Source organism: Podarcis liolepis (assembly GCF_965112155.1).
Source record: "Podarcis liolepis genome assembly, chromosome: 15".
NCBI lineage: Eukaryota > Metazoa > Chordata > Lepidosauria > Squamata > Lacertidae > Podarcis > Podarcis liolepis.
This window is the reverse complement of record NC_139566.1, coordinates 18,248,755-18,768,170: the sequence shown is the minus strand read 5'-3', so window position 1 is coordinate 18,768,170 and position 519,416 is coordinate 18,248,755. Positions and strand designations below refer to the sequence as shown.

At 47.0% G+C, this 519,416-nt stretch overlaps 7 protein-coding genes and 3 long non-coding RNA genes across 48 annotated transcripts; 5 read left to right on the top strand and 5 right to left on the bottom strand.

The window, feature by feature from the left end:
- The first annotated feature begins 21,714 nt into the window (after nucleotides 1–21,714).
- LOC310694808 lies at nucleotides 21,715–78,436 on the top strand. 3 transcript variants are annotated; one of them, XR_014519819.1, is made up of 4 exons: nucleotides 21,715–21,814; nucleotides 47,639–47,980; nucleotides 50,090–50,194; nucleotides 78,136–78,436. It is a non-coding gene; the product is annotated as an uncharacterized lncRNA (long non-coding RNA). The 3 variants fall into 3 exon arrangements; XR_014519820.1 differs by having other exon boundaries at nucleotides 21,716–21,814; nucleotides 50,093–50,194; XR_014519821.1 differs by lacking the exon at nucleotides 21,715–21,814 and adding an exon at nucleotides 44,929–45,008.
- Nucleotides 78,437–86,495: 8,059 nt separating this feature from the next.
- LOC310694073 lies at nucleotides 86,496–94,218 on the bottom strand. The gene is made up of 3 exons (XR_014519521.1): nucleotides 93,365–94,218; nucleotides 87,561–87,621; nucleotides 86,496–86,556 (listed from the first exon to the last, which is right to left on the bottom strand). It is a non-coding gene; the product is annotated as an uncharacterized lncRNA (long non-coding RNA).
- Nucleotides 94,219–133,954: 39,736 nt separating this feature from the next.
- Nucleotides 133,955–151,797, bottom strand: RHBG (Rh family B glycoprotein). Its single transcript, XM_083478325.1, has 10 exons — nucleotides 151,106–151,797; nucleotides 147,554–147,740; nucleotides 144,737–144,887; nucleotides 143,776–143,923; nucleotides 142,675–142,841; nucleotides 141,251–141,388; nucleotides 140,007–140,140; nucleotides 138,789–138,910; nucleotides 135,573–135,646; nucleotides 133,955–134,782 (listed from the first exon to the last, which is right to left on the bottom strand). The coding sequence occupies exons 1-10, from the start codon at nucleotides 151,293–151,295 to the stop codon at nucleotides 134,702–134,704; spliced, it is 1,392 nt and encodes a 463-aa protein (XP_083334451.1). The 5' UTR covers nucleotides 151,296–151,797; the 3' UTR covers nucleotides 133,955–134,701.
- Nucleotides 151,798–154,245: 2,448 nt separating this feature from the next.
- On the top strand, nucleotides 154,246–165,414 carry HAPLN2 (hyaluronan and proteoglycan link protein 2). 2 transcript variants are annotated; one of them, XM_083478372.1, is made up of 6 exons: nucleotides 154,246–155,608; nucleotides 156,601–156,714; nucleotides 158,219–158,572; nucleotides 159,370–159,486; nucleotides 160,670–160,855; nucleotides 162,761–165,414. In XM_083478372.1, the coding sequence occupies exons 2-6, from the start codon at nucleotides 156,627–156,629 to the stop codon at nucleotides 163,042–163,044; spliced, it is 1,029 nt and encodes a 342-aa protein (XP_083334498.1). In that variant the 5' UTR covers nucleotides 154,246–155,608; nucleotides 156,601–156,626; the 3' UTR covers nucleotides 163,045–165,414. The 2 variants fall into 2 exon arrangements, with proteins under 2 accessions (XP_083334498.1, XP_083334497.1); XM_083478371.1 differs by having other exon boundaries at nucleotides 154,248–155,593.
- Nucleotides 165,415–166,683: 1,269 nt separating this feature from the next.
- BCAN (brevican) lies at nucleotides 166,684–210,105 on the bottom strand (the record flags this gene model as incomplete). 21 transcript variants are annotated; one of them, XM_083478252.1, is made up of 14 exons in its annotated part: nucleotides 166,684–166,939; nucleotides 167,287–167,469; nucleotides 169,314–169,458; nucleotides 169,804–169,886; nucleotides 170,541–170,699; nucleotides 171,930–172,037; nucleotides 176,242–177,393; nucleotides 179,754–180,077; nucleotides 183,254–183,547; nucleotides 185,860–185,987; nucleotides 189,216–189,390; nucleotides 190,888–191,280; nucleotides 191,589–191,678; nucleotides 209,991–210,105. In XM_083478252.1, 13 exons carry the CDS (start codon nucleotides 191,668–191,670, stop codon nucleotides 166,917–166,919), a joined length of 3,249 nt encoding a protein of 1,082 aa, XP_083334378.1. In that variant the 3' UTR covers nucleotides 166,684–166,916. The 21 variants fall into 21 exon arrangements, with proteins under 21 accessions (XP_083334378.1, XP_083334392.1, XP_083334381.1 ...); XM_083478266.1 differs by lacking the exon at nucleotides 209,991–210,105 and adding an exon at nucleotides 209,171–209,495; XM_083478255.1 differs by lacking the exon at nucleotides 209,991–210,105 and adding an exon at nucleotides 209,171–209,495 and having other exon boundaries at nucleotides 176,257–177,393.
- A 9,839-nt stretch (nucleotides 210,106–219,944) lies between these two features.
- LOC310694800 (uncharacterized protein) lies at nucleotides 219,945–225,770 on the bottom strand. The gene is made up of 2 exons (XM_083478382.1): nucleotides 225,194–225,770; nucleotides 219,945–221,123 (listed from the first exon to the last, which is right to left on the bottom strand). The coding sequence occupies exons 1-2, from the start codon at nucleotides 225,551–225,553 to the stop codon at nucleotides 221,001–221,003; spliced, it is 483 nt and encodes a 160-aa protein (XP_083334508.1). The 5' UTR covers nucleotides 225,554–225,770; the 3' UTR covers nucleotides 219,945–221,000.
- A 1,815-nt stretch (nucleotides 225,771–227,585) lies between these two features.
- Nucleotides 227,586–487,249, top strand: PC (pyruvate carboxylase). Of its 16 annotated transcripts, none has more exons than XM_083478192.1 (23): nucleotides 227,908–228,009; nucleotides 237,101–237,200; nucleotides 243,279–243,370; nucleotides 288,206–288,341; nucleotides 290,791–290,975; nucleotides 294,434–294,599; nucleotides 295,472–295,617; nucleotides 296,945–297,062; nucleotides 298,132–298,283; nucleotides 324,776–324,894; nucleotides 349,887–350,049; nucleotides 407,537–407,719; nucleotides 466,448–466,592; nucleotides 467,061–467,150; nucleotides 475,661–475,882; nucleotides 477,056–477,212; nucleotides 477,836–478,076; nucleotides 478,330–478,579; nucleotides 479,909–480,153; nucleotides 480,883–481,062; nucleotides 482,272–482,520; nucleotides 483,283–483,423; nucleotides 485,677–487,249. In XM_083478192.1, the coding sequence occupies exons 4-23, from the start codon at nucleotides 288,206–288,208 to the stop codon at nucleotides 485,923–485,925; spliced, it is 3,537 nt and encodes a 1,178-aa protein (XP_083334318.1). In that variant the 5' UTR covers nucleotides 227,908–228,009; nucleotides 237,101–237,200; nucleotides 243,279–243,370; the 3' UTR covers nucleotides 485,926–487,249. The 16 variants fall into 16 exon arrangements, with proteins under 16 accessions (XP_083334323.1, XP_083334320.1, XP_083334318.1 ...); XM_083478195.1 differs by lacking the exon at nucleotides 243,279–243,370 and adding an exon at nucleotides 232,646–232,741 and having other exon boundaries at nucleotides 227,934–228,009; XM_083478197.1 differs by lacking the exons at nucleotides 227,908–228,009; nucleotides 243,279–243,370 and adding an exon at nucleotides 227,586–227,721.
- LOC310694810 lies at nucleotides 396,575–398,726 on the top strand. Its single transcript, XR_014519823.1, has 3 exons — nucleotides 396,575–397,040; nucleotides 397,330–397,436; nucleotides 398,142–398,726. It is a non-coding gene; the product is annotated as an uncharacterized lncRNA (long non-coding RNA).
- Nucleotides 440,938–459,619, bottom strand: LRFN4 (leucine rich repeat and fibronectin type III domain containing 4). The gene is made up of 3 exons (XM_083478287.1): nucleotides 457,754–459,619; nucleotides 447,813–449,217; nucleotides 440,938–442,414 (listed from the first exon to the last, which is right to left on the bottom strand). Exons 2-3 carry the CDS (start codon nucleotides 449,195–449,197, stop codon nucleotides 441,724–441,726), a joined length of 2,076 nt encoding a protein of 691 aa, XP_083334413.1. The 5' UTR covers nucleotides 449,198–449,217; nucleotides 457,754–459,619; the 3' UTR covers nucleotides 440,938–441,723.
- A 17,219-nt stretch (nucleotides 487,250–504,468) lies between the features above and the next one.
- On the top strand, nucleotides 504,469–514,819 carry LGALS12 (galectin 12). The gene is made up of 9 exons (XM_083478373.1): nucleotides 504,469–504,697; nucleotides 506,137–506,225; nucleotides 507,317–507,527; nucleotides 507,634–507,753; nucleotides 508,977–509,015; nucleotides 510,174–510,200; nucleotides 510,302–510,390; nucleotides 511,570–511,732; nucleotides 514,200–514,819. The coding sequence occupies exons 1-9, from the start codon at nucleotides 504,632–504,634 to the stop codon at nucleotides 514,392–514,394; spliced, it is 999 nt and encodes a 332-aa protein (XP_083334499.1). The 5' UTR covers nucleotides 504,469–504,631; the 3' UTR covers nucleotides 514,395–514,819.
- Nucleotides 514,820–519,416: the final 4,597 nt, after the last annotated feature.

Sequence of the window (519,416 nt, the reverse complement as noted above, 5' to 3'; positions counted from 1 at the left end):
CCCCACTGAGTCTCACCTGAACTGTCTCCAGAAGAGCGGTGCTGTGCACCTGCAGCTGAGAGGAGGAGGAGGAGGAGGAGGAGGAGGAAAGTGGAACCTCAGAGCCGTCTGACTCACTTTTAAAACTCACCACCCTTCTATGCACCCTTCAGCTTTGCTCCCCACGCTACTTTCAATCAGTCCCTATCTTCCTGGCCTGGGTTTCATCACCAGCTCTGCTCTTGGATATGAATCTGGAGGCGGAAGAGGGCATCAGCGGAGGGACTACTCTTTACTGAGGGGAGAAGCACCAACAGCATCGGCTAGACCTGTGGTTCCCAATTAGGGGTTCAGGGACCCCTGGGGGGTACGCGGAATGCACCCAGAGGGTCTGTGGCCCCATCCCTTGCCTCCCTCCCAACTATTTTTTTGCATGGTAATGTCACAAATTTTATGGTCTGTTTTAGCGGTGTGCGGTTTTTCATTATATTGGCCAAAATCGGTTTTGAAATCACAGCGCAGTAACAATTTTGACCTGGCAATACGCAGCAGTATATCGCTCCTCGCGTGAGGGAGAGCAGGGCAGCCAGTTTCAAGGCACCACCGATATCGCACAATGATCTCAACCGATAACACTGCTTCTTTGTTGGCTGCCTTGCTGGCTTGTTGCAGAACCCACCCCCTGCCATCCTCTCCCACTCAAACCACGCAGCAGAGGTGACCCCACTTCTTCCCCCACCCATCTGATCTCTGCAGCTGCTTCTTCCCTCATCCCCATGCAGGAGTGCCAACTTGGCCCCACGACTGTAGGTGCCCATGACCGTGGGTGCCATGCTGCACCCACATGGCTCAGGCACCGAAATTTGTGGGTGCCTGGCCCCTTCATGGGGAATTTTGTGGGTGCTCTGACACCCAGGGCTCCAGGAAGTTGGCAACTATGTCCCCACGCCTGATCTGCACACACCCCACCCACGAGATCTCTGTGACTGCTCCTTCCCTGGAGGTGGAAGACGGTACCAGATGCATTTCTGTGCAGAGGGAATTCTACAACTTAGGGGCTGCCACAGAGAAGGCCCTCTCCCGGGCTGCTGCCACCCGTGAGCTTCCCACCCGGATGCAGCAGGTGAAGTTTAGGCAATACATTAAAAATGACATCCAAATAGGATAATAACTTCCTATCCCAAGCAACAATCTGTAGAGAAGGAAATGTACAGAATTTATGCTAACCAATTATAATTATTGTGAAGAGGGTCCTCTGCTTTCATTCATAAAAAGCTGGACCAACCTATTGCAAAGGAGTGTGTTTTATTTTTTGTTTTATTTTATTAGTCCATTTCCCCACAATTGCTATTTGCCATACTTTATTGTACCACATTCACAAAGCGCATGGTTAAATTATGGAACTCCCTGCCACAGGAGGCAGTGATGGCCACCAACTTGGATGGCTTTAAAGGGAGATTGGACAAGAGGCTATCAATGGCTACAAGTCATGGTGGTTCTGCTCAGCTTCCAAGGTCTCTAAATACCAGTTGCTGGAAACCACAGGACAGAGGGCCCTTCTAGAAATTCAAGCACCACAAAGTTTTGCTGCCTTCTTTCTGTTCCCCTTAAGCCACCACCCCAACCCCATTCCCCAGTCTTAAATTCGCTTGAAACATTTATTTAGCTAAAGTTGGTCTTGAAACAAAAATGGGGAAGAAATCTTGTACTCTATAGGAGTACAAGAACAGGTGCCAAAGTGCCCTGTATGTGCAGTAAGACGTATCCAGACTTTCAAGCACACGTTTGAATCCCTCCCAGTGAAATCCACAGGACATCAAAGTACTCAGCTCAGCCTGGTTTATTCTCAGATTCTGCTCTGTCTCATTCAGTCCGTATGTTGGGACTTCCAGTTTTGTCAAATGTGAGGTTTTGCTTCTAGGACATTTACAGCATGTGGTCACAAGGTGGCGCTAGATGGCAATTAAGACATGTTTGAATGGTAAGACTGGCCACAAACCAGGAAATCTTGGAGCGCACCTTTCCGGGGCTAGTTTGCAATCACCTCACCTAGGGCGCTGATCTGCCCTGTCTAAAATGTTTTCTCAAATCAGATCCTTTTAATTTATGACACAGCAACTTCCTTTAAGAGAAGAGAGCTTGTTTTCTGGTAACAGGACTTGAGGACCTTCCCAACTCTCTTCTTTCTCAAAGGCTGTTACTGACCTGGGCTTTCCAAGATTGTACTTCCTTATTTAAGGAAGATGTTTGTTAGAAGTAAATAGGCATAGATAAATATATCATTTTATTTCAAAACAGACTCCATGTGAAAATTCATTTTACTGCATGTTTTCCCTAATATACACAAATGCAAGTGCAATTTTGTCACACATAACAAAAAATATATGCATTTTCGTATGTTTTGCTCACTAACATATGCACTTCCCCCGATATATGTATTTTTTTGTTGCTGCATCACACAATTTTGCATTTTGCTTGGGAACACTAAGAAACCCAGAAGGATGGGTGAAAGATTGGTGCAGTTTTGAAATCAGTGGGGCTTTGAAAGGTTCAGTTCACCATCTTGATTCAAAATGGCGTCCAGCTGTATCCAAACATAAATGAAAACCTGCTCCATGATCTCAGTAACCATCATGTCAAATCTGCTCATGATGGCTGCATACATGCTATACCTACCTTTAAGGCACATTCAGAACACATCCTTTCCCTCAAAGAATTCTGGGTGGTGTAGTTCATCCCTCGTAAAACTACCATTCCCAGCAACCCTTGACAAATGACAGTGTCCAGAATCCTTTGAGGGAAAGGATGTGCTTCGAATGTGCTTTAAAGTGTGCACACAGGTCACCCCTTAATAGGTGTCCGAATGTATTGGGAATGGTGCTTTTTTTCAGGAGGTACTCAAGGCTACGCAATGCCAGAACCTCTTTTTTGTTGTTGTTGTTAAAAAGTGTGCACTTACTATAATAACTTCATGGTGAGTACCGGCACCTGCTTTCCTAGGGGGGGGGGGAGCACTGCTTGGAAACAAGCAGATAGTATTACTAAATAAAATCACTCATGGTGTTTTGCTGTGCTTCCTAAAAGAGGCTGAGGAAAATGTGGGGTCTCTTGCTCCGCAGTATTTTGAGCTAATGCTGCAACTGATTTTGAGTTTGTTTTGCCATCTGTTATTGCTTTAATTGTTGCTCTGTGTGTGATTTCACTGGGATATTTGATAATTTGCAGGGAACGTTGCTCAGTAGTAATGCCCCATTTCCAGCGAAAAGGGTTTCACAGGCAAGAGGAAAGGAAGACCTCCTCCTCCCTTCCCAAAAGCTGCTGCCAGTCAAAATAAATAGTGTTAAGTCTAGCTCAGTGGTGAGGAACCTTTTTCAGTATACAGTGGTACCTCGGGTTAAGTACTTAATTTGTTCCGGAGGTCTGTTCTTAACCTGAAACTGTTCTTAACCTGAAGCACCACTTTAGCTAATGGGGCCTCCTGCTGCTGCCGCGCCGCCAGAGCACGATTTCTGTTCTCATCCTGAAGCAAAGTTCTTAACCTGAAGCACTGTTTCTGGGTTAGCGGAGTCTGTAACCTGAAGCGTATGTAACCTGAAGCGTATGCAACCTGAGGTAGCACTGTAACCTTATAAGCATCCAGTGGTGGGTGGGGCTATGATCCACAGTGGGCGGTGCCTGAGGCACAAAGTGGGCGGGACCAGGGGGGAAATGGGCACAGCTATGGAGGGGGCACTTCCCTTTATACATCGGCTGCATTCCAGCCATGCGAAAATTTGAAGCTCCTTCACACCTACAGGCCTCTCCACTCTCTATCCAGGCAAGGAAATGCATTACAGTGGTACCTTGGGTTGCATACGCTTCAGGTTACATACGCTTCAGGTTACAGACTCTGCTAACCCAGAAATAGTGCTTCAGGTTAAGAACTTTGCTTCAGGATGAGAACAGAAATTGTGCTCTGGCGGCGCGGCAGCAGCAGGAGGCCCCATTAGCTAAAGTGGTGCTTCAGGTTAAGAACAGTTTCAGGTTAAGAACGGACCTCCGGAACGGATTAAGTACTTAACCCAAGGTACTGCTGTATTTGCAATCTAAGGGCACATTCCAGCCAGGAAAAAGCAACTGAGAAGGGTGCAGAGTCAGGCCAGTGAGGGATGTGGCAGCGGGGGGGGGGGGGGGGGAAGGGCACATTTTGCATCCAAGCCTGAGGTCCCACTCCCCTTGTCTCAGTTGATACACATCCTGATTTACAACCTAAACCCGGAGGTTCAGGCTGTAAATCAGTATGAATAAGAGGCAGGAAATCAATATTTTAAATTAATAAATCGGGGCATGGTGAGGCCTAGACTGTTCTGAAACAAAGGGTGCATTCAGACATGGGGAATATTGTGTTCGTTTTCGTGATTATGATGCTAGTACTTCTGTTTTCTAATGTTCCTTTCAACCTGCAAATGCCTGTTGAGTTATGGAAATGTGACTTTTTGACTGATATACCGCCAGGTTGTGCTAAAATTCATTCACACCAGCAGGCATGGACCCACACAACGATGAACAACATTGCTACTCTCCCATCTATTCTGCACAAGTCTTGAAAACAGCAGGAAAGGACGGCATGCCAATATCCTGCCCCAGATGTCATCACTTTACTTCTACCATCATCTGGGCCAAAGGGGCTGCAAGCAGATTTTTATTTATTTATTTATTTTATGAAATAACATGGAAACGAGCGCCAAACATGAGCTGTATTCCATCACTTCTCTGGAAACTATGCAAAAGCTCAAATATAATGCAGAAATTCACAGTTGGGAAAATATTGGGGATACGGAATAAACTGCTACACAACCCAGTTTGGACTCTGGTAAGACATCTGTAAAGCAACTCCTATATAATTAAATTAATCACACCTCAGGACAAGCAAGAAATGTACGCCTCAAATCTGGTGTGGCCCCTCGGGGACTAAAAGATCCCACCTGATCACTTGGGAAATCTGGAGATAGGGCAATAAGCCCCCTCCTCCTCCCCCCCATTTATTTTTAATTTTTTACACACCCAGAGAGAGGCACACATTAAGAGGAATGTACCAAGCCATGTGGAAAAGAACCGCCATGTTTCTAATCAAAAGGCGCTGAGCCCCATAAGCAGGTGCTGGTCTGCCAAAGAAGGCCTGCAATTTGCAAGCAACAGCTGAAGAATTTTTGTCGCCCCCTCCCCTCCCCACTTCCCCTTCGGGCACAGAGGAAGGGGCAGAGTGGCGGGAGGGGGGAGAGAAGGGGGGCTAATTAGCAATTAGCCTCCCATCCCAGCTGAAGGAGCCCTCTTAATGCGGAGAATGGGTTTTTGAGCCTGTAATCGTGAGAGACTCGAACAATGGCAGCCAGAAATAATGTTGGCAGATGTCCCGTGGCATTCTCACCCCCCCCAACTTCCCTCCCTCCCACCCCTCCAGCCCCTCTGCTCCTCACCTGATTCTCACTGTACACTCAGGGAAGAAACATGACAACAGCGGTCGCCTCTTCCAACAGCTGGGGCCCTTGTTACTTATTATATCATACTTTACTGCTTTGCCAATACAGTACATTGCTGCTGAGATAACTGGAAGCTTGTTCTTCACCAGGCCTGCTCTTATACAGCATTCTCAGGTCCCGAAGACAATTCCTATACATGTGAGAATGCAGGAAGAGGCTGCTGGATCAGATCAGTGGCCTATCTAGTTGAGGATTTTGTTCTCAGAGGCAAACCAGAAGCATACAAGCGAGACCAGAGCAGAAGAGCACTTTCCCCTCCTGCTGGTATTCAGAAGCATTACTCTGCCTCTGACTGTGACATTTTGATGTTTGCCACCCTGGGCTCCTTTGGGAGAAAGAGCAAGATCATGGCTAGCAGCCACTTACAGCCTTCTCTGTGAATATGCCCAATCCTCTTTCAAAGACATCTAAGTTGGTGGCAGTCACTGTCTCCTGTGGGAAGGAGTTCCATAGTTTAACTCTGCGCCGCAGGAAGTACTTTCTTTGATCTACCTTGAATCTTCTAACATTCAGCTCTGTTGGATTGTCCCAGAGTTCTAGTCTTCTCAGGGATAATTTTACAAAATTCTATCATATCACCTTTTACTTCCCTTTTTTTCTAAACTAAAAAGTCCCAAAATGCTGCAGCAAAGGGGAACCTCAGGCCAAGGGGACAAATGAGGCCCTCCAGGCCTTTCTGTGTGGCCCTTGGAACCCTCCCCAGTCTCCCCCCCCCCACCTCCACATCATGCTCCTCACTTGCCCCGTCTCACATCACAATTACATGTGGATAGGTTGTGTCCTTCAAGTCTAACTTTTCCAATTTGGCGCCTTTTGGTTGTTTTGGACTACAACTCCCATCAGCCCCAGCCAGCACAGCAGTTTTGAATTCAAAACCAGCCCCTGAGGGCATCAAGTTGGCAAAGGCCGCTACAGATCCTCAGGGCAACCGTGTGCCCAAATTAGAGCTGAAACAAATATTTGAAGCAGGCCACGCTTTCCAATTCCATCATTTACAGCAGGGCTTGTCAGCCTTTTTAGGCCCGTGGGTCATTTGTATTTTGGAGTGAGGAGTCCCATGGGTGCGCCACACCAGCAAGTTGTTTCTCTCCCCCAGATCAGATCCCCTCCTATCCAAAAAAAAAAAAAAAAAAAGCAGGGGAGGAGAAAGAGAGAAATCGCACACATGTTCACTTTGCTTTTCCAGGGTATTTGAATAAAAATTGCAGCCAGTAGATCCCTGCCTTCAGAAGCACATAGAGCTGAAACAGGAAGTGAGAAAGAGTGTCACTTTTTCTAACTTCCTCCTTCAGATCTATTTACCTCTCAAGGGAGAAAAAGGTAACCACCTTCACCAGCTCATAACCAAGGGGGCTGTGAGTGAGGGTGGGGGCTCAGAGGTTTGTGGGCACAGGGTGGGGGTAGACCTCAAGAGTGCCAGTGCTCCCATGGGTGCTGTGTTGGTGACCCCTGATTTATAGTTCAAGACAGCAGATGCAGTGATTTTTTTTCTTTCGTTACAGAATTGCTTTTTAAAAATCTGCATACTGTATATATTTGAGTTTCCACAGCCCAAAGTCTGGATTTTCCTTGGAGCAGGGGTCCCAGTCCAATCCCCCCAGTCCAATCCACTGGGGCTCCTTCCCACTTTTGCCCCAGTTCTCTCCTGCCCCTGTTCATAACCTCTTTTCTGTTACAAAACAAGTCCCTCCGGCCTTCCTTCCTTTGCCCTTACATACTGACTATTGGACACCTAGCTCAGCATTCCCTACACTGACCGGCAGCGGCTCTCCAGGGTTTCAGATGGGGGAGATGCTGGAGGATGAATTGGGGCTCTTCCGAGTGCAAAGCAGGTGCTCCACTGCAACTCTTCCCCAAATGGCATATGAACACAGGAAGTGGAACTGCGCTTCCTGCCCGTTGGTTTACTTAGCTCAATACAGTACTGTCTGCGCTGACGGAAAGCGACTCTCTGGGGCAGCTTTTTGAGCGGGGGGGGGGGAGCTCTTTTAGACCTCATTTCGCTTATCTGTGACAATCCTCTTAACGTGTGTGTGTGTGTGTGTGTGCACGCGCGCGCGCACACCCATTCCGCACCCGTTATAATGTGTATATGCATACATAATATTTCAACTCAATGCGCCACGCTTTTAAAAATATTATTTAGGAGAAAGGAAGGAAGGGTTCTTTTTAAAAAACGAAATGAAATGAAAAGTTGAAAGGCACGGAAGGAAGGGCGAAGGCAACGTGTAGGTGAAGAGAATGATACGGGAAAGTGTGGACAGTGGAAGAAACGACTGGAAAGCAAACGAAAATAATTTTGGAGAGAGAAGGTCACCCCTCGCCTCCTCCTTGCCAGGGCTAATATTTTTTAAAGGCTATTTCCCCCCACCCCCTATGACAAAATGCAGACCAATCCTAAAACAATGTCCCCGGAAAGGGACACCCTTTTTGGCCCCGCAACTGTGGGTGCCCGCGGCCGTGGGTGCCATGCAGCGTGCATGGCCCTGGTAACGAAATTTGTGGGTACCTGGCCCCTTCATGGGAATTTTGTGGGTGCTCGGGCACCCAGGGAGTTGGCAGCTATGCACCCGCCCATCCTCGGAGTCAGAGACTCAGAGTCCCTGAACTACGTGGGGCGGAGGGCGCGGTGTCCCGCCAGCGAAAGGGGCTCTCAGTGTTTCCAGCCCTCGCCCTTGGCGCGGACTAGGGCGGCGGGAGCGCCGAGGACGCCTCCTCCGGCCCTGCTGGGCTCTTGCGCGGGGCTTGGAGAAAGGGCCAATCTCAAGGAGTGCCTTGCAAATTTAGCGTTGCGTTCGACTCACGGGCGTCCACGGAGGAAATCTTCCCTCCCTGAACCCCAATCCGCAGCTCTCCACTAAGAAATAAAATAGTAATAAAAGAAAGTTTCTAGCATTTGTAGGACCTGAGCTACGAGGCTAAATGGACAGGCAGGATCCATCTCTTTTTTTGGTGAGAAACGAGCAGGCTCCCACATTTTCAGCGTTGGAAAAATCCTGCAGGACTTAAGCCAATGTCAAGTCCTACTCAGAGTGGGGGGAAATGGGCACGGCTAGCAGAGATCTAGTACCTTTTGCTCTGAGTAGGCTGGATTCATTTGCTGCTCAATTTGTGCGTCTCAAGTCATACTTTCTGGCTCCTTCAAAATCTAAGACCTAAGAAAAAAAGCAAAGGGGGTGATTTCTGGAGAACGGGAGACACGTTCCCTTTCTGAGACTCCAGTCCCTCGTGGAACTCGAGGGAGCCTACTTCTGAGTAGTCATGTAGAGCAGGTTGCCCTGAGAAGCTATCCTTGGTCCTTGGGCCCCGCTCCTGTTGTGCATCTAGACATCCCAAGGCAAGTCTGTGTCCTCAGAATATTTTATACCCAGAGGGTCTTTCCCTGAACTCTTTTGTAGGGTCGGGTTTGGACCATTACTTTAGCTGATAAATTAACCTGTCAACTTCGAAGAGCACAAAGACCCCAAAAAAACACAGGCAGATTTCTAATCACTTGGTTTTATTCCATTCATCAATTCCTCGGAACAGAGGCGGGCATCCTTCTGAGCCACACTCGGTCACACGTGGAGAGCAGACACGCTTGGACAATGATCTGCGCTCCGGAAGATGGTACTCTGATGTTGCAGGCTCGTTCCAGGGAAAGGTCTCTCACTTCCAATTGCTTGCAATGTTTTTCTGTTCTTGTTCGAAAATGACAACATATTTTACAACACCTTCTCCCAATGTTGTATAAATTGCATTTTTAATAGTGAGCGTATTTTGAAAACGGCTTCATCGCTACCTGTTTTTGTTAAGCTGTAGAAAAATACGTAAAAACAATCCTCGAAAGTGGCGATTTACGCGGTAGCACAATCCTATAGGCTTTATTTAGGAGTCCAATCCCACGGAGTCCAATGAGGCTTATTCTCCCTTAATCTTTCTTAGTAAAGCGTGCCCTGGGTAGGCTTACATGAGAGTAAATCCAATCCAATTCACTAGAACCGATTTACAAGTAAACATTTAGGAACCCTCTTGGATTAAGATATTATGTTTGTTTTGTTTTTTAAACTATTTGTTTACAAATGTTTGAGATACGGGGCGTGGAGGGAGAGAAAGGTGTTTGGAACTTTTTCACGTTTTTTCACTTTTAAAAAACCCCTCTTCTTTCCTGTGCCTTTTGCGGCATGTCAGTTCCCCGCCCCCAATACATAAACCCTCCCAAGGTGGCTTCTCAGATGCGTTTCTCCATATTATGTTAGCGTAGGTGGGTTGGCGTACCTTCCTCCCAGGGGCATGATCCAATCACCCTAAGAAAAATTCCCTGCCCTTCTAATATCCCCTCCTTGTGATTTTGGCTGCGGCAGAAGAAAAAAAAAGTTTAAGGAAAATGAAAGTCGACAGAGCGCTGGGGTGGGCGGAGAGATTTCTCCATTTGGCTAGCTTAGATCGCCCTGATAGGGGTGCAAGTCATCAGATGACCATTTGATGAGCAAAGAGAGCAAGGTACAGCCCCCCCTCTCGCTCATCTGTGTTTCTACTTGCATAGGTAGAAAAAGACCCACCCCCTGGTATACAGCTTGTTCCCACTTATCCACGATATAATTTAATTTAAAACATTTAATTTAAAACATTTATGCTTGCCTTTTCCAGCTCAGCAGGTCGCTCACGCGGCTAGCTGACGAAGGAGAATAAAGTAGCCATAATGGAATTCTAAATAATGCTTTTTGGGACGATTGTGGGGGGGGGGGTCTTTGCTTTCGAGGTTTCTGGTTTAGAAAGGCTTAAAAGTTGCTGCTGAGAGGACATGACATTCATTCATGCTGCGTCATCGGTGTGCCTTTGCTTTCTACAAAAGAAGCAAACCGCAGGTCTTGGCCCCAAGGCGCTTACAATCACAGTTTGACTGCTGTGGGGAGAGGGAGAGAAAGAGGAACCCGGAACAAAGGAAGGCACTGCGCGGGTGGGGAGTGTACCTGGGTAGGTAAAGGACAGGATGCCTCCAGAACGAAGCAGCTTATTTTAGAAAACCAGGCAGTGGTCTGTTTCAGTTGGAGAGGTTTACGCACAGGCTTGTATATCTCTCAATGAGATTTTTTAAAGCGATGCTTTGTAGACAGTGCCCCTCCCATCTGTGGAAACCCTACCATTATCCCTCAGTTTCCCTGATGGCGGTGCAAAAGCAAATAGCAGATAGTAGCACCCTCCGACGCGCATCAGCTGCGCTACGTCTCCAAGCGCCTTCCTGAGAAGGAGTTCGTTCCACTGCGCACGAGAGGCTCACCTACCTCACAGGGTTGTTGTGAGGATAGAATGGGGGAGAGGAGGACCGTGTGCAACGCCTTGAGCTCCTTGGAGGAAAAGGAGGGGTATAAATGTAAGAAATAAAACAAACAAACAAATAATAATTGATAGGTTTCAGCTGATGGCGACGGGGAGGGAGGCGCCCCGATCACAACCACAGGCGCTTTAGGCAGCCACGTCCAGAGCCCTTTTCAGCAGAGGAGCCCCAAGCCTCATGTGCTCCTACATCCCAGGGAACACAGACAACTAACTACCTTACACCGAGACTATGGGCCCATTGAGTTCAGTATTGCCTACACTGGCTTGCAGCTGCCAGTGGTACTTTCTCCGTGGTACTTTCAGAGAAGCGGCGCGGAGGTCTCAGCCACAGAGGGAGATTGAATTTGAACCTGCAGGCAAAGCCGACACTGAGCCCAGGCCCTTTCCTTCCAAGACGAGGTGGGCTGTTTCGCCTGCTCCAGCAGGGCTCTTCTGGCGACGTAAACCCCATTCAATGCTTCAGCGTGAGAATGCTCGCAGGACTGGGGTGTTGGAGCTTGTACTTGGGTAATATTTTTGAAAATGCAAAAATGAAGATTATACAATGGATCTCTTCCCCCACCCACGACCGATTCAATTTCAAAGAGCCCCCAAGGAATAATAATAGGATCGTGCACCTAATATATAGTAGAAAATAATTATCATGACGTCTCCCATCTTCCCTCTAACGACCTGGTGGGTGGTGTTATACCCCAGGGTCCTGTTCCCCCAATTTTTCGTCTCTTTTTGTCCACCTCTTTAAGAGTAAAGGAAACATCTGGACAACTGAAACCATGGCGACACCGCACGGCGCGGGGGGGATCCTAATTTTAAGGCACAGAGTTGGTGGGATTCCACCCCCATACACATTGAGGTGCGTTCATTGCCGAAGCGGTTCGCTGTGCAGACATCCTCACCCCCCCCCTTTGGTGGTGTATCAGCGCGTAAAGAAGAAGTGCGGGGCTGCGGGCCCTTCATTGGCTCAAGGGCCACATTCCCCTTTTTTGCCATCTTGCCGGGGCCATATTCGAAAGAAAAATGCATGTAAGTTTTCCCTTCTGGTAGCTTCTACACTGGCGCCTCGCTCTAGCCTCCCTCCAGGCAAGCAAGAGGCACGTTCCTGCCATGCAAAAGAGCTCAAGGGAGAGCGCGAAGTAAGGCTGGTGGGTGTGACTGGGGAAGGAATGTCGCGAGGGCCAGAAAAAGGGGTTGCGAGGGCCACATCTGGCCCACAGGCCTGAACTTCCCCGATTCTGGCTTAAAGATTAAGCCAAACGTGACCAGCCTTCCTGGAGAGCGTAGTTTTTGACGCGCCCAGTAACTAATGAAGTCGCGGGTGATCAAAGCATATACTGTACAGTACAGTGGTACCTCGGGTTAAGTACTTAATTCGTTCCGGAGGTCCGTTCTTAACCTGAAACTGTACTTAACCTGAAGCACCACTTTAGCTAATGGGGCCTCCTGCTGCTGCTGCTGCGCCGCCAGAGCACGATTTCTGTTCTCATCCTGAAGCAAAGTTCTTAACCCAAGTTGCTATTTCTGGGTTAGCGGAGTCTGTAACCTGAAGCGTATGTAACCTGAAGCGTGTGTAACCTGAGGTACCACTGTACAAATTAATATAGAGCTTCTTTCTTTCTTTCTTTCTTCAAAGCTAGTGGGCTTAGGGATGCAGAGCGATCCCGTCCATTCCTTCCTTCCATCATCAGGACAGAAAGGGAGAGGGGGATTTCACGCGAAGAAGAAACTGCAGTGGGGTAGGAATTCACGTGCGCAATGGGGCAGGGGTGCCAACTTGAACAGAATTTTTTTTGGGGGGTAAGCCCCACCCTGCATAATAGATCACAAGATGCAGTGCACACACACCAATTGAATGGCAATGCCCATCAACTGTGGGGGCGGGGGGCTGGTCCTCTCAGATATTTTATTGGGGAGGCTAAGGCACCTCGGCCCCTAGGAGTTGGCTTCCATGCAACGTGGAATTTTTTTTGGGAGGGGTATTTACAGTATTTGGGGGGCGAGGGTCTTTGACGGAAACCAGAGGAATGTGACACAGAAGTTGGATTAGGGCTCGGGACCAGATTCTAAGCGCCACCTGAGATGGTGCCTGCAAAGAAGTGGGTTTCTCCGAAGAACCCCTTTGTATCTATCCTATGACAGAAGTAAATGAAACTGAGCCTGTTAATTAACTTGGCCGGAAGCAAACCTCCTCTCTCTCTTATCCATATTTGGGAAAATCTCGATCTTGTCTCAAGGCCGTGGCGACTGAGAGAAGGGAAGGGGGCTTGGGCAACGCGATGTGCTCCCCGCACATCACAAGTTATTTACACCAGAGCGCCTTCAGTGACTTGGCGCAAAGGCGGTTTGCAAAGTGCGTTTGACAAATAAGTGGATTAAACAACTTTCCCCCGCAGGGAGGGAGAGCGAGGAGGCAAGCCAGGCCATTTCATCACAACAATAAAGTTGCGGAAGCCGACTGCGCTGCTGCCCCGGTCGCGGGCTTTACTTCCTGTCTAAGCAGGAAAAAAAATTTCAGGTTGCCTTGCGCTGGTTGATGCAAGGCGGTTTGCGTAACCGGACTTCGCCACAGCGTGCTCCGAAGGCAATTTAATGGGACTTGCTCTAAATAAAATGTCCATTCACATTGTTGTTGGTGCGGACCCAGCTTGGTACAATGTCAGGGGATTGTCACTGATTTCATTCGGCCCAGTATACAGTGGTACCTCGGGTTAAGTACTTAATTCGTTCCGGAGGTGCGTTCTTAACCTGAAACTGTTCTTAACCTGAAACACCACTTTAGCTAATGGGGCCTCCTGCTGCCACCGCACCGCCGGAGCACGATTTCTGTTCTCATCCTGAAGCAAAGTTCTTAACCTGAGGTACGATTTCTGGGTTAACAGAGTCTGTAACCTGAAGCGTCTGTAACCTGAGGTACCATTGTACCTGAAGGAGCGTCTCCACCCCCATCGTTCAGCCCGGACATTGAGGTTCCCTCGCTGCAAGAAGTGAGGTTACAGGGAACCAGACAGAGGGCCTTCTCGGTGGTGGCGCCCACCCTGTGGAAAGCCCTCTCATCATATGTCAAGGAAATAAGCAACTATCTGACTTTTAGAAGACAGCTGAAGGCAGCCCTATTTAGGGAACTTTTTAATGTTTGGTGTTTTGTTGTATTTTTAATATTTTGTTGGAAGCCGCCCAGAGTGGCTGGGGAAACCTAGCCAGATGGGCGGGGTATTTATTATTATTATTATTATTATTATTATTATTATTATTATTAGGATGAAGGAGAGCACAAGGCAGCTCTGCCTTTTCCTGGACCAGGCCTCACCTGGTATGGAGGGTGGAGGGGCTTTCTTTATTTTCTTTCCCCCCCTAATAATTTTTAATGACTTCAAGGGAAAAAATAGGGCAAACCTAAGGGAATCCAGGTACAGGGACAGGTTGCAGAATACCTAGTTTGGAATCGGACCAGATCACAGCAAATTATTCCATTGTCTTAGAAGAGTGGTTCCTAGTTATGTGTGATGATTGAATCAGCGTAGCTCCTCCAAAGCAAGTTGTGGGGGCTGAGAATCTCGATTCCATTAATAAAGGGAAGAAGAAGAAGGCGTGTTGGGGGGGGGGGGAGACCACCACATTCCCCTGAGCGCTCCAGACAGAGCAGACATGGTTGAAATCTGCCTCTTTAAGGGAACAACACGACATCCACTGTTGAGCAACTACCATCGGAGCCGCCACCAGTAAGAGAAGCGAGCCTTGTTTTCTGTGTTGTCTCTTTAAGGCTCCTGAATCGGACTTTGCCTCAGGTGGAGAATGTCCGATGTAATCTGGGATGACAGGGGACTCTCCTCCAAGTCCCAGACGGCAAATGTGTGCGGGGTGCGGGGCAAGCCCTTGGGATTTATTTGTGAAAGGATTTGGCAGGACCAGAAAACTGAGAAACATGTTGTGGTATGTTGTGAACCGCCCTGGGATTTTAGGATGAAAGGCGGTATACAAAATTAATACATAATAATATCAATAACATCTATAGCTATCTCTTGGAACAAAAACAGAACATATAGATACATCACACACGCCACGCCACCCCCTGTTGTCCTTGTTCCAGGAGATGGGGCTTCCTTGTGGGCTGCTGCGACTGTTGTAGAGAAGAATTAGCAGGAAGGGAGAGAAAATTAAGATTAAACCGACAATAACGCAGTGTTTTTCCCAATCAACATTTTCCTCTTCCAGATCGTCCCCCCCCCCTTTCACTTGACAGTCTTGGGCTAGAATGGAACAAAACGCCATCCTGCCTGCTAATTTTTGGGTTTAACCTAGGTGTGTTGACTCGGGAGTAAGCCCCGCTACATCCCGTGCGTGGCCACTCCATGGGCGTGTGCCCGGCATGATCATTATCAATAGTGGTAGTAGCATTTATTAATTTTGTGTACCGCCCTTTATCTCAGGGCCTTACAGCGCAGCCCTAGGCATGTCTACTCAGAAGTAAATCCGCGGGACTCCGACGGGGCTTGCTCCTAGGGAAGCGAGCCGGCAAGCTTTCCCTTGTGGAAAGAAAATCTCCTTTAACCCTCACTGCGCAAACCAAGCCGCCAGGTTCAATACATTTGAAACAAATGAATAATTTCACTCTGTGGGGGTCTAATCCTGAACACGCACACAGTAATCTAATAGTAAAATTCCCGTTGCCTTGCATAAGATCCGGAAAGGATTCTGGGACACCCATGCCCCCAAAGGGTTAAATACTCGCAACCCCTGCATCATAGAGACCCACCCCCTGCTGCATATAAAATTGCTCTGTTTTCGTCAGTCTCTACACCTTTGGTTTGTTTTCATCCCTCTCTGACTTTTGGTTGACGTGTTAATTTCATCCTGTGCCAATTTCTGCTCCAAGATTCTAGTCCCTTGGGTTCTTCCGGACTTTCTTTGCTACTGGACCTCTCTCTCTCTCTCTCTCTCTCTCTCTCTCTCTCTCTCTCTCTGTGTGTGTGTGTGTGTGTGTGTGAGTGAGTGAGAGAGAGAGAGAGAGAGAGAGAGAATCATTCTTCGTACATGCTAAACCTTGACAATTGAAGAATTCCCACTAACCCCCACCCTTCCAGCTTTAGGAACAACCCCCCCCCCCATCCTATCCCCGAATACAGGCTGCCCATCCGCCACTGCAGGCAGAATGACCCAGGGATACCTGCACCATCTCCCAGCCAGTGCCGTGGCTCGCGGTTGCCACATTTTGCATACATGGTAATGAGAGTCTAATTGAGCGGCCGTGCAGCTCGTTTTCTCACGGAGCTGTTCAAACCATCTCCAGCCGCCTTTGGCCCGAGATATCTCTGCTCCCCTGTATATGCGCCAGGAGGACCTGACAGCTTTTACACCTCCTCGAAAATACAGGTGTAACACGCCTATTGGGGGGGGGGGACAGAAGATCTAGTGGTGGATCTGTAGCAGATTACCAAGGGCCGGATTCTCCGTTGTCTAATAAGCGCTACCCTCCCCCCAAAAACCGGCTGCTGAAATGAAGAAATCTGGTGGGGAGAGGCAAAAGTGAATTTTTCGTGTGACAGGACTCGCGAGCTCCGTTCTGGTCCAGGAAAAAATAAAAATAATTTCCTGGCCGAGGTTGAGCATATTCTCAGAGGCGCCCTGGCCTTTAAGTCTGCGCTGCGCTGTTTTGCATCTGGCTCCGTTGAGAAGCGGGGAACCTGGGTTTTTTGGGACACGCACGCACGGAGACTAGATCTCCCAAGCTCGCCCCGGATGCCAGCTTCCTCCGAAGGCTTCTGCGGGGTCCTCCGCTTGCACGTATCCTGCCAGAATAAGCGGGGGGCCCCTCCCCCCACGACATCATCTTCAAATCCGTCTCCGTTTATAAAATAAAAAAATAAAAAAGGATTGCTTTCTCGTTAGAGGATCAAAGAGGCAGGGGAGAACCAGGAGGGAGAAATTAATCTGAATTAATTAAAAACAGAAATATATTTTAAAGCTAGAGACCTGTCCCAGTGAAAATGACTCCTAAAAATCTCCACGCCAACCTTTCAGAGTCGTACAGGGGTAAGGAAGGGATCCTGGTCTTTTGGTAAGCTGTGGGAAAGGCTGGAGGCCACGAGAATATGAGAAAAATATATTTAAAACAACAGCAGGAGAGGCAAAGCTGAATTTTGCTGGGGGGGGGGGTTGCAGAATAAAGCCCCTCATTGGGATTTTAATATTCCGCTTATGTTATTTTAGTCATTCATTTGTTTTAAATTGAGAAAAACTGGGAGGGTGGTGTGGTGGGGTTTTTTTTGCCTATTGCGTAAAATGGATGGCGTTTGTTGCCACACACACACACACACACACACGAAATTATCTTTACCAATCGGGAGAAACGACAATAGATGTATAATCAGAATAATGAGCTCAGAGGCGGAGATGGGATGCTTGCGAATTTATGGGGGGGGAGAGGAAGAAGGAAGTGTGTGTGTGTGTGTGTGAGAGAGAGAGAGAGAGAGAGGCAATCAGGAGGTGTCTAATTATAATTGCCCCCCTCTCTTAGATTCTTTTCTGCTAATGAGCATTTTCCTAGGGTGGGGGGGGGGGAGGAGGAGGAGAGCAGGGCGACCCACGTGGTGGCGGCTGCCAACGCCGCGTTTAAATCAAGCCCTGTGGAGGAATTGAACAAAAGGTAGCGCGCCTTGGTTTGCTGGACACGTCTGAGGCCAGACAAGAAAGCCCAATTTATTGGGGTTGGTGAGAACATCATCGTCATCATAATTCTTTTTTAAAAAAAATCATGCTCGAGGAAAGACTGGAGAGAGAAAATAAGGTGGGGGGCACCAACATTTGTCTCCCCCAAATGATGGAGAGGTCCAGAATCCGATGTGTGTCTCCAAAATAGCCACTGGCTGATGCTCCATCAATAAAACTTTGGGTATAATTTTTTTTGGGGGGGGGGAAGGGAATCCCCCATAACTTTAAACGCGGGCTCATTTTTAATTTGGTGGTTTAACCCGCCCCGGGACCTTAGGGTGAATAGCGGGTAATTCATACAAATAATAATAATAATAACAATAACGTACATAAAAACCAGCGTTTTTATAAATAAATAAAAAAGCAATCTAAAATACAATTTTTATTTTAGTAATAATTCTTAGAGCAGGAGTGAAACGATGGGCTTTTTAGCACGGACTATTCCACCATATATATATATATATATATATATAGATATAGATATAGATATAGATATAGATATAGATATAGATATAGATATAGATATAGATATAGATATATATAGATAGAATATATGTAGAAGAGAGCGGGGGGAGAAATGAAGAGAGAACGCAATAGAACTGCCACAGCCAGAGGCAGTCTACCCCTGGGTCCCAGCTGCCGGGGATTCACACCCTGCTTACGGGCTCCCCCGGAGGCATCCGGTCTCCCGTCAAAATGTGGGGAAGACTTTGCAATTGCGCTGTCCGTGGCCTGATGCGCCAGGCAGGCGGTGCTGCGTCCCTATGGGGAGCGTGTTTGGAGAGGAGGGGGGGGCAGAGGATTCTAAGGTCACGTGCAGCGTTTTCTCGGAAGCCAGCTTCAAGGACTGCAGTGGGATCTACTCTCGAGGAAGCCTGCAGAAGGTGGCAAGCTGGCTTGGGAAGAAGCCCCATGAAACTGAGAGCAGGGCTGACTTAAGAATAAAACGTTGACTAGGACCAGGCAGAACGCTTTGGCCTTAGAATACAAACCCCGTCCCGCCCCTCCACACACATATACACACACCCCAAACACACACTTCCTCCTCGCGAGTAAGTGAGCCTAGTGGGAATGGCTTCTGAATACAACAAGCAGAAGACCTGGGCTCTGTGTTTGTGTGTTTCTGTGTGTAATGTAAAAACAAGAGACAAAGATCAGGTTGACATGATTCTATGACATGTTGGTTCGCAAAAACACTTAGTTCAATGGGGCTTAATAGCAAGCAAAGTTGCAACCCTGCGCACAATTTCTGAAGCCTAGTCCTTATCAGGCCATCTCCAACGGAGTCCTACTCAGAGTAGACACTTTGCAACCAATGGCATCGTCTCTTGGTTTCGTGGAGTCTGCTCTGAATAGGACTTAGTTGGATTCTTACTTCAAGTAATTTTAAAAGCAAAAGTCCTCGCCGAGGAGCGTGGAGGGGGCTTGGCGCTTGCAGGGCGGTGTGTGTGGTGTGGTCGGAGATTGCTTGTTGTCCCCCAGAGTGTGTGTGATGCAAAAAAGTATTAGACTTTGGGAATTGGGGGCCGGGGGCTGTCTGATCTGTGGCTGACAATGAACTTGAGACAGCCTGCTCGCCCATTCTCAAGTTCAGCTCTTATTTTCGGTTCCCAGGCATTGTGAGGTTTAGGACGCGCCGGGGGCGGGGGGAAACGGGGAGGAGGGAATGAATTAATTGCCCATTTTCTACGGGCCGTTAGATTCTGCTGTTTTGTGGAGAAATCTGCCTTGGAAACCAGACTGCCTAAGAAAACGCACCATCTATTCTGTGAAGTTGATATTCTCCCCCCACACCAACACCACAAACACCCCAGAGAAGGAGGGGGCAGTGAAATCTCAGCTCATTGGCTCCTTGGGAAAGGGAGGGGGCAGAGATTTGCAACCCCCCAGGGGCATCTCTCCTCACCCCTCTCTTCCAGTCTAGACGTTCAGTCTTATGTGTTTTCCTAACGCCTCTATTCAGAGCGAGGCGTTGGAGATGATATTATGATGGAAATTTCGGTGTGTGCTACCCTCTCCCCAGCCCCAGTCTGGAAAGCTACACTTGGGAAGGAGAGAGGAGGGACAGAGGGACAATTGAGCCGCCACATTTCCACGGTCTTGGATCTGACCCAGACACATTCCTAGACTTAAAGAGCGGGGGAAGGGAGAGCTTTCCAAATACGTGTTTATTTTTATTTATTTATTTCATTTTAACTGCTCACACAGCTCCTTTTCCATTGAAATGTTTTATCCAGCTATCTGTCTTCATCGCAAACAAGCTGCCTGACTCTCCTTCCTTGGAGGCGGATGACCACCTGTCAGGGATTCCTGAGCCGTGTGATTCCTGCATTGCAAGGGGTTGGGCTGGATGACCTTTGGGGTGTCCCATCCAACTCTACCTTTCTATGATTCCATGTCCCAAAACAGACCGTCAAGGGGGATGCAATGGAAAGATTTATGGTTCCTGGAAGAAGCAGTTTTGATGCTGGAAATGGCTCTAGAAGAGCATTTCTCATAAGAACAGAACAACAGCCTGCTGGTTTAGGCCAATGGTCCACCTTGTTCAGCATTCTGTTATCCAAGCAGCTAACGCCAGGCCAGTGGGAAACTCGCAAGAGGTCCCGAGCACAAGAACACTTTCCCTGCCTTTGGCTTCCAGCTTCCGGTAATCAGAACCTACACAGCCTCCATCCGTAGAGGCGGCAGAGGATAGAGATCATGGCCAGTAGTCCCTGACGCGCCCTCTCCTCCATGGACCTGTCCAGTTCTCTTTTAAAGCCATCCCAGTTGGTTACTATCACTGCCTCCTGCGACAGCGAGTTCCATAGTTTATGCGCTGCGTGAAGAAGGGCTTCCTTTGATCTCTCCCGGCTCTTCTCTGATTTTCGAACCAGAAAATCCAGCGAAGTCTAAGGGTACTCAATTGCTCCGTTCAGGGTGAAGAAAAAATTGAAACTGGAGGTGGCACCATTAACTGATGGGTACAGGGGTCCCTTTACCTTTACCTTACAGGAGTAAACCCAGTACTTTCTGGGAATAAGCCTTCCATGAAGTCAGTAGGGCTTAAACTCTGGGTAAAAAGGGGCGGAGGGGTTAGGGACTCTGCTTACTCTCTGGCGCCTCTGGAGTAAAGGAAGCAGGATCTCTAAAGCAGGATGCAATGGCCTATGTATGTATGTATGTATGTATGTATGTGTGTGTGTGTGTGTATTGATGGATGGATGGATTGATTTTGTATACCGCCTTTCACCCGAAGATCCCAGGGCGGTTCACAACAGAAAAATACAAAATGAGAATACAAAATACATAAGATCCGAAGTCGGTCAAGATTAATAAACATTTGTGCCACCCAGTTAGAGATAAGCACTTCAGACTGCACGATTTAAATCGGAGAGATTTTGGGGGAAGGGCTTGAGCGTTGTGCTGTACCTGCAGAACTGCTTCCACTGGCTTACTGGACCAGTTATCTATTTGAAATACAGTACTATAGATCTCCCCTGCCTTTACGCCAAATGATCCCCAAGTCGGTGAGATGGGGGTCAGACCTCCTAAGTACGGCCATTCCTCAGGCAGAGACTGGTTTCATGAGCTTATGTACTACATTCTAATCGAGAATGTACGTTTTTTTGGAAGCAGATCACACACACACACACACACACACACACACACGAAGACGCCGATTTAACGAGACATACTCTCAGGTTAATGTTCCTAGGATGGCAAGTTTCCTGCTGGCGATCCTATATGAGGACTAACTTGGGAATGAGGCCCATTAGGCGCACAGAAAGACTTGCATCTTAGGAAACGTGCACAGGATTGGGCTGTTCAGAGAAAAAACGCCGTATGAGCTGATGACATTCTAATAAATAACAATAAATCATATCATATGATCATCATCTGCAACGTGTGTGTGCATAAATTCATCTGTGAGAGTCTTCCTCGTAGGCGCAAAAAGATCAAGGTACGGTATCTCTAGTTTCCTTCCCTCCTCCACCCACCCAGTCTAGGCATGCAGAGAGAAAAAAGAGGGGACAATGAGCTAAAGGAGGCCCTTGTGTTTGTGTGTTGGGGGGGGGGGGAGGTCTGAAGCCTCCTGAATAGACGCTCCTCCGCGACGTCATCCCGCCTGCCCCCACCATCCCTCCACAAGAGCGAAGGGAACGGGAAGAAAACGCTCATTCCAAGGTCCGCCTGGCAGGCTGCGAAATCCCCTCCCGGGGAAAGGCAGCCTCTTCTTCTTCTTCTTCCTCCTTCTCCCCCCCTCCCCCCCTCCGCCCCACACACCCGGCTCGCTGCAAGCCCAGGAAAGGGTAAGGAGAACTCGCGTCACCTTCGCGATCCGCAGGGCGAGGCTTGGAGGTGGGTGGAAGGCGCTCGGATCCTGAAGCGCCTAGCAAGGCAGAGTCTCGCTCGCTCCTCTTCCCCCTCTTGCTGCAGAGATGGAGCGGCTGCTCACTGCCCTCCGAGGCCGGAGGGGCTTTCTCTCCGGGCTGAGCGACCCCTCGGCTGCGGCAGCTCGCCGTGGAATTCTTTAACGCCCGTAAAAATCAGGGTAGGATTTGGGTTTATTGATTTATATTTTAAGGAGAGGAGGACTTGGAAGGCAAAATGGAGTGGCTCCTTTTTGCAGTCAGAATCAGATTCCTCCTCCTCTACTCCTTCACCGCCTTCTTTTTGAAAGCAGGTAGAGCTGAACAGGTATAGAGAGTTGGTAACACCCACCCACTTCCTTTCTGGATTATTGGTCCTGGCCCCAGAAGCATATCTGAAGTTTTTGAAGAGTGGGTGGGTGGGATCTTTTTGCCTTGTTCAGAAGCAAGCAAGGCCTTTGCAGATTTCAGAAACTAGGTGGCTTTGGGTGCTGTCCAATTAAATTTCTCTTCTGGGTATGTGTTTTAAACCCCTCTTTCCTTTAAAATGTGGGGTTCAGGACGCTTTGGAAGTGCAATTTAAAATGTTTGGATAAATCAATCTTTTAAATCTCCCTCATATATTACCTTGCCAGAGGTGAGGGACCTCACCTTCTCCATTTTTAGCATTTTTACCCCCCTTGCCTCCCCCAAACAACAGCAGCAACAACATCCCAAACCCTTGAGATATTTAAAAACGATCCCCCCCCTACTCAGCGTCTTCTTTCCGTTTGGGTATAGTGGGATTTATTTCTGAGTAAATGTGTTTAGGATCAGGTGCCCAGTTTATTTCAAATACACTGAATTTTCAGCCTGGTGGCATTGAAACTGAAAGGGCGAAATCGGGAGATAAGGAGGGACCCCCATCTTGCAGCCTCATGGATTTCTGTATGATGTTGTGGGCAGAGTGAGGTGTTGGTCAGGTGAATTGGAGTTCATATTTGTGGTCTGCCAGGGCTGCCGCTGGACCACTCATTCTTTTTGGCCATATACAGGAATGTGGTCAGCATCAAATGGGGCAGACACAAGGATACCCCCACAAGCACCTTGGAAGGATTGTAATTCATTGATAAATACAAGCAACCAAAAGGGTTTATTTGGGGGGGGTGACGGCAATTAAGTCTCTCCAATTCAAACTAATAAGATATAACAGTGCTCAGTTTGGGCTGTGATCCTCACATTTGGGAATAAATCACATTCATTTTGATAGGATTTACTTCTATGCAAATATGTGTAGGATCAGGTTGAAAACCTTTCCCAGATCTCCAGTTTCTGTTTTATTTTCATTTTGACTTCACCCACCAGCAGCACAGTCCTATATGCCTTGTCTACTCATTTGAGATTTTCTCCCAGGCAAGTCTCTCAGATGCAGCCTTCAGCTCATGCACTTGGAAGTAAGCCCCATTTAACTCAATGGGATTGACTTCCAATTGGACCTGCATCTGAGAAATGCTATAAGGCTGCAGCCCTGAGCACAGCTACAAAGGAGTATGTCTTTAAGAACTCGCTTGGATGTATTTCAGAGTAGATGTGCTTAGAAAACTGCATTTGCAGGTTTTTGATACCTGTTTGTTTGGGAATAAGCACTTTTGATCACAGTGGGGTTTACCTGTGAGTAAACATGCACAGGATTGAGCTGGGAAAGGGATTAAATGGGCATTATTCTTGAGGAAGGGGCGTGTGGAGAGAGCATTGTTCAGTGGCAGAGAAAGGGCTTTCCATGTGGAGGGTCTTCAGATCAACCCCAGACATCACCAGTTAAAAAGATGTCAGGTAGCAGATGGTGGGAAAGGAGACTCCGAGAAGACTCGGCTGGCAGGAGAAATATATCTGGTCTGGCATAAAAAGAGCTTCTTGGGCACCTAAATATTTTAAGTAGGATTAGGAAAACCTGCCCATTTCACTTTCATCTCATCCAATCTGCAATCAACTTCCGCACATTTCCATAACAGTTTAGGATTTTTAAAGAGAAAACTCACATTTTTGTCTAATACACAGCTTTTTTTGCAAAGCAATTTTGACCACCATAATACATTTTGCATGTTATTTTCTCCAATGTATTTGCATCTTAATGCACACTTCCTTCTAGTATATGCAATTCTGTACATGTTACTTGGCAGGAGAACTGCATTACAAAATTCAGAAAAGTGCAAATTTCAAAAAATAGCTATTGTTTCAGAAAGTGTGAACTGACATAGGTTTGCCTTTAAATACAGTATCTTGCATCCCCCTTAACTGCAAGATACCAAATTGTAAAAGAAGTACTTTACTTATATCTTGGAATAACCCTCACTGAACACTGTGGGGTGTTCGTAAGTATAGATAGTCAGGGTTGTACTGCACAAGTCTGATTCATCAGCTTCTGCAGCTGCAGGGCTCGGACCTTTTCACTGGGAGATGAGACACCCTCTTGGATTCATTGGGCTTGAGTAAACATGCATATTTGATCCCAGAATTAAAGATCAGACTGTGAACATTGTGGTTTATTTTTTTTAAAGGATAATTTCAGTTTCCATTCCTAAAAGAAAGGAAAATCCTTAAATAGTTTACAGCATATGATTTGAACATTACAAATGCAACATTTAGAAATATCTGAATACAAAAAAACCAGTTACAAAAATGCTCTTTAAATCTCTTGAACAGACCAACTGTATCAGTGGGGGCAGTGGAAACATTTGCTAAGTGTTTTAATTACGAGAAAAGAAAGAGAAATAAAAGATTACAGATATTAGAAGGCTACATATGTTTTCTGGAAGGCAAAACCATCCCATTTTTTTCGGCGGCTCCTAAAGTAGTCCCTAATGTGGCGTGATTTGGCTTTCCACCCAATGGGTGCTCATTACATAGAGGCCTCCTCAAAAATGCATTTATTTCATTTTGTTTCATTCACAGCATTTGTGTGCCACTCCATGATGTAAATAATTATTAAAAAACAATTATTTAGGTGCAGAATAAGACATTGCTCATTTAGCCAATGGATCTGATTTAAAATAAAAAAGATTACACCATGTGTGTGAGGGGGCGAGAGAGAGAATGTTTGGATGCGAATGCAGCAGACAAAATGGCTATGAGGCAGCCCATCTGAAGTCCTGGCCTGGGGTAAAAGCCTTGGCTTTTTTCTCTCGCAAAATGGACATTTCCAGTTGTCCTGAATGCTTCCCTCACGCTGAATGGGGGACTGGACTGCAGCGAGCATCAACTCTGCCCACACAGCCAACCTAACGACGTTCTGGGCGAAATAGTTTCACAGGGCTCAGAAGACCTATAAGTAGAAAAAATGGTGGCGAGTCTGCCTTAGGGATGATGTTTGTGTGTGTGTGTGAATCACGGCGGAACAGTCTTCCTCAAGCAAAAGATGCCTGATTCATTAGGTACTGATATGTGGTGGGGTTTTTTTTCCTGTTTTACTTTTTAAAAAACTAATGTTTTGATTTTTTAAATCTTAAAGGTAAACATCAAGTGCATGTTGGTTATTTCGGTGCTTTTGCAAACATTGGATGGCGTATGTGCTGAGAGGAGTGGGAGGGAAAATGCTTAGTGATCAGTTGACTGGCTTTTCCTTCCATGTTTTTCTGCCGCTGTCCTCAAATAGACTTGTTGGTGTTTCTAGCACCCCCCCCCCCATGAAGTTGAACATTCAGGAAAGGGGACCTGGAATATCCCTGTGAAGGCCGGACCCTGTATAGCTTTAGCTGCCAAATTCAGGCTTTCATTTTCCCACTCCCCCAACTCTGATGACAGTGACCCAGGGGCTCTTTTTCTATAATACAAAAAACAATATGCAAAATGACTCTCATAAATACACACACTCTCTCTGTTTAATAATAGACTACAGTAGAAATCAGCTTACTGGTGTCTTGTGGCACCTTCAGACTTTTAAATTTATTGTGGCTTCAGCTTTCTCAAACTACAGCCCCACTGGGCTTAAAAGCCAGCGCCGTAATAAATCAGTCTGTTTTGTTTTCTGCACAAGACAGGCAATGCCATCCTGCCTGTGATTATTCCAAAAGTAAACACTGCTTGGTCTTAATGATACTGGGTCTACCTTACAGGATTGTTGCCCAGGTGGCCGAAACAAATGTCTGGGATGGAAAATGGTTTGAACATTCGGTAGGGGGAGGATGGTAAACACACACACACACACACACACACACACAATTCTAACGTGGTAATTTCTCTGATAGTGTAGAACTATCTGTCTGCTATTTGCTAGCAAACTCTTGTCTGGTGCCAATTGCAATAACCTACCCTTATTATAGCTACAGCTTAATTTTTGATGAGTGGCTTATAACAGAAATATGCCAGCAAATCTGGTCTGCCCATGTGTCACATAAAAATATTGTATATGCACAGAAAGAGAATATGCTGGCAATTCTGATGTAAATGTCTATGCTATCTAAAAATATTATGTGCATTAATAGTGTGCATTTAATAGTGTATTATTAAAATAAGAAAGTAAGTGTATACTGTATTACATTTACAGCACAGCCCTATATATGATTACTCAGAATTAAGTCTCATTGTTTAGAATGAAACTAATTCACAGGTATGTTTGTATAGAACTGCAGGCTAAGAGGCAAGAGGGTCATGATTTCTAATGGAAATAATTTATGGATTGCTTTTTTAAAAAAGGTAAACAGAATAAAATGAATCATGCTCCCCCTTCAAAACTATTTTATTTTGAAGGTGATTTTTTTTAAAAAAATCTATTGCCACACTATGGCAATTTTTTTAAAAAAATATGGCTTTCTGATCAGTTTGTCTTTGACCTGGATTGATTATGGATTCTTTAAGATGGTAAAAGAAAGGCAGGGAAGAGAGGAAATTAAAAACCCAACAGGATGACCTGTTTAAAATCAACTCACTGCTGCCTTGATCTCTGACTTTGACTCCAGTGATGGGGAAATAATGGACAAAAAATATACCGTTTGTGAGGAAGTCACATGATCATGGGGTAGGGGCATAGGACTTTCACAGGTGACTATAATGGCTGTGATTGGATGTAGAGGAGTATCTGTTTGCAAATAATTTGAAACCATGACTGCAATCCATTTTTAACGTTGAGTGACGGCTTGCTGAGTGACATGGTGATGGGGGGGGCTCCAGTTTGAGAAATGCAAGGCCATAACCTGGTTTTCCTTTGCCCATAATTGGTTAAATAGTTCTTTTGATTCCGCCTTCTGTAGGCCTACATGGCATTAATACATATTGTGTATCATGTTTGTGTCAGCGTACTTACATTTGCTTCATATAGGGAGATATGCAGGTGGCAACGGTGGTTAAGGCAATCCCTTTCCCAGCTCCGACTGGCCTGCCTTCTTGACATAGCCATTCAGGTCCTGGTGACCTCCAGGTCTGATTCCTGCAAGGCGCTCTTCGAAAAGCAGCTGGAAACTCCTACTAGTGCAAAATGCTGCAGCCAAGATGCTGATGGGCGTGAGGCATTTTGATGAATGCAAAGCAGAGTTAAGGCAGCCTGCCAATGAAATGCAGATCCATAACATATAAAGGCACTTGAAATAAAATGTTATAAAAGCAGTCTCGTAGCCAAATGGCCAGTGGACTTTCAAGATACCATATTATCAAACAGGTGTATGTGTGGACACTGGGGGAAGTGATTTCCATAAGGCTAATATCTTCTGAAGCCCATGTTTGAGCCAGACATGTTTTGACCATGGAAGCTTCTTCAGTGGCTGATAGACATCAATCTAAGCATGAGCCCAGAGGGCAAGGTCATACTTAATAATGCAATGAAAAATCATTTATGGACCCAAAAGTCTGCACAAATGCAGCACCAAAAGAATTTTTCTTCAAACAACGACTATCATCACAGAGACAAGTTGCTCCTCTACCTTCTTGAATCCCCCCCCCCATTATAAACACGTGTGCACAAACACACACACCTGCTTGACAATGTCATTGATTAGGAAATTCCACTAGCCATTTGGCTGTGAGCTTGCCTTTATTTCAAGTTGCTTGATTTGCTATAGATTTGTGTTTTATTTACAGGCTGTTGTGGCTTTGTTTAGCATCTAGTAGGACTCATCAGGGGACACATTCTCTTCTTTGTTTTCTCAGGGGTTTTCAGTCCCTTCAGACCAATCTTGGGTGATCTGTGCTGGTTACTGATTTCCAGGCATGATGTGAATGGCGTGCGCTAACCTTTGAAACCGTAAATGACTTGAGACCTGGGTACCTTAAGAACCACTTTCTTCCAAAGGTGTTTTCCAGCAAGCTCCAGGCGTCACCTGAGGCCTGCTCCAGATCCTACAATACCCAGAAGGTACACTTTAGCAGTGACCAAGGCTAGTGACCCTTTACTTTAGGCTGGGACGGGCACCCATCCTGCGGCATTCTTTGCCTTCCAAGCTGCATCATATTGTTTTAGAGGGGCATTAAAACAGGCCTTTGGCTTTGTGGCGATTTTGCTGGCTGCTTTGGAATTGCTGTTGGTTGGGCTATGCAAATTTTTTCATTTATGATTTGATTTGAAACTGTGGACTGGTTTATATCTGACTCTTGTTATGATTTTAATGTGTTAGCTGCTTTCAGTTTCTTTTGAATATTTGGGGTGGGGGTGGGGTGGGAGAAATTGACTTGACTTGTCATTTATTTCAAATGGGAAGTAGGACAGGGTAGGACTGCATTGCAGAATATATTGTATATTATTGTTAACCAATCAAAGAATGTTTGGGTTGCAATTCATTTTCTGCAAGTCACATTTTGTTCAGTTGGAACCTACTCCCAAGGAAGTGCACATAGAACTGCACAGTTAATTGTTTAACTTCCTGCCTTTTAACCGATTCATTAAATTTAAATAAACATTTTAATTTTACCAAAACTTCACTTTGAAGCATTAGGAGTGAAAGGACCTGTCAATTTCAGGTTCTCATTCCCCCCCAATCTTAAATTCAGTTCTCCACATTTCTGTAGCAATCTGCATATTATATCTATCATCTATCTATCTATCTATCTATCTATCTATCTATCTATCTATCATCTATCTGAAAAAACCAGCATTTTACTCAAAATTTCTCCAAATAAGCAAATTTTTGCTTGCAGTTTTGGTGTACGTATTTTTGCAAGTAATTTTCTTATTGTAATGCAGTTTTGTAGGTTATTTTAATTAATGTATATTTTTAATGCATACTTTCCCCCAGCATATGCATTATTTTGTAAATCATGGCTGGTTGGAGAACTGCACCACAAGATTTGATAAATGTGGAAATGTCAGTGGATGGCTGTATTTTGGTTCTTCACAAAAGTGTGAATTTAGTAGATCCACATTTAAATGCAGGCTGAATCAAATTTCTCCTCCATCCCTATGAAGCGCTGTGGGTGCACACACGCACACACACGAACCTGCACCCTCATAAAAAATCAGCCTGAATTAATATTTCCCCCTTTTCAGATTCCTTTGTGGTAACACCATGGAATCCAAGCCACCTTTAAAAAAGTAGGACTCAACTCCAGCACCTGAAATTTACTTATCGAACCTGGGTCCCCTCAGTCAACAAAAGTTCTAGTTGTTTCATCTGCTGATTTTTAAAGGTCGAGATGTGTTGCATGCATTTAATGAAAATCTTAGACTGGAAAGTCCCCGAGAGTCTCCCAAACCAGTCCTTCTTTTCCCCTCCTTTAAGGCAGGGCTATCCAACCCCTGCCTTAGTGAGAAAGGCAGGATTCTTAGTGCTAAATTTATATTGTGCATCAAAGGGCAGCATAAACGCACATAAACCATGGAAAGGAAATAATCTGGCTTGTTAACAGAGGATCTGGGTCTATCAGGCCAGGTCTAGCCTGGAGACTTAAGGAGGCTTGGATAGCTCAGTTAGTAGAACATGAGACTCCTAATCTCAGGGTTGTGGGTTTGAGCCCCACACAGAGCAAAAGATTCCTACATTGCAAGGGGTTGGACTAGACACCCTTGTGGTCCTTTCCAATTCTATGGTTTTAAGATACTTAAAGATGCAAATGGACTGAGAAAGAGAGGAATGCTGTTTTGGAGTTCATTTAGGGCAGCCTGCCTTTTTTTTAGCTATTCCTAAATGCCGATCACTGCAATTTCACATAAATTTACCAGGGGAAAGATTTCTCCTGTATGGAGATAAAAATGATTCTCGGTGGAGGTTTATTATGGAATGGGTGCATGTTTGTCTCAGTGTCCACACAACACAGTCAGCGTCATGTATTCTCTTCCCCAACTGTACACATTTAATATGGATTTACCCTTTCTGGGGTAGGCACCCTGGCCCCTTCCACCTGTTGTTAGACTACAACTCCCATCAGCCCCAACCAGCGTGGCTAGTGGGCAGGGGGTGATGGGAGGCGTAGTCCAACACCTGCCTAACCCCACCTGATCATACCTGCCTCCCCCCGCAAAAAAATCCTTTCGGAGTAAGCTTTCCTTACTGGTTTCTCTTCACAGTTCTTCACAGATCTTCTCAGTTACTCAACTGAGTCCTGTAAGCCACCAGCAAGACTTGTATTTATGTATTTATGGGTGGATAGAATACTATTCTTATTATCATTATGAATAATAATCATTATGAATAATAATATTATTATTCCATTTATGAATAGCTTCCCACGAGGCATCTCAAAGCACACGTTTAACTGTTTTTATGTATGGAACTGTTTTAAACAATTGCATACAAAAACATTTGTTTTTTTAAAAAAATTATAAATATAAATCTCATTTTAGAAAACAACTATAGAAATAAAAACATTTGGGGGGGAAAACACATATATTAAATCAATTCAGATCCAGGAGAGATAGAAACTGGAATGAAGGGAAAGTATTTTTCTTCAGGAAAAGAGGATAGAACCCAATAACACATTTACTAAAAACTCAATTTACATAGAGCTGAATGAGGCTTTACCCCATGTTATGTTATTTTTCAGAGTCCCAATAGCATCTATGGATTTTTTTTTAAAGCTACAATAAAATATTTGGGGTTGAGGTGTCAATAGGCTGAACTACCGACCTCACAGACTGAATTGTTTTTGTTTTCTTTTTGGATTGGTTTTTCACAAGGGCTGGGTGGGATCCATTTCATTCAGTGAGCATGGCCTTTGAGTGAGTCTGTGAGTTTTGCCTGCATGACATTCATGAAAGAGATGTTTTATGATATTTGTGATTCTGCAACTAGTTTTTTCTGTGTTAAAATTAAAAATGAAACAAAGCATTTTGATGGCATGAAAACAGCTTTTGTGGTGAAGAGCAGGGCAGAGAGAGAATGCATGCACTTATTTTATTCCGCGATTACTGAATATCAGTCAAAGCTACTCTCTCAACCCCTTTTGACCAATGAGATGTCTTCCACCTCTCCAGAGACCCTCCAAGTGTCCCTATTTTCCAGCAATGTCGCTGAATTAGAGAAGCCGTCCTGGTTTCTGGTTTGATCCCAGAATGTCCCACATTTCTTTAGGATGTCCCTATTTTTATTGGAGAAATGTTGTGGGGTATGGAGTTATCCATCCCCCCAAGCCGTCTGAAGGCAATCCTTTATAGGGGAGGTTTTTTTTAAAAAAAGTTTAATGTTTTTATATATGTTGGAAGCTGCCCAGAGTGGTTGTGGCAACCCAGCAAGATGTGTGGGGTATAATTATTATTATGGAATGGGAGAAATGTTGGAGGGTATGCAATCACAATTTCAGTTGATTCACAATTATACTTGAAAGTGACAGGGGAATGCACCTGAAAGTGTGGGATAAACTTCCTTGAGGCGACGTCATCTAACCACCCCGCAAACCAGTCAGAATTAATGCTCAGCAAACAACTGACATTGTGTCTAACAGCCCAGCAAACTTTGTACAGACAACTCAGCCTGAATGTTCAATACGCAGGTCATCTGGAATGACCACAGGCAATTTCATTTATTCCAGTTTGACTGGCATGTGGAGAAACCTCCCACCTCTTTGTGATGTTGGCGCACAGTAGCGTTGACCTGTCTTAAAGGTAAAGGTACCCCTGCCCGTACGGGCCAGTCGTGACCGACTCTAGGGTTGTGCGCTCATCTCACTTAAGAGGCCGGGAGCCAGCGCTGTACGAAGACACTTCCAGGTCACGTGGCCAGCATGACGAAGCTGCTCTGGCGAGCCTGCACCAGCGCAGCACACGGAATGCCGTTTACCTTCCCGCTATAAAGCGGTACCTATTTATCTACTTGCACTTAAGGGTGCTTTCGAACTGCTAGGTGGGCAGGAGCTGGGACCGAACGACGGGAGCTCACCCCGCCGCGGGGATTCGAACCGCCGACCACACGATCAGCAAGTCCTAGGCACTGAGGTTTTACTCACAGCGCCACCCGCGTCCCACAAGACCTGTCTTAGGTAGGATTAAAGCAAAGCATCTACGCACCGCAGCAAATTTGTGCAGCACAGATTCTGAAGAATTGGAGCAATGGAAAAGATTTTAGTGGGTGTGCAATAATAGTGTATAGAATGTATACCAGCTAATATGTAGCTGGCGATCCAGCCGAAGTCCAGCACTTGGGGATCCTGTTTATTTCAATGGAAGAGGTTTGCATCACAATCTTTTCTTAGGGTTCAAAGGGGCTCAAGATGAGAACTCCCCATACATGCCTGTTCTTCACTGTGTCCACACAACATTGTTGTCATCACAATGCCAGCCGGCATTCCTGCCCCACATTTAATCCAAATTTACAGTGTCCATTCAGTCTACTGGGCCCACGTCTGTGCGACGCCCTCCTGACTGAGATTAGAGAACCTCCTTGCCAAATTTCAGGTGCTTGACTAAAAAGTCCTTGTTCCAGCAGGCATTCTAAGGTAGTGTTCGATGATAATGTTTGTACTGTCCCATTTTCTATGGGTTGCTTTTTCGTACACAGCTTAGAAATGCAAATAATTTGTCAGTGTAAGAATGCCAAGTAAATAAAATATATAAAACAGCTATCCTTTACACAGAAAATACAGTGTTTTAAAAATACCTCTTGCCAAAGAACCATTTGCAATATTAAGTCCCTATCGGGGAAGCATCATTGCTCCCTCATAAATGTGCATAGCATTGTAGCCATTGAAGCTAAGGTGTGTATGCGTGATCTTGCCCAACATTGTAACGTAACATAAAATACTTATATATTTTTATATTTTCAATGTCAACCAGTGTGTGTATGTGTGCGTGTACGCACGCTGCTTGATTATAACACTCCACAAAGCAGTTTACAAAGAATATATGTATATGCACATATCTTTGCTGATAGTGTTTGGAGCTTATTTACATCAGCACAAATTGAGCTGGTTCCTATCGCTGTCTGTCTTCCTGCAAACCCCATCAGCCTTAATGCAAGCTGAGTTGCACTTCAGTTGCACTTCACACACACACACACACACACACACACACACACACACACACACACGATAATGCATTTACATATGAACCACAATATACTCTATACTGCAATTTACCCACATGCCAAGGCAACTGAGAGAGGTTCTCTTCACCCCTGCCCCCATTTGGACATCCTTAGAAATAGCACGCACACAAACACACAACCTCCACCTCATTGTGAATGTGGTGCCTTACGGCTGTAACCCTAAACCCACTTTCTCCATTGCACCCAGTGAGTTGCCTTCGAGTCTGTCCTACGCCTTTAAAAAACCAACGGGCTTATGTTAGTTGTGGCAAACATCTCGCTCCCACTCATGATCTGCAGCAGGGATGCCTCCTCCAATGAGGCCATAGAGCCAGGGCGACCAGGAGCCATGGACAGCCTTATCTGAGAATTTGTCTGATTCTGTTTTGAAGTCGCTCACTTTGGCTGCCATCGCCAGTGGCGTAGCGTGGGTTGTCAGCACCCGGGGCAAGGCAAGTAATTTGCACCCCCTAACCCGTGGATTTGCGCCCCCTAACCTGTGGATTTGCGCTCCCTAACCCTAACCCCCAGATGTTGCGCCCGGTGCGGCCGGCCCCCCTGCACCCCCCACGCTACGCCACTGGCCATCGCAAATGCCCTGGTCTACCCATGTGCAATGTGAACAAGTGCTTCCTTTTGTCTGCCCCGAATCTTCCGACCTGCAGCTTCACAGCCATCCACCAACGCTGAACAAAGGAAGCTACCTTATACTGTACTGAGTCAGAACATTGCCCCCCAAACCTCAGGCTTTTATATACATTATTTACACAATGAGTCTTGTCTGATTGGCTGATTCTGCTTCTCTCCTGGAGCCTGATTGGTCTTTTTCCTGCAAGCCAATCAGTTGTTGCATTCTAGGATCCTACTTGCCTATTGTTCTAGGATCCAAGCTTAGCACATAACAGGATTGAACCTGGTACCTTCTGCATGCAACGCAGATGCTCTACCGCTGAACCACGGCTCTTCCCCATCCGCCATGATGAGCGAGGGAGGAAAGCTTCTCTCTGCCCATTTCTCCACCCTATGGGAAGGCGAGGTGCACATCTCAGAAGGAAATTCCATGGTGTTCAGTGGGGCTGGGGGCCAGATTTCCTGGGGCCGTGACTGCAGCCTTAATGCTTAATAACAGGAAAGCCCATGTTCACAGGCCACCATCATGAAATTCAGACGTTGGGGAAAAGCCAGAGGGAAATCACAGGGGACCCAAAGATCATGTAGTCCAAACCACCACCACCCCCGTAATGCTTTTTTGGCTTCTTGTCTGGCTGCCCTATGTTGGAAACATAATGCTTCACTGAAAAGCAGGCCAGACCTGATGCATGGGTGGCAACTCCCTGGGGCCCTGGCCTGGGTGCCCAAGCACCCACAAAATTCCCCATGAAGGGGCCAGGCATCCACAAATTTCAATGTCAGGGCCATGTACAGTCACAGGGCCGTACATGGCACTCCTGGCTGATGGGAGCTGTAGTTTGCAACATCTGGAGGGCACCAGATTGGAGAAGGCAGGGGGCTTCAGGCATTTGATGGTGAGCCGTGGTCCACAAAAGCATCTACCAACATAATTTTTTGCTAGTTTTTAAGCCCACCCCACCCCAATTATTTATGTTGCAGCAAACCAGCAAGGCTGCTATCCCTCTGAAATTAGGTTCAGGCAGTTTCACTCCTCTCCATGGAATGGCAGATTTACTGATAAATGACTCCAGTCGATGATGAAGGGCTGGTTCCCAATTCATGTATTTTTAACAAGTCTATCTAAATGTCTTGAGAATCAGGAAATGCATAGCTTCAAACTGAAAGGCTTTTTGCTTAATGGGGACGTGAATGATATTTGCATGCTGCCCCATAATATAAAAATTTCTGTCTCCGTTGGTGGTGCTGGTACTGCGTACCCTTGAGTACCCCGGGGGGGGGGGGCAACACTGATGACATCCATGTAGAAGCATCGTGCCATGCTATGCTATAGAAATAAACTGGCTGCTTTACCAATGCAGAATATGTGCACAGTATAAAATACGATGCGATGTAACACAACCCTGTCATCCTAGCCACACTGATGTAGTGGTAAGTCCCATTGAGCTGAACTGGATCTACTTCCGAGTAGGGATCACAATGCTTTCTAAAGAATCAATGCACACATTTCCAAATAATGAGGAGTGTGTGTTGTGGCACCTTAAGGTCTAACAAATATGTTGTAATGCAAGCTTTCATGGCCTAGAGCAGGGGTCAGCAAACTTTTTCAGTAGGGGGCCGGTCCACTGTCCCTCAGACTAGACTATATTTTGAAAAATAATAATGAATGAATTCCTATGCCCCACAAATAACCCAGAGATGCATTTTAAATAAAAGGACACATTCTACTCATGTAAAAACAGGCTGATTCCTGGACCGTCCACAGGCCAGATTTAGAAGGCCATTGGGCCGGATCTGGCCTCCGGGCCTTAGTTTGCCTACCCATGGACTAGAGCCCACATCTTCAGTATTCTGCTCATTTGGGGAGCAGGTGGGCTAGGATCCACACACACACAAAACACACAAACTTGGGAGGAGGATGCAGATGTTGTGGCCAAATGGCCATGACATGCTAGATGTTCATTCTCAGATGCATCTCCTTGAAGCTTCAGGTGTATTCAAGGCGAGCCCAGCATCCATTCACAACAGCACTGAATGGATGGCAATATAATCTTCCTAGCTTAGCTATGCTAATTCAACACCTGTGTTTATAAGTAATATGAATTATATGTGTGTCGGAGGAGGGAGGGTGTCAATAGGCAGGCAGATATCTATAACAGAGGAAAGGCTGCAGCAATCTGAGGAATCCTGGCGAAGGTGGACCCATCCTGTGTGGTCCCCTCCTCCTCCATCACGTCCTCAGAAGGGGCTGGGCTACAGGAGCCAGCGCAGTTGTTTTCCAGCAAAAGAAACAAGCTCGTTACAAGGAGATCTCTTCAGAGACAAAGTCGTTAACACTGTACATTTTATGGACTTGTTTATATGGAGAAGGCACTAAATAAAATCCTCTAGTCAGCCTCTGCCAGCCTCCAGGAGGTGGGCCAAAGGATAGCAGGAAAAGGCTCCTATTATATTCCCTGCTTTCTCTCGCGCTGTTGAAGATGGATATTTCTGGGGGTTTTGCCAGCTTCATGTTTTCCCCTTTGTTTTTTGTAAAGTGTGTTGGCAAGGATGCCAAGTGGAAATGAGAAAGAAAGGCTGTTTAGAATGGAGAGCTCAAACAGGAACAGAGGAATTATTCCGAGGCTAGAATCCTGCGTTGGGGAGGAAGCCCTATTGAATTCAGGGGGACTTACTTCCAAGTAAAAAATCAGGCGATCAGGCGACACAGTGATGCAATTCAATGTCGGGTAGATTTTAGCATGTAGGCAGACCTCAATGCCTGGACTAGGAGGAGAATTTTTTTCAGTGCACACTTGGCAATGATGGTGGGGGGCTGCAGGTAAGCAAGGGTGGGATGTGATAAGATTCTCACTTAGCAATTCCAAAGCCCCCCTCCTTGGTAGATTCAAGATTATCATTTTTTAAAAAAAATCTGTGTCTGAAACAAAAAAGGTCACACTGCGTATTAACATTTTTTTTCAGTGCCAGGTGAAGATATTCCATGTGTCCAGGCATTTTGCAGTTGAGATTATTTTTGAAATTTTGCCCTATTTCGCTTCGCATTTACCTTTAATCTAATTTGTTTACTTGCTGTTTTTAAACTGGATTTGTAGGTTGCATGAATTCACATGAGTCGTACTCCTGGCATATTTTGATGAGGGGCTATTGAAAAACATTTTAAATCGATAAAATGAAATGTATGCTTTGCGACAGCTCTATCTAGTCATGTTGTTATCAACACATAATTCTCACCCTCTCTCTCACACACACACTTTTTAAAGAATAAGTGCCTTTGGCTCACACTCCTCCTACAGAGACTCCTTGGAGTCTCCCTAAGGTTGGGTTGATGTAGCAATGCCATGGTAGCAAGCCATCATTGGACATGGAGAGCCGTCAAATGGCAAACCACCTATAGGCGAACAGTCCCCAGGTCCAGGCATATTGAAGCTGGGATTTGGCAAGCCAAGTTCAGCCCCACAACAACTTCCTTCAATGCAGGGGGGTTGGACTAGATGACCCTCATGGTCCCTTCCAACTCTATGATTCTATTATTACATCTTGAAGGACTCTTTCTGTTTTGCAGTTCAAGGCAGGCAGGAGAATACAAGTCACCCCACCCTCCCACCTTACTGGCTGCAGTCATGACTGGAGTAGCGTGTACAGCAGGCTGTGCAAACTGGTCAGCTGTGATGATGCCCTCTGCTATTATTTAGAGAAAACTACTAGGGGGCAACGGCAGGATGCGTAAACTTTTATTTAGACTCCCGGTTGCCACCTTCTTAGCTCTGAAAGCTGCTCCAGTTCTCCAGTTCCATGGGAGTGTAGATTTAGTAGGGTCGCCATATTTCATAAAGTAAAAACCAGGACACCCAAAAGTGGAAGGAAGACCCCAGAATGTGATTTTATTTTTTTATTACACACTCTCTATATCACAAACTACTTCAGAAAGTGATTTTCCATGTAGGATTAGAATCATGGAATCTTAGAGTCATCTAGTCCAGCCCCCTTGCAATGCAGGAATCTCAGTTGAAGCGTCCATGGCAGATGACCATTTGACCTCCCTAAATAGTTAGTGTGTGCATCTAACCAGATGAGGAGTTCTTTGCACCCTGGCTTTGTTAAACACCCACAAACACGCACCCACGCTGCGTCCACCATAAGCCTACAAACAATGCAAGCCCATCAAGATATCATTCTGAGCAGTAACATGTGCAAAAGACATACCTGTGGGTAGAGGGTGGATGAAGGGTGGTATACAAATGTAATTATTATTATTAATAAGATAGTTAGATGCTTGCATGTGGTGGGAGCAGAGTTGTGGAAGGCTCTTTGCAGTCAGGAGTTTCATTCAGCGCTTGATGGCTTTTGCTGGCACCTGAACACTTGAATTGCCTTCACTGGAAAACAGTGTATGGGGTCATACGAAGGTGCTGGCGTGTGTTTGTGTGTGATCTGTGAACACCACCCTCCCTGCTGCCATCTGGCGCTGCTGCCACAGCCATTAAATGGTGAGCATGCATTTCCGCTAGAAGGATGCATGCAGCTCGAGTGTCAGGGCTGATTGACACATGCCTTGCACATGGGGACCTTGTATTGTTGGATAATTCAGGCTGAACATGTGAACTGTCTCCTTTAGAAGGTCGTTCTTGAGGGTGTAGAAAATAAGTGGGGGGAACCATGCAAAGCACCTTTGAGCTCCTTGGAGAAAAAAAAGTGGGAAATGATAATATAAATAATAATATCAACTGCTGGTGTCAGGTTGAGGACTCTAGCTCCTGTATGCCTAGCAAACAAAGAATGAGCTAATAGAGGAAGAAAGTTACCAGTCTAGAATTTTCCTGCTAGATGTGCTAGTTTTTATTATTATTTCCCTTTATTTAACATGGGGAAGCTTTCAAAAGTGCATCCCCCCCCAAACTGTGGTCTATCACCTCAACACCATCATATGTGCAGAACCAGTCTATGTTGCAGTAGAGGCTGAACATGCAATTAGGTTTCTCTGGATCAGGGTCATTATAGTCATTTAAGCTGAATTGGTCCTTCCAGCAATCCAAATTATGGTTGGTGTTTGATGGATGGGAAAGGGGAGGAGAGAAACACTTGTAAGTCCCATTGAAATAAATGGGGCTTAAAAGTGTTTCACGTCTGTCTGGAATGTGCTCAAGATGTTTTAACGTGTTGCTAAGTTAACTGCCTTAAATTCACCAATCTAGACCTATTTTTTAAAAACGTTTCCAAATATTAGTACCAATGATCCACTGGCTTTTAATACATTGCATTGGGGTTGTGGAGGGGAAACAACCGCTTTGAATATTTCAGCAAAAGTGTCCCCCTGAGTTTCAGTAGAAGGCATAAGCACTTGCTAAAATCTCTCCCACTGAAATAAACGGGACTCCCAGTATTCCATGTTGGCAGGATTGTACCCCCTGGGTCTTACTGTTATTTTAAAAAAATAAAAATTAAAAAAACTTTATTTGAGAATACATATATAGAGAGAGTTATCTTCATTGGCATTTTTTATTTTGCAAATAATAGTAAATAATAACCATTAATAAGTGTAATCATTAATTAAAAAAGCACAAGTAAACTGGGAGTAAGTTCGAGTAAACATAAGGTGTTGTAAGAAATGTACGCTTCATTTCTCTACATTCCAAATTGTGAGAGATAAATGCTTTTGGAGAAGGGAATCAAAATTCGGATTGTGCAGAATTCATTTTTGGCTCTGAAATAGACGCGGGAGTGCTGCTCAGCTCGAAATATCCCGAGTGAATTGAAGGAACGCGCCACAATTCCGGCCCCCGGAATTGTAACTCCTTCGGGCAGAGATATCTGACTCCGTCAGATTAAATCCGAGCACGTTATGCTTTCTAGAACCGCGGATCGGGTCCATTGGGAAAAAAACAACCCAATTCCATTTGTATCATCGCTTGTGGCGGGAGAAGTGATCACAAACTAGCAGTCCTCCCCCAATTTACTGAAAGCGAGGAGGTCTTTCGTTTTAAGCTCCTAGTGGTTTATTTTTTTAAGACACTGTTCTTCCTTAGACCTCAGATGCGAATAAAGGCGAGGGGAAAATGCAGACTTCACGGTATTACATTGCAAGGGGCTTCTGTCCCCCGCAATGAATCCATCGCGTTGCGTTTCTTGATTCATCGGACGGAAACGCATTTTGAAAATAAATTTGTTAGTTTTTTAAGGTGGGCTCCGAGGCTCTCTGCTGATGCAACAGACAGGCTAGCGCGGCTGGGAATCTTGAGATCTGTTTTCATCCGGTCCCGCACAGGATATGTGGCTGCTCCCGCTGCTTGCGGATCAATACTCTGTTCACAAGCGAATTAAACAGAAAGCACTTGGGCTGCAGCCGGTTTAAACCGGTTCAAACCGCAAAGCAGACAGTCCGGATTAAAACAGATTGCAATTTCAGCGGAGTTTCATTTTCATTTTTATTATTAAAAGCTCTGGAAGGAAGAGGTCTCTTGGATTAAAATTCCGGCCCGAATGCGGGTCGGAGTTGCAATCAAATACCCTCTTGCGCGAAAGGGATTTGCTTCCGAGCCATAGGATCGGTCTGCGAGGCTGCAGTTCTGTACGCCTCCGAATAGACTGAACCTTTGCATGTTTGCAGGGAAGTGAACCACACATACGTCAGTAGGGCTTACTCGCAGGTAAATGTGCATTTAAAAAAATGTCCTGTACTTGGCAAAAAAGGACTGCAATCCAATACATACTTACCTAAGGGTAAGTCCCATTGAACTTAGTGGGACTGACTTCTGCGTAATAGAACCACGCTGTTAAATCCCTTTGAACCCAGTGGATCTTTCCTTCAGGGTCACAACTGCAGAGGATTAGTTGTAAAGTGGAAATGAATTCGTCCTGGTTTGAATGAAAATTCCCTTCATAATTCATCAGTTCATAATTCATTAGGTTTGGGATGTAAGGGCTAGGGGGGGAACAAGAAGCAGGTCTAGAGTTGTTTGTGTGTTTTAAAACAGGACTTTGAAATATTCCATATACAGACATATACGTGTGAGTGTGTGTGTGTGTGTGTGAGAGAGAGAGAGAGAGAGAGAGAGAGAGAGAGAGATGTTGTTATAAATATTAGCATAAAATGGCAAATATTCAGGATCCGTTTCCCCTTCGTTTTCAGCTTCCTTGCTCCTTTGGCCTGGGCAGGGAAGCGGCGATCCTCGGATGCAAACGCCCCGGCCGCCGATTGCGCGGAACCGGAGGAGACACCCGAGGATGCGGGATAGAATTCCGCAAGGGAGAGCTGGAACTGGGCGCGCCCAGGTGCTGGGCGGATCCTTTCCTTGTGCAGCCCGATCCTAGGCGTCGTTCCTCGCCAGCAAAGCCCCTCTCAGTTCAGAGGGAAACGACCCTCAAGTTGTGCAATTTTAAAAAAATGGATAGGATTGCGGGCAGGGCCAAATCCTCTTCCCTCGTGGGCGTCTTTTGGGAGGTAAGTTCTCCCGGGCTGGGGGCTGCAGGTAGATCTCTAAGCAGGTTATGCACAGCTGTTAGGATCACAGATTTACACGGGGTGGGTGAGCTCAAGAGAGTATAGGTGGAAGCAAATTAAGACGGGTTTGAATGGAGGGATTTCGCAAATCCTGCTCCAGAGACACGATCGGGAGTCAGGGATATTCTTCCCAACGCAAACCGTGAGATTTGTTCTGCGTGCGTATGTAGACCGGGAAGGAAAGTCCACCGTGCGGCGGAACCTCCTCCCAAGTAGCACATCTATCTATCTATCTATCTATCTATCTATCTATCTATCTATCTATCTATCTATCTATCTATCTATCTATCTATCTAATCTATGTGAAAAATTCGAGCCAGTGCGGGCAATGCAATAACAACCTTATAAAATACTGAAAGTCTATATGGCTACTATTTGCGATACGTTTATTAGTGTAGTTCCTATAATAAACATCTCTCTCGATCGCTACGCCAATAGTGGGGTGGCATCTGAACCGTCGGAGGTCGGAAGACGCCTCTCGGTGAGTGGGGAAAGAGGCCTTGCATCTTAAATCCAGGCCAATCATTTGGGGACCCAATCCACCGGCGAGAGAGGCTCCTGCTGACACCGGTGCATGAGCCCCCACCCCCGGCGGATCGAGACCTTGGAGAGGTGTACAAGACCTCCCTTAGACGCAGCCTCCCCGCACCCGCTTCCTTATCACATAAGCTGCAATTTTCAAAGGCGAGGAGGCGCTTTATTAAAGCCCGGCTGGGAAGCGCGCAAGGAGCGAGGACTCCGGTGGGGTCCAGAAGGCAGCGCGAGTCCTGGGCAACGCAGCCCCTTTGGGATGGATGTGCGTGTTAGCTATGGGGCCAGGAGGCCGTGGCTTTTCAGAAGCGAGTCTCCCCACCGCTCCTCCAGTTTCTGCGCCATTCCTTACACTAAGGACGCACCAGGGCTGCTGCCTGTGTCCGCCGGATTCCACGAGGCTCCTCGCTGTTGCCTCGCCGGAGCAGACTCAAGGCCACGGCATTTACTCAAGAGTATTTACTGGAATTAAAAGGGAAGGGGGTGGCTTGTGTTCGCGCCTGCGCAGCCGAACCTATGCGTGCTTTCCTGGCTGAATTCAGTGAGTTTTCTCCCAGGTAAAGGCGCGTAGAGGTGCAAGCTAAAAGCTCTTCTCCTCCTTTCTCTTCTCTTTCATTTTCGACGGGCAACAACAGGAAGCAGAGGCTGCCCGGCACCAGGGGGAGGTGTCCCTACCCCCGTTTTCTGTATCCTTGTTGAGGAAGTAGGAAGGGCAGCAGCTCGGTGGCCCAACCTGCGATTTGCCTGCAAAGGTCCCAGGTTCAATCCCCGCATTTATGATGGAGCAGCTCAGTCGGTAGAGTATGAGACTTTTAATCTCAGGGTGGTTGGTTCGAGCCCCACGTTGGGCAAAAAGAGTCCTGCATTGCATGGGATGGAATTAGATGACCCTCGTGGTCCCTGCCAACTGTACAATTCTGTGATTTGCTAAGTATATATTTGTTAAATTTATATGCCACCTTTAGGCACAGCAGGGCTTTTATTTATTACTTACATTTATTGTTGTTGTTGTGTAGTCGTTTAGTCGTGTCCGACTCTTCGTGACCCCATGGACCAGAGCACGCCAGGCACTCCTGTCTTCCACTGCCTCCCGCAGTTTGGTCAGGCTCATGTTTGTAGCTTCGAGAACACTGTCCAACCACCTCGTCCTCTGTCGTCCCCTTCTCCTTGTGCCCTCCATCTTTCCCAGCATCAGGGTCTTTTCCAGGGAGTCTTCTCATGAGATGGCCAAAGTATTGGAGCCTCATCTTCACGATCTGTCCTTCCAGTGAGCACTCAGGGCTGATTTCCTTCAGAATGGAGAGGTTTGATCTTCTTGCAGTCCATGAGTCAAGAGTCTTGCAGTCAAGAGTCTCCTCCAGCACCATAATTCAAAAGCATCAATTCTTCGGCGATCAGCCTTCTTTATGGTCCAGCTCTCACTTCCATACATTTATACCCCACCTTTTTGTCCCAAGGAGTGGAGTACATGGTTCCCCCGCTCTCTTTAATCCCCACAGCATCCCTGTGAGGTAGGCTAGGCTGAGAGACTGGGGCTAGCCAAAGGTCAAACCCAGGGGTTTCATGGCCATGTGGGGATTTGAACCCTGGTCTGCTAGGTCCTAGCAACCCGGCATTACACCACGCTGGCTCTCATCACGAGGAATGTCGTTAGGTGGACCAACAGTCTGACGCAGAATAGGGCAGATTCCTATTTAAATTTGCTTTTTGGTTAGAAACATATGGACTAGAGCGCCTGCTTTGCCTGGAAAAGTCCCCAGGTCCGACCTCCAATTCAAAGTAATTCATTGAATCTGTACCCCGCCTTTTCTCCGCTAGGAGCCCAGGGCGGCGGAAAGCAACATTATATTCCAAACAATTTCCAGTGCTGATTGAGAAAGCTCTAGATTTAAACGGCTTGTTGAAAGAGGAAAGTTTTCAGGAGGCGCTGGAAATACAACGGAGATGGCGCCTGTCTAATATAGTTTCAAAGGGTTAGGAAGCCACCACCACCAAGGCCCGGTTCCTACATCGTGCAGAGAGCAGATCTCTAGGTGAGATGGATTCTGCAAGAGGCCCTCACCGGCGGAGAGCAGTGATCAGGAGAGTATAGAAGGGGTGAGGCGATCTCTCGGGCATCCTGGGGTCCCAAACCGTATATGGCGTTGTGCGCCCAAACCAGCACATTGAACCTAGCCAATGGGCAGCCAGTGATGGCAAAGGGTTTTTCTGAAGGCTGCTTGTGGCAGAGTGTTTAGGATTAGTGTTAGGACCTGGGAGACTAGGGTCCAAACCCTCGCCCCTTGGGCCAATCACTCCCTCTCAGCCTAACCTACATCGCAGGGTTGTTGTGGGGATCAAATGAGGAGGTGGGGCAGAACCAGGTGTGCTACCTTGAGCTCGTTGGAGAAAACGAAGCGATACAGAAATGCAATAAGCAAAGGAAAGCCTCGCTGTGCTGTCCACACACAGTCCCGAGCCGAGGTGTCCCTGTGGTCTGACACGGTATATAAGAATGGACTCCTCTTTTCCTAGACGCTCGACAATGCGCTTCCTTTCGGATGCTGCGCTCTACTCTAATATTTACGGCCCTCTCTCGCTCCATTGAGGAACTGGAGGGGCAGCTGCGGAGGGAGAGAGCGCGAGAGATTGCGGAGCGGGGGGGGGAGGAGGAAGGCGAGAGAATCAGGACGGGTGACGTCAGCCTCAGGGAGCCAATCGGCAGCGGGCGAGTGGGGCGCGAGTGTGAAAGAATGAATGGGTCGTTCGCTCCTCCGCCTCCTGCCTTTTTCTCTCAACGGAGGAGCTGCGGGCAGCAGGGAAAGTGCTCACCAGAGAGGCCGGAGCTGCGCGGGTCCCTCTCCCGCTCCGCAGGGCGCGCAGAATCCGCGCTCTCGCTCGGCCGCAGCCAGCCTTGCTCTTCGGGGGATCGTGCCTTTCTGGGCGGAGGAGGAGAAAGGAAAAGGAGGGCGGGGGTCTGGGTGGGGGTCGTGGTGCCTGGGACCCCCATGCGCAGCGGGATCCGACGCCCATCTTCACCGGAGCGAAGGCTGCGCGCGGCTTTCCCTCCGTCCGCGTAAGTTCAAGAAGCGAGTTTCTTGCTGGGACCCGGGTGGCGGGTTTCGTTTCGTTTCATTTCTTTGCGGTGGCGGATCTGCGAATTTTCTAGCTAAGGCTGCCTCCGTTTGGGCCGCGAAAGTGATCCTATAGCCCCGCTGAATTTGATACGGTTTACTTGGGAGCAGGCATGGCGAGGATCCCGTTGCAGCGCCAGGAAGAGGGAGCTTCCCTCCTGCCCAGATCTTCACACTCTGCAACGTTTTGACAGAGGCTCTATTAATTGTTTGGAAATCTATTTTTGCACGATTAAAAAAAAACAAAATTTCTTTTTGCTATGGTTCATGCCTCCCCTCCCCGCCGTCCTGGGGTCCGCAAAGGATGGAGAGGGGCTTGAGAATATATGGTATAAATATAACTATAAATTAGATTGCACTCTCACAGGCGAAAAGAGGGCCGCCCTTGCGCGCTCGGGAAAAGGCTTCTCTGCCTTCATCCCGCTCCTCCCAAGAGTTAGCCTGAATCCTGCGCAAGGTTCGTGATTTAACCGATGGATTCCTCTAGTCCCGGGTCTGTGGGTCCTTGGTTCAAAAGAGCTGGCAGAGCTTTCCCGTACCTGGATAGGCAGCGCTGAGAAAGGAGGATCAAGGCTGCTGGGTCTGCGATTTTAGCTTCTAGAAACCGCAGGAAGTAGGTAAAGACTAGCTGGCTGAAGACATGCACCCCGAGATAGGGACCCCAGGAAACGGGGACTGTCTCCTACAGAGGGATAGCTTAAGAGAGATAGGAAGCTGCTGCCTCATCCCGTTGGTCCATCCATTTCAGCGCCGTCTTCACTGACTGGCAGCGGCTCTCAGGGGTTTCAGGCGCGCGGGGGGTGTCTTTCCCCAGACCTACCTGGAGATGCGGGGTGGGGGCTGGCCTGACCCTGACACCTTCTGCATACAAGTAGATGCTCTTCCTCTGAGCTACGGCCCCTCGGCCCTTCCGTGTGGAACACGCAAGTATACAACAATGCTATTTAAGTTTCCCCCACCATCCTTCCTTTTAAAAGTAAACGCAAGTGGTGCGTGCCTCTGAGAAACCGGGGAAGTAGCAGCACGGCTTAGCAGAAGTGTTTTTAAAATTTAAAGAGAGGGGAATTTCCCACTTTAAAAAAAGCAAGCACCCCGATAAAGACTGAACTTGTTTGGTATCTGAAGGATGTAAAATGACCCGGGGGGGGGATAAAATGGAATATTGGCAAGGAGACAACCTTCTTCCTCTTGGGCCCGACCCTTTTCTGTGGGGCTTCATAGATGGAGGTTTTCTATTTGGGAGGGGGGAATTGTGACTGAAGCCCTGGCAACATTTTGAAAAGCTGAGATTTGGGTGGTATATACATCTGGAGGGAGGAGTAGTTCTAGATTTGTTTGTTTTTTAACCTAACCGTTTTCCTGAGTGGTGTGACCAGCCACAGAGTTGTTTTGCAAAAGCAGCCAGCAAATTGAACAAAAAACAACCCTCGCCCCTTTTTTTTCTTTTTTCTTTTTGCTGGGCTCTTTTCCCCCTCTGTGCAGTGGCAGAGTCAAAGATGGGGCATGATCTTTGGGTTTGTAAATGTAGCCGTGGGGATGTGTTGATGGATCTTGCAAAGCTAAAGTAGTTAGGCTAGATAACCTCTGGATTCTGTTGGCATGTTTGATGCTGCACGTTTGTGGCTACGCTGGGTAAAATGAGATCCTACGCGTTCTTCACCAGCAGAATCCACACGCCTCCGATTTTCATTTTGGCTAAATAGGCTGCAATCCTGTGCACACTGACCTAGGTGCAAATCCCATTGGCCTCCTTGGGACTTCATTTATCTAGAAGATTTCGTACCCTTTGCCATAACGTTCTAGGGCACATTGCAGCATACAGATGTAAAAACATGCAAAACCATTACAGTTGTAAAGCAAATATACTCATGAGTAGAAACGTGTAGGATCATGCCTTCAGACTGCAGTCCTATCACCACTTACCTGGGTGTACATTCAATAGGATTTCCCTCTGCATTGGCATGGTTAGGTTTGCGCTGTTAATTTTATTTCCTTTGGCACTTCCTTCCTATGTGTTCTTATGTGTGATGTACATTTAAATGGGGGAAAGGAGGCCAAACCGTGGTGTTTATAATACAACCTGCATGAAATAATGTAGAAGTTTAAATGAGAAGTTTAAATGAGATCCTCAATTTAAATTTTCCTGGGAGGGAAACTTTAGCGCATTAATGTGCTGAAGTTTTTATTTTATTTAAATTGTATTTTTATTTAGCTATATATCTTTTTTGCATTTCATTTCCCCCTACTTCACTTTTTATATGCCCTCTCCCAACCATGTAGGTATATGTTTGCATATAACCCAAGAGAACCCTTCTTGCGTCTGACAATGGACAGTGTTTTACAAAGGTTTTGCCGTAATAAATGTGTTCATCTTTACGGGGCCACAGCACTTCAGCTAAAAAAGAAAGAGAAGAAACCCTCAGCCTTGTAGACAAAATCCAGCACACATCCTCACAGTAGTTCATATTTTCTGAGGCGCTGTCCTTTGGGGTTGAGAAAAATGAAATGGTGGCAAATGGATGGGTTTATGTGTTAATACATTTATCCCCTTCCTTTTTTTCCCCCAACCAAGAGACCCCAGAAAGAAAGACCTGGAGGAGAAAGGAAGGTCTGTTCCTCCTCCTGGTGCTGCTGCCCTTGCTGGTGAAGTAGATAGCCGGGGTTGGTTGTTATCTTTGGTTATCTAGCTGTATGAGTGGGGTCAAGTCTTCATAAAGCTAGATAACCGAAAGTAAAAATAACCCCATTACACGCCTGAGGAGGAGAAGAGAGAAGACTTTTAGAAAAGCAAAAGGGAAGATCTCTAAGAAAACAGAGACCGAAACAAAAGCCCTCTTCATGCTCATGCAGTGAATAGAAGACGTGGAAACAGAAAGAAAGAGAAAGTCTCATTTCTGGATGCTAGAAGCTGGAGGTAAGCATTCTGAATTCCCAAACCCATTTCATTTTCATTCTTGGAGTAGCTGTGCTTAGATGCAGCTGTGGAGTAACGGCCGCACGAGGCCTGATGTTTGATGCTGTTGTGTGGCTGGATCTTGCTTTGCCGTTGCTTTTCAGACTGCTGTGGCCGGGGGCTGGGAGGGAGCTCCCTGGCTTCCTCCCCCACTGACAGACCCCTTTTGCTGACTTTTCATGTTCCATGGAAGCTACATTGCAAAGGTGTAATGGGTGGGACATCTGTAGGGAGCACAGCATAGCAATTACTAGGATTCCACATATCATGGAGAATTCCAAAGTGGTGCATGGAATAAAATCCACAAAATGCCAATAAAACATCATAACGCATTGACTCGAATGCGTGATGAGAGAGGCATCATGGAAAGCCTGTGTGAACCAAGTCTTAAGTAAGTGCCAAACACTTTGCAGTGCACATGCCTATCTAATATCATTATAGACATGTGTGAGATTATTTAGCTGTGATTTCTCCATTGCAGGGGGTTAAACTAGACTCTACAGTTCTATGAGACTGCACTGTAAGTAAATGCTAAAACATAGAACATGATGGGTTTAGTATGTATTTGCTTTTCAGGCTCTTCTCCTTAGCTACCACAACAAGAAGCACATTTCTGGTAGCAGGCCTGTTAGTGATCATTGCCACAGCGGCACAGTTCTCTCCCATAGGTTTTGGAGTTGAGAAATGAGCTAGCTTGATTTGCCTCCATTAGTCGGCTTTGACCAGAGATCCCATTGGGGAAAGTGCTTCTGTCATAGGCAGCTTGGCCCCGTATGCCTGAAGGAGCGTTTCCACACCCATCGTTCAGCCCAGACACTGAAGTCCAGCTCCGAGGGCCTCCTGGCGGTTCCCTCCCTGCGAGAAGTGAAATTACAGGGAACCAGGCAGAGGGCCTTCTCAGTAGTGGCGCCTGCCCTGTGGAACACCCTCCCATCAGATGTCAAGGAGATAGATTATACAACTTTAGAAGACATCTGAAGGCACCCCTGTATTGGGAAGTTTTTAAAAAATAAATAAATGATTTTTTAAAAAATACATAAAATACAATAAGAATCAAATTATTCTACAGAACAAGAATATTAAAAAAGAGAGAGAGAAAAGTAAGGAGAGAGAGAAAAAAGGGGGGAATATCTATATGTCCCTTTACCATACAGTCGTACCTTGGATCCTGAATGCCTTGCGAGTTGAATGTTTTGGCTCCCGAATGACGCAAACCCGGAAGTGAGTGTTCTGGTTTGCGAACGTTCTTTGGAACCTGACCATCCGGTGAGGCTTCCGTGGCTTCCGATTGGCTGCAGGAGCTTTCTGCAGCCAATCGGAAGCCACGCCTTGGTCTCCAATTGTTTTGGAAGTTGAACGGAGTTCTGGAACGGATTCCATTCGACATCCGAGGTACCACTGTATATCATATATATCCTGTCATTTATCTACATGCAGAGAGGAAGAGCCTCCCATCTGCCAGCTTTTAAAAGACACCTGAAGGCAGCCCTGTCTAGGGATGTTTTAAATATTTGATGCTTTATTATGCATTAATCTTTTGCTGGAAGCCTCCCAGTGGCTGGGGCAACTCAGTCAGATGGGTGGATGATGATGATGCTTTTTAGACAAATGGTCCATTGGTCCATTTAGCTTGGTGTATGATCCCAGCCTAATACCTGCTTGGAGGTGGCATCTGGAACCATCACCAGGGGAAGAAGTTACCCTCAGCCTTCCTTCCTGCCAGCTTTTCACCAGCCTGAAGGAAGGAGCTTCTGCTTTTCAGGGACAGTTGAAGTATGTCAGGAAGAGAAGACAAGGAGATCCTGGAGGAACCAGTCAGCAAGGGGAAGGCATGCGGTCAGGGCTGGCGTCAGACGAAGGCACTGTTGGGCACCTGCCAGCAGAGTGGAGGAAGGGCCATAGCTCAGTGCTTTGTATGCAAAAGGCAGGTGCTGCCTGTCAGTGTAGACAATACTAAGCTAGATGGTCAGACCTATGTATAAGGCCATTCCCTATGTCCCTAAATTTTTTATGAGGTTCTTCTAATTCTCCCTTGGTCTTTTCTTTCTCGCTGACCTGGATTATTCCAAGAAGTTGCTCCTATGGGGAACCTCGTATCACCTCTGCATTCTTCCGACTCTCTTCTACAAGGAAATATTGGACTTCCAGCTGTCGTCTGCATTCCCTGGAATTATGGTCAGTTTGGTTTCCCCAGTCATTTGGAAATATATTGTTTAGCTTTGGTGGAGTAGAACTGGGAAAGAATAATAATTATTAATGGTGCACTTTTACAGTGAATCTTGCCACCCTTATACAACAGAGGAGTGAGTTTTCTTAATTTTAAAAGAAATATTAAACTGAGTAGCAGTTCACACAAAATAGGCAGAAGAGGGAATGATTCTCCATGGTGTACGTGTGTGTGTGTGTGTGTGTGTGTGTGTGTGTACGCGCAAAAATACGTGTGTGGAATTAATTATTTAATCTTAGAATTACTGTTAGTTCTTCCTTACAATAATGAACACATTAAAAACTAAGAAATCCTAGAATATTTTGTAGTGCAGGGATTTGAATGCTGTCCCTCCTTCCCCTTGATTTAGATTCCAAATTCCTAAATTCCTTCCCCATTATATGCCCATTCAACGGCTTCAATCTCCAGAACTGGCAGTGATACAGATGACCAATTCCACATTTGTAAGAACAGTTTTGTTTCGACAAGCCCACCCAGATAATATAGGATGCTTGAATCTGTTTTTAGTTTATCAGTGTTTTTAATTTTTTAGACGGTTTAAATAGTTGTCTTTAACTGTTTTTACTGTTAATTTTATTGTCTTATTCTTTTTGTGAACTGCTTTGAGGTGCCACCAAAATCTGTTCGGATCAGCTTTTCCCCCTCCAGAGATTTTGGACCACAACTCCCATCAACCCCCAGCCAACTCCCATCAACCCCATGGAGCAACATGGCTGTGCTGCAAGAGGCTGATGGGAGCTGCAGTCCAAAGCATCTGGAGAGCACAGGTTGTGGGGAGAAGGCTAAGCTAGTGGATGTAGGCACACAGAAGTGAAATTTTAGATGATAAACTCCATCCTCAGGACTTGGGGGCGGGGAATCACGCCAGGATCAGAGGCTGCAACAAGTGGTCTTTCCTCTCCCGCCTCCTGCAAAAAGGCCTTGTATCTCTTTCTAAAACTGTTGTCCCAAGCATGTTTTAGGAAGGGGAAAAACACTACTGAAAACAGTGGGGTACTTGCAGTGGACATTTAGCTAGGATTGGAGTGGGTAGCGGTGGTGGGTGTAGTAAATCCAATGCAGGAGTCGATCTGGGGTTGCACATCAGAGGCTGTTGCATGATTCATAACACAGTCCACAGTTTGCTGATGCTCAAGAGTCACAGGTCGAAGTGCCTTTGCTTCGGATGGGAGGAGCTCTTTATGCTAAAGACCCCAGCTGAACCCCAACCGAAGAGGCAGTGCAGGCCGGGGTAAAGGTGAAGGTACCCCTGACCATTAGATCCAGTCATGGATGACTCTGGGGTTGCGCGCTCATCTCGCTCTATAGGTCCGCAGACAGTTTTTCCAGGTCATGTGGCCAGCATGACTAAGCTGCTTCTGGCGAACCAGTGCAGCACACGGAAACACCGTTTACCTTCCCGCTGGAGCAGTACCTATTTATCTACTTGCACTTTGATGTGCTTTCGAACTGCTAGGTTGGCAGGAGCTGGGACCAAACAACAGGAGCTCACCCCGTCGTGGGGATTCAAACTGCCGACCTTCTGATCGGCAAGTCCTAGGCTCTGTGGTTTAGACCACAGCACCACCTCTCAGCAAAATTCGAGGGGCAAAATTTCCAGGATCATCAGGAAAAGCTCCCAAGACAGGGGTGGGGAACAGGGTCTGAATGTGGCCCTCCAGGCCTCTCCGTCTGGCCCCTGGAACTCTCCCTAGACCACACTCCTTGCTGTTCCCATTGCATACAATTTTTGGGTGCTTCTGCCTGGCTGGAATGTGTTTCCGAGCTGTGATGTTGTTTGCTTGCCTGAATGGACAGTAGAGGAGTGTGTGTAGAAACCTCTGGTTTTTGCATGACTGGGATGGAGCCTTCTGCACAAAAGACAAGAATCTCATCTCTTGCTCTGCCCATGTTTGCTTCTAGAAGGTTGCCTGCAAAGGACCAGGGGTTCCCCAACCCCTATTCTAAATGAAGCCTGGCTTCCCCCACCCCACTCACATGCACACTTGGGACATCAGGGTCTGAGCAATGAGATGAGTCTCTCTCAGGTTTCCCTGATGGTGCTTCATGCAATGAAAACTAAGGGCTGTCCACATCTTGGCTTAATGTGGATTGTGAGCCCTTGTGCCTCTTTTAAATGCCCCTCCTCCATGAAGGTGTTTTCCTCCAAGTACTGCTGCGCCACACTTTCTCCTCCCTAGAGTCAGAGATTCCCCATACTTTGGAGATCTGAACAGGAGAGCAACTTCAACTGTTCAGGGAATAGGAGGGGGAAGGGCAGCAGTGGGGGGAAACCTTCAAAGAGGAAGCACAAAATCTCCCCTGAAAAGGAGATGTGAATAATTTCTCCCTTGGGCGGCAGAATAATTTGAGTCCTCCCTGCCATTGCTCCTCCTGTTCCAGAGCCCGTGCTGCTCCTAGATTCAGCAAGCAGTGGCAAGATGACCAGGTGCCCAACTTGGGGCTGCACTGCTGGCATATGCCCCAACTGTCCCTGCTAACCTGAGGCAGTTCCTCTTCTGTGGTCCCTGCCCCTGGTAAATCAGTGCCCCAGTCATGTCTCAGTTTGGCCCTTTGGGGAGATTTGGGACTGGAAAGTACCTTTCATTAGGAGTTGCTGTTCTTGAGGTTCAGCCCATCACCCCTCCTCTCTAAAAGGGGGGGGGGACACACACACACGCACATACACCTATCTAGATAGTAAATGTTGCTGCGTATTTTCAACTTGCAGCTGCTGTAGAATGACCGCCTTCAAGATGCATTGCAAGAGCGGTTCCAGAAAAGCAACCATCTTAATCTCTTGAGACAATGCAAAAGAAAAGTGACCAGTCGTACTCGGAAGCTGATGCTGTAGTAAATTTGTCAGTCTCCAAGGTGCCACAAGACCCTCTGTTGCTGTGGCAAGACAAACCAATTCTAAAGCTTCCTTTTAAGAGTGCAATTATAGTTAAGCTTACTAGTACCATGTTCAAGTGGGAAGTGAAATAGGGGGTGGGTAGCATTCCTTGCGCAAGGACAGTGTTTCCAGTTCCATCTGTGAAATGCTGGCGGTGGGGAGGAGTTTTGCAGTGGAGGGATTCCGAAATAACAGGGAGCAAAGGCAAAGAACAGGGAAGTTTGGTGTTAGCTCTCTGTCCTCGGTGCTGAATCTATTTCCTTAAAGTACGGTAATATGCCACTGAATGCTGGTTAGTGGGATCCACAAGTGGGGACAACATCATTGCTCTCAGGTCCTCCCTGCAGGCCTCCCATTGGGGCAGCTGGTTGGCGACTGTAGAAACAGGATGCTGCACTAGATTGACGCCCTTTGGCCTGATCCAGCAGGGCTTTTAAAGCAGCAGTTGGATGGCCATCTGTCATGTATGCTGTAGCTGAGATTCCTACCTTGCAGAGGGTTGCACTAGATGACTCACGGGGTCCTTTCCAACTCTGTCTTCTATGATTCTATTATTCCTGTCAGTAACAGTGAGAGAGGGCCCTTGCTTCCATGCCCTGCCTATGGGCTTCCTGGAGAAATCTGATTGGCCACTGTAAGAATAGGATGCTGTGCTAGATGGGCTTCTCGTCTGATCCAGCAGCCTGGCTCTTATATCCTGATAAGCTATCAGAAGAGTGCATTTGTTTTGTAAACATTGGCAGTGCTTCTCCCCCAAATTCTGAGTCAGGGACCCCAAAGCTGTTCAATTAGAGGAATGAAGCAAGGCGAGCAAAATCATGCAGAGTTTATTCTGCTTCCCAGATCCAGGTTTTCAAATGATTTGGGGGGAAATACAAGCATGGGGATTTGGAAGAGAGGCAGACAACTCCCCCACCCAGCTTCAGCTGCAAAGTAGGTCAGTTTGGTGATGAAAAGTTGGCTCAGAAGCCCACTTTGCAAGGGGGAAAATATATAGAGACAGTCCCAGACAAAGCATGAGATGGTTTGTCTTCAAAAGACTTCTGTAGCCTTAGAAGGAGAGGCCCTTTCTCTGCACAAGGTGTGGATAATGTAGTTTTCACTTCTTGTCTTATGTCGCATGAGTTGATGATTCATATGCTGCGCCTCATAAAGAATCTGTGGGAGTCAACATATATTTAGATTTTCCAGGTCTGGGCTTTGACTTGGAGACCATGCTCAGGTCTTCAAGAGGGAAACTTGAGAGTTGCCTCCAAGTTTCAAGAGAGCGAATGTGGCACACGTGGAAATAATTGATGTTTTGATCAGGACTGTGTTGGCATTGGGAGCTGGTTTGAGCATTCCAATAGCCAGAGCTCAGCACTATCCACTTTGGAGTTATTCATCATGACTCTAGCAGGCAGTGTTGAAAACGTACAGGCCTTGTGGAGTTAGTTTGGGGTACCCAAACACCAATCTTTCATCTGTTGCTGGGCAAGCTGCATCTTCAGAAAGCTCAAGTGATCTGATTTTTCACACTAGGAAAATGCAGTGTATTCCCACAATGAAACACAGGAAGCAACTGCATGTTCTGAAGGCACTGACTGGACTTGAGGTTAAGCCCTCCAATTGTTTTTGGACTCTTAAGTACCTTGAAGAAATCCTTGGACAAACAAGCTTGTGTGTGTGTTTGCGTGTTTGCACGTGTGCCAGTATGAGGCACAAACATAGCTTAGAAGAGGGGAGTGCTTGCAGGCAATGCAGGGATTTCAGGATTGCTGGCGCACGATCCCATTTCATTGCCCTGATCAGCAGTTGCATTCTGCACTCACTGCAACCTCTGGGCCATTTTCAAGCAGAGACACATTGCAGTAGTCCAGCTGTGAGGGTTACCAACCAGCGCATGGATCACTGAGGCTAGGCAACCTCCACCTCCTGTGTTGCACAGTAAGCTCTGCTCTAGTTATATTTGACCTGCCTGTGCAGAGAAGGGGTGGGAGGAGAACAATGTGACCCCAGTTTCAGAGCTGAGGGGAATTAAGGCACTGAATCACCTGGTGCAATGGTGGCTTAGTGGTCTAAGCACTGGCTTTGGGCATTCCTGCATTCCTTAGACCCGTCAACTCAAATTCTTCTGGATCTGCAGCCTCTCTTTAAATTTTAAGCCCATGAGATCAGCCCCAGCACACAAGGGCAACGGAGCAGCTTTGGATGTTATGTGAAAGACCACCAGTTGGATGTGTGAGCAACTCCCAGCACCTGATATTTCAAGGTGTCCTGTTTCCAACAGGGGAGGGTAGGACATAGTCATTGTGACTTTCCAAGTTGGCCAAAGGTTGCTGTGATGTGCTTCAGGATGACGTGCCGAGTGGAGAAGAGGCCCTTGGCCAGCCCACCCTCTGTGGATTTAGGGTTAGCTTTTGATGGACACGGAGCTGAGAAATGTAATCAACTATAGTTTTAGTTGATTATTTGAGATTATTGATTATTTGAGTCAATTTTTCAGAAACTAGGTCAGAATTACTAGCTTGTATTGGAGCAAGCTCCAAGGACAGGGCATTCTGGGATCTGCATGGCATTGAATGGAAATGCTTTTATCAACATTTGAGGGGTGGGGGATGTTTTGTGTGCGCGGTGTGAGTTAAGAGCAGGTATATTTATTTATCTGAAACTAGTTTTTCCCCTCTTCTCCTTTTGGCTCCAGTAGTGTGAGAGGGGAAAATAAAAATCTGAGCAGCCAGCTGCCTGAATTCATGTGCCTCTGCAAATCATCAGCAAAGATGATTCATTGTGGATCCTACATCAGTTAAATCACACATGTGCAGTTAAGAAGAGATGAAGCAGTCTTCCGCAACCTTTTCCCTTCCAGATGTTTTGAACTTCTACTCCCATCAGCCCCAGGGGCTGTGCTCTCAACAACCTGGGCATCTTGGTGGCTTGGGCTGATGGGAATTGTGGTGCAAAATATCTGGGAGGAACCAGATTAGGAAAGACTGGTGTAGTGGCATGGCTGCAAATGGAGTCTACTACAGTTCAGTTGTTTTCACACATTCAAGGCCCCAGACGGACATGTGTGAGATTTATTCCCGGAAGAGGTAGAGAAGGCCACCAATTTAGATGGCTTTGCAAGCAGGTTAGACAAACCCATGGAGGGATGCTATGATGGCTATATGCTCCCTCAGCTGCTGATATTCAGAGGCTTACCACCCCCAACTTCAGGGAGGAAGCACAAGTGGGGAGCAGGCTCTTAAGCTCAGGTCCTGCTTGGGGGCTCCCCATTGGGGCAGCTGGCTGGCCACTGTGAGAGCAGGATACTGGGTCCCCTTTGGCCTGATCCAGTAGCCAGGCTCTTCTGATGTTCCTACACTCAAATTCGACCTTGTGACCTGCCTGAGGCATCATCCTGATTCATTATGGCCGTCTCAGCCTGAAGTGGCAAATATTGTGGCTTTGGGCGATCTTAGAGATACAGTTCTGCTGCCAGACATGTCACCCTGATTACGCCCTGGCTGTTATTAGATGTGATGTTGGCAGAGCACCTGGCCTGGGGGTGTTTTCTGGGGGCCTTAAGCCTGCCGGGATCCTCCTGGTGATGAAAATTCAAGTTGTAGCCTGTCCAGAAACCATGACTCAGCAGCATCCCCAGATCACCCACAAAACTGCATTTGTTCAGCTTGTAAAGCAAGCAGTTGCAAACGATATTTGTTTGCAGAGGGGTAGGAAATAAGGTGGCTTGTGTAAGCAACTATTCCATTGGAATTTGGGGAGGAGGGGAAGGAACGTTAAATCAGTTGCTGGCCTCTAAATCCAGAGATTTCTATGAACCTCAAGCTTAATTTTTCTCTGTCATACAAAAACACATTTGAAATTACATGTAGAATAATGCATAATATAGCCTTATCTATAGTCTGAAGTACTTCTGGAGTGATAAAGAATATGATATATTGGATTTTATGTTAAGTTTAGTGAGATCCTGAGGGCAGCAGGATAAGACAGGTCAGATATTTGTATAATTTATTATTATTACTTTTATATCCCAACCTTCACCAAATGGTTCCGGGGGGGGGGCGTTTCAAACAGTCCCCCCCCCAGCTTATTTCATTGATTTTTCACAAAAAAGCATTAATTGTTGTCCAGTATCATAACTTGTGTTACCTAAACAATACAAGAGTGCCCTTATTTGGGCTTTGGACAAATCAGTTACTTAAATAACCTTTCCAAATATTTTTCTGAGTACAGTGGTGCCCCGCAAGACGAATGCCTCCCAAGATGAAAAACTCGCTAGACGAAAGGGTTTTGCGGTTTTTGAGCTGCTTCGCAAGACGAATTTCCCTATGGGCTTGCTTCGCAAGACGAAAATGTCTTGCGTTTTTTGCAAGTTTGTTTCCTTTTTCTTAACACCCTTAATACAGTTGCGACTTGACTTCGAGGAGCAACTCATAGAACGCGGTGTGGTAGCCTTTTTTGAGGTTTTTGGCGATTTTTGAAGCTTTTCCAAAACTTTTCCGACACCGTGCTTCGCAAGACGAAAAATTCGCTAAACGAAAAAACTCGCAGAACGAATTACTGTATTTTTTGCACCATAACACTCACTTTTTTCCTCCTAGAAAGTAAGGGGAAATGTCTGTGCGTGTTATGGAGGAAATGCCTACGGGTGGCATGCCTACGGATTTTCCTCCTCTAAAAACTACGTGTGTGTTATGGTCGGGTGCGTGTTATAGAGCGAAAAATACGGTAATTTCGTCTTGCGAGGCACCACTGTAGTGGGCAATGGGAACTCGCTTTCATAGTCAATGACATAAGATATTAATGGATGCTACACCATGTCAAATTTGTCTCTTTTGGAAGTTCCTTGTAGAACCCTTCTGTGGCAGGTGAAACTTTCTGATAAGGCCACATCCCAGACAACATTAAACAGGGCTGTTCTTAAACAGAAGTACCACATAGTTCTTTATGACCCTTAGCACTACTTGAGCTAAAGTCCAGGGCGGGGAATGCAAGTTTTGGGTTAGGCTGCAAGGATTGCTTAGGGGCAATAGAAATAACCATGAAAACACGGATCCAGAATTTTGGTTCAATAATACATTCCTGTCATACATGCACACAATATCCAGGCTTCCCATGGACAGGAAAGGATGGAGGAGCTAGGAGAGGCTGCTCATGCCTTTCCTTGCACAGCTGTCTTGCCAGATGGACCAGTTGGGTCCCCAAATATCTGGGGATGCTGCCGCCACACATCCTATTAACCCTTACAGCCCCCAGGCTGGGTGAATTCTGGGAGATGGTCTTCTGCCCCCTCCAGAGCCAGTGTGGTGCAGTGGATAGAGTGTCAGACTAGGACCTGGGAGATGAGGGTTCAAATCCCCACTTGGCCATGAAGCTCACAGGGTGACCTTGGGCCGGCCACAGCCTCTCAGCCTAATATACCCTCATGGGGTCATTGTGAGGATACAGTGGAGCTGGGGAGAAAACTTTGTACATCAGGCATAGGCAAACTCGGCCCTCTAGATGTTTTGAGACTACAATTCCCATCGTCCCTGACCACTGGTCCTGCTAGCTAGGGATGATGGGAGTTGTAGTCCCAAAACATCTGGAGGGTTGAGTTTGCCTATGCCTGTTGTACATCATCTCAGGCTCCTTGGAGGAAAAGTGGAGCATAAGAGTTATTGTTATCATTGCTTTTATCTCCAGTAATGCCCACAGTGAAAGGTCTTCCTGCTTGCGGTGATATCAGCGAGGGGTTGACAGAAAGGCCCCCTTCTTCCCCTTGTCTTATCCTGCTAGCCGCCGGCCTCTCTCGGAAGTGTGTGGGTGTGCTTGGCTCATTGAGCTGAAGCACTTGCATCTGGAAAACCTTGAAAGACGCTTTTGTTGAAACTGCAGGGTTTGGAGAAAGATGTGTGGATTGCGCTTTGCTAAGGAGCGTGGGTCTTGGGTAAACGCTGCGACTCTCCTCCATCTCAGCATTCTGCCTTCGGGAATGTTATTGTCTTCCCGCTCTCCCTCCCTTGCTTTCCAAGAGGGCGATTTAAACATTCCGTTTCTTTTCTTTTTCTTCTCTTTCTTGGTGTAACTCTGCAGACTGATTTCTGCAGAAGTTAAATTTTAAAACAGCAGCGACAACAACAACAACAACCAGGCTAGTGTATTAATTGAGAAGTGAACTCTTCTTTTCCACATGTCTTAGAAATTTTAAAGCTCCGGGGAAACACCATTTCTTTGTTGTAAAATGCCCTGTGTTTATTGAAAAGCGTGCATAATATGAAGAGCAAACTTTAGAAACAACAAAAGGGCAAAAGGAGCAGCCATGCAGCAGAACAATGAAAACCATAACATGCATGGAATAAAACTATTAAAAGTCCTTGCCACCAAAATGACAACAGGCAAGCACCGCTGGAGAGTCACAGACTTCGACTAGTTAACCTTGAAGGACAACTAGTCCAAACTCCACTTTCTCAAGAGACACCCCACTCAGCCTCAGCTTAGAGGCCTCCAGCCAGCAAGAGCCTGCCAAGCCACCCCCTCTGCCTGGGGGGGGGCAGCATGGGGGTCGGGGCTCCAATTCTCTTCTGTCTTCCAAAACCACAAGGCGCTGCTGCTTATCAAGAGGCAGGGGTGCCAACTTGAATAAAATATTGTGGGAGGGGGCAGGTAAGCCCCACCCTGCATAATCGATCACATGGTGTGGAACACGCGCAAAATTTGAATAACAATGCTCATCAGCTTTTTTGTGGGGTGGGCCCACCATCAAATATTTTATGGGAGGGGGGCAAAGATCCCTTGGCCCCTAGGAGTTGGCTTCTATGTCAAGAGGGGAGAGGTGAAGGGGTGCCTAAACAGGAATATTTTTAGCAGGTCCTGAAAAGAGTACAGTGAAGGGTGCCAGCTTGATCTCAAAAGGCAGGGAGTTTCAAATTTAGGCACTGCCACACTAAACGACTGAGTTCGTATTTATTTATTTATTTAAATTCTATACCGCCCTATACCCAAAGGTCTTACCAATGCGGAATGAGTACAGTGGTATCTCGGGTTAAGGACTTAATTCGTTCTGGAGGTCCGTTCTTAACCTGAAACTGTTCTTAACCTGAGGTACCACTTTAGCTAATGGGGCCTCCCGCTGCTGCCGCGCAATTTCTGTTCTCATCCTGAGGTAAAGTACTTAACCCGAGGTACTACTTCCGGGTTAGCGGAGTCTGTAACCTGAAGCGTCTGTAACCCAAGGTACCACTGTATTATGTGGCACCTGTAGCGGTGCCAGTTTCACAGATCAAAGTGGTTGAGTGGAAACATGTAGGGGAATGTACAGAGTGGAGTCTGATTGGCTGGTTTCGTTCCCTTACGCCTGAAGGCATTATGAAACCATCACTGTCTCACAGTGGAACCCTGTTTGTGGGTATTCAGATGTATGTTCCACTGTATTTGATGGGGCTTACTCCCAAGTCCATGTTCATAGGCACGTGACCCAACTTTCTATGTGGCATCAGATTGGCTGCGTAGACCTGCACAATCTTATTTGCAGAAGTCGTTGCCAAAAACAGGAGGGGGGAAATAAACATTTCAAAGAGGGATTGCAATTTATTGGGGATACTTTTAGCTTGAGCTCCATCCTAAGATTTCAGGGTGGGGGTTGCAACAGTTTTAAAGCCGACAACTGCAATTAAAAGAGCAGGTTGAAAAAGCTGCAAATAGTTTAAATTGCAGTAAACAAAAATAAAAATAAAAAGCCATTTGAGCCACCACCTCTGTAGGAGTAGCATGCTGGCATCTCTTGCAAATAGTTAGGTCTTTACTGTTACTTTCTGACAATGGTTGTCTGTGTTGCGCAGCCCCAGTTGGACTACAGTTTTGGTATTGCTGAGCTGGGAAAGGTTCAGAAAAGGGCAACCAAATTGATCAAGGGGATGGAGTGACTCCTATGAGGAAAGATGACAACACCTGCAGCTTATTCGATTAGGGGGAAGAAAGGTGAATCACATGACAGTGGGGTGTAAAAATGTTCCCCACCATCTCTCATAGTGGGGGGGGGGGCTTTGAATCTGCCATTTTGGGTTTTCCCTGTTTTCTAATCAGAATTTCAGCTCTTCACATTTCCGCATCAGTTTGTGAATTTTTTTTTTTTAAGTCATATTGAAAATTCATGAGCGTTTTTGTGTGAATTTCTTCTAAGAGACACAAGTTTGTGTGCAGTTTTGCCCTGTGCACACACAGTTTTGTAAAGACGTTTCCCTCAATATAATGCATGATATGTTATAATGTGTGTTGTTTACACCAACATATGCATTTTTATGCACAGCTTACCCCAGTAAGTGTGTTTTTGTACTGGAGAACTGCACTATATAAAATTCAGAGAAGTGCAAATTTCGAAGGATGGCTGTTTTCTGTTTCTCTTTATCATTTAGGAAAGCATGAATTACGTGGGTTCGCCTTTAAATGTGAACCAAATTAACTTTCTCTCTCATCCCTCCTCATATTATCGTAATCCAGCAGGATCACCCAATGAACTGAATATTGGGAGATTCGGGGTAGACAAAACAAAGAACATTTTAAGCACAGCACATAGTTAAACTATGGAATTTGCTTCCTTTGGATGTAGAGGGAGACACCAATTTGGAATAGTTTAGAGGGGGTTCAGACAAATTCCTAGAGGATAAGGCTACCAATGACTCTTAGCTGCAGTGGCTGTGCTTACTACCCCCAGAATAAGAGGGTGACATGTTTGTTTGTATTTTATAATGACGTTTTTAAATGTAGGAATCCCAACTTGGGAGAAAGGTGGGATATAAATACATTAAATGAACAAGCAAGCAAACAAATATACAAATTAATAAAATGAAACTAGTTGGAAAAAACAGTTAAAAAATCAAAACACATTTAGAACAAGCAATTAAAAGAGAGTTTGCCCTGGCAGCAGCCCAGTGGACAGCATCTTTTGCCCCTTGGTTTCCAAAGGCCTTCATGAATGAAAAGGCACTGGTCTGCCAACAGAAGGATAACAAAGAAGGAACCCCACAATATGGGAGCAGCCATAGTCCCCCCCCCCTTGTAATACTACCAACTGTTGCCCTTAGAAAGCTGGACTAGATGAGCCTTTGGTCGTAGGATTTTGGAGCAGCTTTTAAGCAATTTGGTTTGCCCACTGACAAAGGTTGGTCCAAAAAACGCTAGTCGACCATTTCCACTTGGTGGTGGTTGCCTTTGCCAATTTCCTGCTGAACATCTCTTTGTCATGGCAGGACTCACATTCAAATCATCAATAGCTAGGTGCAAAATGGACATTGGAAGAACCAGCTGTAATTTCAAGCACTTCAGGTAAACCTGCAGCAAAGGGCTATTGTTAAACTCAAAAGCTCGTCCCACAGGGAGGCAGTGATGGTCACCATTCTGATATATGGCTCTTGCAGTTTTCATCTCAGTGCCCCTAAAGAGGCTGGAGAAATGATGTAAAGAGCAGAAGTGGGGAGAGAGAGAGCAAGGGAGCTTGGGAACCTGCAAGAATGAGGGCACTCATTTGTCAATTTGTTAATACCTAAAGGAGCGTCTCCACCCCCATCATCCAGCCCAGACACTGAGGTCCAGCGCCGAAGGCCTTCTGGCGGTTCCCTCGCTGCAAGAAGTGAGGTTACAGGGAACCAGGCAGCGGGCCTTCTCAGTAGTGGCACCTGCCCTGTGGAATGCCCTCCCTGCAGATGTCAAGGCAATAAACAGCCATTTTACTTTTAAAAGACAACTGTTTAGGGAAGTTTTTAATGTCTGACACTGTGTTGTTTTTAATATTCGGTTGGAAGCCACCCAGTGGCTGGGGAAACCCAGCCAGATGGGTGGGGTGTAAATAATACATTATTAATTTTTTTATTATTATTATCAAGGCCTTGGGAAATACAGACAAATTCATGGAGGAGTGTGCTATCAACAGCTACTCCTCTTGATGGTTGTGCTCTGCCTCCATGGCTGGAAGTAGCAATGCTAGCTGCTAGAAGTCACAGACGGGGAGAGGGTTCAGGGCCTGCTTGTGGGTTTCCCATTGGGGCATCTGGTTGGCCCCTGTGAGAACAGGATGCTGGACTAGATGAGTCCCCTTTGGCCTGATCCAGCAAGCTCTTCTTACGTTCTTATTATCCTGGAGTGGGAACAAGATATACTTGCCTTTCCTTATGGGCAGAAACATTTGTGGCTATGTTTGCCACCCTACCCTCTGTTCAAGGGGATTCTTTATTTGACGTAAAGAACTGTGGATGGGTTATTAGTTATTTTTGTCCTCCTGGTGAGGAGGATGAGAGACTATGCCCCCCCTATCCCCGCAATTGGAAGAGGCTTGAAATCCCCTCCAGGTGGCAATGCGAAGCAGCCGCCAGTTCCCCAGCAAGAGCACATCACTCATTCACTTGCACGGTCTTTAAATCCACCCAGTGCACCATTAATCCAGGCAGTGCTGCTCAGGCCGTTTCTGGAATCCTTAATCCAGCAGGTGACTGGCAGGGATAACGGATTAGCGATGGCGTTCCGTCCAAGGCTTCATCCTGCCGGGCTCTTGAGCCCTCCATGGGTCCTGGGCAGCTGCCTGTCTCTACCAAATGTGGATGCCAGCCTTGAGATGAAGAGCGGTGGCTAAAGCCAAGATGAAATTGCACAAGATGTACAGGGTATAAACAGGGTGCTTTATATGAACATGAGAAGAGGCCGCTGGATCAAGCCAAGGGCCCGTCTAATCCAGCCTTCTGTTCTCACAGTGGCCAACCAGGGGCCCCCAAGGGAAAACCAGTGGTGGGAGCACACTGGGTGTGGAATAAGCTGTCATGTGAACACACCCTAAACTGTCTAATCTGTTTAAAAAGATTTTGATCAAATGAAAAGGTGGCCGCAGAGAACTGGGCAGCAGATTTTAGAGTTGTTTTTTAATGCAGCTACAGTGGTACCTCGGGTTACATATGCTTCAGGTTACATCCACTTCAGGTTACAGACTCCGCTAACCCAGAAATAGTACCTCAGGTTAAGAACTATGCTTCAGGATGAGAACAGAAATCATGCTCCGGTGGCAGCGGGAGGCCCCATTAGCTAAAATGGTGCTTCAGGTTAAGAACAGTTTCAGGTTAAGAACGGACCTCCGGAACGAATTAAGTACTTAACCAGAGGTACCACTGTATTTGTATTCTTGAATGCCATCTCAAGAAGCATTCCTTTTGTGTTTGAGAGGATGGGCAATGCCTCCCATCTACAGCAACAACTAGTTCATGTCAGGCTGGATCCTGGTGCTGATGTTGAGTTGTAGTCCAAAACACCTGGAAGAGGAAGCAGGTTGGCTAAAGCAAGGGCATCTCAAGAGATGGCTAGGTTCCTGGTCCACCTTATCCCTGATGCCTTGTGAATTAGCCTAGAGGTTGTCGTGCCAGACCCTTCATCATTCCAAAGAAAAATCATATTGCTTCCGAAAAGATTGTCAGGCTCAGATCCCGAAGAGGAGGGGAAAAAATGTAGGAGAAGTACGGTAACAAAATAGTCTTGCTCTATGTAGAATCATAGAATTGTAGAGTTGGAAAGGGATCCCATGGGTCAACAAGTCCAACCCGTCCCTGCACAGTTAAAGAATCACAGCTAAGGAAGCCCTGACAGATGTCCATCCAACCTCTGCTGAAAAACCTCCAGTGAAGGAGACTCCCCCACTTTCTGAGGTCATCCATTCCACTGTCAAACAGCTCTTGCCCTCAGAAAGTTCTTCCTAATATATAATCAGAGCCTCTTTTTTATCACTGGAATCCATCGGTTTCAGGTTCTGAAAACAAGTTTTCTCCATCTTCCATGTGACAGTCGTTTGGCTGCTTTTTTGAGGACCATTGACATCTTGGGTTTTAAATCAATGGCGGGCAAGCAACTGCAGAACCCATGAAATCAGGCAGGGAGGCACAGAAAGAATTGGGGGCGTCGAGGATGGAAGGAATCTGGTCTGAACACTGGAGTGTTCCAAACAGATCCTGATTTCCATCTGCAGAGATGTTGGAGGCCCTGAGACTCTAGCTTAGTTTAGACAGGACCAATTAGGCCTCCCATCACGATTGTTTGGTTTGTGTACAGATTTTCACGGTTAAACTGACGCGGTCAATGTTTGACCGCCAAGCCGTCCTGTCTTCTTTTGGTTGTGGCTACCATTTGAATTCGAGGCTTAATTTTGCTTTGTCTCTCTCTCTCTCTCTTTCTCTCTGCAGACGCATTTTAATTACAGAACTAGCCAATCCCAGGCCATCATTTTGTTTTCCTTGCCACTGCCCGGGTCCGTTATCATGTTCCACCTATGCGCTTGCGCATGAGTCTCCCTTGGCAAAGCAGACTGCGGTGGGGAGGGGGGTAGAGAAAGAGGCGCTACCGCCTGCCTGGTGCGCCTTCCTAATGACCAGTCTGTTCCAGATTGGGAGTGGCAGGAGGAAGGGAGGGTACCTTGTGAGAGGCAAGCGGTGGTGGGAATGGTCTGCTCAGGATTTGGGGGGGATTAGATAATTCATCACAAGAGCAGCAGCAGCAGAACTCACGCCAAAGGCAGACACAAGCTCCTTTCACCACGATCATGGTGGAGAGCAAAGGCATTAACCCCCCCTCTCATTAGGCATTCCAAGCCCATCTCTTCTCCTTTTCTTTTAATAGTTAAACCTGATTTGCATGCATTTGCATAATGAACATCATTTGCATTCCCGGTTTGTTGGCTACCTCTGTGGGAAAAGTCAAAGCGGGCGATCTGGGGAGAGGGATTTCAGCAAAGACAAAAGGGAAGATTTCAGTTACCCCCCTTCGCTTGCTCCCCCCCCCCAAACAGTGAAGAATTTAACACACAACCAGTTCCCCCCTGCCTCTTTGTGGAAGACAGAGAGGCCTGTCAGGATCAGTGTGTATCCTAGCATTTGTTACTGTCTCCCCCAACCACTTCCTGCAATCCTTCATCTCCTCCTGAGCTCTTTCCCCCTTCCTTTTGGTTCCTTCTGAGGGTGTGAGGTGAGAGACAACAAACTGTGTGAGAGAGAAAGAAAGGGAAAGAAAGAGAGAAAGAGAGCGAACGAACCACCATTTTAGGTAGCTGGCATCTATAAAATGGCGGATCCCTCACACAGGTCTTGAGCAACATGACTGGTGATGTGTCTCAGATTTTGGTGGATTTGCACAGTTCAGAACTTACCTCATGAAATGTCCAGTGTGGGCCCGCATACGAGCAACACTACATGCACCAACTCAATCTGCTTTTAAAAAGAAGATTATTTTGGTGTGGGTTGTTGTGGCTGGACGGTTTCACAAAATGACACAGGCACATCCGATTGTGTGATTACCAGGCAAAGTGACACAAGCTACTAACCTGAGCATTCTTGTCTATTTGCTACATATATATATATATATATACACTTTATATATATATATATATATATATATATATATATATATATATATATTCTTTTTTGATGTTAGTCTGTACGTTGCACCTCTTTCAAAAGCAGAGTAGTTCTAGGGGAAGTAGTGCTCAGTTGTTGCTCACCAGAGGAGCGTTTGAAGTTGCCTCATGGACCTTTGGTCCATATCCCTCAGTACAACTTGACACTGACTGGCAGTGGCTCTCTTTGGATCTGCCTGGAGGTGCTAGGGATTGACTCTGGGACCTTCAGCGGGCAAAGTAGATGTTCTACCAATGAGCCCTGGTTTTCCCCCAGGTGTTTCTGAAAAACAGTATTTTGTTATGGGGTATAATGGAGTCTTCCTACAGACAAAAAACAACAATTAGTTTCTGAGTAGAAGAGGGCATGTGCTCTCTCCTTCACCCCTAACTCACACAGGGGGAATGGTTGAAAAGCAATGGCTATGAAATTTCTAGTGATGGGTGTGGTAACATTTCTTCTCCCTTGAAAAAGTTTTGGGTCTTATGCAACTAAGTCCCACTCAGAACAGACCGACTAAAATGGATGGGCTTAAGGTAGTTATGGTCCTTGATTTCAGTGCGTCTGTTCTGAGTTATTTAAATGCATTATTTATTATTATTATTAGCACATCTTATCATCATTGTCATAGTGCTCCAAGAATGAGATGTTGTGCCTCCTAAAATTCATTTTCCTACATAATTATTTAGGGAATTATGTCTTCATCCTTCTCAGCATGTTGTTCCTAGTTTTAATGACACAGTAGCACCATGTATCATGTGGTTGATGTGAAAGACTTTTGGGTGATGAGGTTGACTATCTCCAGAGCTCTTCTATTCTTTTTCTCTCTCCCCCCCCCAACCCCTGACCTATATAATCTGACAATGACAAACCAATGGACCACCATAAAGCCAAACAACAGCAAAATTTTGAAAAGTTTAGGACTTCAGGGAAGCTATCACTCCTTGAGATCAAGTGAAGAAACAAGCCAGCCTAGGATGTCCATAAGCTTCCAAATTCAGCAATTCACCTGAGAACTGTCCTGTTGAATCAGGTCAGTGATGCATCTCTGCAGCCATTCTGGTTCTGGCAGTAGCCAGCCAGATCCATCTGGGAAGCCCACAAACAAGTCATGAACATGACTTCCTCTTCTTTCTTCCCAGCAGCTGTAAACTGGTGGTTCCATTCAACTCTTGTGACTAGTACAGTAAAGGCAAGAACCAGCCACTTACAAAGCTACCCTAGAAGAGTTGCCTGACTCTTAACTTCAGTCATTACCTAAATGTCTGTCGTTAACTAAAACTTCTGTCATTAGTTGATTTTTTCCACACACTAATGTGAGTCTGACTGATGAACCACGGGAGCACTCAGGGTCTCTCTGAGGGAGACAGAATTCATAGAATCATAGAATCATAGAGTTGGAAGAGACCACAAGGGCCATCGAGTCCAACCCCCTGCCAAGCAGGAAACACCATCAGAGCACTCCTGACATATGGTTGTCAAGCCTCTGCTTAAAGACCTCCAAAGTAGGAGACTCCACCACACTCCCTGGCAGCAAATTCCACTGTCGAACAGCTCTTACTGTCAGGAAGTTCTTCCTAATGTTTAGGTGGAATTTTCTTTCTTGTAGTTTGGATCCATTGCTCCGTGTCCACTTCTCTGGAGCAGCAGAAAACAACCTTTCTCCCTCCTCTATGTGACATCCTTTTATATATTTGAACATGGCTATCATATCACCCCTTAACCTCCTCTTCTCCAGGCTAAACATGCCCAGCTCCCTTAGCCGTTCCTCATAAGGCATCGTTTCCAGGCCTTTGACCATTTTGGTTGCCCTCCTCTGGACACGTTCCAGTTTGTCAGTGTCCTTCTTGAACTGTGGTGCCCAGAACTGGACACAGTACTCCAGGGGAGGTCTGACCAGAGCAGAATACAGTGGCACTATTACTTCCCTTGATCTAGATGCTATACTCCTATTGATGCAGCCTAGAATTGCATTGGCTTTTTTAGCTGCTGCATTACACTGTTGGCTCATGTCAAGTTTGTGGTCAACCAAGACTCCTAGATCCTTTTCACATTCACAACTTGACTCATGAAACAGCAAGCTGCAGAGCAAAAGAGACCATGGAAGAAGCATTGTTGGATCAGGTTTTATAGCATTAGACACTTTAGTGAAAGTCAGATCTCTCAGTTATTCACATGCTATTTTATTTAATGCATTTCATATCCCTCCATTTTCTCCAAGATCAAGGTGACATACATGGTGCTCCCCCTCCTAAATTAACCCCCACAACAACCCTGTGAGGTAGGTTAGGCTAAGAGGGGGTGACTGGCCCAAGGTCACTTAGTGAGCTCCATGGCTGAGTGGGGATTTGAACCCTAGTCTCTCAGGCCTGGTCTGACACACTAACCACTATACCACACCAGCATTCAGTGTGTTTGCTGTTAGAAGGCCTTCCTCCATTACTACAGGTGAACGGGAAATGTTGCAGCTGAGACCTTAATCTAAACATTATCTAGGCTGGAAGCTATTTACTGCTTCAGCTGTGCTGGTGTGATGCCCTTTTCCTCAGAAGACTGTGTTGGCCATGGTGGCATCTTCTGGAGCAGGGCTAGGCAACCCTTTTTCTCTTGAGGGGTTCATTCTCTCCAGGATTATCTAGTTGAAGGCCACGAGCCAGGAGCAGAAGAATTCTGGATTAACTAATCTGGAATAAAGATCACCTGCTTCACTTTTCATTATAGCTTACTCAGACTTGAATTGCCAGTCCTATGCAAATCTATTCAAAATAAGCCCCCACCAGCCAGGATGGAGGCACACACACATATATATCAAGCAGATGTGGAACTGAGAACTGAATTTAAGAATGGCAAAATGGGGAACTGAAAGAAACCAGCAGTGACAGATTTGCCCATCCCTAACACACACAGAGAGAGAGGGGGGGAGGGAGGGAGAGAAGGAAGGCTATCAATTTGTTCTTTATTTTTTAAAATCCATTTCTCTTTATCAAATAAAATAACTATGCCCTTCCAAATGTTCTGAAACAGGGAGGTGGGGGGGGAGGCTTAGCTCAGTGGCAGAGCATCTGCCTTGAATGCAGAAGTCCCCAAATTCAGTCCCTGGAATCTCCAGGTAGGGCTGTGAGAGGTTCCTGCCTGAAATCATGGAGAGCTGCTGCCAGTCAGTGCAGGGCATGAGCAGGAAAGAAGGACCTCTGATGGGACCTTCTGGAGCAGCTTCAGGAGACATCTGGGTCCATTTGTGTCCATAGCACCTTCACACAAGAGAGATATTTATTTTAGTCGGAGCATTTGCAGCTCACTCTTCAGCCAAAAAGGCTCCCACAGCTTTTTACATACGAACAAAACAAGACCATCCCTACAATTAAAAGACATGACACACAAGGGAAAAGGGACAAGGAGGGAAGAGGAAGATCAGAATCACAACTTGGGCATCCATTTCTAAATGGCTGTTCCAGAAATGACCAGCTGGTCTAGGAAGTGCCTGATGGAGCTGGGCTTTCAGAAAGCTGATGGAAGGACCCCTCTGCTTCCCATCTCTCCCACAGAGGCAACCCTGATGGGGTTGGCCTACCATAGCAGAGTCGATGAAGTGAGTCCTGCTTTCTGTATTCTTCTTCACTCCCTCAGCAAGCCCCCTGTGTGTGCTCACGCTCAGACCCCCTTCCCAACAAGAGGTATTTCCCCCCCTCTGTGGTGCTGGTAGGCTTGTCAAAGGCTGACCTGAGCAAAAGGTTAGTTAGCTGAGTGGAGGCCAAAGGGTTGCTGGGTGAAGGGAATTGCGGGGCTGGGGTGGGGGGAGGAATTGTGAAAGGACCGGGCTGCGGTGTAGACGGCACATTGATTAACGAAGCCCCACCAAAGCAGTTCCATTGCCAACGACCTGCTTAATTCACAAAACTCTTAATTGTTCCAGAGTTGGTTCAGTATTCCTTCTCCCCCCAACTCCTCATACAAAGATGCCATTGTGTGTCGTGGTGATGACAGCGTTGTTTTTTGGGCCAGAGAGAGAGAGAGTGAAGAAAGAAAACTCTTGCCTGGGGGGGGGGGGACGTCTCCCAACAGGGTGAAGAGGTTTAAATCAGCTTAGCCCAAATGCCAATTAATAAGGAAGAGGATTAGCCTCTGAGATCTATGGAATAGAGCATCATTGTATTCCTGGGAGGCTGTGGAATTTTATTTCCCTTTCCTACAACTTGGCTGCGCTTGTATTTTCCTCCCCAACAACAGCCAACTGCTTTACTTGACCTCATGTAGCTTATGGAGTTGGAGCCACAATGTGCCTCTGTGGGTTCTGCCATGGTCCAGTCTAATCATTTATATGGTTCTGCAGTCGTTTACCTGGGGATGATGGAAACTGTAGTCCAGCACACCTGGAAGGCACCAGCAAGTTGAATGCAGATTCATCTTCTTCACACGGGACTTAGTTGAACTATGGAACTCTCAGCCACTTGAGGGAGTGATGGCCAGCAAACTGGATAGCTTTAAAAGAAGGCTATGCTCTGACTTTGCAGTTAGAGGAAGCAGTGCTTCCGAATCCCATTTGCTGGAAACTGCAGGAGGGCAGAGGGCAGCCACAGGCATCTGGGCAGCCACTGTGAGAACAGGATGCTGGACTAGATGGGCCATTGGCCTGATCCAGCAAGCTCTTCTTATGTCCTTAACCCTATTTTAAAAAGAACTTTATGCTAGAGATCTGTGAATATATGTGTGCATTTTGTCCTCAAAGAAGGATCCAAATATGGCATGGCGGAGAGCCAAACTGTGTGCAGAATGCCGTTATGAGAGTGAATTTTATTTTCTGTTATTTTGCATAGATTTATTTGGCTTCTGGGAGACTGCAGAGAGGCTTTGCAAGCTGGACAGTTCCAAGCGTGTCTCTTAATATTTGTTGCTACAGCCTAATGACCCTAAGGCTCATATTCCATCCCTCTCTTTACACTGGATGACTGATGAAGCTCCTAATCTCCACTGGCTAGTTTAGCATTGCTTCCCCTCGCTGATAGCAGGCCTGGCTGAACTCTTAAAAAGAGCCACCATCCAACTTGATCCACTGGGGATTGAACCTTGGAAAGCCTTCAGCATGTGCTCTGTGGACTGATCCATGAAGCTGACATGTTCTGAGTCAGGCAGTTGGCAGCTGCTTTGAGGAAGAGAGAGAGAGAGGGGAAAAAACTCTTACCCAGTCACTTTAACTGGAGACAGGGCCGGACCACTCGTGAGGCAGTGGCCTCAGAAGAAGAAGAAGAAGAAGAAGAGCTTGGATTTTATATCCCGCTTTATCACTACCCTAAGGAGTCTCAAAGCGGCTAACATTCTCCTTTCCCTTCCTCCCCCACAACAAACACTCTGTGAGGTGAGTGGGGCTGAGAGACTTCAAAGAAGTGTGACTAGCCCAAGGTCACTCAGCAGCTGCATATGGAGGACTGGGGAATCGAACCTGTTTCACCAGATTACGAGTCCACTGCTCTTAACCACTACACCACACTGGCTCTCCTCAGAACAGCATGCTCCACACAGTTGGGAGAGCAGCAGATCTGCCTCTTACGCTTGTCGGCCTATTCTTCCTTTATGGAGGTGCCCCAGCCTAGCATTTTTTGCTTTGCCTCTAACAGGAAAATTTCCTGGGCTGGCCCTGACAGGAGACTTCAGAGATACAGCCTGGGACTTCCCACTGAACTATGGGTTCTGACATACGATGATGCCTTTGACCTGGTCTACACATACTGACGTATGAAAGAGCATAGTTTTCAGTGTTCCCGTAAGAGGAAAACCTGCTCAGCAGGAAGCAGGCTAGGTTCTCTCTCCCTGGTGTGCTAGTACTCTACTTGCAGGGATTTTGTACGGGGGAAATGGCACCTTGGCTTGCACTGGTGCCAGCCTAGTCTACCACTTCAAATTTTCTCTGTCTTTCCCTACCCCTGCATATGTTCACGGGGCCTTGTACTGAGTCAGGCACTGCGAGCTGAAGAGATGCTAGGAATTGTAAGAGAAGCATACACTAGGTCACTAAAGTTATGGCCCCCTTCCCTTCAGAACAAGTCCCATTGCATGTGGCATAAAAGTAACGCAAAAGATTTTGGCTCCATTCTGTTAGAGCAGATCCAGCTTGGTGGTGTTATGGGAAAGTTGTGTGTCCACTGAAACAGCACATCTAAGGGCTCATCTACACTTTTGCTTGTGCGTTGCCAAGGAAGCATGGGTCCAAGCAGTTTTCCTCTTGCCCCCTTCCTTTCCAAGGGAAAACCTGCTCTTTAGCAATAGATCGGAACAACTGACAATGGAGGGGAAAGGCGAATTGCTGTTTGTTCCAACTGTGCGTTAAAGAGCAGTTTTCCCTGGGGGGAAAGCAGCAGGAGAAGAGGAAGTGTGGATAAGCCCTAAGATTTGGAATGCTGCATCCGCATTGCATATTTGGGATGATTTCAAAGTGGTGTAAGTGTCATGGCTTCCGCTGCCCACCAAATCGATGTGACATCATTCTGTAAGTCCTCGTGGGGCTGGGAAATGAGAACATAGGAAGACCTGGCTACTGGCCCAAAGGCTCATCTAGTCCAGCATCCAGCTTCCCACACTGGCCAACCAGATGTCCATGGCAAGCCCATAGGCAGGACCTGATTGCAACAGCAGCGCCCTCTCCACTTGTGATTCTCAACAACTTGTCTCTGGAGGTAGCCATGGAGGTAGTGCACAGCCATCATGGCTAGTAGCCATGGATAGCCTTATAGATAAACTCAGAATTGTAGAGTTGGAAGGGATCCAAAGGGTCATCTAGCCGAACCCCCTGCAATGCAGAAATCACAGCTAAAGAACCCTTGGCAGAATCACCCTCCACCCATTTGTCTAATCCCCTTGTAAAGCTGTCTTGAGTTGCTTTACAACTACATCCTGTGTCACTGAATCCCACAGATTAACTGTAGAAGCTCTTCCTGGTTTTTTTGGTCCTGAACCTTCCCACATCCAGCTTCATTTGGATGTCCCCGTTGGGTTTTAGCATTACAAGAGAAGGGGAGAGAAAGTGAAGAGGAAAGAGCGTTGAGGCTCTCCTGTAAAAAACACCCATGCCACTAGTGCATGAATGGCCAGAACATCTTTGCCCAAGATGTTGGAGGAGATGGCTCGGCTGTTGTAGCTGCCGTGTAATTTATGACAGGGGTTTGCGCCATTGTCTGGGTCCCTCCTGTATTTTCGTGAGGGCTCTGCCTCTCTTCCCAGACCCCTGCTGCGCCCTGGCTACTGTACGGTTGCTAAGGGACATGTCATGTTGTCTATCACTATGCGGGGAGGTGGGGACGGCCTTCAGTGGGCCCATCTGGAGCCTGAGGCCTACATCCCCACAGGCGGGACTGATCGTGGCCCCAAGAAGTACAGAGGGCCTGGGAATGGGACATTTAGATTCCCCTCAAGTTCATGGCCACCGGAGGCCTTTGGTTCTCAAGGGTGGGTGAGGAGGGGTGAAGAGTGGATTGTTGGCTGTTCTGCTCAGGGTTTTCTGGGTTTTCCCCCCTCCCCCCCTCAATTCCGTCCGTATCCTCGCCTGCATACTGATCCCCCCGGCCTATTCTCCTCCCGACATGTGCCCACATAAATAAATTACCCCCACTGCTTCCATTTTGCGGAACAATTGGCCCCCTAAACTCTATTCATCTCCAGACAGCGCCTATTATTCCCCCGATTAAAGCCAACAGAATGGTTTGCAAGGGATACTGTTAACTCTGTCAAACTGTAAATAAGATGCTAATATAAAAATAAATAAGGGGGAGAGAGAGAGAGAGAGAGAGGGAGTTGGTTAGCACGGAGGGCTTGCGAGGTGGGGAGAAAACGGAGAAGGGACAAAGAGAGGGAGACTTCTGCGCCTGCCGCCTTGGGAAAGCAAATGAATCTGTAATGACCACTGTGTACAAACTGCAGGAGATAATATAATGGCAGCCCTTGCAAGCACTTGGGGCTGTTTTCACCGAGGCCTGTTTATTATGAAAGCCTCATTGAGACCTTGGTTGTATAAATGGCAATGTTGCCAGTGGGGACCTTCTCCCTATCCACTCCTCCTCAGCCTGATTCGCCACCTCTCCAGATAACGCCTGGCAAAGGCTGGGGTTTTAAAGGATTGGGGAATTGTTTCCTTTTTTCATTTTGACTCCATGCACCCAATTCCTAGCATTTAATACCACACGATACACTGGAATGAAGAATTATAGGCATTTGACTGATCAGTTGAACATCATGGATTTTCTTCCGCAACCAGAAGGGCAAGATTTCAGCTGGGGCTCCTCCTGCCTCCTTCCACCCTTTGGGACTCCCTCTTCTGCTCAGGGGTGGGAGGAGAAACTAAGTTCAGTTTACATTCAAAGGCAATCCTACAAAATTTGCACTTTCTGAACGAATGCATAAAAACCAGAAATGCAGCCATCCCCCACCCAAATTCGCACTTCTATGAATTTTGCAACGAAGCCCTCCATCCCAAGTATGGTAATTTGTTGTTTTGTTTATTAACTCAACTTATTTGTTTATTGTCACGCAAGGGTCTCCAAGTGATTTACAGTGCATAAGATCTAAAACAATAAAAAGGGAAGTATCACATTGCATGCAACGTATTCGGAAAACAGAAACAAAATACCAGCCCCCTCCCAAAAAAGTAATAGAAAATATTAGCAACAATAAACACAGCAATGCTCCCACCTACTTACCAGCAGAGAAACATAACATCTAAGGATCAACCCCCAGACCATTCACATTAACCCATCTCCCCCTTCTCATCTCCCCAAACAACCCAGAAGTCCAGTGTCAAGGCCAGCTGCTGTAAATCGGTGGTGGGTGGGTCTTCCAGGGATTGTCTGGCATCTCTCCTTTCAGTGGAATTGGAGGTTTTACAACAGAGGTTGGGTGGCCTTTTATCAGGGATTTGTTAGTTGTGGTTCCTGCATCTGCAGGGGCTTGGACTAGAGCAGCCTTTCTCAACCTGTGGGTCCCCAGATGTTGTTGAACTACAACTCCCATCACCCCTAGCTAGCAAGGCCAGAGCTCAGTGATGATGGGAGTTGTAGTCCAACAACATCTGGGGACCCACAGGTTGAGAACCGCTGGACTAGAGGACCCTTGAAGTCCCTTCCAATTCAGGGAGAGTAGCAGCAGAAGCCAACCAGGAAGATGGTTCAAGGGTTTACCTGCTCTTCAGTTGCTCCTGTTGTAACGTACAAAGATGCATTATATTTGGGGGAATTGCTTTGCACTTGTGTGTGTGTATTAGGAGGAATCTCCACTGCTGATGAATTTTGGTGGTGACTTTTTAAGAAAGTCCACATTAAGTCCACATTAATCTAAAGCGTCGAGACAGGCACGCATGAAAAATGGTCAGAACCATGTTCATCAAGCATTTAATTAATACACATACCCCCACCCTTTTCCCAAAGAGCTCAAGGTGGCCTATACAGTTCTTCCCCTTCTCCATTTTAACCTCACAACAATCCTGTGAAGTCGGTTAGGTCGAGAGGGCTAGCAGCCACTGACACCCTTCTTCTGCATGAATTTGTCTAATCCTCTTTTAAAGCCAGCCAAGTTGATGGCCACCACTGCTTCCCGTGGGAGCAAGTTCCATAGTTTAAATTATATGCTGTGTGAAGAAGGATTTCAATTCATATGTCCTGTTCTGATGAAGGTAGGATTTTGCCCAGTGGTTGATGGCTCCCCATTCAGTAGTGAGGGACCAAGACTGCAATCTGGGAGAACTGGGCAAAAGTGGGCAAAACCTGCTCTTTGTCCTGGAAACCAAAGGCAAGTTTAGAAACCTTGAGGAACCCTGGTGTACTCTTCCTGTATCAGTAGCATCTCCTTAACTCCTGGGAAGGAAAGCGTTGCCATGTAGTGGGGGCAGAATATGACCTCAACCAACAGGAACATGCCTCTGTGGACACTTCCTTTCCTGCTGTGCCTTTGCAAACCTACAGAGGTGGAGAATCTATGGTCCTCCAGCTGCTCTTGAACTCCTTACACCCTCCAGCCCCAACCAGCTTTGTCTGTGGGCAGGAACAGAGGCAGTTTTAGCCCAACAGTATCTCGGTGGCCACCCCACTTTGCAGGCACTTCCCTCCCCGTAAAGACAGGCTCATCACCAGCTGATAGAGAAACAAGACATCACAATTATATGCAGGTTGTCCATGAAAGGGAATTATTAAGTGTTGCTCGTTCCAATGACTGCAGCCAGAAAGAGTCTGAGAAATAAGCCCCTTCATTATAATTGTTCGGATTTGCCCTCCATCAAAGGCTGGGTGGGGGGATTGAGCTTTTTAATCTGACCACATGCTTCTGCTTTGGGGATCTCGACTGGTTTGTACCACCTGCTTCCAACTCCGTGTGCCTTTTGGTAAAAACCTTGGCAATTTTATAAGGGAGGCATGGGACGTGTGTGTGTGTGTTCTCCCCTGTTTGTTTGTTTTTTAAATAAGAAAATAATGTCATTTAATTTGAAAAAAGTAATAAATAAGGCTAGGATGTGGCTAGTTAGGTGCAAATGCATTTGCTCCTGAGAGGACACAGTTCTGTCACTGCCGACCATACCCTTTGCCACCTCAGCATCCTCCAGATGTTTTGGACTTCAGCTCCCATAAGACCCTGCATCCTAAAGCCGTGCTGGCTGGGCTGATGGGAGTTGTGGTCTAAAACCGTCTGGAGGACACCAGGATGGCAAAGACATAGGTCAGTCTTTGCCATTCTGCTTTCCTCTAGATAGAAATATCAATAGTAGATGTTTACAGCTGGGCTAGGATTTTAGTGTGGGATACAGGTGTGCAATTGTGGAAAGTCTAGATGGGATCAAAGTACCATCTGGATCATTTGTGGCCTGCCAGATACTTATGATTCAAGCCTGGAGGCCTTCATACAAGGACTGAAATGGTTTCACCCATTCATCTAACTTCGTTGTTCCAATATGTATCTTCTCGTCTGCATCCTACCCCCCTGGGATTCCATATTAACTTGGAGAAATTCTAAAATTGATTCTTGCCATGGATTCTTGAATACCAGTTCTTGGGAAGCCATAGAAGGGGAGAGGGCTCTGGTGCTCAAATCCTGTTTGCAGGTTTCCCACAGACATCTCGTTGACCATTGTGAGAACAGGATGCTGGACTAAATGGGCCATTGGCCTGATAGCCAGCAGGCTCTCCCTAAGTTCTCACGGAAATGTTACCTTGGTAACGGTAGCTTCTAAACTCACTCACACATCCCTCTCTGTCCTCCCATCCAGACTAGCAAGTTGCATTATCAGAGTTCACAGGCAAAATCTTTGAAGGAAGATGAATGAACAGGGGAAAACTTTGAAGGAGAGTTTGAAGCAAGACTAGTGGCCTGGGGAAAGGGTGTGTGGGGCTTGGACGTGTCACAAGTGCCAAACTGAGAGTCCTGGAAGCTCCCAACCCTTTTCGATAAATGGTCCACTGGCTGCATCCAGCATGATACACACACGAGCGGAGTAAGGGCTTAACCTCCCTCAGTGTTGTTATCTGAAACAAAAGTGGTATGGCCTAGAGGTGGCTTTGAATTTGGTGGCAGGGGCACCAAACCGAAATGAACAGTCTGTTACATAAATTTGTTTTTAAATCTCTTTCTCTTGCCTCCCCCCCTTCCTCCTTGTCTCCCTCAGGTAGATGCAGTATAGAATGACCAAAGCGATTCTGCAGCAGATTCTTGCAGCACAACTGCTGAAAACGATTCCTGTGATGTTCTTGCATGTGCTTCATGATGGCCAAGCCTGTTTCTTTTTGTCCTTTTTAATTGGACCAGGACTATGACGACTTCAGAAATGCAGCGCTATTGAAGCAAAGAGGCTTATGAGTGTCATTATTTTTGTAGACCTTGCCTTCGTTGTAGGCGGGGTGTGTGGTTTAAAAGGGGGGAATGTACCGAATTATTTTTATATGAATAATAAATGCAACTCAAATGACTGGAAATGTTTGTCATGACTTTACTGAAAGAACAAGGCAAAGCTGGCAAGTTGATGGAGTCAGCTCACAGGAGGGTTCTTTGGGCAAATATGGAAGGCTCAGGTGTTTCCTGAGGAAATAGAAGACCAAAACAATGTGTTTGTGTGAGGGCGTCCTGGTCTCAGCCAAGCACCCCATCCTCTCTATCCAGATTAAGGCCTGAAAGACCAAGGAAGTGGGGTCAGTGGGGGCACATGGAGCACAAGTTACATGAAAGCCCAATATGTGACATTGTACCACATCCATAACTAATCATGGGGCACCTCTGGTAGTTTAAGCATCAGCCTTAGCTTCTAATTTTATCAGCTTTGCAGAGATAGCCTTAACTCCAGTCTGAAAGCAGCAGCTTTTTCTTACTGTATTTCCCTTGGTTTTTGAAAAGGAAATGTACTAAAATTCAACTTTATTTATTGACTCATTTGCATTTATAGTCCACCTATCCTCTAGGAGCTCAAGGCAGCACACATGGTTTTTCAACCTCAATCAGGCAGCAAGTTAGTGCTGTACAAGTCTTTAGAAACAACTCTGCATATAAGCACAGTTTAAAATGATTTCAGCACAGATGCGGAATAAAGACACTTAAAGGGATTGTTGAAAGAGGAAGACCTGTGGCTCAGTGGCAGCGCATCTGCTTCGGTCCCTAGTTCAGTCCTCAAAGGCATCTCCTGGTAGGGCTGGGAAATACTCCTGCGGTGAAGACAATACGGAGCAAGCTAGACCAATAGTCTGACTCGGTATGAGACAGCTTCCTGTCTTCCTAACATTGAAAAGGCATACAGAGCCGCTGCCTGTCTAAATGTCTAGTGGGAGGGAGTTCCAAAGGGGAGGTGACCAATTCCTATATCACACGGTGCTCCTGCAAAGCACAGTGACCCCTGGGTTACATAAGGGGTGTGACTTTCTTACATAAGGGATGCGACTCCCAACATTGCCTCGCTCTTGCCTCAGTTTCCTGCAACTCCACACCCCCACACCCTGTCAAAACACTGACAGAGAATTGACTTGCCACATAACGCCTTTGCCCTCTGTTTCTCTTAAAGTCCATTGAGCTAGTCTCAATCAAATTTAGCCTATTTACTGGATATCTGCAAAACCCCATTTATCCAACCATCCCCACCACTCTTATCTTCTGTCTTCTATCTCTGAGACCTCAGCAAAAAGGTCTAGATTTGTATATAAGGAAGACTCCTATGCCAGCATAAATTGCCATAAGGGTTTATCCAAACCATGAGTAGGCAAACTAAGGCCCAGGGGTCAGATCTGGCCCAATCGCTTTCTAAATCCAGCCTGCGGACAGTCCGGGAATCAGCGTGTTTTCACATGAGTAGAATGTGTGCTTTTATTTAAAATGCATCTCTGGGTTATTTGTGGGGCATAGGAATTCGTTCACCCCCCCCATATAGTCCACCCCCCCAAGGTCTGAGTGAAAAAGTTTGCTGACCCCTGATCCAAACGACTGAAGAAGAAAGCGAGCAATTCAACGGGTGCATTTTGAAGAAGGAAGCTAGCAACTCAGCAGGTGCAATTTGCTGCCTCTCCAGCCATATACAGATGTTCTAATTTTACCTGTTCCCTGAGGGAACTCTACAACCAATAAATATAAACAAGTAACTGTAAGCTAAATGCAATAATAGATGTACCAACCATCCACACATTCAACTCCTTCTAATTATTTTATTAAATCTGGTTGGGAGATTCAGGACAGACAAAAAGGAAATAGCTAAATCACCTGCAGTTAAATAATGGCCACCAATATAGGTGATTTTAAAAGGAGGTTGGACAAATTCATGGGGAATAAGGCTGTCAGTAGTTACCAGTCATGACTGCTGCATCCTGCCGCCAGTGACATAGCATGGGGGGGGGGAGAGGGGAGGTCGCCTCAGGTACAAAATGTGAGAGGGGCACAACAAGGTGCAATGCCCACACAATGCCCTTGGGCTGGCTGAGCTGGGAGGTGGTGGAGCGGCCAAGCCAAGAAGGCGTGTGGTCACTGCCACCAGCAGCAGTAGCGCTGGCAGCCATGTGCCTTGTGGGCTTCGCACACACTCCCTGACATGAGCTTCCGACCCACCCTGGGCACTGGCAACCCACGCTACGCCACTCCCTGCCAATGAAAACAGAGGCACCATACCTCTAAATGCCAAACACTAGGAACAACAGTGTGGCCACATTTGCACCATACGATTAAAGCATGAGGTGGTATCATAATGCCTTTGATGTATGGTGTGAGATAGGTCTAGGCCAGGGGTCTGCAACCTTTAAGACGAAAAGAGCCACTTGGACCCGTTTCCGAAGGGGAAAAAACCTGGGAGCCGCAAAACCATTGCGACATTTAAAACAAATATATCTCCAGAGCCGCGATCTGACAGCCGGCGGGAAGGTGACGTCGGGACTAACGCACGCACCGCTCCCATGCAACGTCACAGCCAGTACAGCGCCTGCCACAGTGGGGAGTGTCGGGGCGCACAATGCGCCTCCTCCCCTCGCTAGTATCCGCCCCGGAGCCGCGGTAAAGGTGTAAAAGAGCCACATGCGGCTCCGGAGCCGCGGTTTGCAGACCCCTGGTCTAGGCTATTATTCTCAGACTTGGTCTTAGCCAAAAGGCCAAGAAGCGATTCTTATATTGAATTGCTTGTAGGCTTTCCAGAGGCAAGAACTGGACCAGAAAGAGCAACTGCGATGGTGTGGATGAGCCCAAGGGGAAAGGCCTGCATGGCCCACAGAAGGGCCTTAGCTCCACATGGAGCTGCCCTTGAAGATTACTTGGGAACTTCAACTGGCCCCAGATGCAGTGGGTAGAGTATTGGCTGGGTTTCCCTTTAGAAATCATAGAACCCTTGTACTAAAACAGCCACACTGACTGCCAGTTTGTTTCCAGGCTCCATTCTTCAAGGTGCTCATGTGAGTGTCTGAAGCCCTAAACGACTCAGACCTCAAATATTCGAAAGGCCACCTCCTTCCCTGTAGCCCATCCTGCGTGTTAAGATTGGCAGAGGGGTGCCTCCTGCTAATTTCACCTCCCGCAGAAGCAGAGGCGCCATCTTTCCAAGTTGATTGAGGGGCTCCGATGTGACATCTTGACATTGCGTGACGTCACAAGGAGCCAGGGAGTGGAGCTGAACATTGGCGGGTGGGGGGTGAAATCTCCCCAGCTACTACCATACTCAGAAGTATGGTAGTAGCTGGGGAGAGAAGAAGAAGAAGAAGAGTTTGGATTTGATATCCCGCCTTTCACTCCCCTTCAGGAGTCTCAAAGCGGCTCACATTCTCCTTTCCCTTCCTCCCCCACAACAAACACTCTGTGAGGTGAGTGGGGCTGAGAGACTTCACAGAAGTGTGACTGGCCCAAGGTCACCCAGGAGCTGCATGTGGAAGAGCGGAGACACGAACCCGGTTCCCCAGATTACGTGACTACCGCTCTTAACCACTACACCACACTCTGTGGCAGCCCCTGAGTTGTGGAACTCCTTCCCCTCAGAAGTGCACCTGGCACCTTCACTGTACAGCTTCCAACAAATTCTGAAGACACATTTCTTTACACTGGCCTTGGACACTTGAAAAGTGTATTTTCAGGGCCCACCCTATTCCTGTAAAGGTTTTAACTGCTTTTCATTCTGGGTTTTAAATTGTTGAAACCTGTCCTGGGAACTGCGAGAAATCAATTTAATAATTAATAAAGCAGCAGCCTTCCATGGAGAAAGCTCTTGGTTCAGTTCCTGGCATCGCCCCATAAGGTTTAGAGAGACTGAAACCTTGGAGAACTACAGCCAGCCATTGTCAGCAAGACTGAGTTATATTGTTAACAATCTAGAACGAGTGTGGTGTAGTTGGTGAGATTGTCAGCAGAGGCGGAGCTACATGCTCCAGCACTCGGAGTGGGTGTGCACCCAGGGGCAGGGCTAGCAGTCTGCAGGGGCGGGGCTAGCATCCCAGCAATGTCACTCCTCCTCAGGATGGCACCCGGGGCGGACCACCCCCACTGCACCCCCTTGCTCTGCCTCTGATTGTCAGACTGGGACCTGAGAGACCAGGGTTCAAATCCCTACAAATCCATGAAGCTCGCTGGGTGACCTGGGGTCAGTCGCTGCCCCTCAGCCTAACCTACCTTGTAGGGCTGTTGTGGGAAAGAATAGTGAGAACTACCTTGAGCTCCTTGGAGGAAAAGTGGGGGGGGGGGGGAGAGAGATATAGAAGCAATACATAAATACAGTGGTACCTCGGGTTACATACGCTTCAGGTTACAGACGCTTCAGGTTACAGACTCCACTAACCCAGAAATAGTACCTTGGGTTAAGAACTTTGCTTCAGGATGAGAACAGAAATTGTGCTCTGGTGGCGCAGCAGCAGCAGGAGGCCCCATTAGCTAAAGTGGTGCTTCAGGTTAAGAACAGTTTCAGGTTAAGAACAGACCTCAAGAATGAATTAAGTTCTTAACCCGAGGTACCACTGTAAACAGTCCTCATTGGAAGAAGTGTGGGCTAGAAAGGAACCAAATAAACAAAGAAATACCAGAGAGCTCTCTTTCAAGTAGGCTGTGACAGGGAAGAAATTAAGTCCAGTTCCCCAGCTAACACAAACCTGCCCAATTCCTGCTTCCTGGAACAGCAGCGAATGGACTTACACCCATCCTTCCACTTTGGTATTTTTCTGAATTTTGCAATGCAGCTTTCACCACCAAGAAATGTGTTAAAAATAAAGAGTGTGTATTGTATTAACAATAACAATGCACAATATACAATGTACAAAAAAATCACTATGTGAGGACAAATTGCTTGCAAAAATATGTATATTAGACAACACAGCATACAAAAATGGGGAAAATGCATACTAAAAGGCTGACAAATATTTGAGAGGGGGTTTCCCCCCTTTCCTTTTCTCATACTGCAAACTGATGTGGAAATGGGCAAGCTGAGTTTAAGGTTGGAGAATGATAAACCCAAACGGACAGATCTGCCCATCCCTCGGTCAGAATGGGACAGCTTCAGTTGGCACCAGATTGGCGGTGCCCAGCCAGTGGAGATAACTGGGGGGCAAAGGGGTCTTTGTTCTCAACTTTACTGCATTAATCTTTTCCCACGGTGGGCAAGGAAAGGGGGGTTGTCATGGGCTGGCGTTGGGCTCTGTTTGTTTTTTTGTTTTGATGTAAAGGTCTTTCAGACGTCTGGGTTATTGCTATTGCACCATCTGCCATCGTGAAGCCAGCGCCTGGGGAGGCGGACGCAGCTGATGGAGGCGGGCACCATCCCTGCAAGTGCATGGGATCGGGTCAGCCACAGTTGGGAAGAGGCATCTTGATGACCCACATAAACCCTATGAACCTGCTTTCTCTTTGAACATGGAGGGCAGTGGTTCCTCTGGCCCAGAACAGGGCCTGAGGCCAAGAGGGGTCTCCCCTCCCCAGTCCCAGGACAGGCTCATGTGTCCATTGCAGTTTCTCATTTTTTCCAGTCCTAGGAATACAGGGAGTGGCCTTATATTGGGTCACATCTGTATTACCCAGTCTGGCTCTCCAAGGTTTCAAGCAGTGGCTGTTCTGACCTGGAGATACCAAGGATTGAACATGAGACCTTCTGCACGCAAAGCAGTTCCCTCTGAAAAACCGCTTTTCTACATCAGTTTGCGATTTTTGTTATGGTCCTCTGGCAAATGGTAGCTTACATTTCTCCTGATCTATGCATTTCTGTACACAGTTTTGCCAATCATACACATTTTTGCAAGAAACCCCCACTAACATTAAGTTGTTTTAAACTGTTATTAATATTGTGTTTTAATATTTATGTTGTGTTTTCATTGTTGTAGCCCGCCTGTTACCCCTGAAGGGCAGATAATAAATTGTAATAATAATAATAATAATAATAATAATGATGATAATAATAAATGTTCGTAAGCTATTTTCACAAATATATGCATATCTATGCACATTTCCCCCTAATGCACATAGTTTTGCTCACATTTTCTTGGCTGGAGAACTGCATTTGCAAGATTCAGAAACATCACAGCTCTATTCAGACCTGTTTCCTAAAAAGCACCCGTCAGTTCCCAAAGGTCTGTTGGAATAAAACAGTCTTCACCTGCTGGTGGAAGAACAAGAAGGAGGGGGAAGCTTAGAAAAGACATGTGTTTGCAGGGGGAAATGTGTGAAAAATGGGTACAAATTAAGTGCAACAGTTTGATAAATTCTTTTTTAATCCAGAAAAAGAGAGGATGAGATGAGGGAGCGCATGTGAACATGACACAAAGTGGAAACAGGCTGTTCCGTTCACCTGTAGCACACTCTAAGGACTTATCCACATGTAACTTTTGTTTGCGCTTTCCAGGCACAACCCACACTTTAAAGCTCTGTGCCTGAGCGCGCGCGCACACACACACACACACCCTGGAGCTTTCCCTGCAAAAACTCACTCTTTACCACTGAATTGGAGCAAACAGTAATTCATGGAAAACTCGAATTGCCATTTCAACTTATGGACCAGGTTTTCGCAGAGAAAGCTCCAGGGTGTGAAAAAAAGAGTTCTCAGACACAGAGCTTTAAAGCGCAAATCTGTGCTTGGAAAGTGTAAGGCAGAAGTTAAGTGTGAATAAGTTCAGAGTGAATAAAAAAACTTTTTTCTCTCCCTTCTTCACATCACCAGAAATTGGAGCTGTCCATTGAAATTGAGTGGTGATCTATTCAGGACAGGTGAAAAGATGTGCCTCCTTCACTGAACACATCATTGACTTGTGGGACTCAGTGTCACAAGATATCAAAGAACTGTAGAACTGTAGAGTCGAAAGGAACCCCGAGGTCATCTAGTCCAACCCACTAGAATGCACAAATCACAGCTAAAGAATCCCTGACAGATGGCCATCCAAACGCTGTTAAAAAACCTCAAACAAAGAAGAGTCTATCACATTCCAAGAGAGTCCACTCCACCGTCAAACAGCTCCTACCGACAGAAAATTGTCCCTAATGCTTGGTTGGAACCTCCTTTCTTGTCATTTGAACCCATTGGTTCAGGTCCTGCCCCTGGAGCAGCAGAAAACAAGCTTGCTCCATCTCCCATGTGACAGCCCTTCAGGTATGTGAAGATGGCTATGGTGATGTCCCCAAGCTCAGACGAAGCAAAGGTTTATCAGGTGGTGCCAAAGTGCTTAGCTGTATCTAGAATGAACCATGGTTGACGTCACTTTAATAGCTATGATCAAAAATAGAGAAAGTTCCCATGGATCGGTCTTTCTCAACACAGTACCCTCCAGATCATGGGTAGGCAAACTAAGGCCTGGGGGCCAAATCCGGCCCAATCGCCTTCTAAATCCGGCCCGCAAATGGTCCGGGAATCAGCGTGTTTTTACATGAGTAGAATGTGTCCCTTTATTTAAAATGCATCTCTGGGTTATTTGTGGGGCATAGAAATTCGTTCATTATTTTTAAAAAAATATAGTCCGGCCCCCCACAAGGTCTGAGGGACAGGGGACCGGCCCTCTGCTGAAAAAGTGTGCTGACCCCTGCTCCAGATGTTTCAGACAGCCACTCCCACTGGCCAGCAGGGCTATTTGGGATGATGACTCCCATCACACAACTATGGTGGTTGGGACTGTTGGGAGGTGTAACCCAAAATATCTGGAAGGTAGCAGGTTAGGATAGGCAATGGTTTTGAATTCTGCCAATTTTCAAAAGCAGCTTGTAGGGGAAGAGGCCACTGTGTGAATGACAGTCTGATTCTCAGCAATTTGATAAAGCAGTCCTGTTTTGGATCAGGTGGCCAAAGATCTCAGCCACAGCCAGAAGGAATTATTCTTTTTTAATCCAGAAATCTTGTCTTAGGAGCATAGGAAGTTACATACATTGAGTCAGACCCCCGGTCCATCTAGCTCAGAATTGCCAACACTGACTGACAGTGACTTTCCAGGGTTTCAGGCAAAAATCTCTCCCAGCCCTATTGGGAGATGCTGGGAATCAAACCCAGGACATTTTGCATCCAAAGCAGAATTCCACCACTTTGCTACAGTCCTTACTTTGAAGGAGATCACATATACATATACCTAAACTATGCAGAATTCCAAAAGTACAGCTCTCTTGCTCATTTGCTCTTCTTAAAAGTCTGGCAGAAATTCAATGAAAGAAAGAGGCATTAGAACAGAATTTGCATTGTGATAATGCCCATTAAAAAAAATTAATACACTATCTGCCATCCCACATTCGCTGTTCAATCTGGTTCGTTTTCTCAGGAAACTCACCAAAGGTTCCTGGGGTGTGTAGATATTAGGGGAGGGGGTCCAAAGGAGTGGGGGGGGCTCTCTCTCTCTCTCTCTCTCTTTAATTAATCAAGGTACTTGACTCGGGTGCATGCTTTTCCACATGAGCAGGCATGAGAAATCAGGGGAAGGGGGTGTTGAAGCTTTTTTATTTTTTGTCTCATTCCATTACAGCTTCAAATGGTTAATTAAGACAATAGAGCAACTGAGACCGGCTCCATGAATGGACGTCTAGACTCTATAGTCCGGCCTGCACGTTCCCCATCAGAATGTTAAGGTGGCTTGTCGGCCTCCACCAACACCCCCCCCCAATAGCTCACCACCAACCACTCCGCCCCACCATCCACTTCCCTAAGCCCCCTGCCCGCTCCCCTTTGTTTTTGTCCTCAAACAATCATGCCTTTGAGAATCCTGGCCAGATTGGCAGTTCGTCTGGTGTGAGGCCGGGTGTCTACCTCAAAGCGAGCCTTCCCAGAGCCTAATATGATGAGGAGGACCATTAAAGACTGTAAAAGGGGGGGGGGACTTTACATTGTCTGGTCCTTTGCTGTTGTTGTTGTTGATGGCTGAGGTGGAAACAATCTTGGCGTGAATCCCCTGATTAGCATGAATCCCCTGCTTAACTCCTGTGAAGGAACCATGGCATCAGCAAAGGGGCCTTAGAAATGGAAAGCTGAGTTTTTGAAGTGAAATTTTGAGGAAACATGCCACAGATTTCTGACTAGTGAGCCAGTGGTGGAGCAGTGGTTAGAGTCAGACTAGGACGTGGGAGCCCAGGGTTCAAATCCCCACTCAGTTACAAAGCTCACTGGGTGACGTTGGACCAGCCACATTTTTCAGCCTCACCTACCTCACAGGGTGGTTGTGAGGATTAAAAGGACGAGAAGAGACATGTGAGCCACCTTGAGCTCCTTGGAGAAAAGAGAGAGGATAAAATGTAATAAGAATGTGATAACAACAAAGGAGTAGAAATTACATACACGTGTCCACTAGTTAGCATGTTTATCATATAAGCACTTCCTTTGGAAGATACAGAGGGACTGAATCTTAACCACAGTGTGTTTTTGTGATCTCAGAAGCCTGTTCCATAGTATCTCAGAGCAGGGCTTTTAGAGTGGCTGCCCTTCTTCTGTGGAATGGCAGTCCTGTGGAGATACGACAGGCATCCACTACCTGCACTTCCCGCAATCACATTTTTGTTCTGTCAGGCTTTCCCAGTTGGTTAAAGGGGTCTTTACCATGAGTGTCTGCCTTGTGAGGGTCTTAGTCTTGCTTTAAATGCTTTTGTTGTTTTTGTGTTTTTAATTATCTTATAAGTAAATGGCCTTCAGTCAGTGGTTTAGAAGGTGATCAATACTGTACATCAATAATAATAACTTAGCATTTCTATTAAACCATCAGTGTAGATGATGCAGTACTGGAAACAGAACATACAATGGCTGGTGGCCATTGATAGCCATAGCCTTTATAAATTTGTGCCATCCTCTTTTAAAGCTGTCCTAGTTGATGTTGATCACTGTCTCTTGATGGAAACTAATCCTGTGGTTTAACTATGATCTGTCCTGAATCTTCCAACATTGTGCTTCATGGTGTGTTCACAATTTCTACAATTCTATGAAGAGGGGGACTTTTCTCTATCCATTTTCTCTACTGCTCCTGGATCCAACCCTGCTTCCGGATGGTTAGGTGGCAGTGGTGGCAAAGAATGTATTCTCCCAGCTTGATCTTATGTGCCAGTCCAGCAGTGCCCCTTCCTGGAGAAGTCTCAGTCAATCACATCCAGGTTAGACTACTGCAATGCTCTTCATGTGGTGCTGCCCTTGAAGAAAGGCCAGCTCTGGTCAGTTCAAATTAGGATGCCAGAGATCAGGCTTGAGCCAGCTGATCAGATCATATAATGCTGATCTCATAACAGAGTCATTGGTTGCCAGTAGAGATGTACAATTTCCATGTCAGTTTCTAAATTTTTTAAACATAAAATTAATTTATCATGAGTGTGCACAGATGAGCACTGGTAACATAGAAGAGGGTGTAAGACACATATTAGTCAAACATTGCATATACACAGATCTCTACAATATTTCAGAAAAGAAAAATGGGGCATGGAAGATTTGCTGAGTATCGCAAACAGAATCAGAAACAGGATTCAGAATTCCAAAATCCAGAAAGAAATTCAGATCACAATTGTAGAAACTTCTAACTCTGCCTGTTGAGATGCTCACTGTTTTTTTTTGGGGGGGGGGAGTTTTTCAGATTTTATTTATTGTCCTATTGATACTGCTGTAATGCTTCATGCTTCTTGTACAGTTTTCAATGTAACAGATTTCTTTTGTTCCTTCTTCTCTTGCCTCCCTCCTTCCTCCCCCCCCCCCCCACTGCCTTTCTTATTGCAAATGTCTTAGGGCAGGGACCTGTCCTCACTGGGCATGAAAATGCCATGCATGTTGATGGCACTTCAGAGCAGGGGCAAGGAAAGTTTTCCAGTCAAAGGCCACACTCCCTCATGGACAATCTCTCAAGTGCCGCATGGGAGACATGGGCAGGGCAAGGGATGTGACACTTATCGACAGCCAACCATGTTTACCACACTAGAACCAGAAGGTTTGACACATAGACACACACACACACACACACACACACACACACACACACACACGTAGACCATGGGTGATGGGGGATATGGCTGGGCAGAAGGGCATCACCTGATAAGGGAGTGTACCCTAGAGCTAGGGCCATATAGAGAGGCCTAGGAGCCGCATTTGGCCTCTGTTATATGCGGGGGTGACAATAGTGATGGTGATCCATTGTGTGATGGCCTCCAGATGCATCACATTGTAGATTAGATGGATAAGGGATACAGAAACGGGTCATTTTGTTGGTTCCTTTGGCTGGAGTGGGATCTGCCAACCTTGGCAGCTGTTGGAGCGGCTTAACCCTTCATCAAGCTAAGGCAAGGTCTACTAAATGGGTAGTTAAGAAGGGTGAAAAGTCAAGATCCAGACAGTTGTTGAGCTTTTTTCTTTTTATTTTTTGCCAAAGCTGTTGAGCAAGATCTCAAAAAAAGAGAGACGTTTGTGAGCTATTTTTTAGGAAATTCTCCATACGTATGGGTTGCCATACATCCAAATTTTCCCGCACATTGAAGCGATTTCCTCCCGGGCACTGTTTCCAACAGCCAAATCCCAGCAATGTCTGGGAAATTCCGGACATACGGCAATTCTAGGTTAAGCGGCTCCTATTCTATGATCATGGCAGAGTAGGCTATCAATGGCTACTAGCCATAATGACTACCGTATTTTTCGCCCCATAAGACGCACTTTTTCCTCTCCAAAAATGAAGAGGAAATCGGGGGTGCGTCTTATGGGGCGAATGCCTGCAAGCCTTGCGCCCTCGGCAGGAGGTCCCACCGGGTGCGCGAGGCTTGGGGCGGCAGCGGACTGCTTGCGCGCACCTAGAAGCTAGCAGTCCGCTGCCGCCCCAAGCCTGGCGCACCCGGCAGGAGGTCCCACCGGGTGCGCCAGGCTTGGGGCGGCAGCGGACTTCTAGCTTCTAGGTGCGCGCAAGCAGTCCGCTGCCGCCCCAAGCCTGGCGCACCCGGCAGGAGGTCCCACCGGGTGCGCCAGGCTTGGGGCGGCAGCGGACTTCTAGCTTCTAGGTGCGCGCAAGCAGTCCGCTGCCGCCCCAAGCCTGGCGCACCCGGCAGGAGGTCCCACCGGGTGCGCCAGGCTTGGGGCGGCAGCGGACTGCTAGCTTCTAGGTGCGCGCAAGCAGTCCGCTGCCGCCCCAAGCCTCGCGCACCCGGTGGGACCTCCTGCCGGGTGCGCCAGGCTTGGGGCGGCAGCGGACTGCTTGCGCGCACCTAGAAGCTTGGGGCGCACTGAGCTCAGCACGCCCCAAGCTCCTGGTATAGCGCAGCGATCCGCTAGCCCTGGGAGAGCCCCGCGGCTCTCCCAGGGCTAGCGGACTGCTTGCCGGCACGCAGAAGCTTGGGGCGCGCTGACCTCAGCTTGCCCCAAGCTTCTGGATTAGCGCAGGAGTCCGCTAGCCCTGGGAGAGGCGCCCGGCTCTCCCACGCTAGCGGAGACCTTGCCTGCACGCAGAAGCTTGGGGCGCGCTGAGCTCCGCACGCCCCAAGCTCCTGGTGTAGCACAGCGCACCTGGGGGGGAAATAAATTTTTTTTCCTTTATTTCCCCCCCAAAAATCTAGGTGCGTCTTATGGGCCGGTGCGTCTTATGGGGCGAAAAATACGGTATTCTCTGCCTCCACAGTCGGAGGCAATAATGCCTCTGGAAGCCGCAGGAGGGGAGAATGCTCTTGTGCTCGAATTCTGCTTCTGGATTTCACATAATGGGCATCTGGTTGGCCAATGTGAGATCAGGAAGCTGGACTCAATGTGCCCCTTTTGGCCTGATCCAGCAGGTTCTCCTTACGTTCTTAACCTTTGCCACACGGCCGCCAGGTAAAGCATTCCAGAGATCTCCTGGACACTGATAGACGTGGTTTTCCATCCTTTATTGCTCACTGATTAGGATTTCATGAGGAAGGACACCTGCCAATCCGTTGTTGCATTCTAGGATCCTACTTGCCTATTGTTCTAGGATCCAAGCTTAGTACATAACACCGCACCAGGACACTGCTGCAAAAGAGGCACCTCCAATTTATCCCCAAATCACAGCACCTCCGTCTTATCGTGATGAACTTTAAGCTTGCTTGCCTTGCTCCTTCCCAAAACTGCCCCCAGATCCTGTAGCCCCTCTGGGGTTTAGAGGTATACAGTGGTACCTTGGGTTAAGTACTTAATTCGTTCTGGACGTCCGTCCTTAACCTGAAACTGTTCTTAACCTGAAGCACCACTTTAGCTAATGGGGCCTCCTGCTGCTGCCGCACTGCCTGAGCACGATTTCTGTTCTCATCCTGAAGCAAAGTTCTTAACCTGAAGCACTATTTCTGGGTTAGCAGAGTCTGTAACCTGAAGCGTATGTAACCCGAGGTACAGTACTTGACATCTGTGGAGGTGACCACTGCAGATTACTAGAAATGTGGCTTTGGCCTAAATATTAGCTCCACTAACATTTACCACTGGTTCTATTCCTCTGCGAGATTTTGGCTATCAAAGCTGTCAAGCCGCCATGACCTCCCACCCCCCCCCCCCGTAACTCCAGTTGACTTCCTTCTGCAATGATGTGCCCATTTCACTTTTTGCAAGTTCTTTAGAGCTCTCATGAGCCTCGCCATGGGAGCGAAAGAGCCAAAGGAATGCTACTCCACACGTTGGAACTTGGGCCTAAATTATTCCAACTGCATACTTGCAAATGAGCTCGCCTATAGATGGTAGAGACAAAAGGTCATTAACTTCCCATGCACAGGCCCTGGCCTAGCTGCTAATTTGTCACCATGCTAATCTGACCCCCACTCCTCCTCCAAATTTCCACCCCGCCTCCTTGCATTTTTCTATTTCAATAATAGGGAGGATACACCCCCCCTCAACCTTAGTACTTTTTAAAGAGGTATTTTATAGATCAAAATGTGGCGAAGAAATAAAGATTCTGCAGTATGTTTAAAGTCAGGAAGAATTATATGAGAGGAAAGAAGTGAAATAATGTGATATCTAGAAAGAAACTAGGCAGCTTTGTTTGCATGCGTCCCTCACCCAAATTAGTTTGATAGGCTTTTTATATACTGTATAACAACAAATATATAACATCACATACACATTACAGCATCACAGACAATTGTTCCCAGGGAAGAAGACACTTCAAGTCATCTTGTTCAGGATAGCAAAGACACTTTGGAGGGTTTATCTTTTAAGACTAGTTTTGTTTGGATGTTGAATAAATGACTACCTTATTGCATACCATTTTTTCGGTCTTTTCGTTTCCTTTATTGCTTTTAAGTTATGAGTTATTTTCTCAGTTTTAGCCAAACACCAGGCATTTTAAGTCCAGGGATAGTCCTTGTAAGGTCTCCCAGGTTTGAGCTCTGGATAGCCGAGTGATCACTAAAAGAATAGTCAGTAAGTCCTTATTCTTTATAACAGCATTTAGGTCTTCGAAGAGAGACAATAAATGGAACAGAGGCGACTAGATGGGCCATTGGCCTGATCCAGCAGGCTCTTCTTAATTTCTTATGTCCGGTTAAAGGTAAAGTAAACGGACCCCTGACCATTAGGTCCAGTCGTGGCCGACTCTGGGGTTGCGACGCTCATCTCGCTTTATTGGCCAAGGGAGCCGGCGTACAGTGACTAAGCCACTTCTGGCGAACCAGAGCAGTGCACAGAAATGCCGTTTACCTTCCCGCCAGAGTGGTACCTATTTATCTACTTGCACTTTGACGTGCTTTCAAACTGTTAGGTTGGCAGGAGCAGGGACCAAGCAATGGGAGCTCACCCCGTTGCGGGGCTTTGAACCGCCGACCTTCTGATCGGCAAGTCCTAGACTCTGTGGTTTAACCCACAGCGCCACCCGCGTCCCACTATGTCCGGTTATATACCACCAATTACCAGTCACTGGGGGCCATCTGTGAGAGAAGGCTGTTTCCCTCAGGTCCTGCCTGTGGGCTTCCCAGGGGAATCTCGCGGACCTTGTGGGGAAAAGGATACTGGATGAGACAGCTCCTTGGTCTGATCCAGCAGCAGGCTCTTCTAGTGTTCTTACCTCACAAAGGAACCAGCCATTTCTGAACAGATCACAATAAATTTAGCATCCCCTCCTGATGCGATACCTTTTCCTTGATTATCCCTTTAATTATAGGGAAATTAAAAGTGGTTCCTCTCTTCTAATTGCTTTCCGTTACCGAGACACACACCCCTCTTGCCAGCCCAGCCCAGCTCCCTTTCATATGTCCTTTTTTGATATCTCTCCTGCCTTCTGTCACCTTCTGTCATGTTTGTTGCTATGGCAACCCCAGTCAGTGTGGCTCAGATAAAGGGTTGGTATCAGAGTCGGTCTCTGTGCCAAGTCTGTGGAGGCTGGGCAGAAATCGGTGTTCCCCACCCCCCAGTCCTGGTTAAAGGGTCCGTGTGGGCATGGAGGCCGAAAGCAAATGAAATGGGGCTTGCTGGCATCTGCAGTTTTTAAGATCCTGAGAGTGGAGAGAATTCAGAGCATTTAGCATTTTCAGTAAATCTTAGTTTCTGCATCTTGTAAATCTTACCTATTGCATTTTGCGCTGTTTTATCCTGTAAGCTTTAGCGTCTGCTTCAGACCAAAAATGGTTTCAGTCAAATAAATGGCTTGTTTCACTTCAGCAAAAGGATCATTTCTCAAATTAATTCTGGCAACTTCAATTGGTTGGTAGAAAGATGGTATGAATGTATTTTCTCCTTAATTCATTCCCCCCCCCCAAGCTTCTGAATGATCGATTTTGCTCAATTATTACATCCAAGTTACTTAATGAGACTTAAGATTTTGCATCGCTTTGCATACTTGTTTCAAATCATTCTTCAAAAAGTGAAATTTGAGGTGTTTCAGAAAGTTGAGTTCAGAGGGCTGCAAAAACTTTATAGGTTTTGTGTGTGTGTGTGTGTGTGTGTGTGTGTTGTATGTGTGTGTGTGTGTGTGTGTGTGTGTGTGTGTGAGAGAGAGAGAGAGAGAGAGAGAGAGAGAGAGAGAGAGAAGCAGAACCTGATATTCAATTCTAAATTATACCAATGTCTAAAGAGTTTGGATCTGAGTTGAATTCACAATTCAACAAATATTTCACAAAGTTGTTCTGATCAGTTTAATTATTTATTTAAATCTCTTTTTTTTATCCCACCTTTCCTCAAATGTGGGATCTTGCACAGAAATATTAATACAACAAAATCAACATATTAGATCAATCATATTGAGTTGTATCCAGCTGAATTATACTCAGGGTCAGCTCACTGAAATAAATGAACCCGAGTCGGTTGCATCCTTTCTTTTCAACAGGTTTACTCCGAATAACGTTGGAAAGAACCCATTGTTTGCCATCTCAAGTATGTTCAGTACATTAAATTATATGTATTAATGTCAAACCAGGAGGGAAATCATTGGGAGAGTTGGCAGATCTCTGCCTGTCCGGACTGAAGTGAGGCATAGAGTTAGGCCTGGGGCCTGTTGGGTTTCCAAACCCTGTCAGCCATCTTGCCTGATCTTCTCTTTAGGGCTGGCTTGTCTTAATTTGGCTTGACATATGTGAATTCTGAAATACAGACATGTGTGACTGAGGGGCAGGGGGTGAAAATATTCGCTTGCTTTCAAGCTTTTAAATAAATAAATAAATAAAATCTGAAACCTAACTTCAGAGAGGATGGAAGAGGAAGAATGAACAATGAGCTGGGAAGGGGTGGGGGAAAGCTTTTGACACAGAAGAGGCATGAAACTGGATTAAACGGATTTGGCTGTGTCCCGGATGGAGAGCTGGGGACGTGGGGTTGGAGGCAAGTGGGTCGCCATCCCCAGAGGACAAGTGTTTCTCTTCTTCCCAGTTCTTGAGATCCCAATGGGGGGGGGGAGGCAGAATCTCCTTAGCTTTGGCTCACAACAATGAGAGGTGAAACGTATTACCGCAGGTGTTAAATAAATTAGCCCCATAATGGGTGGGATGGGGGGGGAGGTAGGAAGGTGGGTGGGCAGCCTTGCCCCTCCCAGATTGAAAGTTTATTCACTGGCTAATCAAAATGACATGATGGAGGCTCACAGACTATAGCCAATTACTCTCCAAGATGGAAGAGGTCAGGAGGTTCTCCACGTTCACAAGGCCTGAAACTTTTTGTGATGTAAATTGGCTGAGAGCAAGCGCACTACTGCAAAAGCCCAGACTGCTAGGAAACCCGAGGAGGCCCTCTGCTTGCTTCTGAGATATACCACCAGCTGCTAGCCTTAAGGTCTAGAAACTTGTTTACCCAAAGAGGAATGGAATAAGTCAGGATACAGAGTTTTTGCACTAAGTACCAGGCACTGAACTTTCGGGAAACCAAATTATGGAACATGCACTCACCCTGGCTAAAGAACAAATGCAAAATCCTGCGCATGGAATATGGCAGCAATGAAGGGAAGATGGGCACAGTTAGAGGTTCACGGCTTTGATATCAAACTTTATTAGCAGTTTGGGGAACAGAAAGTTGGTCCTGGAGCTTCGGAGCCATTTCCAAATCCTGCCTTCATGATTTCACTTTCAAACTCAGCAGGAGGGCTGACATTTGAGGGTATTTTCCCTCCTCATTTATGTTTTTGTTTTTTTTTAAAGAAAGCTGGGATTAGGTGGCTTGCAGAGAGGACGTTTGCTCCAGGAATGGAATGGTTGGTGCATCTTAAAAAGCCTTTGTCCTGGGAATTCGAAATATGGGGTGGGGGGAGAGGTAGGGGGTGACTGAAGGAGGCTGTCGAAAGAGACCAGAAATATGAATGGCACCTTTCTCCCGTTCTCACATTCCCTCATTCCTTCCTTTCGTAAAGAGGTCTTAGACTCCTGGTCACATTGGCCTCACATGATGCTCTTGCAAGGGGGAGATTATCCCAGGAAGGAGGAATCTACTGAATGGTTGTTAAATCAAGAGGTCGTTTGGGAGTCAGTAAACTGCTCTTTTGTTTCCTCTAGGCCCAGCTGCTGAGAAAATGGGGCACCCCCTCAGCCACCCCCCACCACACATACACCAAGTCCTCTGTCTAAAGGAAACTCAGGTTTTTCTTCCCTGCCTCAAGTGGAATTAACTGAAGAAGGGTCCCCACCACCCTCCCTTTCCCACCTTTTGACTGACAGAAGAATCCACTTCTCAGAGTCCATGGAATCATAGATTGGGAAAGGGCTTTGCAGACCGTCACTCAGTCCAGCCTCCATTTTTGTTCTTCTTTGGCCTTTGCCTATGACATAGAAGTTGTAAGGTAAAGGTAAAGGGACCCCCGACCATTAGGTCCAGTTGTGGCCGACTCTGGGGTTGCGGCGCTCATTTCGCTTTATTGGCTGAGGGAGCCGGCGTACAGCTTCCGGGTCATGTGGCCAGCATGACTAAGCCACTTCTGGCGAACCAGAGCAGCGCACGGAAACGCCGTTTACCTTCCCACCAGAGCGGTATCTATTTATCTACTTGCACTTTGATGTGCTTTCGAACTGCTAGGTTGGCAGGAGCAGGGACCAAGCAACGGGAGCTCACCCCGTCGCGGGGATTCGAACCGCCAACCTTCTGATCGGCAAGTCCTAGGCTCTGTGGTTTAACCAACAGCGCCACCCACGTCCCACATAGAAGTTGTACCTGGGACTTTAGTTTCTATTTCCCTCATAAAAAGAGCAGTTTGTTACCAAAATTTGAAAAACACCCCCCATACAGAGAGAGAGAGAGAGAGAGAGAGAGCGCACTGCTCCAGCATTTGGGTTTAGGTGTTGACACATCTCAGGTTACCAGCTAAGAGGAAGGTGTTCTTGCCCACCTGGAGATTTAAGTGTTCCCCCCTGAAGGAGGCCAGGCAACCTTGGGGACAACCTTATATGATGATTGTGGACATATGTTTATTAGCTACTCCATGGTGTGAGAGCCCACAAGAATGACGAGCATAATGTCCCTCTGGGTGAGACCCAGGTGGGAGAGTTTGCAGCATCTCAGGTGAGAGATGGGGAGGAGCTCCTGAATGTTTGAAAACTGGGTCTTGGATCCCACTTACTGAATACAGGTACATCATTTGGATCATAGTGATAGGGGAATCCTTGACTGCAATTACTTTGTGATGTTGCTGAAGGTAAGACAAGAGTTTTAGGTGATGCACAGCTGGCATGAAGTGAAGGAGGAAGAGCTGGAGGAGGGTTTCCTTGGCCAGCAGGTCAAATGATAATATTCTGGGACTCAAATTTGGCATGGGGTTTCTAAGTGCTTTGAGAACAGTGCTGGAAGTACTGGGATACCTCTTCAAATATTGATTTCATAAAATCTATGTACTACTTGATTGTTTAAAAAAACCTCAAAGTGGTTTACAAAGAGAATAAATGAACAGAAATATCAGTAAAAACAGAAAAACATCCCAAAACATTCAAAAGATAAAACCAACAATAAACTAAAGAAAAGATTAAAACATACATCAACATTCTATATGTCTGAAGAAAATGTCTAAACAAAAATGTAATAGCAGGCACCAAAAAGAGTACAGTGGTACCTCAGCTTACAGAGGCTTCAGGTTACAGATTCCACTAACGCAGAAATAGTACCTCGGATTAAGAACTTTGCTTCAGGATGAGAACAGAAATCGCACGGCAGTGGCGGGAGACCCCATTAGCTAAAGTGGTACCTCAGGTTAAGAACAGTTTCAGGTTAAGAACGGACCTCCAGAACGAATTAAGTTATTAACCCGAGGTACCACTGTACAGTGAAGCTGCATGCCTGATGTCAATAGGTAGGGAGTTCCAGAGTGTAGCCCCCATTTTTGAAGCTGGACTCTTAGATCTTCATCTGGGTCCTCCAGGTTCCCCCTCTGAGGGAGGTTTAGAGGGTGATGGCAAGGAAGAGGGCCTTTTCAGTTGTGGCTTCCTTTTTGTGGATCACTATCTTCACTGAGATCCACTTGGCATCATTCACAAAAGATGAGGTTCTAGAATATTGTGGAGCTAGAAAAGGTTCAGAAAGTGGACAGAGAAATGTCCCCCCTCCCCATAACATTAGAACACAGGGACATTCAAGCATGTATATATTAGGAGAAATTTGCATATACATTGAAGCATGTATATATTAGAGAAATTCACACTAATATGCTGATGGGTTTTCATGAGGACTTATGTGTGCAAATGTGGAGAACTGACCTTAAGTTTGGAAAAATGAGAAACTGACATTGACAGACTTGTCCCTATAATATATTGTATACCTTTGATTTTATTATTTTGTATGTATTTACTCTTTGTCAATAAGTTGTATCCAGTTGAAGAATATAACATGAGCCTGCTGGATCAGGCCAATGGCCCATCTAGTCCCACATCCTGTTCTCACAGTGGCCAACCAGATGCCCCAAAGGGAAGCCTGCAAGCACAAGAGGCCTCTCCCCTCCAGCAACTGGGATTCAGAAGCATCGCTGCTTCTGACTGTGGCTTGTAGCCTTCTCCCCCATGAATTTGTCCAATCCTCTTTTATTTTTTATTTTTTAATAAGATATTTATTGAGAAATTTTTTGAATATAATAAAAAAATAAACATACAAAATAATAAACAATTAAAAACACACATTAATTTTCAATAACATAACTTCCATACCCTTATTTCCTCCGACCTCCTCATACTTCCCTTCTTTGTATTCCAGTTCAGTTTGTTAGTTCAGCAAATCCTTACCATTAAACTTTTACCCATTTTATACTCCTTTTTAAAGCATTACAGCTGGAAACCACTTAGTTTCTATCCAACATCTTTCTAACATTCATTAATTTTATAATATTTCTTTAAATAGTCTTTAAATTTCTTCCAGTCTTCTTTCACCGACTCTTCTCCCTGGTCTCGGATGTCCAATCCTCTTTTAAAGCCATTCCAGTTAATGGCCATCCCTGCCTCTTCCGGAGGGAGTTCCATCGTTTAACCACATGCGGCACAAAAGCTTAAGAGCAACCTTTAAAACTCCCCTGAGAGCATTAGATAAAACATATCCAAGTAAAATATAAAATAAATCTGAGGTGATTATCACCCCCTTGTTTTTAAGGGTATCTTTATCTTTTTAGGTTTTGTTTTTAAATAAATTTCTCTACTTTACAATGGCTGGGGCTCTTGGTCGCCTACCCTGGGGAAATTCTGATCTGGAGAATGCAAAAGGCAAGAGGACGTCTCCTTCTTTCATGGAGCACCCTAGCCAAACCCTCTTAATTAACTTGGTTTGGGGGTCCTTTTGCCCCCAGCCTGTTGTCTGCTTGATTAGTGGGTTTGTCCCATTGTCCGTCTGGCACAGATGCCCCCTGATGCAAATGCCAACATGAGGTGGGCATGGAGAAGCCATCTCCCAGGATTGGCTGTTCCCTCTGCTACCATAGAAACCCTGTTTAGCGGGAGAGAGAGGGGGGGGAAAAACATCAAGGGTGTCTGCTGCTGGCAAGATGAATCTGTTGCCTGGTATTCCCCTCCTTTGGACAGGAACACACACACACACACACACACACACACACACACTTCAAATAAGTCCCCTGCTCTCTCACTCCCTGCAACTGCTTTATGATTTGGGTTCTCTTTTTATTTGCCTCCCCTACCCCACAAAACTGCCCACCCCCTTTGAGACATACATTTCTATGTATTTTTTTCATCAGATCTACTGACACCCCTTCACCATTCTCCTGTCCCGTCCCCACACCAACCCCTCTGCTTTGTCTTAATATTGAAAAACCAGCCATGGTCTAAGGACAACTAAAATATCTTTCTTTGGTGGTGGTGGTGGGGCTAATATTCAGAGCCTGGGGGTTGCTCTGTCCCTGAAGAATCTAGTACAGTGGTACCTCAGGTTACAGATACTTCAGGTTTCAGAGGCTTCAGGTTACAGACTCCACTAAGCCATAAATAGTACCCTGGGTTAAGAACTTTGCTTCAGGATGAGAACAGAAATCGCGCAGCAGCAGGAGGCCCCATTAGCTAAAGTGGTGCTTCAGGTTAAGAACAGTTTCAGGTTAAGAACGGACCTCCAGAACGAACCCGAGGTACCACTGTATTTCAAATGGGGAAAGCCCTCTCTCACCCCGACCACCTTGTCAGGCATCAGTGTGAAGATGCACACAGACGCAGCTCATTTCATGGGACGAGGCTCAGAGTTGGCATGGCTGACGTGTCTCATGCCTGGGAAACCTTAGTTCCAAAGCCTGCTCTGCCACCATGAACCTCAAAGCAGTGGCATAGTGTGGGGGGCCAGGGGGGCCATAACCCCAGGCACAAACTTATGAGGGGGTGCCACCAGGTCCCTCCACGCAGGTGCCGGTTTCTGTGGAGATCCCTGCCCCAGCAAAGGTGGCAGAGCCACCACCCAGATCCATCCTGGGAGGCCCTTTCCCCAGCTCCCCATCCTTCTCTGCTTGCCTGCCTGCCATCAGGGATCTTTGGGCCATGGAGCCCTGCCTGGCCTCGCCGCCATATCTCTGGCAGAGGTCAACAACCACAAAGGCTCTGTGCAGGCTGGGAGGAGGACACTGTCCATCTTCCTTACACCTCCAAGGGCACATTCCTAAAGCCAGACTGCCCTTCGGTCTCCAGGCTGGGCCGGACCAGGGCTGGCCCCCGCTCACTCCTTGCTCGGCACTCTGTGCTCCCTGGACAGCAGTGGGAGCAGCACAGTCACACAGTGAGCGGATGCAGACAGAGGGAGGTGGGCAAGGGGCAACCCCACCCCAACCCCACTCAGCGTTCGTCTCTATGGGCATCAGAGGGATTCACGCCCCAAGGGCCATGTTGGTTGGCCAGGCTCCCCGCTTCATGGGTGGGCAGGTGGCGTAGCACAGTCCAGTGAGGGGTTGCTCCAGTGGTGGCTTGCCTGCCCCAGGCACCGGCAACTCACGCTACGCCACTGTCTCAACAGACCATCAGAAGAGCCAGAGGCCTATCTAGCCCAGCATCCTCATTCTCACAGGGGTGAGCCAGTTGCCTACTAGAAGCCATTCAGGACTGGACCAAAGAGCCTCAGCCAGACGGTTGATTGTGGCTAGTTATAGGGAGCCTATGACTCCCTTGTTACAACAGCACCCCTGGCTACCAGTGTGTTTATGGGCACAATTCAAAGTGCTGGTTATAGCCCATAAAGCCCTATGTGGCTTAGGCCCAGGGTATCTGAAGGATCATATTCCCTCATACAAACACCCTCAGGCGCTGACATCTTTAGGGGATAAGAAAGAGGGCTTTCTTCGTGGCTGCTCCATGGCTCTGATGGTTGCTGCTGTGGAATGCTCGGTTCACAACCTGGTAGGCAGCAAGACACTTTAAGACTGTGGAAAGGAAAAGCAAGGTGGAAGAGGAGAACAGCCAGCAAAATCCGTCAGCTTTGAGAGCCTCTGCTGGTAAACGCCTGGTAAACGCCTGAGAACTGCAGTCTGGATTCCCTTCAGCTGATCAGGCAGAGGATAGGAGGGTGGTTTGGGAAAGGCCTGGCTCCATCCTCTGATGCCATGATGGCTAAATAGGATGTCCATGTACAGGTGCCCAGTTGGGAGCTTCTGGAGACTTCAAGAGAGGCTCAGTAGATGTCAGCTTGCAACACTTGCAAGTCTGAGGGACACCGTGTGATCTTACATGGGACCACACCTACTCAGTTTCTCCACTGTGTAAGTGGGAAGGCTGCCAGGCCATGCAGATATCAAGACCCATCTTTTTGCTTCCCATGCAACTGATTAAGCTGATCATCAGTGGTTCAGAAGCAACCAGGTATGTGGCACTTCCAACTAAGATTGGTATTCAGCTTGTGCTCAGCCCTTTTGGCCCATCCTGGCCAACTTTTTATTTGTCAATACCTCATGTTATATATGATGTCAGGTGACTGGCGGTTGGGTGTGTCTAGCCAAAATAGCTTGGTGGGCCAAATGTAGAATTAATGTGGCCTGCAGGTTAAGGTTCCTCACCCCGCTCGGTATGAACAGGAATGTACAGATCTCCACCAGGAGGGAATTTCCCAATTAGGGAGCCATTACCAATAAGGCCCTGGTTGGCACAATCTGTGGTTGACGATGGAACTCCCTGTTGAATTTGTTTTACTCACCCTGAGGTGCTGGATAAAGGGTGGGACATGTGTGTGTGTGTGTGTGTGTGTGTGTGTGTGTGTGTGTGTGTGTGTAAATAAATGTGGATCCCTCTCACCAGCACTGAAGTTTCCCGCGCAACCCAGCTTTGCTGGAAGAAAACTTTTCAAAAAATGTTTTACAGATGAGAGCAAACAAGGAGGAAATCTGGATCTCAGTAGAGATGACCCAAGGCTGCATGGATTTATTTTTCTGTGCAATTTTGGGCGAAGCTTGGACACCATTCTCTTGTTAGCCACAACAGCCCAGCAAAAAACCAGGTGGCAATAACTCTCTGGATTCCAGATGTTGGGGACACAGGGAGACTAAAATGATGGAGTGACTCCCTTATGAGAAAAGTTTGTAGCATTTGGGACTTTTTTGTTTAGAGAAAAGGTGAGTAAGAGGCGACATGATAGAAGCTTACAAAATTACAGTATGCACAGTGTGGAGAAAGTGGATAGAGGAAAGTTTTTCTCCATCTCTCATAACACTAGAACTCAAGAACATCCAATGAAGCTAAATATTGGAAGATACAGAAAGTATCCACACAGTGTGAGATGTGGAAATCGCTCCCACAAGAGGCACCTTTAAAAGAGGATTGGACAAATTGATGGATGATAAGGCTTTCAATGGCTACTAGGCATGATGGCTGCACTCTTTCTGAATACCACTTGCTGGAAACCACAGGAGAAGAGAGGGCTTTTGTGCTTGGTTGGCCACTGTAAGAATACGATGCTGGACTACATGGGCCACTGGCCTGATCCAGCAGGCTCTTCTTATATTCTTATGACTGTGCAGTACCTTAGGCTCAGCTTGTGAACACCCAGAGATATCTGGCTGGCCACAGCTGGTTTAACGTAAGAATATAAGAAGAACCAAAGGGGCCCATCTAGTCCAACCAGATGCGCCAATGGGATGCCCAGAAGCAGGACTTGAGCACAACTATCTTCAAGGGGGCTAAATGTATAGGGAGTGTAGAATTACAGTCCTAAATAATCAACACTCAGTTCCTAACAATTTATTAGGGTAGAAGAAACAGCCACACACGGATGACAGCATTAAATAAAAAGTACCCAAACAAGCAACAATCACCAGCAGACGTCACGTGCAATAAAGCTACAAGCAATTTAAGGTGCCAGATCTATTAGTTGCTGTGAGGATGTTTCAAAATGCACAGTTAAAAAGGTAAAAGATGCAGAGCTGCATTCTCTTGTGCGGAAGCCACATGGCAGCCACCAATGGGTGGAGCAACCAATGGGAACTTTACCTTTGAACTTAGCAGGCTAGTTTCTACAGTCATCACCCCCCGCCCTCTCTACCCTCCACCCAGAAAGGCAAGAGGCATGATCAGAGTTCAAGGTCTCACTTCCGGGGGGGGGCACACTCAATAAGGGTGTGAACCAAGTCTGGAGAGGGGAATGGCCTGGAGAGAGTCCCCAGGGCCAAACAGAGAGACCTGGAGGGCCACATTTGATCTTTGGGCCTGAGGTTATATCCCATTTTACATCCCTTCCGTAAGGCTTTCTGAATAAGGCTTTAAAAGAGGATTGGACTAATTTGTGGAGGAGAAGGATACCAATGTCTACTAGCCATGATGGCTCGGCTCTGCCTCTGGAGTTGGAGGCAGGAATGCTTCTGAACACCAGTTGCTGGAAACCACAGGCGGAGAGAGAGCTCTTATACTCCTGACCTGCTTGCTGGATTCCCACAGGCATCAGGTTGGCCACTGTGAGAGCAGGAGGCTGGGCTAGATGGGCCATTGGCCTGATCCAGCAGGCTCTTCCAATGTTCTTATGTACTTAGCCCTTTGCAAGTCGATAATTTGTTCCTTCAAAACAACAACAACCTCCTAACAGCTTTGCAACGGAAATTATGAGGCCGGTGATTTATGCTCAGCGTAAAATAATCTAGAACAAAAGGAATCGAGCGCAAGATAGACTGCTTCCGATCTGTCACAAAGAAGCCATTGGTCAATTCATCGGCACTGGAGGCTCTGCGTTATTGCAAGGAATCCCATCAGCTTAGAAAGGGGACAAGGGAGTCGTTCAGATATGCTGCAGTGCTCAGCATATTTTACCCATCTCCACTAAACCTGCCTGTTTTATGGGCAGTATATGCCTATTGCCTTTGCCCCACATACCAGGGGTTGTGAGGGTGAGGAAATGGGACAGGGTGGGGGGGTGGGAGCCCCAGACGAAAATCTGCTGTGATTGAGCTGAGCTATTATGCCTTTCTGACAATAGATTGGGAACTGATACCCACCACAGCGAACTGGGACACGTCTTGCCTGCACAATTCAGCGGGCTGTTTAACTGTCACGGCTAAAGCGGAGGAACTGCTAGGGGGTGCAGGCGAAATTCTTCCCCGTCTGAATTTCTCCATAGGTCCTGGAGTTTCAAACGACCAAGCGCTGCTGTTGTCTCAGCCTTTACTTCCAGGACTTGGACAGAGCTCATGTGAAGTTTCTCACAGTCTGCTCTCCTGTCTCTCTCACCCATCTATCTCTCTGCCTGCTGCTCTAGGGGGCTTTGATAAAACACTCCACGTTGTGGGGTTTCTTTTCAGGAATGATGTGTGTTTGTTCTGGAAAAGTGGACCTCAAGGCAGCGCAAACTTAGCAATGGAACAATCGCAGAAGACTGGGTGGTACCAGAAGGGGGCAAGCACCCCTGAAAAAACCAAAAGCTCTCTCTCTCCCCACTTGCCCCCCATTGCTGGACTCCCGTCATTAGCATCCACTGTTATTATTTTTCCCAGAGATCTTTACATGTGGAATACCACTCACTCACCTAGAAATATACTTTGCTCTTTCTGTGCATTTTTAAAAAAAAATGGTGCCACCACTGCACAGAATGGGATGTGGAGAGGTCTCTTCAAAGGAGATAAATTCAAACTTCCTGGCAAAATTACTCTTCCTAGAATCCCTCAGTATGCAAGTTTGTCAATACAATGGTGTTTATCAGTTTGTTTTGATTTATAAACCAGAAGGGTTGGGCAAAGGCAACCTAGTAAAGGTTCGTATGTTCCTCTGAAGTTTATCCACCGTTTGCCAACTTACTAGGAATGATGGAGGCAGAGGGAGGAGGGATTTTGCCACCGTAGAGACCTGAAATAAAGGGTGTGTGTGGATTTTCTCAAGAAAATTATATTAATTGCAAAAAACGTAATCTCCTAATCTGATGCTTCTCTCGCCATTATCATCTATGGATATTGTTGGATTTGGGGACCTTTTCCTTTCTTTTTGTTAAATATTTAGTTTGGTAAGTTGATCCTTAGGATTTTATCCAATGCTAGTCCTACGCAGAAAAGATCCACTAAAGTTATTGGGAAAATACTAACTTAAATTCATCAATTTCGCTGGGTCTACTCTGAACAGGACTAGTACTGGATACAGCTCTTGATACTTAATTGTCGTTAAATTCATTGATAAAATTAAATTTAAAAAGAAGAAGCACCCAGGAAGCATAAATTTCAGGAGAAACACTTGAAAATGCATGAAATTCGGGATTATTATTATTATCATTGCTGCTGCACCATTCTGGAATAAAAATTGATCAAAATCGCCTTTTCATATTTTTTTTATTTTACTGTGGGTGTGGAATTATAATGGTTGGGAAATTGCTGTGGGTTTCTTCCGTCTTTTATCTTTAAAAACCGATATCTTGTTAAAATCAGGAGAGAGAGAGAGAGAGCACATCGTCATACCATTCTGGACGTTTTTGTCCGCTTCTTTTTAAGATGCGTGTTTTTAAGAAAATTTGGAGGCTTTTTGTTTTTGCTTTCGTCCGTCTACTTATGGGATACACGTATCTCGAGTCTTTTTGGGGCACGCTGGCCACCGAATTCCCGCGGGACTCTCTTCCTCTTCCGATGTATCTAATTGTTATTTATTTATTTATTTAAGACATTTATATACCGCTTAACTATCCAGGGTCCTGCAGGATCTGATTTCTTTCCGCAGGGCCTGTAAGACAGAGTTGTTCCGCCTGGCCTTTGGATTGGAGCCAATTTGATTCCCTCCCCCCCCCTTTTTTTTCTCTTTCTTTTCCTTCTCCTGCAATGAGGCTTCATTTTAATATGTTAATGTTCCATTATTTTAATGTTGTATTTTATTTTTGTTTTTAAGTTTTAATCACTCATCTTGTTTTTATTATTGCTTGTAAGCCGCTCTGAGCCCGGCCTTGGCTGGGGAGGGCGGGGTATAAATAAAAAATTATTATTATTATTATTATTATTTCTAAATGGATGTACGGTAAAAGCTGTCCGCAGAAAATGGGGTCGCGGTGCAACCAAAATCAAACTCTAGAGTCCCCTTTCCGTTTCCAAAAAATGGAAGGGAAAGCGTACGCTCAACCCGCCATTGCTTTGGCTAGATTTGACTTCCAAGTACTTGCACTGCAGTCCTATACGCTCCTTACTCAGAAGTAAGTCCTATGGAATTCAGTGGGACTTACTCCCATGTAAGGGCGCACATGCTGCCAGGTTAACTGCCATTCCTTCTAGCAGTTGATCTTCCCAGCTGTTCTTGTGGAGTTCGGGTACTTAGGGCCACGATCCGGTCTACGGTAAGTATACTGGAGCCGCTTCGTGGGTTTTAAGAGAGAACGCTTCCATTTCATTTTGTGAGTAAAATCCTAGACCCGCCTAACAAGGGACCTTTTTCTCCGTTAAGCAAAGTGAGATGTTTCAAATTTCTGATTCCAGTTATGTTTTCAGATCGGGTTAATAGGGGGGGCGGAGGGGCATCTTATGTTGAATGATTTCCTGAGGGCACGAATGCCAACTTTCAGTAGCTAGCTGCTAGATCTTATCAAATAAATGCAGATATTTTCATCTAGCTCTCATCCATACAAACGTACGCCTTACGGGAAAATTAAGAAACTATTCGGCCACGCTGTGAAACTGGCGAAAGGCGACTTTCTACTCGCCTGTTATGCCCTTTTGAAAGGCAGGCAAACTCTTTTTTTCGCATTTATTGTGAATTACTTCGCATTTAATTGGGAAATGCAAGAGAATTGTGCCCCCCTCCTCCTCCCCGTTCACACACGCAAAAGTAGGACAGGCTCACCGAACCCTTTTAAAATCAGCTTATAAAACCCGCTCTCCTCTCCCCCATCTTTGTAATTAAAAAATCAAACGATGGGCAATTAAATTAGGAATAACCTCAGAACAGGAAGCCAAACGCCGAGGCAGGAAGCCCAGCCGCTTGCAAAAGGCAGCCACGCCGTTTAATGGAGATACTTGCAGATATATAGATATACAAATGTACGGGGAGATATATAAAGAGACACGTCTAGCCTCGACTACAGGGAAAGCAAAATGCCCACGCATTTAATTTGACCAGGGAGGTAAAAACCACAGAGGGAGAGAGAGGCAATATTATGTGTGCTGCTTATTTTTCCATAAGCCTCATTAAATCAGTGGGGCCTTACTTCCGCGTAAAGGAAATTCCCCTTTCGGATCTGACCCCTGCGGGAGATTAGGGGGAAAAGGAAGAAACCTTCACGGCCTCAGTTTTCACACCCGTAGTATGGGTAGTGCTCCCCCCCCCAAAAAAAATGTTTAGAGGTACTCTCGTTTTCCTACACATATTGAAATACGGCACCACAATGAAGCATTCACAAAATGTTCACATTCACAAAATGTTTAGGGATATGCGTGCCCCTGCGTGCCCCCAGGAAAAAAAGCATTATAACACCTTGTAAACGTGGCTAAGCGAATGGGAAGCGCTTCATCTAATACTGATAACAGAGAATATCCAACGTCAGACAGAGTCGTCGTCATCGTTTCTTTGTACGCCGCCTTTCCGTAATCCAAACCGTGCTCATGGCGGGTTACAACAGGAAAAGGTTTATGTGAATACAGAAATGTAACAAAAGTAGTCACCGGCAACGAGTGAAACATTTCAGGACGTTCGCAACAAAATTAAACCTAAGTAATAATAATAGTAGTAGTCAGAGTAAACCCATCAATGGGCTTAAATTCATTGATTTCAGTGGGGTGCAATAATAATTAAACAAATTGTTAATGACAACAGCAATAATATTGTGTGTGTGTGTGTGTGTGTGTGTGTGTGTGTGTGTGTGTGTGTATTATTTAAAGGTATTTTTGATCCCTGTCTCTGAGCAAGGCTTTTGGCATTTTAAATCCTCACCACGGGAGATCAATAAATAAACTTTTTTGGGGGGCGGTGGTGGGGAAGCTGCGAACTTCCCCTCTTGTTAGGCGTGTATTTTATTTTATTATTTATATATTTGCTTGCTGCTAAGGTTTTTATTCCGCCTCTCGTCAAGCCCCAGAACAGGCCCCTGGGATTCAATGGACTCGCCCATCGATTTCAACAGAGCTGTTCTGAGTTGGACTAACAGTCGGCTGGTCATCGGCCACGCAGAATATATTTAACAGGTATATTAAACTGTTGCTGGAATCCAAGCGGTGAAGCTTCTCCCCCTCCACCCCCCCCCCCCAGAAAAGCTTGAGTGCCACCTTCTCGACTTCTGCCGGTGCCTCTGGCGGCTCTTAAAGGCAGAAGAGCAACGGGCAGGAGAAAAAAGTGGCAACCATTGGGAAGATTCAGTCCCTCCCCATCCCAAATGCTCAGCTGAGTTTTTCAATCACTGCAGAAGGAGAGCAGGAATAAAACGGTTAAAATGAATTTCGAATACGCTGCCAAATGAAAGGGGCTTTGTGCTCCTTTTCGTGCTCCGAATTGACGTTAAACTCGAATAAGTGACATTTCCCCCCCGCCCGCCCTCTCTCTTTCCCGCCTCACGCAGCTTGAATGAAAATTCGGCCCTAACTCTTCCTTGGAAACAATCTCAAAGCTTTTCACAGTTGCAATTATAGTTTTTCTCTCAAATTCGGGAGAAAAGAAAGGGCGGGGCGGGAAGAAGAGAAATAAACGCCTTACACGTTTAGCAAAAAAGTGTGTTCACACACACATACATTCTGCCATCCTTATATCTTTAAATATATATATAATAATTATTACTATTTAATAATACTAGTTAGTATTAATATTAATAGTAGTCGTAGTGTTTCTTATCCGTCCATCGTAAGATCCCAGTGCATTATTATTATTTGTTATACGCTTTTAAAGGCGTTTTATATTCCACAACTATTTCTTTTTTAAAAAAAATCAAAAATCGTACTAGTTTTCTTTGCCAATAATCGGTCATTAAGCAAATCATCCTGTTTAAGCCTCCGTCTTAAAACGTGCGAGAGAGTCAGATCCTATTGAATTTAATGGGATTTATTTCTCAGGAAATCTGTGTTAGCGGAGTCGGCGCTGCACTTAATCGGTCATCATCGGGTTTTTTTGGTTGCTTAATTTTGAGGCGTGGAGTCTTAGCTCCCCCCACTCCCCAGGCTCCCTCCCTCTATGTATAACGTATAAACGGGCATTTCTCCGCAAAAAAAATATTATTATTGATTCAGAAACTCGTATAAAGCGAAAAGCGACATCCCCATAACAGGAACCGCTATGTTTTTAGCTGTTTCAGTTTTATCTGTAACCCGCCTCTGGTCCCTGTCGGGAAGAAAGGCGGGATATAAATAACAACCGATAAGGATCTAAACGAAATAAGGGTCGGCGAGGGTTATTTTCAAGAAAACGTAGTTTAGGATCGAGCCACAAATAAGTGCTCGTTTTAGAATTCGATTTCCTTTGAAGCTAATTATTTGCATTGTGATTTTTTTTAAAAAAAATGGTATGTTTTTACCATTATCCTCCTGGAGGACCTTTGGCGACAGTAGCGCGAGTCTGTACAGGGCAGAGGTGATAAGAGCGTGCCTGATATATATACAAAAACGCCACAAAACGCTTCCGCCAACGCCGCCAAAAATAAGGTGTTTGGTTTGGTTTTTTTCCTTTTAAAGTAAGATGTAAACATATTCTCTCCGGTCGGTGTTTCCAGACCCTCCTCTGGGTGTGGTGAGGTGTCTGAACCAGTACTGAAAAGGAAAACAGCTTGAGGGATTTATTTCGGGAGACTTTCCAAAGCGCTTCTGAAACCCGCGTTTCTCAAACGCGGAATTAAACCCGTGTTTTCATGAGCATTTATTCCCGTTGGGGTGCTTCGATTTAGAAGAGGGTGGTGCTGGGCTCTATAAGCTTAGAGAAATCCTGATCATCTCTCTGCAGAAGGAAGACCTATCTCATTCATCCATCCATCCAGTCATTTACTTTGTGTCCCCACTTTTTCTCCAACATGGTTCCCCCCCCCATTTAATCCCCACAACAACCCTGTGAGGTAGGCTGGGCTGAGAGTGAATGACTGACCCATGGTCACCTAGCGAGCTTCACGATGGCCAAGCAGGGATTCGAAACCTGGTTTCCCAGGCCTGACACTCTAACCACTACACCGCACTGCCTTCAACAGGGCTTACTCCCAGGTAAGACTGTTGAGATGCTGCCCCCAGAAGAGCCCCCTTCTTCAAAATCAGTCCTTCCCCCCTTTGTTCTGGAGAGCTACTGCCAGTCAGTGTAGACAAAACTAGGCTAGATGGATGAGAGGTTTGATTAAGGATTCATCCATCCATCCATCCATCCATTCATTCACATCCCACCTTGCCTCCAAAATGTTTCTCTTCCCCTCTTCATTCTATCCGCACAACAACCCTGCAAAGTAGGTTAGGTTGAGAAGCAGCAACTGACCCAGGGTCACTCAGTGGGGATTTGAATTCTGCTAATCTAATCCAGTGCTCTAACCCAGTGTTTTTCAACCTTTTTTGGGCAAAGGCACACTTGTTTCATGAAAAAAATCACGAGGCACACCACCACTGTGTGGGGAGAGGGAGATGTCAGAGCCCCGCTGCTCTCTATGGGGAATCGGATGAGAGCGGACCCCCTGTCCGCTCTCATCCGATCCCATCCGATCTGATCCCCACCCAGGATGGATGGAAAATAGGGTGGACACAGTCCGGCGCCCGCCTAGTGGGCGAAAATTTGACTTTTTAAAAAAATCTTTTGAATTTTTCAATTTTTCCCACGGCACACCAGGCAACATCTCGCGGCACACTAGTGTGCCGCGGAACAGTGGTTGAAAAACACTGCTCTAACCACTACACAATACTGGCAGCTTCCTAGGATGCTATGGGAAGTGGAGAGATGGGCCGCAACTCTTCCTTCTTGTGGGCTTTCTGGGGACACCTGATTGGCATCTGCAGGAAAAGAGGAGGATGGACTAGATTGGACCTTTGTTCTGGTCGGTGGAGTCTTCTTCATGACAAATGGAAACCACACAGGTGTGCTCTTAAAATATTGATTCACTACACAATTGTCTATCTCCTCTGCTCATGTCAGTTTTCCAAGTGCTTACTCCAAAGTACAGTGGTACCTCAGGTTAATGACTTAATTCGTTCCGGAGGTCCACTCTTAACCTGAAACTGTTCTTAACCTGAGGTACCACTTTAGCGAATGGGGCCTCCTGCTGCCGCCGCAGCACAATTTCTGTTCTCATCCTGAAGCAAAGTTCTTAACCCGAGGTACTATTTCTGGGTTAGCAGAGTCTGTACCCAAAGCATCTGTAACCTGAAGCGTCTGTAACCCAAGGTACCACTGTAATGCCCATTTACAATGGGGCTTATTCTCCAAATGGACTGCAGTTTTGGGAGTTGCACGCCAGGACATCCAGGGTTGGAGGAGGCTGGCTCAGAGCCTCAGAAGCAAAAACCCTCTGGAAGCCAACAAGCTTTAACTTCTGAGTAAACTTGCAAAGGAAGAGAAAGGAGGAGGAGGTGGGTGGCAGCAATGTCCCTTCCAAAAACAAGTGTTAATCTTTATTGGTTTTCAATACCACTTATGGAAATCATTTTTTTAAAAAGCCCTTGCAAATATCAATGAGCATCAAAGCGATTGCCACCCTTCATTTCCCTCCCTTGTACTCCTGTTTCCTTTTTTCATGTCCTCTTTGTGCACCTGATGTCCTTTCTTCTTCTCTGAATGAAGGAGTGGATTGTTTAATTATGATGTCGGTATGTATTTATTTTAAAGGAATGAGCAGAGATCCTTTGATGTCCATTTGGAACAGATCAGAAAGGTGTGGTCATAGATGACGGATAGGGAGATTCACAGTATACATATAAAACACTATGATGTCACTTCAAACCACCATGACTTCCCCCAAATATCCTGGGAGCTGGGGTTTGTTGAGGGTGCTAAGAGTTGTCAGGAGACCCCCCCCCCTCCATTCCCCTCGGAGAGACAATTCCCAGAGTGGTTTAACAATCACCCCCTCTTACCAGTGAACTCTGAGAACTGTGGCTCAGGAAATCTAAAAGCCCATTAAGTAAAGCACATTCAGACTATTATGTCTGTTACAATGCAAAGTTTAGCAGCACCTTAAAGGTAAAGGTAAAGGTAAAGAGACCCCTGACCGTTAGGTCCAGTTGCGGACGACTCTGGGGTTGCAGCACTCATCTTGCTTTACTGGCTGAGGGAGCCGGCGTTTGTCCACAGACAGTTTTTCCGGGTCATGTGGCCAGCATGACTAAGCCACTTCTGGCGAACCAGAGCAGTGCACAGAAATGCCGTTTACCTTCCGGCCGGAGCGGTACCTATTTATCTACTTGCATTTTGACGTGCTTTCGAACTGCTAGGTTGGCAGGAGCTGGGACTGAGCAATGGGAGCTCACCCTGTCACGGGGATTCGAACCGCCAACCTTCTGATCGTCAAGCCCTAGGCTCTGTGGTTTAATTTCATTCTAGCATAAATCAGGGTCAGCCGAAATACTGCCCTCTAGAACTACAATTCCCTTCACCTCTGACTCTCATTAGCCATGCTTGCAGGGAATGATGGGAGTTGTAGTCCACAACATTTGGGGAAGACCTTGTTGACTATCCCTGGCATAAGCTTTCATGGGCTAGAAATCAATCAAATGCAAGAAATATTATATTGAGTTGCTCAGATACACTAGTGTGTGCATGTGTGTATTGGGGTGGGGATCTTAAGTAATGAGTATATGCTTTACACTTGGTGTAAATTGCAAGGGATTGGCTGGAGGGGAGAGGGGCACCGGTCTGGGATCCCAGGATTTAATAATTAGATATACCTATTCCCTCCCCCCTTCCTTTCAGGACCTGTAGATGATCTAAAAAGAGTGGTGATGGCAGCAACTACTGAACAGTAAACCCAACTGGCAGCACTGCAGGGCTGTTATGCAGCAGTTGGGCACTGAAGGGGCATGAGAGGTTCCTCTGATCATTCCCCCTTCTCCACAATGAGATTGTAGGAAACAAAATGCAGAAAGAATGACAATTGTGTTACTAATAGTGACCAGTCACAGCACAGCACAGGTGATGGTAACACAAACACCCTGGCATTGGTCAGCTAATTAACACATACACTGTGATTTTTTAAAATAAATAAAATCCCACTTTATCCAAAACTAAACCTTTTGATGAATTGTTCTTCAGTGGTTTCACATTTATGTCACCCTTTAAAATTCATTTGCTCCAGGATGACTACTTGAAGGTCCCGGGAGATTGAAATGTCCCTTCTGTGGCTTTCGAATGTTGCCCGTTCTGATGCCACATTTGTGTCCTTAGCCCACTTTTCCACTTTGAAACCGACACTATTACAGGTGCCACATAATACTCATTTCTCATTTGTAGGAAATTGAACTTTTTAGTGTGTCAGATATGTAGAATCTTGATGTGTGTTTTAATCTGTTTTTAGTTTATCACTGATTTAAATTGGGGGGGGGATGGTTTAAATAGTTGTTTTATGGATAATTTCATTGTTTCATTCTTTTTGTAAGCTGCTTTGAGGTGTGTGTGTGTGTGTGTGTGTGTTTTACAATCAAGCAATGTATATACATTGTGTGTGAGAATTATTGGTCCAATGTAGAATGCAGAAGAGCATTGTAGGGACTGGAAGATGGGGACATATATCACCTTGGAAGGTGAGAGCAGGTGTGAATGAACCCTGGACATTGTGGGTCACGTTATTAGGCCCTGTAATCTTGGTGCTACCAGAGGAGATGGTTGGACACAGTTGGCACCTGCGCCTGTTGCAGGAGCTGTTCCCTCTCTGTGTGTCCCTGTTACATGGATGGCTGTTGCTGGTGTGAAGCTGTTTTAAGTTGAGGGTGTTGTCATCAGCAAGGGCCCGTCTTGCACCCAGGGCCTGTGAGCAGGAAGCAGCATTGTTCACTATTCATTTTAATGGTTTTACCTAGGCCACCCAGTAAACTATCTAAAGTTCAAGTGTTTTCAATGGAAGGAAAGCTGCACTTAAATCTCTCTCAAATTCTGTGGGAGTTCAAAGGTGTATAAATACAACTCTTGGGTGCCAATCAGTTAAAAGATTTTTAACTGATGGATCATTCCAGCTTTTTTCAGGTGACTGGACTTGTTTTCAAACTAAGCCATTTCATACCAAACCACATTAACGGGTTTTTGTTGTTGTTTTGAAAGAAGGGGAGTAGGGTTGGTTGCCAGCTGACAGGAAAATCTCTGTCGTTTCTCATAGTTTTGTACAGTATGATGTGCGCCATACAGAAATCAGCAGGTTAGGTTCTCCGTGGTGAGGAGATAAGCAGTTTGCCTGCTTGCAAGCTAATTTGCAGTTAATAGCACAGGAGCAAATCTTAATATATGAACAGCCTAATCCTATACCTGTTTACTCAGAAGTAAATCTTATTCATCTCAGTAGGACTCACATCCAAGTATGTGCATTTAGGATCAAAACTTAAAATACCTTAAAGTCTGCAGCTTCTCAAACAATAATAAAGAGAGCTATTGAATCATCTCTTTTTTCTTTTTCTCTTGCAAATAATGTAAATTAAAGGTGAGATTTGCTTGCTTGTTTCCAAACCTGTTCAGCAAAATTATTTTCCACAGAAGTGACAGGTTTTTTTGGGGGGGGGGGTTGGTCCCCTACCCTCTGGATGAACCTGCAGATCATAGTGGCCATAGCCTCTGCCTGCTGCCCCAAACCAGATAAGGAGCTAGGTAGAGCACTGAGTTTTTATTACCGGGGGAAGAGAAGAAATGCAGTGTTTAGGAACATCTCCGGATGACTCTACTCACCCCTTCCTTGCTCAGCCACATAAAAATTCATTTAAAAATACGCTCGTTAGATTGGGCTGTACCATTAACAGCAATGGAAAGAGGGGGCACAGATTTGGCTGTGCCACTACGGGCAATGGAAGGCGAGGGCACTTTAATGAGTTACATCTGAAAGGAGTGCTTGCAATACTGTTAAAAAGATGAGGTATTTTTCCATATCAGTTTTTGTAAAAACAAAAAACAAAATGGGAGGGGAGTAGCTTTTTGACTCAGCCTTAGCCTCGTTGCATCATCCACTTCCTTTCATCCATCCACACCCAAATAGTTTTCTGGTGGGTGCTTTCTTTAGGGAAACAAAGACCCCCAAAGAAATGTAGAATCTGTCTGCTGAGCAAGTCGTTCATATTTTGTATGCTATTGACAGTTGCAGCAGGGACTCTTAGTGTGCCCTGCCCTTGGCTCCCTCATCTCTTTGGGGGCTCAGTCTTTTTTGGCCACTCCTCACAAAATGCCACGAATTGGCATCCATCAGCCACTTGGAGATCCTCAGATGAAGTAGGTGCTTCAACGGGAGAGTACATTTGGTCAAGACAAGCCTAGAAAGGGAGGGAGAGACTTCCTGTGTTTTGTTGCTCTATAAAAACAGTGTCAGTTGGCACTGAGATTTAGGAGCATGTGCCCAGTTATAATTTTAAAGAAACTTAAGTGGGTGCCCATTGATGGCATCCCTGCCCTCCCTTTCTTCTTACAATGGAATGGAGGTGGTTGGCTGAAACAACCTTTTGTTTGTTTGTTTCCTGCCTTCAAAATGGCTGCCCTTGAGAATGAGAAATTGGCAGAACCTCTTTTAGTTTCCCTTCCTCTGTCGTCTTCCCCCACGCCCCCAATGTCAAATTTCAGAATTCATCTCCTTCAGGGCAAGGACTGGTCTTATTCTTGCCAGTGCTATTTTTCTAGAAAAAGAGGTGCCAGAACTCACCATGAACCCTTTCCTTGTTCCCTTATAATGGCAATGGAGCCCACCTGAGAGATGCCGGAACTGAGTTCCAGTGAGCTTGGGCAGAAAGAAAAGCCCTGCTTATACCTCTTATACCTGGCAAAATCATCATAAGTATTAAGGGCACTTGTGCAGTCAGAACCACATTTCCATCCTACCTCGCCTGTTGACTAGCCGTGTGTCTGAGGAACCCAACGTGCTTGGGAGCGAGGGAGCCTTCTAACAGAAACCCAAGACCCAGATTCACTGCAGAAGCCCTAGCCGGACGGGCCTTGGAGCCTGAAGCTCAAATTTGCCTGACAAAATGGTGGCGCTTAATGAATGAGGGAACTGTGGGGCCTGTTGTGGGGGGGGGGTGAGGGTAGGATATGCTTTTGTCTCTGCTGGGTGAGAAGGTCTCTTCCACCGAATTAGTGAGGCAACATGGCTTGAAAGGGGGTGGGAGGGCAGGATGAATGAACAAGCCCCTTCTGTTCCAAGGGGGCACAGCAGTTGGCACGTATGGACGCCCCCCCAACACACCCCGCCTCTCCTCTTTTCTCCCACTCGGCTTTATGCTGTGCCAGCTGTGCCCTCCCAATCCTGCCCCACTTCCCCCCTCCCGCCAACGTTGGCACCAAATGAAGGGGGTCCACCCTGGCAGCGTCTCTGAAGAGATTAAGGCCTCGGTGTGCCTTTTGCCTTTTTTCTTCCCCCCATCCCTTTTACCCCTCAGTGGCTGGGAACAGGAAACGTGATGCTAATTGACTTGCAAATTAATCATTTGTCCCTGCGCCTGATAATTAGTGCTAACGATTTTATATACCCAAACCCCATTTCCCCCTCCCTTTTCTTCTTTTTTTTGAAGGGGTGCAGTATATGTTTTAATTTTTATTTCCCCCTCCCCACCTCCTTGAAATTTCCAATGCCTCTCCAGCTGCCCCTATATAGCAAAATCATTTGGGGCAGGGAGGGGGGAGAAGGGTGTGGGCAGAATGGCCGGGGGTAAGTAGCAACCAGGCCAGACAGTAAGGCTAGTCACCAATGTTGATTTCCTTCCCACCGGTCGGTGCCAGATCCCTTGATCCTGGGTGTCCAATAAATGAAGATTCTTTTTTGTGTGTTTGGGTGAGTGGGTGGCAGTGGGCAGATGACATGGTTGGAGGAGGTTAATCAGGTTGGGGGGCAGAGAGGGAGGGAGAAAGGCTAGTCCCAAACGCTTCTTTTGATTTCATCCCTATGAAGAGTCGGGATGATGAGCCAATGGCAACATTCCTGAGACAATATCCTGCTTGTTTCAGGACTGGCCATTCATAGCAGGGAAGGTTGGGAAGAAACAAGAGTGCTCAGATTGGAAAGGGAGCATTGAGGCGGGGGGGGGGGCGTCCTTTAATGAAATCCCTACTCCTGTAACTCTCACTTTTAGTCAATACTCTCTCTCCCCACCCCAGCTTTCTAAAAAACAATAGCTAGTAAATGGGGAGGGCATTACAAAAGAGGGGGTTTCATCCTCCCCCCTGACCCCAGCATCTTGTTATTTGAGCACAAAAAGCAACAACAATGTACCCAGTTCATCAGTTCCACCTAGTCTGCCAGGTCTGACCCAAGGCGGTGAGGAGGCAGAGGACAAGATGGCTGCCTCGTCCCACAGCCAGGCGGCGATCGCAGTGCCAATGGGATCTCAGGTCCCATCTGCCTTATAAGTTTATAAAGCAGATATCATACCGCTTTAAACAGAAATGGCTTTCCACATTATAGGGTTGCCATATTTTGAAGAGCATAAAAGAAGACGCTATGATGTCTCTCATTTTAAATACCCCTGCTATAAGTAAGCTATAGGAGCTGTGATATATTGCTGAAAGCGGCAAGAGAAGAGAAGAGGAAAGCAAGTCTTCAAATACCTGTTATGACTATGTCTCATCCAGAAAGTATAACCAGAGACATTTTGGCAAATTAAAAAAAATCAACCCAGACAGAAATTTCACCCCGGAAAAAGAGGATGTATCATGGAAAAAGGGGACACATGGAAACACTACGTTCACACCAAACACTGTTATACCACTTTAAACCATCATGGCTTCCCCCAAAGAATTCTGGGAGCTGTAGTTTGTTGAGGGTAAAGAGAGTTGTTAGGAGAACCTCTATTCCCCTCAGAGAACTTCAGTTCTCAGGGCTCCCTGTGAAGCGAGATTATTAAAATACTCTGGGAATTGTAGTTCTCTGAGGGAAACAGGGATTTCCTAACAACTCTCAGCACCTTTAACAAGCTACAGTTCCCGGGACTTTGAGGGGTTGGGGAGCCATGACAGTTTAAAGTGGTATGAAACTGCTTTAACTGTATGGTACAGATGAGGCTCTACTGCTATCCTGGCAACAGAGCAGTATCCTAAGGCTATAAGGAGATTCTGGCTGCTGGACCAGATCAATGGCAGACAGTCTGTCTGAGTTCAACATTCTTTTTCCCACAGTAACCACCCAGAGACCTATGGGAGACCCACAAGCAGAGACATGGGTACAACTGCCCTCTTCACTGTCGTCCCCTAGTACAGTGTTTCCCAACCTTTTTTGGGCAAAGGCACACTTGTTTGATGAAAAAAATCTCGAGGCACACCACCATTACAGCCCCGTGACGTCAGCGCGCAGCGTCACGCCGGGAGGGACGCACGAAAGTGTAACTTTCAATTTTTTTCCCTCCCCCTTGCCGGGGAACCTCCAAGCTTTGGGGGTGGGGGGGAGGAGGCAGCAAAGCGAGGGACTGAGGGACCCTAACCCTAACCGATCACCCGGGAAAGCATGCGAACGAGGAGCCCCCGTGTCCTGCTCCCGGCAGCGGACGGCACAAAGCGAGGAGGCCTGGACAAGGCAGCACGCTCCCCGCTCTCGCTGCATCGGGGCTTTTCTCCTCCAGGCCGCTTTCGAAGTCCCCTTCTCCGCTCCCAAGAGCTGGAGCCGCTGCTTCCAGGCCCTGTCCGAGCCCCGACTTGTGGCCTCACTTCGAGGAGCGCCTGTTGCTGGGGACGGGGCTGCATCCCCCTCAGCCGCCGCCTCGCTTCCTTCCAGGAGACCCGATGGCTCCCCCTCTCCCGCTCGCCCTCCTGCGCCCGCAGCAGACCCAGACCTCCCCGCCCCCGCCCGGCTCGGCCCTACCTGGGCGCCTCCAAGCCCGGCCGGCTCTGTGTCGCGCTCCACGCCGGGCAGCTGCAGCAGGGGCTGCGCGGGGGCGCGCGGCGGCCCGGCTGAGCGCGCCCCGGAGCCGCCGCGCCATCGCTCGCGAGTCCCTCCGAGAGCCCTCGGGACTGACTCCGGAGTCGCGAGGTGGCGCGTCGCCCAGGGAAGGGGCGGCTTCCCACAAGTCCTCCGGGAAGCAAACGCCCTCGCCCGCCTCCCTCCAGGCAACATCTCGCGGCACACCAGGCAACATCTCACGGCACACTAGTGTGCCGCGGAACACCGGTTGGGAAACACTGCCCTAGTAGTTGGTGCCTCTGATCCTGGAGATGGTAAATAGTCATCATGACCCATAGCCATTGGTAGCCTTCTCCTCCATGAATAGCCATATCCTCCACCACACCTGAGTTTTTAAAGTTTTATTCTGTTTTTAGTCCTCTGTTGGGAGCTGCCCAGAGTGGGCAGGGTATAAATAATAAAAATTATTACTACTACTACTATTTGAGGAGACCAAGCTAGCTTAGAGGTGCAGGGCAGGCCACAGAGTCAGCACAGCTTCCTCCTCAAAAACCTCACCTCCACCCCACAGCACCTGTTGCTTGAAGTGGCTGCTGCCCTTTGCCTAATGCAGGGGGAGTCAACCTTTTTATACCTACTGCCCACTAATCCACCTTTCTTTATGGTAAAATTTCCTTACCACCCACCAGTGCTCGATGGAAGGAGGATACAGCTTGTGCCGTAGAACCCCCTGCCGCCCACCTAGAATCCTGAAACGCCCACTAGTGGGCGGTAGGGACCAGGTTGACAACCCCTGGCCTAATGGTAGGGCCTCTTGCTGCATCCCGAGGAAGGCAACTCTATATCCAAACCGGCAGCTCTCCAGCTGGTCTCTGGTTGAGGTCAGAGTAGTTGCCTCCCTGTCCATCAGTGGTTCTCCTCCAGGCATAGACTCAATGGATTTGAACTCAACACACAAAACATGATCGGTATGGATCATCCAGTCTTGTCTCTGAAGTGGAAAGGATGCATTAGGCCTTCACGGACCTGATGTCCTCCAGATGTTTTGGATCACAACTCACATCAGCCCAGTTGTTGTCTTTATCCTGAGGGTACTCAGGGATAAGCAGTACCAGAACATTTTTTTTTCTAGGGAAAAAAAGCACTGCATTAGTCCCGCTCAGAGCGGAATCATGGGTGTCTGGGGGGGGGAGGGTTGCCCCTCTGGAATCATATATGTATTTATTTATTTTAATGGACACAGACACCCATATCCAGCTATGGAAGAAGAAGTTTTGAGGGACATCCTGTTGAGAATGGCTGCCAGGACCATTCTCGGAGGAGAGCCTGCCTGGGCTGCTTCTGCAAATGTTACAAAATGTGGAAATCCTACGTATACAATGATAGTATAAACAAAGGAGATGTGGTGCCTTTTTGTGATCAGGTGAGCAGCTTAGGGGTGCTGCTGATCCCGGCTCTGCTTTAGGGGTTGGGGCAAGGAATACAAACCTAAAGTGCTAACTAGGTACTCAGGAAATCTGTAGTGAAAATTCCCTTTCCAGGGAAACAGAAACTTAGTGCCACGGTTTTGATAGGTTGGAAGTTGAAAGAAAGGCCCAAAGTTTTTCTATATAGGGCTGCTGGAGAGAAAGCAAAGAAGTAGAGTGGTTTCTGTTTCTTTAAGCTATGGATATCTGCAACTGCCGTATTTTTCACTCTATAAGACGCACCAGACCACAAGACGCACCTAGTTTTTGGAGGAGGAAAACAAGAAAAAAAATATTCTGAATCTCAGAAGCCAGAACAGCAAGAGGGATCGCTGTGCAGTGAAAGCAGCAATCCCTCTTGCTGTTCTGGCTTCTGGGATAGCTGCGCAGCCTGCATTCGCTCCATAAGACGCACACACATTTCCCCTTACTTCAGTGGCGTAGCGTGGGTTGCCAGCACCCGGGGCAAGGCAAGTAATTTGCGCCCCCTAACCCGTGGATTTGCGCCCCCTAACCCGTGGATTTGTGCCCCCTAACCCAAACCCACAGATGTTGCGCCCGGTGTGGCCGGCCCCCCCCTGCACCCCCCACGCTACGCCACTGCCTTACTTTATAGAGCAAAAAATATGGTACTTCAAATGGGAGAAGAAGCTGGTAAAATGTGGACTAGACAATGCTACTATTAGGTGGATTTGTCTTTGGTTGACTACCTGAGCCCAAGGAGTGCTCACCAATGGAAATGATGCAGAGTTCTATCCTGGGCCTATTGTTCAATGTCTTTATAAACGACTTGGATGAAGGAATTGAGGGGACATTCATCAAATTTGCAGATGGCACCAAACTAGGAGGGGTGGCTAATGCCGCAGAAGACAGAATCGGAATTCAAGATGACCTTAATGGAGTAAAGCAGTAGAGAACAACTCATTCAAAACAATTATTATTATGAACTCCAAAAGTCGGGAGGCAATTCAGTGGTCGAGAAGTTTGGAAGCATCCCTGAAACCATTCCATCGGCAGAGCTGAACACACCTCTCTGACCTGCCAGCTTTCTATGTTCAACTTTTGACATCTGCCCTGTTTGCCGTTCCTAACATTTTCTGCTGTTCTGTAGCAGAATTAATAAATAAAAACAAAAACATTTCTTTAACCAGGCTTTTGGTTTGGGCTGATTCACATTCTATGTCATTTTAGATGCATTTGTGGGAGTTCTTGGCTTGTTCTTGTTTTTACCATGTATTTTGTGTTTTCATTTTGTATTTTTATGTTGTGATCTTTGGATGAAAGGCAGTATACAAATTCAATATGTAAGCAAGGAAGTAAATACCATATTTTCTGTGTGGCAGGATTTGTCTCCTTCTCCCTCCTGGTGTCCCAGGTATCTTAATTTGTTAGCCACACCGTTACTTTCATCCCATTTCTCCCTTTGCTCTGGGAGTTGCAGCCCCTACTTGTAAAAATCCCCATCCCTTCCTTTTTCTTTCTCCTCCTCTCAAGGGAGTGAAGCACTGGTCCACCTGGCACTCCATGACCTTCCCAGCACCACCAGCCCAACCAAAGGATCTCAGGAGCGAAGTCTATAAAACTCCCACTAGCTCCAAAGGCCAGAGCCTTGTTTGGTTTCTGCAGAGTTAATTGCCCGGGGACCCCCCGCCGGTCCACACAGAGCATCTTTTTGTCTGCCAAAGAATCACTTGACCTTTAAGGTCTCCGTGGCTGCAACCCCCCCTGTCCCCAGAGGGTCAGGCCGTCCTCCATGAATGTCAATTTAATTCATGAAGCATGGCGGAGCCGCCAAGCGGTGTTGCGGTAGCCACGGGAAGAAAAGCCACAATGGGGCGCAGGCTGTAGGAACTGTTGTCGGAGCAAATCAGCTATTAGCGGCTTATTATGGAGTTCCACCCAAGGCAGGATAGCAGGGGCAAGAGAGAAAAGCAAAAAGGGACCTTAGGAGAGGATTAACCCTTATCATAACCTGTCAAAGATGGTTTGGGAATTAAGTCGTAGCTCACTGTACTGCATGCTGTGCTCACGTAAAAACTGGATTGTTGCAATGCGCTCTACGTGGGGCTGCCCTTGAAGACAATTCGGAAACTTCAGCTGGTCCAAAATGCAGCAGCAGCCAGGGTATTGGCCAGCGTTCCACTTAGATCTTGGATAAACTGTTTTAAAACAGCGGAAGTTAGTTTCTGAGTCCAATTCAGTGATTGGGAAGCAAGGAAGGGGCCAAGGAAGGGACACAAAAGTGTGTGCTCACACCCTGCCTTACCTGAGTGCAATGCCTGTGTGTCCTCAAAGGGCTCTAATGCCTGGGTAGGCAAACTAAGGCCCGGGGGCCGGATCCAGCCCAATCACCTTCTAAATCCGGCCAGTGGACAGTCCGGGAATCAGTGTATTTTTACATGAGTAGAATGTGTGCTTTTATTTAAAATGCATCTCTGGGTTATTTGTGGGGCATAGGAATTCGTTCACCCCCCCAAAAAAATATAGTCCAGCCCCCCACAAGGTCTGAGGGACAGTGGATCGGCCCCCTACTAAAAAAGTTTGCTGGCCCCTGCTCTAATAGGTAGGTGAAGAGGCACACGCATGGCTGCTGGCCAGGGGCAGGAGGGTCTGCAGCGACCGAGGCAGTGACCTGGAATATCGTGACCTGGCGATATGCAGAAACAGCAGCCCTGGTGAGAAGTTGGTTTCCTGGCACCCATGCCACAGTGCCATGGGAGGCAAGCGGGCACAGTGGCTCTGTGCCACCATGCCACCTGCCCCAATCCCGGCTCACCAAGAGGTGCCAGTTGGGTAGCAAGTCCTGCAGGAAACTGCAAGTACCTGAGGTGGGGGGAGCAAGGGTGCACTTGAAGTGTGAGCAGGGCTACTTGCCCAAGGAGCCCAACTCTTGCCAGAGCCCTAAGCAAAATTGTAGAGCCAACAATTTTGGACCCCTAAGAATTTTGTGCCTGCAGCAACTGCCCCTGTAGCTCCCACCCACCCTGCCCCATGCTACTGCATGTAAGCAGATAATGTATACTAGGATTGCAGCCTCAAGGAACGATCTGGCCGCAAATACATTTAAGACAGCCTTCTTCCCTACAGACCTTCCTGGGTGCTGAGATCAGCAGAGGAGGCTCTCAAAGGCTCTGGGATGGGGGTGACTGGGGACAGGGCCTTCTCTGTGGCAGCCCCTCCCCACAGAGGTGCGTCTGACACTTTCACTATACAGCTTCTGGAGGAAGCTGAAGATGCACCTCTGTTGACACCCGAGGGGTATATTTTTAGGATCCACCTTTATTTTTTATGAATTGTTAAGTTAGTTTCTATTGTCCTTAATATTGTGTTTTAATGCTGTAACTTGCCTTAAGACCTTAAAACTAAGACCTTAAAGGAGCTGAGCAGGCAATCAATCAATCAATCAATCAATCAATCAATCAGGCTTCTTCCTTCCACCACAACCGAAAGATTCTGTTCCAGTCACTACAGATGTAGAAGCACACAACTCGCCATAGCGATGAGCTAATTGCCAAGAAGCCTAGAAAGGCCGGCATGTGAGAAGGGGTGGGGGGTGGGGAATCCCACCTCCAACAACTTGACCCGGGCTAATGACTGTTGAGGCTGAATAATATTTGTTTATCCTTAAGTGCTGGGAGCTCTCCACCACCACCATCCCCCGCCCTGTTGCCGCTCCCATGAGCAACCTTAAACACTGCCACACCTGTCTGGGCTCTTTCGCATTGTGGTTCTCATGAATGGGGGTCTGTTGAAAAGAAAACAAGCTTTGATTCTTGGCGGACTGGGCAAAATTAAGTAGGGCGGAGAGGTGGGGGCAGGGGGAGAAAGGCAGAGGAATGAAAGAAATTCCCAATAATCCCTATTTGTTGCCCTTGACCAACCTGCATTTTCCCCCACCATCATCCTGCTTCTCAAGGCCTTAATTTGCTGGGCTAACATTTAAAGTGGTGTGCACGCGCTTCTCTTCACAACCTCTCGACGTTTTTCCTAGGGCTGGCGCAATTGGGAGGGGGGCAGCATAATTGCAAAGCACTCCAATGTACAGAAGGCCATCTGAGGAGGATTAAGGGATGATAATTAAAACTCATTTTATGGAGCCTATGTGGTCTGGAGCAAGGCTCGCAGACTCCCTGCTCCACCCCATGTTATCGGTTGATGGGAAACAAAATTAGCATGGCTTGAAATAACACCGCAATGATATTGTTAACATCAATCTATGTACTGAGGTGCCTCGCTTACCTCAGCTTGGCACCCAGTTCGCGCACAGCACTTGCGCAGCCCTAAATCCATCCCTACAACAACCCCATGAGGCATAGCTGTCAACTTTTCCATTTTCTTGCGAGGAATCCTATTCGGAATAAGGGAATTTCCCTTTTTTAAAAAAAGGGAAACGTTGACAGCTATGCTGTGAGGTGGGTTAGGCAGAGAGGCAGTGACTAGCCTAAGGTCACCCAGTGAGCTTCATGGCTGAGGATTAAGCTTGGTCTTCCACTCTAACCACTACACCATACAGGCAAGTACTTTCCTCTAATATAACACATTTTAATGCTGGAGGAGACTCATGAGAGTCCCATGGACTACAATAAGATCAAACCTATCTATTCTTAAGGAAATCAGCCCTGAGTGCTCACTGGAAGGACAGATCGTGAAGCTGAGGCTCCAATACTTTGGCCACCTCATGAGAAGAGAAGACTCCCTGGAAAAGACCCTGATGTTGGGAAAGATGGAGGGCACAAGGAGAAGGGGACGACAGAGGACGAGATGGTTGGATAGTGTTCTCGAAGCTACCAGCATGAGTTTGACCAAACTGCGGGAGGCAGTGGAAGACAGGAGTGCCTGGCGTTCTCTGGTCCATGGGGTCACGAAGAGTCGGACACGACTAAACGACTAAACAACAACAACACATTTTAAAACACCCTCAATTATATGCATCTATATGCACACTTTAAGAAATGCATTTTGTTACACATTACTCGGCTGAAGGACCGCAATACAAAATTCATGGAATTTTGAATGTGTCCAGCAATTGCAAACCAGGTAGGTTCACCTTTAAATGTGAACAGAATTGAATTTCTCCCCCTGTGACTACAGTGCTGAATATCCGTCCCTGGAGCGCAAGAGGGCTCTTGACTTTGTGCCCCTGCTGCTTGTGGGCTTCCCAGAGGGATCTGATTGGCCGCTGTGGAAACGGAAGGCTGGGCTTAGGTGCCCCCCCCCCCGGCTTGACCCACTTTGCCACTTTTTACCTTCTTATGCTAATGCTCACATTTATAAAGCAGAAACAAAACTGTCCAGTCAAGGGGAAGGTTAGAGGCCAGTGCCTTTCCCCGCTCTTCTAGTTCTGCGCTTTCAAGGAGCGTTTAGCCCTAGGAGATAATTCAAAGCTGCAGTTCCCCCTCCCTAGTCGTATGCCATCTTGGGACCTTCTGCATTTAAAATGGTTGTTTGGCTAGCCCTGGGCTCCGACACCCCAAATTAGTTCCTGTCTGACCTTTGTGACACGAAGAGGTCCGTTTTATTGGCTTGCTGGTCTCTCTCCGCCTCTCCCTCCACCCCGACCCCCTCCTTGACCCATGGGCCTCTGCGGACCCTTGCAAGCCATTAGTTAGCATTAAGTGTGTTGCATGGAGACAAGGCAGGTTCATGAATGCCCTCGGCCAGCCAGGCCCTCGGCTAGTAGACCGAGCCCTGGTGTTTACATAACCTGACCTCTTCCTATTGTGGCCGCCTTGTACTGTGGTGTTTGGTAACAAATTGGTGTGACCATCAGAGCAGGGCAGGAGCAGCACAGCTCATCTGTAATATCCCTAATGGTATGGAGGAAGCACTGGATTAGGGATGAGAGGAGGTCTTCCACTTCTGTTACCGTTTAGTGCAGCGGTTTCCAATTAGCTAATTACTGAGGACCCCCTATTTTTCAAAAGCCAACCCAGTGACCTCCTACTTTTGAAAATTTTGACAACTCTATGGTAGTTACCTCTCAAAGCAGTTTTTTGAACAAAATGTGGGGTAGCCCCTAATAAGCAGAGAATTATAGGTATACTAAAAATTTGTGATATTAACCACGCAAAAATGACAAAAAAATTAGTTGGAGGGGTGGAGGCAAGGGATGGGGCCACAGACCCCCCTGGGTGTGTTTTGCGGAACCCCAGGGGTCCCTGGACCCTTAATTGGGAACCACCGGTTTAGTGGATTTGCTCTAACCTGCATCCTGCTCTATTATTATTATTATTATTATTATTATTATTATTATTATTATTATTATTTTATACACACACACACTAATTTTATTCAACTAAACCAAACAAATCAATACAACAAAAATAAAAGAAGTACAAAAATGTAGAGCAGTATGTGCAAGAGATACTTAACATTAATCTGGTAAAGTAGACAGAGGCAGATTTAGGGCAGCATGACTGGTTCTGCCACACTGGGTGGCGAGCCCAGGGGTTGCTGCAGGGTATCGCAGCTATGACATAGTGAACAGAAAGCAAGAGGCAGGGGGTGCCGAATTTTGGGCTCGCACAGGGTGCCGCTGTAAGTTGAAAGACCAAAGTCCCCCTGCATTAGGAAAGTCAAATTTCACATTGGCTGTGTGTCTGTATTTGTTGTCTTTAAGATAAAATTGCACCAAGAAGCACAGAATTTTTCAGGGTCCTCCAAGCCTTTGGCAATATGTAAGTTACGAGTTGTTTTCTTCCAGCTAAGTTCCACATATTTTTATACAAAAGTGAAGGTTGCAAATCCTGCAAGGTTTTCCATTTTGGGGACAAAGGAGGTTCCATCAGCCGCCGCCACCCATGTCAAGAATTCCTGGGAGTTGAAACCTGCTCCTTTAACAAGGAGATTTTTGAAAACAAATTCCTGGGTGGGGTGTGTTTTGCTGCAAACAACCAAGAAGGAAGTTTCAGTTGGTGAGTGGGGTGGGGACTGTGCCTAAGAACCTAAGAAGAGCCTTGCAGGATCAGGCCCATGGCCCATCTAGTCCAGCATCCTGTTCTCTCAGTGGTCAACCAGATGCATGTGGGAAACCAGCAAAGAAAACCCGAGCGCAAGAGCCCTCTCCCCTCCTGTGGTTTCCAGCAACTGGTATTCAGGAGCATTGCTGCCTCTGACAGTTGAGGCAGAGCATAGTAGCCGTTGACAGCCTTATTCTCCATGAATTTGTCTAATCCTCTTTAAAAGCCATCCACGTTGGTGGCCACCACTGTGGGAGCAAGCTCCATCATTTTAACTGTGTGCTGCCTGAAGGAGGACTTCCATTTATCTGCCCTGAGTCGTCCAACATTCAACTTAACGGCTGTCCCTGAGTCCTAGTGTTATGAGAGAGAAGAAAACATTTTCTTCTATTCCCTTTCTCCATGCCAGGTGCAATTCTATAAACTTTTATCATGTCACCTCTTGCTCACCTTTTCTCTAAACTAAAAACTCTCAAATGCGGCAACCTTTTCTCACCTGGGAGCTGCTCCACCTCCTTGATCATTTCGATTATCCTTTTCAGAACCTCTTCCAACTTGACTGTATCCTTCCTGAGGGGAGTATTTCAAATGCAGTGGCAACCTAGATCTGTATAATGGCATTATGAGATCGGCAGTTTTATTTTCAATTCCTTTCCTAATTTCACATCATTTCATTTCACTTTTAATTTGTATACCACCTTTCTACATTTCTACTCACAATGCGGTTTACAAGCTGAAGGAACAACGAACAGACAATGAAGAACACACACCTAATAGCAATCTGATCCAATACAAAAAAGTCATAATAAAAACAAAACTTTAAAACAAACAACTTAAAGCAATATTCAATGATCTACTAGAATATAATAGTAAGCGGTACAATTAAATATCAGCAAATAATAATTAAATAGTTTACACTTAACAGTTACAATAAAAATTATTAAACTATAATCAATACAAATAGCAGCAAGTCACAATGCATAAAATACCACAAAACATACAAAACCATGATCCCAGCATGGAATTTGCCTCTTTTTTTCTTTTTTCTTTTCTTTTTTACAGCTGGGATTCAGAAAAAAGTGCTCAGGCTAACAAGTCAACTTCAAATTGGGATTATAATATTTTTTTTTTAAAAAGTAATCTGTTTTGATCTTGTTATATAGGAAGCTGCCTTATAGCCAGTCAGACCCTTGGTCCATCTATCTAGCTCAGTACTGTCAACACTGGCTGGCAGCAGCTCTCCGGGGTTCCTGGTAGGGTATTTTCCCAGCTCTACCTGAAACCTTCTGCCTAAAAAGCATATCATCTACCACTCAACCGCAATCCTTCCCCCAAAGGTGTATGAACCGTCACACAGACTGAGAGTCCATTTTCAAATCTAGCAAAGTAACTTCAGCAATCCAACACACCAGTATATTTCATTTATTCATTCAATAAAAGTCATATACTGCTTTATGGTAAAACAAACAAGAACCCACCTCTGAGTGATTGGCAAAAAAACAAAACAAACATAACACATTAAAATTATTGATTTAAAAACTGTTGAAAACAGGTTTTTAAAAAAATCAAAAGATGAATAAAACACATGTCAACATTCTACATATGTTTTTAGCAGGCACTGAAAAAAGTACAGCAAAGACACCTGCCTGATGTCACTAGGCTGGAAGTTCCAGAGTGTAGCTGCTGCCACATTATAAGTGTAGAAGGAAGTACTAGAAGTAGGAAGGAAGTAGTAGAAGTGTAGAAGGAAGCACAGCTGCAACTGTGCTGGTTCAACAGATTGAAGTGGTCAGGTGGGCAAGTAAATTGGTCCCAAGCCTTTCAGGGCTTTATATGCTAATAGCACCACCTTGAACTTGGCCCTCTAGAAAATGGGCAGCCAGTGCAGATCTCTCTACAGAGGTGTTATATGCCTGTCAGCAACCGTGCTGCAGCATTCTGAACGGACTGCTTCTGGATTATTGCACACACGCACACGACACGCACACACCTCTTTCAAGGAGCTCAGGTGATGAGCACAGTCCCCCCCTCCCACACACCCCAACCTTTAATGGTCATTGATGCACCTCATACAGGTACCATTTATACTGTAAGCTCTTTGGGGGCAGGAATCTGCTTTTTCTCCCTATGTTTATTTCTTAGAAATGAACTATATTATGACACTATATTATGATGTAGTTGTTCCTATTCCCCTTATTCTTATGATTATTCCAAAGTACTCTGTTTCGTCTTTCAATCGGGCACTAATGCAGTGTTCTACATCATTCCAAAAGCCAACAGACTATTCCTTCTCCCCCTCCCCACCCCAATTAATGATAAATCACCGGATTTCAACATTCCACATTTGATGTTAGAAAACCCTGCTGGAAAAAAAAGCCAAGCCTGTCTGCCATCAATATTTTAACCATCTCATGTGTACACAAAACAAAAGCCTGGATTCCATGCCCTAAGAGATGGAAATCAGAAATGGAAATTTCGAAAGGGCATTTTTTCCCATGCAAAACCTGAAGATTTCCATCCACTCCTGTTCATTCAGTCGTGTTCGTTTCCTCACCGCTCCCTCAAATTTCTCCTGCTTTCCAACATGATCTAAAGGACAGGTTTTTGTTGTGCAATTCCTAAGCATCCCTCACAGCCCTAATACACTGTCTTTAGCACCACCTTCTGTCCGAATTACCACCTTGCGGTGATGTGGTGGAAGGTGGAGGTCCTTGTGGACTTCAGGCAAATGCCGCTCCCTAGCCCAGCCACACAGACAGCAACCCATTGGCATATTACTTTCCTTTTTTTAAAAAAAGGCCTCTAAGAGACAGAAGCTGTGCGGGTTTTGTTTTATGACATTCCATCAGACTCCGCGTCAGACAAGACAAAACGACAGGGTTCTTCGGCGGTTGGGTGATGGATTTCTTTTTAGCTCATTATGTCTCCCCTCCCTCCCTCATCCGTATGCAAAATGGGATCCAGACAGCCTTGGGTGTACCATGGAAACCAAAGTACTTTGGTGAGAACGGGGGTGGGGGGATGGTGTTGGGGGGCGGTGGCGGCAAGGGAGGGAGGGAAGAGCCAGAGGGGACTGGGAGAGTGGGAAATCTCTCATGCAACGTCGTCCCCCCAATCTGCATAATGCAATGTCCCTTCCTCCAGACACTGAAATATATTGTTTATAGAAGACAGAAGAGAAAAGAGGAAGAATGTGGAGGACACCGAGGGGCTGGGAGTGAAAGAGACAAGTGGGTGGGAAAAAGGATGAGGAGAAAAAGGGGAAGTGGATGAAAAGGTTGGGCATTCATGGCGGGCCGTGACACAGCGGAGGGGGAGGCCTGCTTCCCAACTAGGCTAAGCCCAGTGGGGGCCACTACTTGGAGAGCAGGCAGTTGACTTCCCCCTTTTCCGGACTCTCCAAAGGACAGCGGGATCCATGCTGTCATCTCTCCTCCACACCAATTATCTCAGCCCTTGCTCATTCGCCGTTATTCTGATCTGTATGGTGCCATCACCAAGAGAGTAGCACAAACCTTGCCCAGCAAGGTGCTTCCAACTGAAAGCATGTCGAGGCCGAGGTCAAATCTAAGTGGGAAGTTTGGCACAGGAACACTGGAAGCTGTCAGTATTGTTCACACTGACTGGCAGCGATGGCTCTCCAGGGTTTCAGGTGGGAGTCTCTCCTAGTACTACCTGGAGATTGATCCTGGGATCTTCTGCCTGCAAGGTGGATGCTCTGCCACTGAACCAGGGCCCTTGCCGAACCTTGACATCGGAAGGCCAAGGACATTAGAAATATCAGCTACAGACAGGCAAAGGTTGGGCAACAGGGCTGGCTCTAACATTAGGCAAAGCGAGGCAACTGCCTCAGACGGCTGATGCTGGGGAGCTGTTCCTCCTAAATCCCTCTCTGTTGCACCTGTGTACACAGCCTGACTTGCTGCCTCAGGTGCAGAGACCCCCGTTGTTGAAGTAGGGATTTGATGGCCAGTCTACATGGAATGGGCAGGGCACCATCTTGTTCTTCACTTCAGGCAGAGTACTGTCTTTGGCCGGGTCTACAGAGCACCAAGGAGCCTGCCCCTCAAACCAGAACTCCCAGAACTCAGGCTTTGGGGTGTCACCAAGTTCTCAGTGACACCATCTGGGCCTGTGGTGGACCCACCCACCCCACAACAGTACAGATACATTTCTGTGTTTTCAACTGCACCCCCCCCCCAATTTGCTGTCTTTGGTATCTGTCTTCCATTCTTTCTCTGAGCTTTTTATTTCTTACTTCCCTTTCTCCACTACTTTTCTGCCAAAATGGCCTTCTCCTCACAGCCCCTCTCAGTCAAGCCACGGCAGACTCTCTCCTGAAATGCCGAGGGAGGGGAGCCCTGTGTTTTAACAGGAAAGGGAGAAAGGAGGGTCCCTTGCCCCGGCTATAATGGCCACTGGCCAGGGATGAGAGAGGGCTGTAGAATCAGGAGGCTTAGAGGCCTGCTGAAGCTGCTTTGGCTTAAGGAGGCTTTTGCTGAGGTGCAAGCCAGTCATTTATGAAATAATAGCTGTATACATCTAGTGGTGACTTTGTTGCTCTGATACCAAATGGCAAAGCCAAATGGCAGGGATTTGTTTGTTTTATAAATTTCTAAACTGCTGCACAGCCTGAGGTCATCAAACTAGTGTACAAAAATGAAATAAGATCCAAAAAAGATACAAAAAAAATCTAGTAAGAATTGTACCCCATTTCCAGAACAAAAACAGGGGGTGGCAAATGAAGTTATCAGAGGAAGAAGTTAAAGGGTTTAATTCATGTCAGATAGTACTTTAATATACTGTGAGAACTGCCAGGGGGCGGCAGATACTGAATGGGATAGTAGGAAATATTTGGAGAAACATTCTCCCTGTTTCAAATATTTCCTTTGGAGAAAAGATTACAACATGACATAAAACACTGAGAATACTATCGTAACTTTTTCATAACTTCAATTCCTGTTATGTAGCATATATCCCAGCCTTTTGGGGGGGAAGTGGGAAAGGGCAGTTGCCCAGTGATTAAGAAGGTCCCATGTTCAGGCATTTCCAGTAAACCTGTGTAAGTTTCCCTGCCTGAAACCTTGGAGAGCTGCTGCCAGTCAGTGTAGGCAGTAGATGGACCAGTGGTCTGACTCAGTACAGTATAAGGCAGCTTCCTCTAAACATTCCTCTTTACCCAGGTCTTTAGCCATTAAATAATCTATGGCCTGTTAAAACTGTGAGTGGTGGCACTGTTAGAATCATAGAATTGTAGAGTTGGAAGGGACCCTAATGATCATCTAGTCCAACCCCCTGAATTGCAGGAATATACAGCTGTCCCACATAGGGATCAAACCTGAAACCTTGGCGTTATCAGACCACGCTCTAACCAACTGAGCTATCCAGTATTGGTGTTATTATGATGATTTTATTATTATGTTGTCTGTTATTATGCTTTTTTTTTTACTATTGATGCTCTCTAAAATGTGTTCTTAATATTGTGCACAGCCTTTGGATCTTTTGATAAAGGGCAGTATATAAACTGAATACATAATAATAATATTCCAGCCTGGAGAGACTTCTGTATTGGTCTGTGTTTTTCTGGAGAGCATGATGCTTCTCCGCAGCCTCCTGAAAATACTCCTGGGGCTTTTCTAAAAGTAGAACTCAGTTCTGGGTTCAGCTCAGCATCAGGCCTCTGTGCTGGCCATAGATTTACTTCTTGAAAATCCCTGCCATGGTGACTCTCGCCAGAGGGGTTAGTTTGCATTTCATCTGTTGCAGCAAATGCAACAGAAAGTCTTGTGGCATCCTCAGTACTAACAGATTTATTGTGGCAAAGACGTCTGCCACAATAAATCTGCTCATTATTACTCAGTCAGAAGGTTCCGAGGGTCACCACAGACATCCTAAACTTTTCATTTGTTTTTAACAGATGGAGCAAACGACTGTCATTTTAACAGATATTTGAAATAGCACAAGAGGGTCTCTCAGGACTTCAGTTATATGGATTTAGGGCATAATAAAAAAAATATGTAAGTCATCACACAAATGTTTCCACTATTTAAATACAAATATTAGTACTGTAATCAAATCATTACAAATATTCCAACTACCGCCCCCTGTTTGATTTTGCATTTCTGTCCTGATGTTTGCTTTCTGAGGTTTCAACCATGCTAGCCAAGGATTTTATGTTGAAAGGCCAAGTTGTATTTTTGGATCACAGGATGATGAACAAATACCACAAAAATGGCAGTAGTTAGCCACCAGCCTTTCAGGAAATGAGCACTGCCTTGGCAGTCTTGTGGAAGAAATCCCTAAGTGAAGGCAAGTACCGGTGTATTCAGGTCGAAGATTTGACCATTTCATCTTCATCTTGGCTTCAGGGTCCTTCTTGTCCAAAGGGTCAAGGGCCTCATTTGAGAAGGGTGGATCATCAGTGTGTAATGCTGGAACCTGTTTCAGGGTGCCATGGCTCACCTTTGGAATATGCAAAGTAATAACACATAAGGCAGTGCTTCTGAGAATACGCAGAATGCACTCCTTTGCAAAACAGAGTCACCACAGGCAAATCATCTGGCGAATCCTCTGGCTCTGCCTTCTAAGGGGACTGGAGCCCTGGAACCACCTTTGTGGTATTTTGACTTCAGAGCAGATCTCCTAATGGCTGGGATCTCTTGAACATGGCAGATCCCTTGCTTTCGTCTTTTTGCCTGCTGCTGTGTAGAAGACGGCAGCATTCTGTCAGGCGCTTGAGTCTCTGTCTGTCTCCTGGGCTCTCACAACCACAACACCCTGGAAGCCATTGTGATGATCCTCAGGAACCTAAGTAGAAGGAGCGATCAGGTGAGAAAAGGACACCAACATCCCAACCCCCCTCACCTCATGGGTGCTGGGATGTGAATAGATGCTAGGAGAGGATATATTTATTAGATATTATCCTTCTTTCCTCACGTTTGTGAGTTCAGCAGAGTGCCACCCCTTTGCAGCTGAAAATGGAAGCTTAGCTAGGCTAGTTTTGGCCTTTTAGTTTAAGTAATCCAGGATGTTTAAGGCAGACTAGATTTTCCTGGTATTCTCCCCCTTTCTCTCCCTTAAAATAACAATATTACGAAGAGCCTTGTAAAAGGTAAAAATAACAACTACAGAATACTTGTTGAAGAGTAGCAGAAACAGCAAATTTGTTTAGGCAGGCTTAAAATGGCAATTCAGTTACAAAGACATACTTCTTGCTTGAAATGGCATTAGAGCAATGGCATTGCTGGCAGGATGAAGAGAGAAAGAAAGAGAGGGTGTGCCCAGGCAGGAAGGATAATATACAGCTATGTCCTCCCCCTTTCAAAGCACAGTTGGAGTGTCTCTCACAGAGTTCTCTTTAGCAAGTTTACAGGAAAACTCTGCGAGCTTCAGCTCCTACCATGTGCCTATCTAGCAAAACACGAATAGTTGGTTTGACCGCCCTTTAAATATCCCACACAGGGAGAGGGGAAGCAGAGCTCCTCAAGGGTCACCTGGAAGCAGTCATTTCATCAGTGGGATGGGGCACAGGGCAAAATAATATACTGATGCCACTGTATTAATGATCAAATAATAAACAGAAAAAGTCTGCAGATACCTCCCAGTAGATATTATCTTCAAAGCAGAGAGAGTCATTCGGAGATCCAAGTATCCGCAACTTCATGATGACCCCTGGGAAATGCAAGAGGGAGGAATGGGGTGTGTGTGTCATGGCCTAGAAGGAGAACTCTAAGCTGCCTTCATATGCAGGACATGAAGCCACAGTCATACCACCATACATCTAACAGCTTCTCCCAAAGAATTCTGGGAACTATGGGTGCTGAGAGACCCCCCCCCCATTCCCTCCCCAGAGCTACAATTTCCATACTTCCTTGGAAAGTGGGATTGATTTCTTAAACCATTCTGGAATTAGTGGGTCTGTGATGGGAATGGGGGTCTCTCAGCACCTTTAAGAAACTACAGCTCCCAGGATTCTTTGGGGAACCATTTGAAGTGGTATCACAGTGCTTTAAATGTATGGTGTAAATGTGGCCAAAATCTTTCTGAGTTCTTCCAACATTAAACAAAATAGCCCTTCTATTTTTATAATCCAGCCCAAGTCCATCCTCAAATTGCTGGTTCGAGGAGGCCGTGGCTGGGAAATATCCATATTTTAGCTTGTACTGACCTCCAGTGGCAAGAAAAAGGTTGTGCCTTGAAAAAGGAATGAATGGAGAAAATTGATTGGTTCAATACTGTTTCAGTGACCACAATTCAGTCTTCTCTATTTTCTCATGCAATACTGTCATCAGCAACCAACATTGCTAAACTCTGTTTTAAATGGTTTTATGTAGCGATCAAAGTGATGCCTTTAAAAATTTGAAATCTACCCTCACATGATTTTAATAGTGATAACTATTTAGGGTGTGAATCTGAATGAGATCCGTGGGTCCCTTCCAAACCTGTGACAGTGAAGTTAGAATTGACAGGAGGAAACCTGGTGAACCAGTCAAACTGGCTTGGCTTGCCTTTTAAGTATTTTATTTCTTTTACTGCATTTGTATCTCGCTTTTTTTCCTCCAAGGAGCTCAAGGTGGTGTGCATGGTTCTCCCCCTCATTTATCTCCCACAACAATTTTCTGATGTAGCTTAGGCTGAGAGGCAGTGACTGGGCCAAAGTCAGCCAGCGAGCTTCATGGCCAAGCAGGGATTCAAATCCTGGTCTCCCAGGTCCTAGTCTGACACTCTAACCACCATACTCCGCTGGCTGGCTCACACAGAGAGTACTGTGTATCTGAAGAAGTGTGCATGCACACGAAAGCTCATACCAAGAACTAACTTAATTGGTCTTTAAGGTGCTACTGGAAGGAATTTTTTTATTTTGACTATGGCAGACCAACATGGCTACCTATCTACAAAGAGAGTACCATTTACGTTCCTAAGAGTTTGCCATAGAGATAAATGGGTGGACCTTTCCCCACCTCAGTTGGCTGGATGGCACATAATCCTATGGGGAACAAGAGGCCAAAGGGGGCTGAGTTCCGGTTGATGGCAGAGGCACAGAGACACGTGTGCCTCTGTGCTGGACCCCAAGCTATGACTTGGAGATCTCATTGGAAACCTAACAGAGGAAGCAAGATCTATTGGGGAATTCATGCTGTGAGCTCCTCCATCTTGTCCTCAAGTTGTATATATGTGTAAATGTTATGTACTGAAGTTCTCACCCTGGGCCAGCAGGGGGATACTGTAGATAGTTATGCAAATGAAGGATCGAAAAGTGACGTTCAGTGATTAGATAGTTTTGTATGCAAATGAAGGATCGAAAAGTGACATTCAGTGATTGGATAGTTTTAGAAAATGGCAACAGTTGCATTGTTCTGGAGCTCTATATAAGCAGGCTGACTGAGCTCCTCAGCCTAGTTCTGTTCTGGCATCTGAATAAAGAAGAGCTGTTTAAAGAATCGCTGTGTCGTCTGACATTTTCGCCCACAACTTAACAGTAAATAAAACCAAACATCCTAAAGACACCACAGTCTCCACATTGTTATGTATGTAATTGTTGAATGTTTAATAAAGATTTATAAATTTTTAAAAAGACACCACAGTCTCCATCAACCTTCATTCCAAGGACACCAAACCCTGGGTAAGCTCAGAAACCTGTGGAGTCTCTCACCACTCAGAGAGAGGGGCTGTACAACACAGATTTTTTTTGCTCTGCTCCTCTATGGAGGCAGGTAAGTTGTACAAGCCAAACTAAGGGCAATGTGATGTGCAAATGCACACAGCGTTGAAACAAATTCTCCCATGAGAGGATGCTGGACTGCATGGGCCAGAAGTAATTCTTGGCACTCAAGGGTACCCCTCTGCCTTCAGAAGTGAAGGGGGGCGACGCTAGGAATTGTGGTACCATCTATGGTGGGCTGAGCCTGGTGAAATTTAGAGGAGCCACTCTGTCACCAGGACAGATAATGATGAGAACTTTTACTGCCACTGAAGATATATTTATTATTTTTTTGTTATTGCGTCTAGGGCTGTGTGGAAAATGGCCCCATGACACTCCCTATTCAGCTCTACAGTGCCAGGTTCAAATGATCATTCCAGGGCATTGTGGTGGTGATGGTTATGGCAACTGCAACATAAAAAGCTAATGCAATTCTAGGCTGGATCTACGGAAGCCTAATGTCCAGATCAACGGGAGTCATAGTACTGCTATATTCTGCCTTGGTCAGACCATGCCTGGATTACTGTGTCCATTCTGGGCATCACAATTTAAGAAGGATGTTGACAAGCTGGAAGGTGTGCAGAGGAGAGTGACCAAGATGATTAAGGGTCCAGAAACCAACCCTTATGAAGAATGGCTGAGGGAGCTGGGGGTGCTTTTGAAATTATTGTGGGGAAAGTCAGGCTGTCTTGAAGGGAGCAAAATCAATAGGCCAGGAAGGTGCCAGCAAGTTCAGTGTCATGTCAGGAAACTGCGACCTTTGCCTCCTTTGAAAACCAGCACCTGCCCTCCTACGCAGCCAATCCCTGTCTCTTCTCCCCACTGTCCCAATTTTTGATCAGTATGCAGACGAACATACATGAACCTCTGCAGCAATCTGTTTCAATTTCATTTTGTGTACCCTGATTTTAAATGTCTCCCCTTCTTTGTTTCCTGCTTGGCAGGGGGTTGGACTCGATGGCCCTTGTGGTCTATTCCAACTCTATGATTCTATGATTCTAAGTGCAATAGAAATATTTTGAATAATCGGAAAGCTCCCCCTCCTCATTCCTTGCAAAGGGTTGGGAATGGCGTTACCTCCACCTTCAAATCTTTGGCCATGGAAAAACTCACCCACAAGGCTTCCACCAGTCATAGCCAATCCCAGAGTGACAACCAAACCACTCAGCTGGAAGAGGCTTTGGTACGTGGTGGTCCGTTTCCCAGAGGCGACAAGAGGAAAGACGTCTGCCAGGCTGCAAAGGCAACAGACAAGATCCAGTGAGTGGGTCTCAACAAGCTTGGCCTGTCCTGGAAAACAGGCTGGAGTCTGATCTCTTGCGAGTTGGATTAATATTAACATTGTTATCTATATTTATATTCCACTCTCCCTCCAACAGGTTCTACCCCATTTTATCTTTACAACAACCCTGTGAGGTTGTCTGGGCTGAGAGAGAATAGACTGAAGGCCACTCAATGTGTGGGAATTTGAACCCTTAGCCCCAACACACCAATTACATTTATTTGTTTCATAAAATTTATATACCGCTTGATAGTAAGAAAAAAGCCTCAGAGAGATTCACAAGAAGAATAAAACATGAAAAATTATCAATAACAACAGTTACAGACATTTATTTACTTTTGTTTTGTTTGTAATTTTGTGCTGTTTCACAAAACATGGTTCTATGAAAAGGCAGCATACAAATAAATTTACGCATGCATGCATGCATGCATGCATGTATGTATGTATGCATGCATGCATGCATATATGTAAAACATTAAAAAAACAATTAAAATAAAAAATGAGCTAAAAACACATGTTGACATTTACATAACTGGGTAAGCTTGCCTAAACCTCTTTGCTCTGGCCTTTGACACCTGAGATTTGCATGTTTCAGGTCACACCTTATTATTGTGAATGTAGTATTTTAACTCATGCTGGTAGCTTCCATCTTGAGTTTGACTAAACTGCGGGAGGCAGTGGAAGAAAGAAGTGCCTGGCGTGCTCTGGTCCATGGGATCACGAAGAGTCGGACACGACTAAACGACTAAACAACAACAAAGTATTTTAACTGTCTTCAATTTTCTACTTTAAAATCGTTGTAACCCTCTCTGGGACCTGTTGGTGAAGGGCAGGTAATAAATGTAATCATCATTATTAAAAAAATGTTTTTACCAAGCACCAAAAGGAGTACAACATGGGTGCCTGCCTAGCGTCAATATACCGCTCTAAAAGCTTGATTTCTTACAAATGTGGAATGTGCATTATGTGACACCTGTAACAGGGCCAGTTCCATAGATCAAAATTTATGGAAGAACCATTAAGCCACATTGGCTCTCACCAGGACTCACCCATCTCCGTAAATATCTTCTGTTGCCAGCCCTGCCACCAGCACGCCAAGGAGGCCGCCAAGGATTCCTGGCATCCCGTGCAGGTTGTGGACTCCACAGGTGTCATGTATTTTCAGCCTGGAGGCCAGAAAGGGCTGGGGAGGAAGAGGCATTCAGCACAAAAAGAATTTTGGCACAGAATGGATGGGATTCCATGCCGCAAGATAGACTGCCATCTCTCAAGGAGGCTCTAGTCCTGGATTTCCAAGCATCTAGGTGGCCTCGTGGGGATTGTGTGTGGTGGTACTCACCCATCTAGTGGGGCACTTTCTGTTCACAAAGATGCACATAATGTTTCCCCAAAATCTTGGGAACCTGAACCTTATTATTACTATTTTTTAAAATGGCACCAAATCTCTAGTCACCATGGCAGATTGTTTCAATTACAGTAGTACCTCTGGTTAAGAACTTAATTCGTTCCGGACGTCTGTTCTTAACCTGAAACTGTTCTTAACCTGAGGTACCACTTTAGCTAATGGGGCCTCCTGCTGCCGCCGCACGATTTCTGTTCTCATCCTGAGGTAAAGTTCTTAACCCGAGGAACTACTTCCAGGTTAGCGGAGTTTATAGCCTGAAGCGTTTGCAACCCGAAGCGTTTGTAACCCGAGGTACCACTGTACAGGGTTAGAAACCAGAAGGGGCTTGTAGGAGACTCCCAGTATTTATGATGGCAGGAGGTGCCTTTGTTGTTCAGTAAAACTTGAGCTAGTGGGGTTTATGGTGAGGTTGCCTGGTCATGCAGGTGTTTGGGGGGCTGGTTTTTAAGGTTTCAAAGCAGAGGCCATCTGTCATTGATGCTTTAGCTGACATACCTGCATTGCAGGGGGTTGGACTAGATGACCCTGAGGGTCCCTTCTAACTCTATAATTCTATGATTCTATGGTGTCCTGAGAAGTATCAAAACTAATTTCGGAGGCGATGGATTTCTCACCCTGTTCATGTTTACTGCCCCTTTTTGAAGGCCTACATGCTGGCATAAAGAATAATGATTTACTGACGCTTCTTTTAGTGGCTGCTCAGAAATCTAGAGCTCAAACCTGGAAGGCGTAACAAGGGCTATCCCTGGACTAGGGTGTAAAAATGCCCCACCACTGAGTTATGGCCCTTTTTTGGAAGTCCAAGGAAAACTGGTAATGTCACTTCCTTGTGGCACAGAATTCTTTGCATTTCCCCAAAAGTTGCTGTTGTTTTGGAGGGAAACATACCGTAAGGAATTTGAAGCCAAGAACTGACACAGAGCCAGCCAAGACCCCTGCAATCATGGCTCCAAATGGGGTCAGCATCATCTCTCCTGAGGTCCCAACAATCACTCCACCAGCCAAGGCTGCATTTTGAACATGAACCTGGTAAGAGAAAATCAATAGATAATCAAATGGCTTCAGTGTGAGGCAGGATAGGAGGAGGGTGTGCAGCAGCGAGGCGGAAACTCAGCCCCCTAACCTGCGTTGAAGGAAGCTCTCTAGGCTAGGGAGTGAGCAAATCTGTCAATTTCAGCTTATTTCAGCTTCTCGTTGTTTCATTCTAAAATTTGTGATTTTTTAAAATAAACAACAACAATTATTTTCCCCCATCAGTATTTCAGTGCAAATTTCACCTAATAGGCACATTTTGGCATGCCTTTTTGCCTGACATGCACATTTTTGCAGCGGAATTACCCCAATTAAGCACCCTTAATCCTTCTGAGGAAGAAGCCATGGCTGTTTCAAATGGCACGATACTGCTTTACATCAATGGCCCAAAGTGTGGGATGAAGGCATCCAAAATGTTAAGTAAAGGATTAATGTTCACAGGGGCTATAGAACTCTGTGATGTCATACGTCAGAGGCAGTTATTTCAGTTGGTACAGTTATGGCAGTTATGGACAGCCTTAACAGTTAGAGCAGCAGGTATGTTCTGTTATGCTGCTGTCTGCCTCAGAGCTAGGCTGTAACAGTATTTATCTCAGATGCAAATCTACAAAAGATGTATTAGCAACATAAGTACAGTAACTCCTACCTGCGTCGTATATTTTAATCTGCAAGTACAAGTACACTGAGTAAAAGTTATTTGCTATTTAAACTTTAAAAAGAGAGTGTCTTGTGTAGTTATTAGTAGGAGGGAAAAGGGAACTAATCAAAGGGTCTTCCACATCGCTCTATAAATGGGAACTAGAATTTAATTCCCACATAAGTGCTTTCAGACTATCTATTCTTTGATTTGTTGACAGGGAGATTAGATGGTGTTGGCTATTTCATGAGCACTGATTTGCTTGCTGGGAGGTTAGATGATGTCACATGAAAGCAAGCCATTTCCCCTTCACTTTCCTTGTTGCCAAAAAATCCAGTCTTTTGAGGGAAGAGAGGTTGTTGACCTGCCAAGATGTGATTTAATCCCCTCAGAAAAGAACGACAGTCTGGAAGCCCCAGAATCTAATGCAGGCTTCCTCAACCTTTGTCCTCCACATGTTATTGGCCTACAACACCCATGATCCCTAGCTAGCAGGAGCAGTGGTCAGGGATGATGGGAATTGAAGTTTCAAAACACCTAGAAGGCCAGGGTTGAGGAAGCCTGATCTAACGTATGACAGGGGTGAGCAGGGATGCTCTTTTCACCCAAAGCCCTACAAAAGAGGCCACCAAACTGGCCTCACCATGTCCAGCTTGCCCCCTCCATTCACCAGGGCCGAGAGGGCGAAGGTGGTGAGGGTGCTTGCAGCCAGGGAGAAGTAGGTGTTCATGACTGTCCGTAGCTGGTCATCTCCATGGGCCGCCACCGCTGAATTGAAGCTGGGCCAGAAAAGCCAGAGGAAGAGAGTTCCTGCATGGAGGGAAGAAAGGGAAGCAGCTTTAAAAGAGGATTGGACAAAGTCACAGAGGACAATAATGCTATCATGGACAACTAGCCATGAGGCGCATGCTCTGCCTCCACTGGACTTTCCAGCAGCATCCAGCTGGTAAGAAACAACCAAGACATAGGGGTGTAAAGTCATATTTAGAGAAATTGCTTTCTTCCTTTCTTCATAGAATTGTAGAGTTCGAAGGGATCTCGGGGGTCATCTATTCCAACCCCGTTCAATGCAGAAATCCTGCCCACAGCCATCCCTGGGTGAACTCGAACCCCAAATCTTCTGGTTAACAGCCAGACGCACTGACGCCACAATAACACTAGAACTCATGAACAACCAATGAAGCTGGAAGAGTCAGGACAGACAAAAGAAAGCGTTTCTTCATGCAACACAGAGTTAAACAATGGAACTCCCTCCCACAGGAGGCGGTGATGGCCACCAGTTTGGAGGGCTTTAAAAGAGGACTGGAAAAATTCATGGAGGAAGATAAGGCAACCAGTGGCTACTAGCTGCGATGGCTATGCACTGGTCAGAGGCAGTAATGCTTCTGAATACCAGCTGCTGGTAGTCACAGGAAGAGAGAGTTGCTTTTGTGCTCAGGCCATTCTTGTGGGTTTCCCACAAGCCTTTGGTTGGGCACTGTGAGAATAGGATGCTGGACTAGATGGGCCATTGGCCTGATCCATCAGGCTCTGCTTATGTTCTTCTGTTAGGTTCTTAAGGTGTTATTTCCTGACTGGCCACTGTGAGGGAGAAGGTTCTGGACTAGAAGGTGGCCCTTCTCTCCTAACTTCATTTTTCTGGGACAGAAAACAGTCCGTTCCCTCTTGCTCTAAAAACCCCTCTTCCTATAAGATTGAGCCATTAACGGCAGCAACAACCCTCCACCTATGTGGTGGCTCTTACCAATCATAGCAAAGAGATCTGAATGATAGGTGGAGCCTTCTCGTTCTCTGCTCTTCTTCAGCTGAGGCCGGTAAAGAATCCTGGACACCATCAATCCAAAGTAGGCCCCAAAGGTATGGATGGTCATGGAGCCCCCAGCATCCTTTGCCTGAGCCAGAAGGTCGTAAAGGAGCACACAATTGCAAAAGTGGCACACACAGATATTATTATTACTGTATTATTATTATTAGCAGTTATACCCTACACTTCAGCCAAAAAGGCTCCCAGAGCGGCTTCTATACAGTCAGTTAAAAAAGACTGTCCCTGCCTACACAGGTTTACTGTCAAAAAGGGATGTGCAAATTAACTGAAGCAAAAAGCTAAGGCAAAGTATGGGTGCTCCAGTCCCAGAATTAATTTCAGAAATATCCTTTGAGGGTCCCTCCAGATAACATCTTTATTCAACATTCATCCAAATTTGCTTCGGCAAAGGGCACAGCGTGATAGGGACAGAAGCATCTGTCAATTTTGGTTCTCTCAGTTTCTCATTTATTACTATCTTAAATTATTATTTTTATTATGACTTGCATTTGTATCCCACCTTTCTCCCTAAAAACTCAAGGTCAGCCAGTGAGATTCACGATGACTGAGTGGGAATTTGAACCCTGGTTTCACCCGGGTCCTCATATGACAGTCTAGCCACTATACCACACTGGCTCTCACCTCTTCACATTTCTGCAGCAATTTGTGATTAAAAATAAATAAATCCTCATGAAATTTCTTCAGCGCTTTAGTGTGAATTTCTCCTAATAAGCATTTTTTGGTATGTGGCTTTGACTAATGTATACACCATTGCAAGGATTTTCTCCCAATGTTTTATGTTTGTTGCATGTACCCATTGCTGACAGAAGCAACCTGACAGAAATACAAGACACAAATGCAATACATGATTAAATAGCATCATTTTAATGCAAAGACTCACCCCAAAGCAACTAAGTAAGATATATTCATTAATGCCAAAGAGGGTGACTTCCAATACAGTCATCAGTAGCAGCTGGACAGGACTCGTCTTGCCAAGAACGGCTCCGAAAGAGATCAGGACTGCCCCAGCACAGAAGTCGGCATTGATCATGCTGGCAGAAAACATTGGAAGCAACAGTCTGAATGTGACAGTCTAGGCCAGTGTTTCCCAACCACTGTTCCGCGGCACACTAGTGTGCCGCGAGATGTTGCCTGGTGTGCCGCGGGAAAAATTAAAAAATTCGAAAGATTTTTTTTTTAAAGTCAAATTTTCGATTGGGGCGCCGTCACTGGATGACCCCTGGGGTTCCCTCCCTCCCTCCCGCTCTGCGCCTCCCTCCTCCTCCTCCTCCTCCTCCGGGGAGGCCCTTCCTGGCTCTCGGCCAAGGCTTGGCGGCTGCCACTCACTCACTCACTCACTCGCCCACCCGTCCCTCCATCCCTGCACCCGGCCTCTCCCCCTCCGTCCCCGGCGCGGGGGCTGCCGGGATCCGTAGTCCCCTCGCCCTTGGGCTCCGCGCCCGCGTGGGGTGCGCGAACTACGTTTCCCAGCGTGGCCTGGCGGGCCGGGCGTTTTGTTTGAAGCGCTCTTCTCCCGGCCATGGAATGAGCGCAGCGGCGGCGGCCGGGCGGGCAGGGGCTCTTCCGCGCAGCCTGCCTGCGCCCCCGCGGAGATCGGGCGGCAGGATGGAGCCCGGGGATCCCCGTGGAGGCGGAGGCTGCCCCCCAGGTAGGGCTGCGTCGGGGGGGGGGTTATTTTTGCAATGCTGCATCCGCGCCGGAGGGGACGCATCGGACCGCGGGGAGACCCCTTGGCGGGCGTGCAAGGCAATGCATGCGTGCATGCGTTGCATGGAGTGCAGTGCAATGCAATGGCAACGCAGCGCCCTGCATGCATGCATGCAACTTCCACCGGCGCTCCGGACTTGGCAGGTGAGGGGGGTCCCCAGTGGGCGGCAGAGAGAGCCGGGAGGGCGAAGGGGAGCCGGGGGGGGAGCAGCGCTGCTCCCCGAGCCGAGCCCGGGGGGAAACTTTGGCGTCGTTGCGCCGGGTGTTGGAAGCGGAGGCTGGCGGGGGCCCCTCACCTGCAAAACCTGGTCGCCTCTCATATATTTCGTGCATTGCATTCATCGCCCGCTTTCTCCTCCAAGGAGCTCCTGGGGGGGCGCGTGGTTCTCCCCGCAACAACAGCCCTGCGAGGTGGGTCAGGCGAGTGGCCCAAGGGAGCACCCAGGGATTTTCCTGGCCAGGTGGGGTGATTTGAACCCTGCTCTCTGCCCGGTCTTCGTCCTCATTTAGCCCCCACATGTGCATGACTGTGCATGACTGAGGTTTCCCCCCCTCGTCTTGGCTATGGTGTGAGTCTGTGCTGTTAATTAATGGGGTTCTGCCTTCGGAGAAGATGAGCCAGCCCTCAAGGAGGTGATTATGTAATTTGCTAGCAATTCATGTCCCTCCCGGCGTGACGCTGCGCGCTGACGTCACGGGGCTGTAATGGTGGTGTGCCTCAAGATTTTTTTCATGAAACAAGTGTGCCTTTGCCAAAAAAAGGTTGGGAAACACTGGTCTAGCCTGCCGCCCTTTCCTGCCCCCTGTCACAGAATTATAGAATTGTAGAGTTGGACGAGGTCTCAAGGGTCATCTAGTCCAGCCCCCTGCAATGCTGTAAGTTAACTCCAATTAACTCAGGGCCAATGAAGGGACATCCACAGAGGATTGACCTACACGACACAACCATCAAAGTCGCCCAATGGGGAGTTCTGATTGGCTACGGAAAGCTTGCAACTGCTCATGTCTGGTGAAAGGAGCACTGGGAGACAAGCCCTGTAATATAATAGTGGGTTTGGGGGTCAGTCTGGATGATGCCCTGAGTTCCTGGAACCCCTAGATTCTATCACCAGCTTGAGATTGGGGTGGTGGCATGTAACAATATACTGTTGCACACACACCCCAATCTCCAAGTGGTGAGAGATTCCAGGGGTGCCTTGAAATGAGGGTCAGTGGAGACTGTAGTGTCTATAGGATATATGGTTTTATTTACATATATATACAACCTAAGTGGGATGGAGGGGCTCACAGCATTAGTAGATCTTGCTTCCCCATTAGGTCTCCAGAGAAGCCCTAAGCCGCAGCTTTGGGTCCAGCACAGAACAAGACAAGCCTCTCTGTCTCTAGCTTCCAGAACCAGTCAAAATGCTCTTCCACACAGCATCTCTTGGTTTATTGTTGCCCATCCCAGGATGATGTGGCATCCAGCCAGGTGAGGTGGTATAAGGAATACCCATTTGTCTCTGTGCCAACAGAACAACTTCTTTGGATATGTTAAACAGCTGTACTTCACAGGCCAGAAAAGGCCATTACCTTGACAAAGGGACTGGTTTGGCTGAATCAGCAGCCTCTGCTACTTAATTCTAAACAGGTGCAGAAGGGACCCAGAGTATCATCCAGACTGACCCCCACCCTCACCTATAACCATACAATTGTCTCTATTGACCAGGGGCAGCACCTACTTTCTGATACCTGTTTCCAGTAAATCATTGCCCCTACTTTTGACTTTCGCAGGTATCTTGTTAAACATTTGTTAACATGAACTGTTTATGTTGTCCTTTCCTCCCACCCTCCTTCTTACACCAACCCACTGCCCCCTGGGTCCCCAGACCTCCAAGATGGTATCAAGCTTTCCTGAATTGGTCTCTTGCTCTCTCTCCCTGGCTGAAACTGAGTCTCTAAGGCCCTTTCCCAAGGCCAAGCAGCTTGGAGAAGGAGCCACTTTGCTCACCTTTCTATTCCAATATGGATTTTGCCATTATGGAAGGAATGGAAAAAGCCCTGGATGAGGATAGACCACTGGATGGCAAAGGCAGCTATCAGGAAGTTGAAGGCCACACCCCCAAAGCTGTACCGTTTCAGGAAGGTCATCAAGAAGCCGAAGCCAACAAAGATCATAGTGTGAACATCTTGGAAACCTGGATCAGGGTGAGAAATGGACTGGTTTAAAATGTGAGCACAAATGCCCGTTACTGTGTCTTGTGGGAGGGAGTTCCACAGATTAACCACGTCCTGCATGAAGAAATACTTTCTTTTATCCGTTCTGAATCTTCTGACATTCCATTTCATTGGGTGTCCATGAGTTCTAGTGTTTTGACAGAGGGAGGAAAGCTTTTCTTTGCCCACTTTCTCCATGCCATGCGTAATTTTATAAATGTCCATCATGTCACCTCTTACTTCCCTTTTCCCTAAACTAAGAAGTAACAAAAGCTGCAACCTTTCTTCATTAGGGGATTTGCTCCATCCCCTCAAATCATTTTGGTTGCCCTTTTCTGAACCTTTTCCAACTCTGCAATATCCTTTTTGAGGCGAGGCAACCAGAACTGTGCACAGCATTCCCAGTGCAGTCACAGTACAGTGATACCTTGGTACTCAAACGCCAAAAACCAGAAGTAAGTGTTCCGGTTTTCAAATGTTTTTCGAAAGCCAAACATCCAGTGCAGCTGTTGGCTATTGTTTCGGGGGCACCTGCACCAATCAGAAGCTGCGTCTTGGTTTTTGAACATTTCAGAAGTCAAAAGGACTTCCAGAACGAATTAAGTTTGGCGCTTTTGCTTTTGCTATTTATTTTGTGTTTTTGTTTTTGAGGCTTTTTTGGTTAATTTGTTTTTGTGACTGTGTTGAAACCAGTTCAACTACTGATTGATTGATTGATTGATTGATTGTGTGACTGCGAAAATGGATAAAAGCCCCCCATCCAAACAATGACTATCATCAGTGCTGGTAAGAAAAAGAAAAAAATTTAATTTTTTATAATCTACAATACTGTCTTTTTTTTAATAGGACATTACATTGATTATTGCTTTCATTTTATGGATAAATGCTCTTGTTAGTAAAATTCATGTCAAACTGCTGTTTTAGGGGTTGTTTGTAAAAGTCTGGAATGGATTAATCTGTTTTGCATTACTTTCTATGGGAAAGCGCGCTTTGGTTTTGGAATGCTTTGGTTTTGGAACGGACTTCCGGAACGGATTAAGTTTGAGAACCAATTTACCACTGTATTCCAAATGCGGTTACCCAGGAAGGCCGCCTACAAAAGACCTTTGCCTGTTCAACTAGATTCCAAGGATGAAATGTACACTCGCCATGTATGCACAGCCAGCTTCAAAGAGTTTTCTCTGATAGCGAATGGGAATACGTGTGCTGATAAGATCCAATATACACACAGGAGCCATTGCAGTCTGCAAACAGAACAATTGTCGGCTTCCTTTTGCAGTAACCTCACAACCTTTTAAAGGCCGATAACCATGTGGATACCTTCAGTTATGCGGCAGCTGATCTCCTATAATGGGGATGGGCAGTGGCACAGCGTGGGGGGTGCAGGGGGGGCCGGCCGCACCGGCTGCAACACCTGGGGGTTAGGGTTAGGGGGCGCAAATCCACGGGTTAGGGGGCGCAAATTACTTGCCTTGCCCCGAGTGCTGACAACCCACGCTACGCCACTGGGGATGGGTCTCCAGGAGCAACTTTTCACTTCAATTGTAACCAGTAAAAGCTGCAGAAAGTTAGAATTGCAGGGATTCACAAGCAACCAGGGATGGGATTTTCTAATCCACTGCTTGCTCCTTAATTGTAGTGGGAAGTGAGTTTTTCTGTACAGTTCTGATAAAAATATGAACAATACATATTATTAGACATAATCTTATACACCTAGACACTCTTCCACCTTATACACCTAGGCTCTTCCACTGAGCCACAGCTCGCCCCCATTATATTATTGCTATCCAGAAGTCTGCTTGGATGAAAAGTGGTATAGAAATATTTTAAATACACAAGTAAATATATATCCCTGTGTGAACAGGCCTTAGGGGCTCAGGGTTAAATTCAGGAAAAGGGTGTGGGGGCAGGATTTCAGTAAACTGGATATAATTTGACTCTGTTATGCTTAAAGATGGATGACTCTGTCAATTTCAGTTTCTCATTTCTGCAGCCTTCAGCTTGTAATATTTCCACATCAGCCAACAATTTGTTTTAAAATAAAATAAAAACCCTTTGCAAAAATCTGTCAGGATTTTAATACTCACTTATAATATATTCTCTTTTTTTGGCAATCAAGTTTCCTGAATACAATGCATTTTTAAATGCTATTTTTCAATAATATATGGAGCTCCATGCCTATTGACATCAAGCAGCAGCCTACCCTATTCGATGACTGCTTAAAACATTTCTGTCTAGACAAACCTGTCCAGATCTGTAGAATGTTGGCAAGTGTTTTAATCTGTTTTTAGCTTATTAATAATCCTAATTGTTATTTGAATGTTTTAAATAGCTGTTCTTAACTGTTTTTACTGACCGTTTTTTAGTTTTATTCTTTTTGTAAATCACATTGAGGGGTCTTCTGGGTTTTTATAACACAATCAAACAGTAGAGAGATTTTACAAAATAAATGGATTAAAAAATGGAGAGACTTTGGCTTAAGTCTAGGATATCTGAAAGACTGTATCTTCCCATACAAACCTACCCGGGCTCTGAGATCTTCACGGGAGACCTGCCTCTCAGTCCTGCCAACCCTCACATTTATACTTGGTGGGGATGCAATAGAGGGCCTTCTCAGTGGCTGCTCCCAGATTTTGGAACTCCCTCCCTAAAGAAGCCAGACTGTCACCCTCCTTGTCGTCCTTCCACCGGCAGGTAAAGACTTTCCTATTCTTTTAGGAACTGACTGCTTTTAAAGAAAGGGCTGGTGCTGTGCTATTTTTATTTTGGTTATTTGTATGTTTTAAACTGATTTTATATGTGTATACAGTTTTAAATCTATCAATGTTTATTTTGTAATGATTGTTTTTTCCTACAATTTCACTGGTTCTTGCTTTTACAGTCATACCTTGGATCTCAAATGACTTGCAAGATGAACGTTTTGGGTCCAGAACGCTGCAAACCTGGAAGTGATTGTTCCGGTTTGTGAACGCTCTTTGGAACCTGAACGTCTGTTGTGAATCCCGCAATTTCTGATTGGCTGCAGGAGCTTCCTGCAGCCAATTGGAAGCCGTGCTTTGGTTTCTGAACTGTTTTGGAAGTCAAACCGACTTCCGGAATGGATTCCGTTCGACTTCCAAGGTACCACTGTATCTGTAAGCCGCCTTGAATCCCATCGGGAAAAAGGAGGCGTATACATCTATTCTAATAATAACAGCAATAATAATTACTTTCCAACTATTTGTCTTATATATGTTTTACCTTTCTGTGTTTCCTCCCCTGCTTGTTTTAATTTTTGTGAGCAGCTTTGATTCCTGGGAGGAAAGTGGGATAGAGACAAAATAAAACAAAACCAGTGAATACTCACTTGGGTAGCGCAAATAGAACTCGTTCTGCAGGTGGCTCTTGTTGCGGAGAGCCAGTTCCTCGTGCCAGAGCTTGGCACTTGTTTCGGCATCATACTGGACAAAGAGGGCGAAGAGGAGAATAGTCAGGAACTGAAGGAAAACACAGGCGATGGGGAGCTTGAGCCTTAGGTTGGTGGTGTGCCCTGACATTGTGGGGAAAGGGAGAAGCGAAGGGGAAAGCAGGAGAGGAGAGAGAGAAAGAGGAAAGTGAAAGCAGTCACAGGTGCCAAGCCAAGCCCCACCTTCCAGTCAATGAGTTCTCAGGGGAGCCCCACCCATCTCGCTCCCAGGAAATGTTCAGTGGTTGCTCAGCCCTGGCAAAAAGCCACTTGCTTCAAGGGAGGTGGCAGGCAGCGTGGAGAGGACACCCTGGAAGGGAGGAGCGACTCCAAAAGGCCTCCAGTCAGCCGTTCTCCAGCTTGATGCCGCTGCAGCCAAACAGAGGCGAAAGGCGTGCACCCACCCCACCTCAAACCACCAGAAAAAACTTACTTTGAGAGAGGAGGGGGTCTTTTGCATGAAGAAATAATCAAGAGGGGGTTTTTAAACAAAGGCGTATCCCGCATTTATTCCCTAAAACATATAATCAAACAAGGCATCTTAAAAAGAGGTTGTTGATTGCAAGAAAGAAAGCATACACAGACCACATTCACACTGTACAGTAGTACCTCGGTTTACATACGCTTCAGGTTACATATGCCTCAGGTTACAGACTCCGCTAACCCAGAAATAGTATCTCGGGTTAAGAACTTTGCTTCAGGATGAGAACAGAAATCGTGCTCCGGCAGCGCTACAGCAGCGGGAGGCCCCATTAGCTAAAGTGATGCTTCAGGTTAAGAACAGTTTCAGGTTAAGAACGGACCTCCAGAACAAATTACGTAAGTAACCAGAGGTACCACTGTACATGTAAAGTTCAGCAATGCCACTTTCAGCAGTCATGGCTTCCCCCCAAAGAATTCTGGGAGCTGTAGTTTGCTAAGGGTGCTGAGACTGTTAGGAGACCCCAGTTCCCCTCCCGGAGCTACAATTCCTAAAATTCCCAGAGTGGATTAACAATCAATCCTTTTTCATAGGAAACACTGGGAATTGTAGCTCCGGGAGGGGGACAGTGCCTCCTAACAACTCTTAGCAAACTACAGCTCCCAGAATCCTTTGGGCGAAGCCATGTCTGTTTGCAGTGGCATCATACCACTTTAAATGTATTGTGTGAATGTGGCATATGTGACTGTTTAAAAAGGTTTGTGTGGTTATATGTTTTAGGGGGAAAGTGCAGGTTAGGCCCATGTTAAATCAGCCCCTGGTTATTTCTAAAGTTTGTTCAGGCTGATGAGAGTTATAACTGTTCCCAGTGCTTTTTTTCTAGGGGGATGCACACCCCTAAGCATTTTTTGAATCTTTGTACTTTGGTCCATTTACTGTATTTATTTTTCCTGATTTGAACTATAAAATTGTGATTTTATTGAGTCAAAATGAGATTACCTCTAAACATTTTTTTTAGAAAAAAGCACTGCCTGTTCCCCTCACTGAGCTACAATTCTCAGAGTGGTTTAACAATCAATCCCTCTTCCCAGGGAACTCTGGGAGCAACAAATTACAGCTCCCAGAATCCTTTGGGGGAAGCCATGACTGTTCAAAGTGGTATCACAGTGTTTTAAATGTATGGTCTGAATGTGGCCCTTGTCCCTCTCTCTGCCCTCCCACAACTTCCTCCAGGAGCCTTTATTGCCCATTCATCCAGGAGAATGGGATGAACAACATCCCTTGTTGTCTTCTCCAGCATGTGATAATAACACCAAGGCCTGGGACTCTTTGTTCTTTCTTCACAATGAGCAAACTGTTGCTTGCCTTGTAGTCCATCCCTGAAATGGACCTGATGCACGGGGAGGGGACTACTGGAGGCGAGAAACAAGAGCTGAAGAAACCCTCTCTGTGGGACCATAATGACCTCTGTGAAAGACTGCCTTGCTATGTGTCACATTGTTTTATTCAGGAGACAGAATAATAATAATAATAATAATAATAATAATAATAATAATAATAATAATACCCCACCCATCTTGACTGCATTCCCCCAGCCACACTAGGCGGCTTCCAACATATATAAAAATATAATAAAACATATAACATATAACCATATAACACCGCTCCCAGTACGTTTCTGAGCACAATTCAAAGTGTTGGTGCTGACCTTTAAAGCCCTTAATGGCTTTGGCCCTATATACCTGAAGGAGCATTTCCACCCCCATTGTTGGTGGCATAGGAAGGGGGGTGCAGTGGGTGCAGAGCGCCCCGGGTGTCATCACTGATGGGGGTGACTGCGAGGCCTAGCCTGCAGCACGCCCGAGCCATATGTCTCTCCTGGGAAGTGACACGATGGCTCTGGCACCTGGAGGCTCTGGGCTGCCTGAAACAGCAACATGGGGCTTGTGGACTCCGTGGAGTTTCCACGCAGTGTGCTCTGCCCCAGCTTGCCCCGCCCCTGGGTGCAGGGCATTTGCGCCACCTCGGGAGCCCGAGCAGCTAGCTACGCCACTGCCCATTGTTGAGCCCAGACACTGAGGTCCAGCGCCGAGGGCCTTCTGGCAGTTCCTCAGTGGAGAAGTGAGATTACAGGGAACCAGGCAGAGGGCCTTCTCGGTAGTGGCGCCCGCCCTGTGGAACGTCCTCCCATCAGATGTCAAGGAAATAAACAACTATCTGACTTTTAGAAGACACCTGAAGGCGGCCTTAAGGAAGTTTTTAATGTTTGGTGTTTTACTGTGTTTGATGTTTTAATTTGTTGAAAGCTGCCCAGAGTGGCTGGGGAATCCCCGTCAAATGGGAAGCATATAAATTATGTTGTTGTTGCTGCTGCTGCTGCTGTTGTCGTCATCATCTATTTGCTTAGAGCATTTTAACCCCTCTTTTCAGTTTTAAAAAGGCTCCCAATGCAGCTTTCATGAGAAAAATAACAAGACAGTCCCTGCTGACAGAATTAGGTCTCTCTTTCTCTCCATCCCACCCACAGTTTTTTGCGATGGGAATCAGTCACAAAAATTGCGTCAAAATTATGCAGATATGTCAGGTTTACACCATCTAGTCCCATCACAGAACGTTGGCAGCAAAAGCTTATTTATTTATTTAGTAAAATTTACACACCACTTGATTGTTAAAAACAACAACCTCAAAGCAATTTACAAAGAGAATAAAACAGTAAAATGATCACTAAAAAACCCCTCTTTAAAACACTGAAAAGATAAAATCAGCAATAATCAAATGTTTTGACAACAATAATGTCTTGATCAGGAGATCAAAACATATATCCATCTTGAGCTGTTTCCTTCTAGGAATGAAGTCAGGGCTCCCTACCTAGCAACTGGGTCCCACATACAGAGAAAGGGCAAATCATATTTTCCACCTCCACCCCACAAATTTAGCCCTATCAGTTGCCTCTGGATGGGCTGTGGCTGAATGTTGCCATCTGTAGGCGGCCTGTATGGCCAGTGTTCAAGAATGAAGAACCGCTGACTAATATCCAAAAACCTCAAAGCAATTGGGAATCATAAGCTCCCAAGGCTTAGAGCATCTATTCCAGGATGACCACTTGGATTCCCACCAGAATGACTAACATAGCTAGTCTGAGGCATTCTGTGAGAATTGGCCTCTTCAGTGCCTAGAATAATAATTTGGAATTTGGACACGGATTTAGGATGTGGTGTGTTGTGGGAAACTCTCAGGAGCTTCAGCCTCCCCCCACAAAAAAAGGCACATTGGCTTGTTTACTAAGATCTTCTGCGTGAGGAGTGGGACCATGGAAGGTGCCAGAAGCCGGCATGAGGGCTGTGTTGACATTTTGTCTGAATTCCCCCGGAATAAAGACAAGCTTGTTTGAGGAGGGTTGTTCTGTTTGCCAAGCAGAACAATGAGAATCTGTTTCTGCTTTCTTTCTTTCGTTTTAATGTATTCTTGGGGCGGGGTAAACAAAACAGAAAAATGTGCAAACTGTTGACGGGACCTCACATCCAGAAGAGAGAAAGAGAGGGAGCAGGAAAGGGTACAGAAGAAGGATGAGGGAAAATCAGACGTTGTCATCCTAAGTGGGGCACCACTATCAACATCCTTGGCCAACCTCTCCACCGCCACCATAAGGATGTCTTCATGAGGTCCAACTGGCATTGACGTGGTCACCTGTGTCCCTACTGGGAGATGGAATGCTTCTCATCCGGAGAACCTGTCTTGGTGACATTGGCAGAGATGGACTTCCATTCTTCTATATGATCTGTGCAGTGGGGATGGGGGATGTTGACTATGAGGCTAGATTAAGAGGAACAACAGCTCATCGCTCCATGGAGATGAGTCCCTGGATTGGTTTTGTACTCTTATGAGAAGCTACAGGTTCGGTGTCTCCTGACAGCTTCCGTTGCAATCTCGTCAAAGTGGCTGGACAATTTACCTGTCTTTCTACAGAGGTATGGTAACGGATGGTGGGTCCTTCTCTGTTCTCTACTTGCGGTGTATGAATGGTTGTGATGATGATGGTCATTGATGTGGACAGCTTTTAAAAAAGGGATAAGATGAATTCATGGAGGATAAGGCTATCAATGGCTATGTTTTGCCTCCACTATCAGAGACAATATGCCTCTGAATACCAGCTGGTGGAAACCACAAGTGGGGAGAGTATTGTGGCTCTCAGGTCCTGTTTGTGAGCTTTCTGTTGGGGCATCTGGTTGGCTGCTGCAAAAACAGCTGTGCTGGCTGGGGCTGATGGGAGCTATAGTCTAAAACAACTGGAAGAGGAAGTTGAGGAAGGTTGGTCTAGAATTTTCAAGCTCATGAATTTCCTTGGGGTTCTCTGGCTGTCCTTGTTAGAAACTGGATGCTAGAAAAGGAACACCCAGGAACAACTCCCCTATGTGGAAAGTGTCTGGGACTTCTTAGTTTAGAAAAAAGGTGAGTCAGAGGCAACATGATAGAAGTTTATAAAATGATGTTTGGCATGGGGAAAGTGGAGAGAGGAAAGTTTTTCTCCCCTTCTCATAATACTAGAACTCAATGGAGACTATCCAATGGAGCTGAATGTTGGGAGATTCAGGAGAGATAAAAGAAAGTACTTGCTCTTGCAGTGCATAGTTAAACTGTGGAACTCCCTCCCACATGAGGGAGCAATTTCAGCAAACTTGAATGGCTTTAAAAGAGTATTAGACAAATTCATGGAGGGGAAGACTGTCCATGGCTGCTAGCCATGTTGGCTAAGCCATGGGGAAACCATGGGGGGGGGGAGTGCTCTTATGCTTGGCTCCTGCTTGCTGGTTTCCTGCAAGCATTTGGTTGGCCACTGTGAGAACAGGATGCTGAGCTAGATGGTCCATGGGCCAGATCCAGTAGGCAGTTATGTTGCTCATAGTGGAAGTGTATTTGTCAGTATGTGCGTGTGAGAGGGCTGGGGGGTCCTTCTCAATTGTCACTCATTTTTCAGGCAAGGCCCTCCTCTGCCTTTGAAGTATGCACCAGATCCTGATCTTGGCTTCCTTATGTCTCTCCTCTCTTCCGGAAATCCCCGCTATTTACCAAAAGCCAACTGGAAATCCAGGTGTGTAAGACACATACAAACACACAGAGATGTCTCTGCCTGATTTTGCACATAACCACAGCGGGAGAAGAACTGGATCTCTGAGCACAGTGGTTCCCAAAGGTGGTGGGTCATGCCTCCTGGGGGGATTAACCAGGGGGTGCTGAGAAGTAAGGGGGATGCAGAGGGGCACTGGAGGCATAAATAACTTTGAGAAGACTTTGAGAAGCTGGTATACGGGTCACGTTCATCGACTTTGTTGTATTAGTTAATCATGCTAAATCATTTTAAGTGGATTTTGAATAAATGCCCATCTCACAATGAGGTCAGGTTGCCTGTTTTTACCTATGTGGATGATCAGCTGATTGTTGGGGCCTCCAACAGCCCCCTCAGTCCTTCATCTGCCCCACACCCAAAGCCATATATCACAGCTCAGCACACATTCAGTTTTAACCCTTGCAATGACTACCATTTTATGACACACCTCACTTTTATCAACAGTTTACTTAGCACTAAAACACTGTCCATGCAAAAAAAATTTAAAAAATAAATAAATAAATCAGGGCCAAATAATTCAGGGAGCTGAGGTTTGTGAAGGATGCTGAGAGTTGGCAGGAGGCCACTATTCCTATCACAGAAATACAACTCCCTCTTGTGAAGGAGAAAATTCCTTTTGTAGGTTCAATACAGAGGCTCACCCCAAATTCCCAGTTTATCAGACTTTATTCAGTAATGCATTTCCATTATGGCACACTGTGTTTAGGAAATGTTATGTACTGAAGTTCTCACCCTGGGCCAACAGGGGGATACTGTAGATAGTTCAGGTCCACATATGCAAATAAGGGATCAAAAGTGACATTCAGTGATTGGATAGTTACATAAAGTTGTTACAGTTACATTGTACTGGAGCTCTTTATAACCAGGCTGGCTGAACCCTTCAGTTCAGTTCTGTTCTGGCCTGTGAATTGACAAAAACTGTTTGAAGAATTGCTGTGTCGTCTGATATGTTCACCCACAACTTAACAGGAAAAATACATCATCTAAGCTGTTTCATCCTCTAGCCGGCCGACCACCTTCTGCCAGTCCACCACCTCCAACCTGAGTCTCTTAAAACACAACCCAAGGGTTGTTGTTTTTTTGTTTTTTTGTTTTTGCTGTATGCACCTTTTCTGGAGTTATTTTCCACTGTACCATTCAGCCCTTAGGTTCCTGCTCACAACTGCTTCTTTCTCGCTTTATGGTCAGGACGCACTGGCTTTCCTGAAAACGGGGTTTGCAGAATTTCTACCTCGCTTCACAGGGAACTCTGGGAATTGTAGCTTTGTGGAGGTAATAGGGGGTCCCCTAACAGCGCTCAGGACCTTTAAGAAACAACAGCTCCCAGAATTCTTTGAGGGAAGCCATGCCTGTTTAAGTGGCGCCATAGTGCTTTAAAGGTATGGTGTGGATGTGGCCGTACTGAAGTGCCTTCCTTCCTTCCTTCCTTCCTTCCTTCCTTCCTTCCTTCCTTCCCTCTCACCCACAGCAACACCAGCACCCCTCCAATACCTGCTGCAGCCAATGACCAAGCTAGTGCACACTCAGAGAGGAGCCACCGTCACCCTGCCCTGTATCCTGAGGACGCTACCCCAAAACTACAAGGTCAGGTGGAGCAAAGTGGAGCCGGCCGAATACATGGAGGTTGTCATCCTGATCACCAACGGGGTGCACCACAAAACCTACGGCCCGCTGGGCAGCCGGGCCCGCCTGAGGCGCAGCCACCGCTACGATGCCTCGCTGACCATCTCTGACGTGGCGCTGGATGATGAGGGGCGCTACCGCTGCCAGCTGATCAACGGCCTGGAGGATGAGAGCATATCTCTGGTCCTGCAGTTAGATGGTAAGGGGTGTGGCCATTTTCCTGAGGGCATGAGAAGTCTTCTTCTTCTTCTTCTTCTTCTTCTTCTTCTTCTTCTAGAGAGCCAATGTGGTGTAGTGGTTAAGAGCAGTAGACTCGTAATCTGGTGAACCGGGTTCGCTTCCCTGCTCCTCCACATGCAACTGCTGGGTGACCTTGGACTAGTCACACTTCTTTGAAGTCTCTCAGCCCCACTCACCTCACAGGGTGTTTGTTGTGGGCGAGGAAGGGAAAGGAGAATGTTAGCCGCTTTGAGACTCCTTAGGGTAGTGATAAAGTGGGATATCAAATCCAAATTCTTCTTCTTCTTCTTCTTCTTCTTCTTCTTCTTCTTCTTCTTCTTCTTCAATTAAATTAAATTTATATACTACTCTTCCGAAGATCACAGGGCAATTTCCAAAATATAGATCTATGGAGGCCTTGCAAGACAGGTTGGAACCAGTGTGCAAGTATAAGCCAGAGTTGTGTAGTGGTTAGAGTGTCAGACTAGGACTTGGGAGAGATCAGCATTCAAATTCCCTACTAGCTGGCGATGAAGCTCACTGCCTCTCAATGTTTTAAATGTATAGTGTAAGTGAGGCCAATGTTAAGATTATCACTATGTATAGTTACTGAGCAATCCTAAGCCTGTTATGTTAACACTCACCCTCTGCCTTTTATTTTCAATTTGTACTTTCAAATAAATTTAATAATGAAATACTTATTTTAAAAACGGTAACTCAAGGCTCATCACCCCCTACTCACCTCCTCCCCAAAATTCTCTTACTCCTTCTCTCCAGGAATTGTCTTCCCCTACCAGACCAGCCAAGGGCGCTACAAATTCAACTATTTTGAGGCTAAAAAGGCTTGTCAAGAGCAGGACTCCCGCCTGGCAAGCTACGGGCAGCTTTATAAAGGTAACCCAATTTTTGCTAATGTTTTCTTGCTCACCTGGAAGTGATGGCTTTTATTGCTTTGCTTTGCTTTGCTTGGGTTGGGTTGGGTTGTGGGGTTTATTTGCTGCTGTGTCATTGCTGTGAGGTTTTTTCATGTTTTGTTATTTTGGATATGAGATTTTTAAAAATGAGGGATGGTATATAAATGTTTTAATAAACAAACAGCTATGATGCTGTGGTTGCTGAAGAGGCCTCAGTCTTGTGGAACAATCTGCCAATTTAAATTCAGCAGGCGCCTTCTGTCTTAACTTTTAAACACACGCTGAAAACTTTTCTATTCCATCCAGTTTATGCAGGCAATTAATAATAATTTTTTCCACAGTTGTTAAGTTCATTTCTGATTTTATTTTTTATGTGCTTTTTATTGTGTGGTTTTATGTACAATTGTTGTAAACCACTTTAATATTTTTAAAAAAATATGAATAGCAATATATAACTATTTTTACAAATAAGCAAATAGCTCCTCTGAAAGTTCCAAGGGCCCTCCAAATTGGCAGGGGGTTTTGTGGGTGCATTTTTGTGACATGTCATTGATACTATAGGTGCATTCGTGGTTGATTTATACTGGACCATCCACACATCATTTTGGTTTATTAGTTCTTATCCAATGTTTCCCCAGTTTTACATTATTGCCATCTTGCAGGATAGTGCAACAAAAGCAGGACAGGAATAAAAACCAAACACCAAAAAGTTTGTGGCATAAAAAATACGGGTTTCCAGGAGGAAGCTACAAGACTGGCACTGATGGGAAACAAGGCAGCAGTACTGAAAGTGGGATTGTGTGTGAGTGCCCTGAAACCATCTAAAAATAGACAAAGCCTTTGTTTGTGTTTCAGCCAAACTGTGTCTTTTTTTTTGGAATGAGTAAGAAACACTCATGACTCTTTCTCCTTCCGAAACGAAAAGGAAAACCCTAAAATGCCCTCCTTTGTTTCTTGACTGATTGCTTGTTTTTGTTATCCTCCACCTTGCGCTTCTAGAAACAACCTGATGAAGCTTGTTCTGGCATAGATAGAGATGGTGAGAACAAGCATCCCCTGACTGGTTGATGGATGTTGCTTCAAAGTGCAGGGAATGGACCAGAAGAAGCAATTGGTGCTCAGTTAACTCGTTGAATTGCATTTGTTGCTTCCTCTTCATTTAGCTTGGACAGAAGGGCTGGACTGGTGCAACGCAGGATGGGTCATGGAAGGAACAGTCCATTACCCCATCATTAACTCCCGCGAGCCCTGTGGGGGACGCCTTCTTCTCCCAGGGGTTCGAAGTTATGGCGCCAGGGACAAGCTGAAAGATCGGTTTGATGCCTTCTGTTTCAGTTCAGCTGTGAAAGGTATGTGGGTGCAGACGAAGCCAGAGGCTTGGTGTGATTCATATACGAAGCAAATTTCTAGTCCCTACTGTTAGAAATAAACTTGTTTATGTAGCTCAGATTGATGGTTATCAGCAGTTCTTTCCTGGACTCTGTGTGCATCTCTGGACAAGCAGTTTGTTCTCTCCTCGGTCCTTTCACCTTTCAGTAAAAAGTGGCATTCTGCCTCGTAAGAGTGTTGTGAGGCTGGGGCTCTAGGTTTCATAATCTTTCCCAAACCAAGCGCCCAAGCATAATTTGTTTGGGCTTGACACAGACTTGTAACATACCCTTAAGCTCTCCCTCACCCCCATTCCTATCCCATATAGTCAATCTCATAAGTCATGAATGAAAAAATTCAATTTTATGGCATGAAAAGGCCATATATTTTTATGCTTTATTTTTCTAGTCTTTTAAATTTTGAATTCATGAGTGACTTCTCTAAAGTAACACTATGCCGAAACAATTTTGATGAAATATTTCCTCCCCTACCAAAGCGGCTTCTATTCCACCACCTTCATTCTTTAGAAATTATCTGTTGATTCTTGTGGGTCCCTTCCAAACCTGTGATCCTGTGTATGTGGGGTCAGAATCTATGAGAGGAGTCTGCTGAACCAATCAGACTATCCTCTTTGTTAAAGTAGTGGCCTTGGCTGGCTAGTTAAGTACCACCATTTACATGCCCAAGGAGGTTGCCATATAGACAAATGGGTGGGCCTCCCCCCCCCCCCCCGCACCCTGGGTGGAGGCTACATCATCCTAGGAGGCTTGTCTTGCTTTTGGGCTGGATTCCAAAGCTGTGGCTGCGAGATATACCTGGAAAACTAATGGGGAAGCAAGATCTGTTGGAGTGTTATTGCTGTGCACCCCTCCATCCTAGGGAGTATATATGTTGTATATATGTGTAAATAAAACCATATAACCTAAAGATACCATAGTCTCCATTGACCTTCATTCCAAGGAAACCAAACTCTGGGAAAACACAGACGTCCCTGGAGTCTCTCACTGCCTGGAGATTGGGGTGTGTGCAACAATGTGTAGGATACCTGTTAAAATATTATTCCAGTTCCTCAGATTTTAATGCTGAGCAGGAAAGAACTAATGAATACTGGGGCTTGTAGTCTTTCTGCCCTGCTCCCTGCCATTTGCTAGTCTTTTCATACCCTGGCAGTTTCCAGGGTAGAAACTGCCTTTCTCTCTGCAGCTGTGACAGCTGTGCAATTCTCCTATATTAATTATTTAATGCATTTCTATTGGCCTTTCTCAGACTGGGATTCAAGGCGCATTTCAAACCAGCAATTAAAACACAGTTTGCTCTGATGGCGGCCCAGTGATCTGCTTTGTCTGTCCCTTAGTTTCCAAAGGCCTGTCTGAAGAAAGGTCTCAGCGTGCCGGCAGAAGGTGATACAAAGAGGGAACCAGTCTAGCCTCTCTTGGGAGGGAATCCCACAATCTGGGAGCAGCCACAGAAAAGGCTCTCTCTCAGGTCATCACAAATCATGTTTATGGGACAGATAGAAGGTGCTCACCCAAGGATCTTGGCACCAAGGCAGATTTGTATAGGGAGATATTAACTGTAAGGTGGCTTGGGTTTGAAGCCATTTAGGGCTTTATAAGTCATAACCAGCACTTTGTGCCCAGAAATGGACTGGTAGCCAGTGAAGTTGTTTTAGCAAGGGAGTAACATATTCCCTGTGGCTCCAGTCAGCAGTTTGGCTGCAGCATTTTGGACTAGCTGAAGCTTTTGAACACTTTTCAAGGGCAGCCCCATATTGAGCATATTACAGTAGTCCAGCCAGGTCGTAGCTAAATCCTTTGTGCATTGACTCTAACTCCCTCAACATCATTTCCTGCTTCTTCTTCTTTCCCCTCTGCTCCTCTGCCCAGGCCGGGTCTATTTCATCCGGGGCCACATGAATTTCAAGGAAGCCACTCAAGCCTGCCGCAACGACAGGGCTGCCATCGCCAAAGTCGGGCAGCTGTACGCTGCGTGGAAATTCTCCCAGCTGGACCGCTGTGACGGAGGCTGGCTTGATGACGGCAGTGTGCGCTTTCCGATCAACATTCCCCGTGCCCACTGCGGGGGACTCACAAATCCCAGCGTCCACAGCTTTGGATTTCCCAGCAAGTTACGGAAGAAATATGGAGTCTACTGCTTCTCAGTGAAGTAGAGAGGATGAGAGAGACAGAGAAGTTTAGATGCCAGCTAGGCCCAAAGAGGACCACACAAAATGACATACATACAACCCTTTTGCAAAAGATCTCTTTCCCCAAGGACACTCTTGGAAGGTGTTGGTATGACATCGCACAGGGGCTTTTCCTCACCATGACTTTTCCATGATCCCTATCTTAATCTAAGGATGGAGTTCATAGGTCACAGGCTTTGGAATCACACAAACTGCCTTTGTGTATTCAAGTGTAGGTATTTCTGAAGCCTTGTCCTGACTTTTACTTCTTGAATTTGTACAACCTCTACATTTTTCCTAGGTTTGGAGAGAGATGTCCCATCCACTACTGACACTTGGGGTCTATGTCTCTCTCTCTCTCTGTGCCTGTTTACATGCACACTCAGAACTGGTTTGTTCTCAGTGTGCCAGATCCCATTATCTTGCCCCAATTAATGCAATACTTGACTGCTTTTAGTAATAAAGTGAATACCTCCTAAAACAGGCACTAACTTTACAACAAATGTCCTGTTAATATGGACATTTGCTTGCAAACCCAACCATTGCTTCACTACCTTATTAAGTATTCTTTTAAAAAACTATCTAAACCTGGAATCTTGATTTTTATTCTTCCTGACTTCGTACAGCCTCCAGTTTTGAAGAAAGGTATCCTGCCCACCTCAGCCACCTACTGACACTTGGGCCCATCTAGAATTCTTTGGAGGAAGTCATGTTAAAGTGGAGGAAGTTAAAGTGATATTGTAGTTCTTTAAATTATCAGAGATCAAGGACACTTCCTAGAGGAGCCTGGGGCTGATTTGAATTGGGAGTCTAAGCAGCTGGGGCTGATAAAAGTTGTTTGTGAACACAGGATTTTATTTGAGATCTGGGAACAGAAACAAGATGTGGATTGAGTGTGAAATCTGGAAAACAGTGGGGCGGTCAGGAATTATGGAGAAGGAATCAGGAGCCAGGTGATCCATTCCAAAAAGCAGGATGCAAATTGTGACTTCTGTAAAGAGAAGAGGTCTGCAGCATAAAATTCCATTAGGAGCACAGGAAACAATGCACCATTCTAGACATGGTACAGGAAAAGCTAGGAGGGGCAGAGGGTAGTTTGTCTGGCAACAAGCCTTGGACTTCTGTCTGTGTGACTGTTTTTCCGCCTTCGCCACACTTACCTTTTGCCTTGCTCTTTCCAGACACAGGTCCATGCTTTAAAGCTCCGTGTCTGAGGGCTCTTTCCCCCCATCTAAAGCTTTCCATGCAAAAACTGCTCTTTAGTGCTCAATTGGAGCAAACAGCAATTTAGGGTGTCTGCGGATTGCCATTTGCTCTGATTCAGCTTTAAAGAGCAGGTTTTTGCAGGGAAAGTTCCGGACAAAAAAGGGTGCTCAGACACAGTGCTTTTAAGAGCGGACCGTGCCTGGAAAGAGCAGAGGAAATATGTGTGGATAAGAAGTGTGAGTCTTTGGCAAATGCTGGAAAGCCAAATTTTCCAATCAGCATGAAGCCTCAGCCACACCTCCCCATCTAGAGACCACTTTTTTAGTGTTCAGCACCAAAGATTAAAAAGTTTGACAAACATCCATTCATTTTTTTTAAAAAAAGTCTTGCTTAGGCAAATTGTATAGGGTGAAACCTAAAGGAGGGAGGAATCCCCTCACCCCAACAGCCAAGTGGAGACTGAGCATGCTCAATAGGCATGGCATGTTGACTGCCTGTTGTGTGTATATAGGAGGAATGGAAAATCGGGTTGGGATGCTGGGAAATGGAATGGAGTACCCTAGAAAAAAGCTAGCTGGTTGGACCCTGGACCAGGAACACACCATGTTGCAAGTTTCTGTTGCAGGTCCTGCTTGTTAGCTACAGTAGCCAATTGGCTTTCCATATTCAGAGGCATTATACACTTCTGAATAGCAGGTGCTAAGACAGAAACAACAGAGGGATGTTGTTTTTGCATTCTGCTTTTAGGCTTCTCAAAGGTATCTGGCTGTTGGAGGAAGAGTATGATCTAGGTCAATCTCAAAATAACACAATGTAAGGAGGCTCTTAACTGTCATATTATGCTTAGAAGATGACTTAGAGTAACATTTGCCAATCTGGTACCCTCCAAACTGGATTACAATGTGCTGACTGGAGCTGATGGAAGTTGTAGTCCAACAACATCTGGAGGACACTAGGTTGATGAAGACTGGTCCAGAGTGTTCCATTCTGTGGCTAATCACACTTAGTGATATGTGCTTTCTTGCACATGGATGCAAAGGGACAGTTTAATAAGTAAATGTAAATACATAAAATATTCAGTTTCATTGTGCATGTGCAGAGTGCTTTGTACCCTCAAACTTGGGATTTACTTCTAAATAAACATGCTGAAGGAGTGAAGAGAGTTGTGACTGTGATTAACGGAATCTTTCTTCAGGGAGAGAGAGCCATTGAACCCCATTGCACATCAGAAAAGTTTATAGAAAGCTAGCTATTCCTCACCCCCCTGCCTGCCAGCGTGGTGGAAAGAACCAGCTTGCTGAATGCAACTGTAGTCTGCGCCACCAGGAGATTTTCAGTTCCTTCTTCCATCTCTCATTCTCCATGACAGGTGCCCAACCTTCTTCAGAAGGTTCAGAAAAGGGCAACTTTTATGAAGAAAGGTTGCAACATCTGGGACTTTTTAGTTTAGAGAAAAGGCAAGTACTGTAAGAGGTGACATGATAGAAATTTATAAAATTATGCACAGCATGAAAAAGGGGAACACAGAAAAGTGTTTCTCTCTCATAACACTAGAACATGTGAAGCTGAAAGTTGGAAGATTCAGAACAGATAAAAGAAATTATTTATTCACGCAGCGCATTATTAATCTATGGAACTTGCTCTCACAGGAAGTAGTGACAGCCTTAAAAGAGTATAAGACAAATTTATGGAGGAGAGGGGTATCCATGGCTGCTAGCCATGATAGGTATTCTCTGCCTCCATGGTCAGAGGCAGTAATGCTTTCAAATACCAGTCGCTGGCAACCACAGGAGGGGAGAGGGCTCTTGTGCTCGGGTCCTGCTTATGGGTTTCCCATTGGGGCATCTGGTTGGCCAGTTGAGAAGAGGCTGCTGGACTAGATGGGCCAATGGCCTGATCCTGCAGGCTCTTCTTATGTTATTACATCCTTCTTTCCACTGGTTCTTAGCAAGGACAGCCCATGTGCTGATACTTTTGTTTGGATACAGTCATTCAGCTAGTTTGAGCCAGTCTTTGCTTTGTGACAGATGACTAGTTAATATTCCAGAATGACAGCCTAATATTTCACCCAGTTAGGAGGAAACAGGATTTCCCAAGGACAGGGAAACTCTGGATTTAGCAGGGAGAAACCTGGAGAAAGCAGCTGTTTCCGGTGAAGATTGTACAGATGAGGGAGAACACATGGAAGGGGCACATATTCCACATTAAGTTGAGGTGTGGATGGGGCCTTGGTCTCCAGGGTTTCAGGCAAGAGTCTTTCCTAGCCCTACCTGGAGAAGCCAGGAATTGCATGACAAAATAAAAATGAAGGACATGCTCCCCAAAGCTTGGTATATAGAACCCCATTATGAGAGAGACAGTCGTGCTAGTTCAGTTTTGGCAGAGAGAGAAAGAGGGGGGGGAAATGCTCATTGCACGAAGTAAAAAGTTATATTTTATATTGTCGCTGAGAAAGAGGGTGTGTTTAAAAGGAAATATTTAGTTATTAGAATTTCTTTATATATACACTCATATAATAACAATAATAAAAAAAGAATAAGGGAAACGGAAGGCACCATTGTTGTTCCTTGTTGGTTTTTCATGCTGATTTATGCAAAATCAGTCCTGACTTGCTCGTGAATCTGGGATGATAGACAGTCACAGGTAAATCTTCATTCCTGGGGTTGATCAATCCCTGAAAAAAAGTGGGGTGTGGAAGCACAAATCACACAGTGCTTATGAATGCTTGCAAAGGGGCTGATTGGTTCTCCCAGACTGCTGGATTCTGCTAGGCTGAAGGCTACAGTATCTCTGCTGGCCACCTGCAGTGGAGGCGCTATAGAGCAGCAGATGTGGGGCTGGCTGTTCCCTCTCCCTATAAAGCTGCCCCAGTTTCACAGAGAATAAGGTAACTGACCCAGCTGCCAGAGACCCCTGCAACAGAGTTCCTAGCTCTATGCCTTCCACTATCCTAAACCCCTCCCACAACACAAAACAGACCAAAGCAGATAGAAATCTAGTCATCTCCATGTAAAGACTCACTTGGGATGCAGGTGAATGACGGCTGTTCCCATTGGCCATTCTCCTGGCACCTGATGACAGGGGAGTGGCGCTGGGTGAACCCTTCTTGGCACCAGTACCGGATGACAGAGTTGATTTCGTAACGCTGCTTTGGTTTGCCAAATATTTGGGCATCTGCCACCTCTGGGGGTTGGCTGCAAAACACTGGATACAAGGTGAACAGGGTCAACATCTACTAGTATATTCTCAATCATGTGCTGCCCCAGCAAATTAGCAAAGGTTAGAACAAATGATACGCTCAAAATGAGAGAGTTTGAGGTATGAACTTCTCCAATTAGGACCTTTCAGACTGAGCCTGGTTAGAAGGTCAGATTCAGATTAGATGGCAAGATGAGACAGCCTTCAAGGAGGATTGGGAAATGTTTGTAGATTACTTAAAAAACTATTGTAAACATGCTAAAACACTAGCAGGTTTGGAGTAAGTAAAGCTGTAAAAGCTATACAGTACTGAAAATAAGGTGGAGGAAAGAAGATATAGATTAATTATAATATGCAGCAGCAATAGATAATCAGAGGGGACCATGGGAGGGTGGAGGGGAAGTCAAATACTGTGTGAATGTAAATGGGAAAATGTCAGATTAATTGTAAATTTGGAAATTCTATAAATTAAATAAAAAAGAAACTCAGATTCAGCTTGCCTTTCATGCCAATGCCACCAATTTTTCTGGTGCCTGGGACACAATAGCATGTGCTATCCCAATAGGTTGGCAAATATTAGAATCACTCAAAATGAGGGAGTTTCGAAGACAAACTTCCCCAGTTCAGAACTTCCAGGCTATTAAAAAACTGAGCCTGGACTTGTTTAAAGTTTGGATTCAGCTTGCAATTAATGTCACAGCAAAGCAACACACCCTTTTTCATTAGTGTCTGGCAGGGCTGACCTGCTCATGAGGCAAGGTGTTGGTTCTTTTCTTTTATCACTTTCAAAAGATGCTTAGGTTTCCACAGTGGTGGTAGTCATCCCCTACCTGTTTGCACCCAGGTATGCAGCCTCTGAACAGGGAGGTTCAATTTAAGCATTATGACTAATAGACACTGATGGCCTTAATGTCCATCAGCATGTCCAAAATGCTTTTGTCAAAGTTATCGTCAAATATTATCACATCCAAAAGTGAGTTACTTATGCACATATATTTAGAATATGTCAACCTGGTTTTAAAAGAACTAATACTGCCTATTTCTGAGATATTTCCACCTTCACACAAACTGGCACCACATATTTAGGATAAAAAGGTAAAGGGCCCCTGACCAGTAGGTCCAGTCGTGGCCGACTCTGGGGTTGCAGTGCTCATCTCGCTTTATTGGCCGAGGGAGCCGGCATACAGCTTCCGGGTCATGTGGCCAGCATGACTAAGCCGCTTCTGGAGAACCAGAGCAGCACACGGAAACACCATTTACCTTCCCGCCAGAGCGGTACCTATTTATCTACTTGCACTTTGACGTGCTTTCGAACTGCTAGGTTGGCAGGAGCAGGGACCGAGCAACAGGAGCTCACTCCGTTGCGGGGATTCGAACTGCCGACCTTCTGATCAGCAAGTCCTAGGCTCTGTGGTTTAACCCACAGTGTCACCCATGTCCTTATTTAGGACACCTACCCACAAAAGCAGAAGTGACTTTTTTTCAACACAGCTCTGAGCACTGCATGCATGCTATTTTTTTTTTTTTTTTTTGCAAACTTAAGATAAATTGCAGTCATGATACCTGATCAAAAATGGCAGCCGTCTCTGCAAGCTGTATAATACAGATCATTGCTTATGCAACACAGCTGGCACTTATTTCTGCTCCCTGCCCAGGGGTCAGATGATAACATTTTGAAAACTGCTGCCTGTTGGGGATCATTATCTGCAACTATATATTGTTCCCCACTTTTCAAGTTCAAAAACATGAACGGCAAACGTCACAAGTCTCGGTGGGCCTTTGGTCTTGGACTAGAGCGACAATTCTGAGTCAAAGGCCCCAGCTGGGAAGCCCCAGAGCTCAAGGCTTACCCAGCCCCATTTTGCAGGTATAGGACAGGTGGTAGTTACAAGGCACATCACTCCACTTCCCTTCGTCATGCCAAACAATCACGACACAGTTCTCTCCAGACAGGAAATAGCTGTCGGGCTGCCCAGGATGCCAGTTCTCATAAAGCTACCCAAGAGAGAAAGAAAAGAGAGAGTGAGTCACTAAATGACAGCAAGCATGAACAGTGTCCCTGTTCCAGGCCAGGGCATCTTGGCATCTTCCAAAAAGGAGCCAAGTTTAATCTCCGATAGCAAGTCCAGGTAGGATTGGGATCCTGGAACGGTACTGCCAGTCAGTGCAGGCAATACTGAGCTTGATAGTCTGGTCTAAGGCAATTTCCTATGCTGTTCCTACAACCCACCTTTCTCAGAATAATTAGGCACTGGTCTGCATGTAACAAAAGCTTTTGGTTTTTATTTATTTATTTTAAAGCATCTTAAAAAAAAAAATAAAATTGCGAGCATCACTTACCAGAGGACTCCCCTCTGACCACTGGAAGTCGCCTTCAATTGTCCGGTCATTCAGGCCGATCCACTGATACTCCTTGTACCTATCTAGAAGCCAACAAGATTTGAGGATGGATGAAGAAGAATGAGGCACAGAGACACAGCAATTAGGAAACTACAGTACTTGAAGTTGTTAACGACAGCCCTGCTGTGCCATCAGATGACTCTAGATGGCAGCCTAGGATAACGTTCCAGGGTGGGCTGCAGTGTCCTTGAGGCTTCATGGGGAAGAGATACTTACTTGAGTTTGGATTTGAAATTATAGAAACTCTCTCTTTGAAGGAAGTTGTTAGAGATGGCATGGGGAGGGCAAAAATGTCAATTCTGGTTTCTCTCCGTTTCTTAGGTTTGTTTGTTTGTTTAATAAAATTTTGTTTAATAAAATTCAGTTTCCCCACCAATCCACAATTTTTAAGAATTCATTCTGTATTGCACTGTGCTACACCACTGTAATCTTTTTCATTTTCTTTATATTGTTTAATTTTGTTTAAGTCTTCATGAAAAATTGTTGTGCAATTTAGTGCACATTTCCCCTATTATATACTGTACACAGTTTTGTTTAATAAAATGCTTTTTTTGAGGGTTATTTTCACTAGCTGATGAATTTCAATGCACACTTTCCCCTAATATACACATTTTTGTACTGCTGGATTACTGCCACATTAACTAAGCCCATGTTACTGAAACCCCTGGTGGGCATACTGTTGATGAAGTTCTGCTCTTCTGGTGTCATGATATTAGCCAGGTGCCCTCCGAGCTTCCTGCACTGGGTCTCAGCATCCTCCCAGCTTCTCCGGGTGGAGAAGTGCTTGTAACAGAACCCTTGGAAGCTGTCCCAGCCAGGCCGGCATTTTTCCAGGTCTTGGCAGAAAGAAAGGAGAGAGACAAAAATGCTTGTTAGACAGGCAATATCAACTAGCCTACTTTGCAATAAAAAGGTCGCCTGGTTAAAGGCAGCTTAGCTATACTATGTGTGAAATGTTCCATTAGATCTGCACATTCTCACATTAAATATAAATATACAGGAATTTGCAGGAAATAAGCAATGGAATAAAGGTGTTATGGCACTCACTTATAAGAAAAACCCTCCCTCCTTCATAACGTAACAATGGCCCAAAATAAAACCTAAAGTCAAGATTTTTAAATGTTGGGCAGCTCAAAGTTCCAGGGGGTCCCCCTCTCTTGTTCCTCAATGATCTCAAATATCAGCTTCCCTGGAATGGGTGAGAGAAATGCTGTAGCCTTGCCGGTACAGGCTATTGACAGGAAGAGCATGACTCTCAAACAAAAGGCACAGACCTCTTGATTCCTGGCTTAGGTACTGTTTACTTGAGAACAGGTATACTTTTCTCCTTCCCTTTCTCACTTTGCTTTTAGTGTGGGTGCTGTGGCAAATTGTCATGCTCACATTCTAGGCCAGCGAGTGGTACCATCCTCTGGAGGGCGGTGGTACTGTATAGGGGTCATGCTAAGAGGCAAAGGGGTGGCAGGGGGATGCTGGGAGTATAAATCACTTTGAAAAGCTGGCATCACTGGATCAAGTCCTTCTGTTTTGTTGAATTAATTAAACGAAATAGCTTTAAATGGATTTTGAATCAATGTGCAATTAATGGTTACTGTTCTGAATTCTATTGAGTTACTATCTTCCTTAGGGGAACATGCAGACTGCTATTCTGTATAAAAGGGAGGTTGAGGGTACCAGGGATGGGTTTATGGAACCAGGGGGTGGGGAGCTTTGGAACCACTGCTCTAGGCTTTTGGGATAGTCAGGACTGTTTAAATCTTTAAGATAGAGAACAATGCTGTATGATACATGCTGTATGATTTACTGTCTGCTTATTTTGTAATCTTGCTGGTTGAAACAGCACCCATATGCTCTGTCACTTTTATTTCATGTAATGAACAGGTCTTCCTTTATTCCTCCAGTGTGTGAACTTCTTGTGAGCATAAGGCAGGAACACATATTCATGGCGGGCACATAACTCCAGTCAAAGATCTTAAACCTCCTGGGAGCGTCCATAGACAAGTGGTTGGTGGGCACCGTGTGGGTTCAAACATATACCTTGCAGCAGACTCAGTTGTTCTACTCACCGATCTCACAAGCATCTCCTCCGTAGCCTGGTAGGCAAAGGCACCCTGTGTGGTCCCCTTCTTCAGTGCAGGTCCCTCCATTCCTACAGGGGTTTGGGATACAGTCACCTGGAAGCAAATGGCCAGGAAGAGGATGCTCCAGTCAATGAAGGCAGGAACTTCACTTGCTGGGCAGAGCCATGCCCACTTAGAGGAGGGGCCTTGGCAAATCGCTGCAGGCACAGCATTGCAACCATGTGCAAACCACAACCACACACACTCACAACAGACCCACACCACAAATTTAAAGCCCATCAAGCTTCCCCACATCACACTAGGATGTCCCTATTTTCATGGGAGAAATGTTGGAAGGTAGGGAATAGGATGCCGCTATTTTCATCAGAGAAATGTTGAAGAGTATGCTATCCCAGCAAGAAGGCTTGAAAATAGTGTTTTTGTTTCCCCCTGCCCCCATGTTTAATCATGGTGGAATGATCTTCTGAAGAGGCCTAGCTGGGGAGGCAAGAGTTAACCTTTTCCCCTACACTGCTGCTATCTCCAGAAAAAAACCCCGCACACACTCCTGCAATAATTTGGCTTTTAAACCTCCAATAAAAGCTTTTTTTGAAGCTTAATTGCAACAATTGATGAACAATGGGGGGGTGGGGTCACAGGTAGGGAGGGGAGGCTTAACCTTTACATAATCAGTTGTGACCCCCCCCCCCCAAATCCTCCATCCCCCACTGAATTAGGCTTGAAAAAGGCTTTCTATTTGCTGCAATAGAAGTGTCATTTCAAGCCATTCTGGTTGCTAATCTCCTACAGGGCCAAGTTCCAGACTTTGGTGCTAAAATACTGTAGGATAACCAGCCACATATAACCAAAATGCTTAAGTGTAATTAATGCACAAAGGGGTTAATGCCAGAGAGTATTGCGCCAGAGTCCTGCCACATGTAGCTAGGTCACTCCTCTCACCATGGGAGGAAGGAAGCCAGGTATATTGTTTGCCTCAGTCTAACATGTGCACTCCAGTCTATAAAGAGGTCTGAGCTGGTTGCTCCAAGCTCAGACCACATGACTTAAGAACGCACACACAACCACCCTTGTGTTCTTATACAAATAATTTAGGAACTTCCACCACTTTGGAACTAACATAAGTTTTACTGCCTATGTTTTTTGACTGCTGTATGGAAAAGCACATGAACCTGATTTTTGAAGAGTTTGTAAGTAAACCATTTTTACCTTACCAGACATGTGGTTTTTTTCTGTGCTGGGGGAAGTGGAAAACTTTGGACGGAACTTAGAATGACATATTTTAAAGGTCCAGCAGCTTATATTTCCATGTTTTAATTGGCTGCATATTTTGTGGTTTTAATTCTCTACTGGTGTTCTCTCAGCCAACACATGTAAGGCTCTATGGTTTACTTGACAGGCTGCATTATCCTTTATTTAAATCACCTTTATATTAATAAAGTAGGTAAAGCCTATTTCAGCAAGGAGAAGGTGGGGCAGATGACCATAAGGAGAGTTTGCTGGATCAGGCCATTGAGCCATCTAGTTGAACTACATGAGCATCACAGCTCTGTGAATAAGTCCTTTCTTTTGTTTGTCCTGTATCTTCCAATATTCAGCTTCGCTGGATATCCTTAAATTCTAGTGTTATGGGAGAGGGAGACAAGTATGTCTCCATCCACTTTCTCCATGCCGTTTATAATTTCATAAGCTTCTATCATGACGCCTTTCCTGTCAACATTCAGATACACTGAAGTCCCTTGGTTCTAGGAGGATAGATTCTTCAATGTCTTCAACAGGAACCTGCATGTCCAGAGGTGGTCTGTCTCAGAATGCCACTTTGCTGGGGGCAAACAATGGGGGCAGAGTGTGGCTCTACTGCTCTGCTGTGGATTTCCTGGAGGTATCTGCTTGGTCACTGCAGAAAGTAGAATGCTAGGCTGGATGGTCCCACAGCCAGACTCTTCTTACACTGAAACAGTTAATATTGGTAGTGTAGAATTTATTTATTATCAATTAATTCATTAATTAATTTTGTATACTGCCTTTCATCTGTAGATCTCAGGGTGGTTCACAACTTATTGCCCAGCAACTCCAGACCAGATGGTTTGCCCCTTTGTGGCCCATCACCCTTTGCCTCCATCTTGCTGCAGCCATATGATACATTTAAAGCATCATTAAACAGTCATGTCTTCCCACAAAGAATGCTGGGCAGTGTAGTTTCTTAAGACACCTGCCACTCTGTGTGTTGCTGCAAGCAAAACTCACCAAGAAATGACCCCCGACGTGTTGTAATTTTCCTCTTTGGAGTTTGTGACTTGGTGTAACTTTTAAAATGTTGGTGTCCATTTCATTTTACTGTTTGCTACTCTTCTATTTATTTTATCCCACTGTACACATCTGGATAATGTGTTCTGTCTGCCTCTTATTCTTCTGTTTTAATACTTCTCATTAACCCTTGCAATAAAGATTTGATTCATAAAAATTGACAATTTTACTTTTTAGCATGTGTGTGTGTGTGTGTGTGTGTGTGTGCGCGCGCTTAGCAAGAAGCTAAGACAGAAATAAACGTGTGTGACTGTGTATGCATTGTTTAATCCTGCAATTTATATAAATGTTACATTTTTAGAAACATATTTTTTATTAAGTTTAATACAAAAAATAAGCAAATTAGATAAATAGATAAGGTGGGAAGAAGACTGGGGGACCGTGCAAAAGATTTGGTGCTAGTGCCTCCTGATGACAATCCTGATGATGATTAAACTCTCTGCACCAGCTGTTTCAAGGAGGACTTTCTAAGTTTTCACCATGTTCAGAGAGCTGAGCATACAAGCCCTCTATAAAGCAGAGCACACGACCAGATATTTTCTCTTCATCTCCTGAGCTGGAGGCTAGAGAAACACAGACTTGGGCTCTCCCAGACCATTGCTATTTTGTAAGAGAAAGCAAAATTATTTGTTCCACCATTCCCATTATTCAGACACTGAATTTCCCAACAATATCCTTCTGTGAGGGCTCATATTTTGCTGTCCCTTCCCTTAGAAAGCCCAGATTATGCCCAGCACTATCTTTAAAAAATCCTCCTATGCCAACTATACACACACACACACACACACACACACACACACACACAGCGCCAGTATTGGACTTAGATAGGCCAAAATGCTTCCAAATTTTTGCTTAGTCACAAAGCATGCTAAGGTGGCCTTGGGCAAGTTGCCATTACTTTAACCTAATCAACCTCCTAAGGCTGTTGTGAGGATAAAAGAAGGCCACAGGCATGTCACATGCACCAAGTAGGCAGGGTGCAAAACCAGTCCTTCCATGAGGGAGAATAAGGCAAGTGCCTCAAGCAGCAAATTCTGAGGGGCGGACAGTAGCTAAAAATGTGCGCCATGTGGTCTGCCCTGCAGCCACTAAGCTAGTTTGCTGCCTTAAGGATGTGGTGGAGAACTCTGCTCCATCACCAGTGCTGAAGTAAGATTCAACTATTTGTCAGATTTTGTGCACAGGATGGGGAATGCACCATCTTGTCCTTTGCTTCAAGCAGCAAAATGGCTTGGGCCACTCCTGGCAAGGTTATCTCTAGCTTGCTTCCATAGACCACAGCACCCAGAATTCTTTGAGAGAAAGGATGTGCTTTGAAGGTATAGTGTGTATGCAGACAATACTGAGGTAGATCGACCAATGACCATAATCAGTATGAGACAGCTTCCTATATTCACCACACACACACACACACACACACACACACACACACACACTTCTAATATTTGTAATCATCACTCATGAGAATATGGCTCTAAGATCAGTGCTGAGCAAGGGTTTAAGTAACGTTAGGGATATTAATTCATTAGTGTGGAGGGAAACAAATAAGCAGAGGAGCAATGTGAGGGGAAAAAACACAAGACACACACAATAGGGTACATACATCCAGCCAGATGGCCTTCTTCTAGAAAGTTTTTAATTTTCTCTCTCTTTTTTTATTAGTCTCCTTGTTATGACCAGTGCTGTCCTCATTCCCGGCTTGTTTTTCATGGAAATAGTCATTAAAACACTTCATAGAAGTAGGAGAGATTTAAAGAGCATGCACTCTCTAAGACTATTTTGTTTGTTTGTTTGTTTGACAAAACATGTGCTTCTCTGGGTCTTTATACCTTTCCCAATCCAGGTGATGTGGGGGGAGAAGAAATGGGGGGTGGGAGAGACATATACAAAGAGAAAAGCGTGGCTTTGGGGGGAACATCATTAGGGTTTTAGTGGGAAAGGTCAGCCAAAATAGTGGCCAAGAGCACCAAGGCAGTGCAGGCAAAAGAGTTACCTGAAATGTTCCCACCTGATCCAAGGCTGGCACTTTCTGTGGGCAGGACAGGCAGAGGGTGGGCAGTGGTCAAGGAGGGCTCTGTGAACAGAGGGCTCATGAATGGTGAGCCTGATATGTCTCCAGAGATGACCTCGGCAAGTGAGGGGGCATCTTCTTTCTCCCCATCGTGCTCTTCGCCACCTCCAGTTGGCACTGGGCCAGCCATGGTGGTTTCCCTTTCTTCATCCGATTCTTCTGCTGACAGGTCTGGTGTGGTGCTCTCAGTGGCCTCCTCAGTCTCATGCTCCTCCCCAGGAAGTTGGGTGCTAACTGCATGTCCTGAGTCAACCACAGCCTCTTTGGGACTGGAAGTTGCAAACCCCGTGGCAACGGCAGGTGAAATCCAGGCAGACCCAGAATGCTCCTCGCTCTCTTCAGACAGGCTGGCAGCTGTGGTGCTTGAGGATTCTGGGACCACCCTCTTCCACACTGCTGTCCTCTCCACAGTTGCAGCTGTTCCCGGAGGCACAGCCCCTGAAAACTCTGCATCGACTGAGTCGCCAGGATGACCAGGGACGTGGGTGCTTGTGAATCCAGGAACAAGCCCACTTTGCAGGGCTACATGCATGTGGGTCTGCTCAGCAGCTGCAGAGGAGTTTTCAGGCAGCCCCGAGTGCTCAGGCTGATGAGGAACATTGCCAGCTTTTTCAGGATCACTGTAGCTGATATTTTGAGCCACCTGCTCTAGAGGGACAACCTTCCTTTCAGCTGCAATCTCTGAGGTGGAGGGTGATGACGATGGGTCTTTATGCAGCTCTTCAGAGTCACTTGCTGCTTGGCTTCCTCCGCCAGTGGAGAGACTGTCAGAAGAGTCAGCTTCAGTGGTGCCTTCTCCTCTATGCTCTTGAGAGGGTGCTAGGGCAGAACCTGCAGGGCCATGAAAGCCATGGGGTTCATACTCATCCTCTGATGTGCTGAGGTCTGGGGAGGTTTGGGACCATGCCTGAGTGGTGCTTTCCACCTCATCTTCTGCTGTGGACTCAAACTCCTCTGGAGCTGCCTCTGAAGGCCCGGGCAGGTTTTGTTCTTCATCAGATTCCTCTTCTACCGGATGGCCTAGATCAAACATCTCATCTTCCTCAGTGCTCTGGGCTTCTTCTGTCTCTTCCTCTGCAAAATTGAAAGGAACGAAATGAAATCTTCCCAAAGGTGGGAATTGTCCTTAGACACTGCACTTAGAAAGACAATTGGTTTGTAGATTTGGATTAAGATCTGAATAACAAGAAACTGACCTTGCATCTTTTGACAGTGGCCTGGAATACAACTGCCAAGTTTTGGAAGACTTTTGATCTTAATTATCCAGACTATTGATATTCCAAGACTTGGCAAATTGCTCTTCTTGAAAAAGCTAAGTGTTCAAGGGCCCAAGTACTCAAGATTCCTTCCTTGCCATTTGGTCTAATTTTCTTTCATATACAAGCACAGTATCAGGTCCAAACTTCTATGCAAACGCTGGGATTTAGTACAGTTAAAGGTCTCTTTTAAATCTTTTCTGAAATGACACATTTTAATTGTTTTGCTTTAGACCATGGAACCAATGGTAATTGTGGACCACACATCCTTTCTCTCTTGGTATGTTTCATTATTGACTGAGTAATTCACATGCTTAGCTATATCCTTTATGTTCTTATTGGAAACTGCTGACAGCTTAACATATTTAAGATAATTTCTCTTTCTGTCTGTTGTTATTAAAATTCAATAAAGAAATAAATAAAAGAAAGAGAACTAAACCCAGGAGGCACTTGCAGATCTATTCTAGGGTTAGGCAACCCTTGACTCTCCAGTTGTGGTTGGATTCTAACTTCCAGCAGTGAGCAGCGCCAGCAGACTACAAATTATGGGGGTTGTAGTCAACAATATCTGGATCACCCCTGGCCTAATCAACCCCTGGCCTAATCAATGGTGAGATTCAGCAAGTGTCTCCCATTTCATGGTTAATGCTGTATTCACATTTGCATGTGTGGGAGAGTTTACCTCCTCTGTTTGTGTGGGCTTTTTTTTTTTTTTTAAAGAGCACTCAAATAAGATGGGGGGGGTAGACAGGAGAGACACCATTACCAATTGCAAAATTTGGATTCTGAATTGAATGGATGAGCACGGCATATATGTCGTGGATTTGCCAGAAACTGCCAAATGCAAAATACTGCACCGAATTAGCTACCCAGCGCTGTCAGGTAGTTAACTGCCAATTCATGCCAAATACTGGCAAAAAAGTACCAAATACTGGGTGTCAGGTACTGGTGTACAATACACATATACTCACTGACTATGGAATGAATCGTGAAATTCATTTTCCTGGAATCTCCATTTAAAAGGAACTTTGATAGGAAGGCGCAAAAGAGGGGTCTCTGTATCTGATACAGTACACTTATTTTTATTTATTATTTGTTTTAATAATTTGTATGCTGCTTAATTACAGTCATCTCAATAGAGTAAGACTAAAAATGAGTTCAAACTATAAAGTCAGAGTTCAGCTGAAAAGCTTGATAGAATAATAAAGTCTTCAGTCAGGGCTGAGTTATAGGGGGTGCAAATCTCTCTCTCTCTTTTTTCTCCCCCTAACTTGTGTTAGCACCCAAGTTTTTGTTTCTGTCCAGATGATGTAGGGTGGATTATGCAGATTAAACAGATTGGAATCGTTTTTTGTTTATTTTTGCATAATTTATGCAGTCTGAAGAATTCAGGGGTTTTATGAGAAAAATCTGTCCCATTTATTTATAGAACTTTAATTTCGTTTGTTTTGTTTCTCACCCCAGACAATCCTCAGCTCTCTGGGTCAATATCACACCCTTCTCAGTGGTAGCCCCAGTTGTCCAGATGTGAGCATTGTGTTTGTACAGGGTCTAAATGCATGAAACCCAATGGGCATAGCCCACAATCTTACAGCCCATTCCTAGTAGGGGATTAAAAGGACTGACCTTCCAATTTAGAATGTAAGAAGAGCCTCTTAGATCAGGCCAATGGCCCATTTAGTCCAGCATCCTGTTCTCACAGTGGCCAATCAGATGCCTGTGGGAAACCCACAAGTGGGATCAGAGCACAAGAGCACTCCCTCTCCCCTCTTGTGGCTTCCAGTAACTGGTATCCAGAAGCATTACTGCCTCCAAACTGTGGAGGCGGAGCATAGTGAACATGGCAAGTAGCCACTATCCCAAATGAATTTGTCTAATCTGATGGCCATCCAAGTTGGTGGCCATCACTGCGTCCGGTGGGAGCAAACTCCATTTGCACAGTTTTATAAACTTCTAATAGTATATCACCTATAACTCACCTTTTCTCTAGATAACAAATCAAAACACTGCAACCTCTCCTCATAGGGGAGTCACTCCATTTTAGTTGCCCTTTTCTGAACCTCTTCCCAGAGAAGTTTCCTTCTTACCCAAAGGGTTATCTGGTCGAACCCTCTGCAATGCAGGAATCACAGCTGCTCAACCCTTTATGATCCTCAGACCTTTCTTCTCTTCACCTACCATGCCTGTGTCTCCCTGGGCAACCTCCATCTCTTTCCTTTCCCCCTTCCTCATCTCTCTGTCCTGGACTGAAAGCACAGCTACCTGGGCCTGCCTCAGGCCCTTGTGGGGCTGTCTCTTCAGGGGCACTGCTGGGCTTTTGCTGCTGAGCCTCAAGGTTGTCCTGCAAAAGGGGCACGGAATAAATGGCCCCTCTGGATTCCTTCGCCACCTCGCGCTCCGCTTTGGGCAGCCGCAGCTCTTCCATCTTTTCTGTCACAGTCACAATCTCCTTGCTGCCCTCTGCCTCGGGGACTGGAGAATCAGAAAAAGGGCTTGTCTCTTCTGTGGGCAGAAAGAAAGGGGGTGTTACTGCCTCTGGGGGTACTTCAGAAACATCGTTTCAAAGCAGCCTGGGCAGGAATGCTGAGCTTACTCACATAGGGGTAGGCAAGACAGGGCAGGGTTTCGCTGTTTGAGGCAAAGGACCAAGATGGCGATTCCCCCTGGTTCTGTGTACAGAAGACAACCAGACTGGCAGCTGAAGAATACTGGTAATGAGCATTTTCCCTCACACGTGAGTGAGGGCAGCAGGCTAGTTTGTGGAGAGGGGGAGCCCACTGCTGCCCTTGTAGCAACTGCCACCTGAGGCAGTTGCCTCACCCAGCTGGCCCTAAAGTCATGTTTGTTTATTGACACATCTGCCCATGTTGAAAAGGGGTTCTGGGTTATGTCATACCACAGCATGGGTACACAGCAGGAAATTAGCAGAACCCTTCCCTCTCCATGCGCCAATGACTGGCATAGAGAGGGAAGGTTGAGAGGTTCAGCCCCCACTTCCCCGCATGCTCCTTCTAATAACAAAAATGAACTTAGGTGGCTTTAAAAGTGGGTGAGAGAAATTCATGGTGGGCAGGTTTATCAATGGCAATAGCTTTGGCAATTACTTCCTACCAGCAGGATCAGAGGCACCAGGCCTCACTAGTTACTGGGGGTCAAGGTAGGAGGGCTAGTTCTGCATCCTCCCAAAAAAAGGATGTGTCGCATCAAAAGAAAAGAGGGCATGGATTTGCATAAAATGTGCACATGGTGATTTATTTGTATAGAGTCAAATTTAGAAATAATTGCTGTAATTTAAACAGAAACACAACACATCTCAGCACAGTGGGGAAGACACAAGGTGGCTTCTGGGCTGGCTCAGACCTTTGACTCTGGATGAGTTCCCATAACCATCTCTTTTTGGTGGCTCTTTATTTTTAACTCAGACTTGGGATGGACAGTCCTCTATTTGAAAATAGGACACATGAGCCACCCTGACAGCAAGAGAGGGCTACTGTGTTTATGAACTTCCCAGAGGCATCTGAATGGCAGGGTAGGTCAAGTGAAAAGGTGTACAGAGCACCTTTAACACTTGTAGAGAAGCAGCGATTTCAGCATGTGCGCTGTGGAAAATTGAATTCTGGATCAGCTAGAGCTACTGGTTGGCTACAGAAGGGCTCTTCTTGAGGAATTCAGGTGTTCTTAACAGTGAATGGGGCAGATCACTCAGCCACAAAACTCAGAGTGACCTGGGATCAGTAACTACATCTCAATGTAACCTACCGCACAGGGCTGTTGTGGACATTCAGTTTTAGACTCTGGAGGAATTTAACCACTACAGTAGTGATGGGGGGGGGGCTTTAGATAGTGATCTGTATTATCCTCCTGCCCAGATCAGTCCACCCCTGCAAATGGTAGGGGTGGGGGTTGAAAGAAAGTCAAATGACACTTAGGTGAGGAGTTTGTATCTCCAAATTTGCCAGACTGCAACTCCTTTCATCCTTTTGACTGTGTTATGGGGATTGGTGATGGAAATGGGGATGTATTTGACTTGGAAGATAGAGATTGGCAGAGAAGGGAAGGGAAGTGAGTAATGACAGTGTCCAAAGGGAATTATTCTAGTTTTACTCAGCTATAAATTCCATGGTGTCCATGGGATTTACTCTGTAAGAAGTATGTTTAGGATGACGGCATCAGTTATTCATTATGCTGTTGCAGTCTGTTTATGGGCGTGGGTTTGTGGCAAGAACAGAGTTGACATTTTCAATGAAAATTCAGGGACCTATATGTGCAAATGGCCGTGCCAGTGATGGTGCCTCCAACATCATCTCCCCATTCTCCCCTCTCTTTCCTGCACTCAAATATGACTGGGGGGGCACGCTGCTGCTTGCAGGTGGAAAACCCCCAGGGTGTATGCTTCTCCATGTCTGAGGGCTTTCCACCTGCCTTCCCTTTTTTGCATTTTGAAACCAAGCCACAAGGGCTTGAAACACACCACATTTTGAACACAGCTGCTTGCACATTTTGAACATGGAGCTGCATGTGCTTTGCCCCATTGGCAAGCCAGGCTGCATTCTGAGGTCTCTTCCAGACAAAGGGTACAAGTAGGTTGAACGGCACCCACTGTTTGTTTGTTTGTTTATTGAGCATTCATTCTGATTTGTTTGTGCGAAGTTTAGTGGATGGCATTTCAATTTGCTATCATGTCAAGCAATTGTTCTGATTTGCCAAAATGCATCTGTTGAAAATGCATTTGTTTGAAATTGGTTCAAATTTCAGATTGGTTGAAATGCATGTAAACTCCCATGTCAAGCATTCATTCTGATTTGTTTGTGGGGAGGCTAGACAACATTGCCTCAAGCAATTGTTATTCCTCATGCACACACTTTCCAGTGCATTTTCCTGTCACTTTCCTTCCACCTCAAGAAATTAGGACTTTAGGGGGGCAGTGTGGGGAGGACCAGGTTTGTTGTGCAAGAGTGTCAAATCCACAATAAGGAATGTGTTGATAATGCAATGTTGTCAGTATTTGACTGAATCCCACCTGCAACATGGGAGCAGTCTAAAGGGACAGTGCCTTCTGTGAGGGCCCAGACTTCTGCTTAGTGGTACCACTATAACAAAACTTTTCCAAGGACCCTGCAGGAATTAAATCACATAAAATATTAGCAAACTAGGGGCTCATCCACACGTACCTCTGCTATGTGCTTTCTAGGCACAGGTCCGGGCTTTCCAGGTCGTGTGCGAGCAGTTTTTCTTTGTCCCAACACTTTCCTAGGAAAACTCATGTTTTACTGAAGAATTGGAGCAAACAGCAATCTGCAGCAGACCCAATTGGCGTTTGCGGTGATTCAGCAGTAAAACGTGGGTTTTCTCGGGGAAGGCACCAAGACAAAAGGAAAAACCACCCAGAAACAGACCTGGAAAGAGTGGACCTCTGCGTAGAATGCACGGAGCAAAGGTGAGTGTGGATAAGCCCTAGAAGTAATTGTTCTAGTGAATAGAGTTGCCACCTTTCCCCCACTGGCTCTGCTCTTGTGCTCTTGACAGGAGCCTCTAACACAGAGAAATTTAGCAGGTGTATCTCTTCCTAGCAAATGATTGGAAAAGTTTCACAGACTTAATTTATCTTGTGTTTTGACCTCCAGGTGAGCAAGGTGGCAATCCTACTCAGAGTTTAGCCATACCAGAAGGATTGTTACCTCTAAAGCAATACACGTCATATTTGCTTTGGGGATCTGGAAATCCAGTCTGGTTGCGAAAGAGGAAGATGGTTTTGACTCCTGAGACGTTTCCTCCACACTTCTCCCGTGGGGTGACGATGGGGTACCGCACACTTCCGTCTGCCAGCCAGCCAGGGTTGCAGTGGTCCAGACCTTCATTCCATGCTGCATACAGCTGGCCTGTCGTGGCAATCTCCACTCCCAGAGACTTACACTCAGCTTTGGCCTCCTCCCAAGTGAATTTCTCTGGAGAGCTCACCACAAACAGCTCTCCTGCAACCAGAGACAAGTTGGGCATCAGTGTTTAAAGAGATAACAACAAAACATGCTTTGGCTGGAATTAAAAGAAGCATATTTACCGTACTTATGTGTTAAAACAGGAGTGGCTAATCTGTGGCTCTCCAGATGTTCTATTTATTTAATCACATTTATAAATTGTGTTTAATATTTGATTAATATTTCAAAAAGCTCCAAGCAGCCTAAGTTGTTACAAAGTATGTGTTATTCGACTTTCATCTCCCATCAGCCCCTGCAGCCAGCGTGGCCAATAGGGATGTTGAGGGGCCACAGGTTCCTCACCCCATTTTAAAATGCTTAAGACAAAGAAACATCCCAGCCAGGCAAAAGTACCTGAGGAGGATGCAGAGCAGGACCAGTGAGAGGTGCGGCCTGGGGAGGGTCCAAGGAAGAGTCCCAAGAACTGGACACAGAAGCCTGGAAGGTTGTATTTGGCCTCTTGCCCTGAGGTTCCCCACTCTTATACTAGATGGTAAATTAATGTTACGTAAGGGCTTTCTGAAGCTTGTTATCTGGGGAGAAGCACTTAGGTACTGCTCCTTGGTGTGAGAAGAGGGGGCTTCTTCCTTCAGTTCAGGTGGCAGGCAAGGCAGTGACATGGGGCACAGCATTCTTGGGGTGGAACCCTCTTTATGGGACTCCCTCCTCAGTGAGATTATGCATGTTTTGGTGACAGATGCAGATGACTGGTGTTGCACCTTTTAATAATGTACTTAGGTTTATTTTACAAGGCATTATATAGTATGCTCTGTGGTTGTTTTAAATTTTTATCATTAAATTCTTACAACATTGTAAAACTTAAAATAAAACATCCCGCCTTGGCCCATAAGATAAAATTTAGGCAATACATCAGAAATGGCATCCAAATTGGATAGTAAGTGCCTGTCTCATTCAACCATTTGCAGAGAAGGCAATGTACACTTTATGCTAACCAGAAAGTTTCATTTTGTGAACTGAGTCCTCCGTTTTCATTTCCAGCCATGTACATAATAAAGCTGGACCAATCTATTGTGAAAGCATCCTCATGTTTCAAACTGTGTGCCAGTTTTATTTTATTTGCCAATTTTTCCACAGGAGCTATTTGCAATTGTACCAGTTTCCCAAAGAAGTACCCTCCAGTTTCTTCTAGTACCTCATTATTACAAGCTTGGCTGCTAGTAAAATACAGGGTATATCTTATTTGGATTAGGTTGATGTTACCTCTTGTAAAACGATTGAGCTGAGCCAGCTTTGGACAGTTAAAAGTGTTTTGTCCAGTAATTACTTTTATTTCAACAAATTCTTCTTCTCAGAACTGAGCCACTTTTCTATATGCCCACCACACATTCCACAGCCTCTCCAGCAATTCAGTGAATATGAGGAGATAATATGGAATCTTCAACCGATCCAGACTTGAGACTCACCTCTGACTCCCAAGCTGCAGCATTAGTCCCACTTTCATTTTCTCATTTTTGATTTATACTTAATAGTGACAACAACAACAATTGTTACATGTGTTGCCCCAGCCACTCTGGGTGGCTTCCGACAGAATATAAAAAACATAATGAAGCATCAGACATTAACAACTTAATTTTCTTTCACCCTAAAATGGCAATTCAGAGAGCAACATACCTACTGTTCCTCAGCATTACAATGAAATGAAAACTAGTCCTGCAATGGGGCAGGAGAAAGGCATGAGCATGTAGCTGGCCAAAAATACGTATCTTATTTTTAAAATATCTTGTGCCTTTCTCTTGCCCCATTGCAGCACTCATGGAAACTGATAAAACAAGCATTTCATCAGAAGAATGCCTCCTTGTCAAGAAACACATGTAGTGCTCCTTTGGTCTGGTCAGTCTAAACTGGAATCATGGAAGCAACAGCTTTGCAACAAGCTACCTCGTGTGGCAATGCAACTCACCTGTGTGACTCATCACACTGGTTGAAGATCTATGGGCTAAATGCATAGGCATAAGATATCGTTTTGCAATATTTTAAGTGGTATCTCATTTGTTGAGATTGAGAGAGACTAAAAAGGGAAATTCTGCTCAAGGAAGTCCAGAGCTCTTCACTGATAGTAACCTGCAATGTTGTGGTAGTATGCTGTGTTGTAAGCTCTGATCTGGAGGAAGGGGTGGGATATAAAACACTGACATGAATGAGTGTCTGGTTGATGGGCTGTATTTGATGGAACGGATCACAAGTTCAGCAGGCAACGCAATAGTTAGCTACTCTATACATCCCACAGCAAAAGGCAACATGAAGACTCTGATTTCAAAGAGCAAGGATATTTTGTCAATCTAACTCACCATACAGTTCTTCAGCATAGCAGTAGACATCATACATGTCTTCTGGGTCCACTACCCCATAGTTACGGACACCCGGAAACCCATCCATGTCTCCGTAACAAGCTTCACGAGGGGTCTGTATGGGGTACCTGAAGATAAGAACAGTGTTCAGTGTCATAGCCCCAGACTAGGACAAATCAGAGCCCTCCACCAATGGCAGATTGGGGAAAGAGACGGAACTACTCACTGGCATGTTCCACATACAGCTGCTGTCACTGGGGCTAGCAAGAACTTCCCTGAACCTATGGCCAAACCTGAGGCCTAGGGAATGTCACAGGGAACAGCCCTGGTGATGCCATTAAGTATGACACATTTAAGCATTAACTGCAGTTGCTGAGAGCATACCATTCAACTTTGCATTAATAATGGCATATGCTAACTTATATTTATATACACCTCTGGGAAATTAAGGTGGTAGGTGGGTGGGGTCTCCTTAGTGCTGAGCTTTACGGTATGCCTTGCTGCTCTATAAGCGATGTAAAGCCCTTTTTTTTTTTAAAAAAAAAAAAGGTTTAGCTTTTTAAAAAGGTGGGGAGGATATGAGCCCCTAGGACACTTCCTAAGATTATCCCTGGTCAAAGTTTCCATTAGAATGGACATGCACAATTTCATGAAGGGAACCAGGACCCATAGGAAATCTGGCTTCTCATGGTTCTTTATTTCCCAAGAAAGGCCATTAGCATCCAGGGGCACCATGATCTTAAATTTCCCATGGCTCCTCAAAGCAGCTCTCCCATGAGCCACCCCACCCCATTACTACCAGGTAACAATTGGAAAAGAAAAGTGATGGGGTGGCGGGTTCTCTAGTTGGACTGCATGCCCCCTTGTGGTCCCAGTGACCCCACTGGGAATGTGAGGTTTTGAACAGGTTCTTCCTAATAAATTATTTCTTTTCAAAGTGAATAGTTTCCACTGACCCCATTTCAAACAGAGCTGCAGGGAGTTTGAATTTCACTTATGCAATGCCTACAGAAAAAGCGGGAGGGATATTCCACAATGTCAGTGCTGGTTTCATAATGTGTGTAGCCCTTAGTCAATATTGAAAGAGCCTGGCTGCTGGATCAGGCCAAAGGCCCAGGTAGTCCAACCTCCTGTTCACAAGCAGTACATCATAAGCACAATGGCCAGCTTCTGGCTCTATTCCCCAGCAACTGCTATGCAGAGAGACACGCTGTGCCTCTGATCCTGGAGGCAGCATAAATCTTGGGCTTTTATAGCTCCATAAAAATGTCACCATTCCTAAATTTCAAAGCTAATAAAAACAACCAGTTCTTAAAAGATGGCTTGAGAGTCACATTTTCTCATTAGCACTGCATCAAACACCCAGTTCCAAAAGAGGCCAAGCCCTCCCTATCCTGGAAAGGTTTCCACCACCTAAAAGCGACACCACCTGCCTAACCTCTGATGCATAACCTCTGAGCCTGGTATCCTCCAGATGCTTTAGACTACAGCTCCAACCACTCCCAGGTAGCATGGCCATTCAGCCTGGGGCTGATGGGATTTGCATTCCAAAATGGCTAATGGGAGTTGTAGTCTGAAACTTCTGGAGGGAAACCAGGTTGGGAAAGACTGCAGATGAAGTTCCTCTGAAGACAGGCATTTCCCAGTACTCTTTTCCCATTGCACAAAGAAATGGTACAGTATGTGTATGCATTTTTGTGTATCACAAATTACAGTGCATGAGTGTGGAATCTGCCATCTGGAGTTGGGAATCCAGCATGCTGGCCTTCCTTTGATAATAAAAATAAGTGATAATGGAGGAAGGGGGTCACTAAATTAAGGATTAGGCAAATATGTGGAGGACTGGTCTCTCAATAGTGATGAGCCATGAGAGCTGCATGTAGGGCCTGACTGTTCCGGGGCAGTCTACCCCTGATTACTGGATACATCTGGAGAGTACCAGGTTGGGGGAGGCTGCACTATAGGTTGCAGAGCAGAAGATAATCTTAAATAACAGAAACATTCTATTTCCAGATTTCCAATCCATGTATGTATATGCATATGTATATGCATAAGCATATGTATATGTATGCACACATACAAGGTCTCTGGCATCTTTCTATCATTTGCTGCTCGAGATAACCTTTTAATGGGAGGACTGCAATGGACTGAGGAGGACCTCACTACATTTGAACATATTTCATATAGACAATTTTGTATGGATACCTACTTGGACAAATGGAGTCCTTATATTAATTTATATTTTTAATTTGAAATAGATGTACTGGTAGTTACTGTATCCTTAATGTGAGTTGATGGTTTTATTATTACGTATATGTCTTTATCATATCTTACTTTTTAATTATCATGTCTAACTTTTTAAATAATTTTTAAAATAATTTTTTTAATTTGCTGATAAAAAGTTGATTAAGAAAATACTAGAGGAAGACCTTGAAATGATAATTCATTTGTTCACAGCAGCCAGAATGGTAATCTTCCAACAGCTGCTTCTATTGATGTTTAGCTTTCTAAAATTTGGAAGACAGCTACCATGATTAAATTAACAAATTTGATCAGAGGAAGAGAAGATAGGCAGAAAAATAACAAGTTTGCAGGAGAATGAACTCCATTTATTCTCTCTTGGAATTATAATGTGAAGGTCTTAATCTCAGGGTCGTGGGTTCGAGCACCACATTCGGCAAAAAAGAGATTCCTGCTTTTCAGGTGGTTGGACTAGATGACCCACATGGTCCCTTCCAATTCTAAAATTCTATAATTTGATTCAGTCAATGCATATCCAATATTGGGAGCATATAACATAATTTGTAAACTATAATTTATCATTCTAAACTTAATTGTATAATGATTATTACCACTGGTGCCTTCATTCTATACCAATTCTACAAGAAAAGAAAAACTAGATATATAAAAGCCTGGCTCTTTGAACTGTAATTATTCTATACATGTACTTGAAAAATAATTTTAAATATAAAGAGGAATGTTGAAAGAAAGAAAGAGGCCAGTTTGACTGATATTCTAGCCATTCATTATGTTACTAATTCACACTTTAAAATTTAATAAAGAGAGTCAGTGTAGTGGTTAAGTGTCAGACTAGGACCTGGGAGACCAGGGTTTGGATCCCCATTTGGCCATGAAGCTCACTGGCTGACCTTGGGCCAATCACTGCCTCTCAACCTAACCTACCCTGCAGGGTTCTTATAGGGATTAAATGAGGAAGAGGAGCAGGAGCACTTTGAGCTCCTTGGAGAAAAAGGTAGGGTATAAATGCATAAATAAATAATAAATAAATTTCTACGGATCACAGAGCATTTTCCACCCCATGCCACTGACTGACTGAGCTTCCAAGTCCCAGTTACCTGACGGTTTGATCGGCGATCCAGCCTGCATCACACTGCTCGTAACCACTGAGATAGGCAGCATACAACTGCTCAGGTGTGGCGATCTCAGCTTCTATTCTGGTACAGGCCTCCTGGGCCTTGGCAAAGGTGTAAGCATAGCGGGCAGAGCCTTCCCGGTAAAGGAACACAACTCCTAGAAGATGGGAGAAGACATCATACATTTAGAGCAAACTGAAAGTGCATAGCTTTCCTCCAATAATCCTGGGAACTGTAGTTTGCTAAGGGTGCTGGGAATTGGAGCTCTGTGGAGGGTAAACGAGTCCTAGGATTCTTTGGATGAAGCCAAGGCTGTCAAAGTGTTATAAATGTGCTTATATGCATGGTGTTGAACCAGCTTGTGTGCATCCAAAGGTGGCCTTTAATCAATCCAATTCTGCTGGGTGTTTTGCCAGCAATGAAGATCTAGCTTTATAAATGATTAGATAAGTTCATGAAGAGTGGTCCGTCGGTGGCTGTTAGTGATTGTAAAGGTTTAGTGGAATCTCCATATTCAGGGCAGTATGTATTTGAATACATAGGAAGATCAGGCATAGGGTCCATCTGGTCCAGCATTCTGTTCTCACAGTGGCCAACCAGATGCCTGTGGGAGGCAGACCGTAACCATTGTTGCTAGCAGCCATCGACAGCCTGCTCCTCCATGAATTTGTCTAATCTTTTTAAGTCATCTGAATCAGTGGCCATCACTGCATCCTGTGGGAATGATTTCTGTAGTTTAACTATGTGCTGCATGAAGAAGTACTTTCTTTTCTATGTCCTGAATCTTTCAACATTCAGTTTCATTGGATGTCGACGAGTTTTAGTGTTATAGCAGAGGGAGAAAAACCTTTCTCTATCCACTTTCCCCAAACTATGTATAATTTTATAAACTTCTGTCATGTTGCTTCTTACTCACTACTTCTCTAAACTAAATAAGGCTATCAATGGCTACTAGCCATGATGGCTATTCTCATGGGTGTAGCCAGGATTTTTGTTGGGGGGGCAGGACTTTTGTTAGGGGGGGCCAGAGCCGACAAGATTGGTCAGATACTTAAGTATTTCTACTTGATGTGGGGGAGGCAGCTGCCCCCCTGTCCCCCCTTGGTTACGCCCATGGCTATTCTCAGCCTTCATGGTTGGAGGCAGTTACTAGGAATCCCAAGTGGGGGAGAGTGCTGGGTGGGCAGTGGGACTGATGTTTTTCAGTTCTGAATGCAAAATGGCTTTATTTTTTGTCTTAGTTCTGAAACTGAATAAAACTTAGGGCTCATCCAGACTTCTGCTTCTCCTGCTGCTTTCCTCTGGGAAAACGTGGTTTTACTGCTGAAATAAGTAAACGCCAATTGGGTTTTCTGCAGACTGACGTTTTCTTCAATTCAGTGCTAAAGTGCAGGTTTTTCCAATGAAAGCAACAGAACCAGTAGAAAAACAACCAGACTCATGCCTAGAAAACATAAAACAACCCACACAGACCTGTGCTTTCTGGCACAGGACAAGCAAAAGTGTGGCTGAGTGGCCTTATATCCCCCCCCCCCCCCACCTCTGCAATTAGAATGGGTGTTTCCTGAGATCAGGCCTAGTGCTATGGGACTTGAATCTGCAATAAACACAGCAAACCCTTTCAGCAAGACACTTTGCCAGAGCGCAACGTTACCTTTGACCTTCACCTGCAGCAGGTCATGCCCATCCTCGATCCCATGCTGGACATCGCAGCGGTACACCCCGGAGTCGTTGGACCGCAGTTCGCTCAGGACCAAGGTGGCATCTGTTGGTGAGTCTGGATAAAAGGGCAGGGAGACTCTGTCGCGGTAGGCTTCGCTCACCTTCACCTTCAGGCCCCGAGCAACCAGGATCTCTGCTTCTCTGCCCTCTGTGATGAAGGTCCATTTCACACGGGGTGCCCCTTGGACAGCCCTGCGGCCTGCAGTCCCGGAAGTGGGCAGTGGATGCAAGTAGGTAACGTGGCAGGGGATGGTGAGGCTGCCGGAAAGAACAGCTCGGACTGGTGGGTATTTGGCAATGGAGACCCGCAGAGCTTTGAGGTCATCTGGAAGGGAGAAGCAAGAAAGTGCATGCAACATGAGAGGTTCAGATTTGGCACAGGGCAGATTTAGGAATAACAGCCCATGGCCTCAGTCCTGGACTGCATCATTTTCTACACCCCGGTAACAAACTACAGTTCCCATGATTCTCTGGGAGAAGCAAGGAGTGTTTAAAGTGGTGTGATACTGCTTTTAAATGTCCAGTCAGAGGGGGCCTTAGAAAGTCTTGTCAATCTACTGGAAATCTCCCATAGTTTTACCAGTAGATCCAGTTCTGCCTGCTGATATAGACTAGCCCCAAGTTCCCAGTTACCTGTGCTTTCCCTGGAGAAGCTGAATGCATTCGTGAAAACAGCCTGGGCAAAGGTAGAGAATACCAGCAGGATATACGCCATTATGGTTTCTGTCAGGGAGAGGGGGAAATATAAAAAGTATTAAAAAGGTAGGCAGAAGAAAATCCAAGACAAATGCCAGCGCCAGCATTCTTCCAAGTACCTGAAAGAAACAAAAATTAAGAAATGTCTTTGTTGGGCTGTTTTTCCATAGAAGATTTTTCAAAAAAAAGAAAGATTTAATCCTAAAGAAGTGAACTGGAGGATAAACTTTGTTAGTTTAACACAAAGAGGCCATTTTTCCTAACGGAATACAGTATTTATTATTTTATTTATTCACTGTATTTATATCCTACTTTTTTTTGTCAAAGTAGCTCAAGCATACATTATCACCCCCTCCCCTCATTTAATGCCCTGTGAGACAGGTTAGGCTTTGAGGCACTCAAGGATCACCCAGTGAGCTTCATGGACAAGTGAGGATTTGAACCCTGGTCTCCCAGGTCCTAGCCAAACACTCTGCTATACCTGATCACAGTCCTGGAGTTCCCTAGGTGGAGGGATTGACTGTTAAACCTCTTTATTGTGAGGGGAATAGTGGGGCTCCTAACAAACTGCAGCTCCTGTAATAGCACATAGGAAGCTGCCTTATACTGATAAAAGGCCCATCTTGCTCAGTATTGTCATGTTCTCCAGGGCTTCAGGCATGGACCCTGTTCCAGCTCCACCTGAAGTTGCCTGGGATTGAACCTGGGACTTTCTGCATACAAGATAGGTGCTCTACCAATAAGCTACAGCCATAACCAGAATTATTTGTGGGGAGCCATGACTCTTTAAAGTGGCAAGATAGAACTTTAAATGTATGGTGCAAATGTGGCCTTAAAATACCCGTTCCCCAGCAATATGAGTCTAAATGTAGTCCAAAACTTTGGGAGGGCACCGGGTTGGCAAAAGCTGCTCTTTGGCATCACATGGTGCCCAGTAAGTGGAACCAACATCCTTGGAGCTGTAGCCAAGCTTTCCCTTGGCACAGAGCAGTGGCTGCCAATAGGTAATTGAAGTTGCACTTGTGAATCAACTGCTATCAGGGAAAATGTCAGCCAGCAAAAGACATTTCGCTGGCACATTCTCCACCCCCACCATTGTCTAGGCCAGATTCTTCTGAAGGGCAGACTCTTCTTTACAAGTACCATGACCTTTCGTCAGTACTGTCTGAAGTGTTTCTGCATGACGGGCCTTGTTTCACTCGCTTCATTGAACAGTATCTCCTATAATTTATTTCTAAGCGGCCTTGGCACAGCTCGTAGCATCACCCGCCTTGGCATTTTTGCAAAGACTGTTTCATCCCAAAGTTACAGAAGACAGACGGTCTGAGGCAGGCCAATTTGGGGTGAGGCTTCCGATTTAGGTTCTGGATGTTTTTAGCTCAGCCCAGGGCCCAATTTCACTTAAATCAGCCAACTTGGTGCCCTCCAGATGCTGCTGGACCACAACTCCCATCTTCCTCAGCCAGCTTAGCCAATGGTCAGGAATTATGGGAATTCGAGTCCAACAAAATATGGCCTAGAAAACTAGTCTATGTATTCTTTATTTTTAATACAAGTACTTGTATAAATTGCAGGTGGAAAGTAGCATCATAGAGGAGGCCTCCATTTCTCTGTGTGAAAGGGAACAGGAAAGGCCCCTTCTCACAAAAGCAAATTGCTGCAACAAACTCATAGATCATTAAGAACAAAGTATGCTTTTTTCCTTGATAACATTTATTTCTCATAGACAAATTGATTCCAGATCTAAATCAATTGATTAAGTGGTCAAAAGTTCATATGATTAATTCACCGAGGCTGCAACCCAACCTCATTTTCCCAAGCACATGATCCACCGAATTCAATGGAACTTACTTTGAGTAAACATAGGGCACATTCACACCATACATTTAAATCACGATGAAGTAGTCATGGCTTCATCCAAAGGATTCTGGGAGCTGTAGCTTTTTAAGGGGGCTGAGAGTTGTTAGGAGACCTCAATTTCCCTCCCAGAGCTACAATTCCCCATGTGCATTAACAATCAATCACCTTTCACAGGAAACTCTGGAAATTGTAGTTCTGTGAGAGGAATAGGGTCTCTTAACAACTCTCAGCACCCTTAACAGACTGCAGCTCCCAGAATCCTTTAAATGAAGTCATGACTGCTTCATGCTGATTTAAATGTATGATGTGAATTTGGCCTAAGAGTCAACTGCTACCCCAATTAGCTTCTGCACATGCAATGGCCACCATATTGTTGTACGCAGCAAAATGGCCCCACATTGGGGGCTCTGAGGAGAAAGTTAAAACGCTACAACTTCAGGTCAACACCCTGAGAACTAGACATCCTCTGCAGAGCTCAGCAAAGCGAATTTCAGCTGGAAATTCTGAGGAAGCCCCTAAATTAAGAGAGTGGCCAACTTTTATGCTCTGTGGTTCCTGAGAGCTTTTTAATCATACGTCTCTTTAGCAAAGCTGCACTGGCTCCGTTTGGGCTGCCACCACCGCCACCCAGGCCCACAGTGTGAGAAAAACGAGGTCTCCTTCCCTCCGATTAGTCACAGGGACGAGGTCTTTTAAGATTCCATTCAGGCCCCATGTCCTTCCCTCATTCCCTGTTTGAATGTCGGAGACTGGCCAAAGATTCTTTTCTTCCCTTCTGCCTTGTTAAAGAGTTATTATTTGGAAGGAGAAAAAGAAAAAAGGCTATGGCAAGGGTGGTCTTTTTGTGCCAGGGGCATTCAGAAAAGAATGCCCTCACCAGTCTCTTTTTTCCTCCAGAGAATAAATCTTAGCAGGTTCTCAGGCAGTTAATGTTGTACTCCCCGCCATGTTTGACTTTGTGGCGCTGTGTTTTCCTGTGCTATTTCTCTTTCTCTCTCTGAATCCCATGGTGGAAATGAAGTACAAATAGGGAAGGTTATCTGACAACAGCACAGGCAGAATCATCCCACAGGAACCAGAGTGTTTGAGGCAAGAGCTGTATCTAGGGCTGGCCCGAAACATTTTGCCGCCTGAGGTGAATGACAATATGGCACCTTCCCTCCCATTCCATGTACGACAGCCTGCCAGGCTGGCACTTGAATCTTAATTGGGTGCTAGCTCCTGGGCAGCATCCTCCATGGCACCTGAGGGGAGCAGGCTAGCTTAAGGGGCATTGGGTAGGCCATGGGCCACACACACAGCTTCCTCCACTTCCTGCAGCCTCAGCATCTGCCGCCTGAGGCAGGAGCCTCATTCCGCCTCACGATAGCCATGTATCTTAACTTGTGCTTTCTGTGAGTGCTTCCATTTAGGCAGGAGCTTATTATGGAGTCAGTGCTGCTCATGTACATAAGTTTTTTGCAACACCTGTACAACACTGGCATCATCAAAATGCAGGGTCGTGTTCTGTTCTTTCTTTCCTTGTACATTTGCTGCAAAAAAATAATAATAGAGAAAAATAACCTGGGATTGGAGGGTTGTCATATGTGTGGCAATTTGGAAGTCTCACCCCTACTTCTGTTCGCTCCCCACCTGAGCTGAGCATAACATACGTCATTTGGGGTTTTTCCAGCGGCCCAAATGATAGAAGTGGCCTATTTCAGTTGCTGTTTGTAGAAGGCACCTCCCAGTTTCAACAAACTATATTCTAAAGAGTACGTGTGAGGGATTACCTCAGAGATTGTAATCACATTGGGCTTTTACCATGATGATGATGATAAGAATAAGAGTAATACAAAGGATTTGTGCAAGACCTCTTTTTATCTCTTGTGCAAGCCTTAGACAGATACATTTTACTCTGGTGCAAGACCTAATTTTTTATTAAAAACTAATGGAAATATATGACTAGGCCTCAAAATATCTAACAGACCACCTCCTCTAGTGTCATGATGAGAGAGGGAGAAAAACTTTTCAACATCTGCTTTCTAAATGTCATGCATTATTGTATAAGCTTCTGTCATGTCATCTCTAACTCACCTTTTCTCTAAACTAAGGAGATTCTCATACACACACACACACACACACACACACACACACACACACACGGTATATATCAAATGAGAATTCCTAGTGCTTTGAGGAGAAGAAGAAAAAGAGACCAGTTAATTTCAGAATCTCCAGGAGAAAACTCCAGAAACTGAAGAGAAAATCAGATGATGACATTTTGGGAAGCAGCCCTTTTAAAAACTTGGACGAAATTTGGCCTGACTGAAGCTTTCTCTCCCACATTAGCTGTAATTAAGTTGCCCACAGGCTGAGTTTGCAAGATTAAAGCCAGCCCACTCAATTGCAAGCTACTTAATTTTCACTCTGATCCATTCTCTGGATTCTCAGCAGATCTAGGAACAAATTTCTCAGGTGTGGAGAAATTTAAAGCAGCTTCAGTGAAAGAGGTAAATTCTCATTTTGTGGGGTGGGATGGGATCTTCAACTAGTGGCCCAGGTGAGCAGAGAGTAGTTCCATGTGAGCCTGAGGAACTTCAGCTTCCCTGCTCCGGTTTTCAAAAACTTCATTTAAGTAGCTTTTATTCAGAGCCACAAGAAAGCACTGTTACCACGCATATTAGTACCGTGTAGCTCTATGGTTATCCTAAGCCAGGAGTTGAGAATCTTTTTTCAGCCTGAGAGCCGCATTCCCTTCTGAACAGCCTTCTGGGGGCCACATGCCAGTAATAGGTGGGGCCAGAGGCAAACATGTTACCTTTCTACAGGAGGCTAATTTCTTCACATGCTCACACTTGTTCTTCATCTAGGGAAGCAAGAGGCATTTTCAGGGTTGAAGGACACATCCCAGCCAGGATGAAACACTCAAGGAGGGTGTGAAGCAGGGGCAGTGAAGTTTGTGGGCTGGAGAGTGTTCTGAGGGCCAGAAAGAGAGGCTCAGGGGGCCACATTCTTTCCCTAGGCCTGAGGTTCCCCACCCCTTTCCTAAGCCCCCATGTCCAAGATTCCAGTTTATTTATCATCTGCACTAATTTAATGGCATGTGTGTGCCAAGCTCCTCTAAGGACTTCTGGCTGGCATACAAAAGGACAGTCCTGTTTTATCTCTACAGCATCCTTGTGAGGTAGGAGAGACTTGTGAGACAGGGACTGGTCTGAAGATATCTCCATTCCTGTTCTCTCGCCAAAGCCACCATTGCCACCTCTGCTGCTGCCTGCCTTGTGCTGGAATTCCCACTTAGTTGCCACCATTTTATGATCCACACTCTCCCCACCACCTCAAAATGATCCCACGGAGGTGTCCCCAGCTTCCCCTTCCTCACATACCTTAAGGACCACATTTTTGCCTCCTTGGGAAAGTGTGCATGTGCGCACAGCCATGCATGCGTATGAAACAGATGTCCTATTTCCTCCCCATTCAGACTCATCGCCCCTTGCCACATTCACACCATCCTTTTAAGGCACTATGATACCATTTTAAACAGTCAAGGCTACCCCAAATAATTTTGGGAAGTGTAGTTGGTTATGGGTCCTGAGAGCTCGTAAGGAGACCCCCTTTACCTTTCACAGAGCTAAAATTCTCAGAGTTCTCTAGGAAGAGGGACTGACTGTTAAATCATTCTGTACCTATCGTTTCAGTGGCGCAGCACAGTCCAGCCAGCTCCCATCAGCCTTTACATTTAAATCAAGTATTCCTATTTTCATCCTTTATCCGCACATCCTTTATCTACACAACAGCCCTATAAGGAAGGCCAAGAAGAGAGAAATAGTCCCCATGTGCATTATACATTTCAAGCAGTACCATACCACTTTAAATAGCCCCCAAAGAATCCTGGGAGCTGTAGTTTGTTAAGGGTTCTGTTAGGACACCCCTCTTCCCTTCACAGAGCTATAGTTTACAGAGTTCCCTGGGAAGAGGAATTGATTGTTAAACCGCACCGGAAACTATCCATGTGAGGGGGAATAGGAGCCTCCTAACAACTATCAGCACCCTAAACAAACCACAGCTCCCAGAATACTTTGAGGCGAGCCGTGACTGTTTAAAGCGGCATCCTGGTGCTTTAAATGTATGATGCAAATGCAGGCTTAGCTCACAAAGGTGCCCTGTGGCCATACAGAGAAAGAGAGGAGGCTGTCCGTCCGTGTTAAGGCTCACAGAAGTAGCGTTCTGCAGCTGCAGAATGAGTCAGCAGCCTTGTGTCCAAGCCCTGGCAAATGTCCAGGAAGAAGCATCACCCACACAAGCTATGATGATGGAAAGCCCTCACCTTCCTGAGGGAGCATTCCCTGCCCTGCCACTCATGCAGCAGGGGCCGAATCACAGGTGCACTCAGGCATCTTTCCAACTATTTCAGAGGTGAATGCAGGAGCATGCTTCGAATATTTTCACCTGCACACTTAATGAACACTATCTGAGCCCCCACCCCCTGTGTTCGTATATTTTATCTGCAGAAAGAGAACTCACCAGTTGTTGATGCTGCCATGTGTACGATTCCACAAAGTACACAAAGATTCTGCAGAGTTTTATATGCTGATATGGAAATCAGAGATATGGGACGAGGCAAAAATGACCTGAAGGAGCATAGGCCCATATGTTTAAAGCACTACAATACCACTTTAAGCTTCTCCCAAAGTTGTCTGGGAGCTGTAGTTTATTATGGGCACTGAGAGTTGTTAGGAGAGTCCCTATTCCACTCAGAGCACTACAATTCCCAGACTTCCCTGTGAAGAAGGGTTGTTAAACTACTTTGGAAATTGTAGCTCTGGGAGTGGAATAAGGGCCTCCTAACAACTCTCAGCACCTTAGCAAACTACACTTCCCAGAATTCTTTGGGGGGGGACATGACTGTGCAAAGTAGCATGATAGTTATTTAAACATGTGGTGTGGATGGGGCCAAAAATGAACACCGTTCATCCTCAGAGCTTTGCACAACATCCTCAGATCTTAGCCTCCCCCCACCCCCTGCAAAAAAGCTAATAGAATTCTAGGCTGCATCAAGAGAAGTCTAGTGTTCAGATGAAGGGGAGCAATAGTACCACTCTTTTCTGCCTTGGTCAGACCCTATGTTGACTCCTATTTCCAGTTCTGGGCACCACAGTTTAAGAAGAATATTGACAAGCTGCAAGGAGGACAAGCAAGATGATCAAGGAGGGGTCTGGAAACCAAGCCTTATGAGGAACAATTGAGGGACTTGGGGATATTTAGGTTGGAGAAGAGAAGACTGAGGTGATAATGATAGCCATCTTCAAATATCTGAACAGCTGTCTCATGGAAGACAGAAAAAGCTTGTTTCTGGCTGTTCCAAGGGAAGGACCCAAAGCAATGCATTCAAATAACAAGAAAGAAGATTCCAACTGAAAAATAGGAAGAACTCCCTCTGTTTGACAGTGGAATAGTCTACCCTGGAAGGTTGTGGACTCTCTCCTTCATTGGAGATTTTTAAACAGAGGTTGGATGGATTCTTTATTTCTGACTCCTTCTTTGCAGTAGGTTGGACTAGATGACTTTTGGGGTCCCAACTCTACAATTCTATGATGGATATCTATCCTCATAGTACGTATCAGCAAGTTTCTACACCACTGCTGATTCCACTTTGGAAAGCAGACCAAGTAATAAAAAACTCCAGGAAGAAGTTCAGATGGCAAGGCTTTGGGTGGCATTCTTGGCTGCATCCTGGGCTTTTCTTTACAACTGACCTGCTTAAACATTTCTATCAAGTGGTCTAACTAATCGGACTGAAAAGACTTCCCATCATCACAGCTGCAGTTCTCTCTCTCTCACACACATGACTCCAGAAGTTGGCAGGTTGGAAAATATCAACAGGGGAGGAGGGAGCTGCCTTGTGGAATCAACAACGGATGGAGGGTGTTGCCTTGTGAACACACAAACACACCAAGGTGCCCACTTAGTTTTCAGCGCTCAAGCTTGACAACAAAGCAGCTGAACCCATAAATCTTTGACTTTGGCAAGGGGCAGAGAGAATGTTCCTGGGCCGGCTCTAAGGAACCGCGGGGTGGTTGGTATTGAGAGAGGGAGATAAGCACCCAAATGCCCAGGAAATGTTATGGCAGCAGGAAAGAAAAATTGGCAGCAGCATAAAAGGGCGGATGTGGGCCATCTCTTTGTGTCTGCAGGCAGAAGACGGGCATGTGGTTTTTTGGACTGCATCCTGGCAAAAGAGGAAGGTTCCAGATGCTGGACAGAAGATGCTTCTAGCTGCTCTGAAGCCACTTTTCTGTCTCTTCTCTGTCTGTCTCTCTCTCTCTCCTCCCCACTTGCCCCCAGCCACCTTGCTCCTGTTGTGAATCACTGTCCTCCTGCCCTTCTTCCTGCTTATGAAAGCCAAACCCCGCCCTCCACCTGGTTGCCTCTAGATCAGGAGGTCTCAGAGTGGGGTCTGTGGGCCACCACTGGTGGGCAAGCTTCATTCAGGCAGTTCTCAGTCTTCCGTCGATTTCTGAGAAAGTCCTTTTAAAAACAAAACAAACAAACATATTTTACTATTTTAATATTTTGTTGGAAGCCGCCCAGAGTGGCTGGGGAAACCCAGCCAGATGGGTGGGGTATAAATAATAAATTATTATAATTTTTTTTCTTACGGAAAACTTATCTTTAGAACAAGGAGTTAACATCAGAGAAAGTCCTTCACACAGCACATAATTAAACTATGTAACTCCCACATGAGGTAGTGTGGCTTTAAAAGAGGATAGGACCAATTTATGACGGGGAAGGCAATGGATGGCTACTAGCCACTGTCTGTGTTCTGCCTTCATGGTCGAAGACAGTAATGCTTCTGAATATCAGTGGCTGGAAGCCATAGGAGGGGAGAGGGCTTTTGTGCTTGGATCCTGCTTACAGGTTTCCTATGGGGGCATCTGACAGGCCACAGTGAGAACAGGATGCTGGCCTAGATGTGTCATTGGTCTGATCCAGCAAGCTCTTCTTATGCGACTGAAGAGGGAAGGTGGACCATCCATCAAAATTAACTATTCATAGTGATTTTAATTATATTTGTACCGCTTCTTTTATTTCTTGTATTGTATTTTATTGTCTTACAATCTGAATTCTATGTAATGCCAATTGTAGCACCATCTGTAAGAAATAAATTAAACAATAGAAACACAATTAAAAATCATAAAGTATCTAGCACAGCACATTGACAATTGCTACAGCACATGGGAGAATCTGAGCGGTCTGCCAAGAAACCCTCAGCCTTTTTCAAGTGGTCCATGGGAGGGAAGGTTGGGGAGCCTCTGCTCTAGAGGTCGTCTGGACTCCATCTGCCCCTTCAGTTTGGCCAGTGGTCAGAGCTGATGGGCGATAGAGTCAAAAACATCTGGAGAGCACCAGGCTGGCGAAGGCAGTATTAAGCAAATAGTACATTCCCGGGGCTGGAGGGTGCTCATTTACACAACCTTCCTGCAATAGATATAGACTGGTCTAGACTGATGACCAAGCAAATCTGGACAGTTGCCCAGGGTCTTTTGAAGCCTCAGAGGAAGCCAACCAAGACCAGAGGCCTCAACAACCTGCTGGCACAGCCACACACTTCCCTGAGAACAGCTAATTTGGCCCAGTCTACCCACATGGCAGAATAAATGGCAATGGGTTGTGAGCTTGGGTGCCACCTCTTGAAGGAGCCACACAGTTGAAAAACAGAAGAGAAGGCCTGACACTCGTTTTCTGCGTGCATGTATTTGAGCATGTAGCGAGACGTTCGAAAGAAAAGGCTTGTGTGCACAGTACAATTTATGGAACTCATGGCCACTGGATGGCCAATCATGGCCACTATCTTGGATGCCTTTAGAAATAGATTAGACAAACAGAGGAGAAGTCTATCAGTGACTATTTTGCATGATAAGCAAACAAAACCTCTGTGTCTGAAGGCATTCAATTTCTGAATAACAGGTGCTGAGAACAGATAAAAGGCGTTTTCACTCCTTGATTGTGGTTTACTTTTGCTGGAAAAATACATTGGCCTTCCCCAACCTGGTGACCTCCAGATGTTTTGAATGACAGGGGGAAAGGGCTATTGAAACCCAAAGCTGTGTGAATGCACTTCTGCTCCATGATAAATAAACAGAACCTCCTTACAGATGCCAGGACTGAGCCTGGGACATTCTGCATGCAAGCAGGTATTCTACTACTCAGCTTACTCAAAATAAATCAAGGTTCTAGTCCACATGGTTCTGGGTAAATTGCTGATTCAAACTGGAAGCGGCTTTCTACTGAGTCATACCATTGTTCCACCTAGACCAGAACTGACTACTAATAAAACATTACAGCCTTGGCAAACGTTAATAGGAGACTATATATTTGAGAAGACAACTGTAGTCAGATCACAAGACCATCTAGCCCAGTATTGTCAGCACTGACTGGCAGCGGCTGTTCAGGATTTCAGGCAGGGTACATTCCAAACACAACCTAGAGATGCTAGGGAATGAAAGTGGCAAAGCGCATCATCTGCCGCTGAGCTCTAAGGCCATCTCTAGGCCATTTATAAATGCCTTGCTCTTGTCCTGCCTTTGTGTCTCTCCCCAGGGACACACCCTGCCTCCTCCTGCAGCTGTTTCTGCCTTTGCAGTATCACCAAATGCAAGTCCCAAAGGACTTAAATGACGTGCGGACAGTTCAGAGGGGGCTTAGGACTCCTCTCCTCCAGAACTTCCTGCTGCAGCAGCTTCACCTGAAAAACAAGGCGTTTCAATCCACAAGGCGCCCAGCTTTTGAGATTGCATCAAACAGTGCTCAAATACTTTCAAAGCCATCTTCACAGCCTTAAGGACTGGAAACTTGGACTATTTCTTTTTCATTTGGATTTGAGCTCCGATATTTCGAGTGCCTGGGGGCCTCCACACAGGGTTTAATCCAGCACTGTTCCCAACCCCCACCCAGAGGATTTGTTTGGCTTGTTCCAAAACTTCTGAGGCTTGAAATGTCCCAGCAATGGAAGAGGAAGAGAGTCTGGCCAAAAGCTGGCTCCCTGAAGGCTGGTTGGTTTGAAAAGCAAACTCTTTGTTAAATTGCGCTCGGTCCCCTGAATGCCAATTTCCATGCCACCAGCTGGCATCTCAAAATGGGCCCCCTCTCCCCTGCCCCTCCTTTGCCGCTAGGAGTAACTTCCTCAAAAACTTACTGGGGCTTTTCTAGTTTAGAGAGCAGGCAAGTAGGAGGTAACGTTATACTTTTATAAAATCATGCATGGTGCAGAGAAAGTGGATGGAGAAACATTATTCTCCCTCTCTCATAACACTAGAACTCGCGGGCATCCAATGAAGCTGAATGCTGGAAGATTCAGGACACAGAAAAGAAAGTCCTTCATGCAGCGCATGGTTAAACTATGGAACTCCCTCCCACAGCAGGCAGGGATGGCCGCCATGTTGGATGACTTTAAAGGATAGAATAAATTCACAGAGAAGACTATCCATGGCTTTGAGCCATGGTGGCTTTGCTCTGCCTCCATGGCTGGAGGCAGTAAATGCTTCTGAATACCAGTTGCTGGAAACCAGAGGAGGGAAGAGGGCTCTTGTGCTCAGATCCTGCTTGGAGGGTTCCCACAGGCATCTGGTTGGCCAATATGAGAACAGGATGCTGGACTAGTTGGACCCTCGGCTTGATCCAGCAGGGCTCTTCTTAGAGGAAGGGAAATGCCGTATACTGTGTCTGACCAGTGGCCCATCCAGCTCAGTATTGCCAACACTGACTGGCAGCAGCTCTGCAGTATTTCAGGCAGGAGTCCTTCCCAGCCCTACCCAGAGATATCATCAGGGACTGAACCTTCGATCTTCAGCCACTGAGTTATGGCTCTTCCCCAGAGAGCCACCCAGCCCCAGAGTGAGAGAGAGAGAGAGTAAGCCTGACCCATCTAGTGCCAATAAGGAGGGCTGCCAACTGATCAGGAAATAATGGATCAGATTTTCCCTTTGTCTTTACATTTGATGTGTAGGGATTGGCAACATCGCCTCCTTTTAGTGTCTGCACATGATGCTGATGTGAGAAGCACAGCAAAACCTGGCAACATGGATACGCCCAACACATCAGAGAGGTAGAGGTCAGCAGCTAGCGGACCCTGGAAAACTGATGCCCCACCCTACAGGTGACAATTCAACAGCAACAGAAGGATGTGGAAGGGCCTGATACGCTGAACCTACAGAGTTCATTTCCTTCTCAGGGTCTTCAGGATAAATCTGAGGTCAAGAGGCCAGAAATAAGGCAGGGGGCAGCCCCAGCCATCTCTGCCCCCATTCCAGCCCTTTCTTCTCCCATTGGCCCACTCACTTTCTATGTGGGGAGAGCCAGTGAGAGAGAGGTGGGCACCAGGACAGAGTTAGACATATGGAGCCAGCATGGTGTAGTGGTTAGAGTATGGACTAGAACCCAGGAGACCAGAGTTCTAGTCTCCACTTGGTCATGAAGCTCACTGGGTGACCTTGGGCCAGTCACCCTGACCTACCTTGCAGGGTTGTTGTGAGAATAAAATGGAGGGGGGAGAACTATCTATGCCACATTGAGCTTCTTGGAGGAAACGTGGGATATAAATATCATAATAAATGAATAAAACAATACATTTAAAATACAGTTTGCATTTCAAGATGGATCTATCATATTCACACTTTCTGGAAAAAAATGAGAATTACTGATTGATTGATGTACCGCCCTATACCTGGATGTCTCAGGGCAGTTCACAGAATAAAATCTAAATATAAAACCACAAAATACATAATAAAAATAAAAACAACCACCACCACCCAGTAACCCCCTGTGAACTGACACTCAGGCATCCTCCAAAGTCTGCACTTATCTGAATTTCATGAGAGAGTTTCCCAACCAAGCAGCGTTTACAAAAATTATGTGCATTAATTTTAAACTACACTTTCCCCTAATACATTTGTGAAAGTCACACACAAAAGCGCATTCAGTTCAGAGAAGCTGCCAGCAACGATGCGTGCATTAGTCAAAACTGCATACAAAAATATTTCTATTAGGAAAGATTCAAATGCTGAGGAATTTTCATGAGGATTATAATAGCAAAAAATAGCAACAATTGTAAGTTGCTGTGGAAACGTAAAGAACTGAATTGAAGATTGGAAAAATGAGAACCGGAGAAGCGGACAGCTCTTTCCATCCAGAGGGTACAAGAATAATTCTATGTTCTAAAAACACATTGGGAAATGGAACAGAATTCCTACATTGGAGATGCACAGGAAAGAGTTAAGGGGTGGGTGGGATAAATGGCGATGCAAGACTCCGCCCTCTAGTCCATCAGGCCCCACCTTTGTTCTCTTAGGCTCCGCCCCTCTTGCGAACAGTGGGGAGGGGGAGACATGGACCACTGTGGCACTCCTTTTCACCCCAGCCTTTCCCCACCTGGTGCCCTCCAGAAGTTTCAGACTATAACTCCCATCTGCTGCAGCTCCTGTGGAGCCGCATCCCAGCAAGATTCTTCCTGGCACCCCAGAATCAGTATGAAGGTGACACCCTTTTCCTCCTCTGTTCTATTCTGCTCACCACAAATCGGAGCTAGTATTCAAAGGTAGGCTGCCCAGCTGCCTCTGCACATGACAGAGGTGCTAAATAAAGTTTTCAAAGAAGCAGGGAACATAGTGTGGACACCTGTTTCGTGTTCTGCTTTGTGGCCATGTTAACCACCATCTTTGTTAGTGGTGCCTTATTTTACAGAATCATAAAACTGTAGGATTGGAAAGGATCCCAAAGGTTGGTCCCTGACTTGTTTCAATACATCCAAACAAAGGAGATATTCAAAAAAAGATAGAGAGAGAGGATATGTACAACAAGGATCAGAATTTGAAAAAGTGATTTTGGGGGTCTAACAAAAAATTAATCTCTAAAAGATATAAACTATTGCTAGAATGGGAGACCAAAGACGAACGGATAAAGGAGGCAATGATAAAATGGGCTATTGATATTGGGCATAATGTTGAAATTTCTGAGTGGGAAAAATTATGGAATTTAACAATGAACTTCTCTGCATGTTATCAAATAAGAGGAAATATGCAAAAAAAAGCAATATACCGTAGATGGCATTTGACACCGGTCAAACTGGCTAAAATGTATAAAAGAGGCTCAAAATTATGCTGGAAATGTCTGGAAGTAGAGGGTACATTTATTCATTTATGATGAAAATGTAAACGGGCAAAGGAATTTGGGGAGATGGTGTACAACGAGCTAAAAAAATATATTTTAATTCACATTCCCCAATAAACCGGAAGCATTCCTTCTAGGCATACTTGGGAATGAGTTACCAAAGAAAGGCCACAATCTATTTCTATATGCAACAGCAGCTGCGAGGATAGTAAATGTAAGATATTGGGAACAAAGATAGACCCCCAGGGAAAGAACAATGGCTAAATAAAATAATTGAATATGCAGAGCTTGCCAGCATCACATCTAAAATAAGAAATCAAGATGACAAACAGACGAGGAGTGAGTGGGAGTATCTAGGGAAATATTTACAAAAAAATGACCTCAAATATAAATTCCAAGTAGGAGATACTTTGTGACCAACAGTTGACAACATAAAAGATATGAGAGTGTGGAAAGTAAGGTGAAGGAATTAATGGATATGCAGCTAAACAAGATGTAAAAGGAATTGTCATGGAATGCTGGGTGGGAAGTCAAAAAGAACTACTGTATAAGAATGGGAAATGGTGTAATTCTAAAACTGAAAACTTTTCTAAAAAAGGAAGGGATCCCAAGGGTCATCTAGCCCAACCCCCTGCAATACAGGAATCATAGCTAAAGAACCGCTGACAGATGGGAAGGACTGATCCTTAAAATCACCCTGGCAATTGTAGATCTGGGAGGGGAATAGGGGGTCTCCTAACAGCTCTCAGAACCCTCAACAAACTATTGCTCCCAGAATTCTTCGGGGGAAGCCATGAATGTTTAAAGTGATGTCATGTCATAGCGCTTTAAATGGGAAGGGGGGCACTGTGGTCTAAACCACTGAGCCTCTTGGGCATGGGTAGGCAAACTAAGACCGGGGGCCAGATCCAACCCAATTGCCTTCTAAATCCGGCCCACGGACGGTCCAGGAATCAGTGTGTTTTTACATGAGTAGAATGTGTGCTTTTATTTAAAATGCATCTCTGGGTTATTTGTGGGGCATAGGAATTCGTTCCTCCCCCCCCCTCCAAAATATAGTCTGGTCCCCCACAAGGTCTGAGGGACAGTGGATCGGCTCCAGGTCGGCGGTTCGAATCCACATGATAGGGTGAGCTCCCTTTGCTCCGTCCCAGCTTCTGCCAACCTAGCAGTTCAAAAGCAAGTAGATGAATAGGTACCACTGCAGTGGGAAGGTAAACAATGTTTCCTTGAGCTCTGGCTTCTGTCACGGTGTTTCCGTTGTGCCAGAAGCGGTTTAGTCATGCTGGCCACATGACCCGGAAAGCTGACTGTGGACAAACGCTGGCTCCCTTGGTGAGATGAGCACTGCATCCCATAGTTGCCTTTGACTGGACTTAACCATCCGAAGGTCCTTTACCTTTACCTTATTTAGTGCTTTAAATGTACAGTGTGAACGTGGCGTCTGTTATTCCACAGGTAACGTGCCAATTAAACTGTGCTTAGTCATCACTAGGTGACCTGCAAGAGTTGACTTATGGGTAAACTCTAGAGCTTAAATCTAATTTTGAGAGGGAGGGGTTAGAGAGACATCACCTTGCCAACAAAGGTCCATATAGTTAAAGCTATGGTTTTCCCAGTAGTGATGTATGGAAGTGAGAGCTGGACCATAAAGAAGGCTGATCGCTGAAGAATTGATGCTTTTGAATTATAGTGCTGGAGGAGACTCCTGAGAGTCCCATGGACTGCAAGAAGATCAAACCTATCCATTCTTAAGGAAATCAGCCCTGAGTGCTCACTGGAAGGACAGATCCTGAAGCTGAAGCTCCAATACTTTGGCTACCTCATGAGAAGAGAAGACTCCCTGGAAAAGACCCTGATGTTGGGAAAGACGGAGGGCACAAGGAGAAGGGGACGACAGAGGACGAGATGGTGGGACAGTGTTCTCGAAGCTACCAGCATGAGTTTGGCCAAATTGCGGGAGGCAGTGGAAGACAGAAGTGCCTGGCGTGCTCTGGTCCATGGGATCATGAAGAATCGGACACGACTAAACGACTAAACAACAACAACAACTCATGAAGTGTGTCATATACAGAAGATAGACCCAAGCAGCTGTTGCAAACACACTAGGGACTAAACCCCATTGAACACAGTGGCTTTGCTTCCAAGAATACAGCTGATCTTGGTTCAAACCTCTACCCTGCCAGGAATCTCACAGAGTGACCCTGGGCAATTATCCATCTCACAGTGTAGCCTGCCTCACAGGATTGTTGTGAAGATAAAATGAGTGCTCAGCAGATGGACTAAGCATGGAGCTCCTTGTACAAAATGTGGGATAAACGTATAAATAATAATAATAAGACTCACTAGCAACATCCTAACTTAATTTTTCCAACATAGACTATTCTGGATTGGGGAGTCCAGGGTTCGGGAGGTGGAATTTGTATTAAAATCTATTTAGTTTGGCTAGTTTAGTTTGAAATATTAATTTCACATGGTGGCCTTAAAATGCAGCCATAGAAGCTTAATACACAAAGGGCCAAAGTTCAGCTACACTTGGCAACAGAAACTTAAAAAACCCGCCAGTTTTAGTGAGAGAAAATGAAGCACAGGATAGCAATGTAGAACCTCCATGTTAAGAGCAGTATAACTTTGAGTACCCACCAGATGCCTCAGACAAGGACAGGGAAGGACCAACACTTTCCTGCCCTGATTGGGACGGTTTCCAGAAGAAGCTTCTTGCTTGGCACTGCTGGAAACAAGATACTGGGTTGATGGGCCCTTTGCCTGATCCAGCCAGCCAATTAATACCTAGGGGAGCACTCAAATCCTTCCTGTGTTTCAGGCAGGGATTCGGATTTGGAAATGGGGGAGAAAAGAGGACCAATGGAGCCCTGAGAGATAAACTGACTGACTGTAAAGACTTCCACGCTGCTGTTTTAAGGCAGTGCAATAATCCACCCAAATCAAGGTTATGCCCTTCTGGAAAATGAATGATCTGCAAACAAGCCAGAACTGCAGTCACAGAAGTTTGAGGGATTTTTTTTTCTTTCACTGCATCAGTTTTTCTCAACGTTGGCAAACCCTGCACCCCACCAACTTCCCCCAACCTTTACTATAAAATTAAGACACACAACTGATTTTTATGCTAAATCCTGCAGTCCTATATTTTGGTTGTGACAAATGTACACTACACAACCTTTAAAATAAAGATTATAGAGGGGTTGATTAAAGGGGGGAGTTGTTTCTGAGATAAGGAACCCCTATGTCATTTGAAAGAGCTTTTCACTGGTGGGGGAAGCCCCCTGCCCCACATGCTGCCCCCACCAGCTTTGGGGAAGACCCCCTCCCCAAACCTGCTAATGTTGCATGGGGGGGATCAAATTGCAAATCACTTAATATTATTTTTTAAAAAAATATTACTTTCATTACTCACCAATTTTACTGGAGAAAGAAAGAAAAAAGAAGGAATCTGTAGTTTGAACTAGAATAAAACAAACGTTGCAAAATAAAATAAATGCCCGGCTTCTTGCCTGCGCTATAGAGGCTCCGGTGGATGGAGGAGAGAGAACTTTTCCTTCCCAGCTCTCGGAGCGAGTGTTGCAGTGGGGCAGCAATGCGGGGCTGGGAACTGCAGCAGCTTATTCCAAAAGATGAGGCAGGGAGGAAAGGAGCCCGGCGGCCGCCAGGACGAAAGAGCAGGACACGCACTCTGTCGCCCTGATGCAGAAGGAAGAGAGGGGAATCCTCCGCTCGCGCCCTCTTCCCCTCCCACTTAAAGGAAAAGGAAGCACGAGGTGGAGGCAGATGCCAGCCCAATTCACCACCCGCTGTGCCCGCGAGGAGCTCCAAAGACAAGGCTGGCCGTGTGTGTGTGTGCGCGCAACCCAATGCACCCTTAAACAGCGAGGCTTATAGCCGTTTAATAGAAATTATCATCATCATCATCATCATCATCATCATCATTATTATTTATACCCCGTCCATCTGGGGCCAATAGCCTGTAAAAAGCCAATTTTTAAAATTTCGTTCCTCTGAAGGGGGGTGACCGTCAAGATCCAAACCTATGCCTCTGATGGCGAGGGCAGGTAGAAGGAGGAAGCGCCCAATCCACCGCCCCCAAAAACTGTGTCACAAGTCTTTGTGGCACACGGGTCTCTTGTGGCGCAATGCTAACCCGAAGGTTGGTAGTTCGAGCCCACCTAGGGACGGCTGTGGGCAGGATTCCTGCATTGCAGGGGGTTAGACTAGATGGCCCCGGGGTCCCTTTCAACTGCGATTCTATGATTTTTTTAATGAGCAAACACCGCCGAGACTAAAGCGGCAATCTCTTCTACACGCACGCACGCTTACCTGGAAGTAAGCCAGGCTTGCTTCTGATGAAGCATGCACAGGGATCGGGCTGCACGTTCAACCTTAAGCGTGGGTCTATACACTTTGGGAAGATGTCCGGTTTACAGCTGCGTGGGGATCATCTGCGGGAGCCCCCTCCCGCCCACCTGGGATCCCAGTGTGGGCGTGGCTTGGTCAGAGCTCCCCCCCCCCGACATTTCTCGCATCCCGCCCCCGAAAGAGTTAAGGTTGTTCCTTTATGCACTTGACGTTTGTCTAGCGCAGGCCTGGGACATTTTTTTTGGGGGGGTGAATCCGGCCCTTCAGACCTGTCTGGCCCCCAGAACGCTCCCCCACCAACGACAACACCCCTCATTGTCTCTGCTCCCTGCCCTTCTTGAGCTCTTTCCCCCTGGTTGAAATGTGTTCTTGAACTGAGATGATGCTTCTATAGCTTGCCCAGATGGAGATGTGTGCAGATGATGATGATGATGATGATTGCAGGGTAGCCTGGCGTACAAAGGTAAGAGTCACATTTGTTGCTCCACCCACTTTGGCCCCTGCTCCGCCCACCATTGTCACACGGCCCCTGGAAATATGCCGATGAGAGAACATGGCCCTTAAGTTGAAAAAGGTTCCCCACTCCTGGTCTGTTGGGCTGTACTGGGTTCCTTTGGTAGGAAGGGTGGGAAATACATTCATTATGATGATGATGATAATGATAACAACATCTTTTCAATTATTGTCTCTTGATCACCACAAGCTGTCACCAAGGTTTGTACTTGGCTTACCACTCCTGGTTTGTTTGGAGGAAACAAACCACAGACCTTGGTTCAGACCTAACGCTAAGCTAAACCATGGTTTGCCTTTCAACCATAGTTAAGCTTAACTATGGTTTGAAATCAACGTAGGAATTATGAATACAAAGATTCATTTTGATGCTCTGGTGTCTGTACAGACTGAGATTCATTTTTAGCATTCAGAAGCCCTAAGGAAAGATTAATGGTGGTAACTATTCTCTCTCTCTGTGTGTGTGTGTGTGTGTGTGTGTGTGTGTGTGTGTGTGTGTGTGTGTGTTGGAGGTGGGGTCCTCTCCCTATTGCCAAGAAGCTAACAGTAGTCTAAGATGCTGCTGCTTTGTCATGTAAATCATCACCCCTCTCTCTCTCTCATTCCGTGCTATAGATTTGCTACATTTCACTGCAGTGATTGCAGTAAAGGACCTGTTTTTAAAAACCTTGCCCTAGTCCTCTCTCGCTAGTTCTTGTCCTCACCAAACTGAAATGGCTTTCTGGAGCAGTTTTAAACATATTTAAGAGGCCAGTGCAGTTCTGAGAATGCCACTGGATGAATACTTAGTACTAAAAGGAAGTAGAGGGAGCAGGGGGTGGGGTGTGAGAAAAAGGGACCTGAATTCATTTGGCTCTTGCCAAACACAGCCTATTGCAGCAGCAGCCTCCCGTGAGGGATTGGTGCTGCCTAGAATGCTAAGTGGGCTTTTCTCCCCAGCCAGCTGCCCCTCTTCCCAGAACAGCTTCTTCTCATGGTTCAAAGGCTGCAGACCAGAATCCACAAGGCCCCCCTCCCCAATCTTGCTGCCTTTTCTTACCTATCTGTAAAATGGGTGGTATCAGCACAAATCGTAGGTGTTCTGCTGCACAATTCTATGGACTGTAAGGGTTCGGGGGGCAGGGGGCAGCACCCCATTTTGTAACAGGGTCTTGCCCTCATCAGGAGGGAGAAAGTCATTTGTCAGAGATGAGCATTGTAAGCTTGAGGCTGACAAGAAGTCGGGTTCGGAAGACGGGAGATGAATTGCTCGGATGAAGTGCAATTGGCGTTGCGTGGCCCTGGGTGCAAGATGATTAGGGGCACAAAGTTTCAAAAGAAAAAGAAAGTAGTAACAACAAATAAAAAGCACACCCTCCCCGTCTCACAGAAAATCTCCCACTGTTCACATGGATGGACTGAAGAGCAGATCTGGGCAATGGCCACTTGCTAGGGCACCCTCTGTAGGGGCTTTAGAAAGATATCCACTCCTGACCAATCTCCTGTCCTGTTCTCTGCCATGCTGGATGCTCATGGAGCACCACTTGGGGAGGTTGCCAAGCTGTTGCCCTTTCATTCCAGCCCATTGGCAGCTGGTGCTGAGGATACTTGCCTTGCCCTGGGGGGCCTGGCAACCCACGCTATGCCACTGGATGTAGGATTAGACCAGGGGTCAGCAAACTTTTTCAGCAGGGGGCTGGTCAAATATATAAAAGGATGTCACATAGAGGAGGGAGAAAGGTTGCTTTCTGCTGCTCCAGAGAAGCAGACACGGAGCAATGGATCCAAACTACAAGAAAGAAGATTCCACCTAAACATTAGGAAGAACTTCCTGACAGTAAGAGCTGTTCGACAGTGGAATTTGCTGCCAAGGAGTGTGGTGGAGTCTCCTTCTTTGGAGGTCTTTAAGCAGAGGCTTGACAACCATATGTCAGGAGTGCTCTGATGGTGTTTCCTACTTGGCAGGGGGTTGGACTCGATGGCCCTTGTGGTCTCTTCCAACTCTATGATTCTATTATTCTATGATTCCTCTGTCCCTCAGACCTTGCGGGGGGCTGGACTATATTTTTTGGGGGGAAAACAATGAACAAATTCCTATGCTCCACAAATAACCCAGAGATACATTTTAAATAAAAGCACACATTCTACTCATGTAAAAACATGCTGATTCGGACCGTCCACGGGCCGGATTTAGAAGGTGATTGGGCTGGATCCAGCCCCCAGCCTTAGTTTCTCTACCCATGGATTAGACTCCAAAACTGTGGCTTTATAAGGACATAAGAAACAGAATCATAGAGTTGGAAGGGACCCTTAGCATCATCAAGTCCAACTCTCTGCAATGCAATTGTCCCATATGTGGATCAAACCAGCAACCTTGATGTTATCAGCACCACACTCTAACCAACCAAGCTATCCAGGAAGAGCCCTTCTGGATCAGGCCAGTGGCTCATCTGGTCCAGCATCCCGTTCTCTCCGTGCTCACTCAGACGCCTGTGGGAAGCTCCCAAGCAGCACCTGAATGCTAGAGCCTTCTCCCCTCCCATGGCTTCCAGCAACTGGGATTCAGAAGCATTTTCTGCAGCCCCCAGCCTTGCACCATCTGATTCTGCTGCATGTGAAAGACCCGCAGAGGCAAGGCTCTTCCAGCCTGCTGGTTCCCATGGAGAGCCACGTTCTCCTCTCCCAGGCCTGAACTGAAAGATATGACCCCACCCTCTGACCCACAACAAGAGGTAGCCTTTAACCCAAGTTTTATTTCCTGGGGGGAGTTTTGTATTAAAAATGTTTAAAATAATTCCACAGCCATAATTGGGGTGTGGGGTTCAGGGGAGCAGGAAACAGTATTGGAAAAAAATGCCCATTAAGAAGTTTTTTTTTACCCAAGGTTAATTTTTTTTGGGGGGGGGCAGTGCTCTCCCCAATCAAAATGAGCAGACTGGGAGTGCATTCCCATTCTTCAAAATGTGGCTTTACAAGGAGGTGCTGTGTAATGCCAGGTACAGATCTCCAGATGATTCATTTTACTGTAAATCTTCCCTGATCCTGTCCAAGCTTTTTCTTTTCTTTTTTGGGACAGCAGAAATGACTTAATTCTTTTTGCAACCCTCAAAAGAAAAGAGGGGAGGAGGAGGAACCCGCCATGGCTCAGACGTGTTCACAAATCTTTCCAATTCCACAAAGTCCTTTTTGGCAGCTTCCTCCCTGATGCCCAGCACCAGGCTCTCTTCCCAACACGGAAAAAAATTCAAAAGCTGGCCTTCATTACTCATCCGGAGAAATCAACTGTGTCTCGGGCTGCCTTTGCAGTTCATTACAACTCTTAAACACTTCCGTTCTTAATGTTGTGTTTCCACTTTGCAGGATGGGGCTAAATTGCAGCCAGCTCTGGGGTGGAACTTCGCCTGCCTGCCACAGCCATGGGTGTCAAAGTCAAGATTAGAGAAGTGAAGATTTGCTCTTGATAAAATACTGTATTGGTGGGTCTTCTTCTGCCCTCCCACAACATTCCTCAGATGTTTCAATACAGAAGGCCCTTCCAAATTCAACAGAGTTTTGAAATTTTAGCAAAATGAAGTGTCAGCGCTAGGCTGTAGTGAAGCTGGGCATTCAGCAGAGCGGATGCTGTTTTATACTCCAGCAAAATCCCAGCTTGACCCAGAAGCATTTTTTAGTCCTTCCAGGATGTGTCCTGGGGAACGCGTGACGCATCAGAGCTGAGGAACTCTTCCCAGCCTAGGGAACACCTTAACCCAGTGGTGTCCAAACTTTTTTCAAAGAGGGCCAGATTTGTTGAAGTGAAGGGCCGTGGGGGCTGACCAGAGGGCCAACCAAAGTTGTTGAGGTGTTTTTAGGATTTTACCCCAGGAAATAAACCGCCACAGGGGCTGGATTAAATTCCCCCTTAACCTGTAGCTCTGGTGGTAGAATTAGCCTGAACTTTCCTCAACTCCACAATATCCTTTTTGAGGTGAGATGAAAGTACCTGGCCTTCTACAAAGCAATTGAAGTGCACAGGCAGATTTCTGCCTCCCAAGAGATTACAGTCTAAATTCTGACGGAACGGCAGCCAATCGAGTGGAAAGGAGGGGTCGTGCAATGGGGTTCATTTGCGAGGAAGACTGGAATATTAATTTAATAAATGTATATTAAAAGTTGATGCTGACAACATTGGATGGACTCTATAGAAAACCTTGCTAACTGAAGGACCACAGTAAACACCCATCCGAAAATGCTCTAAGAGAGTTTATTTCTGAACCAAAGGGTAACATGGCCTCTATCTATCATCTATCTATCTATCTATCTATCTATCTATCTATCTATCTATCTATCTATCTATCATCTATCTATCTATCTATCTATCATCTATCATCTATCATCTATCATCTATCATCTATCATCTATCATCTATCATCTATCTATCATCTATCTATCTATCTACAGTGGTGCCTCGCAAGACGAAATTAATTCGTTCCGCAAGTTTTTTCTTCTTGCGAGTTTTTCGTCTTGCGAAGCACGGTTTCCCATAGGAATGCATTGAAAATCAATCAATGTGTTCCTATGGAGACCGTCCGGGGACAGAGGGGAAGCGCCGCTCTGTCCCCTCTTTTGAAGCAAGGGGCTGCGGGGAGAAGATAGCTTCTCCCCACTGCCCCTTGCTTCAAAAGAGGTCCGGGGACAGCGGGAAGCGCTTCTTCCCCGCTGTCCCCAGACCTCTTTTGAAGCAAGGGGCTGCGGGGAGATCGCTTCTCCCCACCGCCCCTTGCTTCAAAAGAGGTCCGGGGACAGCAGGGAAGACCCGCTGTCCCCGGAGCTTGCGGGGCAAGCTTCGTTTTGCGAAGCAAGCCCATAGGGAAATTCGTCTTGCGAGGCAACTCGAAAAGGAAAAAACCTTTCGTTTTGCGAGTTTTTCGTCTCACGAGGCGTTCGTCTTGCGGGGCACCACTGTATCTATCTATCTATCTATCTATCTATCTATCATCTATCTATCATATATCTATATCTATATCTATATCTATATCTATATCTATATCTATATCTATATCTATATCTATATCTATATCTATATCTATATCTATCTATCTATCTATCTATCTATCTATCATCATCATCATCATCATCATCATTATCTATCTATCTATCTATCTATCTATCTATCTATCTATCTATCTCCATGTTCACATTCCTGTCTCAGCGATGTCTACATTTGCTTGGGTCATGTCTACAGAATGGAAGATGGCAGGATCCCCAAGGACGTGCTCTACGGGGAGCTGGCTTCAGGCACCAGGCCAGTTGGCAGGCCAACTCTGCGTTATAAAGTTGTCTGCGAACATGACATGAAGGCTGTCAATATCAACCATGATGAGTGGGAACCTCTTGCAGACAACTGCAGTGTCTAGAGGCAGACAGATCGTGCATCAGCAGTGACCAGAGGAGGAACAACTGCCAGGAGGAGCGCAGAGAGAAGCTGTGCATCTGCAGCAGTGCAACCAGATGCCTTCATCTTCCCCAGATGCAACAAAGCCTGTCTCTCCCAAATAGGTCTCTACAGCCACAGCAGGTGCTATAACTCTGCAACAGTTTGACTGTACCCCTGAAGGCTCACTCCTCCATTGTCTCCTGAGATGGACAGATGTCAACCAGTTTATTTTCTTCAGGGAGCTGAAGGCGGCTTACATGGTTCTCCCCCCCCCCCCCACATTTGATCCCCTCTACAACCCTGTGAGGTAGCTGAGGCTGGGAGGCAGTGACGGGCCCCAGGTCACCCCGTGAGCTTCGAACCCAGGTCTCTCCCAGGTCCTTGTCTGACACTCTAACTATACCATACTGTCTCTGTGACCATGAAGGCTTTGGAATCCAGATACATGCAAAACACAAGAGCAGAACCGACCAAGAGCAGAGGCCTGGCCACACAGACGTGGCATCTTCCTCTTCCTCCTCCTCCTCCCAAATCAGCCTCTGATTCTCTCCACAGCAACCTGGAGATCTCCCAAGCCAACCCCAGCCTGACCTCACCAGGGCCTGCGTTTAGCACATGAGCTCACTTGCAGGGGGGGGGGGCTGTCCTTGCGGTGAGACGCCTGAAGCCGGAGAGGCAGAGCAGAACTGCGAACTCAGCAAGGAAGGCTCGAAACCACAATTAGTACCAAATGCTTCTTGCCTGGCCAGTTGGCATCTGGTCCCTGTTCAGAGCAGAGCAGTTGCACCAACAGTGTAAGGCTGCTACCCAGGGACCCCAATTCTCAAGCTGGTAGACCCAGCAAGAGGCCCTGCAAAGGAAGCCACCAGGTTGGACGCCTCCTCTGCTCTGGGTTTGGTTACCAGATCCCTGGAAGCCAGAGCCTGGGAACTAAGGGCTGGTAACTCCTAGACTGTGCTGGTGGAGACTGGTGGGAGTTGTAGTCCAAGAATATATCTGGAGGGCACCAAGTTGGTGATGGCTGGTCATGGATAGGGGTGAAATGCAGGTTCAATGTGTACTTGAAGCTGAAGCAACCGAATTTGCACTTTCTTGAAACAATACGAGAACCAAAGCATGGCTACCCTTTGAAATTTGCATTCTCTGAATTTTTGCAATGCAGTTTTCCAGTAGTATGTGCACTGTTGCTTCCCTTGACCTGCAGCATCCACTGCCTAAGGCAAGTTCCTCACCTGGCCTAAGGGTAGGGCTGGCCCCGCTCCCTCCCCCTCCCAATATTGTAATAATTATTACTGTGAAGATAGGGATGGTACAAACATGTGTCCATCCCTTGCAGGGCCAGCCCTTATATTAGGCAGAGTAAGGTAGCTGCCTCAGGCAGCAGATGCTGAGGGGTGGCAGTGAGGTGCCCGTATGTCACATACCTCGCCCTACAGTGGAGGATGTTTCCTTGAGTGTTGACCTAATATTCAACAGCCCGTCCAGTCAACTCCTGAGCCTGGGGCGGAGAGGGGAACCCCACATTGTCCTTTGCCTCAGGCGGCAAAATGTCTTAGGGCGGCCCTCACCCCTGTGAAATAATAGAACGAGCCCAACTGAGGCGCTACAGCAAGAAATAACTCTGCCTCTCTCTGCTCATAAATCCACCCTCAGAGCTCATGCCCAAATCGAGTCGTGACTTGCAGCACATCTGGGACCCCGATCCAAACAATGCTGCAAGTCTCCCTTCAGTGGGCAAAAGCGAGGCTTCCTTACATGATTTTCTGGCTTCTCTGCAGTCATAGGGTCGCCAGCATGTGACTTGGGGGCTTTGAGAAGCCTCTTGCATTATTAAAGCAGCCTTTGCATTCCAAAACCCTGGCCCCCAACTCCCCCCTGCTCCCTGGCATCTCTCAGCGCTGTTGTCCCCTCTGCCCAAGCTGCAGATGGTTTAGGGCCCATCCTACTGCCTGGAGCTGAATGGGGCTTTCAAAGCCAGCTGAAAGGAGCGCCTGATATGGCGAGATGATTGGCTTGAACAAAGGCCTGGATGGAGAGGCGGGTGGCAGGGGGCTCTCTTCTTTTTACTGAGATCCTGCTAAGCGCCACGTAGCCACCACATTCTTCTCATGCTCAAGAGAGAGGGCCAACTTCCACAGGGTGGCTTCTTGGCATGTCAGCCACTTGCTACTCCCTTTTGGAAAAGATGACACCACAACTCCAGTGAAAGGCAGGTCTATGGGGGACACTTAGGTGACTGGCGTCTTCCTTTTTCCTCCAAGCAACAGAGCGTCCTGTATCCGGCGGTTCCCCACCCCCACCCGACATGACATGCATGGAAGGATTGGGGAATGAGTTGGGTTTGCATCTTGTTGCAAACCGACCACACATCAATGTGAACGCTTTGCAGTTCCAAAATCAATACGAGAGCTAAAATGCAGCTGCCCTCTGAATTTTGCGTTGCAGTTCTCCACCCACCAGTGAGAGCCAGTGTGGTGTAGTGGTTAAGAGCAGTGGACTCGTAATCTGGGGAACCGGGTTCGATTCCCTGCTCCTCCACATGCAGTTGCTGGGTGACCTTGGGCTACTCACACTCCTCTGAAGTCTCTCAGCCTCACTCAGCTCACAGAGTGTTTGTTGTGGGGGAGGAAAGGAAAGGAGAATGTTAGCCGCTTTGAGACTCCTTCGGGTAGTGATAAAGCGGGATATCAAATCCAAACTCTTTTCTTCTTCTTCTTCACCACTGCCCAAAGTGCATTTTAGGGGGCTATGCACTGAAAAATGAATGGGGGAAGACTGACAATAACGTGCATCCTGTTAGTCAAAATGGCTTGGGAAAATGCACGAATGAGGCCAAATTATGTAAATAAATGCCTAACTTAGATGAATGACACAGGAAAATTCATGCCAGTTTGGAGATGGGGCAAACTGAACGCAAGAACTCGATCTTCTAGTGTGGCAGCACTCACCCTTTGGAACTCCTTGCCTGTTGAGATCAGGCTGGGCCTCCGCTGTACTTTGTTCTATGCCTGCTAAACACATTTTTGTTTAGACAAGCTTTACCCAGATGCCTAGAATGCTTACGTGTGTTAATCTGTTTTTAGCTTATCGCTGATTTAAATCATTTTTTGAATATTTTAAACAGCTGCTTTTAACATTTTTTTTTTTTGATAATTTCCTTCTTTCTTTCTGTAAACCACTTTGAGGGTTTGTTTGTTTTTACAATCAAGTGGTATATAAACTTTATGAAATAAATAAGATTAAAAACAAAAACTGGGATGTCAAAATTGACAAATTTGCCTGTTCCTAACAGCTGAATCGTAGGCCTTTTCCACACTCACCTTTACTCCATGCTTTCTAGCCATAGATCTGGGCTTTTCTGGTCTGTTGCCTAGTGCTTTTTTTGTCCCAGCATTTTCCCCAGGAAAACCCACATTTTACCACTGAATCGGAGCAAACAGCAGTTCATGGAAACCTGATTGCTGCTTGCTCCAATCCAGTGGTAAAATGCAGGTTTTGTTGGGCAAAGCACTGGGACAAAACCAAAACCACAAAGATACATAGCAGGAAAGGCCAGACCCGTGTTTGCACACCTGAGGCTGGTGCACCAACCCTGCCTGTTCCTGGGGTGTCAGATGTGGCCATGGTGATACAGACCTTACTTAGGGACCTTGCTGAGATTCCTGCAACATGCTCTATGTGGGGCTACCTCTGAGGAGGTCTTGCAAACTGTTGGTTGGTTCAGAGTGCTGCAACCAGATGGTTGGCTGGCGCCAGTTATAGGGAACTTGCAACTCCCCACCTTATGCCAGAGTCACTGGCTGCTGCTCCATTTCTGGGCAGAATGGCTGCTGAATTCCGAAGAAGCAGAAGTTTCAAAAACATAGTCTTCATGGGCAGCCCCTCATACAATACATTGCAGTAGTCAAATTGGGATGCAATCGAGCTTATTATCGATTACATTTATACACCCCAACTTTCCACAAGAACATACCTGAGGCCTAAAAAGGAGGAACGTTTCACAAGAGACCAAGCAGAGGTGGGGTCTGGGTTTATTGGCTTTCAGCAACACTTTGGGTCACCACAAGGTGTGTTCATATCCCGTTGTGTGTCTCCTTCCGCAAACCCTTCACTCCCCAGGAGGCAAAGGTATTTGCTATCTACCTGAATTAGCTAACGCGATGCAGGACATGGCAGGTGGAGAATCCAAGCCAGGAGAGGAGGCAACTGGTTTGAGATGTCTGATGGACAGCTGCCAGGTATGTTCCTGTGCCAAGGAGTGTCAGGGGGGAAAGTGGCCAGAAAACTAGAGAGGAGGACAGTTGTGGGACTCTCTGGAGGGTGGGGAGAAGGGGGGTCCCTATGAATTTTTCAGGGAGTGGAAAGGTATGTATATATTCACAGAACAGGTTTTCACTACAGTGGTACCTCGGGTTAAGAACTTAATTTGTTCTGGAGGTCCATTCTTAACCTGAAACCGTTCTTAACCTGAAGCACCACTTTAGCTAATTGGGGCCTCCTCCTGCTGCTGCGCCGCCGGAGCACAATTTCTGTTCTCATCCTGAAGCAAAGTTCTTAACCTGAGGTACTATTTCTGGGTTAGCGGAGTCTGTAACCTGAAGCATCTGTAATCCGAGGTACCACTGTATTTCTGATTTATCTGGAGAGTGGGTGGCAGTGAGGCCTGGGCGCTGTGTCTACTGAGTTGGGTAGATCTGGCCTCTGAAAAAAACAGATACCATGTCCACCCTTCTGTTTTTTCTTAATGGGTAGACCTGCTGTCCAGCAGCAGAGACCTCCTGTCTGGATAACACCTTTCCACTAGCAGCTAAAGCCCTCAAAGTGAATCTAGTCCAACCCCCCTGCAGGAATCACAGCTAAATGAATGCTGAAAAAGGAGTCCAGTAGAGAAGCCCAGGAACAATGAGCAGCTTTGATGAAGAAGTCCTTCCAAAGCACCTGCCACATTGCCAGCAACCCACGGAGGTTACAGCTGAAAGGGTCCAAGAGGGAGAAGCCCTGGTGCCGCCTGAGTCAGTTCAGCATCCTTCCATGAGTCCATGCTTAGTCCAGGGGAGTCTTTTTCTTCACGGTGTCCCCACCGCCTGGGCTTCATCAGTGGTGGGTCTGCTGGTCGGGCGGCTCAACGTTAAGCTGTACACGTTGGTCAAGAAGGTCTCCCAGCTTTCCCGGAGAGCACGATTTACCTGCTGCGGAGGGGCAGGGAGCAAAGAAGGAGAGTTAGAGGGTCTGGAGGTTTTCAAATCTGGATACGTTATCTAGCCTTGCATTGGGCAGCCAGATAGGAGGTGGCTTGTGGGGAGGCCCAGCTGCTTCCTTACAAAGTCTGGCCAAGAAGAAAAAGCTATGCCAGGAAATTAAAGGCCCTGTTTTACAGTCACCTTGTAGTCTATCCATTTCATAAGATTTCTATACCTCTCTATTGCAAGGGGGATGACGACACAAAGTAATTTAAAGAATAAAATAATGCAATCGTCAATAAAAAACAAGCTGTATAAAACATTAAGAAAATACAGTGGTACCTCTGGTTACGTACTTAATTTGTTCCAGAGGTCCGTTCTTAACCTGAAACCGTTCTTAACCTGAAGCACCACTTTAGCGATTGGGGCCTCCCGCTGCTGCTGCACGATTTCTTTTCTCATCCTAAAGCAAAGTTCTTAACTCGAGGTACTATTTCTGGGTTAGCAGAGTCTGTAACCTGAAGCGTATGTAACCTGAAGCATATGTAACCCGAGGTACCACTGTAGTTAAAATCAAAGGAAAGCTAAAACCACATTGCAGCATTCTATGTATCTGGGCAGGCTAGACTACACAAAAACAAAACAACAACTTATTATTTATACCCTGCCCATCCGGTGGGTTTCCCCAGCCACGCTGCTAAAATGTTTTTATCAGGCACCAAACAGGATACAGAGAAGGCGCCTGCCTGATGTCAATAGGCAGTGAGTTCCAATGTCTGGGTGCTGCTACACTAAAGGATAAATTCCTTAAAAACACGGGAGAAGTATTATGTAGCACCTGCAACAGTGCGGGTTCCACCTGTTGAAGCAGCTGAGTGGGTGCATATGGGGGATGACAATCTCAGAGAAACTGGTCCCAAGTTCTTAAGGGCTTTATATACAAACAGCAACACCTGGTAGCACATTGGCAACCAGTGCAGGTCTCTGAGCTCAGGTGTCACATGCTGGCAGGGTCTCACTCTGGTCAGCAATTGTGCTGCAGCATTCTGCACTAACTGCAGCTTCTGGATCAAATGCAAGGGAAGCCCCACACAGAGCCCCACATTGCTCCAGCGTGTGTGGGTGTTACGTGTCTGAAAAGACAACCTCTTGCCTGCAGGAAGTAGTGCTGTTAACCACCCTGGGATGTTTTCTCTGCACTCCGCTGGCCCTTAAAGAGCTACTGATGATAGATATGTGGACTTCATGTGTCAATCTCGTGTCTGATGGAGATTTCCCTCCCTCCCTCCCATAGGGCTGGGCGGTGTTATTGTCCGAAACAGGTTTGAAGTCCAAATCATATCGGTTTCATGATCTTTTCGCGGTGCTTAGCTGGTCATATATTCCGATGTTGATAACCAGATATCGCCCAGCCCTACACTCCCAATTCCTGGGAAGCACTTTTCAGAGCCAAGTTCTTCAGCTCAGTTAAGAGGCCTTTCTCTGGAAGAGGAGGGGCTGCAGCTCAGCATCTCCCTGGCATGCAGAAGGTCCCAAGTTCAATCCCTAATGGTGTCTCCAGGTAGTGCTAGGGATGTCCCCTGCCTGAAACCATGAGGAGCTGCTGCTGCCAGCCAGAGTGGGCCATAGCAAGCTAGATGGATGAATAGACAGGCCCCGTTCCTCTATCTTGCTCTGCTGGAATTAGCTTGTTCGGGGAGGACAGTGGCTCCCAGAGGAAGACAGAAATATCTTTCTGTAAAATGGTTCTTAAATAAATAAATAAATATTCATAACCACATTTACCCTGTTCCTTAGCTGGAAAACGTTCCCAGAGTGGTTTGGCAAAATCACTGCCCAGCTGAGGCTCTTGGCTTGTGCCTTGATGCACCAGGACCCTCAGAAATAAGGGATGTTAAAAGCCTGAAGCTTTCAAACACCAGGCTGCGTTAGGATTCGCCCAGACTACCACCTGTCATGCTGCATTTCAGCGGGAAAACCCACTATTTACCGCTGAAACAGAACAAATGTCAATTGGTTTTTCTGAGGACTGCCATTTGCTCTGTTTCAGTGGAACGGAGTGGGTTTTCCCAGGGACAAAGAGGAGGCACAGGAGGAGAGCAACGCCTCTTGGATCTGTGCTTTTCAGGCTGTTTACACACTATGCCTTTAAACCATGTCCAAAACACATTCTTTCACTCAAAGAATACTGGGCGCTGTAGTTTCTTAAGCGTTGCTGGAAACTGTAATTCCGTGAGGGGTAGAACTACAGGGCCCAGAATTCTTTGAGAGAAGGTAGGGTTTTGAAAGTTCTTTAAAACTACAGTGGTTTCTCGGGTTACATACGCTTCAGGTTACATACGCTTCAGGTTACAGACTCCGCTAACCCAGAAATAGTGCTTCAGGTTAAGAACTTTGCTTCAGGTTGAGAACAGAAATCGTGCTCCGGCGGCACAGTGGCAGTGGGAGGCCCCATTAGCTAAAGTGGTGCTTCAGGTTTAGAACAGTTTCATGTTAAGTACGGACCTCTGGAACGAATTAAGTACTTAACCCAAGGTAGCACTGTATACAGTAGTATGCATACAACCTTGACTCTCCCAGGCAGGCAGTTGAAGAAGAGTTCCCAGGTTTCTTTTTGCGCAGTGCCCTCTAGTGGGCCAGTCCGGAAGATGAAAAAAAGCTCCATTAGCTACGTGGGCCCTGGTCCCTTGCATGCAAAAGCAGCACAGAGTCTGGTGGAATGTGCGACACAGGTTTCGCCCCATGCCACGGAAAACCTCCCCTGATGGATTGCTGCACATCAGGCTGCTGGCATAGGCACAAGGGCTGCTATGCTTGTTTTAGCATTAGCTGGCAATGCTAAATGCATTGAGGCCACATTCACACCATCCACTAAAAGCACTTTAAACAGTCATTGATTCCAAACCCTCCCCGCCCAAATATATATATCCTGGGAGCTGTAGTTGGCTGATGGTGCAGCAAGTTGTTAGGGGACCCCCTCTTCCCCTCACAGAGCTACAATTCCCATAGGTCCCTGTGAATTGAGGGGAATAGGGGTCTCCTAATGACTCAGACAACTTGAATATTAGGGGGATGGGTAATAATAATACAGTGGTGCCCCGCAAGACGAATGCCTCGCAAGACAAAAAACCCGCTAGACGAAAGGGTTTTCCGTTTTTGCGTTGCTTCGCTAGACGAATTTCCCTATGGGCTTGCTTCGCAAGACGAAAAAGTCTTGCGAGTCTTGCCATTTTTTTCGCTCCCCCCCTTTTCTAAGCCGCTAAGCCGCTAATACCCTTTTAGCCGCTAAGCCGCTAAGCCTTTAAGAGCCGCTAAACCGCTAATAGCGCTAATCCGCTAATAGGGTTGCTTCGCAAGACGAAAAAACCGCTAGACGAAGAGACTCGCGGAACGGATTATTTTCGTCTTGCGAGGCACCACTGTAATAATTTTTTATTTATACCCCCCTCCCCGGTTCAAAAACCGGGCTCAGAGCAGCTAGCAACAAATTTAGAACACTTAATTATAAAAACAGAATAAAATACAGTATAAAAACATGAACAACAATAAAATTCAAAATTCAAAAATCAATTTAGGGGAAATAAGCATTAAATAATCCCCAGGGCTAGCTGGTTGAATTGGTCCTACTTGGGCCAGCGAGGAGGCCAGGGGAGAATTAGCTGTGGGGTCTCAGAGTGGGTGATCTTCATAAAAGGGGTAAGCCCCGCACCGCATAATCAGTCACATGACACAGTGCACGCACACCATTTGAATGGCAATGGCAATCAACTAGGGAGGGAGCGATCCCCTCAAATATTTTATGCCCCCCTGAAGATCCCTTGGCCCCTAGGAGTTAGCTTCTATGCTCTGAGCACCCTTAACAAACCACAGCTTCAGGGTTTAAAGCAGCACCATGGTGCTTTAAATGTAGGGTGTGAATGTGGCCTTTGAATCCTTGCCCTCTGCCCTAACCAATGGAGCAGACTCCTCTTCAGTGAAGGCTCAAAGTTTCTGAGGGCCATGCGCAAGACACCGTCCATGGGGCTTCCACCTGACTATGCCGCCCCTTGGTGCCAGACCGCCTCCCCACACTTTCTCACCTGTTTACGTTTCTTCATCCTGCCACCTGCTTTGCCGTGGGCCTCCCCGATAAGCATCTGCCCATCGCCAGGGCCAAGGGAGTGGGCTGCTTCTCCCATCGTCGCGGCCTCCTCTCCCCTGGCCTTCCGCACCCTCAGACTCGTGGCTCTCCTCCCCCAGCTCCGGGCAGGTTTCGGTTGGGCCTCTTCCTTGTTCTTGGGGACCAGGCCGTGCCCCCCGAGAGCAGCGCCTCCAGACCGCCTGGCAGGATCTGCCTCCTCCAGGTGGTCCCATGAGCTCCCAGAGGAAGGATCCAGGAGGCTGGGGGACTTGGACCCCCGCAAGGAGTAGGCCGTCCGGAACGTCTTGCTGTTGGTCATGCCTGGGTGTGACTTCTGGAGCCGGCGCTGCCAATCTGGTACAGCTGATGTTCTGTCGCAAGCTGGTCTGCTGAGCGCGTGCTTTTTCCTTCCTCTTTTGCGGGGTGATTCAGCCTCGGGTGAGGGAGAGGAGGAGCTCTCTGCTGCTAACCCGAACCCATCACTTTGGACTTTCTGTGCAAGCTTTCTTATCTGGTTCCAGACCCACCCACCCCCAGCAGCAAGAAAATGAGAACAAAACTCCCCACTCCTCAGTGATATCTGTGTGGGTGCAAAGGTCAGCATGGCCTGTGATGATACACACCACAGGGCAAAGAGCAAAGAGGTGACATGCTGGCTCATGAAATTAGGTCTGGTATGGAGAAAGTGGATCAGCAAAATTTCATCTTTCTCCCTCCCTCCTATCACTAGAACCTGTGGACATCCAATGGAGAAGAATGTTGGAAGATTCAGGGCAGAGAAAAGGGTAGCACATAGTTTAACTATGGAACTCACTGCCACAGGAGGCAAGGATGGCCACCATGGATGGCTTTAAAAGAGATAAAGGCCATCGATGACTACTAGCCACATGGGCTATGTTCTCACTCCATGCCCAAGGCAAGAATGTCTCTGGAAACCAGAGTGGAGTTTTCTTGCACTTGCTGCCTGCTTGCTGGTTTTCCATAGGTCTCTTGTTACCACTGTGAGAACAAGATGTCAGACTAGATGGGCCCTTGGCCTAATCCAGCAGAGCTCTTATGTTCCTAAGTTGTCTTTGTTGTTTGTACTTTTTATTTTACATTTAATATTTATTTTTTTAAAAAATAATAATGCAGCTCTCTGACCAGGCGCTCCTGGTAAAATATCAAACTCTTTAGTGTGGTGAATCAAGCATGTCTTAATAAAATGTCCCTCTGTTACCTACAGGATCAAAAGACACTCCCCTCACACACACATCTTCCCATGGAGAAGAATGGCCTCTGAGCAAAGAAACTAGGGCTTTGTGCCCTCAAATAGCTTCTCCTTAACCAGTAAGAAGGCCAGGAAGAATGGCCCAAGGTGGACACAGCAGCCAGTTCTGCTTCTTTTCCTGTCCACAACGCATCAGCTGGATGGGGTAGCAACACTTTGAGCCAGGAGGGAGGGACAGAGGAAGGAAACGTTCCCGCTTGACTTGAGTCAAAGTCACAAGGAGCTGATGAGAGAGGCGATGCAGGAAGTGTGTGTGGACATTGTGACCAGCTCAGTCCTAGAATTCTGGTGTCAAGAGAGAGGGAGAAAAATGTTAACCACAAAGCTTTCTGACCTTCTGCTGGCTGCCTTCTGCCACTGCGACAGTGTCTGACTGTGTTCTACATCAGTTTCCTGTTTTCCAGCTCCCTTGAAGTAACATTTCAGATCTTCTCCCTTCTAGGTATACAAACCTATCACACCCTACCCACATATTAAAATAAATGAAGGAGGCTTTTGCCCTACTTGGCCCTAGCAAGAGTTGCAGGGGTAGGGATGGGGATAATTCACAAAACAAATGGTGCTCCCAGAGTTAAAAACAAGCCCAGACCCCCCCCCCCATTTCAGCTTTTTGCTTAGCTTCCTCTAATTCTTAATGTAAAAAAATGTAATAGCAGCATTGAAAATGAATAACAATGATTAGGGTTATTAATAGCTATTACATTACGTTGAGATGTCAGTTTATTGCTATTTTTTTTTTTAGGTTTTAAATCAGTATTTTAAATGTTTTTGCTGAAAATTTAATCGTTCTTTTTGTAAAATACTTTTTTTTTAACAAGCCGCAGTACGTATATCTCATTTCATGAAATAAATAAAACCTCGAGCATTCCACGTGCAGCACCTGCCACGTCTAGTGTCACGCGCATACACTATTCGCTATAACCCCTTGGGAGGACTATGCTCCGCCTCCCTCAGCTCTGGCAGCCAATCAGCGACCACAGCTCAGGCTCATCCTCTTTCGTCAATCTGCGCGTGCATTCCAGCAATAGGAGGAGAAGGAGCCTCCAGGTGGCGGCGAGAGGGCGGAGACGCAACCAATGGAAAGTCTTGGATCAACGGGGCGGGCAGTACGCTCGGAGGGACGCTTTGCGAAGGAGACTGGCGTGGCGTAGAGCCAGTAGCAGCAACGCGAGGAGGCGGACTGGACGACAGCCAATGAGGAGGCGCGCAGAGGCCGGGTAGGCGTGGCACGCGGCGCGAAGGCGCCAGGCTTGAAACTGCGCGTGAGTGACAGGAGGGAGGCGGGGGTCAAACAGTGGGCGGGGCCGCCGCGGGGAGGGCCACAGAGGCGTCTCCGGCGGCAGCCAATGGGAGGCCAGAGAGCTACCTAGGCGGCCAATCGCAAGCGAGATGGGCGGGGTTGCGGCTGGCCCGGTGAGGAAGCGGAGCCAGGAGGCGCCTGGCAAGGAGGCGAGAAGCAGCGAGCGGGGAAGGCAGCGCGGCGGCGGCGAGCAGAGCGGGTGGCGGTGAGTACTGACGGTAGGCGGCGATGAAGGCAACGGCGGAGGCTGGCTGGGAGGCACGTGACAGCCGCGTCTCCCTGACGTCACGGCCGACTCCCGTGATGTCACTGGCGCTCTCCCTTCCACCGCATTGGGCCCTCCCCTCCCCCACCGCAGCATTCCTTCATAGGGTCTTTCTCCTTGTTTTGCTCAGTTTTTCTTCCTCCTCCTCCCTTTCGTTTCTTCCCATGGAGGGTCCTTTTTGACCCAAGTTGGGCGTTTAATTCCCCCGCTCGGGAACCTGCCTCTCAGTCCCCAGGCTTGATGCCCTCTTTCCTTCCCACCCGACGTGAACCCTCCCCCACCAGCCTTCTTCCCTTCCTGTTCTTCCTTCCTAATTGAGTGATTAATTGATTTCTCCCACAAAACCAAGACATAACTTGCTTCTGTTTCCCACTGACCTGTTATAAGGACATCAGGAGAGCTTGGCTGCGGCAGGATGAGACCAGAGGCCTATCTAGAACTGCGGCCAGCCCCATGATCTCCACCCCACGCCCCTGTGAGAAGCCCCTCTGAGCAGTGCACATGGACAACAACCTCTCCTCCATTTCTGTTCTCCAGCCACTGGTATTCAAAGGCAAAGGAAATTCTGGCTCCGACCATTGGTCCATCTGGCTCAGACAGTGGGAAACCTTTATTCTGTCCCAGGGTTGCATTCTGTGAGGCGCAGCCTTCTGGCGCCCTCATACCAGTGGTGACGGGCCAGGGCAAAAGTGAGTGGAGCAGTAGGTGTGGATCTCTCCTCAGGTTTTACAGACGCTTACCTCTCCATCTTCACTTCAGGCAAGCAAGAGACACAATCACAGTTCAAGTGCACTTTTCAGGCAGATAAAAACACTGAAAAAGGGGGGGGGCATAGCCTGAGTAGCCCTCCACTAATAAAGTTTAATGTAATTTATTTTAGATTCCTAAATGGAGACATAGGAAAAATTGTAGAAAACACAAGCATCAACATAACCTAACATTTGTCCTAGCAAATATATAGTCATGTAATATATATTACAATAAAACTATCATCTTACCATTGATCTCAGTTGACCAGCCTTTCTCAACCATAGGTCCTCAGAAGTTGTTGGACTACAACTCCCATCATCCCTAGCTATCAGGACTAGTGGTGAGGGATGGTGAGAGTTGTAGTCCAACATCTGGGAACCTAAGGTTGAGAAAGGCTGGTCTACTCCACACTGACTGGCAGAGGCTCTCCTGTTTTTTTAGATAGAAGCTTTTCTCTAACCCTAATGCTGATTTTCTTTCTCTCGATCTTTTCTGCCCACCTGCACATTTTGAGGGTCCTTTGCTCAGTGGGAGAGCAAATGCTTTGCACACAGAAACTCCCAGGTCCCCTTATTGTAGAGTTGGTTTTGTTTCCAGAGCAATTGAGTAACCAGCAACCAAATTTTTAAAAAAATCTTTAGACAAATTCATGGAGGTTAGGGCAGCCACTTGCTACTAGCCACTATGCCTATGTTTTGCTTCCAGTGCCGGAGACAGTGTGCATCTGAATTCCATTTGCAGGGATTCCCAAGTGGGGAGAGGGCTGTCATATGTTGGCGGACAAGGAGGGGCTTGGTCCCATTGGGCCTGCAAAGGCAGTGAGGATGTTAAGTGATTGGTGAGCCCATGAACTGTAGATAGAAGGAGAATGTGTGCACCTGTGGTTTGCAGTTGGTGCAGGCAGGCCTGTTGAAGACTAGCCTGCGTGTATGCCTGAAGGCTGAACATTTTTGTGTTTTAAATTTGTGCACTTAAAACAACAATCCTTGAAGCTATTTTTTCCCATTATTCTTGTTCTTTTTGGCATTTTTATCCTACTCAACAGCCAAATAAGGCTCCCAGAGTGGCTTACAATGAGAGGACAGTCTCTGCCCTGAAGCTATCTAAGGGGGCTTCCATTGTCACTATTTTTAGGTGGGTTTCAGTTACACACTGGCACACTCAGGTTCTGCAGTTGTAGTGGATTGAGCTTTGTTTGACAAAGCTGTTTCCACAAAAGATCAGACGTCTTGCAATAACTGATGAAGCGGGGGGGTGGGGGGTGGAAATCATTGCAAAGTGGGTGAGTAACACTTGCTTTGATGCAGCACTATCTAACCTCCCCACAAATTAATCAGAATGATACCCAGCATAATCTAATCTCCCTGCAGATTATCAGTAAGAATGCTCAGTAAACAGAATGTTTGGAAGTGCTCTGCTAGACATGACACAAAAGGAAAAGGGATTGGGAGGGAGGAGGAAAAACCTAGCCCAGCTTTTTCCTGCAAACAGCAGGAAAGGAAGAGCTTGGAGAGACAGAGGGCAAAGTTTCTGGTATTTTAATTTTTATAATTTTGTTGTGCACTACCTTGAGGGACAAATGGACAAGTGAGATGAAACATTGATAAAAAGCAATGCCACTATCAAGTTCAACATGGCTGCCACATGATTCTGTTCAGATTTCAGTGCTCCCTGTTTTCCCTGTTTCATAAGAACTGGGTGGTCTCAGGGTGAGGTTATTCTTACTGATTTGCCTGCATCTTTGGCCAAAATTTTGTCCAGACACCCCCCTCCCTTTTGCCCCTTCCACCCTGGCAGGGAGGTGTCCTAGCGGGGGACATCCTTCGAGCCCCCTTTCCAGCAGGAACACGTTGTCCAAGTGTAGCGGAACTAACATTTCCCAGCCAACTGCTTGGCACAGCCATGCTTTTCTCAAGTCTGTGCATGAAAAGGAGCCTGACGGCAATACTTCTTTTGGAAAGATGTTCCTTCCCATCCTGGCTTGCAAGCCAAAGCTTGTGAGAAAACGGTGCCTCCAGGAAAACAAAGACATAGGAACGTGTGACCTATGATGTGCGTTCTGAATGAGAACCTCTGTTTTTACCTTTTTTCCTCTGGAGAATGCTGTGGCTCAGTGAAAGGTGTATCTGCTTTGCACGCACAAGGTCCCAGGTACAATCCCTGGTGTCTCCAGGTAGGGCTGGGGGAGTTACGTCCCTGAAATCCTGGAGAGCCGCTGCCAGTCGGTGTAGGCAGTATTGAGCCAGATGGGCTGATGGTCTAACTTGGTATAAGGCAACTTACTCTGTTCCTGTTTGCAGTGGTCCAGGTAGACCAGGAAACACACAGGAATTGTCTGATGAAGGAGGTGAAACCAGCGGAGGTAATGAGACAGGGTTTGGTCTGAAGCCACAGGAGGCCACCACCATGCTGGGTCTTAGAGGGGTGGCCACTTGTCAGCATAGCGTGCACTTAAACCATGCAACTTGCTTCCGCGGGAGGCAGGGATAGCTGCCAAGTTGGATGCCTTTAAAAGAGGAATGGGCAAATTCATGGAGGAGAAGGCTATCAATGGCTGCTAGCCACGATGGCACTGCTCTGCCTCAACAGTCAGAGGCAGCAATGCTCCCGAATACCAGTTGCTGGAAGTCACAGGAAGGGAGAATTGCTCTTGTGCTTGGGTCCTGCTTTTGCATTTCCCATTGGGGTACCTGGTTGGCTACAGTGAGAACAAGCAAGCTGTTTGTATAATACAGTATTCTGATGCAGATGTGATTATTAATAATCATTCTAGCGTAGTCATTCCTAAGCCTTTGCATGACCAGGGTCTTGTGAGAACAGGATGCTGGACTAGATGGGACATTGGCTTGCTCTGGTAGGACTCTTCTTCCCTTCTTCAGTAAATCCCAGAAATGCAGTAATTCAAGCTGGGACAGCTTAGTTGGTAGAGCATGAGACTCTTAATTTCAGGATTGTGGGTTTGAGTCCCACATGGGGCAAAAGATTCCTGCATTGCAGGGGGTTGGACTAGATGACCCTCGCAGTCCCTTCCAACTCTTCAATTCTGTGGGATGCTGGCGCTGTGCTTCTTTAAGACGATTCACCCCCAGGAACCCCACTAGTTCTTCCACATTCCTCTTCCCTTCTTTGATGGCAACACTCCAACCGCCAAATGTTTTTCTCCAGGTGTAACAAAAGTGTCCCAATAACTTGCAGCAACTGACAAAGAGATCATATTTTACCTGCCAGTGCTTTCCTAGTGTCTGACTGAAAGGCAACAGAAAAAGTTCTTGCCTGCTGGCCGTGACATAACTCAGTCACTGATTTAATCTCAGCTCTTTTCTCTCTGTCCCTGCCCACAGTGGTTCATTTTCTGTGTATTCTTGGCTGCTAATCTTGTTGTTTGCATGAGTGAACGTGGGGAGAAGTAAAGGGCCTTTGCCCAAGAGCCAGCCGAGGAGAGACGTCACCTGGCTGCATCTGGCACGGGAGATGTTTTGCTCTGAAAACCTGGAAGCGGGTAGAGAATATCTCTTGGACTAGGTTAAATGCAGATTACTTGTTTTGGCAGGGGGCATATGCTGTAGCCTTGTGGTATAGTTGCATTTATCCAAATGTCCCTCAGTGCCCACTTCGGGCTAGTGGGCAGCCGCTGGATTTGTGCTGCAGTCGTGAGTTGCCTGGGGCAACCGGCTGGTGTTTGTTTTGAGAGAGAAAGCTCAGCTACATGAACCTTTGGTCTCATCCAGCAGGGTCATTCTTAAGTAAGGATTCTAGGCCTAGTGCTGTCTGCCAGAACACTCACGTGATGACACTTTTCTCTCTCCTCCTCCCTCTTAAAAACCAGATTTTCTGCAAACTTTGGCTTTTCGCCTGCATTCTTGAGTTGCCTGGTTGTGTGCCTGTGGGACCACTTCCCTCTCTTCCTTCCTCCTCTACGATTGTAAGTTATTGTATTTCAGTGGGTCTTCTCAGTGGTGGCACCCACCCTGTGAAATGCCCTCCCATCAGATGTCAAACAGATAAACAACTATTTGACTTTTAGAAGACCTCTGAAGGCAGCCCTGTTCAGAGAAGCTTTTAATGGTTGATGTTTTATTGTGTTTTCAAATATTTTGTTGGGAGCTGCCCAGAGTAGCTGGGGCAACCCAGTCAGTTGGGCGGCATACAAATAATAAAATTATGATGATGATGATGCCAAAGCCCCCCTCTGTCTTCTGCTTGTGTCTTGGATGCCAATGGTTCTTTAGAAATAAATATTAATAGGGGTTTTCCCATTCTACCCCCATGACACTCAGCAACCAGTCTTGGATTGAAAAACTTTAGTCAGAGTGGCCCTGCTGGGCTTATATGTGTTTTTCTGCCTCCGCAGATGCAAGAGAGCTTGGATTCCACCCCGCTCTCCCCCAGCTTAGCTCCATGCTTGATTATTACAGGAGAATGATTGTGCAAACACACACACACACACACACACACACACACACACTCCTCCTTTGAAAAACTCGCTTTCAATTGACATTTGTGTAATTTTTCCAGAGAGGGGGAAGGAGCTGTCTCCTGGGTCCTGCTGTCTGACTCTTTGCCAGGGACCGGAGCCCTTCCTATTGGGGCCTGGCTGCTCTGAAAGGGAGCACGTGATGCTTGCTAAACTGGATTTTCTTTTCATGCGGCAAAAGCATGCTTTGGGGAAAGTGTTGCGGAGGGGGCGGGCAGCTCTGCAGGGAACCAGCATTGGCAGAAGCACCATCATTGCAGGCAGAGTTCAGGGCTGCAGTTGAACCAGCCAAAAATTTGTTGGGAAAGGAGATGTGGAGATTACTCAGTCTGAACTCTGCATTAATGTGAAGAATAAAAAAGTGAGGGTGTAGGGCTCTGATTCAGGCGGCCTGGTGGCTTCGGTTATAAGGAAGGCCGTACTGGGGCCTTTCCAGAAGCCCACCGTTGTTCAGCACCCTGTCCCAGCAGCTGGCCAGATGCTCTAGGGAGCTTCCAAACAGAGCAGGAAGTCCTCCTCATCCTGGTTTCCCTTTTCTGCATTTTTTTCCAGGTCTAGAATATCCTCTTTGAGGGGAAGCAAGTTCACATAGTTTGAGGAGCGCTTAGTTAAATTATGGAACTTTCTCCTGCAGGAGGCAATGTTGGCCATCAACTTGGATGCCTCTAAAAGAGGATTAGACCAATTCATGGAGGAGAGGTCTATCAATGGCTACTAGCCAGGATGGCTATGCTCTGCCCTCCTTCATTCTGCCCTTCTGAATCTCAGTTGCTGGAAACCTCAGGAGGGGAGAGTGTTGCTCTGGTGATCGGGTCCTGCTTTTGAGCTTCCCATTGGGGCATCTGGTTGGGCCACTGGGAGAACAGGATGCTGGACTCCATGGGCCACTGGCCTGATCCAGCAGGCTTTCTTTTTGTTCTCATCATTGACTTTGCTCTGCAGTGGTAAGCTGAATGTTCCAAGAGTTGAAAAAACAAAGGGAAGTGTGGAAAGGTTTAGTGAGGTTAAAGTGGAAAGGGACCTTTGCCTTTCTTCCTACGATAAGAGAACAGTGTGAGTTGTGTAAGATTGGAGGCAGGGGCCTCAACAAAAGGGAAAGGGGAGAGGATTCCACCTTGCCGGAAAAAACCAGTCTACTAGCATTAAGAGAGCAACTTAGTGCCCTGCAGATGTTTTAGGCAGAAACCTCGGTCAGCCCTAGCCGGCATGGCTGTGGCTGATGGGAGTTGTAATCCTAAGCGGGACTACAATTGATGGCGAAAGTCGTGGACACAAATGGCCATGCTGTCTAAGACTAATGGGAGCTCTAGTCCAAAACTACAAGGCCACTAGGAAGGCTGACCTAGAGCAGTGTGGTGCCATTGATTGATTGATCACATTTATATCCCGCCTTTTTCTCCACTGAGCTCAAGGTGGCATACATGGTTCTCCCTCCCCATTTTATCCTCTCAACAACCCTGTGAGGGAGGTTAAGAATCAGTGACTGTCCCAAGGTCTCCCAATAAGCTTCATAGCCGAGTGGGGAATTGAACCCTGGTCTCTCCTGGCTCCAACACTCGATAACCACCCTGGCTCTACACTGGACTACACTACCACTGTGACATCCCTGGAGACAGATCTGGGAGCTGATGTTCCAAAGAACTTGTACTCTGTTCTGAATGGCTCAGAAAACAACCTTTACTACAAAGTGAGGTGGCTGAGCTGGTCTCGTGAGTGAGCTTTGGCCACGGCTCAGCCAGCCTTCCTTGGATAAGCCCTGCTTACACCTCGCTGTTCCAGATGTGTCTGTAGTTAGATGCTGCCCAACTTGTCAAAATCACAGCAGCCAGGCTTTGGGTAGGACTGTGTGTCCTGAATGCTAATTTGTCTCCACGTCTGGAAAACCTGTACTCTGTGACCTGCATGAAATATGCAAAATGTATCTGCATAATTCCTTTTTGGTTTGTATACTCTGCCATTAGGGATTTTGCATAATGTGTTCTGTGACAAGAACAAGAAGTTGGGTAAGGATGGAAATTGAAACGTACTGCCGCTGAAATTTTCCAAAGAGATGAGTGAACAAACTTTTAATACCACAGTGGATAAAAAAAATGTTTAAATGACATAGAATAAAGGAATGAATATGAATGCTGTAATATAATAATAAATACCATAATCTGGCCACGTGAGTGCCTAATCCACAAACTAGTGTTCTTGTGACTGCTGTTTGCCTAAAACCAAACACAGTTCAGCCCAGTGGCTCTTCTTCTGGTCCAATATGCTAACCGCTCATAATGAAATGCACAAGTAATAGTCCTGCTTATGTGTTAAGAAAAAATAGTATCAAAAGTGGTATTCTTACAATGGTTGTGCCCAATTGCATGTCCTTTTGGGGCATCTTCCAAAGTTCTCTTTTGCAGATATCAGCTAGTCATGGGAAGATACAATATGCTAAGGATTATCAATGTATTTGGATGCCTTTGTATGATTTTACTGTTTTAACATGTCAGTAAAGGCTAGTAGTAGTAGCAAAGCGAAGCACTGCACCAATCCTCAGCCACTGAAAACTCTGTTCAGCCAATCAGCTTCCTGACTTTTTAAACTTTTCCGGGGCTAGAAACCTGGTTCCCACAAGAGACTTGAGCTGATGCGAAGATTAATCCTGCTTGTCATCTTGTCACAGTTGCTTTAGACTCGGGGATCTTCTTGTCACGGGCAGTGACAGGCCTTCTCGGGTGTGTGCCAACCTAATCTGGCTCGATATATTGAGCAAAGTCAGATCTTCTGTGTCCACTGTCTTCTTTGGTGCACAGAGACCATTTCAGTCTCTGAATCGTTACAAAAGCAGCCCCTGTTCTTGAATGGGATCTTGGTAGATCTGCCCTGTAGGCAGGAAAATGTTAAAACAGGTCACAGACATGGCGTTTCACCTTTGAATTGCTCGCACAGGCGAGCAAGAATGAAAACATTTCCGTGTAAAACAGGCTGCGGAGCAAGGGCCACATGCCAGCTGTGAGGCCTAAGATGAAAATGGGTGGAGTAGTGGATGTGTTTCTTAACTTCACCCCTTCCCTGTGCTATTCATTTCAAGTGCCATCACACTGTTTTAAACAGTCATGGCTCCGCAAAATGGATGACGGGTACTGTAGCTTCTTAAGGGTGCTAAGAGTTGATAGGAGACTCCCCTATTCGTGTCCCAGAGTTCCCTGTGGGAAGGGATTGGCTGCTGCACCACTCTGGAAATTGTAGCTCTGGGAGGGGAATAAATAGGCTTTCCCTCAGAACGCTCAGCACCTGTAACAAATAGTTCCCAGGATGCTTTGCGGAGTGGAAGCCATGATGGTTTAAAGTGGAGTGACGCTGCTTTAAACGCATAGCGCAGATAAGGCCTTTGTGTCAGGCTGCATTTCGGTCATGTGAAAGTCAGAGTTTTCCACACACTCCTCCCCTGCCCTGATCTCTCTCCATCCTCCAAGCAAGGCAAGCAAGAAATCCAATCCCACTCAGATGACACATTCTAGCCAGGCAAAAGCACTCAAGGTGGGGGCATGGAGCAGGCCTGAGGGGAGGCCTGGAGGTATAATTATCCGTTGCTGTTTGTGTGTTGCCACAGTTTGGGTGACACCCCACACTGGCTGAGGCTGATGTACCTCAAAACACCTGGGGTAGCACATGTATCTCATTATACGTGTAATCTCACTGTATACAAGTTGTACTAGTGACAATAAAGTAAAGTAGGCAGATCTTGTGGTAAATGATTCAGAAGCATGGCGTGAGGATGTGCTTTGGCTGACCCGTAACTTATTTCATTCCTCCTCATTCCCACAGGCCACAGTTCTGCTCTTTTGAACCCAGGACATCAAGCTGGGCGTGTGAAGGGTGGCCAGGATTGGACCAAATGCTCTAGAGGAGGACAGTGGCCTTGAAGGTATGTTTCCTGTTCAGCTAAAAGTCTCTGATGAACTGATAATAATAATAATAATAATAAATTTTTATTTATACCCCGCCCTCCCCAGCCAAGGCTGGGCTCAGGGCGGCTAACAAGTACTAATAAAAACAAGTTGAATGAACACAACTTAAAAACAAAATTAAAATACAACATTAAAATATTGAAACATTAAAATGTAGCCTCATTGCAGGAGGAGAAAGGAAAAGAAAAAAGAAAGAGGGGGAGGGAAATCAATTGGCTCCAAGCCAAAGGCCAGGCGGAACAACTCTGTCTTATAGGCCCTGCGGAAAGAAATAAGACCCTGCAGGGCCCTGGTCTCATGAGGCAGAGCGTTCCCCCAAAAGGCCCTGGCTCTGGTTGAAGCTAATCTAACTTCCTTAGGGTCCGGGACATGTGGGCCGACTAGCCTCAGGCTTACTCCAAATGGTCATGAACTGGGTAAGAACGGACACCATTAAACTGTGGAACTCGCTTCTGCAGGAGGCAAGGATGGCCTCCAGCTTTAGAAGAGGATTCAATGAATTCATGGAGGATGGGGCTATCGATAGCCCAAACAACTATGCTCTGCCTCTACAGTCTTGAGGCAGAAAAGCTTCTGTATGCCAGTTGCTGGAAAGCACAGGAGGGGAGAGGGCTCTTGGGCTTGGGTCCTGCTTTCGGCTTTCCACGGGCGTCTGGATGGCCACTATGAGAAGAGAATGCTGGGCTGGGTGGGCCATTGGCCTGACTCAGCAGGCTGTTCTGATGTTCTTATGTAAATGCCAATATTCAGTTATTCTCTATCTTTGGAGTGGGTGGAGGTGAAGAAGTAGCCCCCCCCCCCGTTAAAAGTTGGGAGTGAGGAATGTGTGTGCCCTGGCTGCTGCTTTTGGAGATAGTACTCAGAATCTCAGCTCAGTTATTATCAAAATTCAGTACGTAGGCTAAACGTAGACCAGGTTACAGGTGTGCGCTTAGCGGATTAATATAGAGCTCTAAGGTACATCGATAGACTTCAGCATGCTCCCTGAGTTCCCCTTTTGAAGAGCGGGGAACATACCGACATTGGTGCCAGGCCCATCCCAGGCAAGCAAGCATGCACTTTCATCTGCTGCACTTGGCCTCGCCCCCTTGGAGGGTCCCAGGCTCAGTCCCCAGTGACATCTCCAGGTAAGACTAAAAAGGCTCCTGGAGAGCCATTGCTGCCACACAGGGGAAGCAGCACCAGAAAGTGGCTTCCTCTGTTAAATAATTATAAACTGAGCCGCTTCTACTTAGTGCTTCAAGACGTTTTTAATCTTTCAGGGTTTTAATCCAAGCTGAGAGTAGCGTGACTCAGCTACTGGAATAATGATCCGCTAGTTTGCATATCTTCTATTTTATGTAATACGTTTTATTTATTTATTTATTTATTTAATCAGTTAAATCGCTTGATCTTGCCTAGGGCAACCCAAGGCGACTTAACAACAGCTCCACTTTGTCTGATCACAAGAGGGACAAGAGCACCTCAGCCCTACCTCCAGCTAGTGTAAATCTTATTTGGACCTCCCCCCTGCTGGCTTTTGAGATCTCAGCCGCATTTGACTCCACACATCCTCCCAGGCTTCTAAGCCAGCCTGCTTCCTGTTGTGGTCTCTTGCTGCATACAGTGATTTTTTATTATTATTTTATTTACCTAGGGAAGCACTAAAAATGTTCTGTAATCCAACCCCTGTTCTGTAATCCAAAAATGGTATATCACGAGGCACTTAATCTCAGGGTTGTGGGTTTGAACCCCATGTTAGGGAAAAGATTCCTGCATTGCAGGGGGTTGGACTAGATGACCCTTGTGGTCCCTTTCAACTCCACAATTCTGTGATATGATACTCCTACCTCTTCTTGGTAGTGCATTTGTTGGCCAGGTCAGAGTGCTAGACACAGATCTGAGCCGACCCAAAAGTGCTTCTTTCTGCCCCTTCCTCTCTGCTGGGTGCTGTTTCAGCCACGATGTGCTTTTGCTAAGAAAGGCTGTTTTCAGCTGCTTCCAAAGCCAATTAGTCTTTCAGGCACCTGAGCATTGAAACCCCCCCCTCCCTCGTGCCCCGCTGCGTGTCTTGCTCCTCCGGCTCCGCCATCATCATTCCCCTGTGGACTACAAAGCTGAACCTCAGATATCAGATGGAGGCTGCCCATGTCCAGGTTTGAATAAGATAAGAGGCCTCTTTTGATAAGCCAGCAGGGGAGCTCTTGTAATGCTTGGAAAATCTCCACCCACCCCCGGAAAAGCTGTTCTGTAGCCTGCAGAACAAAAGTCTCTCATCTTGCAAGACCTAGGAACAAAATGTGAGTGTGGCAGGAGACGTGTGGCCATTTGCCTGCCCTAGTTGCCTCTCAGCAACTGTGAGTGCAGCTGAAAACCACGGTTAATCTGCATGTTCGTGAAAACCACAAAGGGGTTGATATCGGACATCGCTCTAGTTTGTGCTTACCATGGTTTAGGAACAATACTAGCCTGAGTCTCCAAACAATCAAGTAATTCACACTTCGAGAATAGCCTTCGCCCACCTGAGGCCTTCAAGATGTTTTGGACTCTTAACTCCCATCAGCCCCAGCCATCACAGCTGTGGTCCCATAAACCCCATCATCATAAGACCACACTGACTGGGACGGAAGGGAGTTTTAGTGCAAAGTAGAGGGTACCTGGTGGGGAAATACAGTGGTACCTCGGGTTACATACGCTTCAAGTTACATACGCTTCAGGTTACAGACCCCGCTAACCCAGAAATAGTGCTTTAGGTTAAGAACTTTGCTTCAGGATGAGAACAGAAATCATGCTCTGGTCGCGCATCAGCAGGAGGCCCCATTAGCTAAAGTGGTGCTTCAGGTTAAGAACAGTTTCAGGTTAAGTACGGAACTCTGGAACAAATTAAGTACTTAACCCGAGGTACCACTGTATAGAATATTGCAGGCCCTTTGAATAAGTTGTGGACTGTAAGACCCCCAATACCCGCACATATTTATCCCAACGCTCTTGAAGAATTGTACATAGGCATATTATTCTTTAACAATAAAATACTTAAGCACTGTATCGAAACTGTTAAAAATTGGATTATGCTCTGCATCAAATAGGTCGAATGTTCTTTAGTCTCTTGTTCTGTTTACTAAGCCGGAAAACAATTAATTCTTGGATGAGATTGATGAACATTGAGAAAAGGTACATTCTTTTTCTGTAGGGTTCAGACATTAACCAGGAATAGAATCTGTGTTGCTTGTTTTCTCTCTTCATGGTAAAAGTCACTGACTTGGTTGGGGTTTGCTTCCTGTTTGATCTATCAGGTTCCCCATTGTATTATTATTAGATTTATTGCCCACCTTTCACCAAAATGTCCCAGGGTGGTTTACAGCAATATAAAATAAAGCATTAAAAAACAGTTTAAAACAAATCATAATCACAACTGGGGTGGGTTCTAAAAATATAGATAATGTGTCAAACACATTTATAACACCATTTTAACTCTCCCAGCTGGAATAGTTTCTCCCTTAGCACTTTTCTTTAAGCTTTAAGATTTGGTTCATATGGGTGTAATAGATATATTTTATAGAAATGAAACAGTATTTGAGTGATGTTAGGAGCATAAATATTTGCAGCAGCTAACCTCGTCTTCCTGTTGATCACAGCAGCATGATTTCTCTCCCCTGCTGGTCTTTTGCCTATTGTTTCAGTGCCAAACTTCCATTTCTAATATAAGTATGTATTCCTTTTGTCTTAGATTGATCTGAGGCAAAATATCCAGAATGCAAATTCTTATAAGGCAGCAGATTCATTCGTTCATTCATTGCATTTATATCCTACCTTTTCCTCCTTGAAGCTCAAAATGGCTTACATGGTTCTCTTCCTCCTCATTTAATCCCCACAGCAACAACCCTTTGAGGTAGGTTAGGCTGAGAGGCAGTGACTGGCCCAAGGTCACCCAGTGAGCTTCATGGCTGGGCGGTGATTCTCCCAGGTCCTAGCCCAACATTCTAAATATTCATGGCTTTTATGCAGGCGTAGGCAAACTCGGTCCTCCAGATGTTTTGAGACTACCATTCCCATAATTCCTGACCACTGGTCCTGTTAGCTAGGGGTGATGGGAGTTGTAGTCCCAAAACATCTGGAAGGCCCAATTTGCCTATGCCTGCTTTTATGCATGTGTGTTTCATTTCCCATCAAAGTATTGCTATTCTCTGAGCCCAGTTTCCCATGAAATTCTGCTTCATCTTACTGGCGTTCTCAAGAACACTAGGCCATGTTCACACCACACACTGAAAACAATATCATGCCACCATCATTCCCTTCACAGAGCTACAGTTCCCATAGTTCCCTGGGAAGAGGGATAGATTGCTAAACCACTTTGGGAATTGTAGCTCCGGGAGGAGGAATATGAGTCTCCTAGCAACTCTCAGCACCCTGAGCAAACTACAGCTCCCAGAATTTTTGTGGGGAAGCTGTGACTGTTTATAAAGTGGTGGTATAGTGCTTTATAGGTATGGTGTGAATGTGGCCTTGGGCCACAGTTGTTGGCCAACTAGTACAGGGACAAAACTGACTAAGGTGGCTTCCCCCACCCCCCGCAACAGAAAGAATGAAAGACAGAGGATGGCACCGATCTGCATTACATTTACACATGCTAATTTATGTGTGCAGCCACCAATTAAGAAACAGAAATGTAAGCAGAAATACAATACACCTCATTAAAATGGGAAGGATTGTGACCAGGTGAACTGTGGGCCTGCTCATTCCAGGTGCTGCAAACAGGAGATGGGCAATTTAAACACCCACTCTTCCTTTTTTGGGGATGCGGGTGGCGCTGTGGTCTATAGCACTGAGCCTAGGGCTTGCCGATCGGAAGGTTGGCAGTTCAAATCCCTGCAATGGGGTGAGCTCCCGTTGCTTGGTCCCTGCTCCTGTCAACCTAGCAGTTCAAAAGCACGTCAAAGTGCAAGTAGATAAATAGGTATTGCTCTGGTGGGAAGGTAAACCGCATTTCTGTGTGCTGCTCTGGTTTCACCAGAAGCGGCTTAGTTATGCTGGCCACATGACCCGGAAAAACTGTCTGTGGACAAACATTGGCTCCCTCGGCCAGTAAAGCGAGATGAGCGGCGCAACCCCAGAGTTGTTCGCGACTGGACTTAACTGTCAAGGATCCTTTACCTTTATCTTTTACCTTCCTTTTTACGTAAGAAGAACCTGCTAGATTATGCCAACTTGTCCAGCATTTACTCACAGTGGCCAGCCACATGCCTCTTTCAAAAGGCCAACAAGTGGGGCCTGAGTGCAAGAGCCCTCTCCCCTCCTGTGATTTCCAGCATCTGGTATTCAGAAGCATCACTGCCTTTGACCATGGAGGCAGAACACAGCCATCATGGCTGGTAGCCATTGATAGCCTTTTCCTCCATGAATTCGTCCAATCTTCTTTTAGAGCCATCCAAGCTGTTTTGACCATCCCTGCCTCCTGTGGCAGCAAGTTCCATAGCTTAACTATATGCGCTGCATGAAGAAGTCATGAACATTCAGCTTAGTTGGTTCCCCTTGAGCTCTAGTGTTACGAGAGAGAGAGAGATTTCACCCCTGCTTCTCAGAAGTCCTCCCACAACCTCCCTGCCATACCAGCACCTTTCAGAACAGTACCAGCATTGCAAGTGAGAGGTCTTGTGGGCTGTGTCTGTCTGCGAGGGGACGGAAAGCCTTCAACTCCATTCGGGAATGTTAACGGGGAAGCCTTTTAAATTGGGGATTTATTAACTAGCGTGGCTTCAAGCATTTCTGAGAGAGTTGGCGGCTGCTCTGGGGGACAGGTGGCAATTATGTCTTGCGCCGAAGGGAACTCTTTAATAATCGCCACGCTGCAGGAAGCTCTCGATCTGCTGAGGACGCTGGAAATAGGATCAGATAGTTGGTGTCTGCCTCCCCCAGGACCAAAGTTTTGGGATTCTTCTTGCCTATTAAGTGGCACGAATCCCAGATTTTGGGGTGGGAGAGGGAGGCTGGCTACCCTTTCTAGACAGACTAGTAATCAGCTTCTGACATTGACACTCTCTCTCTCTCTCTGTCTGCAGTGAAAAAGCTTAATACATAACCCAGGGTTCATACCTAGAACTGGGCTGCTGTACGTTATTTCTGCAGGGTCTCTGTACAAGATCAGAGCCTGGCATGTGCCTCATTTGTTTGGCTGTTTCTTGACTTTAACTTTAGGAGGTGCTGGTGGTGGGGGCAAACGACTCTAGTCCTCATGGTTTTGTGGAGCAAGATTTATTGGAAATGCTTTAGGCAGAGATTGGAGGGAGGTGGCCTGGGTTGGATGGAGCTGTGACTTGCTTGCTTAATTAATTTATGCTTGGCTCTCTGTACCAATCAGAGTGAAGAGTGCAAGTGGGCATTCATTTCTCTCTCCTTTCTGTTGGGTTGGCACAATATCATGCCACCCTCTCTTCCCCTGCCTGCCAAAAATTTGACCATAAGCATCCTTTGTTTACTTGCTTATGTTACTCCCAAAAATGAGATGTCTCTATACAAAATGTGACAACCTGTTTGACAGTTGACCTATGGAACTCACTTCCACAGGAGGTGGTGTTGGTCACCAACTCGAGAGGCTTTAAAACTGGATTGGATAAATTCATGGAGGAAAGGGCTATCAATGGCTACCACCCACAATGGTTATGCTCTGTCTCCGTAGTTCGAGGACGAAATGCTTCTGAATACCATTTGCTGAAACCACAGCAAGCTCTTTTGCTTGCTGGTTTTCAAAGTCATCTGGTTGGCCACTGTGAGAACAGGGTGCTGGACTGGATGGGCCATGGGCCTGATCCAGCAGGCTCTTTTTATGTTCTTATTCAGGGGTTGGCAAGGTTTATCTTGCCTGGGCCAGATCGGTCCCGCAGAGATACCTCCATGGGCTGGATCGCGCGTGTGCCTGTGAGCCTGCAATTTTTGGCGTCTGTGCCTGTGCAGACGTGATTTCTGGCGCAGCAGAAGCGCCTCCCCGCGCCGCACTGCGCCGATTTAGCACAGCACGTGAGCGGGTGGCTCGGTTCGGGGGCAGCTCTTGGGCTGGTCAAACGACCTCCGCAGGCTGCTTCAGGCCCATGGGCCTTAGGTTGCTGATCCCTGTTCTTATTGCATCGGCCAAAGGTTCTTGTAATTCCTGCTGGGGACAACAGCTTCCATGCAAAACGAAGGATGTGCACAAAAACACATCTTTACTCAATGTGTCATGACACCAGAATAAAATATTTGGTTGTCACCAGTGTTACTTCTACTCAGAGTAGATTCACTCAAATTATTGTATATTACTAGCTTAGAGCCATTAATTTAAGTGGCTCTGTTCTGAGTAGAAGTTAGTTGGATGCAACCTACAGTAACACCAACAATAAACATAAATAAGTTGAGCAGCAAAAGAACAACCTGAAATGTAAATCACACACACAGAGCGAGGCAAAAAAAAGAAACCTTCAACTCAGGAGGAACAAATCAACAGAGGCTATTTTATTTTTTGTTCTTTATTAAATTTATATCTTGCCCATCCTCCCAAAGGAGCCCAGGGCAGCAAGCAACAAGTAATAAAACATCTAAATATACCTTTAAAACACTTCTGCTGCAGACGCAGACTGGGTTGGTAGAAGCTCTTTGGAACAAAATGGTGTTCAACACCTTTTGGAAAGGATAAGAGGGAAGGGAGCAGGAGGTGGGGAGCTTGTAGAGGACTCTCCAGAGTTGCTGGGCTACAACTCCCATCATCCCTCACTATTGGCCATGCTGTTTGGGGCAGATGGGCGTTGGGAGTCCAAGAACATCTGGAGGGCCGCACAGGCTCTCCACCCCTAGGCTAGATGCACGTCCCAAATGGAAGGTGCTCCAGGGTCTGGAACTCCAACCTATGCGGCCAAACACAGACACATTTATTTTTTTTTTCTCCTGCTGTGACCTGGATCTGTACCTCCCTGGATGTTCTTATCAGGCAGGCTGACTCTTGAGAGCAGGTGATCCTTTCAAGTACCCCTGTCCCAAATGTATTCCAGGAATAATTGCCTACTATCTCTTAACATATATCATTTACTCTAGCCGGCAAAGAGACAACTCACAACTTTTGCTTATTTAACTTGCATGATTTCAAATTTACACGGTTGACGGCTGGCCGGTTGAGATCGCACAAATTAAACACACGGCAGGCGGAGAGCTTAAAATCTCTTTTTTTGTGCAGGATTTTCCTGGTGTAGAAAGAGGCCGTGTGAGGTCTCATGAGAGCCCCAGTTAGCAAGGTGGAGAACTTAAAAGTTCTTTGCCTTGCTTACACTAAGATCAGTATGGTGTGCCAGCTCCAGAAGATAAGATTGCTTATGCAGGGGCTGCTCCAAGGGGGTGGCGTGCCTCTATGTGGTTTTGCATATATGCCCCCAGAATGTAACCACTGTGCAAGATGCAATTTGACTGTATAAGGAATTGTAGTTACGTCCCAAATATTCCAGAACCATTCGGGCAATTAATGGAGAAGCTTTCTTGTAGGAACTTCATTTTACACAACTCGGCCTCAGTGGTATTTGAAACACCATACAAATTAAAATGGATTTATAATCTGTCTCAGGATAATTGTTGGAGTTGTGGGAAGCTGTATGAGGACTATTTACTTATATTTAGGAGATGTGATGCGATCCAAGGCTTTTGGAGGCAGGAGAAATGGGTATGATATCCCAAATGAACCAATTAGAATATTATTGAATAATCTATCAATAGCATAGATACTGTATTGATCTAGTTCCAAATTTATTAACAACACCAAAAGTATCAATTGCCACTTACAAGGCTTAAACCCCACAAAGTCTTCCTTGGCTCAGAATTTAATCTGCTGTATAAAGAATTCCCTTCTCCCCAAAGTTGTTGTGATAGCAGCCTTCAGCTGTGGGTGTACAAGGGGTAAGGAGGAAGTGTGCATGCAGCACACATCTGGCTTATTTTGGGGTTCCTCCATTTTAAGGAAGGGTCCTCTGCTCAGTGGTAGAGCATCTGCTTTGCATGCAGAAGGCCCCAGGTTCAACCCCTGAAGGCATCTCCATGTCCAGCTGGGCATGTCCCCTGCCTGAAACCCGGGAGAGTTGCCGCCAGTCAGTGTAGAGTAGACAATACTGAGGTAAATGGACCACGGTGGCCTGACTTGGTGTGAGGCAGTTTCTTCTGCTCCTATTAACTGGGCCCTGGTGTCATGGTCCGGTTCACGGGCGATCAAAGTCCCGGCAGGGGACATCAGGACCGGGGGCAAGATGGCGGGGTGGGAGCAGGAATGGGGGTCCAGAAGCCAGGAGTCAGGAAGCCAAGAGTCCAAGGGTCAGAGAGCCAGGAGTCAAGAAGCCAAGGGTCCGTGGGTCAGGATGCAAGGAGTCAAGAAGCCAAGGTTCAAGGATCAGGAAGCAAGATGCCCAAGGCTGGAAGCGTGTTGCTGTGACAAGGAGCCAAAGGGAAATCCCTTCCCATCTCTTGCCACCAGGTGCTGTGAGTTACCAATCAGCCTCGCCTGTGAGGCCTCGCCTTGCCTCTTCAGAACAAACTTTGCCCCAGTCCTGCAAAGTTCTATTGGTCACAGGGCCTGGCTGCACGCACACCTGACACCTGGGGAATTTTGGGGGCAAAACCTAATAACGTAAGAAGAGCCTGCTGGATCAGGCCAGTGGCCCACTGTGGCCAGTCAAATGCCTCTTCTGGGAAACCCACAAGCAGGACTCAAACTCAAGAGCCCTCTCCCCTCCTGCGATTTCCAGCATTGCTGCCTTCGACTGTGGAGGCAGAGCACAGCCATCATGGCTAGTAGCCATCAATAGAGCTCTCCTCCATGAATTTGTTCCATCCTGCTCCAGAGTCTTGTGAATCTTCTACCTTCTTTTGATGTTTTGTTTATTTTGCTTTCCAGTCATCTCCCTGCCTCCGCTCTTAATTTCTGCAGCTGTTTTCTTTTCAGCTTTCACCTCCCCTGGCAGTGTCCTGTTTGTTTAAGCAGTTTCCCTGAGCCAGACTCATCTTGCATTGGCAGTCCCTTGCCTCAGGGTCCTTCATTGTTCAGGGCTTTGGAATGGGCGCAGGGGAAGGACCTGTAGCTCTCACATGGCTGCTCCAAACGCCCTTCTCTCATATCCTTGACATTATTCATTTGTTTGTTGTTGTTTTTTAAATAACCATATTACGTGTCATAAATTGGGTTTTGAGTTGTGGCTTGCCCTTAGCCACACACAAAATTATTTATATAGGGGGTTTTTTAATAGAAAAAGTATAATGCATTGATAAGCAAAGGAAGGCATAGTCAAATGCATAATCTAGACCTGTGGTTCCCAGGGTGGGTGATACTGCTCCGGGGGGGGGGGCAGTGGGATTACTTAGGGGGTGCTGCAAGCAAGGGGGTGGTAGAGGAGTGCTGGAGGTGAGCCACTTTGACTGTATTGATTGCTTATTTACGATTGACCAGACTGCAGCCTGGAGCGAAACACCTTCCTCACTTTCAAAGCTATTTGCTTTGGTCACGTTCGTTTGTATTTATCATTCTGAGGTGTCACAAGTTATGGGATTGCCAATTATTGGTAATGGCTATTGATTTACTTACAAATTAGGTACCATACATCTGTGGTAGGTGAAGGTTTGGGGCATGATTGGTAAGTAGGTACAAATTTCCTTCACCCTTTTTTTATTAGTAAGAATGTGTAAAAGTATTTTTCATGCGCTGTCTGGTGTCACTGGATCCAGGTTATGAATTTTGTCAGATTGAACTAAATAGTTTTAATTTGAGTTTGAATAAATGTGCAATTAATTGCCACTGTTTTGAATTTTATTGTGTTATTGTCTTCCTTAGTGGGTTGTGCGAACCGCTATTCTGAATAATGAGTTTTGTAGGGTAGGGTTCAGGGGCACTGGGGATGAGTTTATGGAAACAAGAGGGCAGGAGCCCAAAAAAAGTTTGGGAAGCTGTGATCTAGATTAAAACAGTACCTTTCTAATCTTCCATTTCTATATTTCTCATGTCGATAATCCACAAAGCAATTCCATCTCTCCACATGAATTCATCGCTGCCAACACTTTTCATGAGCCATTCCGAAACAGATGGCAGATTCCGGTCCTTCCATTTTCTTGCCCACACAATTTTTTGCACCCATCAAAAAGATTAAAGCATGGACTGAATGTTTTGAATGATCCTTTTTTTATGTTACCGGTAGAAGGAAAATCAGAAGTTTTCTTTTTGTATCTTGATCTCCAGTGTTTCTTTTTCCTGTCCGTCTCTCTTTCTTTTTATTGTCCCTTTCTGTCTTTTTTCTGATTCTCTTCTTTGTTTCTCCTCTTTTCTTACTTCTTTGGAGTCCTATGTCTGCGACCTTTATCCAGGTCCAGAGATTGTATACTCATGGGAGTGGTAGATGGTTGATGGAGGGCCCTGGGTGAGAGACAGGGAAATGTCCGTCTCCTAGGTGAGAGCTGGGAGGAGCTACTGTCCTCTGTGGGTGGTAAGGGCTAAGAATTACTTTTAAGAGAGGACTCAAAATTCTACTTCTTTGATTTGTATTTTTTGCAGTTATAATTTTACTGCATTATGAGTTTTTTTTAAAGAAAATATTTCTTTTCAAAAAGATAAGAACCAAAGACCTGTTATAAGAAAAACTGCACCCTTCCCTTTATGGGGTACCCAACAGCCCAAATAGAGTCCTTATGTAGGTTATCGGTAGAAGAAAATAACAGAGGCCAACCAGAGAATATTGAGAAGCAAAGCAGCTAGTAAGCCTGATCTTTATTAAACTGTTGCAACAGGGTGCTCACACCCCCCCCCCCACGCAGGACAGAGGAGGAACCCAGAACATTGGTGTGCAAGCTCTTATATAGATTTTTGATATTGCCACCCCCCAATACATCATACATACATCACTGAATGCGTGGTCTACATCAGAAAACCTGTCTGCCAGGATACCTAATAATGGTCACTGATTGCTTTTACCTGGGCATCCTGGATGTTCTTTTGTGATGGTAAATATTCAGTTCCTGAATCCAGGCCACAGGCTCACCCTAGTCATACACAGATAGGCCCTTGAGACAGGATTTGTGAGCAAAGAGACACTGGGAAGGTTTTCCCATTTCCTTCCTCTTTGCAAAGAAACATTTGAGGTCAATTTGGGAGAGTCAAAATGGTTTCAGGACTGTTTTCCTGTACTGTTTCAGACGTAGTTTATATATTTATGTATGTGTTTGCCTGGTACATTTATGAGCATTTATTTTATATCTTAGACCTTATAATTCTCATAACAGACCTTAACATTATTCTCCACCGCATTCCCAGTGACATTAAACAGGACCAGCAAAACAAAACTCCCCCTGGGGTCTTTGCAGGTTTTCAGTCTGGGGGTGCTTCTGGGTCCAACTCAGTGGCTAGAAGCACCTTTTACCAGCTGCGACTGGTGCAGCAGCTACAACCATTCCTGGATCGGGAAAGCTTGGCCACAGTAGTTCATGCATTGGTTACTTCAAGATTGGATTACTGCAATGTGCTCTGTGTGGGGCTTCGCTTGTGCTTGATCTGGAAACTGTATTTAGTGCAGAATGCTGCAGCGTGATTGCTGACGGGAGCGAGACCCTGTCAGCTTTTAACGCTCAGAGATCCGCTGTGTTTGCCCATTTGCTATTGGGCCAAGTTTAAGGTGTTACCTTTAGTATATAAAGCCCTAAAGAACTTGGGACCAGTTTACCTGCATAATCACCTTACCCCATATATGCCCACTCAGCAGCTTAGGTATGTAGAACTGGCACTGTTACAGGTACAGATTTTGTAAGAAATCTGTCTTTCAATGTGGCAGCATCTACACTTTGGAACTCCCTGCCTTTTGACATCAGTACACTTTTCGCTGTACTCTTTTCAGCTCTTGATAAAAGCATTTTTGTTTAGACAAGCCTGCTCAGATATGTAGACTCTTGACTTGCGTATCTATCCTCTTTTTATATATTTCTGATTTTAAATCCTTTTAAACTGATTTTATTGTTTTATTCTTTTGAAAACTTATTTGTGGTATTTCACAATCAACCAGCTTACAAATTGTCTGGAATAATAATATTAATGAAACATTTATTGAACCACTTGTGAGGCACGATGAAATTCCTCTGGTTGTTCTTTTGCCTCCCCTGCGGAGAGAGATCAGCTGGACTTACTGAAAGCACAACCATCACCCCCCCCCCCAAAAAAAATTCCCACGCCAGCCCCAAAATGACCCCCTGCGGTGTAAGAATTCACGAGAGCAAAGCAGCTTTGTGCGGATTAATGACCTTAAATAAATAAATAAATGTGAGTCTTTAGCCACTCTAATAATTGATTTGAAATGATCATAGCCTGCCCTTTCTATTTAAAATATTTCAGGATGGCTGGCAATCAGTCGATTAATAGCAGTACTTAAAGTAACAAATTAGAAAGACAGTCTAAGCAGTAAAATTCCTAAAAATAAGATGGCAGCATCACTCAAATATGTAACCATTTAAAAGCTGCTAGTTATTCGCAGCTGCCCAGTTATGTCTGAGGTATGGGGAACTTGGGATCGGGGGCAGGGGGCAAACACCCCTCTCTCTGGCTCTCAGGACCCTTCCTGGGTGGCACTCCTTTCAAGCTCTTCTCTGCCCATCTCCTCAAGTGTGTTTGCTTTGTCAAAAAGTGAACTTGAAGCCGTGTGCCAGGATGGAGAAGCGTATCTGTTTTGTGCAGAAGCCTCTGGCTTTTGTGTGGCTGGAACGTTGCCCATTGTACAAGAGAAAAAGTTGCACCTGTTGCTCCTCCCATTTCCCATTTGGCCACACACACTTTTGCACCTGGCCCTGCCCACACCTGACATGCAACCCCCTAGGAGATTCCCTGCAAGGGGGAATGCGTTCTTTGGGCTGAAAAGGGGTCCTCTGCCCATGAGCATTGAAAGCAATTCACGTTATTCCAACAGTCCTTTTGACTGCCCTGTGAGGTAGGCCAGTGTTGCTTGGGAAAGGGCTACCCACCTCCCACCAGCCCTTGGCATGGTGGCTGGCTGGGAGCTGGTGGGAGTTGCAGTGCAAAACATCTGGAGGGCCCCAGGTTGTCAAAGGCTGCCTTAATGGAGTGAAACGTTGTGCCCCAGATTTGGATGTATCGCGTTTCGGCCTCCCCTGGGCCGATCCTGCTTTAGCTGCTTTTTAACAGCCCAGGAATCTTGGCAGCCAGCAGCTCTCTGATCAGGTTTTGTCTTGTTGGCATTTTAAAACCGAATCGCAAAAAGGTCAGGCGTTCACCACCCCTGTCACAGGGGGGGCCAGAGAGAAGCTTGAAGGGCCGTCAGACAGCAGAATGAATGAATGAATCACACATCTATTGTGCTCTCTTTTTCTTTAAGTCACATCCTTAAAACTCTTCTAGATTTTAGTTGGTTTTAGTTCAGGGGTTCATTGTGAAAAATGTGAGCGTGGATTGGGTTGTGCCTGCTGGTTACACTTCAAGGAGTCGGAGTGTACCATTTGGAGATGCAAGCATGCATGTGGACTTCCGTATGCATGTGATCCAGTATGTCTCCATCCTGCCCATTTCCTTAGAAAAGTGAGCCAGTGGTGGTGTAATGGTTAGAGTGTCCACCCAAGGACCTGGGAGATCAGGGTTCAGTTCCCCACTGGGCCATCATGAATCTTGCTTGGATGACTTTGGGCCAGTCATTGCCTCTCAGCCTAACCTACTTCACAGGGTAGTGGTGGGGATTAAATGAAGAAAGGGGCGAAGAAAAAGGTGGGGGCATAAATGCAATCAATAAATAAATACATGGTACCCTTGAGTGTGGGCCAGGCCAGATCCACCCTGTTTAATTTGTCCCATGTGTTTATTCCTTCTCCAACAGACAACTGATGGACAGGGATTTGTTATCAGCTGTTGGGATTAGTCCTCTTGCTGGGGTAAAAGAATATGTGGACTCTTTTGCAGAGAAAGTAACTCACAAATCATGCATTTCTAAGGGTGAGGAAGACCAGAACATTTCTAATGATGTCTAGTGAGATTCATTTCTTACATGTTAAATTCAGATATGCAAAACTCTCTTGCCCCATCAAATTAAAAAATGTGGCTCTCATGATGCATATTGCTGCATTTCTCTTTCTATATTATTTGCTCTTTATTTATAATAATAATTTATTATTTATACCCCACCCATCTGGCTGGGTTTATTTGGAATGTACAACCTTAGTACTGCTCCCGTGTTACGCTTAGTAGCTTTGATCTTTTTTTGTCTTGTTTGTAATTTTGATTTTATATTAAACAATTTTTTTAAAGAAAAAAAAACACCTTTGGGGCAAAACCTTTTTTTTTTAATAAAAAAAAACCCTCTTCCCTTTCCTCCTCTACTCCCGGCCAGCCCTTCTTCATAAAATACTGATAAAAGCAGCTCACCTGGCCAGGATGGTGTAAGAATTGCTCAGATCATGTTTGTGGAACACTTTGAACACTTGGTTGCCAGTTTCAGAGTGCCCACAAAGGGTCTGTTTTCTGAGGCTGATGCTGGAATTCATTGGTGGGAGAGGGAGAAGGTCAGCTCCCTGTTGCATCTCTGCATGAGTCACTGCTCCAGGTGAGGGTAGACAAATCTGCCAGTTTTGGTTTTTCTCGGTTTCTCATTCTTCCAATTTTAACAGGAGCTTGCCACATTTGCGCACCAGAAATATGAAATCCCACAAGCATTTCGTGACACATCTCCTAAAATAAATTATTTATGTTCAGTTTTCCCTAAAGCACATCTTTGTATATTGTCATAGCTATATGCAGCTTTATGCACTCTTCCTATAATTTTTATGCACAGCTTTTTTTCCGTTGTAGAATGCAGTGTGTGGACTGCAAATCTTGAAGGATAGCTGCATTTCTGATTATTGCATTGCTTCAGGAAGTGCAAATCAGGCAGGTTCATATTGAATGTGGATGGGACCAAATACCTCCCCCATCCCAAGATCTAGGTTTGGACTCCAACAAGGAACCATGTCCAGACCAACCATTCTCCTATAAACAAAACTAGTAAGGGGCATGTGGAACTGGGCTCCTCTAAGAGTGTGTGGTTCTTATTGCTGCACATTTTGAAAGCACACCCTCTCTTGGGGAGGTAGGTGGTCTCCCATTGTTGTGTGTTTCTTTGTTTTGCAGCGTGAGAGGAGTTTGGGAAGCCATGACTGCAATTAGTATAGAAAGCATCAGGAAAAATAAATAAATCTGAATTTAGCGCTGAAGCAACAGAAAACTTTCAGGTCTCTAGAGGGCAGCAGAGAGCCATTCTGAACCCTTTCTTTCAGGAAAGCCAATGGAGCTGGGCTGGAATCCAATATGATGGTTTGAACACACTGCGATATGAATGCTGTCTCTTTTCTCTCACTTTTGTCAGGGGAAGATGATAGAGAGAGAGGGTGGCAGACAGAGAGGTCTAGTGGAGCTGAGTGGTAGGTCACAGATGAGGAGCCTTGAAATGTAAGTGGAAATCAAATGAGATGTTAGAAAGCCGCAGTAGATATATTTACTGAGTCCTCTTATTTCTCAAGGGGTGGGGTAGGAAAGTCCCTCTCCACTGGGTAGTCTCCAAGTCCTCACTGGGCTTTTCTGGCCAGTAGTTATTAGCCATTAGAGCATCTACTTCTGAATAGCAGGGGCTGTTTCCTCCATGCCTTGTTTGTGAGCACCCAGGAAGCACCTGCCTTGCCCAGCCTTCTCCAGCCGGTGCCCTCTAGAAGTTTGGGCCCAACTCCCATCAGCTCCCAGCCTGGAACTTGTAATCTGGAGGGCACCAGGTTGGGGAAGGCTGCCCTAGCCTTTATAGATCCGTGGATCCAAAGGAAAGCATGAGGGAGTCATCTTGCCCGGTGGCTTTGTGTGATGTGAGGCAGCCCCTCCGAGCGCTCAGGCTTCCCTTACAGCACGGCTGGGGCTGACTGGAGATGTAGTTGGACAACATCTGCAGGACATCAGGGATAGACCAAGCTGGCGGTCTGGATTCTGGGTGTCTGCAACGAAGATATAACAGTCTGTTCCGTTCCAGAATCCCTATGAGGATGGGACAGAAGGCAGGGACAGCTGGGCAGTGGATGGTTTCCAGTTTCACCCTTTGACCTGGAGAACTCAAAGCGCCTGGCCCTGAATGAAGGCCAGTCTGGCTACACCCAAGACAGATCTGTTTCTTCTTAACCAGAGAGATCCTTGCCTCTCTCTTTAGCCCCTGCTTCCTCCTGCTGGGCCCCTTGTGGTTAGCCTGGTTAATCTCCCAACGGAATGTGCCTTGGAAATGTGAGCGAACCAGTTGCACCCCTCTGTCTCCCTTGTGAGCAGTTTATTGGAAGGTGGGAAGGGCGGTTGTCCAGAGTTCAGTGTTGGGGGGGCACAGGTCCCCAGGGATTCATATCCTGAGTCGCCTGCTGGGTCTCTTTGCGCGCGCACGAACACACACAGAGGGTGAGCACAGCTCCTGGGTTGGCCTGTTAAAAAAATAATAATCCGAGGTAAGGTGCAACCCCCAAAATATTTTTCCCGTGGGCAAAATTGGAGGATGAAACACATGTACAGTATTGAAAAGTCTTTGGCTGGAGAGGAGCTCTTGGCTCCTTGTGCTTCTCTCTGGTTTTTTAATAGCACAAGCTTAATAACACTGGTGCACGGGAGAGCAGCTTTCTGGAACGAGAAACTGCAGAAGTCTCCCAAAGGCTGGAAGAGCGGCAAGCAGGAAGGGCCGGCGGGCAGAGAGAGAGAGAGAGAGCGCTACAGAGAGAGCGCACTAGCCGTGGGAGGGCTTCAGTCTCCTTGCAGATTGAGCCAGCCTGCAAAATACTTGTGTGGGTGTTATTCTGTGGAGGAAGTGGAAGGGATATTTTCTCTCCCCTTTCCCCAATCCCTCTCCTGTAAATGCTGGAATTCGAGGTCACCCAGTGCTACGTGTCTGCAGTAAGCTTTGGACTGATGAAAGGAAGGTTTCCCCACAAAGGGTGATTGAGTTACTAGCCACAATGGCTCTGCTCTGCTTCCGCAGTCGGAGGCAGCTTCTGGGTGCCAGTTCCTGGAAGGGAGAGGGTTCTTGACGGGTCCTACTTACAGGTTTCCCAGAGGAGGCATCTGGTTGGCTACTGTGAGAACAGGATTCTGGACTTGATGGGGGGGCTCCATTTGGCCTGATCCTGTACACTCTTTGTACATTCTTATAAGTTGAGAAACTCTTTCCGCAAACTATGCTGATCGCCAGTGGCTTAGATGGCTTTCAAAGGGGAGAGTAGTAGCAGCAAGAGATTTATTAGAGGCTGATTTAGAATTGATGGCTAAATGGAGACTCCATGTCCAGGGGTGCTCTATCTCTGAATGCCAGCTGTTGTAGTAATTTGCCTTCATGTCATGCTTGCTTGCTGGTCATTGTGGAAAGCTGGAAACTGGATTGGGAAGACATTTGGCCTGATCCAGGAGAACACTCCTCATGTTCTTATTTCCTTTCTAGCCTCTCTTTCCTCCTGGGAGCTCAAGGTGGCATGCGCTGCCCTTTTCCACCTCACCATTTTATCTTCTCAACTGCCCTCCAAGGTATGTTTGACTGACAGCTGGTGATGGTCCCAAGATGAGCTTCATGGCTGAGTGGGGATTTGAACCCAGGTCTCCTAGCCTGACACCCTAATCATAACATCGCAGGCAAGAGGAAGCTGGACTTCTGGGCTTTGGACCCAATGCAGCAAGGCAATTCTTAAAAATTGAGGACGGCTTCTTTTCCTCAGAATAGAGGCCTCCTACCCTGCCTTGAAACCCGCCTTCCTTCTCTGATCCACTCGCCTACCGGCCTCTGTTATTAATAATTATTACTTGTGGATTGTGGGAAGCGGCCCCGGGGGCTCTGGGTCAGGGTGGCTGCGTTTCAGGGGCACAGATCTGGCTTGTAAATATTTGGTTTCCGAAGTGCCACCGTTGCCAGCCTTGACCCCTCACAGCGGCAAGAGGTGCTCTGCTTAATTTGTAACTGGGCCCCCACTGCGCAAACAGCTCAGTGGATAATTAACCGAAGCCGCCTCATCAGAAGCGCAGCTCCAGAGGGAAAGGTAAAAAAAAGGCCCAGTTGCTGCATTTTTATTTTAAATCTTCATACTTTGCAAGTTCCTTTTTTCAGGACCGGTAGAGAGCAGCAGAGCAAAGAGCACACTGCATCTGCCCCAGTCTCAGTCCCCACCATCAACAGCCAGGCAGCTCTTGGGTGACAGGGTTGCTGTGAAGTCTTGAGGAGCGGGCAGAGGAAGATGGAACTAGGCTCCAGTGGGCCAGTGGTCAGCAAGCCTGTGGTTCAGTGGCAGAGCTTGATCATGAGCAGCACCTAGTGTTGAGCATAAGAAGAGTCTGCAGGATCAGGTCAATGGCCCATCTAGTCTAGCATCCGTTCCTGACAGTGACCAACCCAATGCCCCAATGGGAGGCCCCCCAGGAGGTCCTGAGCTTAACAGCATCTCTGCCCCCTTGTGATTCCCAGCAGCTGGTATTCAAAAGCATTGCTGCTTCTTGACCTTGGAGGCAGACCTATTGGGGCTAGTAGCCATTGATAGCCTTCTCCATGAATTGGTCCACTCCTCTTTTTAAAGCCATCCAAGTTGGTGGCCATCACTGCCTCCTGCGGGAGTGAGTGCCATAGTTTAACTCTGCACTGCACGAAGTGCAGAAGAAAACACAAGAACCACCTTCTGGATCAGGACAAAGGAGGCCTATCTAGTCCATCATCCTCTGCTCACAGTGGCCAACCATGGGAAACTTGCAAGCAGGACCCGAGCACAAGACCCCTCTCCTCCCTGTGGTTTCCACCAACTGCTGTTCAGAAGCACTACTGCCTCTGACCGTCATGGCTAGCTATCGTTGGCGCAGGTGTTGAGACAGGGAACTGTTAGCCCCATGGTGATCTAGGAGAGGCAAGAGACACCGAAATCTTCATTTTGGAGCAGGGCCATTGCTCTGTGGGAGATAATCTGCTTTGCATGCAGAAAGTCCCAGGTCCAGTTCCCAGGGGGCATCTCCACGTAGGGCTGGAAGAGGCTCTCTGCCTGCAACCCTGGAGAGCCATTCCCGCCTGTCAGTGCAGACAACACCAGAAGGCAACATCCTCTGTTCCTTTTATACAAGGAACTGCATCTACTTAGTGCTTCAACACATTTTCAGTCTTTCGCTCAGGTCCTTAATCCAAGCAGAGAGAAGCGTGACTCAGCTTCCAGAATAAATGATCTGCATAGTGCTAATTTGCATATTTCCTTTTTTTCTCCTTACACATTCTTCTTTATTTGATCATAAGAGGGGCAAGGGCACCTCAGCCCCACTCTCAGCCAGTGTAAACCTTATTCGGACCTCCCCTCTCTGGCTTCTCAGCAGGCACTGACTGCCCACATCATCCCAGGCTTTGCTCTGTGGCCATGAGGTTTAGAAACTTGAGTCCCATTTAAAAATGCACGGTTTGTAGGCATCGGCTTTTGAGCACCCACAACCACTTCCAGGCCCGTGTCCCCCCAGCAGCTCCTGCAGAATTGACATATCCCTACAAGGCAGGGTGGAGTGGGAACCTTAAAAGTATCTTCGCACATCCAGGGTTATCATTCCCACCTCCTCATTCCCTCTTGCATAGCTTCAGCCTTCCACCTTGACTCTTTTCGATACAGACTCCTCTGCCTTTTGAGCATCTCTTCTCCAGCCTGCCTCCTTAGACTCCATCTTTGCTGTCCTCTTAATCTCCCTGTTTTATCTCTTTCTGCAATGCATCCCTGATATCTCCGCTGAGCCTACCTTCCCAGCGGCAGCCCCTCTTATCTGTCCAGGTGATAGAAAGTAAGAGGTACTAGAAGGTACAGCATTCTCGTAGCGGGAATCTCTGCGGCTGTGCAGAGAGCTCTTGACAAATTGAAGGCGAGTGTTTAGGCGCAGCTTGAGGCTTTTTCTTTTTGTCTTGGGAGGATCAACGCAGCCCTTAACTTGTTTTGGCTCTAATGCCAAGGATGCAAAGATTAAAGCTGCCAGCAGATCGATTATTTGTAATTGATTTAACCTTTCCTCTGTCTGGCATTGACTGATCTTTAGATTTAAATGAAGATCCGGACTGTGAAACTTCTGTAAAGTTAACGTGCCTATAAAGCCAAAGATCGAACAGGATGGTTCCTCTTAAGCGCATGGTGTGTGTGACCTTTTAGCGCAAAGGCCGTTATAACCATAGGCAGCCTTCCACGGGCCACATGCTGGAAGTGGGTGGCACTGATGTTTTGGACTGCAGCTCCCATCTGCCCAGTCAGCAAGACTGCATGATGCTTGGGCTGATGGAGACACTGGGGCTGATGGGAGATGTAGTCCAAAACATCTGGAGGAGGAAGGTTGGGGTAGGCTGATATTTAAGAAGCAAACAAACTGGAGAGCAAATATAACATCATGCCTTCCTCCTCAGACTACAACTTCCATAATCCTTGGCCTTTGTCCAGTTTTGCTGCCAGGACTGCTGGGATCAGTGGTGCCAGGGAGGGGATCCTAAGACTCATGTGCCTTGGATGTCATTGGAGGGTGAAGAACTCGAGTTTGTGCTGTGTTTTCTGCTGAAATCTTTTAATGCTCAAATTGGTATGGTACATAAGCAAAAGAGGATTCAAAGGGACAACAGGTCCCGTGCAGTGCTAAGCAAGCTAAAACATTGAAGCAGCGAACTACGCTACATTATATGGGAAGGGGGTGGGCACAACTTTAGGGCAGCAAGCAGGATGTTCCTTTGGAATGGTCAAACAAACGGGAGCTCTTTCTGGTGGTCTACAGCTGAGCTGTCTGTTTACGCCTGTGCTGGTGTCTCCAAGTCCTCGATGATGGAGGGGGGATCAGCGCCAGCTCTGAATGAGACTGGGCGGTGGACGTCTCCTGAGAGGATGGGATGGGGGCAGGCCCGAGTAGTGCCAGAGGTGAGGCTGGCACAGGAGCCGGGGCTGAAGTCGGTACAGAGCACCTGGGTGACGTCAGAGGGGACGGGGCAGAGTGCTGGGGCAATATGCCACTGGGTCCCTCCTCAGGACCCGACTCCTTGACCATAACTTCTCTTGGGGTGACTCCTCTGTTGCCACGCTTCCTGTTCCATCCCACTGGGCCCTTCCCAACTCCACCCACCGCTCATCCTGACTTGGCCAGTGTCTCCTCGGGACTCATGGTGGAAGACATCTTAATCTTAATTCGCATGGTATAATCAAATCTGGGACATCAGAACATGGTTAGAGTAGGGACCAAAGCCAAGCAAGACAGCTCTAATCTCCACCCCCACACCCCGGACAATCTTAATGCCTTGCGTGTGATTCATCTCCCATTTTTCTCCTGCCTCCAACACAGCGGAGATATCCTATCTTCATTTCCAGAGGAGTGTGGCTGCCTTGATGGAGACGTCTTAATATCTGTGACTAGCAATCGTTGCCTCCCTGCTTAATCAATGCTCCTTACGCACCGACCTCTCTGGATCTCTGTGTTTGCCTGCAAGAACTGTTGTTGTCAGCCAGTTCCAGGGACTCGTTGCAAACCCCTCTCTCCGTCTGCCTTCCCCCTCCCGTTCAGCCCCTGGAGAGTTTCTGATGAGCTCGTTGCGTGTTTCATTCTCCATCAATTCCCACCATCGCGGCAAGGCAGCAGCAATTGCTTATAATAAAACATGTCTGTGGCCTAGGAGTGAGTGATGATGCGTCTTGCATGTGCAGCGGCACTCGGGCGTTGAGCGCTTCTGCAAACAGAGTTGGATCATGGCGCTGATCTGGTTGTGTCGTTCTCACATGGCACAGATAAGAACATAAGATGAGCTGGCCGGGTCAGGCCAATGGCCCATTTAGTCCAGCATCCTGCTCTCACAGTGGCCAACCAGAGGCCTGTGGGAAACCAGCAAGGAGGACTAAAGCACAAGAGCTCTCTCCCCTCCTGTGACTTCCAGTAACTGGTGTTCAGAAGCATTGCTGCCTCCATAGCCATTGTGGCTAGTAGCTATTGGTAGCCTTAACTGCCACAAATTTATCCATTCTTATTTTAAAGCCATCCAAATTGGTGGCCATCACAGCCTCCTGTGGAAGTGAGTTCCATAGTTTAACTATCTGCTGCATGCAAAAGTACTTCCTTTCATCTGCCTGAATCTTCCAACAGATAAGCAGCCTTTTTTGATTTGTCAGCAGCTCAGGGTGCGTTGTGGTTTGGGCACTTGGTTCCTCTTTGGGGGGGGGGGTGTATTTTAAGCCGGGACGTTCAGCTGGCAGTGCTGGCATTCAGCACAGTTTTACTCGGGAGAAAGTAAAGGCGTTAATCTAAAATCCAGTTTCTTTCTGCCAGCAGCCTAGAGGAATCTTAGGTGATTGATTGTACAAGTTTGGAGTGGTTAATTGACTAGATCTGCAAATATTTGTCTATGAAGAAGACAATATTTTTTAAAGATGAAAAGAGTGCTTTCTTCTGTTTTACATGGAGCCTGGATATGATGTGTCAGACTTCATTATAGAAGCATTCCCTCTTCCTGTGTAGGTGAAGAAGAAAGGGATGCCTCTTCCCAAATGACAGTTGCTATCTACAGTTTTTAGACATACCAATAATTAAATTATCAACATTTTTTTAGGGGGGGAATCCTGTTGTGCTCCTCTTCTTCCTTCCTTCCTTCCTTCCTTCCTTCTTCTTCTTCTTCTTCTTCTTCTTCTTCTTCTTCTTCGGGTGCCTGGTTAGTCAATCCAAAGGATCTCAGGCTGTAATCCAGTCTCTAGAGCTGGGCTGTGGTTCAACCACTATCGCATTCACAGTCCTGCTGCTCCTCCCATCTGGGGCAGAAGGCTGGGTGAGCAGGGCTAGGGGTGGAGGACAGGCAAATCAATCAAGTGGTGGCAGTATGCCCAGCTCAGGATCCGGTGGCCATCTGTTCCATCATAATGACTCATTTGGACTGGGGCTGATGGGAGTCCAAAATGGCCACGCTGGCTGGAGCTGATGGGAACTGTGGTCCAAAACATTTGAAGGGGACCTAGTTGGCAAAAGACGATGTAGAATCTTAAAAGGAAGGATGAGGCCGCAGCAGAGGAGAAGAGGGGGCAATGCTGTGGAGAAAGCCAGCTGGTTGATGATGGACTGGAGATTTGTGACAGACAGGCAGCAGTTCTTCCTTGAGACAGGATCAGGAGAGGGCCCAAGACAGTCCTTGGGGGGTCTGCCTGAAGCTGGAGGCTGGAGGAGGGTGTTAGGGAGAGGTGGCAAAAGATAAGCTTGTGTAAGAGAGGAAGAGGTAGGCATGAAGGTCCAAAGCAGTGACTGGTCCAAAGCCACCCAGTGCGCTTCATGGCTGAGTGGAGGTTTGAACCCTGGTCCTCCCAAGTCCAGTCCAGTGCTTGAAACATCTACTGTACACTGGCTCTGTACACTGAAGGCTGAGAGTGGTGTGCGTGTGTGTGCGTGCAAGATGCAGAACATCAGCCTTCACCGACATGATGCTCCCCAGATCCCGCTGCACCCCAACTCCCATCAGCCCCATCCAGTGTGCTTGAAGTCCTGCAACATCTTACAGGGCGATGGGAATAACTCTGCAAAACAGCAACACAGAGATTCGGAGGGAACGGAGCCTTAACCGCATCTCGCATTGCTCAAGTGCCTTATCCTCCGTTGCTGCTAATTGTTGCCAACTCTATTACAAAGCCTGGCTGCTCAGGGGGGTGATCAGTTCGCTCCTGGCCCCTAAGCAGCTCAGTCGAAGAGGATGTGTGCTACTCTCTTTGATGGGGTGTCGTCATCATTGGGGGCCTGTTGGACGTTTTCTGGCCCTGCCACGAGCCCACCCCTGCCTGCTGCTGCTGTGCTGCTGCAGCCCAGAGGAGCAGTTGCTGAATCTTCACGGTTTAATTAGATTTCTCCGGCAACGGCATTACAGAGAAAACGGCGGTTCTCTCCTGCCCGGAGGGCCAACAATCTGGCAACTAATGAAGAGGCAGAGGGCCAAGCGGGGAATTGGCTGGGAGTGCTTGCAGGAGAGGAGGGAGTCTTCCTTACACAGGGATGCCTTTCTTTGGAGGCCTCCAGGCCCCAGCACATTTCTCCCCCTTCTCCAGGGGGCTTCATAACCAACCCTCTTGGAATAGGCACCTCTCTTGTTGCATGGATCTAACAAAACTCCTTTTCTTCCTGACTCAGCCCTCCGATTTGAGCATGCAACAGAAGCTATGTGAATCTAGGTATATCTTCATAGTCCGAAGGACTAGAATCTTGATTTGAAACAGGTGGAGGGCACCAGACTGGAGAAGCCTGGCTTAGATTGTCTGCTGCCTTCTCTCTTTTTGGCCATTGCCGCAAACCAGTGGGCCTTCTCTCCTTCCAATGCCAGTGCCCAGTTTTCCTCCCTGAGTGCTGTCCTCGGCTGCGAGGCCTGAGGTTCACCTGTCTCTGCCTTGCCTTGCATCAATCCAGAGAGACAAAAGCGCTTAGGGAGGTGCTGGCCTGGATGGGCAAGTCTTCTCTGGGGCTTGTTTTTATTCTGCAGCTGTTCAATCCCAGACCACGGAGAGGGTGGATTTATATATGAATTATGGAGTGAGCAAATTATTTAAAAATAAAGAATGAAGGGAAGCTTTTTATTGCCTTGGCTGCTGCCCGCTATGCCATTATTGGCAGCATCATAAAAAGAGTGGGGTGCGGGGAGAACAACCCGTCTTCGCATGGATTGCAAATTGCGGTGGTAATTGTAGCATCTGTGTGCGCTCGGAGAGTCAAAGCGTGGCCAGGTGGGGTGGCTTTGAGCACAGCAGTATGGGCATTATACGTGGCTGGCCGGCTGGCTTAGTTAATAGTTTTGGCTCTGAAGAGCTGGGCGTTCCGGCCTCCCCACCCCAACCTCCTACTAGCTCTGTAGTCAGACCAGATGGAGAGGAAAGCGCCTTGTTCCTCTAGGAGTGGGCCGCATCCCACCTGATTGTAGAATTATACAGTTGGAAGGGACCACGAGGGCCATCTAGTCCAACCCCCTGCAGTGCAGGAATCTTTTTTGCCCAGTGTGGGGCTCAAACCCGCAACCCTGAGATTCAGAAGCTTATGTTCTACCGACCGACCTGTCCCTGAACCAAGGGCCCTCCACAGTCGTGTTGGCTGGGGCTGCCGACAGAGGCAAAGCAACCTGCTCCGGTACCCAGAGTGGCGCTTGTCCCAGGGGATGTGGCATGCATCCTGGGGGGTGTCGCCAATCAAGGGTCACCATTTTGTCACACCCCCCCCCTTTGGAATGGTACCCGGAGAGGACCGCCCCCCGGACCGCCCCTGCCTGCAGAGAGTTTGCTGTCCGAAACAGCTGGAAGGCACCAGGTTGGGGAAATCCTCAGCTGCCCTGCCCTTTCTCTCTCGTGGCTGCAGAGGTGGCAGAACTGCCGCTGTGAACATAATTCCCATCCCACATTTGTAAAAACTCGATTCTTCAGTGTGGCAGCGCTTGCAGTTTGGAACTCCTTGCCCATTGGCATCAGGCAGGCCCCTTCGCTGTACAGTGGTACCTCGGGTTACATACGCATCAGGTTACAGACTCCGCTAACCCAGAAATAGTACCTCGGGTTAAGAACTTTGCTTCAGGATGAGAACAGAAATCATGCTTTGGCATCGCGGCGGCAGCAGGAGGCCCCATTAGCTAAAGTGGTGCTTCAGGTTAAGAACAGTTTCAGGTTAAGAACGGACCTCCAGAATGAATTAAGTACTTAACCCGAGGTACCATTGTACTCTTTTTGGCGTCTGCCAAAAACATTCTTTTTTAGAACTAAAAGGTAAGGGTATAAAAGGTAAAGAACCCCTGGACACTTAAGTCCAGTCAAAGGCGACTATGGGGTGCGGCGCTCATCTCACTTCAGGCCAAGGAAGCCGGTGTTTGTCCACAGACAGCTTTCCAGGTCATGTGGCCAGCAGGACTAAACTGCTTCTGTTTAGAACTAGAAGCTTAGAAATTTGATGCAAGTTTTTAATCTGGTTTTAGTCTATTGTTATTTTAACTGTTCAGGCATTTAAAATTACTGTTAATTTTTTGGGTGATAATCTTATTGTTTTATCTTTGTTGTAAACCATCTGCAATGGGTTGGCCTTGTGAGTTGCCAGCCTGCTTGCTGCACCTGCCCTGCCCATCCGCCGTGGCAGGCGTCTTGCCAGTTAGCAGATGTAATCAGAAGCGCACAAAAACGATGTCTGGTTTATTTCTTCGCTAATGAAACTAATTCTATACTGCCTTTCACTCTCCAGAGAATATCAAAGTGGTATCGTGTTTTAAATTATATGCTCCCAACACACATACCTGAACCGCCCCGCCCCCCCCCAACGTGGAGGCAATAATGCTTCTGAATAGCTGTGGCTGGAAGCCATGGGGTGAAGAGAATGCTCTTGCGCTTGGATCCTGCTTGCTGGTTTCCCTTTGGGGCATCTGGCTGGCCACTGTGAGAACAGGATGCTGAACGAGATGGGCCTTTGACCTGATCCAGCAAGGCACTTCTTATGTTGACAAAAGCAGTCTTACATCCTGTTTTAAATCTCCTCCTCGAACCCCTGCATACCAGAGGAATGGCACTTGGGCACCTAAGCTTTTCTTCACTGCCTAACCTTGAAATGCATGCGCCTAATAAGTAAATTAACTGAGGTGCGTGGTGACATGTATCCAGGGCTGTGGGTGCTCTGTGGTTCCCCCAGTCCTGGTAGTTTCTGGGTGTTGGTATATGAGATTAGACTACTGAGCAGTTCTCAGCTGCAGATTTTAATTTGCTCTCTCGGCCCCGTTTCCTGCAGGTCTCTAGTTAGTCATGAACGTGAGCTGGATTCTTCTGTCCTCGATTAGATGATCAAAGGGAGGCAGAAGGGAAGGGCTGGCATCCCTCTGATTGGATCTCCCCAAAGGGAGCAGAGCATGCAAGGAGTGTGTGCCCTCCCCAGCCTGGCTTAATTACTTCCCCATCTAATCATAAGTGGCGCAGTAATTAAAGCGCCACCGCCAAGAGGGAATGGCCTAGGGACAGTCTAGACGGCAATTTGCAGCAGTTTAAATGGGGATGCTGCTGTCCCAGGCAAGGCACATTTTCACCCCGACCCCCCCCCATGAAACCGCTTGATATCTGCGTACCTGTTGGGCGAGGCTAATCCCTTCCTCTTCCTCTCTCTTATTCTAAAGAATTCTCTCATTTTGCTCACCTTGCTCTCAAACATCAGATGGAGCAGAGGTGATAACAGGGGCTTTTGAGAGCCAGGAAAAGTGTATGGTTGGGTTTATAATGGCCCAAGGCTACGTGCGGAGCATTTGATGTTGGCTGCGAAAGCCAACATCAACTTTTATTAAAAAATGATAATCATAAATAAAAAAGGAAGTTTCTAGCTCTCATTATTGTGAAAGTTGGCTCGAAGGTTCATGTGGGCAATCGATGCCAGAGAGGAGTCGCTGAATAAGTTTCTCTCCACAGTTTCTCTCACTGCCTAGCCAGGGTGGTGGGGGGACGATGGGGAGACAAACAATAATAAATAATTCCAACTGCCTTGAGCTTCCTGTGTGGCAAGGTGGAATAAAAAGGCATACAATAAAATATGTATTACATAAAAACATATCGGAACCAATTATGCCAAACATGATTTATTTATTTGCGGATTTATATGTGAAGTGCTCTTTGAAGCTTATATAATAAAAAAGAATTAACACTTTTCAAACATTATTTAAATCAATAATGACATGGAAAACAATATACAAAAGGCAGCAAATAAAAACTGAGTGAAATATGAGAAATTGCAATAGCAAAAGTACTATTTATATTGTCTGTCTATGTGTTCAATTTTTTAAAAAAATATTACTAGAGTTGATTTATTAATTGCTTTCTAAACCATTATCTCAAAGTGATTTGCATATAAAATACTGTAATTAAAAACAGTTTAAAAGTGGACACTTGTGGCAGAGACCCATTTATCCAGCTGGGAAAGCCCATTGTAACAGAAACATCTTCAGTTTTTTCTGGAAAATGCAGACAGTGAGGACCTGATATATCTGGACAGGAATGCTATTCCACAGGACAGGAGCAGCCTTACTAAAAGCCCTGATCTGAGATACTGTAGTAACCTGGTCCTGAGCTATATAGAACCTTTTATGTTAGTACCAACACCTTGAACTTTACCTGGTAGCAAATTGGTAGCCAGTGAACATCCCGCAAGCAAAGTTGGGGTTAGTTTGCCCCCACAAGCAGCCTAGTTACCTTCTGACATATAATCCTATAGGTAGTACCAACATTATTTTCCACACATTGCAGACAAGCCAAGAAAGAGAGGCTAGTGAGTTCTTGGCAGAGGCTGGACTTGAACTGGGGTGTTTCTGATTTCAGAGCTCACTCTCTTAGGCAGTGATCATTTTAATCTTTGGATTTAATGGTCTTACAGCATTTACAGCTTTTTAGATGAGGCTGGGGAACTTTTTTGGTAGTCTGGGGGCCACATTCCCCTGAAAACAACCTTTCAGGGGCCACATGGCAGTAGTAGGTGGGGCCAGGAGCAAAAATGTACAGATCCATGGATTACCTTTGTGCAGCAGGGCACTTTGCAGCCATGCAAAGGCCAGTACATCTCGCCACTGAGGCAAGCAAGAGACTTCATCATAGTTCTAGGACATGTCCCAGTCGGGTACCAGCACTTGAGGAGGGTGCAGAGTGCAGAGGGTGGGAGGGATGTTGTCTGGAGGGAGTCCAAGAGCCAGATAGAAAGGACTAGAGGGCTGCATTTGGTACTTGGGCCTGAGGTTCCCCACCTCTTCTTTCAAAACATGTCTGCGTTTGGGGGCCCCTTCTGCTCCCCCCAATTCTGCCCTGATGGCACCACTGCTCTCAGCTACTTGGCTGCACCAACTGTCAATTACACGGTTCTGCTACGTGTGCACAATTTTTGTGCAGGTTTCAGAATGCAGATGCTGCTGGCAGGGCATGTCGATGGACTGAATTGGGTAAAAAAAATTCCCAGCACAGAGTTCGCGACCCTGAGTCGAGAGCCTCAGCTGCAGAAGGTTTGATCGACTGCCAGGGCAGGGTGGCGCAGCAAAGGCCCCGCATCAAGGGGGATGGTTGAGCGTGCTGAATTGTACTTGGACAAAATGCCTCCTGATTTGTATGGTCCACTCCTCCAACACCACACACACACAGCCCTGAGCTTTCACAGCTTCTGTATAAGCAAACGCTCTCAGTGGTGTTGTGTCCCGAGCCCCAAGGAGGCATCATGGAGGGGCTGCTCAGACCAGAACAAGGGGTGAGATGAGTTAGAGGAGCTACCATTGGTGACCCATTGGTGACTCCTCCTCTGCATCACACCACCGTCCCCAGGAAGTCTCCCCGGGATTCAAGACACCTTGGGACTCTCCTCAGACTGCACCTCCTATCCAGACCACACACCCCACTGACTATGATCCATCCCTTCCTTGAGTGTTTTTGCTTGGCCGGAATGTGTCCTTGATGAACTATGGTAATGCCTCTTGCTCTCCTGGATGGAGAAACCTCTGGCTTTTCCGTGACTGTAGCATAATGGGCAATACCAAGAGCCTGCAACCCAGCCTGCACATTACGTCTCCAATATGAACAGCCCATTGCCCTGTCTGCTTTTGCTTCTGGCCCCCACCAGTGGCATGTGGCCCCTGGAAGATTGCTTTGGGAGGTGATGTTGACCCTTGACCTGCAGAGCAGACACATTCTATCGGCCTGAAGCCTTTATCTAGACACACCCTGCCCATCTGTTATGCTTTCTAGCATTTTGCTAAGGGACAATATTGTTTTCCATTCTTTACGTGATTACAGTGGTGCCCCGCAAGACGAATGCTTCGCAAGACGGAAAACTCGCTAGACGAAAGAGTTTTCCGTTTTGGAGGTGCTTCGCAAAACGAATTTCCTATGGGCTTGCTTTGAAAGACAACAATGCCTTGCGAGTTCCTGCGGGTTTTTTCCCTTTCCCCCCCTTTTCCTAAGCCGCTAAGCCACTTATCAGCTGATCCGATCAGCAGATAAGCCGCTAAAAGGCGCTAATAGCACTAATCCGCTAATCCGTCAATGGGCTTGCTTCGCAAGACGAAAAAACCGCTAGACGAAGAGAATCACAGAACGGATTCTTTTCGTCTTGCGAGGCACCACTGTACAGTCTTGTAAGGCCTGGGTTTGCTGCCCGCAACCCTCCATTGCAGCCCCAACTGCCCAGCCTCAATACTGCCAAAGTGTTGGTGTTGAAAGACAGGAGTGGGGATGATTTAAGAACGTGAAGAAGAGCTTGCTGGATCAGACCTATGGCCCATCTAGTCCGGCATCCTGTTCTTACAGGGGCCAAACCAGATGCCTGTGGGGAACCCGCAAGCAAAACTTGAGCACAAGAGCACCGCTCCCTTCCTGTGGCTTCCAGCAACTGGGGTTCAGAAGCATTACTGCCTCTGACTGTGGAGACAGAGCATGGCTCCATTGTGGCTGGTAGCCATTGATTGCTTTACCCACCATGAATTCTTCTGATCTTCTTATAAAGCAATCCATTTTAGAAGTCTGTGCTTACAACGGGCTCCCCAGCTCCTTAAACCTCCAGCCCCTAATGCTTGCATGGCTCAGTGGGTCATGATGGTGGGGCCAGGGCCAGGGGGTACAGCCCTGATCCAGCCTGGCCCATCTCATTGCTGTCATCTGGGCTGTAACTCATGAAGAGGCCTTCTGTGTCTACCCTTTCCTCTCCTGCCGAGCTGCATATACTGGTTGAACCAGCAAGTGTATTCCAGGACAGACTGGATTCTGCCAGCACTAGTGGGGGCTTAAACCAGCCTAATGAGGCAACCAAGCTTCCCCCCCCTTGTTAGTCAATCTAATCAGTTATTGCAGTTGCTCTTTCTGGGAAGTTTGGTGCACAGGAAGGAACTTGTACTCTCGATAGATCTCGCTGTGCAGTGGGAGGGAATTTAATGTGTTTGCACACACACGCGCAACCCTTTCCCAGCCTGCACATTACGTCTCCAATATGTCCTCTGCGCAGCCATACGCTAATGTGGCTCCTTGGGATTTGATCCATAATTCACTCATTAGAGCACGCTGCCACGGCCGTTTGAAGGAATGACACCTTTTAGCACAGAAAGCCGTGATTTTTTATTTCCGGCTTGGCAGTTTTAATAAATTGCTTGCCATGGAGATTTGAATATTTATTCTCTATCCCCTCCCTCCCACCGCTTATCGCCCTCCCCAGCCTTGACAAGCGTTTTGTTGTTTTGTTATGTTTTTCTCATCTCGCTGTTTAATTTTGCAGGGGTGGGAAGTGGTGGGGGTGGGAGAGAAGAGGGAGAAAGCATTTTCTGGTTTATTTTTTTCGTTCTCCTCTCGGATGCTGACAGCTACACTGGAGCGATGGGAGATGGAGGGGAGCCAACGGGGTTATTAGAGTTATTTATTTGTATTTCTGTGGCACCTGGAGGGAAGCTGAAACTCCCATTGCTCACGGAGATGTTGCCAGCATGTGAGCGAGGCTCTGCCGCTTCCGTGGTCTGGGTGGGTGCCACAGAGAGTGCTTCCTCTGCGCAACTGTCTCTGCCCCTTCCTGGCTGGCTGCTATCAGGTGTATGGTTCTCTCCCATTGTCAAAGGCCCCAAGATGAGAGCCTTGGAAATGGCCTTGTATCACCACTTCAGACTGCTAGACAAATTTACAGAGGAGGAACCTATCAATGGCTACTAGCCAGGATGGCTTGACTCCTCCTCCACGGTCAGAGGCAGTAATGCTTCTGAATACCAGTTGCTGGAAGCCACAGGAGGTGAGAGGCCTCTTGTGCTTGGGTCTCACTTGCAGATTTCCCATTCAGGCATCTGGTTGGCCACTGTGAGAACAGGATGCAGGATTAGGAGGGCCATTGGCCTGATCCTGCTGGCTCTTCTTACGTTCTTTCCTGGTCCAGCACTGTTCATTCTTTTGCTTTCCGAGTGTTCTTGTAGCAGGAGTGCTCTACCCCTGAGCTATGATCTCTCTTGAAATGTGCAGAAAGAAGGACAGAAGAAGAGTCTTGCTGGATTAGGCCATCTAGTCCAGCATGCAGTTCATCCAGGTTCCTATGGGAAATTCGCTAACAGGATATGAAGGTAATAGGCTTTTATTCTTTGCATTTAAACCTCCAGAGGAGATGGAGGGTGAAAGAATTCACTCCAAGCCTCCATTGTACATAACAGTCCTGGGTCAACTGACAAGTTTTCATTAGTTCCTAATTAAAATCATATCAAAATCTGTCTTCCTAAGTCCCAAACCTCAGAATCAACCTTCTCAAGACTAAATTATTATTCTTTAATATGACCATCAATGCAAACATTTCCATTTGTGCTTTGGCTGTTTGCTTACGAAACCATTTAAAGACAGCTACCTGCAGTAAAATCAAACAATGAGAATACTGCAAAATTCAGTCTGCAAATGTATCTTGCGCTGGCTTCATTCCATACTCCCTACCCCCTGCCCCCCGTTCTGCCCACTCTTAAGAAGAAGAAGTACTTACAAAGTGCTCTGGGACCTGTCTCTCTATCCCTTTAACTTTTAAAATGTTTTAAGCTGCTTAGAGCAGCTCTGTGGCCAGGCTGCCACACAGTTTAAATATGTATAAAGCAATGAGGCGGCAGCCCCCTGGGTCCCTTTGTAAGTTCCTTGTGGACCTAGGCCCTTACCTACTCTGTTGGGTATGTGTCTTATTCCTCAGGTCGGCATTCATATCTGTGTATGGATCTGAGGAGAGTGGAATAAGAAAGCCTGCCCCAAATGTGGCTCAAACTAGAAGCCTCCCTGACCTTAGCCCACAGCAGCACTTTGTAGTAGCCAGGTACCAAATTAAAACAGTCCAAATTCCTGGTGAAATGAGAACGTCTTGAACATTGGCCTTTGGGAAGGGCATGGATGTTTGCCAACCAACTGGTGAAACGAATATGGAAGGAACAGGATTACCAGGTCAGGAGCAACCCAGACCCTGAGATTTCAGGGTGCAAACCTGAGACCTGGGAGCTCAAATAACACTGCAATAATAGGCTCAGCAATGCAGATCTGGGCCAACATCCTGGCTGCTGTGTTTTGCCCTAGCTGGCTTTTGAACATCATTTGCCGTTGTTGACAGCATCAATCTGCTGTTGGGGCCCAGCAGACCCCTTTGAAGCCCTAGCTGGAAATAAAGTTAATGACTGATTTCAAAATGACTCTGGTTTAATGTAAAAAAAGATGGATGTTATTGGTAGGCTGTTCCAAAAACATAGCACGACAGAAAGGCTGTTGGAGTACTTTGAGCCTCTCAATGTTAACTTAAATCCCTCGTTTTGTGCTGTCAGGAAGAGTAAACAGAAGAGAAGCAGAGGTGAAATACAGGATTCATAACAGGAGAGAACAAAAATCAAGAACAAAAAATGCCTTGGTGAAATACTGTGTTCATAGTAAATATTAAAAGGGGTCTAGTGGACACCAAATAGCTTACCTCCCCCAAAAAAGAACAACACAAATAAGAAATCAGTGTTCCATGTTTGCATTATGAGAGTGTCAACTCATAAGAACTTACAAGAAGAGTCTGTCTGCTAGAGCAGGCCAATGGCCCATCTAATTCAGCATCTTTTTCTCACAGTGGCCAACCAGATGGTTCAGTGAGAAGCCTACAAGCAGGACCTGAGTGGCAACAGAACTGGCCCCTCCTGCAGTTTCCAGCAACTGGTATTCAAAGGCATACTGCCTCCCAACAGCAGAGGGTAGAACAATAGCCATTGTAGCTAGCAGCTAGCAGCCTTCTCCTCTGTGAATTTGTCCAGTCCTGTTCTAAAGTCTTCCAATTCTGGTGACAACATAAAGCTGATTTGGAGCAGAATTAGACCCCTAGGGTAAAATTCCCCTTCACTTTGGTTTTTTTTTTTTTTTTTGGTGTGCACATGTGTCCCTTGGTAGTACAAAAAAAAATGAAATTCATGATAGAAGCAGAATGTGAAGTTAATTTTCCTTTTTCTATTTCAAGAAGTTGCTAGGGTTGAAACAGACCCTATTTTGCTCGGAGGTTTGGTAGTCCCACTTTCCGCTTGGTTTCAGTAGGTGGTAGATTGGGGAATTTGGTAGTTTGCAGATGCAGGACCACGTGAGCATTCCTTGGGCCTTGTTCTCGAACCGTTTTTCTACATCATCTCCAATGGTGCTTCGCCCACCCCTGTTCATGTCTGTTGAGACTGTATGACTTAGTAGAGCTCGATGGGGATTGGGTCAGGAGGAGACTTTGGGTCACTTCGGTCAGGATCTGAGGTTGAATTTGCTCCATTGGCAGTGCTGGTACCAAGGGCTTGATAGCCTTCTTCTTGGTCACAGCTAAAATTGAGATACCCAGAAGGTGGGAGGTGTACCAAGAATTTTCCATGCAAAATCGATATTCTTGCATCACCGGGTTGTGGAAAAATGCAACACATAATGGCAGAGTGTTGAAGGGTTTAGTGGACCATGGAAGGTGTGAAGCTGGGAGGTGTCCCTTGACCTTCTTTACTAACACTGAGGTGTCTGGTGTTACACCCCTGGACTGTACATGATTTGTTCTGGCAGGGTGGTAGGTATAAGGAATGAAATGCTACCTTCAATTTCCAGTAATGTTTCATATCCAGTCCAGTATGTGTTATCAGCCTGAGTTGTATGCTGTCAAGACCAGCCTGATGCCCTCCAGATGTTTTTGGGCTACAGCTCCCATCCGCCTCAGCTAGCACAATCTGTGTCTGGGTTGTTGTTTTTGCTTGGAAATTCTGTTTTCATTTGAGAATGTCAGTAAAGGGCCATAACTCAGTGGCAGAGCAATCTGCTTTGCATGCCGGGTTCAATCCCTGGATAGGGCTGGGAGAGAGAGGCTCCTGCCTGAATCCCTGGAGAACCTGCTGCCAGTCATTGTAGACAATACTGATCTGTATGGACCAATGGTCTGATTCAGTATAAGGTGGCTTCTTATATTCCTGTTTAAATAAGTCCTTTATTCAGAACCACAAGGGCTAGGATTTTTCTTTTTCTTTTAGGGAAGGGCTGTAGCTTAGTGGTAGAGCGTCCCAGGTTCAATCCCCAATGGCATCTCCTGGTAGGGCTGGGAGAGTTCCCTCCCTGAAATCCTGGAAAGCTGCTGCAAGTCAGTGTGGACAACGCTGAGCTAGATGGACCAGCTTCCTATATTCCTACTAAATAAAGTTATAAAAAACTGGAATGGTCTCCCTCAGAAGGTTGTGATCCCTCCTTCCTTGGAGGTTTTTAAGCAGAGGTTGGGTGGCCATCCGTCATGGATGTTTTAGATTAGATTCCTGCCTTGCAGGGGGTTGGACTAGATGATCCTTGGAGGTCCCTTCTAACTCTACAATTCTATGATTTTAGTATTCTTTTTTTACAGTCAGTCTGATGCTTTGGTAGGTTAGATGGTGGTGGTGGAGCAGACCAGGGGGTGGGCAAATGTGTAATGTACCATAACCTCCATAGGATTTCAGAGAAATATTGTTGACCTATTGAGCAAAGCCGAGGGAACAATGAGCAATTTTGGTTTCTCCTTGGAACATGTAACTCCTCTGAATTGCACCCCAGTGGGAAAAGCAGGCTGGCCCCCAAAACTACTTTTGTCCAGCTGGCATACTGAAGGGTTGTGCCCGACCTGGAAATGCTGGAAGTTTTGGAGCCTAGGATTGGAAGATTGGGCAGCAGGCTGATGCCACTTGGAGAGCAGCATAGCCTGCCTGTGTGCTTCCTTTTGTGTCGATAAGCAGATTAAAGTTATCCTGCACTTCGCAGTGCTTTCTCCTCTGAACAAAAAAATGAATCTTCTGAAGGTTATCTTGAACTTTGCAAACTTAAGTGCTTGGTGGAAAGAGAGATAAATGATCTGAGCTGATAACCCTTTTCAAAGGGGTTAAGACCCTCTTGACCACCACCGATTGCGTTCCTCCCTAGGTAGCTGATCCCAGCTCGCCTCCTGCAGTATCAGCCTTTGTTTATCTATTGGCCAACTGCTGCCAAAGTTCGGGACTCTCATCAGGTCCTTCCGTGTCTGGGATTCTGCCTGTAGTCTGGAGAGAGACGCACACACAGAGGGCTGAAGTATCTTTCGGATTTTCCGTTGAGAGACCCACGTGGGCTCCTTCTTGTTCTTCAAGGCATCGTAGGGTGCGCAGGATTTGCAGTTTCTCTCTTTGAAGGAAGGGGTCTTGAGAACGTGAGTAGGCCAAACCACAGTGGGTCTTTTGGGTCCAAGGTGACACACTGGGAAAACAGAGAGGCAGGGCACATAGGCAACAGGCCTCCTGCACTGTTTGTCCTCAGCAGTTTGTATTCTGAGGTACATTGCCTTTGAACATGGAGGTTCTATGTGACCGATAGCTGCTGCTGGACCTCTGAGGTCTCCAGCTTGGTGGTAGAATGCTTGCCTTGTGTTCAGTAGACCCCAGGTTTAACCTCCCTGTCATTGGGACTGCCTGAAACCCTAGAGAGCAACTGCCAGTCAGTGTAGGCAAAACTGAGCTAGATGCCCTGGTTGTCTGACTCGGTGGAAAGGAGCACCCTATGCCTCTGGGGTTAAATTCACACCGGTGTGCTCACTTCCATCTTCTTCAAAGCTACTGCAAGCCAACATCATAGGATGACTGCAAGCTTTAGGAAGCTGCCTTATACTGAGTAAGGCCACTGGCCTGTCTTACTCAGTATTGTCTACACTGACTAGCAATGGCTCTCCAGGGTTTCAGGCAGGTATCTCTCCCAGCCCTAGCTGGAGATGCCATTGGGGATTGAACCTGGAATCTTCTGCATGCCACTGAGCTGTGGTCCTTGATAGCAGAAAAAGCAAATTCTGTATCCCTTTTCACTTTCCTCACCCTCACCTGCTTTGTTGCCTAACAGTTCCTTAACGACATCTAGGTTAGTGAATATTCCAGCATCTAGTGGCAATGAATTCCATAAGCTGATTATGCATTATGTGAATAAATACTTAAGCTTTTATCTGTCCTGAATACCCTGCCAATCATGGTTCCCTTTGGCTGGGTTACCCTGAATCTTCGAGAGAATAAACGAATCATTACTCTTTCTTTGGTCTCTGCGTCACTCATAATCTTTTATGAAGTTCTGCGTTGGTTTGATAAGATGCAAAGCTGCTCTGTGAAGGGTTCCCTGTGTTCAGCCAACTTATGCTGAATGGGAGTTGGACCAAAAAAACCCCCTGAAGAGATGCAATTTGGCCACCAGCTTAGTGGAAGTGCCCCCCCCCGCAAGAGGTCATACCTTTTTCATGAAAGTTGGCTGTGATTTAGTTACTTTTAGAAGAAATAATTTTGCCAGAGGCCCTTGAGGTGTTTTGCAATTATAATCAGATGAGAGAAGCAGTTACCCAGGGCCACCCAAATCTCAGTCCAAGCCTCTCGTGTTCTTAAGAGCTGCCATGCTGGACGGGTCCAGAATTCTAACTAGTCAGATGCCTCTGGGAAACCCCATAAACAGCATATGGGGGTAACAGTCCCCCCACCAGTTCTGCATCCCTAACACTGAGTATTCTGAGATTTACTGCAGAATTTGCATTTACCTGTCACCCTTTCCTGTGTTTCTGAAGTCCACAGCTGGAACTGTGATTCCTGTATTTCGAGGGGTTGGGCTAGATGACTCTTTAGGTCTCTTCTAAGTCTACAAATTCTATGATTCTGTGAGTGTGGGTGCTTATATGGTCAAAACAAAAAACAACAACACATGCACAAGTAAGTATTGGGAAGCTTGGGGGAACCCCAGGATTATCAGAAGTACTAGAGGTATGTGGGTGGGGTAGGGGGAAAATCCCTAAGCAGGGAGGGAAGCCAACAGCAATCCGGTGATAACTGAGCATGCTCAGTGACCCACAGAATGATGCAGCAACCTTTTGTTGCAGCTCCCGCTGATTATTCCTGATTTAGACAGTTTTAGAGCAATTTCCCATGCATTCACTCTGACCTTTGTATGAGTCAGGATTTCCAACAAGGGCAAGTAGATATTTTTGAGAAGCTCATGAGCCACAGCAAGGATGCATGACCATTCCTTCTTGTTTCTCCCCAGGCCCCTGAGGCATAGTGCCCCTGGCCACGTAGGTTCTGTTTAGCCAACATAATGGGTCAGACAGCTATCTTCCTTGCTCAATATTATAGTGCTTGGGGATTGCATATTGTGATGCCCTCCAGATGTTGTTGAACTCCAAATTCCATTATCTCCGACCATTGCCCATTCTGGCTGGGGGCTGATGGGAGATGGAGGCCTCATCTGCACTATACATTTAAAGCAGTATCATACAACTTTAAACAGCCATGGCATTGTAGGTTTGTAGTTTGCTGAGAGTTGCTAGAAGATCCCTATTCACCTCTGAGAGCTACAGTTCCCAGAGTTCCCTGTGAAGAGGGATAGGTAGTTAAACTGTAGCTCTGTAGTGGGAATTGGGGCCTCCTAACAACTCACAGCACACTTAACAAACTACAGTACACAGAATTCTTTGGGAGAAGCTGTGACTGTTGAAAGTGGCATGATACTGCTTTAAATATATAGTGCAGATGGGGGCTGCGTCAAGGAAGGCTGGGTACCCTGCCATGAGAAAAATGAGCCATTGCTATCAGTGGTGTTATCCTCCCAAGTCCCTCTTCTGATCCATAAATGGACCAGCGCTTCAGTTTTTTCAGCTTAGAACGTGCCAAAGTGGGACAGGAGAAAGCTTGGAGCAATATTGTCTTCTTGAAGAGAGATTTGCGGGGGTGGGGGGTTGCTGCTGCTGCAGCTGCTGAGTGACTTTACACATAACCTGGATAATTGTTTTGTTTGAAGTTTTAAGTCGTGCTCTCTCTCTTTCTGTTTCTGACTCAATCAGAAAGGTGTTAGAAGCATCTGGGAGGATCTGTGTGGGTAGGAGGGCACGCGTCTCTAAAAAATACCCTCTGCATCAAAGGAGGAAGGGATCCCACTTATCTTGTATAAGGGATGTGCTGTTTTTGTCACTGCTGTTTTTGCATCCTGCCTGGAACATAAGAAGGTAAGAAGAGCCTGCTGGATCAGGCCAATGGCTGTTTCATCTAATCCAGCATCCTCTTCTCGCAGGGGACAACCAGATGCCCCAATGGGAAACTCACAAGCAGGACCTGAGAGCAAGAGCAAATCTCCCCTTCTGTGGTTTCCATCAGATGCTATTCAGATGCATTGCTGCCTTTGACTGTGGGAGGCTTTAAATAAGATTGGACAAATGCATGGAATGGAAGGCTATCCAGGGTTGCAAGCCACAGTGGGTACGTTCTGCCTCTACTGTTGGGAGTCAGCGTGCCTCTGAATATCAGTTGCTGGGAATCACAGGTGGGGAGAATACTCTTGGACTCCAGTCCTGCTTGCAGGCTTCCCAGCTGAGGCATCTGCTTGGCCACTTTAGGAAGAGGATGCTGGGCTAGGATCGGTCTTTGGCCTGATACAGCAATGATCTTCTTACACTCTTCAGCTGTTTTTTCTTAGCAATTGTTATGCTGACCGTGCAGAGGAGGTCAGCAAGTTTATTCCCATACTGCAGATGGAGGAGTTGAGGCTGAGAAAGAAGGGGGCCTTGTCGAGGATCACCTAATGAGATTCCAGCTGGAGGGACTTTTGATAGTATTACGCCAGCTGACCCTGCACTATCCCTTGGCTCCGTTTCCACCTAGCTTTTTTCAAAAAACAAAACAACAAAGAACCTTGGAAGAGTTGTGTTTTGAATCTTCTCTGTTTGCTCTAAAAAAGTGCCCCTCATCTTTCATGCATAAATTATTTTGCTTGTAGCTGAGATGTATCATTTTTCTTGTTAAATTTTTCCTGTGTGTCCATACTCCTCTCCTGTTACGCCAATATGGGCAGCCCTGTTGCCTGGGGCTGATGGGAGCTGGAGTCCAAAATGGCCATGCTGGCCCAGGGCTGATGGGAATTGTAGTCCAAAACAACTGGAGAGCACCAGGCTGGCAATGGTGTATTGCATAAGGTCATGTGGGGCAAAGCACAGTACCTTGATATATCTCCCAAACTCCTGTTTTGGCAGCTGACGTAGTTTGTCATCTCCTAAGTGATGCTGTTGGCTCTTAAGCCAATATTGTGATCCTCATGTTATTGGCTGCCCACAAGCTGAGGCTGTAAGATCAAAGTGTGCCACTTTGTACAGTACATAAACCTGAAACGTGTGTGCTATTCACTTGTTGACTGTCCCTGTGCCTGCATGTTTTGCAGGACAAGGCAGTAGAGAGGGCTACCCTGCTTCAGACTGCAGGAGACAAAACTGCATTTGTTATTTAGATTTGTAGTCCATGTATTCAGAAAAGGTTCAGAAAAAGGCAACCGAAATGATCAAGCAGGTGGAGTGACTCTCCTATGCCGAAAAGTTGTAGCATTTGGGACTTCTCAGTTTAGAGAAAAGGAGAGTAAGAGGTGATGTGGTGGAAGTTTGCAAAATAATGCCTGGCACAGAGGAAGCGGATAGAGAGAAGTTCTCCCTCTGACATCACGCTGAAACTTAGGGATGTGCAATGAAACTGCATGTTGGAAGATTCAGGGTAGGTAAAAGAAAGTCCTTCACTCGCTCCCACAGGAGGCAGTGATGGCCACCAACTTGGGTGGTTTTAAAATAGGATTAGACAAATTCATGTTAGAGAAGGCCATCAATGGCTACAAGGCACAGTGGCTCTGCTCTGTTTCCATGGTTAGAGGCAGTAATCCTTTTGAATCTGAAACCCTCAATTGGGGAGAGAGCTCTTGTGCTTGGGTCCTGCTGGGCCTTATGTTAGTTCCTCAAACCTTGGCCATGTTGGCATGTAGCCATTTCCAATTGCCTTTGTATTGAGGTGTCATCCCACTTGCCTGATTCCCAGCTGGATGATAATTATTATGCTAGAATAATAATTGCAAGGCAAAACATGCCTCAGAACATCTATTTCTAGCACGTTGAATCCTCTGTGGAGTTTCTTCTTCTTCTTTTGTATTTTTACTGACGTTGTTAAACATATTTTGGTTGTGTGGTAGGTGGGCGGGCAGGAAGGATAAGGGCTATTTGTGATGGCAAAGCTTGCTTCCAGAAGATAACGTCTTGGTAGCTCATTGAAGAAAACGTCAATTCTCTTTGTCAGCTTTTTGTTCTGTGGGACAAGTCATCTGTGCAGGGATGGCCCAAGAAATTATGCCGCCTGAGGCCAAGGATAAGATGGCGACTTTCCCCATTACAGGGATGGAAGATGGCCAGGCTGGCAGGTGGATGTTACTTCAGCTTCCTCCAATACACCAGAGGGCAGGAGACAGTGACCACATTCACACCACATATTTGAAGAGCTGTCATACCGCTTTGAAGAGTCCCGGCTTCCCCCAAAGGATTCTGGAGCTGAATCCTGTTAAGGGTGCTGAGAGTTGCTAGGAGACCCCTATTCCCCTCCTGCTGCCACAGTTCCTGGAGTCCCCTGTGAAGAGGAATGAAAATCACTTTGGGAAAACGGAGGTGATCTGGCGGAATGAATGTTGCCTGATAAACACAGGACCTCTACAGAGCGGCTTTTTTGTGCTGTTGAAAACAGGCAGCCTTTGAACAGCTTCTTCATGCTTCTCACAGAATAAGTTCAAGGAGACGCTACAGATTAAGGCCTCCTTTTCACAGCCATCCCTGACATTCTTGCCACATAATTGTGCTCATGGGAAGCTGCTGCTGCTGATAATGCCACAGGTGAAAGGAGTAATACAAAAGGGTGATGACACATGAAGAATTCTTGCATTTTAATAGCTGTTTGCAGTGACATGCTAAAAGTCTGTGGACACAGAGTTGGTCATGCAACATCATGGATGTTTTAGTAGAGTTTTCTGCATTGCAGGGTGTTGGACTAGGTTATCCTTGGAGCACCTTCCAACTCTACAATTCTATGATTTTATAATTGTAGCCGTGTGTGTGTGTGTAAATAGAGGTCTTCGTACAACGCTCAGCACCCTTAACAAACAGTTCCCAGAATTCTTGGGGGTAGCTGTGACTGCTCAAAGTGCTGTCATGGTGCTTTAAATGTATGGTGTACATGTGGCCTAGCTTAGGAAGGTTCGGAACAGGCATACACAGCTCTATCCACACCCCGACTCTCAGTATCTGCCATCTGAGGCCACAGCTTCACCCTGTCTCAGGGCAGGGCTGGCCCTGTGAAGAAGCTGACCCAACTCCCGAGTTTGCTCCAAGGCTTCTTTGGCATTAAGCAACCCTTTTGTCCTCCTTCCTTGAACCCAGTTATATGGGACAAACCAAGCAGGGTTGTGCTTCTCCAGGAGGTGGGGAGAGCCCTCTTTCTGTAGCTTATCACTTAGTCCTTTCTTGTAAATGAGAAAGGTTCAGAAGGGTTTAAGTGATGCCGTTTTTCTGGTTTGGGGCCAAATGGAGAAAAGGGTAAGTTTTGAAATCTGTTGCAGAATTTGGAAGGTTGTGTACTTGGCTTGTGCAAGATTTATTTGCTCTTTCAGAGACCTTCAGGAACAAAGCCTGTTAAAAATTTCCCTTTGTGGAAGGGAGAAGAGCCCTCCTTTCTTCTTCCTCCTCCTGTGCGTGACCACCTTAAGCTGGATCAGCTGACATTATTGATCTCCACCCCAAGAACATAAGATGAGCCTGATGAATCAGGTCAAAGGGGACTCATATAGTCCAGTGTCTTATTCTCACAGGGGCCAACCAGATGCCTGTGGGAAACTCACAAGCAGGATTGGAGCACAAGAGCCCTCTCCCCTCCTGTAGTTTCCAGGAGCTGGTATCCAGCATCATTGCTGCCTCCAACTGAAGTGCAACAGCATGGCCAAAATGGCTACTAGCCATCGACAACCCTCTTCATGCATTTGCCCCATCCTCTTTTAAAACAGTCCAACTTGGTGGCCATCACTGCCTCCTGTTGGAATTGAGTCCCATAGTTTAACTGAGCACTGCATGAAGAAGCACTTCCTCTCCATTTCATTTTTAGGCCCAGTGTTCCACTATAACTAATAAATAAATAAATTACAGGTGGATAGTATGGAGGCTTATAACCTAATAATAATTATATACATGCAAGAAAAATAGAGGGAGGGGAAAGGGGGCATTTTCAGAATTGATGGTTGCTTATGCATCAAATAGACAACGATTTGGGAAGCAAAAGCAGTGGCTTTGGGGGGGATCTGTAGTATTTTGTCCCACAAACACACGCATAAACGCTGCAAATGGTGATTATTATTTTTGGGACCCCTGTCTCCTGCTGTTTTACTATCACCAATTCTTTTTTAAAAGCAGGGTTGTTTTACACCCTGGGAATAGTTACAGCTATTACTAAAACATGCGATAAACAGGATGTTGTTGCGATGACAATGATGTACATCAGTGTCCCCCATCCTGGGACTCTCCAGATGTTGCTGGACTCTGATTACCAGTCCTAGCCAGTAAGATCTGTGGATAGGGACAGTGGGAGTTGTGATGCAGCAACATTGGGAGGGCACCAAGTTGGGGAACACCCTATCACAACATAAAAATGTAAGAGGAGTCTGGCTGTTGGATCAGGCCAGGGGCCCATCTATCCCAGCATCCTTTTCTCTCAGTGTCCAGCCAATACAAAACAATCATCTATCTTCTGAAGGTTGGATCAGATAGTGTTGCTATTCAGCATATGGCTCAAGGAAACTGGGAGCATTGATGGCAGCATGCCTGGCCCCAAGACCTCTTGGCCGCTGAGTGGGCGCAGCTCAAGAGAAACTTCTCCCCAGCCATGATCCATTAGGATAGTCATCCCAAAATAAATGAGGGCCTGCCTTTGGCAAGTTCCCGTTTCAGTGGTGCTCACCCAGGAGATCTGTTCTCCTAAGAGGAGCCTGCTGGGTTAGGTCAGTGCTCCTTCTAGTCCAGCATCCTGTTCTCACAGTGGCCAACAAGATGTCCATGTGCCAGGCCTTAGTGCCACAGCAAGTCTCCCTCTCCTGCGGTTTCTTGTAACTGATTCTCAACAACATACCACCTCCGACTGTGGAGGTAGAGCACAGCCACCAGGGTTTTTGCTATCATAGCCAACTTTATTGCTGGGATAGCTCAGTTGGTAGACCATGAGACACTCACTCTCAGGGTCTTGGGCAAAAGATTACTGCATGGCAAGGGGTTGGACTAGATGACCCTTCCAACTCTACAATTCTATGATTCTATGAGGTTCACTGCCAACCAGGATGCCCTTGGGATGATGTCACAGTAAAGCGCAGCCTGTCTGATGACTGCATGCTGATGTCACTGAGGGCAAGTGAAGCAGTGCTGCTTTCTCTCTCTGCTCTTGACTGCTTTTCCGTCCTTTGACATGGCACCCAGAATATTGCCTGAGGGAGGCATTTGGGAGAAGGTGCCTCAGCTCTAACATACGCATTTTTAAAATTCATAGTGTGGAATTATTTTTCAAATCAAACTTCCATTGTGCTAGCCAGTGGCCGTGACATCATCCATAACTAAATATACAACAAAACCACAACCGAATCTAACAGAAACCTTTCTTACAAGGACAGATAAAATAGAGGGGAGTCGCATATGGATTGTGTGAATTAGATCTCCAAGTCCTCTTTACAATTAACGGCTAACTTATCTAAATTCTTTGTCCTTATCTTCCTAGCTGCCAAGATCATAGAGAGTGACTTTATAAGTTGTAAAATCGTTGGCATCACTCAGCAGCCACTTTCTGCTGCAGTTAAGTTGGTTTCCTGCACAAACAAAGGTCTGGATTCTTTTTCTTTGTGAAATAATCCTGCCTCCAATCCTTTCTTTATTTTCCTGCAGAATATCATTACCCTGGGCTGCTAACTAGCTGTACCTTTCTCTTTCTCCCCATCCTGCAGACCAGAGCGCATGCTACATTTTTTGCTTCCCCTTGCCCTCCCCATCCCTCCTTGTGAGCAGGAGAGCCTTGCTTGGAGCAGATTTAGCAGAATGGCCAGTTTGCTAATGCTGGTCATTTGGAAGCATCTGTCCGGGAACTGCAGCCCAACCTATGTAAGCCAGAGCACCTGCTCAGCTCCGCCGCAGACCCTTAAAGCGACACGCTCAGGCAGGTAGCCTTTATACAGCCTTGCGGTGGTGTGGCTTTCCTTATCGTGGCAGCTGGGACCTGCAAGCGCCCTAGTTCTAATTTGCCAGAGAGTGACTGGCAGAGATCAGAACAGACCTGGATGGTTAATTTGGAGGGTGGTGGGCTGTACTGCAAACAGTCATCCAGCCAGCAGTGGGGTTATATGCGGCAGGGCTGGCCCAGGGGCCTGCTTCCCTCGCCCTCTACTCCCCTGTTGTGCTTCTAATCAGCTCATTGGCATGTACAGACAAGTCCCTTCCACAGCCACCACTGTCACCAAGGGGCAGGACAACAGCCAGGAAAGAGGGTTTCTAAATGGAAGCTGTGTTCTGTTCAATTGCGCGTGCATAAGAGGAGAGGGTTTAGGGGATGGCAGACGGATGTGTTAAGAGCCGAGCAGGACGTGCCGCCATCGCTTTGACTGCGAGGAGACGGGTCCCTCGGTCTCCAAATGGCACATTAGACACACGGCTTGCGGTGTGGTGTTGGGAAGGAGGGGGCAGAGAGGCTTGAATTTGCTTTTGTTTAAACGCCTTGGCTTCCAGGTAGTTTGGAAATCCCGAAAACTGCGGTTCCAATGAATCACCGCAAACAAGCGTGCCCGTGGAGCTCAGTTAGATTTGCACGCTGGCTGCCTTCCCTCCCTGAGTTCGTCCTGTTCCGCCCACTCCGTGTGTAGTTGGGGGCTATGTGTCTGCGGGGGCTGTAAAAATTATGTGCCGGCGGAACCTTAATGTTTTAGTATGCATAAATTATGCAAATTGAGCCTCTCTGCACAACTCTGCTCCTGCTAGTCATGGGGAGTGGAGCTCAAGTCCAGCCTTCTGACTAAGTGGGACCTTATCCAGCCACCCCTCTGGCATCTGAGGTTTGCCTGGCGTTGGAAAAGCCTGGCTGCTGGATCAGACCACTAGCTCAGTGGCAGAGCATCTGCTTGCATGCTAAAGGTCACAGATTCAATCCCAGGTGTCTCCAGGCTGGGCAGGAGAGAAACCCCCTGCCTGAAACCCTGGAGAGCTGTTGGCAGTCACTGTTGACAGTATTGAACTAGTTGATTGATTGATTGATTGATTGATTACATTTGTATCTCACCTAGAGGATCTCCAGGTTATTGCCTGGTTTTCACATGGTTCTCCTCCTCTTTGCTATCCTTACAACAACCCTGTGAGGTAGGTGAGACTGAGAGGTTGTGACTGGCCCAAGGTCACAGTGAACGTCATGGCTAAGTGGGGATTTGAATCACTGGCATAGTGGGGGGGCCTGAGGGGTCTGTTGCTCTGGGCAGATTTGGGGGAGATTTGGTTGCTCCCCCACAACAAGCTCTTTTCCAACCTCAACGCTCCCTTCGGTCATATGAGATGTGCTGAAACCCATTAAAGTGCCATGGCTCAATGGTAGAGCACGTGCTTTGCATGCAGAATGTCACAAGTTTGATCCCGGGCATCTCCAGGTAGGGCAGTGCAGAATTAAACTGTGGCGCTCGCTCTCACAGAACACAGAATGCCCACCAACTAGGATGGCTTTAAAAATTGATTAGACAAATTCATCAAGATTGTCACAGCAGCGTGCCAGTCAGTCATTCACAGCTGAAAGTTGGAGTTAACTCTTGGTTGAGTGTCAGGCCTAATGAGCAGAGCAGCTCATTCTCTGTGGTCTTACTCCATAAAAACTAGTCCCCTCCTCCCCAGGGCTTTCCCCCAGCCATCAGAGCCTGCATCTGCGTGCAGCCAACCTCTCCTCCACCATTTTCATGCCTCTTCTGGTTCTGGGACACAGGGGAAGGGGGAGACACCTGTGACTCTTCACCAGCCTGACTCATCTCTGCCTCCCTCTTCCCCTTCTCCTTCTTCAGCTTCTGCCTCTGATTCTCTCTGCCATTGACTCTCCCAGCTCACTAAGCCCTGTTAGTTTTTCAGCTTTTGACACCTTCTCTTCCCAGTCTTTTCCCTCTTCTGCCTCTTTCGACTCATTGTTGTCCCACCACCATTCCCCGTGCTCTGAACCTTCTTCCTTTGGTGGTTTCCCAGTGGGTTCCTTCCACCATTCCTCTGTGCCCAACCAGTCCATGGCAGAGGAAAAGCCTATTGATGGCTACTAGTCTTGGTGGGTGTGCCCTATCTCCACTGTCAAGAGGCAGCAAATGTTTCTAAATACGGGAGAGTGTTTTTGCCCTCTGGTCCTGCTTGCAGGCTTCTTATAGATACATGTTTGACCACTGAGAGAACAGGATGCTGGACTAGATGAGTGTGTGGCCTGATCCAGCAACCAGGTTCTTCTTCTGTTCCTAGATGTGACCCATCCCCAACCTTACACGTCATTTTCAGTGTTAGAAACTGAGATATGAAAGCTAGGAGCTTAAGCCTAGGTTATGGGTGCAACAACGGAATGTCTAGGCGCGCTTTTTTAAATAACAAGAATACAAAGCTGAAAATGAATGAACTGCAGCTAAAATATTATGTTCATTTTTCACATTCTCTAGTCCTTCCCCTGCCCATCCATATTCTTAAGAGAGTCTCTTCTCCAGTCTTCAGAGAGTAGCTAGAAATGGGGAGACAGAAAAAGCTCCTCCTTTCTTTCCACTCTGCAGTTTTAATCTGAAATCTCAGGCGCAATACTGCGCCCAGAGCTCAGAAACTGCTCACACTAATGAAATTCCCTGTCGCAAAATGCACCTAGAACAATGGGAGTTTCAGACACTGGTCATTTTCCCAGCCCTTGCCTACTTTCCCATTGTTTTAGGATTACCTCTGGCAAGTTTCAGGAGGATCTGTATCTTGAGGAAATGAACAACATGCACCGGAGTTATGGATTGCTATGACATGCCATGACCCTTTGGGTTAAAGTGGATCGACTGTAAGTCAAATAAATATAGACTCAATAAAACCATTGCTCTCCTATAGGAAAAAAACCATGCCCCCCCCCAGCTCTTTTTCTCCACCTAGCCTGAGTGGCTGTTTTCCTTCCAAGGACTTTGGGGACAGGAGGGACGGCCGCCATCACCTGCATGCTAATTTTGGGTCTTGAGTGCTGGAGCTGCTATTGATTTTCGGAGGTATAAAAATAAATCTACTGTTAAACTGCTGATGTCTTTACTATATCCCCGTTTAGCTGCTATAGCACACTGCGTGGCAACAGACAAAAAGTCCCCCAGGCTGTCTTGGGGAGTGAGGGAGCCGTTAAAAAAGTTATTAGCCTTCTTAGAAAAAAGAGAAAAGGGAGGGAGGAGGATCATCATCCTAAAACCAAGTCACAAGGGAGCCCGCCTGCTGAGCTTGGTTTTTTTTTTGGGGGGGGGGGGAGGTTGCAGCGAGAGCTGACTCCAGGTATCGAAGGAAGCCTTCCCCAAGGTCTTGCGCTCTGAATACTTTGGACCATCAAGCCTGGGGCTGATGGGAGCGGTGGTCTGAAACAGTGGTACCCAAAGTGGGCTGTGGGATAAGAGGCAAGAGGGTGGCAGGGGGGCACTGGAGGTGGGGGGGGGGGCTCTGAGCATGTTAATCGCTTATTTATGATTGACCAGGCGAGAGCTAGAGCGAAACACCTTCCTGCCTTTGTATTTGAAATTCTGCTTCTCCCATTGCTTTCAAAGCTATTCCCTTTGGTCATGTTTGTTTGTATTTACAATTCTGAGCTGTCACAATTATTGGTAATAGCTATTGATTTTCTGATCAATTAGCTGCATTACATTTGTGATAGATGGATGTTTGTGCATGTTTGTTGAACACTTATATAGAAATACTTAATCCTATAAATTTTCTTCACCCTTACATTTTCATTAGTAAGAATGCTTTAAAGTATTTTTCATGCAGTATCTGGTGTCACTGGCTCGAGTTCAGTTTTATTGAATTAATTAAACTGAACAGTTTTAATTGGGATTTTGAAACAATGCACAATTTTTACTATTTTGAATTGGAATCGTAGATTTGGAAGGGATCACAAGGGTCATCTAGTCCAACCCCCTGCAATGCAGAAATCTTTTGCCCAACATACGGCTTGAACCCGCAACCCTGAGATTAAGAGTCTCATGCTCTATAAACTGAGTTATAAATTTTATTGCATCAGTATCTTTCTTAGTGCTTCACTAAAGAATCTATGAGAGGTGACCATGGAACTGCTGCCTAAAAACCCCCAATGAAGGAGAACCTGCCACCTTCTGAGGGGGGCCATTCCACTGTCCAAAAGCTCTTACTCTCAGAAAGATCTTTCTAATGTTCAGTCGGCATCTCCTCTCTTGTCATTTGAATCCATTGGTTCGGGTCCTTCCCTCTGGAGCCACAGAAAACACATCCATCTCCCATGTGACAGCCCTTCAGAGGTACATTGACAAGTAGCTTTGCCCTCCATGAATATGTCTAGCCCCCTTTTAAAGGCATCCAAATAACTGAGAAAGCTGTCTATAGGAGAAGTGGCTTTGTATGTTCAAGACAGTAAAAAAGTGTCAACTATCCATTTCCCTCGTTGAGGTTAAGGAAAAGATCACTGGATGCTTGCACCACTTAAAGCCCATCTTGACTCCACGTTGCCGTGAAGGCCCCTCCGAGTGCCATTTTAACTCTTTATCCCATCAACCTGAGATCTCTGCATGTTTGGAAGTGATTTAGAGTGCAGTGAACAGCGCTCAAGTGTACTGGAGTGCATTACCCAGCTTCTTTCTGCCTTTAACTGCCACCTGGAGAACTATTGCATTGTTTAACTTTTCTGGAAGGAATAAGGCAGTTTTGACTACTGCTAGTTGCGGGGGGGGGGCCTTGATGGGTGAAGACTGGGCAGTTGCTTGGGGGGGGGGCTGCTCAGCCAGGTCCCTCTTTGAGTCCAGGGGCTGCTGCCATTGATGCCACAAGCTCTGTGTGGGTCTGTGTCAAATTTGTGCTTCATGGTCCTACTTGAAGGGTCAGTGTCCTGTCCTGTGCACATCAGTGGTTGTGAGAATGCCTTAAAGCTAAGCCTGCTGATCCATCCCTTTTTGTCCGCAGATGTTGCAGCTGCGTTTTGCCAAGGGAGGGGTGGCCTTCTTGGCCCTCAAGCGGCTCTCGCTATGCCCTGCTGCTTTCCACAGCACCCAGCGCATGGAATACAAGCCCATTAAGAAGGTGATGGTGGCCAACAGAGGTGAGCTGGGGCTTTGGTGGGCGGAAGCTGTTGGGGACCATGACTTCTGTGCTAAGCCATTCTCATTCCCCATTAGGATCTGTGCTACCCTCCCCCTTTTGATGTCCAGAAGACACCTCTCCCCAAAAGGAGCCATAACATTCACCTATAAGTCTCTGTCTAGTTCCTTGGCCCCTTTGTCATTCCAGATCAGAGACATCAGCAACACAGAGGCCAGACCCAGTGGCACCATGGCCACCTCTGTGCACAGCCAAGGCTGGAGACTCCATAAGAGTGGAGCTCCAGTGCTGTTTCAGTAGCAGTCATCTTCAGACTGAGCTGCAGCACTAGCTCGTTGCTAGCTGCTCCTTCTGTGGGAGGAGCTTCTTCCGTTTAAAGTGGGGGGCAACCTGCTTCAGCACTCACTGACCGTGAAGAGGTTGTGGTTCTATTAGGTCAGTACAGCATCCTCAGGTTACAGAGGAGAAGAAGAGAAGAGTTTGGATTTGATATCCCACTTTATCACTACCCTAAGGAGTCTCAAAGCGGCTAACATTCTCCTTTCCCTTCCTCCCCCACAACAAACACTCTGTGAGGTGAGTGAGGCTGAGAGACTTCAGAGAAGTGTGACTAGCCCAAGGTCACCCAGTAGCTGCATGTGGAGGAGCAGGGAAGCGAACCCGGTTCACCAGATTACGAGTCTACCGCTCTTAACCACTACACCACACTGGCTCTCAGCACAATGGTTCCTCTTACAGATGTGCTTCTGGTTGGCTTGATATGACTGAGGCTGGCCCTCCCTCCCTCCAAATCCCCAGCCACATCCCTAGGGCCATGACAGGAATGCTGGTTCTTGCATGTTCCCAGGGTTATGCACCAAACCCTGCAAACCGATGCCAGCCTTGAACACTGATTAAACCCTGACATCAGGGCAGTATATGAATTATAGAGATAATAAATAATATATAAAATAATCTTGGAAGAGGCATTTCATTGTGTGTGAGAGAAAAAGGGTACATCTCCTTCAGGACATTTGAAAATTAAGGTGCAGGCAATGCTAATTACTAGGTTGTCATCAGGGCAAACTATATTTTAATTACTGGCTCTAAAGGTGTTTTGGCTTATCTTAATTATTGTTTTTAAGTTTGTTTTTATTATTTTGTGTTTTATGATGTTTTAAATGTTGTAAGCTGCCTCGAATCCCTACTTCATAGAAAGGTGGGATGTAAATGCTTTAAATAATAGCAATAACAGCAATAATAGAACTGTAGCGTTAGAAGGGACACAAGGGGTCATCTAGTCCAACCCCCTGGTACTTGAAACTAGAGAATCCCTGACAGATGGTCATCTAACCCCTTTTTATATATATTTTTAAAATAATTTTTATTAAATGATTTTATGTTACAAAAAAACATTACAACCATACTACCACAAAATATAATTGAGAAATAAAAATTACATACATCAATATTTTGTATGTTATTTGTTATTTACCATCTTATTTCCTCCCAAACATTCCATACAAAACACACACACAAATAATAATGATAATAATGAAAATAAATATTTCCCCTCCTTTTGTCTTTCAGAATCTTTTCTTCAATTTTGACTTGCAAGTCCCTTCGCATATGTTTTATCTTACAATTGAATGTACACAAAACAATAAACCTTTCTATATAAATTTTCCAATACATTCAGAAAACATAATAAATCCTTAATTGTTATCCACCTCCTTTTACTTCCTTTGTCACTCGAATTGTATTTTTGAACATATCTTCTATAACCATCCCATTTTTCCGCATTTAACCCCTTTATAAAACCCTCCAATGAATGAAAGTCCACCATTTTCTGAGGGAGTCCATTCCACTGTCAAAACAGCTCTTACCATCAGAAATTTCTTTCAAAGGTCTAGTCTGAATCTCTCTTCCCTCTGGGGCTACAGAAAAAAAGCTTGCTCCATCTTCTACGTGGCAGCCCTTTTGGTGTTTGGAGGAGACTATCCTATCACCTGTACTCCAGGCCAAGGATAACCAACACCCTTAACTGTTTCTCATAAGGCTTGATTTCCAGACCCTTGATCATCTTTCTCACCCTCCTCTGCGCACGTTCCAGCTTGACAATATCCCGCTTAAACGGTGGGGTCTGACCAAGGCAGAGCAGAGCAACACTATTAATTCTCTAGATCCTGGACACTAGACTTCTGTTGATAGAATAGCATTAGCCTTTTTTGCTGCTGCATAAAATAATAATAATAATAATAATAATAATAATAATAATAATAATAATAATAATATAGGCTGATGCTTGATACCTGCAGTTCTCCTGGCTGCTAAAATTAACTTAATAATAAAATCACCTGATTGATCGATCAACTGAGGTATGTGCTGAGTTGATCAAATGGTGTAGCTGCTTCCACATTGCAGCCCTCCTCTCCCCATTTTCGTGGGCACTCAACATTTGTGTTTTCCAGGGGAGATTGCGATCCGGGTGTTCCGAGCATGCACTGAGCTAGGCATCCGGACGGTGGCCGTGTATTCGGAGCAGGACACAGGGCAGATGCACCGACAGAAAGCAGATGAAGCTTACCTCATTGGCCGGGGGCTCCCCCCTGTCCAGGCCTACCTGCACATTCCGGACATCATTCAAGTTGCCAAGGTAAGAAGGACACTGGCTCTCACTGCCGTGAGTGGAATGAGCTATGGGGAGGCCAGGAGGGCTGAACCTATAAAGGAAGCTGGTGGTCTCTGTGTGTTCTCACCTGCTTAAACAAGCATCCCCCCCCCCCCAGTTCTCAGCTGCTGCCTCTTCCCCAGACCTTCATCTCTTTGGCACATGGACCTATACTCTGCTCTAGCTAACAAGAAAACATGACCCAGAAGTTCCCCCTCCCCAGTCCCCATGATTGACAGTGCCAAGGAAGGGGGGGGGGAGGTTGCGTAAATTCTTAGGAAGAGCCACCTTCCTTGGCTCTCATTCACAAGTGCTTTATTAACTCACTTTGAGGTTTCCCCAGTTGGAAGAGAAGTTCTGGATTTAGCTGCCAAAGTGACAACCTGCCTTTGTCCTCTCGCTTTTCATGTGCACAGTTAAAGCTGGCAAAGGAAATGCTCCGCTAACAAGGAGCGAATGTTGGAGGAGGCCTGGAATCCACAGGGTTTGCCATTAGCAGTGCAGCTGCAGCGCAGCCTCGTTGACGCTGAAACAGTTGCAGGACCTGTAGGCACTTTATTTGATAGGCAGCGGGGGAGTTTGGGGTGGCTGTGAGTGGTGGGCCCCTCCGCCTCGGTGTAGGTTAAGTCTTCCATTGTGCCCATGTGGGAGAAGCCGAGTGCTGAAAGGTTCAGTACAGATAAGCAGTTGGCTCCTTACCTCTCTTGCCCTGACCTAGCCACTGTGATCCACGCGACGGTCACCTCCAGGCTTGATTATTGTAACTCACTCTATGTGGAGCTGCCCTTGGACTGACCCAGAAACTCTAGCGGGTGCAGAATGCTGCGGCGAGACACTCTACGAGGTCCTCGCCACAGGATCACATTCACCCGGTGCTATGCCAGCTGCACTGGCTCCCGGTGGAGTACAGGATCAGGTTTAAGGTGCTGGTTTTAACCTTTAAAGCCCTATACAGCCTAGGACCCTCGTACCTACAGGACTGCCTCTCCTGGTATGTCCCACGGAGGACCTTACGGTCTTCAAATAAAAACATCTTGGAGATCTTGGGCCACAGGGAGGTTAGGCTGGCCTCGACCAGAGCCAGGGCTTTTTCGGTCATCTGGTGGAACGCTCTGTCACAAGATACTAGGGCCCTGCAGGACTTGACATCTTTCCTTAGGGCCTGCAAGATGGAGCTGTTCCGCCAGGCCTTTGGCCAAGGCACAGTCTGACCCTCTCTCTCTTTCTGTAATCCTCATAGAACTCTAGCCCAATGGTTGCCATTAATTTGATTCTGAATTGATTTTAGAATGTATTTTAATTAATTGACTGTGTGATTTTATGTACACTGTGCTATTTTTACTTGTTGTTAGTTGCTCTGAGCCCAGATTTGGCCAGGAAGGGCGGGATATAAATAAAATTTTATTATTATTATTATTATTATTATTATTATTATTATTATTATTATCAGAGAAAGTCCTTCACGCAGCGCATAGTTAAACTGTGGAACTCACGTCTGCAGTAGGCAGTGATGGTTACCAACTTGGATGACTTAAAAATAGGATTGGACAGATTCATAGAGAAGAAGGCTATGAATTGCTACTAGCCATTTGGAATACTGTGTGCAGCTGTGGTCACTTTACTTCAAAAGGAATATTGTTGAGTTGGAAACAATTCAGAAAAGGGCAGCCAGAATGATCAAGGCTCGAAATGGCCTCAGCCCAGTATACCTGAAGGAGCGCCTCCACCCCCATCATTCAGCCCGGACGCTGAGGTCCAGCTCTGAGGGCCTTCTGGAGGTTCCCTCACTGAGAGAAGTGAGGTTACAGGGAACCAGGCAGAGGGACTTCTCAGTAGTGGTGCCTGCCCTGTTGAACGCCCTCCCATCAGATAGCAAGGAAATAAACAACTCTCTGACTTTTAGAAGACATCAGAAGGCAACCCTGTTTAGGGAAGTTTTTAATGTTTGATGTTTTATTGTGTTTTTAATATTCTGTTTGGGAGCCACTCAGAGTGGCTGGGGAAACCCAGTCAGATGGGCAGGGTATAAATAATAAATTATTATTATCGAGGGGATAGAGTTACACTGAGGAAAAGTTACAGTGCTTGGGACTTTTTAGTTTAGAGAAAAAGCGAGAAAGAGGTGACCTGATAGAAGCTTATACAATTATGCATGGCAAGGAGAAAATTGATAGAGAAAAGTTTTTCTTCTTATCTCATACTGCTAAAACTTGTGGACATCCAATGAAGCTGAATGTCAGAAGATTCAGGAGAGATAAAAGAAAGAACTACAATGAGGGAACTCCCTCCCACAAGAGGCAGTGATGGCCACCAAACTGCCTGGCTTTAAAAGAGGATTAGACAAATTCATAGAGAAGAGGTCTGTGGGTGACTACAAGCCATAATGGTTATGCTTTGCCCTTCACAGCTGGAAGCATTAATGCTTCTGAATACCAGTTGCTAGAAGCTACAAGAGGGGAGAGTCCCCTTGTGCTCAGGTCCTGCTTGCTGACTCCCCAGTGGGCATGTGGTTGACCCGCCTATGAGGACAAGATGCTGAAATGGATGCTTTGCCTGAGCCAGCAGGCTCTTTTTGTGTCCTTAATGCGAGCACTGAGAGAGAGAGAGACACACACAGAGAGGTTTTGTGCTGGCAAGCATTATGAAAATGAAACGTAATTGAAAACCAGCATTGCAGTGCCCCCGAATTAATGGTCGTCAGAGTCAAATTTGCTGAGCTAAGTTGTGAAAATGAAGCACAATCAAGAGATCAAATAATTTGTAATAATAATGGCAGCTATATATAAAGCATTCAAACACTCATCTTAATGCACTTTCTTTCTACGATCAGCTGTCACAAGGCAACTTGACATTAGAAGTTTTCAGCAGTGTTCCATAAAAATCACAATGTGAAACAGCCACCACCGCAGCATCAGTTTTTGTCTGTCTGTGAAGCCACCAGCAAGATAGGTCCATAGCATTCTTCCTAATTTGCAGAGGGAGGAATTGAGAGGGCAAGAGAGAGCCCTAGGCTAGTGCATTCCAGATGCTGATGGACTCCAACTTCCATCAGCCCCAACCAGCACAGTTAATGGTCAGGGATGATGGGAGTCACAGTCACAGATTCCCCATCCCTGAATCAGAGAAGGGCAAGTCGAAGTTGAATGTCAGAAGACTCCAGAGAGGTAAATGAAAGTCCTTTTGCATGCAGTGCATATATAAACTATGGATTTCCCTCCCACAGGAGGCAGTGATGGCCACCACCATGGATGGCTCTGAAAGAGGATTAGACAAATACATGGAGGAGAGGGCTGTCAATGGCTACTAGCTAGGATGATTTTATTTGCTGCGTTTATATCCCACCTTCCTTCTCTAAGGAGCTCAAGGCGACATATATAGTTCCCCCCCTCCTTATATAATCCCCACAACAGCCCTGCTTAATTTCAAACTCTGTGTTTCTGCAGGAGAACGAAGTGGATGCCGTCCACCCTGGCTACGGCTTCCTCTCTGAGCGATCTGACTTCGCCCAGGCCTGCATTGAGGCTGGCGTGCGTTTCATTGGGCCCTCTCCTGAAGTGGTGCAGAAGATGGGCGACAAGGTAGAGGCCCGTGCCATCGCCATCTCCGCAGGTAAGGATTACGTTGACTGACAAGCGAGGGCGTGCCTGACTCCCAACTTGCACAGAGTTCCTTAGCCAATAAGAAGGCAGGATCAAAGCAGACGAGAGTCATCTAACACTAGCAGTCTGTGAGCTAGGTCTGTTCCCTCCGCTCCAGTTCTTTGTGTCCTCTGCCCCTCTTCCCTGCCTCCTAACGCAGCAGGTCTTTCGTGAAACTGGAGGCTTCTGAAAAAGCGAGCGGGTATGGAGAGCCATTGCAAATTTGGGGAGAGTTACAGAGATGCCACCACGAAGCGCAGAAGCTTTTAATTCTATTTTTATCCCGCCTTTCGTCAAAACTTCACAAGGCAAGCAATGTGGTCCCTGCCTCTTTTTAGAGATAGGATATTCCCCATGCTTCCCAGGTTGCTGGTCCTGGTGCACAACCATTGCACTTGCACATCCCTGGCTTTTAGGCCCTGCTTTAAACCTGGAATTGCCCAAAAGATGTGACCTGCGGGGGGGGGGGAGGCAGAGGGGGGGAACAGGGGTAGTGGGTACAGTAGGGAGAGAAAAATAGAATTGTAGAGTTGGAAGGGAATACCATGGGTCATCAAGTCCAACCCCCTTCAATGCAGGAATCTTATCTAAAGAATCCCTAACAGAATGCCATCTAGCCTCTGCTTAAAAGCTTCCAGTGAAGGAGAGTCCACAACGTTCCGAGGTTGTCTGCTCCACTGCCAAACAGCTCTTACCACCAGAAAGTTCTGACCTTTCACCAGAATCTCCCTCCTTTCAATTGGAATCCATAGGTTCAGGCCTCATTCTCTGGAAGAGCAGAAGACGAGCTTGCACCATCTTCTATTGCCTTTCAGTCTCCTCTTCTTCCCTTCTGCTCTCCAGGGGTGCCTGTGGTTCCCGGGACAGACGCCCCCATTTCCTCGCTCAGCGAGGCTCAGGAGTTCTCCAAGACTTACGGGTTCCCCATCATTTTCAAAGCTGCCTACGGCGGAGGAGGGCGGGGCATGAGAGTTGTGCGCAGCTATGAGGTAAGGGCTGCTACTTTGCTTCTCCTTGGCTTGCGGGGGCAGGGATCTTGCACCCTTCCCACTGGGGGGTGGGTGGGTGGGTGAGGCTGGGTTGGTAGGTGTCTGGCTCCGTTAAAGTTTCAGGTCAGACATATTGCTTTGTTTCCTGTTTGGTGTGTCTTCAGGAGCTTTCTCTTGAAATCCTGCAACTTTCTATACCACAAGCATTCCGGTTTACATAGCATCCTGAGTTGGCAGTGCAAAAGTGCCCCTCCGGAGGGCAGTGACTACTGAGACAACATCCTGGAGGGGATGGTCCGATTGGGACACGAGGGGTGGGGAGAATTTGAGGAGGTGCCCAGTGATGAGACTGAGGAGGGACTCAGCAGGTATGGGAGAGCCGCCTCAGGATCCCAGGGTCATCTGAAGTGTCAGAGGAGGCAACTGACAGGCAAGGAATCTGATTCTGGGGAGGGACCCAGTGGGTTGTTACCTTGCTGGCCATTCCCTGTCTCGCCCTCCCTGGCACCGTCTCTGAAGCCAGTCACTGCTGATGAGACTCTGCCCTTCTGGGAAGCGTCCAACACCCAGTCTGGCTCTGATCCATCGCTGTCACCTCCTCTCTTACCTAGGACACAGAGACGCCAGCACAAACAGTCCCCAGGGTGAAGTTCCCATTTGCAGGCACAACCCCAAGTTGCATCCTGCTTCGAATCATAGAATTGTAGAGTTGGAAGGGTTCCAAATCGTTGTCTAGTCCAACCCCCTGCTGTGCCTATTCCTCTCCTTTAGAGCAGGAGCCCAGGGGGGCGTGTCAACTGTTGGATCAACATTTTAGCTCACCTAGTCGTGCCCTGCGCTGGCTGGTGCTCCTTGCTTTGCTTTCTTCTATAGTAGAAAACAAGATCCAAATTCAAGTCCTTCATGCAGCAGGAGCCAAGACAATAGTGTTGGGGAGACATTGGATGGCCCAGCACAAATCCACCACAAGTACAATATTAATGCGTCCATGGCATATTGCAGGATGGTCCCACAAAAAACCAAAACACCAGCCTGCAAAGGACCCTGAGCATATTGCTTGCTTGCAAGAATAAAAAGTGTGTGTGTGGAGGTGAGGCTGGGGTAGGGTGTGTGCAAGAAATGGACGGGCCTTACAGAATCTCTCATCAGAGGGGAGATGCTGAGAAGGCAGGGGAAGTCTGAGAAGAGGCATCAGTGACAGTCCTCAGCTTTCCTTCCATCCTTCCGTCTTTCGTTCTGGGGCCTTGGGCAGCCAGTTGGAGCAAAAGCATCCCACCTTCCACTCACTTTAACTGCAGATAACACCATTACCATCTTCTCCCTGCAGGAGCTGGAGGAAAACTACACCCGGGCCTTTTCAGAGGCTCTGTCCGCATTTGGGAATGGGGCTCTGTTTGTGGAGAAGTTTGTGGAGAAGCCAAGACACATCGAAGTCCAGATCTTGGGTATGTTTGTGTTTCTTATGTGAACTGCTGGCAATGAGGTGGCAATGAAGGATGTTGGTGCCACAGGCAGGGAGGGAGACAATTTGTCCGGAGGGTTTGGGGCAAGTAAGTACACTCCTGCTCAGCTTGCTGAATTTATTCCCAACTGTTCCCATTCTCAGGGTTCAAGGAGGACAAAAGCATCTTGAAGGCAATAAATAAGTGTGTGTGTGAGAGAGAGAGGGGGGGAGCCTAGTTCACACATCACTTTAAACCACAGTTAACTAAACTCTGGTTTAAAGGTGAACACATAGAGAGTTCTGGTGCTATGGGGCTAAAATTGTGGGCCCTTCACTCCTCTCCTGCTCCTCCTGCTGCTGGTAGTTAAGCCATGGTCTGGCTAAGCGTTATATCAGAACCCAGGGCCATAATTTTAGCTCCAAAGCACCAGAACACTGTGCCTTCGCATTTAAACCATAAATCAGCTTACATATAGCTCAACTATGGTCAAAGTGATGTGTGAACTAGGCCAGAGAGGAAGATATGTGAAAAACAGGCCTGCCACCCAATTTAAAGAAGTCACATAATTGCATGAACTTTAATCAAGTGATTAATTGATTGGCGTTAATGAAACAATAGGTCCAAAGGGAGCTGAATGTTTTGTTATTAGATGGTGCCAGCTGGTGCCAAACTTGGAAGGGGCACTCTTTCCTTTGAGAGAGAGAGAGAGAGAAGAAAGGAAGGGAAGGTTAGTACTTGTATTAATGTGAAATAAATATTGGTAATATTAAACAGTGCGCTTCTTGATTACTCAGCGGTGCCTTGTTAGTCTGTCTACAGGCTTGCTTTTTTTTTTTACTTGATTAATCCAACCAATTAATTTGCTTGCAAGCTATATTCATAAGAATATCAGAAGAGCCCTGCTGGGTCAGGCCAATGGCCTATCTGGTACAGCATCCTGTTCTCACAGTGGCCAACCAGATGCCCCAGTGGGAAGCCAGCAAACAGGACCTGAGCACAAGAGTAGCACACCCCCACCCACCTACCATGATTTCCAGTAAAACCTCCCCTCTGCTCCTCCCTTGGACAGGTGACAAATACGGGAATGTGGTGCACCTGTACGAGAGAGACTGCTCCATCCAGAGGCGGCACCAGAAGGTTGTGGAGATTGCACCTGCCGCCCACCTCGACTCCCAGCTGCGCTCCAAACTCACCAACGATGCCGTCAAGCTGGCAAAGCAGGTGAGAGCTCCAGAGGACAGCCATGTTCCTTTGTTTATTGCATTTATATTCCAACTTTTTCTCCAAGGAGCCGAAGGTGGCGTACATAGTTCTCCCCCCCCCCATTTAATCCACACAACAACCCTGTGAGGTAGGCAAGGATGAGAGACTAGACCAGTATAACCCAGCAAGCTAAATGGCTGAGTGGAGATTTGAATCCTCATCTCCCAGGTCCTAGTCCGACTCTCTAACCACTACACCACCACTGGCTTTCTGTTGGGAACTCTGCATCCAGGCAAGAGTGCCCTCCATTTTGACCATCTCGGGCTACAACTCCCATCAGCTGCAGCTAGGATGGCTACGTTCTCATCACCCTCAGCATCCTATGGATGTACTGCCTGGGACTCCTGGGAGTTGTAGTCTGAGATGGCCTGGCTGCCCGAGGCAGATAGGAGTTGCAGTCCAAAATGGCTGTGCTGCCCGAGGCAAGTGGAAGTCGTAGTCCAAAACATCTGGAGGTCACCCAGTTGTCAAAAGTCTGATCCAGACAGTATATGGTGGGGAGAGAAGAGCCCCAATTTTGATCCTGTTCTAAAAAATAGGGAAAGGGCTTACTGGAAGGGACATGCTTGGCATACAGAAAGGTCTCCAGAAGCCATCTCTGGCATCGCTTGTCAAAAAGGGTCTCAGGGTTGAGGAAGACCTTTGTCTGAGACCCCAGAGAGCTGCCACCAGTCAGAGCAGGGCCTCGGAGGTAGATCCATACACTTTCGTGCGTTTGGGTGCCTGCCACTGTGTACAAGCACCAGCGTCCTGGGGGAGAGGGATCCTGCTATCACTCGCTCTCGACTGGCAGCCTGGGCTTTTGCGAGACAAACTAAAGTGGCTTCTTGGCCAGGTGCCACCTCTGGGCCATGCATTTGCGCTGCTGGCCAGCTCATCTGCAGAGGGACGATGGGGACTCTGCTGCCATCCAGCACCATCTGGATTAATTGCTAAGCCTGCAGCTGAGAATCTGGCAGCTGCCCCCAGAGGGATGTGGGGAGGGGAAGAGGGGGGAGGAGAGAGGAGGAGGGCTCTCTGGCCTCCCTGGGTTGTGGGAGGTAAACCCATGCTATTGCCTTGCCTTGCTGTGAAAGCATTGCAGCCATGAACTTGGAAGTATCATTCCAGTGTTGATGCACGGATAGGTTTTGAAAGATGCATTTTACCAAACAGTAGGGAGAAGAGGAGATGTGATGTATTGGTCATGCTGCCAACCCCTGCTGTGCTGTGCTGGGATTTGAGCCTGAGCGCCCAAAGGCTCCCAGGATCTAGGTGCACAGATGCTTGCCTGAATCTCTAGAGCTGCAGGAACCCTGTTTCTACAAGGGGCATGTGTGGTCTCTTTTGCAACCGCTGAACCTATTGATAAGAAGACTAGGAAGAGAATTCAGGAATTTTAGCCTCTGTCCTTCTCTCCCAATCGCTGATGGCAGATCTGTTGCCTTTCAGCTGCACCCTATAATCCATAAAAGAGAAGGTCTGCCTCTTTTCCTAGTTCACAATTGCCTGTCTGGTCCTCCAACTCCATGGTAATTCACAGAGGAGAAAGAGGGGATGGTGGAAAGAGACAACTGAAGAGAACAGACTCCCTCAAAAGGTGGTGGACTCCTTCACTGGGGGATTTTAAGCAGGGGTGGCAAGGCCTTTTGTCACAGCTTCTTCAGGTGCGATTCCTTCATTTTCCATCATTTTAGTGAGTTGGACTAGATGACCCCTGGGTTCATCTCCAACTATCCAATTCTGTGAGATTGGTTCCATCCTCCCAGCTTTTTCTGCTTGGATCAGTCCCTGAATATGGAGCTAATCGGCTGTCTGAACATCACTGGTGCCTGCGATAGAAGCTTTTTACAAGCCCCCTCCCAGGTGGAGCAGAAGAGCTCCCGAGCTTTCCATCAAAGTGATGGCCCCATCCCTGGAGGTGCCATTTCCCAGCAAAGATTTGGCCTCTGCTCTCTCCTGACTAGGACACCGGCAGCACAGGGAATTGAGTTCAGTGGCTCATGCCAGAACAAAGTAACACACACACACCTACCTCTCTTTGGAGCTCCAATAAGCTGCCTGGGAGTCTCTCTATTCAGCGGCTCTTAAAGGGGATATAAGTGCGTCCGTAGACTCCTCTCCCCAATCTGTGCCACAGGTTTCCTTACAACTTGCCCTCCACGCCAGGGATGTGAGCACGTCTCCCTGTTTCTGTTCCGTGTCAGCGCTGTGTGTGCTCAGCCCTCGGACTGTTCTCTCCCACTGCTCTGGTGTCCTTAAGGAAAATCTTTCCCAGCCAAATGATATTTTGGCTTCAATGAAAAGAAGGAATGCTACCATCCAAAACCCGGAGAGCCACTGCCACCCCATGTCGGCAGTACTGAACTAAATAGACCAATGGTCTGATGTAGTATAAGGCAGCCTCTTGCGTTCATATCAAGGGAAAGTTAGAAGTGGACCGGCCAGGTATCTGTGGCAGCTTTCAGGGAGGGAGAGTGATGTTCTCTGCTGGAACAAGCGATGCTTAAAAGGACCTTGGCCATGCCGACCTCACTTTACAGCAGGGAGATGGATGTGTGTGGGTCTTCACTGTTGTGAAGCTGTGAAGCTATTGGGAGGAAAGGCTGAAGAAAGGCAAGGTTTGTTTGTGTGTTTGGCCTTGACATGTTTCTGACTGGCACAGAGGTGCAATTATTATTATTATTATTTCCCAGTATCCTTTGCAAGTGTGTCTTCTCATGCCTGCCTGCCTGTGTACAGGCACGGACCCAGTTATGCTTTGTTTTATTTACCTCTTCTGACCTACCATGTGCAAACAGTGTGTGCCATCTTTGCCAGAGACCCGGGAAGATGGAGAAATTCTCTCCCCACCCAGAGCTCTGCTCCTCGCACAGTGACAAGCGACAGGAAGGCACAAAGCAATTAAGGGAATGAGCACACCGGCGTAATGAATTGTACAGGAAGCAGGACTTTTTAAAGGAGATGAGCTGGAGCTCTGTGGCAGAGCATCTGCTTGGCAATGCAGAAGGCCCCAGATTCATTCCCCAGTGGCATCTCCCAAGTAGGGCTGCGAGTGACTCTTGCCTAAACAGTAGACAGTACTGAGGAAGATGGGCCAATGGTGTTATTCAGTATAATAATAATAATAATAATAAATTTTATTTATATCCCGCCCTCCCCAGCCGAAGCCGGGCTCAGGGCGGCTAACAACAATAAACAGTATAAAAGTATAACATAAACAACACTCTAAAATCATTCATTGTAAAATTAATTAATTCAGGCCACTGGCAACCATTGGGCCAGAGCTCCGCGAAGATTGCCGAGGGAGGGAGTCAGGCTGTGCCCTGGCCAAAGGCCTGGCGGAACAACTCTGTCTTGCAGGCCCTGCGGAAAGATGTCAAGTCCCGCAGGGCCCTGGTCTCTTGTGACAGAGTGCTCCACCAGATCGGAGCCACAGCCGAAAAAGCCCTGGCTCTAGTTGAGGCCAGCCTAACTTCTCTGTGGCCTGGGACCTTCAAGATGTTTTTATTTGAAGACCGTAAGTTTCTCTGTGGGGCATACCAGGAGAGGCGGTCCCGTAGGTACGAGGGTCCTAGGCCGTATAGGGCTTTAAAGGTTAAAACCAGCACCTTAAATCTGATCCTGTACTCCACCGGGAGCCAGTGCAGCTGGTGTAGCACCGGATGAATGTGATCTCGTAGCGAAGACCCCATAAGGAGTCTCGCCGCGGCATTCTGCACCCGCTGGAGTTTCTGGGTCAGTCTCAAGGGCAGCCCCACGTAGAGCGAGTTACAATAATCCAATCTGGAGGTGACCGTCGCGTGGATCACAGTGGCCAGGTCAGGGCGAGAGAGGTAAGGAGCCAACTGCTTAGCTTGGCGGAGATGGAAAAATGCCGCCTTTGTTATAGCTGCAATCTGCGCCTCCATGGAAAGGGAGGCGTCGAAGATTACACCCAAACTCTTAACAGACGGTGCTGGCACTAATTGCGCCCCCGCAAGAGATGGGAGTTGCCCCCCCAATCCCATATCGCCCCGCCCTAGCCACAGGACCTCTGTCTTCGAAGGATTTAGCTTCAACCGGCTCCCACGTAACCATCCAGCCACAGCTTCCAAACATCTGGTCAGTGTGTCTGGGGCCGAGTCAGGATGGCCATCCATCAACAGATAGAGTTGGGTGTCATCGGCATACTGATGGCAACCCAGCCCAAAACTCCGGACAAGCTGGGCGAGGGGGCGCATAAAGATGTTGAAAAGCATCGGGGAGAGTATCGCACCCTGAGGTACTCCACACACCAAGGAGTGGCGCGATGACAATTCCCCCCCAAGCGCCACCCTCTGTCCCCGACCAGAGAGAAACGAGCGCAGCCATTGAAGGACTGTGCCCTGGATCCCCACGTCGGCAAGGCGGTGGTCCAGAAGTTCGTGATCGACCATGTCGAAAGCTGCTGATAGATCTAGAAGAATCAGCAGCCCCGACCCGCCTCGATCCAGCTGTCTACGAAGATCATCTGTTAGGGCGACCAGAGCCGTCTCGGTCCCATGACCAGTGCGGAAGCCGGACTGGAATGGATCCAAAGCCGATGTTTCATCCAGAAACCCACCAAGCTGTTCGGCAACCGCTCTCTCAATCACCTTACCCAGGAACGGAAGATTCGAAACCGGGCGGTAATTGGATAGATCTAAAGGATCTAATGATGTTTTCTTTAAGAGCGGGCGCACCACTGCCTCCTTCAGTTCCCCTGGGAATGTCCCCGTGCCAAGGGACAAATTGATGATATCCCCCAGGAGGGCCCGCACCTCGTCTGGACACGCTCTAATCAGCCAAGACGGGCACGGGTCGAGAGGACAGGTGGTGGGCTTTCCAGCTCGGAGGAGTCTGTCCACATCGGCTGGGGATATCCGGTCGAAGTGGTCCAATACTGGACCCGAGGACAGTCGAGGGGCCTCCAGTTCCTTTATTGTATCCAAATTGGCAGGGAGGTCATGGCGGAGCAACAAGACCTTCTCCGCAAAGAAGCTCGCAAATGCCTCACAGCTAAGTGTCAAATTGTTATTTAAATTTGGCTGTCCCACAAGGGACGTTAAAGACCTGATTATACTAAATAATTGCGCTGGGCGAGAGCTAGCGGATGCAATGGAGGCCGAGAAGTATGACTTCTTAGCAGCCTTCACCGCCATCTCGTAGGTTTTCATAAAAGCCCTATAAGATGTTCTTGAGGCTCCGTCACGGGCACCCCGCCATACTCGCTCTAGCCGTCTGAGGTCCCGCTTCATTTTCCGGAGCTCCTCGGTAAACCAGGGAGCCCGGTTTCTGCGGGGTCGCAGAGGGCGCTTAGGTGCGATCTCATCGATGGCTGCCAGGAGCTGGATATTCCAGCCCTCAACAAGCTCAGTCAATGAGTCGCCAGGGGGAGCAAGGTCCCGCAAGGCCTGACGGAATCTATCAGGGTCCATCAGCCTCCGCGGGCGAGCCCAAATTGGCTTGCCACCTAAGCAGGGTGGGGGCGGAAAGTCAATCCTGGCTTTCAGAGCGTAGTGATCAGACCATGGCACCTTCATCGAAGGAGACATGATCACATCTATACCTACGCCAAAGATCAAATCCAGCGTGTGGCCTGCTTGATGCGTGGGGCCCGAAACAAACTGGGAGAGCCCTAGTGTCGCCATGGAAGACACCAGGTCCAGAGCCTGTGAGGAGGGAGTGGCATCAGCATGGATGTTGAAGTCCCCCAGTACCAATAGGTTGGGGAACTCCAAGGCCCAGCCGGCCACCGCCTCCAATAGGCCTGACAGGGTGGCTGCTGGTGCGCTAGGTGGCCGGTACACCAGCCAGACAGCCAAGCTCTCCTCGGAGCCCCACACTAGGCCAACACATTCAATGCCGGGGATCGATGGCGATGGTAGAGCCCTGAAAGGACAATCTTCCCGGATTAATAATGCCACCCCTCCCCCCCGGCCCACAGTCCGCGACTGGTGGAGGACGGAGAAACCCGGGGGCGCCATCTCTCGTAAGGTAACTGTTGCCCCTTCGCGCACCCAGGTCTCCGTCACACAAGCCAGGTCGACCCCCTGCGAGATAAAGAAATTTCGCAGGGTGGCGGTTTTATTGCCTATAGACCTGGCATTGCACAGCACCAGTGACGGAGGTGAGTAATCCTTGCTCACCCTACCCTCGTCCCTCGGGATGGGGCGCAGATTGGAAAGGGTACGAGCGTATCCATATCTCGATCCCCTTCGCCTGTACCATCTGCCCCATAAGACTGCTTTCTATTTGCTTCTGCTCCCCTCCCCAATTTTTTTGCATGGTACCAGCATATTTTTGGGATGGGGGGAGGGGACAGCTCTGCAGAGAAGCAGGTTGGCAGAAACACCATTGTTGCAGCCAGAGTTCAGGGCTCGAGTCAACTCAGCTGAAGAACGTTTGGGAAATGGGACTTGATGATCATTTATTCCAACCCCCAAATTAATGCCGAGTGTCAAAATGAGGCGGTGGGCTCTGATTCTCTGCATGATTGGCAGGCTCTTCCAAAAGTCTTTCAGCACCCTGTCTCAGCAGCCGGCCAGATGTTCTAGGAACCTTCCCGTCGGAGCAGAAAGGCAAGGGGTCCTCCCCAGCCTTTCACCCCCAGTATTTGTTATTCTAAGGTAGACACTCTCTGTACATACAGATTCCATTTTGCTATGTTGGCTAATAGCCGCTGAAGACTTCCTCCTCCATCGTGCATTTGTCTCATCATTTTGAAGGGCTTTTAGCTCCCAAAGGAAGGAAGGAAATTCCATCCTTTTGCATTGTGCGAAGAAGGACCCATCAGTGATCTGAATTCTAGCATGCTGAGAGCAGAGAGTGGAATCTCACTCTTTCTCTCTTCTCCCTAAAGACCAAGCACAAAGGGAATTGGGATGGGGGAGGGGGAGAAGAACATTCCTGTTCACTGATTCTCAGTGGAGTGTTTCAAGGTCACTTCACCATTAGCAAGACCAAACGGTTGATGCAAGATGTTGTCAAGAAGGTGAGGCATATATAGAGGGTGTTTAGCCAAGGGATCTCAGTGGCAGCTCCGTGTCCCAAGGCAGTAGCTCAACAGGGGCTTGCAGGAGGTGTCTGTGTGTCTGCGTGTGTTGCCTTCATGTTGCACTTGCAGTTCTCTTGGGATCATCTGGCTGGCCACTATCAGAGACAGAACACTGGGGCAGGGCCACTATCAGAGACAGAACAGCAGGGCTTCTTAAGGAAAATCTTTCCCAGCCGAACGATATTTTGGTTTCAGTGTAAAGAAGGAAGTAGAACCACCACCCCCATTTAAAAAATGGCAGGTGCTGCATTCAGGAACCACTTTTGCTGGGCCTTGCCAAGGTTTGCTCCTGTCCTGGCTCTTGCTTGAAGATGCAGCTCTAGGACTCTCTCGGCTGTATTATGGTCGAAGGCTTTATTACAGAATTCACTGCAATGCCCAAATGTTGATCGGCTTACAAGGTGCACAAGTCAGCAGTTATATTGAAGCTCTAAAAGGTTCCTGGCTAGGTGTAAGCTAAGATGTCCCAATACTTGGCACTCCAGCTGAGCTCCCCTTTTGAAGAGTGGGGCAGACAGAGACATTCACACGGTTGCTGTCCTGAGCCTCGGGACTGGGGAAAGCAAACTGGCATTCCTGCGAGTAGCTTGGGTCTATAGCATCAAAGAATTGTAGAGTTGGAAGGGACCCTGAGGGTCATCTAGTCCAACCCCCGGCAATGCAGGAACCACAACTAAAGAATCCCTGACAGATAACCCTCCAACCTTTGTTTAAAAATCTCTGATGAAGGAGAGTCCACCACTTTCTGAGAGAGTCCGTTCCACAGCTCTAGCACCAGAAAGTTCTTCCTAATGTTTAGTCTGAATCTCCTTTTCCTGTTATTTGAATTCGTTGACTTGGGTCCTACCGTCTGGAGCAGCAGAAAAGAAGCTTGCTCCATTTCCCATCATCTCACACTCTTCTCCATTCTAAACATACCCAACTCCCTCAACCTTAAGGCTTGGTTTCCAGACCCTTTATCATCTCAGTCACCCTCCTCTACACACCTTCCAGCTTGTCAATATCCTCCTTAAACTGTGGTACCTAGAAGTGGACACATGACTGCGCGTGGGGTCTGACCAAGGCAGAACAGGGTGGTACTATTAGGGCCCTTGATCTGGATGCTTGCCCTGCCACCCCATCCTTTAAGGCAGAGTTGCTGCAGCCAACCCAAGCCATGCCCACCACTGAGTCTTTCTGTGGCTTTGTCAGGTGCTTTTGCCTGGCTGAAATGTGCCTTTGAACTGGGGCAGTGCCTGGGACTTGGCATCAATGCATGTGTGCAGAAACCTGACGTTGGCATGACCAGAAGTTGGCCCACTGCACAATGGCGAGAGTCATATCCATTGCCCCACCCACTTTTGCTCCTTGTTGAATAAGGGAACCATCATATCTTGTCGCTTTACAAAGTGGGAATAGATTAAAAGGTAGAACAACCCCCCTGCCCAGGAAAGAATGAGGGGAGCCAAGATCCGAATTCCACAAAGGGGCAAGGAGGAGTTGGACTGATCCCTAAACCTGCTTCCAGTTGGACATCTCGTTTATTTACCTGTGGATACCCATCCCTCTAACCTGTCCCCAAAACTGTGCCTCTGTGGCATGCTGGTCACTAGAGGGCAGTGTGGTTGCTCCTCAGACAGACAAAGCTCCTCCCTTGCCTCTCCGCACCCCTCACAATGCTCCTATACCCTTAAATGCATTGCTAAACAGCTCCAGCAGGAAGATCCATCCACTCCCCCCACAAAGACACCTCCTTCCTCCTATTTTTGTTTAAATGACAGCATGGGGGGGCAGGTTGGACGGAGCTGCAGCCTTGGCTTGAGGGGCAAACCGCACCCCTGAAACCTAGAGCAACAAACCCTCTCAACCTTGGCTGTATTAATAAAAACTTCAGGGTGTTATATATGATTGCCAGGATCAGCCGACTTGGAGCTGCTTGCCCCAGTGACTTAGAGGCTGTTGGCGCTGTGGGTGATAGCACTTCGTAATCTCTCCCTCCCTCCTTCCCTCTCTCTCTCCCTCCTAATAGTTCTTTGGGGGATTGTGGGGGGTGGGGGGGCAGAGAGAGAGAGAGACTTGAAGCATAAGTGGAACAGCTGGATGGGAAAGACAAGACAGCATTATTTCTTTAATTTGCTGCATTTAAATCCTCCCGATTCTGCAGCAGAGCTCAAAGCAGCATCCGTGGTTTGTGTGTGTGTGTGTGTTCCCAGACAGTCTGTACCCTGGCCAGCCTCACTTACATGTTTGTTTAAAAGCATTTCTAAACCATATAACATTTAAAAATCATCTCTATGCATCACACAATAGAAAAGAAAGCAATAAGCAGCATCTTTAAAAACAAAACTCTGCAAGAACATGAGTAGAATCTGCTTGATCAGGCCAATGGCCCATCTAGTCTAGCATTCCTGTTCTCTCAATTCCCAACCCAGATGCCTGTGGGAAACGAGCAAGCAGGATTTGAGCACGAGGGCACTCTCCCCTCTGGTATTCAGAATTTGTCATTTACCATTATTTACTTACGGTACTTCATATACTGCCCTTCATCTGGGGATTGCTTCCCCTCTCCCCCTTTTGAAGACAACATTTGCCCATCTCCAGTTGTGCAGCATCTCATCTGTTTCCCAAGGATTCTTAAAGATTTCAGGCAGCAGCTCTGAAAGAACACCTGCTGGTTCTTCCAGCACTCTGAGATGTAATTCCTCTGACCTTGGAGACTTGAACTTATTTAAAGCAGTCTCTAGTTAAAAGTTTCTCTGAGAGCAAAGCTGGGAAAGATCCTGACCCCTCTTAACTAGAGATGATTAGGATCAGATATCGGGTTTTTCTGACCCAGCAAGCTTCAGGTTAGAGTGGGATTTTGAATCCAAGGTGAGCCAGGTCCAACCCTGGCACTCTGAATGACTGCACTCCACGCAACATTTTTATTTATTTTTAATTTGTTTCATACAATTTGTATGCTGTTTGATTGTGTTAAAAAAAACAAAAACCACACCAACCCTCAAGGTGGTTTACAAAGAGAATAACATTACCAGTAAAAGGAGTAAAAAACCAACTCTTTTAAAACTTTCAAAAAAACCAGCAATAAAGTAAAAGCAGATTAAAACACATGTCAGCATTCTACATATCTGTACATACTTACATATCTAGGTGGACTTGTCTAAACAGAAATGTCTTTAGCAGGCACTGAAAATAGTACAGTAAAGGCTCCTGCCTGATGTCAATAGGCAGGGAGTTCCAGACTGTAGGTGCTGCCACACTAAGAGATTGATTTCTTATAAATACAGTGTTTCCTAAGAGAACGGGCCAAGGAGGCTGCAATCTGAATGTCTCTGATGGTGGAGGCAAAGGGGTTGTGTGGAGTGGGCAAGAAATGGAGAAGCTTGTCTGGTGAGGAATGAATATAGGCAAATGCCACTTGGGCTCTCCTGTCCTTTAGAGTGTGTGTGTGTGTGCGGGGTGAGGATCAAGTAGATTTGGCATTAAAGCGAGAGCCATCATCTGTGTTCTCCACATTGTTAACATTTTAGGCTTGCTTTTGAAAAACAGCTTGAGTTGGGTTGTCAGGCATCCTCCCCACCTGCTGGCTTGCCAAGTCACATCCGGAAGGCTCATGACCTGGAAGCTCCTTTGCAGTGGCAAAGCCCTTTTCTTTCCTAATTGGGCTTTTGCCTTTGATTCCCCCCCCCCTTTCCCCCTGTAATCTGCAGCTTGTTTTCGGGCCTGCTTTACCCTGCCTGTCTTCAGCTTCCCAGTTTTCTGTCACTCTCCAGGCCCTTCTCAATCCCTTGGGTACTCGCAAGCTGGCAAAATCTCTCTCTTTCACTCTCAGGGCTGCCAACAAACTATCCCATGGCTCCGCATGGCTAAGCCCACATATCCAGGACTGACATTTGGTTTGCCACTTTTTTGTGGGGGGAGGGGGAGGGGAAGCACTTCTGTGTCTTGAAGGCAGAAGGTCTCCAGCTTCCATCGATTCCAGCCAAAACAGCCATGCTGGCAGGGCCTGATGGGAGTTGTAGTCCAGAACATCTGGAGAGTGTCTGACTTAGATGGCGAAGCAACTGGGCAGGGAACAAGCCTTGTATGCAGAAGGTCTGAGGTTCTGTTCTCAGCATTTCTGGTGAAAATGAAAGAGCCTGGTGAGGCCAACGTTGTCATGGCTCCTGTGGTGACAAATGAGAAGGAGCGGTCCTGGCAGGATCCACCAGAGGGAGAGGAGGTGTCAAAGGAGATTGAGGAGACTGTTGGCAGGGAGGGTGGTCCAAGTAGCCCACCAGGAGGCATCCCTGCCCAGTTGCTGCTTCTAGATGCCCCAAACGCAATTTTTGAGAAAGGGGGTAAATGCAGTATTCACTATAGCACACAATTCAAAACTGCACTCAGAAAACATGGTAAAGGCTTTGCTTGTTTGTTTGATTCCTTGTTTGGTCGCAGATGCAGGGTGCGTTACTTCACGACTTCCCCCTTGCTCTGTTACAAGTTCCCCAGGCTTTAAAACATGTAACTCATAATGAGACAAGATAGAAATTAATGTATGTAAATATTCTATTGTTAGAGACAACGACATTCATGAAGAAGGTTCGAAACAAGTTATAAGCCTGGGGAACTTGGCTTATAAGTCTGGGGAACTCAGTGTGGTTCAGAGCTGTTGCTGCTGCTGCTGCTGATGATGCCTCCTCTGTCACTTCGGACTTGGAGACACCAGCATAGCCCACCAGAGAAAGTTCCTGTTGGCTTGCCCTGCCTAAAGAAACATCCCAATTGTCACACTGAAGTTGTGTCTGCCCTGCTCCTTTACCGTGGGGGACGAGGGAATGTGTCTCTTGCTGGATCAACTTCTCAGCTTGCTTCACCATGAAGAAACCCTGTTGTGCCATTGGACCCTATTTTGCTCCATACCATGCTGGAACCTAGAAATCTGCCTTATCCTGAGTCAGACCATTGGTCCATCTAGCTCAGCATTGTCTACATGGACTGGCAGTGTCTCAGGATTTTGGATTCTCCTCACCCTACCATAGCTTGAAGCAGGGACTTTCTCCATACACAGCGGATGCTCTGCCCCTGAGCTGAGGTCCTTCCTCATACCATTTTGAGCATTTTGGCAGTTCTTCATCCTCCAGTGAGAGCCGGGATGCTTAAAAGCCTTGCTTCTGCACTGTTGACTGTGTGGCCTGTATCTTGAGTTATGTACATGCTGATTTTTGGAATGAAGCCTCCGGGAATTCTTGAGCCGAGAGTCCGAGGACTATGCCTGAGAGCTGGAGCCAAATGGAATCCCCATCCAAATAGCTCTTGAGTACAAGCTGGCAGCAGCCCAAAGACCCAACAAGCCTCCCTGCCATGCTTATGGGCTTCCCTGCAGCACCTGGCTGGCTGCTGTTGAAGACTGCTGGGCTTCGGTCCAATTCACCAGGGCTCATTGGAGTGCAGAAAACTTCAGATTCCGCCTTCAGTATCTTCTTTTAGAACTCAGGTGGGGAAGCTGAAGCCTGAGGGCTCCATCTGGCCCTCAGGCTAATTTTGTGCAGGTGAGGGGAGGTCGGAGACAGAGAGAATTGAAAAGAATGGAGGGGGGGCCTCCCCTTCAAGAAAGCAAGAAATTTGGACCTCTGTCAAGGGTGATCTTCACCCCACAAAGCAACATTCAGGGGAGATTAAAGAAAGTCCTTCTTCATTCAGTGTGCATAGTTAAACTGTGAAACTCACTCCCACTGGACTCAGTAATGACCACCACCTGGGATGGCTTTGAAAGAGGAATAGATAAATTCATGGAGGAGGAGGCTATTGGTGGCCATTGGCCTCAATGGCTGTGCTCTGCCTTTGCGGTCACAGGCAGTAACGCTTCTGAAGACCAGTTGCTGAAAACCACAGCAGCTCAAATCCTGTATGCAGGATTCCTAGCAGAGGCATCTGGTTGGCCATTGTGAGAACAGGATGCTGGACTAGATGAGCCATTGGCCAGATCCAGAAGGCTCTTCTGTTGTTCGTACCTGCCAGGTGTGGTAGAACATGCGGATGGAGAGAGGGAGAAGGGGCTGTTTCCCACAAACCTTTGACTCCTTACTCTGCCCACCATTGCATTGGCTTCACCCACCTCTACCACATTTTCCCCTGAGGGGATGCAGCCCTTAAGACAACAACAACAACAGCTCCTTGCCCTTAAATGATCTTGGGAGGTGCGGCTGGCCACCTATGTTGATAGGAAGTTGAGCAGACAGCTTTGAGCTCCACCGGGATGCTTCATGTTTTTTAACCACCACGGTCTCTTCCTGTCTGTCTGAATGTCTTAGAAAATAATGTCTTAGAAAATGGGACAGCTAGAAGGGCAGAGTCTCAAGGCTTATTTTGGAGCTTTTCCGTCAAAGGAAAACGAGGACAGCCAAGCAGACTGGAAAGGCTGCGATAATGGCGTCAAAGCCGCCAGAGCAGTGATGAAGACGCACAGAGGCAAGGACTCAGCCCGCTGAATGCCGCTGCTGCCTGCTTCTGTTGAAGTCCCCGTCTAAAGGCAGAACAGGAAGCCACACTTAAGGTACGCTGGAGCACAGCGTCTCAGAAGTGGGCGAGAAAATGTCAGACATACCTAAAGCTGCCAGTCAGGATTCCAGGGGCAAGAGGAGTTTTGGAGGGCTATTTTGGAGTGTGTGTTTTTTTTTTTTTTTTTAAAAACTGGTTTGCAAATTATCTAGAGCTCGAGGTGTGCACTGAGGCAGCCAAGTTTGCAGATGATGCTGAATTGTTTAGGGTGGTTAAAACAAAAGAGGGATTGCGAAGAGCTCTTAAAGGATCTCCCCAAAGTAAATAAATGGGAGGTAAAATGCAGCTCAGTGTAAGCAAGCATAAAGTCATGCACATTGGGGCAAAAAAAAGTCTTAATTTCAAATATATATGTGTGTGGGGTCTGTACTGGCAGTGACTCGCCAGGCACCAGAGGAGGTATTGTGCCAGCCCTCTGCACCCTACATGAGACTTGATGGTGAATGGCTCTGTGTTAGTTTCTGAAGATGCTACTCTTCTCACTTCATATTATGGAGACCTGAGGGAACCTCAGTGCCTAGAAGGGCCTTTTACCAACTACAGCATCTGCAACATCTGCAATTGTTGCTGGACCGGGAAAGTTTGGCCACAGTGGTTCATGCATTGGTTCCTTCAGAATTGGATTACTGCTGTGTGCTCTGTATGGGGCTTCCATTGTCCCTGATCCGGAAGCTGCAGTTAGTGCAGGTTGCTGCAGCATGATTGCTGACAGGTGAGACCCAGTCAGCGAATAACATCTCTGCTCAGAGATCTGCACTGGTTGCTGATTTGCTATTGGGACAAGTTCAAGGTGCTGCTATTATTCTATAAAGCCCTTAACTTGGGACCAGTTTACTTGCATGATCGCCTTACCCCATATATGCCCACTCAACCACTTTGATCTGCACAACTGGCACTGTTATAGGTGCCTTGTAATACTGTACTTGTTCCACATTTGTAAGACATTAGTCTTTTAGTGGGGCAGCACCTACATTCTGGACATCAGGCAGGCTGCTTCATAGAGCTCTTTTTTCAGTGCCTAAACATTTGTGTTTAGACAGATTGAGGCATGTAGAATATTGATATGTGTTTTAATCTGTTTTTAGATTCTCATTAATGTTCATTATTTTTGAAATTGTTTTAATTCATGGTTTTAAAACTGATTTTACAGGTAATTTTGTTTTCTTCTTTTTGTAAAGCATTTTGGTGTTGTTGTTTTTTACAACCAAGCAGGTGACGATAGTAATATCATCTTTCAGGGAGCCTGGTGGTAGCTAGAATCCACAGCTGATACCAAGGAGTTCCAGAGACCTTGGAAATTGCCCTTAATGGATAAATTAACACAACAAATCCATTCTTCAAACTGTGGCCCACAAAGAGACAGTTTTGTCGAATGTTGGTTTCTGTTTATTTCACTGGCCACTCAGGGCTTGTCTCTTAAACACATTTCAGTTGTTTGCAAATTGTTTTGGTCAGATGTCCTGACTTCAACAGTCTCTGGTGTGACAGAAGCAAGATAGTTTCTGATCATATTTGTTAGCTTCTGATCTGGTCTTTCTAAGGTGCCCATTGTACATTCCTTCCCCTACCCACCCTTCCTGTTTTCTGCCTGGCTCACATTCTGTTTTCTGTAACAACAACAACAACAACAACATAGGTGGCAGGGTTGTGAAATACATTTGCCTGGGATAGTGGAGGCCTGCTGCTTATCAGAACAGAAAGTAATGATATTGGATTAGACCAGATGGGTGATATTTGGCTGCCTCAATAGCTCATGCTTTCAGAAAGTCCCAGGTTCAGTCTCCTAAGCTCTGATGGCTACCCATCAGAACAGATTGTGCTGAGTTGGGCACAACAGGCAACAATGGTGAGGAGAGGGGTGGCACTAGGTTGGAATTCCTGGAAGGTACAATGATGTACTAATGCTGTAACCTTGGTGGTGACCTGATCCATGGTGATGTCTACCACCAAGGGAAAGTGATGTCCCAAGGATGATGGAGATCCATAGGCTGATTGGAGGATAAGATCAGTTCAGGACCTTGGACAGCGACCAAGGTGCTGCTTTAGGACCATGGACAGCAGCCCTGCAGTTGTGGCAGGAACAGCATGCTTTCTCATCTGGGGCCCTGTCCTGGGCCTAGAAAGCATGAGTCTGAATGGTTTACTGCTTGTCCCCTGCTTTCTAGACATTGGTCAGGTGGGTTTGCCACTTCCTTGCTGATTTCCCCTGGAAAACCCACTCTTCAGTGCTAAATCAGAGCAAAAATCAACCTGGAGAAAACCCAATTGATGTTTGCTCTGATTCAGCACTAAAGATTGGGTTTTCCTGGGAAATGTGGATAAACCCTGGGTCTTGGATTGAGTCTGGGCTTTATAGTCTAGGCTTGGTATTCAAGACAATAGCCCTGTCCTCTAACTACATCTGTCCAGCTAGGAGGCTGGTGCCTTTTCTTGCAGTTGGTACCTTTGTCCTCTCAGTGGGATTTCAACAACAACAACTCTGGGAAAAGAAAAGAGCCCCCAAGTTTGACTTCTTGGCAGCCTTGAAAAAGTATCAAAGGTGTCCTTCTTGTCTGAATTTCTGGACCACTGGACCATGTCGGATTCTCAGGTGACTGGTTGCTTGATACACGAACTCCCTCCCATGGAGCTGCATCAGCAGCTCCAAGAAGAGGCAGAAGGAACATCTATAGTCAGATGTGACCGAACTCACCTAAGGAACAGATTAAGGTGCTATTTTTACGCTGTTGCTGCGCCATGCATTTAAATCCCTGGGGTGGAAATTGAGTTTTGCGACTCAGCAGAGTGGGAATAGACGTGGTTTGGTGCCCTCTGGGGGCAGTAGGTTGTGACCCCCCCCAAGCAATTTCTTCCTCTTGGTAAACACCTGGTTTTGGCAGAGAGGAAGAATAACTCTGCTGTTGCAGGTTTGCTCAAGGGAGGTTGTAGAAGGATATCTTGGAAAGGTTGCCATCAGTAGGCTGCTTCTGAAGTTGGCATCATACACGCAGTACTCCTCATTTTGATTTTCACACGGCAACTGGTACCTCCAGAGTTCTTGTACATTTTCCTCCTATCCTTACTGCTGACTGAACAAAAACCTGTCCTTTGTGCAAAACCCAAGCTGCTGGTCCTCATTGTTGCGTGGAATTTTGGAGAATGCTTTCCAGTGATCAGAAACATGTGAGGTCCTAGTCTGTGATCTGGTCACTGAACTCTGCACCAGCTTCAGTTTCTGAACCTTCTTCATAGGCAGCCCCACATCTAATGCATAGCAGTAATCTAACCTCAAGCTTAGCAGAGTGCATAGACAAGGTCTATGCAAAGACAGATTATCCACATTCAGATAGAGAAGCAATGATGGCCACCAACCTAGATGCTTTAAAAGAGGATTGGACAAATTCATGGAAGAGAAGGCTATCAGTGGCTACTAGGCATGATGGCTGTGCTCTGCCTCCAGAGTTGAAAGCAGTAATACTTCTGAATACTACTTGCTGGAAAACAAAGGGGAAGGAGAGTCCTATGGTGCTTGGGTCCTGCTTGAAGGTTTCCTACAGGCATCTGGCTGGCCACTGTGAGGACAGGGTGCTAAACTAGCTGGGTCATTGGCCTGATCCAGCAGGCTCTGCTTATGTTCAGCAGGGCTACCAAAGAAAGCTGGCAGCAGACATTCCTTGCCACTGTAAGGAATCCAGGAGTATCCCCAAACTGTGAACCTGCTCCTTTCAGGGGAGTGTGACCTCAACCATAACTGGCTTAACACCAGTCAGGGGATCTATCCAACAGTACAAAATACACCAGTAAACACTGAGTGTTTGTATTTGCTTCCAGTTGAGCTACCACTCATCATCTCTACCCATTGGGCTAAGGCAGGCAGCTTTGGCAGCTTTAGATGCAGTTTTAAAGGGGTGGGTGGGAAGGAAAAAACCAGTTTCAGCTCTGCCAACCTAACCCCAGACAGCCCCTGATGGCAAGCTGCCAGTCACCTTCCCTAAGGAGGGATCATGCCAGCAGATTGGATGCATTATGCACATCTGGCAGGACTGTGTGTCTCAGCTTCTGTTTTGTGTTATGCACAGGGATCTTATTTATTTTATTATTTATTCATAAAAATATTCATATACCAATTGTATCAAAAATATATCATAGCAGTTTACAACAGTATAAAACAAAGCTGGACAATAACATAAAAAGTTTTTTTTAAAAAAGTTAAAAGCAAAAATATTAAAAAACAAACATCAGTAGAGCATAGCTCAGTCAGTAGAGCATGAGACTCTTAATCTCAAGGTCATGAGTCCGAGCCCCATGCTGGGTAAGAGATTCCAGCATTGCAGGAGATTACCTTTGTGGTCCCTTCCAACTTTACAGTTCAGTGATTGTGAGGGATGTACTCTTAATTGCCTGCAAAGGCCTGGTGGAATAGAAAAGTTTTCAGCAGGCATTTTAAAGTTGGGACAGAAGGCACCTGCCTGAATCTCTAGTGGCAAAGTGTTCCACAGGAATGGGCCGATGACACTAAAGGCTCAATTTCTCATTGTTTGTCAAGCGAGCCTCACCAACTCGGGGAACAACCCAATATGCTCCTGGAGAGGATCTCAGTGAATATACTGGTTCGGGCAGTCCCTGAAGTATCCTGGACCCAAATTGTTCAGGGCTTTGTAAATCAGTACAAGAACCTTGAACCTTCTCACTCGAGGGGGCAGAGGGTTCTGGAGGCAGGTGCTGGAGTACCTGTTTTCTCTCCAGAGAAACATGGTCTTTCCTCTGCCCAGCCTCTGAGCTTTCACCACCTGTTGCCCAGAAATTTCTAGCCCTGTCTATGTAGCCATGAAGTCTGGAAACCTGCTTTAAAAAAATTAAAAGAAGGACGGCGGTATTTGTGCTGTACCAATTTCCGCTGTGCAAATGGCCTCTCCTCTATTTGCGCCCAGGGCTAATTCCTTCTTGTGCCTGCGGGTTCTTTGGGAGGCATAGCTTTCACTGCCCCCACACCATCCTGCTTCCTCCCCTCACAGGTGCTGCCTGCAGCTGTTAAAATTCAGGACCCGCCAGTTGCTCCTTAGCTAAAACATCAGTAATGACTTCCACGCTTCATTATTCTCTTTATGGTTGTCTGGCTAGGCGGCCTGGCTCCCTGACTGAGATTTAAATACACAGTTAATCTATATTCTCCCTCTCTTCTGCTTTTAATTCTGATCCAGAAATCGAACTCTCTTGGAAGAGGATTACAGAAACCTTCTAGCCACCCCCATCCTTCGCCTCCTCCCCCTCCTGCTTGCTGGTCTCCCCCCAGACTCCTCTAAACTCGCAGGCTCAGGACCTTTCTATCTATCTTAATTAGTAAGCTCAGGGTCAGAACTGCAGCGAAATTCGTGTGTGTCCTGGGCTTTAAGCGCTTTTCATCCAAATCCTCTTGCACCTTCTCTGCTCCCCTGTCATCTCCAAAGCTGTCTCTTCAAGGTCATCCCTGCACTTATGTCTCCAGTCAAGATGGCCTGGGGTTTCTCAGCTGGCAAAAGATCTTTGCTGGCCTGAATGTAAGAGAGCCTTGCAGGATCAGACCAAAGATCCAGCTTCATGCAGTGGCCAACCAGATGCTTCTTGGAAGCCTGTCACACCCTCCTGTGCCCAAACGCACCAATTTAGGAGCAAGAGTGTCCTTTAATTCAGATCACCAATCCCCTTTTGCTTGGAACTCACTGGAACTGAGTTCCGGCACCTCTCAGATCAGTGCCATTGCCATTATAAGAGAACAAGGGTGAGTTCCAGCACCTCTTGGATCAGGTCCATGGCCCATCTAGTCAGAGATCCTCTTCTCACAGTGGCCAACCAGGTTCCTCTTCTGGGAAACTTGCAAGCAGGATTGAAGCACAAGAGTTCTCTCCCCTGCTGTGGTTTCTAGCAAGTGGCATTCAGAAACATTGCTGCCGCCAGCTGTCTAACTGCTGATATTCTGCTGCCACCCTATAGGCGCTGCTTTATCTGACCGACTTTGTCACAGCCTTGATAGCTTGGCCAAAGATGAGACGTGCTTCGAACAAACAAATCTGTATCATTATATTAACGGCTGAATACAGTATGTGTTTGCTTTCAATAACAGGGTTTGGGTACTTTGTATTTCATAGCATGTGCTTATGAGTCTAGTCCTAATGCAAACCCTAATCCTGTCCTATCCCCTACTTCTCAGCACTCACACCAGCTACTCTTCTCCTTCACTCTCCAATATCTAACTGCCACTTTCCCTCAAACACACCTGTTCTAACTGCCACGTTCCCAGTCAGTCAGCACAGGACACACATCAGCAGTGGACTCATAATCTGGTGAGCCTGGTTCGCTTCCCCGCTCCTCCACATGCAGCTGCTGGGTGACCTTGGGCCCGTCACACGTCTCTGAAGTCTCTCAGCCTCACTCACCTCACAGAGTGTTTGTTGTGGGGGAGGAAGGGAAAGGAGATTGTTAGACTCCTTAGAGACTCCTTAAGGGGAGTGAAAGGTGGGATATCAAGTCCAAACTCCTCTTCCTCCACCTCCTCCTCCTCCTTCTCTTCTTCCTAGCTAGATGACCCAAAAGTCCCAACAAGTTTGTTTCAACAAGTCTGTCCCAACAAGTTTCCAAGTGGACGCTGAAGATAGGCCTGTTCTCTGCCACATGTATGGAGTAGACGTCTGATGGGGCACTCCTGCTTTGTTCTGCTTACACTGACTTCTATTGTTGTGCTAGGTTGACTGTTTTATTGCATTTTCTAAGTTTCAGGTGCTGGCATGCCTCAAAAGTGTTTAGTACTGTTATTGTATGCTATGTTTGCTGCCTTGCAACACTGCTCTCCTATAAAGTAGTATAAAAGTCCACTAAATAAATTAAATCATAGTGGCCTGCCCTCATGGGGCTGCTGTAAGGACGGTGGGACTGATGTGCCAGCAAAACTATATGGGAAAGGGTCTGCACAGATTCCTAATTTGGGCTTTTTCAGCTCTCCTATCTGTTCGGGCCAGGCTGTTGCCACAGCCTCCCTGCCTTTTCGATGCCCTTCGCCTCTTGCTCATCCTTGTGTGTGGATTCTGCGTGCGTTCCCTGAGCCTCTCTGCTAAATATTTGATCTGACAGCAGATCGCTCTGGTCTGTGGGTTTAATGGTGCGTAGCCTGGCGCCTCTGTATTTACTGAAGGGACCGAGGCGAGGGAGAGGGGCGCCATCCTCAGCTTGCTGCATCTTGCCAGGCATAAAGGATGAACGCGGGGCTAGTAGTCGGGAATTATCCTTCCCATCTCCCCCGCCCTCCGTTTGCGAAAACTGCTTCAGCTTCCGCTACCCCTCCACCGCCGTCCGTGCGTTCAGCTGCGCTCGCTCCAGAGGAGAGCAATCTATCCCTGGGAAGAAAACCTTGAATCTTTAATTACTTGACTACTCAGACAGGGGAAATAAATCGCTAGCACTTGGCCTTGGTTCCCTGAGTTTCTGTGGCCTCCAACGTGAGGGGAGCAAAAGTTGACGAAAGCGGGACTCCCTGCCCTGGCAGCATCTGGGCTGCTTGCTTCAGGGAGAACTGGACCCTCTCCTGCTCCAGCCGCAGCTCTCAGTGAAGAACTCAAGCTTGGAGGACTTGGTTTCTGCCAAACTCTTTAATGCTGACATCAGTACGGCACAGAAAGGGATTCAGAAGCAATGCAGGTGGTGTGGCTGTCTGAGCCATGGGTAGGCAAACTAAGGCCCTGTGGCCAGATCCTGCCCAATTGCCTTCTAAGTACGGCCCGCGGACAGTCCAGGAATCAGCATGTTTTTACATGAGTAGAATGTGTCCTTTTATTTAAAATGCATCTCTGGGTTATTTGTGGAGCATAGGAATTTGTTCATTCCCCCCCCCCCCCGCCAAAAAATATAGTCCAGCCCCCCACAAGGTCTGAGGGACAGTGGACCGGCCCCCTTCTGAAAAAGTTTGCTGATCCCTGGTCTAAGCTATTGATCCAAGAAGTGACATGTCCCTGTGGGTTCCCTTATGTGGGAATGGGGTGTGCACAATTTCAACATGGCAAGCAGGGTGTCCTTTAGGCTGGGCAGTCAAATGGGAACTGCTTCTGGAGGACTGGGCCTGAGCTGTCTTTCAGCTCCTGTGCTGGTGTCTCCAGAACTGGGATGATGGAGGAGGCAACAGTGGTGGCTATGAACCAGACTGAGCAGCAGACTGCTCCTGAGAAGATGGGCTCAGGGCATGTTCCATTGATGCCAGAGGGCTGCCAGGATCAACGGTGAGGCTGGTATGGGAGCTGGAAGTGAAGGAGGCGCAGTGCACCTAAATGAGACAAGAAGGGACAGAATGGAGTGCTTGGGGGCTAGGCCGCTGGGACCCTCCCTTGAATGTGACTCCTGGCTTGAGGCCCTCTTCCTACTCTCTGTGCCAGAGGTCATCAACAAGTACCTACTGCTGCCCACATCCTGATCTGATCAACTCTACCACAGTGCCTCTTCAGGACTCTGCCAGAGGACCCTGGCTTGCAGCAGCTGCGTGCGGAAAAACCCAACAAATTCCTTGCTGGGAGTCATTCGGAAATGGATCGGCAGACCAAACCTGTCAATATCATCATGCAGTTTTACAAATCTGTGGTGCAAATATTGGAAAACCAAGAAACATTTATTTTTTAAAAATACAAATCTATTGTGCAGCCACACATGGAGTACTGTGTACAGTTCTGGTCACTCAGGAAAGTCACTTTAGAGTTCAAAAAGGTTCAGAAATGCGGAAGGGGCTAGGGCAAGCCCCCTATGAGGAAAGGTTACAACATTTGTGACTTCTTAGTTTGGGGGAGGAAAGGCCAGTAAGAGGGGATGTGTGCTGTATGTGTGCTGTGGAGAAAGTGGGTAGGGAGCTATTCTTCCCTCGTAATACCAAAACCCAGTGAAGATCTTCAACAAAGCTGAATGAGGAAGATTCAGGACAGACTCGTTCTCACAGTGCTTAGTTAAAGTACAGAATTTGCAACCACAACCAGTAGGGGTGGCAATCAACTGGGATGGCTTTAGAAGAGGACTAGGTGGCATTATCTTCAGAGCTATACACATCAATGCAGTTTGAGCCCTTCACCAAATTAGGCAAATTTGCCAAATTAGGCAAAGTCACACCCAATCCATGTTCAGTCCACCATCTTGATTCAAAATGGCATCTGGCACCCAAACGTAGACAAAGACCATCTCCTCTGCCTTGGGAACCTTGTGCATCCAAACCAATAGAGAATGGATGGGCAGACAGACCGCTTTCCACAATCTATAGTAGATTAGACAAATGCATGGAGGACACCAGTGTCTCCTAGTTGCATTGGCTATGTAGTGCCTCTGAATCCCAAGTTGTTGGGAATCCCAAGTGGGGAGAGTGCTCCTTTTGTGCTCAGGACATCTGCTTAGCCCTTATGCATATGGGCTTCCCAGAAGAGGCATCTCATTGCAGGGGGTTGGACTAGATGATCCCCAGGATACCCTTCCAATTCTACAGTTCTATGATCTGGTTGACACCTGTGCGAATAGGATGCTGTGTGAGATGGATCTTTGGCTTGATCCAGCAGGGCTATTACAGTGGTACCTTGGTTCTCAAACTTAATCCGTTCCAGAAGTCCGTTCCAAATCCCAAGGTGCGCTTTCCCATAGAAAGTAATCCAAAATGGATTAATCCGTTCCAGACTTTTAAAAACAACAGCAATTTTACATGAATTTTACTATCTAATGAGACCATTGATCCATAAAATGAAAGCAATAAACAGTGTACTGCAGGTCACACAATCAATCAATCAATCAATCAATCAAATCAGTCAATCAGTAGCTGAACTGGGTTCCACACAGTCACAAAAACAAAACAAAAAAAAGCTGCAAAAACAAAAACGCAAAATAAATAGCAAAAACAGACAGACCTCAGCGTAACATTCAAATCGGAAGTAGCACTCAAATCAGAAGCGCAACACTCAAAACAGAGCACATTTGGCTTCCGAAAAAAGTTCTCAAACACTTACTTCCGGGTTTGCAGTGTTTGGGTTCCAAGTTGCTTGAGTACCAAGGCGTTTAAGAACCAAGGTACCACTGTACCTTCCTATGCTTCAGGCAGGCTGTTGGCCTGTGAGATTTCACAGTCCTCTTTGACCAAGAGCCGCACTGCGTAAGATTGCAAAGAGCTTCATTTTCCAAGGTTACCTGCGGACAAGGGAGTGAATTTCAGCAATGTAGCACCCCCGAGATCCTTTGGACTCCCTCCTATCAGCCCCAGCCAGCATAGTCAGGTTGGTTCTGAGCATGAAGAGATTGAGGATGGCTGGCCTAGGGCACACCTGGCACTCTTAGCGCTACCAGGATGAACCACAAGACAAGCCAGCTGTCCTTATGGGCAGTTGGTCTGCCGTGTTGGATCTTCTCATCGGGGAGCCCTGGAATGTCTTCTGAAGAACCACAGGGATCACCATAAGACAGTTTGAAAAGCCACTGTAATCCAAAGAGCCTTGAAACCTCCTAGGGCACCCCTTTCCCAGCTTGGTGACCCACAGATGTTTGGGACTATAACTTCCATCAGCCCCAGTAAGCATGGCCATTTAGGCTATGACAGGCACTTCCCCCGGCCAACAGGGCTGTGCTCGCTGAGGCTGGTGGGAATTGGAGTCCCAAACATTGGCCCAGCCCTGAGGAATGCTCTTCCAACAGAGGATCAGCAGACACCTTCCATATTAACCTTCAAACCTTTGCTGAAAACTTTATTATGCCACCAGGCATATGCAGCCAATCAAGGTAAGCGCTTTCTGTAATAGTTAGCTGGTGATCTGTTTAAAACAACAATGTCATTTTTATTGTCTTAGTATAATTGTTGTAAACAGCTTTTATTTTTATTTTAATGAAATTGCAATATACACGTATTCTAATAAATCAGTGAACAGGTGAAGGGCACCAGCTTGGGGAAAGCTGTTTCCAGGGTTTTGCCTTGTGCTTTGGATGACTGTCAGATGAATAAATCTTTTGAACATTCACACATGTGCCAAGTTAGGTGGTTGCAGATTTACATAGCTATCTGATGAGTAGTTCTCATCAGAAACTGGGGAGGAAATATTTGGAAAGTCTTCTCTCTGACATTGTTTTCTGATCGCTCAGCAGAAAAAAGAAAATGTGTTTTTGCCAGCAGAAAGAGAGAGAGAGAGAAATATAACTGGGGAAAAGTCGCACTGTTTTCCTTTGCAGTGGCGTTTGCTTGCCAAAAGTATTTCTCAGCAGTTCGTGCCGTGAATTGTTTTGACGACGTGTGGCTGTGCATTTTATGATACTTACGTCTGTTTCTGTAAGCTAGACTTCGGCTGTGATCTGTAGCTGGAACGAAAGTGAGGCAGCCACTTGACTTCAGCCGTCTCATCTTCCTTCCGATTCTGTGCCAAGAACATACAAATTGTGGCATGGGGTGGGGGAGAGAAAAGGGGAGGAAATGCTGATTAATAAAAGACCGCTCTGTTTGCATGCTTCGTTGTGACCCATGTGACTAATACAACACTTAACATTGCTCTTCTTTCAATCCTGCAGCAGAAACCATATTAATTCCAGATGATAGGGCTCTGCTTTTGAAAGTGCCAAAAAGGTCTCCAAGTGTCTTGAAAGCTACCCCCCATATAAACCGCATTCATCTTCTAGTGCACTGTGCACTCAAAATCAATGCATTTATAATCGTATTGTAATACAAGAAGACATTTAGGACACAGAACATATCCTAGTAATCAGGAGGGTACTACTACTACTACTACTACTACTACTACTACTACTACTACTTATTGTGTTTATATCCTACCTTTCCCCCAAGGAGCTCAAAGCAGGTAGGCTGAGAGGCAGTGACTGCTCCAAGGTCACCCAGTGAGCTTCATGATGATTGAGTGGAAATTTGAACCCTGGCCAGGTCCTAATCTGATGCTCTAACTACTACACCACACCACTGGTGGCTTTGACGAACCAGTGCATGAAGCTGCCTTTTACTGAATCAGATCGTTGACCCACTTAGCCCAGTATTTAAATCATTTCTGAAAGTTGTTAGTTCACATTGCATTTTGACACCACTTAAGAGCTTGCAACCAAATGTGTCATGACAGTTCCTGACATCAAGGAGCAGCCTTTCATCTGTGCTTGGATACACTTGGGCACCATGTTGGATTAAGATGGCAGACAAGATCTTTCAAAGCTGATTTCAAAACTGCACTGATCGTTTGGTTCCTTAGAACAATGCCAGATGTGAGTCTGTAGAGTTGTCCGCAGTCTGCAGTGAATTAGGCAGGAAATTTTGTCCAGCCCAGATCCTGGAGAAACAGTGATTGAACCTGCGACCTTCTGCTTACAAGACTTAGGTTCTACCCAGAATTGAAGTCCCTATTATTACCTGTGTCATGGTTAGTGCTGTGAGCATGTCACTGTAGCGCTGTTATGTCCCACCTGCTTCTCCAGCTTTGGAAATAACTGTTTTGACTTTGGCTCATGGGAATGAAAGTCCAAACCATCTGAGGGGCACCAGGATACTGGTCTATTCTGTCTTAAGTGATCACTGAATTTCAGAGCCTTTGCTGGCTTGTGTGAGGCCTCTGGACTTCTGTATGCATAGCCATTCCACATTTGTAGGAAACTGATCTTTGAGTGTGGTAGCCCCTCGCCTTTAGAACCCCTTGCCTCTTGATATCAGGCAAACACCTTCACTGTATTATTTTTTGGCACCTGCAAAAAACATTTTTGTTTAGACAAACCTATCCAGGTAATGTAGAATGTTGATGCGTGTTTTAATTTGTTTCTTGTTTTTCCTCTTTTTGCAAACTGCCATGAGTGGGGTTTTTTGTTTTGTTTTTGCTTTTACAATCAAGTGGTGTATACATTGCATGAACCAAATAAAATACGTTCATCCTGGAGTCAACCTGCTGCTTTCCTCTTGCAGGTGGGATATGAGAATGCTGGCACGGTGGAGTTTCTGGTGGACAAGCAAGGCAAGCATTACTTCATAGAGGTCAACTCCCGGCTTCAAGTGGAGCACACAGTGACTGAAGAAATCACAGAGTAAGTGACGTCCCCTGATGGGCTGATGCTAATAGGCGCCCAACATTCCGTCACACTCTGGGGTGACCAAGAGACCCAGAAGCCCAGGACAAGGCTGTGCCAGTAAGGAATCAGGAAGAACTGGAATTAGGAGATGAGGTGTGGGGCTGAAAGTGGGGAGAGAAAAAGAAGGCTCTTTGTTATCTGGAGAACCACCAAATCTCATTGGCCAGCATAGCCATTTGAGACTACAAATCCCACCAGCCCCAGCCAGCACAGTTATTTGATTCTGGGGCTGATGGGAATTGGACTGCAAAATATCTGGAGGGCGCCAGGCTGGGGAATGGTGGCCTTGAGTCTCCTTCACAAAGTAGTATGAGCTGACTATGCATTATCCTCCATCCCTCCATATTGGTTTCCCCCTCTTTAGAAATTGCTGCAAGTTTGCCGCTTTGCCTGGGGGAGAGGGCCAGAGGGAGAGGGTGTTTGTTGCCGCTGCAGTTTTCCCCCAGTGTCGGCTGCCAAAACAGTTACAGCCCAACCTGGATGGCCCTGCAAATATTAGCATGTTTTTACAGTCTTGTCATGCCGTGCTTGGTAATAAATGTTAGGTCGTTATTGCTGTCATTATCAATTAGGCACGTATTGGGAAATCCAGGGGGCCTGAGTAGCGGTTTGTTTCCAGCGGAGTTAATGGTGCAGCGGATTCTTGACAACGCCGGACACGTACAACAAATGTGAAATATGGCTCTGGTTATTAGCGGGATGAAGCGCCTGGGTTGATTCAGGTGGATTTGGATAGCTTTGATCGTGAGAGCTGCGAAACGGTCCAAGGATTCTCTCTTCCCAGAGACAGGGAGAGCATCCTGCTGGTGGCAGGATGCAGAGATGAAGAAGATTGGAGGTCAAGGGCTCAGGCAATTTGGCTCATCCAAATGAGCCAGATATCTAAAGAGGCCCCCATACAGGGATGGCTCTACAATGAGACAAAAGGTGAGGTAGGTGCTTCAGCGGCAGAATGGGAGGGGTGGCAGATTTGGCTCAGGGTCCTAGTTTGCTTATCTTGCTGGAGAGGCAATCTGGCACTCCAAAAGCAGTCGCTAAACAACCCCACGCCTGATTTCCCTGGCTCCTTTTGCCTTGTGGTAGATCTAGCTCTGCTTCCTACAACCTCTTGTTCCCAGTGCAGGGGTGTTCTCCTGAACTTCAAATAAACCGAGCATGTGCAGTAAGACACTTGGCTGTTCTTCCTTCTCCCTCCCATGCTCTTGTGCAAATGGCATTCTTGTGCAGTGTTTCTGGGTGGCACAAAATAGTGCTTTGCTCTGGCTGGCTGTTGCCAGGGCCAGAGGAAGCCAGATGGGCAATGTGGAAGCACAGCAGAGGCTTCTGGATTTGCGCATGGCTTGGTGGCTGAGTGCAGGCCCCACCATTGCCCTCACACCCCACCCAGTCCTATGGCTCAAGCAGCGTCAGTGAGGGTTCATGGGACATAAAATCCTGATAGTTTGTTTTGTAGGAAGGATACATGGTGGTGGGAGGAGCCATTTTCTGGTTCGCCTCAGGCAGCAAAATGTCTTGGACACAGGTTTCCTTGCAGGTTCGGAAGGGGTTCATTGCTGCTCTCCATGACAACTAAAAGTCAGATAAATCGTACACAGCAGCGAGGTAGAGAAAGATTGAAAAGCTAGGCAAATTGAGAAATCAAGCATGTTTCTAAAATCCATTGAGATTGCAGAATTACACTTTCCTTGACACAGAATTTAGACAACCTCTCACTGAATTTTAGGGGTGTGACTTGGATACCACATGGGCCCCAGTATAGGATGCAATCTGGGGTACTTGCCAAAACGAAAGCCAACAGACGCTCTCCAGCATTAAGGCTTTTTGGATTTTCAAGGAGTCACTCCCAAGAAGTGGGACCCTTGCAGAGCATTTGCCAATATTACAACTGAGTGGAATTCCTGAATATTATATTATTTTATATTATATTATATTTATTTATTTGCCACCCATCTGACTGGGTTGCCCCAGCCACTCTGGGAGGCTCCCAACAAAAATACTAAAAACACAATACAACATCACAGCTGGTTTAATGCATCTCCCCCCCCCCCAACCCCCCTGAATCAGTGCACTCTAGTTTCACTTGGTGTCTTTGAAGTCGGCTCTTGGGACTATCGTGCCTAATAGATATAAGACTTGATTCATCTATGCTAGTTGTTGCTGGCAGCAGGGAACCTTGGGCGGGGCCAGGAGCAGTCCTTTGACTGTGCATGCCAGTTAGATGTGTTATGTATACCTATTGTTCTGTATATCCAAATACCTTGGTGTTGAGGCAAATGCATTTTATAAAATAAATAATTGCATTTTTACATTATTATTATGGCAAGAATAGGAATAGGGCAGCATCTTCTCTTTGCTGGAGTTCTTATCCTACGGATAGCTCAGTTGGTTAGAGTGTGGTGCTGATAATGCCAAAGTTGCAGGTTCAATCCCCGTATGGGACAGCTTCGTATTCAGGTTGGACCAGATGATCCTCAGGGTCTCCTTCCAACTCTATGATCTCTGATTCTGCATCTCAGCAATCCAGATTCCGCGCTGAGAAAAGGCAGCTTCTGTGGCCAGTATAAATGGTGCAAATTGAACACTTTGCATTATTCCTGGTTTTGGAAGTCAAATAGGACAGAGCTGAGGAAAGTAGTGGAGCATCACCCCCAGTCACTGGGAAACCGTATTCCCATCCAGCCCCAGAAATAGCACCAGGCGTAACCCACCCACTTTCAAGGGTATCTTTTTGGCAATGAGGACTAGAAGCTTAAAAACGAAAGCTTGAATTTCTCAAGGAGCTAAATCCTGTGCTTGATTGCACATTCTATAGCTCTAGGAGTGCACAGCTGCACAAGGCCCTTCTGTGAAGCAGCCAACCTTCAAATCCCACCTGTGAGGTTTTCCCAATGAGCAGGGACATCCAGTTGCCTCTATTGTGGGGCTAGGTGTGAATTGGGTGTGCTTACAAGCAGAAGGGGCAGAATCTCTGACAATGGTCACTTAGGCCTTTTCTTGCTTGTTCTGTGGAGCAGGTGCTGTTTCGCATTCTGGTCCTGTGCAGAGCTTGGCGTGAGAGTCTCAGGTGGGGATGGGCAAGAAGATTTAATTATGAAATGATAAATTGCTTTCCCTTTGTGGACCGACTGTGATGTTCAAAACATATGCTGGGTTCCTTATATGCCGCCTGCCCTCATTTGCTGAGGGGATTCATTGGGAACGAGCATCTGCAGGTCTCTCCTCTGTATACCCTGGCATGGATCAGGGAGGGACTGAGATACCACGACCCAGGGACCTTGTAGTGTGTGCGTCTGAGGGCCAGGATGATGTCCAGGCTACTTCCTCATTGGCGGGCAAGGACTTTATTCTGGGACCTCCATGGGCAAAGGAATACAGGCCTACACCGGACAAAGTACTTTGACTCGGATTTTGGTTTCTAGTAAAACCATTAATGCTCAAATCAGTATGCTGCATAAGCAAGGCATGGGTCACTTGGCCGGCAGGTGCATGGCTAGCAAACTAAGATGTTAATCCAGTGGTTGATGCACACCCTGGACTCCCAAGATTGCAGGAAGGGTGTTTCCAGCTACCCCAACCCTGCCCTTGGGTACCCTGCAAGAATCAGCTGCAGGAGAGGGACTGTAAGCAACAACATGGGAGGGGTGTTTCTAAGATCAAGGTGAAATGGATCCAGCAGTGCTAGTCTTTTTAAAAAAAATGTTTTTATTAAAGATTTTCTTGAATTACAAAAGTACATACAGTGTCTCTGTTTACCATTCATAGAATCTTTTCTATAGATCTGTTGTATCCGATGTGAGACACTAATATTATAGACAATATAAGGTTGGGGAAGAAGTGAGGGAGTGAGAAGTGGGGTAGTAAATTTTCATTCTTTTACATAGTGTATGTGCAAGGGTTTTGTGTCAGCAGCACATGACTAGGTTCTCTTCCTATTCATTTACATTGGTACCTCGGGTTACATACGCTTCAGGTTACAAACTCCGCTAACCCAGAAATATTACCTCGGGTTAAGAACTTTGCTTCAGGGTGAGAACAGAAATTGTGCTCCGGTGACATGGCAGCAGCAGGGGGCCCCATTAGCTAAAGTGGTGCTTCAGGTTAAGAACAGTTTCAGGTTAAGAGCAGACCTCCAGAACGAATTAAGTTCTTAACCTGAGGTACCACTGTATTAGTTTTCACTGGTGGTGAGAGAGGTTGGGGGGGCAGTGCCTGATTGACTAACTTCAGTTGGCTGCAGTGAATTTTGTTTGTGTGTGGGGGGGTGTTGTTAGGTCAAGTTAGCCATATCAATTTGTATGCTGTATGTTTTTTTGTTTTTGTCTCATTGGGCTGTGTATGTAATGAAGGGGCGCCACACTGGGATCAAGGTGTCCTCATTTGTTTGTCCCCTTGCTAGTTTCAGATTGTTGGTTAGCTGTTCTAGTAGGGCTGTTTCCCATATGGTTTGCTACCAATGGTCCGTGTTCACTCCTGACAGGTCCCTCCAGTGTCTAGTTATGATGTTCCTGGCTGCTGAGAGTAGGCGGTTTATGAGTGTTCATTTTTTTCCATAGGCAGACAAACAAACAATAATTGTTCCTCCCCAACAAAAATACATACAAGAAAGAATAATAATATTAGTACCCCGTGTGGCTTCCCTCCTCCAATGCTCATCATCCCTTAAACTTTAAATTCTTATTTACATTGCATCTTATACATCTCGTCTTTAATGTTCTGAATGTATTAGTTTTTCCTAGGTCTACTTTACAAACTTAATCTAAACATACCAACATGCTTTCCTTAGACCAGTGTTTACTCATATACTCAAAACTTATGAGTGTTCTTATGTTGAGGCCATAGCAGGATCCCTTGGAGCTGTCCGAGGTCCTGTATCCTCTTTGCTTGTGACTCAGCACAGCCAGCTTCTCCTGTGAACATCCAGCATCCACAGAACTGTATTGGAGAGTGGCTTGTTCTAATGATATGCCCAACACCTTTGTTATATAGTTTCCGTCATAGGCTGAAGACCCACCTCTTTACCCAGGACTTTGACACGAGAGAAATGGGAGAGGGAGGGAGAGGACCCACCCTATTCTAATTTGTTTCAAACTGTTTTTAATATTGTATTTTTATATTGCTGTGGCCTGCCCTGGGACCTTATGGTGAAGGGCAAGTCATAAATCAATGGGTTGTGGTGGTGCTGGTGGCGCTCTGTTTTGGGGGCACCTAAGAAACATGGGCTGTCTTGTTTTAAATTAGATGGTGGTGCTGCGGGAAGTGGAAACAAAATGCAAACAAAAAGCCCCCATTCACACTGGCATGATTAGCGGCAAAATATATGTTGATTAATTCTTAATTATTTGCTGTGAGATTTTGTTTGTGTTCTGTCAGTTTCCTCCTTGTTTTACCTCCTTCGGCCCAGGTGGTGGTATTGTTGGGGAATTTCTTCCCCATCTGTGAACAAAGGTTCACAGAGGAAAATAAACATATGTGTGCACAATGACAAAATGAAAATGCAACTACAGAATTAAAACAGGACACACAAGATGTAACAACAAAGGTAAAATGAAACATTTTAATTTTGCTCAGTAGCAAAATTAAATTGCAATGACAGTGTGAAAACAGAATGCTCAAGCTAAGAAGAGCAGAGGAAATTTAAAAACTATGAAAAATCAAGTGGAATAAAAAATAAAAATGGGCCTATCAGTTGTTGGATGGTGGTAGAACTTTAAAACTACAAGGATTGCAGCAAGCATTTTGAGGGGACTATTAACCCCTTCCTCCCATGCTGTAGTCCAGACCAAAATAGCTCCCCTGAAGCTACTGTTTGCACTGAAGAGAGTTGTGTGTATTCCCACCTTCTCCTCTTAAGAGGAAGGATTTTCATTAGGACTACAGCAGGGCAGCCAAGTCTTAACTGCTTTCTTTCCACCTACTGCAATCCCAATAGTTAAATTTGCTCACCCAGCAGGCGCTACTTAATTTTTAAAACAACAAGAATAACAATTGTGCATGCTAAATGCAAAATATGCATTAAATGTCACGGTTGGCTTTGTCACGAGCTGTGCAGAGCTGTTGAGTTTGCGCTTGGCTTGGCAGGCTCTGATGCAGGAGGAGGAAGAGGAGGAAGGCACAAAGGAGGGGGCTGAATTGGTGAGAACTGGGACTGGGGGATGGGGGGAGCTCCCCTTTCTGCACTGACTTCAGTTGCTTTGGAAGGGGGAGCAGGGACCTTACTGTGGAGCAGGGAGCCTCTGTGGATAGCTTGGAGTAGCCAAGGTGTGTGTGTGTGTGTGTGTGTGTGTGTGTGTGTGTCAATGGTAGAACTGGACATGGCAGTGACTGAACAGGAGCCTGAACAGGAGGGTGCAGTCTTGTTGCCTTGAACCAGGTGCCTCATTTGCAGATAGGAACAGAGACACCCGTCCTGACAGAGCGCGTGCTTGCAATTCTTCATTTATTTCACAAAATTTGCCAACTGCTGGGAGCCAGAAGCTGGGAGAGGGCTGCTGTTGCTCTCAGGACCTGCTTTGGGGCTTCCCATTGGGGCTTCTGGTTGGCCACAGGGAGAACAGGGTACTGGATTAGATGGGCCTTTACCTGGCCAAGGCTCCCCTGGTGTTCTTACAATAGAGGGTGCAGCAACTGGGACTTTTAAGTTTAGAGAAAGGCAAATAACAGGCGATATGATAGAGGTTTATAAAATTATGCATGGCATGGAGAAAATAGATAGAGAAAGGTCTTTCTCTCCCTCTCATCACACTAGAACTCGTGGACATCCACTGAGGCTGCATGTTGGAAGATTCAGGGCAGATAAAAGAAAGGACTTCACACAGCACATAGTTAAGTGGCCCTCGCAATGAGCTGACAGAGCTATTTATATGCAGCACTGCTCCTGCATGGGGACAGCCAGCTCCGAACTTCAAAGGCCATTAGCCTTTGGAACTCACTCCCGCAGGAGGCAGTGATGGCCACCAACCTAGATAACTTGGAAAAGAGGATTGGGTATATTCATGGAGGAGAAGGCTCCCAGTGGCTACTAGCTACTATAGCTATACTCCTTCTCCATGTTCAGAGGCATTAATGCTTCTGAATGCCAGTTGCTAGAAGCCATACAAGGACGCAGGTGGCGCACAAGGACGCGGGTGGCGCTGTGGTCTAAACCACTGAGCCTCTTGGGCTTGCCAATCAGAAGGTTGGCGGTTCGAATCCCCACGACGGGGTGAGCTCCCATTGCTCGGTCCCAGCTCCTGCCAACCTAGTAGTTCGAAAGCACGCCAAAAAGTGCAAGTAGATAAATAGGTACTGCTCCGGCGGGAAGGTAAACGGCGGGAAGGTAAACGGCGTTCCCGTGCACTGCTCTGGTTTCACCAGAAGCGGCTTAGTCATGCTAGCCACGTGACCCGGAAAAACTGTCTGCGGACAAACGCCGGCTCTCTCGGCCTGTAAAGTGAAATGAGCACCCCAATCCCAGAGTCATCTGTGACTGGACTTAACAGTCAGGGGTCCTTTACCTTTATCTTTAGAAGCCACAGAAGGGGAGAGGGCTCTTGTACTCTAAAAACAGGATGCTGGACGAGATGGGCCATTGGCCAGATCCAGGGGGCTTGTCTGATGTTCTTATAATATGGGCAGCCAGCTGGCACATCCAGACTTCACGGGGCACATGGAGTGATTAATTAAGGCATTGGAGCTATCTTGAATGGAGTATACGGCATGTGGGGTCCTGGCGCCCCTTGTCACAGCAGACTTTTTTAAAGGAGCTGCTCCGTTTCCTTCCTGCCACTCCCATTCCCAGGCTGTTCTCTCTCCCGCCCCAGGAAATGGCGTGCAAATGGCCTTTTGAGGGTTGAGACTCCACGTTAGCAATTTTGGGAGTAATGAGTAATGTAATGAGAAATCGTGTCTCTTAATTTCCCGCACAGTAAGAGTCAAGAGGGAGGGTCACGGCCCCCGGCGCAAGAGAGTGCGCTGCCTCGCTGGCTGAGGCGGCTGCCGTCCTCCGCGCGAGGTTTATGAGCGGTTAACAGGAGTTCGGCAGGCGTGTTGCTAATGGCCTTTGAAGTTCGGAGCCGGCAGTCCCTGCGCAGGAGCGGCGCTGCATATAAATAGCTCTGCCAGCTCATTGCGAGGGCCACTTTAATATTTCACTCCTCGAATACGATTTGCGAGCCGAGAGAAAGAGACTGTTGGGAGGGATCACGGAATGAGATGAGGAATGCAGGACCCAGATGGAGAGATAGGGCTTTATGGCGATGAGAGGCTGGGCTCTTGCATGGAAGAGAGAAATGTGGCCCACCTGGCACATCGTCCTCCGGCGGGCACCTTGCGTGGCACAGCTGCTTGTGGAACTGTTCTACACACTGAGGAGCATGTGCGATCTCTCTTTCAGGTGGGGCTGTCTGGGTAGTGTCTCCTGGGTCTGCTCCTGTGTCCCTGCAGAAGGACATAAGAACCTGCTGAATCAGGCCAGTCAACCTCCTAGTGCAGCATCCTGTCTTGCAGCAGCCAACAAGATGTCCCAGGGGGAAGCCTGAAATCCCAGGGGGATTTGAGCGCAAGAGCCCTCTCCTCTCCTGTGACTTCTTGCAACTGGTATTCAGAAGCACTGCTGCCTCCGAATGTGGAGGCAGAGCTAGCAGCCCTTGCTAGCCTTCTCCACAAATTAATCTTCTTTTCAAACAATCTAGGTTGGTGGCCATCACTGTCTCCTGCAGGCAGGAGTTCCATAGTGTAAACCACACTGCGTTAAGCACTTTCTTTTATCTGTCCTGAATCTTCCAACATTCAGCTTTGTTGAATGTCCACAAGTTCTAGTGTTAACATGTGAGGGACAACAACTTTTCTCTGTCAGCTCTCTCCATGCCATGGCCCAAGATGATAATGGGAGCTGTAGTCCAAAAACATCCGCAGGGCTGTCCTTGCAGTGTCATGTACTGGTTAAAGCAGAGATCAACCTGATGCTCACTGGGTGAATTGGGCTAGTCATTCCTTCTCTTTCTACCTCAGCCATCCTACCCTAGAGGGTTGTTGTAAGGATCACAGGTGGGAGGGGACAGACTGCAGGAGCATAGTGGCAGGGGCAGAGAATGAACACATGGTTTGCTCTGCTCTACTGGAGGAAAAGATGGGTGAAAATGTCATAAACAAATGAATAGATCCAAAATCTGCATTAAGGCCCTTCTTGGAAAGTCTGTGCAGAATGAATTATAGAAATGGAACACATTTGCATGGATTGTGTATAGCACAAGCACTCTGTTAGCTTTCAAGGTTCAAGTTTTCAAAAATCATGGAAATGCTTTTTTAACCACCACCCCAGCTTGAGAGCTGGGGGGGAGGGGCAAAATATAGAGAAAGGCACCAGGGAAGCAACCAAGTAACATCTAAGTACCATAGGCAGACTACACTAAAGGGACGGATGTGATAAGAACAACGGCTTAAAAGATTTATCCAGGCAAGTCAGTGTGGTGTAGCAGTTAGAGTGCTAGGACCTGGGAGACCAGGGTTTGAATCCCCACTCAACTCACTGGGTGACCTTGGGCCAGTCGGTGGAAATGTTTGCCACCTACAGCAACTTGGAGGAAAGTTGGGATATATATGTAATAATAATAATAATAATTATAATTTAAAAATGGATTCTCCACCAAAGAATATGGAATCCCACAACAGGTTTAAATTATGCAAAATGAATAGATTTGCATGATGTGCTCTCATTTTACACACTTCTATTGTTGCATAATTCTGGGAAATAGGCATAGGGAGGGCCAAGGAGCCACACAAGGCACTGATGCACCTTTGCACTCTGACTCCCCTCTGGCTGCTGGGATGTCAGCAGGCTTAAAGCATGTTTTCGCCAGCAATGAAGGGCTGGAAACTTGCTATTTAAAAGAACAGCAGCGAAAGCTTGCCTACAGTCACGTTTTGTTGTCCTCTGCACTTCTGCAGAATCGCAGCAGAAATGCAGCGCTGAAGGTAGGGATGGGCTGAGTAATGAATTCCATCCCATTTCACAGTCTTGCTAGTCTTCAGCCATAAATCCGTTCTGCTCTGTTCTGTGCAGCTTTTCTGAAAGAGCACACAGAAAATCTACATTTAAACTGTACATATTCTTTTTTTTTAACATTACATAACCCTTTCTAAATGTGAAACAGCAAGCTTTTTCGTTCTTCTTGTCCAAAAAAATGCACCTTTTTATGCATCTTGTACAAAATGCATATATTTGGCGCTCGCTTTCTCGCATTGTGAAATCCAGAGGAAGCGCGTCATGTGACTGGGAGCTGCCTTTGGATCCTGGAGCAAGCTCAGGAGCGACAGATGGAGTTGGTCCTCTGAAAAGCAGACCAAACTGATTCCTCCCCCACCCCTTTGGTGCGCATGGGTGTGAATGCCACTTTTCTGAGGTTGCTCGTCTTTGTGCCAGTGCAAGCATCCTTTGCTGCCCCTCACCAGGCAGGCTCAGGCTTCATTGCCCTGGTGTGGAGGCGAGATGTTCGTGTGAACCCTCTGCCCCCTCCTGCCTTCTGCTGGCGAGAAGAGAGACCTTGCTCCTCACCTCACCCCTAGTTGCCCTCCTGCGCTTCCGCCTTCTTGCAAGTATGAACACGTCTTGTCGGATTTTCATTACCCCTCTGTTTCCCCTTTTCCTCCAGCTGTGCACTTGGAATGACTCCATCTGCTCTTTCTAATTCTCCGACAGCGGCTGGAAGGGAGAAAAGGAAGGAAAGATAGGATGGGAATAATGGAAAGGAGGGAGCTTCTAGCTAATCTCTCTCCTAAACAATGAAGGTTTGCTCAATCTTCTGCACTTCCTGCCAAGGTGATGGGAAGCGCAAGATAGTGGGATACAGTGGTTGCAATAAGACTGAGAGAGACCCAGGTTCAGATTATCTTCTGTTAAGGCTTGGGGAAGGGCAAGCATGTCAGGGAATGCCAGCATACAAATCTATACTACAGCCACGTTTTGAATCTGTGTACAGTTCTGGTCCAAAAGGATATTGCGGAGTTGGGAAAGGGCAACCAAAACAATTGAGGGATGGAGTGGCTCCCCTATGGGGAAAGGTCACAGCATTTGGGACTTTATTTAGTTTAGAGAAAAGGCGAGTAAGAGGCATGATGATAGAAGTTTTATACAATTATGCATGGCATAGAGTGAGTGGATAAAGAGGAGTATTCCCCTTCTCTCATAACACCGGAACTTGCGGACATCCAATGAAGTTGAACGTCAGAAGATTCATGACAGAGAAAGGAGAGAACTTCTTTATGCAGCAAATAGACTATGGAACTCCCTGCCACAGGAGGCAGGAATGGCCACCAACTTGGATGGCTCTGAAAGAGGATTAGACAGATTCATGGAGGAGAGGGCTATCAATGGGTACTAGCCACCAGGGCTGTGTTCTGCCTCCATGGTCAGGCAGAAATGCTTCTGATTACCAGTTGCTGGAGGTGAGAGTGGTCAAGGCTTGCAGGTTTCCCAAAGAGGCATCTGGTTAGCTGCCATGAGAACATGATGCTGGACTTGATGAGCCATAGGCCTGATCAAGCAGGGCTCTTACGTTCTCTTGCAGGGCAGACCAGGCCATATGACTTTGGGAAGTTGTTGTCCCAGCAAAGGCATAGTCTTCTGAAGCCTTAAAATGCCAGCAGGACTTGACCTTCCAGTAGCCATGTCTTCAGGCTTGGACAACGTAGAAGAAGGTGCTGAGGACTTCCCCTCTTGAGTGGGGTGGCTGGCACATAATCAGAATCAGAGTCCTCCTTAGACTGGCACGGATCCTGAAGCAGGGGCCTGGCACCAATCCCCCCTCATAGATGGGCTTGGCCAGTCCCCGTCTCTCAGTCTAACCTCTCTCTCGGGGTTCTTGTGAGTATAAACTGGGGAGCAGGGAATCACATATGGCACACTGAGATCCTTGGAGGACAGGTGGTGTATTAAAATGAGTTGGCGAGGCTCATTTGACAACGAGAAGCTGAGTCTTCAGTATCACTGGCCCAGTCCAGTGGAACTCCCTGCCACTAGAGATTCTGCAGGCACCTTCTGTGTCAACTTTTAAATGCCGGCTAAAAACTTTTCTATTTCACCAGGCCTGTGCAAGGCAGTTCAGAATACTTCCACGGTGGTAATTAAGGCTTGTTTTAACCTTTTTAATATGGTATTATGGTTTTAAGGCTTTTAACAGCTATGATATATTTTTTTGTGACACAGTGGCATAAAATATTTTTATACATAAAAAGATAGTAGCAAAAATAATGATAATAATTATTAACTGGCCCGGTCAGGCAGAGACTGCAGTTCTGTTCTACGAGGTTGGGAAATGTCTTGTTTGCCTTCTTAGCAGGAGGCTTTTCAGACCTGCTTGGATTTGACATGAGAGCTCCCAGGAAGTGATTGTTCAGGTTGGGGTTCAGCTATAGGCTCCAAGGGAAATGAAACAAAAAGAGGGAGACACACAGGTTTGGGGGGGGGGGAGGTTTTGATCAGGAGTTTGATGTCAGCACAACCCACAGCAGCCCTAAATGCCAACAGAACAGCTGGAGATTGGGCTATTTCCGCCCTTCATCGTATTGATCCCTGTTCATGACACAACTGGCCTTTATGCTTTCCTGTTCCTCTGTGATTAGTTTGCTTCTTACTTTGGAATTTATAGCCGATTTGTCGTGTCTTATTCTACGCCGCTGCATTGTGATTAGCTGCCTTTGACCACAACTGGATGGAGAGGCAGGTTTTTGTAAAAAAAGGAAATATGACTTTCCAGTAGTGACCATTTTTTTAAAGACTGGGATGGCCAATTAGCACTTGTTTTAAAGAAAATTGGGGAGTCCCCAAATGTGTGTATATGTGGGGGGCTCATTTTGAAATCTAAGCAACCACCATGGGCACTGCAAAACACCCATTTCACAGAAGAAAGCTGGTGATGCTCAGAACCCCACCCCACCCCAATTAGGAAGGAAACACTCACACTTCCTTCCCACAAAACAAAACACAGACCAAAAAAAGCAAGCATCACCCTCTTTCCAAAGCAGAAACACCCACCATCACCAAACAGCCCAATACGCAATGTGGTATAGTAGCTAGAGCATTGAACTAGGCTCTGGGAGACCAGGGTTCAAATCTTGACTCGGGCATGAAGCTCAATGGGTGACCTTGGGCCAGTCGCTGCCTCTCAGCCTAACCTACCTCACATGGTTGTTCAATGAGGAGGTGGAATGACCTTGAGCTATTTGGAGAAAAAGAAACAAGCAGATCTCACCAGACAATGCAGTCTGGTTTATCAGACCCGGGCAGTTGATATTATCCTGGAAGCATCCTCTGAGGTGGACCATATTGGAAGGAGCTCTTTGTTTTAATGGAGGTCGGAGGTCAGCTGCCCTTAAAACTCTGTGGAAAGGTTGTACTTTATTACCCGTTCAACGTGTGTTCGTTCAGAGGGAATACAGTAATGCTATAATTTTTGGAGAGGGCTCAGCTGTCATAGGCCATATCAGGCCAGAATCAGTTATTCAGAACTCAAAGTATGAGTCAGACAATTGATGCCAATCCAGATTCATATTCCCACAAAACTGGAGGCTGTGTGTTGAATATTGAGCACATTGAGATGAATGCAATGTCCTTTCGGATACATATTTGACCCTTCCTGCTAATGGAACAATCTGTTTTGTTTTTTTTAAATAGACACCTGTCTCTAAGCTTTCAGGCATTCTGCCTTCCTTATTCCTTAGACTAGGGAGAACTGCACCAAGCATATTTTAGTTTCTGGATTAGTTTATATAGTGCACATACAGTTTGAGTAGCACATATGCAGAGTAAGGGCAGTAGCTCAGTGCTAAGGCATCTGACTTGCACACAAAACCTTCCAAGTCCAATCTCAGGCCAAGTAGGACTGGCAAAGACCCCTGTCTGAAGCCATTGAGAAGCTGCTGCCAATCAGTGTAGGCAATACTGAAGTAGATGCACCACTCATCAGGCAGTTTCCTGTGTTCCTTTGTGCTGTTAAGTGTGCGTTGAAACTTGAATATGCTTCCTGCAGCCCTGTCCTGTTACAGGGAGTCAGTCGCCAACCGCAGTGGGCAGGGCCACTGCAATACCTGGGTGTTACGCACAAGGACTCACACTGGGGACTGTCACGCAAACCAGGGACCTTGCAGTGTGTAGCTAAGGGTGTGGTCCAGCCAGGGTTTGAAATTAGCAGGGTGCCAGGGACATTTTTCACCTAAAAATTCTCCATTTGCGAGCACCTCAAAAAAGTCTGGGTGCCATTTTTTGCACCTGGCTGACACTCAAGGATTACTGAAATGTATGTGCTTTGAAGCCTCGAAGTATATCTTAAGGATAGACAGTACATTAAGGAGTTTAACAATAAAGAGCAGAGTGTTTTGATAACTGAAGTACGGTACCAATATTTTTATTGTAAACACCAAATTAAACCTGTAATAACAATTTCTTCTAAAAATGTGATATTAACAATTTGCCACTTATATGAATTTCGTATTAGTTCATGCTTATCAAAATAATAAATAAAAAGTGTTGCTGACACCCCCACCCCAGTAGTGACTAGACATTCTGTTTTGGCGCCTACAACCCAGGTCCTAGAAGCCATTTGGCTCCTAGCTTTTCTGTCCCAGTTTCTAACACCAGGTCCAGCCTCTCCTCTAGTAGGGAGTCTCTGGTAACTTATTCAGTTTGAGGACCAGGCACCTGGTTGGCCACTGTGAGAACAGGATGCTGGACTAGATGGGCCACTGGTCTGATCCAGCAAGCTCTTCTTGTGTTCTTATATTCTTAGGCCACCATTCTCTGGCTCAGAGGACGTCCCCCCTGCAGTATCCCAGCTTCCACAGCCTAACAGAAGCCAGAGGCTATAAAATAAGCCTCCCATACTCCAGGAATTTTTAGGAGCAGTGGAGGCCCTTGCGCTGAGAATATTCATTGCTCAGTTTGATGCTCCTGCACTGACTCTTGATGGAAGGCAAGGATTTTGGGTACACCCAGAGCAAGTGCAGCAGGAAATCTGTTCTCCTTGGCAGCTGTTCTTGCACATATGCATAGCTATTCTCTCACCATTTGCGATTTTCATGCTTCAGAGTATGGTCTGGGGGTGCTGCTGCTGTTCTTTGTTTGACCAGTGTCACCTCCAATCTCTTTGATTGCACATGATGTATCCCTGTGAGAGGTGCTCTCCGTGTGGCAAGCATCTCTGGTGGCCTCCTTAGCTCACGAAAGTGGGGATTTCTGACTCTGGACTGGCTGATTCAAGATGTTGTTAGACTCCCGAATGCTGGCATCACAATCTTTCAGAAGTTGTCCCCCAATGCCAAACTCTGACAAGCAAGCCAAGCTTTCCATTAGATGGCAGAAAAACAACTTCACCCTTTAAGTCAAGGATGGGGAATCTCAGACCTTGGAGCCAACTGTGGCACTCACGCCTCTCTGTCTGGCCCTTGGGAGTCTTCCCAGGCTGTGCCCCGTCCCCAGACCCCCTCCTTAAGAACATAAAGAGAGCCTGATGGATCAGGCCAGTGGCCAAGCAGATGCCTGTGGGAAACTCACAAGCAGAATTTGAGCACAACTGCAACTCTCCCCTCCTGTGGTTTCCAGCAACTGGCACTCAGAAGCATTACTGGCCATTGTAATAGCTGTTGATAGCTTCTCTGCCATCAATTTGTCCAGCCCTCTTTTAAAACCATCCCAGTTGGTGGCCCTCGCTGGCTCCTGCTGGAGCGAGTTCCGTAGTTGAACTATGTACCGCATTGAATAATCCTTCCTTGTATCTGTCCTGAACCTTCCAATATTCTGCATTGTTGGATGTGCAAGAGTTCTAGCGTTATGAGAGAGGGAGATAAACGTTTCTGTATACACCTTGGGCAAGATATGTCTATAAAATTACGCACGTCATGGAGGAGGTGGAGTTTACCTCCCTTTCCCATTTTTCTATCTCCTTGTTACTGCAGACCCAGGGGACTCCGTGGTGACCTTTGACACTCACCCTGAGTGTGTATGTGGGTGTACTTGGTTCCTTCCACCCATTTCAGCCTTGCAATAACCCTGTTGAATAGATTAGGCTGAGAAAGTGTGGCTGGATCAAAATCGGCTCATGATCTTCAGGGCTGAGCAAGGTTCGAACCCACATCTCTATCTGCTAGGCTGGGATTTCTCTCTAGTGCCTCTTCTACTGCTTCTCATCCTGCCTCATCCTCCCTGCTGCTCTCCCTCGTTTCCCAAGTTGAGTCATCTTGAACTTCTCAGGTTTCAGTGCATTAGGAAGAATAGTTTAGTTGCCCTTCTCCTTAGTTTTGGAAGCTAATAAAAACTGCAAACAGCTTTGGGTGCGTGGGCACACCAGGGATTTATGGAGTGGTATTAAGTTATTTTTTCTCCCTGTATAATCCTCTGTATCCCCTAGCTGAGAGCTCCTGGCTTCCATGGCAGGCATGGCACATTGCACCCCTGGGCTGCTGCTGCTTCTGCTTCACAGCTCCACTGCAGGGTTTTTTTTGGGGGGGGGTTGTCTGGGGTGCAAAGAATCACAGTGTGGCTGCAAATAGTTTCTTTCTCAGATTGTCCACAACGGTAGTGATGGAATGTGGGAAGGGATGCAGGAGTATTTCCGTTCCTGACTTTTGGCTACTGCTGTGGTGCTAGGAAGACCTTTCCGACAGTAATCACTGTTGCATGGTGGAACGGACTCCCTTGGAAGCTGTTGGGCTCTCCTTCACTGGAAGTTTTTTAAAGAGAAGTTGCATAGCTGTCTGTCAGGGATGCTGGAGCTGTGATTCCTGCATTGCAGAGGGTTGGATTGGATGGCCATTGGGGATCCCTTTCAAATCAACAAAATGTTATGTAATCTCATCTTCTGGGGAGAGATGGGGTGGTTCTTGTTTTCCTGCTATTTGATGATTTGTAAACTGTGTGTTTGGGGGGGGGGACTGAAACAGCCTTTGCCAACTTGGTGCCTTTCAGAGGTGTTTTGGACTACAACTCCCATCAGCCATCATCCTGTTCTCACAGTGGCTAGCCTGATGCCTCTGTGTAGGACAGAAGCCCACCAGCACTTTCCCAGCTCGTGCATCCCAGCAAACAGATTTCTGAGGCATCCTGCTTCTGACCTGATATAGCCTTATCCTCCATGTATTTTTGTTACCCCCTGTTTTTGAAGCTGTCCAAGTTTATGGCCATCACTGCCTCATGCAGGCGCAAGTCGCAGAATTTGTGCTAGATGAAGAAGTCCTTTCTTTTGTCAGTCCTAAACCTTCCAAAGTTCAGATGGGACTAGTATTACGTCAGAGGCAGGAAAATCTATCCTTCTCTCTCTGCATACCATGCATAATTTTATACAGTTATCTTTCTCACACTCATACCCTATATTTCACATCTTTATTCTAGACTAAAATAGCCCCACGTGTTGCAACCTTTCCTGCTCCATCTCCTCGGACCATTTTGGTCAGCCTTTTTCAGAATCTCCACAATATCCATTTTGAGGTGTGACCAGAACTGTGCCCAGGATTCAAAGTGCATTCACACTATAGAGTTGTGTACAGTGGTACCTTGGGTTAAGAACTTAATTCGTTCAGGAGGTCCGTTCTTAACCTGAAACTGTTCTTAACCTGAGGAGCCACTTTAGCTAATGGGGCCTCCCGCTGCCACTGCGATGCCGGAGCACAATTTCGGTTCTCATCCTGAAGCAAAGTTCTTAACCCGAGGTAATATTTCTGGGTTAGTGGAGTCTGTAACCTGAAGCGTCTGTAACCTGAAGTGTCTGTAACCCGAGGTATCACTGTAATGGCATTATTATCTTGGCAGTTTTTAATTCTGATCTGCTTCCTAATGATCCCTTCATTCACTGTGTTTATAGGTATTGCACGCTGGGTCGGCATCTTCTTCCAACTAGCTTTCAAACACACAGTTTACAAATCATCAAATAGCAGGAAAACAAGAACCACCCCATCTCTCCCCAGAAGATGAGATTACATAACATTTTGTTGATTTGAAAGGGATCCCCAATGGCCAGTGTGGTGTAGTGGTTAAGAGCGGTAGTCACGTAATCTGGGAAACCGGGTTCGTGTCTCCGCTCCTCCACATGCAGCTGCTGGGTGACCTTGGGCCAGTCACACTTCTGTGAAGTCTCTCAGCCCCACTCACCTCACAGAGTGTTTGTTGTGGGGGAGGAAGGGAAAGGAGAATGTTAGCCGCTTTGAGACTCCTGAAGGGGAGTGAAAGGCGGGATATCAAATCCAAACTCTTCTTCTTCTTCTCTTCTTCAAACCTGATAGCTTTCAGGCCACCAGCCAGGTGAAAACGCTTGAGGAGGGGCTTGTCCACACTAAGGGCTTGTCCACACTTCCACTTGTCCTGTGCCTTGAAAGCACGGGTCTGAGCGGTTTCCCCCTTGCCCTGCTCCTTTCCCAGGGAAAACCTGCTCTTTAGTGCTAAATTGGAACAAACATCAATCCAGAGAAAACCCAAATTGCCATTTGCTCCGATTGAGCACTGAAGAGCGGTTTTCCCCAGAGGGAACCAGAGGAAGTGTGCATAAGCCCTCAGTCATGGTTTACTGAACCTTGGCATGGCGCAGTGTGTGAATTTTAATGGTTGTTGTTTCATTGTGTTTTTAATCTTTTGTTGGGAGCTGCCCAGAGGGGCTGGGGCAACCCAGTCAGATGGGCAGCATATGTAGTTGTTATCAGGGCAATGAGAGAGGGAGCTCATAGCAGAGCAAGGCTTGGAGCCTTGGTCTCCGCAACCAGAATCCAGTGCATCCCCGAGGCACTTGATGGTGGCAGTAAATAAGAATATTTAAAACTTCCTCAAGCCGTGAACAGCCACACTGCCTGCCTGTTTCATATAATTAACACACACACTCTCTCTGCTTGAGATTAATCTGGAAAGGTCAGGGACATGTCAGCGCTCACAATAGATGTTCCGATTGGCTGCTTTGATGAGAGGAGCCCATCCTTGAGGGAGGCACCCCAGCGAGCAAATGTGCCCACCCACACTGCAGGACCTGCTCTCTCCCTTTCAGTCTCCTCCATCTCGCTCTGCCGAAGAGCCTTGAACCAAGGGCAGAAGCAAGTGGCAGCGTGATGCGAGAGGGTGTGAGAGAGACTGAAAAGCTTCTGCTACATCACGCCTGTCTTGGTAGCAGTTTGCCTGTGCCTCCTGCATTTCACAAACAGCTCCTTTTTATAGCCGCACTCTTTTCTCTCAATAAGCGCCAAAAGATCATGGTGCCTGCCAGACACATGATGCTTTTACATGTGGAGGTAGCCAACGTGGTGCCCTGCAGATGCTGATGGCGTTAGAGAATTGACAAAGTTTGGCTTCGGGAGTAAGGACCGTGACCTTTGCTCTGGTCACCGGTTAAAGTGTGTCTGTAGCAAAGGATGGGGGTTGAAGCTGGCATCTCTTTGCTCCATGTTCTGTTCTAGCCGCAAGAGCAAAGTTCTGCAAAAAATGTCCTAACATGCATAACCTCGGGCTGCCAGTAAAAGCACAATAACTGCCAGTTAGACAAACAGATTTTCAAAGGGCAAGCCTGTTTTATGAAATCCTTGCAGCTTCTGTAATTTTCCATCATAGTTGACAAAGGGACTCAAACGTTTGTTGTGCGTCAACTTCTGTGTAAATATTTTTCACTATGTACAATGCTCAGAGCACCTATGGCACAGGTGGGTAAGGTGACTCTGCTCATCTGCATATCAGAAAAATAAGGCGATGCCGCTGGTGTACCAGCAATGGCAGGGATATGCCTTGTTTCTCCAAAGCTTGGTTTGTTCCTCCTGTGTTCTTGCCTCATGCCTTTGTAGCTTAGCAAGCAGCTAGCGTGGGCTGGCCAAACAAAGCATGGTTAAGGAAGGCTGCTCATATCATCAAGCCATAATTAAAACAAACCGAGGCCTGTAAGCCAATAACGAAACCTTGGCTTCAGATTGTGGCTTCAGATTGCAGCAAGCAAACCCCATATTTAAGCCATTGGGCACAATTTGGAGCATCAAACAAACCATTGCTTTCGTAAACCACGCTTTAGTGTTATGTCCGTGTCAGGCTATTGAGAGGGATCCTGATCCTGAACAGGGAAGTTATGCTGTTGCCACTACCCAGCCCTTTTGTGGTAAGGGAAGTGATGGGGGAAATGTATCAGAAATTGTGGGATAATAACTGTTCAGTGTCACATTGTATAACCTCCCTGCAAACGGAATCAGAATGCAAATGTTGTCTGGATTCCTCACTGTGAATGCTCAATAAAGAGGCTGTCTGGGAGCACTCAAAGGCATGCTTGGAGTAATGGCTGGGAATTTGCGTCCCTTTTAGTTTAAGAGCAGCCCTGCTGGGTCAGAGCAATGTGGGTGCATCCAGCCCAGTATCTCATTTTCCACCACAGTGAGCACCCAGAAACCTCTAGGAGACCCAGAAGCAGTATGTAATGAAGACGGCAGCCCATCCCTCTTCTGCTCCCCCATCTGGCACTCAGAACTCGGCTGCCTCACCAAGGCCATGTTTAGTAGCTGCAGCTGAAATGAGAGCTTCCTCAGTGGAGCCCAATGAATCTGTGTCATGAACTCTTATGGGGAGCTTCATGTGTAATTTTTTTGCTAAAAAAGGGGGCTCCTGTATCAAATTAGCCATAGGCTGCATTGTGTAAATTAAGCCAATAGAGCCGATTTGCATATGTTTGCTTCTGTTAGTTATGGAGTCCAAATGGCTGTGCTGGCTGCAGCTGATGGGAGTAGCAGTCCACAAATCCGGAGCTCATTGGGTTCGCCAAGGTTGCTTTCTTGGATTCTTCAAAGCTGGAGCCTTGCTGAGCCTCATCCTGCTGCGACTCTGGAGCTGGTATTCTGCACACCCTGGGGTGGTGGTGGGGGAGCATCTCACAACAGCATCATTTGTTTCTGTGTGGAATGTGATGTGCAGCCATTATGGCTTCTTAATGGACATTGTTGTCGGGAGGCCAGCAACAATTATCGATCCTCAGTGACTGAGAAGATGCATAATTAAAGCCAGGTTTAATTGGGAAGTCTTTCTGATGTTGCTTGAGGGATGGACTTATAGTTGGATTGAACCAGCAGTGGTCTTACATTACTTGAGTATCTTTGCTGTGCAGAAACCTGATCTTAAGTACACCCCCAGACAAATGGTAAAAACTTCTATGCCCCCTACCCCCCAGCCTGGGAACAGACCATCTCAGGAAGCTCTTTCTTCCATACAAACAAGCCCAGCAACTTGGCTCCACTTCTGGGGCTCAGCTCTGGGCTCCCCACCCACCTCCACTGTCATAAATGTAGGTTATTGAGGCAAGGACTTTTCAGCTGTGATCCCCAATATCCGGAACAACTTCACCTTTACTGCTGCATCTATTCTAACAGTCTCTTTCAATCAGAATTGTTGCTGCTTTCTTTCATTGTTCACTGATTTCTGTTTTGGACTGTAAGCTACCTTGAGTAGAAAGGTGGGCTACAAATTTTGAAGAGCAGCAGCAGCAATTAATAGCAGCAGCAGCAGCAGCAGCAGCAGCAGCAGCAGCAACAACAACAACAACAACAACAACAACAACAACAACAACAACAACAGTAGTAAATCCTGGTTAAGACAGGAGAGTTTGGAGCCTTTGTGAGAAAGGTGCACTGTGGATATTTGTGTTCGATTTTTATTTTGTTTAATAGTGAGATTTATTACCTGCCCTTCACCCAGGGGGAGTTACGCAATATAAAAATACAAGTAAACCTACAATGGAATTGAAATTAAACATAAGCAGCAGCAAAGCAATATGATACAGCCAAGAGAGCGAATCGATTAAAACCATCACCTTACCTCACCCTTTCATAAGCCTGAGCAAAAATGTGCATCTTGACCAGCCTAAGAAATTTTTGCAGCATTGATGCAACCTTGGAGGGGAGCACATTCCGCAGCTTAGGGCCTCCGTGTTGGGTTCCGATCCAGTGCTGGAACCCCCAGGGAAGGCAGCAGAGCTGGTTGTAAGGTTGGCCATAAGAACTTAAGAAGAGCCTGGAGGCAGTCTTTCAGGTATTTGGGGTCTTTAAACACCAACATGAGCACCTTGAATTGGGCCTGGAAACAAACTGGCAACCAGTGCAGCTCTTTTAAAACAAGGGTTATATGAGATCTAAACGGAACCCCAGCTAGCAATTTAGCTGTTACATTTTTGATCAGTTGAAGTTTCCAAGTTGTCTTCAAGGGCAGCCCCACAAGGAGTGGATTGCAGTAAAATTTTTACCAGCTTGGGCTAATTCTTCAACTGCAGCCCTAAGCTAGATCTCAGGGAAACATGCGTCCGCTAACAGCCATGCTGGACTGCTGTGATGCGCTGTATATGGGGCTGCCCTAAAAGGCTGCCCTGAAGCTTCAGTTGCTACAAAGTGGAGCTGCAGGAATTTGCTTAGGAGCTCCTTTGCCCCCCACTGGCTCAGAAGGGTCGACCGCTAGCAATCCCAGCTGTTTGGCCCATTTTCTGACAACGCAGCCACTGTTTTAATAGCAGCAATGAAATGGCAAGCAGATCTTTTAAAAAGATCATCAGATAAATGCTTTGGTGGTGGGACCGAAGGAGGGAAGGAACTGTGGGCCTGTCCTTAAAATCAGGCCCACAATTCCTTCCCTCCTTCGGTGTGCATATAAAGGTATGCACATAAAATCCCAGAACCCTGTATCCCAACTCCTCTTTGCAAACTCCAGGGCACCATTTGGAGGTTGCCCATGAATGCACACTGGCCGGCTGCCCTCCCTCTTGGCTGCCGGCGACAGGCAGTTCCATTTGCCAAAGACAGATTGAGGCCACTTGGTGAACGGGGGAATGCACTCTTTCAGGACGCAAGGAGGATGGTTACGGGTTCAGAAGAGGGCCCAGGGAGTTGGGACATCTGGATGATATTTCTGGATGCCTGCCCCCTGTCAGGAAAGGAGACTGGGGGTGGGGGTGGGAAAAACACTCGATTTTGCAGTGCACACAAAACTTGAATCTTTCTCTGTCCCTGCATGCCCTTAAGAACATAAGAATATGGCAAGAGTCTGCTGGATCAGGCCAATGGCCCTCTCCCCTCCTGTTGTTTCCAGCAACTGGCATTCTGAAGCATTACTGGCTTGGACCATGGATGTGGAGCATAGCCCTCGGGGCTATTATGTCATGTGACAAAGACACATGAGGGCAGAAGCAGCAAAGCAGGCTGGGAAGTGCTGGGACTGCACAAGCATTTGGGCCTACTAAAGTTATTCAGGCCTAACTGCTAACTGTTGAGTCACTCTGACATGTGACTTAACAGCCATTTTCTCTGTGTGTTCTCCGTAAGATTTCAGTCAGAGTTAGTCTGTCTCAGTTGTGAGCAGAGTCAGTATGTAATCTCAGTCAAACTGTTTGGAACCATGTTGTTTATGAAGAAGTTTATTTTAACTCAGTAAAGCTCTTATTCTTTAAAACTCTGAATTATTAATTTACGCTGCGCGTTATATTAGTCATCATTAGCCATCTCCTTCACAGAAAATTGGAGGTGGGAGACCCCCAACAAGGGGCAGAACTAACATCCAGTCAGCACAGCACTTTTGGTTAGGGTGGGCACCAAGGGAGTTTTGTTTTGTTTTGTTTTGTTTTGTTTTGTTTTGTTTTGTTTTAAAGGTGAACTCAGTCATAAAGGACTTTTTTTAAAAAAAATCCCCAGACTAAAGAAACTAAAACTTAACTAAATTTATATATTTTTTATTAAGAACTAAACTTTGAAAATGTAAACTTAAGAAATGAGACACAGAATAGCAAATGTTTGCTCAGGTGATATAACCAGACATATACAAAGCTACAGTCAATTTTCACGATCTTTTATCTTTCAACGGATAATGGGTTAACTCAAATTGACCAAAACAGATTAAGGTTTCTTCATCTTCGAGTGTGCGGGAGAATTAGTCGGCGCTCAGCGGGTGTTATGGACTTAAATTCCTCAATAGCATCATTGTGATTAACCAATGAAGCCAATTCTTGTTCAATGTACAGAATCACAAACGAAGGGGAAAGGGGGAGGGGATGACGAGACAAGCAAATAAGGAAAGGAGGAGAGGTAAAAGAGGCCAAAAGCTAACAAAACAACCACAACGAGACTGATCAAGAAGCCAAAACAGGAGAAAAAGACTAGTGCCAAGCTGACCAGAGACAGGGCAGATCTGGAGGGTTGAGGGTGGAATGGCTTCTCCTTCCTCCTTGATTGTGCACCACAAAAACAGCCTCTCAGCCCCACAGATATCTCTTCACAAAAGGTGATGAAAGGAGCTCTTCCAAAGGCAGAGCCATGAGACAGAGGCAGATGCAAAAAGGACTGTCCTGAAAGAGAGTGTGGTGTAGTGGTTAGACCTGGGAGACCCGGATTCTAGTCTCACTTGGCCATGGGGCTCGCTGAGGGACCTCTGACCAGTCACTTCCTCTCAGCCTAGCAGACTTCACAGGGGTTGTTGCAAGGACAAAATGGAGGGTACTATGTACACTGCCTCGAGCTCTTTGGAGGATATAAGTGACATACATGTGGAGGGAAAACTTAAACACGTTACAGAGTTCCCAAAAATAGACCAGAGGCAATCGTACTTCATCCAGCAGAGCTTTTACTTGTGCTGAAGGCAAATGAGCATAATGGTCACCAAATGCATTACAATCAGAATTGGCACAGTCCATAAGAAATCCAGTTGCAGCAGACTTATTTGCCTTCAGCACAAGTAAAAGCTCTGCTGGATGAAATATTGCCTCTGGAACTCTGCTGAACTCTGCAACATGTTTAAGTTTTTCCTCCACACATATGACAATAAGGTGGGGTATAAATGCAATAAGTAAGTAAGTAAGTAAGTAAGTAAGTAAGTAAGTAAATAAATAAATAAATAAATAAAAATGCAATAAGTAAATAAATATCTGCACAAGACACAAAATGCCTGAGGAATTACGCCAAGCTTCACACACATTCTCTGACTCTCTCCTTCCCTTCCTTTTCAGTGTGGACCTCGTCCATGCCCAAATCCACATCTCTGAAGGGAAGAGCCTTCCTGACCTGGGCCTCAAACAGGACAATGTGCGGATCAATGGATGCGCCATCCAGTGCCGAGTGACGACCGAGGACCCTTCCCGTGGGTTCCAGCCTGACACTGGCCGAATTGAGGTAGGATGAGCTCCTGCTGCTGGCTTCCATACCCCCCCACCAATCCTTCTGCTTCCAATATTTTTGGGCCCTGGCCCAACCATTTCCTATGATCTATGGGATGGTTCTCTCCTACCACCCACTGGGTTGTAACTGGGTGCGTTCCTGGTTTGTGTAGGCTTGTATGCTGTCTGGGGAAGCTGGGATATCAGTAAGTCTGTTTGAAGAAGTATCTCTGCGGCGTCCTGTTTACACTGGAAATCTTAAATGGAAATGCAAGCAGGAATCTGCTTGAGTGTAAATCATCAAAAAAAGGAGGGTTAGAAAATCAAGACAAACATCCCTAAAGATCCACATTGACAGTAAAGAAGAAACAGAACAGAACTGTGTTCTGTTGAGATGGCAATCTCCACCTCAGTAAGCGTGGATGGAAGACTAATTACTCGGCCTACGAGAGGCTGCATGATCTATTCCAAATCAGTAGGAATCTACGTGAAATGTCTTGCCTGCTACCAGCTTCAATCTGGTGGACACATTTTTCCATGGTCATTGTCAGCACTGATCTGTAGCTGTAGAACAGCCTTCACCAACCTTTGCCGTAGCCATGCTTGTTGGGCTGATGGCAGTTTTAGTCTGAAACACCTGCAGGGTGCGAGGTCCGTGAATCCTGGTCTAGATATTATATGTTCATATTGTGTGTATGTGTGTTATACCTAACAAGAGACGTGGGTGGCGCTGTGATCTAAACCACTGAGCCTCTTGGGCTTGCTGATCAGAAGGTCGGCGGTTCGAATCCGCGCGATGGGGTGAGCTCCTGTTGCTCTTTCCCAGCTTCTGCCAACATTGCAGTTTGAAAGCATACCAGCACAAGTAGATAAATAGGTACTGCTGCGACAGGAAGGTAAACAGCATTTTCTGTGTGCTCTGGTATCCATCATGATGTTCCATTGTGCCAGAAGCAGTTTAGTCATGCTGGCCACATGACCCGGAAAGCTGACTGTGGACAAACTCCAGCTCCCCAGAGACTTCTCCCAGATCTTTCCAGCCATTTTCCTTTCCACTTTCTTGCTTTCACTTGTTTGCCTGCCATTGAAATGCATCATTCCACGATTGCTGTGTGTCATGAACAGCAGTATTGGAGGGAAATAACATTCAGTACCTCAATAGATTATAGCAGTCAAGCTCTTCTCTCTCCTGCATATGTGGAATTGGACTGAAACAGGATGAGACTGGGCCTATCACTGAATGTGGGCATCCCACTTTTTCTCTTATGGTCTCCCTGTAACACCAAGTAAATGATGATGTCAAAACATTGCAGATTTCCCCACCTCCCACTACATTTCATTGGCTACCATTTGCATGTGTGTGTTGAACTCATGACACAATGAATCACTGGCTCCATCTGTTTTTGTTTGCTTGTTTTGTTTTGTTTTGTGTTTGTCTACTTGACCATAGTGGGACGCGGGTGGTGATGTGGTCTAAACCACAGAGCCTAGGGCTTGCTGATCAGAAGATCGGTGGTTCGAATCCCCGCGACGGGGTGAGCTCCCGTTGCTCAGTCCCTGCTCCTGCCAACCTAGCAGTTCGAAAGCACGTCAAAGTGCAAGTAGATAAATAGGTACCACTCTACCAGGAAGGTAAATGGTATTTCCGTGCGCTGCTCTGGTTCGCCAGATGCTGGCCACATGACCCGGAAGCTCCCTCGGCCAGTAAAGTAAGATGAGCACCGCAACCCCAAAGTCGTCCACAACTGGACCTAATGCGCAGGGGTCCCTTTACCTTTTACTTGACCATAAGTGGGTAAAGAGATAAACTGGTATCTATTGATAGATCTCCAGGTGAGTTGCAGAGGGGTTTTTGTTTTCCTGCTTCCTAGTTATTTAAAAACGTGACACCAAAATGACTTTTCATCCAACCTAAACTTGATAGCTAATCCAGAGCGGCCTTTTGCGTGAAAGGATGGTGAACTCAGTTTCAGTTTTGCTGCTGAAAAACAATTTCCCGGTCTCGGAATGGGCTCTTCTTTAATTCTTTCCGCACTTTTTTTACCCCTGGCTCTGGTTGGTATATCTTGGGGTTCTAGTTAAAAGCAAAGTATATCTGATAAGCCTGCCCAACCCTGCACTAGATGCTATCATGGAAAATAATTTCCAGAGTAGTAGCCATTTTAGTTTGTTGGCGGTAAAAACAACAAAGAGCCTACAGCACCTTAAAGACTAACAGACGTTATACTGTATTAAAGATTATGCCATTATACAATCAACTCAGGATTGCACTTCATGCATCTGATGAAGCGGATTCAATCATTGGAGAAGGGGTGAAGTGTTGTGAGATTGGAGGCTGGCAAATGTCCCAGTGGGTAACGAGAATCAGATGCACATATGAGAGACTCCTGGCTTAACAGCTGGTACATGTGAAATAGCTGTAGTGGTTTTAATAGGCCACTGTCTAAGCTGGAGTCAGCAGTGTCATGCAGAAAGGCTAGTTTTATTCTAGAGTTGCGTCAACACAAATTTTGTGTCCAGATTGCAGGAAGTAATAGTATCACCCTATTCCACCTCACCTGGAACACTGTGTCCAGTTAATAAAGGATATTGGCAAACCAAGGAAAATGGTTTTTGGTAGCTGTGAAAAAGGCAAATTCCATGCTAGGGATCCCCTCTTCCTCTACCTTTAAGGTGTGGATGATAGTACCTGCTAGTTATGATGGCTTTATTGGCATTCAAGGCCTGGGTAAATCTCATTGGCTGCTGTGAGAAGCAGGATGCTGGACTAAACTTTATTCTGAACCAGCTGAGCTGTTCATGCGTTGCCTCTAGCCACACCCATTTCCAGGTTCCACACCTGGAGATAGTCTTGTGAGCAAAACTACTTGCCATTTCTCTTTGTAACAAGGGAGGTTGTCTGGAAGCATTCTAAGAAAGTGGAAGCACATATTTGCATTAACGGGCTTTGATATACCTCTCCCTGGGAACATTGCAAAAAGCTATTACAGAAATGAGAACCGAGTGTCCAAATTTAGCAGTTAAAACCCCAAGGCCTTGGGGATGCCAAATGACAGAAATTGTCCCAGCTGTTCTTTCTGCTGAAATCTTGCCCAACTTATTAGCAAAGGCAGCCGCAGAAGAGTGGAATTAGATCCAAACTTCATTAAATTCATTGCTTACCAAAAAGAAAAAGAAAAAAGATCCCAGACTGTACCAAGGTGTGTTTTGTTTTGCTTTCAGAATTAATATCCTGTGTCCTTGATATTGAAAATAAATGACACCCCCCAGAACTTTCCAGAATTGGCTGAGAGCACTTTTAATATATCATAAATGCACTTTATACAACACTCGCATGACACTTCAGATGCACAGAGTGAAGCCATTCAAACATTTTAAAATGGAGACTTGGTAGAGAAAGAAGGCAAGGCACCTTGGAATGAAGCAGCGATTCTGAGAAAGCTGCCTATGGAGCAGAATCATAATGATTTGGTCTTTAAAGGGTGGAGGGGAAGGAGCAGAGCATGGGTTCTGGAGGCTGCCATATATAGAACAGGCTTCACCAATGTGGTGGCCCCCAGATGTTTTGTACTACAATAAAAACTATTGAAAGGTTAAAAATAGGCGTCAGTTAACCATTGCGGAAGGATGTATTCTTAATTGCCTATATAGGCCTGGTGGAATGGAAGAGTTTTCAGCAGACATTTAAAAGTTGAAACTGAACGCACCTGCTGAATCCCTATTGGTGGAGAGTTCCACAGGACCAGATAAATGATAATGAAGGCTCTTGTTTCTTGTTACTGTGCAATGAGCCTCGTCAACTCGAGGAATGACTCACTATGAAGAAAGGTTACGGCCTTTGGGATTTTTTAGTTCAGAGAAAAGACGAGTAAGATGTGACATGATAAAAGTTTACAAAATTATGCCTGGCATGGATAGAGAAAAGTTTTTCCTGCCTCTTTTATCATAATGCTAGAACTTGTGGACATGATGCAGAACAGATGAAAGAAAGGACTTGTTCACTCAGAGCATAGCCAAACTATAGAACCCCCACAAGAGGCAGACATGGCCACCAATGTGGATGGCTTTAAAAGAGGATTGGACAAATTCATGGAGAAGAGGGCTCTCGGTGGTTACCATCCATGATGGCTCTGAAACTGCACGCTTGAATCCTGCTTGTGAGTTTCCTATTGAGACATCTGGGTGGCCACTTTAAGAGCAGGATTGTGGAGTAAATGGGCCATTGGCCTGATCCAGCAGCCTCTTCTTGCATTCCTATGTAAAGTAGCTCTACCCCTGACCTATGGCATCTCTCAACATAGTTCTCTATGTGCAGAGATTTTTTTTTTCTTTTTTACAGATCTCTTTTTTTCATTCTTTTTCGTGATTTCTCCCTTCCCAACCCCCACAAACACTCAGACTTTCCTTGCTGTTTGGAGGAATGCAGCCCAGACACCGTGCATAACAGTGAATATAATTTATTTATTATCTCATCTGCTGTGTGCAGGATGTCAGCCTTATTTGCAGTGGTTTGAGGAGTTAATTGATCCTCAGTGGGATGTTCTAATGTGAAGTGTGCATGTGTGTGTGTGCACATTTGCAGATCATCTGCCTCCATTTCCATCCCAACTGTTTAACTTTCTTGGTTTCAAAGCCTTGGGGACTCCTGCGGTTCATAGGAGTGGGTTTCACCCCCATCCCCGTTCTACTTGGCTGTCAGTCTTTTAATTTCAATTGCCTGGCATGGCTGCTGGTCCTCAGAATTTCATTTCTCCTTTCCTTAATGGTGCGAACTGTTCTTGCCAATCAAATTTAACTAGCAAAGCTCCATGGCAAGGGTGTTACCCAGGCGACCACTCTCAGGGCATCTCCCTTAGCTCCTCGGCTCCGTTGGCAAAGCACAGGCTCATGCAGCAGGCGGACGAAGCAAACTTTGGCATGCACTAGCCGTCCTCATTAATAGGAAACAAAGTGGCCCTCATTGTCTGGAAGGAGCAAGAGCTCTGGGTGTTTTTTGATACCTTATTTTGCACCTAATCGATTTGCCAATTGCCAGCACAGGTATCCTCCATTTAGCTAGCAATTAGCCCCGGCGAGAAAAGCACTTTCCCCTCTGAGCTGTGACCGCATTTGGAATACTGTGTACAGTTCTGGTCGCCTCACCTCAAGAAGGATGTTGTAGAGTTGGAAGAGATTCAGGGAAAGAGGCAGCCAAAACGACCAAGGGGATGAAGCGACTCCCCCAGGAGGAATGGTTGCAGCGCTGGGGACTTTTTAGTTTAGAGGAAAGGCGAGTATTCATGTGACAGGAGTTATGCATGGCGTGGGGAAAATTGACAGAGAAAAGTTTGTCTCCCTCTCTCGTAACTCTGGGACTAGCATCTTATGGAGCTGCATGTTGGAAGATCCTGGACAGATAAAAGAAAGTCATATTTCATGCAGTGCATCGTTAAACTATGGAACTCCCTCCCACCAAATTGGATAGCTTTGAAAGAGGGTTAGATAAATTCACCGAGAATACGACGATCAGTGGCAACTAGCCAAAATGACTCTGCTCTGCCTCCATAGTCAGAGGCAGAAATTCTTTGGAATATCAGTTACTGGAAGCTGCAGAAGGGGAGCTTGGGTCCTGCTTGTGAGTTTCCCACAATGAGCATCTGGTTGGCCACTGTGGGAACAGGATGCCAGATTGGATGGGCCGTTGGCCTGATCCAGCACACTATTCTTAAGTTCTTATGCTCTTAGTGAGCACCATCTGTACCTAAACTAGTCAATATTTGCTTTGCACTAGGCACCCAAGAGCTGGACATAGGAATAAAGAAAGCTGCCTTATACCGAGTCAGACTGCCAGTCTATTTAGCTCAGTGACTAGCCACAGCTCACGAGCAACATGGCAACTCATCCACATTGGACCAAATTGGGGAAAGAACTAAAGTTTAGCGTTCTTCAAGATGCATGGAAATGGGCCTGACATAAGATACCCTTGGAATCCATAGGCATGCCAAATGAAGGAAAAATGTACCAAGTTACATTTCGCTAATATTTAACACAATATAAATTAGTGGGGAACCTATAAATCAGCTGATGTAAAATGTTGGGGATGTGATAGAGCCCCGGCAGATTGTACATACAGCACAGTAAGAAGATTCAGATTTATCGGTGGCGGGGAGTTTGAGAATGAATGACGGAGTTGGCAAGGTGGGATTTGCCAAGAGAACCAGTTAGTTCGACTTCTGAATGACCTGAAGGGTAGAAGAGAAAACAGTAGTGTGGAATGTGAGACAGATTGGTGATCTGTTGCTAAAACTTGCAACAAGTGGATGAAGAGGGAAGCATGGCTGTATGTGACAGAATGCAGGGATGGCCTATCTTGTGATAGAGCCTCGTTCTTAATGAGATGGCAGGTTCGTATCTGTCTGCACCACTTCAGAGTGGAGGTGGAGGCTGATGGGACTCTTCCGTGCAAACACACACAAAAGTCCCTGCTCTGTCCTCAAATCCTGCTTGCTGGTTTCCCAAAGGCATCTGGTCAGTCACTGTGAGAACAGGATGCTGGACTAGATGAGCCATAGGCCTGATCCTGCGGGGCTCTTCTTAGATTCTTATGTCCATCTAGCTCAGTATTGTCAACACTGACTGCCAGAGGCTCTCCGGGCTTCAGACAGAGGTTGTCTCCAAGCCTTTCATGGAAATGCCACCAGGGATAGAACCTGAAACCTTCTGCCCACTTAGCAGATGCTCTGGCCACTGGCCTCTGCCCCTGACACCATCATTATATATCTTTAGGTGCCTTGCAAAATCCTTCCTCTACAAACCAGGCCTTTCACTATCTGTGGCCTTCTAGAAATGGGTGGGATGTTTTAAATATACCCTGCTTCCCACTTGGTTTTAATGTATCTATGTGGGGTTTTTGTTTGTTTATTTTGCCTTTAATTTGCCTTGGGCAAGATAAAGTGACTAGCAAATTTAATTAATAATAATAATGTCTCCCAGACATTGCAACTATACCAGATTTTCAGCTACTATCATGACCTCCCTGCCTGCTGTTCATTATGATCTCTCCAGCATTTGATTTCTAAGAGTCTCCGTAACTTGGCTTCCAAACAGTGGCTCCCAACGCCGCTGGCTTCCTTCTCCGAGGCTCCGCAGCCACCAAGCGTATGTCTCGCCATGTGCCTGGTGCCGCCGTGAGGAGCTTTCCAGACAAAAGGCAGGCGTTTTTCAATTACCTCTCTCTGCTTGGGAAGGCGCTGGAGCAGCAGCCCTGATTATTCCCTCCCTGATCTGTTTCCGACGCTCAAAATGCAAAGAGGGCAAAGGAGGCCGTCCCCGACTTGGCATCTGTTTGGAGAAAAGCTTTCTACTTTGCAGAAAAGGGTGGGTTGGGTGGTTATTAGAAAGCCAAAAATATGCCATCTGCATGGGCTCGCTGGTCCTGGTGGGGCTGTGCTAGACAGGACGAAAACCCACCCAGTCCTCCTGGGCTTTTTGCACACATGAGATAAGGCTCTGTCCTCCCTGCCAAGCCCTGTGGCTTATAAAGAAGCCAAGAGGGAGCAGGCCAGATTGGGTGGGAGGTGAGGGGACAGTTGGTGGGTTACACAGGAACGTAAGAACTGTCTTATCTGCCGGCACCAGGTATAGGGGGTGCTAGGGGCTCAATATTCTGAATTGGGGACCCGCTCCCCCCCCAATATTGAGGGGGCTGACATACCCTGTCACCATCAGGTGCCTTCTGGACACCCCAGCCCCCACCTGATGAGCGAGGGCGAATATTGCCCTCCACATTGTTGGGAAACTGCCAGGGAGATAGTGTCCATCATGAGCCCCCAAGCCGGAGTTCTGGACGATCCATCGGCCTCCCGTAGACAGGCAGATCCAGCAGTTAGCGACACGAAGCCTCTGGAAATTCCTAGCCACATTCCAGGGCTGGGTGTACACTGTTTATCAGCAGAAACACAGCCAAAAGCTTGCACCGCAGAAGAGCATATTTTACAGACTTTATTAGCGTTTAACAGAACAAAAGAAAACGTGACCGTTCTGTGTCAGCATCTTCGGCCAACTGAGAAAACGAAAGGAATCTCAGCAAGAACATAAACATCCTGTGACTAGGACATGCACAGACTCTGTTATTCACAAAGCCTGCTCCCTTTAAGGTGGAACGGAAATATCCTAACATCCTCCCCCTTTCCGTGTAACCTGTTGTACCTGTGGTTCACTCAATTGCAACCTTTGTACATAAACCTTATGTTGTTCTTTGTTAACAACCTTAGACAACAGATCAGCAGGAATTTCATTTCCTGCCATGTAGGACACCTGAATCAGTCCTTTCTGGATACACTCTCTTGCACGATGTAACTTAATCTGCAAGTACTTGGTTCTCTGCTTGCAACTCTCGGAGTTCAGCAAAGCCAAACACGATCTATTGTCTTGATACACTTGTATAGGACATTTTACAGACACTCTGATGTCCTTAAACAGTTGCATCAACCATTCACAATCCATGAGTGAAAATGACAGAGCATTGAGTTCTGCTTCACAGGAACTTAGGCTCACTGTTGTTTGCTTCTTGCACAACCAGTCAAACAGGCAGTGGTTGTACATGTAGCATACTCCAGAAGTGCTTGTACCATCCGTGGTGTCACTTCCAAAACTTGCATCTGCAAAGATTTCAAGACCTCCAGTCTTCTGACTGGTGAACCTCAGCCTGTAGTGCATAGTCCCTTTCAAATAGCGGGCTATGCGCTTCAGAGCTTTCCAATCCTGAACCGTAGGATTGTTGGCATGTCTGCTAAGCAGATTACAGCTTACAGCTATGTCAGGTCTTGAACATCTGGCAATGAAATTCAGTTTGCCTAGAATGCATCTGTACAGCGTTGTGTCAGAAAACGCTTCAGCAGTACTGTCTACCTGGTAACCTGTCACCATCGGTGTGTCTGCTGGGTTTGCATCAACCAAATTCAACCTGGTTAACACATCAGCAATTTTCTGTGTTTGGTGTACCAGAAAATTACCTGCTTGGTCTCTCTCCACCTGCAGAGAAAGATAGTTGGATACCTCACCAAGATCCTTCATGTCAAAGTGCTCCTTCAGTTGAGCTAGGGTGCTTTGGTAAAAAGCCTGATTCTTCCAAAACATCAGAAGATCATCAACAAAACATAAACAATACAGTTTGTTTTGCCCCTCCTCCTTGACAAACACACATGGATCAGCTTTGCCCTGGTGAAAACCTAGAGAAAGCAATGTCTCAGTGAGTTTTGTGTTCCAACACCTGGCACTCTGCTTGAGACCATATAAGGATTTCCGCAGTTTACAGACCATACCCTTCTGTATCTCCATCCCATCAGGTGGAAGCATGAACAGCTGTTCATTCAAAATCCCGTACAAAAAAGCTGTATTAATGTCGTGGTGGGAAACATGCAGTTTCTCCTCCGCAGCGACCTTGAGCATCAGCCGAATGCTCTCATATTTGACTGTGGGTGAGTAGGTCTCGTGGTAATCCTGTCCTGGTACCTGTGAAAAACCTCTGGCAACCAATCTGGCTTTGTGTCTGACTACCTTGCCATTCTGGTCTGTCTTGGCCTTGAAGACCCATTTGCTGCCAACCAGTCTCATTCCTGGGACTACCGGTACCAATTCCCAAGTTTGGTTCCTGTTCAAGGAATCAACTTCAGCCTTCATGGCATTAAGCCAAGGCTCAGCATCTTTAGAGGTTAACTCCTGAACCTCTTTGAAGCTTGAAGGTTCCCATACCTTCTCTGAGCTACCAAGAACAGCAGTTGCTGTCTTAGCAAACTCATCAGCATACCTCTTTGGAGGTCTGCCCTTGGTCGCCCTTTCAGACCTACGTACTAGACGCAAGTCTTCTGGACTCATCTCCTCTTTCTTAGGAGAATAGTGACCAATGGTGAACAGTGGTTCTTCCAGTTCATTGTCAGACGCATCAGATGGTCTGACTGAGGCCTTTGCGCTCTGGTAGTCTGCTGTGTCATCACTGTCACTGACACCAGCAGCAGCAGCGCCGCCCACTGAACTGGAATCCGAACTCTGATCATCATCATCATCATCCTCATCCTCATCAGCAGCAGCTTTCTCACCTTTAGCTGCTTGCTTGACATCACCTTCATCCTCCTCTGGGTAACTCTGGAAAATTCCCACATTTTCCCCCCACTTAGGATTGTACTCAACACTCCTTGTGAACTTAATGGACTTAGAGTCAGTCATCCATACCCTATATGCACCTTTTTCGTACCCCATGAACAAACCATGTGCCCCACGCTTCCCAAGCTTGTTGGTTTGTTGTGTGCGTACCCACATGTCAGAACCAAAAATTCTCATGTGTTTGGTGTTGGGTTTCTTACCAAACATCTTCTCATAGGGGGTACAACCAATGGGTGATGACAATCTGCGATTAACGGTATAAACCAAATTCCCCAGAGCTTCCCCCCAAAACTTATCAGGGAGATTGGCATCATGCAACAAGGTTTTGATTCCTTGCAGCAATGTTTGATTTGCTCTCTCCGCAAGCCCATTCATCCATGGCGATCTGGGCGTTGACATGTCATGCTGGATTCCCTTCTCAGTCAGGAAAGCTTCAAACTGCTGAGAAGTGAATTCCCCGCCCCGATCAGTAAAAAAACAAGAAATACGTTTACCGTGCACATTTTCCAACCAAGCACAGAATTCCTTAAACTTTGGAAACGCTTGCGATTTCTGTTCGAGCAAATACACATGAATGTACCTAGAAAAAGAATCAATCAGAATCATGAAGTACCTTGCTCCTCCTATAGAGGGCGCTAGTGGACCAACCAGGTCCGCATGCACTAGCTGGTAGGGCTTGGAAGCCTGCCTGCTAGACTCCTTGCCTTTTGGAGCAACCTTCACCTTGTTCTCTGCACAAGATACACATTTCATGTGAAATTTACAAGGTTTGATGTTCAAACCTTCAACCACCTCTGGCATCTTGGCCAGTGCCTTCCAAGAGAGGTGACCAAACCTTCGATGCGCATCGTGAATGCAACCTGCATGAAGAACTTTGTTAGTTTGTGCAACACAACAAGAATCAGCATTATTCACAACAACAGTGTCATCATAAGTTATATGGAACAAACCATCCATAAACTTTGCATGCAAATAGTCCTCTTTGCCTTTACTGATGACACAGACGCTCCTCTTGAAGGAAATCTGAAAACCACGCCCAGTAAGCTGTGGGACGCTCAACAAGTTGCTCGCCGCTCCTGGAACATAAAGTACACCGCTGATGGTTGTGTGCAGACTTGCAAGTTTCACAGTCCCTTCTCCTGCAATCTGCAACGTCCTTCCATCAGCCAGGTGGATCTCACCTTCCTGGGGCTTGAAGGAGATAAAGAGATGCCTGTCCTTGGAAACATGGCGATTCGCACCTGAATCCACAATAAATCTGCCTTTGGCTGTTGGAGCAGTCCTTACAGCAAGCAAACCCTTGTTCTCCAGCGGTTTGGGCTTTTGCAGCTTGCCCCCCTGCTGCTCCTGGCCAGCAGACGTGCCTTTAGCCTTTGGTGAAGCTGTGCCAGCAAACATCGCTTTGTTTTTCCCTGGCGCCGCAGGCTTTCCACCCCCCTTCTGCTTCGGGCCACCTGCAGGCTTTTTCCTCTGTTTATTTCCAGTCTTTGGACAAAACCTCTGAGTATGACCTTGGTTCCCACAGTTCCAGCACTTCACAGCTGCCAACGCTTTGGCCCCCCCTGGAGGCTGGAATGCTGTCCCACTTTGCTCCCCCTGAAGTGCACAAGCCGACTCAGCTGCATTCCTTCTATCATATTCATTTTGCAAAGTTGCCAAGACCTTTGTAGCAGTGAGGTCTTGCGCAGGGAGGGTCGCCAGCTGACTTGCCACGGCATGATAGCTTTCATCCAGGGAGTCCAGGATGAGAATAGCAAACAGTGACTCAGGCATATTGAAACCTCTCTGAGCCAACTCCTGTCTGAGATGCTGCAACTGCAAAACGTGGGCTCTAAGATCTTCCCCTGGCTCCAAACGCTTCCTGTGCAGCTTCCTGAAATAAAGCAACACAGACCCAGCCTCTCGTCGGAGATGACAGGCTTTAAGCCCATCCCACATCTCACGGGCAGTTGCCTTGCCAGCCAAGGTGATTAACTCTTCAGGAGCTACTGAGAGCAAAATTATTCCCATGGCTCTCGAATCCTGTGCTTTCCACTCATCTGTCACAGGGGCTGGGGGGTTCTCAGAAACAGTATTCCACACTCCAAGCCTTCTCATCTGGCCCTCACAGTACCTTGCCCAGGTCTGATAATTGTGGCCATTCAGCTTTAGTGGACACGGAGCAGTTTCTGAGGTCTGTAAGAGATCCATCTCAGCCTTTTAGTTGAGCCGTGAGCCCTATGCTTTCAAAGACCCGTTATCTCGGCAGCCCATTAATCACGAAGCCTTTTTGGCTCAGCTCCCAGGCCAATTAAGCCTTGCCGGAGATCAAAGAAAAGCGTCCCTTCTTTCTTTCGCTTTTTCCACAACATACCTCAAACGCAGTCTGTTGCAGCTTTACTCTCCTGTAGGTGCCGTGAATCTGGGCCCGAAACCTTGTTGTTGGGAAACTGCCAGGGAGATAGTGTCCATCATGAGCCCCCAAGCCGGAGTTCTGGACGATCCATCGGCCTCCCGTAGACAGGCAGATCCAGCAGTTAGCGACACGAAGCCTCTGGAAATTCCTAGCCACATTCCAGGGCTGGGTGTACACTGTTTATCAGCAGAAACACAGCCAAAAGCTTGCACCGCAGAAGAGCATATTTTACAGACTTTATTAGCGTTTAACAGAACAAAAGAAAACGTGACCGTTCTGTGTCAGCATCTTCGGCCAACTGAGAAAACGAAAGGAATCTCAGCAAGAACATAAACATCCTGTGACTAGGACATGCACAGACTCTGTTATTCACAAAGCCTGCTCCCTTTAAGGTGGAACGGAAATATCCTAACACACATATCCTGCCCCCTGGCGCATGCTGTGAGGAGAATGAAGCCTTCTTCTCCCCACCACACATCCCACTGGGGCAGATGAATCACATGACATCACATAATTTGTCATGTGATGGCCCTGCCCTCCAGTGTGGGAGGCAGGTTGGCGCCTTTGGTCTTGTTCTAAGTTAGGTTCATCTAGCTCTGTACTTGCACCAGGGGTGAGGGCTGCATGCCTTTGTGGGCAACCTTCCAGAGGCCACATACCACTGGTGGGCAGAGGCAGAGGAAAATGTGGACAGGGAGCTGTAATTTGTTACAGGTGCTTAGAGTTGTTTCTCCACCTTCCCCTCACGGAGCTACAATTCCCAGAGCGGTTTAACAAGCCCTCTTCACGGGGGACTCTGGGAATAGCAGCCCTGTGAGTGAGTCTCCTAACAACTCTCAGCACCTCTAACAACCTACAGCTCCCAGGATCCCTTGGGGGAAGCTGTTTAAAGTGGTATCACAGGCTCTAAACTTATGGTCTGAATGTGGCCCAAAGGACTGGCGATCCCATGGGCTCTGCGTGGGCGGCAACTCCTCTGAAAGCTGATGCCACCCTAGTATCTCTTTAGATAGAAATCTAGTAAAGAAATAATAGGTAAATAAATAAATATTTTGAAAAAGAGCTGGTAAATGTAAGGTGATTGGCTTTGGTCTGCTGTTTGTTTGTTTGTTTGTTTGTTTGTTTGTTTGTTTGTTATTTTGCATGATGAGGTGCTGCAGCTGCCTCTCCCACCTGTCTTGGTTAAGCTGTGGCACCTGCGCATCCTGAAACAGCAACACTTGACCAAATTATGTAAAGAAAGGCTCCCCCTTTGCCTCTTCCATGTTCTCCTCAGACAAGCTGAGGAAAGGCGGCCGTGACAGGTCTGTCAACAGTGACAAAAATGGTTCTGAAGAGTTCCCCCTTCCCCTTCAAATGGGGGCGATAAGGGGTGGATTTCACAATGTGTCAAAGATGTAAGGGTCAGAGAGGCATGTTGGAAGAGAGGAGGAGAAAAGCTGAATCCTTAAACCTTGTATAAAATATGCAAACTGTTCCCAAGTTCATTTAATTTTCATAGTCCAGAGCCAGTGTGGTGTAGTGTTATAAGAGTGTCGGACCAGGACCTGGGAGAGACCAGGGTTCAAATTCACAGGGCCAGTCACTGCCTCTCAGCCTAACCTACCTCACAGGGTTGTTGTGGGGTTAATTAAGCAGGGGGAGAACCATTTACATCACTTTCAGCTCCTTGGAGAAAAAGGTGGGATAGCTTGTGCACTTATTAGGGATATATTGGACATCTCGTCTAGGATTAGAGTAAAAGGTGTGTTAGAAAGCTTCCAGTATTCATAATGTGCTTTTTATTTTCTTCTAGGTCGCTAACAAAAGCTGTTGTACTTCCTCACACAATTCCATAGGAAGCAGTGATGGCTGCTAACCTGGTGACTTTAAAAGAGAGTTAGACGAATTCATGGCTGAGAGAGCTGTTGATGGCTACTAGCCACGATGGCTCTGCTCTGCAGGCAGGACTGCTTCTGAATACCAGTTGCTGGAAATCACAGGGGGGGGGCGCTCTTGTGCTCAGGCACTGTGGTTGGCCACTGTGAGAACAGGATGCTGGACTGATCCAGCCAGGCTCTTCTTATCGGAAACGAAGAGTGGGTTTTTGTGTGACAAAACTTCAAGCTCAGTTCTAGTCCCGAAAACAAACCCCTTTGCTAATCCTACATTCAGAGGCTTCCTTAATTCAACGAGGATCCTCACTTTCTCTTCACCAAACCTTGTGGCTCCAGGTGGTGAATCTTGGGGTTCCAGTAAAAAACAAAAACATTTCAAATTGGATCCCACAAGCCTGCGGTCTGCCCGCACCAGACACCCTGTTGTGGACCACCACTTGCACCAGTCCCACTCAACATGTGACACTGGGGATGATGGGAGATGTAGTCCCAAAGATCTGGCAGGTAGCAGGCTGGTGATGGCCGAGCTAGAAGGATGCTTGAAAATGTCACCAATTCATTTCCATTTGCACACCATGTAAACATTCCACAGACAGCTCTGTGCAAGTCACCTTGGAAGGGACAGGAGGTGGGTTTGATTCACAAAAAGGCTGGATGATAACTCTTTCCTGAAGCTCATTCACTAGTGGCTGATTAGGAATTTGAAGAGTGTATGTTTTGTGTCTCTCTGTTTCTAGGCCTTGTGCTTACACTGGTCTGAAACAACCTTTATTGTCCTCAAAAGTGGTGGCAGAACTTTTTTTAAATGAGCTGTTGGTGGGGGGGATGACTTCATCTTAGCTCACTGTGCCTTAGATCAGCCACTGAACTGTTCACCCTAGGCCTTGCCTTAATTAATACGAACATTCACAGTTCTCCCTTCCTCTTCTCTCTCTCTCTCTTAAAAAACTTTTCTCCTCCCTGTCAATTTCTTTGCTCAGCTAAGCATAAATCTCCCCCTCTGATCTCTCCTTCTAATTGATAGCAGTTTTGCAATTAAGGATGGGAATTTAAGGCTGTTTCTCTGCTCTTGTCTTTTTGAAATCCAATTGTCTTGAGGGGGCCTATAGTCAATTCCATTTTGTTCTAGTCGATTTCACTTCTCATCTTTCAAGCCCCCAAGAACTATGGGAGGATCAAGGGTCCGAGAAAGGAACCGTGGGGGAAGATACTTGCCGACTTTACTGTTGTTGTTTTGTTGTTGTTTACTTTCTTTAGAAAAGCAAGTATTTGTCTGCAGGAAATGTGTGTGTGTGTGTACTCATTTTAAGTCGTCTTTATAGCTGATGGCCTATGATAATAGAATTGTAGAATTCAAAGGTACCCTGAGTCCAACCTAGTCTAACTTCCTGCAATGCAGGAATCACAGCAAAAGAATCTCTAACAGTTGGCCACCCAACCTCTATGTGAAAACCTCCAAGGAAACCGAGCCCACCACCTTCCAAGGGAGTTCATTCCACTTTAGAACAGCTCTTAACATCAGGAAATTCTTCCTAATGTTTTGCTAGAATCTCCTTTCTTGTCATTTGAATCTGTAGCCAACCAGACACCCCTGAGAAAACAGGAAAGCAATGGCCCTCGCTCATTGTCTGGATTTGCTACCACAAGGTGTAGTGATGGACACTAACTTGGGTGGCTTTAAAAGAGGGTCAGACAAAACCATCAAAGGAGCTTAAGGCTCTCAATGGATACTGGCTGTGAGGTTCTGTCTCCACATAATGTTTCTGAATGCTGGTTGCTGGACGCAGGAGGGGAAAGTGCTTTTGTGCTCAGATCCTGCTTGCAGGTTTCCCATTGAGGCATCTGGTTGGCCACCGTGAGAGCAGGATGATGGGCTGCGTGGGCCATAAGCCTGAGCTACCAAGCTCTTCTTAGGTTCTTGACATCCGTCTCCTTCCACCAACTCTCCCCATTTCCTTGCTGCGTTTTTCTCCAGTTTGAACCGCTAGCCAGTGTGCTGTGCATTTTGCACCTTTGGGTGGTGAGAATAAATGAGTCTGAAATGTTACCCACCTCCCTTTGCCTCTGGCTGTGTGACTTCACCCTTCCTAGCTACATAAAAGGTCATGTTTTGCTGAGGAGGGGGCTTTGCAGCTCAGGGGGTTTCTGGAGAGAGGGGAGGGAGTGAGCAAAGAGGCTGATCTGTCCTTCAAAGTCAGCTGCTGGGATCCTAATACCAGGGACCTGAGCTTGCCTGTGGGCAGACAGATAGCAGCTCATAAGTTAGCAGTGGCTTTGTTCGGCGAGAGCAGCCGCTGACGATGTTTGACAAGAAAGCAAGTGTGCTGCGTCTACAGCAATGAATAATCACCATCCTCTGTTAATTTTTCAGACTGGGGGTGCATAATCATGATGGCTTAATGCAGGTTAGTTCCTCGTTAACGTTTTTTTAGCCACCTGCATGGCACAGCAAGTTCACTCTTCCTGACTGTGCTAAGTGCATGGATTTTTCACCCGCACCTCTTTCATAGAATTGTAGAGTTGGAAGGGACCCTGAGGGTCATCTAGTCCAGCCCACTTCTGGGCAGGAATCACAGCTTTCCAGTTGATGAAATGAGCATGCTAACCTGTGTTCACGGCCACGACTGTGCAACCGGGCAATGGGGTGGGTGTTTCCTGGTTATGTATAAAAGGGAATCCTTGTTGGTGTTTATTACATTTATATCCCACCTTTTCTCTCCAAGGAGCTCAAGGTGGCATGCATGGTTCTCCCCTACCTCGCTTAATCCCCACAGCAACCCTGTGAGGTGGGTTAGGCTGAGAGGCAGTGACTGGCCTGCAAGGCCACCCAGTGGGCTTCATGACCGAGTGAGGATCAGAACCCTGGGCTCCCTGGTCCTAATCTGACACTAACCACTACACCACCACTAGCTGTGAGTTGTGGAAACCAAAAACTGGTGGTGCTCATCTCTTCACCTACCAGGCTCTTGAGCGGAGGGACAGGTAGGGTGAGACTCTCCAGGCAGTGGGCCAGTCGTGCCTGGCAAGGCAATTTCACCCCAGAAGAAACCCGCCCGCCCATCAGCTGAGTTTGATCCCGTGTTAACTGCACACCCTGTTCCCAGCAGCAAGCAGCCATGACAACAGAATTTAAAACTTGCTCATCAACTGACACTCAGGGATTAAACCCCTTAGCAAATGAGCTGTTCGAAGCAGCATGCTTTGAAATCCCAACAATGGGACTGCAAAGCACCAAATCCCCTGGTGTCATTTGTGATGTCAGTTGATTGACAAGAGGTGGCCCTCCCCACTTGTCAAATTTGGCCTTCTAGGAGGCCCATGGAGCCAAAAAGTTTCCCCACCCCTGCTCTTGAATATTTATACCAGGCCTAGCCAATTCGTAGGGCTCATTCTGCCTGCCAGTTGCAGCAGCCCAATACTGCATCCTCCTGTCCCCTCTGATGCCCAAAGTGGGCTCTTATGTTCTGAGCTGACGTGAATGTAGTTTTACACCAATGACCCTTCTGACCTGGTTGAACTCCAGCTGCCATCAGCCCCAGTCATCAGGACAGATGGGACTTGTAGTCCAGGTGGGTTGGAGGGCCACAGGCTAGGCACACTTGTCTTACAAAAAAAGTAACAATAAATATAGTCTGACTGATCTGTAACAATAAATATAGTCAGACTGATCTGTAATTCAGCCTTTCCCAACTTGGTGCCCACCATATATTTTTGACTGCAACTACCATCAGCCCCAGACAGCAGGCTGGCTTGGATGCTTTGCACTATTAACTCTTCACTCCCGCACAAGACTCCCAATCCACTGCAAATCTTCACAGTCTTGTTTTTCTACTTAAAAAAATGTTTTTGCAGAGTTGGAAAAGGTTCCGATAAGGGCAACCAAAATAATCAAGGAGGTGGAGTGACTTCCCTATGAAGGTTGCAGCTTTTGGGACTTTTTAGTTTAAAGATGAGTAAGAGCTGACAGGAGAGAAGTTTATAAAATTACACATGGCATGGAGAAGATGGATGGAGAAAAGTTTTTCTGCCTGTCTCATATGCGATGAAGATGAATGTTGGAAGAGTCAGGACAGAGAAAAGAAAGAATGTGTTCACATGGTTCAACTTGCAACTCTCTGCTTCAAGAGGAAGTGATGACCACCAACTTGGATGGATCTAGAAGATGATTGGACAAATTCGTGGAGGAGAGGTCTATGGATGGCTACTAGCCGTGATAGAAGCTTTGCTCTGCCGCCATAGTTAGAGGCACTAATGCTTCTGCATGCCAGTTGCTGGAAACCACAGGAGGGGAGAGGGCTTTTGTACCTGGGTCCTGCTTGCTGCTGTTTTCTCACAGGCACCTGGTTGGCCACTATGAGAACAGGATGCTGTACTTGATGGGCCATTGGCCTGATCCAGCAGGGCTCTTCTGATGTTCTTATGAGGCCAATGGAGGTGGTTGGAGAGTTGACACCATAGTTGTGGTATGGATATCCCTATCAGCTGCTGTGTTCTGGCTTGCAATAGTATCTGTTCCACACAGACATCATTCTGCCCAGCCTGGCAGCTCTGCCAGTTCAGGACCATAGCATTTCAATGCCCTGGGGAGTGGTGGGAAAAAAGGAAGAGTGCAGAAATCAGTTAAGCACTTAATTTCCCAGTTATTTCCTCCCTCCTTCCCCGCCACCGCTTCCTCCGCCTCCAGTTCACAGGCAGGCATCAGCTTCCACTGCAGAGTGTGAAAATAATTTAGCACAAGTAGGCAGGCAGTATCTTTCTCTCTAAATTAAACAGCTCCCTTTTGGGTCCTCTCTCAAGGAGGGAGACTTCTCGGGGATGGCAGGGAGGAAGAATGTGGGCTTTGGTTGCTGCCATTTTGTTGAGGGAAGGAGGAGCAGGCTGCAAATAGCTCCATTTCAGGCTTTAAAAGGAAAACCTCAAAATGATGCAGCAAGGTAACCCAGGGCGTCCAAAGCCCCGGCACAACCTCTAAGCTGCATCCACTCTCCTCCTGTGTCAAGAGAAATCTGAAATCTGAAACCTTAAAATAAAGAAATCATACAAGAAAAGAAAAATTACACTAAGAAACAAAAGGATGCATTGGAACAGCAGGCTTAAAATAAAAAGGAAGTGAATAGGAAGATGTGTTTCGGACTGATTTGACGACAGAAACTGAGCCTCAGAGCTAAAGGTGATTGAAGACAGGAGAAAGAGCTGGGGTCTGGCAAGGATGAGGTCTCTTCTGACAAATTGCTGGATTGGGAGGGGTGTCTTTTTGTTTAGCTGCCCCGCTCCACTCATTTTGCAAAACGGATTTGTGCAAACATTTTTTATTTATGCTTTTCTTTTTCCATCTCCCCCCCACCCCACCCAAAAGTTGACAGGAAGAGCATCTCTGGGGGTGAGGGGAAGGGAAAATGAAAGGCAGAGCCTTGAAAGTCCGCACCTTAGCTCCGCTAACAAGGGCTGCTTTTGTACAGTTGTTTGCTTGCTTGTCATCTGCAAGATGAGCTGCTTGCTTAGGTGAGCTTTGAATGGGCTTTAGTTGCATTTGCGGATGAGAAACATGGTATGTGGAGTCTCCATGTCCATGAACAGTCTGCCCATTGCTGTGGGGGGCCCTGGGGGTAGCATTCGGGAAATGCTATCCATGACCCTTCTGAGCTTCTGGGAAGCATCTTGGCTGGGCCAGTAGGGGGAAATAAAAAAGTTCCTTCCAGTAGCACCTTAAAGACCAACTAAGTTAGTTCTTGGTATGAGCTTTCGTGTGCATGCACACTTCTTCAGATACACACAGTATCTGAACACAGTTTCCAGTAGGGGGAAACGCTGATGGGCCTGTTGATGGATCCAGTCTTGGCCTGATCCAAGACTGAGAGCCAGGGTGGTGTAGACCAGGTTTCAACTCTTCACTCAGCTACCATGAGGCTCTCTGGGTGACCATGGGCTAGTCACTCTCAGCCTAACCTACCTCACATGGTTGTTGTGTGTATTAAAGAGGAGGTGTGCTACCTTGAGCACACTGGAGAAAGAAAGTTGAGATACAAATGCAGTAAATCAATGGATCCACCGGGGACTCTTCTTCTGACCTTAACTTCCCCCGCCCCTTCCAAAATCCTCTTCTTGAATTTCAGTGCATTATCAAGCGAGGTTCTTTTCTGCCTGCTATCTTAGCTTCATGCTAATAGCTCTTGAAACAGCAACAACAAATCAAAGCCCTGCTCAGTTACATCCAGAGGAGGTGGGGAAGAATAAAACAAATCCGTTCCCTGCCCCTCCAAGAAAAAAACACACACAAGCACTTGTTTGTTCATAGCTCTCTCTCTCCACCCCCCCCACCCTCCTCCCAGAAGCCTCCCATCTCTGACAGCACACCTTTAAGTGCTTTGACAAGGTGGATTTGTTCCCTTTTCTTCCTGCAGGTGGGGAAAACACAGCTAATTAGGGAGGTGTTGCAGAAGCCCTGCATTGATGGGGAAGGGGGCAGGAAAGGTGCTTCTGGGGGGGCATGAACTGCCGGTGAGATTGTTGATGGAGGATCTGACAGCCTTGCTTAACACGTTACTCCCCCCCCCCCCGGAGATTTGTAGGTGGTGGTGGGGGTCTCACAGAGATTGTTGGCAAAAGGGGGAAATAGGTTTTGTGCAGATTGTTTGCTTGCAAAACAGAAAGGAACAAAGACCGGGGTTCAAAGGCTCCTCTGTGTGTGTGCGCGTCCCCCCCTCGCCCCCACCCTTTTAAAGGGGCCTGGGATTGTAAGCAGCTGGGAAGAGGCAGCGCGGTTCCTGAGGCTGCTGCTGATGTGGCTCGTCTGTCCGTCGGTATATTTTTCAAAGCTATATTGACGGCTCACTCTTGAGCTGCCCTTCCTTTTCAGGGCAGGACTTGAGGATGAGGGGCAACCTGTCGCTTCTCTCCCTCCTTATCCCTCCCCCCCCATCTCATTCCTTTCTCTATCTCTGCAAAAATGGGGTTGCCATGGAGATATGACCACCTACCAGTGGCGGACAGGAGCCTCCACGTCCTTCCCTCACCCACCACTGTTTCTTCGGCACTGTTCACGAGCCTTAAGAGAACAGTTCTGGGAGGGGATCTGGCTCCTGCACGAGCCACATGGCACAAGGGGGCTCAATTCTGCCAGGGGTGCTGAGCTGCTCTTTGCAAGGAAATAATCTGCTGCTGCTTGGTGCGGTTCTTTCTCCATATCCTTTGCTCCCAGGTCACACATCCTGTGACAATGGCCCCTCTCCTTCCCCATAGACCAGCTGTGGGGGACCTTTGGCCCTCCACATGTCGCTGAACTACTACTCCCACCATCCCTGGCTATTGGCCACACTTGCCAAGGCTGATGGGAGTTGTAGTCCAGCAGCATCTGGAGGTCCAAATGTTCCTCACACATGCTCAAAACCAAGGAACCCGAATGTCCCCCCAGATGTTGCTGCAATACAACTCCCATCATCCATAGTCATTGTTCACACTTGCTGTGGCCCATGGGAATTGTAGTTCAGAGCTAAAGGTTCCCTGCACCTACTGTAGCTCCGCCACTGTGATCAGGGAAGAGACACACTTGCGGGTCTGCTAACTTACTGGAGAATTAAAGGTGCCAAAGGCACTTTCCTTGGGGGGCAACCTCTCTCCATACACATGCACAACCATGTAAATTAACATTTAAATTGTCTTTCTGGTTTAGGATAATCACTGTTTCCATAGTGACAGATGAAAGGCCAGGTGGCAGCTTGCAGAGAGGCTTAGCATGGGCAACTGCCCAGGCAGAATTGCAGAGCTGGAGCATTTGTCTGCAGTGTGTTTCAGCCACTGATTACCATTGATGGGGGGGGGGAGAGAAGAAGGACCCTGAGATGTGATAGGGCATCGACACTCTTGTTTTTGCACCACCGCTTCTGAAATGATTTCCTGCAGAGCTGCCAGCAGTAAGAGCAGTCCATCTGAGCAGTGGAATGCTTGGAAGTGCAGGGCTGTGCTTGGACCATCTCCCATTTTGGCAGTCATGAAGCTGCCCCCCCCCCATGTGACTGGCTTTTCAAAGTGCCAGTGCGTCATTGCGGAGAAGCAACCCTTGATTTATTCTGCCCGGTGGAGTAGAGAGTGCAGGACTCCGTCGCCTCCTCTCCTTGGAGGCCCTTTCCGACGTCTTGTGCAACACGAATCTCTGGGACCCTGTTCCTTTTGAAGCTGCTGGCTTTTGATTATACAGCGCCCCCCCCCCCCGTGTGCCATAATTCATTATCCCACAGCAGCTGTAGGAGCAGGATGCTTGCCCGGAGTTGCAAGACGGTGCCTTGGAGACCTGAGGCTTTGTTAATCATCATCAGATTAGGAGGTAGCCATGGGTTGGCTGGCGTGCCTCCTTGTTATCTGTGCCCTGCAAGCTCCCCTCTCTTGCACATCCTGTCCCTGGGAGAAGGTTCCAGGAGCCATTTCCAGAGCTGCCTTTTTCTTTTTAAAAGATTGGTGCATTGTTCAGCCAAGGTGCTCACAGTATTTTAGCGATAACTCAGTGCGACAGCAGCAGCAGCTGGGGACGGGAGGGGAAGGACCCCACGCCAGGCCATTGTTTGAGCCAAAAGACACACCTTGATTTTGATTTGCAATGGTCTGTAGAGCAAGCCTCGATTTTGCTGGTTTACAAGAAGCTTCCAGGAGGAGATGGCAGTGGCTCTGAGCATAAGCAGAGTTAACCATGCCTCACCTCTGAGTCACTGCTGCCTAGTGGGATGCTGTAGCTTGATCCTTAATCGTTAAGGAGCACCAAATTCTCACAGCTCGTGCTTCAAGGAGATCACACGCAGTTAACACTCGGCTGGCGCACCTGCCTTGTGTCTGGCTTGGTGCTGGTGTGGGTGGCCAAGCTGAATTGTGACTGTGGCATGGTGGGCGGGGGGGGGGAGCAGAAGTTTTAAAATAAATAAACATTTTACTTCTAATTTCCCCTCACAGAGCTGCAGTTTCCTGACACCTCTCAGCACCCTTAACAAACTACAACTAGGCTGCATTCACACATACATTTAATTAAAAAATAATTAAAAGGCCATAGAACGTTCAGTCAGCCAGTGGCGTAGTATGGAGGGGCTGGGGGGGCCGTGGCCCCAGGTGCAATTTTCAGAGGGGGCACAAGGTCCCCCATGACAGGCTCTCTCATCGAGGCCTTTGGGGCCTGGCTCCAGCACGTGAGGGGGCTGTAGAGGCGGCTTCCTCACACGGCAGCTCAGTGCCACCAGCCAGCCACAGCTCCACTCCCAGGTCAGGCCTGACGCAGCGGCAGAAGCGGCTTAAAGGAGAAGAGGCGGTGGCAGCATTGCTGCCCCTCTCCTCCACTGGGCTCTCTGGTATGTGAGTGCACTTCCTGTGCCGCTTTGCGAGGCTGTGATCCGAGAATCTGGCCACAGCCTCGCAAAGCCATGCAGGACTGCCAGGGTGGCATGAGCGTGCCCTTGAAACAGCGACAAGGGCAGCTGCAATGGGCTCCCGGAGTGAGCAGTGCACCCATCCCAGATGGTGATAGCATGCACTCTGCCGCTACAATCAGTCAAATTCTGTGTTGCCAAAGGTTTGGAGGACCCTGAAAAGTTTCAGTGCTGTTGGGTGGGATGTTATCTTATAGACAACACATGCAGACAGACACACAGGACTCCCTCTCCACAGTGCAAAGTGAAATTTATCTTTCCAGATGGTACTTTACCAGCCTAACAGTGTCTCTCTCTCAGGTAGACAGTACTGCTGTTTTCTCCTTCTGTCATTTTTATTGTATTGATTTCTTTGATTTAATTCCATAAAATCTGTGATGATGATCAATTCAGCCACTGCTTTCCCACATGTTAGCTGCCTGCTCCTTGGTCTGCGCTCGCCCTTTCCGTGGGAGGAAGAGAAGCGGTCTTTGTCTCTTCAGGCCAGTGCAGTCCCCGATCTTTCTCCCAGCCAGTGCCAGAGTCAGCACCAATTACTGCCAGTCAGCAAAGCAATGAAATTTCATTCTGCTGGCAGAGGGTGCTGTGCTGGGGACAAGAGACACAGAGAAATGCGAAAATTGCAAGTTTGTTGAAGTTGTGGAACAAGGTATCAATAACAGAGGTTGCAGGCAGTCACTGAGCGGCTTGGCTTGATGCTTCCCGGTTTAACATGGGGCGGGTTTTAATGAGAACTGAATGAGCAGGGTCTTGCTTTCAACAAAGATATAAGAAGAGCTTGCCGGATCGAGCCAGTGGCCCATCTTTCTTTTCCAAGGTCTGCAGCGTTGGGGACTTTTCGGTTTAGAGAAAAGGCAAGTAAAAGGTGACATGAGAGAAGCTTATAAAATCATTCCTGGCATGGATAAAGTGAATAGAGACAGGTTTTTCTTCGTCTCCCGTAACTCTAGAACTTGTGGGCATCCATTGAAGATTCAGGATAGATAAAAGAAAGGACTTCGTCATGCGGCAGATAGTTAAACTATGCAACTCCCTCCCACTCGAGGCAGTAATGATGGCCACCAACTTGGACGGCTTTAAAACAGGATTGAGCAAATTCATGGAGGATGAGGCTATCCACGGATCCTCACCTCAGTGGCCTCCCCGTTCAGAGGCAGTATGCTTTTCAATACCAGTTGCTGGAAACCACAGGAGAGGAGAGGGCTCTTGTGCTTGGGTCCTGCTTGTGGGCTCCCGCTTGGGACATCTGAGTGACCAGTATGAGAATAGGATGTTGAATTAGGTGGGCCATTGGCCTGATGAACAGGTTCTTCTGGTGTTCTTCTGTTTTGTGCTCATGATGGTATCAGGGCGGTTATACGCAATCCCACTTTGCGAATCCTGTTTGCGTCCTCAAAGGTTTTAGAGGAGAGACATACTGCTTTGTTTCCCATCAGTGCATACCCTGTGACGTCCTGCTTGAAACCTGTGGTTTTTTAAACCATAGGTGTTCCTGGAATGGCAGTGCTGTCCCTTTTTCGTTGCACTATAATGCCAGAGTGCCTCTCTAGATGACAATCATGCTGCAGCATTGGGGAAGCATCTCAGAACAACTAATAATGGCAGTGATGTGTGGATGGTCCCATATGAATCCACCACTAAATCACTATTGTTGCATCAACTGCATGTAACAAAATATACCCATAAAAATAAGCCACCTGCCTGGTGGGGCCCAAATAACATTTGTAGGTTTTGGAAACAGCACCAGAACTTGCTAAACCTGTTTGCCTGATGAGTGTGCTCTTTCTTTTATTTTTAGAATATTTTTTATTTTGTTTTCAGAATGCAAAAACAAACAAGAAGAAACCCAGTAAAACGATTTCCATCATGTAATTACTAAAAGGAGGTGACATGTTTTATATATTTTTCTTCTTTACATGTAACGAGGGGAAAGTTGTCAGCATGTGAGTTCCATCAGGAATCTGGAGAAATCCTCCTTCATAATGTTACACTTGGTTGTTAATCTCTTTTCCATAATCCGAGGAAAGTCTCTGGTAAATGTCACTGCATATGCCCTTGATTTGTAAATGAGATAAAATCATAGTACGCTATAGAAGAATCAAACATTTTACCTTTGATTTAAGTTGGTACGTCAGTTTTTACCGCAGCTCACTGTACCAAGAGTTCAGTGTCAAAAGTTCAGCAGTTTGTAGTTATTACCCTGCAAGCCTCCATCACTTAGATGCCACTTTTTCATTCTTGTCCCTCCCACATTGTTAAAAGAGCTGATCCTGATGTTTGTGTGTTTGTATAGTTTGATGCGTAATGTTTGCTGGAACCTGCCAGGCATGTTTACCAGAGGTTAGAAGTAGGATGAGTTGCCTACACTGAAAGAACCATCCTCTTTCAAGCAGCCTTTGGTGTTTTGAAAATACTATTTATTTCTTATGTTTATATTCCACCATTTTCTCCAAGGAGCTCAAGTGTACATGGTTCTCCCCCTCCCCACAACAACCTTGTGAGGTAGGTTAGCCTGGGAGGCAGTGATTCAAAGTGTTGGTGCTGACCTTTAAAGCCCTAAACGGCCTCGGTCCTGTATACCTGAAGGAGCGTCTCCACCCCCATCGTTCAGCCCGGACACTGAGATCCAGCGCCGAGGGCCTTCTGGCGGTTCCCTCATTGCGAGAAGTGAGGCTACTGGGAACCAGACAGAGGGCCTTCTCGGTAGTGGCGCCCGCCTTGTGGAACGCCCTCCCATCGGATGTCAAAGAGATAAATAATTACCTGACATTCAGAAGACATCTTAAGGCAGCCCTGTTCAGGGAAGTTTTTAATATGTAACGCTGTACTGTTTTTAACACTGATTGGGAGCCGCCCAGAGTGGCTGGGGAAACTCAGCCAGATGGGCGGGGTATAAATAATAAATTATTATTATTATAAATTATTATTAACCCTGGTCTCTCAAGGTCCTGGTAGTTTTGCTTTCTAACCACTACAGCATAATGGCTCACATTATGGAGGCATGCTATTGTGTGTGCCCTGGATTTGCCTGTCCCATTATGTACGAACTGACTCACTTGCTTGAGTTTTTAAGGGGGTATAAGAACATAAGAGGAGCCTTGTGGAATCTGGATATAGATCCCTGTAGCCATAAGAACACAAGCAGAACCATACTGGGTAAGACCAAAGGCCCACCTAGTCCAGCATCCTCTTTCTCACAGAAGCCAACCAGTTGCCTCTTCTGGGAAGCCCACAAACAGACGTCTCCTGCTGATGCCCAGTAGCTGGTATTCAGAGGCATAATATGGTACCTCTAGAGGGAGAAGACAGCCATAATTGATAACTTTATCCTCCATGAGAATCCCCCCTTTTTGAAACACCATCCCTACATCCCACGGCAGTGAATTCTGTAGTTTCATTCTGTACTGTTTAAAGAAAAGCTTGCTTCTGTCTGCCCTGAATCTCCCATCCTTCATTGGATGAACCTGGGTTCCAGTAGAGTGTACGTGTGAGAGACAGAGAGGCACATTCAGAGAGAATCCATCTGTACTGTACATTTAAAGCACTATCATGCCATTCCAAACAGTCATGGCTTCCCTCAAGAATCCTGGGAGCTAGAGTTCGTTAAGGGTGCTGAGAGTTGTTAGGAGACACACACACCCATACTCCCCTCCCAGAACTAAAGTTTAGGGTTGTATCCAAGTATGTTCTACTTGAGCTAATTAATGAAGCTAAGCTAGTAACTCAAAATCAAGTCACTTACCATTTGTTAAAAAAAATTGCAGGGCAGGTAAGTAATATTAAGAACAAATTCGAATCATTCAGTCCTAAATACCTTACATCAGGAAAAATCCTAACCAGCTAGGGCTCATTCTGTTATTTTTCCTTTAATAAGACCAGCATGACTTATAGTTATCCAGATCTTTTAGCTAATTTATGCTGACTCAATTAATCTTCTGGTTTACAAAATCTAATGAATGCATACATATTGGATACCGTATTTTTCGCACCATAGGACGCACTTTTCCCGTCTTAAAAACTAAGGGGAAAAGTCTGTGCGTCCTATGGAGCGAATGCGGGGAGGAGGCAGGCAGGAAAAGCCCTCAAGAGCCCCACACAAGCTTCGCGCGGCTCTTGCGGGCTTTTCCCCAAGAGGGAGAAGGGACTGACGCCGCCAGTCAGTCCCTTCTCCCTCCTCTAGAAAAGCCTTGCACAACCTCTCCAGCCGGGGGGAGGCTTCGCAAGTCTAAAGGGGAAGCCAGGCAGCGAGCGCGATCCATCCCGTTCGCTGCCTGGCTTCCCCTTTAGACTTGCGCGCCTCTCCGGGGGTGGGGGTGGGTGGGAGGCTTCGCAAGTCTAAAGGGGAAGCCAGGCAGCGAACGGGATGGATCGCGCTTGCTGCCTGGCTTCCCCTTTAGACTTGCGCGCCTCTCCGGGGGTGGGGGTGGGGTGGGAGACTTCGCAAGTCTAAAGGGGAAGCCAGGCAGCAAGCGCGATCCATCCCGTTCGCTGCCTGGCTTCCCCTTTAGACTTGCGCGCCTCTCCGGGGGTGGGGGGGGTGGGGGGCTTCGCAAGTCTAAAGGGGAAGCCAGGCAGCAAACGGGATGGATCGCGCTCGCTGCCTGGCTTCCCCTTTAGACTTGCGCGCCTCTCCGGGGGTGGGGGGGGTGGGGGGCTTCGCAAGTCTAAAGGGGAAGCCAGGCAGCAAACGGGATGGATCGCGCTCGCTGCCTGGCTTCCCCTTTAGACTTGCGCGCCTCTCCGGGGGTGGGGGGGTGGGGGGCTTCGCAAGTCTAAAGGGGAAGCCAGGCAGCAAGCGCCATCCATCCCGTTCGCTGCCTGGCTTCCCCTTTAGACTTGCGCGCCTCTCCGGGGGTGGGGGGGTGGGGGGCTTCGCAAGTCTAAAGGGGAAGCCAGGCAGCAAACGGGATGGATCGCGCTTGCTGCCTGGCTTCCCCTTTAGACTTGCGCGCCTCTCCGGGGGTGGGGGTGGGGTGGGAGACTTCGCAAGTCTAAAGGGGAAGCCAGGCAGCAAGCGCGATCCATCCCGTTCGCTGCCTGGCTTCCCCTTTAGACTTGCGCGCCTCTCCGGGGGTGGGGGGGGGGAGGCTTTGCAAGTCTAAAGGGGAAGCCAGGCAGCAAACGGGATGGATCGCGCTCGCTGCCTGGCTTCCCCTTTAGACTTGCGCACCTCTCCGGGGGTGGGGGTGGGTGGGAGGCTTCGCAAGGCTAAAGAGGAAGCCAGGGCAGGGAGCGCGATCCATCCCGTTCGCTGCCTGGCTTCCCCTTTAGACTTGCGTGCCTCTCCAGCCGCAAGAGATCTACCAGAGGTAGATCTTAACCCTTGCCTCACCTGGGAGCTTCTCTGGGCAGGAATTCCCTCAGCTTAAGTGAGGTGGGGGAAGTGTGGCAAGTAGGGGGGTACCTACCTAGACACTGAAGCCACATGTCTCTCAGATGAAAATTGGGAGTGGGCATTGTGTGAAGTGCTCTGATGGTGTTTCCTGCTTGGCAGGGGGTTGGACTCGATGGCCCTTGTGGTCTATTCCAATTCTATGATTCTATGATTCTAAGTGGCTGTGGATCTCCTGCTGCAGAACTGTAGGACTGTATAGAGTTGGGAGGGCCACCTGAGGGTCATCTAGCCCAGCCCCCTCACAATGTAGGAATCACAGCTAAAGAATGCCAGAGAGATGGTCCCCCAACCGCTGCTTAAAAGCTTCCAGTGGTGGAGACCCCAAACACCTTCCGAGGTCATAGAATTGCAAGGTTGGAAGGGAACCCCAGGAGTCATCTAGTCCAGCCCCGGTGGACAGCGGGCGCAATCCATCCCGTTGTGCAAGACTAAAGATGCTGTGCAAGGCTAAAGAGGAAGCCAGGGCAGTGAGTGCCTGCCCTGGACTGCCTTGTCTTCTTCTTTAGCCGCGCTGGAGAGGTTTAGCTCCTGGCTGGAGAGGTTGCACGGCTATGGATCCCCTGAGCTGTCTTGGCTTCTTTGCTCTTTGGGGCTGGTGGGGGAACCCGGGCTTCCCCCGCAGCCCCAAGAAGCTCTGGGAGAAGCAGACAGGCTGCACGCAGCCTGTCCGTTGCTCTTTGGGGCTGGGGGGAGGGATAATATTTTTTTCCTTGATTTCCCCCTCTAAAAACTAGGTGCGTCCTGTGGTCCGGTGCGTCCAATAGAGCGAAAAATACGGTAATTATATTTGCCCAAATAATGTCTAATTTGTTTTTTTTCAATCATGCTTTCAATTTAAACTAGATTTTTTTTCATTTTCTGATCAGTCTGAGTTCATTAGAAGTTCATTCCAAATTCCATAATCAGTAGAAAATGGGTAGAAGTCTGTGAAGATTTCTGTCCAAATTAAATAGCAGTGGCTGACTAGATCCAAATGGAATATTACTGTTGCAATCAAGAAAACAAGCATTCAAAAAGTTAATGGAAGTCTCCCAATAATCCCAGATGAGTACACTTTTTCATCTTGAAGGATGCCAGTTTCAAATAATTCATGGTTAGATGTTAAAGGCGCAAGGCATCGATCCCGATAAAAAAGGAAGTAAAACATTAAAGGTCAATGGCAGGGGGAGATGAGCTGCCATCATCCCCACCCCACCCCAATAAAAAAAATCAAGGGAACAGCAATTCTTTCATGCCACTGAATTTTCCCAGCATCCTACTGGCATCCAGCTGACAACACTTAGGGTACCCTTTGTGGGTTCCCTTTGTTGTTTTCTCCGTTGTCTGCCTGCAGTGTGCACAGTCTCCAGCTTCCCCCACTTAGATGTACTGCCAAGGTGAATGCTGCCCTGGTCCACCCATGTCATCGCCAAACTAAAGAGGCCTGAATCCATCAAATGCAGGATTTATTACAGGTGATAAAGACTTGTTCCAGAGGTCTGTTTAAGCAATCTCCTTTCCACACCTCAGAAACTTGAATGCACAATAATCTGGTGTCCTCCGGATGTTTCTGAACTACAGCTCCCATCAGCTCCTGGGACTATTTTGGACTGCAGCTCTCATCAGCCCCATGCTGGCTGTGGCTGATGGAAGTTGTAGTCCAAAACATCTGGAAAGCTCCAATTTTCAAAAAGGCTACTTATAAGCGCTCCCTCTGGGAAATCGCCCTGCCTCCTCTCTAAAATCATTTACATTTTTAAGCGCTCTCTTCTCTCCATCCTGCTCACCACTCTCTTTTCAAGTCCCAAAGCTGACTGGTGCTCACTGATAGCTGGAGCAGGGCTTGTTTTTCATTTTTAAAAATATAAATGTGAAATGGAGGGGGGGAGAGGCAAATGCTCTTCAAAAACCGTTAGCCCATTAAATTGAGGATGCATAATTAATCAAATAGCTAATTAGGAGCTTGAAAAGAAGTAGATTAGCTACACTTGTTGGTAATAATAGTAATACCAGAAGCAACCTTAATTTAATTGAATCAGCACACCCTACAGAGCTCCAGGAGGAGAGGCGTCTCGGAAGGGTTGGAGAGGTATGGAATTTTTATCTGGCCTGTCAAGTCTTAAGCGGAGTTTTGCCAGGAAAAAGGCAGAACCAGACTTTTTTTAATGTCCGTGGGGTTGCTGCACAAAGGAATTGTGGGGTGGCACTGTCCTGAGCTGGAGCTTTAGACCTGGGGATGGGGTCTTAAGAGCATAGGTAGAGTGCCACAGCTAGTTCCACAGCTGAGCCAATGGAGCAAGACAGGGCAGGGGTTTCAGCACCATGGAGAGCTCAGGATGCAAACAGGCCTATTGAGCCTCTGCTTTCAGCCCACTTCTCCCTGCACTTTGAATTTTTATTCTAGATTATAAACCTGCAGGCAAATTCCTGATGTCTTCCTCCTACCTACAGGGCTTCCTGATGTCTTCCCCATACCTACCTACCTGCGTGGTTATTCAGGGCACATTAAGCAATCTGGAAGTGTTAACAATAAGTACCACCATATATAGACAAGGAAGTGAGAAAATCTTTGGAGATTTTGCTATGCCCTTTTGGATTCCTGAGCACGGTAGATTATTCCTTTGTACGTCACTCTTAGCATCTCCCCACCCCACCCCCCCTTGCTGACATTTTCATTGTACATCATGTAAGAGAAGGTGCAGAAATACAGATTGGGGCTTCGGAGGGCAGGTGGGGCAGACAGGTGAGACTGGCGCTTGGTGACATTTCAGGGGTGCCCAGTGCATCACGCAGAACAAAAGGCACATCTGTCTTGAAGCTGGGATGTCCTTATGTGCTTCCTGTCTAGCCCAGCACTAGGGGGAATGGGTCAGGGAAGGGCACAGCCCCCATTGCTTAAAGCAAGTTGAATGTTCTTGGCTGCAGAGTCTGTTGCTCCCACACCGAGAAAATCTCATGAAGGCAAACTGTTGCAAGAAGCAAAATTCTCTCCCTCTCCCTCTCCCCCTCTCAATGTCTAGTTTTAAAAATGTGTCTTTGTGCTTAAAGTGGTGAAGCGAGTTAGGATATGGAGGAGCAGAGAATGCCTGGATGTAAGACACATCAGAGATGTCATAAGAACAGCCTGCTTTATCAGGCCAAAGGCCCACCTAGCACAACAGCAGCCAAGCCCTGTGGGAAACCCATAAACAGGACCTGACCACAAGAGCCCTCTCCCCTTCTGTGGTTTCTAGCAACTGGTATTTGGAAGAATTGCTGTCTCCAACTGCAGAGGCGGAGGGTAGCCATCATGGCTCGTAGGCATCAGTCATCCTCTCCATGGATTTGTCTAATCCTCTTTTAAAGCCATCCAAATTGGTGGCCATCATTGCCTTGAGTGGGAGGGAGTTCCATGGTTTTCCTATGTACTGCATGAAGAAGTGCATTGAGGATTAACAATAAGTACCACCATGCCAGTCTCAGTCCCATTAGATCCCCCGGTACCCTGTTCTCCTTACACACGCAAACGCAAACACACCTCCTGGCCTTCCTTGCAGTTTTACATTCATATCCCACTTCCTGGCCAACCCCTCCACCCCAAGTCATGACTTCCAGTCATAAGACATAATTCTGCATTCAGTGTAATGCAGTTGTAGTCTTAGCACAGTCAGGTTATAGGAGCATATGAAACTGCCCCAAAGGAACATTGGTCCTTTTTGGGGCAGTCTTTTCTGCAAGTGATTGACAGCAGCTCTCCAGGGTTTCCAGCCAGATTCTCTCCCAGACTTACCTGGAGATGCTGTTGGGGATTGAACCTGCGACCTTCTGCATACACGGCAGATGCTCTGCCTCTGAGCTGCTTCTTCCAACAGCAGCATTGGAACGGAACCCTCAGCAATTAGTTAAAACAGTAAAGCAACAAGCTGAGCCTGAAGGCAACATCATGTGGTCTTCAGAGATAGACTGCTTCTGAACATGGAGGATCCATTGTTCCTCAGTAATCGTTGCAATACTTAATTCAGTAGCAAGGAAAGTGAATACAGAAATGTTTTTCTCCCTCTCTCAGAACAGTAGAATTTGTGGAAGCTGAATGTTGGGAACTTCAGCACAGATAAAAGAAAGTATTACTTTTGTTAAGCTGTGGAACTCGCTCCCACAGGAGGCCGTCACAGCCACCAGTTCGAATGGCTTTAAAAGGGGATTGGACAAATTCATGAAGGAGAAGGCTATCAATGGCTACCGGCCCCAATAGCTATGTTCTGCCTCCCCTTTCAGAGGCAGTAAATGCTTCTGAATACCAGTTGCTGGAAGCCACAGGAGGGGAGAGGGCTCTTGTGCTTTGATCCTGCTTGTGGGTTTTCCACAGGCGACTGAGAACAGGATGCTAGACTAGATGGGTCATTGGCCTGATCCAGCAGGCTCGACTTCTGTTCCTATGTAGTATTTGACAGGATATCAGTACAAAATGCACATTGTCAAAAGAGAGGAAGAAAATGTGGAGGGGCTGTTCTTAGGTTCTTTTGAAAAATCCTGAGAATTTCAGGCACCTGACTTTTCCATCTGATCCTTTTTGGTGGACTTCAATCCAAACCTCACAGAGGATTGTAGCATACAGCTGGGCCTTTGGACATTGTTCCTGTTTCACACACACACACAATTATAGGGGTAGGGTGGGTGGGAAGCTTTATGGGGGGGGGGGAGAGAGAGGGAGAGAGGGAGGGAGCTCACTTTGGATGAGAATAGCAAAGCAGGAAGCGGAAAAAAGCCTCCAGCTCTTGGCTGACCCAGGGACGTCGATCAGCCAGCATTTCTGCTAATTGCATTATTTACCAGCTGGAGGGAATTTCTGTCAGTAAATTCCGAGCCAGAGCAATATCCCCTGGCGGGATGCGCTGCCTCAGCACAATGGAGGTTAATTAGGGCCGATCTGCAAACTCTCCAGCCAGATCCTGGCCTTAACTTGTTCATGGCAGGTGGGAGGAGGGAGCCAAGGGAAAGGCCGGGTCTGTATACGTTGGACATCCAATGAAGTTGAGTGTTGGAAGATCGAGGACAGACCAAAAAAAAGAGCAAACCCTCCTTCTTCAAGCAACATGTAGTTAAACTCTGGAACTCCCTCCGACAGGAGGCAGTGATGGCCACCAGCTTGAATGTCTCTAAGAGGACTGCACAAATTCATGGATAAAGCTATCAATGGTTAGTTCAGCATCTTGTGGGGAAGCCACAAACAGGACCCAGGCCAAAGAGCATCCTCCCTTCTGTGGCTTCCACAGCAGCTGATATTCAGAAGCGTTCTTGGCTGCAACCATGGAGGCAAAGTATAGACATCATGGCTAGTGGCCATTGATAGCTGCCGCCTCTGTGGATTTCTCCTGCCCTCTCTTCAAGTTATCTTCCAACACTCAGCTTGATTGGATGTCCTTAAGTTCTAGTGTTCTGAGAGAGGGAGAGGTTTTTCTCTCCATGCCAGGCATAATTTCATGAATTTTTTTCATGTCACTTCTTACTCAGCTTTTCCCTAAACTAAAAAGTCCCAAATGCTGCAAGCTTTCCTCATAGGAGAGTCCCTTTTCCTTTTTTTAACATTTTCTAACTCTACCACAGAGAGGCAAACAGAACCTGTTGACCTGTTTATGTGTGCACAAGAAAGGAGCACTGAGGAGACACAGCTGGAGCCAAATTTAGCCTGCAAATGCTGGATTGTTTTGTTTTTTGCTTGTTTGATATGTGCCTCTTTGTGTGCCCAGTGCAGCGTTGTGTTAAGTATAATTCGGCCTGAATCTTCCTGCCTGTGTTCTTCTTTCTGAAAAGCCAGCACAAAATCTACTTTTGCAAGTGAAAAGATCAGATGAAACTCTAAACTAGTATAGTGGAAGGCAAGCAGAACCCTTGTTTGTTTGTTTTTGCTTTGTTTTGCTTGCTTGTTTGTTTGTTTATGTATTTAGAGCATTCGGTACCCCACTCTTTAGCCAGAAAGGCTCCCAGTGTGGTTTCCATACAGTCAATTAAAACCAGACACTTCCTGCCCACAGGCTTCCAGTCAAAATGCCATGACATACAAGGGAAAAGGGACAGGGAGGAAAAGAAGGGGATCAAACAGGCACTGATTCTTAAAAAGCTGATTTTATAATGACCAGCTGACCCAGTTAAAAAGCTGGTTTAATAATGACCAGCTGACCCAGTTCAGGGGCAGGAGGTGCCTGATAGAGTAAGCTTTCAGCTCCCACTGATGCAGCCTTGACACAGCAGTGGAGTGGAGCAATGGAGTGAGCCCTGCTTCCCGTCTCTCCCACTGAGGCAACCTGATGTCAAATCCCACAAAGCTTCTCGATTTGGCCCTCGGCATTCTCCACTACCCACGCCCCTCTGTCAAGGCCACACCCACTCCAGCCTCTCGCTCTCTGGGCCTGCTGCATTTTTTAAAGTGCTGCAGCTCTTCTCGTTTCCATGTCCAAAGCCTTGTGGCACTTCCAGGATCCTCAGGAGAACTTTGAACTGCTTGCAACATTTCTGGGAGCCCTCGGTAGTTCTGGGCTGCTTGATTTCCTTCCTCCTTTCCGCTCCGCTCTGCAACGCCTTCCATTATTTCTAGCCTGTTTGTGTCTTTTAGCAACTGGGGAGTTTTCAGCCAGGGGAGCGGGGGTAGGGAGCCTCATTACGAGACTCATCTGCCTTTAATTAATTCTGGGCTCACGGCTTGCCATGCAAGCTCCCCTGAGACATGCTTATTTTAAAAGAAATATTCGTGTTCTTCATCCCCGCCCCCTCCCTTCACGCCAGTGCTGCGGAGCTTTTCCTGTGCCCCCAGAATGGTGATTCCGGCTGGCACGCTGTAGCTGTGGGTGTTCAGAGAGGGAACTCTAGGTGATATTGTTATCTTAATTATAATAACCTACTTGCTGACTAATTAAATTCTTGGGGGTTGGTGAACTCTATCAGACTTCAGCTTACTTGTTGAACTTGCTAATCACAGTTTGTGTTAATATGTGGGAAGCAGGGGACCCCCCCATCCCGTTATTTGAAAGGTATTAAGGGTCGATGGCGTCCTTGTGTGTGCTAACCATAGAAGAGAAAATTCAATGAATCTTTGGCCACTGCAAAAGGGTACTGTGAATGTATGAAATAAAATGGATTATTCCAACTAAATATTAGGAAGAACTTTCTGGTGGTAAGAGCTGTTCGGCTGTGGAAAGGACAACCTTGGAAAGTGGTGGACTCTGCTTTGTTGGAGGTTTCTCAACAGAAGTTGGATGGTCACCTGTCAGGGATTCTTTAGCTATGATTCCAGCATTGCAGAGGGTTGGACTAGATGACCCTCAACGGTCCCTTCCAACTCAATGGGAGCCTGTGGCCCTCCAAATGTAGCTGAACTACGCTCCCCACCATCCCTCATCACCAGCCATGCTGGCTGGGGCTGATGGGAGTTGTAGTTATCTGGAGGGCTGCAGGCTCCTCACCATTGGCTTATATCGAGCTTCCTCTTAAAGATCCTTTACGGCGCTGTTGGATCCCGGGGGAAGGGATTTTTGAAAACACTTGCTACCAGCCAAGGAAGTGTTTTTTTAAATAAAACCCTTGATCTGCATCTGTTCTCCTTAAGCAAACAGCTCTGGGCATTGTCTCTTTGGGGTAAAGCGCAGCGCATGAAATTGTCTGCGCAATGGAAGGGATAAAACTGCTTACGTCTTTAAATGTACCAAACCCTCAAGAGAGAGAAAGAATAAAATGCGGATTGAGCGGGGATAGAGAAGCAGCCGGGAGATGACTGGAAATGGAAGAGGTTTGTGCAAATGTCAGTCCATCGCGAGTTCACCTGGCAACCTGCTTTCCTCAGTGGCCAACACCTTTTAGATCAGGCCCAGCTATTTAAGGAAGACAAGATTATTTTGCCTTAGAGAGTGGTTAGCCCTGCCACATGATTTGGAAAGGAATCAGGATCCTCTGGAGATCAGACTGAGCAAATGTCCCTTTTCAACTGGCCCGGGGGGGGGGGCGTTATAAATAACATGTCTTGGAGTTAGTGCTGTAATTACCCAGCAGGCTCTGCTTCTCCCCTCTTGCCAATGATTTCTTCCACACATCTAACTTAATTAGCTGCTTCCCTTTTCTTGGCTGATGGCTCATAAATAATGAGCCTCTGTCATCTCCCCTCTCCATTTGGGGCTGTGAAGGGGGGGGGACATAGCAGGAGCTGCAAAGAAGATTCCTTGGCTCAAAAAGAGATCCAACTTTCCCCATGTTCCTGGCCTAGGTGACCTTTGGCTCTTGAAGGAAACAGGAACCTCTGCATTCTAAGCTAGACTTTTGCCAACCTGGTGCCCGTCAGAGGTTTTTGACTCCAACTCCCATCAATTTCCCAGCCGGCACAGCCATCTTGGACTGATAGTTGGGGCTGATAGGAGTTGTGGCCCCAAATGGCTGTATTGCCTGGGGCTGATGGGATTTGGAGCCCAAAACAGCCATATTGGCTAGGGTTGGTGACACTCGCAGTCCAAAATGGCCATGCTGACAGGGGCTGATGGGAGTTCTGGTCCAAAACATCTAGAGGGCACCAAATTTGCAAAGGATGCCCTTATTGATCATTGGAACTTCTTTTTAGCTCCTCTGATTTCTCATTTTTGTTCCCCTTTGGGGTGGGTTAGCCAAACTGTGCTCTTCAAGCTAGAAAAAGGGGGCAACCTTTTCTCTTTATCATGTTGTCATCATTGTCACTGCCAGAAGCATTGCTCTGTCTGTTCAGATCAGTCTCACGGTCATGCTGACGACATGGCTTCCATGCTGAGCTTTGCTCACCTTTCCCCCTGGCACTTGTGTGCCTGTTCAGCCGCCTTCTGCAACAGAGAAAGTATCCTCCCTGTGGTGATCAAGGTGGAGTTTCCACAAGCTCATGGGGAGAAGGCTGGTGGTTTTCTTTTCCTACTTGCACCCCAGCCAAGCACAAACGGAGCCTGCTTTTGGAGACTTGCGGCCGTTCGCCTTGGTTGAGAAGGACACTGAGCCAGTGAGCCAGGCAGAGGGCGAGGAAGGACAGCGCCAGAGCGTTGATGAATGGGTTGGTGAGCAGGGAGGGAAGGAGACCATCCAGCCTCACCAAGGTCATCTTCACTCCAGGGTTGGGCAAAGCATCTGAAAAGCCGCAGTGCTCAATTCTCTTAAACTAACAGGTGACCAATTATCTTCAATCTCTGAAGTCAACAGCCTTGCGGCTGGCTGGTGGTTGCACCCCCAGGCCTAGAAGCTGCAATTCCAGAAATGTTGAGACCAGCTTGGGGGGTTCAGTTGGTGGTGTCATGCTCCCATGTCTTGCAACACAAACATATCGTAAGCATGATGCAAAGCAAGCACCGCTTTTTCTTCCTCTTCTCTGGCTTGCAGTAAGCCATGGGAGATGTTGTTACTAAGGCACCCGATTAATGTATTAGAGACTCGGGTGCACTAGGAAACTGCATTTTGAAGTTCCTTTGGCACCCGTTACACTGCTGTAGCCGTGTTCATGGCACAAGAAGAGAGGGAGACTCCAGCAAAATGGTACATGAAAAGAGGGCAACTGGACAAGATTCAGGAGATCACAGGGGTTTGGGGGAGGCATTCCAACTTCGTTGTACTCCCAGTCATGTCACAGAGAGCATAAAGGGATCCAAATCCCCAAATTGAACTGGGGAACAGGGTGTTATTTTCTGGTATTTTACAAAGTCTCTTGGTTTTCCATACTGGATTCCAAATCGATCTGGGGTGGTTTGACTATTGCCATTTGTGAGGGATTTTGAACATGCTCAGAGGGTCTCTGTTGGACTTGATTCCTTCACTCTTTATAGAGTCACTTACTAGTTTGCAAAGCTCTTTTCAAATTCTGCCTGTCCTGGTAGTTTTCTTGGATATTCAGGCATCATAAGAAGAGCCTGGCTGCTGCATCAGGCCAAGGGCTCATCCAGTCCTGTGCTCTTCTCACAGTGGGCAGCCAAGTGTCCTAAGGGAAGCCCACAAGCAGAATCTGAGCTCAAAAGCAGTAACTCTCCGCACCATCCGATATTCAGAGGAATACTGTATCTGATAGTGAAAGCAGAGTATCATTCCTTCTTTTAGAGTTTGAGACTCACACATTCTGAGGTCGAGTGCTGTTATTTGAAGCAGGATCTGGGGCTGGCGCTCCCTGGGGAAGCAAGGCTCAGATTAGTCGCCAGATGGAATAAACGGCAAGGAGTCCTCCTCTGACGCTAAGCGTGTGGAATGAGATGTCTGGGACTGTGTTTTTTTAAAAAAGATTATAATTTTTTTGCTCTGGATCATGAAAATTAGTCGTGTCTCTGTGTGATTTGCTTCCACAATTTTGAGGGGTTTTTTTCTGGCATGGAAGAGGGACGGGAGTGAGCAGAATTGACGAGAGGGAAGCAAAACAATTTTCGTTTTGTGCCTCTGGGACTCATCTCTCCTAGTCTGAAATGGGTACTGTGACTGATCTCCCAGGTGCCTGCAGCTGTGGATAAAGGACCGTAGAGACTAGTGTGCGAATCCTGATGTTGCCATGGCAAGGTCCCAGAGCAAGCCACGGTCCTGCACTATTAAGTATTTTAACAGTCATTCTTTCTCCTGAGAACTGTAGTGGCTGTGTAGATAGACAGTGTGGGGTAGTGGTTAAAGCTACCTCCCCCAACCTGATCCCCTTCAGATCTTTTGGACAACAGCTGCCATCAGTCCGAGCCAGTGCTGAGCAGGGCTGATGGTGTTTGTAGTCCAAAGCATTTGGAGGGCACCAGGTTGGCAAAGGCTGTGATGGAGTAACGTAGGATCTAGCCATGATTCTCACGTGGTGATGTTGGGTCAGTCACCATCTTTCAGCCTAATCCGCTCCACAGGGTTGTTGGTGGTGGTCATGGGAGCCATACATGGTGCTCTGAGGTCATATAATCATAGAACTGTAGAGCTGGAAGGGACGCCAAGGGTTATCTAGTCCAACCCTTTGCAATGCAGGAATCTCAACTAGATTATACAGTACATGACAGATGGCCACCCAATGTCTGCTTCAAAACCTCCAAGGAAGGAGAGTCTGCCACCTCCCAAGGGAAACCGTTCCACTGTTGAACAGCTCATACTGTCACAAAGTTCTTGTAACTTGAATCCATTGGTTGGGGTCCTAGCCTCCAGAGCATGAGAACAAGTTTGCTCTATCCCAGGGGTCAGCAAACTTTTTCAGCAGGGGGCTAGTCCACTCCTCCTCAGACCTTGTGGGGGGCCAGACTATATTTTGGAAAAATAATAGTGAACCAATTCCTATGCCCCACAAAGTAACCCAGAGATGCATTTTAAATAAAAGCACACATTCTACTCATGTAAAAACACGCTGATTCCCAGACTGTCTGCGGGCCGGATTAAGAAGGCAATTGGGCTGAATCTGGCTTCCGGGCCTTAGTTTGCCTACCCATGCTCTATCCTCCATGCGGCAGCCCTTTAGATGTTTGAAGATGGCTATCATATCTCCTCTCGGTCTCCTCTTTACCTCTGAGAAGATGTGAGATGCATATTAAACATTTCCCTCCTATGATGATGTTGCCTCTGAGCATCCACGCCAAAGTAAATTCTCAGAATTATTTGAGCAGAGAAAGCTATGCTCGTTAAACTGGTGTCAAAACTGGTGCAGATGTGCCCCATTGGCCAGCATGTTGAGGGATTTTGACTAGCATGGTGTTTAAGAAGAAGCACCAACAAGGTGGTGCTGATGACATCTTCAGTCCTGCAAAGAACCAAAGTAGAATGGAAGATTTCTGCAAGCTGCAGTCCACTGCTCCTAGTGATAAATCAGATCCTATTACATGATCTGTATTTGTGGCTAAATTCTGATGCTGTTTTGTTTTGTTTTGATTGACACATTGTATTTTTAGTGTTATTTGTATTGATGTATGTTGTCGTTCACTGCTTTGGGAGCCTTGGGTTAAAAAGCAGTACATAAATAAACCATACCTAAACCATAGCCATTGCCTCTGGGCTCAGTAGAATGGGAAAGTGGGTGGCCTACCTTGCAGGGTTGCGAAGGAGCGCCCTGTACTGACTACCTTCTTCCTACTTCGCAGCTAATGCAGATGGACAAATCTTTGTCTTGCCTCATCCTGTTCTTGCCAGGGGTCTTTCTGAGCACTTAAGTGGGTTCCCATGTAGGCTGTGACATCCCTGAGAAGCTGGGGGGAGGGCAATGCAATCTCCCTTCCTAGCTGCAAAACCTTTTACCGTCGTGTTGGTGATGCAAGCCTGCTAATGTCATTTATTTATTTATTTAAAATTGTCAGCAAAGGAACCACTTAGCTGCATATGCCCTTGGCAGAACTTCAGAAAGTATCCGCCAGCGAACCAGAGCAGAATGGCACACGCTGTTGCGAGCGATTAGGTATTTATAATTCACAGGGAAGGAAGCACAAAGCATCTAGCCGGCTATGGAACTAAGAGAGCCACAAGAAATCCAAAAAGCCCTTTTTATTTGCACTTTGAGCTCATCCTATTCCTTAAACCGGGGGGCAAGTGGCACACAGTAAAAACATGCCAGCTTAAAAACAAATCATGCATCTGAGTTTTTGAGAATGGAAAATGTCTTTGCTAACGTTGTTGGATCTGTTGGCATCTCTCTAGCAATTATTGATAAGTCCAACAGGCTGCAGTTCTCAGAGCTGAAATGTTGAGCCACCCGTTGCTCCATATTTTCTGGTCAAAATTGCTGATTTCTGGTTTCTAAAACGTGTGAGTTAGGTCAGTTATAGTTTAACCAGCATGCTGGATATGACATCCCAGTTTGTTGCACTCAGTGTTTTTAGGTTATATCATAGAGTTGGAACCCTTCAAGGGTCATCCAGTCCAAGCCCCTGCATTGCAAGAATCTCAACTGAAACATCCATGAGAGATGGCCACCCAACATCTGCTTAAAAACCTCCAAGGAAGGAGAGTCCACCACCTCCCAAGGGAGACCATTCCACTGCCAAATAGCTCTCACTGTCAGAAAGTTCTACCTGATGTCTAGCTGGAATCTCCTTTCTTGTAACTTGCAGTCATTGTTTCGTGTCCTCCCCTTTGCAGCAGCAGAAAACAAGCTTGCTCCATCTTCCATATGACAGCCTTTCAGATATTTGAAGATAAATGTTATATCTCCTTTCAGTCTCCTCTTTTCCAAGCTAAATATACTGTACCCATCTCCTTCAAGCATTCTTCATAAGGCTTGGTTTCCAGGCCCTTGATTATCTTGGTTGCCCTCCTCTACACATTGCCGAAATGTTTTGCCACATTAATGAAAAATTACTCTGTTTTGTTAATCACAGTAACATAAGAAATTTCACAGGTTAACAAAGAGTTTCAGGGTCAGCATGCACGAAGTGCTGTTTATATACTGGAACCCTCAGCCTAGGGATTTGACTGCTGGTCAGCTTGGGCTGGTGGAAGATGCAGTCCAAAACATCTGGGGGGAACCAGGATGGTGAAGGCTGCTGTACATCAATTTCCTAACAGGGGCTTGAGGCAACCAAAGGACACTCCTTTACAGGAAGGAGTGATCCACTCTGGCTTTTCTGTGGTCCCTTTTAGAAATCATGCCATTGATGTTGCAGCATCAGAATTCAGACTCAGGACCCGAGACCTATCCAGGGAGTGAGAAAGAGAAATGGCCCCTGAAGACTCTGTTACGCTGAGCTTAAAAGGTGTGCATGCTTTCAAGTCTCGTTTGACCTTTTTAGACAAATTGCATTTTAAGATGAGTATTTGCGCTGGCTAGACTCCAGCAGTTACGGACTGCTGCTTTAGAGGGGAGGTGAAAGAAACTTCCTTACGGCCCACTGCATGCATTTGTGACTGTGGAGAAGCTCAGGATCTGAACCAGTGTGGATCTCCTCAACTTTCTGCCCTCCAGGTGTTGTGTGCTACAATTCTCACTAACCCCCAGCTAGCATGGCTGGCCATGGCGACTGAGGCTGATGGTGAGGTTGTGGTCCAAACATTAGGAAGGCACCAGGATGGGAAGTTTGCTCCTCTGCTGCTGCCTCCCTCCTCCTCCTCCTCCTCCTCCTCCTCCTCCTCTTCTTCTTCTTCTTCTTCTTCTTCTTCTCCTTCTCCTTCTCCTTCTCCTTCTCCTTCTCCTTCTCCTTCTCCTTCTCCTTCTCCTTCTCCTTCTCCTTCTTCTCCTTCTTTCACAGCATCTCACATCCATCTTTGGATATATGCCTCTTCACGTCCTCTCCCTCGTTCTTTGTTGTTTGCTTCTTTCATCTACATAAGTCCTGCTGTTGGTTTTAGATCATCCACCCATTGCATAGGTGGCCATCCCCTTGGTCTTTTGAAATCGTAGGGTCTCTGTACTAACGCTGCTTTACCCCACCGCCCTCGGTTGCCTCTTGCCACATGTCTTGCACGTGTCCATTTTAACTTCGCAGCCTTTCCCGCCGCATCTGCAATTTTCATTCTTTGTCGTATCCAATTATTAGCTTCGCTATGTTTCAGTGATCTTCCTAGCATTGCGCGTTCTGTGGCATACTGTGCTGTTCTTAAGCTGTTTGTGTTTCTCTGTGTCATGGACCAGTTCTCCGCTCCATAACACATCACAGGTAATCTGCACATATTGAACACTTTAAAAGCTTGCTCTTAGCCTTTTAAAGATCCATCTGCGTTAGGAGCCAGCAGCAAGTTTTGTGAGCCCTGCCACACAAGGGATTCCTGCACCTGTGTATGTGTCAGATGTGATTCATGGAGCAGCAGGAAGGAACACAGAGACACCTATCAATCTCTATCAGTTATGATGGCTAAATGGACCCTGCATGTCCGGGGGCAGTTTGCCGCTGATCGCCAATGGGAGGGTGGTGTTTATGAGTCCCAAGACCTCGTGCAGGGTTGGTCAGTCCAGGATGCAAGGCATTGGAGGAATAGAATAGAATATAATTTTATTACTACGGTCACAGACCAGTTCCTGCTCACTTACAATATCAGGAAAATCATAAAACACAACAGGAATACACTGAATTGCAATTGGGTATAACAGAGACAATTCAGATATAGCGGCAGTTAAAAAAATACATTAAATCTTGATCACTAAAATATAGCCTAAAATTATCATTTAAAACCTTAATCATTTTGGTAGTACAGCTTGTTCCCTAAGTTTTATGGCAGTCACACAGAATTTGGCCACCCTTAGCGTGATCTCTAGATCCTTTTGCTCTACCAGGAGTTTTAGACATTGAAGTTTGGACCCATTTGGAGATTTTTGTATAACAGGAGTGGGGCATTGGAGGAGTTGGCTGTTGATGACCCAGAGGGACAGGCCTAGTCAGGACCTCAAGAGATCAGGGAGACTCCAGGGAAGGAAGTTGCGGGTGAGGAGTCAGATCCCGGGGAGGGTCAGAGTGGGGTTCTGCTTCAGCCTCCCATCCCATCTCCTGACACATTGCCCCAGCATCTCCTTCACTCCCCAGCCTCGCCTTCTGTCACAGCTTCAGCTTCCGAGGCTCTTTGCAGCCCATCCTCTCGGGAGAACCTTACTGTGCAGCCTGGGGCAGAGCTGTTGCTGATGCCTCCTCCATCACCTGGGTCACAGAAAAGCCAGCACAGGTGCAAACAGACAGCACAGGCTCAGCCCACCAGAAGGAGTTATTGTTTGCTTGCCCAATACAAAGGATGGTCCCACTTGCCACTCTGAAGCTTTGCCCGCCCCATATGACTCAAGGGGGCATGTCGCTTGATGGATCAACATCCTAGCATGCTTAGCCATGCAGAGCACCTGTTGCGTCTTTTGTTTTTTAATTGCATTAGCATAAAATCAAAAACACAAAAGCATCATCAAACTTACAGAGCATAGGAGCAGTACAGAGCTTGTAGAAAAATAAAATGTAGAAAAATAAAATGTAGAAAAACACACCAGTAAGGCCAGATTTTGTGATCTGGTGGGGGAAGAGTGTTTTGTATATCTGTATTTGACACATATGAAATGAAATCACACCAAACAGCATTAGAAATGTTCCAGGTTTCTTTTACCCTTAGACACACGTAATTTGTTAGTTATTTTTCTCTGCAGTAATCAGAGTCTGCATATTGTTGTACCACAACAAGAAGCTTAGCCATGCATAGACCCTGATGTGACTTTGGACCCTAATCTGCCTATGTACCATACTGATTTGAGCATTAAAGGTGTTAGCAGAAACTGGGATCTGAGTTCAAATTCTTCCACCTCTCCTGAGAGGCAGGGCTGGTGTGGGCAACAGTGGGGAGGCACCTGGTGACTCCTAGTTGGGAAACAAAATCTGGGAGAACCAAGCCTTTGGCCTTCATCCTGCAGGGACCTGCTTGCATTCTTTTCAGCGATCTCTAGACCTGTCAGGAACTCGGCTGCCCGGCCTTAAGGAACAGGTTGCTGGAAGCTGCCTCTCTCATTGAGCCACCGAGACATCAAGTCGGCCGGGGCTCTCCGCACATCCTTGGTGTATAGCACAGAGATATATGATGGGCTCTGACATTTATCCCCGCCTGGCAGGCAAGCATCGTTTGTTCACCGCTCTGGAGTTATTGGCTGCCGTGTAACTGCTCCCAGGCGACTCACCCTCCCGGTAGACAGTCAAAGGAGTTCCCTCCTCACCTAGTCTGGGCAGAGTTCAGTGGCAGGCCTGGATCCAGGTGTCCAGCTTAACCTGGGGCAGAAGCAGGCTTTGATGTGTTTCTTTACGAAACATAAAGATCCAGGGTTCTTTAATAACTTTAGAAGAGCCCTTCTGGATCAGGCCAAGGCCCACCTAGTCCAACATCCTCTTCTCACAGTGGCCAAACAGAAGGCTGTGAGAAACCCACAAACAGGTCCCAAGCACAAGAGCCCATTCCCCTCCTGTGGCTTCCAGCAGTTGGTATTCAGAAGCATAACATTACTGTCTCTGACTGTGGAGGCAGAGCGTAGCCATCATAGCTAGTAGACTTCAGTTGCCTTCTCCATCAATTTGCCCAATCCTTGGGGGAAAAAAAAAACCAAGTTCAGGATTTTTACATACATATATTATCTCCTTCCAATTTTTAAATTTCCCATGCAACTTTTTCCTTTCCCTCCCTCCCCTCCCCCCCCCGGTACCCATTGGAAGGGTTCAAACAATTATCCTCAGCCATGGGCATAGCGTCTTTAGTTTCCACCAAATGTCTTTTGTTCCAGTAGTTCTTAATCCAGCCTTCCAAGTCAGTGGCCATCACTGCCTCCTGCGGGTGAGAGTTCTGTCGTTTAATTATGTGCTTCATGAAAAAGGACTTTATTTTATCTGTCCTGAATCATTTTAGCAAATTATTCGACTGATGTTATGTTGCTGTTTTTACAAGGTGCTTTTAAATGGCACCAAGAACCCAGCAATGTGATATGCACCCCCAAACGTGCTAAAGGGGGGGGACTAATATGAAAAACACTCCCCAAGTGACATGCTCCAGATTTTTGTTGGACTCCAACTCCCATCTGCCTTGGCCAGCAAGGCTGATGGTCAGGGATGAGGGGAACTGGAGTCCAAGGAGTTCTGGCGGGCACCATGTCGGCAGACCTTGATGTAAATTAGAGAGAAATCTCTTCCTTTATTCCACTATGATTAAAATGGTAAGAAAGTTGAAACCATTCTGTACCTCTTTTCAGATAGGTTCAGGTCTTCTATGCCCTTCATCTGCAACACAAAGGTACATGCTTCTCCTCACTTAGGTTCCATCATTTTCCCGTCATTTCCCCCCTCTATTGTTCAGAGGAGCCTCCCCATTCAGAAACAGTCTATTCTTTGAGCGCCAGTTGCTGGGGAGTGAGCATATGGCCTTGGGATCCTGCTTGTTGTCTTCGGTGCATCCATTTGCTTGGCCATGGTTGGAAAGAAGGTGGACCTTAGACCACCAGGGGTCTTCTTTTGTCTGTAGGGTGTGCCCTGGGGTTCTGGCACTCAGCCCTTTCCTCCAGGCAACAGGGCCTTCCTCCCTTGAGCCTGAGTGTCCCTTTAAGACCTGGGAAAGGAGCCACCTTCTAATGGAGGCAGTCCCTAAAAGCTTCTCTGGCTGCCTCGGTGCAGATGCGCTTGAGTGCTGGAGAGTCCTTGCATCTCTGGAGTGATGATTAATTTAAACAGACAAGGAGGGTTCCTTGCGCTTTTCCCTGCTTCTCCTGTTCCAGAGTGCACCGTGTAGCCTTCTGCCTGAGTGGCTTTTCTTAGCTGAGATTATGTCAGGCGGAGAAAGAGGAAGATTCAGCCAGCAGAAGGAGACAAATCTCAGAGACATGTAAGGAGAGGGCACTGCCTTAGAAGATTTCTTCCGTTGCATGTGAAACAATTCTGGCACTGGGAAGAAAGCGGGATGCAAAGACGAGGCAGGGTTCAAAGAGACACAACAGCAAAGAACCCTTGGTAGGGGGCGGGGGAAAATGGAGCTTAGTTGGGATAAACAGGAAGAGGCCCAAAGCAGCCCTCACCAAACTGGTTCTTTCCACATGCTTTGGAGTGTAACTCCCATTAGTCCCAGCATCATGTGGCTGATGGGAGTTGTAGTTCACAGTATCTGAAGGGCACCAGGTTGGGGAATGCTGCTGTAGCAACATGACATGTTCACACTAGAGCTGGGATGAGCCAGAGAGATACTTTAGCCCAGTGTTCTCCAACCTGCAGCCCTCTGACTGTTTTGGGACTACAGCTCCCTTAAGCCCCAGCCAGCAGAGCCATTACTGACAAAGGTTGGGAACTGGAGACCGCATCTGGAAAACACCCAGTATGTGATCACACAGTTTAGTTCCACCGGGGACTGTTGTGGAATTTCAGAAATTGAGAAATTGCCCAGAGGGTGATGTTTTCCTCCCTCCTTCGTAAAACTCAGGGTGCGGTGGGGGGGGGGCAGATGGAAGCAGGTGTTGGGTGTCATTAGTAAGACTAATGTGGGAGCAGATTCAGTATACTTAACACATTATTGTGGAATTTGCTTTCTGCCCACCAGGAAAAAAAAGATTTTGCTAGGGGGTGAGAGGCATATTCATGGAAGAGAAGGCATCTATCAACACCTTTTTGCAATGGCAGCTGAAGGAGAACCTCCAAGCACAGCAGTATATAAAAGAGCTTTATGTTCTCCCCAGAATAACATGGGCAAAAATAAACCTCAAAAACAGCCTTATCCTGTGTCACACCATTCATTCCAGTCGCCTCACCTCAAAAAGGGTATTGTAGAGTTGGAAAAGATTCAGAAAAGGACAACCAAAATGAACAAGGGGGCGGAGAGACTCCTCTATGAATAAAGGTGGCAGCATTTGGGACTCGTTAGTTTATAGAGAAAAAGCGAGTAAGAGGAAACATGAAAAGAGTTTATAAAATTGTGCAAAAAATGGAGAAAGTGGATAGAGAACAGTTTTTTCTCCCTCTCCCATGACACTGGAACTTGTGGACATAACATCTATTGCAGCTTAATGTTGGAAGATTCAGAACAGGTAAAAGGAAGGACTTCTTCAGGTTGCACATAGTTAAACTATGGAACTCTCTCCCACAGGAGGCAATGATGGCCACCAATTTGGATGGCTTGGAAAAAGGATTGGACAAATTCATGGAGGAGAATATCAATGGCTACTAGTCACGTTGGCTGTGATCTGCCTCCTTGGTCCGAGGCGGTAATGCCTCAGAAAACCTGTTGTTGGAAACTGCAGGCAGGAAGAGGGCTGTTGCACTTAGATCCTGCTTGTGGGTTTCCCACAGGCACCTGGTTGGCCACTGTGGGAATGGGATGCTGGACTAGATGGGCCATTGGCCTGATCCAGGAGGCTCTTCTGATGTCCTTAAGTCCATCTAGTTTGTCATTCACTTGAGAGCCTTCAACTGGAGATGCTATCAGTCTCACAAAACATGCTGAACAAGCTCTAATACTTTAAGTCAGTTAATAACCTCTGCTTTCCTTCTCTCACCCTCCCCACTTCATTCTTTTGTCCATCTGGGTAAAGAACCATATATTGCCCCTGCTTTGCCCATGTACAATGTGAATGTAATTGTTCTGGCTGCAGGCCAGAATCTCTTGACTCTGCATATGCCTATCAAGTATTCAGGTAGCTCCTGCACTGTGATGAGAACGTGCCAAAGGGTCTGTCGCCAGGACCTTTCTACGGTCACAACAGCCCTTCAGCGAGCCTTTCCCATGTCTGGCCAGCTGTCTCTCCCACACCACGGCCTCCTCTGGCCAGCCTGCCATTCCCCCAAAATGCACACATGGACAACAATGCCTCCAGTCTTTTCTAATTTGATAGCCTAAGTTTTTTTTATGTCAACCAGAGAGTGCTAAGGAAAATTGACTTGGCTCTTTATTTCTACCCCGAAGATGAGGAAGAAGAAAAAAGCCAGTGCTGGGTCTTGAGTGACAGCCAAGCACCATTCATTGACCCAGCCGTGCCGCTGCCTGCGGATCACAGGAAACCAAATAAAATCAGTGGGCAGGAGATATTTGCGCTTTTAATTATCGGAAGAGGTGACATCTGCCCCCATGGAAAGCAGTTTGGAAGCTCCTCCGCCCCCAAACCAAAAGCTTCAATGCACAGCTGCTTCTTAAGGAGGATTCTCTGACACATAGGATTGATGTGTTCTGCCATCTCTGTTTGGCCCATCTCCATTTCAAAATGCAAATGAAATCCCACGTATAATAAAATGTGCATATGCTTAGACTTTGCGACATTGCCCCACTCATTTTTTTTAGGCAGAAGGCGCTCCAAGGTGCAGGTGGAGAAAATGAAGAAATGCTATTGGGTAACAGAGAGAAGGCGGAACTTTTCAACACCTGCTTTGCCCCGAAAGGAAAGCGGTGCCTAACTTGGTGATAATAGTATAAACAATGCAAGGAGGGAGCTGCAGCCCAAAACAGAAAAAGAGGTTGTCATGGACCACCTAGCTATTTTAAATGAATTCGGCCTGATGGGCTGCACCCAAGGATATTAAAGAAGCATGTGGATGTAATCTCAGAGTCTCTGTCTGTACTATTTGATAATTCTTGGAGAACAAGTGAGCTTTCTGCGGACTGGAGGCAGACAACTGTTGTCCCCATCTTCAAAAAGGGGTGAAAAGAAGACTCAGGTAACTACTGACCAGTCAGCTTGCCATTGATACCAGGAAAGGTCCTAAAACATTTAATTAAACAATCAGTCTGTGAACGCTTAGAAAAGGATGTTGTGATTACTAAGACCCAGTATGATTTGTCTCAAAAACAAATAACGCCAGAGAAATCTCATTTCTTTGATGGAGTTACGAGTTTGGTAGATTGGGGGAATGCTGTGGACGTAGTGTATCTTGATTTCAGTAAGGCTTTTGACAAAGTCCTCCATGATGTTCTTGCAGAGAGATGATAAAATGTGGGCTGGATGAGGTAACGGTTAAGTGGATTTGTAGCTGCTTGACTGAATGAACCCAAAGAGTGCTCATTAATGGTTCTTCATTATCCTGGAAAAAAGTGGTTTAGTGTGGTGCTGCAGGGTTCTGTCCTGGGCCCACTGGTGTTCAACATCTTTATAAACGAATTGGATGAAGGAATTAAGGTGATATTTATGAAATTCACAGATGACATCAAACTGGGAGGGGTAGCTAATGCTGCAGAAGATAGAATCAAGATTCAGAATGCCCTTAAGAGATTGGAGACCTGGGCCCAAACTAAAAAAAAATGAATTTCAATAGGGACAAATGTAAGGTTCTGCACTTAGGCAGGGGGTTGGACTAGATGGCCCTTTGGTTCCCTTCCAACTCTACAATCGATGATTCTATTATTCTAGATGGGGCAAAGTGGCCTCGTGCAAACCCTTCCACAATGAGAAGCTCTCTGTCTTCACGAGATAGAAGACCCTCTTAATCCTAATCTGCCACGGAGCCCCATTAGAGAGAATTTGTAAGCAAAACTCGGGTCCTGCTCCAGTTTGCACGACTGATTTATTGGCTTCATTAGTCGGAGGGGAAGGATCGAGGTTGCCGGGGTGTGATTTATTCTGGCTGCCAGCGAGGCCATTTACCAGTCTCCTGATTTCCTCTGATAACAAATTCCCCCTTCTGTTTAAATAAGAAAAGGGGGGAGAAACAGAGAGATCCAGAAAGATGTTTTGGTCCCTGCACAGCCTCTGGAGAGACATAACTCTCACATTTTTCATGACACGCCTCTTGGGTTGAATCTCAATCAGAGCAGCGCGGGGCTCAGAGCTCAGCTTCCTGAACCTGTCAAGGACCTGGTGAGAATGAAGTAGCAGAGTTCAGAGATTGTCTTGATTGCTTTTTTCTTCATAAGGCCAATTAAGTATCACAGAATATAGCATTCACCCTTTTCGCTGTTGCATCTTTTGATTGGTGTTAATGGTGTGTCAGGCGCTGTACGAGTGACCCAGTGCAGAGTAGAACAGAGATTTTCAAACGGTATTCTAATTCAACCTTTTGCTAGCCGGTGTCCTGCAGATGTTTGGACTCCTATCAACCCCCAGCCAGCATGGCTGTTTTGGACTCCAACTCCCATCAGCCCCAGCCAGCACAGCCATTTTTTACTCCAACTCAGCTAGGGTTGATGGGAGTTGGAGTCCCACCACCTTTGGAGGTTGCTGGGTTATAGCAGTACTGTACTCAGAGATGGAAACAATTGACATAGGCCCTAACCACTGCCAAACATATCTAGAAAGTATTCCTTGAAGGCAGATAGCTTTAAAAACCCTACTGATGTCCTTGATGGATAGGGGAGTCCTGGGTTCCAATCTCTGCTTGGCAATATAGGCAGCTGAGTGACCAGCTAGCCACTGTCTCTCAGCCTAACACAACTCACAGGATTGTCGCAACAATAAAATTGGAAAATGCCTACATGTACCTGTTGCTCCTTGATGGGTTACAAAAACGATCAACCAGTCTATAAGCTTAGGGTCCATTTTGCTTTGACTTACAACACACACACGTGACTCACTTTCTGCCATGAGGGATTTGTGGGCAACATAGTCCTACTGAGAACCAAGTAAGAATGTCAGAGAGAAAAAAGAGAGTGATTAAAATTGCCAGTGTTCACTTATTAGTCCTGTCTCCAGAACGGACATTAATCCAACGAATAGAAATGATAATAAGTATATTATTTCACGCATCAAAGAGTATATGATGATGCATAATTGATTGTTTGTTGGTTTGCATCATGGTTCCTTTGCATTGAAGTGAATACTGTGGAATAATGTAATTAATTGCATAATTTATTTACTTAATGTTTTGCCATGACGAACAGTGAAACGTATAAAATAGTTTTTGTTGGAACCTTTTCATTCTGTTCAAATGATAGCAAAATGGAAACATTGCTGCATTAGGCGAATACGGGCCACCAAAGCCATCCGGGGGAGACAGTGTTCAGAGATGGACTTGTCACTGGCTTCCCCACTGAAGTAGAACTTGCTTTCTCTAGGAATTCGCCAGAGTTCAGGCCTGAGCATTTCCTGGAACACCTGGTTTAGGTTCAGTTTCTCGTAAATCATGTTGCCTACCACCCTGAGAACTAGAAGCTTACTTGATTGCTATTTTAAAAAATAAAGAAAGTGTGGACTTTTAGAACTGTATTCATGTATTTTGAGTAAAGACAGGTTCTGTTCGGTATGATTGCAGGCATGCAGAGTAAGCCAGTGTCCAGTCTTGTGCCCGAGTAGCCGTCTCCGTAAGAAGCAATTCCCAGGGCCTGAATTTGAAAGTCCAGTGATGTTACACAAGCTGGCACGTTGTACGTTGCACTGCATGCCTCCGAAGGGCCTTGTCACATCAGCTTAAGCTTCTTGCTGACCAAAGTGCAGGAGGAAGGCTGCGAACAATGGAGATTGCATCCTCCTGAAGCACGTCTCTCTCTCTCTCTCTCTCTCTCTCTCTCTCTCTCTCTCTCTCTCCCTCCCTCTCTCTCTCTCTCTCTGTGTGTGTGTGTGTGAACAGCTATAAAACTCTGGACTTGTCTTCTCTTCCTCTCTCTCCCCTCTTCTGCTCCTGCTGCTGCTGCCATCTTTCCTTGCCAGGACCTTTTCCAGAAGGAAACTGGCAGCTTATTCTTCCGGGAATGGAAGGGTATTAGAAGAAGCAAAAACAAAAGCAATAAGTAGTATTAATGTAAGATTAATACTTTGGAAATGCTGTCCCCAGGGAGGCTTGCCTGACACCATCATTATATATCTTTAGGCACCAGGCAAAAACTCCCCTGTAACCAGATCTTTGGCTTCTAACTATCTGTGGCCTTTCAGAAGGGAGTGGGATATTTTTAATGTATTCCTGCCCCCTGGTTTTAATATATATAATGTGGGAGGGGGGCAGTGCCAGATTTACGTATAAGCTAAACAAGCTGTAGCTTAGGGCCCCACTCTCTTGGGGGCCCCCAAAAAAATTAAATGGGAAAAAAACTGGATGTACATTTCTAAAATATAAGATAAAAAACAAATGAAATAAAACCTACATACAGCAACAGTGTTTTGTGTTGTGTAGGCTCCTATGATGTAAGTAATGGGCCCTGCCTGCTCCCTAAAATTGTATTTCAGTCCAACAATTACTTTGATAAAATACATATTTTGTAAAGTGAAAACGGCTTTAGATACTTGTTGTTGTTGTTTAGTCGTTTAGTCGTGTCCGACTCTTCGTGATCCCATGGACCAGAGCACGCCAGGCACTTCTGTCCTCCACTGCCTCCCGCAGTTTGATCAAACTCATTCTGGTAGCTTCGAGAACACCGTCTAACCATCTCGTCCTTTGTCGTCCCCTTCTCCTTGTGCCCTCCATCTTTCCCAACATCAGGGTCTTTTCCAGGGAGTCTTCTCTTCTCATGAGGTGGCCAAAGTATTGGAGCCTCAGCTTCAGGATCTGTCCTTCCAGTGAGCACTCAGGGCTGATTTCCTTCAGAATGGAGAGGTTTGATCTTCTTGCAGTCCATGGGACTCTCAAGAGTCTCCTCCAGCACCATAATTCAAAAGCATCAATTCTTCAGCGATCAGCCTTCTTTATGGTCCAGCTCTCACTTCCATACATCACTACTGGGAAAGCCATGGCTTTTACTATACGGACCTTTGTTGGCAAGGTGATGTCTCTGCTTTTTAAGATGTTGTCTAGGTTTGCCATCGCCTTTCTCCCAAGGAGCAGGCGTCTTTTAATTTTGTGACTGCTGTCACCATCTGCAGTGATCATGGAGCCCAAGAAAGTAAAATCTCTCACTGCCTCCATTTCTTCCCCTTCTATTTGCCAGGAGGTGATGGGCCCAGTGGCCATGATCTTCGTTTTTTTAATGTTGAGCTTCAGACCATATTTTGCGCTCTCCTCTTTCACCCTCATTAAAAGGTTCTTTAATTCCTCCTCACTTTCTGCCATCAAGGTTGTGTCATCTGCATATCTGAGGTTGTTGATATTTCTTCCGGCAATCTTAATTCCGGCTTGGGATTCATCCAGCCCAGCCTTTCGCATGATGAATTCTGCATATAAGTTAAATAAGCAGGGAGACAATATACAGCCTTGCCGTACTCCTTTCCCAATTTTGAACCAATCAGTTGTTCCATATCCAGTTCTAACTGTAGCTTCTTGTCCCACATAGAGATTTCTCAGGAGACAGATGAGGTGATCAGGCACTCCCATTTCTTTAAGAACTTGCCATAGTTTGCTGTGGTCGACACAGTCAAAGGCTTTTGCATAGTCAATGAAGCAGAAGTAGATGTCTTTCTGGAACTTTCTAAGTTTTCTCCATAATCCAGCACATGTTTGCAATTTGGTCTCTGGTTCCTCTGCCTCTTCTAAATCCAGCTTGCGCTTCTGGGAGTTCTCGGTCCACATATTGCTTGAGCCTTCATTGTAGAATTTTAAGCATAACCTTGCTAGCATGTGAAATGAGTGCAATTGTGCGGTAGTTGGAGCATTCTTTGGCACTGCCTTTCTTTGGGATTGGGATGTGGACTGATCTTCTCCAATCCTCTGGCCACTGCTGAGTTTTCCAAACTTGCTGGCATATTGAGTGTAGCACCTTTAGATACTTACTAGGTCCATAAATTATCATATAGCATATATTCAACACAAAAAAGCGACCATTTGTTGTTGACAAAGGACAGCTGGACGTATAACGGGCCCCATTACCCTCAGTAGCTTAGGGCCTCATCAAACCTAAATCCTGCGGGGGGCGGGGCGGGGCATTGTGCAAGTTAAAGGGACTAATGAATTTAATTAAGGAGAAGAAGATGGCTTTAAAAGAGGATTAGACAAATTCATGGAGAGAGGACTCATAATGGCTACTAGTCATGATGGCTGTGCCCTGCCTCAACAGCTGGAAGCAGCAATGCTTCTGAAATCTACTTGCTGGAAGCCACAGGAGTCGCTCTTGTGCTTGAATCCTGCTTGTGGGTTTCCCATTGGGGCATCTGGTTGGTCATTGTGAGAACAGGATGCTGGGCTAGGCCTCATCCAGCAAGGCTATTCTTACATTCTTCAGTTTTCTTTTTTCTTTGTACTTTTGATTCCAGAGTGGTACTTTTTACATTAATAATAAGGCCTGTAGCTCAGGGGCAGAGCACCCACTTTGCATAAGAACATAAGGAGGGCCTGCAGGGTGAGGCCCAAAGGGCATCTAGTCCAGCCTTCAGTTCTCATAGTAGCTGGCCAGATGCCTATGGGAAACCCCTCAAGCAGGATCTGAGCTCAAGAGGCCTGTTCCCTCCTGTGGATCCAAGCAACTGATATTCAGGAGCATTGCTGCTTCCAACTGTCGAGGCAGAGCATAGCCAGCATAACTAGTAGACATTGATAGTTCTTTCTTCCATGAATTTGTCTAGTCCTCTTCTACAGGCACCCATGTCGGTGGCCATCACTGCCTCCCCCAGGGGCCAGTTCCTTAGGGAAGGGAAGTGGGTGGGTGTTAGTAGAATAAAAAATGAAACTGATTCGCAGTCGACTAGATGAGGCTACTGCCAAGCTGGGGATCTGATCCATCTCCTCAAGCAATCTCTCCATCCCCAGTTTTGGAGATGGTAGCCAAAAAGCAGGGGGCAGGGGGTTAAAGTGGACCCTTTGGCTGGGGGTGCAGATTGTCCTCTCCCTGTTTATGAGATTGGTCACTTATTGAGTGGGGAGAATATGATCACCCCACTTTCCTCAGAGAAAGCCTGGGTGGGTTGGAGAGCGAGTGTGTTTAAAGGTGTAGAGTTTCTTAAAAGGAAGAGATGAACTCAGTGGTTAGAGCACCTGCTTTGCACACAGAAAGTCCCAGGCTCAATTCTTGGCAGCATCTTCAGGTAGGTAAGAAAAAGATTCCCTCTCTGGAGTCTTAGAGAGTTGCTGCCAGTCAGTGTAGGAAACGCTGAGTTGTATGGACCAGTGATTACACTCTGTGAAAGGCCGCTTACTAACCCCAACACTGTGTGAGGCTGAAGGGGAATGTATTGTCTTTCCTCCTTGGCATTGTGTTAAAACACACCTGAATGCTCCAGACCAGCAAACTGCTAAAACTTCTGCTTTTATAGAGGTGGGCACACTTGCTGATGATCAGTTAAGCAAGGACATTTGATTAGCATCCCCTGTCTGCTACTTAACCTCTTAATTCCTATGGAAGCAGTAAGGGTGTACTTAGTTTTTCCACACATGATTTCTCCATTTGGCTTTGTTTCTATTAATTAAATCATGAGACAGATGTCATGTGTTGTTCTTCATCTGAGGTTGCATTTACCTAATTTCAAGACCTGCTAAGGAACAAATGATTGGTATTATGTCCTGCTATGTAAAACCACATAATCCGAAGGGGGTGCACTTTCTTTCCCCCAAGACTGTATGTTGTAGGTATTTCTCGTCTGTGTGTTATTCCATTTGTATATTTACAAAATCACACCATGCAGTATAAAAAGTATCTTCCCCGCCCCCTCTCTCATTGCTACCTTCCAGTTTTTGCAACGGCTTTTCCATTATGGGCTGTTTGCCAGTCTATGTTTTACCAGTGATCAATATTCATTAATTACAAGATTTTCCAAGTTCTAGCGATTACTGTTCTAGCTGCTGTTAATAAATGTGTTATTAATGCCTTACTTCTCAATTGGTCCATATTTGAAGTATATAAATAAAGTAAAGCTAAAATTCTGGGGTTATTGGGATTGTCTGAGTTGTAATCTTAAGATATTTCTTTTGAAACTTTAAAGGGAAGAACTTTGGGGGCCTGTAATGCTCACCTCATATTTCAGAGGAGCATTTCTAGCTGCTACAATTCATATCTTTGAGCCAAATAATTCAGCATCAAAATCATAACTAAATCCAAGAATAACCACAGATGTGGAAGCCTGCAGTCAACTAGTATGCATTCAATCGATCATCAATCAAACACTATGTGTTATTTCCCAGGGAGACTCTCCTTGACCTTGTGGACCTCTCCTCCTCTAGGTTTTCCGGAGTGGCGAGGGCATGGGGATCCGACTGGACAGTGCCTCCGCCTTTCAGGGGGCCATCATCTCGCCACACTACGACTCCCTCCTGGTGAAAGTCATTGCTCACGGCAAAGACCACACCACGGCAGCTTCCAAGATGAGCCGCGCCCTGGCTGAGTTCCGGATCCGCGGGGTCAAGGTAGGAAAGGGCCTCTAGGCTCATGCGCTTTCAGATTTTGTTGTTTGCCAAGGCTGAGTCTTATGCTAGGGGCAGCTGACCTGTTGGTGTTTCTCCTTATAACATGTGCTTTTATTTATCCATTTGGGGCAGGGGATGTGTGTAAAGATTAATTTTGGCAGCCACTGTATAAATACTTCCTCTTCCATGCCGTTTGAGTGTCTGTACACTACAGATATAGATCAGTTTAAGGCTGCATTACCATTCACTGATAGCTGAGAATAAGTCTCACTGAAGTTTCTGTGGCTTACTTCTGAATAGACATGCATCCATAGGATTCCTATGCCATTTAGTTTCCCTAGGAAACTCCTGGGGGCTAGTTTAAGAAAGACACTAAATATCCTCTACATACTATAACTCCCAAGATTCTATGTGGTAAGTTACTACAATTTCACTAAACTAAAAGCAGTGGTAAGTGTGCATTACATTGGACTCTTCGGCTTGTTCTTACATTCTTCTTTTTAGAAATATTTTTAATGCTGTTATAAACACATATTTTCTGATCTTTAACCAAATCATCAATTCCTTGGGAGAGATTCCCTGCCTGAAATCCTAGATTGCTGCTGCAAGTCAGTGTGGACATTACTGAGCTGGGCAAACCAATGGACTGACTAGATGGATGGATGGATTATTTTGATTTCTATAACAATATATTTAAAATATCTTTATATGGTGTACAAAAAACTGAAGCAACAACAGGCAACTTAAACAAAATATTATAAAAACATATGTAACATTAATACAAAGTTATTAATATATATAAATCAATATCAATTCATTTTCCTTCTGACACACCTCTCAACTTCTGAGTTCTCACCCAGGACCTAACAAGCTCTCAGCTCACCCACAACATTTCATGATGATAAGAGTTCCTGGAAACAGCCAACATCACCCTAATCTCTCACTCTGGACATGGTTTTTATGGCAGGTCCAAGGTGGGTGGTACTTCCTCAGGCTGCCCACAGCTGTGTCCCATTCAGCTGCACACTTCACACCCAGTTCCAGGTACAGCAGGTTTCTTGAGTTTCCCTGGGGGTCCAGAGGTTGGGAAAAGCCCCTCCCCCTCCCTCACAGCTCTCTGCCCTCTCCTCCCCCTCCAGCTGCTAGTTGTCTATTCCGTTACGTTTACACCACCTTGGCTGTTCAAAACATTTTAAAATTCTAGCAAGGATTAAGTTAATGGTCCCCAGAGCCCTAAGACTCTATTCCTAGAATTGCATGTTAGCCAAAACTATATCTATCAGTGCTCGCTGAAGTAGAAGCTGCCAGATAGTGTTCAATCCCACTTTCCCAGGCGTGTGAGAGTGGCAAAGTGACATCCTTGCTCTTCCACTTCAGCTTGAAAACCTTGCTCCTTTATTCGTGGCATCAATTGCCATGCTGGCCTTGACATTACATTGTGTATTATTGGCCTCTGGAGTACATTGAAAGTAGAAGCAGCAGCTGCTCTGTAGGCACCCATATTTTCAAAGAGCATCCAGTCCCCATCCTGCAGATCTGGCAGCTTCCCGTGTTCCTTATGTATTAATGTAACATTTTTATATGTAACTCTGTATATTTGTAAAAGTAGTTGTTAACTTGTCTGTTGTTGCTTTAGTTTCACGTACACCGCTTCGAGATATTTTTCATATATTAAGTGGCACAGAAGTGGCCTAAATGAAGAAATAAATTGACGACTCAAGGCGCAGGGAGAGAGACAAGAAAGAGTAGCGCAGTTGAGGCAGGATTTTGAATTTCGGTATCTCAGATCAAAGGCTTGTTTTGCTGAGCCTTGGTTGTTACAGAGGCTGCTGCATCTACCTGCTGCCCTCCTGATGATTTGGACAACGACTCCTGCAGCCATGCTGGCTGAGGCTGATGGGAGTAACATCCGGAGGACGCCAGGTTGGCAAAGGTGCCTTCAGCTTGTTCAGAGTCTGCCAACCCGCAGTATCGCTGCCCTTATTAAGACCTCCCCTTCCCCTGACCTCCTTCACTCCACAGGGGGACAAAGCAACCAGACGATCCCCCTCCTCTGGGCTGGTATCGGATAACATTGGCAGGGCTGGTTCCCTTGCAGTGATGCCATACGGTGCCTCGGTGCCAGGGGAGGACCAGCCGCCTGCCATATGCTTGTCTGCGCTGGGAGGTGTTGTTGCTGACTGGCAGGGCGCCACGGCATGAGGACATCTGCTTGTCTGGGCCTTCTGTCCCAGGAAACCTGCCGTGAGGCTTTTCATGCGGTTTAGAGTGGAGGGGGAAGCCATAGGGTCCACATCCCATTTCGTTGCATGCTTGTGCGGTGGCACGCCTGGATTTTCAACATGGGCAGGCCACAAACACACCCAAAGCCACCTGTTTTGTGGGTGAGCCATCATGTATTATCTTACTTGTCGACTGCGCTGGCTGCAGAATTTGAGAGGGTTTCAGGCAGGTCACTCGTATCGCTTAAGAGGCAGGGTGTGAGAAATGGAGAAACCTCACAGTGCTTTGTGGGGAAGAGCAGTATTGTCAAGGCAAGAGGCCTTCTTCCAGTGTGGCCCAGCAAATGTCCAGCTGCGTGTGGCCTCCTGCTTCGGGGGTCAGTGTCTTTATTTACTTACATTTATATCCCACCAAGGAGCTCATGTGCGTCTCTTCATTTTATCCTCATAACAACCCTAGGAGGTATGTTGCTTACACTGAGAGGGAGTGACTGGCCCAAGGTCACAGCCAGTGAGCTTCATGGCTGAGTCAGGATTCAAACCCTGGTCTCCGAGTTCATAGTCCAACGCTCTAACCACTACACCACCACTGGCTAAGCTTGCTTTCTTGCTTGCTCCACCCTCTCTCCTGTTAGCATCGTGAACAGAATCCAGGGAGGCAGTGGTGGTGGAGGCCTCAGGCCTGGGGCCTACCTTGGCTTTGTAACAGTCATCAGCAGGGTCTGAGAAACTGACGCAGGCAGGCGCTCGTCAACTAGAGTCAGGAAACCTATGCCACATTTGCACCATACATTTAAAGTGTCGTGATACTACTTGAAACAGTCATGGCTTCCCCCAAAGAATTCTGGGAGCTGCAGTTTGCTAAGGGTGCTCAGAGCTGTTGGGAGACTCCCCTGTTCCCGTCCCAGAGCCATAATTCCCAGACTGGTTTAATCACCAGTCCATTTTCACTCTGGGAAAATGACCAGTCTGTGGGTCCTTCGCTTTGCTTGTGGGTTCTCATCTCACACATCGACAAGGGCCTCTGTCTCACCACCCTGGTGCACATAGGGATGTCACTTCTCAATTTGCTGAGGCCCTTGCAGCTACTTGGCTGCTTGTAGGGAAAAGAGACGATGGAGGCTCCCTGGCACAACAGAGCCAGGCTCCTCAGCTGCTGCCAGGCGGCATTAAGGGGAGGAGGTAGTTAGCGCTGCTGAGCCAGAGCTCTCCTTGCATCAGCCAAGGTACCTCAAGGCAGGAAAAGGCATTTGAGGTTCAGCTCATCGGAGGGCCGAGGGAGGAGGGAGCTGCCATCCACGCTTGGCATAGAATCATAGAATTGTAGAGTTGGAAGGGACCCCAAGGGTCATCTAGTCCAACCCCCTGCAAGGCAGGAATCGCAGCTAAATAAACCCTGCTGGGTGGCTGTAATAATAATAGGGGTTGCTTGTGCGTAAGTTGCCGCCACTCCTGGCTAGGTTGCCTGGTTAAACCTTTCTGTCTGGACAGCCCTTCACTTCGTGGCTGTTTCAGTTGCTAGCAGAATCCGTCAGTGGGCGTTTCTTAAACCTTTTCCAGCATAAAAGCTGTTTGACGCCAAGTCTCCTCCTACTCTCCCTGCGCGGAAGTCTTCTGCGCAGGGAGGGTGTGGGTAGCGGAGGACCCGTGCTCTCCCCGCTGGTGTCCGGCGAGGAGTCCTGGAGCCCCCTCGCCGATTCCCCCATCTGCCCCCCTTTATCCCTGGTGTTGCGCTGATTTCCTTCCCCAGCTGATGAGCTGCCTCTCTCCCTGCTGGGTCCTTCTCCAGCATCACTTGGGAGCCTTCCCTCCGCCTCTGGCTCCGATGTCAGTTCCCTGACAGTGGCCATCCATCCTATGTTTGGACTGCAGGTCCCATCAGCCCCAACCAGCATGGTCGTATGATGGTTGTGGCTGATGGGACTTGTAGTCCAAAACATCTGGTGAAGGTTGTGTCATTGCTTCCGTTGTTTAGGTGTTTTTATTTCCTTCCTGCTAATACTAAATTTCCACATGGCAGTTGGATCAGATACATTGGTGGCTGGCGGTGCGCCTGTCAGCATCTATTGGCCATGGCACCTAAATGGAGCCTCCCTATTCAGAGGCAGTGTATCTCTAAATAACAAGGGGACACATCTTGCCCGGCAGCAGCAGGGACTTGTTGCCTTCCCGCCCTGTGTTTGGGTTGGCCACTGTGGGCAACTAACTGCTGGGATTGATGGACCCTTGGGCTAATCCAGTAGGGCTCATCTTCATAAGAGGTGTTTCTGCTATAGTGATTTATTTTATTTTTTAATTATTTTTATTGAATTATGCAAATACAAACAAAACAAAGCATACAAACATATCAGCTAAAGACAAAAAAGAAGAAGAAAAGTAGAAAAAAGGGGGGAAAGAAATGAAAACAAAGCAAAAACAGAACAAACACAAAAAGTAAGAACATAAATATAGTACAAAATAACTATAATAGACATCCCAGAATGTCATTTCTCTGCCGAGGTACTGCCCTTTCTGGGGTGAAACTTTTAATTATTCTTTTGTTTTTTTTACTTCCGTCAACCTCACAGCATTCATTTCCTATAGCTAGAACAGTTTCTCTGTATTTCAATATAATCCTCATCTTGGTATAAGGAAACATTTTCCCACTTACGGATTTATTCTAAGCACAACCAAATCTTGATTGTTGAACCTTGACTCTTTAGATAGGTGTCTGCTATAGTGATTTAGACCAGGGGTCGGCAAGGTTTACCTCGCCAGGGCCGGTTCACTCCCGTGGAGATCACTCAGTGGGCCGGATCGTGTCTATGCAGATGCGATTTCTGGTGCTGCAGAAGTGAGTCTCCGCACTGCACCAGTTTAGTGCAGCGTGCAGGGACTCACCGAGTGCGTGGCTCGGTTCGGGGGCAGCTCGGGGGCCATTTAAACAACCACTGTGGGCCACTTGTGGCCCATGTGCCACAGGTTGCCGACCCCTGATTTAGACAATGCCATAGGCAAGGGAGCTAACAGAATGCTGTGCCATGCAGTTAAAAAAATCCCTGCACATGAGAATCCTAGCATGTCAGAGAGAGAGAGAGAAGCCCCATCCTAGCCATCTTCTTGGCATGCTTGTTTTCTGGGTGCAAGGAGTTGCATTGCTCACACCCCTTATGGCTTTGTCCAGTTTTGCTGGGCTCTCCAGATCTCATTCTGAGGCTGATTGTAGGAGACGCTGTGTCACGGCCACCCCCTTACAGTTCACCTGCTGCGGGAGGTGGAGGCAGGAGGGGTGATGTGTCCAGCTGGCGGCCCCCAAGCGATGCTTCTTGATGCTTCGTGGCATTTCTGTTGCGTTGAACCGTGCCGATCTGACACAGCTTGCTAATTCCTCCCCGAGCGTCGGGTCACATCGGCTTCCCGAATTCAGCCGCCTTGTGGGCGGGCTGCTGAATATTCAGCGTGTGCATCTCAACGGCCTCCCTTTCCCCTTCCGTGAAAATGATTGCTTCGGAAAAGGGAATTGCCGTCCCTGCCACCTCTCCATGCCCTTCATCAATGCCTCCCAGTTAAATAAACACTCTTGGCACGGATGGCGTGTTGAATAAATAGCAAAGGCTGTTTGCCGATCCTGCCGGCTGGTGCTGATTTGCGGCACCTGGAACAAACAGCGGACCTGCGTGGCCCACATCATAAATGGCCGGCCAGCCCACATTGTTGCGGTTAGAATCAGTGCCGATGAGGCATTTTAAAGTGGAAGGCGGCCTGTCTTCCACCTGCAGGAAGTATGTCAGCCCACAAATCTGGCATACAGAAATAAAATACTTGTGTTGGGGGGGGGGGGAGTCTGTAAATATTCCACCTCCCTCTCTAGGCTTCCTCCCCATTTGAGCACCAATCTTGGGTACCTGCATCTTGTGCTGGGGACTCAGGACACATTAGAGCAGCTGTCCCCAATATCTTGCCCTCCAAATGTATGGGACTGCAAACTCCCTTCAGCCCCAAACAACATGGTGTAGTCTAAGAACAGGACAGCCTGCAGGATCAGGCCAAAGGGGCTGGCAGGCATCTAGTTCAGCATTCTGTTCTCATAGTGGCCAACCAGATGCCTGTGAGAAATCCAGCCAGCCAGCATGGCCACTTTGGAATCCCATTGATTCCCACTGACCCCAGCCAACACCACTGTTTTGGACCACAACTCCCATCAGCCACAGCCAACAGTGTGGTTCAGAACATCTGGAGGGCACCAAGTTGGGGAAAGCTAGATTAGAGGATGCTTTGCTACCTCTCCCTACCTGCCACTTGAGCTAATGGAGTTGGTCTTGGACTTGGTGTTGAACACTTCCAGGCTGTTTGTTGGCTTATTCCCTTCACTCCCCTGTGTTCCTGACCCTTGGCCTTTTCGAAGAAGGGGCCTTCTCACTGTTGGTGCCCAGGTTGTGGAATTCCCCAGAGAGGCTTGCCTGACACCCACCCTGTGAGCTTTTAGTCCTTTTAGATCCTTTGTTCTGATGTTGTTCTCTGCAGGTTGCTTTTTTCTATCTCTGTACTTATTCTTTTAGATTTCACATTTTTATCTTTTTTCCCCTTATCATGCAAACCACCCAGAGAACCTTTGTCGATCGTGCATTAATACTGTGGCCACCAACCCTTTTGGATCCATGAGCACATACACACACAAACACACACACGTATACACGTATACACTGCAACCTAATTCTGTTGTCTTCAACAGAATTCTTATTTCAAACCTGATTTTAGCAGCAGCAAGGAGACCTACGGGGGCCAGAAACATCCTCTATGGGCACCACACTGGCAACTCATGATGTTAGTAAACTGCATCTTGTGGGAAATCGTGCTCAAGATGACCCAGGATGGATCTGTTGCTTGGCAGCGGAGCCTTTGAGCCGGTCTGCTTTCCTTACAGTCAGAGCAAAGGGTTCTTGTGGGTGAAGTAGGAACTCTAAATCCAGCTCCAGCTTTGCATTTATTCTGGTCTTTTTTGGTGTGCTACAAAGCAATCTAACAATGTACTTTTCTCAAAATGTACTTTTCTCAAAATGTACTTTTCTCAAAATGTACTTTTCTCAAAATGTACATTACACTGAATTTCCTAGAACTTGCAAAGGTAAAATCAAACAAACAATGCATACCTTTATATATTTACTTATTTATTGCATTTGTAGCCTACCTTTTTTCCTCCCAAGGAGCTCATGGTGGCAGACATGGTTCTCCCGCTCCATATTTAGTCCTCACAACAACCCTATGAGGTAGGTTAGTCTGAGAGGCTCAGTGAGCTTCATGGCCAAGTGAGGATTTGAACCCAGGTTTCCCAGGTCCTAGTTCAACACTCTAACCACTACCCCTTCACACCATACTGACTCTCAGAAGCCTTAACTTTGTGGCCTTTGAGCTGCTGTTTGCTTCACATCCGAGGTCAGACAAATGGATGTTGCAAGACCTTAGATTTCATCCTCTCTTAGGGCCCAGTTCCCTGGGCAAATTACCCTGGCAAGCCCCCATTGAAACAAATGCAAGTTGTAGGTGGAAAACAGAGGAGGAAATGCCTCTGTTAGAATTTGCCATTTCATCTCTACTTTTCCACTTTTAAGCTTTGCAAATTAATGCTGCAATTTTTGGGTGAACATCAGTCAGACGGTTCTATTGGAAAATATTTTGATCGGGGAAGAAACTGCCTCCCAATTCATCAGGCAGCCAATTGATTTTTTTTAATATTTTTTTTGTAAAAATAACATGTTTAAAAAAGCAGATGGCAAACAGCATCTTAGAAGAGGATTTCCTTTTCTCTGTGCATGTGTGTGTTTTCAAAGATGGTGCCAACTGCAACACCCACATACAGTAAAGCAAACAAAAATAAAGTGGTTTTCCCCTGGAACTATTTTCTTCAGCTGCAAATTTAAGAGCATATCAATTAAACTTGTAGGATTAAGTGACCAAGATTTATTTAATTGGGTGACAGTCCTAATCAAAATATAAGGGGGTGGATGCATCTCAAATCCCTTTGCTCTTTATATGCTTTAGGATATATGTGTGCTTATATTAAAAGAAATCATCCTAGCCTACCTTAAAGGGGGAAAGCGAAGAGGCAGCTTGAAAATAAGAACATAACGTAAGCCTGCTGCATCAGGCCAGTAGCCCACTAGTCCAGCATCCTGTTCTCACAGTGCCCAACCAGATGCCCCAATAGGAAGCCCAAAAGCAGGACATGAGCCCTCTCCCCTCCCGTCGCCTCCAGCAACTGGTATTCAGAAACATTGCTGCCTCTGACCATGGAAGCAGAGCAGAGCCATTTTGGCTAGTAGCCCTTGATAGACTTCTCCATGAATTTATTTAATCCTCTTTTAAAGCCATCTAAGCTGGAAGCCATCACTGCCTCCTGTGCAGCCTGGTTTCCATACATTAACTGTGCACTGTTATGTATGTTCCAACATTCAGCTTCATTGGATATCCACTCACTTCGTCTTCAAATATTGCAGCCTTTCTTCATAGGGAAGACACTTTGATAGAGTTTGTCTGACTTGTCGGCTGGAAGCACTCCTTGATCACCCAAGGAGACCAGACATGTTGCTCTGTGCTTGTTCAATTTCATTTAACTCAGCTTCCTTGCCTTGCCTTTGCATTATGGTTAAAGCTGTAGGGACTTTGTAGGTAAGGGCTTTGAGAGCACATCCTAATTCTCTTTTGGGTTGTCTGGAATTGGTGAGAGTGAGCCTGCAAGAGCACCCTGGAGCACCCGTGCCTCACACACACTTTGCCAGGCTAATGATTCATGATACATTGACCAGTCAATGGCTTTGCTCTGTAACTGGGCAAAAAATGAACTCCAGGCTAATATTAAAGAGCAACCGGGAGAAGGGGAGGAGATCAATTTTTATCAAGAGATGATACATTAGGGCTTTAGTTCCTTCCATCCGCCTACAGATCCAATTCTGGCACCACCTGCAAGCAGTTGCAGAGCACCATCAATAACACATGGCTGGGGCAACAATGACGGAGCTCTCCAAACAGATGGGAAGATAATGAATCTTTGTGATAGATAGATAGATAGATAGATAGATAGATAGATAGATAGATAAAGTCTCTTGTGAGGGGCAGCTATTGATAGCCCCCCTGCAAGCCTTGATCTTAGTTGGGAAGCTAAGCTGAAGGGAGCGGCTCTCCAAATTAGGAGCCTGGGGCTTTTGCACACAGCTATTTACCATCATCATCAATCAGAACTTAAGAAGAGCCTGCTGGCTATCAAGCCATTGGTCCTTCTAGTCCTGCATGCTGTTCTCACAGTAGCCAACCAGATGACTGTAGGAAACCCAAAAGTAGGACCCAACCACAAGACCCCTCCCCTTTCCTGTGGCTTCCAGAAAGTGGTATTCAGAAGTATTGCTGCCTCCAACTGTGTAGGCCAGGGGTCAGCAAACGTTTTCAGCAGGGGGCCGGTCCACTGTCCCTCAGACATTGTGGGGGGGCCAGACTATATTGGGGGGGGAGTGAGCTAATTCCTATGCCCCACAAATAACCCAGAGAACAATTTTAAATAAAAGGACACATTCTACTCATGTAAAATCACGCTGAATCCCGGACTGTCCGCTGGCCGGATGTAGAAGGTGATTGGGCCAGATCCGGCCTCCGGACCTTAGTTTGCCTACCCATGGTGTAGGCAGAGCATAGCCATCATGATAGCCTCCTCCATGCATTGGTCCAATCCTCACTTAAAGCCATCCAGACTGCCTCCTGCAGGAGTGAGTTCCATTGTTTCTCTTTGCGCTGCATGAAGAAGGACTTCCTGCTCCTCTGGTGCTGAGTTTGTTAGTTGCTTGCACAGAGCAATCTTCCGCTTAGGCGTGTTGTCCTCCCACCAGCCCTGTTTCCTCCCACAACTATCATGCAGCCACTGGCTGGCCATTGGGGAGTGACTTGATCCTCTTCCCTCTCACACGTAAAGAGCTTCCCTCTCCCTCATCTGAGCCACTGTAGTGCCAAAGATTTCCCTGGTTCTGGCAGGCACCCAAGCCGGCATCCGCAGACGCTAATCCTGGCTGCGCTCCGGTGCCTTCCAGGCAGAAAGGGAAACTGTCTTTTGAAATTTACACGCTCTCACTGCTGCCTTACCCAGTTGCTATAAAAAGTGTTAAAGCAGCAGAATATTTTTTTTGGGGGGGTGGTTTGCGGATAGAGAGAAGGACAGAGCTGGAAGGGTCACAAAGAAGACACTGGTAGCATGCCGTGGCATGGATGTGTGCTTATTTACCTCCCAAAGTGTGTTGCATGCAGTTCCAGCCAAGAGAAATTGGAGGCCCATCTCCATAAGAGTGCAAGAAGAGCCTGCTGGATCAGACCAGAAGGGGCCCATCTAGTCCAGCATCTTGTTCTTACAGTGGCCATCATCACTGCCTCCTGTGGGAAGGAGTTCCATAGGTTAACTGTGTGCTGAGTGAAGAAGGCCTTTGTTTTGTCTGCCGACTCAGCTTTGTTGGATGTTCATGAGTTCTAGTGTCATATGAGAGAGAGAAAAACTTTGCCCTTGTCTCCACTTTCTCTAGCCCTACAATATCCTTTTTGAGGTCAAGTGACCAGAACTGTGCACATTATTCCAAATGCAGTCACACACCCCTTTCCTGTTAGGGATACGGAATCACATCAAGACATTTCCCCATTGTTGAGGGGGGAAAGGACTGCCCAGAGAAACAGGTCTATCAGGTGTCATCTGTGGGCAGCCATTACTTCAGACTGCCTCAGTGGAAGAAGAAATAGGAAATAGAGCCCATTTCATCAGCTTTGCCCAAGGCCCAGTTCCATTGGGCACCTCCTGCCAACTGGTCAGTATAGGAACAACGGTCTAGAAATTGGTCCCTAAGTTTTGTTTTTTGTTTTCCCCTTCTCTCCTTGTCTCCATCTTTCCAGTCTTAAATCCATTTCACAATATGTCCTTATCGGTTTGCAATTTATTTATTCATTTTAAAGTTGTCATGAAGTTATTTCAGTATCTTAGTGTGCATACATTTTTGTATGCGGTTCTGCCCAATATACATACCTTTGTAAACCAACTCCCCTGATTTAAGGCATTTTTTGTATGTTGTAATAGATGCAATTTTTGTGCATGCTGCCTTCCAATATATGCATGCATTTTTGTATGTGTATTTCTGGCACATGAACCACATCACATAATTCAGAAGAATTTCCAACTTTGGGAGGACGGATGTGTTTCAGTGCACATACTCCCTTGGGAAGTGTGAATGAGGTAGAGTAGCATTAAGAATGTAAGCCGAACAGCGTTTCTCCCCCACCGGGACGCCTTTTACAGCGCCGGATCTCAGAGATGGAATCTGTGGTGCAGAAATGAAACTGCCTTTCCTTCGCCATCAGTAACTACAATATGTGTGTGTGTGTGTGTGTGTGTGTGTGTGCCCTCACACACAGCTGTGATTCATTACAGTGCAGCCAGAGAGATGGGAGCACAACACAGGGGCTTCGGAAGCTGCTTTATACAGAGTCAGAACATTGGTCCATCTAGCTCAGTATTGTCTGTACTGACTGGCAACAGCAGCTCTCCAGGGTTTCAGGCAGGGGACACCACAAGCCCTATCTGGAGGTGCCATTGGGGATTGAACCTGGGGCCATCTGCGTGCAATGCAGGTGTTCTGCAAATGACCAAGAGCCCTCCAGCTAGAACAGCATCACACATTATTTGCCACGGGTGCTGGATCGCTGCCTCCTTCACTGGCCACAGCTTCGCAAGAGTCATATGGGACAATTCTTACCCTCCCCAACACACACAATGCTCCTGCGCCCCCCAATACAAGTACATTGCAGCGGCCTGGTTTCAAGGCAATTATGGGGCCAATTTCTTGTCATTAGGGAGGGAGGGCAGTGGCATTACCAGAAAACAGTTTCAAAAGCAGGAGTAAACTGGGGCAAAGTATATTTCTGGGTGGGCCAGTTGTGTCCCACATGCAAAGGTCCCTGAAAGAAAAGAGAGCCAGTTTGGTGTAGCAGTTAGACTGTCAGGCTAGGACCGGGGAGAAACTAAGGTTCAAATCCCCACTCGGCCATGAAGCTCCCTGGGTGACCTTGATGGCTACTCACTGCTTCTCAGTCTAACCTATGTCACAGGGTTGTTGTGAGAATAAAATGAGGAGGGGGAGAACCATGTGCACCACCTTGAGCTCCTTGGATGAAAAGGTGGTATATAAATGAAAATAGGTGTTAAGGACAGAGTCCAGCAATGGGGGGGGGGCAAGTGGGAGTGAGCTCCCTGTTTGGGGGGTCTGCCCTCTGCCTCCTGCTCCTTTCTGGTGCTGCTCATGAAGGAGGATGGGGAAAGGTGTGCGATAGGAAGGATGGAAGAGAGGAAAGAATTATTTTGGCCCCCCTCCTTCTTATCTTTGCTCTTCTTACCTGTTACAAATAAAATCAGCAAATGTAAGGAAGTTAGGGGCAAGACCTTTCTTCCAGCCCTTTGGGTTAGACTCCTTTTGAACTAGCTCAGACACAATCTGTCTGGGCTTTTGTCTTATTTTCCCAGCCAAGGCAGACTGCTCTCTCCACTCTTCCGCCCCCCCCCCCCAAAAAAACCCATCAGGTGTCTTTGCCAATGGCTGGCAGATCTGGCTCCCCCAATCAGAGCAACTGCCTGAAGGCTGTTGCTGGAGCTTTTTAGCTTCTGACGCGATTAGGGGGACGTTTATCGCATGGATGTCTGGGCTCCCACCCCCCTTTGCCGTCTTTCTTTTTTAAAAGCAGAGAGCCTTTAAAGAGATTGTCTAGTCTAAGGAGAAGAGGAGAAGCAACCCCCTCTTCCAGGCTTCCCCCTGCCCTCCATGAATCCCGCAGACACTCCCTGACCTGTCCCAGGATTTATACCACCTTCAAAAATTGATCCGTATTTTTTCACTTGAGGGTTGGCCCCCCAACCCCACAGGTGGAGGCATTTTGCATTAGAGAATGCTACAGTGACCTGATGGGGCTGTGTGTGTTTGGGAAAGGACTGGGGTGAATTTCTCTGGGGTTTCTTGACATTTGAGGCAGGACCGTAGCCCAATGACAAAGCTGCAGTTTTGCACACAGGCAGTGCCAAGTTCAGTCTTCAGTGGCATATCAAAGTGTGTCTGAGAGAGTCACACGCGCACTCGGCTGAAACCCTGGCGAGCCATTGCTGCCAATCAGTTTAGACAGGCAATACTGAGCTAGATGGACCAAAGGTCTGATGCGTAAGGGAGCTTGCTATTATTCCTAGTACAGTCGTCCCTTGGTTGACGAACGCCTTGGGAGTCGAACGTTTTGGCTCCCAAACGCCGCAAACCTGGAAGTCAGTGTTCTGGTTTGCAAACGTTCATAGGAACCTGAACGTCTGGAGTGGTTTCCAATTGGCTGCAGGAACCTCCTGCCCTGCAGCCAATCAGAAGTTGTGCCCTGGTTTCAAAACACTTTGGAAGTCAAACAGACCTCTGGAACAGATTCCATTCGGCTTCCAAGGCACGACTGTATTATTTCTAGCATTCGTGTACTGAACAAGTAAGGGTTAATAGCCAAATTATACCTTATCATACTTAAAAGAGTGGCACGGCTACATTGACACCACACATTTAAAGCACTAAGGTCCCACTTTAAACAGTCACACACACACATGAGAAATGTAGTTTGTTAAAGTGTGTTGAGAGTTGTTAGGCAGACCCCTCTTCCCCTCCTAGAGGTCCCAGAGTCAGCCGATGACATCTCCAGTATTTATTTCATTTCATTTCTGTACTGGAAACCAATAAAAAATATATACGCGTGCAGTGTGCAAAATCTCATTTAAAAGCAAAAACAACATAACAAACAGAAACCAAGCAAAATACTTTATGCAACCCCCCCCCCACACACACACACATCTCCCGTTTGAGAAGTGCTCCTTAGGTGGCTGGGAAGAGGCCTTCTGAGGCCGCTGCCTGTCAGAGCGCAGGAGCCTCAGACTAGATGGATCAGAGGCCTGATTGTCTGTGGCTTTTTTACTTTAGTGAAAAAGGCAACGAAAGGGGGTGGCATGGCAGAGGTTTATTAAATTATGCATGCATGAGAGAAAGCGGTCAGAGAAGAGTTTTTCCGCCTCTCTCAAAACTCTGGCTCAGCCAGCGAAATTGATTGGCAGGTGATTCAGGGCAGATGAAAGGAAGTCCTTCCTCACATAATGACAGATTCACTGCCACAGGATTACAGGCGCTGGCTTAGAAGGCTTTAAAAAACCAATGAAACAAATTAATAATGGGAGGGTGGATGGAAATCTACCTTACAGCCACGATGGCTCAATGGAACCTCCATTTTCGGGGGGGACACATGCCAGAAAGCAACAGCTGCTGTTGCCTCCAAGCCTGGTGGTCCCCGCTGTGGATGCTGGACAAGGTGAGACCTTTGACACGTCCTTATGACGTGGCCCAAGGCTGCTTCAGCTGTCTGCACATCATCCGTCCTTTGAGGTTTTATGTCCACATCGTTTACTGGCAATCAGTATTTCCGCCGCAGTCCACAGGCTCCATAACGCTCATTTGCTTCATGCAAACGTCTAAGCGAAGAAAGCAAAGCCTAATGATTAGACTGAACATCACTAATCCGGCAAATGAAACGGATGGGGTTTTATTTATTATCGGAAGCAGTGCTGTGGACGTACTTGGCTAGATCAGAACTCCTTTCTTCCATTCCTTTTTGTATTTGCTGAAAACAAAGTAAATGAATAAGTCAGTGTTCCTTAGTGTTTTATAGCCTGCCTCCTTCGCAGCTCAAGGTGACTTGTGAAGCTGACGGGTGCAATATTTAAAAGATATGTACAGAAATAAAACCATTAATAGGCACCCACCTCCCTCCTTCTACAATTGAGGAAGAATAGACTTGGGGGGGGCAAATATTTTGAATTCTGTGTACAGATCTGGTCACCTCACCTCAAAAAGGATGGTGCAAAGTTGGAAAAAGTTCAGAAAGGGGCAAAATGGATCAGTGTTTGAAACTCCCATTGTTCTAGGCACATTTTGCGCAGGGAATTTCATTAGCGTTAGCAGTTTCTGAGCCCTGGATCCAGGACTGCACCTAAGATTTCAGATTAAAACTGCAGAATGGAAGGAAAGGAGGGCCTTTTTCTGCCTCCCTACTTTCAGCTACTCTCTGAAGACTGGAGAAGAGACCCTTTCAAGAATATTAGGGGGGTGGGCAGGGGAAGGACTAGACCATGTGAAAAATACATAATATTTTAGCTGCAGTTCATTCATTTTCAGCTTTGTATTAATGTTATAAAAAAGCACGCCTAGACATTCCATTGTTGCACCCATAACCTAGCTTTAATGTGCCATTTAGCGCCTAGCTTTCATATCTCAGTTTCTAGCACTGGCTTGGATGGCTTTAAAAGAGTGTTGGGCAAATTCATGGAGGAGAAGGCTATCGACAGCTACTATCCATGATACGTATGTTCCACATCCATGGCTGAAGCCAGTAATGCTTCTGAATGTCAGTTGCTGGAAACCACAGGAGGGGAAATTGCCTCAGTCCAGCAGCTATATGAGGCTGACTAGAAGATTGGGCTACCTTAGAGGAACAGTGTAAGGGGACCTTTCCCAACCTGGTGCCCTTCAGATGTTTGGGACTCCAACTCCCATCAGCACCACCCAGCACAGCCATGCTGGCTGGGGCTGATGAGAGTTGTGGTCCAAAGCAAATTCCCCAAGTTTGGGGAATGCTACCATAAAGATGGCAAAAATACCTTCGCCACTCTCAGGGTCCTCTGCTTCTGGATCTGCATTGTAAGGCCTTTTCAAACTAGGCTAAATTAGTCTCTGATATACAGTGGATGCTCGGGTTGCGAACGTGATCCATGCGGGATGCACGTTCGCAACCCGCAGCATTCACAACTCGCAGCGGCGCGTCTGTGCACGCGCAAGTTGTGATTTGGCGCTTCTACGCAAAGCACGCTTTACCGCTTCTACGCATGCGCGACCGCCGAAACCCAGAAGTAACCCGGTCCATAACCTGAAAAAACACAACCTGAAGCATCTGTAACCCGAGATATGACTGTATTTCTGTTTCAAGCCTTCCTAAGTGAATGAGCCCAGGACTTGGAAGTAAGAGGAGTTCAGGAGACATTTGGGTGTGCTTTGGGCCGGGGCGGGGGAGCAGACATTGACGCTCGAGAGAGATCTGCTCTCCCTGCCTTAATTCAGTGTTGCTGTGCGTGTCTCCTGCCCGTCTTGAGGTGCGTGGGAGGAGAGACTGTAGTCTCCCTAGAAGACGGGAGAGCAGCACACCGCTGTCACAATGGGACAATGATGACGGATGATTGGGAACATGGAATGGGATTGCCCAGATATGAAAACATATTGGCACAGCAGGAAGCCATAATTTAGTTCTAATTGGCCAGACGGTCCTAGCCAACTGCGCCTCAATGATGATCGATGGCGCCTCGTTAGCATAAAGGGGGGCATGCAAATGGCGCAACCACAGGATGCACCTGACAGAGATCAGGGAGTAAACAACGGGTTGCCACCTTTTGCCCCTGGCCTTGCTCCTGCGCCTTTAACAACAGACGGAGCCCAAATAAATTTTGCAGTTGAAACTTTCTCCTACTTCTTATCTCTGTGCCACATTTTCTGAGTGTCTGGCTGCTCATAAAAGCACAGGCGTAGGGGTGGGAGCAAGAGAGCAACACATAGCAACTTTCCGGCATTCTCAAATGTTTCTCTACAGGGAACATTCCCAACTCTGCAATATAAGTTGTGAGCGTGTTGCAGAGGATGTGGGGGCTTCATGCGAGTTTGCTCCATCAGATCATTTGACTTGATTTGGCCAAGCCACTCAGGCATCTCTGTTGCCCTGGGCAACAACAAACATCTCCAGTAACTCACCTCTCACCTCTGGTGTTTTACTGAAGACGAAGGACGGTGAGCAGGGAAAGCTGCTAACTCAGGTGGCCTTAAAAGAAAAGGGTTGGGTGATTCTGCAGAGAGGAAGCTCTGTCGATAAATAGAACCTTCATGTTCAGAAGCAGCCTACCTCTGAACACTGGAGCCCTGGGGAGAGACAGGCACTGGCTTTTTCCCCACACCTGGCTAGTAAGCCTTCCAGAGGCACCTGGCTGGCTACTGAGAAGACAAACTGAAGCGTTGATCTAGTAATAAAGGGCTTGCATACTTATGACTATATTCTAAGCCTCACTTTTCCCTCCTGTTTTGGAGCCCTGTGCTTCCTCTGCCTGCCTGCCCTGCACAGTGCTGACTATTTTGCACATAAGTGATGTTCCTGTCACTGTTCTGGTGACATATGGGAAAATCTGACATCGCTGGTGTATATATTTATTTATGAAAATATTTATAGGCCTCTATTCACATACAAAGATCAGAGCAGTTTACGTCAAGTGTACATAAAAACATACAGTAAAAACCATAGAAAAAAGTTAAAATCAGAAACCAGCCAGCCAATGTGGAAAGATGCATTCTTGATTGTTTGCATAAGCCTAACAGAATAGAAAGGTTTTCAGCGGGTGTTCATTCATTCGCTTCATAAAATTTATACACCACTTGATTGTAAAAAAAACCCCAACCTCTAAGCTGTTTACAAAAAGATTTTTAAAAAGTTGGCCACCATTATTAATGTGTTTGTATCAGCCAAGAAATATCCCAGGTAGCATTCCAGTGTCCTTCCAGGGTGCTTCCTCACAAGAGGTCAAAGTAGCCTAGTACGTTCCTCTCTACAAAGATTACATTAAAAAAGGATGTCCAAAGTTTTGACTCCTTCATCTCTGCAGGGACACAGATGATCCTCATATGTGGCACCTTGATAATGTCCTTCCAGTATTGTGGAAGGGAGACTGTTAAATCTGGCCCTAGAAAAGAGATAGCAGAACTTGAGGATATTATCTAGAATATCTAGGAAACTAAAAAGTTAAACCAAAATATATCAGAGAGCAAGTTCTACAGCCTTTTGATAAAGAATATTGGCAATCAATAGCCTTGATCCGTTGTTCTGAAACAAATTATGCAGAAGAATTCTATTGTGTGCAGAGGAAAGTCCATAGAGAAGCCTAATGCACACGGTATAATAGAATCATAAAACTGTAGAGTTGGATAATCTCATCCAACTCCCTGAAATGCAGGAATCATGCATCAAGAATTTCTGCTAGATACCCATCCAACCTCTGCTTAAAAACCTCCAGTGGAGGAGAGTCCGCCACTTTCCAACAGCTCTTACTGCCAGACGTTCCTCCTAACATTTAGTCAGAACATTATTTCCCATCACTTGAATCCATTTGGGTCCTACTCTCCAGAGCAACAGGAAGCGAGCTTGCTCCATGTGACGCCCTTCAGGTGTTCGAGAATGGCTATCATATCACCTCTCACTTTCCTCTTCTTCAGGCTAAACATCCCCAACTCCCTAAGCCGTTCCTCATAAGGGTTTATCTCCAAATGCATTATAATAAGACCTTTAAACCTGGGGCTGATTAAAACATCTTTTTGTAAGAAATAAAGATAATCTGGGAATGGCAAAGGTTGATCTAGGTGAGGGAAAGAGCTCTGTTGCCTTCCCCTCCGCCCCCAAAAGAAATGGCGCCACTGTAATAGTTCATATATTTTATTAGCTGCAGTCTTTCTCTCTTTCCCTTTCTCTCTCTATAGCCTGTCCTCCGTAATTACCTGTCCTGCCTCTGAAGGAGCCACTCCACACAGCCTCCTCTTTATGTAATACAATAATTCCAAGCCATTCTTGTCCTCACTCTCTGAGCTTAATTTCCAATCATCTTTGCCCCTTGTCTCTGCGCAGTGCTTGCCTTGAGAAGGGATGGGAGGAATTGATGGATGATGGCGGGGTGGGAGGGAGAGGAAGAAGGCGCTTAAAGGCTGCTTAGCGCTAACAAAGCATTTCAGTGATGCTTTTGTGCTGGTTTTGTCAAAGGGCCTCAGCACAGAGGCAGATCATCTGCTGGGCAGGCAGAAGTTCCCCTGTGGCATCTCAGGTAAGGCTGAGAGGGACCACACCTGTCTGAAACCCTGAAGAGCTGCTGCCAGCCAGTGTAGACATTACCATGCTGGATGCACCAAAGGTCTGACTCGATGTGAGGCAGCTCCCAATTTCAGGCCTCTATCCAGAACCATGAGGACTAGAATCCTCCTTTGTTTTCAGGGAAATAAATGTGGAAGGTCCCAGGTTCGATCTCCAGCTTCTCCAGGCAGAGATGAAAGCCACAGCTAGTCAGCAGTTTCCTATACAGTTGTACCTTGGTTGTCGAACGGAATTCATTCCAGAAGTCCGTTCGACTTCCGAAAACGTTTGACAACCAAGCTTCCGATTGGCTGCAGGAGCTTCAGGCACTCAGTTGGAAACTGCATCGGATGTTCGGCTTCCAAAGAACGTTCACAAACCAAAACACTCACTTCTGGGCTTGCGGCGTTTGGGGGCCAAAACGTTCAACTCACAAGGCGTTTGGGAGCCAAGGTACAGCTGTATTCCTATTTAAGTGTTGGCGCTGACCTTTAAAGCCCTAAATGGCCTCGGTCCAGTATACCTGAAGGAGCGTCTCCACCCCCATCGTTCTGCCCAGACGCTGAGGTCCAGTGCCGAGGGCCTTCTGGCGGTTCCCTTATTGCGAGAAGCAAAGCTACAGGGAACCAGGCAGAGGGCCTTCTCGGTAGTGGCGCCCGCCCTGTGGAACGCCCTCCCACGAGATGTCAAAGCGATAAACAACTACCTGACATTCAGAAGACATCTTAAGGCAGCCCTGTTCAGGGAAGTTTTTAACGTGTGATATTTTAGTGTATTTTTGGTTTCTATGGAAGCCGCCCAGAGTGGCTGGAGAGGCCCAGCCAGATGGCCGGGGTATAAATAATAAATTATTATTATTATTATTATTAAGTAAGTCCTGAAGTGATAGAGCACTGCTTTACATGCCGAAGGTCCCAGGTTCGATCCTTGGTGTTTCCAGGCAGGGGGAGTCCACTCCTGAAACCTTGGACGGCTGTTGCCTGTCAGCAGAGACAGTGCTGAGCTAGACGGAGCAAGGCTCTGACCCAGTGTAATGCAACTTTCTCTGCTCCTGCTGCTTTTAATGTTTCCTAATGTTTTTATATTTCTGCACACCTCCCTAATAGTTTATATAAATGGTTTTATGAATAAAAAGACAGACAACCTATGGCCCTTGAATGCCAACCCTAAGCAGCCCTCCCCATTCCCCCATTCCCCAAAAAACAAGCCAAGGCACCGATTCTTAAACAGTGAATCAGCTTGCGTAGTTCAGGGGTACCTAGAATTCAGTCAATCACAGCACACAAAACAATACAAATCGTTAGGGTTGTCACCACTTTTATGTTCCTCTTCCTAGGCCTTTAACAGATATTCAGCATGGGAGGAGAGCCAGTGTGGTGTAGAGGTTAGAGTGTCGGACTAGGACCAGGGAGAATCCAGGGTTCGAATCCCCACTTGGCTATCCTGAAGCTCACAGGGTGACCTTGAGCCAGTCACCATCCCTCTCAGCCTAGCCTGCCTAAGAAGATGCTTGTTGTGGAGATTAATTGAGGAGCAGGGAGAACCATGTAGCTCCTTGAGCTCCTTGGAGAGAGAAAAACCTTGAGATATAAATGCAATAAAATAAACAAACAAGGATTTCCTGTAAGTAAGTTGGAGGGGAATCTCAAATCATTTCAGGAAGGGGATGGTGTGGGTTGCTATGCTCTGGATCTGTGGCTGAACAGCGACTTGGACTCTCCCCTGCCACTTTTCTGGTCCATCACCAGAGTACATTGTCCACCCTTCCAGTTGCAGTCCAGATCAGTCGCACCTTGCCAAAAATGTGATTTAAAAGCTCCTTATTCAGTCATTAATTAGGCCAGACAAACAGAGGGGGAGATGCATATTAATGTTTCATCTGGCCAAATTTCCCCCACTTTTGAAATCCCAAATGAAGAGTAGAGCAGCTGCCTTGGCTGACATCCATCTTCAGCAGGAAGTTAATGCCCTTGTGTGACAATTGTGTGAGGTGAGGGGGGAGAGTCCACTCTCTCCACCTGAGGTTGGTTCTCTCTTTAAACTTTTGACCAGCTTCTGTATCTAGCAGAATTGAGCAGTAAAAGATTTCCCGGGGCTGCCTCCCTTTCAGTTGGCAGGAATTTTGATTCTTGCCTAAGTTACTAGGTGTGTGGGTCTACCTCTGCTGTGGGATGCTGGGACAAGAGTCTTTTGGTAAGGACCCCTTTTTACAAGGATCCTCCACCACCACCCCTGAAAAAAAGGCTGAGAGGCTGGAGCTCCTTGCAAACCTTAGGTTGTCCATCTGTCTGAGGCAGTTCTTGTATATTCCAAATCATAAGCAATATCAGGAAATCCAGTACCGGGGGGCGGGGCGGGGCATACAACCACAGCATTATTTATTTCATTGTTCCTGTTTTTCTCTTCTCTTATCCTCCCCCCACCAGACCCCCCTCCTCCAAATTACAAAGCAAATGCTGAACTCATATGTTAAGAATGTCAGAAGAGCCTGCTGGATCAGGCCAATGGCTCACCTAGTCCAGCACCCTGTTCTCACAGGGGCCAGCCAACCAGGTGATCCCAATGGGAAACCTGCAGGCAGGAGCCAAACGCAAGAGCCCTTCCTCCGCCCCTGTATTTTCCAGCAACTGGTATTTAGACACAGCATAGCCATTGGGGCTAGTAGCCAGTGATAGTCATTGGTCTTGTTTTTGCTTAGTCTATATACATAATAAATGAAAACACTTTTCTAGAAATTCATCCACAAAGTATAAGTTATATAAGCCTTTAATTTGGGTTGCAATCTTGTCCATTTATTGAAGTCCCCATGTTTTATCAAACCTACCCCAAACTGGAGAAAGGTGCTTGGCTTTACGTCTAGCCACTCCTTGCAATATAGCTGCTGCTAACAATAATATTGGATCCCTTCTCATTCTTGTTGTGGCTTCCATATCTGAACATCCTGGTAAAGCCCCAGCAGGCTCAAAATGGGAATATCTAGCCCAAGATCTATTTGATATGTTCAGACCATAGACGGTCGGCTGAAATCTCCTGGTAGATTTCCATGTGGTTTGCAATCGACTGGCAGAGATTTGGACTCTCGGAAAGAACAACCACAAAATTGCTTCCTGCACCTAAAATAGGCTGTCGAAATGGGATTTAACAAGAGTGGGCTTTTGTGTGAAAGAACTGTGGGCTGAGCTCTGTTCAGTAGTAGTTCTCACAGCAAATCCCTAATGCTCCAAATGTGCTCAGTCTTTTAATTCTAACTGCATGGTTTTTTTGCACCTGGCAAAAATCAGACAACATCTGATTGGCAGATCTTGGGGTTCTCGTAAAATACAAAATTAGATATGTCGAGCGTGAAGTCCACCCACTCTTGCTTTAGATTATCTGTGCCCAGCATTTTCTGATTGGGGGGCATCACCGCCAAGAATAGTCTCTAGGGAAGGGGAAGGAATTCAGTTCGCATTGGAAGAAGAACTTAACCTAATTCACCTTCCAGAATACTTTGTGAAACAAAACACAGCCATCCTTCAAAACGCACACTTCTCTGGATTTTGCAGTGTTCTTCTCCAGCCAAGCATTTTACATAAAAATGCACATACCAGAGCAAAGTGTGCATAAAAGTGCATATATTGGTGAAAATAATGTACAATAACGCATTACATTAGGGACATTTTCTTTCCAAGAATGTGTATATTGGGCAAAATTACATCCAAAAATGTGGACATTTGGAGAAATTCACACTATAATGCTGATGAATTTTCAGGAGGCCTCTGGTCGGCAGTTTGTGTGTTTTTAGTGGTGTTGCTTTTTTGAAATGCAAACTGATGTGGTGAACTTCAAACTGGAAAAATGGCAGACTGCGAGAAATTGAAATTGACAGCTTTCCCCCTTCCTAGCTGGTCTCACAAGCTCCAGATTTCCTCCAGCGATGCTCTGAACATCCTTTATTTATATTGCATCTCATGGGCTTAGGCTTCTGCTGGGGCCAAGAAGAGCCCAAGGAAGAAGATCAGAGACAGTCAGAAGCAGCAAGCCAAATGATGCAAGAGTTGATTTAGAGCAATCTCCTTCACTTACTTCCCCACTTCAGACAATCTCTCTGTTTTGGTCAATTGACTCCTCCCAACAAAGCGGGGGCAATGTCTATTTTTGTGGGTGAGGGGTACATGCGGGAGTAGCTGTCTTTCAGTTAATTAGCTCATGCCAAAAGCACTTTATCACCCCACAGTGGAGTTTGTCTTGTGTATTTTCCCATTACATTTATGGAGCTCAGTTTGGTATGATTTTTTGATGCATGGAGAGAAGAGGTTGACAACAATGCAGCAGTGCCTGTGTATCCATGTTGAGGCGGGCCCCTCCATGACTGAATCCCAGGGCAATTCCTACACACACACACACACACACACAGAGAGAGAGAGAGAGAGAGAGAGAGAGAGAGAGTACTCAGAGCCTTTTGTATCTTAAGAAAATAAGAAGTGCCTGCTGGGTTAGGCTAATGGCCATCTAGTTACAGCGGCCAACCAGATCCCATTAGGGGAGATCTTCAACCAGGACCAGAGCCCAAGAGCCCTCTCCCCTCCTATGGTTTCCAGCAACTGGTATTCAGAAGCATTACTGCTTCCTCCAACTGTGGAGGCAAAGCACAGCCACTGATAGTTTTTTCCATGAATTTGTCTAAGCTGCCTCTTGTGGGAGTGAGTTCCGTAGGTTAACTCTGCCCTGCAGGAATAAGTGCTTTCTTTGATATGTCCTGGATATCTTCCAACATTCAGCTTTGTTGTGTTGTGGGAGAGGGAGAATAACTTTTCTCTATCCGCTTTTTCCATGCAATGGATAGTTTTATAAACTTCTACCATGTCTCCTCTTACTCACCTTTTTTCCGTACTTAAAAGTCCCAAATGCTGCAACCTTTCCTGATAGGAGGAGTCGTTTTGATTTCCCTTTTCTGAACCTTTTCCAACTCTACAGTATCCTCTTTGCAGGGAGGCAACCAGAACTGTCTGCAGTATCCCAATTGCAGTTGAACCATGAATTTGTATGACAGCATTTGTACGAACTGTTTTTCCTGTCAAAGCCCGTTCTCCAAACCTTCAACCCTAAGATTTGATATCTTCTTCCCAAGTTAATCCGAGCTCCATGGCAGACACTGCTGTCAATGCCACTGTGTTTAATTGCTCCCTGTGGCTATGAAGTGTGACTTCATAAGAGATCTTGCGGCTTGGGAAATGCCTGGCTCTGTCTTGCTTTGATCTCCTCTTGGAGGTTTCGTGTGTCCCCCTTCACTGCCACCTCCTCCAACCCTGCGTTTTCCCTTCCACTGTTACAACCCAGTTTGGAGATGAAACTGGACAGAGTGAACTTTTAATAACAGCCTGTGTGTGTGTGTGTGTGTGTGTGAGAGAGAGAGAGGGGGGGGGGAGAGAGAGAGAGTTGATCAAACCTGAGACACACAGCATGGAGTGCTTCCTTTGCAAAAGGGAATGCAAGGATACCGGGATTAACAACCAGAGCATAACCTGGGGTCTTCTTTTGCAAGGGAATATGTAGACAAATAACTAGACTAAAAATGAAAGCACAGAGCTTTACTGTATTACCTAATCAAGTATAATACAGCCCTGGAAAGGGGGAAATAGACTTGCCACTCTGAAACAGTGTCACGGGCAAGAGAGCCTCAGCACATCTCCCTTCTTTCTCAGGCCACAGTTGCACCTGTCTCCGGTTCTACCAATTAGCTGTTGGCATTTTTAGCCAAGTGAACAGGTCACTGGGATGGACCCTCTTGCATTGAAGAATGGGGATGTAACCTGAACTGGAATGAAAAAGCCTTTAGTGCAGTGGTTCCCAAAGTGGACAGTACTTTGAAGGTATAAACGACTATCAGGCTTTGAAAAGTTGAATTAATTCAACAAAACAGTTTTAACCAGATTTTGAAAAGGTGTGCAATTAATTGTTACTGTTTTGAATTTCATTGTGTTATCATCTTGGGTTGTGCAGACCGCTGTTCTGAACAATTCTTTTTACAAAGTCAGTGGGAGGGGGGCACTGGGGATGAGTTTATGCAACCAAGGGAGCAGTAGTCCCTGAAAGTCTGGGAGCCACTGATTTAGTGCAAGGGTGGGGTGCGCGGAAATCCCAGAGGGAGGTCAGTTTTGCAACAGGCAAAATGGACACCATCCTCTTGTGTGAACTTCATTCATCTTGCCATGGGGGGTGGGGGCTGTGTGTGCTTCCTTCCTGCCCCATCCCAGAAAGGGTGTCTTTTATCTCACAGCTGTCGATGGAGGCAAATCTTCCCTTCCCTTGCAATCTGATGAAAGTTCAGGTCTCCAACAAACACAACCCCCTTTGAAGGTGTGGGGAGGGGAGCAGACCCGAGGAACAGTGCCTTTAAAATATATATATCTCTTTCTGCAGATAAAAGGCCTTTCTCGTTGAGCGCCAAAGCCACAGAGATTACCATGAGCTCCTCAGGAGTCTCAGGAGCTGTCTTAGCTGGAAGCTGATGGACCCGTAATAATGACCCAGAGCACAGCAGGCTGCCGATCTCTCTGGTACATGCATTGTGCCCATATCCCCCCACAACTTCCTATGAATTTATTTATTTTTAATCGAAACATTCTTTTTGCAATGATTTCAAGGCAGTTTACAAAAGGTGTTTTCTTTTAAAAATAAGAACAGACAACCAATCCAAGGCCCAGTTCATAGAATCGTAGAGTTGGAAGGAACCCCATGGGTCATCTAGTCCAACCCCCTTAATAGTTTAACCCCTATTAATCTGATGTGTCCCATCCCAGTTATTTTCATTTGATGCTCATAAAAGTTCCTTTGAAAGTGTGGAGGTCCTTAACCCACCGACTACCCCTCTACATTTTCTTCCTCTCTTCGGACAACAGGCGTTTTGTGCTGATATCCTGTCTAATGCTACATAAGAACATCAGTCCAACATCCTGTTCTCACAGTGGCCAAATACCCCTAAGAACCTAGGAATCTGCATAGGTTTTGCCTCTGGACTTGAAGTTTCCATAGGAACATAGGAAGAACCTGCTGGATCAAGCCAAAGGCCCATCTAGCAACCTTCTCTCACAGGGTCCAACTAGATGCCTGTGGGAAATCTGCAAGCAGGATCTGAGCACAAGAGCATCTCTCCTCCTTTGGCTTCCAGCAACCGGCATTCAGAAGCATTGCTGCCTCTGGCCATGGAAGCAGAGCAGAGCCACCCAGGGCTAGTAGCCATCATTAGGATTACAGTTAATTTATTAATTGCCTTCCAAACCACTGCCTCAGTAGCACCTAGCAGCCAACAGATCGCATAGTCATCAGGTATGTTTCCCGTCGTGTCGGGATATGCTTCTTCCCCCACCGACAATCCGCCACTTTCCACATTTGTACCGGGGTGAGCCGGGAGAGGTGACTACATGTCAAAGTCTGGCCAAGCACATCTGCCTCCCCTCCGGTTCCTCTCCGCCAGCCGGGCTGCCTCCCCGCAGCCTGTTGAGGCAAAGCGGATACGACAGCGATCGGTAACCATTGGGTCGGCGTAGCTGACGGCATCCGTGGTAGCAGTTGACTGTCGGGAAGAGTTAGGGTCAAAGCGGGGGGGTGGGATGGGGGGAAGGGAAAGAGGAAAGGGCTTGTTCAACTCCAGATGCATCAGAGCATTGCATCAAATTGCAGAGGAGGAGGGAGGAGAGGCCTGTCTCCTCCCCCCCAACCCCAGCTTTCCTCCTCCTCCCCACTTCATGGTGGTGGGGCTGCAGTGGAAGCAAAGGTCCTGCGGTCAGCATGGGGCAGAACTGAAAGGACGCCACCACCTCCCAGACCACATGTCTGAGAGCTGTCAGGACACATCTCCATCAGAGAGTGCACAGCTGGGAGGGCGGCGAGAGATACCTTCCCCTTAAAGTTAGCGGGAGGGCTGCATGTTTTCATTGGGAAGCATCTGCTTCAAGCACTTGGTCCAATTTTAGGCAGCTGCATCCAGGGGGTGGGAGAAGGAAGCTGGGTGGGGCGCTGAGAAGAACTGTGTGGTCAGTGTTCGTCTGTAGGGGCAGCAGAAGCCCTTGGGAACAAGCTTCTGCTCAGCAGTCGAGCATCTGCTTTGCGTACAGAAGGTCACGGAGTTCAACCCCATGTATGTTTCCTGCCTGAAACCCTAGAGCAGGGGTCTGCAACCTTTAAGACTTGGACCCGTTTCCGAAGGAAAAAAACCCTGGGAGCCGCAAAACCATTGCGACATTTAAAACAAATATATCTCCGGAGCCGCGATCTGACAGCGGGCGGGAAGGTGACGTCGGGATGGTGCGTGACTAACGCACGCACCGCCCCATGCGCCGTCACAGCCAGTACAGCGCCCGCCACAGTGGGGAGTGTCGGGGCGCACAATGCGCCTCCTCCCCTCGCTAGTATCCGCCCCAGAGCCACGGCAAAGGTGTAAAAGAGCCACATGCGGCTCCGGAGCCGCAGGTTGCAGACCCCTGCTAGAGATCTGCTGCCAGTCTGTGCAGACAACACTGGGCTAGAGGGAAGGCAGCTTTCTCTAACTGGGGATATGGAACTTAATTCTTCCCACCTCTGTAAGACAGGGGTTGCCAACATGGTGACGTCCAGGAGCTGTTTATTATTATTTATTGCATTTATACCCCACCTTCCTCTGCCCCAAGGAATTCAAGGTGGCATACAAGGTTCTCCCCAGCTCCCCATTTAAGCCCCACAACAACCATGTAGGTTAGGCTGAGAGGCCGTGAGTGGCCTGAAGCACCAAGTGAGCTTTGTGGCTGAGTGAAAACTTGGTCAGGTCTCCCAGATCTTCATCTGACATGCTAACCACCATGTCACTATTGGGCTCTCAGCTCCCACTAGCCCTAGCCAAGAATGGTGATGATCATGATGAATGGGAGTCCAGCAATATCTAAAGGGTGCCGTGTTTGCTACCCCGGTCTAGGCTGGATGATGAGGAGTGGTGGGAGGCTCCGGCCGGAGAACTCCCTAGGGAAGCCTCAGAAGAGGAAGGCTCAGAGCCAGGGGAGTGGTGGTAGGACACAGAATATAGGTCAGAGGATGGAGGGGAGGCAGAAGGGTTCCAGCAACAGGCTTGAGTGAGAGAGAAGAAGAAGAGGCAGAAAGCGCTGCAGTAGGACAGGCAGCTGAGGATGGGGGGGGGGGCTGAGACTGCAACAGATTCACAGGAGCCTGCCGGTCCTGCTGTATTCAGCTCCCCTCCCTCCTTGTCTCCAAGGGCTCAGAGAGTTTTGCATGTAGCAGAGCAACAAGCTCAGAGAGCACAGGGGACCCTTCCCCAATGGAATTTAGGACTGCAGGGAAAACAGCCGGATGAGGAAGAGATGTAGGGGGAGTTGAGAGGCCCAGATCGTCAATTCTGGCAACTGCTTTACTGGGGCCAGTCTTGCCATTGGCTTCTCTGTGTGTATTCTTCTTCCTTGGATAAAGAATGAACTTCACTGCTCATCTCTGAGTCTCGGTGCTGACCTGCAGCTGAACCAGCCCTGACAACCTGCCTGGTTGGGGCTACTTTTCACACCCATGTGGTGCCAAACCTCACTCAACAGTGGAGTTGTTGAATGTGCTGGAGAGGGGTTGAACCCCTGGTCTGTTGCAATGGGAGCCACATAACCCTGCCCTGATTTATATGCATATAAATTTGCATGTGCAAATGGGACCTCGGCCCTCAGACTGACAGCCTTGGTCAACAGAAAGCTGCAGTCGACCCCAGGCTCCCTGACAAACGTCACTGTGGTAGACCCCAAAGTTTTGCAATGCTGTCTTTGTACCATTCGCTCTCTTCCTTCCTTCTTGGCTCTAGCACCTTTGCCTGACCTTAATAGCCTTGCCAACCATCTCCACAGCTGGAGGGAGAAATGCTTCAGAATGCCAGTTGCTAAAAATTGCAGAAGGAGAGAGAGCTCTGGTGCTTGTGTCCTGCTTTCAGGTTTCCCACAAGCCCATGGTTGGCGAGGTGGTGTAGTGGTTTGAGAGTTGGACTAGGACCTGGGAGACCAGGGTTCGAATCTCCACTCAGCCATGAAGCTCACTGGGTGACCTCAGGCCAGTCACTGTTTCTCAGCCTAACCTGCCTCACAGGGGTGTTGTGAGGATAAAATGGGGAGAACGGTGTCACCTTGAGTGGAATATAAATGTGATGACATGCTTCTGTGCTTCTGTGTATTTTACAAATTAGGGCTGGGCCTTTCTGCCCATCCCTTGCTCCTCAGGGCGAAGGGAGCAGGAGGGAAACTGGTCCTAATCACCTCCCATTATGATTGTATCGCCTGCCTGCCTGCCTGCCTGCCTGCCTGCCTGGTAGGCCGAGAGCTCGTTGCATTTTAGAGGCGGGGTGAGGCTAATTGGGATTTTATTGGGCACGAGGACAAGATCTATTGCTTGTATTAATTATTCAAGGGCAGCCTTGCCTTTTACCCGCACATGATGCTTAAAATAGATTGCCAAGCTGTGGAGGAGCAAGCCAGAGGGATGCAAGTGCGGGGGAGGGGGGTGGATCCTGGGAATTGCAGGCCGGCCAATAGGATCCAGCCTTTTGCTATTGCACACCCCACGCCCCTCTTCCCAGCCAAGACAGCAGCCTAAATGGGGGGGTGCTGTTTGTACATGTACGAGAATTTACAGTTCAGAGCACCATGTGGCAGAAGGATCCTGACAGCGAGGGCTGAGGTGGGACACATTTGCCCAGTTTGTGCCACTTCCGCGCGTAGGTCTGCCCAACATTAATCTATCATCATCATCATCCCACCTTTTTCCTTCCAAGCTGCTGGTTCTGTGGAGGTGTACAGGGCTCTCCATCTCATTTACACAACATCTCCACAACAACCCTGTGGGGTAGGTTAGGCTGAGAGAGGTGAGCTTCATAGCCGAGTGGAGGGATTTGAACCCTGGTCACCCCGGTCCTCTTCCAACACTCTTAACCACTACACCACAATCTGGTTGGTTCTATTTTAAAAGCTTTGGCATTTTCATACCTAAGAGACATGGCATTCCCCAGATACGCTCATGCACTCCATTTGGGCCAATGGCTGTGGGAGAGATGCACGATCCTGCCTTTGGGCCCGGGAGTAGGGTATCCACACACACACACACACACACACCCAGCTCTGTTTTCCTTGGTGCTCAGCACCTCTCTGAATTTGCATGTTCAGCTCTGTGAGAGAGCCTGGAAGGCTAGTAACTAGCTGAACGGAGAAAGGAGGGTTGTGCCTTGTCATGTGGGATCAGAATCAATCTTCTGCCACACACATTAAGGACTTCTTAGGCTGCCTGCAGCAGCCTTCTGGGGCAGCCCCGCTCTCTCTTTCCCCAGGCGCCTGCGGGGATCCCCAGACCGTGCATTTGATGGAGAGCTGGGGGAAGCCAGCTTTGTGCAGCCGGGAGCTGGTGCTTTGCATTGGGAATAGGCAGGCCAGGAACGCTTGCGCTGGACTCTTGGCCAACAGCAGTCAAAAAGACTTTCTCCTGTGTCTTTAGCATCCATACCTTCAGGCAGAAATTCCAAAGGTGCAGCCTGCTCCGACTCTGCATCTCCAGCTGAGGTGGGCAGGGGCAGTTGTACCTGTAGGGAAGCAAGAAGGACTTAGAAATAACCTCTTCCCCTCCCTCCCCCTTACATTGTTGAGGCCTAGCCCCTTCACCCTTTGCCTCCCGCTCTAATGAAGCTTAACTAGCCTTTGACCAACCAGATGTTCTAGACTACAACATCCATCAGCACCTGCCAGCACAGCCATACTTGTTGGAGCTGCACTCCAAAACCACTGCACTGCCTGGGCCTGATGGGAGTTGTAGTCCAGAACATCTAGAGGGCGTTAGGTTGATGGAGACTAGTGTAAAGCAAAAGCGTTCATGACCCTTCCTTGCCATCCTTCAGGTTGCCCTTCAAATGGGAGCAAAGACCAGCCCCGTCCTCCTTTCTTCCTTTTTCTTTTGAAACATTTCAGCACAATATACCCTGGTGGCACAGTATGAATACTACATCATGACAACATTAAAGAATAGAATTCACATTGCATTGTGACAAAGTAAATTCTGTGGATCATTGAACAGTAAGCTTGAAGTGTTTCCATATAAATGGGACCAGTTGCTGCCTTTTCTCCTGCCTTGTCTTTAGCCAGGGTTGTCAGCGGTGGGATACGCCTTCAGATTCATGGAGGAGAGGGCTATTGATGGCTACTAGCCATCTGTTCTTCCTCCACAGATGCAGGCAGCAATGCTTCTGGTTACCAGTGGCTGCAAACCACAGGAGGGGAGAGTGCTCTTGTGCTCCAGTCCTGCTTGCCCGTTTCCCATCAGCATCTGGTTGGCAACTGATGCTGGACTGGATGGGTCATTGCCCTTACCCAACAGGCTCATCATATGTACTTACGTATTAACATATCAATAGGGCTGGTTCCTACCTTTTCTGCAGCCCATCTCCACCTGTGCTGTCAGAGGTGGGATTGGCCTTCCCTCCAGTGAACTAGCTTGCAGCCACGGGGTGCAGCCTGTTGACACATTTCACACACACCCTCCTCACCACCACTTTCCCCAGTCCAGTGATTACTGAACCTAAAAAGCTATCTCAAAACCAATCTCCTTTCTGGCTGTTTTTCCAGATGATGCTATCGGGAAATTACTTCTTTCCTCCCCTTCCTCTTCCCACCACCCCAAATGAGAAACCAGCAGTGCCAGCCCTGTGTGCCTAAGCCAGTTTTGCTCTGAAACCCCCTTGCAGGGCCATATCACAGCCACACTGAGCGCAACCACCCCCAGCTCTTGAGTTTTCCCTCCTCGTTCAAAGACTGAACTGGCCCTGCAGGGAAACAGAGCCAGTGAGTCGGCATGTCAAGGGAGCCAGAAGCTGCTGCCGCTGCTGCTGCGGTCTTTCAGCAGTGCTAGGAAACCGCTGGAGCAGGGAAAAGGGTAGCCGAGGTCTCAGCCGCCAGGAGTCATGCGGCTGCTGCAGAATTCCGGTCTCTCTTTCAGAGTTGTTGTTGGGGTTGTCTTTTGGCAACCTGACATGGTCAAACAAACAAGCAAGTACAGGCGTGGACAGCAAAGCTCCCAGGGGTGGGAATTTGGGCTTTTGCCTAAGTTACTCTATACAGCACCTTGTGCATCAGAGCCACAAAATGGCCTGGGCCAGGCTGCCTGCTCAGGATTCCCACCCCATCCACACAGACTCAGGGTGTCACCCCTCCACCACCCGAATTTTGGCAGGTGGGTCTGTGTGACACCTATTCTGTGGGATGCTGGGGTCCATGTGGGGGAGGAGTATTTTTGTCCGAACCAATTTTTATGAGGATCCCCTCCCCCCCAAAAAAGATTGCTGGTTGTTGAGAATCCTGCATTGCAGGGGTTGGACTAGATGACCCTCAGGGTCCCCTCCAACTCTACGATGCTATGTTAGGCTGGGCCTCCTTACAAAGCTTAGGTTGTCCATCTGCCAGGGTGGGTAGGGCCCTTGCAGCAGGCAGTTCTTGCAGCTGGCTTTCTCCCACATTCTGCAACCATCTGAGCATCTCTAGGTAGGGCTGAGAATGCCCACCCTCCTCCTGCCTCACACCCTGGAGAGCTGCTGCCAGATAGTGTCGACAGCACTATGCTAGACGGACCCAGTGGTTTGGCCCTCCATTGCTTCAGGAGCAGTGTGAAGGATATGGGGTACAAGGAGAAGCCCAAGGGCCCCATTCCTTTCCTCATTGCCTGAAATGTTAGAACTCCCTAACACTCCATAAACAGGTGCACTTAAATCAATAACTCTGCATCTTAAGGAAAATGTGAATTGTGTAGGGTTATGTAACTTTTAGGACTCTCCCGTCAGTACTTTACAGAGCTCGCCATTTCAAACATTGATTCTAATTCAATACTTTTTTTGCACACAAATTATTGTTTGCCACACTTGCTTTCTTTTTTGAAGTGTGTTTCAAAGCCCCTTGAGGAAATCTGGAACCATCCTTCCCCCACAAAATCATGCAACCATCAGAAACTGGGCAAAATAGCAGTAATAATAATAATAAGCAGATCTATGCAAATGTTTCCCATTTATACACATTTCAGAATTCCAGCTTTCCTTGGTACAGAGTTTTGGTTTAACTTGGTGTGGCATTTTGATTTCCCCTTCTTAACCTGCACCCACCCTGGGGTGTTTTTTAGAACAGATTGTACACAAACCTGTCCATAATATTCACTTTCCTATTTAATCTCCTGCCTTCCACACACTGACTAATTTGGGGGTTGTTTTAACAGAATTCTTTCCTCTTTCCGCCTTCCTTTTTCTTCTCGCTTCTTCTTCTTCTTTCTTTTGGCAACTTATTACTTTTAAAAAAGGACACCACCCCCATCCAATTGATTTACGTGCCCCCGACCTCACGAAATGGACACACCACCATTTTCAGCTCCGATTAATCAATCTCCTGCGAATCTGGACAAAAACGACATTCCCTCCCTTTGAGGTTGGATCCCTCCATTCGGAGCAGCAGCTCTCCTTCAATCAACCTCGCCCTCCCCCACCCCACTGCCCAGGAGAAAGTCCAGCAGGGAGTCAGGCTGTTGTTGTTGCTGGAACTCCTGAGCCGGGCTCAAGCCTTTAGCCTCTATTGTTTTGGTCCCCAAGCCAGGCCAGGGCCCGTTACACAGCCAGAAACACCCCCACCTTAGTCGCGGCATGAGGGGCTCTCCTTTAAGCACACCCCCCCACCATCAGCAGCTGTGATCCAGGTGTCGACTGCCGCCCGATACCCACTGCCAGACGCACAAGGGTGGGGTTGTGGCACACGCAGGATCTCTCCTCCAGCCCAGGGGGCGTGCGCGCTATACCACGCTTTCCTCTAGCTCGTCCGCATTGAGGAAGGGCCCAAGGCGCTTGGCGTCGCCCTCGGAGGCCGCGCACTGAGCCAGCATCCCGTGCACCGACTGGCTGCGCTTGGTCCACATGAAGCTGAGGCGCTTGGCGTAGCTGTAGCAGGAGCTGGAGGAGACGTCTCCCATGTCCAGGGAGTTACTGCGCTTGGTCTTGGCGGGGGTGCTGGGGGGCCCCCACGCTGCTCCCCCCACCCTGTCTCCCGTCCTGCGCTCAGGCTGAGCAGCCTTGGCCCGCACCCGCCGGTGCTTGGGGCCCCGCTCCTTGGGGGGTGTTCGCAGGGGGAGCAGGCCGTTGGGGTGTCCACCGTTGGTCTGCGAGTAGACGTTGGTGACCTTGGGCAGGCTGCCATGGGCACTGCCACACACCTTGTACTTCACCATCATGACCACAGTGAAGACCAGCAAGGTGACCACGATGATGCCCCCTACGATCACCGTCAGGGTCCCGCCCAGGAAGTGAGCGTGCAGCGAGTGGCAGTCCGGGTAGGCCTCCCGCGTGGCAAACTGGGCACATCCCAAAAGGTGTGTGGCTGCCAGGGAGGTGGCCGCATCATCAAAGATGGCCAAGACGCACAGGTCGTAATCCACGCTGGGCACCAAATGCTTGAGGTGGAAATGCCGGCTGGTGGCAGGGATGATCCTGCGGAGAGGGGGAGAGAAGGCGTCAGTAGGCATCTCAGAAGGGCATGAGAAGTACCTTTGCTGGATCAGAAAGGTACAGCATCCTGTTCTCCCATTGGCCAACCAGATGCCCCAATGAGAAGCCCGCAAGCAGAACCTGAGCACAGAAGCAGATCACCCATCCTGTGGTTTCCAGCAGCTGGTATTCAGAAGCATTGCTGGCTCCAATCGTGGAGGCAGAGCATAGCCATTGTCTTCTCCATGAATTAGCCCAACACTCTGTTAAAGCTACCCAATCTCTTGAGCTACCAGGCCATTATTGCCACCTCGTCATTCCCTTCTGCAGCTTTTTTGCAAGTGAAACTCAATATTCTTCCCTCCAGTCTGTATGGAATATGGCAAACTGCCTCACCAAAGCCACCTGGCTAAATTTAGCTCTTGCAGGTCTGCAACTAACTAAGGAACAGGAAAAAGAGATTGGGAATAAATGGACAGCTCGCACCCGAGGAATGTAGAAAAACAGGGTCCTCCCCCACCAAGGGTCTCAATATTGGGACTTCGGCTTTTTCACTTGTACCTGAAAGCATTAGCAGTAAGAAGTGAGCCAAGTTTGCTGATGACACCAAAGTGCTCAGAGGAGTTAAGACACGGAAGGATTGGGAGAGCTCCAAAGAACATCTCTCCACACTGGGAATATGGGCATTAAGACGATAGATGCAATTCATCGTAAGTACAAAAGCAAGGAAAACCTTAATGTTTGCATTCATCTGTCTGCAAGGGCACAGGAGCAGGTGGATTGGCAGGCTGTAGGAGGTTCCTAGGTCTTCCCAGACCTGGGAGGCAGCCTGGCTTTCAGTGGAACAGGAACTCCAGTCTGCTGTAGCCAGGGCCCCCTCTCACAAGACATTTTGTTGCCTGAGGCTGAGGGACAAGAAGGCTTCTCCTTTCCCCATTCCACTTGCAGGAGCCAGCAGGATGTAATTTCAACACTAGTGACCCGATAGCCTCCTACCCTGTCCTGGTGGCAACAGGCTAGCTAAGGGTGGCCAGTAGAGGGCGTGTCAGACGCACATCTCTCCTCCCACAAATGGAAATGGTTGGAACTTGGGGACAGCAAGAAGATGGCCCCACAGGAACTGCTGCCCAAAGCAACCACCTCACTGCCTGTCCTTAGAGCCAGATGAACGTAAGCAGCATTGAAGGCTCAGTTGATCCTCTGGCCTGGCCTCAACAGGCAAGTCAAAAGGCAGCCTTCCCAAACCGGCAACCTCCAGATCTTTTGCACAGCCATATCACACTGGCGCTGGTGTGAGTTGTTGTCCTAAACATCCAGAGGGCACCAGGTTGGGCAAAGTTGTCCTACTTCCCCAGGTTTGTCTGGCTTGAATTCCACCCTGAATGGAAAGTCTGGGTGCCCTTTCCACTTCAGAGGCAAGGCGAGTGACTGCAGGGCTATTGATGGCTACCAGCCATGATGGCTCTGCTCTACCTCCGCAATCAGAAGCATTAATGCTTCTGAGGACCAGTTGCTGGAAACTGCAGGGAGGGAGAGGGCTCTTGAGCTCATGTCCTTCCCACGGGCATCTGGCTGGCCACAGTGAGATGCTGGACTAGATGGGCCACTGGCATGATCCGGCAGCCACTCTCTTCTTCTTACGCTCTTATGTCATGTTCATTTTTAAGTTGAATGGAACCTGGGAGAAATGTCCTCGTCTGTCTCCTCCTTGCACACAAATGCACATCAGTGTGCTGTGGCAGATCTAGGCTTGAGCCCTGGGGGGGGGGATCCAGCTGTCAGGGCTCAGAGTGCCACAAGGGTGTACCCAGGCCCCAGCTGCTGCCAAAACCAGATCCAGGGGGGCAGTGGGGGGAGGACGTGCAGGAGAGGGTGCTCAGGGGACTTGGGGGGGGGAGCCAAGCTGTTGCTCCACAGGGAGCACAACCTGAGGAGAAAGCACTGAATGTTGGTGCCTGTTGCAAATCTGTGTGTGGTCATTTTGCTTCTCAGGAATGCATATTTGTGCATGTCGTAGAACCATAGAATTGTAGGCTAGGATAGGATCCCCAGGGTTCATCTAGTCCAACCCCCTATGGGTAAAAAACCTGTGGCAATTAAGGCTACCCTGCCTCAGACTTCAAAACCAGCATTTCTCAAAACCATTTTGCCCTCCACCTCTAAACTCAATTCACCCTCCCACTTCCCACCTCCAGCCCCCCAGATCCATCACCAACCTCCCCCACCCTACCCCACCCTGCTTACAAGCAGAGACCCTGGGATGCATCAGGAGGCAGTTATTTTCTCAAGGTGGCCTATGTGGTTTAATCCCCACAACAACCCTGTGAGGTAGGTTAGGCTGAGAGATGGCGATTGAGCTCAAGGACCTAACCTGGTACTCTAACCACTATGCCACACTGGCTCTTACATTGCAGCAGTGGCACTCTCTTACATCGTGAGGGCAGAGAGCATTCTGGGAGGTGATTCTTGGGGGTGCTGCGCCCCAGGAAGTCGCATAGACTGGCCACTGCCATCCATGCCTTAGCAACCTCAAGATCAGACTACTGTAATGCAGTCAATATGGGGCAGCCGTTGAAAACAGGGCAATGGGACTGCTGCTGTCTTTCCTTGCTTGTAGGATTCTTTTCCTAAGGCCTCTGGCTGACCTCTGTGGAAAGCGGAGTACAATACTGGGTTGTATTGAGCCACCTCTGTCTGATGCAGCAGCCAGGCTCTGTTCGCTTTCCCCATCTCTCAGTGTTTGCCTGCATACAGACTCCTAATCTTGTCAGTGTTGTAATTGATTTGTTTCAGTGACAAGAGCCTTGAGGCTGTGGCCTTTGTCACTGGTCATGCTTCACAGACAGACACACACTTGCTAAAGTACAAATTCAAATCCAGATTAGATCACCAAATCAACCATTGTGAGGAATCAGGGGGGATGCAAGCCCTGGAACAAACATCCCAATAAAATGCACATTCCAGGCTGCAGTTAGAGGGGATGTTGCAGGTTTCAATGGTCTTCTGAAGTTGTGGGGGTGACCTCCTTGCATGTAGAAAACAAACATGTCAGGAAGCACAGTTGCCATCCCTTGCCATCTTCTTGCAGAGCAAACTAGTTTCAATAATAACTTATGATTTCAGGTTACCTGGAAGACCCTTTAGGGTCTCTTAGAAATCTAGGGAAATTCTCCTTCTGACACTGCACCCTACAGAATATCATAGGGTGGTGACCCAAAAAGGGGCATTTGCCATCATTGCCCCTATACTATGAATGGCCTTCCCTCTGCCACATGTGAAGCAACAGCCACCAGCTGCTTCAGAGGTCTTGTAGACAACCCTTGTTGTCCAGGCTTTCCCTGACGCAGCAGATTAGACCCTGATTTATGTATTTGAATCCCCTGCATTCCTGTTCTATTTCTTGTTCTTTGCTTTCATGCTGCTGTTTTATTGGTTTTAGGTTGCATTTTTGTTTTAACGATGCTGTTTGTTCTTGTACACCACTTAGAGGTTTTTTTAAAAAAATAATTAAGTGGTTTATAAATGCTTTTAAATAAATAAAATAGCTAGCATTACCTAGAAAATTGCTGGTTTAAATCAGTTCATTTCAATCAAGTCTCCCAGTATGGAATTCATATATTTCCCGACAAGTGTGTGTACTAATTGGTTTCTGCAATAATTAAATGCATTGTTTTGCAACTAAATAAGACCTTGGAACACAATGCAGAACTTTTGTCCAAACAGCCTTCTGTGCTGCAGACTTAGGCCAGCTAAGCAGACAAGTTTGTGTTGGGCTGTATGTGTACCCAAGAAATGAACACCATTTATTTAAAAGTTAAGTGTGCAGCCCTGCTTGGAAGTAGCCCCTATGAATAAAGTGGGGCCTATTTCTGAGTAAACATGCATAAAAGTTGGACTGTGAGCTTCCAGGAACAAAAGACAGTGGACTTCAAATGGCCTCATGCTTTTGGATGAAAATGGGGTGCAGCCTCCAATCCGGGGGGGGGATCTCTGTTTCCCACCTCCTGTACAACTGAGCCAGGTGGCATAGGAAGCTGCCTTACATACAGAGTCAGGCCACTGGTCCACATATCTTCAGTATTCTATGCACTGACTGGCAGTGGCTGTCCAGGATTTCCAGACACGGGGTCTTTTCCAGCCCTGCCAGGAGATGCCCTTGAGGATTGAACCTGGAGCATGTACAGCAGATGCTCTTTGTCATGCGTCTTGGGCATTGAGCTGTTCACAACCCATGTATATTTCATGCTGCCTGTAACTGCCCAGGCTCACAACATCTCCCTAGGGTCCCGTTAGCATTGCTTCCTGCCCTAACACTCTCCTGACTTCCCTGACCACATGAAGTGACTTTAAAAAGAGGGATTGTCGGAGGAAGGCCAGAGGGAGGAGGTATGGTGGTGTTGCTGGAACTGGTTGAAAATGAAGATCGCGGAGCAGATAAGCAAACCTCTCTTTGCACAGTTTTGCTTCCCGTTTTTAAAGCAGGACTTAATTCCAGCAGGTTCACGCCCGAGAAACCTGTTATCAGCCTCTGGAAATGTGAAATGGCCTCTTGCAGCCTTCCGTGACCCTGGCCTGTTGAAATGTGTGTGCCAAGGTGTTGCTATTAGTAAATAAAACCCTTAAGAACTTGGGACCAATTTGCCTTACCTGGTATGCACCCACTCGACTACTTCAGTCAGCAGAACTGGCAGTGTTATAGGTGCCACATAATACTGTTCCAGATTTGTAAGAGCTCAATCTTTTAGTGTAGCAGAATCTACACTTCGGAACTCCCTGCCTACTGATTGTGTAGACAATCCTGAGCTCCATGGAGCAACAGTCTGGCTCTGTATGAGGCAGCTTCCTGTGCTGTGGGCAACAACCTTGGTTAGCTACTAATCTTAAAGAGGGCTAGGGATGTCGGCTCCGGCTATGGAAAATCACTCCAGAGTGGCTCAGGTGACAGGATGAGAGCTGCTCCCTGGAATGAGCAGCATCCAGAGGCTTGGGTGAAGTTCTGTCCCTGCTACTCTGAGCCAGTCTCTGCTGCTCTCCACCTGGGAAAGGAGCAAAAGAGGAAGGACCACAGAAGAGAGCCTGGCTGCTGGATCAGACCAGAGGCCAGCATCCTGTTCCCACAGTGACCATCCTGATGCCTCTCCTGGGAAGCTCACACAAGGAGGATCTGAGCCCAGCAGTGAGCAGCTGGAGTTCACAATAATCCAGGAGGCTGGCTTCATGAGGGTCTTGGGAGAACAAAATTATAATTTGAAGTGCCAGAAACCTCTTGCTCGCAGACGGAAACAGTAAAATCTTGGTCCCTGGGCCCACCTGGCAGCCAGTGAAGGAGAAAGCAGCTGAGAGGCATAACGAGAGTTCCTTGGGATCATGGTCCCAGGTGGCACGGTCGCAAACACCTTACCTGTAAATGAGAGTGTCATCCACGGTGCAGTTGTACTGGATCTGGTACATCCAGGCAGCGTAGGCCGACTTGTCAGCCACCCACCGCACCAGCGCTGAGCTGGACGTCACGTCAGACACCTCCACCCTTTTCTCGAAGCCCCCCTCGCTGGCGTTGGCTGATGTCTTGGCTGAAGTGGCAATGTCAGAGGAGCCCGGGTCCTGCTGTAGCACGGTGATGCTGCCGTTCCCCCGGTGAGGCAAGGGGATGATTTTGAGGTCCACGGTGGCCGTGGACTCCCCTGCAGCGTTGATGGCAATGCAGGTGTAGGCCCCGTCGTCCCGGATGGTGGTCACCAAGATGTCCAACGTGCCATTGCGGAAGGACATGGTCCGGGAGGAGTTGGACATGATTTTGTCATCAGGGGAGACCCAGTGGATGACTGGCTCGGGGTCCCCGATGGCCCGGCACCTCAGGGTGGCCCGTTGGCCCTCCAAGATCCAGAGCTTGTGGGTGTGGCGGGTGATGAGGGGCGGCTCGCAGGTGAACTCCTCCTCGGGGACCGACCAAAAGTAGCGGCCCGCCACCTGCGCAGGGGAGGCGCAGGTCTCCATGTCGTCCTCCCGCACCAGGCGGCGCAGCCACAGCAATTCGCAGTTGCAGTGCAAGGGGTTCCCGCCGAAGCTGAGCACAATGGTGGAGGTGTACGGGGTCGGGCTGATGACCCCGACCTGAGAGCGGGCAAAGAGTGGATCGGGGGGCAGCGTGTAAAGGCGGTTGGAGGTCATATCCAAGCGGGAGAGCTTGTAGAGCTCGGCAAAGGCCCCTTCCATGATGAAGTCGATCAGGTTGTGGTCCAAGTTGAGGGTGTGGAGGCAGAGCATCCCCTGGATCCCTTCCCAGGGGACCCGGTGCAGGTTGTTGTAGGACAAATCCAGGTCCTCCAGGGTCATCAGGAAGTCGTCGAAGGCGGCCACCGAGATGTCCACCAGTTGGTTGTTGTTCAGGATGAGGTGCTGGAGGTTGAGCATCCCACGCAGGGCCTCCTCCTGGATCTGGGTCAGCCGGTTGCCATCCAGGTGGAGCGAGCGGAGGCTCTCCAAGTCGCCAAAGGCAAAGGGGCGAATGGTGTCAATGGTGTTGCGCGACAGGGTCAGGTCCACCAGGCCTGTCATGTTCAGGAAGTCGGGCGGCTCCACCACCTGGATGAAGTTGTCGGCCAGCCGCAACTCCACCGTCCGGCGGTCAATGTTGGGCGGGATGAAGAGCAGGCCCTTGTTGGCGCAGAGGGTGCTGAGCGACTCGGAGAGATTCTGGCACACACAGTGGAAGGGACAGCCCTCGACCTGGGCCAACGCACGTCCCACCATCAGCAGCTGGACCAGCAGCAGCAGCAGGCTTTCCATGGTAGACGGCTTGGCAAGCCCTGGAGAAGGAGGGAATGAAATAAAAGCAGTTACCGGACCAAACATCTCGAAGGGCTCATCCACACTTCCACTCGTCCCATGCCTAGAAAGCCTGTATCCAAGCAGTTTTCCACTTGATCTTCACTTTCTGGGCATAGGTCTGGGTGGTTTCCCCCTTGCCGTGCTTTTTTCCCAGGGAAAACCCACTCTTTAGTGCTAAATTGGAGCAAACGTCAATCCGGAGAAATCCCGAATTGCCATTTGCTCCGATTGAGCGCTAAAGAGCGACTTTCCCAGAGAAAAACAGCAGGACAAGAGGAAGTGCGGATAAGCCCTATATATCCGAAGCTGGGTCTCCTCAGTCTTTTCACAGAAAGCAAGGTTAACTTGCAGTCTATACCTTTAATAAGTCCTTTCAAACTCATCAGAATGAGATACTGGAAGAACTTAGAAGGGGCTTCTCTGACAAACCGGTACAAAACAGCACTTGTGGAAGAATCCCAGGATAAAACAAGCGCAAGGCCTGAAGCACAAAGACTCATCGCTGTTGAATGGCACAGCTTTATTATGTACATGGCTAAAACTGAAAATAGAGGACTCGCCTCATAAACTCTTTTGGTTAACTTGAACTGTTTATCACCTGCCATACAAATAGTAGTTTGGGATCAGAACTTTATTTGGCTATTTCTCATGTATTGCCTAAACATTAGCTTCTGGGTTACTGCAGGATATTTCGTTATTCATCTTTATGTTATATGTTGGAAGGATTTAATAAAAAAATACACAAACATAAGAATAAAGAAAGAAGGTTGGCTTGATGATGGCATGAGGTGGGAATTTGGGGACTCACAGAGGACTTCATGTCAGGTGGCAAATTGCTCCCTTTCTTCATTCCTTCATTCTAGTCTATTAATCTAATTCTATCTCTTCTCTTTTTTATACATGTTTGTACATGATTGTTTACATTTGTTATTAATTGCAGAGCGTACTTGCCAGTGCATCAGATTAATTTGGGGCAGGGCCGTAGCTCATTTGCAGAGCAGGTTCAGTCCCCAGCATCTCAATTTCACTAGATGGACCAGCAGTCTGACTCGGTAGAAGACAACCTTCCATTTAAACCAGCCTTTATTTATAACCATGTGGGCCAGAAGCTTTTTAAGATGACAGAGATGATGTGGTGGGTAGAGCATCTGCTATCAACGCAGAATATCCTTGTTCAGTGCCTGGCATCTCCAGTTTGGGTTGGGATGGACCTGCGTCTGAAACCCTGGAGAGCCACTGCTAGCCAGTAGAGGCAGTACCATGCTAGCTGGTCCAGCAGGTGGAGGAGAAGAGGGCAGAGGGTGACAAAAGAGCTGAGAGTGCAGGGAGCCTTTTCCCCATCTTTTGGATCTGCTGGGAAATTCAACAAACCTGCTGTACAGTGGTACCTCAGGTTACATACGCTTCAGGTTACAGACTCTGCTAACCCAGAAATAGTGCTTCAGGTTAAGAACATTGCTTCAGGATGAGAACAGAAATCGTGCTCTGGTGGCGCGGCAGCAGCAGGAGGCCCCATTAGCTAAAGTGGTGCTTCAGGTTAAGAACAGTTTCAGGTTAAGTATGGACCTCCAGAACGAATTAAGTACTTAGCCCAAGGTACCACTGTACCTAGAACTGGGTGTGTGGAGAGTGCAGCTGAATGGGACACAGCTGAGGAAGTACCATCCACTTTTGGCCTGCCCATAAAAATCAAGTGCAGACTTAGAAATTAGGGTGATATCTCCTGTTTCCTGGAACTCTTCTCATTGTGTGACTTTCGTGGGTGAGCTGAGAGTTTGTTTGGATCCTGGGCGAGAACCCAGAGGCTGAGAGGAAGGGTATGTTAGAAGGAAAAGGAACTGATAATAGATTTTTATATATTAGTAACTTTGTTTTAATGTAGCATTTTTATATGTGCTTGTTTTTGCAACATTTTTTTTAAGTTGCTGTTGTTACTTTAGTTTTTTGTACACCAGTTAGATATATATTTTAATACAGGTGATACTGAACACAGGAAACTCCCCATTTGCATGTCTTTGGGTCACACATGACCACACACATGTGCACCATTTTTGGCAATGAAATGGGGCAACGGGGGGCAGAATGAAGTGAGGGCAGGGTGGGGGAATCCCCACTCTTGTACATCCCAGTGACATATGCTGCAGCCTGGAACATAACCCTTGAGTAAGCAGCAACTCCCCTGTATATTAAGCAATATAGAAATTAAATAATCAAAATAATCAGGGGTTATATCAGTATAAATCAGTATAAATCAGTATAACCAGTATAATCAGTATAAAGCAGCTTCCTGCAATTCAGTATATTCCTAATTTTAAACATTTAAAAAACATTATTTTCATTCCCATTTAATACCCCCAACATTCATTTGACACAGCCCTTGTTATTTCAAATCTTCCCAGTCATTAATATATATTTAGATATAGAGAGATGTGAATCTTTTGCACATCCAACCACCATCCATATTTCCATATGCCCAGTGAAGAGATAATCAAATAAGAAGGAAAACCTGAGTAAGAAGAAAAGGAGAGATAGATGGAAAGCAGGGTTGGGGGGGGAGCACTAGAGGATCTTCATCAAAGCACAAATTATATTGCACAAAAATGTCTGTCACAAATTGATGGATATGCAGCGGCCAGATTACTCACTTTAGCTCTCAAGTTTTATTACCCCTGTTTAAAAACAGTTTCAGGCCCAATTCAAGCTGCTCACATTAGTGTTGAAAGCCCTGAACAACTCAAGTCCCAAATTCCCAAAAGATGGCCTCCTTCCCTATAGACACCCTCGGTGCTGAGATTAGCAGAGGGGGCCAGTCCTGGTTGTTCCACCGCTCTCAGGGATTTGGGGTGCTGGCATTCCAGGAAATGGCCTTCTCTGTGGCAGCCCCTAAGTAGTAGAACTGCCTCTCCACAGAGATGCTCCTGGGCCCCTTCACTACGCAGCTGTTGACTTTTGCCAATTCCTGTGAGTGTAGTACATTTTAACTCTTCGCACATCTGGATTTTAAATTATTATAACCTGCTCTGGGATCTGCTGAGAAAAGGCATTTCATAAATTTAATAATAATAAAGAGCCACCTCATTTGCACAGCTGCATCCTACGCCCTGTTTCTTGGTCGTACTAGGGAAAGGATGGATATGGGAACAGCAGACAGAATGTGGGATGCCGTCAGGGCAGGATCCAGGGTCACTGTTGCAGAGCCCCACTCAACAGAAGGGGCACAAGCGGTCAGCAAACACAGGCCTGGTGGAAAGGGGAGGCTTGACACATTTTGAAGTTAATAGTGAATGCATCTGGCAGTTAACCAGAAGGTTGGTGGTTTGAACCCACCCAAGTATGGCTGTGGGCAGGATTCCTGCATTGCAGGGGGTTGAGCTAGATGACCCATGGTGTCCCTTCCAACTCGTATGATTCTATAAAGTAATATATTTTACGATCTAAAGCAGGGGTAGCCTGTGTGGTTTCATAGAGGAGAAGGCTATCTATCAATGGCTGCTAGCCATGATGGCTCTGCTTCCATGGTCAGAGGCAGCAGTGCTTCTCGATACCAGTTGCTGGAGTCGACAGAAGGGGATAGTTCTCTTACGCTCAGATCCCACTTGCACTGTCAGAACAAGATGCTGGCCAAGATGGGCCATTGGCCTGATCCCAGCAAGGCTGGATTTTATGCTTTAATGTTCTTAGGCCAAACATCTGGAAACCCCCCAGGTTAGGGAAAGCTGTTCTATATGTTAAATCTTAAAAGCTGGGGGAGTTACTTTCTCTGTTACATGTCAATACATGCACATCATTTTAGTTTTATCCTATTGATTGATTGATTGATTGATTGATTGCAGTTAAACCCCACCTTTTACTCCAGGGAGCTGGAGGTGGTGGCTCCTCATTTTGTCCTCACAACGACCCTGTGAGGTAGGTTAGCCTGAGAGGCAGGCACTGGCCCAAGGTCTCCCAGTGAGCTTTGTGGCCGAGAAGGGGATTTGAACCCTGGTATAAATAATAATTTATTTATACCCCCCCCAATCTGGTTCGGTTTCCCCAGCCACTCTGGGCTGCTTCCAAAGGAGTATTAAAATACTGTGATACATCAAACATTAAAAGCTTCCCTAAACAGGGCTGCCTTCAGATGTCTTCTAAAAGTCTGGTAGTTGTTGTTCTCTTTGACATCTGGTGGGAGGGCGTTCCACAGGGAGGGCGCCACTACCGAGAAGGCCCTCTGCCTGGTTCCCTGTAACTTGGCTTCTTGCAGTGAGGGAACCACCAGAAGGCCCTCGGTGCTGGACCTCAGTGTCCAGGTAGAACGATGGAGGTGGAGACGCTCCTTCAGGTATACTGGACTGAGGCCGTTTAGGGCTTTAAAGGTCAGCACCAACACTTTGAATTGTGCTCGGAAACGTACTGGGAAAGCTTGAAAGCCGGCTGCACTAGCTGCTTTCCCAGAATGCAGGTGGCCGATGGGTCAGGCACGCCAGAGGTGACAGCTCCAGGGACCTTTTGCAAATTGCCGGCCAGGTGGAGGGATTAAAGATTCTGTATTGTCTCAGCGCTCAAAAGATGGCAGGGCAGATCAAGCTAAAAGAGACTGAGCAAAAGTGTGCGCTCTCTCAGACTTGAACCCTCAACCCTGGTGGGACTCTTTCCCTCCCCCATCTCTTTGCTAACATCTGCATGGTGGGCAGAAGAGGGAAAGCCAGAGTGTTCATCAGCGTCAAGGCTCAGCCCTGAAACATATTGCAGAGCAATAGAGGGAACCTCTGAGCATAGACAGAGTGATGCTCTGTTCTCTGCTTCAGGTCATCACCCTCCTTGGGAAGCAAGATGGCAGCCGAGTGTGATCAGGTGTGGAGAAACAGGACTAGGTGCCAGGTCATTCATGAGCCAGGCCTCGTAGGTCCTGTACTGCGCTTGCGGTTTCCCCACACACATCTATCTGGCTGGCCACTGTGAGAAGAGAAGGCTGGACTAGATGGGCCATTGGCCTGATTCAACAGGTTCTTATGAGGAACACCAGTCTGGGCAGGTCATCTCTGTTCCCAAACCCATCTTGGCCAGTGTAGGACACTTGTGCCAGTGTGGCACACACCTCCCAGGCGACACAGAGCTCTTCTTCACATCGCTGGAAGACAGCCCTTCATCATTCAAAAGTTTTCGCACTTCCTACGCTTCGAGAAGCCAGACTTATAAGAGATGCTGCGCCTATTTTTATTCCTGCCTGCTAGGCGCCCCACGCAGCAACAGCCTCTCGTCTCTGCCTGCTGCGATGCTCAAGAGTCCGTATCTGGCCCTGCAGCAATGCTCTGTGAGATGCCCAGCAGATGTGCAGATTTGGCATCTCCTCCCACCCCTTTTGTGGTTTTCCTCAGTCCTAAGGATAGTTGGAGCCAAAGAGATGCCAGAGGGGTTTGCTGTGGACCTATAAATGTCTATACTTGTGTGCATTTTTGCATAAGAGAAGGGCAGCTTAGATGACGAAGTGTCTCATGCATGCAGCAGCTCATTGATATGTTCCATCTAGCGGTATGCGTGCCTCAACCATCCCAACAAATTACTACCTGTGGAACTCACTGCTCCAAGATGCAGTGTCTTTTAAAGGGGAAGAGATTAAATCCCACGGAGCTGAAGAGGGCTATCAACAGCTATTTTGTTGCAGAAGTTAGATAGAACCTCCATGTCCAGAGACTGTCTACCTCAGAGGAAGAGTTGCCTTGGGAAAGAGCGAACAGCAGAGGAGGGGCTGTTGACTTCATACCTAGCATATGTGTGCTTGTTTCCTAAACCATATGATGGGCTGTTTGTGGTCAGGATGCTATACTAGAACAGGGGTCAGCAAACTTTTCCAGCAGGGGGCCAGTCCACTGTCCCTCAGACCTGTGGGGGGCCGGACTATATATTTTTTTTGGGGGGTGAACAAATTCCTATGCCCCATAAAGAACCCAGAGATGCATTTTAAATAAAAGGATGCATTCTACTCATGTAAAAACATGCTGATTCCTGGACCATCTGCAGGCCAGATTGAGAAGGTGATTGGGCCGGGTCAGAGGTAGAGCATCTGCCTTATATCAAGAAAACCTCCTGTGGTTCAGTCCCCAGGTGGGGCTGGCAGAGATCCCTGCCTAAAACCCCAAAGAGCTGCTGCCAGTCAGTGCAGACAGTACTGAGCTAGATGAATCAATGGCCTGATTCAGTATAAAGCATCTTCCTCTGTTCCTATTTAAATTGGTCCTTTATTCAGAACCATGAGGACTAGAATTTTTCTTTTGGGAAAGGGCTGTAGCTCAGTGGTAGAGCATCCGCCTTGATGCAGCAGGTCCCAAGTTCAATCCCCAGTGGCATCTCCAGGTAGAGCTGGCAGAGACTCCCTGGAGAGCCCCTGCTGCCAGTCATTGCAGGCAATACTAGTTTGGATGGACCAGTGGTATGATTCAGTATAAGGCAGCTTCCTATGTTCCCCTTGCTCTCATGCAGAGATGGGAGGGGGGACTTTTATTCAGCTAACCTATGATGGGAAGGAGTCCTGTCCCTGCCTGAAGCCTGGGAACCAAACCAGAGCAGACAGTTCAACACCAGGCTCAGCAAGAGCCCCCCTCCCAATGCCCCTGTGTTCTGCCTCCAGTTCTGTAAGGGAACAGGGACGGACTTGGGTAATATGGTGCCCTGAGCGAAGACAAAATTTGGCACCCCTCACCAATATTTCTTAGTTTCATAATAACTCATTTTGGTACAGATGCCTTTTTAATGGATCTTCTTAGTAGGAACCCATATAAACATAGGCATTGTTGTTGTTGTTGTTGTTGTTGTTGTTGTTGTTGTTATTGTTGTTATTATGTGCCCCCTTGGCTTGGCGCCCTGTTCAGGGAGCTGCTCAAGCTGCCCTAAATCCTGCGCTGCTGGGAAAGGAGGGAAGGGCAGGGTCAAGGTGAAAAAGGAAGACTGGAGTGCCACCTAATTTATAACTCCCTTAGAAGAAGAAAATCCCTCTGATTTCCCCAGGCTAGTGAGAATTAAAGGGCATTGTGGAAATGGAGACTGCTGGAAGGTGTTCATGTCTCTGGGCAGGGAGGGGTGGTTGGTTGGGGGGAGAAGTCAGCCCCCAAGGACTTTCTAGCCTCTAGCTCAGAGCAAGGAGCTGGTGTGGTCGCTGTCACTGGCTCCCAGGACTCCTGGGTTCTGCTCCTAGCTCCGGGTTAAGAAACGAAAGCAAAAGGTTAGAGAGAGCCAGGATGGTTGCCTCTGGGGACTGGGCTGTTTGGCAAGAGACTTTTAGGAGATGGTCAGCTGAAGCAATGGAGGCTGAGCAACCTGCACCCCTGCTTCCTCAGCTCAGGGAAGGCAACGAGGTCTAGTGGTTGGATGGAGTCAGGATGGTGGGGGTGGTGTTTGGGGATCATTGGCAGCTGACAAGTTTAGGGAAAGGACCATATCTGGGTTCAATACCTGCTGGTGTCTCCAGGGAGAGAAACTCCCTCTCTGAAACCTTAAGAGCTGCTGCCAGCCAGTGTAGACAATGCTGACCTGACCCTCAGCAGAAGCTCCCTATGTTCCCATGCTCAGTTTGGCAACCAGAACACCTGCGCTCTTTGTTGCCAGCACTGGGGTGCCCCCACCCCACCTTGAAATCCAAATCCCAGACATAAATATAGACCTTAGTCTGCGTTTGGAGCTGCGCTTGGTTCTGCCTGTCTGTTGATGCAGCAGATGACAAATCTACCTCCATCTCTCCCTCTCCCGCCCCTTTCTCCCTCTCCTTCCCCCCCCTTCCCCCAGGGCACTCCCTTCTCTGCTCCAGGCTGGAGAGCCTGGCCCTGCCGGGCACAATGAGGCCTCCTAGTGGCAGAGTTGGGAGCAGCCGCTGCCTCTCCGCTGGTGCAGGTGAAAGGTTGCAGATGGCCAGAGAAGGGAGGGGGGTTGTTACTAGTGCCACAAGAAGAGGGGGGCAAGTGGCCAGGGCAGGATGCAATTGAGGTGGAATAATTTGAAGCTGGCTGATCCCTTTCACCACCTCCTTCCTGCCACTGAGCATCTGCTTTCCATCACTGGAAGGGCACCCCACTCCGATTTTAATCAAGATGGAAATACAAAGGTCAGAGAAGAATAAAAGAGGAGTGGGGAGAGGGACCCCCACCATTTCCATCACAATGCAACTTTATGGGTTAGGAAAAGGGTGAGGGGTGAAAGGAGATTCAGTGGGAGAAAAAGAGGTTTGGGAGATCAGATTCCTTTTTCTTTTCTGGAAACCTTTCCAGGGTTTGTAACAGGCAGAGACAGCTAAAAGGGGGCTCTCCTCACCACCCCCCGGAGACCAGCGCACCCCATTTGTGGTTTTCTCCCCCTCCCCAAAATTAAATAAACACTCTGCAGTCCCCCTCTGCAGGACATTAGTCACTCCACAACCCCCCCTCCAGGAGCCATCACTGCCTAACCCAACTTCCCACAAAGCTCAGCTAGACACACACACCCCAAGACACAGACACACATCACATTTCTGCCCCCCCCATCCATTCGCCCCAGATGCCTTTTTACCTTCTGCTCAGTGTCTCAGGGGCCCAGAGAGCAGCCGCGGCCATCCTGCTCCATCTCCCCGCCTCTCTGAGCCCCCTGCCTCTCGCTCAGGCTCTCCTGGCCGGATCGCGGCCCCCAGGTGCCCCCTGAACCCTCTGCTCCTCCGGGTGCCATGGAGGGGGGCCCAACCGCACCGGAGCCCCCTTGCCTGCACGGCGGCTGGTGCTGCTGCTGCTGCGTGGCAAGCAAAAGTTCAGCGTGGCTGGAGGTGGCATCGGAGACGCAGGCAGCAGAACATCCTTCCCCCCCACTGTCGGTTCCCCCCCCCCCAGCCAAAGGAATCAGACTCAGGAAATGCTGCAGCGCTCAGGCAGACATGGGAGAGGGCATCCGTGCCACCCTCCTCAAGATGCTGCTGTTAGTGGAGCTCTCTGTGACTCGGGGTGCTCTCTGCTCCCAGGGTCTCTGCTCTTTGACCCTTTTCGCTCACCAGGTCTCAGGCTGGGCCACCTTGCCTCTGACCCTTCCTGGGCTCGGAGGCTCCAGGTCCTCCCAAGGTGGCAGATGCCCAAATCAAATGCCTGGGCTCAGTCTGCTTTGCCCTCCAGCTCCTGTGTCCCAGTCACTGTTCCTGGACCCTGAATGCACCCCACTTTCCTTCCAGGCCCCCTTCACCCCTCAGGACTCCTGGGTTCCATGCCACTCAGCTCTCAGTTTCCAGATAAGTCTAGATCGCTTCGATTTCTTCATTCCAAGGTTCTAGATCTCCCAGGACAGGCCCATTCCAGGTTCTACATGGTCCATTTCTGATCTTGATATCTCTCTTGCTTTTCTGGATCTTAGTTCTAGATCCACAGTTCTTGAAGAATCCAGAGGGGGGTTGTTTGTTTGTTTTTTTAAAAAACACCTTACCCCGGAAATTCCAGAATTGAGCTCGTTGGTCCAGCCAAGAGGCTGGGATTCCACCACCCACCCTTTAGCTTCTTGCCCTTCTAGCTGTCCAGTCTTTGACAGTTCCAGATTATATCCCAGTTCTGTGCCCTTTGGAGTTCCGGGTTCTAATCCTCCACCCTACTGGATTCCTGGTGGGCAGACCATTCGGTGCTAGATCTTTTGACTTGGCTTTCAGACCCCAAGAACCTTTGGGGTTGGGACATCTCCAGGGCATTAGATGCTGGATTTCCGTTTATCCTTCCCTCCTTCTTGAAGCCCGCCGTTTTCTGCCTTTGCAGAACGTGGGATCTAATTCCTGGCGCCTTCAGAGACTCTCAGGGCCCTTCCAGGAACAACGACCTTTTGCACACCTCTTCAGGGCACCCCCAGATCCTGTTTCTTCTGCAGATCCACCGCCCTTCTTTTCCTCCGGTCCTCCTGGGTCCTCCTCCAAGAGGCTCTTTGTCTCTCTGCCTGCCTTCCTGGCGGTCCGGCAAGGGGCTGGGAGGGGACCAGCCAGCAGTTTGCAAGCAGGGTTCTTTCAGTTTGGCCTCTCCATCAAATCTCTTCCCCCAGACGCCACCCCACCCCTCCGGACTGAAGCAGGCTTAGCTCTCCGGAGCTGACGGCTCCGCTGGGCTTGGCCCCTCCCCTTCCAGCGCCTGAAGCTCCTCCTACCCAAGCTCTGGTTGGGGGGAGGGAGTTGCCTGTGCCTGGTCTTTGAAGCAGCTGGGATGGAGTCTCTCCGCTTCCTTTTCGGGATGCAGAGGCAGAAAGAGTGATGGAGCACCTTAACCCAAGAGCAAGATTTTGGGGAAACCTTTGCCTCTCAGTAACCAGGGCAGGGAGGCAGGCAGCCCCACTGTGTCAGGAAAGGAAATCCGTATTGTTTTCACATCCGATTCTACCCTTTGTGCTTTAAAAAGAGTGCTCACCCCCACACACACACACACATTTTTAAGTCTGGATTTCAGATTACCAGGCAACTTCCCCTCCCCCCCCCCAGGCTGCAACCTACCAGAAGCAGGAGAAGTGGGGGAGGGATCAAAGAGCAGCTGGTACCAAGTTGGTCCTCATCCCGGTTGTCCTGGGAGACCCGTTGCTAGGAAGCGGGATTGCGGGGGGGGGCACTGGTGGGGGATAGCGATGGGGTCCATGTGGAGCAGGGTGGAAAGGGGCCCTCATTTTTAGATCTAGGCCGAGGAAGGGGGCTTTTGACTGCGGAAAGGGGAGGCCCACACATTTTAATCTTTGCACCTATTGTTTTCTTTCTTCCTTTAAAGCACACACATAAACAGAGAGAGGCAAACATTACCTTGCTACTCCAAAACGTGGCTAAAAACAAAACAAAATTGCAATCTTGCAAAGTTTCTTTCTAAAGTAAGTCCCCCACCCCTTGAAAATTGACTCAGAAGTAAATCCTTCTGTGGAGGAGTTACTCTCAATAAAGAATGGACAGAACTTGGAGCTCATGCCCACTTGGATAGCCACTGAGGCTATCTCAGACACATTTTACTTGGAGTTATTTCCACTGAACTTAATGGAACTTACTTCCAAGCAAGCATGTGCAGGATTGTGCTCTTAGCCATACATGCCATTGTTGAGGTCCTTTTGAACCCCTCTGACAATACTGGTAACTCTTTTTTGTGTGTTTTCAGCCAGTAAGTAGAAATAACATTTTGGTGCTATTAAATCTGTGGGTGCCTCCAGATCATTCTCACCGACAATCCCTTTTGGATAACATAAGGCCATATTTGCACCCCAAGGAATTGTGCATCTGCTTTGTATCACTGCTGATATTAGGAAAGTCTTTCCAGCTCTTCTGTATACAACAGCTTTCCTGGTCGCCATAATGTGACTGGAAACTCCATGCAGATGAATAAGCTGGTTGGCAAGAGATTGTTCCATCCCTCCTGCCAGTCCCCCTGGCTGAAGGCCAGATGATGAGGTTGCCAGTGGCTACCAGCCACAATGGCTATTTTCTGCCTCCACTCAACACTTACTGGGATCCACAACTGAGGAGAGTGCTGTTGTGCTCAGGTCCTCCTTGAGGGCTTCCCAGAAGAGGCTAGTAACCATTGAGAGTCTTCAGCTCCTCTGTGGATTTGCCCAATCCTCTTTCAAAACCATCCAAGTTAGTGGCCATCGCTCCCTCCTGTGGGAGGGAGTTCCATAGTTTAACTATGTGCTGCATATAGTTAAGCTATTATAGAACTCACTCCTGCAGGCCACCAACTTGGATGGCTTTAAAAGGAATGGACAAATTCCTGGAGGAGAAGACTATCAATGGCTGCTAGCCATAATGGCTGTGCTCTGCTTCATCAGTTGGAGGCAGGAATGCTTCTGAATACCAGTTGCTAGAGGAGGGGAGAGTGTTCTTGTGCTCAAATCCTGTTGTTGGGTTTCCCCATTGGGGCATCTCTTTGGCCACTCTGAGAAGCTGAACGAGATGGGCCATTGGCCTAATCTAGCAGGCTCTTCATATGTTCTTATGATGCTTCCGTGTACTTTCCCCTCCTCTTGAGTAGTCAACCTTCACCTTTCTGCCTGACTCACCATTCCCTCTGCTCTGGGGTAGGAGTTTTTTTGTGGAGAGGGGATCTGAGAGCCAGCCAGGATCCCGTGATACTGGAGCTGGTCTTCAAGCAGAGAGATCTGGGTCATCGGTTGGCCCCTCGGGGATCGATGACCCTGTGGGGATCTGCCGGAGGGTCCTGCTCCTCCCTCTGAGGAGAGACCTCAGGTTGAGCCCTGACAACTGGATTCTTAGGGGAAAGGAGGGCGGAATCTGAGGGAGTGTTGACTAGTGGTTAAGGTAGATAAATCCAAAAATTCCAGGGTTTTTCAATCTTTGCTTCAGCCTTCCCCAATTGGGTGTCTTGGTCCTCAATTCCCAGCAGCCCCAGCCAGCACAACCCTCATTTTAACTGAGCTGTGAGTTAAGGGCATTTGTCTGTATTTCAGCCTCTCCTGCATTGCTGTGTCTTGGAAGAAAAACATTGACATTGGGCTTTAATCACCATTACCCGCTTGTCGTCGCCTCCAGTATTTATTTTACTGCATTTATATCTTTTCCTCCAAGGAACTCCATAGTGTACATGGTTCTCCCCTTTGTCATTTATTCCCCACAACAATCCAGTTAGGTAGGTTAGGCTGAGAGGCAGCAACTGAGCTCAGGGTCGCCCAGTGAGCTTCATGGCTGAGTGGTGGATTTGAACCCTGGTCTCCGATGACCTTGTTGGCAGTTGTGCAGTTGCAACTCTGTCCGATGAGCATCAAATAATTTTGACAGGCTGGTTTTTATTTTTATTTCCCCAAAAATTTTCTTTCAACCATGTTACAGCTCATAAATCCTCATTTGTTTGTGCAGATCTGCTTCCTCTTTTATGAATCTATCGATCTGGTCTTCTTTTTCTTCTGTTCCGTTGTTTGTATTGCTGAAAAAACGTTTCGTGCGAATCAATAGCGTTCAGGTTTTGAAGAAAGAAGGCTGTCTAATTGCAAGTGGCAGCTTCTCCCTCCCTTTTTGAATTATAAACACCCTCACACTTCTTTTCAAGACCTCAAAAGGCATCTGTGCTTGGATTGTGGGAGAGGAGGGGAGGGAAATTTAAATAAAATGGATTATTAACTGAGTAACTGGCCAAAACCCAGATCCATCAGCTAAAAATCATTTTGTTGATTGACCACCTTGGAGAAAAGTCTGCTGGTGAGGGAGAGAACAGAGTCCTTTGTTAATTCCCAGAGAGAGACGTAGGATGCAAAGAATTGAGCAGAGATGCTTGAGAACTGAAGCTCTCCAGGAATCTCTAGCAATGCGGACAGTTTCTGATCAGATAATAAGGAATAAGTGCTGCCCCCTTCTGGAAAAGGCTGTCCATACTGCAAAAAGAATATTTGTGTGTGTGTGTGTGTGTGTGTGTGTGTGTGTGTGTCCCCCATCATTTCATTTCTGCAGACTTTCCTGCTTTTTCTTCCAATGATCTCAGATGTCAGTGGGAATTCCGCCAAGTTTCTAGGATATCCCTGCTTTTAGGAACTGCAGGCATCCATCAGATGCAATCAGATACGCATCAGATCCAACGTACCCGCATCTGAACTCAAGCATGCAAGATTCCTCTGGTGTGCGTGCATGTGTGCTTAAATCTATGGATTGCCCTTTGAATTAAAATCAATTGTTATGTAGTCAGAAGTATCCAATTCCCACTCACACACTCTGTGCCAATTAACCAAGGAGCAGAAATATAGCTGCATTAGTTGCCATTCCAATATTTTATTCCTCCTCATCTGCAAAGCATAAAGCTTTTAAGTTATTTTGCTTATTCCATTTATAATTTGAATTGTAAGGCTCGCAGTTCTCAGAGCTGTTTCAGAGATAACTTTTCTCTGCGATGCCCCCTCGCATTTGGAATGACACCCCACCACCGGAACACGTCTGCTCACAACACTGATGTCTTTCTGGCCACATTTGTAGGAATTTAATTCTGATTAGCCCAAAAACGAATAAGTAACGCTCTCAAGGGATTATGCAGTGCTAAACCTTTTATAGGCTTTTCCCATCAATTCATCATGTCCAAAGTGAAATGCAATGGAAGCCATTTTTAAAACCATCTAAAACGCAACAATAAAATATTATAATGAATGCCGTATGCTTTATTACAGTAAATGCAGTATGACTTCATTTATTTATATGTATGCTGTCATCTGCCTCCTTGGGACACAGGCCAGAAGACACGTCTCCCCTGCCTGTTGTTTGTCTCCCAAATCTAGTATATTGTGCTGATATAGGGAGGCTCCATTTAACTCCAGTGGCTGATAGTCATTCATAGAGCTACCTTCTGTGCAATTAGAGCAGCAGAAGAGGGCAATGGGGCCCTGATTGCATTTAAGAATCTGTGGGTCAGGAGGTTGGTTGTAGGGAGTTATAGCTCCTGGATTTGAGATATTCAAGAAATTTGGGGGAGGTCCACACACACACTTGAAACAGGTAAGAATGAATTCTTAGCTTGAAGAATTTTAGCATAAAATTTTCCACTCCGTTCCATCTGCTACCCTCCGCCAAGGCACAATTGTTTGAGGCTTTGCTTGATCTTTTCCAGACACACTTTTCTCGTCTGTACTGTAAATGGCATCATTTTATAAGATTTCCCCTTGCCTATTCAGTGTATGGACAGTTATGAAGTGCCAACTCCAGCTTCTAAGAGATTTATAAGCTAGGAATGGTTAAGTTCTGTCTCTTCTAAGCTAGTGACAACGAATAATGCGCATCTCCATAGCTCTTTTCGGCACAGTCTGTGTGAGTTAGCGTCTGAGAAGGAGGTAGTAGGCAGTCTGATCTTGGGGTGGGTAGCACTCCTTCTGAAGCAGCTATTGCCAACTTGGTGCCCTCCAGATGTTTTGCACCACAACCCCCATCAGCCATGGCTTCAGCCCTGGTGTAACACAGTCACACCAGCTCACATTTGATACCAGTAGGACCAATTGCTGTTTAGGGCCTGTCTCCAAGGGCTGCCACATATAGCAAGGCAGAGGGGGAGGGAGCGGCATCAACTCCTCTACAGCTGTTCTTTTGGAGGACAGAGCTGTCTGCCTCTCCTAAGCCAGCCTGCTGCCCTCCTGAGAATTGGAGGGACAAACAGTCCCATCGCCTATGTTAAAAAAAGATTTAACTGTTTCTGTACATCAAAATTTGAGGGGGGGAGCAGGTTCATGGTTTGGGGGTGCCAGTAGATGCAGCGCTTACTTTAGGTGCCCAAGTGGCATCTGGGCACAAAGGTTTTCTCCCTCTTTCTTAACACCAGAACTCTTAGAAGCTGTTGGAAGATTCAGGACAGATCAAAGAAAGGATTTCTTCATGAAGCGCATAGCTGAACTATGGAACTCCTTCCCACAGGAAGCAATAATGGCCACCAATCTATATGGCTGTAAAAGGGGACTGGGCAAATTAATAGAGAAGAAAGCTGTCAGTGGCTACTAGAAACAATGGCTGTGTTCTGCATCCATGCTCAGAGACTGTAAATGCTTCTGAATACCAGTTGCTGGAAGCCACAGGAGGAGGGAGGGCTCTTGTTCTCAGGCCCTCGGGCACCTGGTTGGTCACTGTGAGAACAGGATGCAGGACTAGATGGGCCATTGGCCTGAGGCTTTTCTCATGCTCTTATGCCTTTCGTCCTTTTGTTGAAGCTCCAACTAGACTGAGATAGCCCATCCACCGTTTTTTTAATACTATAATCACATCCAAGTTTGACAAGTGTCATGTGTTGTACGTGGGGCTGCAGGGGAGCGGGTGGCGCTGTGGTCTAAACCACTGATCCTCTTGGGATTGCCAATCAGAAGGTCGGCGGTTCGAATCCGTGCAACAGGATAAGCTCCCGCTGCTCTGTCCCAGCTCCTGCCAACCTAGCAGTTTGAAAGCACGCCAGTGCAAGTAGATAAATAGGTACCACTGCAGTGGGAAGGTAAACGGCATTTCCGTGCGCTCTGGCACTTGTCACAGTGTCCCGTTGCGCCAGAAGCGGTTCAGTCATGTTGGTCACATGACCTGGAAAGCTGACTGTGAACAAACACCGGTTCCCTCGGGCTGAAAAGCGAGATAAGCACCACAACCCCATAGTCGCCTTTTTTTTTAACCACATGGAAGGCTTCTGAGAAACTTCAGCTGTGGGCAAAAGACCACTGCAAGGTTGCGCAAGCCCCAGAGGACACTCCTCACCAGTTGAAACAGCTGTACTGACACACCATTGGTTTGCAAGCTGATTTTAAACTGATGGCTTTCAGGCCATTGTTTGCATGGGACCCCGATGCCTGAAGGACTGGTGAGCTTTCTGGGGCATTGCAGGCTGCATCAGGTGCCTTCAAAGGGGAGGCAGAAGAGATGGAGGGTTCAGTGTTGTTGTGCCTTCTGCAGAGACACCTTCGCTGCTAAACTTGAAGTGCCAGGGCATTCAACTTCCTTTTTTAAAAAAATCTGCCAAAGATTTTTTTATCTGCCAATAACTTTTGCCTGCATTGTTTTATTGTTCCATCTGGCGTTACATTTCTGACTTCACTGGCGTTGCTGCTGTTGTTTCTGACCTGCTGTTACACAATTGAAATGTGCCATGAGTCTGACTTGCAGTGAATCTGACCAGACAGAGGTTGACAAAGATGCCTCCTACTTCTCTGCTGCCGTGGCATCGCCAAATTGCCATCCAGCAGAGCTTTTCTGGGTGATAATTGGGCTATTACAAGTTCCTAGAATGGTTACATTAGATCCCCCCCTTGGGAGACCCACGTAATAAATTTGCAAGGCTATTTAGTTAGTTAGTTACACTTATTTGTTGGTTTCATATTGTAATTTTGTGTTGTGTAAATCACTTTGTTCACACCTTTGCACACTTGAAGGTCAGCTAAGAAATATTTTAAATAATAATGGGAGGAGGAGGCCAAAGCTGGTCTCTCAGCTGATCCAATGGTGTGACCCTGCTTCCCTTCCTTCCTCTGCTACAGCCCAATGGAATGACCAGCGGTTGTCAGGTGACAGCTGAAGGGGGAGGAGCCTGATGGAAGTGGGGTTTTTTCTCCAGCTGAGCCAATGGACTGGCCCTGCTTCCTTTCTCTTCCTCCCTCCGCTGTAGCCTGACACGATGGCTGCTGCCAGGTGACAGCTGGTGGAGGAACGGCAGTTGTTGCACAGATCTTGAAAGCTTAATGCTGACTGATAGTAGTGTCTAACCTGCCCGCCCCCCCCAAAAAAAACCCTGATGTGTGCCTCTTAGACTCTCATCTCCCTTTTCCTTTCAGACCAACATCCCTTTCCTACAGAATGTGCTTGGCAATGACCAGTTTCTCCGTGGCACCGTGGACACCCAGTTCATCGATGAGAACCCCGACCTTTTCAATTTGCGACCTGGCCAGAATCGAGCCCAGAAACTGCTCCACTACCTGGGTATGTGGGGGTGGGAGAAGGAGGCAAGTGGAGGACCTCATCATGTGGGAGCTCAATTCCAATTTTATCCAGGAGGAGAGTGAAATCAGGTTGGCATAGTCTGAATCACCTCATGGTTAATTCTTGGAAAGGGAGATGGACATTTGCACTAACAGGAAACCATAACCTCTGACCTGGAAGCACTTCTGTGGCATTTGATAAGAGGCTGTGATGAGGGGAGGGCTCTCTGTGGGTGCTTAGAGGCACGCTGTCCTCCCTTGCTTCACACATTCCAAGGGTTTCAGGATAGTTTCTGGAGCTGAACCAGCCTTTACCTTGTCCTGTGGCTTAAAGATAAAATAACTGAGCATATAGAAGAACAAGCTACACTGAAGCAGAGCCAGCATGGCTTCTGCAGGTTGTTGCTGTGAGCAGTTTCTGCCAGTCCCTGTCTTTATCTTAAAGTCTAACGCAGCTTTTTCTTCCCAGGCCATGTCATGGTGAACGGACCCATCACACCCATCCCAGTGAATGCCAGGCCTTCGCCTATTGACCCAGTTGTCCCTTCTGTTCCTCTGGGTGAGTTTGGGGATCTGACGGGAAGAGGCAGGCAGGCAGTGTGCCACCCCTAAAATAAGAGGCTAGACCTTTGGAACACTTTCTTCTCATCAATTTCCAGACGTACAAGGAATTTTTGTCACCCTCTGACCTCTTCCCCTATTGGGGAGCATGCAACATCTGAGAATCATGTTACCGTAGTTTTTCTCTGTGTGTATTTCAGATGCCAGACCCAGTCTTGCTTTCCATACAGGTGAAATAGCCCCATAGGCAACAATCTTCACCGGCTTCATTCTTCCCATGTGGAAAATCAAATTGCACAGTAATTTCTGTATCATAGTCCTGGGACCCTCTTTCTCCTCTGTCCCACCCCACTCCCACCCCCACAATTTTCCAGCTATACGCTCTTCCTATTTAAAAGAGGGCATCTCAGAGAACCCTGCAGGCAGAGACAAATTGAAATTTGACGTTTGGTTGGTACCAATCTAGGTGAGCACAGTGTAGGAGGAACGAGAGGCAGCTAGCCTAGATTGGAAAGCTTGCAATTTAATCCTCATACAGAGCTCTACAAACCTTCGGATGTGTCCAAATGCAACCGCTTTGTCTGAGAGCATAAAAAGAGGCTGTGGGATCAAGGCATCCTGTTCTCACAGTGACCAACCAGATGACTATGGGGATCCCAAAAGCAGATCTCGAGCCCACACATTGTCACTTCCAGTCCATAATTGAGTTAGGCCAGGTCTGGTTCCAAAAAGGTACACTGGGAAGAAAGGGGCCCAAGACCTCCCTCCCATGGGAAGAGACCAGGCAGCCATTATTCAGATCCCTTATGAGGCACAGAGGTGGAAGAAAAGAGAAACGTGGTAGTTCATTCAGTTAGTAAAGCCAGAGGTGAATTGGAGATGAACTAGACAGAAGGTCAACAGAAGTCAGAGGCCATAAGAACATGAGAAGAGCCTGTTGGATCAGGCCAATGCCTCATCCAGTCCAGCATCCTGTTCTCACATGGGCGCATTATGGGAAGCCTACAAGCAGGGCCTCAGCACTCTCACCTCTGGTGGCTTCCAGCAGATGGTAGCCATTGATAGCCCCCTCCTCCATGAATTAGTCCAGCCCTCTTTTAAAGCCATCCAACTTGGTGGCCATCACTGCCTCCTGTGGGAGAGAGTTCCATAGTTAACAATGTGCTGCTTGAAGAAGTCATTTTTTAAAAAATCTGCCCCGAATCTTCCAGCACTGGATGTCCATGAGTTTGAGAGAGAAAGAAATTTCTCTATCCCCTTTCTTCATGCCATGCCTAATTAGTAAAACTCCTATCTCATTATCTCTTACTTGCCTTTAAGCTACAAAGTCCCAAACACGACAACCTTTCCTCATAGACAAGTTGCTCCATCCCCCTGATCATTTTGGTTGCCCTTTTCTGAAGCTTTTCTAACGTTTTCTGTCTTTTTTTAAAAAAAAGGAAGAAGTTTAAAAGCCACTGCCGTGGGGCAGGATACTGGCTTTGGGCCAGGGTGCTGTGAGAAAGCCTGTTTCACCCCTCTGACATTACCTCCCCAGGGCTGCTCTTAGTGATCCTGGAGAGATGGGGAGACAAAAATACTTGCATTGTCTCTTTTTCATTCAGTGAGGCTGTTAGCCACTTGGAGAGTATTGAGAGTGATCTGGATCAGGAAATGGCCCAATTTGGTCGTGATGGGGTGGAGTGGTTCTAACCCAGAATAAAAAGACATGATGGCTATGCTCTGCCTCCATAGTTGGAGGGTGTAAATGACTATGAATACCAGTTGCTGGAAACTGCAGAAGAGGGGGACGTTTGAGTCCTCCTTGCCAGTTTCCTACAGGCTTCTGGTTGGCCATTGTGAGAACAGGATCCTGGACTAGGTGGGCCTTTGCCTGATCCAGGGAATCCTCCACAGTGGAATTCATTCCTTCCTGGAGCAAAAAGTGCTGGGTTCCCAGGACCAAATGTCCCAGCCTGCATCTCACAGCAGGAACTGGGGTTGCTGCGAGTGGGGGGGGGGCGGAATTCTCTGTCCATTTTGTTCACTTCACTCTGCTCTCTTTGGCTGAGGTGGGAGACAAATTGCTGTTCTGACTGATGGCATCCCTGATGGTAGGATTCCTGGGAGGGAGTTGGCACCCATGACTGGGCTTTTTTGAGGTGGGTGGAAGTGGGGGATACACCATCCTCCTGACAAATCTGGGCCAGATGCCTCTGGATCTCAGCCCTTTCCACCGCATAGCCAAGGGCTTTAGCGCAACTTTTGCCAAGGCATCAGAACGGATCTAAAGGGTAAGGCGTTGGGTGGCTGTTGGGGGCCATCTGGAAAATGTGTCATGAACGGGGGCAGGGGGAGAAGCAGAGGCGGCATGTGCCACATGACATGATGCATAATTTAAGGCTCTTCTGTCTCTTGGAGTTGCACCAGGGCCCATGAGCTGGATGCATTTCAGAGAAGGCTGCACACAGGCTTTCCCTTTCCAAGGCCTTGCGATTTGGAGTCTTGGTGGCCTGCAGTACAGGCAGCTCCCCATTTATGTGCGTTCAAGGCACACACGAGCACAACCGCGTGCATCACCATGAACTCGGAAGTGGTACGAAACGGAGCAAAAATGGCCCTAAAAAAGCACAAAAATGGCATCGTAAACAGTGCCTAGCAATCCCGCGAGCCTTTGCAAGTGCAATCCTAGGAGCCCTTGCACCAACCTGGCATAAGAAAATAAGAAATGCCTTATACTGAATCAGACCATTGGTCCATCTAGCTTAGTATTGTGTACGCGGCTTTAAATACCAGGATTGGGAACATGCTGAAGCCGGAATAAGTGGTCACAGTTCCTTCATGGAGGTTTCATAATCCATCAGCCAGCGCTTCTCTGATGGTTTGAACTTGCCCCTCACCACAGAGGGACAAATCTGTCAATTTTGGTTCCTCCCACTTTCAAATTTTCCTGTTCAGTTTTCCACATCTTTGCATCAGTTGGCAGCATCCGTGTAGCGTAGTGGTTAGATCAGGGGTCAGCAAACTTACCGCGCCTCGGGCCAGTGTCTCCAGCATCGATCGCACGGTGGGCCGGAGGGCGGGGAGCACGTGCCCATTCGTGTGCACACACGCTATTTCCGGCGCACTTCCGGGTCAGAGGAGCACCGAAAATAGCTTGTGTGCATGTGCACAGGCCTCCTTCTGGTGCTCTTCTAACCCGGAAGTGGGCAGCCTCGCAGCGCAGCGCTGGTAAGAGCGGGCAGTGGCAGCGGGGGTCACCATAGGCCAGATAAACAAGTCCCTCAGGCCTTAGTTTGGGGACCCCTGGGTTAGATTGTCAGACAAGGACCTGGAAAAGACCAGGGTTCAAATTCCCGCTTGGCTGTGAAGCTCACTGGATAAGCTTGGGCCAGTCACCTGCCTGCCTGACAGGGTTGTTGTGAGGATTAAATGAGGACAGGGAAAATCACCACCTTGAGCTCCTAGGAGAAAAAGGTAGGCTACAAATTATTATCATTATCATTAACGTAAGAGCCTGTCCATGAGCCCTAGAAAAAGTTTTCTCTATCCACTTTCTCCATGCCAGGCATCATTTTATAAGCTTCAATCATGTTGCCTCTTACTCGCCTGTTCTTTCAACTAAAAATTATCATCATCACCACATGAAAATGTGTCAGCATTTTCCTGTGCATTCCCCCTAACACCCACACCTTTGCAAGCAATTTCCCCTAATATAATGCATTTTTATGATACTTTCACTAATACTTGCATTTTATGTGCACGCTTTCCCTTGCTATGAATCCAGCATTGGGAACATTAAAAGAGGAACGAAAGGAGGACTCCTCAACCTCTCGTTCCCCATGCAGGGAAGGAACACCAGAACACAGCATCAAGAGCTCTTTGGAATTCCTTCTGGCCAAATCAGGTTGGGATGATGGGCTAAGGGGTCCAAGGAGGGACTGTGCCAGTGAGTGACCAAGCCACCGACCGCTGGATCCCACTCCCTCGTTGGAACTCCATGTCCTTCTACCTCTCAAGCTCCACGTGGTCCAGTTAGTGTTTGAGACAAACAAAGCCCCATGCGCAGCGGTCCACAAGTGGTGACAATCAGCTGGTCATTGGGTCTTGGGAAGCCCTTCTCAAGACCCAGCAAGCAGCAGACCATTGGTGCTTTGCAGGCTGTCCTTCTCCCCACCTGGATCGGTTTCAAGCGATGCAGGCAAAAAACAATCAGCTGGCATCATGTGACGTGAATAACAGGTGGCCAGCCCCGCCCACCTGTCAAACCTGGGCTGCGGTGAGGGAGATAACAGTCAGGCCCACTGTCCAGATCCAGTTCACCACCCCTCAACTAAGTCATACTCAGAGCAGACACACTGAAATCAAGTCCATTGATTTCAACAGGTCCCCGCGGAGTATGACTGACATTAGATATCGCTCAGTGTCCTTTTTCTATTTTACAACAAAATGGTGCTTATCATTCCCAGACAAAGGTGTTTTAAGTGTTGGGACAGCAGAAGCAAATCCCAATCCACTCCTGTAATCGCCACGGTGCTATGATTGAGTGAGTTTTGGAATGCAAAACTACACATGCTCGGAGTTGACAAACTTTGGGCGTTTATGTGTGTGTGTGTTCATTTGTATGTTTTGCCCAATTATTAAAGATGTAACAGCACTTGTAAAGCATAGTGGTGGTGGAAGAGAGAAGGCAAATATTAACTGTGTGCTCCACAGCTGAAGTAATAGATGTGGCTGTCTTTAAAAAAAAAAATGTTTTTGGGAAGGATACGTAAGATTATGGACCTGAGGGTCTAAAATTACCAAGCAGCTTCTGTGAACTGGAATAGTACCTGGTGATGTGCTGTTCCATCCCACGCCCAGAGAAAAGCCTGCATTCTAAATGAATTATGCAGATGAAGCTAATTTGCATCGATGTGCATAATTCTGTTTAACCATGGAGTAAGGAGCGCCTGGCACCCTCTGCTTGAGTGGTTGGATCCTGTTTATTATCCGCAGATAGAAAATGCTAATACTTCACATTATATAGCAATTTCAGAGTATTCAGGGCATTTTGCATACCTTAACACAGTCGTCCTGAAAGCTACTAGGTCAGTGTATTGTAGATAAGGGTTCTAAGCCAGGGAGAGCCTAATGACATCTAGGGTGCTTCTGTTTGGGGGTTTATTGTGGCATGGGGGATAATAAGATGAAGGACCCTTTTTGCACCTTGGCCATTGTTGACATCCAAACGCCAGACTGTTTTTACATTCCAAGGAAAATCTGATATTTATTTATTTTTATTTTAAAAACCCACACACATACACTATTGCCTATGACCCATTTACAATCCTAGAATCATAGAACTGCAAAGTTGGAAGGGACCCTGAGGATTATCTAGTCCAGCCCACTGCAATACTACTGGGTTGCAGCATTAAGCCCCCAGACTGGAAACACCCCCGGCGAGTTCATGGCAGAGGTGAGACAACCTGACCAGGGCAGAGCAGCGTGAAATAAGGAAACTGGGGAATTTCTCCTTCACCTACTTTGCAATGCCAAAGGTGTATTCCCAAATACAGTTGTACCTTAGAAGCTGAACAGAATCTATTCCGGAAGTCCATTCGACTTCCATAACATTTGGAAACCAAGGTGCGGCTTCCGATCGGCTGCAGGAAGCTCCTGCAGCCAATTGGAAGCCGCGTTGGACGTTTGGGTTCCAAAGAACGTTCGCAAACTGAAACAATCACTTCCAGGTTTGCGGCATTCAGGAACCAAAACGTTTGACTCGCAAGGCAGTCGGGAGCTAAGGTATGACCGTAGTCACACCCGTAACTCTTCCACTTGTGTTTTGAGGGGTGTGTTATCTTGTCTCCCAAGTGGTAAGAGACTCCAGGGGTGCCAGCACGGGCCCACAGTTCAATTTCTTTGGAATGAGGCTTTCACCTGGCCTACTGTATAGAATCACCTCTGCAGCCCCAGCTGCTTTTGCCTCTGGCTCTGCCCACCACCTGCATTTGGCCCTCAGAAGGCTGTGCAAAAGATCAAGCCGCCCTCAGGCTGAAAGAGGTTTCCTTCCTGTGGATTGTAGCTTCACTCAGTTCATTACATTTAACTGAGCAGCTCTCAAGCGCTGGCATTGACCGGGTGGTTATTTCATTCATGGTCAGCAGAGGGAGCTGTCGCCATCAATGCAGGGAACTTGTAGGGCAAAGGTGTGGAGTGGGCTGGTTTGGGCTATTTCCTGGGTGTTGTGTGTCTTTGCCTGCTCATTCCTCTAATTTATTCCATGCCGGGGATTAATAGGAGATGAAAATAACAAAATTAAAATGATAATCGGAAATTAAAGTGCCAGTCATAGAATCATAGCATTGTAGAGTTGGAAGGGACCTGAAGTTCACCTCCATAGCACAACACCATTTTACAAATCTGTGGCCCACCTGTGTTTAGAATATTGTACTCTGTCCAATTCTGGTCACCTCACCTCAAAAAAAGTTATTGTAGAGTTGGGAAAGGATCAGACAAGAGCAAGCAGAATGATCAAGGGAGTGGAACAACTCCCCTATCACAGAATCCTAGAGTTGGAAGGGACCACAAGGATTATCTATTATGGAAGGCTGTAGCATTTGGTACTTCTTATTCTAGGAAGGAGGCAAGGAAGAGCTGACATGATCAATGGAGAAAGTGGACAGAAAACTGTTTTTTTCTCATAGCAATGGAACTTGTGGGCATCCATGTTAGGAGAATCAGGACAGATAAAGGAAAGGGCTTCTTCAGTCTGCACAGAGTTTCACTATGGAACTCCCTGCCACAGGAGGCAGCGATGGCCACCAACCTGGATGGCTTTAAAAAGAGGATTGCACAAATTCACGGAGGAGAGGGCTGTCAAAGGCAGAGACACAGTGCTATGCTCTGCCTCCACAGCTGGAGGCCGCAATGCGTCCAAATACCATTTGCTGGAAACTACAGGAGAAAGCTCTTGTCCTGTTCACAGGTCAGCCACTGTGAGAACAGGATGCTGGACTAGATGGGTCATGGGCCTCAAACAGCAGGGCTTTTCTGATGTTCTTAGATCTATGCCCAGGGCTAGAGGAGAGGCGGCTTTTTCTCCTCCACCTGACTTAATCCACGCAATGCAGGCTGGGTTCCCCTTTTGCTGAAATGCAACGCAAACAACCCCCTGTGAAAATCTGCGGGTGGGAGAGGAAGAGAGAATCTGCTTGTTTCTCGTTAACGCCTGCTAAATATTTGATGGGTCTAACGAGCCGGCGTGGAAATCTTCATAAGTGCGCAGGGTGGCGGGGAGGGAGCGGGGGTGGGGGCAGGCAGATATAATAGCCGCCTGATTTACAAGCCTCCCTGCTTTTTTATGATTGATACGTGAGGTTCAGTTTAATTATATTGGATTCCAGCCTTGTATCATTATTACAGCAGTTTATTTTCTTTGTCAGCGGTTAATCCCCAACCTAAGCCAAGCATTAAGAGAATGAAATAAGGCTGTTTAAATCTTATTAAATTTCCCCCGAGCCAATAGTTAAATCCGTGGCGTGTGTATGTGTGTGTCTTAGAGGAGATGCTGCAGATCCCGGAAGAGGTAGCCCTCGCCGCTTCTGTAAGCGGGACGCACACACAGCCCACAGGCTTGTTAGCTAATGGGGCATTGCATAGGCAAGCCTTCCCCAACCTGGTGCCCTTCAGATGTTTCGGATCAAATGTCCCATTAGTCCCAGCCAGCATAGGTAGGTCCAACACCAGCGAGAGGCAGTGTGGTGTAGTGGTTAGTGTGTCAAACTGTGGAACTCCTTCCCACAGGAGACAGTGGGGGCCGCCAGCCTGGATGGCTTTAAAAGAGGAAGGGACAAATTCACAGAGGAGGGTAAGGTGGGTCAATAATGCCCACGATGACAGTTGGAGGCAGAAATGCTTCTGAATACCAGTTGCTGGAAGCCACAGGAGGTGGGGGGTTGCTCTCGCACTCAGGTCCTGCTTGTCGGCTTCCAGTTTAGACACCTCGTTGGCCCCTGTGAGAACAGAATCTAGGACTAGATATGCCATTGGTCTAATCCAGCAATCTCATCTTACGTTCTTTCGTGGAGAGCATTCGAGGCCTTCACACCCACACTGCAACCACATTTGCTGCCTTGAGTTTCTGTGAGGGAAAAGTAAGTGGGGCAGGAGTGTTTTAGCTTCTTCTGCCCTCCCCTCCCAATTAGTGAGGGAGTTTCCTGGAACTGGGGAGGTTTTCAATCTCCAGGAAAATCTCTGTCTGTCCCTCTCTTTCTCTCTCTCTCTCTCTCTCTCTCTCTCACACACACACACAGAGAGAGAGAGAGAGAGAGAGAGAGTCTACACAATTAAAAGGCTCCCCCCCCCATACCAGTTCAAGATGGCCATGCTGCTGGGACTGATGGGAATTGGAATCCAAACTAAGTGGAGGGCACTGGGTTGGGAAAATCTCTTCCCAACAGTGGCCAGTCGAGCTATTTCCACAAAGTCCTCTGATTCCGTTTTCCCCCTGTGTTCACCCCTCCACTCCCTGTCTTTCCATAACAGGTCAGCCCCCCACCGGTTTCCGAGACGTCCTTCTCCGCGAGGGCCCTTCCGGGTTTGCCAAGGCCATTCGCCAACACCGGGGCTTGCTCCTGATGGACACCACCTTCAGGGATGCTCACCAGTCGCTTCTGGCCACCCGAGTCCGCACCCATGACTTGAAGAAGATCTCACCCTTCGTGGCGCACAACTTCAACAACCTCTTTAGCATGGAGAACTGGGGAGGTAAGAGGTCTCCTGGGCCAGCTAGAGGGGGCTGCCAATGGCTGCTGAGCCACAACAGCTGTGCTTCCCCCCAGAGTCAGACGCAGGATGGCTCTGAATGCTACTTGCTGGGAATCACAGATAGGGAGAGCCATGCTCTCGCACTCGGGTCCTGCTTGCGGGCTTCCCATTGGGGCATCTGGTGGCCGCTGTGGGATCAGGATGCCAGACGATATGGGCCTTTGGCCTGATCCAGCAGCCAGGCTTTTCCTATATTCTTCGGGCGAATGCTACCCTCAGCAGCAGGCAATTCCAGATCGTCTTCGGTTATTTAGTATTAAGGGAGCCACACTGGGCACATGCTCTTCCATCTCTTCTGTTTAAAAAAAATTATTTTTATTGAATTAAACATGAACTTGCACTGCAATAACACACAAGAACAAACAAAAAAACACAAAGCGAAAGAAGAGAACTGAATAAGAACTAAAGTGAAACATGAACACACTCAAATTTGGCTTGTTTCATTCACATTCCCTGGGAAAAAATGTTATTATGACAAGTGTTGGAGGTAGTAACATTTTGAAAACAATTTATTTTGCTTATAAATATCAGGACATCGTCCTCAAGGTCACATGATATTCTTACATAAAGCTAAGAAATCCAAATTGTGGCATATTTCACAGGAGGCCTTTGAACACTTCATCATTAGTACATGAATTTTTACCGCACAGCTGAAAATAAATCTTGATTTGTGTGTCCTCTGGTATGCCTTAATTTTTGAATTCAGTACATTCTCGTGTCCGTTCTCTTCCTAATTATTACCATTTTGTAGAAGCTGAGCCCTTGAGGCTTTCCAAATGAGCCTGGGGAGGAAGAGGGTTCAAATCTTGAGCCCCCAATTAAAAGCTCCTCCAGACATGGCTACCAGACACAATGGTTGTGTTCCACCTCCACAGCCAGAGGCATCAATGCTTCCAAATGCAATTTACTGGAAACCCCAGGAAGGGAGAATTGCTCACGTGCCAGGGTTCTGTTTTCTGGCTTCCCAGAAGAGGCAACTGGTTGGCCACTGTGAGAATAGGATGTTGGACTGCATGGGCCATTGGCCTGATCCAGCTAGCCCTTCTTATGTTCTTGCAACATTGCACTGATGCTCTCCTCCCTCTGCCTCCCCCTCCTGTCTACCATCCTCAGGTGCCACCTTTGACGTGGCCATGCGCTTCCTCTACGAATGCCCCTGGCGCCGCCTCCAAGAGTTGCGCGAGCTCATCCCCAACATCCCCTTCCAGATGCTGCTGAGAGGGGCCAACGCTGTGGGTTACACCAACTATCCAGACAACTCTGTCTTCAAGTAAGTTCCTTGGGTGATGATCTGCAGTCTGGCTTCCCAATTATGCAGGATAAGCACATTTTCTAAAATTACGTGAGCAGTTTGGGGAGAAAATAGGACTGACTCAGACAATTGGTTCATCTAGTTCAGTATTTCTTACACCAAATGGCAGCATCTCTTTGGGATCACGGGCACGGAGTCTCTCCCAGCCCTACTTGAAGGTGACATCTGGGGTTGAACCCGGGACCTTCTGCATGTGAGGCAAATGCTCTACCATTTGAGCTACGGCCCAGTTTGTATTTGTATGCCACTTACATTTCAGCAAATCTCTACTCAGTTTACAATGTGTGTTAAACTAAGTAGCTTAAATACCGATTCTGCCTGGATAGCTCAGTTGGTAGGGCATGAAGCTCTAAATCCCAGGGTCATGAGTTCAAGCCCCACCTTGGGCAAAAGATTCCTGCATTGCAGGGGGTTAGACTAGATGACCCTCTGCAATTCTGCGACTCTATAAGGCAAATGCAAAACATGGCATTCTATAAAATAGGATGTGAGGTCTGTGGGATGGGGGTTGGAATTCCCTCATGCCCCCCTTGTGCCCCAAGCCCTCTCCCCTCAGCGATCCTGCATGTTCCCTTCCTCAGGTTCTGCCAAGTGGCCAAGGAGAACGGGATGGACATTTTCCGGGTCTTTGACTCCCTCAATTACCTGCCCAACATGCTGCTGGGGATGGAGGCGGCTGGGCAGGCAGGAGGCGTGGTGGAGGCCGCCATCTCCTACACAGGGGATGTGGCTGACCCTAGCCGGACCAAGTACAACCTGGACTACTACGTCAACCTGGCCGAGGAGCTGGTCAAAGCTGGCACCCACATCTTGGCCATCAAGGTAAAAGGAGGCCCGCCACTGGTCTGAACCCCACACAGCGGAGGGGCTCATTCCCTTCCCTGTTTTGGTTCCCACTGCATCCGCCTTTTTCCTTGTGGCTCCTCCCATATTGTGCTTTGGCTCCTCCCCTCTCACTGACTCCTCCTTTAATGAAGCCCCGCCCCTGGCGTTACCCTCCCCCACCTTGCCCTCACACCAAATCCCTCTGCAGTTCCCACCTCGGCCTCCCTGAATGCCTCTCTCTCTTTCTCAGGACATGGCCGGCGTCCTGAAGCCACAGGCCTCCTCCATGCTGGTGTCGGCGCTGCGCGAACACTTCCCCAACATCCCGCTGCACATCCACACACACGACACTTCGGGCGCTGGGGTGGCCTCCATGCTGGCTTGCGCCGCCGCAGGGGCCGACATTGTGGACGTTGCCGTGGACGCTATGTCTGGGATGACCTCCCAGCCGAGCATGGGGGCCATGGTGGCCTGCACCCGCGGGACTGAGCACGACACAGGTGCGGGAATCGGGCACAGGGATGAGGGAGGGGCTTCCAGAGATTAGAGAGGCGGGACTTCCTCTTGAAGGAAGGGAAGCTGAAGACCTTGAAGTTTGTCCCTGGCGTCAGTGCTGTCCCTGGCCGCAGAGGCACCATACATTTAAAGCACTATGATACCACTGCAAGCCATCATGGCTGTAAATACTGTTACAGCACCTTGAAAGCAGCACAAGGTTGGGTATTATCTCTGAACTTGTTCTGAAACGTTCCAGGAAAATACAATTTCCCCCCACAAACTTGTTGGGTTAGTTTAGGTGTATTCTTTTACAATAAATTAGCTTAATCATAGTTGCTATAAGCCAAATTTTCTCAATCCATTCAGATGTATTAGGAAGTATGCTTCCCCCTATTTTTAGCTATTATAATTTTAGCAGCAGTTATAAGGCTGAACACTGTTTCTTGATCATTTTCTATAATAACCTATTTTAGATGACCAAGCAGAAATATTATTGCTTCCAAAGGGTATATAATATCCTAACCTATCAGAGATATTAGCCTGAATGGTTTTCCAGAATATTTCTATTTGAGAACAATCCCAAAAGATATGTATGTAATCTGCCTTATTTAATTTGCATAGCCTTTTCAATGTGTGGTGTGAATGTGACCCATACTTTGGAAGCTAGCTAAAGGCATGTCTTTTTACTACAGCTTTTGAAAATTCTGATGGTTTACCTTCTTATTGAGTAACTCTATGCTGCTTCTGATGTTAGTGAGACGGTTTTGATGTTATTTAAATTATTAAGAATTTGGACACTTCTTCCTAAAACTCCTGATTGTTTTGTAACCAGCTGTGGGACCTTTTGGTGAAGGGTGGGTAATAAGACACATTTAAGAAATTGCTACTGCAAGATGTGGCAAAGGCTTCAAAAAGAGCTAGCCCAAAACATTTGATTGCCTGAGGCAAAGAACAAAATGGCTCCCTCTCTCCCTTACACATAAGAGCCAACCAGTTGGCAGTTGTATCTTTCTTCAAGACTGGTGATGGGGCCATACCTTCCACTGCCCCTGAGAGCAGCTTAGGGGGTGCAATGCAGGCACAATTCTGCCCCCCAGCACCTCGTCATTGATTCCCAACCCCTAGCATCTGCCCCCTGAGGTATTCACCTCATCCTGTCTAATGGAAGGGCTGGCCTCCATGGCTTGTAAAAGAGGATTGGACAGATGCATGGAGGAGAAGGCTTTCAGCATCTGCTAACCCCAATAGCTACTGTTCCCCACCTGGGCTAAAGCAACAAGGCTGCCCATTCCTACCCCACTACATAGAGCTCTCTTCCCCCCCCCCCTCAGGCATCCAGATAGAGAAAGTGTTTGACTACAGTGAATACTGGGAGATGGCGCGGGGCCTCTATGCCTCCTTTGACTGCACGGCCACCATGAAGTCCGGCAACGCGGATGTGTATGAGAACGAGATCCCCGGAGGCCAGTACACCAACCTCCACTTCCAGGCCCACAGCATGGGGCTGGGGAACAAGTTCAAGCAGGTGAAAAAGGCCTATGTCGAGGCCAACAAGCTCCTCGGGGACCTCATCAAGGTAAGTGGCGCCTCGTCCAGGGCCCAACTCCCAGCGGCTTCCCTCCCATCCACAGCAAGGAGAGGAGGAAGGGTGGGCCTTTGGGGCAGCCAGGGCACCAAAGAATCTCAGGGTTGTGAGTTCGAGCCCCACCTTGGGCCAAAGATTCCTGCATTGCGGGGGGTTGGACTAGATGACCCTCGTGGTCCCTTCCAACTCTGCAGTTCTATGATAAAGATTCCATGGGGGCTTTGCGCTTTGGGGTTGGAGCGACTCCTCTGTGAAGGCCGATTGTAGCATTTGGGACTTTTTTAATTAATTAATTTTTAATTAATTAATTTTTATAATGAATGATTTTAGAATGTTGTTTATGTTGTACTTTTGTACTGTTTTATTGTTGTTAGCCGCCCTGAGCCCGGCTTCGGCTGGGGAGGGCGGGATATAAATAAAATTTATTATTATTATTATTATTATTTTTAATTTGGAGGAAAAGCAAGTGGAGAAAAAAGTTTGCAAAATTCTGCATGGTGTGGAGAAAGTGGATGGAGAAAGGCTTTTCCCTTTTCCCGTGACACTAGAATTTGGCAACATCCACGGCAGATGGATGGATTAATTTATTTATTTGCTTTGTAAAATTTCTATGCCTTTTGACCATAGGGAGAACCAGTGGCTCATCGGCCCTCTCCCAAGAGGGAGCAGTCTTCTCACCTTTTCCCTCTTCTTCCCCCCACCCCTTCCTGCTCCCTGAAGGTGACGCCCTCCTCCAAGATTGTGGGCGACCTGGCGCAGTTCATGGTCCAGAACAACCTGACGCGGGAGGAAGTGGAGGCTCAGGCGGACGAGCTCTCCTTCCCGCTCTCGGTGGTGGAGTTCCTGCAGGGCTACATTGGTATCCCCTATGGTGGGTTCCCAGAGCCCTTCCGCTCCAAGGTAAGCACCTTTGGTGTCAGGCATGGAGAGTTCTCCCCTCCCTTCTGCAACTTCCCAGATAAGAATTAACGAGCAGTTGATAGATTCTTAGTCCTTTTATTACAGCGTCATGTTGCAAACACAAATACATAGCTCTCTGTAAGGAAGCAGTTGCCTAGTCTAATCATTCTTCCGGCTACTGCAGTATTTTGGGCACCAACAGGAAGTTCCTCCCTCCCTCTGACTCCTTTCTTCTCTGATACGTTCTGATCTCCGAGTCCGAGGGGAAGTCCCCCACATTCTCAAGAGACGTCTCATAACTGGGTAACTCCCCCCTAAGCTGTTCAGCTCCTGCCTCTCTCTCTGCTTCTGAACACGCTGTGAACAAGGGAGGCGACTCTTCCCCCTCCAGCTCTCCATTGGAGAGAAGCTGGTCTGCCACAGAATGCATCCCCCAGTCCTCGTCTTCAGACCATTCCCTGACATTGGGGTTCCATGGATGATAATCGTATCAGACATGGGGCTGCCACTACTACTCATGTTGTTTGCCAACACAGCCTCTTCTTACTCCCACCACCCCTCTGGTCAATGACCAAAATAAATCAGTTCATAACTCCCACCACTCCCTTTACCCCTCACACAAACCCCCAGCCCCTCATACCCCTACCATTCCCACAGCTTCTTCAACCAACATTTTCTTCTCAGTTCCCTGCAACGCTGCTTTACTCAAACTTCTCTTGTTGCTTTAGACCACCAATTCCTCCTCTCCCTTTTCCCCATCCTGATTTCATGCAAATCCTACACTGTGGTGGTGGGGCATTTTTATGTATTTAGGGAGATAGCCAGGTCAGTCAGACTCTGAGGAGACGCGTTGAAATCAGCAGAGTTAAGTTACATCAAGTCCACCAAATTCAGAAGGTCTACTCTTGAGTGGGATTAACTGGGTCACACCTCAGGAAAATCCTTCTTAAGCAAGAAGACATTAGAAGATCTTTCTTCATTTCGGCTGGTAACATCTTCCAGAGGGCTGGAGGCACAACACTAAAAGGCCCATTTCTTACATAAGCAAAGCACACCTCTGGAACATTCAGTTCTCTCAGCAGTGCCCTGTCTTGAGTTTCCAGGTAGGGATCTCTGGTCCTCAGTTGTTTCCCAGCCCCTGGTCAAGACCAGTCCGCCTGAGTCACCCCATCAGGGACATGAGCTGTTGTCTCCTTTGCACTCCTCCAGGTATTAAAAGACCTGCCCCGCGTCGAGGGCCGCCCGGGAGCCTCACTTCCCCCCATGGACTTTGTGAAGTTGGAGAAGGAGCTGTGCGAACAGCACGAAGAAGAGATCACCCCAGAGGACGTTCTCTCAGCTGCTATGTACCCCAAGGTCTTCAACGAGTTCAAGGATTTCACAGCCAACTTTGGCCCCGTCGAATGCCTCAACACCCGCCTCTTCCTGGAGGGGCCGAAGATCGCGGAAGAGTTTGAGGTGACCCGAAGGGTGGTGGGGCAGAGATTCACACAAGCCCCTTTGCCAAGAGGCAGAGGGAGTGGGGCGCCTCCAACCTGAGTGTAGGTGCTCTTCCCCAGTGATCTGGGGGTGGGGACCATTTTCAGAAGCTGGCAATGTCTCAATGAGGGACAGTTATTTGCCCCTCCCCACACTAAGGTACCTTTGGGGCAGCAGTACCACGTAGCCAGACTGGACGTCTTTCCTAACCCAGCCTGGAAATGTTATTGCGGAGCAGATGTTTGGTCACTGAGCTAAAGTCGTGTCCTCAAAAACAAAACACTGTTCTAGTCTGCATGTTTCTGCATAAAGGGCTGGTCTTAAATAGGAATCAGCCTGGATAGTTCAGGTGGTTAGAGTGCAGTGCTAATAACGCCAAGGTTGCCGGTTTGATCCCCGTATAGGACAGCTTCATATTCCTGCATTGCAGGGAGTTGGGCTACATGATTCTATGAATCTGCCTCATCAGTCAGACCGTAGGTTCATTTAGCTCAGTATCCTCTTCACAGAAAGGCACAGGAAACAGCTGCCTACTAAATCTATCTGGCTCAGTGCTGTCTACACTGACTGGCAGCAGCTCTCGGTAGGTTCCCGAAGGTGTCCCCCAGCCTTACCTGGAGATGCCAGGGATTGAACTTGGGACCTTTCTGCATGCAAAGGAGATGCTCTTCCCCTGAGCTTTAGCCTAGCAGGCCCTCCAGGGCCCGGGAACTCAGAGCTCACTGTCTTCCCAACATGTAGGTGGAGCTGGAACGTGGCAAGACCCTCCACATCAAAGCCTTAGCGCTGGGAGACTTAAACCGGGCTGGCCAGAGGGAGGTCTTCTTTGAAATGAATGGGCAACTGCGCTCCATCCTGGTCAAGGACACAAAAGCCATGAAGGTAAGATTACCCTGCGGATTTTGCGTGCTGCAGCAGAAGCTAACTTTAGTTAAATGTATATTGTTGTTGTTGTTGTTGTTGCTGTTGTTGTTGTTGTTGTTGTTGTTGTTGTTGTTGCTGCTGCTGTTGTTGTTACCCCGTCCATCTGACTGGGTTGCCCCAGCCATTCTGGGTGGCTTCCAACAAATTATAAAACCATAATCAAACATCAAATGTTATAAACTTCCCTACACAGGGCTGCCTTCAGATGTCTTCTAAAAGTCAGGTAGTTGTTTATTTCCTTGACAACTGACGGGAGGGTGTTCCACGGGCGGGTGCCACTACCGAGAAGGCCCTTGAACCCTTGATTGGAGCACACATTTAGTTGAAAGCTATAAAATAAAACAAGAAAGCTTATGGTTATTGAGAGCCAGTGGTAGTCTAGTAGTTAGAGTTTCAGACTAGAACATGGGAGTGACTGGGGTTCAAATGCCCCCACTCGGCTACGAGACTCACTGGATGACCTTGAAGTCCAGTCACTGATGCCTCTCGTCACAATCCACCTCACAGGGTTGTTGTGGGGATTAAAAAATGAGGGAGAACCAGGCACACTACCTTGAGCTCCTTGGGGAAAAGGTGGGGTATGAAGGCATCAAATTAATAGGAAAGAGTTTGACAGTGGAACAGACTCCCACAAGAGGTGGTACACTCTCCTTCTTGATAGGAAAGAGTTCTATAGTCCTAGCTAACTGTCTAGTTGGAGAACCAAAGAAGCCATGCTTGCCCCATCGTTCTCAGAAGATAAATCCAAAATGGCCTCGCATCTCAAGGTCAAATGAGACTGGCAGGAGGAAGTTGTTAATAGGATGCAACCTAAAAAGTATCAGTCTAACTTCAAAGGGTAGAATGAGGTCAGCACAGAGTTCAAAGGTATGGGGATAATCTAGAGGTCTCTATCTGTTTAAACGCCATGCTAACCCCTTTTCTGAGTGGCACCCAGACTTCCAACAGGTAATAAATAAGCAGGCTAGCCGTGAGCAAATAAGGACCAGGGATAGATAAGTGGGTGGACAAGCTGGCGCCAAGATCCAGATCACAGCTTGCAAGATTAGACTTGCAGTTCGGGAAGATGAATCGAGTGCCCTTTCGGGTGCGTTTGTTTTGCTCGATTTGGATGCTTCTCTAATCATTAAAATTCATCCGTGCCCTCCTGGGAAAAAAAAATCTTGCAACCAGCAATGCAAATATTAAAAATAACAAGATTCATCAGCACTGAAATGCCAGTAACAATCAGCCTCAGAGGTGGGTAAGTAGGGGGTTGAAAATACAATTCTTACTCACCAGCGGTGATTTAACAAATGACAATACAGTGCTGGTATTGCATCCCTTTGGGGCCTGGTCCCTTCTCATCTGATCCAGCACCTTACCCTGCACCCTGTTCCCAACAGAGGGCTCAGCCAGATCCATCCAGGAGATCCCTAAGAGGGGGCATGAAGGAAACCACTTCCAGCAGGACAGGAGAGATACACATGGAGGTTCGCTTGGCTAACCGCTGAAAGCCGACAATAGACTCCCACTCCTCCTCCTCCGTGCATCTCTATCTCCAGTTACATTTTTAAGCAATCTATGAGCCAGTCTACATGTCCAGAGGACTGATAGGATGTCAGCTGTATAGGGAGTGTACTGTTTCAAATAAGGGGGGTGGCATAGTCCAATGGCTCCTGTGTCAAAAAAACAACAGTTGAAATACCAAATTCTACACACAAAGAAATCAAAAGAGAAGTCTAGGCTATGCCTTCAGTCTAAATCTTTGGCCTTAGTAAGAGCTGAGCTGTTCAGCAGTGGAACAGACTCCCACGAGAAGTGGTGGACTCTCCCTTCCCTGGAAGTTTTTAAGCAGAGGTTGGGTGGCCATCTGTCATATATGCACTGAGGATTCATGAATATTATTCAACACTATCTAAATTGTTAGTTGCAGATTTTGCTGAGTGGTTTTATTGTACTGAACCTTACTAGAATCTTGTCTATATGCCAATAAACGTTTGAGAATTGAACACAAAAAGAAGTATGATCTAGTTGAGATGCCTGCATTGCGGGGGGTTGGACTAGATGACCCAGGCTCCCTTCCAACTCCGATTTATACCCTGGGACTACAGCTCCCATCAACCAGCCTCTACTTGGTGCCCCAGCATCTGGGGCTGATGGGCGTTGTAGTCCAGACTGAGAAAAGCAATCCTGGCATATCATTCCTCTCCTCTCTCCCTTCTACTCCAGGAAATGCATTTCCACCCCAAAGCCCTGAAGGACGTCAAAGGCCAGATTGGGGCCCCCATGCCCGGGAAGGTGATTGACATCAAAGTGCGGGAAGGGGACCCCATCGAGAAGGGGAAGCCCCTCTGCGTCCTGAGCGCCATGAAGATGGAGACAGTGGTCAACTCGCCCTTGACGGGGACCATCAAGAAGATCTACGTCAAGCCAGAGATGAGCTTGGAAGGGGACGACCTGATCTTGGAGATTGAATAGCCAGCCCTCCCCTGCTCCAGAAGCAGAACAACTTGTCCCACTCGCACGCACACGACCACCCACTGAAAACTGCTGTTTCCCCTCCCTCCGTTGTAACCCAAGCCCTTGCAACGAAGCCCCTCCTTCTGTAGAAACTCTTCACCTTCTCCCCACTAACCCTTGCCAGGCCTGTATTCTGAATGCTTCAGATGGGGGGGAAGCGCACAGAAATAAAAGCATGGCAGCAGGGAGGGAGGGAGCGATCACTTGGGTCAGGGAGACACAGCAAGCGCCCGCTGGTTCCAACTTAGGAAGCAGACAGACAAGGAAAAGCCCCCCTTTTTTTGAGGAGGGGGGATTTCAGCTGCTGCCTCCTTTCAAGAAAGTGATGGCAATTTCAGCCCCCTCCACCAAAAGTGGAGCCTTGGAGAAAACAGACCTGAGTGGGGAAGGAGACCTCATCTCCATAGATGCACATGCGCCCTCTGCCCAGACCCCATGGACCAATTTAGCGGGGGGGGGGGCAGGGAGTTGTGCTAGGGATGCCATCGTTTCCTTACCACCTCCCTCTGCTGCTGCTGCTGCCCACTGCTGACTTCACTACATGCTTCTCCCCAACCTCGGGGAAAAAATCTTCTGTAGGACAGATTTCCTTCCTCAGAGCTCCACCCCACCCTCCACACCTCTTAGAATGAACATTTCAGGTCCAGCATTGCCTTATGGTTGGGGAGGAGGGGAGCAGGGTTAGGACCCTCCCTTCCTCTTCCATCACTCACTTCCTTAATCACTCATTACAATTGCCAAAACAGAGACTGCCTCTCAAGCCAAATTGCAGAGCAATGGGGGTGGGAGAAACCTTTTGGGGGGGTATGGAGCAGTTCAACTCCCTCCCCCCACATGTGATGTACAAAGCAATCCCAGTCACCAGAATGACCTAGGCCAGCTGCCACCAACATGGTAGCCCTCTGGTTTTTTTGGACTACAAATCCCATCAGCCTCAGCCAGCACGTACTGATGGGAGTTGTAGTCCAAAATGGCCGTGTTGGCCTCAGATGGTGTGTTGTTTACAGGGTTGTTCACCGAGGGCTGGGAGGGGAACCAGGGTGAGGTCCCCTCTTCCTCCTCCTCCCGCCCGTGGGTGAGGGAACAAAACGGAATAATGGAGCGCAAATCATTTCGACTCCACACTGAGGAACTGAACTGAGCCGGCCGGCATGTCGGCATCTGAAGAATCATGGTATTTTTTGATGAGACCAGCAGGTGAAACGTGGGATCCACAGAAATTTCACTTGAAAGAAACGAAATCTATATATAAATATATCTATATAAAAGCTCATCAAGACAATCCTGTGAGTGGCGTGTGGATCAAGGGAGGGTCTGTGTGGGTGTGATGGCGTCTCTCTCCCTCAGACAGAAGAAACTGAATGCTGGAAGAAGATTCAGGACAGATAGAGGACCTCTTCACGCCGTGCAGAGCTAAATTGTGGAACTCCCCTCCACAGGAGACAGTGACGGCTACTAGGCATAATGGCCCTGCTCTGCCTCCGCAGTCAGAGGCAATAATGCTTCTGTATACCAATTGCTGGAAGCCACAGGAAGGGGGGGGGTCTTGGGATCAGTTCCCGCTTGCAGGTTTCCCACATGCATCTTGTTGGCCCCTATGAGAGCAGAAGGCTGGACCAGATGCCTGTTGCCTGACTCTGAACTCTGGCTCCCTCTGGTTGCTGCTTAAATGCCCAAACGCTTCTCAACACTTTGCACACAACCTTTTGCCAGGTCACAGGGTGTGGTCCAGGGGTGGCTAATGGCTTTGGGCAGCTCCAGGGGCCGCGTTCACATTTTTCAAAACTTTTTAGGGCCGCACAGCAGCAGCTGGTCTGTGCGACCTCCCCTCCACATTCTTCCTATGAATGTTGGGCACACAACTCCCCTCCCTCCCTCTAGCTGATCACCCCCTCCTCAAATGATCAGTCTGATGATGGGTTAGGAGGGGGGCAGTCTGCACCCTCTTGGTGTTCTGGGCTGGGGGAGAGACCAAGGGCTCTGCCTATTTTAATCACCAAGATGGAGGGGGGGTCCTTGGGAGGCCAGAAAAGCATGGATTAGCTGGGGTGGGGGTTGATTCAGTTCACCATATCTCATGCCACGTCCCTCTCCCCTTTTAAAAAATATCTTTGTTTGGTACACTGCAAGACACAGTGCCTGTGTGTCTCTGCCCACCCACCACCTTAATTTGCCCAGAAGCGCAAGCTGGAGCTGGGTGTGGGTGAGAAAGAATGAGACAGGAGTCACGTTCAGTGTTGGACAAGATGAGTCTCTGTTTTTTAAATAGCTGCACAAGCTACAGTTCTCAACAATAGGTTTCCCCAGATTTGGGGGGGGGGGGCAATGCGCACACTACATCCTGATCCCAGGAAATTCTGTTGGCGCCCCACAGCTCACAAGAAGCCCTGGCAGCAAGAGTGATAGAAGGGACCCTGAGGATAATATAGTCCAACCCCCTGCAATGCAAGAATAGGCAACTGTCCCAAGTGGGGATTGAACCTGCAGCCTTGACCTCATCAGCACCACGCTCTAACCAACTGAGCTATCCAATCCTCTGAAAGTCAGCCCGCACTTGCATAAGGCAACATAGGCACATTTTCATCATAGGACCCTGTGTTCCACAAGTCTGCTTCTACTACCACCCTGACTTGAAGCAAAAAAAAAAAGCACCCCCTTCCCCAGGGGCAGAGGAAGGGGGGCAGTGGGGGTGGTCCGCCCTGGGTGTCATCACTGAGGGGGGTGCCCGCCCGTGACTCCCAAGCCTACCCCGAGCCGTCGGGGGGAGGGGCGGAGCTGCACTGCCTTGCCGGCGGCCTTCCCCCCTCCACCCTTCATTTTGACAGCTATGGGGAGGCTTGGGTGTCACGGGCAGGGGGGCGCCATTGCCCCCTCGCTCCTGGGCTGCTTCCTGGGGGGGGAGCCTCCCCCGAGCTGCCAAAGGAAGAGGGAAGGGAGGAAGGCTGCTGGCAAAGCAGTACGGCTCCCTCTCCCCCTGCCGCCGCCCAGGAAACAGCCCACCATGGGTGGCTCACCCCTGGGATGCTCCCCATGGCCCACCCCTGGGTGCACAGTATATGTGCCGCTCCAGGTGCGCCTCTGCCCTTCCTGGCTTTCAGGTGAGCATCCAAGCTAGGTCTGACGTCCAGTTTCTCCCCCAGGCCACAACTTACCTGTCCCTTTGGCTGGGGGGCTGGAAGAGAAGCCAGTGCAGGGAGGAGTAGGCAATGGATTTGCCAACTTTTTAATCTGACATTGCTCCTGTGGTATTAACTACCACCTCCTGTTACAGAAATTGAACAGGGGGGAGCTTCTTCAAACATCGGAAGGCAAAGCAATGGGGGAAGTCTCCTGCTAAATTTCAGCGCAGCCAGAAGCTGCTCAAAGGCACAGGAGCCCTCCCTGCACATGGAAGTTGGCAACCTTTCTAGGGAGACTCTCCCACAGACGCACTAAACTCCTCTGCCCAGGTTGTTCTCCTGCCTCTGCTTAGAATTACTTCCCCCCACGCAGCCTCTGCTTCACCAAAATGAGGAAATGCCGACTTCAAAGCATCTTCTTATTAACACGTCAATTATTCTTAAGCTATTATTGTCTTTTCAAACTGAGAAGTGAATTTTCGGAGAATTAAGTGAGCACTCAGCGGGGGCTGCTGAGACACAGCTCAGCTGGTTCTTCACAGCTGTAATTAGCTACCTACACACACGTGTGTGTGTGTGTGTGTGTGTGTGGCAGGGAAGAGTGAGGTGGCGTGCAGGTCATAAGAAAGAAAAAGTATTGTGCTCTGCATTCAAAGGTGAATGTTTGAGGACATTCCGTAGTAGTAAAGTGGGTGTTTCGTGTAAGGAAATTTGAGGTGCACAAAGAAAGGAGGAACCATATAGACGGAAAATGGGTTTTAAAAAATATAAATATTTTTGCACAGTCAATGGTCAAGAAGGTGGTTTATGCATGTGCTATGGAGGTTTGTCGGGCAGGTGGGACTCATCAACCTGGGAAGGTAGCCTAACTAGGAGAAGGAAAACTCTGACCCTAAATCTCTGCAGTCTTGCGGAATATCTTTGGGAGAAGAAAAAGCTAAGGAGTATCACCTCCTGGCAAATAGAAGGGGAAGAAATGGAGGCAGTGAGAGATTTTACTTTCTTGGGCTCCATGATCACTGCAGATGGTGACAGCAGCCACGAAATTAAAAGATGCCTGCATCTTGGGAGAAAAGCAATGACAAACCTAGACAGCATCTTAAAAAGTAGAGACATCACCTTGCCAACAAAGGTCCGTATAGTAAAAGCTATGGTTTTCCCAGTAGTGATGTATGGAAGTGAAAGCTGGACCATAAAGAAGGCTGATCGCTGAAGAATTGATGCTTTTGAATTATGGTGCGGGAGGAGACTCTTGAGAGTCCCAAGATCAAACCTATCCATTCTTAAGGAAATCAGCCCTGAGTGCTCACTGGAAGGACAGATCCTGAAGCTGAGGCTTCAATACTTTGGCCACCTCATGAGAAGAGAAGACTCCCTGGAAAAGACCCTGATGTTGGGAAAGATGGAGGGCACAAGGAGAAGGGGACGACAGGGACGAGATGGTTGGACAGTGTTCTCGAAGCTACCAGCATGAATTTGACCAAACTGCGGGAGGCAGTGGAAGACAGAAGTGCCTGGTGTGCTCTGGTCCATGGGGTCACGAAGAGTCGGACACGACTAATGACTAAACAAAAACCCTGCACAACTCCAATGTGTAATCCCGAAAGCTGCCTCCTGGCAACTCCTGCAGCCAAGCTGGTGCCAAATGTCTTGCTCTGCTTTCCTTGGGACCACATCAGTGAGGCTGAGAGGGGGGTCTTGTCTGGGCAGCTCAGGAGCTTCCAGGCATGTTACTTGGGTGCTGCTAATGCAGCGGTTTGACCTCCTCACCGGAGGAGGGAGTGGCATCCCTGTTCCCAAAGGGCAAAAAATGGAAGCATCTGGACTGGTGCAAACTATTCCAGCTCTATAGAGAAAAGAGAAACTTGTTACATCTTTCTCTTTCCACCTCCGCCACCTTGTTAGCAGTAACTAAATATTAAAAAGTCACGCTGAAACAATAATCTCCCAAGTCTGGCTTGCATTTGTAATTGCAAATGCCTGCCCATGGCCCATTTTGCCAAAAAATTGCAAATTTAATTACAAGCTTCAAGTCTCAAAGCTTGAGTTTAGCTTCTTTGAATTTGTAGAAAGTCTCTGAAACTCACTGCTGCCTGCGCTCCAGTCTCCAAGCAGCGGCAGACTCCAGGGATGCCTATGCTTACCCAGGATTCAGTTTCCTTGGAATGACAGTCAGTGGAGACTGCGACATCCTTAAGATATATGGCTTGGTTTACACATATACCGTATTTTTCGCTCTATAACACGCACCCGACCATAACACGCACATAGTTTTTAGAGGAGGAAAACAAGAAAAAAAATATTCTAAACAAAACAGTGGATGTATGATTTTTGTGGTTCATGCTGTGGCCACAGACATGTGATCTGACGGTGAGTTTGGGGTAGCCCAATGCAAAAATCCTGAGGATCCATGTGGATCCACGCTTTGTAACCACGTTTTTGCACCACTGCGGCCCCAGGCAACAGTGGGTGCGTGATTTTTTTTGGGTGCAAGCTGTAGCCATGGACATGCTATGTGATCTGATGGTGAATTTGGGGTGACCCAGTGCTAAAATCCTGAGGATCCATGTGGATCCGTGCTTTGTAACCAGGCTCTTTGTCCCTCTCTTCTCCCCACTAAGCAGCTCTTCTCCCGCTTTGCTGTTTCAAAGCAAGCAAAGCGAGTCACGTAGGAGGGAAGGAAGGGGAACCATGGATCCTCTGCTCACGACTGCAGCAGATCCCCCCGCCACCCGTAGGCATTCGCTCCATAACACGCACAGACATTTCCCCTTACTTTCTAGGAGGAAAAAAGTGAGTGTTATGGAGCAAAAAATACGGTATTTACAACCTGAGCATAGAGTGGAGGGGCTCACTGTAATAGCACCATAACAGAAGTTGCTTAGGTTAGGTTTCCAAGAAAGCCACAGCTTGGGGTCCAGTGCAGAGCAAGACACACCTCTGTGTCCCCAGCTTCCAGCATCAGGCAAACTTAAACATAAAACTATCCCATATACAGCCCCCCCTTGGCCTATTCTCCGTCTTACAATAACTTGGCATCCAGGCAAGTGAGGTAGCAAAATGCCGCCCATTTGTTCCTATGGCAACAGATATGGTATCTTTGGATATGGTAAATAGCAGTACTTAACTGACCAGCCAAGGTCATTATGTTAACAAAGGAACTTTCTGGATGCTTCTGCAGCCTCTTCTGTAAGACAGCCTGGAAGGGACCTAGTGTATCATCTAGACTGACCCTGCAAAAAAAGAGAAACCCCTCCAAAATATCTGTTTTTATCTATGCAACACCCTTCTCCAATGTTTTGTGCTACAACTCCAGGTTGATGGAAGTCATAATCCAGAATATCTGGTGGGCACCAGGTTGGGGAAGCCTACAGCATTCAAAGTGCTTTACAGCCACTTTAACCATTACAACAGCCTGCAAATTCATGCAGAGTTGAGTTTCGAACCAGTCACATCCCGGATTGCAGCAAAGCCTTCCATTCAGCTGCTGCTGCTGCTGGCCTTGACAACAACCTCTGGGCGCAAATGAGCCTATCAATTTGCATTGTGCTGCTCCTTTTCCTGCCCATAAAGCATCTTCAAATTGAATTCACAGGCGGAGGGATTCAAAGAGCCAATCGATAGCATTAACAATTCATGATTCATGCTGGGTTAATTATGAGGCAACAAGGCCAGAGCTCAGTCAAGGTCATGCCATTGCCTGCCTCTGCTCTGCACAGCCTCTCCTAGCCCCTGAAAAGCTTCCAACACCCAATTGCCCCTTTGGAGGGAGACATCCTTGGACAACCCACTGCATCATGAGCATTGAAGGACCAGCCTAATCAGGCAGCAAAATTAAGTGTCGATAATTTCCCATGAACTCCATGTCCAAATCATCCCTTATGGGAGAAGGAGGTGAACTCCCTGCACTCAGAAAGCTCGCCTATCAGGGAGCATCTGCTGAACGTGCAAAGGGCATATCCACACATTCACCACTTGCAATCAGAAGCAACCACGTGGACCACCTAATTCTGCTGCATCTATCTATGTCTCCAACTTTCGTCCAAAGATCCCAGGGTGATTCACAGCATGAAAATAGAGGATAAAAGCACAAAATAATTAAGCAAAGCAAAACAATAACCCAAAAAATCAAATAACTAAAAAAAACATTTAAAAGGCTGCAGAATATTAATCGGCCCCAAGTCTGGTTGAACATTTTTGCCTGGCACCAGAGATGTATAATGAAGGTGCCAGGCGAAACTCCCTGGGGAGAGCATTCCACAAATGGGGAGCCACCACAGAAAAGGCCCATTCTCATGTCACCCTCATAGTGACTGTTTCACGCAGCTTCATAACTGCACAAGAGCAATTTTGATTTTTTTTCTATTAAAAAAAGGGCGTGAGATAGAGCGGGGGAGACACACACACACACAGAGAGAGAGAGAGAGAGAGAGAGACTCCTGGTGCATGTATGCAAGTCCTTTTAAAGTTCAAGGGTATTTTACCCACTTGAAAACATTTTCCAAACCTCACTATTCTCCCCCTCCACTCATCGAACAAGGCTTTTTCTTGGCATCCTTTCATAATCTTCCTCCCCTTTGGAGTGAAATTGACTAGATCAGAATACAGAGGATTTCATCGCTGTAGAAAAGAGGGGAAGAGTGTGCATGCAATCTGCATCTTGAGACAAACAGCAGATCCGCACCTTACATTTAAAGCACCTTACATTTAAAGCACATTTAAAGCATGCAGCTTTCCCAAAAGAATTCTGGGGACTGTAGTCTCCCCCCCCACACACACACAATTCCCAGCATCCTTAGCAAACGACAACTCCCAGGATTCTTTGGAGGAAGCCATGTTCTTTAAATGTGTGTTGAATGTGCTTTAAATGTATGGTGTGATTGCAAGCCTAAATGCAGGCCTGCAACACCCAGTCGCCTTTTTGTTAATTCTCCCCTCTTCTCACTCTGTTCCCACCACTTTGAGTAATATCTAGCCTGAGAAAAACCTCTGGAGAACTCGAAATGCCTCTCGTTTTATGACATATTTTGGTTGGTCCAAATAAATCTATTGCCCACCTGTGAGTTTAGGTAAATAAACCATCTTCCTTGGCTGCGGCAAAATTTGTCACCAACACTGACACTCTCACGTTCATTAGTTGTGTCTCACTATAAGAGGTGTTTCTCATTTCTTAAAGGGCTTTGAGCACAGGCCCACAACATGAATTTGCATAACATTTGCACATGCCAATATTTTTGTATTGATACCTCTGGTCAAATCAAGATGTTGATTGGCTGGGATTGCACCAGTGCTGTGCTCTGCACTGCGCTCAACCAAATTAATAATAATAATAATATTTTTAAAAATATTTTTATTTTGCAAATTACAGTACGATGAACAGCAATGACAAAGCAGTTACAGATCTCTCGGGTGTCATTATTACAGTATATTCTTTTATATATATTTTTATATAAACCATTTCCATTGGCTTATTGAATGTTTACAGATAAATTATAAACAGATAAAAACATTGACAGGATTATTGTAATAACCTGCAATTTCATAGAAGTATATATTTAAAGGAGATGAATAAATGAGCAAATTAAGTGAATGTGGATATGCAGAAGATATTAAAAACAAATTTAAGGAACCACAGAAAGAGGGGGAAGGAAGTCAAGTTTTGAAATGCCAAAATGATTGTAAAAATGTATAAAATTAGTGAAATGTATAAACTTGAAAAGTATAAATAATTTTTTAAAAAAGAAAAATATATATATAGGCATTAAAATCAGAGAGAAAAAATCAGTAAAACAACTATCTAATATAGTCCCTCCAAAATCCTGGGTGGGTAGTTGGAGGTTGTGAACTCTCAAGAGAAGGATTTATGAGCATTAGGAATGGAAACCATTCCATGTCAAATTGATTAGATATAGCTTCGCCCCTCACTTTATGCATATCATGTGTCAATCTTTCCATGACAGCGAGACGCCAAAAACTCTATTTCGTGATCAAAAAAATCAGAGGACATTTTCCAGCCTCTGACTTTTGTTGATCTGACTGCAACCAAAAGGACATTGCTAAGATCTTTATGGAAAGTTAATTTAATAGTAATGATAACAATGACAAACAACAGCAACAGAAAGGGAGGACAAGGTGTTAAGTTGTGGGTGAGCATATCAGACAACACAGCGATTCTTCAAACAGCTCTTGTTTATTCACAGGCCAGAACAGAACTCAACTGAAGGGTTCAGTCAGCCTGCTTATATGGAGCTCCAGTACAACGTAACTGTAACAATTTTCTAAAACTATCCAATCACTGAACGTCACTTTCGATTTGCATAACTATTTGCATAACTATCTACAGTATCCCCCTGCTGGCCCAGGGTGAGAACTTCAGTACATAACACAAGGGGCAGAAGATTTAGAGCTCTGCACAAAAGACCCAGGACTCAGCCCCCACCCCCACCCCTGCCCAGGCTACCTGCAAACACTCCTGGTAGTTATCAAGGTACCAAATGCTGGATTAGTCCTAGCAGCATGGCAGCCTTTGGGGGAAACTTGCTCTTCCGTAGGACCATCCCTGCCATGCAACAGATTGGGCGTTCGAAAACCGCCATGCTTCAGGTTGGAGGGGGCAGATGAAGTGCTGAAGGCATGTCAGAACAGTACCATTTTCAGAAGGGTTCCCACTATGCAGCAAAAATGGCAGCATTTTGTGACAGCTTAAAGGCACTTTATCAGATGGACAGAATGTCATGCTGAGGTGGGTGCAGCAAGACCTCTTTAAATTGTTGGTCCTAACATAAGTGGGAGTTTCAAAAGACCAGCACAGCTCCTCTGCAATGCTCAGCCTAAACATGCACTTTCCAGAAGGGCGGTTAGTTCTAGGAGTCTGCTGCAGCCAAAATCAACAGTAGGCCTTGTGACACCCCTTAGAGACCGACCAGTTATGCCAGGGAAGAAGACCCTCCAGGTGCCCCTATTTTCCAGGGACAGTCCCTGTTTCTGATTTGATCTTGGAAGGTTCCACTATCCCTTAGGATGTCCCTATTTTCATTGGAGAATTGTTGGAAGGTATAGAGTTATGCGACCCCCGAGCCAAGGAGATAAGTAATTATATAACCTTCAGAAGACATCTGAAGGCAGTCCTGTATAGGGAAGTTTTTTAATGTTTAATGATTTATTAGGTTTAATGTAAGTTGGAAGCCACCTAGAGTGGCTGGGGCAACCCAGTCAGATAGGTGGGGCAGAAATATGATGATGATGATGATGATAGAATAGGACATCCCTATTTTCATCAGGAAAATGTTGCAGGGTATGCAGCAGAAGTTTTCATGGACTAGTTCCCACTTCACCAGATGCATGCATCAGACTAAAATGGACAGGTGAATACATGAAAGCTCATCCCATAATACAAGCTGCCAGTCCTTAAGCCTTAAAGTTCAATGTGTGTAGTAGGGTTTTCACCTGTCTTGTATAATGCAGTGGTACCTTGGTTGTCGAACGGCTTAGCTCCTGAAAAAATCGGCTCCCGAATGTCACAAACCTGGAAGTAAGCGTTCCGGTTTATGAACATTTTTTGGAAGCCAAACTTCCAGCATGGCTTCTGCGGCTTCTGCTTGAGTGCAGGAAGTTCCTGCACCCAATCGGAAGCCACGTGTTATGTACTGAGTTGAATAGGATCCAAACTGCAGCAGTCTGATTGGTCCTAGAACAATAGGATCCAAAATGCAGCAGTCTGATTGGTCCTAGAACAATAGGATTCAGAATGCAGCAGTCTGATTGGTCCTAGAACAATAGGATTCAGAATGCAGCAGTCTGATTGGTCCTAGAACAATGCAGCAGTATGGTTGGTTGGCAGGAACCACCCAATCCTGCTCCAGATAGAAGTGAATCCACAACCTGATTGGCTTACAGTAGAATTCCGGAATTAGCCAATCATGTGCAGCCCATTGTGTAAATAATGTATATAAAGCAGATACTGTGAGGGGACTTGCATTCATTCCTCCTCACCACTATGAGCTGAATAAAGAGCATGAAATCACTTTGCGACTCTGAGTATATTTCACTGGCGACGAAGGTGGGATCCCGCTGAGCTGACTGCCACACATAGCACCGCAGCACCGCCACCTGCCGCACCGCTGCCTCGCACCGTGTATCCAGGCTTCAGCCCGGGACACAAGGAACTCAGAATGGCAGCCAACAGCAGCTTCTCGCCATTCAACCCAGCATCTGGAGACTGGGAAGCGTACGCCTCCCGTTTCACCTTCCTCCTAGAAGCCAAAGGGGTCACCGACGAAGAAGACGCCAAGAAGAGGGCGATATTCTTCAGTGTCTGCGGAGAGGAGACATTTGAAATTGCCCGGGCTCTCCTTGCGCCTGAAGACGTCGCTACTGTTCCATACAAAACAATAATGGAACAGCTGAAGGGGCACTTTTCGCCGCAGCCCTCAGTGGTGGCTCGTCGAAATGCCTTCTACGCGAAGCGGCAAGCCCCTGGGGAAACCATAACTGGGTTTGTGACGTCTCTCCGCCAAGCCGCCCGGTTCTGCAACTTCTCAGAGCTGGAGAACATGCTTCGTGACCGCCTCGTCGGTGGCCTGCAGGATGAGAAGCTGCAACGACGCCTCTACGCTAAGAAGGACCTAACGTTCCAGGTCGCTCTGGAGGAGGCCCTGGCAACGGAAGCTGCCGAGAGGTCGACGCAAGAGGCACGGCCGAGCCTGCCATCCCAACCGAGGGTCCACCATGAAGACCTCACCGATGACTCAGGATCCGACAGGGAGGAGGTGCACCGAGTACGCAGCGCACTCAAGCAGCGCACAGACCACAGCTGCCTCGACAAGAAGGAGGGAACTGCGCAAGCTGCGGGGAGAGTCACGAGAGGAGGACCTGCCGTTTCCGCAACGCAGAGTGCAGGCAGTGCAGAAAATTGGGACACATCGCCCGGGTGTGTCGGGCTCGGCCCACCCGACACCAGGCATCAGATGACCAATCCAAGAGCCCCAGGTCCCGGGGCCCAACGCACCAAGGCAACTCGACGGAGCTCAAGGACTTCCAGGTATACCAGTTGCCCCACCCCAACGTAGAGAAAATTTATGTAGAGGTACAGATAGAGGGGGCCCCATGCCGCATGGAGCTTTTCACCACGCTTTGGTTTTTGAACGGTTTTGGGAGTCGAATGGACTCCCAGAACGGATTAAGTTTGATAACCAGGGTACCACTGTACAGGATTGTCCTGTACTGTATTTCATGTCTCCTCAATATCTCTCTCTCTCTCTCTCTCTCTCTCTCTCTCTCTCTCTCTCTCTCTCTCTGTGTGTGTGTGTGTGTGTGTGTGTGCTAAGTTAGAGATCATCTCCAAATGCAAGGCTATGTGAAAGCAGATGCATTTAAGCTCTGGGTAGCCAAGCACAGACAGATTTACAAATTCGTGTGTGACAAATTCCAGAGGGGCTATCCTGTTAGGCTGCTATAGATTGTAATGGATTGTTTTAAAGTCACTTCAGCACCAGATGAAAAGAAAAAGAAAAAGTCCCCCACCCTGTCCTATATTTTGCCAGAAGAAAGGTGGCAACCCTGGTACAGTAGTGGGTGGCAAAATTTAAGACAGCTTTACTAGGTCAGAAAAACAGCAGCAGCTGGGAATTCACAAAAGTGGAGTCCACTGGCCTACAAATAACACAGGCTTATGCAGAGGCATTTCCTCGCCTTATCTTTACACGTGTGTAGAATGAAGTCATGTTCTCCTAGGAAAAGCAGGCCTGGATTATCAGAGCTGGATGCCTGATTCAGCGGGAACAAAGTGCCTACTTTCTATCAAACTGTCTCAAGGTTGTTTTTCCTGCACAAACCGTTCTTGACACATTCTTAATGCAGCCTGAGTAAGCAGATTCTCCTAACGGTACCGTTTCACACAATGTTTTTGCATTTCTTCACATGTATAAATCAATGTGTTTATCCACCACAGGCATCACAAGCCTTCAGTTGTCCCAGTGAGTGTAGATAAGATTGTTAGCATCTTTCCCAGTTCTACCTGATGAGCTCTGTGTATCTCGCTACCTTGCATATTCCACCCGTAGAAGCCTTGTCCTAAACAACTCACTGTGTGTGTGTGTGTGTGTGTGTGTGTGTGTGCGCGCGCGTGTGTGTGTGCGTGCTATATCACACCACTGACACAAGCTAAGGGCTCCTCCAGCAACCGATTTCTTGGCCACATTCATTCTGATTTGCTTGCATAAAGCTCAGTTGGCAGAGCATGAACCTTTTTATCTCAGGGTTGTGGGTTCGAGCCCCACGTTGGGCAAAAGGATTCCTGCATTGCAGGGGTTGGACTAGATGACCCTTGTGGACCCTTCCAACTCTACAATTCTGTGATTATATGTGGAGGTTAGATTGTATCCAATCTTGGTAAGCACTCGTTCTTATTTGTGTGCAGTTGTTATTTTATTATATTTATATATTTTAAAATTGATATACCACTTGATTGTAAAACAAAGTAACGACCTCAAAGCTGTTTTCAAAAAGAAGTTAAACGGCGACAGTAAATATGATTTACCCGCAGTGTATTTATTTATACATCTTCCCATTAATCATTCATCTGCTCCACACTTTCCAATGTGTTTCCAAACTGCAGAGAGTCCTGGTTGTTCAGGTTTTTTAACGTGGATTTGTTGCACTACTGCAACAGACACTTGAAAGGACTGCAATTGTGCAAGCCAAAAGTTCCCTGCACGTTCTTGAATCCGTCCCACAAAATAGTGGTAGTCTGAAGGCAACCCCCTCCCCTCCAATTTGATTGGAGTAAGGAGCACTTTCATATCCTGTAGTCAAGGAAGCATGTAGCAGCTGCAGTTCTTCACAGAGAACATTGTACATATTATCACTCAAACTGTGGCTCACACCTCCGAAGCCTGGCTGACAATCACACATCCACCTTTAGAGGTTATTTTCAAACTATGCTGATGTTTTACGTGCACATCCTTCCTTTCCTCATTACCTGAGTGTTGCAGCTCAGTTGCAAATCTGGCTACAGTCTAGAACAGTGTTTCCCAACCTTTTTTGGGCAAAGGCACACTTGTTTGATGAAAAAAATCTCGAGGCACACCACCATTACAGCCCCGTGACGTCAGCGCGCAGCGTCACGCTGGGAGGGACGCACGAAAGTGTAAGTTTCAATTTTTCCCCCTCCCCCTTGCCGGGGAACCTCCAAGCTTTGGGGGTGGGGGGGGAGGAGGCAGCAAAGCGAGGGACTGAGGGACTCCTCCAACGACAAGGGTTGGGGAAGAAGAGAAAGGGCTATTCCGCTCCAGTCACGGGAGGGGAATATGTACTGGCCCAACTGGTGTGCGGTCTTCGGAAAGCGGGGTGCGGGAAGGAAGCCTAGGCTCGGGGTCCACCGACCTCGGCGGAGAAAGGCAACAACCGGAGCCGATGACGAGCCGGCGCGTGCGTGCAGCGGCTGGCCTCGAGCTCGGGAAGCTGCGCGCGGCGATGTTGACGTGGGGCGCGCGAGAGCTTGGGGCGGGGGGGGCGGGAGAGAGAGAGAAAGAGTTGGCAGCACCAGGCGCTGTTACTTATTGCGCTGCGGACGCTGCCAGCAACTGCGGTGGTTGTGCGGCGGCCGCCGCCGCAGAATGTCCTCGTCAGTCAGCTGAGCTGCCTGGCGGCGTAGGGAGCCGAGGGGCAGGGCTTCCTTTCTGAAGGAGCTGAGGGTGGGGGTCCTCCGGCGCCTTCGGCGAAACGGCGCCGGCCCAGAGCGCTTCTAGGAGGCTGCCTTTGTGCGCGACGTAAAGCCCTCTTTCCCTCCCTCCAGCCCCGTGTCACCTGTGGAAAAGGGGGCTGGATCCAGTGACGCAACTCGGAAAACTGTTAGGGAAGCCAGAGCAGGAAAATGAGTGGGAGGCGGCGGCGCCGCTTTAACCCACGTTTCCTTTTTGAAAGAGAAACTTAAGTCAGTGTTTCCCAACCTTTTTTGGACTCGCCTGCCTCCCTCCAGCTCCAGGCAACATCTCGCGGCACACCAGGCAACATCTCGCGGCACACTAGTGTGCCGCGGAACACCGGTTGGGAAACACTGGTCTAGAATCATCGGGTGACCTCCAGATTTTGTCAGACTCCAACCTCCATCATCCACAACGATGGTCGGAGGCAATGGGAGACATAGGTTCACTGCATCTGGAAAACACCACATGGGCCACCCCGATCTAAAGTGACTTTAGAACCAGCAGGCAGGCAAGCTTATTCGAAGCCTCTGCCTCATTCCCTGCTATATCAATCATCCAAAAAAGATGTTATTTTATTTTATTTGGTGGCCCCAATACAACAGTGAAGCAAAGAGCTGCAGGTGCTTGCCACACCTTGGAAATTTGGAATAACATTGCAGCCTAGTGGTCAGAAAGAGCAAGTGACGGTGGATTTCACATAAATGACTTATTAATTCTCCCACTTCACATAATCAATGCTGGGCATTTTTAACATATCACAGAATCATAGAGTTGTTGAGTTGCCTCCGTCCTTCGCATTGGAACCCATTGGCTCAGGCCCTACTATCTATCAAACTGTCTCAACCTGATTAGTGTGAGATATGAGTGCGATGGGTTGACCTCATCAGTGGGAGAGATCATCATGTCTCACTGGTCAGCTACTGCCGCCCTTAAGCCAGGCTGCCCCCAGGCGATGAAGGGCTGACCCTCCACTGTCCACCTACTTCAGAGGGTGCTTGGAGCTCAGAGTCTCACTCGACAAGCGGACTGAACTTCTGCACCAGGCAAAAAAGCAAAGAAACAACCCCTCTTGTGCTTGGCAAGCTTGAACATCAGGACTATGTACCCTGGCTTGTCTACTGACCAGTTGCAGGTCAACGACTGACAGAAGACAGGCATCATTGACCGTGAACAGAAAACACTCAACGTTGACCTTGTCGCTCTGCAGGAGACCAGACTTGCCGCAAATGGCTGCCTCCAAAAGAACGAATAGATCAGTTCTTATATGCGTAATGTCCAAATAGAAGCTTTTGTGTTCCACATATGTCTTAGTGAATACAAGTGTCAAATGCAACTACTTTAAGGAGCAGTACTTGCAAAAGATGAACTTTTCTTTGTAATGTTCCACATCTGCCTTTGCAAAGTATGGTTGTTGTATGCAGCTGCTGTGTGCAGGTATCAGACGAAGGATACGAAAGATCTTAACATAATCAAAATCCTACCATTTTCCAATTTCTAGGGTTTTGGGGGTCCCCATCCCCAAATCTATACAAACCAAGGAACTTGACCAGGCTGTCAGGAGAGTCCTGGACTGTGAACACCTATTCCTGCTGGGAGATTTCAGTGCCACAGCAATAAAACCATTAAAATAAGGTTACCAGATGTCCCCGTTTCCTGGGGGCAGTCCCCGGATTTACAAATCAGTCCCCATACAAAATCCATTGAAATTGAAAAGTGTCCCCAGATTCATTGAAAAAAATCTGGTAACTTTACATTAAAAACCTGTTGAAAAGAGTTCCTTGGGAAGGCGATTGGTTTTTAAACCACTCTGGAAACTGTAGCTCTGGGAAGGCAATAGGCTCTCTTCACAACTCTCAGCACTCTTAACAAACTACCGTATTTTTTGCCCTATAGGACGGACTTTTCCCCCTCCAAAAATGAAGGGAAAATCTGTGTGCATCTTATGGGGTGAATGCAGGCTTTCGCTGAAGCTTGGAGAGCGAGAGGGGTTGGTGCGCACAGACCCCTCTCGCTCTCCAGGCTTCAGGAAGCTATCAACAAGCCTGCGAAGCCCGCGGGAGTTCCCGCAGGACTCCCTAGGCTGCGGATAGCAGCCTGCTGCAGGGAGCGCGGGGCGCGCTGAAGCAGGGCGGCCCGCGCTTCGGGCAGACATCCGCAGCCTGCTGCACAGAGCGCGGGGAGCGCTGAAGCAGAGCACCCCGCGCATTGGGCAGACATTGGGCAGCCCCACAAGCTCAGGGGACAGCGGAGAGGCACAGCGCCGCCATCCTGCTGTTCCCCAACCTGGTTTGGAGGCTGGTGCTAGGGAGGAGCGCGCTTCTCCCCAGCGCCAGACGCACAAGCTCGGGGGACAGCGGGGAGGCGGAGCGCCGCCATCCCGCTGTTCCCCGACCTGGTTTGGATTCCCCGACCTGGTTTTGGGGGGGAAATAAAAGGGGGATTTCCTTTATTTCCCCCCCAAAAAACTAGGTACGTCCTATGGGCCCGGTGCGTCCTATGGGATGAAAAATACGGTACAGCTCCCAGAATTATTTGGGGGAAGAAACCATTACAGTGGTACCTCTGGTTACGTACAGTGGTGCCCCGCAAGACGAATGCCTCGCAAGACGGAAAACTTGCTAGACGAAACGGTTTTGCGGTTTTTGAGCTGCTTCGCAAGACGAATTTCCCTATGGGCTTGCTTTGCAAGACGAAAACGTCTTGCGTTTTTTGCAAGTTTGTTTCCTTTTTCTTAACACCGTTAATACAGTTGCGACTTGACTTCGAGGAGCAACTCATAGAACGCGGTGTGGCAGCCTTTTTTGAGGTTTTTGGTGATTTTTGAAGCTTTTCCAAAACTTTTCCGACACCGTGCTTCGCAAGACGAAAAATTCGCTAGACGAAAAAAACTCGCGGAAAGAATTAATTTCGTCTTGCGAGGCACCACTGTGTTTAATTCGTTCCGGAGGTCTGTTCTTAACCTGAAATATCTTAACCTGAACCACCACTTTAGCTAATGGGGCCTCCTGCTGCCGCCGCATGATTTCTGTTCTCATCCTGAAGCAAAGTTCTTAACCTGAGGTACTATTTCTGGGTTAGCGGAGTCTGCAACCTGAAGCGTATGTAACCCGAGGCACCACCATACTGTTTATGGTGGTATCACAGTGCTTTAAATGTATGGTGTGAATGTGGTTTATGATGACTCAGTCTGATACAACCCAGTGTTTAAAACAGCGCCTGGGAATCTGGTCAGGACTTTCCCTTGCATTCTGGACAAAAATCCCTCTCCAAGCTGCTGCTTCTCCAGCGAAGGGAGCTGCTGGCAGCCCCCCCCCCCTTCGGGGTCCCCTGCCTAATTCCTCTCCTCCCTTCCCTGCCAGGCTGCGGTTAAAATGACAAAACATAAATTTGTGCCTTTAAATGCGTAATCCAGTTTGGCACGGAGGCACCCAAATGTTGCAAGACCTTTAGGCAGGCAGCGGAGAAATTCCCACCCCGTGGAAAGGCAGAGCTTCTTGCAAAGCTGCCTGCCTGAGATAAGCCGTTCCTCAAACAGGCAATAGAGGGGTTGTTATCCTATCATCTTATCTAGGTCAGGAAAAGCCTCGCTTTCCGTGGGTCACTGAACCTTTTGAAAGCCAGGTGGTGGTAACATTTCACGGAGAAAGCTAATTTAGCTAGCCTTCTCTCTCTCTCTCTCTCTCCCTGTTTAGGAAGCTGATTGGATAATCTCACTTTCTTTAGAAAGGTTTTTTTAAACTCAGCTGGGTGACTCATATCATGTGATCCCTGCAAGTTTTAAACTTGCAAAGTGGTGCAACAACTGTAAGGGAAATTAAGGAGAGAACATTGACAGCTGACATGCCTTCCATGGACCTTTCGCCTAAACCAGAAGATTATATCTTGCAGGGTCCTGTTTTCAATCCAGTGAGTGATCATTTTTATTTCTGCCTGCCCCGATGAGTTGTAGATACCGTTGGTGGGAAATACCCTAATTTCATAATGAAGTATAATTCTAAGGAAGGGGAGGGAGGGAGAGAAGGAAGGAGACATAGTCTGCCATGCTACCTTTCTAGGTTTTAGCAGACAGCCTGGAAATGTGATTTTTTAAATTAAAACAAAAGTTAACCAAACACCTGTTTGCTTCTGAGTAAGCTGTAGGCGGCCCATGCAGCCAGCTGACATTAGGTCTGCCAAATGTCTGGTTTAAAAAAAGAACCAGGATCTACAGAAATTTACAAGCAGGAGCAACTGCACTTGGCCACAGGTCAGAAAACTGTGTTGTTCATTATATTACGTAAAGCTTGTTTTTAAATAAAGAACAGCTGAAGGGCCCAGCTCAAAAGGAGTGGCTTTTTAAATGGTAGGCTTGCCATTCCATTTTGTTTTTCGACTAGCCTTCCTCATGTGCTTCCAGCTGATGCTGAAACTCTTTCCCCCCTCCCCTGCCCCCATCCATGCTGAAGCAATAAATTGCATGACTGATTTGGCAGCCCAGAGAGCATCACCCCAGGCTCTGTGTTCTCCTGCCACCTAGAGAGGTCCAACTGCAGACATCCCCCACCAAGCCTGGTCTTCGTTTGCAGCCTCCCAGCTCTGCAAAGTGATATTGCTTGTGCCCTGCAGACGTTTTGGACTACAAATCCCATCAGCCCCTGCATCATATGGCTCTGCCAGCTGGGTCTGATGGGAGTTGTAGTCTAAAGCATCTGGTAAAAAGCTAAAGGACCCCTGACAGTTAAGTCCAGTCGCGAATGACTCTGGGGCTGCAGCGCTCATCTCGCTTTACTGGCCGAGGGAGCCGACGTTTGTCCGCAGACAGTTTTCCGGGTCATGTGGCCAGCTTGACTAAGCCGCTTCTGGCGAAACCAGAACAGCGTATGGAAACGACGTTTACCTTCCCGCCAGAGCGGTACCTATTTATCTACTTGCACTTTGACGTGCTTTCGAACTGCTAGGTTGGTAGAAGGCAACAAAGCCGCCAAAGGCATCCCTTGGTCTCCTAATTATTCCCCCTTTGCATTTGACTTGGGGCGGGGGAGGATTTCAGCATCAAGAAACTCACCCATCTATTTCCTGACCTGCAGAGGAGGGCAGCATTGGAACTCAGGATCTTGGTAGCCTTCAGGAGTGACTGGAGGACAAGCATTAGCTGGGATATGGTGTCTCGCTGCTGCCTGACCAGCAGGCTCTGGATTCCGAAATCCGCAACCCCATCGTGGTTGGTTTGCTCTTGGGGCATTTCTGGAGCATGTGCAGAGTGCCAGCTGAAGCAAGCACCTCTGTAGCACTAGGCAGGAAGGGCATCTCATTTGCCCAGCCAAGCCTTTAATGCTTGACTCTGCTGTCCTGTGTCCATTTTTCAGATCGTTCCTTACATCACCTCCATCTTTGGCAGCTTGGCGCCTGGGAAAATGGTTTCCATCCAGGGAGCAACCCCAGTGGAAGCGGAAAGGTAAAAAAATAATAATCACATTGTTTAAAGAGAGGAGGACTGAGAGCTTTTGTCTTTCCAGTGTGTTAATCTTTCCGGAGGAAGGAGAAAGGAAAAGGAGAGAGGAAGGAGGCTTTCCTGCTGAATCACGCCAAGGATAATGCCAAGTTTGCAGCTTCAATCCCCATATCGGACAACTGCATATTCCTGCATGCACAGGGTTGGACTAGATGATCCTTAGGGTCCCTTTCAGCTATACAATTTGATGATTCTATTATTCTGCTTCTGACAGAAGTCATTTCCAAGAAACCCATGTGGGGCACAAAAATGAGGGCAGGCCCCAGTCATTTGTCCCCACCACAACTGGTATTTGGAAGCAGATTGCCTCTGAACATGGAAGTTCTCTGCTCTCAGAGCCATGGATAAACTTCTATCGTCCTCATTTTACGTTAACGTCTGATCATTTTTAGTGCTCTGTTTAATTTGTGTTTTAATCTCATGTGTGCTTATTTTGCACAGTATTTTCTGTTGTAAATTGACTTCTTTTGGCATAAAGTGATGGGGAAAAAATGAATGAATAGCAGTGAGCCCTCTTGCAGCAGCAAATTCTGTAAATTAGCTCTGTGAAGAAGTCTGTTCATTTTTCTGTCCAGTACCTGCGGCTACTCACAGTTTTGGCCATAAAGGTCTTACTCAACACAGGTCATTCTGGCTCCCTTAACCACCTTCTGTCCAAACCTCAGACTCCTCCAAATAAATCAGTTGGTAAACTCAAAACAGTATTCTGCCAGCTCCATATGAAATTTAAGAATAGTTGCAGGGTGCTAAACAACAGGTGCTAAAAACATATTTAACACAATTCCAGTAGAGATGCAAATTGACTAAGAAAGATGTTGGAAGAGGAGAGTCTTCAGTAGGTTCTGCAAAGACAATTGATTATGTAATAAAAGTCAATTTATTTGTAATAACCTTGACTCTGCTTTATGTTCTGTGATCTATATTTCACTGAATGAAACAGGTTTTTTGTTTGATATCCTCCATTTAAAAAAAAAAAATGAAAGGAATTCACTTCTTAAAATTATTCTTCCTGCTTTTTCCCACTTTTGATTCAGGTTTCAGGTTGACTTCCAGGCTGGCTCCAGCTTGGCACCACGGGCTGATATCGGCCTCCACTTCAACCCCCGGTTCCGTTCGCGTCCCTACACAATCTGCAACTCTCTAAGCAACGGCCTCTGGATGGAGGAGGTGAAATTCCCCCACCTGCCCTTGAAAAGTGGCGACTCTTTCCTACTGCTGTTTCTCTTTGAACAAGATCATGTGAAGGTGAGGAGGTTCACAGAAGAGACACCTGGCTGCTGGTCCAGGCAAAAGGCCCATCTAGTTCACAATCTTGTTTTCACAAACTAGAATTTGTGTTTCTCCTCCTCAGGTGAGCGTAAATGGACAGCACTATCTCCAATACATGTTCAGCTTGCCACTGGACCGAATGAACACGCTGAGAATATCTGGCGATGTCATCCTGAGAGCGATAGCCTTTTTCCCTAAAAATGTACGGTATTGTGTTGAGCACTTTTTGAATCTCTCTTTAAAATATACATATTTGGGGGGGGGTATGAGGGAAACATCAGCAGTTGAGGTTAATAATGAAAGTATTACCTCAATCTAGACTCATATAAATTAATATAGGTAGTCCATATATCCAAATAGGACTGCCTAGAAAGGGCAGTGAGATGATAGAATTTTAGAGTTGGAAGGGACCCAACGGTCATCTAGTCCAACCTGCAAGGCAGGACCGCTGAGGCATAGGGTGTTTATATTTCCACATATTTTATATTCTGTTAAGTCAGTGCAGTTCAGCCAATATGTATGCAACTTTTAATGCCTAAGAAGTTCATAAAATTAGGATCCAGAGTGGGGGTTTCCCCTCCCTCCCTGATATCAGAACTCCATTTTTTGTGAACTAAGGTGATTAGCAGTAGGTTCAAGAAGTATTTCTTGATGCAAATGATATAGAATTGGTTTTTTTTTTTAAATTATAACTTTCCTGAGGAGAAAATTTAGAAGGAAAGCGAATGTGACAAAGGAAGCAAACTACATCATGGGAGAGGCCTACTTCCTAAAGTGTTCATCCCACCTTTGACCTGTAGGTGGAGCTGTCACCCAACCTGATAGCCCTGTGGTGCCAATTGTGGCTCACTCACTGCCACAAGTTGTGGGGATGTGGCTTCTAGCTGGGATGGCTGTAAAAAGAATGGGAAAACTTGAGGTGGCCTGCCACGTGGCTAGTAAATGGAACCACAGGCAGCGTATTTCTGATTTGTGCTGGCTGGGGAGAGTTAAACACTGGGAAAGGGGCTTTGGGTTCCTGCACCCTGTCAAAATAGGGCGTTGGAGATCAACAACAGCCTCCCACAACTGGGCACCCTCCAGAACATGGCTAGGGCTTAGGGGGAGTTTTAGTTCCAAATATGTGGAGAATCTTAGTTGGAGGAGGCTGCTGTATGCTATCTTTGGGGCAATAAATAAACCAGACCCACATCCCACTGAGGCTTCCCAGCCCCATTCCTGCAATACAAATAAAAATCCAGGTTTATGCAAAGCTTCAAACACTTGCATTTTGAATTATGCAAGAGGAGTGGTTTGCAGAAGATGCTAAGGGAAGCCAAGGGGCTGAGAGAGTGCCCTGGGTATTCCCCACATTGGAAGCTCCTGCTGTCAGATTTACGACCTGTTGTTGATCTTGTTCTGTCCTCTCTCTCTTCTTGTGTGCAGCCTTTTGATATCTACAGAACAGAATACCCTGTTGCCCCAGTAAGTATATATTTATTTATTGAATTTACATTCCTCTTTGCTCCCCACAAAGCCCACGGCGACAAGCAGAGGTAGTATTTTAAACAGTAATCTCCCTCTTGGATTACTGCAATGTGCTCTACGTGGGGCTACCTTTGAAGGTGACTCAGAACCTACAACTAATCCAGAATGTGGCAGCTAGACTGGTGACTGGGAGTGGCCGCCAAGACCATATAACACCAGTCCTGAGAGATCTACATTGGCTCCCAGTACGTTTCTGAGCACAATTCAAAGTGTTAGTGCTGACCTTTAAAGCCCTAAACGGCCTCAGCCCAGTATACCTGAAGGAGCGTCTCCACCCCCATCGTTCTGCCCGGACACTGAGGTCCAGCTCTGAGGGCCTTCTGGCGGTTCCCTCCCTGCGAGAAGTGAGGTTACAGGAAACCAGGCAGAGGGCCTTCTCGGTAGTGGCTCCCGCCCTGTGAAATGCCCTCTCATCAGATGTCAAGGAAATAAACAACTATCTGACTTTTAGAAACAGGTAGGTAGCCATGTTGGTCTGCCGTAGTCGAAACAAAATAAAAAAAATCCTTCCAGTAGCACCTTAGAGACCAACTAAGTTATTGGTGTGAGCTTTTGTGTGCATGGGCAGCATGCAGTCTAATCAAGCATACGTTTGTGTGTGAAAGCTCATAGCAATAACTAACAGTTGGTCTCTAAGGTGCTACTGGAAGGAATTTTTTAATTTTGTTTTGACTTTTAGAAGATATCTGAAGGCAGCTTTTAATGTTTGATGTTTTACTGTGTTTTTATCTTTTGCTGGAAGAGAGAGAGTAGCTGGGGCAACCCAGTCAGATGGGCAGCATGCAGTCTAATCAAGCAGTGCATAAGTCTGTGTGTGAAATAAATAGTAAATAAACATTGGGGAAGCATCACAGAACAGCTCCTAAAGGGGGAATGTGTGGGCGGTCCTGCGCAAACCCACTAATAATGCACTATTATGACATCTGTGACATGTTGCAGAAGATATCCCCACCCCATTAAAAATAGCATCTTCAACAGTCCCAGTCTCCCTCTCCCGCCTCCTGCCCAATTCCAGTCCCATTTTCAAGCCAGTGCATAGGAGTCTTATCCTGATTTCTCTCTCCCCCCCCCCGCTTTCTTTATTTCTTTCCACAGCATCTGTTCAAGAGCAGAGCCGTTTTGGTGAGTCTAAATGCACCCGTTGCCTTTATTTTCTCCTGTGGCTTAGTGGGGTAGCTTCTCCAGCAGCTAACTTGCTCCTTGCTCTTTCTCTCCCTTTTCAGGATGTCCCCCTTTCCCATCTGCTCCCTGAGAGCCTCAGGCCGAGAGACACAATGACAGTGAGAGGCTTGGTGCGTCAGGACCCCAAAGAGTAAGTAGAACACACACACACACACGCTATCCACCCCCTTTGCACTTGCTGCCCACTCTTTTGTGGTAGATCTTACAGTCGGGGCTTGGCAAACAGGGAGAAAAATAAATGCAAAACTCTATTCTGTATGATGCAGAAATATAAGGAGCTGCTTTATAAGTCAGACCACTGGTCCAGCTAGCTCTGTATTACCGTGTGTGATACAATTTACTACCCACTCTCCACCCTAAGGTAGAATTGTTTCCCTTCTTTCCTTTCCTTTTTCCTTATTTCCTTGTTCCCCCACTTCTCTTTTCTTCTCTTTCCTTCCCCCCACCTCTCCTTCTCTTTCTTTTCTTTTCTGTGGTGTCCTTTATCTCATATACCCGTCTTGGTTATTACTGCTATTACTATTGGTTTTGTTTTAATGCACCTCTCTCCATTGGTTTGCTCTGTCTCTCTCTCTCTCTCTCTCTCTCTCTCTCTCTCTCTCTCTCTCTCTCTGTGTGTGTGTGTGTGTGTGTTGCATTTTGCATTTACAGTTGTACCTTGGTTTTCAAATGCCTTGGAAGTCAAATGTTTTGGTTCCTGAACGATCGAAAACTGGAAGTGATTGTTCCGGTTTTCAAAGGTTCTTTGGAACCCGAACGTCCTACATGACTTTTGCAGCTTCCGATTGGCTGCAGGAGCTTCCTACAGCCAATCAGAAGCTGCCCCTTGGTTTCCGAACATTTTGGAAGTTGAACGGACTTCCTGAATGGATTCCATTTGACTTCCGAGGTACCACTGTATTGCTAGTGTGGTTTCTTATGGACAGCATAAGGGTGTTTGAGTGTGTGGTCACATCTGAGGAAAAGTGCTGTCTTCCTCCCATTTGCTTTCAACCTTTTGTTGTTGGGGCAACCCCTCCCCCCCTCGCAGAAAAGCAATGACGAGACAGCACTAAGATGTCTGAACTACATGACAATGACAAGATCTGAGCTTTATTTAATTAAGAAAACAGATTAAAAAATGGAACAAATGCTTGAGTCCTAGAACTTTGGTTCCACCTTGGAGACCATGCCAAGGAATCCAGAACAATTCAAGAATCCCGAGATAAATTTGGATGCGGAGGACGACAGCTTTGGAAGGCCCCCTTCCCTTGCAGCCTGTTTCCCAAATTACCTTTATTAACAGATTCAGCCTTGGTGACTCTTCCAGGTTCTGCATCAGCTTGAAGAAAGACCCTTCCCACGTCTCCTTGAGCTTCCGGGTTTGCTTCACGGACCAGACGGTGTCATGGCGCTCATTTTCGGACAGAGGCCAGGAGTCTGGGGGGACAGTGGCCGAGGGCTTCCCCTTCCACCCCCAGCGATACTTTGAGGTAAGAAAAGACGTTGACCGTCTTAAGTTCCAGTTTCCCAGGAAACCTCAGACAAGCCTGGTTCACGTGATATACTGAGAGATATGCTCAGGGGGACAGTGGTGGCATCATGGTTAGAGTCGTGGTTAGACTAGGAAATGGGAGACCAGAGTACTATTCCCCACTCGGCCACAAAGCTCACTGGGTGTGACCTTGAGGGCCAGTCACTCCCTCTCAGCCTGGCCTACCTCACAGGGTTGTGGTGTGTTGAGCATAACATGGGAGTGGGGAGGAGAACCATGTAGGCAAACCTTGAGCTCCTTGGAGGGAAGGTGGGATATAAATGTAATGAAGTAAATAATAAAATAAGCCAGGGATTCCCAATGTGGCCCTGGTGGGTGTTTTGGTACCCTTTCTCTGGTGTTCACAGAGCCCCCACCCTCACAGCCCTCTTTGCCATGACAGGGGGTGAGGATAATTGTCTTTTTCATCCTTGAAATATACATATATTCTAGTACACCCTAGAATAGCAAGTTCATTCACCACCAGACCCCGCTTTTGCCCCTCCTCACTCCCTCCGCATGGGTTGCCAAGTCAGGTGCACGCAGGGAAGGAGCCAAGAAGTTTATGAGCTACATTGCTAAGAGTTTCATTTCTAGTTACGCAGACAGAAAAGAAGCATGCATGCTCTCTCTGTGAAAGCAGAGAGCGACTGAAACAAAGGAACAGGAAACCAGTAACATCACATCCGTCTCCTGTCTTTCGTGAGACTTCCAATAGTCTGGAATGTCTCTGGAATGCAAAACAGAGTCTTGTGACTCCAAGAGCACTGCACCGTGGCGTAAACAGAAACCAACATCCCAGACCCAGAGATTTTAGGGCCCAAACCTGAGATCTAGGGACAGCCCCTGGTGAAGTCATGGGGGGGGCTCTGCTGATTCGTCCTCTGTGCTCCCTCCCACCCCTGGGACCTGGAGATGGAAGTTAATTGGGAGAGGGGAGGAGGGCAGACCTTCCCCCTCCCCAAGTGTCTATGCTATAGTTTTCTCTGCATGCATAAACGCTTATTAACATGATTGTCCCTTAGGCCTGTCCGAATAGGAATCACAGAATTCTATAGAGTTGGAAAGGGACCCCCTGGGTCATCTAGTCCAACCCCCTCCAATGCAGGAATCCTGCCGACAAACTGTCCCTGGGTGGGCTCAAACCACAAACCTTCTGCTTGACTGCCAGGTGCACCGACCCAATGCACCACAGGAGAGAAAGGTCTTAGCCTGTCCATGGGAGGATAACAAAGAAAGAGCCATTCTAGCCTCTCTTGAGAGGGAATCCCGCAATCTGGGAGCAGCCACAGAAAAGGCTCCTTCTCAGGTCCCCACTAACCATGACTCTGATGTTGGTGGGACTGAGAGGATGTGCTCACCCAAGGATGTTAGCACTTGTTGGGGAGGTACAGTCTTTCAGGCTGCCTGGATTCCAACCAAAAACATGTGGACACATGAGAGCACCCACCCTATAATAAAGCTTGGGAGAAAAGTTGGACTTTGTGGCACCAGCCCCCTGGAATCCCCTTCCTTAGATGTGACACAACACTAAGAGCCCATGCTCAAGTTGCAGTATGCTTTGCCCCGGGGACAGAACATAAGAAGAGATTGTTGCATTCAGCCAATGGGGTTAGATAAGGTTGACTTATTAGAGTGTTTTCTTCTGTAGAGAAAATGTCCTTTCGCTCGCTCATAGGGTATTGCGAGTCATACAGTGGTGCCCCGCAAGACGAATGCCTCGCAAGACGGAAAACTCGCTAGACGAAAGAGTTTTCTGTTTTGGTAGTGCTTCGCAAAACGAATCTCCTATGGGCTTGCTTCGCAAGACGAAAATGTCTTGCGAGTTCCTGCGGGGTTCCCCCCCCCTTTTCTAAGCCGCTTATCCGCTTATCTGCTAAGCCGATAAGCCGCTAAAAGCTGCTAATAGTGCTAATCCGTCAATGGGCTTGCTTCGCAAGACGAAAAAACCGCTAGAAGAGACTCACAGAACGGATTCTTTTCGTCTTGCGAGGCACCACTGTATAAGGATGTGCCTTTCCTTTTTTATTTTGGTGACTCTTGTTCATGATAGTCAAGCCAGACCTTTTGAGGTCAGTTTTCCTTTTTAGGTGCTCAACACTGCATAATGTCCTTTCTTCTATCAGATTAAAATGAGCAGATAACAGCAAAGGTTGCTAGGTTCATAGCAGGGGCAATCAGAATAAGGGCCACTAACTGACTGCTGATTCAGGACTTTAAATTGTGCTTTTATATCAAATTTCCTTTTCTTCGTATACTGTAATGTTTTACTGTTGCTATGGCCATTGGCTAATGCAAATAAAGTTTTATCTATCTAGTCGGCCAATGGCCAATCTCGTCCAGCATCCTCTTCCAACAGGTGGCCCCAGCCAACCATTTGTGGTCCTTGGACATGCCTTCCTGGCTAATGCCTTTTTCTCCCCTAGCTGCTCTTCCTCTGCCAAGAAGACCACCTGCGGCTGGCCCTGAATGGGACCCCCCTTGGCCCTCCGTGCATCCCTCACCCCGACACTGACGCCATCACGGAGCTGGCTGTGGAGGGAGACGTTGTGCTTTACAGCACCCAGGTTCGGTCTTCTCTTCCGAGTTGCAGCACAGCTGCTTTGAAGATCCAAAGATAAGACCTGAGAAAGACAAGCAAACCCACGGACCGTTCCTGGCATGGACTGCTTCAGAAGAAGCACGTGTCTGAATGCTCCCCACGCATAAAAGCTCCCCCAATCAGCCTATAGCATTGCAGAGATGCCGAGTCTCCAATCCATCTCCTTTCTGCTAGCTTTCCATGGGCAGGGAGTTTTTGGTGTTGGGGGAGCCATTTCTTTTCACGGTCTTCTCACACAGACCCACCCACCCACTCACTCGCCATCTGCCTTATGAAGTAGCAGGAAGACCATATTTTCTCTTTCTGCCCTGAATGTTGGCTTCCTTGGAGGAACTGCAGGACTTGAAGCTGTTGTTCTCCCCTTCAGGAGAAAATATATGCTGTGACCATACATCACCCTGCTGTTTTAAATCTCTATAAGCATTAATAAAAGCACATAGTGTATACCGTGATTATTATTTTTTGTGCCATCCTGGCCTTCAAAGGAACTTAGGAGCAACAGGAATTAAAGAATTACAGAGCTGGAAGGGACCCAAGAGTCATCTAGTCCAACCCCTGCAATGCAGGAATCTCAAAACACGGTTCCCCCATCCAATCTGAAACCATACAAGACCCTGCACCAGCCTATTAGTATGTATTTCATTAAATTTATACACAGGCTGATTGTTGTTACTTTTCAAACAAACCTTCAAAACAGTTTACAAATATATAAAACCATAAAATTATCAGTAAGAAAAATCAACAACAATAATTTAAGACTTTCTAAAACCAGCAATAGACTAAAAACAGATCAAAACTCACATCAACTTCCTAAACATCTGGATAGGGTTGTCCTTGTAACACTAGAAGTCATGAACATCGGATGTGGCTGAAGGTTGGGAGATTCAGGACAGATACATGAAAATTCTTCTTCACTCAGCGCATTGTTAAACTGTGGAACTCCCTCCCACAGGAGAGAGCGACGGCCACCAACTTGGATGGCTTTAAAAGAGGGCTGGGCAAATTCACAGAGGAGAGGACGATCAAGTTTAGTGTTGATTTTAATTATTTTTGAATGTTTTAAGTACTGTAGTTGTTTTCACGGATAATTTCTGTTGTATTATTTTTGTAAACCACACAAATTTTTTGGGGGGTGTCGCAGTCAAATGGTATATAAATTTTATTAAATAAATAAAGTTTTTGGGTTATTTCCTCTGATATGAAGGAAGTCTGGATGGCCTAGTTGAGAGAGAAAGAGAAAGAGAATGGGGGGGGGGGTACTTGTCAGATCCAGTTAGCAGCAGGAGGTAGCATCAGGTGCTGTTGTTTCCCCTGATTTTAAGACGTTTATCTGTAAAATAACAGCCACCAAGTGAGAACAAACACGGAAATTTGATAACAGGTTAATAACAGTTTCTAATCTGATCTGGCCAGTTGCAAAAGGTCAGGTTGGAAACAAGAGCTCCCTTGACTCTGGGCGATTGTGGCATTGGGAGGTGGAGATGGGTGTCACCTGATTTTTATTTGATGCACAGCTTCTGCGACAGGCGAACAATGCATCCATTACAAGTCCTTTTCCTGAATTATGCACTCTGGTAGTCAGGGGGCAACGACAACACTTTGAGGTTGCTTCCGCACGACTTAAGAAACTGAATTGTCCGGAAGCTGTGTTTACCTGAGCTCAAATTCTCTCCGTGACAACGGGAACTTTCAGGGCGTGTGGTGCTTTCACAGGTCTGATACTGCCTTTTGGAAAGAGGGGACTATAGTGTTTGGCCATACTTGTAATGATTTACAGACATGCTCGGTGGAGGTTCAACTAGAACTGTCCCAGAATCCAATGCTCCTGCGTGTGATGTCCAGGGAAGATGCTGGTGGCTTTTTCTAGGGTCCTAAAACTCAGAATTGCAGAGTTGGAAGGGAGAAATTGCTCAGCCCTCACCAGTGTACTGTATTCAGTGCTATTCTTCTAGAAAAAAGAGGTGCTGGAACTCACCATGAACACCTCCCTTGTTCTCTCAGAATAGCAATGGCACCCACCTGAGAGGTGCTGGGACTGAGTTCCAGTGAGTTCCTGCTGGGGGAAAAGGCCCTGGGTGGATTCTTCCTTTGACACAGAGACTCAGCATCACCAGCAAGGAGCAAGAAGAATCACTGCTAGCTCAGACCTCATCAGAGTGTATGCAAAGTTGTTGTTGTTGTTTAGTCCTTTAGTAATGTCCGACTCTTCGTGACCCCATGGACCAGAGCACGCCAGGCACTCCTGTCTTCCACTGCCTCCTGCAGTTTGGTCAAACTCATGCTGGTAACTTCGAGAACACTGTCCAACCATCTCATCCTCTTCTCCTTGTGCCCTCCATCTTTCCCAACATCAGGGTCTTTTCCAGGGAGTCTTCTCTTCTCATGAGGTGGCCAAAGTATTGGAGCCTCGGCTTCACGATCTGTCCTTCCAGTGAGCACTCAGGGCTGATTTCCTTCAGAATGGATCGGTTTGATCTTCTTGCAGTCCATGGGACTCTCAAGAGTCTCCTCCAGCACCAGAATTCAAAAGCATCAATTCTTCAGCGATCAGCCGCCTTTATGGTCCAGCTTTCACTTCCATACATCACTACTGGGAAAACCATGGCTTTAACTATATGCAAAGTTAGGAATTAATAAATAATAATAATAATAATAATTTGCCCTATTGTACATCACTTCACACTTACATTGAACCACATCTGGCATTTAATTAAGTTAAGTTAAGAGAGAACCTTTTGGAGTTTGGAGAATGCTCTTGTGCTCAGGTCTGCTTGCAGAATTCCTACAGGCATCTGGTCAGCTACTGTGAGACCAGGACGCTGGATTAGATGGGCCAAGGGCCTGATCCAGGATGCTCGCCTTATGTTCTTATGAGTTCCTTTCATTTTTACTGTCCACAAATGTAGCCACCACATTTGCTCACTTGCTGAATCAACAAATGCCCTGGACAAATATTCCCAGAGTGGTTTAACAATCAATCCCTCTTTCCAGGGAACTCTGGGAATTGTAGCTCTGTGAAGGAAAAAAGGGAACTCCTAACAATTCTCAGCACCCTTAACATACTACAGTTCCCAGGATTTTGGGGGGCAGAGGGGAACCATGACAGTTTAAAGCGGTTTTAAATGCACAGAGCGGATGGGGGTCTCATCACCTAAGCATATCAAGTCAAAATAATTTCAGGGGAAACTCTAAAACGGGGACATGTTTACTTCTGATACCCAAGCCGTATGTTGTGCACTTTACCTCATGACAGCAGCCAGCACAGCACAAGTCAAGCCATCAATGGGAGTTCTGTACGCAGTCCATTTACACACCTGGATCACTCGGGATTGATGTGCTTCCAATCGCAGCCAAGAATGTGTTTCCCTGCATGCAAAGGACACGCTTCATTTACTCAATTCAAAGAAACGCTGTTGTTCCAGCGTGTTTATAAAAGTTTGCTTAGGTGGGTTGAATTTTGACAGCATAAAAGCTTGCTGTAAGGACGGCTCTGGGTTTAAATTTCAATTCTGTAATGTCTGCAGAGTTACTGGGGGCAGACGTTACTTTCGCCCTGTCACCACAGCCTTGGGAAGGGTCAAGTTGCTTGCCCATGGAGCACTTCGAAGAACACAAGAAGAGCCAGCAGGATCAGACCCACGGCCTATCTAGTCCAGCATCCTGTTCTCACAGTGGCCAAGCAAATGCCTGTGGGAAACCTGCGAGCAGGACACCAGAGCCCTCGCCCTCCTGTGATTTCCAGTAGCTGGCATTCAGAAGCGTGGCTCCCTCCAAATTTGGAGGCAGAGCATAGCACTGTGTCTGGGCCTTTGACAGCCCTCTCCTTCTCCATGAATTTGTCCAATCCTCTTTTAAAGCCATCCAAGTTGGTGGCCATCACTGCCTCTTGTGGGAGGGAGTTCCATAGTTTAACTAAATACTATCTGAAAAAGTCCTGATTATTCTTCCAACATTCAGCTTCACTGATTGTCCCCGACTTCCAGAGTTATGAGAGGTGGGGGATGCTTGTAAATCTATCAGCTTTCACTGTGTGATGCATAATTTTATAAACTTCAATCATGTCACCTCTTACTCGTCTTTTCTATAAATTAAAAAATACCATTTGTTGCAACCTTTCCTCATGGCAAGTTTCTCCAGCCCCCTTTTCCAATTTTCTGTAAATACATATTGTCTTAATATCGACTGATGTTTCACTGGTGTATGACACCCAGATATTGTATATGGCAGTACTGACATAGTTTTATAAATAAATAAAGCAAGCAAATACTGCCATCCGCCCTTGGTGGCCAGCCATGCTGGTGTGGGAGGAAATTACTTTGTTTGGTTGAAAAGGAAAAGGAAAAAAGACCTTTACTATAAGCGTGGAATATATTTTCTTCTAAAAAGTACTACTAGCCATAAGAGCTATGTTCTGCTAATGCTTATGTTAGGTTCCAACTGTTGTTGGACTACAGCTCCCATCATCCCTGACTGTTGGTCCTGCTAGCTAGGGATGATGGGAGTTGTAGTCCAACAGCAGCCAGGGACCCAAGTTTGAGAAAATACAGTTGCTGTGCTGTTCCCTAACTGTTAAGAAAGTATTACAATGGTTTGCAAAAAGAGAAAGCCCAATCTGTTCTTGTTAAGAGGAGACAGGGCCAGTCCTCCCAAGAAGCAGACTGAAGCAGCTGACATGGGTGGCAGATTCCCACAGAGTGGGGCCCCCACAGGTGCCATGCCTGCCCCCACAACCCTGCTAAGCCAGGCTTTGGCAATGGGGTGATAGGGGGTTGCCATCTTCCCATTTCACCACCTAAGGTCAAACGGGAAGGTCCCACCCTGTGTGCCCTCCCATTGCCACCCACCATTTACCGCGATTTTGGGGAGCTCGAGCGCAAGATCTCACTGGGCTCCCATGAGATTTTGTGGGGCTCTCATGAGATCTTGCCAGAACTTGGAATTCACCATGGCTGCTTCTCCTCACTTCTCTAGCAGTGGTGGAATAGGGACATCTCTTGGATTCCCACCACCTGAGGCGATTGCCTCAGTCTGCCTTATGGAC

What these genes read in the sequence shown, in the direction of transcription:
- RHBG (XM_083478325.1), bottom strand. Translation starts at nt 151,295, where the DNA reads ATGTCAGGGCACACCACCAACCTAAGGCTCAAGCTCCCCATCGCCTGT. An exon ending in ATCCATATTGGAATAGAAAG is followed by an intron (nt 144,888 to 147,553) that starts GTGAGCAAAGTG and finishes GTTTTCTGCCAG; the next exon opens with CATGATCAATGCCGACTTCT. An exon ending in GAAGATATTTACGGAGATGG is followed by an intron (nt 138,911 to 140,006) that starts GTGAGTCCTGGT and finishes TTGCCTTTGCAG; the next exon opens with CCTGGCAGACGTCTTTCCTC.
- LRFN4 (XM_083478287.1), bottom strand. Translation starts at nt 449,197, where the DNA reads ATGGAAAGCCTGCTGCTGCTGCTGGTCCAGCTGCTGATGGTGGGACGT. An exon ending in GATGACACTCTCATTTACAG is followed by an intron (nt 442,415 to 447,812) that starts GTAAGGTGTTTG and finishes CCCTCTCCGCAG; the next exon opens with GATCATCCCTGCCACCAGCC.
- LOC310694800 (XM_083478382.1), bottom strand. Translation starts at nt 225,553, where the DNA reads ATGACCAACAGCAAGACGTTCCGGACGGCCTACTCCTTGCGGGGGTCC. An exon ending in GGATGAAGAAACGTAAACAG is followed by an intron (nt 221,124 to 225,193) that starts GTGAGAAAGTGT and finishes GCCCCTCCGCAG; the next exon opens with CAGGTAAATCGTGCTCTCCG.
- HAPLN2 (XM_083478372.1), top strand. Translation starts at nt 156,627, where the DNA reads ATGCACCAGATCCTGATCTTGGCTTCCTTATGTCTCTCCTCTCTTCCG. An exon ending in AAAGCCAACTGGAAATCCAG is followed by an intron (nt 156,715 to 158,218) that starts GTGTGTAAGACA and finishes TCTCACCCACAG; the next exon opens with CAACACCAGCACCCCTCCAA. An exon ending in TTTCAGTTCAGCTGTGAAAG is followed by an intron (nt 160,856 to 162,760) that starts GTATGTGGGTGC and finishes TCCTCTGCCCAG; the next exon opens with GCCGGGTCTATTTCATCCGG.
- PC (XM_083478186.1), top strand. Translation starts at nt 282,474, where the DNA reads ATGGCACCCAGAATATTGCCTGAGGGAGGCATTTGGGAGAAG. An exon ending in CCGTCAAGCTGGCAAAGCAG is followed by an intron (nt 298,284 to 324,775) that starts GTGAGAGCTCCA and finishes TTCCTCTTGCAG; the next exon opens with GTGGGATATGAGAATGCTGG. An exon ending in CCCACATCTTGGCCATCAAG is followed by an intron (nt 478,077 to 478,329) that starts GTAAAAGGAGGC and finishes TCTCTTTCTCAG; the next exon opens with GACATGGCCGGCGTCCTGAA.
- LGALS12 (XM_083478373.1), top strand. Translation starts at nt 504,632, where the DNA reads ATGCCTTCCATGGACCTTTCGCCTAAACCAGAAGATTATATCTTGCAG. An exon ending in AGGGTCCTGTTTTCAATCCA is followed by an intron (nt 504,698 to 506,136) that starts GTGAGTGATCAT and finishes TCCATTTTTCAG; the next exon opens with ATCGTTCCTTACATCACCTC. An exon ending in GTGCGTCAGGACCCCAAAGA is followed by an intron (nt 510,391 to 511,569) that starts GTAAGTAGAACA and finishes TGACTCTTCCAG; the next exon opens with GTTCTGCATCAGCTTGAAGA.